Raw genomic sequence first — 576,716 nt, 5'->3', positions numbered from 1 at the left:
GACACAAGCATATTCTAATAAGTTGTAGAAGTAGCTACTGAGGTACTGTTTTTCTTATTTCTTAAATATTTGGGGATTTGCAATTTACTGCCTGATGTCTGCTGGCTAGCTATTGTAGCCTTTGCACCAGAATATAACTCCATATTCTGAACCCTTGATAGGACTGCATAGTCCACATAAACGTTATTTCTATTTCTAGATTTGAACTCGGTATTACTGGATTTATCTTAAATTCACGGAATTATTATTAATCAAGATATTTCATTTTTAGCATGAAAGTGTGAGAATACCTAGGTCTTCCAAAGGTCTTCTGCAAGATGTTTGGTGATTAAACTTTACACAGTATTGTTAATGTAGAATAAATACTTTCCACTTACACTGCAACGAATCAGAACAGAAGACTGTGCTATTGTACAGAATTGAGTGAAAGTATGCTAGCAAACTTGTCTGCAAGTTACCACAGTGGTAGAGATTTCTGAGTGCAAAGCAGGCAGGCTGGAGTTTTTGGTTTCACTTTTCCACATGCTGGTGCTACCTCAGTTTATTATCCATCAGGATCCCAGAAACTGCACACCGTCTCATCATGTGTGTGCCCATTGATCACCACTTCTGGTACCTGTGAGTCGGTTTAGAATTGCATGATACGAGTTTTTGAAGTATTGGGGCTAAGCTGCTGGCTGTGAAGTAGTTGTAAGCCTGTTCCATTAGTCTCCTGGCTATGTCTATTATGGATGTATTGGAGCCTTTCTTCAATGTGCTCATGTTATCGACAAATGCAGAAGTCCTCCAAAATGTAGGGTAAGTCATTTATTTAGACCAACAATAGGAGCAGGCCAATTGCTGCAACTTGTGGCAGTATTGTAACTACTTACTATTTTCTTCCTGTGAATTCTTTCCAAAACATTAACTGAGTGAATGTTTATAATTGTGAAATTTTAATTTTTCGTTCTTAAATAAAACTGATTGGTGGGGATGCTTTCTAGCTGCCATTTTGCCATCACACTCGGATAAACAATTTGTTATAGAGCTCACATCAGTTTCATTAAAGACAGTTGGATTTAGGAACAAATTACCAATTGCTGTTTACTATGTTTTTTTCATACTAATGTTACTGTGGGATCAAATCAGAGCTAGCTCCTGATTAGAACTATCCTGAATCAAATTTGCTTTGAATCACATACTGTTTCTTTCAACTTATTTCAATGAAGTGTTGTTAGTACCCCATAATTGCTTGATTAAGTTTAAAACATTTAAAACACTGCATCCGTACCCAGATGGTTAGCACCATTTTTCTTCAGTGTGGAAGGACCTCCTGAGATTTGTTCTGAGGTAGGGAGGTCTGTTACGGGGTCAACTCAACTCTCACGAGGCCAAAAGCAGTGGCATCATTAGGATTCATCTACTGGCAACACACTAATCACGTGTTCCAAGTCGTAGATTGCTTCTACTAGTGCCTTTAGGCAACAGTCAACCAGTGAGTGGCGTTTACATTTACATTTAAATTTCCTTTTAGGGCCTATCACCTGACCGAATTGTATCTTTCAAAGTCTGTCACTAATACACAAAACTCAAACAGGTGTTCAATGCAGTATTCACTCAGTTACAAGGCACCTGGCATCGTTTGACATTTTGTGTGTGCCTGCTTCCCCTTTCCTCATATGACTCCTACAGTAATGTGATATTAAAGTGCTTATGTCTGAGTGCATCTGTTAAGTTTCATGGCTTCCAGATGATATGTCCAGCATATCTGTAGAAATATCTTTTAAGAGTTTTCAATGTCCCATATTGATATGCTAAGGTTATTCCTTATTGAACAGGCTTCCTGTGTTTTGACGGAAAATTCAAAATGTATTATGACTGTTGACCTGTATTTCAGAGCTACCATATTTTGTTTCTCCATTTATTATTGCAGTATCTTTAGTTATTTGGCATCTCTGTCTTTTGGAAACTGGACAAACAGCTCTGGTTACATTGAATGCTTCTGGAAATTAATCATGCAAGTAACCTCTTACGAGAAACATTAAGGCAGAATACAGTGTATGTGGTGTGACTTGAGAGTGGCAACCAAAGTGATAGACAGGCGTAGAGAGGCAACACCACGACCACAGCAAAGCAAATTGAAAGAGCCTCCACTGTGTTTTTGGAAATCGAAGTGGCATGGCATGGTACATGACAGCGATTAAGGAAATTACAAAATTGCAACTGTTAGTGTTTATTAACAATATAAAAACTGTGTTGTGCTGAGCAGGGAGACACCACCCCACAAAGCAGGTATACTACGATCTAAGCCACGCAGGCACTTGAATAAGCAATAAAGTCTTTGATTGATTATAAGTTTATTAAAACAATAGCCAGTGTACTGCCTTGTCTTTCTCTTGAATTGGATTACTCTGCTTGCATATAGTTACGTATAGAGCCAAATTGTGCAAAGTTATTTAGCAGATGCACCCTTACATTTTTTGTATTTTATTTGTGATAGAGCACAAATTGCATCAAAACACACGGATACTTGCCCATTATCTAATAGGAGATTTCCCATGATCTCATATATGTTTTCTAAATTTACATTGCAGTTTTAGTTTTTATGACTAAAAGTGTGTAAATAAGGGGCAAATGTAAGCATTATGCTATGCTGCAGGTCAGTTTCACCACAACCAAGATTTCGGCAGTGTTAGGGGGGGGTCGCGATGCAGTATCACTCATTAGCCCCATGACTAACCTTCTACGTTTCGATTTCTAAGACTCAGGATCAGATAAATTACACTTTGCTTGTAATATCTTATTTACTCTTTATCGGAAGTTATAATTTTGTTATGAGAAGGTAAGTTGCTACTCACCATATAGCGGAGATGCTGAGTCACAGATACGCACAACAATAAGGCTGTCACAATTAAAGCTTCAGCCATTAAGACCTTCAACAACGCTAGACACACATACGCACACACAAATACTCACACAAACAACTGCAGTCTCTGGCAACTGAAACCACATTGTTGCCTGAGACTGCAGCCTCTCTCTCTCTCTCTCTCTCTCTCTCTCTCTCTCTCTCTCTCTCTCACACACACACACACACACACACACACACACACACACACACACACTCCTTCCCCCCCCCCTCTCCCCCCCTCTCTCTCTCCCTCTCTCTCTCCCTCTCTCTCTCTCTCTCTCTCTCTCTCTCTGTGTCTGTGTGTGTGTGTGTGTGTGTGTGTGTGTGTGTGTGTGTGTGTGGTGTTGTTGTTGTTGTTGTTGTTGTCATCAAAGGCCTCAATGGCTGATGGCTGAAAGCTTTAATTGGGAGACACTTTTGGTTTGTGCCTAGCTGCAACTCATCATCTTCGCTATATGACGAGTAACAACTTTTCTTCTCATAATACTGTTACACTCCATCCTGGATTTTCCATTGTTGAAAGTTATAATTTAAAATATGTAAATATCTGTTATAGGTCCAAACTTAGGAAAATGACTATCCATGTATAAAATGATATCAAGATTGATTCACAAAGTAATTAGTGCTTTACACTTCACATATGATGAGCTTCTATTATAATTTGAAGCTATAATTTAAAACAAATAACTATCTGTTCACAGAGAATTAAAGATCTTTCTGCCTATAATCCATGCTTTCTAATGTGAAAGCATACTTCATTTAGTTTCCAAAAAGCAACAAAAACTGTTATTGCAATAATGTTTATTGCATCCATCAAAAACTGAATCATACAAAAAAGACATAATTAACAATATCTTCCAACCAGCAACTATGTTTTCCATCACAAAAATGCTTACAGTCTTATTATGTCTTGATATTTTGGAAATGTTACGAAGTATGATGCTGGCCCTTGTTAGCTTCTCAATCACCACAAAATTCTCTGAATATTATATGCTTAGAAGAATTTGAATGAAACTAGCTTTATTACACAAGTAAACAAATACGTCGCTGTGAACAAAATGCAGAACAGTTACAGAACACAAAGTGTAAGAATATTTACACCAATTTTCAGCATTTTTTCTCCGTGTGAGTATACATTTATACTTTGAGCACACGGTAACCACAATTCTGAAAAGAAACTCTACAACTGTTAGTGTTTATTAACAGTATTACCTCTCAGTATAGTGCACTAATGCTTTGTGTATACCATCCCTAATCAGTATCAGTAGCGTTCAAGTATCCATGTGTTTTGATGTAGTTTTGCGCATATCACAAACTACAAAAAATTAAAGGGGCATCTGCTGCATAACTTTGCAAAATTTGGCTCTATATGTAATTATATCACCACAATCTTACAAAACCATACACAAACCCTCTAACTTTCAAAACAACCGCAGAATGACATCCTGAAACAAGGCAACTACAAGTATGGCATGGCACCGTGGGGAGAGCTGAATAACAAGCCATAGTCTCTGTATGTACCCTCTTTGGTGGCAAAACATCTATCACACCCATGTGTGATCACCCCAATCTGTTGAACAACTCATGAAGACTGCACTTACACATTAGATGGAATAGATAATGTGGGGCCTATCAATATACGTGATGTTGTGTTTATAACTGGGAGAAATCTTACCCCATCGTATGAGGAGATTGGAAATGTACCAAAATTTTTGCCTTCCATTGGTAGTCAAACTGTTAATGTATGTATGTTTCTGCAGACAGAGTAAGTAAATCAGTTCTCCTCTAGAGAATTTACCAACTTGACAGAGATCCAGACGTTGTACACTGTCACCCGATTTTATCTGCAAAAACAATTTTCAGATCACTACAGATCACTTTGAACAGTTGCCAAAATCAGCTGATAGTGATGTGTAGACTTCATTCTAATTAGTAAATGCAATAAATAAATGATAACTTCCAAAAATAACTTTGTACATGCTGAGGATCCGAGTTGGAAGAAATTATTAAATACACCTAATGTAAGTCTTTTTTGAGTTAATATTGAATTTGTTAAGTGCGAACCTTTCAATTCTAGTTATTTATAATTCTTTTCTTTTGTACTTCACTACATACAAAATGTTGTTGAAAATGTAATTATTTAAGCTTCAGAACCACTTAATGCAACACGTGTATAGAACAAACATCATTCTGGCAGATCCGGCAGGCTCCAGATGCACCACAGCTACCTCCTCGTGATCCCTCACCGCCGCCACCTCTACCTCCACGTCTCGGTCTGGTGTCTTCTGCGAGCCTCCTGTCGGTGTCGTCTGCAGGAGCATCGGGCACTGTGCCACGTGTGCAGCCAGTTGGCAGTTCTGCCATACTTGTAAGACGTAATTCTGCCATGGAGATAACGCATCCTCCCGGCTCTCCTGCATCCTCTGTAGCACCAGCACCACCACCGTCACGTCGCCATATGTCTGTGACGGGAAATGGGCCTGTACATTCGTCCACACACAACCTTTCTTCCTCCGGTAAGCTTTGTACTGTATGTTCAAAGGTTTTATTCTGTCTTTGTATTTAGCTCATAAATAAATAGTACGTAATATAGTTTCTGTGGTTGCCTGTATTGTGAATTAATTAAACTTCGAACCTGCTATCGTATCCAAATAACTGTGCTTCTGTTCTTCCTTGTGCACTTCTTATCCTTTGCAGTGTCTTCAGTGCTAGAAGCTGAAAGAGAACTGGAATTCTTGTCAGATCTATGTGTTGGCCAAACAAATTACTTTTTTCAATTATCAATCTATTAAAACTTGTTTATACATCAACAGATAAATCCCATCAGATATGTATATTACAATTGTGTTAAAATTGCTTGAATTACACGTCTTGTGTCATTAAATTGCACAACGTAATACATTTTGACAAATCAAAACATTGGATAAATGAAGAATGTCCTTATGACAGTTTTAAAACTTCATTTTTTGAAAATATTGGTATCAGATAGATAAAAAAAACCACTCACTAAGCGGCGGCAGGACAACGAACAAAGAAAAGGTATTACAGTTTTCTAGCTTATGGAGCCTGTGGCTTCTTCTGGCAGAAGGGTTGAAGAGGAATAAAGTATCAAAAGACTCATATTTTTAAAACGTTATATGTTCTTTTTCTTCTTTGACATCAGTATTATTATCGTAAGTGCCATTCTTCCATGGCTGCAACACACCACCAAGCCATGCTGTCTAAGAACAAATGGACCACAGCAGATGGAGATGATTAGCTTGTCGTCCTATCTGCCAGATGTGCTGTGCCCATGTACTCTTAATTACGTGCACATATATTTCATTTATCTGATGATACATTGTCCAAACTTAAATATTAATAAAAATATTATAAAATAATATTATAAAATCTCTGTACATATCTCTAGTTTTGTTATTGGCACTGCAGAAAGCACGTGTGTTGCTAACCTCATTTTAACCTCTACTAATTTGCTGTATTTTTCCTTGGTGATCCTTTTACAAGTTTCTTATTATATTTTATTTATATGACACTGTTGATTCTGCGGAAAATCACCACTTTACTTTAGTGTCTGTGGTAAGATGAAATGTTTGCTTCCATGTATTTAAACGTTTTGACTTACTTACTTTATTGTTGCATCAGTACCATGGCAGTACACTAGAGAGTGCTTCATTTTGATTTCTCGCCTTATATTAAATTTCTATGTTGCCTCTTCGTGTTTAATGATGTATTCACCCATTTATGTATCTTCCAAATAAACATTGCTTCTTCATTTTTGGGGAGCTATGTATTGCAAGGTAATTGCAACCCCATATTGTCAATAACAAGCTCTGACATCTGCTGCTTTTGCAATTATGTGTGTATGGCCGTGTCGCTATTAGTAATCCACACAATCGAGGTAAGTCTCCCTATACTTTACTAATTTGAAGAACTCATCATAATGGGAAACAGAATACAGTACCACTTTTACTTCTGTAAGGACTGTTTAGACACATTCTCCTGCAGTCTTTACAATGGTATTTTTTCTCTCAAATCTATGCTTCTAACACGGTATACGTCTTGCCTTGTGTGGGTTCATCTCACCTACATATAGGTGCTCCCTTCCCTGGGTCCACCTAACTTTTTCCTCCAACATACAATTTGTAGGAGGTACATGACACCACATTCTTGTGCATAGGTGGTTGTGCGATTTAACATTATTTGACTCTTCTATTGTCATGCTCTCATTGTATTCCTTGGCAATTTGGAACAGTTTGGCTGGGTGTTGGCACTTCATAACTAAATTTAGGAAATGGGTGCAATTCCTTTCCTTATTCGTGGTTAATGGGACATTGCTAACATGCAGCACATTGCAGTATAGGTTCTGTTAACTTACATTTTTATGTTTGACACAGAAATTGATATGACTTTTCTCATTCCTGTTAAAACTGGTTTGTATATCAATATGTGAAATGAAATTAAGAAGTATTTCTGTGATAGAAACTGTTGAATATGGATAGGAGGATGGATTCACTTAGGAGTCGGGAGATGTAGGTGTTCTACATACCCTACAGAACAGACTTGTCTGGATTCACCCATACCGGCCCTGAAAAGTGTAATTGAACACTCCCATACTGTGAGCGTAAGGAGCTTGAATAATAACAAGCTTAAAAAAAAAGAAATTTTTTTAAATAGTATACAAGGTGTGTCATAATTAATGGCATAAACACATACAGTTAAAAGTACACGGTACTAGAAGAAAAAAGTCTCAGTAAACATAGGGTCGAAAATGCGTACCATAAGAGCTACAAGCAATTTTTCATCTTCGATACTGTGAAACATATCTCTTCTACTGCAAGTTCTTTGCTTTCCATATTTTGGGATTTGGTAGTATGGACCAAAACAAGAAAAAAAGTCCAGTAATCATGTGCTCTAAACTGCATTCCTTAAGAGCTACTTTTCTACTTTGAAACAAAACTGTTTTAATGATCAGGTGCTCGTTACTTTTAAGGTATGCATTTTAGAGCACATTTTTTTCGTATTTTGGTCCATACTACCACTTCCCAAAATATAGAAAGCAAAGAAATTGCAGTAGAAGAGATTTGTTTCACAGTATTGAAGATGGAAAAAGTGCACATAGCTCTTAAGGCATGCTTTTTTGCCTCTATGTTTATTGAGGCTTTTTTGCTTATAGTATCGCGCACTTTCAACTGTGTGCGTTTACACCATTAATAATGATTAATCCTGTATATGGTTTAGTTCTGTGCTTACCAATGTGAAGAGTCTCTCACAAACAGCTTCCGAAAGGCAATAATGGAGACAGACTGACTGACTCTCTCACTGACTGTTCCTGACATAGACTACTACACCCTTACTGACTCTGCCCATGCCCGCACAGCTCGTGCATCACTTCCTTTTATATAAAACAAAATAATTGAAGACATAGTTAAATGTAAGACTTAAAAACCAACAATTGAGTCATTAAATGATTTCAGTTTCTTACACCAAAAAATTGGCCACATATTGCCCTCCATGTTTTGATATACAATTTGGAAGAATTCGCTTAATTTCGTACAAAATTTCAATACATTTTATAGTACAACAATTTAAATTACATTTTAGTTAATTATGAACAAATTACTTTGAATAAGATATTGTTATTGGTGTCTAGGATAGCTCTTAAGTGGAGCTATTATTTAAAATAATCATAATGAATAAATATCGTAGCTTTTCGGAAACGGGGAAGAATTTTCAAGAATTTGTGGTGCAACATAACTGCACAGTTCATATCACTAAATTTCAAAGTTGGATTGTTAACGAACGGCTTACTCCCCTTGGTTGATGTATTAATGTGAAATTTAATCTGAAATAGTAAACTCATTTGTACTAATTTTTTAAAGGGCAGTTTACTACTGGTGTTGGGTGTAGCCATAACAGTATAAAGTCTAGAAAGTTACAAATTCGAGCTAAAATGATCACTTCAGAGAATGTTGACATGAGGAAAAGAATTTTGAATGGGAATGGGAAGATAGTCCAATTTCACCTGCAAATGAGTAGTAGTTGTGGGTTAGGATAAAAGTTAGTAAGATGAATCTCAGTGAATTCCTGGCAGAAAACCTCCGCCAATTGTCTGAATTCTCCATCTGTAAACTTTTCCTGAGTGATCCCATCCCAGAGCTCCAACACAAACTCCAATCCCTGCTTAAAGCCTTAGGCCCTTCCCAGAACAGCTCCCGTGAATCCATTTCCTCATCATCCTTATGATACCCTGCATACCCACCTTCTACATGCTGCCCAAAATCCACAAACCCAACAATCCTGGGTGTTCAATTGTGGGTGGCTATTGTGCCCCACTGAAGGAATTTTGGCACTCATTGACCGACGTGTTGAATCAATTGCACATAATCTAGCCTCCCACATCAAAGACACCAATCACTTTTCTCCTGAATCCCTACTTGTCATTTTTGACACCACCTCACTATACACTGACGTCCCTCATGCCCATTGTCTTACTGTTATTGAACACTACCTTTCCCAATGTACTTCATCCCCCAAACGTACTACCTTGTTCCTCATACACCTTACTGACTTCATCCTAACCCACAACTACTTCTCATTTGAAGGGGAGGTATATAAACAAATATGTGGCACAGACATCGGCACACACATGCCAAGCTCCTATGCCAACCTTGGTATGAGCCGTCTAGAGGAGATCTTCCTAACCTCTCAAAACTCCAAACCTCTAGTCATGGTTATGTTCATTAACAATCTCTCCATGATATGGACCCAGGGTCAAGGCACCCTATTTTCATTCCTTCATTCCTTAACACCTTCTCTCCCATCCATTTCATGTGGTCCTCCTCAACCCAGCGTGCCACCTTCTGAGATGTTGAACACCTCCTCTCTGATGGCTCCATCTGCACGTCCGTCCATGTTAAACTGACCAACAACCAACAGTACCTGAATTTTGACAGCTGTCACCCCTTTCACACAAAAAAATCTCTCTTGTATAGCCTGGCTGCCTGGGGACAGCATATCTGCAGTGACAAAAACTACCTTGCTGAGGATCTCATCAAGACCTTCACAGGCAGGCATTATCATCCAGGCCTAGTCTGCAAACAGATCTCCTGTGGCATTTCCCCTCACAACCCCAATCCTCCCATCACCCTCAAAAACCAACCACGGAGGAGTGTCCCCTTCGTCACCCAGTACCACGCTGGACTGGAACGAGAGAACCAGAACCACATCCTTCATCTGGATTTTGATTACCTATCATCATGCCCTGAAATGAGGAAATCCTACCTGAGATACTTTCCACCCCGTATAAAGTGATGTTCTGTCGCCCACCCAACCTCAACAACATCCTAGTCCATCCCTATGCTGCTCCAAATCCAAAACCCTTGTGCCACAAAGATCATTTCCCTGTGGAAGACCCAGGTGGAAAACCTGCCCAATCCACCTACCCAGCACTTCCAATTCCAGTCCTGTCACAGGTTTACCCTACCCCATCAGGGGCCGGGCCACCTGTGAAAGCAGCCATGTTATTTACTAGCTCTTCTGCAATCAATGCACAGATTTTTATATTGGTGTGACTACCGACCAGCTGTCCACCCTGATGAATGGCCACTGCCAAACTGTAGCCAAGAGCAAAATAGACCACCGTGTGGCACAATATGCAGCTGAACATAACTCACTTCATTTCAATGGCCGCTTCAGTACCAGAGTCATCTGGATCCTTCCCTCCACCATCAGCTTTTCTGAACTGCGCGTATGGGATCCCCACTCTCTCCACCCAACAGTTGCCACCTACTCTTGTCCTATTGTCTCCACCCCATTCTAGTCCCCCACCCTGTTTATTTGCAGCCCTCTACCAACACATCCGCCTCTCTTTCTCTACTTCTCTCTTATGTGTTCCTTTTTTCCGCACCTCCCTGCCCCACAACCTCCTGACACTGCACTTGTTGACAGTCTAGTCCATGCATGCTCCACCAGACAGCATTCGTCTCTCTCTCTCCATCTACGCACTACTATCCCTTCCCCTTCCCCACCCTCTCCAGATTATAGGTGCATGTCTTTTAATCATGACTGGCAACTTGACACATCTTCTTTATGGTAAGTAGCAATCTATCTTTTCCTACATTGTTGATATTCCCACCTGGAGTAGGTGTTGTTTGATTTACTGTATAAAGAAATTGGCTATATTCTAATATACACTTAATTTTTTTTATTAGTTCAAATCTATCCTTCCAATATAGTTAAATAGGCTCTAGATTTTTGCTATCAATCATTGTTAAATAAATTACTTCTACTTTTTAGACTTGTTACTCAAGAATCCAGTCTTTTTCTGGGGTTCTTCATTATACAATTTTACATCATTTCTTGTCATTACTTTTCTAACAAATACGTATCATTTTCACCTTATTACTTATTTCTAGAACTCTGGAATGTGCTTGTATGTTAGGACTCCTTTTAAGATTATCTTATAGTGTCTTACTATAAGAATAAATCCTCACAACATGATAGTATCCCACTAATGAAGCTCAGAACAAGTCTGTCAGAAATTCTTTATTATTTTTCTTTTTCATTCTTTAGAAGTAGCTTCACCTTATTTCACACATTTGCCCTTTCATTTTCTTTCAACTTACTGTTTTTTCCATCTTTAAAGAAACCAGCACTCTACTGTGTGATGTCCCCTTGTACCTCCTTCATTCCTCAACAAATATATGGTTGGAGCCATCCCTTCTACAGGTTCACCTGAACCTGGTAAGGGTTCCATCTAAGGGAATAACATACCCAACACAACTCCATACCTTACCTTAATAAGGGGTGTGGTATTTGTCCATTTCCCAAATAATGAGCACTCAAGTAGTGTTTCCCTTCAGGAATCACTATTGTGTGGCCTTCCTTGTAATATATTATCCACCAGACATTTCTTACTTCCTGATCACTTTGCAGTCTACTTTGTTCGGGCCGCCTCCTTGTATTTTGTGTATACTTCTGTCTATTTCCATCACATCCCGATTTTTACCATTTGTAACTGTGATCCACTACATGCAGAAGGTGGCTATGTGTGTAGCAGGGGCTGTATGGTGTGGACTGGGCAGTTTTTTTTATGTAAGTGGGTCTGGAGGAAATACAAAAAGGGCTTCATTCTCAAAGGGTGCAGGTGAAATATAGGAAGAACGTAGATACAGGAATCATCGGTATAACAGTTGTAAATTGTCGTAGCTGTGTTGGAAAAGTACCAGAGCTCCAAGTGCTAATACAAAGAACTGCTGCTCAAATTGTTATACGCACTGAAAACTGGCTAAAGCCAGAAATAAGTTCTGCCAAAATTTTTGCAAAGAACCTAAGTGTTCCGAAAGGATAGGCCAAACACAGTTGGCTGTGGTGTGTGTGTTGCTGATAGAAATAGTTTACCTTGTAGCAAAATTGAAGTAGAAAGTTTCTCTGAGTTAGCATGTCTAGAGGTCATTCTTGGCTACCATAATAAAATAGTAATTGTATCCTTTTACCAACCTCGAAACTCAGATGATACATTTGCTGAAAGGGGTGTTTTTTTTTTTCTTTCATTAAAAAAAAATCCAAAATTGTGCTAAATGCCTTCTCTGAAAATAATTTCAATCAGTTGGTTCATGAGCCCCACAAATAGTAAACTGTTGTGAAAACACATTTTACCTCTTAGCAACAAATAATCCTGAGCTAATAATGAGCATCAAAATGGCTACAGGGATTAGTGAACACAAGGTTGTCGTAGCGAGATTGAATATTATTATGCCTAAATTGTCCAAAATAAACGAAAAATGTACCTATTCAAAAAAGCAGATATAAATTCACTTGATGTCTTTTTGAGAGACAATCTCCACTCCTTCCAGATTAACGATGTAAGTGTAAACCAGATGTGGCTTGAATTCAAAGAAATAATATCAAAAGTAATTGAGAGATTTACACCAAATAAATAAACACACAACTGAGCAGATTCCCTTTGGTACTGAAAATGGGCGACAACACTGTTGCAGAAATGATGAAAAAAGCACGCCAAGTTTAAACGAACACAAAATCTTCAAGATTGGTGATCTTTTACAGAAGCTTAAAATTTGGCGAGGACATCAGCGTGAGATGCTTGTGATAGTTTCCACAAATGAACTTTTATTATGGAACTTAGCAGAAAATCCAGAGAGATTCTTGTCGTATGTAAAGTAGGCTAGTGGCAAGACACAGTCAATGCCTTCTTTGCAGGATAGCAGTGCAAATACTATTGACTACAATGCTGCAAAGGTGGAGTTACTAAATACAGTCTTTTAAAATTCCTTCACCAAAGAAGACAAAGTAAATATTCCAGAATTTGAACCAAGAACAGGTGCCACCATGATTAACTTAGAAGCAGATATTCTCAGAGTAGTATTGCAATATAAATCACGTAATAAAAGCAAGTCTTCTGGTCCAGACTGCGTATCAGTTAGGTACCTTTCAGAATACGCTGATGCAGTAGCTCCATACTTAACAATTGTATTCAACTGTTCACTCTATGAAAGGTCCATACCCAAATTCTGTGAAGTTGCACAGGTCATACAAATATTAAAAAAAGTTAGTAGAAGTAATCCACTAAATTACAGGCCCATATCATTAACATCAGTATGCAGCAGTATCTTGGAACATATATTGTGTTTTAACATTATGAATTACCTGGAAGACAACAGTTTATTGACACACAATCAACATGGATTTAGAAAATATCGTTCTTGTGAGACAAAACTAGCTCCTTACACGCACAAAGTGTTGAGCAATATTGACAAGGGATTTCAAATTGATCCCGTATTCCTAGATTTCCAAAAGGCTTTTGATGCTGTACCACACAAGTAGCTTGTCGTGAAATTGCGTGCTTATGGAATATTATCTCAGTTATGTGACTGGATTCGTGATTTCCTGTTAGAGAGGTCACAGTTTGTATTAATTGACAGAAAGTCATAGAGTAAAACAGAACTGATTTCTGGCATTCTACCAGCTAGTGCACAGGCCCTACTGTTCATCATCTATATAAATGGTTTAGGAGACAATCCGATCAGCCATCTTAGGTTGTTTGCAGGTGATGCTGTCTTTTATCATCTAGTAAACTCATCAGAAAATCAAAACAAATTGCAAAATTATTTAGGAAACATATCTGAACAGTACAAAAATTGGCAATTGACCCTAAATACTGAAAAATATGAGGCCATCCTCATGAATACTAAAAGGAATCCATTGAACTTCCATTACACAACAAACCAGTTATTCTAAAGGCTGTAAATTCAACCAAAAAGCTAGAAATTACAGTTATGAACAATTTAAATTAGAAAGAACACCAGAAAATGTTGTGGAGAAGACAAACCAAAGATTGCTGTTTATTGGCTGAAAACTTAGGAAAATGTAACAGATCTACTAAAGAGACTGCCAAAATGTAACAGATCTACTAAAGAGACTGCCTACACTATGCTTGTCTGTCCTCTTTTGGAGTTCTTCTGCACGGCCTGGGATCCTTGTCAGATAGGATTAACGGAGTACATTGAGAAAGTTCAAAGAAGAGCAACACGTTTTCTATTATTGTGAAATAGGGAAGAGATTGTCATGGACATGATATGGGATTTGGGATAGACACCATTAAAACAAAGGCGATTTTCATTGAGGTGGAATCTTCTCATTAAATTTCAGTCACCAACTTTCTCCTACAAATGCAGAAATATTTTGTTGACGCCAACTTACGTAGGGAGAAATGATCATCATATAGAATAAGGGAAATCAGAGCGCACACGGAAAGGTATAGTTTCTCATTTTTTCCGCTTGCTCTTCGAGAATGGAATAATAGAGAATTATTGTAAAGGTGGTTCATTGAACCCTCTGCAGGCACGTAAGTTTGATTTGTAGAGTATCCATGTAGATGCCAACAGCCTGTGGTGTAGTGGCTAGCGTTGCTGCCTCTGGATCCCGGGGTCATTGATTAGATTCCCAGCCAGGTCAGGGATTTTCTCCACCCAGGGACTGGGTGTTTGTGTTGTCCTCATCATCTCATCATCAGGGTAGTACCGAGACTGGAATTGGGAAGATTTGGAAGTTGTACAGATGCTGATGACCAAGATGTTGAGTGACCCACAAACAACCACCACCACCACCGTCTGTGAAGATGTAGATGTGGACGCATTGTACCTCTTCAGTGTTAGCCTGTCGTCTATTGTTTTATGGTACTGTATGCCTCCCTCCAAAAAATATGGCCTAGCTAACATCTGTCTTGATGTCCTTGTGATCATTCTGGTAAGTTCCTCCCTCTCCGCCGTGTCCGCTAAATCTCATTAACCTTCAGGTCCTTGATACTGTGTCGTTTGCTTTCCTTTGTGTATCATCAATAAATCTTCTTTGCGATTACTTGTATCTTCATCAGTTTATATGCTTGTTCTAAACAAAGAACTCTTAATATTATTTATAGTGATGTCATATTAATGTACATCAGCTGCTTATACCCTGGGCTGCAGTCATTTCACCATTTCCCTCTTTTAATATAGGAACTTAAATGATTGCCGCGTTTTAAAACTAAATCACGTATTTTGAATTCCAGTACCTGGGTGATATTTTTCTGTCAATGCAGACTTTTGCACTATATTGTAGGTTATCCTGTACTTGCCTCTGTAATTCTTTTATAGTTAATTCTTCCCCTTTATGCCAGTTTAACATTTTTATCAATGGTTCTCATATGAAAGGTTTCTTCATTACCTCAACAGGTGATAGTACTGTCATCATGCATGGTAGGTAATTAATTTATCAGTACCTGAAAGTCAGGAATTAATTGTACCCAAGATTGTATAGCTAACACTTGGTTCAAGAATCATGAAAGAAGGTTGTATACATGGAAGAATCCTGGAGATACTAAAAGGTATCAGATTGATTATATAATGGCAAGACAGAGATTTAGAACCAGGTTTTAAGTTGTAAGACATTTCCAGGGGCAGATGTGGACTCTGACTACAATCTATTGGTTATGAACTGTAGATTAAAACTGAAGAAACTGCAAAAAGGTGGGAATTTAAGGAGATGAGACCTGGATAAACTGAAAGAACCAGAGGTTGTACAGAGTTTCAGGGAGAGCATAAGGGAACAATTGACTGGAATGGTAGAAAGAAGTACAGTAGAAGAAGAATGGGTAGCTCTGAGGGATGAAGTAGTGAAGGCAGCAGAGGATCAAGCAGGTAAAAAGACGAGGGCTAGTAGAAATTCTTGGGTAACAGAAGAAATATTGAACTTAATTGACGAAAGGAGAAAATACAAAAGTGCAGTAAATGAAGCAGGCAAAAAGGAATACAAACGTCTCAAAAATGAGATTGACAGGGATGGCTAGAGGACAAATGTAAGGATGTAGAGGCTTGTCTCACTAGGGGTAAGATAGATACTGCCTACAGGAAAATTAAAGAGACCTTTGCAGAAAAGAGAACAACTTGTATGAATATCAAGAGCTCAGATGGAAACCCAGTTCTAAACAAAGAAGGGAAAGCAGGAAGGTGGAAGGAGTATATAGAGGGTCTATACCAGGGCGATGTACTTGAGGACAATATTATGGAAATGGAAGAGGATGTAGATGAAGTGGGAGATACGATACTGCGTGAAGAGTTTGACAGAGCACTGAAAGACCTGAGTCGAAACAAGTCCCCGGGAGTAGACAACATTCCATTAGAACTACTGACAGCCTTGGGAGAGCCAGTCCTGACAAAATTCTACCATCTGGTGAGCAAGATGTATGAGACAGTCGAAATTCCCTCAGACTTCAAGAAGAATATAATAATTCCAATCCCAAAGAAAGCAGGTGTTGACAGATGTGAAAATTACCGAACAATCAGTTTAATAAGTCGCAGCTGCTAAATACTAACGCGAATTCTTTACAGACGAATGGAAAAACTGGTAGAAGCCGACCTCGGGGAAGATCAGTTTGGATTCTGTAGAAATATTGGAACACGTGAGGCAATACTGAACTTACGACTTATCTTAGAAGAAAGATTAAGAAAAGGCAAACCTACGTTTCTAGCATTTGTAGACTTAGAGAAAACTTTTGACAGTGTTGACTGGAATACTCTCTTTCAAATTCTAAAGGTGGCAAGGGTAAAATACAGGGAGCAAAAGGCTATTTACAATTTGTACAGAATCCAGATGGCAGTTATAAGAGTCTAGGGACATGAAAGGGAAGCAGTGGTTGGGCAAGGAGTGAGACAGGGTTGTAGCCTCTCCCCGATGTTATTCAATCTGTATATTGAGCAAGCAGTAAAGGAAACAAAAGAAAAATTCGGAGTAGGTATTAAAGTCCATGGAGAAGAAATAAAAACTTTCAGGTTCGCCGATGACATTGTAATTCTATCAGAGACAGCAAAGGACTGGGAAGTGCAGTTGAACGGAATGGACAGTGTCTTGAAAGGAGGATATAAGATGAACATCAACAAAAGCAAAACGAGGATAATGGAATGTAGTCGAATTAAGTCGGGTGATGCTGAGAGAATTAGATTAGGAAATGAGACACTTAAAGTAGTAAAGGAGTTTTGCTATTTGGGGAGCAAAATAGCTAATGATGGTTGAAGTAGAGAGGATATAAAATGTAGACTGGCAATGGCAAGGAAAGCATTTCTGAAGAAGAGAAATTTGTTAACATCGAGTATAGATTTGTCAGGAAGTCGTTCCTGAAAGTATTTGTATGGAGTGTAGCCATGTATGGAAGTGAAACGTGGATGATAAATAGTTTGGTCAAGAAGAGAATAGAAGCTTTCGAAATGTGGTGCTACAGAAGAATGCTGAAGATTAGATGGGTAGATCACGTATCTAATGATAAAGTATTGAATAGAGTTGGGGAGAAGAGGAGTATGTGGCACAACTTGACAAAAAGAAGGGACCGGTTAGTAGGACATGTTCTGAGGCATCAAGGAATCACAAATTTAGCATTGGAGGGCAGTGTGGAGGGTAAAAATTGTAGAGGGAGACCAAGAGATGAATACACTAAGCAGATTCAGAAGGATGTGGGTTGCAGTAAGTACCGGGAGATGAAGAAGCTTGCACAGGATAGGGTAGCATGGAGAGCTGCATCAAACCAGTCTCAGGACTGAAGACCACAACAACAAGACGTATGTTTTGTGGAATAATATGTCATGTGAAGTCATGTAATGTCCTTTATTATTTGTTCACAGAGATTACCATGTGAGGTGATATTTAGGAATAGCTATATGTTTTACTAGTTCCCAGGCTAAAAATTCTTAAAAGCCTGACTGATAAATTGTGGGCCATTAATATTCAGTAATCTGTGTGGCTGTCCTTCATTTGTGAAATATTCTCTCAAAGAGTGACATACTGTTTCACCATTTGACAGTATCATGAAAAGGATGGACTGCTACTCACCATCTAGCAGAGATGTTGATTTTCAGAAAGACACAATAAAAAGACTACTAAAAATGTAAGCTTTCAGCCAGAAGGCCTTTTTCTGAACTAGACAACATACACACACACATTCATAGAAATGCAACTCTCACATACATGACTGCTGTCTCTGGAGCCATGCCCAGACTTTGATCAGCTGCTCATGATAGGAAAAGCAGTCTGGGTGGTGGGGGTAAGAAGGGGGCTAGGATGCGGAGGGGGAGGGAGAGCAGGATATGTATGAATGGGGGATGGTAAAGTGCTGTTGGTGGGAGTGTGCAGGGAACGAGGTGGAGAGAAAGTAGAACAGCTAGATACAGTTGAGAAGTTAGATGGGGAGTGGGTGATTGGCGTGGGGTGGGGGTGGGGGTGGTGGGGTTAAATGACAGTGAATGTGCTTGTGGGATAGAAGACAGTGTAGTGTTGGAGTAGGAACAGTTAAGGGGATGAAGCACAATGACTAAGTTTGAGGCCAGGAGAGTTAAGAGAATGTAGGATGTATTGCAAGGAGAGTTTCCACCTGTGCAATTCAGAAATGCTGGTGTTGGTATGAACGATCCATATGGCACAGGCTGTGAAGCAGTCATTAAAATGAAAACATTGTGTTGGGCAGTGTGCTAAGCAAATGGATGGTCCAGCTGTTTCTTGGCCACAGCTTCTAGATCACATGACTGGTTTGCAGGCAGCCCTGCCTTTGATGGGATGAATGATGCTGGTGACAAGACTGGAGTAGGTAGTGGTGAAAGGATGTAAGGGGCAGGCTTTGCATCTAGGTCTATTACAGGGATATGAGCAATGACGCAAGGGGTTGGGAGCAGGGGTTGTGTAGTGATGGACAAGGGTATTGTCTAGATTCGGTGGCCAGTGGAGTACCACAGTGGGAGGGATGGGGAGGACAGTGGGTAGGGCATTCCTCATTTCATGGTACTACAATAGGTAGTCACAACCATGGGGGTGAATGTGATTCAGTTGTTTCAGCTGTTGATAGTGCTGAGGTATGAGGGGAATGCTCCTCTTTTACTGGTCACTGATGACTTGAAAGATAAAACATGGAAGGTGGTTTCTGTACAAAATGTTGAATCAAAACACCTTTCAGCCATTTAACTTTCCGGTTGTTATTTTATTAGAGCAACCAGTTTCAGAGCTACAGTACACCATCTTCAGGCACCTCTGTGTCAAATAGCCCTTAAGCTCGGGAAGGCAAAGGAAAGTATGACCGTTACTGATTGACTGATGTAGGAAGAATCCCACATTTGGTCCAGTCAAAATAATAGCCAGGTTTCAGTAAGTGGTATCTAGATTTTTGACACAACAATCCTTTAGATTGTCACTTTCCGAGTCCGCAAGTGATGGTCAAAATAATAATAAAAAAAAAGTTTCAAATGGAAATTTAGATGTCTGAAAGGTGTTTTTATTTAACATTTTGTATTGAGCAGCCGAGGTCCTGCAACCATGTATATAAAGGTAGACTAATTACGGTCTGTGAAGGCCTTGGTGAGACCCTTGGTATATTTAAAGAGGGACCAGTTGACACTACAGATACAATGGCCATGGGGAGCTAGGCCCCATCCGTATCAAACCTGCCAGCAATACTTCCACTTTGACAGGTGCCATCTGTTTGTTAGCAAGATGTCCCTTCCAAGCAGCTAAGTCACTTGTGACCATCACATCTGTAGTGACGAGCAGGCCCTCTCGAAATACACAGAGGGTCTCACGCTGATGTTCACAGACTATAATTACCTTCCCAATCTTTACTGAAACAGAGACCTCCCATGCCTAATCGCTTCCGTCACCCATCTTCTCCCAAAGGTGTCTCATGACTGCATGACATTGTAGACAGTGTGTCTGCTGGATCAGCTGACGTGATGTCCTTAGGCTGCTATAAACTGCTCAAATGTTCCTCTTTAAGTTTTTTAATTAAAAAAAATTGTAGCAGTGGAAATAGTTATTTTTGTCAACCCTACTACGTATCATTTGTTTTTGTGAGGTTTCTTCAATACCTTACCTTCTTCTTTCGTACGTCAACAATTTCTTTAATGACACTGAATAACATGCTCTGCTATAAGCTTTGTTGCTCTGCAACTGTTTACTTTCGTTGCCCCTGAAAATGCGCGTTTTTGCAATATTTCTTGCTATTTTTCTCGAAATATTCTTCTTGTTAGCTTTTTTGTCTGTCTTTGTTGCCTTCACTCGGTCCTAGACATAATGTTCGACATACGTTGTATGCTTAGTGCTTATAGGGAGACATTGCACCTATCGGCTACATATGTCCTCCCGGTATAGCATATAACTTTTGATAGATTGCATTTATTTTCTAATATATTCTGGATACTACGGTTCTGTATAAATTTGTATTGTATAGCTGGTCCTGCTATTCAGTCCCAGCTAATAATATTCTTCACCCTGCTCAGATCCTCTTCACTGAAGATTTCGTGATTTAGCTGAAAAAGGAGCCCGTTACTCACTTCAAACAATTGAAGCATTCATACCTCAAACATAGTAAAGCATTCATAACCAGAATTCCATGATTTGAACCATATATTGTTAAATTTACCATTAATATGATGTACTTTACATTGAACTCCAGGCTTCTCCTCCTCCTCCTCCTCCTCCTGCCTGGTCCGTATACCATAGAGTAAGTCAGATACATTACATTTTACACAAATTTCATTGCTAATCCAGGTTCTTTGGTATTAACACCTTCCATCAGCAGCTGCATGGAGTAACTCGTCCACCACAGCAAGTGATGACTTCTGTTCACCACTCTTGCCCATGAGAGGTGAACTTCTGCATATATTCTTGGCCCTGCATAAACAGAAACCTAGTGACAATGTTCTGCATCACTTAGGCTCAGTTAACGTAGCATAATAGTGTTCCTCTCCATATTCATATGAATATCTTCCATTTCTCAAAGAGCCTAAGAAATGTCATGTTACACTACAGCAGTACCCATACACTTGATTATTGAAGTTTCCCCATTGCATGCAAATGTTGCATAGTGTTGGAAAGACTAGTTCTCGAGTATACTGACGTGGGACATTATGGCCTAATATGTTTAAATGATCTTCGTCAAACCCCAAGGGTGTCCCTGAACATAGTCACCAGTGTCAAAAATATTTACCTTAATACAAGAAAACCATTTTCTTGCGATGCTCTGTCTAATGCTATTGGTCCTATACATGGCACAAATGCTTCTGGCCCTTTCCGCTGTTGTAACCTCTATATTGAACTCAAACAGAAAAATATTTCAGAAATATTCTGATTCCTCCACTTCGCACTCCATTTTCTAGTGTCCACAGCTCCACTCACTGTCTCCAAATGACAGTATGTAAACTTAAATAGCAGCAATTAACTACAGATAAAAATTACAGTCAGTACGTAAACCCATAGGGACCAGAATACCAACATGCAAAAACAAAAATGCTGCTAAGTTATGCAGAACCCAATTTATTATATTCGTATTAAGTGATGCTGTATACAATGTAAATGTCTATATACCATATGGCACTCCAGTAGGTGTGTAAAAACATACATGTATTCTAATGTACTGTCAACATTTTGAAGGAATTGGTGAAGAACTTTCAGAGATTTACAATTCTGTCCAAACATACATTTACATCTATATAAATAAAAATATACGAGGTGCATTCAAGTTCTAAGGCCTCTGATTTTTTTTTTTTTTTTCTCTGGACTGGAAAGAGATAGAAACATGCGCATTGTTTTAAAATGAGGCCGCGTTCATTGTCAACATGTCCCAGAGATGGCAGCACCATATGGCAGATGGAATTTTACCGCCAGCGGCGAGAATGAGAACTGTTTTAAATACTTAAAATGTCGACGTTTTCCTTTCCTGAACAGCATGCAATCATTCGTTTTCTGAATTTGCGTGGTGTGAAACCAATTGAAATTCATCGGCAGTTGAAGGACACATGTGGTGATGGTGTTATGGATGTGTCGAAAGTGCGTTCGTGGGTGCGACAGTTTAATGAAGGCAGAACATCGTGTGACAACAAACCGAAACAACCTCGGGCTCGCACAAGCCGGTCTGACGACATGATCGAGAAAGTGGAGAGAATTGTTTTGGGGGATCGCCGAATGACTGTTGAACAGATCGCCTCCAGAGTTGGCATTTATGTGGGTTCTGTGCACACAATCCTGCATGACGACATGAAAATGCGAAAAGTGTCATCCAGGTGGGTGCCACGAATGCTGACGGACGACCACATGGCTGCCCGTGTGGCATGTTGACGTGCAATGACAGCATGAATGGGACTTTCTTTTCGTCGGTTGTGACAATGGATGAGACGTGGATGCCATTTTTCAATCCAGAAACAAAGTGCCAGTCAGGTCAATGGAAGCACACAGATTCACTGCCACCAAAACAAAATATTGCGGGTAACCGCCAGTGCTGAAAAAATGATGGTGTCCATGTTCTGGGACAGCGAGGGCGTAATCCTTACCCATTGCGTTCCAAAGGGCACTACGGTAACAGGTGCATCCTACGAAAATGTTATGAAGAACAAATTCCTTCCTGCACTGCAACAAAAACGTCCGGGAATGGCTGCGCGTGTGCTGTTTCGCCAAGACAACGCACCCGCACATCGAGCTAACGTTACGCAACAGTTTCTTCGTGATAACAACTTTGACGTGATTCCTCATGCTCCCTACTCACCTGACCTGGCTCCTAGTGACTTTTGGCTTTTTCCAACAATGAAAGACACTCTCAGTGGTCGCACATTCACCAGCCATGCTGCTATTGCCTCAGCAATTTTCCAGTGGTCAAAACAGACTCCTAAAGAAGCCTTTGCCGCTGCCATGGAAGCAGGGCGATTATGTCGAGAAGTAACGCCAGTTTCATCGATTTCGGGTGAGTAGTTAATTAGAAAAAAAATCGGAGGCCTTAGCACTTGAATACACCTCGTAAATGTATGTCTGTTCAAAATCGTAAATCTGCAAAAGTTCTTAAATGATTGCACAGTGTTGCAATTGAATATGTGCTTGTTTTTATATTTGTATTATGTAAATAAATATGTGGCATGTAAAGGGTAAACATTATTACCAAAAATCTTGAAATTTCTTGGCCAATTTGCTTCAGGCAGTACTCTATGAACATATGGACTGCCACATATTTTTAATATATATATATATATATACATAAAGGGAAATCGTTGCTACCAAAAATCTCAGAAAGTACTTGACCAATTTGCTTCAAATTTTTGTGTATTACTGTAATAATAAACGTTCGGACACACACACACACACACACACACACACACACACACAATTACTGCCAGGACTTGGAGATGAAGAATTTCACCACTCCATTGAAGCTTGCTTTCATTCAGGTCCATAAAAAATCGTCCAGTTTTCATCTCCTGTTAAGTATAGTGAAGAAATGCCTCCCCTTCAGCCATGTAATTTTGCAAAAGCTCCCTGCATGCCTCTGTGCACCTTTCTTTCATTCCTGAGCTCAACTTTTGTGGCACAAACATCAGTACCTCATGAAACAATATGGTGGGCTGGTCCAACACCAGTGTTCATCGTTGCTACAGTATCACTCAGTGTAATATGCCTGTTTTCCTGTATCAGCTCATCAGCTCTCACAACATTAGTCGGTGACTGTACAGACAGTGTGCCCTGGAGAGTGGCAAATCCTCAACACTTGTTGCACCACAGTTGAACCTAACGTGCCCACTCGTACACTGTGTTCATCTCAAAAACTTTCACCATATTGCACTGCCATAAATGAATTTCAGTTGGTTTCAACCTTTCAGCTAAAAGAAATCTAATGACATTTCGCTGCTCCACATTGGTGCAAACCTGCTATGGTGCTGCCATTTTGTTTAATTTATTTCCAGCATCCTATTTGTGAGGTAGGTGTGCCAGGCCTACGTGATAAGTTCTTGGACACCACCAAAAAAATAACAAAGAATCACAAGCTTTGTTGAAGTTTCATATTTTTATACAACTTTTCCTGTTATTTATTGAATGGACCCTGTGCATTGATAAGTTTCTTCAATTTTGATGTATTTTATATTTTGATTTCCGAATCTTTTGTGGTGCACTTGGAGTATTAGTGTGTGTCATTAAGCTCACTGGATTACTCTTTTCTGATCTGACAGCATGCATACACAACGTGTACAGCCTACTTTCCAAGTAGCCTACCACGACAATCTCACCACTGGCTTTTTCCCGAATCCTAACTCTTTTAAAGTCAAATGCAATTGTGTACTTATTATATAGTCTGTTATATGTTGATGTGGTTAAGAGCACTTGTATCAGGCACATATAAAATATTTTCCATTCTAGCGCTATAATGTTTCTTGCTTTGTCTGATTTCAATATCGACTATTCCTTAACAAAATGCACAGATACGAGTACCTTGCTTTCCCAGTGCAATCACTTCAGAAACACGAAATTCTCTGTATGAAACAAAGCACTTTTTATTTCGGAAAGAGTGTTACACACTGAGCTTTCAGCCAAAGCCTTCTCCAGAAAAGAAATGAAAACTCCCCCTCTCCCCCCCACTTCCCCCTCTCCACCACTCCCCCCCTCTCCCCTCTTCCCCCCCTCTTCCCCCCCTCTTCCCCCCCTCTTCCCCCCCTCTTCCCCCCCTCTTCCCCCCTCTTCCCCCCCTCTTCCCCCCTCTTCCCCCCTCTTCCCCCCTCTTCCCCCCTCTTCCCCCCCTCTTCCCCCCCTCTTCCCCCCCTCTTCCCCCCCTCTTCCCCCCCTCTTCCCCCCCTCTTCCCCCCCTCTTCCCCCCCTCTTCCCCCCCTCTTCCCCCCCTCTTCCCCCCCTCTTCCCCCCCTCTTCCCCCCCTCTTCCCCCCCTCTTCCCCCCCTCTTCCCCCCCTCTTCCCCCCCTCTTCCCCCCCTCTTCCCCCCCTCTTCCCCCCCCTCTTCCCCCCCTCTTCCCCCCCTCTTCCCCCCCTCTTCCCCCCCTCTTCCCCCCCTCTTCCCCCCCTCTTCCCCCCCTCTTTCGCCCCCTCTTTCCCCCCCTCTTTCCCCCCCTCTTTCGCCCCCTCTTTCGCCCCCTCTTTCGCCCCCTCTTTCGCCCCCTCTTTCCCCCCCTCTTTCCCCCCCTCTTTCCCCCCCTCTTTCCCCCCCTCTTTCCCCCCCTCTTTCCCCCCCTCTTCCCCCCCTCTTCCCCCCCTCTCTCTCCCCTGTCCCCCTCCAGCCACTCTGGCCAGAATTGTTCATTTTGGCATGACCTGAACTCATAACTGGTTACAAATTTGTTAAATTTGACCAGCACAGTTTCATTTATAAATGGTTTATTCACAGTATACAAAATTATTTAGTAATTAAACTAATTTCAGGGAGTTTTTAAATGTTAATGGCAATTATTCTGTAGTAACACAGGAAAGGTACATATTTGAGGAGCCAACTTCCAATTGTACCACAATTAAACAGTGGAAGGGAAAATTTTTGTGTTGCTGAGATGAGAGATACCCAGATATTACAAAGCATAATGTACTATGGAATGCCTCATGCTACCAATACGGTGCCTGCATGCTGTTTAGTGAAAGTTTTGTTGTAAATAGCCTGATGTACAATAACTAAAATTGCTTGTGTATTTCATGTTGGCTACACCTGTGCTTTTTATTAACTGTTATTATATTGTTCTGAACAGGCAGCATGGAAAACGGTAAAACTACTACTCTGCAGATGATATCCTAATGTTTCCTGTGTGTTGTGTTTCATTGAGCATGTCTTAATGAGCAGCACCACTGCACTACCCTCAGAACAAATAACTTTTTCATCAGAATGATGAGGATATTTCAATTTAAGTGCAAGCATATATGAATTTTGTGGCTCACTCAGCTCACAGGTACATCACAAGCCATTCTGTTGTTTTGCATATTGGAGATCAGTGCTGTTGGTCACCAGAGTTCTGGCAGTAAATGTATACTGATTAAAATTTTGGTGTTCTTCTGGGAGATGCCATTGCCTTAACCCAAATGGGCCTGTTAATGCCAAATACAAAGTGGTACCAAGCTATGTTGTCTTTAGGTCTACTGATAAAATGTACTGTCTTTATTACATTTTTCGTCTCGAGTATATCTTGAGAATGTGTGTTTAATCTCGTGCATTCTTGTGACCAAATAATTATAACAATTTAGTTTTCTTCTTGAGTAGTGACTTTTTCGTTTAAATTTATCAAAGCAGCTTAAATTAAGTTTTGAAAAATAGATTGATTTGGAAAGCATTCAACATATGATGCACAGTGAGCGGAGTAAGCTATAAAACTCAAATCTGTTTCCACTTAAATTGTATTGAAAGTTACTTGATCTGGGGATAGTGTTGTGGCATCCCATTTAAAGTGCAGTGTTCCTGTGATTCATCAGTACAGACTCTTCTGTTTGTTTTAGTGATGTTTATGAGTTTGAGAGTTTCTGAGACACTCCTGTTGCTGATAGTGATATGTAAATAATTATTATGTGCAATGAAAGTTAATTTTACATGCCCATTTCAATTGCTTATTGTAACCAACCTCTTTGATTCTTGAGAACTTGTCAGTTTTGCAGTGAATCAGCACAATTCTTACTTGATGTTATGCAGTAAAACTATGTATTGACTATTTCAGTCATGTGGCATCAGTGTACTGGTCAAAAAAATTGTGGTATTTGTCCATCATTTGAAACTGCTTGTTTGCTGCATGCTTTCATTTTGAGGTGTGTTGTGTTGTTGAGGCTCACATAGGTTTGTTGTATCAAATACACAGCCCCTTCCATTGTGACTGCTCCATTTAGTGTACTAAATGTGTCACCAGTGTATGTCATGACAGTACTATGCATTACATACAGCCTCGTGTATGAAAATTGTTTCTGTTTCAGTATCCAGCATCAGCCACCAGGCGTCTAGATCACTTCACAGTGACGAGTGCTTAACTGGCTCACTACCACGTCAGCACAACCATCACACTGTCCATCGCACACCGCGCCTGCCACCCAGACCGATTGTCAACAGGCACATTCCACCACCCACATCATTTCATTTTAATAGTCAAAGCTAGTGCCTGCTTCTCATGGGGATGAAGTATTTGTGTACGTACTAATTTATTTAACGTGTTGGTGTATAAGAATATTTTGCTGACGACAGGTGGAAAATCCGTGAGTGGCTTTAATATGACGGTGTTTGTGAACTGCAGCTATGTAGCCTTTATTTTTGCATAGAGCTTAAAAAAATACTACTACCATATGACTGTGAGCCATTCGTTGAAAGTTTGTGGTGAACTGTGTGCCTCTTGGTGGACTAGTTGATGGGTGTTGATGGGGACTTTCATATGTTACATTTTTCCACTGTGGTGACATCTGAGCAGGATTTTTGTGAAAGTCAAAGAATAATCCATAAAGTTAATGATGGCTGTGTGATTGCTGATATGTTATGAGACAAGTAAGATATTTATTTATTTCTGATGAGGCGGGTGGACACCAGTTAACTGGACCAAATGCTATAATCTGTCCAGCCGTTCAGAGTTTGGGATGTATGGATAAGAATGTTGACAGTGTGTCTTGTTGCCTGACGTAACCACCTGAGGAACCCAGACAAATTTAATGTCTATTTTTGCTAGCAACTTGTTCATATTTTGGACATTTTGTGTGATAGTTGAGTAGAACGGGTTTATGGACTAGGATAGTGTGTTTACAGTATTTAGAACTGTTAAATGGAATGTGTTTGTAAGAGTTAAAGCCAGAGGAACAATGAATATAGTACAAATGTTTTCTATTGCTTCTGCTAAAGTAGAATTCTGTTAATATTTTGATTTGTTCCCTTACATAACCCCTATTTTCTATTATTAAGATTGGTGCACTATGCACAAGAATAATGTGTAATAGATGTATTCACAAGTGGAGTCATTTTACCCTCAAATCTTATGTTGTTACCTTTTTGCTAAAACTGCATCTTCATACATCCTTTCAAGACTTTTTAAAGTTTTATTTCATTGAAAAAAAAAAAAAAAAAAAAAAACTTGATAGTGCTTAAAAACATTTTTTTGCTATCATTGTCTGGAAAGGAAATTGCCAGTGTTTTAATGACCAAGGAAGCCTTAGGGTTTGTAAATTAAATTAGGATTCTTTTTTTTTTTTTTTTTTTTTTTTAAGACTTATTTGCACATATGTTAAAATCCTGTCTATGTAACATTGTTTCTCTCTCTCCTCTATGAAGTTGTGTGGAAAATGGAAGAGTAATGTAAATTGTATTGCAGTTGTTTTCCTGTTTTACACATCTCAGGTGATTAAGTATTAAGAAAATGACATCACTTGCCTAATATAATTGGTTTGATGTAGCCTGTAGCAGGGTAACAGTTTCATCTTGTTTGCTATGTAGATGTTTTATACTGCATTTAAAGAAGAAAAAAGTGTTTCGTTATTGATTCCTTAAAAATAATTTTGTGGAACATTTGAATATGTTTGCTGGTTTCAAGTTGGACATAATTTTCTGGACAATTCTTAAATAGCTTAAAAAATTGCCTTATTTTATCATACATATATGTGAATAAGATACAGTCTGATAATTTGAGTGCATCTTGGAATAGTGAAATGTTCATACTTCATCTTGGAGAATGTGGGCACAACAAATAGTGCTGCTACTCACTTGCCCCCCACCCCCTTGTTCCAAAAAAAGAAGCCACAGCTAGATATTGCCACATAGTTATTTATGCATCGCAAACAAGTTTTATTTGTAGGTTTTTTTTTTTTTTTTTTTTTTTGAGAATACTGATGTGCAGGTATTTCGGGTGAGGTTGTGACTACAGACTTGCATGAAATTCAAGCTTGTTGATAGTAAAATCAGCACTTTTTAAACTAAAGATAATTGTGTAACATATACTGTCTTTTTATGGATTCTTGTGCAGAGGGGAGGTTGGAGCTCAAAGCTTGTGTGTGCAGTGTAATTGATGGGCATATCTTGTCTTCCTGAATGTCACGTGAATGAGTATTACTTGACATTCCACTTTACCCAAGTCATATTGTAGTTTCCTGTTAACGTGCTACAAGAAAGATTGCATAAAAGATTTTTTAAGCTACATTCTTATGGTGTCAGATGCTTCAACAACAACTCGAGTGTACATATATTGTTGACTAAATTAAATGAAGTGTGTCAGTTCTGTTCTGATTCTACAATACAGCACCATTAATGGCTAGAGTCTTCATGCCTGATGCTGTTGTTAGGTTTTGAATGTAAATCAGAAGTTTGGTGCTCTGTTGTTCCTAGAATGTGAAATGAACACATTGTATATATTATCTAGTTTCTTATTATAATGCTCCATGAGTAAATTATGTCAGTGTTAGAGGGGTGCTTCATGATATGTAGAAAAAAAATTAAATGTACTGTAGTATTTCATTTGCCATGACGGAATAAGGAGTGTGAACGATAATGCAATTTAAATTAAGTAAAACTTTTTTGAGTTAGTTTTCTTGGCAGCCAGTCATTTGCAGAACTTTTTACATTATGCACTTTCAGTTCTGTGTAATATGTGTTATTTTTTAGAGACTTGCAGTAATTTTATGTATGTGAAAAAGATGGGGACCATCTATGTGCCAAATACATTGTAGATTTCTATTTTCAGTACTTTGTTTGTCTGAGGTGAGGTAACGTTTATGGCAGCTACATACAATACTGACCTGCAGTTTTTAAACATACTGTTATTTTGTCTGTTGTTAAGTTACACTTTATTTGATTACTTTGGGGGTGTAATGTTCCCTTTGTGTGCCATAATTTCAGTGATCTGTATGAACTGAGCACATACTCTCTATTTTGAAAGAATCATAGTATAAACTGAATGAAGCAGTAATGTAAGAATTAATTATGGTAATTGTGGTGTTGTAATTCTTACCGTTTTTTTATGATTCACAACAAACTTTTTTTGTGAGGCTTGTTATCTCCACGCTTTTCTGGACTACATCTTATCAGAGTATAACATGTGTAGCACCAATTTGTGCCCTGGATTTCATTAATATTTTTCCGTTGATGTATACGAGTTGAGGTTTCAGTGTTAATCACTCTTGATGTAGATGTTGCACGTATGTGCCACAAAATTATTGATTACTTATTGGGTAAAAATTTATTTTACATTGAAGTCTTTTGTACTAGTATTGAAAAACATTGCTGTCACATTAATAGCGTAAAGATTTATTTCTTTAATTTGTCTCATTGTGATGTAAGCCATAGTGTGTTCTGATAAATAAGAGCACAAGTCTGGATGTACAAGGAAATGTAGGGCAAACATGCCACAGCAATTCAGTTCTGCACCCAATAATTTTTTGTGGTGCTACATGCCACGTAAAGCTGAAGAATTATGAAAAACTGATCTTTTCATCCCAGACGCTTGGGTTCGAAAGATACTTGGAAAAGGTCTGGAATAGAAGACACACAATAACAAAACAATTTTGTTGAAGCAGACAACTATGACTTGCATTACAGTATTGAAGAGGACAAGTATTAAGATGCAAAAGTAGATTTAACAAAGATGTGGTACATATGTGACCAAAAAACCTTCCAGCTTATCATAAGCAATCGTTCTTTTTGTTTAGTGAGTGCATTAGTAGATCATTTGTTTTAAAAATGTTATTAATTTTTGTTGCCCTACTTATAGGCAACATCCTCTTTTCCTGTATTTTCTCAATGATTTTATTCCTTTAATCCTTCTGCTTATCTTCGCCCTTCTTTCCATTTTTTTTCTTTTCTTTGAGCAATACCATAACTCCTTCAGGCATTTTGACAATTTTCATTTAATTTCTCCTGTTTTTTGAGCTAATTATTCTCGGAGAACTACACTGTTCTTTATCATTTGAATGACTGGTACATACTGGTAGTAGTGTCTTTTCTTCCCTTCTCATTGTATCATCACATTATCAATCCAGCCTATTGGTTGAGAAATCTCTGTGACACCTGATTTTTCTGGATTAACCCCCCCCCCCCCCTCTGTGCAAGCTACCTTTAGCTACAACTCCCCTCAAAAGGAATGAAGTTACTAATAGAAAGCAAACACGCCCAAAGCTTGTAAGTAATGTGATTCTATTTTGTTTAAGTAAAATAACTTTTTTGTTAATACATCAGTGTCGAACACTGCGCGTTCATCATTGTGACAGTGCGCAATGGATCTTTACCTTTCAAAAACATTATTTTGCAAACAGTTTGCATAGAAAAGTGTTATGTGCATTCCTAATTACTGGCTGATGAATGTAACTTACTTATGAAAGGTGGGATCTGAGCTGCCCTTGATTCAGTGTTTGCGGGTTTTACCTGCATTGGATCATATGTTTTCTGTGTACTGTCTTCTTAATCTTCAGAGTTGTTAAAATATTTATTTTGCTCCAAACTTGAATTACAGCAAAGCACTTCCAGCTGCCAGAAGTACATTGCACAGAGATTTTGCTGTCAATTTGCCTTCATTAAATACAGCAATGTAGGTAAAGATAGATTGCTACTTACCAAAAGTATTAGTCTATCTTTTCATAGGTTGTTGATATTCCTACATGGAGCTTCATTAAATAAAAATATTCTAGCTTTGAATTTGTCTTAATAGTAAAACTACATGCCTTCCCAAACCTCAATTTGTTTCATTTGCTATAGGGCTTTCTCTCCAGTGAAATGAAAAATTCTGCAGTAATTGGTAGAAATCATGTGCTCATTGACACCATAATTTTCAAGAGGGGTTGGGTGGTAATAGTCGTCACACAAACCCACATGCACCAATGATTACTCTAATAAATTCCTTCATATTTTGATTTAAACTAAGTGATAAGTATTAGAACCCAGAAGGACAAACATTTAGCTGACCTATGAAACTGGTGGCTTCATGTGAACTCCATTCAATAGTTACTGCAGTAATAAGGATACATAAGGCCTATTTATTACAACTGAGAACAAATATAAATCATCTTCAGTTATGAAATAAACAAACACCCACAAGGACATAAAAGAAGTTATTCAAAAGTTGATTTGACTGATCAGTGTACGGTTTTCATATAATATCTTTCAGCTTAATTTCAGTATTGTATATAAAACAGTTTATGAACATATGGTATTTCAGAATAAATCATGGCCAAGATGGAATTGTTAGACTGCACTACTTGTTTGTTTCTAAATATGCCATTGAATTACACTCTTTAAGTTAGGATGGAAACTCACCTTTCTGGCTTTATACTCATTTTCAGTTCATACTCCTTGTTCAAATGGCAAAGAAATGACTGTTGTATATGAACGTAAATTGTATGTGGTCCTTTATGTGATTGATGTATAATTGTGTAGGCACTTTTTACCAAAAATAATGGGTATCACATAGTACTAGAAGGGGGTATTTTATGTGACATTTGATTAGATTTGGCCTATTGTTGATAAATTTCGGTACTGTATGACCAGTGGTAGTGTGTTATTCTTTGTGTATATTTTTTCTGTGTGTTTAGCAAAACAAGAAAAAAAATCTCAATGTAATGGTAAGATGTAACTACATTATTTCAGTACATGGCTAGTCAGTTTATTATGATATTGTTTAATAAATGTTTATAGTAATATTTCTGTTATTTGGTGTAAAAGTAATGCAAAAAATTCTTTCTGCAAAAAATGTATTGAAAAAGAAAAAAAATTAGAAAGAAAAAACAGAAATACTGGACTGGAAAGACTGTAACTTTGTATATTGCCTAATTGTGAAGAAAGTGTTCATGGCTATTTTATGAAAAAGGTAGAGCATTTATGCAAAACTTCATCTCATTAGTTAATAGTATATTTGGGTAGCATGTCTTTTAGTTACTTGTCTATGGTTTTTTTCTGTTCTTGAGAAGACACCCTTTTCCAAAGTTGCAGCAATTAGTGTTTTTATTGTTAATACACATTATCGTATTTGTCATACCGCTCAATGAGACCAATTAATGAATAAGGACCTAAATTTGTGATAGTGTGTAAGGATCATAATTATGCTTTTAACACTTACTTGTATATCTGTATGTAGAACATATAATATTTAAAGATAAAAATGTATATGGATTTGTAATTGTATTTTTCGCTGAGGTCTGTGTGTGTGTGTGTGTGTGTGTGTGTGTGTGTGTGTGTGTGTGTGTGTGTGTGGGCGCGCGCGGGTTATATATATTGCACACACATTTCATGTATAGTGTATATATTTATACGTACACATATATAAATATAGAGAGATTAGATGAATTTTAAATGAACACAAACAAGTAAATATATCTATATACAAAAACTATACATATTGTGTGACATGACTGTGTGTGTGTGTGTGTGTGTGTGTGTGTGTGTGTGTGTGTGTGTGTGTGTGTGTGTGTGTGTGTTTTTGTGACTGAGCGATTGTGTTGAGCTGCTAAGTTCCTTCTTATTAGCCCCCACCATGCCCCTTTTGCATAGAAAAGTAGAATTTCTAAGGGGCTTCAGTGTTTTGTTTGATTATGCTCTGCGTGACATTTTGAGACTGTGAAGGACCTTCATGTTTGAATTTTGTACTTCAGGTAACACTTTTTCTGAGAAAATCAGAAAAAGGCATTTTTCTCGGGAGGACGGTGCAGTGGCAAGTACTATATTTTGGCAAAACAAGACTCAAAATTTATTGGATCTCAAAGAAGTTTCTAATTCAATTTACCCTAAAGTCTTCTACAATCCTGTTACTGGTAAAGTACTTCAATTAACTGCATCAGTTACTTGTAATATATTCATCCATTTGATGAATGCTTCTATGACTCCCCCCCCCCCCCCCCCCCTTCCTCCCAAGCATTAAACATTGGTGGCTAGTCACCATGTCACAATTAATATAAATATGAAATTGAGCCACTTAAGTGAGTGTGTGTGTGTGTGTGTGTGTGTGTGTGTGTGTGTGTTGTGTTTCTACACAGGTGAGTGCAGTCCTAACAAGAAGTGGTCCAGGTGTGCTTGAGGCTGTTGTTCTAACAGCCCATTCTTAGTTGCAGATTTAATATGTAAGATGAACCCTTCATATGTTTATATTGTAGTGTTTCCTTATTGAATTATGGCTGACCAATGTGAATGGAAGTTGCTCATAGGAGGAGTATATAAAAAAAATTAACTGTGATATGTAGATTTAATGCACTGATTTGCATTTTAAGCCATGTAAATGAAAGAATGGGATATAAAAACTGTTAAAATGTATAAAGCCGATGAAAAAATGAATTAGAATGTACTTTACAGCACAAGTGTTTTGCATGATTTATTCCCCCCCCCCCTTTTCCCATCCCCCCCCCCCTCTCTCTCTCTCTCTCTCTCTCTCTCTCTCTCTCTCTCTCCCCCCCCCCCTCTCTCTCCCCCCCCCCCCTCTCTCTCTCCCCCCCCCCTCTCTCTCTCCCCCCCCTCTCTCTCTCCCCCCCCTCTCTCTCTCCCCCCCTCTCTCCCTCCCTCCCCCTCTCTCCCTCCCTCTCCCTCTCTCCCTCCCCCCCCTCTCTCCCTCCCTCTCCCTCCCTCTCCCTCTCCCTCTCTCCCCCGACAGAATGCATTACAGGCAAAAGTGATTACATACTTGCATTACTCACATTCATCTTACAAGATATTGTAAAGGAAACTGTCCTCAAGGTTCCCTGAAATTCAACCACACTGTAATACAACACAATACAGGGAAAATATTTGTATCAAGAATAATGTGACATCATCAGAATTGAATTTTAGGGGCAGAGATAGAAACAACTCGTGTTTAATAATCAGTATTATTCCTGTGGATACAGCTTTCTATTTTGTTAGTGTCCAATGCAAATTGAATAATTGAAGTGTGGGGCACCAGCTGTTATACCAGATCTGTTGTGACACTTGTGCTGTACACAAGCTGCGTAGTGCACAGTAGGGCAGGTCTGTTAGAGTATGACACACAATCTATAGCGTTCACGCATTAAACCTGTCACAGTTGCTGAATATCTTGTATGTGTAAAAATTGTTGCTCTATTACTGTCATGAGCACTTCAGATAGACACTTAAGAGTTACAGGTTATAGTGGCTTTAATTGTTTAAGACAATGTCTTTCAATCCATGTTTTGTATTTATGACTGTAATTCATCGTACCCTCTTCCATATTTTTCTGTTTACTGTCTGAGCAGTGTAGCACACAGAGGGAAGTTTTTTTACCCCTCATTCTCATCATAGTTGGGGTCCTCTTACCATGGGTGCAGGTGCAGTACTAAACATTTTGCAATCTGAAATTAAGTACAGTCCATCAATTCTCTCTCTTCATTTAACAGTAAATACATTGAACCACATTAATATTGTTGTAAATCCATTTGTCAGTTTTTAATTTTAAGACGCAGATATATAATTTAATTTGTATACATACTGGTCATTACATTTGTCGACTGATAAATGCATAGTTATTGTGTACTACAGTTACAGATGTCAGCTGGTTTCCTTTAAAGATAATATGCAGTATGATCATGAGTCACATTTTATCTGAGCCCACGTCTTTTGCATAGTGTTAAGTGAAATTTATTTTATTTCTTTTGAACCTTCTTAATAGCTGCAAGATGTTAAGCAAATCTTGAAGTATCTTTCTCAAAGTCGGTCACCATCTGTGACAGCTAGATCTACGCCAATATATGTAAATACACAAACTGACAGCAGTACTTCAACAAGTGTCACTCTTTGTTGACTCTGCATATCATATTAGGAAATCTCAGGACCGTTCACTCAGTTCAGTAATAACTGATGTGCTTGTGGAGAAGAACACTGTGTGTGTGTGTGTGTGTGTGTGTGTGTGAGAGAGAGAGAGAGAGAGAGAGAGAGAGAGAGAGAGAGAGAGAGAGAGAGAGAAATGTTCGCCAGAATTCCAATAAACTTGATAAAGAGTGATTTGAAGCATGAAAGCTGGACTACTGATTGACACAAAGATACAATGCAGCCTGATAACTACTTTTACTGTTATCTACTACAACGTCAATGACGATGAAATTTGGTTTCAAAACTGATAGGAATTATAGCAGTCAGTGAATATATGTCCATATCAACTAGTTACGTCTAACATCATTAAGGGAACTACCTGCAATATATATTCGGAGTCGGTTACCTGGCAGAACCCCACTGGTGACAGCTGTGCATGTAGCTGTATGTCTTCATTAGGCTAAACAATATAGAAACTGGACGGTGGAGTGCTGGAGGTGGATAGTGTGGTCCCCTCTCCCTGTACAAATGATGACTCGATAGACAATGTAGGTAGAGTATAGCTCAGGCAAGAGGTACTCTGTTACATTTTGTGTACTGTGGGTCAGACCCATGGACCCAATCATTCAGGTTACCATGAACGTGAACTGGGAGGTTTACTTTGACAACTTGGCAATAAATGTCACCTCTTTCATCATATTTGTGAAGATTATACTGTGGACTCTCCCATCTTGCAAGATGGCACAGGCCTCATTAACAGTACTGCATGCTTACATTCCCAGTTTGATGAACACTTGGACAGACCATGGCTGGCCTACTAAATCTCCAAATTTTAATACTGTAGAGTGTTTGGAACAACAGGTGGAATGTATTTTGGCAATTTGCTAGCTATATTGGATCTAATTGTGGGAGAGTATCTTCAGCTGGATATGGCACAGCTCAAGAAACTCTTCCTCTCCAAACATGGATTATTACCAAGGCTAGGAATGGTGTTACTCAGTATTAGTGTGATGTGTTGTGGAGGTGGCCAATTTTTGTCTGGTGTGCTTGTGTGTTTGCTTTTTCAATTTTAAATATTTCTTAAACTGTAGGATTGTAAAACTGCTTCTATCATAGACTACTGTAAACAAGCATAAGCTACAGTAGTTCCCTAGCTTTGATCAGTTAAGATTGTACCCATGTTACCTGTTCATTAGGTGTGTTGTAATAATCACTTTCTTTACATATGGAGTCAGTGTCTTAATACGTACCTGTAAAACGTGGATGTGGTGAACTCCCTAAAAACTGACTGAGGATATATAAATGTCTGGGTAACCTATGGAACATTTATGTTTTACATCTCTTACTTAAGAATAAACAGTATTTATAGCAAAACTGGAATTTTCGGTGTGTAGTTCAGGTTTCATTAGAAAGCTGTTGACTTGTAACATGAAACATTTTAATGTCATAGTAGAAATAAAGAGGACAATACAGATTTATCATGCAGCACTAGAAAACTCAGTTTCTTCAACAAAAAGGTAAAGTAGAAAAATCCACAAAACAGAAATATATCAAACATCACTTCAACCGTTTGTAGAACTTATATAAAAACATGTTGTTTCTGTTGTTTGCAAACAACTTTCACATTAATCAATAATAACAGGAAACTCTTGCCTTTGATCATGATGAAGACCATTCTACAGAGTATTTTATATATATATATATATATATATATATATATATATATATATATAATGGAAGGAAACATTCCACGTGGGAAAAATTATATATAAAAACAAATTTGAGGTGACTTTCCGAACGAAAGCGCTGGCAGGTCGATAGACACACAAACATACACACAAAATTCTAGCTTTCGCAACTAACGGTTGCCTCATCAGGAAAGAGGGAAGGAGAGGGAAAGACGAAAGGATGTGGGTTTTAGGGAGAGGGTAAGGAGTCATTCCAATCCCGGGAGCGGAAAGACTTACCTTAGGGGGAAAAAGGACAGGTATACACTCTCACACACATCCATCCACACATACAGACACAAGCAGACATATTTAAAGGTCTTTAAATATGTCTGCTTGTGTCTGTATGTGTGGATGGATATATGTGTGTGTGTGTGTGTGTGTGTGTGTGTGTGTGTGTGTGTGTGTGAGTGTATACCTGTCCTTTTTCCCCCTAAGGTAAGTCTTTCCGCTCCCAGGATTGGAATGACTCCTTACCCTCTCCCTAAAACCCACATCCTTTCGTCTTTCCCTCTCCTTCCCTCTTTCCTGATGAGGCAACTGTTAGTTGCGAAAGCTAGAATTTTTTGTGTATGTTTGTGTTTGTTTGTGTGTCTATCGACCTGCCAGCGCTTTCGTTCGGTAAGTCACGTGTGTATGTCAACTGTTCATGCATCAAAAGTAATAGCTTTACATATCAGTGAAGTCATGCAGTCAACTAATTTTTATTACTTACAAAATTCAATTTATATTCTGTAAGGATATAAGATACACAGTGGACCAACACTGAATAACGTGCAGTTTTAATTATGAGCTAAACAAAGAGAGGTCGTTGGCTCCCATTTTCTCACTAACACATTCATTTATGTTTCTTTCCATACCAATTCTACCATAACTATCGTTAATCCTACCATTTGTCTGGTTTTGGTAGAGTACAATACCACTCGATAGGAAGGTGAGGAAAAATATTTGGGTTGATACTTTATCCACTGTTCTCATTCAGTCAGGCAAAGCTGAAGGGGGAGATGTGAGAGAGGAGAAAACAGCAATATTACACAACTATTACTTAAAATAGGAATCTGCTGTAAAACTGAACCTTGTCACAAGAATAAAAATAGTTTTTGTCCGTACAACTTTGCGACACATGGTCATGAGACCCATACCCATTGAACAAAATTATGCAGTCCACACACGGGTATGTGGAACAGACACAAACTTGTGGGTTGAGTGCAACACGTGGGAATGCCCAGTTGGTCCCAAAATTGTAGAATGGAGGTTTCCCGATTTGTACTTCATCTGACAATCACGCTCAAGCATTTCTGCTACTGGTGATAGTGTCTGCATTGTGGATCATGTGCTATGATGTGTGTAGGATAGTGTGAAAGAACATGACCAGCACCTTAGAGACTTACTGCCAGTCGAACTACTGTGCTCTGTATGTCAACTGGTGTTGATAGTAATATGTAACTTACTTGTTCTGACTTTTGTTTTTCAAGGAAGTAAAGACGGATGATTAAATCCGAGAGTAAGTTAGAGGTTGATACAATATTGGTGCTATGTATTTATTTGTGTTTATTTTATAAATATACGTATTCCTTAAATCCTGTTATGCCTGTGAGACATTAGGCTGTGAAACGAGTTAAAAAGAGAGAGAGAGAGAGAGAGAGAGAGAGAGAGAGAGAGGAGAGAGAGAGAGAGAGAGGTGTAGATCATGTAATGAAAGAAATACAGTTCCACAGAAAATAAAACTAGAACAAAAACAGAAACAAAGGGAAAAAGGCATCGTACAAGGATTAGCACATGTTGAGTAACATTCCATAACAAACAAACAATAAAAATATATGCATGAACTCGTGAAATGGCTCGCCTCTCTTTCACCTGATTAATCACAGTTAAGGATCATATGCAGATTGGGTACTAGTGTTGTGTTATTCCCAATTTCGTGAACAGTATGGAAGATTGATATTGGTTAGGCGTGGTGTTGGTTGTATTTTGAGGTGGAATTTTGCTCATTTTTCGAGAAAGTCTTCCACATGGACAGCTAAGGCTGCTGCTAGGTGCAGTGGCAGCTACTGGCATAAGTAGTAGAACAACCACTTTATTGCTGGAAATTTAGAGAATGCAAAGGACAGTTTTTTATGGTTCCTTTGCCAGGTTTTGTCGGCACAGAGCCTTGCAAAGGCCAGAGAGCACCTCAGTTTTTCCAGGTAACCCCGACAGTGCTTTTTTGTGGGCCATCCTGAGAACACTATATAATCTTGTGAAAGAAAATATTTTGCTTCATTCACTATAATGGGTTGGGTTGCTTGACGTCCACTGCACAAATATCCAAGAACTGCTGCATTTGCATATTTTGAGGGACATGTTGGGTCCAACACCAATGTTCCCATGCAAATGGTGATTGTTTTGATTGGCAAGCTCACTGATGTTGAGGCATGTACCAGAGAGTGCCTGTTGGATGCCACAATAGAGAGAGGATTGGTGAAAAAGGATCTGATTGTCTGTTGGAGGGAAGCAGTAACAGGTATTAAAAAAACCTGCTGTTAATGAAAAAAATTGCTCATCCTGTCATTGATGGACTCAGTTTTTTTTAAGGAGCTCCACGTGGCACCTTGAGCATTTGGTTTTGGAGAGTACTAAGGAGTTGAAGCAGTGAGAACAGGAAGACGGAGATAGATGGCAGTCATGATGGGGTTGCTGGGGTGCAACTCATAATCAGATGAAGGTGTAAGTGTCATATGGTAGATTCATGCCACGCCATAAGTTCGGTGTTGGGTGCGAGGCCAATCTGGTTGATTTTCAGTTTGTTGCCACCAGACAAATCTGAGCGAATTTTCTGACCAAGAGCCTTGATTTGTGTGGCACTGTAATTTTGTGTCTGGCACGGAGCTGCAATTCTTGTTCCTGCATCGTGCAGTGGAGGTTGTGATACTGTGGTCAAGTCACCACTGTGGCACGTAGTTCACTGCTTTGCATAGTAAGCATTGCACTGCTCCATCTAGATGGGAATATAGGAGGTGAGTTGCTCACAATATACAGCGTTGCTCCTGCAAACAGCAGCAGTCGTAGCACCATATATATTTAGCACATAGTTAGCCATTCACAATCTTTGTCAATTCAGTGGATTGTAATTGGATAGCCTTATCCACATTCTAAGTGGGAACCACGCCACCCATTCCTGACTTTGTCAACTGCACTGCAGCACTTTTTGTGTTCATTCTGATTCAGGGTTATTTATGTTAGCTCATTGAATATCATCCTTTCGTTTTTTGACAATAAGTATGTGCAGTCACAGTGGACACCTTCAAGGGGACCCCACTGTGCCTATCTAACCCATGTTAATTTAGTCAAGTACTTGACCCATTTCTGAAAAAAACTATTTGATGCAGGACCTTAATATTTTTACGGTTTGTTACATGATGATAATAGTCAGCTGTACTAAAATCTACTTTACCAATTTTATAGTTTTGAAGAAATTCTTTTTTAAATTTTTTTTGTGAACTTCCTAATCGGGGAATATTAATTAATGTAGTACCAGAGGTGGCTTTTTATGTTATGCAGAGACTCTGAAAATTTCATTCATTATCTATGATAGTTTCTGATATAATGGGGCATATGTACTGAAAATTTTAGTTTGTGGGAAATTGACTTTAATGAAAAAACTTTTGAAATTTGTTACTTACAGTTAATTAAAACTGCCCTGCTGCATATGATGGCCCTTCTTTGGCCTCTAGCAGGTCTTCCAGCTTCTTTTTTACCATCCTGGACGTTTGTCTTGCATTCTTGGCTATTTTAGATGCAGACCTGTCTGCATTGACTATCCTCATTTTATCGCAATGTTGCAGCCCAGTGATCATATTTTCACCAGGATTAATTCCCAGCTTTTCCAGTACCCAACACTTTCCAATATTACCACAATCGAATGTAATAATAGCATCATGAACTCCTAGTTTCATTGTATGTATGCCTACAAATATAGTTTTAGGAAGGCGGTTCCAAATTATGCTGTTGAAACATTCATTTGGGTTCCGTGTCTGCCCATGCAGACATTTCCTTAGAAGGTCAGGATGAGCCATGTCTCTGAAAATAGGTGTAATTGCTGTAATAACAGCAGCAGGAAGAGAAAGCTGGTGAGAATAAGATTCTCCAGTTGCCTGAGCCCTATTGTATTTGCACCACGAATTTTCTCCTGATGGACACAATCCTTGAGATGGCTTGTCATCATAGAGGACTTATGGAAGAACATGGCCCAAACATCTCTCTTCATTGCTCCCATATTTTCTTTATTTCTCATAATTGCCTGCCCCTAGTATACCTGCAAGTTTTCTGTTTCAGTTTTAGTTAACCGACCCTGCCTGGTCAACAACTTTCCATCTTTTAATTGAAAGCGTGTTGTTTACAAACAGCAGAAACATAAGAATACCGACCGTTGCATTCCAAGGATAGCCAACACACTCAGGAGTTAAAAAAAAAAAAAGAAATCCTTAACGTGCAATGTAGGAGATAAAGAGATTTAAAATATATGCAGAAAAGTGGGTGACAGAAAAGTGGGCGTGGCACATAATCATACGTGGTAGGAAAATGCTCATTAAATGCTTGAAAAAAAAATTTTTCAGCTAAATCCTTTTCAGAGTACTTAAATAAAACCTTAATCTATCGAAAATAGATTTTTTTCGATCTGAACACGGTGTGGTCCCCTTAATGTCAATTGAAATTAGACCCTATAATTCTTTTATTATTGTATGGAGGGTAGTTAAAGTAGCTGAAAATCTATTACATTAATTTCACTTCAATTTCACCATTAGGACCAAAATATTAATTAGATGGACTCAGATCTCCATTGCATATAGTTTTATGGTGCGGTGGCTGAAGGGTGGCCTTGTTATGTGGAGTGTTATACCAAATTACCAGAATAAACTTGCACCATGAATGTTTTGTACAGTCTATATGTAGTGGACAAAAAATTCATCGAATGAATGAAAAGTTTTATCAAGTAAGTACAGCGTTATTTTATTTTTAAGCAATGCACTGTTACTATGCAGACCTTGAATGTTATTTGACAATGAATTAAGTAGTTGAATTCACAGTGGAGGTCAGCCTTTCTTGTTGTGTTATTCTCGTGGTACATTTAATTGGTTTTGTAACGCACAGAATTGTCAACCATGTAGCCATAATGGATCTTGCAGACTGGTAGTAAACTATTTTGCCCATCACTCGGATTCACTTTTTCTTTGATGTGGGTGAAGTGCTCCAGAAAATAATTCCCTAACACACAATTGAGTGGTAGTAACCAAAGTAAGTGGACTTTGTGACATTGATGTCCCCCAATATGAGAGACTGTCATAACAAAAATAGTGGTGGACAATATTTTCTTGGGTTGGAGGACATGTTGTTCCCAGCTAACACTGCCAGCAACATATGGCCTAAGAATCTGGTGCGATATACCCTTCATATCTGCTGACTGTCTACAGTAGGCATCTCCCAAGTATCCTTGTGATCAAAGCTCTATTGCATATAATACATTTTGCTCTAGTTTATGGACAGTGAGGTTACTGTGAACCGAGTTAGCAGATCGGTCGAATGTTTGTTTATCACAATGCAAACATAGTGAACTTACATGTGTTGTATGGCAAGCACAGGACAACTAATTTGTGGCAGGAGTTTCTCCCCTTCATTACAGGAAACAATAAAATCAGTTATAATCTGGACAACAGTGGCTAAACTAAACTTGAAGTGGGTGGAAAATCAAAAGTACTTTATTTACATAAATAGTCTACCAAAGTATTTCAAAGAGCTAATATATCAACAAAAATAATCCATTTTTGAAAATATAATATAATTGGGCAGATAAAATATACTCACCAGGTGGTGGCAGGAGAAAACAAATTCAAACCTTAAGGAAATGTGTAAGCTTTTGAAGTTAGTAGCTTTTTCTTCTGGCAGAAGGGTTGACAGGGAAGAAAGAGTGAAGGAAAAGAACTGGTAAAGTTTAAGACGGAAAAGTGCTCAGAATCCCAGGTTGGAAGACTTAGCAGACAGGATGAGAAGGAAAAGACTGTGTAAATATTTAAAAGGCTTTTCAAAAGTTGTGTTGTTTGCTGATGATATAAGTGTATTAATTAAAGGTTTGAATAAGCTCATATCTGGTTCATACCAAGGGGGAGGTGATCATGAGAAAAAGATTAAAGAATTAATGAAAGAATAACATTCTATGAATCAGGGTGTGGAATGGCAGAAAATTGAACGTGGTAGGGAAACTAGAAAATCTGGAAAGGGAAATGCAAAGGCTCCATCTAAATATAGTAGGGATCAATGAAGTGAAATGGAAAAAAGATGAGGCTAGGGTAATGTCGACAGCAGCAGAAAATGGTATAATGGGAGTAGAATTTGTTATGAGTAGGAAGGTAGGACAGAGAGTGTATTACTGTGAACAGTTCAGTGATGGGGTTGTTCTTATCAGAATCGATAGCAAACCGACACCGAAAACAATAGTTCAGGTATACGTGCCGACATCGCAAGCTGAAGATGAAGAGATAGAGAAAGTATATGAGGATATTGAAAGGGTAATACAATATGTAAAGGAAGATGAAAATCTAATAGTCATGGGGGACTGGCATGCAGTTGTAGGGGAAGGAGTAGAAGAAAAGGCTACAGGAGAATATGGGCTTGGGACAAGGAATGAGAGACGAGAAAGATTAATTGAGTTCAGTAATAAATTTCAGCTAGTAATAGCGGATACTCTGTTCAAGAATCACAAGAGGAGGTGGTATACTTGGATAAGGCCAGGTGATATGGGAAGATTTCAGTTAGATTACATCATGGTTAGACAGAGATTCCAAAATCAGATACTAGATTGTAAGGCATACCCATGATCTGATATAGGCTTAGATCACAATATAGTGGCGAGGAAGAGTGGGCTAAAGTTTAAGAGATTAGCCAAGAAGAATCAATATGCAAAGAACTGTGATACGGAAGTACTAAGGAATGATGAGATACACTTGAAGTTGTGTAAGGCTATCGGTACAGAAATAAGGAATAACTCAGAAGGCAAGGAATGATGAGATACACTTGAAGTTGTGTAAGGCTGTCGATACAGAAATAAGGAATAACTCTGAAGGCAATACAGCTCAAGAGAAATAGACCTCTCTAAAAAGGGCCATCACAGAAGTTGGGAAGGAAAACATAGGTACAAAGAAGATAACTGCGAAGAAACCATGGGTAACATAAGAAATACTTCAAATTGATTGATGAAAGGAGGAAGTACAAAAATTTTCTTGTAAACTCAGGAATAGAGAAATATAAGTTGCTGAAGAAAGATATAAATAGGAAGTGCAGGGAAGCTAAGATGAAATGGCTGCATGAAAAATGTGAAACAATCAACAAAGAAATGATTGTCACAAGGACAGGCTCAGCATACAGGAAAGTCAAAACAATCTTCGGTGACATTAAAAGCAAGAGTGGTAACATTAAGAGTGCAACAGGAATTCCATTGTTAAATGCAGAGGAGAGAGCGGGTTGGTGGAAAGAATACATTGAAGCCTCAATGAGGGGGAAGATTTGTTTGATGTGACAGAAGAAGAAACAGTAGTTGATTTAGAAGAGATAGGGGATTCAGTGTTAGAATTAGAATTTAAAAGTGTCTTGAGGGACTTAAGATCAAATAAGGCAGAAGGGATAGATAACATTCCATCAGAATTTCTAAAATCACTGGGGGAAGTGTAAACAAAACAACTATTCATCTTGGTGTGTAGAATGTACAAGTCTGGTGACATACCATCCAACTTTCAGAAAAGTATCATCGACACAATTCAAAAACTGCAAGAGCTGACAAGTGCAAGAATTATCGCATAATCAGCTTAACAGTTCATGCATCCAAGTTGCTGACAATAAGAATGGAAAACAAAATTGAGGGTGTGCTAGATGATCATCAGTTTGGCTTGAGAAAAAATAAAGGCAGAAGAGAGACAATTCTGACTTGCAGTTGACAACTTAAGCAAGACTAAAGAAAAATCAAGACACGTTCATAGGATTTGTCAACCTGAAAAAAGCGTTCGACAGTGTAAAATGGTACAAGGTGTTTGAAATTCTGAGAAAAATAGCTGTAAGCTATAGGGAGAGATGGGTAATATACAATATGTAGAAGAGCCAAGAGGGAATAGTAAGAGTAGATGACCAAGAACAAAGTGCTTGGATTAAAAAGGGCTTAAGATGGAGATGTAGTGTTTCACCCTTACTGTTCAATCTGTACATCAACGAAGTAATGATGGAAATAAAATAAAGGTTCAGGAGTGGAATTAAAATTCAAGGTGAAAGGATATCAGTGATGACATTGGTATTCTGAGTTAAAGGGGAAGAATTATATGATCTACTGAATGGAATGAACAATCTAATGAGTACAGAATATGGATTGAGAATAAATTAAAGAAAGACGAAAGTAATGAGAACAGCAAGAAACTTAACATCAGAATTGATGGTCACAAAGTAGATGAAGTTAAGAAATTCTGCTACCTAGGCAATAAAGTAACCAATGAAGGATGGAGCAATGAGGACATCAAAAGCAGACTAGCAATGTCAAAAAGGGTCTGCTAATAGAGAAGTTGTGCAGAATTAACTTTCATTATAGGTCCCTTCCTTACACTTCACTGTTACAAATGGACATTACACCAGGACACAGACACAAATTTAAATACAGCAAACAGTGAAAAATAAAATAAAATAAAAAAACGCATGAGGGAACTTCGAACGCAGCTCACATCCACTATTCCTTTTTTTTATTACTACATTTGAGTTCACCTTCTTCATGTTTTCATGCTTGGCATATGTACAATTTTTGATGGGCCGTCCATGGGGCTGTCTTACCACTAAATCCGAGGCTTGTGCGATGGGGAGTTTCCCTTGCGAGAAGTGGTAATATTGGACATCTTTGTTCTCTGTCTTGGAAGGTATTTGGTTTGAGACCTTTTAATTCCCTCCATTTATTATTAGGAAGTTATCCTTTGCCTTCCTTTTCATTTTGTTCTTTGAGAAGTTTTCTCCTCTAAGCTGCAGACAAGGATTTAATCTTGCTCCAATCCTATTGCTCTGTGATTATTTTCACTTCTTTGACTGTCCTGTGAGGAAGGCTTCCATTGGTTCCAGCCCCAATGTGTGGTTGTTTGAGGTATCATCAAGTATCTCAGTTTTTGTTTTGTTTTGTTTTGCTCTGTGTTCTCTGTCTTCTCTGTCTTGGTGCCCCAAGAATCGGGGATTTATTAGGTCGAGATCATAGAACCCTGACCAATGTGAGGCTAATTACTCCAGGAGATCACCGGGTATCCCTGAGACTTTGTTCGAGGCACATCTTCCTGTGTACCAGTTAGCCCCTGACGTACCCCACACATCTAGGGTTGGGTATCTAGGAAGGTCTGTGAGAATGGGTGTGAGAGAAATGGGGCATTGTCAGACACCCTTTTCCTCATGAGAGACCCTGCCAGTAGCTGCTATACAGCAGGCATACCCCTCAGCTTCACATGAACATGCGAGCCTCTCCACCTGCACGATCAGTACTTCAACGAGGCAGTGTGAGGAGAATTGCGATTCTGCACTAACCCAGATGACTATAGTCAGTGATTGTGGAAGCAAACTGGGAAGAGGTTCCATTCTTCTAGTGTTTTGGAGAGGCACGAAGGTATTACATCTGGCATTGTGGTGTGGGGAGCCGTCAGATATAACTTGAGCCCATGGCTGGTATTGATCGACGGAACTCTTGATGGCACAATGCTACATTGCGAACATCCTATGTTATCTCTCACTTGACAGTATGGTGATGCCACTTTTCAACAAGCCAGTGCTTGCCCACACACGGCACACATCTCTGTGAACTGTCTGCGTGATGTAGAGGTACTCCCACAACTAGTATCTGATGCTGATAGAAAACGTGTGGAAGCATCTGAGACGTCAACTCTGTTCCAGTGCCAGTATCTGGGATATCAATGACAGGTTACAACAGTTATGACTGTCTTGCCTCAGCAGAGGATTCTTTTTTGGGTTATCATTCTTCTGACTGGCTTGATGCAGCCCACCACAAATTCCTCTCCTATACCAACCTATTCACTTGTAACCGACGTCCTCAATTATTTCGTGGATGTATTCCAATCTCTGTCTTCCTCTACAGTTTTTGCCCTCTACAGCTCCCTCTAGTACCATGGAAGTCATTCCCACATGTCTTACCAGATGTCCTATCATCCTGTCCCTGCCCCTTATTTGTGTTTTCCACATATTCCTTTCCTCACCGATTCTGTGCAGAACCTCCTTATTCGTTACCTTATCAGGCAACCTAATTCTCAACAGTCATCTGTAGCACCACATCTCAAGTGCTTCAATTCTCTTTTGTTCCAGTTTTCCCACAGTCCATGTTTCACTACCATACAATGTTGTACTCCAGGCACACATTCTCAGAAATTTCTTACTCAAATTAAGGCCTTGTGAATGAGAACGGCAAACCTCCAATGATTAGGTGACAAGTCAACCAAATACTCCACCAGAAAACACATCTGGTATGTTGTACATGACATTAGTGACAGTACATGCATCATATGATAGGCCCTAATTTGTATGCCTGGTGAGTGAGTGAGATATGCCTTCTTGCCCGATTTAGGTGTTCGTACAAATGTGAATGTGATCACTCCCAAGGAAACAATAAAAACATAATAGTTTGTCACATAAGCTGCAAAAAATGAATGCAACAGTTTTACAATTGCACAGTTTCTCTGTGACCTGTCAAAACATATATTTTTAACATTTTTGAAGTTGTGTTCCATTTTGGAAGTTTTGACTCTTGAATTGCTGTGTTGTAACATAGTTCGCATCCGTTTATTTGTTGTTTTCATTTTTGTGAGACGTCTATGCAGTATGTCACATGCTGCCACTATTTATCACATCTACTTGCTATGGTAAATGTATTTTTACCACAAGAGTTATATTCTATAACCAATGTATAGTATAACAACTGCCAAGACTACAGAAAGAGAACAAACATTTCAATGGTCAGATTGACTTTTCATGAAGTTGTGGAAAAAAAAAAAAATTGATGAAAATAAATGGCACAAGGGGGTTTAGAACCCAGCACATGTGCCTTGCAGCCCATCACTGTGACCACTTAACCACGATGCCATGGCTCTTACACTCTACTCAATGTTGCACTTGTTAAACTTGGACTGTTGACTGTTTCTATTTTGCTTTTTTTTCATAGTTCAGTACACCTTCCTGTTTTCATGCTTGATCTGTACTCGGTTTTTGACCGGCTATTCATTGGTACACCTTACCAATAAATCCGAGGGGGATGCGATGGGGACGTTCTCTTGTCTGTATAAGTGGATCCAGAAAAATCCCAGGCAAGAAATATAAAAACAAACCTATATCACTGCAGCTTCAGTTTTCAGGATAGCAGTTATCTGAGAGGGATCTCTGCTAGTTATCATCACCTTGCAGAAGGCTTAGCTTGTTCATTTGGCTCTCTTTGAGAAGATTTGGGGAGATGCAAGTCCAGGCCCCAAATTCAGGAGGGTCTGTCTGCACATAGGTGTTCTTGTCATTGTATGTGAGGGATGAGAACAGTGGATTGGATTCAGGAGATGGTGCCCAAGATATTTCTATTGGAGGAGGCAAAGCTCCTAGTCAGGACAGTGGGTGAGCTCTTCAAGGCCACAAAGGTATCAATGTTGGTACCAAAACTTACTAAGGACACTCCTCCAAAGACTCTGTTTGAGAAAGTAAGGGAGCATAACTGGAACGTCTTGACAGAGGACTGGAGGGAAAGGTTGTATCGAATGGCTGAACCTTTCTGGGGGAAAATTAATGAATAATCCCTGAGGGCATTGTCAGAAACTGTATTTGGGGTTCTTGTGGGTTACCATCAAGATAATCAGAGACTTCAGAAGTGACCATGGAGGTAAGACAGTGGCTGAAAATGTTGCATGTTTACCTGCAGGGAGCAACTGCTGCTCTAAGTCATCATCTGATAAGACAGGACATTGATGTGGCCTTCATTCAGAAACCATGGTTGTATGAAGGATGTGTTCCAGACTTTAGAGGAACTGTGGGTAAATTAATTTATGCTAGAAATCTAAGAAATTCCAGAATCTACATTTATATCAATAAAGGAAGTTTGCTTGTGCTGATGGTGGAATTTTGTTCTGGAAACTTGGTGACCATCAGGGTGAAGCAACAAAACGAAGGTAGCACAAGGAAATTTGTACTGGCCTCAACTTTCCTTCCTTATGAGGACAGTGTTCATCCTTTCCAAGAAATGAAGGAGTGGTAGAAAGCTGTTCACGGCTGATGAACAACTGTTGGTTGGTTGTGATGCCAATGCTCACATCCTAGTGTGGCGAGCAGTGTCACCAACAGAGAAGTGAGTATCTTCTAGAATATTCACTTGAGAGTAACCTGGAGATCCTGAACAGGAGCAGGGAACCTACCTTGAGAAATATAAGAAGGAAAGAAGTAATTGACATAACATTTGGGTCCATCTTAATGGGTAGTCCTAATTTTGTCAAACAATGGCATGGACCTATCCTTATCTGGCTACATGTATGAGATGCGTTCAAAAAGTATCAGGAATATTGTAATTTCGTGGGTTGTATTAGTACAATTCACACGATTTTTCATTGTTGTGCTGGTATACGTGTCTGAAACATATCTGTACACTGGAGGTCATATTGAATGTTTGGTTTGTCATTGATTGTTAAGAAGGTTACAGGTTTTTCTTGCAAATTATTGATATGTTTTAAAAATTGATCAGAGAATTTGCATTAAATTTTGATGTAAAAATGGAATAAAATGTAAAAAAGTTTTAGAAATGCTGAACATTGCTTTTGATGAGTCTGCTATTAGTAAAACAATGGTTTGCAAGTGTTACAAGGGTTTCCAAGGTGGGTGTAAGGAAGTTGAAGATGACAAACATTCCGGCTGGCACAGCACATCAATAAGAGATGAAAAGGTTGAAAAAGGGAAAGAAATGATTATGAATGATTCACTGAATTACGATCAAAGAAGTTTCTGATGATGCTGGCACATCAACTGACACATGCCATGGAATCTTTTCAGATGTTTTGTATGTGAAATGTTTTGTATGTGAAATGTTTTGTATGTGAAATGTTTTGTATGTGAAATGTTTTGTATGTGAAATGTATGACAGAAAAAATCTGTGCCAAAGGCATTGAATTTCAAACAAAAACAGCGGCGAATGGAAGTTGCTCAGGAGTCACTAAATAAAGACAGCAACAATGCAGAACTACTAAAGTTTGTCATAACAAATAATGAAACATTGGAGCATGGGTATGACAATTAAAATAAGGCTCACTCACTGTGTTCTTCGACTTCAACAGCATAGTTGCACAATGAGATCTTGCCAGAAGGTCAAATGAGTAATAAGGACTTTGCGGAAAGCACCTGCTCACATTTGATTGCATATTCATGTATTTTTGGTGAAAACAGCACTGTAATGTCCCGGCCACCATATTCACCAGATATAACTCTATGTGACTTTTTTCCGTTTCCAAAACTAAAGAGAACCTTAAAGGGCCACTGTTTTACAAACTTAGATGAGATTAAAACACATTGCAGTGCTATCCCAAAGATTGAATTCCAGAAGAGTTTCAGGAATTTGAAGAAGCATAGGCATAAGTATATAATATCTAATGGGGACTACTTTGAAGGACATAACATTAAGGTAGATGAACAAATAAAATTATTTAAAAAAATGTGCATTCCCAATATTTTTTGAACCTACCTTGAATATCAAGTATGAGTTGGAAATGGGTGTTAAATAGACTCTTGGAATTCTAGGAAAACAGACTGGCACTCATATAGGAAAGATCTAAAGTCACACCTATGTGGACGTAGAACCACTGGCTCCAACCCCCAATATATCTCTGTCCTACCACAGCAGGAACAACTGTATCTTTGCCAAATCAGTTCTCTGTAGTATGTGCTCTATGCTACATGCATTGTGTATATGCTGTGAGAATAAAAGTATTCATAGTAAGTGATAGGAGCCTGAGTGATTATTTATCATCTTAATTATCACACCTGCTCCCCACTGCCTACAGTTGATGGCCCCCTTTATTTTCTTTTCAATGGTGAGTTATACTTGTGCCAGAGTGCCATTGGTTGCTGTGGGATACAAACTTCACGCTGTGAAGTATATGCCCCATGACAGTGCTTCATCACCTGGTATCACTACAGATGATTTATTTGTGCATCTATTTGGTGTTCTCGCCAAGTCCCAGACTATATAACCAGTGCAACTGTGGTTCTTGAATGGTTAACAATGCTCCCATTGTTTCAACAACTGCCAAACCAGGGCATTGGTGCCTCTTGCCAAATGGACAAACACATTAAATCACATATCAAGTACGGTGTTATCAGTGTAGGTGGTGAGATGAAGCCCGCCACTCCCGATCAGTGACAGTGTTAATGAATGACACCACACTCATTTTCATTCTAATGACTCAGTGTGTATTGAAATTCCATGTGCAACATACCAAATTATGGACACCCTCCAGAGGATCGCAACTGTTGACAAACAATTGCCACATACAACTGCCTACCACTGCAGAGAACCGATATTCACGGATTATGGTGGACAAATCCATCCTACAAGTGACCTTCCTGTGCCATACCAAGTTTTTCCATGGCCCATGCCTGAACTTTATGTTCTGTGCAATACCGTACATCACCTGGGTGATGTCACACTTGTTATGTCTGTGCTGCAACCCACATCCTGTCCTCATGACGACGTCACACTGACAACAGCCGTGCCACACTACGGGCCGTGCCTGCCGCATGACGTCACTCAAGAAGCAGGTGCACCATTTCTACTTGCAACTGCACAGGGTTCTCACACCTTGCAACCACAGCATATCAATATGGCGAGCCTGACCACAACTATAATCCATGTACCCTGGGATCACAAGGAGTACCTACAACAACCACTGCGATGGGTGACCTACACTGATGTGCCATCCACCGTCATTGCCACCAACAAGGACCTGTCCACTGTGCCACATTCCTCAGTACCCCACTACGATGTCGCCCTCCATAATGCCATCACACCAGCCGCAACACCTCCGCCAAGTCCCATGATAATCGTTCACAATGCCTGCATTACTAACACACCTATCGTGACTATCATGCCGTGATGTCAGCTGCCACCTCTATCAGCACTACCAGATGGTACTCAAGAACCTCCACCATCTACTTTGCACGATTGCAACAACCTCATACTGGTCCTAGCCACTCACCACCAGGCAGATTACCTCTGGCCCCACACCAAGTTACATCTGCTGTCATTACAAGTTGATTCTCCACAAGTATGGTTCACACTCTACGAGCGCAAGATGCAGTTGGCCGGGATCACAGACGACCATGACAAGTTTTTGGTGCTTTTGAACCACCTCCACACTTAACACCAATCTTTTAAGTGACTTCCTATTGCATGCGTCAACTACTGGCTCATACAAGACAGCAAAGATGCTCATACTACAGTGCCTGTCGCGTTCACGTGAACAACTCCACTTAGCCATCATAGAGATGTCACCAGGCAACAATATCCTGTCAGTGCTCTGACACAGGTTACGTCTCTGAATCAATACAAACCAGATCATGCTCTCTGGTCACTATGGCTTCTCAAGCTACCTGGAAATGTACAGTTAACCATGCTAATGCACGAGGACAAACTGCTGGAAACCCGGTTTTGCCTTGCTGATTGTATGCTTGCCCTTGTGCAATATCATGCCTTGATAAACACTCACATCGGCTCAGGCACCAACGCCAATACCAGTTGCATCTGCAGCCAGCCCAGGCCAGCCTGTGCACCAGCTGTGCCCACAGAGACCACCACACTGTGCTCACTGTGCAGCATCCGGCCAACCAACAGTCGCCAAGCTCCTCTGACTCTGCCAAGCCCCTCCGTGCAGTACCCGCAGCAGCCTCACAAGACTCCACTGCAGTGAGGTAGCGACAGTCAGACATTCAGATACCATGACGGACCCAGGTGCCATGTTTGTATCATAATGTAAGCAACCTCCTGCCACATTCACGCCATGGCATTGACCCATGCCTAACCGTCACAAGAAGTCACCCGGCCAGGACACTGTACTTACTTGGTCGCAATGTCTGTGCTGGTTCCACGCACAATTTGGTGCCAACGCACACTGCTGTTGTCCACCCTGCCACTGCCCAAACTAATACAGCAGCCTGACACAAGTGGATCAGGTCTCTCCCTGCTTCAAGCTGCCTCGCTATGAAACATGATAACACTCGTCATAAGCCATGTCTAACTTCTAATGGTGTGCAGCTCTTCGTCTACTACAACCATCTTAGAGCATAATTCCTAGTCAACACGGGTGCAAACGTTAGCACACTCTCACCTCAACTGGCACCTGGAATACATACACCACCCACTATGCAACTACATGGCATGAGTAATTTAGTGATTCTCATTTTAGGCATGGCCTCCATCATAGTTCAACTGGACTACCACACCCTTGCACATGGACTTTTTTTGTGGCTGACACCATAGAGCCAGTGTTGGGCACAGGTTTTTTGAGGCATTATAATCTTCTGCCTGACCTGGATAGGGCCTTACTACTACATTGGGATGGCTGCACACCTATCAGTGGAGTAAACAGTGATCACCTAGTGATGTACAAGACTCCACCGCCCATTACTCCTACCTCTGAAACAGTACTGAACCTCACACTAAAGTGCCAGGCATCGTTTGAGGAGCTTAAAACCATGAGTACTGCATACACCCGCCTCCACTGCACCAATGCCAGCTCATCAGCAGATAACAAACTCCTCTGCTATCACTGCTCTGAGCTCACGGCACAACTGCACATCACATAGCAACAGCTGTTTTCACACCAGCAACAAAGAGAGCCATCCACCCGAGATGCTGCCAGGCCTTCAGAATCATAGGTCAGTCCAGTGCCTCTTACTTCTGGTGATGACACTCCCGTGAGCGAGCCATGTGAAAACAGCAATATCACCTCCGTGAGCGGATGGTGTGCCTCACGTGCCACTCCACATCAGCCTCGTAGGAAGATTAACATCAATCATGATGCTGCTGTACATAGAATTAATACTACTCTTAGTCCACCAGTCTGACACCAGCCCCACTGCCTTGCCCCTCACAAACTAAAGGCAATGAAAACCCCTATCACGGAACTGTTACGCGAGGGTACCATCAGTCTATCAGACAGTGCTTGGACCTCACCGATTACTATGAGAATGAAATAAGATAAAATGTGCTGCCCATGTGGGGACTATAGACATTTGAATGTGTGCACCATCATCAATAGTTACCCCGTACCCAATATTCAGGATTTCTCAGGAACTGACTGATGCAACCATCCTTAGCATGCTCATCTGCAAAGCAGCTCATTCACAGATCCAAATGGCCATGGAGGACACTCCAAAGATGGCAATAATTACACCATTTGGCCTATTTTCCCTCTTTATGCCTTTCAGCCTAAAGAATGCAGCCCAGACTTGGCAACTGTTGATTGTTGGCTTGTTTTAACCATACCCCTTTGATATTGTTTCTTGGACAATGTAATTATCTAATCACAAACAGCCAAAGATCATGAGAAACACCTCCAAAAGGTATTCAACAGGCTAGTAGAGCATGGTGTTGATGTCAATGAGGTCAAATGCCAACTGTGGCAAAAATGTGTTACATTTGTAGGCCACCTTGTCAATGGTTCAGGCATCTGTCCCATCCCAGAAAAGATAGACCAAATTCGTAACCTACCACCTCTGATGGACTATCAAGAGTTACACCATTTTTAGGGGTAATTAATTTTTATTGACAACGCCTCCTCCATGCAGCAGAAAATTTCTGCAGCGCAATGAGTCACTCTGCAGCAAGAACTTGTCAGCCTAATGTAAGATCACTTAGACTCCTGATATGCAAGCAACTTTTGAGAACATCAAAACTGAGCTTGCTCAGACCAACACACTGGCACTCCCATTGCCAGACACCCATACGGTTACAACAGCTGACGTCATCAACTGGACGATTGGGGTAATGCTACAACAGGAAGTCCCTGCTGCAATCGAACCCCTACGGTTTTTCTCATGGAAACTTACCAACTCCCAGAAAATGTGGTCAACCTGCAACCATGAGCTTTTGGCAATATATGAGTCAGTTCAGTACTTGCGAGATGACATCGAGGGCCAACCACTTACTATCTACACAGACCATTGCCCTCTGTCTGACACTATTAAAAATCTGCCAGCCAATACCTCCCCTTGATGGTTGTGCCACCTGCACTTAATTTCTCAATGTACTACCACAAGGGCTGACTCCATGGAGCCTGAGGGGGCCCGAGCCCCCTCAAAAATTTATTTATTTAATTTAAGAAAATTATTAGTTATGTTATGCTTTGTAAAATCATAAAATTATGTTGGAATTTTTTATTTTCCTTGTTTGACAATAGTTACCTTTTAAAATACATTCAGTGATGAATTAAAACAAATAATCATTACAGTAGTAAGCAGGTTAACTGAAAATGAGTAGGATGAATCGTGATAGTGTTATGGTGCTGCGGGCATACTTAGGATTTGTCCTGGTGCGCGAACCTTTGGGTAAAGTCTGGCACCGGCGGGCCAGTGCTGCAGCCGCAGCAGCATCAAAAGGACTGGAGCAGAAGTGCCTGGAAGCCCCCGCCTTGCATCGCGTTGACGTTTCGCGACATTACGACGCTGCAGCTATATAAAGTCCACACTGCTGTTGCAGCCATTCAGTATGGATAGTTTCATTCAGTGCATGCTGCAGACATGTTTAGTGTTCTGAATTTGGTGTGTAGTGGTCTATTTTATATGACTATATTTTATTCGTTTACTTTAGTCTCTTAGTGTATTGTGAATTAAGTTTGCAATGGATAAATTTGTTACCAAAAAGGCACGCTTGGAAGTTGATGATACTGCAAGTCAATCTCCAACACAGATGAAACCTGGAAATCTGGTAAGGGAAGATCATTTCAGAAGTCTCGGTTGATCAAATGTACATGGCTGGAATATGAAGCATCTACCGAAAAAGTTTTTTGCAAAACCTGCAAAGAGGCAGATGCTATAAATCTATTACAGTTTTCTTCAAAAGAAAGAAGATGCACTTACGTCTGTAGGGTTTTCTAACTGGAAAAAGGCTTTGGAAAAATTCCATCTTCATGAAAATAGGTTTATGCATAAAGAAGGTGTTCTGAAACTAAATTCTATCACTAACCGAAGTGTGGCCTCCCAATTGAACAAAAAGTTAGATAATGATATGAAGAAAAGCCGTTTAGCACTTGAGACAAGTTTTACTACTGTGCAATTTCTATGCCAACAAGGAGTAGCAATTAGAGGGCATGAAGGTGCAAACTCAATTTTTTTCAATTGTTGGAACTCTAACAGAATGACATACCTGAGTTTAAAGATTGTTTAGGGCGTTCGAGCATCCCACGATATTCAAAACGAGATCATTGATCTACTAGGAAAGTCTGGGTTGAGAAAGGTATTGGTTTCAGTCAAGAAGACTGAACATTTTTCTATTATGGTTGATGAACCAAGTGATTCTTCAATTCGCGAACAAGTGTCATTTTGTATTTGTACTGTCGAAGATTCCTTAATCGTCAACGAAGACTTTATTGGCTTATACGAGACCCCCACCACTGAACCACAAACTCTGCTTCATATTTTAAAAGACGTTTTTGCTCATCTTGATTTGTCAATGGATAGCTTAAGAGGACAGTGCTATGATGGTGCCTCGAATATGAGAGGTAAGTTCAAAAGACTAAAAAAGTTAGTTTTGGATAGACAACTAAAAGCAATAATATTATCTTGGAACTCTTCCATTTGGCCCATGTTTGCATAGAAAAATATTACTGTTCAACCAAAAGCAAGTTATGTGCTTGGCACTGCTCACAGTATACACAGTCTCTCCCATCTTATGTCTATGAGGGATATTACGGCTTCAGCCAAGTACTTAATAAAAACCGTAAGGGAATCCAACAAAAGGATGGGACTTTTCAGAAGCATACACTGCGAAAGTGCCATTGACCAAGCTGGTCTATGACCCCTTTGCACAGCTCGATGGACTATGCTAACTTCTACTATCTTGAGAAAATTGAAAAACTTTGAAGACCTTCTAGAGTTTTTGAAACATTTTCTGCAGAGGACAAAACAGAGGCAGGTTACAAATGTGCAGGCTACGTTGAGTCAATATTACAATTCAAGACTTATTTCTTTTTACGTCTTTATTGCCATGCAATGAACCCAGTAGAGGATGTCATTGAAAAAATTCAATGCCCTCATCTAAGTGTTGCTGATCCGGAAAAAATATATGAGGGCTTGATTTGTATATGGAATGGAAGGTGTGATAGTTTTTAACACTTTTTGGAATTGTGTTTAAAAGAAAAACCTTCACAAGTTGATGATCCTTCACTTCCTCGGAATCGAAGTATACCAGAGAAGTATGAAAACAGTGAAGCCAGCTCACCACACACTTTCAAAACCCCAAAGGAATACTACAAAGGTATTTACATTGCTGTTTGTGAAACGATGCAGTCTTGCGTTACTGAGTGGTTTGCTTCAACTGGACTCACCCAGGTCATTGCAGTTGAACTAGAGTGCTAGCTTTTAGTAAACAGAGGCAAAACAAATTTGGAAAAGTCAACTGAGTTTTTCAAAAATGACCTAGTCGTTGAGAGACTGTGCTTACACTTGAATATGTTAGCCGATATCGCTAATAAAAAAATAACTGTTCTTAAAAAACATGTGTGATGTAGGAAAGTACATTACACAAGAACGTGCAGTTGGAAAAATGTTATGTGAAGTAGTGAAGTGCATTAAGCTTCTCCAAGTAGTTCCAATCACAACAGCAACAGCAGAAATGTTATTTAGTGCCCAGTCAGAGGGTTGACATTTGCATCTTTCTAAAGACACTCTAGCTCTAATAATGGCATTTAAAGCAATATTAAAAATCTTTATAAAATAGAGAATTAAATACATACATACTGTTAAATTATCAGTTTTGAAATATTAGTACTAGTTTAGTACTGTATTACTACCATTACAACTTGTCTCACCCTGGAGTATGCCCAACACTGAAACTCATAATGGAACATTTTGTTTGGTCTAACATTAAACAGGACTGTGCTGCCTGGATGAGAGCCTGCATACAATGCCAACAGGCCATGACAGGATGTCACGCCCAGCCACCCTTAGGGAAGTTCCCCATCTCAAAGGGCTGTTTCCAGCATGGCCACATAGACCTGGTGGGATGACTCCCAGATTCAAACAGATGCAAGTACATCTTGTCAGCCATAGACAGGATTACTCAATGAGTCGAGGGTACACCTCTGACTGATATCTCGGCCAACACCATCACCTGAGCTTTCATTACACTATGGATTGCATGTGATGGCTGTCCAGAATCCCTGACAACTGACCAGGGCCGTCAGTTCAAGTCCGCCATGTTCTCCGAGCTCTTGCACCTCTGTGGTGCCAGCGGTTCCACACAACAGTCTACCATCCTCAATCCAATGGAGTTGTGGAGCAGTGCTACCGCATCCTCAAGACAGTGCATGTATGCCACAATGAGGAGTGGATGGAGGCCCTCTGGGTGCTGCTTGGCATACGGATTGCCTACAAAGAAGATCTGGATGCCTCGATGGCAGAGGTGGTCTACGGAGAACCAGTCACTTTCAGAGAGGAGTTCGTACCACAAATCACTGACCCTGTGGACATCAACCTGCGGGACCTAGTAAAATGTGTCAGGGACCACATCCGCCACGTCCATATCCCACATACCACCGCATCTTTTCTCGCACAGTTGGCTGCAGTTCTTCATGTCTAAGGGTCTGATTCTTGAAGCTGAAATTCTCACATTTTAGGTTCTCATGGTTCAATTGATCTAAATAATTTTGAAGAATGTCTCCCTATCTCTGCGGTAATAATATTCCAAAGAGTTTACAATTTTTCTTGACAAATGAATTTCTATTAGTTTAGATTATTATTTTATTAATGAATCCAGAAATACACACAATAAACAGTACTAGATTGCATAATTAGTAACAGAAATTTTAAATGTGCCAAATATTTTGTAATTTCAAATATTTCTAAAAAAATAATTTTTACTGTACATTCATAACTAGTAGATATCCATTGTAACAACAAAAATAAAGTAGTTCCTTTTCATAAATTTTAGCATAAGAAATAACATATTGTGCACAAAAGTATATGAAATTCGAAAAATGTTTCTGGTATTGGTTGCTACTGTTAGAGGGGAAGTAATGTTAGAGGAGGATATCCCATTACAAAGTCCAGTGAGGTAACCACTTCACCATCTTTCTTGGTCCTATCTGAGGTCCAAACTTCAATCAGGAATCCAACAAATATTCAGGGAAAGGTGGATGAAGTAACGTCTCCATTATGACCTTGTATTTAGAAAAGTTCCACTCGTCACCAAGAAGTGCACAAAAAGGAACCTATCTTTGTGGAACAATAATACTGGATTGCAAACAAAGCACATAAAAAACTGTTTAACACTTCAAGAAAGAAAGAACAATGGGCAAAGTATCAGGAGGCCATTACCAAACACAGCCTTACGATTAACAAAGTGAAACTACTATGATCATGGAAAGAATTTTGTGAGAAGGTGGAAGGTATTGCTAAATGTGTCAGACTTCATAAATTCCTTACTAGAATACCAACCAATCTAATTGGCACTCTAGTTAAGGAGAATGATGAGTAATAGAGGACACATGTGAGTCCCTGGATGTTCTCCTCATGACTCATTTCCTTCAGTGCATTCTGGTAGATAACACAGGCCAAGATTCAGTCTTTGGGAGGAATTAGTTTATAGGAAACTAAAAGATTTACTGGGAATCTGCCAGAGAATGTGAAAAAAAGGTCCAGTGGGTGGTGGGAGTGTTTCAACATTCAAGTCAATAGGCTCTGATGGATCTTTCCAGCTCTACTGCAACAAGCAGGAGTAGGATTAATTAGATCCCTATAAACTCTGTTTGGAATCACCCTTGAAGCAGGAGTCATTCCTAATGCTAGGGGGATGGAGAGGGTTGTTTTTCATTCTCAAGCCAGGGAGAACAGAACATACCAAGGCTAAGGATATGAGACCAATCAGTCTGTCCTTCTTCCTACTGAAGATATTTGAAAAGCTGATTAATGTGCATGTTAGGGAAGAGAGATTAACAGTGATTCCTCTATCAACATGCATACCAATCAGCCCCCCAGGGGGCTCACAACTCTTTCATAAATACATGCTTGGCCAACATTCTTCTGCTATACTTCTTCCCCTCTGCCTTTCCCATGGGTGGTCTTCTTGGTGCCAATCGTGCTTGGATTTGGCTTACAATTTTGGACGTTCATCATTTATCTCCTCCAGCACTTTACACACCTTTCCATTCCAATTACATGGTCCCCATTTCTGAGTCTGACCCTGATCAGTTGCACACAAATGTTCCTTGTGTCCCTAACACCTCTGTGTCAACTGTGGAGAGCACCATTCCCCCTGTTCACCAGATTGCACTGTGTTCCAAGACTCTTTACACACAGTTTTGAGTCAACCTTGAAGCAGCTGTCTCTCCCTCAGCATCACTCTTTATTGACTGACATATCAAGAAGCCAAGAAGAAATATGATCATTTCCATCCTGCACTTATGACAATGACATATGCTATGGCTACGATGACATTATCCTCTCCAACAGTATCCCCATGGATATTTGTGCCTTCTGCATTGGCCCTCGGGGCCTGCTAGATTACACTTGCTCCCCTGGTGGTTGGAGGCCCTCCTCCTGTTTTCCCCAAACCCACTTTGGGAGCATTGACTCTCCACCCACTGAGGATGTCGATCTCCAACTCCAGCTTGAGAAGCAACACTCTCTTCTGGAGTCACTCACCATGAAGAGGTTCCTCAGGACACTCACTTCCCAGGATTCTCTTGATCTAAAACCCAATAGCAGCCTGAGTCTGAAAGAGCCACAGATTGTTGGTTGTAGAGATTCATGTTCCTCCTCCAACCCTGCAAGCAGGGCAGACAAGCCCCCATGGACATTGAAATCACCCAAGGAGAAGGGGGATGAAAAGAAGACCTTCAAGATGAAGGAGGTTCCAGTGGTCCATGTTCCACCAGAGAACCCAACATGGAGTTCCCGGTGGTCCCTGTGGCACTGGATACCCCCAAACGACCTGATTCAGAACCAATTTGTGTTGATGACACATCCTCACAACCAGCGACAGCAAGTGACCCTAGGGCATGACCTGCTTCCTTGGTCCCTTCATGCCCCCACAGGTTACTGACAGCATGATTCTCCACGGGTACTGTAGCGCTTTTTTCCACCACCTGGCTGACCTATGACATCTCTTATGCATTTCTCCTGCTTTCTGCATTGCCCTCCATGAAACTGGGTTCCCAGCATTGCAAACCAGTACCCTCTGCAGTATTGGGGCTGTTTTAAGAATTGAGATGACTGTGACAGAGCATTTGGCAGAATTTGTATGTAAATTATAGCTCTATGTACAGCGACCGGTTGGTACTCAATACAACTTTCAACGCTGTAGCTATTCATGTGTGAACATCTCTGGATTTTACTGTCTGTAATGTGCATCTCCCTCCCAATGGTAAAGTGTCTCAGACCAAGCTGTCTGCACTGATTTCTCAGCTCCCCTCACACTTCTTCATTTTGAGTGACTTCAATGACCTGCCATCACTTGGTTGCGAATCCTACCCCATGGGCTCTCACCGATGCTGACAGTGATGCTCTTTTCTCTGTCATTGTCTTTAGAACCACGCCATGTGGAGATGTAAATGTGGCTGTCAAGAGCACAACCACACTTTTGGCAGCAGACTTAGTGATTTCCTATTCCTTGGGATCCTTCCACTCCCCCACCCCTTCCCCCCACCCTCAATTAGAAGGCAGTACCTTGGAGGATGTCAGAAATTGCTGGGACCATTAGAGATCACAGATGGGGTGTACAATGCTATAAGTGACATCCATCACTAGAGCACTTCATTGCCCTGAAATGGCTCTGTGCTCTCATAAAACAACAGAAGCAAGAATGCTGGGAGTGGAATGTGGCTACCATTGAACCACATTCCCCTCCTTCACAGATTTGTCTGAAGATTTGATGTTTCTATGAACACCGATCACCCCGCACGTGTACCTAGTGTCTCGCTGAATGGTATTGTCTACACAGACCCAGATGCTGTCACTGAACATTTTGCTCAAGCCTCTGCATCTGAGAATGATCAGCTTGCATTTTGTATCCTCAAACAGCAGCTGGAATGAATCCACTAACTTTTCTCTACATGTCACCTAAAACCATGTAATGCTCCCTTCAGTGAGTGGGAATTCCTCTATACCCTACCCCTTTGCCCTGACATGGCTCCAGGACCAGACTGCATCCACAGTCAAATGCTCAAAAAACTATCATTGGCTTGCAAGTGTAATGTCTTTGCCATTTTCAACTGTATCCTGTGCAAGGGTGAGTTCCCATCTCAATGGCAAGAAAGTGTGATTGTGCTGATTTTGAACTAGTTAAATGCCCTCCTGAGATGGACAGCTATCACCTAATTAGTCTTACTAATGTTTGCTGCTAATTGCTTGAGCACATGGTGAGACAGTGGCTGTGCTGGTACTTTGAGTCTCAGAGTCTTTTGACTCTGTCCCAGTACGGTTTTCGCCAAGGTTGCTCCACAACTGACAGTTTGGTCTGCCTGGACTCTGCTATTTGGTCAGTTTTTCCCTGCATCAACACCGTGTCACTGTCTTATTCAACTTGCAAAAGACTTATGACACTAGATAGCATCGTCACATCTTCATTATCCTACAAGCATCCGCTCTCAATTTTAGTCCAGAACTTCTTGTCACTTTTCACTTTCCGGGTTCAAGTTGGTGCTTCCCACAATATCTCCCATATACAAGAGAATGTTTTTAGTGGGTGTCAATGGTCTCGCTGCAGCTGTGGAGCCTACATGTATGCATTTACTATAGCTCCTCCATTGTGGATGTTTCTGAACATGAGCTGCAGGGTGCCATACAAAAGGCACAGTCCTTGGCTCTTACCTGTGGCTTCCAGTTTTCAGGTGCAAGACAACTGCAACTCTACCTCAATGAAATAAATAAATATCGCTTTTTGGGACTGGTCTTCGAAGCCCAGTTGTTACATCTTCCCCATCTTTATCAACTTAAGCAAACATGATGGTCACACCTTAATACTCTTCACTGCCTTAATAATACCTGCAGGAATGCAGACCTCTGCACACATTTGCCACTTTACAAAGCTCTGATACTGTCCAATCTTTATTACAGGACTCAGGTATGTGGCCTGGCATCACTTTCAGCATTGTGGATGCTGGAGCCAACACATAACTGTGTGATGCAACATGCAACAAGTGCCTTTCAGACCAGTCCTGTGGACAGTATACTTGTGGAGGCTGGCATCCCTCCCCCGCAGCTCAGATGCCAACAACTGCTGCTCAACTATGCAATGCATATTCACTGCTTCAGTGAGAATCCAAACTACCGTGTCCTTTTCCCTGGTAGTGAGATCCACCTCTTGCTACAGCTGACCGGGATTGAAATCACGATCACAGTTCGCATACTACATCTCTGTGCTGAACTCCAGTTTCCCCCTGTTGCCCTTTGCCAAAGAGCATCCGTGTATGCTCCCACAGTGTGTACCACATTCTCAAATTTTTCTCAACCTATCCTTTTGTCTGAAAGAGACTGTTGACCCCACGATCTTTTGCTGTCTGTTCCCGGATGTGCTCGATGCATACCTGGGGTTGGGCTGTCTGGGGAAGAGACCAAACAGCGAGATTGCCAGTCTCATCAGATTACGGAAGGACGGGGAAGGAAGTCCGCCGTGCCCTTTCAAAGGAACCACCTGGAGCGATTTAGTGAAATAACGGAAAACCTACATCAGTTTGATTGGAAGCGGGATTGAACCGTCGTCCTTCCAAATGTGAGTCCAGTGTGCTAACCACTACGCCACTTCACTCAGTGATGCATACCTGGGTTTGGAAGTAGTGCATACTGAGGGTTCTACAGTTATTATTTATTCTCCATAATTACAGCCTATTATCTGAAAAGCTAAAATAGCCCCTAGAAACCACATTTTGTTGAATAATAATAAATATATACCTTTTTATTTCTGATATTTAATGTTTTTAATAGTACAGCTACTTCTACTACTACAGATCTACAATAAAATGCTTAACCTGTTCCCCAACTACACTCCACAGAATCTATTCTGTATTTATTTTGATGCATTTAACCTGTAAATGATTGTTTCCACTTCTGGATCCGGACAGATACCACCCTAGTCAACAGTCACTGTCCGCCGGATTCCTTGGTGGTCTGGCAGTACGTCAGCAGTGGCAGTACGTTAGCAGCACTCCCTATATAACAAGTAATTCCACCAATTGCTGTTACATCTTAAAGTCTACTTGCATCAGTGCAATGTATATTTTTGACCGACCATTTCATTCAGTGGTCACCAACATCAGTTGTCTCCTTTTTATCTGCAGAGTATGTTGTCTACCCAGGATGGCAACATGCTGACATTTGGTTGAACACCTCATGAAGTCTGCCTCGGCCTTCCTGAATACTGTGTATCTGCCATATCCTCCAAGATGAGCCAGGTTGACACATTCCATAGTGTAGATTTGGGATCAAAAATCCTTAATGCCTGTCAACCATTACCCGCCACATCTTTGGAGAATGTGCATTCCCACAGCATGTGTTCTGGTGTGCCCACACTGCTGCACACTCAGCTATCATTCATCTATCTTTTGATTTTGTATAGATATGTAGCTGAAAGGTCATGGCCATTGGGTAATGTATCAATCAACTCAAAGGGTTAAGAAATCTCATTTTTAGTCTCTCCCTGATGTTAGGGAGAAATTTGCATGTTCTGCTGTTCATGCCTGGTGTCTTATTCACTTTGCCGCAGATGTAATATGTGATCTTTAATTAATTTTTTCGATTTGGTCTTAGTTCCAAGCATCCTTCGTCATTCCATTTGACTGCCTTTCTTCAACCAGTAAAAGGCTCCCCTTTTTCTGATTTCCAAGTCCAGTGGGCATATTCCTAGAATCATTAACACTGTGTCATTCGAGGTAGTGCAGTAGGCACCCATTAATCTTAGTAGCGCTCCTCATTTAACTCTTCTCACCAAATTAAGGCTGGCTTCACTAGCTGCAATCTATGAGCCCAAATGCTCACACCATACCCTACAACTGATGCTAATATAGATTGTAGATTGGGGGTATGTTCTGAAAGTTTTCAGGGGAAGCCAAAATTGTCTATTTGCAACATTATAATTTTATTCATCATGATTGTACTTTTTCAGCCTGCTTCCTATATATGATGTGCAGAGTTATGACATTCACACACACACACACACACACACACACACAAAGAAGGGGGCAGAGAGAGAGAGAGAGAAAGAAATAAGTATGCGTCTCCTAATTGTTACAGCATTTAATTTTATTTTAGAGTTCCCTTTCAGCATGAGGTATTTTGTTTTGTCAAGTGCTCGTGACAATTTAATACTTTGACACAAGCCCTCAAGTTTGTGGAGCACTGCATTACATTTGTCTTCTATAATTATTCTGGAGGCATCACTTACAACAAACCGCATGCCGTCGGCAAATGCTACCAGTCCGCTTATGTTACCGCTGTCATATAACTTCTGTTGTATGGACTCCAGCACTACATTCCTAAACTCTGGACCACACACTGATCTGTGTGGACAACCTTTTGTTATTGTCTTCATTTTTTTTTTCTTGGCATGTTAAAGAAGCATATTGCCTGTGGCAATAATTTCTCAAGTAGTTGTGCAACACTTCTGGAGACCCTAAATCCCCAAGGTAGCCAAAGAAAGATTACCACCACAGGTTTTTAAAAGCGCCAGCAATATCGATTACCATTGCTGGAGAATACATAGAATTTTATAGCAATCTCTTGCATTCAGAGTGGATTTAAAGAAAGTGTCCAAAATTTCCTCCCTGCATTTGAAGGTGGCACAGGAGTGACCCGAGTGAGTAGCATTTCATAAATTCACATGCTTGTTCCTCATTGATGTTGCAGCATCGAAAATGCACTGTATCAATTCTTCTCATGTTTACACCTTAACTTTGTACATGATGTCTTTCAACCACTCCCAGATGCATTAATCTAGGCGTCTTAAATCTGGGGATCTGGCAGGCCAGTTGACAGGGCCCCCCTGACCTAGCCATCGATGTGGGAATTGCTGATTAAGATATGCTGTTACTACATGGTGGAAGTGTGCAGGTGCTCCATCATGTGGGACGTACATGTGACATCTTGTTTCCAGAGGAGCATCTTCAAGAAGCTTCAGTAAGTCTTCTCACAAAAAGTTCCTATACATCTGACCATTTAAATTTCCTGGGAGAATAAATGGTCCCAGTAACTGGTCACACACAACACCACACCAGCCATTGGCACTGAATCTGCATTGAAATTGAGATGCTACCGTGGTATGGGGATTTTCATCTGCCCAGTCATGCATATATTGCATGTTATTGATGCCATCTCTGGTAAAGGTTGCCTCATCACTGAATATTATGAACTGAAAGAGCTGCCAATTTCCATTTAACCAGTTACAAAAGTGAAAACAGTTGGCACAATCCTGTGGCTCTAAATGGTGAAGTTTTTGCACATGAAAAGATACAGTCCATTCTCATGAAGAATCTTGCATACTTTAGATTGTGAAATGTTCAATCGGGTAGTTCGGTGTCTTGTACTTGAACACGGACTGCGCTCTACAATGTCTTTTGGAGTGAATACAAATACTGGGAAGAGTACTAGATTCTAGCAATGTTCAGTATTTTCCTATAAATGTGTTGGTACTCGGAATCCTACGATTAGGATACTGATGGTGATATTCGGCAACAGCAGCTTTCACATTGCCATTGCAGAAGCCCAAAATCCACACCATCTCTCCATAGTCCTGCAATGAAAACTTGCATGGCATCACAAAGTGTACTGTATACAGGAGACAGCAACAGTAAACAGTGACTGCAGTATCAACAATGTGGTTGTTGTACAAACGTACCACTTGCTGCACTTGTCTATCTAAGACTGATAGTACGACCTGCGACCACAAGTTTAGTGCTCCATACACTGTGACATGTTTCAGAACTCTGTTGTAGCTTCTTAGTTATGGATCTGATCATATTACTGTATTTACATTTTTTGTTCCAAATAACCTAAGGAATAACCTCCAGCAAACAGGGGAAAACCTTGTAGCTCTCCCTGTACATGAAATTACGTACAGGAAAAGTAATATGCTCCTATTCTGGACGTATATTCCTTGCCAGATGTCTTAATGTTATAGTAATTGTTGTCAGTTCTTCCAGCCTAATTAGTTGCACAACATTCTCTATGCTTTAATAAATCTATCATGAATCTGTTTTGGTGTGGTGTTTTATTGATTACTTCTCTGTAGTAGGTATCTGTTTCCTGTATGAACTGGCTCTCAGTGCCATACTGATTTTGTTGCAAATTCATATCCAGCACTGGTGAATCTTCTTTACCTTTGTAGCCAATGCAGTGTTTTCTTCAGGTCACATTCTGTGTTCAACTGCGCAGATTGTGTCACCAGATCCTTATTGCCTGTATCATATGTCACACCTATATCCCCCTGTGATCTTGCTTCTCTTTTATACCACATAGTTTTGAATTTTTTCCAAAAACTTCTTTCTGCTTTTTTTGTAGGTGCATGATGCTCTACCTCAGTCTGTGTCACATGTTCTTTTCTGTGGTACTTACTGCTCACTTTTTGCCATACATTTCTCATTCTTTCAGCCTCCTCCCTCCTCCTCCTCCTCCCCCTCCCCCTCCCCCTCCCCCTCCCCCTCCCCCCCCCCCCCTCCTCCTCCTCCTCATCTATGGCTGATGGACGAGTTTTGATAGGCACTACACTAACAGTGGGGTGGATTCTCATGTCAGAGGATGTGGCCATAGGTCACCCAAGAGTGGCTGATGTGAAGTCAACACATTACAATTAAAAAAGAAAACGGTAAACATACATTTAACATCTTTAGAAAACCAACAGCCACAGACACAATAATACATTCCACATCCAACCACCCCCACAGCCAGAAACTTGCAGCACTAAGACACATGTTACATAGATTAAACAGAATCCCACTCAGCAAGAGAAACTATGAACAAGAAATGAGTACAATCATACAAATAGCTAGGAACAACGGGTATGACACACATGTGGTACACAAGCTCAATCAAAAAATAAAAACACAAATAAAAAACAAACACAACAGTTCCACATTACAAAAGAACTCACAAGCTGAAAACTTACAAACACACTCAACAAACACACACAATGACACCACCACACAGAAAAGAACCAGATGGTACACCATGACCTACACACATAAACTAACACACAGAGTTGCAAACATCCTAAAGAGACAGGGCTTCAAAATAGCACATAAGCCTGGGAAAACCCTTCACTCACACCTAAGCCAGGCAGCTACCAAGAGAGACAAATTCCAACAATCAGGAATATATAACCTTGAATGTCAAAGTTGTGATGCAGTATACATAGGCATGACATGCAGGAATTTTCAAACAAGATACAAAGAACATATCAGATGTTGGAAGTATGAAACAAACCATTCCACATTTGCAGAGCATTTAAAACACTACAACCATCATCCTACAAACATGGAACAAGAAATGAAAATAATGAGGACAAGCAACCATGACAAACATCTTATACAAACGCAAGAAAACTTCCACATCCAGAAAGCCATAGCAGAAAACAAACATGTGATAAATGAACAAACACACATCAGCACAGGCTCCCTACTACACTTAGTAAAGGAAATGATAACATAAAACAAAAAATAATAAAAAAAAAAGGAAAGAAAACTCTTCCCCACATCATCTGGACACACACACACACACACACACACACACACACACACACACACACACACACACACACACAGCAATATATAAACACCAAAATACACACACACACACACACACACACACACACACAGCACAAAAAAATATATATCACACCAAAACACACACACGCACACATACACAAACGCACACACAAATGCATACACGAACAGACCACAGATACTTCAATAGTTACACACATAAGTTTGGCAATAACATTCAATCTTTGGCAAAAACATTTTACAGTCGGCAACAGAAACCAAAAAATTGCTTTAAAACAAACGTTCAGTGCATAGTGTTGTGGAATGCGGAAAAAAACCGCAAATTGGCGTTCATAAGAAGAAGAACAACAACAACAAAAATGCAACAGGAGCGTAATATGTAGGAAATTGTCCACACAACCTGTAAGTACAGTTCAAAACATTACCACTTAATAGGAAATACCAACCACCAGAACTGTTTATAACCTATAGGCACAATGACAAAAATGTAAATAAAATAGCTAACATATGTACATATCCAGGCCACTGATGATGCCTTGCAGAAAATAAAGGCGAAACGCGTATGGCACTAAAATTGTGTTTTATTCAGTTGCTGTCAGACGGTCCATAAGTAAAAATTATTAATATACCGTAATATTACACGCAACTGAGGAAGACAGGACTATAAAAGTTGAAGAGAATGGTAGTTTCTCTCAGATTTACCTACACACACATAAGGTTCAGTGAACAATACTCCCTGCCAAGCAGATGCAGTGTATTCACTGCAGAATTGGTAATCATTGCTCAAGTCCTCAGTCACATTCACTCTTGCACTGCTGAGATGTTCTTAATCGGCAGTGACTTCCTGAGTAGTCATCAGGCTATCACCAAGTGCCACCCTTGACACCCATTGGTTGTGACTATCCATAGTCTCTTCTCTGATCTCCATCACACTGGACGGTTGTTCATCTCTGTTTGGACCCCAGATCACATTGGGATCCCAGGAAACCAACAGGTTGACAAGTTGGCTACCAGAATGCTGTCTTTGAAAATGGAGGTGCAGGAACCAGACTTTCTGTCAACTCTACACCATCAATTGTCAGAGGCCTGGAGCATGGGTTGGTGTGCTCTGGTTTCTCTGAACAAACTGTGAGCAATAAAGGGGACCATGCCCATGTGGCAGTCTTCTTTCTGCACTTTTTGCAGAGAATCTTCCATTCTCTGTCGCCTTTGCACTAGCGACTCTTCCCTGACCTATGACCACATACTCTGGCATGAGGACCGACCCCACTGTCAGTGTGGTGCCAGTCTGATGCTGGCCCTCATCTTAATGGGCTGCCCTAATTTTGGCCACCCTGTGGTGAAACCGTAAACTTACTGGCACCCTGCCTCTGTTGTAAGTGGATGATGCCAAAATTGCTGATCTGGCTTTATGTTTTGCCCATGAAGGTGGTTTCTACTCCTCTTTGTCAGGTAGGGCACATGGGCCTCATCAGCTGCTCGAGTGCTGGATGGGTACCTGCTCCAGCCTCAAGGTGCCCACAGCTGATCTTGCATGGTGGTCCAACCTGGCTCCTGCCCTTCACACCTTCTTAATTATTCTCATTCCTTTACTCTGTCTTTGGTTTACTGTCTTGTCATCATTCATCTGCATCTACATCCATACTCTGCAAGCCATCATACAGTGAGTGGTGGAGGGTACCCTGTATCACTACTAGTCATTTTCTTTCCTGTTCAACTCACAAACAAAGCAAGGAAAAAACAGCTGTTTATATACCTCCATATGAGCCCCAATTTCTCGTATCTTATCTTTGTGGTCCTTACATGAAATGTATGTTGGTAGCAGGAGAATTGTTCTGCAGTCAGCTGCAAAAACCTGTTCTCTAAATTTACTCAATAGTGCTTATCAAAAGAACATCACCTTTTCTCTAAATTTTCTCAATAGAGTTTCTCAAAAAGAATGTCACCTTCTGTCCAGCAGTTCCTATCTGATTTCTTGAAGCACCTCCATAATACTTGTGTATTGTTTGAACCTAACAGTAACAAATTTAACAGCCCACCTCTGAACTGCTTCAGTGTCTTCCTTTAATTTGACTTGGTACGGATCCCAAACACATGAGTACTATCCAAAAATAGGTCACACTAGCATCTTATATGTGGCCTCCTTTACAGATGAACCACACTTTCCCAAAATTCTGCCAATAAATCAAAGTCAACCATTCCCCTTTGCTACCACAATCCTCACGTGCTCATTCCATTTCATATCGTTTTGCAACATTACAGCCAGATATTTAAATGATATGGCTGTGCTGAGCATGCCACTGCTAATGCAGTATCTGAACACTAAGGATTTATTTTTTGTAGTGAATGTCATGTACTTACATTTGTCTACATTTAGAGTTAAGTGGCATTCATCATATCAACTAGACATATTGTCCAAGTCATCTTGCATCCTTCTACAGTCACTCAGTGATGACACCTTACCATACACAACAGCACCAGCAGCAAACAAAAGCAGATTGCTGCCCACCCTCTCTGCCAAATCATTTATGTATACAGAAAATAATAGCTTTCCTATCACACTCCACTGAGGCACTCCTGATGATAACCTTGTCTCTGATGAACACTCACCATGGATGACAACATACTGGGTTCTGTTACCTGAGAAGTCTTTGAGCAACTCACATATGTGCGAACCTGTTTCATATGCTTGTACCTTTATTAACAGTCTGCAGTGGGATACTGTGTCAAATACTTTCTGGAGATCTTCAAATATGGAATCTTCCTGTTGTCCCCCATCCAAAGTTCACAGTATATCACATGAGAAGAGAACAAGCTGAGTTTTGCTTAAGTGATGCTGTCTAAAACCATGCTAATTCATGGACACAAGCTTCTTGGTCTCAAGAAAATTTATGATATTCAGACTTAGAATATGTTCAAATTTCTTCAGTAATCTGATGTTAGAGGTCTTGGTCTGTAATTTTGTGGGTCCAGTCTTTTCTCTTCTTATATAGGGTTATTACAAATGATTGAAGCGATTTCACAGCTCTACAATAGCTTTATTATTTGAGATATTTTCACACTGCTTTTCACACACATACAAAAACTCAAAAAGTTTTTTAGGCATTCACAAATGTTCGATATGTGCTCCTTTAGTGATTTGGCAGACATCAAGCCGATAATCAAGTTCCTCCCACACTCGGCGCAGCATGTCCCCATCAATGAGTTCGAAAACATTGTTGATGCGAGCTCGCAGTTCTGGCACGTCTCTTGGTAGAGGAGGTTTAAACACTGAATCTTTCACATAACCCCACAGAAAGAAATCGCACGGGGTTAAGTCAGGAAAGCGTGGAGGCCATGACATGAATTGCTGATCATGATCTCCACCACGACCGATCCATCGGTTTTCCAATCTCCTGTTTAAGGAATGCCGAACATCATGATGGAAGTGCGGTGGAGCACCATCCTGTTGAAAGATGAAGTCGGCGCTGTCGGTCTCCAGTTGTGGCACGAGCCAATTTTCCAGCATGTCCAGATACACGTGTTCAACCGTTTCTTCGCTCACTGCAGGCCGACCTGTTGATTTCCCCTTACAGAGGCATCCAGAAGCTTTAAACTGCGCATACAATCGCCGAATGGAGTTAGCAGTTGGTGGATCTTTGTTGTACTTCGTCCTGAAGTGTCGTTGCACTGTTATGACTGACTAATGTGAGTGCATTTCAAGCACGACATACGCTTTCTCGGCTCCTGTCGCCATTTTGTCTCACTGCGCTCTCGAGCGCTCTGGTGGCAGAAACCTGAAGTGCGGCTTCAGCCGAACAAAACTTTATGAGTTTTTCTATGTATCTGTAGTGTGTTGTGACCATATGTCAATGAATGGAGCTACAGTGAATTTATGAAATCGCTTCAATCATTTGTAATAGCCCTGTATATGGGAGGCACCTGCATCTTTTTTCAGTCACTTGGGACTTTGCGCTAGGCGAGAGATTCACAATAAATGCAAGCTAAGTAAGGGACCAATGCCACAGAGTACTCTTTGTAAAACTGAATTGGGATTCCATTCTGAGCTGGAGTCTTATTTGCTTTCAACTCTTTCAGTTGTTACTCTACACGATGGACACTTATTTCTTTGTTTTCCGTATGGAAATCTGTTTGACGGCTAAACAACAATACGTTTGTATGAGTCTCCTGTGTGAACAGTTTCTTAAAAACAAAATTTAAAACTTTGGCTTTTGATTTGCTATCTTCATCTGCCACATCAGGCTGGCCAATAAGTGACTGGATGGAAGCCTTAGACCCACTTAGCAATTTTATGTAGGACCAAAATTTGCTTGGGATCTCAGTCAGTTTTTTGTTAAAGATATGACATTGGTAGTTGTTGCATGCTTCAAGCGCACATCTTTTCAAAGACATGTGACTCTCTACTGACCTTTGTCTGTCATTATTTGCGCATTCTCTTTTGAACTAAGGGTGCAACAGTCTTTGCTTCCACAGAATTTTCAAAATTCCATTGTGAAATCACGGTGGGTCTCCTTCATCCTTAATCCACTTACTAGGCATATACGTCTACAGACCATGATTTACAATATGTTTAAACTTCGCCCATAATTCCACTATATCCACCTTACTGCAAGTAAGTGAAATCGACCCTTTATCTTAAATGAGTTGCTAACAACTGCTTATCTGCTCTTTCTAACAGAAACACTTGCCTAGCCTTCTTGACTGATTTATTGACTTTTGTAATCATAGTTGCTGTAATGACACCATTATCATTAATCTCTGTCACTATACTGACACTGTCAATAAGATCTGGCCTGATTGAAGCTACAAGGTCTGGGATATTTCCACTGCGTGTGAGGTTCCAAACTAGCAGTTCAAGACAGTTTTCAGAAAATGTGTTCAAAAATACTTCTTAAGAATGTCTGTCTGTGTACCCTTGAATGAGCACATAGATATCTCAGTCTATACTTGGTAGGTCAAAGTCACATCCAACTAGTATTGAATGATCCAGGTATTTAAGCACTGCGGACCATATAGGGTGTGGTAGATAAGTAATGAGACTCAGTCTAGAAAAACAAATTTATTGATCCAATTTGTACAAAACGTTAATATTCTTCAAAGTACTCGCCTTGGGCGTTGACACAACGTTGCCAGCGCGTTTTCCAAGCTTCATGGGCCCCACTGTAGTCCGTTTGAGTTATCCCAGTTAGTGCCTTCGTGACAGCACGTTGGATGTTCGGAATATCGTCGAAACGATGACCCTTCAGGCATCTTTTGACCTTCAGAAATAGGAAGAAATCAGGAGGACTCAAGTCAGGGCTGTATGGTGGCTGTGGCAAAACTTCAACTCCAATTCGGGTCAAGTAGGAGGTCACGAGGAACGCTGTGTGTGCCGGAGCGTTGTCGTGGTGGAGACGCCAGCGTTGAGCAAGGTCCTGTCGCTTCCGTTTGACGGCTCTGTGCAATCGCTGAAGGACTTCTTTGTAGAATTCGGCATTGACAGTCTTCCCCTGAGGGACAAACTCTTTGTGAATTAACCCCCGCTTGTCGAAAAACACAATCAGCGTTGTCTTGATGCGGGACTTCGACACTCTTGCTTTCTTCGGCCGCGGGGATGCCGGTGTGTGCCACTCCGAGCTCTGGGCTTTTGTCTCCGGGTCGTACTGGAATGTCCACGATTCGTCGCCTGTTACTATGTTGTCTAAAAAGTGTGGATTATTTTCCAAATCATTCAACATCTCACGGCAAACGTCCACTCGTTGTTGCTTTTGTTCGGCGGTGAGCACTCGGGGAACCAATTTTGCGCAAACTTTCCTCATCATCAAATCTTGCGTAACAATTTGGTGAACCATAAATTTATTCACGGAGACCTCATCGGCGATCATTTTGAGACTTAAACGACGTTCGGAGTCCAGGAGTTCTTTCACTTTGGCCACCGTTTCGTCCACACGACTCGTTGAAGGGCGTCCAGATCGTTCCATGTCTTCAACGGATTCCCTCCCGTTTTTAAATTCATTAAACCATCGGAACACTTGAGCTCTTGATAGGGAGTCTTTTTTGTAGGCCTCCGTAATCATAGCAAAAGTTTCCGAAGCAGTTTTGCCCAAGCGAAAGCAAAATTTGATTGCATACCGCTGTTCTATCGAGCGATCCATCTTCAGCGTTTTCACAAGTGTCACGGGCACACAAACAACATAATACGCGAAGCTCGACCCTCACTGCACCAGAGCTCCGACGCGACTGCGAACCGGTTCTATTGTTAGCTCAGATCCCCCACCACGTGACGTACAGGTGTAGACTGCCCTGCGAGCGACTGGGGCGCCGCGCGGCGGCCAGTCTCATTACTTATCTACCACACCCTGTAAACTTTCTTTGAATGACTCTAGGACACTCACAGCAGAATCATATGATCAGTTAAAGTGTCAAACAACTGACTTAGTTTCACCTAGAACTGCTACATGCAATCAGATAACTTCACTATCACACTCAACTTTGACCTCAATAGAGACAATATTTTTGTCAACTACAATGAACACCTCCCCTCGTATGGCCTTTAATCTGTCTTTCCAATGTACATTCCATGACTCACTAAATCTCTCAGAGCTTTCCACTTCTGGTTCCGAGAATAATTTGAGTGCAGGACAGTAAACTCAGGAACTTTGTTATGAATACTATGACAATTTATTGATAAAATTTTGACAGCTGGAGTGTCTTTACTCTGAATGCGGCCTGACCTCCCTTGCTGCATATCATCAGAGTATCTCAAACAACTGCCTAGCTTAAATTACCCCCCCCCCCCCCCTCATGTGCGCTCTACAAGAACTCTGCTACTTGAGTAGATTTTTCCTTTGTGTATCGCACCCCTGACCGATCAAGGGGAGTCCTACAAATCCTCAACTGATGACTCCGGTCTAGAAACCTGCAGTTGATGCATTCCATTGGTTGAGACCCTCCACTCGGCTCCAAACCAGAGGACCCCAATGAACTCTGGCAATAATGCTGCAAGATGTGAGCTCTGCTTGCACTCCACGTCTGAAGCCATCAGCCTTCAACACTTCTGCCAGTCACCTGTACGAACTGAGGATGGCCTCAGAACCAATGTGACAGGTGTCATTGGTGCTGACATGAGCTACAACTTGCAGATGACTTTATCCTGCTTACTCGATAGCCACAGGTGAGGCATCCTCCACATCTGATATGAGTCGCCCCCTCCAGCAAACATACCAGGTGCACATTGGCTTTCTTTCCAGTGCTGAATGCTATCTGCCTAAGGGGCTCCATAACATGCCTAACGCTGGAACTCCCCATAATTAGTAAACCCCTCCCCCCGTGTGCCTGCTCAAACCCTGCTGAAGGGGCGGCCACCAGTCCACACACACAGCAGATAGGTGAGGCCAGAGAACCAGCTTCCACACTGGCCCTTCGCCTCGAGTGAAGCGATCAAGTTACCATCTACCACTCACTCTGCTGTGAGAGAGGGTCCACCACATCAGATATGCCTTGGCAGCAGAGCCTGTGACCGAAATAAGTGACACCTGGGGTGTCCTGTGTGACATGCCAGATTCTCCACCACTGCCACACCCCAAGGCAGCAGCCTGCAGACAGCTGACTGTAGCCTAAAGCATATTCAGCTATTCATGAACTGCAGGCAGCTCCTTCTCATCTTCACACAACATGTGTACATCCTATGCATGCTAGCAAGACTAACTGAAGAAGTCAACTACAAAAGCGGACAGAAACCTATATTTGCAACTTGCAATCCTCCTGGGGTGTCATCAACGAACACTGATGCCTTAATGAGCAGTGTAATTGGCTGTTCAGAAGTAATGAAACTGCATTATGGACTACCTGAATTTACACTTACAGTTAAAAATGACATGAAACCTCTTAAACAGAAATGGACAGACAAAATTTAAAAAATATGTTACTGGTAAAACACAGGAAAATCTAAGTACATAACTCGACTCTCCAGGGATGGGAACAGGTGACAGCAGAGGGCCTGACTGAGTGGTTTACTAAATGAACAGATTCTTATTTTCAAAACAAATAAACGAGCAACTATTTCACTGCAGACTTCTTCTACTTCATAAGATTTTATCAATCTGTCTTTATTGCTAGCTTTCTCATAGTAATGGAGGGTTAGGAACCGCCGATCAGATGCATCTCCCATAGAATAATGTGTCCTGGGGACCTGCAACTACTTTCTGGGTGGAGCAACTCTCCCATCTTATTCCTTCTCACCTCTCTCTCTCTCTCTCTCTTCTACTTGCTTCTGTTTCTCAGTTGCAGTTGGGGTCATCAGGATTTGTCTTATGTGTCCTTACTATTTGAGGACTGTTCATGGCTCAATCTTTATGGAATGGAGGGACTGACGACCTTGTAATTTGATCCATTTAACCCCACTGATCCAATCCAATACAATATCAACTGGGCAATTCGTGTGAAACAGCACTTCAGCAACTTGTTGCAAAAATAAAAAAGCACTACACTTTCAGGAAATTGCTCTCTGCATCTTTCTGGACATTGAAGTTGCTTTTAGTGACACAACTTTTGAATCTATTGTTGCAGCTGCAAAAGAGCATGGATTATGACCACCATATTCAGGTGGATTAAGACAGTGCTAAGTAGATGAATGGTAGAAGTCACCAAAAGGGATGAGAAAATAGTGATCAAAAACCCCAGAGGGTATCACAAGGAGGGGTTTTATCCCCACAACTGTGGAACCTAGTGGTGAATGAACTCATCAAAGAGTTAAACACTAGAGATTTCTTTTGCCGAGGATACACAGGCTATTTAGTAATAGTAATACTTGGAAAATTTGTTAGAACCATTAGAATAATGGCACAATCCACACTGAATATTATACATAACTGGTGCAGGAAACAGAATCTAAGGGTCAGTCCCAAGAAAACTGCTGTAGCAATCTTCACAACGAAGTCTATCCAGGACACACATCAGAATCTCAAGTGCTTTCACAAAACTCTGCCAGTAGAGAGGGCAGTGAAGCATTCAGGGGTAGTCCTGGGTGCGATACCATATCGGATTCCCCACATAAAGAATATACTTGTATATTCCAAGGTGAAAGGCAGTTGTATGTATGTTAGAAGGGGCTACGATAAAAACTGGAGTCTAAGAGCTAGGAGCATGAATTATACTGTATATGCACCATTGTAATAAGATCTATGGTAAGTTATGGAGTTACTGGATTGTGGAATAAAGTATAACAGAAGGTGGCTGCTAAGGAGCTTAGTGATGTGCAGAGATTGGCCTGCTTATCCAGTTAGCAGCACATCCTCTGCTGGGATTGAGGCCATGCTGGATGTGCCCCCATAACTTCTTTGGGCTGTAATGGATGCAGGAGCACATACATACAGGTTAAAAATCTGAAATAACTGGTAACCTTTAGGAAATCCAGAATCCCACACCAATGTAGTGAATGTGGTAAAGATAGTAATGGTTTGGAAATGCTGGCTGACTATACAACAAGTTCCAGTTCTTCAATGAACCTTTCAAGATAATAATTAGAAGTAGTGATCAGTGGAAGAATAAACATCAATACTGCTCTGGAGATGTAGCCCAGTTGATTGATGGACTGAAAGCACTCAAAGATGCTGTGGGCAAAGTATAAAGAGTACAGCTTAGACTAGAGAGAGGAATCTGTCTAGGAGAGCTCGTCAGAGCTGGTCATGGTATTTCAGGTGGAAAGATCTGCTATCAGAGAGGGTGTGGAGAAGAGAATGCACAGGTGCTACAGGGATTCCGGCATCCACATTCATTCGCAGAGCCAAGCAGCTCTGAAGCAGGAATATGGCAACCTAATATGTACACATGAGGGATTAGAGGGAAAGCAGTCCCTAAATGCAGACTACGTGGTCAAGGGGATGAAACCACACTACATTTAATCTTCTAATGTGATGCGTTGGAGGCCAAATATTTGGGTCATTAATTCCTGGAGAAATAGTGTCTAATAAAGAACTAGCAAAAGTCCTCCTCTTCCTATTTCAAGGTACCAACTAACTTTACTAAAATTACAGGGAGAGAAACTGCAAAATACACTCAGTTTTGCCATGGAATATAGTGGGCTAAGACCATTGTTGTTTTATCTTCCTGCGTAAGTCAGGTTGGCACAATGCTCACTGATGACAGTCATCTGGGATAATGCAGAGCTGCAATTCATTGCTAATCACAATGCATCACTACTTGTCAGTAGTTCATGCTCATCAATCACAGCACTACTCAAAATGTAACCATTTGTGTTGTGACATTAATGGCAGCCGACGAATGAGGTAATAATGCCCTCACCTGACTGCTGATTGTCTCCAACCAATGGTGTGGGATGACACTGAACATTGTGAGGAAAGCATTTCTTCTTTCCTAATGGCAGGCATGGATCTGAGGAGGTTACAAGGTGCTCTATGCCCAGTACGGCAACACTCATTTGTCACTATCAGACATGGTTGAATGGGACCTCGACAGTGATATGCCTGCACGTTCCATGTGTGCCTTCACATTGCATATGTGCCAAACAGATTTGGATTTTGACCAAATTGGGCAAGTGACCAAATGGGAACCCACAATGAAGACCCCTTGAAATTCTGCCACGGTCTGACTGCGCTGTCTCAGATGAGTATGCAACATCTCTATGTCCTTCACAATGGTTGCTCAGAATCTTATGCTGTTCACTTCCCTTATGTACTCTACCAGAACTTGTTACAACACTAAACATGAACAGCACTAATAAACTCTGGTGACCACTCTACCTCTCACAGAGAACTGCAAGCCCAATCATTTCTCTACTTTCTGATAGCACGTATGTGACGAAGTTGCATTGACCTCCATCCACCTGTTTTGGATGTTTCACTTTCTTTGTCGGGCAGCATATGTCTTAGTGATCTTTCTGCTACCTTGCAACCACTGTAAGAGCAAGTAGACTATAGTTAACCATAAAGGACAATTGTCTGCAGTGAGTTTTTAATATAATCTACAGCAGTAGTTCATCACAGGAGCTTGTTTGTGCTATAAAATGTATAAATAAATGAATGACCAATTACCACTCATCATAAAGTCTGTTTTTATAGAAAAAGAGGGCCACAGCTGGCATCTTCATACTTGGATAGTGTGTGATTTCCATATTTTGAGATACTAGTGCACACCAGTCTCAGGACTGAAGACCACAACAACAACAGCGCAAAATGAAATTTTAAGCTAACTATCCTAAAAATAAGATTCAAGATTCAAGATTCAAGATTCTTTATTAGCCATTGATCATGCAAGATGAAATAGGCTTCGTCAGTACATAAGGAATGAGGAGAAGTGGCACAGGAAAGTGCTATACTTTCTTTATGTAGTTTTTTAATTTTCTGTAAATTGGATGCTTATTCTGAGTGCTTACCATAGATGAGCAACAACAGCTGTTTTTCAGATTATTAAGCACTTATTTGTTGGCTTGTTGCACATCTATTTTAGAATATAAAAAGAATCAGAGAAATAATTTCTCTTCAGGCAGTGTTTATCTTTATCCCTAGCTAGTCGATTTTCTGGCGCATCAGAATTTTGATGTGAAGTTCCGATATGGACATAAGGGGTTGCTGAAGCAACTACATATATCTGAAGATGATCCAGGGAGATGGGAACCAATTACACTGCAAATAACATGCAACTGCAACTCAGAAATAAACTACATATATTTAAAAAATTATATAGCTCAAGAACTTTTCAGAAAATCATGTTTGGAAGTTTTTACCAATTAATTGCATGACTTGAGGGTCAATTCATCATTGATTGTGCGAAATGTTTTAAATTGTTGGAAAAATTCATTACTGAACAGTCTACAGACCTCAGTGAAGTAGTAAAATGCTACAACAAAGGTTTTGATGAATAGAGGTTGATAAACAACAGAGACATACTTTTGTAACTTTTGAAGAGACAAAATGAGTAGGAAAAAACTTGAGAGGTGTTGAGTTTTTAAAAAATATGAATTGGCAAGAGGACTCATTTCAGTTTTTAATGCTTTATTCACTTGCTTGTTATGTAGCATTTACATAATTCAGAACTGTGAGTGAACATGAAATAAGTCGAATAATCTGCACATTAGAGACCAAGCACTCAGCTGGAAGGAATGAAATATCTAGTGCCCTAGTTAAAAATGGCCACATAGAATTAGTTAAACCTATTACCCATCTCATTAACTGCTGTATTAGGAAACACACCTACCCAGACTCATTAAAAATGTGTGTAGTAAAACTAGTATATAAGAAAGGTTCTAAAAAACTGGTTGAAAACTTTAGGCCAATATCATTAATCCCCATATTTAGCAAAACCTTTGAATATGTTTTGCTTTCACAAATCAGTGACTACTTCACAGCAAATAACCTACTCACTGGAACACAACATGGTGTCAGGAAAAACCACAGCAACATCACAGCCATCTCTAAATTTTTACATAATGTACACAGTGCACTAATGAAGGAAATTTGGCAACAGCCATATTCCTTGATCTTACCAAGGCATTTGATTCAGTTAAACATGACCTATTAATAAAGAAACTTCAGGTATATGGCTGGATATAGGATATAAAATCTGTTAAATCTGAGCTCAAGAGGGTAATCAATAAGCCAAAAATTGATTATTTTAGGACACTCCTCAGCAACATTCACTGGACTGATGTTTACAGTGCTCATGGCATGAATGAAAAATATAACACTTTTGCTAACAAAGTGCTTAGCTTATTCAAACACTGTTTTCCCCCAAAACTTACCAAGGTTAGAGCAAAGTCTACAAAGAAGCCATGGATTACTCAAGGAATAAGGGTATCTTGTAAAACAAAAAGAAAACTGTATCTGTCAATCCAAAAGAGTTCCGATGTTGATGCTATAGCACATTACAAGAAATACTGCAATATCTTAAAGACTGTAATATGGACATCAGAGCAAATATATTACAAGGAAAAGATAGTCATACCAGATAACAAAATAAAGACAATAAGGAATATAGTGAAGGAGGAGACCAGTAGGACCAGACATAAAGAGGAACAAATAGCATTAAGAGTAAATGATACATTGGTGACAGATGTGTATAGTGTTGCAGAATTTTTTCACAAATATTTTATAACTGTTACTGAAAAGATGGGATTGTCAAGTTTGGTAGATGCTGCTATGGAATACCTCAGACCAGATATTTCAAATAACTTCCATAATATGAATTTGACCCTCACTACCCCAGCAGAAATAATGTCCATCATAAAATCTTTAAAATCAAAAACATCTAATGGGTATGATGAAATATCAACAAAGTTAATTAAAGAATGTGATTCTGAGCTAAGTAACATATTAAGCTATCTGTGTAACCAGTCGTTGATCAGTGGAATATTTCCTGAATGGTTGAAATATGCTGAAGTTAAGCCATTGTTTAAGAAGGGAGATAAAGAAATAGCATCAAATTTCCATCCAATTTCACTGTTGCCAGCATTCTCAAAAATTTCACAAAAAGTAATGTACAATTGGCTTTATAACCATCTTATCTCAAATAACATACTGTCAAAGTCACAGTTTGGATTTCTAAAGGGTTCTGATATTGAGAAGGCTATCTACACTTACGTGCTTAATTCATTAGACAAAAAATTGCAGGCAACTGGTATATTTTGTGATCTGTCAAAATCACAATATCCTTTTTAATAAATTAGAATATTGTAGTGTAACAGGAAATGCTGCAAAATGGTTCAGATCTTATTTCTCTGGCAGGAAACAAAGGGTGTTATTAGAAAATAGACATGTATCAAGCTATCAGGCATCATCCAACTGGGAACTAATTACATGTGGGGTCCCACAAGGTTCCATTTTGGGGCCCTTACTTTTTCTTGTGTATAGCAATGACCATTCATCAGTAACATTACCAGATACCAAGTTCGTTTCATTTGCCGATGATGCAAACCTTGCAATAAATAACAAATCAAGTATAGTCTTAGAAAGATCAGCTAATAAAATATTTTTGGACATTAATCCCTGGTTCCCAGCCAATTCTTGAAAAAACACACTACATGCAGTTCAGAACTTGTTAGGGGTGTCCCACGAGTATATGCCTAACATACGATGACAAGTAGAAAGAAGAAGTGGACGGTGTTAAGTTCTTGGGATTACAGCTTGATAATAAATTCAACTGGGAGGAGCACACCACAGAACTACTGAAGCATCTTAACAAATCTCTATTTGCAATGTGAATTGTGTCAGACATAGGGGATATAAAAATGAAAAACTTGGGATACTATGCTTACTTTTATTCCATAATGTCATATGGGGTTATTTTTTGGGGTAATTCATCAAGCCAAGCCAATGTTTTCTGGGCACAAAAATGTGAAGTAAGAGTTATATGTGGTGCGAACTCAAGAACATCCTGCAGAAGCCTGTTTAGGGAGCTAGGGATACTAACTACTGCTTCCCAATATATTTATTCCTTAAAGAAATTTGTCATTAAAAATATATCACTTTTTCAAACCAACAGCTTAATTCATGGAATCAATACTAGAAATAAGAATAATCTTCACAAGGATTTAAAGTCACTTAGTCTTGTACAAAAAGGTGTGCATTATTCAGGAACACACATTTTCAATAACTTGCCAGCAGCCATAAAAAGCTTAACAACCAATGAAATTAAGTTTAAGAGAAGCCTAGAGGATTTATAGGTGGCCAACTCCTTCCACTCCATTGATGAATTTCTCAGTAGAACCAACTGATATGTGTCTCTTTCTCTTTTTAGTCTATGTGAATGATGTCACCCAGTCACAAAACTCCATTATAGTGAACTACGCAGATGACACATCTCTGTTGTTTTTTGGCAAAAATACCTGTGAAATTACATCTTCTGCAACACATGGAGTAATAACTATAATTAAGTATTTTCAAGAACACATGGTCAATGTTAATAAATCACAATTATTATCATTCAAGACTGTTAACTCTCATCATACCTCTATAAAGTATATGTATGGAATTGAGGCAGCAGAAACTAATAGCTGCAAATTCTTAGGTCTGTACTGAGACAAAAATTTGCAGCGGCCAAAGCATATTAACTTTGTGTGTGGAAAGATTAGTAGTGGATTATATCTACTCAGTCATGTCGCAAAAATAGTTACAAACCCTACTATTCAAACTGTTTACTACGGAACAATATATCCTTTACTAAATTGTGGTATTGAACTTTGGGGCTGTACTGCTGATACACACCTCAATAGATTAATGTTGTTGCAGAAGAAGGAAATTAGAATACTGCATGATCTGTGTCATAATGATTCTGTTAGAGCATGGGTGTGTGTGTTTGTCCTTAGGATAATTTAGGTTAAGTAGTGTGTAAGCTCAGGGACTGATGACCTTAGCAGTTGAGTCCCATAAGATTTCACACACACACACACTAGAAATAAAAATAGTTATTTTAGGCAAAGAACAAAGTTAGAAATAACAGACACAGCCCATTGTATTGTATTGTACGTTAACCAGGGACCTAGAAACAATGTAGAGGCTATATCCTCACCGCAGCCACAGTGGTCCGCAGCCCCACGACGACTACCACAGTCCACTTCACCCCTCCACCACCCCACACTGAACCCAGGGTTATTGTGCAGTTTGGTCCCCGGTTGGTTCAAGAATCATAAAAGAAGGTTGTATACATGGAAGAATCCTGGAGATACTAAAAGGCATCAGATTGATTATATAATGGTAAGACAGAGATTTAGGAACCAGGTTTTAAATTGTAAGACATTTCCAGGGGCAGATGTGGATTCTGACCACAATCTATTGGTTATGAACTGCAGATTGAAACTGAAGAAGCTGCAAAAAGGTGGGCATTTGAGATGGGACCTGGATAAACTGAAAGAACCAGAGGTTGTAGAGAGTTTCAGGGAGAGCATAAGGGAACAATTGACAGGAATGGGGGAAAGAAATACAGTAGAAGAAGAATGGGTAGCTCTGAGGGATGAGGTAGTGAAGGCAGCAGATGATCAAGTAGGTAAAAAGACGAGGGCTAGTAGAAATCCTTGGGTAACAGAAGAAATATTGAATTTAATTGATGAAAGGAGAAAATATAAAAATGCAGTAAATGAAGCAGGCAAAAAGGAACACAAACGTCTCAAAAATGAGATCAACAGGAAGTGCAGAATGGCTAAACAGGGATGGCTAGAGGACAAATGTAAGGATGTAGAGGCTTGTCTCACCAGGGGTAAGATAGATACTGCCTACAGGAAAATTAAAGAGACCTTTGGAGAGAAGAGAACCACTTGTATGAATTTCAAGAGCTCAGATGGCAACCCAGTTCTAAGCAAAGAAGGGAAGGCAGAAAGGTGGAAGGAGTATATAGAGGGTCTATACAAGGGCAATGTACTTGAGGACAATATTATGGAAATGGGAGAGGATGTAGATGAAGACGAAATGGGAGATAAGATACTGCGAGAAGAGTTTGACAGAGCACTGAAAGACCTGAGTTGAAACAAGGCCCCGGGAGTAGACAACATTCCATTAGAACTACTGATGGCCTTGGGAGAGCCAGTCATGACAAAACTCTACCATCTGGTAAGCAAGATGTATGAGACAGGCGAAATACCCTCAGACTTCAAGAAGAATATAATAATTCCAGTCCCAAAGAAAGCAGGCGTTGACAGATGTCAAAATTACCAAACTATCAGTTTAATAAGTCACAGCTGCAAAATATTAATGCGAATTCTTTACAGACGAATGGAAAAACTGGTAGAAGCTGACCTCGGGGGAAGATCAGTTTGGATTCCGTAGAAATGTTGGAACACGTGAGGCAATACTAACCTTACGACTTATCTTGGAAGAAAGATTAAGAAAAGGCAAACCTACGTTTCTAGCATTTGTAGGCTTAGAGAAAGCTTTTGACAATGTTAACTGGAATACTCTCTTTCAAATTCTGAAGGTGGCAGGGGTAAAATACACGGAGCGAAAGGCTATTTACAATTTGTACACAAACCAGATGGCAGTTATAAGAGTTGAGGGGCATGAAAGGAAAGCAGTGGTTGGGAAAGGAGTGAGACAGGGTTGTAGCCTCTCCCCGATGTTATTCAATCTGTATATTGAGCAAGCAGTAAAGGAAACAAAAGAAAAATTCGGAGTAGGTATTAAAATTCATCGAGAAGAAGTAAAAACTTTGAGTTTCACCGATGACATTGTAGTTCTGTCAGAGACAGCAAAGGACTTGGAAGAGCAGTTGAATGGAATGGACAGTGTCTTGAAAGGAGGATATAAGATGAACATCAACAAAAGCAAAACGAGGATAATGGAATGCAGTCAAATTAAATAGGGTGATGCTGAGGAAATTAGATTAGGAAATGAGACACTTAAAGTAGTAAAGGAGTTTTGCTATTTAGGGAGTAAAATAACTGATGATGGTCGAAGTAGAGAGGATATAAAATGTAGACTGGCAATGGCAAGGAAATCGTTTCTGAAGAAGAGAAATTTGTTAACATCGAGTATAGATTTAAGTGTCAGCTGGAGATAAGGTGGGTAGATCATGTAACTAATGAGGAGGTATTGAATAGGATTGGGGAGAAGAGAAGTTTGTGGCACAACTTGACTAGAAGAAGGGAGCGGTTGGTAGGACACATTTTGAGGCATCAAGGGATCACAAATTTAGCATTGGAGGGCAGCGTGGAGGGTAAAAATCATAGAGGGAGACCGAGAGATGAATACACTAAGCAGATTCAGAAGGATGTAGATTGCAGTGGGTACTGGGAGATGAAGAAGCTTGCACAGGATAGAGTAGCATGGAGAGCTGCATCAAACCAGTCTCAGGACTGAAGACCACAACAACAACAACATGCAAAAAAAAATTAAATAATTAAAAATAAATTATTCCTGGACCATAATGTTCTAATGGACAAAGTTTATGATGATTATTCAAAACTTATTTAAGGTCAGCCATGTTGTATGACTGATTCAGTCATATTGCTGTCTTGCGTGTTGACTTTGACCTTACCAGTAAGCTAGATTTAGATGATTTGTGAAACACATTTATTTTGCAAATGAAAAGTGCAGCTCAGTTTTTGTGTTGTGTAAGTGATTCTTTTGTAATGAACATCATTTCATTAAATAAATAATATATAAAGAATAATTTTGAATATTATTGTAGCTATTACACATAAAAAGCATCCTTTTTATGAATTTTTCTTCTATCTACAGTTTCTGGAGGAGAGTGGGAAGGGGTGTGGGTGGGGCCCTTCTTTGGACATCTATCCACTCAGATAAAATATGAACTTCAGGGCATGGGTAGGGCTACCTGTTTAAGCAGTTACGTAATGTACAGACTAAGGTGCAACCACTGTGCTGCATTCTACATGGATGTGACAACCAGTAAGCTGTCTGTCTGCAGGAATGGCTACAAAAAAACTGTAGCTGAGAGACAGCTGGACCACCTAGTTGCTGAGTATGGCACCCAGCATGACGTTCTTCTCTTCAATGACTGCTTCACATCCTGTGCCATCTGAAACCTTCCTACCACCACCAGATTTTCTGAATTGTGCTGGTGGGAAGTCTCCCTGCAATATACCTTATATTCTCGTAACCCCCTTGGCCTTGATCTCTGTTACTCACTGTCCTTCACCCAGCTGTCCCCTTCACTGCTCCCATTTCAGCACTGTCCGCCCCCCAATAGCTGAGTGGTCAGTGTGACGAACTGTCAATCCTAAGGGCCCGGGTTTGATTCCCAGCTGGGTTGGAGATTTTCTCTACTCAGGGACTGGGTGTTGTGTTGTCCTAATCATCATCATTTCATTCCCAATGATGCGCAAGTCGCCGAAGTGGCGTCAAATCGAAAGACTTGCACCAGGCGATTGGTTTACCCGATGGGAGGCCCTTGTCACGCACCATTAAAATTATTTCAGCACTACACAGTTTTCTGTTCCACCAACACATCCACATTCTTTTTACTTCTCTGCTTTTTTTCTTTTTGGTCTGTTACTTTTTCTCCTTTCACCTCCCACATTTATCTGCAATTCCCCTTATGGCTGGCAAGGTAAATTATTTCAAAGATTCAGCATGAGGACAGCTTTACTTTAACAGTGAAGTATCCAGGGTTTGGAATACTTCCACAAGAATCACATGAGCATGTAGTTAATCCTCTCTATTTAAGAACACAATGAATTCAACATGCAGGTCTTTGTTGACTACATAACGAAATAACAAGGTTTTTAACTAGTTCCTAATTGGAAAATAAGTTCACTACTAAAAGCAAGTACTTGTAATCTATGTCTTGGTTGAGGAAACAAGACAATGAAAGTTTCTACAGTCAGAATTCATTCTCCACCAGTTTGACTATCAAATGTTTCAATTCTCACTCTCCTTGAGAGGAACACATTGGAACAGACTAACATGTAAGTCACGAATTGTACAGGTTTACAGTTTCTACAGTCTTGCCAAATGAGTCTGACAGAATACCAACAGGCCCATGAGCACATCCTTCATTGGAAAAGGCAGTGTGCAGTCCAGGTGGGTCTCGATCCAGAGTGGACTTCTTCTCTTGGCTGGCTACATCATAACTGCCATGATCAGTGTGAGTACTGTCCTAAATACCTGCAAATTTGAGGTACACTTCCTCCTGATTGGCTGTATGTGACTTTGACAGATGCAGCAGAAAGTTCATGGCCGGAGTGACCTCTCTTGGTGATTTACATGCCCTCTGTGCTTCGGTCCAGTGTACGTGAAGGCTCTCTGTAGGTTGCACTGCAAATGGTGGAGCTGGAACATTGTGTAGTAGCAGGGGTTGAGCTGGCAACCAATCTGACAGCAGTGTGTTGCAGTGTGGTGTCGACACATGATGGCTTTTGTGACATGCCAATTGACAAGTGTAACAAAAAGTTAAACATACACCATTAGAAAAACTGGGAAAATCTATCTTTGCCCAGAGCAGAATATGGAAAGTGTTTCAAAAGGCACAAAGATTCTTGTTACTGCTTCATTCTAAAGGACAGCACTGCCCAAGATGTTGTTGACATCTGCACAAAGAATAATTTTACTTAATGATCGAAACAATCAAAGTGAGTGGTAGGACCATTATTACCCAGAAACACATAGAATTACAAAGAGGGTACAAGTAGGAAGCAAGTAGGAAGCAAGGGAGTATTGTAAAGGGACACCTTCCTCTAACATTACCTCTCCTCAACAGAAGTAGTCGATACCAAAAATATTTTTTTGAATTTTTAACAGGTTAATATTATCACAGCTGATTTTCTAAAAGAATTTCATATGATTTTGTACACAATGTATTATTTTTCAAGCTAAAGTCTGTAAAAAGAAATTACTTTATTTTCTTTGTTACAATTGATGTGTATTAGCTTTGAATGTACAGTTAAAAATATTTTTTTTTAAAGAATATTTGAAGTTACAAAATATTTGGCACACTTAAAATTTCTGTTATTAATTACACAATTTGGCGCTATTTATTATGTTAATTTCTGAATTAATTTATAAAATAATATAAATTAATAGAAAGTCATATGTCAAAAATTTGTAAATCCTTTGGAATATTGTTAGCACTGCAGAGTGAGGTAGTTGTAGTAGTCATGCCTCTAATGTGATCAGACATGTTTTTATTTTTGGGAAGAACAATGTAATTTTCTACTTTGTTGTCATGGAAATTGTAAAGGCAGTGTGATATAGAAAAATGTGAGAGAATAAAATTTTGAGTAAACAAGAAATACAGTGCAGGCTCATTTCAAATTTATTACATCAATTGGAACAATGAGAACCTATAATGTCAAAAATTTCAGGTTCTAGACTCAGCCTCTTGACGTGAAGAACTGGAGCCAACCATGAGAAAGAAGTTTAGTAAAAATTTATTGTAAATCTTACTCCGCTTGAAGCTTATTAAAAGAGTTAACCATAAAGACAGTGACATTCTATAATTGATGTGAGGGAGGGGTAGATCACAATCCAACTGGCAATGAGGTCAGGGGAGCAAATTGATAGTATCCTCTTCTGCAAAACAGTCCTGGAATTTGCCTTAAGTGATTTAGAAAAAAAAAAAAAATGGAGGGATACATTCCACATGGGAAAATTATATCTAAAAACAAAGATGATGTAATTTACCAAACGAAAGTGCTGGCATGTTGATAGACACACAAACAAACACAAACATACACACAAAATTCAAGCTTTCGCAACCAACGGTTGCTTTATCAGGAAAGAGGGAAGGAGAGGGAAAGACGAAAGGATGTGGGTTTTAAGGGAGAGGGTAAGGAGTCATTCCAATCACCGGAGTGGAAAGACTTACCTTAGGGGGAAAAAAGGACAGGTATACACTCGCACGCACACACACATATATCCATCTGCACGTACACAGACACAAGCAGACATGTGTAGAGAGATATAATTTTAGCAAGTTTTAGCTGGTTTGGAAATATTACCTCTAGAAATGAGGTATTTATGATATTTGACAGAGGTCTACTGATGTAATTTGAACACTTATGAAGTAAGAAGCAGGGTATCATATCATGCCCTGCAGAATAAATGTTTTTAATTCATTTTTTAATAATATCTTAAATTTCATATGGTGTTGTAGGAGATAGGAAAAAGGAGTTCAAAGGAGTATTGTTTTTGAGAAGAGAGTGTACAGTGTTTGGAGAGTTAGTCAGGAGATTTATGGGAAGAGAGTGTACAGTATTTGAAGAGTTTGTTAGGAGATTTGTGGAAATTTCTGAAAAAATCTATCTTTGCTGCATTTTGACATTATGTGCAACTACCTAGGTGACACTGCCGGAGGCCGTTCCTCAAATACTTCCATTACATTACAGTTTTTTTAGTTCACACCTATGCCCTCTCACATTTGATGTCAGAAATTAAATTTCTTTCATGCCAATCAATATCTTAAAATTGTACAGTGAAAACTTTACACTCTTTCTTAGGTTGCTTGGAACTATGGTAACTTCCATGAACAATAAAAAAATCCATGCAATGCACTTTATGGCAACTCCAGTGCTGACTGCACAGGGTATTCCTCAGGGAATTTTCTACCTCTTGTCTTTGTGCCTGACAAACTCTACCTTGACCAGCAGGGTCATTGGATCTCTCCACAATTGAGAATGTTTGGAGCATTATGGGTGAAGACCTCCAAACAGCTCAGGATTCTGGTGATCTAATGCACCAAGGTAGGAGATGAGATACTGGCAGAAGTAAAGCTGTGAGTACCAGGCGTGAGTCGTGCTTCGGTAGCTCAGATGGTAGAGCACTTGCCCACGAATGGCAAAGGTCCCGAGTTCGAGTCTCAGTCGGGCACACAGTTTTAATCTGCCAGGAAGTTTCATATCAACGCACACTCCGCTGCAGAGTGAAAATCTCATTCTGGAAATATCCTCCAGGCTGTGGCTAAGCCATGTCTCCGCAGTATCCTTTCTTTCAGGAGTGCTAGTTCTGCAAGGTTTGCAGGAGAGCTTCTGTAAAGTTTGGAAGGTAGGAGACGAGATACTGGCAGAAGTAAAGCTGTGAGTACCGGGCATGAGTCATGCTTCGGTAGCTCAGATGGTACAGCACTTGCCCGCAAAAGGCAAAGGTCCTGAGTTCGAGTCTCGGTTGGGCACACAGTTTTAATCTGCCAGGAAGTTTCAAATTAAAAGAATTTCTCGATGACAACTCCTTCTACTCATTGACTGAATTTTTAGATATAAATTAAGGGAAAAAAACCTTAAACATCAGTGTCATGCATTATTTTGTGTAATGTAACATCTTGTACAGACATCTTTTATTAACCTGACATGTCCCACATCATTACGAAGTGTCATATTCATGATCTATGGAACAAGTAATAATCTAATCTAATCTAATCTAATCTTTACAAAGTAACAACACAGTCAATCACAAGTGATCAGTCATTGTGACAATAAAATAGACTGCCCAGAGGCAGCAAAGTTATTTTATTTACACTGATGATAAATTACAGTTGTTTGAAATAAATCTGCAGATCACGAATCATTTGGTGTTGGCTACATCAGGTACAGATGTTCTACCTGTTGGTGACATATGATATTTTGTGCTAGACTGGGGTTCAAACCCAGAGTCCCTGCTTATTGTGAGCAGTTGCCTTACTGTCAGGTTATCCATGTCTGCCTCCCAGAATGACCCGAAGTTCCATACATCACACTGTCAACATCCTTATAAGTTGAATTTCTTTCAGTCTAATTTCAAATGGCTGTCAGTCATATTCAGGGTGAATATTACATGCCAAAGTGGCCTCTAGATGATAATTGGTAGGTCTCAATTCCCCACAGTCTTATTCTCACCAATGCAGAAATACAGAATTAAGATGCAAGCATACAGTGATGAAAGTAAGAGGCTGTGATGTGGGAATGTAGACAGTGGAAGTTAGGGTCAGTCAAGGAGGTACATGCAGAGAGCCTAGCAGTAAGGTGACACTGCGATAAGTGGGAAATCCATGTCTGAGTCTTGGTTTGGCACAAATTTTCATATGTAACCAGTAGGTAGAACAGGTAATACAGCTATCATCAAGTTATTCACATTTAGCAAATTTCTTTAGGTCTTGTTTAGATTTCATTGCATTAGGTATATGACATCAAGTGCTATGCATCAAACTGTTACCAAAGTGGTTAAGTAAAGTTTCTATCATAACTATTGCTAATGGTACCAGTTATTTCTTATTGTGTTGCCACATTTCTGTTCTCCTGTCACTTTGTAAAGCAAGTCTATAATTTGATAGTAATAGCGTGAATGCTGCCACTCATTTTAGTGAACCACAGTAGGATTAAGTTTTCTGTTAGCATGGATGTTTAGGCTGAATGTCACTATTAATAATAACATTCAGTTATAACATCTCAAAAAATAAAATGTGACATAATACACAGTGATTTAATTAACAATAGTTGGTAAGTGAGATCTAGTTATTGTGATGCTCTAGAAATACAGAGACAGGGTAAAAGCAGTGGTCGAGAAAAAACAGTTTCAACTTTACATGTATTTAATGTTGGTATATATTTTAACCCTTTCACATACTTGGGACACAGATGTCCCATTTATAAGTCTCCTTAATAATTGGATTGTAATCACTGTATATGCATTGCAGGTACACTACTTAAAGCAGAGATAATTGTTTCCTTTAATTTTATAGTTTTTTGTGATTCTCTTTTACTTTGGAAAATAACTGCAGTTAATTAGTGAAAACATTTCTTTCCTTCCATGGAACATAGTTGTTCCAATATACCACAAAGTAGCTTGTGCACCATCATTTCAGTATCTTCTTATGATATGATGTTATTAAAATTATGTAAATAAACTGAGTGTAATGGTATTTTAACTTTGGTTGGAAATGTATTATCATTCTTTTTATTTATTTAAGCAAAAAACGTGTATAATTTTAAATGTTTTTTTAGAGCATGTGGTCCAGAAAAAGAGAATTCTTCATTACTAATGAAAGTGTAATGCAGATTTTGGAGGCTTCCATTAGTGACGACAAAGATAATCTGTTATTAGACAAAGAGGGTAAAAGTTTTCTAATGGAGATATGGAAAATGGAAGTGAACATATTATAGAAGATCCTGAAAAAGACATTTCAGTGGAAATGTGAATCATGAATTTGGGAAAGTGCTTTCATCTAGTATCAGTAAGAATTGTGAGATGCCAAACCCATTTGATATTTTTTCCTTGATAACGGGTGTAAAAGCCATGTTGCATGATATACTAATTCCTGGATGTATTCAGCATGCAAAACAAACTGGCAATGCTTTTAGCACAAATGGAAATGAAATGGTATTTCTTGGCATGAACCTGGTAATGGTGTAACATATTTTACTTACATTTAGGAGCTATTGTGCAACTGAGCCTGATTTAGGTGCTCCTTATACAAGGTCTGTTCAAAATATTATGGAACATTCATAATTCTGCATGAATGGTGTGTTGGAGTGAAATGTGGTTGGCATCCCTGCACACATCTGTGTTTAATGTGTAACTTGTTGTATGTCTGTTAGTTATTGTTCAGTGCTGTATTGAGTAGAACATTGTGTTGCACAGTTTGTGAATTTTGTGATGTCAGTGTTAGAGGAGCAACATGTCTTCATTAAATTTTGCATGAAACTCAAGAAAACCCTTGCAGAGACACCCCAAATAATGCAGAAAGCCAATGGTGAAGAGTGCTTAAGCCGAACTTGGTGTTATGAATGGTTCACACAGTTTAAAAATGGCTGGATGGAAGTTAAACATGACCATCAAATACAATGCCCTTTGATGTCGACCGACAATGCTCATGTCAAGAATATTAACAAAACTGTATGTGCCAATCGAAGACTGACTCTCCAAGAGATTGCAGAAGAATGCAACATTTCAGTTGGATCATGTCATGAAATCTGACACAGCATCTTGGAATGCATTCTATTGTCACCATGTTCATCCCACAGCTCATGAGTCAATACCAGAAAGACCTTCACCTCACAAGCTGTGAAGAGCTTTTGGATCGCACAAATGGGAATGAGATGTTCCTTAAGATAATCATAACTGGTGATGAGATGTGGTTCTACGATTATGATTTTGAGACCCATCTTTACAATGGGTCAGGGAAGGTTCTCCAAGACCAAAAATAGCTCATCAGGTCAGGTCAAATATCAAAGCCATGCCAATAATTTCCTTTGACTTTGAAGGATTAGTTAATCATGAACTGGTGCCACAGGGACAAACTGTTAATTGATGGTACTATCAGGACATGTTGCAATGCCTGCAAGAAAATGTGAGAAGGAAATGGTCTGAAATGTGCAAGACAATTCATGGCTCTTGCATCATAATAACATACCCACACATTCATCACTTTTGGTTTGTGGCTATTGCACAAAAAATGAAATCACTGTGCTGCCTCATTCTCCATACTTTTGAGACCTGATGCCCCTGCAGATTTTTTTTAATTTCCAAAGTTGAAAACCTCATTGAAACAATGAAGATATGCAATGATAAACAAGATAAAACAAAATTTGCTGATGGTGCTTTGCACAATCCAGCAAGAGGTGTACCAAGACTGCTTCTGAAAGTGGAAACTGCAATAGGAGCAGTGTATCAATTGTGGAGAAGGAAACCATGTACAATAAGTAAAAGGCAAGTGTAGAAAATATTTTGTGGACAAAGTTCTGGAATGTTTTGAATAGACCTTGTATTGTTCAGATTATGACACTAAACTCATACAAAGACATAAGAAAGTACTTACATTTCTCCAACAATGGAGATCAATCAATAAAGATCTTCATCACAAAGTGAGAGCTGTAATTGATCATTTGAACTAAACCTTCCAGGACTCTCTTAGAGCAACTAAAACTCAATCTGTTGATGAGCATGTAATCAGGTTCAAAGGTCATAATATTGTATGATAATATACCAAAAATAAGCAGATCAAATAGGGTTTCAAAATGTGATGGAGGTGTGATTCAGAAACTGGTCATGTATTTGACTTTAATTTATACACTGGCAGAAAAAAACTCATGTCCTGAAGCAGGTCTTGGTGAGTCACTAGTTTTGTGACTGACAAAATCTGTATTCAGACTGGGATGTGAACTTTATAGAGATAACTTTTTTAACCCTCCAGCTTTGCAGTATTACCTTCCTTTAGAAGACATACGACCATGTGGAACAGTACATACCAACCATAAAAACATCCCAACATTATTCTTTCTGAACAAGGAAATGAAAATGGGTGATACATACAGTCTTAATACCAATGGACTGACAATCCTCAAATGGATGGATAACAAGGTGGTTTCTGAATAATTTTACTACCCCTATGCCAAATACATTTGTGGAGTGGAATCAGTCTGGTGCTTCTGAGGAGATCAGTGTTCAGTGTCCCTTTATGATAAGAAAGTACAACAAGGGGATGAGAGGGGTAGACCTCATGGATCAAAAGAAAGTGACTCATGAGACTGACAGGAAGGCAAAATTAAATATTACCTGAGAATTCTCTTTGGCCTTCTTGACAATGATGTGAATGACCTGTATGTAATACACACAAAATTGGCAGCAGGAGCAGAATTGAAACCAACATTATCATCTCTAGTGTTCAGACAATACACTTCAAGAAGTCTAATTGTCAATTACTCAAGTTGAAAAAAAGAGTTTATCAACAGCTGTAAAGACCTCAAGAAGGTTGCAAATGTGTGCTTTCCTATCCCACCCAGAGAGCCTGGCACACCAAATGATAAAATCAAACTTGAGGAAAATACATGTTCATTGTGCTTCAAAGCGTGTTGAAAATCGCACTTAGAATATTTGAGTGCAGTATGGTGTTAATTTGTGCTTTAATTCAATCATAAACTATTTTGAGGAAGTTCACATCAAATGTGTAACAGATACACAGCCACTTTAGATCTTTGATACATAATGTGTAATGTGTTCTCCGACTGTCATTTAAGGTATATAGTAACAAATATGTCTCATCTTTTTTGTTAGAAGTATAAACAAAAATGTTTCAAATAATAACATATTTTGTTTATAAATCTTCCAGTTAACACAGAGGTGGATGAATTTAAACTATTAGCCCTTTAGTTTTATTATGTACCTCAAAGGGTAAACACATTGACTGCTACGAGAACACTGGCAAAGACAGCAGAGGTTCACACCTGATGCTGTGTGGCCAACAGCAGTCTCTCACCCGATCCATTTAGTACAGCTTGTCTTTGGATGGTTTGTTTGTAATACAGTCCCGGTCATAGTCACATGCAACTAGTTGATGAAACATATCATGCTGTGGATGAAATGCAAAGAACATGACCTATAAATGTGATCTCGGTTTGGCTAGATATTTTTGGTTTAAGCTCCATTGTAGTTGTCATTTCTCACAGTTCTACTTGGCTGCAGTTTTTCTTGCAGTCCATTGCCATCACCATTACTAATACAATGGTTGTCATTGTCACTGCTGTATCTGCAAATGCATCTTCTTTCTCAGAAAATTCTGATCATGCTGGATCAGCAATGTCAAAACCTGATTCTTTGAACCTACCCAGTAATTCTTTATCAGTCAAACCAATCATTTTTAAACATTTACAGTGCTGCCCCATCCCATTACTTGACAGTCTGGGATCAATTTGAGCTAAAACCATTTATGCTCATATTACACAGTATGATAAGCTAAATCTAATTGACTATACCAAAACATAATTGCAATAATGGAAGCAGAGCAACAATGAAATTTTATAGGAATTACTAATAAAAACTCCGTTGAAGGTAAGGTTGCAAAAAATAATATTCAAAATGTTGACCAGGATATTGTACCTAATTTCCTGTACCTCACTCAAGAAATACAAATTAATGCACAGTAATGCACTAGTTGCTGTATTTAATGCATTGGAGTGCGAAGCCACTAGTGGGTGCACGACATCAGACATTAACTTTCACTGTATCTGCCAGTGTCCTTGTGGCAGTTAGTGTGTTATGTAAGAAGGCACATGGGTACAGACCATACCTCCACTATGGTATACCCCCCACCCCCCTTTTGTATAGATACATACTATGTTTATGTGAGGATTAAAGTTCAGCCTAATTTCATACAAGCAAAAATCTGTTATGACTTCTGCACCACTCGTTAGCAGCAGACACAGTGGCTGCACCAAAGACAGAGACAGCGTGGAGTTTTAAAATTATTTATTGAACTTTCTTTACAATTTCTCCCTCGTCGTCGCTGCCCAGCCCTGTGGATCCCTCTGCCTGGCTGCTGCTATGTAGATCCTCCGACAATGCGCACAACATGTGCTGCTGATTGCACTCAGGAGTCTCAGGCCACCAGTGCTCTGCTGAAGGCAGGATGCCCTGTGGTTGAAATGAACTCGTCACTGTGAGGTCAGCTGCCAACGCCTGCTGCACCGGTGGCTGGGAAGCCGTCAGTCGTGATGTCCGCGAGGTTCCGTCATGGACGGACCACACGCTGTGGGGCCAGGTTGCCATGAAGTCCAGGCGTCAGTCTCCGGCGGCACCTGTGACCAAGATCACGCTGCTGCTGGACCTGCTGGAAGTTCTCACTGTAGTTAGTCAGCCATGGTGCCGACCGAACTCGGGCCGACCTCCAGAGCTGAAGTTGACATCTGGCGGTGAATGGGTGACTCCTGCGAGCTGGAACAAACTTCTGAAATCGTCACCTACGAAGATTGAACATTTGGACACGGACAACGTTTGGCCTCAGATCCAAACTGCTTCCTAATGGCTTCTGTCTGTTGCTGCCTGCACTCCACTATTTATATCCGGCAGGAGGACGTTTTCTACCCTCGGTGGTAGCTTTTTGTTATTACTCCCACAGTATATTGCAGTGTAACTTAGCATGCTGACCTCACTTCCCCATACTCAGCACTCTCCAGGCTTCGCTCGGCGCTCGGTCTGTGTGCGTCCTTGCGTCAGTCTGTTGGTAGATTGCTGCTGTCAGCAAGGCTATCTGTGCCTGCCTACTTCGCAACACCTTGGTCACCGGCGTGCCTCTGTTTTGCCATTCTCCACTGCGTGAAGCAATGCTTACTACATGTGGCCACAACACTGCCTCTTCCTAAAAATTAAATTCGCCCCCAAATTAATCCTATACATTAACTCTAGTTCTATCCTATATTCTACTTTTTCCCCATATACATCCAGGTTGCCCTGACTCGTGCCCTACTGGTAATCCATTCTACAGGAATCTCAAGGAGCGGTCTTGCATTAACATGCTGAATCCTCCATTTTAATAAGACATATACCACACTGATAAATACAATCAACACGGTAATAGTACTGGTTGAAATACCAATGGTCACTATGCTACATTTCTGCCTGGTATGGTACTCCTCCACATGCCTTAATAATTGCTGCATTGAAATTTGACCTTTCTCTGAATCTACTAGTTTATCTATCGTTTGCAATAGTGTATCATCCAAGGTGTTGTTAATATATGTCAAATTTTCTCCTGGATTGATGCTGAATGACGCATCTGGCCAGTACAACGTCAGATGAGTATCTGTAACCTTGGTGACTCCCATGACTGTCGCTGGTAAGCTGAAATGATCTCCTACTATTTCACAATTTGTCCTGTTGATTAGCAAACCACTGTCCCATAATTCCATCTCCATGGTTGCTGTCCAATTCCCATTGTCATAACACTTGGCTGATTTCCTCTCTGTAGTGAATACTGAATACGACCAATGCCTCCCAATTTGCTGAAAATGTGGTGTAGGCTTCACTATTATTCTCTGACACTCCGAAGCTTCTGCTTCTGCCCTAAATAACTGGATCTCACATGACCGCTTGCCCATAAAAACAACCCATGATGGACAAATGGAAACTGACTCCATTAGACATCTACTCAATTCTAAACTCGACATAGTAACATGAGTATCCTCCTCCTTAGAAATTAATAAAACCTCCTGTGTCCTGAACTGTACGCCCTTCCCCATGTGCTCCCATCTGACCAGATAAGGATGCACTGTGTAACAGTGTTACTGTCTCCCCACACGAGTTACTGGAAATCTAATCTCTATATACAGCTGGGTAACTAGATCTGTTGTTACTTTAATCCTAGACATGTGGTAAAAAAGTGACACACTCGCTTCAATTATCAGCACTACGTGCTCTACCCCCTCTGGAAACTCTCACTCTGCCTGCTTCAGACTCCGTCTGAATTTTTCTGGTGACATCAACATCACACTCACCTGCCCGTGCAATGCGTGATGTACTGCCTCTTGCAATTCGTCCATCCTCACTCATGCATCACCAATGCTGTTAAACAGTTCCTGCAGCAGTTTAGCCATTTCCAGCTTCCTTTCCACTATATCCAATCGTGCTTGTACCTGTTCCAGATCCGTATTCAATAATTTTTGTGTTTGTTCTATATATGCTCGCAACCCTGTAGCCATCCCATGCACTATTTGTATCACATTCAACAACTCTGTACCTAATCTCCGTATCTCTGTTGTGTGTATATCCACTAACTTCCCTATACTTTCCTCCCTGTTAAAGAATTGTTCAAACTCTCAATATTGTCTCTATCCACTGTTCCAAAAATTGTTTTCAGCAACTTCCCACCTGCATTCAACCAACCCCTCTTTGCTCTCTTTCTCCTTCCTGGAATCATGCTCATGACTTGGTGCAGTTGTTCCCTTATTTCCTTACATGATCTATCCAAAGCCTCATACTCTTCTTGCACGTCCCATAATATTCCTTTCTTAGATGCAACCATTTCCAAATTCGATACCACCTTCTGTAGCTGCCACATCTTGTTCCTTACGTGCAGGATGTTGAGTGCCAGCCGAAGCATCCACTCGTGACTTGTGAGGACCACATCAGATTGTTTCCCGAACAACACCCCACTTCACAACAGCATATCCTGTCAGCTGCCAGAGGCCTATGCCCCATACTATCCACTTGTACCCATCCTGCGTCACCTAGAGAATGGAGAGAGAAGGAAAAAACTTCCATCACTACCCCTTAATACCAAGAAAATAACCCTAGTCCGTGCATGAAAATAATACACGCATTATAATTACTGCTAACTACACATCCCTTGAATGCAACTTATGCTTAATACCCAGTTTACTGTCTGCTTCTGGCGCTTCTTTTCGCTTCCTGCCAGAAGGAGAAGTACATATATACAGATCTACTACCCCCTGGAACAGCTTAACTCTACTAATGTGACCCACCGTTGTCTTGGTAGGCAATTGTAATTTTACATTGGGAGGTGATGTCATTTCCACTACCTGGTATAGTCCCTGGCACTTGTTTGTGAACTTCTTGGTTCTCCCTTTTGGAAAATACGGATTAGCTAGTAGCACCCATTGGCCTACTCTGTACTGTGGCAACTTCCTCGTTGTACCTCCCATCCATTCTTGTCATTCCAACGCTTTCATGTTAGCTCGTCTAACTCTCTGCCATACTTCCTTAATGGTTTTAGCAAATTGCCTTACATCCTCTCCCTCCTCTCCCAGCCTTGGATGAAGCATGTCAAAGGGTGATGGCATCTCCCGCCCATACACCACTTCATACGGCGGCAATCCTATCGACGTATGTACCTTACTATTGTATGCACTGGTTATGAAATGCAAGTACACATCCCAGTTGGTGTGTTGACTATTTACAGAGTGACTCAACATCTTAGCGATCGTGCAATGCATTCTCTCCGTTCGTCCGTTTGCTTGTGGATGGAATGGACTAGTTCGTAGTTTCTTTACCTTCAGTAATTTACGCAATTGCTTCATCAGATCAGATGTGAAATTAGTACCTTGATGCGAGATTAAGGACTGAGGTATCCCATGCCTGAGTAACCAGTTATTAACTAAAGCTTGTGCCACCGTACTTGCTTTCTGATCTGGTAATGCGACCATGACTAAATACCTAGAAAAGTGGTCAATCACTGTTAACACATACTTATTCTCTGCTGCACTCCTATTAAATGGGCCTAATACATCAATTATGATTTGTTGGCAAGGTCTGTCTGCCTCTGGTAATCTTTGAAGCTGCATCTTTTGATGGCTCAAGTCCGCACGCTGTGCGCATGGCACACAATTCGTGACATACTCGTCCATGTCTTGACGTCGTGTCCTCCACCAAAACTTCTCTGATATCTGCCTATCCACAGCTCTTCTCCCGCCATATCCTGAAAGAAAATGGTCATGCATCTGTTGCCAAACTTCAGATCTTAACGCTACTGGTATGATGACGCGTGGGTTGCATTTCGTCGACCTGCAAAGTAACCCGTCCTGTACTAGGAACTGTGGTTGCTTTCTGAACAATTGGAAATCACTATCCACAGCTTGTGCCCTTTTCCACTCATCTTCAGTCATCCCTGTTACTTGTAATACTGCCACTTTCCTGCTCAATGCGTCAGCATTGGCATGTTTCACACCTGGCTTGTGTATTACCTCATAGTCGAACTCACTGAGTTTCAGCACCCATCTCACTAGCCTACTTGCTGGGTCTTTCAGACCTAATAACCATTTCAGAGCTGAATGATCCGTCACAACCTTAAACCTTCTACCGTACAGATAACATCGAAAGTACGAAATCCCATATATTACCGCTAACAATTCCTTCTCCGTTGTGGAGTAATTTTGTTCTGCCTTGTTAAGTTGACGAGACGTGAATGCAATCATATGTTCTTTGCCATCAATTTATTGCCCAAGTAAAACCCCAAGAGCGTGATTAGATGTGTCACATTGTAATATAAACTCCTTCGAAAAGTCTGGAAACTTCAAAACTGGATCTGATGTCAGTATCCGTTTCAACTCTTGAAATGATTTCTTGCACTCTGACGTCCACTGGAAGGTAACACTTTTCTTAGCAACTTAGTAAGTGGCCTCACTATTTCTGTGAACCCCTGTATGAATTTTTAATAATAGATCACAAGACCAATATATGATTGCAGTTGTTTAACCATTTTCGGAACCAGAAAATCTCATACTGTAGAAGTGAGACGAGGATCTGTCCATACCCCATTCTGACTGATAACATGTGCGAGATAATTTACTTGTGCTTGCGCAAAATGGCATTTGTCAAAACTTAATGTTAGCCATGCTGTCTCTAATCTTTTAAACACCTCCTCTAACCGTTCCACATGCTGCTCTATATCTCTTGAAAAAACTATAATGTCATCCAGATACACCATTTTTTCAGTTTCAACCCACAAAGGACTCCATCCAACAACCTCTGAAATGTTGCTGGAGCATTTTTTAGTCCAAACGGCATTATTTTATACTTGAAGTGACCACAATGTGTCGTAATTGCTGTTTTTGGCCTGTCCTCCAGACATACTTCAATCTGGTGATAACCACTTCGCAAATCCATAGTGGAGAAAAATTTACGCTGCCCTAGGTGATATTTGGAATTGGGTATACGTCCGCCACTGTCCATTCATTCAAATGTCTGTAATCGCAACAAAAGCGAAATTTTTTCGACCCATCCGGTGTCTTCTGCAGAACTAGGACCACAGTACTAGATCAAGGACTATTACTGTGCTGGATTATCCCATCTTCCAGTTGTTGCTCTATTAATTGCTCTACTACTGGTTGTAATTGTTTCGGTAGTCTGTATGGCTTATGATACACTGGAGCGTGATTCCCTGTCAGAATATGATGCTGTGTTATCGGTGTAGCAGGTAACATACCCTGTGCTTCAAACAATGCTTTATACTTTAGTAATAATGCTTCCATACCCGAACGATCATTTCCTCTAAAATGATTTACATTGTCACGAAGTGCAACGTGCTGATGGTTTGCTTTACATCATAGTCTAGCCTTGAACTATCGATGTCCTCTTCATCCATTAACTCTACTGTGGCTTTTACTAATCCCTTTGGCAGATCGACATCATCCTGCCCAAAGTTATCTAAACTCACCGGAACCATAAACTGCCCATTCATGTCCATTACCTGTGATACACGCCTACGAATAAAGCAACGCTTTTCATCTAAAACCTCATTACTCAGTAGTGGCCCTACCAAGAATAACCCCTGCTGTGGCACATCGACATCCACTGGTACCCAAATCAACTTCCCTGTACCTGTTCGTACTTTGTCACACAAAATCACCTTTAATGCACTTGTACACAGTTTAGTTGATATCACCTTAGTTATCGGTGCACCTTGTGACTCTGAAACATTTGCAATGGCTGTACCCATTGAGAACAAGTTTCCATCGAGTTCCAGCATATGTTGCAAAAGGTCAATTTTGGCGTGATGTTTAATCAGAAAGTCCAACCCAAGTATCACCGAAAATCCCTGTCCCACAGTTGGCAACACCTCCATTTGCTCCCAGAACCACACGTTCCCTATCTTAAACTTGAGCTGTGCTGTCCCTAGTGCATCTAATTTTTTATCACCTACTGCGCACAATCTGTATCTCGGAGCTTCCAAACCTTTCTTGCCCACAAGGTCCACACTGACAACTTATACATGTGCTTCAGCATCCACTAAAACTCTTTGCCACTTATCTTTTATCCAAACTATCAAACTACAATCTGCCTCTTCGTGCACTCTCTGAGTACCTCTTTTTACTAGGAATGCCTCCCGACAGCAGGAACACTCCCTTTTTCGTTTAACAGATTTTTACCTGCTGTATCATTAACCTGTTTCTTGGCTTTACACTGCCATGCTTTATGCCCTATTTTCTGACAGTTGAAACACTGCGGTTCCTGACATTGTCCCTTAAAATGACCTCGCTTCCCACAACGGTAACACTCTTTGGAAGACGAAAAAAATTTCTTGTCATTGTGATGACATTGCAATGACAAAAGTTGCTACAGCAGTTTCAGCAAAAGCAACAGCAGTTCCAATAACACTTTTGACTTTTGCCAGATTGCTTATAGGTTCGAAGTTTACCAACCCATCCAGGCCTTTGTCACTTCCCAGGTAGAATGTCACCCACTCACGTTTCCACCATTTAATGATGCAAAAGAGGATTAGGATATGTATTTGCCATGACTGAAAGAGCACTTTCCTGCTTTTCAGGTTTCAGGTGATCATGTCCAACAATTGCATTTCCTTTCTTGGGCTTCCCCAGAGATTTTTTCTTGCTAAAGTAGTTGACTTCACTCTCGAGTCTGATTGCACTCACATTTGAGAAGATGTGTTCATTGCTGTTCAATTATTAGTCACAATGATTTCATGTGGTTGCATCCATCAATAACACAAGCAGTCTGGTCTGTCATATTTCTCCTGAGTGACAGATTTGCAAGGACTATGTTGATGTTGCAATGTCTCTTGTACAAACCCAACTTACAAAATTTCATATGCAGATTCACTGATTTGAGATGTTGTGGTCCAAATGACTTCATACTGCATCCCTAAAACTGGACAACTCTTCCTTAGACAATATTTTGAAAATCATGGGCTCTTGTGACATCTCACAGGCTGGAGAAGAATGAATTGTGGGTTTCCCTCAGGTAATGGTGGTCCGGTCGTCACTTTGGTGGTGGAATTCTCATAAGTCTTTTTCCCTTGGTGTGATTCAGTGATTTTGGACATCAGCCTGTCACACCCTGCTGACATAAGCAGTGGGGTCACCCATCATGTCCTGATCACTTCACAGCACACTCCTGTGCAGACTGTCTGGCTCACTGGACACACTGCACCTGTGTGGGAAAGATGGACATTTCTACACTGTTTGTTGTCATTTGTCAATGTAGCTGGATGCCATCTGCCACAGGTGTCATAGGATGATGTGTGAACATCAGCCTGTTGATTCTCAGGGTGATCCATCCACCTCTAATTTGCTTATCACTCTCATGATTGCAACACAGGACATTGGCCCTCAGGTGGACACAGGAGCTACTGTTTCTTTGATCAACCTCCACGCATATGCTCACTTTGCTTCAACCTCCTGTACATTGGTCACCTATGGTGGCAGTTTTATTCTTCTGCAGGATGAATTCATGGACAAAGCTACATACAAACAGGTCAACTGGCTGATAACTCTGTTGTTGGTAGTCACCCAGCTGGCAAAATGTTTGGTCTCAATGCACACGTGCTGTTTCAATTCAGCTTCACTGATGAGGTTTGGGTCATCTCTGACACAGTTCCCTTCCAGGAACTTGACGATCTCTGAACTGCCTTTGTGCCTCAGCCCAGGGGTGCACCACAGATTTCCAGGCCTATGTCACCCTATGTCCAGATGCTGTACACCATTTCTGCTGAGCATGGCATCTTCATGTTTCTTTATTGGTGGCTGTTAAGCATGAACTTTATCACTTCCATGCTTCTGGGGTAACTGAAGCCTCAAAAGTAGGGCATGGGCCACACTGCTGGTGGTGGTGGTCAAGAAACTCAAGGTGTTTTCTCATGCTTTGTGGAAATTTTAAATTGACAATCAGTGACTGAGCAAAAGTGGTAACCTACCCCATCCTGCATCTGGAGGACCTTCTCATGAAGTTAGTCTTACATAGATCTTGCTAATGCATATTTGCAGGTGCCTGTGGATGAGTCCTCAACACTCCCTCATTCAAATACAGGTGGTTGCCCTTTGGGATCTCTTCCACTCCAGTGATTTTCCAGAGGTACCTGGAACAGTCAACCATCTCCATTTCTGCTCATACTAACTACCTATATCAAATAGTTGTCCTAGGCATTAAGTGTCAGAAACACCTACACGGCTTTTGTATCCTCTTTACTATGCTGCATGATGCAGGACTCAAGTGCCACTTACATAAATGCCAGTTTTTTCAGGAGAAAATAGAATATGTTGGCCACTTGCTAAACAAAGATGGGATCCAGCCCACTGACCACAAAATTTCTGCCACTGACTCACAACCCCATCCCCAAAACCTACAAGAGCTGCAGGCTTTTTCGGGAACGGTAAGTTATTATTCCGAGTTCCTATCACAGGGGGCCCATATTATGCAACTGCTCAGCTGGTTGCTGAAAGGCATTCAGTATAGGTGGATGTAACATTACGAGTCAAGACAGCTGTAACGGAACTTGAATAGCGTAAAGTTATCGTTAAAAACGCACGCCGCGCGATTTGTTATGATTTGGTCGGTCATAATAGTAGTAACATGCTTTTGAATACAATTAAAATATAACGGCGATACCTGTTTAATATGTAATAATATGTAATAAATTAATGAGTAAGGTAGCCGATCCTATAAGAAGAGGTAAAATTGGACATATTAAGGTGTTTTGCTTTATATCGACTAAGCCGATGATACGGAGTCTTTTTTTTTCCGTTTACTCTTAGAAAAAAAAAAAGAAAACAAGTAACGAAGTGCTAATTGTGCGTTGTGAAAAATATAGGGGCAAATTTTAAATAGCTACAGTGTATAATCAGATTAACAAATGGACATTCAGTTACACAAAATAGCCGACAGTGAAGTGTGGTCATTAAATTGAGTACACCTACAGGGCGGTCAATTCCAGGATAAGTCTATTCGCGTCTCACGAGGCACGCGGTATTGAGACCGGTTTTTTTTTTTATTATATCACGGAGAGCGGGCTTCAATTTATAAAAAGGAGAAAAGCTGTATCATTATCATTGATTGTTGGTGTTATGCAACCAAAACTGTTCATCAAAGGGTTTCGGTGAATGAGTGGTGAATGCGAAATGAAACTGTGAACGAAGTTATGTTAAATAAAGCAGAAGAGACAAGACAGTTTGGTCGTATCTGTTATTATTCCATAAACCGTAACATGTATTCTCGTTGTACGAAGCCTTTATAGACGATCGTTATGACAATTTGCTTTGAAGGGATCTCGTTACGAGTTAAGTTTTGGGGACCTGGTCAACAGGGGATAGTTCGTAGATCTTAACTACTGCAGCTATTCTGGAATCAGGTGCTACCGTGACCGTTGTGTGTTGTCTATGGCTTAAGGTCATCATATCTCATGCTCTAAGATCGACGCGCCTTTCCTCTTGGTATAACGGTGTCTCACGGTAACCATGACAACGCCGACGGCGAAGGAAGATACGGTAGAAGTGGCGCCACAACGTGCGGCTTGATCGAGGAGGATTGCTGCATCGAGTCGAGTGTCATCCGGATTCACGAACCCTAGAGTTGGAAAATATTGTAGCAGCCAGTGAGTCTGTCCAATGAAAGAGGTATTCTTCAATAATCGCTAAAAGTGAGCGATACTACCAGGTATGATTAAAATAACTGTATAATTATAAAAAAAAAGGGAAGTTGAGACTTGTGATTTTGGTAGATAAATATATATAAATACATAGTGAAAATAAGTGTATGCCTGGGTAGTGAATAATCATGTCAAAACGAACGAAAAGAATACATGATAATGTGCAGTTGAGTAGAGTAATGAGTAGAGAGAGAGAGGAAAGTGAAGAGGAAAGGGATGATGCATCCCATGAGCTCAATGTGGGACAGGAGACATGTACAGATAATAATACAGTTATTGATTTACAACCGTTAGGAGATTCAAATACAATGATAAGTAAGGTAAGCAGCGTGGGAGAACATAAAGATCTTGAGGTTTCGGAAGTAGATCAGCAAGTTTATCCTCAAAATGGAAATATTAATCAAAAAATGTTTGATATGCTGGTATCAATAAATACTCAAATGGGTGTAATGAATGGAAGACTTGGTTCACTAGAAAAAGATAATAAGCAATTAAAAGAGGACAATCAAAAGTTAAATGAAAAATTTGAGGCCAAATTTGGTTCATTAGAAGTTAAAATGGATTCTTTGGAAAGCAAACTGAACATCTTTGATTATAAACTGGAAAATACTAAGAAAGAATTAAAGGCGGACTGGGAGACTCAATTAAATGCGAAATTTGGAGAACTAGATGTAGAGTTTTCTAACACCTTAGAAAGGCAATATAATAATTTAATGGGAAAACTTCATGACGTAGAAAAGAAATATGAGGTGGTTTCGAAGAGTTATGATGGCCTGTCCAATAGGATGGTTAAGTGTGAAAGCAGCTGTTTCAATGCTAGCACACAGATAGAAGAGCTTTCGAAACAAATAGTCGAGTTTGAGTCTGATGCTCGTAAAGAGAGTGACAAGTATTTAGTAGATCAAACTAAAAGACTTGACGAAGATCTAACTGAATGGATAGAAATAAAAGGAAATGAAATTGTAGACAAGGTTAAGACTACTATTGGATCCCAGCCAAATGAAAATATCAATGAGCACCTAAGTAGAAATGATGAATTAATTAAGCTCTTCACTAGCGAATTTCAGAAAATAAAAGGCAAAATAGTTGATGAGTTACCTAAATGGCAAAAGGAAACCAATCATAAATTGGCGGAGTTAGAACGAAAGTCATCACAAAATTTGTTGACAGAGGACGAACGTTCGGAGAATAGGTCGAAAAACAACCGAACATGTGATAATACGAAGTACAATCGTGGTGAAAATTTGCATTGGGAAGTTGATGATTCGGTTGGTAAAGATGATGATTCTTTTGGTCAGCGAGGATATTTGTCTTCTTTAAAGGTGGAGAACAGCATTTTTAAAAGTAGACAATTCCCAACATTCTCCACTGAAAAGAACAACCTGCATCCGAAAATCTTTATCAATAATTTCAAAAGAATATTTCCACGTAGCTGGTCAGAACACGACCGACTTGAATTTATAGTATCCAAAATTACCGGAGAAGCCGCATTATGGGCCGCCGAAGTAAGTGAAAGTTGCCATACTTGCGCTGAGTTTGAACAACTTTTTTTGACTAAATACTGGTCGTCGAGTAAACAAGAGAAATTAAGAAAAGAGGTTTACCAACCTGAGTATTTAAACAGTAAAAGGAGTACTTTAAGGCAATATTTTGAAAAGTACATAAATAAGACACGTTATTGGAGTGATCCAATTTCTCACAAGGAAGTGATCAGAATTTTGAAGGGAAGGTTGCCCATAAATATACGTGAAAAGTTAATAAATGTTCCTGACCATGATGTAGAACAATTCTTGTCGGTGATTGACTCTATAGATATGATTATGGAAGACGCAAGACAAATGAGTAGTAATCAAATGTCGACTCATACTCATAGTAATACGAATAATTATAATAATAATTTAACGTATGATAATAATAATACCGAAAACCAGGTCAAACCCACATCACAGGAGCGTGGACAATCTTCATCCTATGGTTGCAATAAAAACAATGATTATAATAAATATAGAAGAGATACTTACTGTGCTAGAGGTAAACCTCGATATGGTGACGCGAATGTGCATAGTAGTGATATTAATAAGAGTAACAGGTACCCAAGTGATGAACCCAATTGCATTCGACCTTGGGAAGATAATTCGAAGCATAATGTTCATCGGCAGGATGGAACAAATGCCTCGAGTCCTCATCCAGCACAAGGAGTTATACCAATGGGCGAAGGAGCCTCCAATGTGCGACGGGGTGAATACCATAACTCGGATCATACTGTACGGATTGTGGAAATTCATGAACCCCTACCGATGACTCAACGAGATAGATTAAACTAATACCAGTCACCAAATGCCTTCCTAGGATGACTGGAAAGGAGAAGGAAGGCAGGCATCAATTTGAACTGAGAGTATTAAGGTACAATAATGATCAGGATATAAGGAATGAATTAATTGAAGAAAAACCTGAAGTTTCTAATAAATGTGGACAAATTTTACAGGCAATAATTCCAACAAGTATAAATAATGTTGATGTTGAAATATTAATTGATACTGGAGCAACTATTAGTGTCATGACGTTGGACTGTTTAAAACAGATAAGCCGAGGGGTAAAAATGCCCACTTTTCCTATCACAGGATGTACCGTGTCTGGCGCGTTCAGCGCAAAAATGCAAAAAGTTGTGAAACAGGTACGTGTTGATGTTACAATACAGGGGGCTCAAATAGAAAGTACATTCCTGGTTGTTCCTAAAATGACAGTACCATGTATCTGGGGTTTGGATTTTTTATGTGAGACTGGTGCAATCATTAATTTAGAGAAAGGTGAATGTATATTTAATTCCAATGGTAATGTTTTGACAGCCACCCTGAGAAAGGGCCGAGTAATTCCAAATCAATTGTGTATGAATCTAATGGTAAAATATGTCAGTATTGATGATGAAAATGTGTATGATATATGCCTTATTGAATGTTCTGAAGAAATGATGGATAAAATGTCATTGCAGGAAAAGGTGTTAGAATCAGAATATTTATCTGTTATCCAAAGGGATGAACTGTACTACTTGTTGGAAGCATATCAGTCAATTTTTAGTAAACGTCCGGGTATAATAAAAGACTTTGAATACCATATAAAGACGTATGCACATAAACCATTTTGTCGTACTTCCTATTCTATCCCATGGACAAAGAAAGAAGTAGTCAGAAAGGAAATCAATAAAATGTTAGAATGGGGTATTATTGAGCCCTCAGATTCTGAATATTGTAACCCTCTTGTGGCAGTAATTAAACCCAATGGTGACATCAGATTGGTGTTGGATGCCAGAGAGATGAATAAGATAATTATACCTGTACAAACGCGACCGGAGAACCTAGAAGAGTTAGTACAAAAGTTTTATGGTGCCCGCTTCTTAACTTCTTTGGATATGCGTAGTTCATATTGGCAAACTAGAATATCGAAAGAATCTAGAAAATATACTGCATTCGTTTTTCTGGGCCGAAGTTACCAGTTTACTGTCATGCCATTTGGGTTGAAAATAAGCGGTGGTGTTTTTATATCGGCATTAGATACCGTACTGGGCAGAGACCTTTTGAATGAAGTTACTTTATATGTGGATGATTTGCTAATTGCTTCTGAAACTTGGGAGGAACATTTGGACTTATTAAGAAGAGTTTTTGCGAAATTTTTGGAATACGGAGTTACTGTAAATTTGAGCAAATCCAAGTTTGCTCATAACCAATTGAAATTTCTTGGACATATAATCACTCCTGAAGGGATAAAACCAAATCCTAAAAAGATGGATGCGATTAACAGATGTGCTTATCCAAAGAATAGAACGGAATTAAAGTCATTTATCGGCTTAGTTTCATTTTTTCGATGATTTTTACCCAATCAGTTAGGAAGCCAAGACTGTTTGTTACGGCTGTTAAGAAAAAATGTCATGTGGGAGTGGAATTCCGAATGCACGCAAGCTTTTGATAACATCCGCAATGCTTTGACTAATGCTCCACTGTTACATCATCCAAGACTTGATCTAGATTTTTATATTTCTGTGGATGCTTCTGAAACAGGATTGGGTGCCACTCTTTTCCAGATGGACAATCCAGAAGATATCAGTACCATCAAGATAATTGGGTTTGCCAGCAGAACACTCTCTAGCTGTGAACGTGCATATTGTACTACTGAATTGGAAGTACTGGCCGTGGCCTGGTCCCTTAGAAAGTTTCGCTATTTTGTATATGGAAAGAAGATCATTGTATTCTGCGACCACAAAGCTTTATCTTTTATTTTAACAGGAAGGATGTTCCATTCACGTTTAACCCGGTGGGCCTTGCTACTGCAAGAATATGATATTACGCTCAAATACATCAGAGGGAAAGACAACATCATAGCCGATGCTCTTTCAAGATTACCGAAAAGAAAGAATACTGACGAGTGTGAAGAATGGACTATTGACTTTAAAGTCATGAATTTATCAAGGCAATATTGTGAGAGGCAGATTTCACAGCTATCTCGAAGTCTTCCACAACTGCAAGATGATGATAAGTTGTGGAAAGCCATTAGGCATGTTGTTGAAAGCAAAACGCTAAGTCACTCTCAAGAACAGTATCAATTAAAATCCGGAATATTGTATCGGAGGAAGGATGAAGAAGATGTTTGGAAAGTTTGTGTTCCAAATAAATATTTAGAATCACTAGTATGGTACACTCACTTGAATTGGGGTCATTTTGGTGCCGCTAAATGTACAGCCAAAATAGCACAATACTGCTATCATCCAAATTTGGGACGTATAGCTACAAATATTATTAAGAAGTGCAAAATATGTCAGAAGGCGAAACCCATAAACTATTGTCGGAAGATAGAATTACATCCTATCATCCCACAACAACCTTTAATGTTGGTGTCATGTGATGTCTGTGGGCCATGTCCCATGACACGTGGACGGTTCAAATATGTATTGGCTTTCTATGATCTCTTTTCAAAATATGTGAAATTATATCCTTTGAAAAATCTCCACGTTCGACCCATGTTACGCAAATTTATCAACAACTATATAACTGAGCTTGGCAAACCTATAATGATCTTGACAGACAACGCTGCTTATTATACAAGCAAAGTATGGAGAGACACTATGAAAGAACAAGGAATCCAGCACATTTACATCTCAAGATTTTACCCTTGTGGAAATCCGGTTGAAGGAATCTTCCAAGAGTTGAACCGATTTTTACGGACGTACATACCCAAACAACATTATAAATGGATCGATTTGATTTATGAATTTGAGAAAGTGTATAATGACTTACCACACTTATCGGCAGGTTATTCACCTAACCAAATAGTATTTGGTGAAAGTATTGTGCCAGAATGGATGAAGAAATTACCTGCAATAGAACAAAAGATTACCAAGAAAGAAGATATGGTGAAGAAGGTCTACGAAAACCTGAAGCATCAAGCACAATTGAGAAAAACCCGTTTTGATAAAAATGTGAAGAAAGTAGTCACATATGATGTAGGGGAAGAAATTTTATTGAGAAATCACCCAAAAGCATCAACCAGGAAAAGACTGAATAAGAAATGGCAATATTTATATACAGGTCCATATAAAATAATGAAAATACCTCATGAAGGGAGCTACCTCCTGGCAGATTGTGATACTGATGTAATTAAAGGCTTGTTCCCTCACATAGACCTGAAGAAGTATTATCAATAATGAGCAAAATATAGATTCGAGAAACACTGAATGATACCAAGACTACACTCAGTGGACTAAATAAAAGCACCAATGGATAAATACGTACTTATACTAACTTATAAAGAAAATTAAAGAATGTACCGACGATTTCCATGAGATACCTTCTTGGTATCAGCAACAATGACGACGCTGAAATACGATTTATCCTCTCACTGAACGGCGAGGATGGATGATTTGAAAGTGGAATTAAGAGGAAAAGAAAAGAAGCAAATCCTCTCTGGTTAAACAAGTGGCCTGATAAGGGTTTTGGCCTAGGATGCCAATTGTCGAACCCGGCTGTGAACCCTGCCTTGCACAGTCGGTTGAAGAACTGAGGGCTTCATCCAAGAAAAAAAAACGTGGTGTGAATATGAAGTGATTAGTGCGAAGTGTTTCTAAGACAACCTATAAACAAATGTGGAATTTAGTTAAGGGCATTTTGTCTAGGCCCATTAACTCAACTTAAATATTGTAGAATGTATGTACTGACTTGTTGAGTGAATCTGAGAGTGAGTGTATTCGCCGAAACAAATACCCTCTCCTGTCACAGTACACAAAAAAAAAAATAAGCCTGTTCTGTCTGGAACCCTCTTCAAGACATCACAGTCTGGGGGGTTGTGTAACATTATGAGTCAAGACAGCTGTAACGGAACTTGAATAGCGTAAAGTTATCGTTAAAAATGCACGCCGCACGATTTGTTATGATTTGGTCGGTCATAATAGTAGTAACATGCTTTTGAATACAATTAAAATATAACGGCGATACCTGTTTAATATGTAATAATATGTAATAAATTAATGAGTAAGGTAGCCGATCCTATAAGAAGAGGTAAAATTGGACATATTAAGGTGTTTTGCTTTATATCGACTAAGCCGATGATACGGAGTCTTTTTTTTTTCCGTTTACTCTTAGAAAAAAAAAAAGAAAACAAGTAACGAAGTGCTAATTGTGCATTGTGAAAAATATAGGGGCAAATTTTAAATAGCTACAGTGTATAATCAGATTAACAAATGGACATTCAGTTACACAAAATAGCCGACAGTGAAGTGTGGTCATTAAATTGAGTACACCTACAGGGCGGTCAATTCCAGGATAAGTCTATTCGCGTCTCACGAGGCACGCGGTATTGAGACCGGTTTTTTTTTTTATTATATCATGGAGAGCGGGCTTCAATTTATAAAAAGGAGAAAAGCTGTATCATTATCATTGACTGTTGGTGTTATGCAACCAAAACTGTTCATCAAAGGGTTTCGGTGAATGAGTGGTGAATGCGAAATGAAACTGTGAACGAAGTTATGTTAAATAAAGCAGAAGAGACAAGACAGTTTGGTCGTATCTGTTATTATTCCATAAACCGTAACATGTATTCTCGTTGTACGAAGCCTTTATAGACGATCGTTATGACAATTTGCTTTGAAGGGATCTCGTTACGAGTTAAGTTTTGGGGACCTGGTCAACAGGGGATAGTTCGTAGATCTTAACTACTGCAGCTATTCTGGAATCAGGTGCTACCATGACCGTTGTGTGTTGTCTATGGCTTAAGGTCATCATATCTCATGCTCTAAGATCGACGCGCCTTTCCTCTTGGTATAACGGTGTCTCACGGTAACCACGACAACGCCGACGGTGAAGGAAGATACGGTAGAAGGGCTTCCAGAATAGACAGGAGAATGCCCCTGGTGTTGGGTGCTCTTGCTCAGCTCGTACATTTATACCATTAAATACAAGCCCACAACTTGTCTTGCCAGGTAGCCCCAGCTTTGATGGGATAGGTGATGTTTGTGGCCAGACTGGAGTAGGTGGTGGAGGAAGGATGTATGGGACAGGTCTTGCATCTAGTCCTATTACAGGGATGTGAGCCATGAGCTAAGGGATATGGAGCAGGGGTTGTGAAGGGATGGACAAGTATATTGTGTAGGTTCAGTGGACAGCAGAATACCTCTGTGGGAGGGGGGGAAGGATACTGGGCAGGACATTTCTCATTTCAGGGCATGACGAGAGTTAGTTGAAACCCTGATGGAGAATGTAATTCAGTTCCTCCAGTCCTGGGTGGTACTGAATTATGAGGGGAATGTTCCTCTGTGGCCAGACAGTGGGACTCTGGGAGGTGTTGGGGGACTGGAAGCATAAGGCACAGGAGATTTGTTTTTGTACAAGGTTAGGAAGATAATTACGGTCTGTGAAGGCTTCAGTGAGACCCTTGGCATATTTTGAGAGGGACTGATTGTCACTACAGATGCGATGACCAGAGGTGACTAGGCTGTGCGGAAGGGACTTCTTGGTATGGAACAGGTGGCAGATGTTGAGGTGGAGGTATTGTTAGTGGTTAGTAGGTTTGATATGGAGAGAGGTGCTGATGTAGCCATCTTTGAGCTGGAGGCCAATGAATCTGAACCAGGTGAGGGGTTTAGGATTCTGGGTGTTTAGGAAGGATTCCTCTAGACAGCCCAGAGAACAGCATAGGTTGGTGCCATGCGGGTGCCAGTAGCTGTAACCCGGATTTGTTTGTAGGTAAAAGGAGAAGAAATTGTGGGTGAGAATGTAGTTTATCGTGGTAATGAGGAAGGGCGTTGTTGATTTGGAATCCATCAAGTGTTGGGAAAGGTTGTGTTCAGTAGCAGTAAGGCCATAGGTATTAGGGATGTTAGTGTAAATGGAGCTGGCACCAAAAGCGACGAGCAGGGCACTGTGTAGTAAAGGGACAGGAACTGTGGTGAGTCGGTGGAAGAGATGGTTGGTATCTTTTGTATAGGGGAGTGGGTACTGGATAATAGGTTGAAGGTGTTTGTCTACAGAGGCAGAGGTTCTCTCAGCAGGGGAACAGTAACTGGCCACCATGGTGCCTCATGGGCAGTTGTGTTTATGGATTTTAGGAAGCATGTAGGAGTTAGGAGTGTGGGGAGTGGTAGGAGTGAGCAGAGAGATGGACTCTGGGAAAGATTCTGGGATAGGCCTAAGGTTTTGAGGAGTGACTGGACATCTTGCTGTATTTCTGGAATGAGGTAATTGTGACACTGTTTGTAGGTGGGAGTATCTGAAAGCTTGCAAAGTCCTTCTGCCAGGTCCACAGGTAGAATTATAAGGTCAGGATCAATTTTTAGATGGTGGACTGTGGATTTTTTCTGCAGATGTAAGGCTAGTTTGCATGTTGAGGGATTTGGGGAATGATGGTGAAGCAAGGTTCGAGGCTAAGAAATTCTGGAAAGTTAAAAGAGGTACGTAAAACTTTCTCAATATTCTTGCCATGTCAGTTCTGGATAAAATCTCGAGGTTTAGATGATTACCTCCATTGTCATCATCAGGAGCAACTGACTGTCTTCACTGCTGCTCTGGTAACCTGTGGACAGATTCTGATTGGTCTGCGATTACATACTGCTGTCACAGATGGTGTCAGTGTGTGCCCTAGTAGTGCCACCACTTCCATTGGTAAACCTTGGAAGGAACGTCTCTGCTGCTTCTCTGCATCAAGCACTCATTTTCATGCACAGATCAGATGGTATCCGCTATTGCGGCTTAAGTTCTTTTGGCTCATTCTTATTTCAACAGCCTCCTTAATAATAGATCCCAGTATGTGGAGACATGGGACATAATTTGTGTTTCATTGAACAATATTTTATGTTTGTGCATGAGGCTGTGCTCCAAAATTGCTGATTTCTCCAGTTCTCTATTTTTAATACGGCATTGGTGTTCTGCACAGTGATCAGAAACGGTATGAATTGTCTGACTCCACACTCACAGGGGGTATTATAAACTCCAGGGACCCTGAGGCTGAGATTGTCCTTAACAGGGTGCATCATCTCCATAATTTTCTTAGGAGGACGAAAAATCGGTCTTATACCTCATCTACGCAGGACTCTTCCTATTTTGCTGGAAATCGTGCCACAAAAAGGAAGAACTGCAATCAGTATTTCATCCTGTGAGTGTGCAGCATTTGCACATTTCCTTTTCTTGGAGAATGCTGCCTTTATATTGTGTGCACCATAGCCACTCTTTTGGAACACGTATTTCAGATGGTTAATCTTGGACCTTAGGTGGTCCTCTTCAGAAACAATTTTTGCTCTATATACCAATGTGTTCAAAACAGCTCTCTTCTGAGCAGGATGATGGAAACTCTGTGCATTCAGGTATAAATCAGTATGTGTCAGCTTACGGTATACAGAGTGGCCAAGATGCCCATCTGCTTGTCATTGTACTAAAACGTCTAAGAAAGGCAGTCTCCCTTCCTTCTCCATCTCGACAGTGAACTGGATGTTCGAATGTATGTTGTTCACGTGTTCCATGAATTGTTCAAGAGCTTCTGCACCATGTGGCCAGGTCATAAATGTATCGTCAATCTAACGATGAAATAAGGATGGATGGATGGGAGCTGAATTTAATGCACATTCCTCAAAATTCTCCATAAAAAAGTTAGCCAGTGATGGATACACCGGAGAGCCCATCGCCATACCATCCATCATTTCATACAATTTGTTACCATACAATAAGTAGATGGTCATCGTCACATGCTGGAACAACTTTACAGTTTCAGGAGCATTTTCAAAGCGTCCTCCACAGGAACTTTTGTGAACAGCGATACATTATCCAGGCTGACTAAAATGTCATTTGGACCAACTCTAATCCGTTTGATTTTGTCAATGAACATCTGGGAGTTTTTGATGTGATGTTCACTGGCTTACTATAGTAGTGATCAATTTTGTTAGGTATTTGGTCAGCTTATAAGTAGGAGAACAAATTGCACTGACAATAGGTCTCATCGGAACATTATCCTTGTGCATCTTTGGTAGTCTGTACAACCTTGGTGGACTAGGATCTCAGACTCTGAGATTTTTTGTAACATTGTCTGGCAGCCCAGAATTCTTCAGTAACTTCATGGTTTTTCTGCTGTACGTCAAAGTTGGGTCACGTTTAAGACATTTATACTTCCTGTCCTCGAACAGTGTCATTTCACTATGATATTCGGGAGTATTAAGGGCCATGGTGGCATTTCCTTTGTCAGCTGGTAATATGACAGGATCTTCATCCTTCTGAAGTAAACAGAGCCCCTCCCTCTCCTCTCTACTGATGTTAGATCTGGGAGGCTTAGCTCAGGCCAAAAAGCAACTGGTAACAAGTCTCATTTCGTTGGTGTTATCCTGTGCAAGATGCCACAATGCCTGTTCTACTCCTCTGATAAGACCGACAATGGGTATAGTTCATGGTGTAGGAGCAAAATTCAAACCTTTATTAAGGGCTAAGATGGCTCCTTTGTCCAGGTTCTTGCCCGACAGGTTGACGACAGTACGTGCTGTTTTATACGATGACTCTGATCTTTGCATAGCTGCAAGATACTCAAATTTCTTTACTTGTCTAGCCAATGTATTGCTAAGATGAAATCTTTGATGAGCAGCCATCATCATATCCACCCACTCCCAGTCAAATGGCGAGAGAACTGTAGATAACAAAAGATGGCAACTATATAAACTTCGTGCAATAAGATCCAGTTCGTACTTTGTGTGTCGTAACCTTTTGTTATCTACAGTTCTCTCGCCATTTGACTGGGAGTGGGTCGATATAATGGTGGCTGCTCATCAAAGAGCTCATATTAGCAATACATCAGCTAGACAGGTAAAGAAATTTGAGCATCTTGCAGCTATGCAAAGATCAGACTCATCGTGCGAAACAGCATGCACTGTCGTCAACCTGTCAGGCAAGAACCTGGGCAAAGGAGCCATCTCAGCCCTTAATAAAGGTTTGAATTTTGCTCCTACACCATGTACTATACCCATCGTGGATCTTATCAGTGGAGTAGAACAGGCGGTGTGGCACTTGCACAGGATGACGCCAACGAAATGAGACTTGTTACCAGTTGCTTTTTGGCCTGAGCTAAGCCTCCCAGATCTAATATCAGTAGAGAGGAGAGGGAGGGGCTCTGTTTACTTCAGAAGGATGAAGATCTTGTCATGTTACCAGCTGACAAAGGAAATGCCACCGTGGTCCTTAACACTCCCGAATATCATAGTAAAATGACATCACTGTTGGAGGACAGGAAGTATAAATGTCTTAAACGTGACCCAACTTTGACGTACAGCAGAAAAATCATGAAGTTACTGAAGAATTCTGGGCTGCCAGACAATGTTACAAAAAATCTCAGAGTCTGAGCTCCTAGTCCACCAAGGTTTTATGGACTACCGAAGATGCACGAGGATAATGTTCCGATGAGACCTATTGTCAGTTTAATTGGTTCTCCTACTTATAAGCTGGCCAAATACCTAACAAAGTTGATGACTCTTATAGTTGGCCAGTGAACATCACGTCAAAAATTCCCAGATGTTCATTGAGAAAATCAAACAGATTAGAGTTGGTCCAAATGACATTTTAGTCAGTCTGGATGTGATATCGCAGTTCACAAAAGTTCCTGTGGAGGACACTTTGAGAATGCTGATGGATCTTTTTCCTCCTGAAACTATGTAGCTATTCCAGCATGTGATGATGACCACCTACTTATTGTATGGTAACAAATTTTACGAAATGATGGATGGTATGGCGATGGGCTCTCTGGTGTATCCATCACTGGCTAACTTTTTTATGGAGAATTTTGAGGAATGTGCATTAAATTCAGCTCCCCTCCATACATCCTTATTTCATCGTTACATTGACGATACATTTATGACCTGGCTACAAGGCGCAGAAGCTCTTGAACAATTCATGGAACACATGAACAACATACATTCGAACATCCAGTTCACTGTCGAGATGGAGAAGGAAGGGAGACTGCCTTTCATAGACATTTTAGTACAACGACAAGCAGATGGGCATCTTGGCCACTCTGTATACCGTAAGCTGACACATACCGATTTATACCTGAATGCACAGAGTTTCCATCATCCTGCTCAGAAGAGGGCTGTTTTGAACACATTGGTATATAGAGCAAAAACTGTTTCTGACGAGGACCACTTAAGGTCCGAGATTAACCATCTGAAGTGTGTGTCCGAATGAAAGGCTATGGTGCACGCAATATAAAGGCAGCATTTTCCATGAAAAGGAAATGTGAAAATGCTGCACTCTCACAGGATGAAACACCAATTGCAGTTCTTCCTTTTTGTGGCGCAATTTCCAGCAAAATAGGAAGAGTCCTGTGTAGATGAGGTATAAGACCGATTTTTCGTCCTCCTAAGAAAATTATGGAGATGATGCACCCTGTTAAGGACAATCTCAGCCTCAGGGTCCCTGGAGTTTATAATATCCCCTGTGAGTGTGGAAGCAATTATATAGGTCAGACGATTCATACCATTTCCGACCAATGTGCAGAACACCAGCGCCATACTAAAAATACAGAACTGGAGAAATCGGCATTTGCAGAGGACAGCCTCACAAACAAACATAAAATATTGTTTGATGAAACAAAAATTCTGTCCCATGCCTCCACGTACTGGGATTCTGTTATTAAGGAGGCTTTGAAATAAGAATGAGCCAAAAGAAATTAAACCATGATAGCGGATACCACCTGAGCTGTGCATCGAAATGAGCACTTGATGCAGAGAAGCAGCAGAGATGTTCCTTCCAAGGTTTACATTTCAATGGAAGCGGTGGCACCACTGGTGCACACAGTGACACTGTTTGCGACAGCAGTAGTTAATCGCCAACCAATCAGAAGCCGTCCACAGGCTATAAAAAAGGCTATCACAGCAGCAGTGAAGACAGTTAGTTGCTCCTGATGATGACAATGAAGGTAATTGTATCCAGAACTGACGTGGCAAGAATACCAAGGATGTTTTACATATATGTGCCGTCACAAAAAACTTTGTTCCCAAGTTAACAGAGGATGATTTGGGGGCACTGGGGTGGGATCACAGTTGGATGGAGGAGTGAACTGGGTTAGGCAGGGTTCAACATTGATCTTTGGTTGAGTCTGACTGGTAGGGTTGGTGGCAAAAAAGTGTTTCCACTGTAGGGACCAGGCGATGGAGAGAAGGTCTTTGACAGTCCTGCAAATTGAATTTGGGAGTGGGGCAAAAGGTGAGACCTTTGGAAAAGACTGATATTTCTGTGGGACTAAGGCTCCTGGGGGAAAGGTTCATGACTGTGTTCTGAGTCTTTTTAGGTTCTGGATTCTGTGTGGTGGTGGGAGGGAGTTTTAGCTACTCAAACTGGTGGCATTAATGTGCATTTCGTGCAACTGTTTCAGCATCATGATCAGCCTCATCTTGATGCAGCTGCTATGCGCATTAACATGGGGCTGGAGAGGGCACTGATGGCAGAAGGCATGGGTTACATTTCAGTGGTGGCAGTTGGGTCTGTCAGTAGATGGGGTTTCACTAGGCATGCCCTGCACCTCAATAGGTATTGGAAGGGGAGGCTGGCTAAGCTTATGGGTGACAGTGTAGAGGGTTGTGGTGGGATCACTCATGGAACAATTCCTGTAGTGCTTGGTGCTAGACATGCACCTTTTTTAGATTAAAGTCAGCTGATAGGTATACCTGCTTAAAGGAAGTCCCTCTAACTAAAGGCTCACCTTCAGAGGCTGTCATCTTTCCAAGTAGAGAAGGAATTAGCATATTTCATCAAAATATAAGATGTATTAGAGATAAAGTTAGTGAACTGCTTATAGATGTTGACTCTGAAATTATTAGTATGTCGGAGCACCACATAAATAATTTGACAATTCAGAGGCTTCCTTTACCAGGTTACAGATTAGCTGGCTGTTTTTCAAGGAGTTCGTTGTGGGGCGGAGGAGTAGCTGTGTACATAAAATACAGTATTCCATTTGAGTCCATAAATGTATCACGCCACTGCACTGAACAGATATTAGAATGTTGTGTAGGAGCAGTTGAATTTAGTGGAACTAAACTTCTAATTGTTGTAGTTTATAGATCCTGTAACTCTGACTTCAGAGGATTCCTGCTCAAGCTAGAGAGCATTCTTGATTCACTTTGTAGGAAGTACCAGAAATTAGGTACATGTGGTGATTTCAATATAAATTTTGTGTATGATGGTGCAAGGAAAAGCATGTTTGTAGATCTCCTAAATTCATATGATCTGATGCAGACTGTTTTTTTTTTTTTCAACTAGAGTGCAGGGGAACAGTAGCACAGCCACAGACAATATTTTTATTCATTCTTCATTACTAGATGGACATTCTGTTAGTAAAAATGGAATGGCCTTTCAGACCGTGATGCACAAATTTTAACACTAAAAGGCTTTTGTACTCAAAAAATGTTACATGTAATTATAAACTATGTAGGATAGTTAACCCAACAACAATAGAGAGTTTTTTGAGCCTTGTCAACGAATAAGAGTGGCAGGATGTTTATAGTGCCGATAACATAGATGATAAATATAATGCTTTCAATAACACATTTCTCATGCTCTTTGAGAGATGCTTTCCATTACAACATTCTAAATGGGGTACTAGCAGTAATAGGCAGCGTGGGTGGCCGACTAGTGGGATAAGGATATCAAGTAGAACAAAGTGGGAATCGTATCAAAATGTTAGAAGTAGTCACAATCAAGCTGCATTAGCCTACTACAAACAGTATTTTAAGGTGCTTAAAAATGTTATTAAGAAGGTAAAGAGTATGTGGTATGCAATTAGAATAGCTAATTCACAGGATAAAATTAAAACCATATGGTCAGTTATGAAGGAAGTGTCTGGTCAGCAGCACTAGGTCAATGATTTGGTCAGTTCATAGTAAAAATATTTCTGTTACTGGTAAATCAGATATATGTACATTATTTAACAATCATTTTCTGAGCATTTCTGGTGAATTAAATAAAAATTTAGTTTATACAGGGAATCATATAACTTTCTTGGCAAATGCCTTCCCGAGATTGATGCCTGAAATGCTCCTCTGTGATACAGGAAAAGGGGAGATTGAGTCAATAATTAAATCACTGAAGACTAAGGACTCACGTGGTTATGATGGAGTGCCTTGCAGAATATTAAAGTACTGTGCTGCACATGTTAGCCCTGTATTTAGCCATATTTATAATTTTTCCTTTAGGAATGGCCAGTTTCCTGAAAGATTAAAGTACTCAGTAGTAAAGCCACTTCATAGAAAGGGAGAAAGGGATAATGTAGACAAATTTAGACCTATTTCTATGCCATCAGTGTTTGCTAAAGTTATTGAAAAGGCTGTGTATGTAAGGATAATTGATCCTTTTATATCACACAATTTGCTATCATATATACAGTTCGGCTTTAGAAATTGTTTAACAATTGAAAACACTATATTCTCTTTTCTCTGTGAGGTACTGGATGGGTCAAACAAAAGGTTTTGAATGTTACGCATATTTTTTGATTTAACTAAGATGTTTGATTGTGTTGATCACAAAATATTGCTCCAGAAGTTGGACCATTGCAGAATATGGGGAGTAGCTCAAAATTGGTTCACCTCTTACTTTAGCAACAGACAGCAAAAGGTCATTATCACAATGTTGAGAATGGCTGTGATGTGGGGTCTGAGTGGAGTACGGTCAAGGGGGGGGTGCTCCAGGGATCAGTGTTGGACCCACTCCTGTTCCTTATTTATGTAAATGATATTCCCTCTAGTATTATGGGTAACTCTAAAATATTTCTCTTCACTGACGACACTAGTTTGGCAGTAATGGATGTTGTGTGTAACACTGGCTTGGTTTCAGTAATGGAGTTCATGACCTAAGTTCATAGTTTGTAGAAAATAAACTAATGCTAAATCATGGTAAGGCTAAGTTTTTACGGTTTCTAACACACAATTCAACAAAACCTGACATTTCAATTTCACAGAATGGGCATATGATTAGTGGAACTGAACAGTTCAAATTTCTAGGTGTTCAGATAGATAGTAAATTGTCATGGAAAGCCCACATTCAAGATCTTGTTCAAAAACTTAACGCTGCCATTTTTACTATTCGAACGGTATCTGAAGTGAGTGATAGTTCAACACCAAAATTAGTCTACTTTGCTTATTTTCATTCCCTTATGTCATATGGTATTATATTTTGGGGTAACCCATTCTATAAGGATATTTTTGGCTCAGAAATGGACGGTTCGGGCAATAAGTGGTGTAAGTTCACGAACCTATTTTCAACTCCTGTTCATGAGTCTGGGTATTTTGACATTGGCCTCTCAATTTGTATATTCCTTACTGTCATTTCTTATTAACAATATTAGCTTATTCCCAAGAATTAGCAGCTTTCACTCAGTTAATACTCGGCAGAAATGAAACCTGCTTTTGGATTGGACTTCCTTAACTCTTGTGCAGGAAGGTGTGCAGTATACTGCTGCATCCATTTTCAATAAGCTACCACTAGAATTCAAAAACCTTAGCAGCAATCCATGTGCTTTCAAATTTAAACTGAAGAGTTTCCTCATGGGTCACTACTTCTAGTTTGCTGAGGAGTTCCTTGAAAAATTAAGCTGATTCTTGTTGTATTATTGATTGCATTTCCTTAAACTTATGGATTGACTTTTTTCGGGTTCATAAATATTTTATTTTTATAAGTTATTACTTTCATGTTGTAATTTTGTATACTGACATGTTCCATGACCTTGGAGATTTGCTCCTCAAAAGGTCTGTGAGACAGGGTTTGTCAGCTATGAGGGGATGTGGAGGAGGTTTGGAGGTTGTTGTAGAGGAGGTGGACAGTGGTACTCCAAGGCGGGAGTAGGAAATCAGCAGGGTGGAGACCTTTTTGAGGTGACGTTGTGCATGTTGCTCTAGTTCCTGGAGGCCAAGAGTTTCAATGTGTGTTATGGGTTCCAGGAATTTTGGATTGCATAGCAAGAGAATTTTGCAGATGGAGGGAAGGTACTGCACAGAAGTTTGACTTGGTTGATATGGTTTTGCAGGACTATGTTGGTGAGGGCTAAGGAATGGCAGAATCTCAACAGGTGGAGTTCACTGTGGAGGGAGGGGTGGCAGCTGGAGATAGGTAATTTGATTGTAAGACCATTTGGAGGGATTCCATGAGCCAAGCGACAATGCAGGAACAGTATGTGGGACACAGATGGAAGGAGCAAGGGTCCATGTTGGTGGAAAAAATGAGAAAAATTACTTAAATAATGTAGAATTACATCCGAAAAAATTCAAAAAATACACCAAAATAAGTGTGAAAAATCATGAGGAGGATGTGGGTAGCAGATCTGAGGGTGGATAAGTGTGAAGAAGGGGGTCGGAAGATGTGACTGGATGAGGTGGAATTAGTGGGTGCGAACTGGGGGTGGGGTGGGTTTGTAGGATGAGACACAAGATCGTGTGGCATTGGAAAGGTGTGAGAAGTAACATGTGAAATATGGGAGAGTGATGCTGGGAGAGTGATCAATTTGAAGGTGTAGAATTAATGATATCTGTGGGAGTAAAGTGGGACATAACATTCTGTACCAACACACAGTGTGGTCTTGCAGCCGAGACAGTTGATACAGTCTGGCTCGTAAGTAGAGTATGCAGTGCAGTTTGTAAGGTGACAATAGAAACACAGGAAGAATAGAAAGAAGGAGGGTCATTGAGTATAGTGATGCATAAGAAAATAATAACAAAGGAAAACAGCACTGTGTTAGGATTGATGAAAATCCATCGGGCAAAAATCAAACAATGGAAAATCCAGGATGGAATGTGGCCATATTATGAAATTCTTCATTTTCTGCCACACCTACCCTACTGTCCCTCCCCCTCCCTGCCCCAGCCTCCTCCTTACCGCCACCCAGTCGCCACTCCCATCGTGCACTGGTGCTGCTGCTTGCAGTGTGGTTTCAGTTAGCTGAGACTGCAGTCGTGTGCATGAGTTGCGTTTATGCACACACACATGTTTGTGTGTGTGTGTGTGTGTGTGTGTGTGTGTGTGTGTGTGTGTGTGTGTGTGTGTGTGCGACAATCGTTTTGTTGGGCGTATGTGTGACTCAGCATCTCCGCTATATGGTGAGTAGGAACTTTCCTTTTTATAATATTGTTACATTCCATTCTAAATTTTCTATCCAAAAGGAAAGTGTACAAATTAACAATGAAGTAATAGAAGAGTTGACAAACTGTTGCATTTAGGGTAGTTGAAGACAAGTGTATGGGCAGCAGATCTAATCTTCAGATTTGTCTGAGAGTGAAAAACTACTATCACTGTGTATTTCTGGTTTTGACTTTTGGCAGTGAGACATAGAATTGATGCAGAAACCATTTAAGAACTGAAAGTTGCTTGGCAAGCAAAGGAGAGGTACATGGGTGGGAAATACCATAAGAGACAGGAAAACAAGCAAATGAATCATGAGTGAGAAATGTATTTGTGAATACTGAAAGTGAAATGGAGTAGGGAGAGGAAATAACTAAGAGATAAGAAGAAACTGAGGCAAAAACCTAACAGAAGGTGGGTAGATGTTATCAGAAAACATGAAGAAGCAACTTACACATTGTAGTGTCACTGGCTATTTTGTAGGGAATAGTACATCACACTCAAGTTTTAACTTAGCCAATGAAATACACTGGAAGATTTCTTGATGTGTAAGTTAGGCAATAAGACTGGACATCCCACTATGTGGAAAATGTGGGACATTCTGTGCAGAAATGGAGTAATCCATGGATGCCACATGTCTTGGGAGTGGTACATGTGTTAAAACATCACCTGCTGTAATGTGGGGCCACTTACTCCATGCTGGTGCCACAACTGAGATGAGCTCAGCCCATGGAATAGTGTCGCAGATGACAGTGCGTGACTGACTTCTTGTCTGTGCAGAGATCTGGTTTTGATTTGGACCTTGGTTAACAATCTGTCACATAGTGGACATTATTTGCTCTGGCAATTGTAATATTACTCAGGTGTTCTGCGAGATGTCAATATGAAATGTTGTTCATGATGTTGAAGAATATATAAGTTAAACTGACATCTGAGTATTTGTTTATTTGGTGACTTTAGTTGGAGAACAGCCTCTCTTACACTTCCATGTATAATTGCCAAGGGAAAGTTTAGTAAGGCAGACCAGAACTGAGTTATGGGTCCTATCCACTACACCAAACAGTGGCAAAATTATTTAAGAAAATTTTGTGTATTCAGCACACCAGACAAGACGATGTGTGGACTAGCATGTACTACATATGTGTGATATCCACCACAGGAGCCTGTAACGCTGGAAGAGTCTAGAGGAGGCATTCATACAGCACTGGATGTCAAGAGGCTGATTACATTAGTATGTCCTTGCCTACTTATGGAACACATCTTTCCACACAAGTGTTTTCCCAGGCATACTTAAACACTCAGTGGTGTGCTGTTTGCGACATAATCCTGTTTCATTGTTACTTGCATCTTCAAAATTTTCTAACAGGACACTTACTAAAAAGTAATGCTGATTTCTTTGACTTGAAAAGATCTGTACATCAGTTTTAGGACAAGAACAGAGTACATATTGATAAAAATATTGGATTTCTTTTGCAGCTTAACAAATGTAACAATATTATGAAAAGGAAAGAAGAAAGCAACAAGGCCTTTGTCAAAAACACACACACACCAGTCTGGCTGCCAGAAACTGTGGTTGTGTATGTGTGTGTGACAAAGCCTTGTTGTGACAGTCTTTTTGTTGTGCCTGTCTGTGACTCAGCATCTCCATTATATGGTGAGTAGCAACTATCCTTTTCATAATATTGTTACATTCAATGCTGGATTTTCCACTGTTTGATTTTGCAACTTAACAAATGTTTTTGACTGTGAAAGACATCAATACAGTTCAATAACATATGAGTTTTATGTGACTAGTTACCATGGTCTTTGAGTAGGATCTGTGATTACAAATCCTGAAGTCATGGGCCCCAGGTCTGATTCCAGCCACAACTTAAAGTTTGACAAAGAATAATCTGCTACGGAGGAAGAAGACATCTTGTGTAAGGCACCCTTGTTCTGTCAGTGCCTTGTCAAAAGAGGGTGTAGGAGAAGCTAGAGGTGAAGAGCACCCTCTTGCCCTTTGAATGAGTAACTGACACTAAAAGTGGAAGAACCAGCAATGATCAGCTACACAAGGATCCAGAAGGTGAAAAATATCATTGCATTAAAGCCACAAAACACAAAATATACAATGAACAGTCAAAGAAACTGGTAAACCTTCCTAATATCGTGTAGGGCCCCCGTGAGCACACAAATGTGTCACATCAAGACGTGGCATGGACTGCACTAATGTCTGAAGTAGTGCTGGAGGGAACTGACACCATGAATCCTGCAGGACTGTCCCTAAATCCATAAAAGTATGAGGGGGAGGAATCTCTTTTGAACAGCATGTTGCAAGGCATCCCAGATAGGCTCAATAATGTTCATGTCTGGGGAGTTTGGTAGCCAGTGGAAGTGTTTAACTCAGAAGAGTGTTCCTAGAGCCACTCTGTACTAATTTTGGATGTGTGGGGTGTCACATTGTTCTGCTGGAATTGCCCAAGCCTATCAGAATGCACGATGGACATGAATGGATGCAGGTGATCAGACAGGATGCTTACATACATCAACTGTCAGGGTCGTATCTAGATGTATCAGGATCCCATATCACTCCAACTGCACATGCCACACGCCATTACAGAGCCTCCACCAGCTGGAACAGTCCCCTGATGACGTGCATGGCCATTGGATTCATGAGTTTGTCTCCATACCTGTACACATCCATCAGCTCGATACAATCTGAAAAGAGATTCGTCTGACCAGTCAACATGTTTCCAGTCATCAACAGTCTAATCTCACCACTGATGGGCAAGGTGAACCGTAAAGCTTTGTGTTGTGCAGTCACCAAGGGTACAAGAGTGAGACTTCAGATCCGAAAGCCCATTTTGATGATTTTTCATTGAATGGTTCACACACTGACACTTGTCGCTGCCCAGCATTGAAATCTGCAGCAGTTTGCAGGAGGGTTGCACTTCTGTCTCATTGAACAATTCTCTTCAGTTTTCATTGGTCCCATTCTTGTAGGATCTTTTTCCGGCCACAATGATGTTGGAGATTTGATGTTTTACGAGATTCCTGATATTCATGGTACACTCTTGATATGGTTATAGAGGAAAATCCCCACTTCTTTGCTACTTCAGAGATACTGTGATCCCCACTTCTTTGCTACCTCAGAGATACTGTGTTCCATTGCTCATGCACTGACTATAACATCACGTTCAAACTCACTTAAATCTTGATAACCTGCCATTGTAGCAGCAGTAACTGATCTGACAACTGTGCCAGACACTTGTTGTCTTATATAGGTGTTGCCAACAGCAGCGCCATATTTTGCCTGTTTACTTGTCTCTGTATTTGAATATGCATGCCTGTGCCAGTTTCTTTGGCCCTTCAGAATATATACTCACAGGAAATGTGGCCTGTTATTGAAACAGGTGCATCGGCAAAAGGAGCTGCATTAGTTCCTCATTTAAATCTCCTGGAAGTGAGCATGAGAAAAATGTACATGTGTGTGTGTGTGTGTGTGTGTGTATGTGTATGTGTGTGTGTGTGTGTGTGTGTGTGTGTCTGTGTATGTGGTGGGTTGGGGGTGGGGCGGGGGGTGGGGTGGGGTGGAGGGTGGGGGTGGGGGTTGGAAGGCAACAACAAAGACTGAATATAGATGTGTATTATGGAGCAGTGAAATGAAATAACATAAAAAGAAGATAAACTGTGTGTATTCCAATGAATATTGGATAGTATCAACATGAAACAAATCTACCCCTTTGTCACATCTCTCCCGTAGTAGATAGTGATGCAACTGTGTCATATGGACCCTTCAATAGCATTTCTTTTCTGATGATGTTGAAATCTATATTACTTACCTTCAGTATGGATGCTTTTTGGAACTACTGTGATATCTGGTAAAAATCTATCAAAAATTCATTTTATCATCTTATTCTTTTTCCATTACATTTATAAAATCAATTTTTTATGTTTTATTTTATTTCTGAAAATGTTAAGTATCCCATGAAATCTGATTTATTACTTTACCAATTATCGGCAAATAAACTTAATTTTGGCAATACACAAATTATAAGAAATCTGCCATAGAAATTAAAAATAAAATTACATAGTAATTTGTGTTTTGAATAATATTTTCTACATGAAGATTATCACATGCTGACAGCATCAACATACAGGAAACTCTTGAAACTCTTTGTACCATCAAAATGTAATGTAATGTCTTTCTTCACTTTTTTTGGGGTGGGACGGGGAGTGGGGGTGGGGGAGTGGGAGTCTGAGACTTAAGTTCACAGAGAATAGATGTTGAGAGGCAAGTCTGAGATTTGCCTCCATTTTAACTATGTATTATAGACTTGTAAAGATGTGAAAAACATGAAAAATTTTGTTTTGATTTTGATTATGGTGAAATACAAGCAATTTGTACAGAAAGCAGATGGCAGTTATAAGAGTTGAGGGGTATGAATGGGAAGCAGTGGTTGGGAAGGGAGTGAGACAGGGTTGTAGCCTATCCCCGATGCTATTCAATCTGTATATTGAGCAAGCAATAAAGGAAACAAAAGAAAAGTTCAGAGTAGGAATTAAAATCCATGGAGAAGAAATAAAAACTTATAGGTTCACCGATGACATTGTAATTCTGTCAGAGACAAAGGACTTGGAAGAGCAGTTGAACGGAATGGACAGTGTCTTGAAAGGAGGATATAAGATGAACATCAACAAAAGCAAAACTAGGATAATGGAATGTAGTCTAATTAAGTCGGGTGATGCTGAGGGAATTAGATTAGGAAATGAGACACTTAAAGTAGTAAAGGAGTTTTGCTATTTGGGGAGCAAAATAACTGATGATGGTCAAAGTAGAGAGGATATAAAATGTAGACTGGCAATGGCAAGGAAAGCGTTTCTGAAGAAGAGAGGTTTGTTAACATCGAGTGTAGATTTAAGTGTCAGGAAGTCATTTCTGAAAGTATTTGTATGGAGTGTAGCCATGTATGGAAGTGAAACGTGGACAATAAATAGTTTAGACAAGAAGAGAATAGAAGCTTTCGAAATGTGGTGCTACAGAAGAATGCTTAAGATTAGATGGGTAGATCACATAACTAATGAGGAGGTATTGAATAGAATTGGGGAGAAGAGGAGCTTGTGGCACAACTTGACTAGAAGAAGGGATCAGTTGGCAGGACATGTTCTGAGACATCGAGGGATCACCAATTTAGTATTGGAGGGCAGCGTGGAGGGTAAAATTATAGAGGGAGACCAAGAGATGAATACACTAAGCAGATTCAGAAGGATGTAGGCTGCAGTAGGTACTGGGAGATGAAGAAGCTTGCACAGGATAGAGTAGCATGGAGAGCTGCATCAAACCAGTCTCAGGACTGAAGACCACAACAACAAGTAAGTGGATATCAAAAAAGTGTTTCATTTAAAAATTCCTTCAGTTACATTTTTACAAAAGTGAACATGCTCCAGAATTTAGAAATTATGTGAAAAAATATAACCAAATATTCAACAAGGCTACAAAAGAAGCCAAGTGACAAAATAGTAATAAGTACATTTCAAGTGCAAAAAATAACATACAAACTGTCTGGGAGGTTATTAGAGCAGAAATTGACACAAAATGGTCATCATCAAAGAATATCTCTCTGCATATTGAAAATAACAGACTTTCAGATTGAAAATATGTAGCTCATAGGAAACTTCCTGGCAGATTAAAACTGTGTGCCAGACCGAGGTCATAGGTTTAATGTGTATTTTACTAACATAACAAATCAGTTGCCCCAAAGTCAGCATGAAGACAGACCTATGTGCCTACCAAATTATTTAAATGCTAGTCTTAAATCTATGTTCCTTCAGGCAATTATAGACACAGAGATGAAGCAAATAATAACTTCGCTAAAAAAAAAAGAAAAAAAAAAAAAAGGAACAAATATTCATGTGGGTTGGATGGTGTGCCTGGTTATGTATTGAAAAAGTCCTCTGATTATGTAATAAAACCACTAATGTATGTTATGTTATGTTATGTGGTTTATTCATCTCATTACATAAAATTTTCAAATCGTTTGATTTGACGTACAGGAGACATGTCAAGGTTTACAAAAGAAACTTTTTTCACTTTTTTTAAGAAAAATACAAAAGTTTACATTATATTTTACATTTCTAAGTTACAGCTACACATGTACATAAAATAATAAATGTATTACAATCCCTGTGTTCAGATTGTGAAGCTGTCCTCAATGAATTCATCGACAGAATAATAACACTTTTCCACCAGGAGAGTAAAGAGCAATCTTTTCAGTGAACCAATCTCCATTTTAAATATATTACTGCCTTTTATTTTATTGAAAATTTTTAACCCCATATACTCTGGCGTTTGGGCATAAAGTTTTAAACAATGTGTTGGAAGTTTGAAGTTACCTCTGTGGCGAGTGCTGTAGTTGTGGTCAAAACGGAAATTGTCTAGTGTATGTTGATTTCTATATAGGAACACCACCATCTCATATATGTAAAGTGAGGGGATAGATAGTACTTTTAAAGTCGACAGGATTCCCGTTTTTTTGCAACACACATGTTTCTAATTACTTTCTTTTGTAATACTAGGAGCCTAGTGACATTTGCTGAATTTCCCCAGAAGATTATGCCATAACGAATAACTGACTCAAAGTAGCAGTGATAAACTATCTTTCTGGTATCCACATTTGTGGCACCTGACAAAATACACATTGCAAATGCTAAGTTGTTCAGTTTATTTGCTAAGTAATCTATGTGTACCTTCCAATTTAAATTTTTGTCAAGATTTAGGCCTAAGAACTTCACATGGTTTGCTTCTGTGATATCCTGATCATTGCAAGTTATCTTTATTTCACTCCTTTCTACTGATTTAGCTTCAAATTGCATCATTTTGGTTTTAGTTACATTTAGTTTTAGTCCACTTTGATAGAACCAAGATTCAAGTTTTTCTAAAGTATTTTTGGCTTTTTCTGGAATATTTTCAGATACCTCATTTTCAATTAGAACTGATGTATCATCAGCAAATAAGACTGAATGAACATCAATAGCAAGTGGTAGGTCATTTACATAAAAAAGAAACAGATAGGGACCCAATATCGAACCTTGTGGGACTCCTTGGGGAACTGTTTTCCAGTCTGATGAATAATTGGTTCCATTTGAAGTGATATACTAAACACATTCTTACCAATTGAAACCTTTCCTAACAGCTTAAAAACAGCTAAAGTAATGCCTCTATTCAAAAAAGGGGACACTGAGAATGTAAATAATTATCATCCAGTGTCCCAACTCAGTGTTTTCTCTAAAATATTTGATAAAGTTTTCTGCAACAGGCTTCAAAGTTACATAACAAAAAATTCATTACTCTCACCAAATCATCACAGACACAGCAACTCAAAGTCTGCATCAACAGCCAAGTATGAGTATTTAGAAACTATTTTCAAAGCACTGTATGACAGGGAACACGCTACTGGTGTTTTCCTAGATCTCCCAAAAGTGTTTGACATAAATGACAATGACTTTCTTATTTACAAATTAACTCAAAAAAGTGTCAGAGGTATCCCAAATCAGTGGATAAGGTCATATCTAGAAGACAGGCAGCAAATGTTGATTTTAAGGCAGGATAACATTAAAGAAAATGTCGTTACAACAACAACATATCCACCCAACAAATCACCAATAAAGTATGGAGTGCCTCAAGACTCTCTCCTAAGACTTCAATCATTCCTCCTTTACGCTGATGGTTTAAATGATTTTATAAATGTGAAAAAACAAATATTATTTGCTGACACCACTAGCATTTTAATAAAATCAGCTGACAAAATCTCTATGATAGCAGCAACAAACATGTCAATGCCCCTAGTTACTAGCCTAAAGCTATATGGGGACAAGACAATTTAAAATGGAACTGTCATATGAAAGAACAAAGGAAAAAACTTGTTATGCTCTTTGTGTGTTAAGCCAAAGTGCAAGCAGGTCAACAGTCATTCAGGCATGTTACACATACTTCTATTCATCATTCTAATAAGGGATAATCTTCTGGGAAATTCAGCCACCAGCATAAAAATCTTTGAGATGCAGAAAAGAGCAGTCACGGCTATCTGCAACATAAAGAAACTGGAAACACCTAGACAACATTTCATAAAGCTGAAAATAATGAGCCTGCCAAACTTTTACATATATTAGTGTATTTTGTTTGCAAACAAGTATTTTTTAAACAGTACTGGACATCTGTGACAAAATAAGCATATTCATAGCCACAACATAAGAAACATTAGTAATATCCACACATCTTAAAGTATAACAGTATGTTATTAGGAAACTGTTTCACAGATAACAGTTAAATTATTTAACAGCTGACTGAGTGAGTTAAACTGGCAGTGACATAAAAATATGATTCAATATAACCTTAAATCATTTCTAATGGAACAATGTTGATACTCACCAAAAGAATTTTTAAATTATAAAAAAACAGCTTTGTAAATTGAATGTGTAATTATGGCTAAATTCATGTTGCATTGTTTTTGTTACTTGTAATATATGAGTGTTATTTGTAAATTAAATTTTGTCTTCTTTGGTCTACTTTCTCAAATTTGACTTTTCGTATATTCAATATACTGTTTAAGTATGCAGTGAACCAAAGTGGACCGAATAAATGAAACTGAAGTGTACAATATGTGTGTATAGTGTAGGTCTACGTCCAAGTGGAAGATCATTTATGACCAAGCCTAAGATCTATGTTTACTCTTTGTTTTTTCTGATATATTATTAAGCTTTTTTGTTCGTCACAATAAAGGATGGCAGCCAAAAACAGTTGCAGGATAGAATTTTTTTTTTTTTATTAAATTCTTGACCAAGGTTTCGGTACATATAAATACACCTTCATCAGAAGTACATTTCTAAAATTACATCATGCACTGGAGAATAATGAAACAATTATGCCAAAAGGCGTCGTCAGTAATTAAAATATCATCTCCATTTGTACGACATGTGTAATGGGTACAGGATCAAAGCGAACAGTTTAACAATGTTACTTCGCCTATGAACTGTTGAGACACTCGTGTCTCAACAGTTCATAGGCGAAGTAACATTGTTAAACTGTTCGCTTTGATCCTGTACCCATTACACATGTCGTACAAATGGAGATGATATTTTAATTACTGACGACGCCTTTTGGCATAATTGTTTCATTATTCTCCAGTGCATGATGTAATTTTAGAAATGTACTTCTGATGAAGGTGTATTTATATGTACCGAAACCTTGGTCAAGAATTTAATAAAAAAAAAAAATTCTATCCTGCAACTGTTTTTGGCTGCCATCCTTTATTGTGAAGAATTTTAACAGTTGCTGCTGCAGCCATGTTTAAAATCTTTTTTGTTCGTTTTGTCACTAGAATTTCACTTTGTGTTACAGGTTGTTTTAAAGCTTACAAAGTGAGTTTTGATAATCTGTAGCAGTTGGTGACCCCAAAGTGATACACGACAGCCACAGGCACTAAATTTGACATATGTTTGTGCTCCATACCATGTTGCATGGCACAGCCACCTCAACCACATACTGCATCTACTGTGCTCCACACCAGCTTTGACACACCTCTGTAGCATACTGATTCTGCAGCATCACTACGATGGGAGAACAAATTCCTGTGTCAGCTTCAGCCATACCTGCTGGTGCGATGATAAAACATGTTGAAGTAAAACCATCACTATTCTGGCAGCAAACTCTGCTGCGGTTTGCACAATTGGAATGCCAAATTGTCCTAGTGCAAGTCACCATGGACCACAAAAAACATAGCTATGTTGTGGTGACAGTCAGTGAAAAAATGACACTGGAGGTGCAGGATAGTCTATCATCACCGCCGAATGTGGACTGATATCTGGCAAATAAGAGTGCCCTAATCAAATGACTTTTGCAGTCTGAGGCAAAGACACTGGAAAAACTACTTCATACTGAAGAGTTGGAGGACTGTATGCCATCGCAGTTGCTGCAAACAATGCAGTAAGCAGTGACATTCTGTCAAGCATTTGGCTATCATGAATACTGCCTCATGCACAAAAGATTGTAATGGTGTGTGTCAATGGTCTAGATGCATTAGCACAAACTGCCAATAGAATATCTGAAATGTATCCGTCTGTGTTTGTTGCAGCAGTCAGCCCACAATTGCAGACACACAGCAACTTTGCTGCACTGCAAGGTCAGATCAACCAATTCCCCCCCCCCCCCCCCCCCCCCTTTCCAAGACACTGCACTGTGAACTCAGAACAGCAGTTGCCAATTTCCTGGGAAACTCAGTCGCTCACCTGCAGCTATGAAAGGACGGTGGTACCACCACCGATTTGTGCCTGAGGCACAGAAGTGTAGGCCACCTTGTCCTTGTGAGCAGGGTAACATAACAGGATCTCAGTGATGATTGCTACTGATGCTCTGAACTGCAGCTGTCAATTGTTTATCACAAACCACGGCACAAAACTACAGTTCTTAGTAGACATGGGTGCAGACGTATCAGTCTACCTGTCTGTCCATCCGCCACCTCGTAAACATGATGGTTCCCATCTCTTTGCAGCCAATTGCTCTACAACAGCTACACATGGTCATACCACATTAGTGTTAAACCTAGGCCTATGACACAGGTTTTTTTTTTGTTTTAGGGCACAAAAAAAAAACCAAGGTCATACCTGCGTAACACAGCTTGAGTGGGAGCTTGTCATATCAGACATCACCCATCCTATACTGGAAGCAGATTTTCTGTCATTTTATGCACTTGTGGCTGACCTCCAGCATCATTGCCTGCTGGACACTAGCACTAGCTTTGTTAGCAGAGGACTAATATGTCATGTGGAACATGCTGGCATCTGGGTGATAACTGGAGATTCTCCATTTATTGAAGCAGGTCCACGTTAGCTCCCGTGCTGCACTCCACAGTGCACTACATTTTGACCACAATTGGGCCACGTCTTTATGTTCGTCCACATCATTTAATGCCACAGAAACCAAAGATGGTTAAACAGGAATTCACACCCGTGCTCACATAGGGGATCTGGCATCATTCAAGTAGTAGTTGGGCATCTCACCCCATTGTGCCAATGAAAAAGAACAGCTGATGGCACTACTGTGGAGACTTTTGACAGCCAAATGTGAGAATGATTCCTGACTTGTATACTGTACCACACATCAAGGATTCAACATCCAGTGTCTACGGTAAGAGCACATTCTCTATGCTGGACATAGTTAGAGGGTTATTACAAATGATTGAAGCGATTTCACAGCTCTACAATAACTTTATTATTTGAGATGTTTTCACAATGCTTTGCACACACATACAAAAACTCAAAAAGTTTTTTTAGGCATTCACAAACGTTCAATATGTGCCCCTTTAGTGATTCGGCAGATGTCAAGCCGATAATCAAGTTCCTCCCACACTCGGCACAGCATGTCCCCATCAATGAGTTCGAAAGCATTGTTGATGCGAGCTTGCAGTTCTGGCACGTTTCTTGGTAGAGGAGGTTTAAACACTGAATCTTTCACATAACCCCACAGAAAGAAATCGCATAGGGTTAAGTCGGGAGAGCGTGGAGGCCATGACATGAATTGCTGATCATGATCTCCACCATGACCGATCCATCGGTTTTCCAATCTCCTGTTGAAAGATGAAGTCGGCGCTGTCGGTCTCCAGTTGTGGCATGAGCCAATTTTCCAGCATGTCCAGATACACGTGTCCTGTAACGTTTTTTTTGCAGAAGAAAAAGGGGCCGTAAACTTTAAACCGTGAGATTGCACAAAACACGTTAACTTTTGGTGAATTGCAAATTTGCTGCACGAATGCTTGAGGATTCTCTACCGCCCAAATTTGCACATTGTGTCTGTTCACTTCACCATTAAGAAAAAATGTTGTTTCATCACTGAAAACAAGTTTCGCATTGAACGCATCCTCTTCCACGACCTGTTGCAACCGCGCCGAAAATTCAAAGCGTTTGACTTTGTCATCGGGTGTCAGGGCTTGTAGCAATTGTAAACAGTAAGGCTTCTGCTTTAGCCTTTTCCGTAGGATTTTCCAAACCATCGGCTGTGGTACGTTTAGCTCTCTGCTTGCTTTATTCGTCGACTTCCGCGGGCTACGCGTCAAACTTGCCCGCACGCGTTTAACCGTTTCTTCGCTCACTGCAGGCTGATCCGTTGATTTCCCATTACAGAGGCATCCAGAAGCTTTAAACTGCACATACCACTGCCGAATGGAGTTAGCAGTTGGTGGATCTTTGTTGAACTTCATCCTGAAGTGTCGTTGCACTGTTATGACTGACTGATGTGAGTACATTTCAAGCACGACATACGCTTTTTCGGCTCCTGTCTCCATTTTGTCTCACTGCGCTCTCGAGCGCTCTGGCGGCAGAAACCTGAAGTGCGGCTTCAGCCGAACAAAACTTTATGAGTTTTTCTACGTATCTGTAGTGTGTCGTGACCATATGTCAATGAATGGAGCTACAGTGAATTTATGAAATCGCTTCAATCATTTGTAATAGCCCTGTAGAACTCTTTAGTAGATACTTGTGGCACTAGATGATGCCCCAAGACAGTTGCCTGCATGCTGTCTGGGTTGTTCAAGTTCACATGCGTGCCTTTCAGTCTATGTAATGCTGTTGACACATTCCACAGAATTATGGACAAGGTTACACCTGACTTGGACTATTGCTGTGTGTATATAGACGATTTTTTGGTCATGATGCACTCAGAAGCTGAGGATTTGTCATACCTATGACAACTCTTTTCCTGTTGATGTGTGCACGGCCTCATTATTAATCCATTCAAATGCATCTTTGCAGCAACAGATGTTCAGTTTCCTGGCCATGCTATACAAGCTCAAAAAATTCAGCCATCAAAAGAGATGGTAGATGCAATTCTTGGTTTTCCACTACTCACAACAATCATGAAACTAATGCTTCCTTGGTGTCACAAACTTTTATTGTCATTTTGTCCATAACCATACCCTTTTAGCTATGCCACTGAACAAATACATACACAGTAAACCAAAACCAAAGGATACCTTTCAGTCAAATACAGAAGCTGAAACAGGAGAGCAGGTGGGGGTTGGTTTTAATGGCTTCCAGAATACAAAATCAAATTAAGCCTACATATACAAAACAGTAAATCTTGGCTTTGTGTGGTATGAATTCTGATATTGCTCTGCACAAAAAGTTCACAATTTACCGAACTGGCATGAATTGTGGCTTTTGCAACTCCCAAGTGTTTCATAATGAATATTTCTTTTCTTCCATTAATCATTTACAGGCATACAAATGTCCTGTAAACATAAACAATTCATGCAGATGTTTTCATTGGTTGATGGTAAATCCATTCTCATTAGCTGATTGCACTGCTGAGACTTATCTTTGGAATGGGATGTATTTTTGTTTGGAATTAAGCACATGTGAGGCACAGCATAAGTGCTCTCCTCATTCATGCAGAATCAAAGTTATGAGTTCATATACATGCTAATTTCTTCAGTTTGTACTCATCTGAGCTAGTATATTATCTTTACTGTTGTATTTGTGAATGCATACAGCACATAAAGTGTCCTGAAACCTCTATTTAAGGAAATCCTTTATGTAGAAATAAGATCTGTCTGTGAAACACATTCATACTGTGATTCATGGTGCATCTGTTCCATTCCTTCAGTGGCAGTGATGATATACTCAGAACATCTGCACACAAACAGATTTTCCATTTATAGTGGGAAGTGAACTAAGCACACATCTTCACCCAGTGAGTGAAAAATATATTTTAGTTTGTAGTCCAACAGTTCTCACAGTAATTACATGAATATGAATCATCATATAACCACATTGAGTAGACAGTTCAAAATTTTACATACAATATTCCATTAAAACAGTGATATGAACAGATTGGATGGATTGTTGAAATTTTTAGATACTATCTTCCCTTACAAAGTGGTTATTGGGCACATGTCTTATGTATTTCTGAATGTCAAGTTCATGGAGTGAAAATTTTTTATTCTCACAAATGAATACACATTAAAAAATAAACCTCCTAAGAGACAGGCTTGATCCTAGGACCTTATTTTATATGTCAATGCACCACCAATTCTCAAGTATAGTCTGAACATATTATGTATTCTGGACAGCATCGATAATTTTCGAATCTGATTTTTTTTCAAGATTGGTTGGAACTTGTGTGGGGTCATAGAACAACTGGCTCTGCTCCCAATAGTGTCACTGCACTACCACAGCAGGCACAACTGAATCTTTTGCAGATCACTTCTCTGTAGTACATGCTCTATGCAACATGCATTATGTATATGCTGCGAGGAAAAAAGTATTCATAGTAAGTGACGGGTGTGTGAATGATTATTTACCAAAGTAATTGCCATGCCTGCTCCTTACTATCTACAGTTATTTTCTTTCCAACCGCGCTGCGAAATACCAAGCTATAGTCAAGCTGGCATGCCACCGACCACTGTTGGATACAAACTTGATGCATTGGAGAATATGCCCCATGATGGTGCTTCATCGCCTGGCATTACTACAGACGATTTATTTGTGGATCTATTCTGTGTTCTTGCCGATTCCCAGACGATATAACAAGCACAACTGTGGTTCTCAAATGGTCAACAATGTTTCCATTGTTTTAACAACCACTGAACCAGGGCATTTTTACCTCTCGCCATATGGGCAAGCACATTAAATTGCAAATCAAGTACAATGTTATTAGTGAAGGTGGTGAGACGAAGTCTGTTACTCCCCTAATTAACTGTGATACATCAACAGTGACCTTACATGGTGAACAATAGCTGCCTACCTGCCACTGTCATCCTAACCAGCGCTACTAATATACCAATCAGTAACAGTGTTAATGAACTTGTAATAGGTCACCTTTTCCTAACATAACCTTTTTTTATAAAAGTAGCTGATACCAAGATTAATCCCAAATCTGGTAATGGTGAACATTCTTGGCTGTTTCACTGAAAGAATTTCATTTGATTTTGTATACGCTGTATTATATTTCAGGCTAACATGTATATAAAAAAATTAATTTGTTCGTACTCTGTATGCACAGTTAAAATTATTCTTCCTTTAGAAATATTTGAAACCATGAAATATCTGGCATACTTAAAATTCATACTATTAATTGTACAATCGAACACTAACTATTAAATTTATTTCTGGGCCCATTTACAAAATAATGATGTACTTCAGTGAAGATTCTTCTTTTGTCAAGAAAATATATAAACTCTTTTGCTTTGTAAACTCTTTGGAATATAGTTTGTACTGCAGAATGTAAGGGGTAGTTGGAATGCCTCTGATGAAAATGCATGTGTTTTTTAATTTTGTCTACAACAATGTAAATGATGGTTTTATGAAAATGGAGATTGTGAATGTTGTGACAGTGCCATGACATTTAAGAATGCTGCCACATCAGTACACGCAAACAGTGATAGAGGCGCTCCGCAACTCGGCTGAGTGCGGGAGCACCACCTAGCTACGAACGGTGCCGGCCGCATGTCACGGCATGGCAGTCGAATGACCGATACGGAATTGGTAGCATGTAACCAGCTATTAGTAGTAGTAGTAGTAGTAGTAGTAGTTTATTCATCCAGAGACAATTTACATTGCATGGATTTCGTCAAAAAATACATAGTATATACACTCCTGGAAATGGAAAAAAGAACACATTGACACCGGTGTGTCAGACCCACCATACTTGCTCTGGACACTGCGAGAGGGCTGTACAAGCAATGATCACACGCACGGCACAGCGGACACACCAGGAACCGCGGTGTTGGCCGTCGAATGGCGCTAGCTGCGCAGCATTTGTGCACCGCCGCCGTCAGTGTCAGCCAGTTTGCCGTGGCATACGGAGCTCCATCGCAGTCTTTAACACTGGTAGCATGCCGCGACAGCGTGGACGTGAACCGTATGTGCAGTTGACGGACTTTGAGCGAGGGCGTATAGTGGGCATGCGGGAGGCCGGGTGGACGTACCGCCGAATTGCTCAACACATGGGGCGTGAGGTCTCCACAGTACATCGATGTTGTCGCCAGTGGTCGGCGGAAGGTGCACGTGCCCGTCGACCTGGGACCGGACCGCAGCGATGCACGGATGCACGCCAAGACCGTAGGATCCTACGCAGTGCCGTAGGGGACCGCACCGCCACTTCCCAGCAAATTAGGGACACTGTTGCTCCTGGGGTATCGGCGAGGACCATTCGCAACCGTCTCCATGAAGCTGGGCTACGGTCCCGCACACCGTTAGGCCGTCTTCCGCTCACGCCCCAACATCGTGCAGCCCGCCTCCAGTGGTGTCGCGACAGGCGTGAATGGAGGGACGAATGGAGACGTGTAGTCTTCAGCGATGAGAGTCACTTCTGCCTTGGTGCCAATGATGGTCGTATGCGTGTTTGGCGCCGTGCAGGTGAGCGCCACAATCAGGACTGCATACGACCGAGGTACACAGGGCCGACACCCGGCATCATGGTGTGGGGAGCGATCTCCTACACTGGCCGTACACCACTGGTGATCGTCGAGGGGACACTGAGTAGTGCACGGTACATCCAAACCGTCATCGAACCCATCGTTCTACCATTCCTAGACCGGCAAGGGAACTTGCTGTTCCAACAGGACAATGCATGTCCGCATGTATCCCGTGCCACCCAACGTGCTCTAGAAGGTGTAAGTCAACTACCCTGGCCAGCAAGATCTCCGGATCTGTCCCCCATTGAGCATGTTTGGGACTGGATGAAGCGTCGTCTCACGCGGTCTGCACGTCCAGCACGAACGCTGGTCCAACTGAGGCGCCAGGTGGAAATGGCATGGCAAGCCGTTCCACAGGACTACATCCAGCATCTCTACGATCGTCTCCATGGGAGAATAGCAGCCTGCATTGCTGCGAAAGGTGGATATACACTGTACTAGTGCCGACATTGTGCATGCTCTGTTGCCTGTGTCTATGTGCCTGTGGTTCTGCCAGTGTGATCATGTGATGTATCTGACCCCAGGAAAGTGTCAATAAAGTTTCCCCTTCCTGGGACAATGAATTCACGGTGTTCTTATTTCAATTTCCAGGAGTGTATATACACACTCATATAGGGTGAACAATACTATACAAAATACAGATGTGCATAGTAGACTACATAACATCAGACCACATTGAAATAGCATGTACAACTTTGATTATTTACATTGATGTATGAGAAAGACTTTCTACATGGAATACACAGTTGATATTTAGATATAACACATACAATTCTAGCACTTTTGTACATATTATTTATTTAGATCATAGCAACAGTCAGATAAAAATTACTATTGGCACAGAGTACATAAATATAATTGTTTAGTATGAAGCTATTCCAGGTATTCTTTTACACTGTAATAGCAGATGGTCATTAAAAGTTTGAATACTGCTTCTTTAAATGAAGACAATTTTTTTATTTCTTTTATCTTTACCGGTAGTTTGTTATACAATCTGCTTCTATGTATGTTTGTTTGTTTCTGTGTCAAAGCCTTGTTAACTCTTTTTATATGAATCTCATTGCACTTTCTTGTGTTGTAAGTATATAGATCCCGAGTTGGATTGGAAATTGTTAATATTTCGTTTTACATTAATTACACTTTTCTGTATACAGAGGCATGGTAGGGGTGGAATATTCAGCTGTTTAAATAATTGCTTTGAAGGAGTTAGCCTTGAACTGTTTGTAATTATTCTAACAGCTCGTTTTTGTAGAGTGAAGATGGTTTTGAGATTTTTCTTACTATGACCCCAGAAGATGAGGCCATAGGTAATAGCAGAATGTATATAAGCAAAGTAAACAGCTCTGCTACATACCCTACTACATACAAAGCTAATAACGCGTAAAGCAAAGCAAGCAGAGCTTAACTTACGCGAGAGATACAGGATACGGGATTTCCAGTCTAAATTTTCATCTATATGTACACCTAAGAATTTGTTGGTAGCAACTCTCAAAATTTCTTTATTTTGTATTCTGAGATCTAGATCAGAGTGTGACTTTGCTTTCCTGTAATAGATATAATTAGTTTTAGAGATATTTATGGTTAATTTGTTAACTTCAAACCAATTTTGCAAATATTCTATAACTCTGGTTGCAGATGTTGGCAATACCCGGTTTATGTCAGTTACTACAATGTTTGTGTCATCCGCAAACAGGGTTATATGAGTACCATTTACTGGAATCTTGATATCATTTATGTAAAGAAGAAATAGGAGAGGTCCTAGAACACTCCCCTGCGGTACCCCTATTGGCACAGTCTGAATATCCGATCTGTAAACAATACTTTGGTTTTTACTGTTTGTTGTTGCAATTTCTACTACCTGTTTCCTATTATGGAGATATGACTGAAACCACTTTTTAGCTACTCCTCGTATACCGACATATTCTAATTTGTCTAGCAGGATATCATGTTAGACAGTATCGAATGCCTTTGAGAGGTCCAAATTTATTCCTATTGTACTGTTGTTCTTAATTAGTCCCGTTACAATATTTTCAATGAATTGGGTGATGGCTGACTCTGTACTCATTCCTTTGCGAAAGCCGTGTTGGTTTACAGACAACAGATTGAATTTCTCAAGGTAATTTGTAATTCTGGTTTTTCATGACTGTCTCTATTACTTTTGAAAATACCGATAATAAAGCTATTGGTCTATAGTTTCCCACTTCATGTATATTGCCCTTTTTATACAATGGTTTTACTTTTGCAATTTTTAATCGTTGTGGAAAGACACCTTCTGAAAATGATATGTTTATGATGTGTGAGAGTGGGTCTGATATGACATTAGCACATCTCATCATGACTGAGCAAGGTATCTCGTCAATCCCTGAGGACATTTTATTCTTCATTGTTTTTATTATTCAATTAACTTCCAATTTGTTCATGGGAGGTAGCAATAATGAATTAACACTTTGTTCTTCTGGGATTGATGTTCTACTAATCTTAGAACAATTTTTATGCAGATTGATTGGACTATTTATGAAGTAGTCATTAATGTAATTTGCTAAAGTACGATTTCTGACTAGCACACTTTGATCATCTTTTAAAACAAAGTCATCTGGATTTCTAACATTTTTGTTTGGGCCTATTTCTTTTTTTACTACATTCCATATAGCTTTTGATTTGTTTGCTGACCCAGCAATTACACTGTCATTGTGCATTGTCTTGGCTTTTTTTATCACCTTCCTGTAAATTTTCTTGTATGTCTTAACATAATCTGTGAAGTGTTCATCTTTGTAATCTTTTTTGAGTTGACTGATATGTTTTAGTGTTTGACTGGATACTCTAATAGCAGGTGTTATCCACTGGCTTGTGTCCCTAGGAATGACATTGATCTTTGTGAGCTTTTTTGGGAAACACATCTCAAATAGGGATATGAATGTACTAGAAAAAGCATTGAAAGATTCCTCGGTTGTTGTTTGTGCAAAGACATCTTCCCAGGTTTCATTAGCTAACAACTGGATGAAAGTATTTACTTTTTCTGTACAGAAGTGCCTTTTGTATCCCCACTTATAATTTACTGCCTTGGTGATAGAGTAATTTATGTATGTTAATAGTGTATTGTGATCTGAAAGACCTAAGTTTACGTTTAGTGGCTCAGTGATACCATTCTCCATATTTGAGAAAATATTGTCTAAAAGAGAAGATGACAGTTCTGTTATTCTGGTGGCATCTGTAAAGAGTGGTTTCATGTGGAAGCTGCTGAGTATACTCAAAAGCTGTCTTTTTTCATCACTTTCAATTAACAGGTTAATATTAAAATCTCCACATAAAAATAATTTCACTTCATTACTATAAAAAGTGTTTAATGCTGCTTCTATTTTTTTTGAAGAATATGCTTTTGTCACCCAGTGGAGATCCATATACTGTAATGACAACTAGTTTTTCACTCTTCTCCTCAGTTTTTAACTCTATGGCACATGATTCAAAATGTTTTTCTATATTTAGATGGTCCAATTCTGTTTTCACTTTGAACTGCAGTCCTACTCTAGAGTAAATGCATACCCCACCATTTTTAAAAACACTTCGGCAATAATGTGTTGCTAAATTAAACTTGCTAATATTTATGAGACTTAATTCACTAGCCTTGCACCAGTGTTCCAATAAACAAATACAAGAGACATCAGCAAGATTATTTAAAGCTACTTCTAGATCTAGTACTTTGTTTCTGAGGCATTGAATATTCTGACACATTATCCTGACTGTTTTGCAAGTATTTTTTCTTTTGTCATTACCTGGTAATGTGCTGCTTTTTCCATAGTAGTTGTGACTTATCTGCAAATTTTCTTACTGATTTGTCACAATCTTTTCCATTTCTTTGTCTGAGGCCATAAGAAATCCTTATTTAATGATGTAGATGTACCTTGTCTTTGACTCCTCCTTAGGCAGTGTTGTGTTGCTGCAACTGTTGTTGATGGTTTTGTTGCTGCTGCTACTGTTGTTGTTGGTTCAGTTGCTGCTGCTATTGTTGCTGCTGGTGCTTCTGTGGCCGGAGGTGGAGGTGGTGGTGGTGGTAGTGGATGTGGTGGTGGTGCTGACAGGTTTGTTGCTACGTTTGTATATCCACGCAATTTATTAGTGATTAAAGGTTATAACAGTGAAGTCAGGGTGATATTGAAGAATGGGATAAAATAAAATAAAATCATAGCAACAGATAGTACTTCGCCAGTCATTTAGTCATCTGGAACCCAGTAAGCAAAAATTTCAGCCGCAATACGCGAGAATGGCAGCCAATAACAAGAAGAAAAAATGAAAATAAGTAAAAAGTTTTTCTTTTGTATATCTTACACCTCTTGAAGCTTTTGAAAATAATGAAGAAACTAAGAGAAATTTAATAGTGATGTGTGGGAGGGTAAAATTACAAGTGTGCGCATCAGCCATGATCTGTTGACTGATAACGAAGTTTTGTCTGTTGCAGAAAAAGATTTGACATTTATTTGTGTATTTGCAGTTTTTATGTAGAATGGTAATAACCACAGAAACAGAGATGGTGGTAACTTCTATCAGGGTCAAAGTGGTAATAGAGGCAGAAACTTTTAACATCAGCAGAGCAAGAAAAATGGGGATAACCATGGGCAATTTAATAGAAAAAACAATCATGGAGGTAACTACTCGGCAAATGGCAGTCTGCCTCAATGAAGGTCCACAGTTTTTGGGTGAGGAAACACAACAAATACAGGACCCCCAATTTACACTTACAGTTAGAGAATAATAACAGTAATAATACTGTGGTATAGGTATGTGAAGTTGAAGAGAAGGAATATCAGATTTCTCATTTATGTTTCAATCAAAAGTTTTGGAATACTATGTTTAATTATAGTGATGTAGGCTCTAATCATAAACCAGAATATGAGAGTAATGAGAATTTTGATGTAGTGTGTACTAATGATTTCTTCTCTTGGTCAGAAAACAGTGGTAATGATGTATGTAAAACACGTGATGACTGTATTGGATCTGAATTAGGTGGTATTTTTTATGTAGATGTGAATGAGAGCTGTGATATGACTGAGGTTGGAAGTCTGAGACTGGTAGCTTATTGGGAATTAATGAAGGTGAGGTGTGTGACATTAATGGAGATGAGACTTGTGTTGTTAATGATGTTATTGATGAAGCAATTTTGGAAGAGTGTGATGATGATAATGATGTTGATGAGTATCAATCAGGTATTTGTGGAGTTTAAGAATAATGAAGTTTAAGAGTTATTTGCAAATACAGTTAAGGTAAGTGATGTTTGTGACGATGTAAGTGAGAGTCATGGAAGACCAGTCCAGTCAAAGCAGTTTTTCATTAATGTCTTGCAGAGTAATGATCCAAACAGTAAAGGTGAGTTATCTGTAAGCCTAGAGAATAAAGGTGAAAACTTCTTTGTTTGGGGCCAAATTGATGATAATATAGATAAATGTACATTCTGAAATTAGTTAGTTGTGGTTAGTCAAAATTTGTATCCAAATTGGTGGGATGAAGTGAAAGAAGCTCCAAGTAGGAAATGTTATTTTGACAGTAGTATATTTTGTGTACCTTCTATAATAAGTGATGTCAGTTGTGCTATGGAATCCATTCAGTGTGTTCAATCTTTACCTGCAACTTGTGTAACCAAAGTAATGCTATGATACCAGTAAAGTTGATAAAACCCTGCAAAAACAGTGTAGATGTAGCATTTGATGAAATTGAAAGTGATATTTTGCATGTAGTGTCTAATAGCAGAGACGATGATTCAGATTTTGGATGTCCTTACATTAAGATTACGATTGATCAGTGGGATGGGAACTGTTTGATTGATACAGGTAGCCAGATTTGTGGTATATCTGAACAATTTAGAGACAATATCAAGTACAGTAAGAATTTTGTGGAAATGTCCATTACACAATGCAAAGATAAGAGGAGCTACTGGTAAGCAAAGCAAGAACGTAAAATGTCAAGTGTTGTTAATGTTTAGTATAGAGGACAAGACCAATGAACATGGATGCTCAATGACCCCTAGTGTAGAAGAAAATATTCACTATGGTTGTACATTTATAAGATTATATAAACAAGAGAAGGAAAGTTGCTACTCACCATATAGCGGAGATGCTGAGTCGCGATAGGCACAATAAAAAGATTCACACAAACATAGCTTTCGGCCATTAAGGCCTTTGTCAACAGTAGACACACATACACACATGTGCACACACACACTCACACAAACGCAACTTGCTCACACGTCTGCAGTCTCAGAGAGCTGAAACTACACTGCGAGCAGCAGCACCAGTGGATGATGGGAGTGGCGACTGGGTGGAGGTAAGGAGGTGGCTGGGGCGGGGAGGGGGAGGGATAGTACGGTGGGAGTGGCGGACAGTGAAGCATTGCAGTTTAGACGGAGGGCAGGAGAGAAGGTGCGGAGGGGGGATGGGGTAAGTAGCGGAAAGGAGAGAAATAAAAATAAAATGAAATTAAAAGACTGGTTGTGGTGGTGAAATGACGGCTGTGTAGTGCTGGAATGGGAACAGGGAGGGGGCTGGATAGGTGAGGACAGTGACTAACGAAGGTTGAGGCCAGGAAGGTTACGGGAACATAGGATGTATTGCAGGGAAAGTTCCCACCTTCGCAATTCAGAAAAGCTGGTGTTGGTGGGGAGGATCCATATGACATAGGCTGTGAAGCAGTCATTGAGATGAGGGGTATCATGTTTGGCAGCATGTTCAGCAACAGGGTGGTCCACTTGTTTCTTGGCCACAGTTTGTCGGTGGCCATTCATGCATTGGCTTTCGTGCCCATATAGAATGCAGCACAGTGATTGCAGCATAGCTTGTAAATCACATGACTGGTTTCACAGGTAGCCGTGCCTTTGATGGGATAGGTGATGTTAGTGGCCAGACTGGAGTAGCTGGTGGTAGGAGGATGTAGGGGACAGGTCTTGGATCTAGGTTTATTACAGGGGTATGAGCCATGAGGTAAGGGATTGGGAGCAGGGGTTGTGTAAGGATGGACAATTGTATTGTGTAGATTCGGTGGATGGTGGAATACCACGGTAGAGGGGTGGGAAGGATAGTGGGTAGGACATTTCTCATTTCAGGGCACGACGAGAGGTAATAAAAACCCTTGCGGAGAATGTAATTCAGTTGCTCCAGTCCCAGATGTTACTGAGTTACGAGGAGAATGCTCCTCTGTGGCCGGACTGTGGGACTTTAGGAGGTGGTGGGAGATTGGAAAGATAAGGCACAGGAGATCTTTTTTTTGTACAAGGATGGGAGGATAATTATGGCCAGTGAAGGCTTCAGTGAGACCCTTGGCATATTTTGAGAGGGACCAATCATCACTACAGATGCGATGGCCAGAGGTGACTAGGCTGTGCAGAAGGGACTTCTTGGTATGGAATGTGCGGCAGCTGTCGAAGTGGAGGTATTGCTGGTGGTTAGTAGGTTTGATATGGACGGAGGTACTGATGTAGCCATCTCTGAGGTGGAGGTCAACATCTAGGAAGATGGCTTATTGGGTTGAGTAGGACCAGGTGAAGCAAATGGGGGAAAAGTTGTTGAGGTTCTGGAGGAATGTGAATAAGGTGTCCTCACCTTCAATCCAGATAGCAAAGATGTCATCAATGAATCTGAACCAGAAGAGGGGTTTAGGATTCTGGGTTTTTAGGAAGGATTCTTCGAGATGGCCCATGAATAGGTTAGCATAGGATGGTGCCATGTGGGTGCCCATAGCCGTACTGTGGATTTATTTGTAGGTAATGCCGTCAAAGGAGAAGTAATTGTGGGTGAGGATATAGTTGGTCATGCAGACAAGGAAGGAGGTTGTTGGTTTGGAATCCATAGGGTGTCTGGAAAGGTAGTGTTTGATAGCAGTAAGGCCATGGGCATTAGGAATGTTAGTGTACAGGGAAGTGGCATCAATAATGATAAGCAGGGCACCGTGTGGTAAAGGGAAAGGAACTGTGGAGAGTTTGTGAAGGAAATGGTTGGTATCTTTTACATAGGAGGATACGTTTCGGGTAATAGGTTCAAGGTGTTGGTCTACAAAAGCAGAGATTCTCTCAGTGGGGGCACAGTAACCAGCCACAATGGGACGTCCTGGGTGGTTGAGTTTATGGACTTAAGGAAGCATGTAGAAGGTGGGAGTGAAGGGAGTGGTAGAGGTAAGTAGAGAGATGGACTCTGGGGAGAGGTTCTGGGATGGGCTTAAGGATTTGAGTAGTGATTGGAGATCCTGCTGGATTGCTGAAATGGGATCACTGTGGCATGGTTTGTAGGTGGAAGTATCTGTCAGCTGACGGAGTCCTTCTGCCATGTAATCCTTGCAGTTCAAAACAATGGTGGTGGACCCTTTGTCTGCACGTAGGATTATAAGATCGGGATCAGTTTTTAGATGGTGGACTGCGATTCTTTCTGTGGGTGTAAGGTTAGTTTGCATGTTGAGGGATTTGGGGAATGATGGTGAGGCAAGGTTTGAGTATAAGAAATTCTGGAAAGTTAACAGGGGGTGGTTTGGAGGCAGTGGGGGTGGATCAAGGTTGGATGGAAGAGTGAACTGAGTTAGGCAAGGTCCTATATTGGTCTTTGGTTGAGTCTGATTGGTTGGGTTGGTGGCAAAAAAATGTTTCCGTTGTAGGGACTGGGAGAAGGAGAGAAGGCCTTTAACTAGCCCTGCATGGTAAAATTTGGGAGTGAGGCAAAAGGTAAGGCCTTTGGAAAGGACTGATATTTCTGTGAGACTAAGGCTTCTGGAGGAAAGGTTCATGACATATTGCGGGTCTGTTTAGGTTTTGGGTTCTGTGTGGTGGTGGGAGGGAGTTTTGGAGGGTAGGGTAAGTGTAGTAGGTCTGTGAGACAGGGTTTGTCAGTTATGAGGGAGTGTGGGGGAGGTTTGGAGGTTGTTGAAGAAGTGGTGGACAGTGGTACTCTGAGGCAAGAGTAGGAACTAAGCAGGATGGAGAGCTTTTTGAGGTGGCATTGTGCATGTTGCTCAAGTTCCTGCAAGGCAAGAGTTTCAATGCGTGTTATGGGTTCCAGGAATTTGGGATTACATTGCAGGAGAATTTTTCAGATGGAGAGAAGGTACTGCAAGGACGATTGGGCTTGGTTGAAATGGCTTTGCAGGACTATGTTGGTGAGGGCTAAGGGTTGGCGGAATCTGAACAGGTGGAGGTCATAGTGGAAGGACGGGTGGCAACCAGAGATGGGTAATCTGATGGTAAGGACATTAGGGAGGATTTCATGAGCCAAGCAACAATGCAGGAACAGTATGTGGGACTGGGATCTGGTTAGGGATAAGGAAACTTTTCTGTATTGATGCAGATGGAAGGAGCAAGGATTCATGATGTTGCAAAAATGTGAAAAAATTATGTAAGAAAGTAGAATTACGTCTGAAAAATTATGCAAAAATACACCCAAATACATGTGAAAAATACGAAAAGGGCAAAATGGATGCACGGGTGGAAAAAAAGAGAAGCAATCTGAGGAAGACGACGATAGTGGAAGGCGAAAACTCACTAAAATTGGTGAGAAGTCACAAAGGTCAAAGTAGAGAATACTTAATCATTAATAAATATATGTATATTACTGTGGGTAGCAGGTTTGAGGGTGGATAAGCATAAAGAAGGGGGACAGCAGATGTGACTGGATGAGGTAGATTTAGTGGTTGTGAACAGGGATAGAACGGAGAAAGTGTGGGGGGTGGGGAGGGGTTTGTAGATAGAGATGTAAGATCGTGTGCCACCATAAAAGTGCAGGAGGTAACACGCAAAATTATGGGAACTGACACAGGGAGCATGATCAGTTTGAAGGTATAGGCTTATTTATACCAGCGGGAGTAATGTGGGACATAAGATGCTGCACCAACAAGCAGCATGGTCTTGAGGCCGTCTGTTGCACGAACAAGAGAAACACAGGAAAGAAAAGAAAGAAGGATGGACATGTAGTTTCAGCTCTCTGAGACTGCAGACGTGTGTGCAAGTTGAGTTTGTGTGTGTGTGTGTGTGTGTGTGTGTGTGTGTGTGTGTGTGTGTGTGTGTGTGTCTACTGCTGACAAAGGCCTTAAGGGCCAAAAGCTATGTTTGTGTGAATCTTTTTGTTGTGCCTATCGCGACTCAACATCTCCGCTATATGGTGAGTAGCAACTTTCCTTCTCTGGTATTGTTACATTCCATCCTGGATTTTCCATTGAAAGACTATATAAATTTTGTTTTGTTTTTGCCATGAATTTAGTATGTACGATCATGTAGTTTCTAAAGTTATACCTTATCCAATGACTGGGTTTAAATCTATTTGTAGATTCATAAAATTAAATAATAGTGTTTTGTTTGTCTGGAATTTAGTTTTAAGATAATGTGAATTTTAAAGTTCTATCTTATGTACTGACTGAGTTAAAAATCTATGATACACTATATAGTTGTGTTCTTTAATAGATTTTTGCTTTAGAATTTGATACATGTATGCCATGAGACGAGATGAGTAGATCCTTTTACAATTTTGAAATGGAACAATGTTCGTAATTTATACTGCAAAAATTATGAATAGTATCTGAGCATTTCTGTGTGTGATGACGTATTAGTCCATTTTTTAACTGCATTCAACTCTGTTTATTAATGTCTCATATATGAACACCTTTTAATCTCAACTGACCTAAATCCCATGTAACTGACTTAAAAAAAAAATGACTAAGGAGAACATATCTCTTGTGGTGTGAAGAAGATATTGAACAGCATATTTAGTACACAAAACAATGTTTCAGGATTTGATGTGAATGGTAGACAGGAATTTATCTATCAGTTGGAGCATGTGATGAGAACTCTAAGGAGGAAACTGAAAGATATGGGCGGATCCACTCCCGACAGTGCTGCATGCTGGGTATGTACTCAAGCATCTGCCAACTGCATCTGTGCTGTGAATGATATTTGTGAATTGTTAGCCAAGACTGCTGAAGACAGTGTTATTCTGCATAACTGCATGTTTTTTCAAGTAGGGGTATTGACTTTCCAATGCCTTATGTAACTTTAAACCAGTATGTCTTTTTTTTTTATTTTATCATTTGTAAATGAATCTCCTAAGCTTTTATGTACCTAGGTCAGTTTGTATGGACACTTAGCAAATAATGTGGAAGACATTTACTAGTATGGACAATATAACAAGATGTATGCTAACACTAGCTGGTCCCTGTTATATGCTGACTATGATACATAATTTTTCGTGTTTTGTCACAATGATTGTAATTCCAGATCAACAGGCTAATAGTGTGGCCGTGGCCTTGGTGAACAAATGGCTTTTAAAATTCTGTATTACCAGTTCAATAGTCACAGACTGGGGTGCTAATTTTCAGTCTGATCTAATGAATCAGCTATGCCATTTACTATGAATTCATAAGATTAGGAGCAGGCATTTCCTCTCTCAGTTGAATGAAGAATGGACTGTGTTCACTGTACAATTTCAAAGATGTTGAGTTATTACATAAATGAACATCATAAAGACTGGTTTGTCCATCTCCTGTTTCTTGTATCTGGCATAATTTTAAAATACACGGTGATATTGGGCTCCCACCACATGAAGCTGTGTGCAGTAGGAAGAGGCTGCCACCCTTTGCCTTGCTGAAACATAAACTGGAAGGAAAAGAGACACAGTTGACAAACTCGTGAAGAGGTTTAATAATAAATGGAAACAGGAAATACTAACAAAAAGTTTGAAAAATTCATGGAAATCTTCATGTCATACTTTGAAGCTGCATTTCCATTAAAAAAGCAAAAATGTCAACGTAACTTCAAGAAGAACAAATGGATTACAATAGGTATTAGAATATCTTGTGCAGAGAAAAGAACATTACACGATATAGCAAAGACACAGAACATGCCTCATGAATTTCATTTGTACCTGAAGAATTACAAGAGGATCCTCAAAAATGTTGTAAGGAAAGCTAAAACAATGGCAAATGACAAATACATTGAAAACTCAAAAAACAAGTCTAAAGCTATATGGGAAGTTATAAAAAATCAAACAAGTGAAACTAAACAATATAAAAATGTGAACTTATGTTATGAAGGACAAATGATTTCTTGCACAACAGAAATTGCAGGGACCTTCAACAAATATTTTGCAAATGTAAGTGAAGAGTTGGTGAGTGGACTGGAAGAACACAACAAAATATCACCTCCAACATGCAATAGTGTGAGAAATGTGTCTACATCTTTGTTCCTTTCACCCACAAATTCTGAAGAAATTTTATCAGTTATAAAAACCTTGAAAACAGGCTACTCATGTGGAATTGATGGAATACCAGATGCATTTATTAAAAAATGCTGTCTTGCCTTCGCTGAACCCTTGACACATTTGTGCAACAGCTCACTGGCATCAGGAACCTTCCCTTCATGCTTAAAAACAGCAAAGCTGAAACCACTGTTCAAAAAAGGAAATCCAGAATGTGTTTCAAATTATAGACTAATAGCCCTACTGCCTGTATTTTCTAAAATTTTAGAAAAAGTTTTTTATAAGAGATTGTCTGATTTCCTAAATAAAAATAAGATTCTCTCTCCTTCACAGCATGGCTTCAGGAAAGGCTATTCAACTGAAAGTGCAATATTTGAATTTCTTAATGAAATCTATACTAAACTGGATGAAGGTGAGTTTGTGACAGGCATATGTCTTGATTTATCTAAAGCTTTTGACATCATTGACCATTGTGCCCTACTGCAGAAGCTTGACCAATTAGGAATTAGAGGTACATCCAATGAGTGGCTCAAGACATACCTATGTGGTCGCAAACAGGTGGTTGAAGTGCAATATACTGACCATAACAAAATCAGCTACTACTATTCAGGTTATGAAAATGTGAAATATGGTGTCCCTCAAGGATCAGTATTAGGACCCATTCTGTTTCTCCTCTATGTCAATGATCTTATGTACAACAAGTATTGCCAAACTACCCTCCAATTTGCAGATGATACAAGCTTCCTTATTAGTGGTAAAACAGAAGAAAAACTTAAAGACTCCGCTATCCAAACAATGAACAGTGTAGAACAGTGGTTCAGCTACAACAAGCTAATTATAAACAAAGAAAAGACAGTAGCACTGAATTTCTGTAATGTAAAAGGAAGACACCACCCAAACATAAAAATAGAACTTAGGGACAGAGTTCTTGAAAGTGTTGACAGCACTAAATTTCTGGGACTCTGGCTCCAGAACAACACAAAATGGGCAGTACATATTGAATATTTGCAAAGAAAACTAAGCAAAACCTGTTACATGATACGGATCTTAAAAACTTGTTGCAGCAAAGCCAGCCTGTTAAATGTATACTACTCCTATGTGCATTCTGTAATTAAATATGGCATAATCTTCTGGGGCAATACAACAACAAATATTGAACTTTTCAGGATGCAAAAGAGAATACTAAGAATTATTGAAGGGGTAAACAATACGAAATCGCGCAGACCCATATTCAAAAAACTGTCAGTTCTTCCTCTTCCTTGCATTTTTATCTATGAAACATCAGTTTTCATCAAACAATATATCAATAGACACCCAGATATCTTATTAAAAAATGAAGATATACATGCACACAATACAAGGCAAAAATCTGACCTTCATGTGAAACGGATGAGAACATCATTGTGCCAAAAAGGCACACTACATACTGGGATAAAGATTTTCAATAATCTACCTAAACATATTAAATCAATAGGTAAACTCTGTGGTTTTAAGGCTGAAGTAAAGGCATATTTAATTGATCATTGCTTTTACAGTCTGACAGAATATATAAAAGCCAAACAACAAAAATAAAGATGCATTATTAATATTCTAATTTGTATGTTGCCTGTAATGTTTGTTGTATTTATGAATCTGTGCTAAATTACTTCAATATCTAGTCCTTAGGATTGCAATACAAACTGTATTTTATCTTGTAAATACCTAACCATGTCCAATATCCTTGTATATATTCTATACATATAGGATTTGAAGGACTAAATAAATAAATAAATAGAATAAATAAAAGTATGAAAATGCTGAAGCAACAAGAAAAGGCAAAAGAGTGTGTCAGTAAGTTATCTCAAAATAGAGCTGGACAATGGGTTTTATTGATGAATTGCAACACATCTACTGCCAAGACAAAGACATTTTTGAACCAGTATCAAGGACCACATCAGATCCTAGACACGACACCCCACTGTCAACATCAAGATGCAACTGCGAGTGAAAATCTCTACTGTGCATGTCGGGCATGTCAAGCCATTTAAAGGAGCTGTAGATGCTTTACTGCAAGTACCAGGGCCATCAACTGTGCAGGATGTTAAATGCAGGAACAAAGGGAAAAGACTGAAAGACAACGATAAAAAAATACAAAATGTTCCGCACGTGCTTATTCCATGTCACAGAATAACTGAATGACATGGGTCTGGGAAACTTTTTGTTGATAACATGTGACATAGTTTATTTTGTGTGTCATTGATTTGATATATTTGGGTTGTGTTATGCATTTGTTTGGTTATTATGGAATTCTGTGTTTTGCAGACTTTTCTTTTCCCTTTATTAATATGAGTACCGTTATAAGTTATAATGATAGGATGTAGGATATTGTAAAGCTATGTGTCTATGGGAATGATTAGAAGCTGCACGCTTCTTCGAGGGGGGGGGGGGAGAGTAAGTGAGATTGATTCCTTTCTTCCAGGTGAAGTACAGTTATTTTGGAGTACAAGAGAAGCAGCCAAATGTCAGAGTTAAGTTTTCTCACTACAGCCATATTTTCCTAAAGTGGGGATGCATTTGGTTTACTATTTTCTTCTGAAGTGGTGATTGTAAATTAATATAAGCAAGGGAAGCCAAGAGGAATGAGAAGGATTGAGTTACAAGCTAGTGGGATGTTACTCAGTGGTATGACTTCTAACAGAGCGAGTATGACATTCTGTCTTCCAGCTGCTGTCACTGGAATAACTGTTATAAACCTGACACAAACTACACCTATTGGCTGGGGCAGCCACTAGGTTTATTGCCAACCCTGAACCTGAGCTTCCTAAATGAGACCTTAAAGCCAGACCTCCAACTTCCATAAACAAATACATAGTAATAGCAAAAACACACAAAACAGCATTGTGAGAAGCAATGCCAGACTGTATTAGCCACAGATTCTAAGCACTGTGCTGCTTATGGTTAAGCTTCATGTGCCTACAAATACTGTAATACTGTAAACAAGAAACTGTACCCCCTCCTGAACCACCTTTTCACTCAAATACCATTAGATGGTTTGTTAATAGAAGTAAGGATAGTTAAGAAAAAATTACAGAAACAAATTAACCTGTTAACTGAGGAAGAGTAAATGAGATTGTGAATTATAGTATGGTTATGCACGGTATGTGAAATATGATTGTATTAGTTTATAAACAATAAGTCAGACAAAATGTGTTCCAACAAGAATATGAGTTCCTGGACAAAGTTTAAAAAAATAAGATTTTAGAATTAAAAGCCTGATTGGAATTCATGTGCTTTGAATTAGAAAGATAGAGTGAGTAATTAGAAGCATTATATAAATTGTATTCTGTGCCTGTATGTCAAGATTATTTCAGAGGCACCACCAAACAAATCCGAGTCAGATTTTTTTAAAGATTGGGGGAATGTTACAGAATAATATACCTGCTGCAGCCAGGAAAATTTCAAAGAGGCAGAGCAGAACAGTCAATAATTAGGGGGATGCCAGCAAGAAAGTACTGCTGGTAGAACAGCAGCAAACATTGAAGCTATTGCAATGCTCTGAATGAGCTTAGCATTTAATCCAGCAAGAGGGCAAAATTTTTGTGTCAGAAGGTGTAGAGGTTGAATGTGCACCACAGGGTATGGACTTGGATACCCACTAGGAGTCTCTGTGCTCCAGCACGTGCCTGCACCGGCAGCCTTGCTGTGCGAGTGTGCTACTCTCCATACCGTGTGAAGTCCACAGCCAATCACATTTCCTGCAGCACTACCCTGGCAGTCTGGTACTCGCTGCAGTTTGTGTGTGCATCTCAGATGTACTGCATTCCAGTTCCGTGTGTTGAGATACATACTGTTGTTGTCGAGTGTACCTGCGTTGTTGCTGTCTCGGCACGTTTATCACCTCAGTTCTTGCTTGCTTGCCTTGTGGTGTGTCCTGGTCAGTCATAGTATCTGTCATCCCCTACTTGTTCATCTGTCCTGTCTGTTCATTGTTAGCAATACCTCCAGCTGCTCCCCCGCCTAGCGGCTTTGCAGCTCTATTCTCTGTCGTGCACCACTCGCTGGTTGCTCACGGCTATAACATTGGCTATAACATTTCAGTAGCATGGAGGCTAAGTTGGTCTATCTTCTGGAGCAACAGCAGCAGCTCATGCATCAGCAGCAGTGACAGACTTACAGCAATTGTTGCAGTTGCCGATGGACAAAGTCACAGCATGCGACACCCTACCGCACCAGCTCACAGGTGTCCCAGTTTCTGATGCTTCCCCAAGTCTGCCATCGTTTCCGCCCTTAAGGATGCAAAGGAAGACTGGGAAACATACTTACATCATCTGAAACAACATTTTGCAGCGTTTCAGGTCACGGATGACTCCCTACAGTGGTTGTTATTCTTATCCTGGGAATCACCATACACGTTCTTTCTGCTCCACAAGTTGGCACTGTTGTCAGACCCCGTGGGCTCTCTCCTTTAACGAGATATGTGTGCTGTTGACTAACTACTATTCCCAGCAATACCATGTCGTGGCATCACGGCCTAAGTTCCACCAGTACCATAAACAACACAGTCAGTCATACTGTTCTTGGGTCATAGACTTGCAGGGTCTCAGCCTTAAAATGCAATTTCACTTGCACCAATCAGCAATTGATTTGCAATGTTGTCGTTCAACTGACACCCGATCCAGAGGTCCTCGTGGCTGTGTTGAAACTTGATAACCCCTTGCTGGAAGACATTCTGTGCATAGCCTACTCCTTTGATGTTGCTCAAGTGTGAATGAGTGTCTCACGGCAAGGCCACAAGTGGCAGTAGTAGAGTCCTCCCTGTGGGTGCCTCACTCGTGCTGTCGGTGTGGTGCAGCTCACAAAGAGCAATGCCGTCGAGACTCCTCCTTGTCTGATGTCTCTATGGCTTTAGAGCTGCCAGTTGCCCCTCATTGGCAGTCGCATGGGTCACTTCAATCTTACCTACAGTGCTTTTCCACCCACTCTCGTGCAACCTGTCCCCATTGCTGGAAGACGAGCATATGCTGTCAGAAAGATGGCCATCTCTGATCTATCCGTTGCAGCTGCTCAACCCACTCCCATCACTCACCCACGGAGCATCAGTATACTGTGCACACACTGCAATCAGTCATCCCACTGGACACCCCATTGAAGCAGAAGTTGTTCCTCATGCTCTGCATTTTTAACATGGACGTTCATTTCCAGATCGATACTGGGACCACCAGCTCCTTGATCAATCTGGTGTCTTATACATGCCTGGGTTCCCTGGAGCTATCTCTCCCCTCTCTGCAATGGGTCATGTATGGTGATGGTTCTATCGCCCTCTGTGGGCAGTTCTCAGTCCCGGTCACTTATAAACACATTCCGCGGGTCCTGACCCTACTGGTGGTTGACCATCCCTCGGTTTCAAACATTTTTGGACTCGATATTTTCACACTCTTTGGCTTTTCGATTTATGACAAAGTTAAGGTTCTTTACACTGCCATCCCATACCAGGACCTTGACGATCTGTGCTTAGCCCATGCCTCTCCCTCTCTGTTTCAGTCTGACTTAGGGTGTGCCTCAGACTTCCAGGTACACATTGCTCTCTGGCCAGATGCTCAGCCACAGTTTTCCCAGGCTCAACCCATTCCGATGGCCTTATGTCCAGCAGTCAGGCAAAAGCTCAATCGACTGCAGGCTGTTGGCACCATCAAGCCCATGAAAGCGAGTGCTTGAGTGACCCTGTTAGTGGTGATTAGGAAACCCAATGGCTCCCTTTGCCTATGTGGGGAATTCAGAGTTGCAATCAATGTACAGTCCCTGGCTGAAACTTATCCCATTCCCTGGCAAGCAGACCTTCTCGCCAAACTTGCACATGGTGAATACTTCTTTAAGATCAACTTGGTGGTGGCTTACCACCAATTACCCTTCAATGAGGAATCCCAGAACATCGTTGTCATCAGCATGCCTTTCAAATTATATAAATAAAAGCACCTTCCATTTGGTAATTCCTCAGTGCAGCCATTTGCCAGAGGTACCTGGAGTAACACACAGCCCATTGTGGCTTGTGTTATTTATCTCAATGACATCTTGGTCACCGGCCATACACACCACGGGCATTTGCAAAGCCTCGGTACCTTATTTGGCGCCCTCCAGGCTGCAGGCTTACCCTGTCGGCTGGAAAATGTAGTCTCTTTCAATTGGAAGTCAAATACCTGGGGCACTGGCTCAGTAAAGATGACATTCGTCCATTGGATCCCAATGTCATAGCCATTCCAAGGATTTATCTGACCTCAGGGTTTTTTTGGGCATGGTTAACTACTAATTAAAGTTTTTACACCAGTCTGCTGACGTTGCACAGCCCCTCAATTGCTTGCATCACAAAGGGGTGCCTTTCAACTGGACTCCATCCTGTAATCAAGCTTTTCTTTGCTTGAAACTATACTCAAGTCTGCCCCTTGCCTGACTCCCTTCTCTCTGGACCACTCCTTGGTTGTGGTGAATGGTACTTCGGCCTATGGTATTGGGGCAGTTCTGGCTCATAGGAATGAGGATGGCTCAGAACAGCCCATTGTGTATGCATCCAAGATGCTATCCCCAACACAGAGGAGCTATTCTCAGATTGAGGAAGATGCTCTGTGTTTGCCGTTCAAAAGTTTCACATCCACCTGTTTGGTGTGAATTTCACTCTCCTGATTGATCACAAGCCTTTGGTTATCATATTTGGCCCACACACTCACCTCCCAGTGCGAAATGCTCAACATCTCCAGCGCTGGGCACTGTTCTTACACAATTACACTTACGTTATCCAATATAAGGCCACGTTTCAACACTCCAACACGTCTCCCCTCGGGCCCTGATCCTGTGAGTTTGGCCAGCAGGAAGTCCTCTGCTTTCACATTGATATGGCCCACCAACATACACTGGATGGACATCCTGTCACGGCTGCAAAGGCCGCCTCTGCCCCATTCTGTGGCAGGTTCTCCATTACTGAATTCAGTGCCTATTGGCACCTCTCACACAGGCTCTCAGTTGTAGAGGGTGTCCTGTTGGCCACAGAGGCTGACACCCATTGGGTGATCATTCCACTTGATTTGTACCACTGGGTCCTATGCTTGCTTCACCGCAGACACTGGAGGATGTCCTGTATGAAGCCGGCCTTTGTGGCTGAGCGGTTCTAGGCGCTACAGTCTGGAACCGTGTGACCGCTACAGTCGCAGGTTCGAATCTTGCCTCGGGCATGGATGTGTGTGATGTCCTTAGGTTAATTAGGTTTAAGTAGTTCTAAGTTCTAGGGGACTGATGACCTCAGCAGTTAAGTCCCATAGTGCTCAGAGCCATTTGAACCATTTTGTCCTGTATGAAGGCTCTGGCTCGCTGGCATGTGTATTGGCTTGGCATCAATGGCGACATCAAATGCTTGGTCTGTTGGTGCACGGTGTGTGTGTGCCACCAGGCCAGGCCTCTGCAATCATTTGCACCCTAGCCCATGTCTCGCCAGCCCTGAGACTGCATCCATCTCGATTTTGTGGGCCTGTTCTTGGGATCAATGTGGTTACTCATTGTAGATGCAAACCCAGATATCCGTATGTGGTGCGCATGGCATCCACCACACCTGATGCCACACTCACAGCCTTGGCTCAGGTTCTTGCCATCAAAGGCCTGCCTTGTACCTTGATCTCCGATAATGGCCCCCAATCATGGCAGCCTCCTCCCATGCATTCTGTTAGGCCAATGGTATCAAACACATCTGCACCCATCTGTACCATTTGTCCTCCAATGGAACAGCAGAACGCCTATTTTAAACAACAGCTGAGAAAACCTGTTGAATCCTCTGCCATGTCGCCCTCACTTTAATTCTGAGCACTTATCACACCATGCAAATTTATGGTCATAGTCCGGCCAAACTCCTCCATGAGCAGCAACCACGGACTCTGCTCTGTCTGCTGACACCAATGCCTTCTGAGCCCTGCTTCTGACCCTCTCAGCGATAAATCCCAGGCACGGCCGTGTGGTCCCACTCATATGAGGGCAAAGCTGCTTGGACTCCCACCACAGTCGTTGTGACCCATGGGCAGTGCATGATGCTGGTACAGACGCCGCCACCATAACCAATTCTGGCCTCATAACCCCAACTCCTCCACCTCCTTCTGGTGTGCATGAGTCAGCCCCACTGCCGACAGCCACTGACACCCCGTAGGCATGCCAGCATTACCTCCTGCATCCACGAGGATCGGAGGGACCATGCAATGCCCCTCCTTCCGGTGACCACCATTGGTGTTCGATGACTCAGGATCTCCCTCTGTTCCCACCTTCCAGCCACCATGGCATCATCTTGGGCATTTTTGCCCCTACACACAGGTTTCGGGGGCAGGGATCTGGTGTTGGAAGGTGCAGAAGTTGAATGCGCAGCAGAGGGTATGGACCTGGATACCTACTAGGGGTCTCTGCGTTTTGGTGCATGCCTGTGCCGCAAGCTTCACCATGTGAGTGTGCCACCCTCGATACCACGTAAAGTCCACATCCAATTGCATTTCCCATGTTTAGCCATGCGGCACTACCCCAGGAGTCACTCACTGTACTTTGTGTGTGCGTTTCGGCTGTACTGCGTTCCAGTTCTGACTGTTGAGATATTTACTATTGTTGTTGGAGTGTTTCTGCATTGTTGTTGTCATGGCATGTTTATCACCTCGGTTCTCACTTGCTTGCCTCATGTTGTGTCCTGGTTAGTTGTAGCATCTGTTATCCCCTACTTGTTCATCTGCCCTGTCTGTTTGTTGTTAGCAGTACCTAAGCGGTTCCCCCAGCTGGCAGCTTCGCATCTCCATTCTCGGCCATGCACTGCTCACCAGTTGCTTGTGCCTATAACAAAAAAGACATCATGGTGACAGAAAGATATCATCATAATGGTGACTGCACAATGAGTCACAAGAAAGCTTAAGCCAGACGCAATAGTATTTATTTAGTTTACTGAGAGAGCTGATGAAAAGTTCTCTCTCTCTCTCTCTCTCTGTTTTCTCTCCCTCTTTCTGACCATGTGCTGAATGGTGACTGATTCATTCCATGAGGGCACGCTACAGCCTGCCCTGGCTGCCTGGATGTCAAAGCAGCTGTATTTTGTGGACAATAAACGTTTAATATTGTGATGCAGTTTTAGTAATACCTTCAGGTATCAGACAGGCACCTACAATTTGAATCAGTGTACCAATTTCTCTTGGGTGGCCAACTGTTGATCTCATCCTGCCTTCAAACCACTGACTGTAGGAGCCTACCACCAGGGCACTACAGTATGGGGAAAAAAAAAAAAAAAAAGAGGCTAGGTGTGGGAAGGACGCATGTACTGAGGGGTCCGTACAAACTTAATTATATATAGACAGATCATCCAATCCAGGGTATTTTTGCCTGTTATCACCATTGATATTGGATATTGGCAAACTATGAATCCCAGAGATTCCAAGATGTTCAGTTACGTTTTAATTTCAACTTCAATGTCAGATAACAGATGACAATAGAAAATTTTTTCATAATTATCAATTTTCTAACAATGGGGACTCAAAGTAGGAAAATCAACAATGTACCAAAAGACAGATTGGTACTTACCATAAAGAAGATATGTTAAGTTGCAGACAGGCATAATTAAAAGACGTTTACACAAAGCTTTTGGCCACACCCTTCATCAGCAAAAGAGAAACAGAGCAACACACATCATTCACAGACAAGCAAGCACACCCCACCCACACACTCTGGTGGCTCAGGTAAGAGTTCAACTGTGTGGGATGGCACCAGCAATCTGGAGGGTTGGCAAAGAGAATGCATAGTAGTGTAGGGGGTGGGGGACAGAGGAATGCCATCTGGTGAAGTGTGCCACTAGAATACCAACAGGCACAGCATCTGGAGGCTGTGGCACTGGGAGGTGGGGAAAAAAGAGTGAAAAGGAGAGGAATGGGGAAAAAATGGGTGGGTGCATTGGTAGAGGGTGGTTACAAAAAAAGGGGTTGGTGGTGAGAATGGGTAGGAGATGATAGGACGGAAGAGGTGGAAACTGTTGGGTGCAGGCTGTGGAGACAGTGTGTTACCATAGGGTGAGGCCAGGATAATTATGAGAGCAAATAATATGTTGTAAAGGTAACTCCCATCTGCACAGTTCAGAAAAGCTGGTGGTTGAAAAGAGGGTCCAGATGGCTCAGGTAATGAAGCAACCATTGAAATCATTCATGTGGTGGGAGGATTGGGGGTGTGAGGGCAAATGGCATGGGAGATTGGTTTGAGGACTATGTCTAGGGGATAGTGTGTGTCTGTGAAGGTCTTGACGAGACCTTCAGCATACTGAGCAAGGGAGTTCTTGTCACTGCAGATGTGCTGTCCCCAGGTGGCCAGGCTGTATAGGAGGGATTGTTTGGTGTGAAAAGAATGACAGCTGTTGAAATTCAGGTACTATTGATGGTCTGATGTGGACAGAGCCATCAGAGAGGAGGAAGTCAATAGCTAGGAAGGTGGCACACTGGGTTGAGGAGGCCCACACAAAGCCAGTGGGAGTAAAGGTGCTGAGGTCATGAAGGAATGAAGATAAGGTGCCTTGGCCCTGAGTTCGGGTAATGAAGATATCATCAACAAAGGGTTTTGCGTTTTGGGAGACTAGGAAGGACTTCTGTAGATGGCCCATAGACAGGCTGCCATAGGAGCATGTCATGCAGGTGCCCATGGCTGAGCCACAGATTTGTTTGTACATTTTCCCTTCAAAAGCAAAGTAGTTGGAGCTTAGGACAAAGTTAATAAGTTGAATGAGGAATGAGGTAGTGGGTTTGGAGTCTGAAGAAGGTTGGGGAAATGTAATGTTCAGCAGAGGTAACACCATGGGCATGAGGGATGTTGGTGTAGAGGGAGGTGGCATCAACAGTGATGAGTGGAAATCCAGGAGGTAAAGGAGTGGGAATGGTGGAGACTCAGTGAAGGAAGTGCTTGATAGCTTTGATGTGGGAGGCTTGATTATGGACAATTGGTTGGTGGTGCTGGTCAATGAGGGCAGAAATTCTTTCAGTGGGAGTACAATAACCAGCCACAATGGGCCATTCAGGATTGTTGAGTTCATGGGAGCATGCAAGCTGTCACAGGGGCGAGGAGGGAAACGGATTTGGAGGAAAGGTTGTGGGGAGGACCTAAGGCTTTAACGAGGCAGTGGATGTTGTGTTGGACTTCTGGGATGGGATCACTCTGGTAGAGTTTATAGGTGAAGGAATCAGATAATTGGTGGAGGACTTATGCCAGCTAGTCACTGTGATTCATAACAACAGTGGTGGAACCATTGTCTGCAGATATAATGATTAGGCAAGGATTTATTTTGAGGTTGTGTATGGCTATTCTTTCTTCTACTGGAAGGTTGGTATTCTGAGACAGGGACCAGGGGAAGGATGGTCAGGCTAAGTTGTAAGATGTGCCCAATCCACCCACACAGCACTTCCTATTCCAGTCCTGTCACAGGTTTATCCTACCTCACCAGGGGCCAGGCCACCTGTGAAAGCAGCCATCTCATTTACCAGCTCTGCTGCAAACATTGCACAACTTTTTACATTGGTATGACTACCAACCAGCCATCCACCAGGACGGAAGGTCACTGCCAAATTGTGGCCAAGAACAAAGTAGACTATTCTGTTGCACAACATGAAACTCAGCATAACATACTCGATGTCAATGGCTGCTTTGCAACCCGAGCCATCTGGATCCTCCCCTCCACCACCAGCATTTTTGAACTGTGCAAATGGGAGTTACCCTTACTGTTTAACATCCCATCGACAACGAGGTCATTAGAGACGGAGCACAAGCTCAGATTATGGAAGGATGCAGAAGGAAATCGGCCGTGCCTTTTCTAAGGAACCATCCTGGCATTTGCCTGAAGTGATTTAGGGAAATCACGGAAAACCTAAATCAGGATGGCCGGACGCGGGATTGAACCGTCGTCCTCCCGAATGAGTTACCCTTACAACACATTCTCTGCTCCCATAATTATACCGGCCTCAATCTATGTTAACATAATGTCCCCACATCCTCTCCTCTGCCCCATCATCATTCTCATCTCCCTGACTCTTTGTTTGCTGCCGTCTGCCAATGCACCTGCCCATACTTCCCTGCTCCTCTCCTTTTTCCCCACCTCCCTGCCCCACAATCTCCTGATATTGTGCCTGTTGGCATTCTGATCCCTACACACTTTGCTAGACAGCATTCCTCTGTCCCTCACCCCATACAGTGCTATGCATTCTCCTTTCCTTCCCCCTCCAGGTTACTGCGCCACCCTACACGGTTGCATTCTGGCCTCAGTTGCCTGAGTTGGCAATCATGTGTGCGTGAGTTGTTCTTGCTTGTATGTGTGAATGGTGTGTGTTTAATCTTTTGCTGATGGAGGCTCTGGCCAAAACCTTTAGGTATGTGTCTTTTAATTATGCAATTTAGTGTCTTCTTTATGGTATGTAGCAATATATTTTTTCCTATATTGTTAGTTACCAATTTTTTTCTTGTACCGTGAAACCTTTCTTCTTTACAAATTTCATGCTTCTAAGTCAAAGGGAAGTACCCTCCAAGTTTTAATGAGCGAGTTTGTGAACATCAACATATGAGACATAAATGGCCATGTCTTTTTATTGCATTGACTTAGAAGCCTAACATTTTTACACCACCAGAGGGCTATATATGCCAATATGTGATATAATTTGCAACCTGATACATCTACCCTTTCCTGAAGTAAAGGAGTTTTAACAGATGAGGGACAGATGGACAGACAGTCTGGTAACAACTGTAGAGGTTTTTTTGTGTGTAATATTATTACAAATTAATGATTTTCAGATTTTTTCCTTTGGTTTTACTGTGAAACCTTGCTTCTTGCCAAATTTTATGATACTGTGTCAAAAGGAAGTATACTGTGCATTTTGATGACTGAATTTGCGAATATCAAAGTATATGACGTATACTGGAGTATCTTTTGATTGGATTACCTTAGCAGTTTCACTTTTTTGCATTGCAGAGGGAATGTAGACCACAATATGTGATATACATTTCAACTTGGTAAATCTACGTTTTCCTGAGAAAAAGTGTTTGGAATAGTTGGACAGACAATGGTTGACAAAGTTATGCTGTAAGGGTTCCATTTTTACTGACTGAGGTGCAGAACCCTAACCAATGATCTATTACACAACAATCACTTCCATTTTGGAAACGTACAACCATTAGATGGGCATTTCCGAGGATTGTTATATATTTCCTAAAGTGAAATTTCTTGATTTACAGACAGTTTTAACATCTTTTGCTGACAAATTTTGAGATCTGAAGTGTATGTAAACAGGTAAGTTGACAAAAAAATGTAAGGACTTGTGTGTTTCTGAGCATGTTGTTAACCCTACTTTTGAGTGAGCAGAAGTTACTGTCTCTTTTACAGAATTTATGATTGGTGGGGTAAGTAAAGAGATAAGTTATGTAAATAAAAGCCACTTTTAGTTAAAAGATTTCTGTGTTTATTAATGAGTTAACTTGAACTTTGACTCAACAGTTAATTTTTGCTTCTTCTTCCATACACAATTTATGAACTTTCCATGTGAGATAATGAGTCATATCAGACAAGAAGCATAAAAGGAAAATGTTGTACGACATAACCTTGAAGTTTCAAAAAATAAGAATGACAGCACTGGAGTACATGTGGTGACATTTTACTGGCCAAATAATACTCAGGGTTTTGTGAAACATTAAAAAATAAAATTAAAATCAGTTATCAAGAACCAGTCAAAACTCCTTTGTGAGAAAAGCAATCTCTTCATCAAATCCACTTGATTCAGAGATCCTCTCTGCCAGTATCTTACTTTTTTGCCATCAGTTCATTAAGTTTCTGGACGATGGTCCTCTTCTGCCTAGCTCTCTTGGCATCTTCTTCTTCTTCTTCTTCTTCTTCTTCTTATTCTTATTCTCCTTCACATTGCTCCTGAATTGTTCACCATACTGATGCGAGCATTTTGAAAGTCAAGAATCATTCTCTTGCTAAGGTAAATCTTGAGGACACTGCCAGCCAATTTCAGAGCATCATATATTTGACATACGGCTACCAATGACTATCATACTCTTGTCTTAATAAGTTTAAAGGAGCAGTTTGGAGGGGAGAAGTGGCAGGAAGCATGGAGTAGGGAGCAGGTGCATGACACCTAGCAGCTACTCAACTGCACACAGCCAGAAATGATGAGTAGTGTCTCCATAAACAAGACACCTCATCGGTTGAGCCGGGAACAAGACTTTCCCTGATTTCCCTGACATTTGAAATTTCAATTTCCAGAACTTGTGGCAGTGCCATTTCTGATTTTACATTATGCTTGATAATACAGGCAAAATTTATGAAAAATCAGTACACTTCCAATAGGACATTTTTGTCTGGCATGTTCAAAAATGTAATGTGGCGTAATGTACGGGAGATGTTGTTGTTGTTGTTGTTGTTGTTGTCTTCAGTCCAAAGACTGGTTTGATGCAGCTCTCCATGGTACTCTATCCTGCACAAACTTCTTCATCTCTGAGTAACTACTGCAACTTTCATCCTTCTGAATCTTCTTAGTGTATTGGTTGGTTGGTTGGTTGGTTTGTGGGATTGAAGACTACTAGGGCCATTGGTCCCTTTTTCCAGGAACTTGAAACACCCACAAAGAATAAGAACGAACAATGGAGATGATAAGAGATGACACAGGACAATAAAGACACAGACAGAGACCAGAAAAAAGGATGTAAAATCACACCGAGTGTGACAGTGGTTGGCTGACCATAGAAACAAAAAAGGAAAAGCCAACCACCAAGAAATGCACTAAAAACCCGAGTCTAAAATCATAGGCCAAAAGCCGGACTGAACACAAAAAAAAGGACAAACCCAAACACTTAGATCAAGCGATAAAAACCCCCTACATGAATAAAACTAAATCTGCCATCCAACGTCATCTGATAAAAGTGCAGGCAGCGTATCAGCCAGTGCAAACATCTGCCTGAGCGGAGTTAAAAGCGGGCAGTCCAACAAGAAGTGGACCACTGTCAAAGCTGACCCACAGCGACATAAAGGTGGGTCCTCGCCGTGCAATAAATAGCTGCATGTTATCCAGGTGTGGCCAATGCGCAGCCGGCAGAAGACAACAGAGTTATTGCGAGACACCTGCAAGGAGGAGAGCCACGCGCCGGTAGCCTCCTTGACGACCCAGAGTTTGTTGGGTGAAGGCAGGGTGCACCATTCATCACTCCAGGTAGCAGGTACCAAGTACCTTCTGCCACAAAACTGACCTGAGGCCAATCTCCAAGGCTGGTGCACCGACAGCCTGTTTGGCCAGCGAGTCAACACGTTCATTTTCCGGGATGCCGACATGACCCAGGGTCAACACAAAGACCACAGAGTGGCCACAATGGGCAAGAGTATGTAGGGACTCCTGGATGGCCATCACCAGATGAGAGCGAGGGAAACACTGGTTGACAGTTCATAAACCACTCAGGGAGTCACTACAGATAACGGAGGACTTACCTGAGCAGGAGCGGATATACTCTAGGGCACGAGAGATGGAGACCAGCGCGGCAGCGAAAACACTGCAGCCAGCCGTCAATGTATGTTGCTAATAATGATCCCCTAGAGTAAGAGCATAACCAACATGACCAGCAACCATCGAACTGTCAGTATAGACAACGTCAGAGCCTTGAAACGTGTCAAGGATTGAAAGAAAGCGGTGCCAGAGGGCCTCAGGAGGGACTGAGTCCTTTGGGCCCTGTGCCAAATCAAGCTGAAGGCATGGGCGGGGCAGACACCACAGGGGTATACACAGAGGGGTCCGGAAAAGAGGTGGAAGAGGGAAAACCTCAAGCCCAGAGAGAAGAGACGTGAACTGTGATCGTACACCCTGACCAGGGCCACTGTTCTGGAAGATGGACAACCGACTGAGGGAACAAGAGATGATAATTGGGATGCCCGGGCAAGCTACAAATGTGTGTAGCATAAACAGCCAGTAATCATTGGCGCCGGAACCACAATGGACACCTGCCTCCATGAGTATGCTGTTGACAGGGCTTGTCCGGAAAGCTCCACTGGCGAGTCGGATCCCAGTGTGAAGGATGGGATCGAGCAACTGCAATGCGGAAGGTGATGCTGAATCATAAGCCGGGCTCCCATAATCTAGACAGGACTGAATTAATGCCTGGTACAGCCATAGAAGGGTAGACTGATCGACACCCCAGCTGGTGTGACTCAAGCAACGAAGAGCGTTAAGATGCTGCCAGCACGTCTGTTTAAGCTGCTGAATATGAGGGAGCCAAGTCAACTGGGTATTAAAACAATCCCAAAAACTGATGTGTCTCCACCACAGCAAGAGGTGCGCCATCAAGATAAAGCCATGGCTCAGGGTGAACAGTGCGTCGCCGGCACAAATGCATAATGCAGGTATTGGCAGCTGAAAACTGGAACCCATGAGCTACAGCCCAAGACTGCGCCTTGCGGATAGCACCCTGCAGCTGCCATTGAGGAGCTGCTGTGCCAGTGGAGCTATAGTAAAGGCAGAAGTCGTCAGCATACAAGGACACTGAGACAGACATTCCCACTGCCACAGCGAGCCCATTAATTGCAATTAAAAGGAGGCAGACACTTAAGACAAATCCTTGTGATACCCCATTCTCCTGAACTCGGGAGGAACTATGGGAGGCCACAACTTGCACACAGAAGGAACAAAGTGACAGAAAATTTTGTATGAAAATTGAGAGCGGACCTCAAAGACCCCAACAATGAAGCGTAGAGAGGATGTGATTTCGCCATGTCGTATCATATGCCTTCTGCATGTCAGAAAAGACGGCGACCAGATGCTGACGGCGGGCAAAGGCCTTACGGATGGCAGACTCCAGGCACACCAGATTATCGGCAGCAAAGCAGCCCTTACAGAGCCCTGATACGGAGCCAGAAGGCCCCAAGACTCAAATAGCCAGCTCAACCTCCAGCTCACCATGCGTTCGAGCAATTTGCAAAGAACATTGATGACGCTAATGGGGCAGTATTTGTCCACCTCCAGTGGGTTCTTGCCAGGTTTCAACACAGGGATTACGATGCTTTCCCGCCATTGTGACAGGAACTCACCCTATACCAAGATATGGTTGAAAAGGTCTAGGAGGCATCGCTGGCAGTCCACTGAGAGGTGTTTGAGCATCTGACAGTGGATGCAATCTGGCCCGGGAGCCATATCGGGGCAAGCTGCTATGGCACTTTGGAATTCCCATTCACTGAACGGAGCATTGTAGGATTCAGGGTGGTGCATGTGAAATGAAAGGCTCTGACATTCCAACCACTCTTTCAGGGAGCGGAAGGCCAGTAGGTAATTCCCAGAAGTGGAACTCTGAGCAAAATGCTCTGCTAAGCAGTTTGCAATTGTGTCAGAGTCAGTACAGACTGCTCGATTCAGTGAAAGCACAGGTACACTGATGGGGGTCCGATAGCCATAGAGTTGCCTAATCTTGGCCCAAACCTGTGATGGAGAGGTACAGAGGCCAATGGTGGAGACATACCTCTCCCAGCACTCCTGCTTGCATTGAAGAATGAGGCGGCGGGCTTGTGCACGGAGCTGCTTAAAGATGATGAGGTGTGCCAATGAGGGATGCCTCTTGTGATGCTGGAGTGCCCACCCGTGACCTTTAATCGCCTCAGTGATCTTGGGCGACCACCAAGGCACAGTCCTCTGCCGAGGGGACCCAGAAGAACAAGGAATGGCAGATTCTGCGGCAGCAATGATGCCGGTGGTGACCCAGTGAACCACCGCATCAATGGCATCATTGGAAAGAGGCTCAATAGTGGCAATGGAGGTGAACAAGTCTCAGTCAGCCTTATTCATAGCCCATCTGCATGAGCACCGAGAAGAGTGACGCTGTGGCAGTTGCGGGGCGGCTGGTGGAAATGAAGGTAGCTGTTATTTAATGTTTGGTTTGTCATGTAGAAACATTTCCCGGCCGTTTAACCATATGTGGGGCGGTGGGTGGAATTAATTGTCATATAAATGTTCCTATTAATTATGCTGTCTTTTGCCGTTCTCAACACTGGCTCTCTAACTACAAGTTTGGCAACCAGAAAGTGATTAGCAAAACGTGAAGCCTGTAATTAGAATTCCTAGTGCCCACTTCATCTGAGAAATACACTTACAGCTACAGCTTATAGCTCTGAGGAATTAGGAGATTGTCTGGGATTCATAATCAAAAACAATCGTGAAAAAACGTTCGCTATATTCTGAAAGTCACAGATGAGAAAAAAGAATCCACACGATCTGACTAACAGAGCAGTTCAGAGTCTAATGCGCTGATGCAACTATAACTGTCCAAATTAAATGTTTAAGTGAATGCTCGCCATAATTTGATGATAATGTTCATCAACGCCACGCTAAATAATGGTAGAATGTTTGTCCCGCGACGGCGCGTGAAAATACGACATACGCAAACTGAAGATAGATCATTAAAGTCATCCCAGAATTAACACTTCACTTGAAAATGATTTCATGGTTACGCGTAACCCGAGTAACTTAATATGGCATCCGAGGCTGTTTATAGCAATGATACCGACGCAACGCGACTCCCGACACAGATGGTGTGCTATTCAGCGTCTGGAGAGAATTGGGGCCTTTTTCCTCACACAGCGTTCTTATATATAAAGCCACGGTGCAGACAGCTAAGGGAACGCCTGATCAAATCGGCTCTCCCGACTAGCCACTGGGCTAGTAATGCACCACATTAAGTTATTGAATAAATCATCGCTTCCTTTGCTGATGGCCGATGAAGCTCTCAATTTAAATATGCATCCAGCACACAGGTAAGTAATCATAATAAACGTCTGATGTGGCTAAGTCAAATATTTTGGGCGAGAGAATTAATTTAATTACACTACACGCAGTAGACGAGCTCTGAACTTGCCCTTTGGAGATACGCTATCGCTATAGTTTTATAATTATTTAATTGAAACTTCTCACATCTTCATGATTATAGTGGATTTCCATTCTACTTAAATATAAACATCCTAGCCTTATTTATTAGCCTACTTAATCTATCTTGCTTCCTTAATTTTTAAGACAAAAACCAGAATATCATGAATTTCAACTAAAATCTTAATTTGTGAGATCCAGAAGACTGTTTCTACTAAATTATTATGAAAAAGGAATCTAAATATAAATTTTTAAGTCTCTAGCTCTTTTCTGCTGCGCCAATGATTTTTACAGAAAAACGTCCAAATTTCGAAAATGGTTAAAGCTATTGAACTGACATTCAACACGTATTGATTTAGTATTATTCCTGACATGCTAGAAACGTTTCAGGCTATTTACTTGATTTTTAAAGTATTGTGCAACATGTATGACGTCAGAGCTAGTTACAGCGGACTAGGCTGGCACACAATGGAAAGACTGATGAGAATTTTATACGGCGTGAGTAGGCTGCTTCCCTACATGGTGACAGAAAGATAGGAAAGTGGTCACTAACACACAAGTCGTCATGCACACTCCATTGGACAGACGGTAATAGGCTAGGGCTGCAGATTGAAAGGTAGATGGCTGAGTATGTGCCATGTGCCACACTGAAGTGTGTGAAGGCACCAGTATTTAAAAGAGAAAGGTTGAGCTGTGCCAATACTTGCTCAATGATGCTGTCTTGGCCTGTTGCCACTGATCCACCCCACAGAGGGTTATGGGGGCTGAAGTCGCCCAGTAACAGAAAAGGTGGCAGCAATTGGGCTATCAGCACAGCCAGGACATGCTGCGGGACATCACCATCTGGTGGAAGATGGAGACTGCAGACAGTAACAGCCTGAGGCGTCCACACCCAAACAGTAACAGCTCTAAAGGTGTTTGTAGAGGGACAGACTCACTGTAAAGAAAGTGAGGGATGTAGATGCAGTCACCACCAGATACCCTATCATAAGCTGCCCAGTTATTATAATAACCCTGATAGCCACGAAGGGCGGGGGTTTACATCACCAGAAACGAAGTTTCCTGGAGAGCAATGTAGAGGAAAGGGTGAAGGCAGAGAAGTTGTTGGAGCTCAGAAAGATAGTGGAAAAAACCACTTCAGTTCCACTGGAGGGTGACGTTGTCCATGGCCGAGAAAGGCATGAAGGGACCGAGGAGGCAGATTACGCTGCTGGGTCACCTGCTGCCACCGACTGAGTACCAGCAGGAGCAACATCCATCATGTCTGAGGGACTGGCGAGATCTAGGTCCTCAGCAGACGCAAGAATCTCGACCGCATCCTCAGACACAGAGCCTGTAGGTAGTGGTGAAATTAGTGCCACCACAATTTCCTTGGTCTTAGGGGTCTTCTATTTTGATTTCCCACACTGTTCCTTTGGTTGCCCTTGCTGGGAGGGCTTCTTTGATTCAGTCTCCAGGACTAAAGAGCAAAGCCCTACGGCCAGCTACAGGGGCTTCTTCAGCCCCTGGTAGGTGTCTGGTTTGCCACTGGTAGGAACCTGGGAAGGGAGTGACCCAAGGGATCCCTTCCTTGTGAGAGAAGCCGAAGAACACTTACGCTTCTCCAACTTAGAAATGGTGACTGGTGTCCCTGGTGGTTGGGAGGGGGGGGGGATGGGGGTGCTGCTCCCAAGGTAGGTGGTGCGGGAACAACAGGGAGGGAGGTGCCCCACCCCACAACATCAAGGGGGCAGGTGTGGTCCTTCAGCTCTGAGAGCTGACTGTATGTGGTGCAATGGATGGGGCTGTAACAGGAGTACAGTGGTGGCATAAAATGATGTCATGTGCATGGGATGAAGCCGTTCAAATTTCCGTTCAGCCTCAGTGTAGGTCAGTTGGTCCAGGGTCTTGTACTCCATTATTTTCCGTTCCTTCTGTAGAATCTTACAGTCCGGCGAGCAAGGGGATGGTGCTCTCCACAGTTGACACAGATGGGAGGTGGGACACATGGAGTATTGGGATGGGATGGATGACCACAATCGCAACATATGAGGCTGGAAGAACAGCGAGAAGACATATGGCCAGACTTCCAACACTTGAAGCACCACATCGGAGGAGGGATATATGGCTTGACATCACAGCGGTAGACCATCATCTTCACCTTCTCGAGTAATGTGTCACCCTTGAAGGCCGAGATGAAGGCAGTGGTGGCAACCTGATTATCCCTCGGCCCCAGAGGATGCGCCAGATGAAATGGACACCTCGTCGTTCTAAGTTGGAACGCAGCTCGTCATCGGACTGTAAAAGAAGGTCCCTGTGGAAGATAATGCCCTGGATCATATTTAAGCTTTTATGCAGTATGATAGCAACAGAAACATCCGCCAGCTTTTTACAAGCGAGTAATGCCTGTGACTGGGCAGAGGATGTTGTTATTATCAAGACAGACCCAGACCGCATTTTTGACAAGCCCTCCACCTCCACAAACTTGTCCTCTAAAAGCTCTACGAAAAACTGAGGCTTTATGGACACAAAGGATTCCCCATCAGATTTTGTACAGTCTAAATACCAGGGCAAATATGTCTTGCTGTCATTCATAGCCTTTCGTTCCTCCCATGGTGCAGCAAGAGAGGGGAACGATTTGGGGTCATACATGTTTGCATTAAAATGAGCCCTCGAATGCTTAGAGATTGCTGGAGGTTGGCCACCAGCAAGAGAAGATGTGCCACACTTCATTGTGTGTCATCCACCCTGATGCCACCTACTCCAACCAAGGGCCCTATCCACGGGCGCCACCCAGCCACAGCAAGGGCCACCTGGTAGGATGGCCATTGCCGGGAATCCCGATGCCCCAGGGAGATAGGCATCTGCTCCTTGGAATACATGGGGAGTTAACGGCACAGACATCAGTAGAGTGATTCCTGTGTTGTCAGAGGGCTGCAACCAACATGGTACATGGCAACCCCACCACAATGGACTGGCTACCATGCTGGATATTAGGTAGCAAGTGGTCCATGGTCGTCAGTGCAGAAAGCGACACTGCAGAGTGAATGGCAGAAATCACACCCAGGATTGTATCCTCACCCAAGAGATGCAGAGTGAGTGGGACTGCAATGCAACAACGAATAAGCTGGCTAAAGGTCTCAATGCACGATGGACACAATTCACCAAGTCAGGCGCCCTTGCCCAATTGGGTCGCTCTTCAGAATAATTTTGAAATATGGTGATCAAACCCAAGAGGGGACCATCACATAAGGACCAAAACATTTGAGACTCCTTTCAGTCACCTCTTACGACAGGCAGGAATACCGCAGGCCTATTCTTACCCCCGAAACCGCAGGGGGAGCTTAGGGTATTCACCTCTTGGTCTTTCTCTCTGACTATTACCCTCACAGCTGCCCTCCAATACTAAATTGTTGACCCCTTGATGCCACAGAACATGTCCTACCAACCGATCATTTCTTCTAGTCAAGTTGTGCCACAAATTCCTCTCTCCCCAATTCTATTCAGTACCTCCTCATTAGTGACATAATCTACCCACCTAATTTTCAGCATTCTTCTGTAGCACCACATTACGAAAGCTTCTATTCTCTTCTTGTCTAAACTATTTATCGTCCGTGTTTCACTTCCATACAGGGCTACACTCCATGCAAAGACTTTCAGAAACAGCTTCCTGGCAGTTAAATCTACACTCAATGTTAACAAATTTCTCTTCTTCAGAAAAGCATTCCTTTCCACTGCCAGTCTACTGATTTAATTCGACTGCATTGAATTATCCTTGTTTTACTCTTGTTGATGTTCATCTTATATCCTCCTTTAAAGACACTGTCAATTTTGTTCAACTGCTCTTCCAAGTCCTTTGCTGTCTCTGACAAAATTACAATGTCATCGGCAAACCTCTAAGTTTTTATTACTTCTCCGTGGATTTTAATTCCTACTCTAAATTTTTCTTTTGTTTCCTTTACTGTTTGCTCAATATACAGATTGAATAACATTGGGAATAGGCTACAAACCCTGTCTCAATCCTTTCTCAATCACTGCTCCCCTTTCATGCCCCTCTACTCTTATAATTACCATCTGGTTTCTGTACAAATTGTAAATAGCCTTTCACTCCCTGTATTTGGCCCCTGTCACCTACAGAATTTGAAAGAGAGTATTCCAGGCAATATTGTCAAAAGCTTTCTCTAAGTCTACAAATGCTAGAAACTTAGGCTTGCCTTTCCTTAATCTATTTGCAGCATTGATGTTGCCTCACGTGCTGCAACATTTCTACAGAATCCAAAATGATCTTCCCCAAGGTCGGCTTCTACCAGTTTTTCCATTCATCTGTAAAGAATTTGTTTTAGTATTTTGCAGCCATGACTTATTAAACTGATAGTTCTGTAATTTTCACACCTGTCAACACCTGCTCTCTTTGGGATTGGAATTATTATATTCTTCCTGAAGGCTGAGGGTATTTCTCCTGTCTCATACATCTTGCTCACCAGATGATAGAGTTTTGTCAGGGTTGGCTCTCCCAAGCCTATCAGTTGTTCTAATGGAATGTTGTCTACTCCCGGGGCCTTGTTTCGACTTAGGTCTTTCAGTGCTCTGTCACATTCTTCACACAGTATCATATCTCCATTCTCATCTTCATCTACATCCTCTTCTATTTCAATAATATTGCCCTCAAGTACATCACCCTTGTGTAGGCCCTCTATATAGTCCTTCTACCATTCTGCTTTCCCCTCTTTGCTTTCCATCCAAGCTCTTGATATTCATACAAACGGTTCTCTTTTCTCCATAGGTCTCTTTAATTTTCCTGTGGGCATTATCCATCTTACCCCCTAGTGATATATGCCTCTACATACTTACATTTGTCCTGTAGCCATCCCTGTTTAGCCCTTTTGTACTTCCTGTCGATCTCATTTTTGAGACGTTTGAATTCGTTTTTGACTGCTTCGTTTACTGCATTTTTATATTTTCTCCTTTCACCAATTAAATTCAATATATGTTCTGTCACCTAATGATTCCTACCAGCCCTTATCTTTTTACCTACTTGATCCTCTGCTGCCTTCACTATTTTATCTCTCAAACCTACCCATTCACCTTCTACTGTATTTCTTTCCCCCGTATTTGTCAATTGCTCCCTAATGCTCTCCCTGAAACTCTCTACAACTTCTGCTTCTTTCAGTTTATCAAGGTCCAATCTCTTTAAATTCCCAGATATTGCAATTTCTTCAGTTTTAATCTGCAGTTCATAACCTATAGATTATGGTCAGAGTCCACATCTGCCCCTGGAAATGTCTTACAATTTAAAACTTTAATCGTAGATCGTTGTCTTACCATTATATAATCTATCTGAAACCTTCCAGTGTCTCCAGGCCTCTTCCACGTATGTGGCCTTCTTTCATGATTCTTAAACCAGGTGTTAGCTATGATTAAGTTATGCTCCATGCAAACTTCTACCAGGCAGCTTCCTCTTTCATTCTTTACCCCCATGTCATATTCAGCTACTACTTTTGTTTCTCTTCCTTTTCCTACTATCGAATATCAGTCCCCCACGACTACTAAAGTTTTGTCTCTGTTATAACCTATAATCACTAATAAATTGCGTGGATATACAAACGTAGAAACAATAGCTGGTTACATGCCACCAATTCCGTATCGGTCATTCGACTGCCTTGCTGTGACATGAGGCTGGCGCCGTTCGTAGCTAGGTGGCGCTCTCGTGCTCAGCCGAGTTGCGGAGCACCTCTATCGTCGTTTGCGCGTACTGACATGACGGCACTCTTAAATGTTGTGGCACTGTCACAACACTTTTCCCCCCTTGAAAAAAAACACTCACTTCCTGGGAGACACGGACAGCGCGGAGACATCCATGGCCTCTTGGGAGGCCTCGAGAAGATCCCGCAGAGAAACACGAGAGTACGGTCGAAAATGTCCAGGACGGAAGCCCGTGCGTGGAACGTGCCTCCTGGATGAGATGATGGGTGAAAACTCCGGAGCAGCATCCATAGGTGTCGTGGACCTGGGGGTGTGCTCCAGCAAGATGGGTCCTGGAGAAGGCGGCGTCGCGACTGGGGCCGGTTCCGGCGGACTCGGAAGCGGTAGCGACGTTGGCTGCAGCAACACGCACGGGAGATTGGCAGCGGCGACAGGACTGGCTTCTTGGGCTGGTGGAGGCGAAGGAAGGGGCGGTGGCACCGGCGTGGCCACCACTCGTGGGCGCATCTGGTCGTAATGGCGAACAACCATGCCGTCGTCCGTACGTATTTCACAAAGCCGGCGGACGCGAAGAGCCTTGACCACCCCTGGAATCCAGTTAGGGCGAGATCCATACCCTCATGCCCACACGTCGGCGCCCACCGAGTATTTTCCCACATGAGGAAACACAGTACAAGGCCTGACAGGGTGAAGCAGGTGCAGTAGAGTGCGCGGTTGGCGGCCATGCAAGAGTTCAGCAGGGCTGCGATCACCCAGAGGCGTGAAGTGATAAGAACTCAGAAAATGCAACAGAGTGTCATCTGTGGAAAAATCACTAAGGAATTTTTTCATCTGGCTTTTGAAAGTGCGGACAAGGCGCTTGACCTCCCCATTCCATTGCGGATGGAAGGGCGGTGCTGTAACATGATGAATCCCGTGCCCAGTACAAAAATCACGGAAGGCCTGCGAAGAGAACTGAGGGCCATTGTCCGCGATGATTGTGGATGGACGACCTTCTAGCGTAAAGATTTTGGACAAAGCCAGCGTCGTGGCCGCAGTGCTGGGCGACGGACATCGAACAACAAACGGAAACTTCGAGAAGGCGTCAATCAACAGCAGCCAATAAGTGCCGAGGAAGGGGCCGGCAAAGTCAGCGTGCACCCGTTCCCATGGCTGCGCCAGGTCAGGCCACGGAGAGGGCATTGTACGGGGTGCAGCCAGTTTTTGAGCACACTGACCACACGCAGCGACCATGTGGGCCATGTCCCAATCAATACCGGGCCAATAAACGTGCCTGCGGGCCAGGGACTTAGACCGAGAAATCCCCCAATAGCCTTCATGCAACAGTTTGAGAACATCTTTGCGAAGAGAGGCTGGCACCATGACCCGTCGAGATGCGCCATCATGAACAGACAGACGAAGGTGCAAGGCATGGTAGTTGCGAAGGGGATCCGATGCCCGGCCCTTGGTCCTGTCCAGCCAACCCCATTGAATGAAACCGATCACCTGACGCAGGACCGGGTCCCGCGCAGTAGCCGACGTGACCTGCAAACCTGTAAGTGGAAAACCCTCGACCACACGACATTCTGCCTCATCAATGTGGAAACAGAGTAGTTCATCTCGATCGAAAACCAGGTCGGGGCCCATCGCCAAACGCGACAACGCGTCAGCGTTGGCGTGCTGGGCCATGGGGTGATAGTGAATCTCATAGTGAAAACGAGACAAGTATAAGGCCCAATGTTGCAGGCAGTGAGCTGCCTTATCCGGATGCGACGGCGATGGGATGAACAGAGAGGCCAGCAGCTTGTGGTCAGTGATGAGGTGAAACTTAGAACGATACAAAAAAACGCCCAACTTTCTTAGAGCATAAATGATAGCGAGCGCCTCCTTTTTGATTTGAGAATAATGCAGTTGCGCATCGTTGAGGGTCTTGGAAGCATAGGCGATGGGTCGTTCCGACCCATCCTCATATCAATGGGCGAGAACAGCCCCTAGGTCATACTGGGATGCGTCAGTTGCCAGAACCAAGTGCTGAGTCGGACGGAATGTGGCAAGACAAGGCGCCGAGTGCAAATGAGCCTTCAGGTGGACAAAAGCCTGCTCACACTCGTCGAACCAACAGAAAGGAACGTTTTTGCGTAACAGCTGATGCAGAGAATGAGCTACCGCCACCACGGATGGAATGAATTTGTGATAATAAGCAGTCTCGCCTAGAAACGCCTGAAGTTCTTTTACTGTAGACAGCCGGGGTAGAGCAATAATGGCCACAACATGCTGACGTAGAGGACACGCTGGAGGGTTGGAAGAACTGTGACTTGTCCAGATTGCACTTCAACCAGCCGAATGCAGAACCCGAAACAGTGAACGCAAATTGCGAAGGTGCTCCTCAGTGGAGGCCCCTGTGACAACAATGTCATCCAGATAGTTTATGCAGCTGGGAACGGAAGCCGTGAGCTGTTCCAAAAACTGCTGAAAAACGGCCGGCGTGCTAGCAACGCCAAACGATAACTGCTGGTACTGATACAACCCACAAGGAGTGTTGATGATGAGAAATTCCTTGGAAGACACATCCAACAGCAACTGATGGTATACCTCCAATAAATCAAGTTTGGAAAAGAACTGGCCACCAGAGAGCTTGGTAAATAACTCCTCAGGACGGGGAAGAGGATAAGTGCCAATGAGGCTCTGAGCGTTGACAGTGGCTTTAAAATCACCACACAATTGCAGACTCCCGTTTGGTTTAGAAACCACCATGATTGGCGATGTCCATTCGCTGGAGGTAACAAAAGGAGAATCCCTGAAGCTGTTAACCTGTCTATCTCAGCCTTGACAGGTGCACGCAACGCCACCGGAATAGGGCATGCCCAGAAAAACTTAGGGCGAGCTGTAGGTTTAAGAGTAATGTGGGCTTCAAAATCCTTGACACGACCCAGACCAGCAGAGAACATGGACGAGAATTCAGAACACAATCCATCCAGCTGTTGATACGGAATATCCTCAGATACGAGGTGCACATCATCATCAATGGAGAACCCGAACAACTGGAAAGCATCATAACCAAACACGTTTTCAGTGCCCGCAACGTGAGGGGCCGAACAACAGACTTGTAGGCAGTGGAAGCATCAAACTAGGCAACGATAGGAATTTTCTGTTTATTATAAGTTCTCAGATTTCGCGTAACTGGAGACAAGGGAGGGGAGCCCAACTCCAAATACGTGCGAGAATTAATGAGAGTTACTGCAGAGCCAGTGTCCACTTGCATGCGAATGTCTTTATCCAGAACACGAACAGTAACAAACAACTTATTTGATTGAGAAAGCACACAGTTAACATCCATGTCCGATGCCTTGTCCTCGTCGACAAGAACTTTAGGGGACTGACACACAGAAGCAATGTGGCATTTTTTCCTACATGAATTACACGTGGCTCAACGTTTTGGACACGCGGCCCTGTCATGCTGTACGAAACAACATGGACAAGAAGGAAGTGCGGAACGAACCTGCTTCTGTGGTTGCTATTTTCGCTGCGAGCGTGGCGGCGCAACGCGACATTGTTGATGCGAGTGAACCGCCGCCATATCGTCGGTCCCCTGGGAAACAGGCAAATTGTCCGGGTCGAAAGTGGCCTGTATAGCGCCTACATCACACCACGCGTCTATTTGTGCACCAGCAGCGTGAGACACTTCAAAAGATTGAGCGATGCTTAGAACTTCCGACAACGACGGGTTTGGCAGTTGTAAGGCACGTTGCCGAACATCTTTATCAACAGCAAGCCATAGAATAGCATCCCTAACTATTGAATCAGCATAAGACTCATGATGAGTGTCCGTGACAAACTGACATTTCCTACTCAGACCGTGTAGTTCCGCCGCCCAAGCCCGGTAAGATTGATGGGGCTGTTTACGACACCGGTAGAACCCCACGCAGGCGGCAATGATGTGGGTGTTTTTTCGGTAATAGTTAGACAATAAGTCACACATTTCTTGGAAGGACAGAGAGTCAGGTTCCCGCAGCGGGGCTAACTGAGATAGCAGCTGATAGATCCGTGGGGAAATCCACGATAGAAATAACGACTTACACATAGGAGCATCGACAACACCGAAAGCCAAGAAGTGTTGCCGCAGACGCTTCTCATAATCCTCCCAGTCTTCAGCGGCCTCGTCGTAAGGAGGGAACGGAGGCGGAGAAGAGGAAGACAGATGATGAGTAAGCGACGTCGACAACGCCTGAATAGCAGCTGTCAGCTGTGTTTGCTGTTCAATGAGCGCTTGCATAAGCTGTTCCATGTCTGCCCCGAGACGAACACACAAATCCACAACGCAGGAACAAAAATATCCGACCTCATTGCCAAAAATGTTATAACCTTTAATCACTAATAAATTGTGTGGATATACAAACGTAGAAACAATAGCTGGTTACATGCCACCAATTCCGTATCGGTCATTTGACTGCCGTGCCGTGACATGCGGCCGGCGCCGTTCGTAGCTAGGTGGCGCTCCCGCGCTCAGCCGAGTTGCGGAGCGCCTCTATCGCCGTTTGCGCGTACTGACGTGGCGGCACTCTTAAATGTCGTGGCACTGACACAACAGTCTCCCTTCACTGTCTGAATAATTTCTTTTATCTCATCATACATTTCTTCACTTTCTTCATCATCTGTGGAGCTAGTTGGCTAATAAACTTTTACTACTGTGGTAGGTGTAGGTTTTGTGTCAATCTTGGCTACAATAATGTTTTTCGTAATAGCTTACCCATGCTCCTATTTTTTTATCCATTATTAAACCTATTCCTGCATTACCCCTTGTTGTGACTTGGCAAGACAGCCAAGCCACTAGGAGGAAGCCGAAAGGCACGCGTTTAAGCTCACGCAGGCTGGCGTGAGGTCTGGAACAGTTAAAGGAGTTGAGTCTAGTAAAAAAAAGTACATAGCTTCTGGAATACTTAACTTTAATCCATAATTGGTGAACATCGGTCTGACGGTACATGCATCACAAGATAAGTAGCAAATGATAATGGCGCCTTGCTAGGTCGTAACAAATGACGTAGCTGAAGGCTATGCTAACTATCATCTCGGCAAATGAGAGCGTAATTTGTCAGTGAACCATCGCTAGCAAAGTCGGCTGTACAACTGGGGCTAGTGCTAGGAAGTCTCTCTAGACCTGCCGTGTGGCGGCGCTCGGTCTGCAATCGCTGATAGTGGCGACACGCGGGTCCGACGTATACTAACAGACCGCGGCCGATTTAAAGGCTACCACCTAGCAAGTGTGGTGTCTGGTGGTGAAACCACACCCCAATTTGATTTTGTAGTTATAACCCTGTATTCACCTGACCAGAAGTCTTGTTCCTCCTGCCACCGAACTTCACTAATTCCCTTTATATATAACTTTAACCTATCCATTTCCCTTTTTAAATTTTCTAATCTATCTCTCTAATTAAGGGATCAATTAATGGATCTGACATTCCACACTCCGTTCTGTAGAATGCCAATTTTGTTTCTCCCGATAACAATGTCCTCCTGAGTAGTCCCCGCACGGAGATCCTAATGGGGGACTATTATACCTCCGGTATATTTTACCCAAGAGGATGCCATCATCATTTAACCACACAGTAAAGCTCCATGCCCTCGGGAAAAATCACGGCCACAGCTTCCGCTTGCTTTCAGCAGTTCACAGTACCGGCACAGCAAAGCCATTTTGGTTAATGTTACAAGGCCAGGTCAGTCAGTCATCCAGACTGTTGCCCCTGCAACTACTGAAAAGGCTGCTGCCCCTCTTCAGGAACCACACATTTGTCTGGCCTCTCAACAGATACACAACAAGAAAGGGTACCTCTTATAGAGAAAGACAACAATATTAATATGGACAGTAACCAAGCAGAGAAATAAATATCCAAAGCCATGGGAGAGCTGCTCGGATTAAAAAGGATGCAAGAGCAGGATGCATTCTTTCTAGCTTCCACTATTCATTACGTACATTTAAGAAGTAATGAAGAAAATAAAAGAATGATTCAGGAGTATGATTAAAATTCAAGGTGTAAGGATATCAATGGATAGATTCAATGAGGCCATTGCTACTGCCTCTGAATGTGAGGAAGATTTACAGGATGTTGTAAGCTCCCCATCAAAATTTACAATAATAATTCATCAAAATTTTAGCGTCATATGGATGGATCAGTAGCAGAGGTCACAATCATAGATTGCTTTCATACCTAATTGTGGTCATATACCCTACCAAATATGATCGAAATTACATGTTCAACCAAAATTATACACCATTCATCTTTTTCTCTCTTTGGTGATCAGTCTTCTTACTGGTATGAAGCATCCTCCCACGAATTCCTCTTCTGGGCCACCTTCTTCATCTCTGAGCAGGACTTGCATGCAATGTCCTCAATTATTTGTTTTCAAATCACCAGTTAAATGTTTCTATCAAGTCCTTTTACGTTGTGAATTTGATTATCAGAGACACAAGTTTATTAGTTCTTTCTAATTAACATGAGATCAGTATCCTCAATAATGCAGTCACAGTCAGAAAAATTTGTAGTAAATGTACTAAGTTTGCTCACTAATCACTTTTATTATCGATTCAATAGAAGTCTTAAGCAAATCCCACAAAATTAATCTTTTCATAATAATTAGTGATACTTCAACCTTATTAATAACATTTTCATAATCAGAAAGGCACTGAAGGAAAAAAATTGCAACATCAAAAAATAATTAATGCGAACAATGAAATTTTGGGAATACATTTATTTTTGTAACATATTTAACTGATTGACATTGCAAGACCACAAGTAAATGTAAGTGCAAGGTACACCGTTGCAAATGTGAAATGCTGGTACATTTATAATTGGTGTAACTGCCAGAATTTTGAATGCAGGCATAACAACGTGCATGCATTCTGTTGTATAGATGCCGGATGTCATTTTGTGGGATGGAATTCCATACCTGTTGCACTTGGTCAGTCAATACAGGAACGGATAATGCCGTTTGTGTGTGACGCTGGAGTTGTCGTCTGATGTCCCGTATGTACTCAATTGGAGACAGATCTGGTGATGGAGCTGACAGAGAGAACATGTTGACACACTGTAGAGCACGTCGGGTTACAACAGTCATAATTGGGTGTTACCCTGTTGGAAAACACCCCCTGGAATCCTGTTCGTGAAAGGCAGTACAACAGGTTGAATCACCAGACTGCTGTACAAATTTGCAGTCAGGGTGCATAGGATAACTGTGAGAGTGCTCCTGCTGTCATATTAAACGCACCCCAGACCGTAACTCCAGGTTCAGGTGCACTGAGCCTAGCACGCAGACTGACTGGTGGCAGGTCCTCCACAGGTTTCCTTCCGACCGATACGTGACTATCACTGGCACCGAGGCAGAACCGGCATTCCTCAAAAAACACAACAGAACTCGTGCCACCCTCCAATGAGCTCTTGCTCATCACCACTGAAGTTGCAAATGGAGATGCTTTGGGGTCAGTGAAATGCATGCTACAGGCCATCTGGTTTGGAGCTGTCCTTTAAATAACTGACTTGTAACCGGTCGTTGTATCACTGTGGTGCCAACTGCTGCTCAAGTTCTTGTTGTAAATGCAGTACGATGGGCCAGAGCCATAAGACGAATACGATGTCTTCCCTCTCGGTAGTACCACAGAGGCCCGTCTTCCTACGACTGTACATTCTCGTGACCGCAACTGCCAGCAATCGTGTACAGTGTCTACATTCGTACAAAGTCTTTCCGCAGTATCACATAAGGAACATCTGTCTTCTTGTAGCCCTGTTACATGACCTCATTCAAAACTCAGTGAGGCACTGATAATAGAGTCTTTGTCACTTTAAAGGCATTCTTAACTAACATAACTCACCACATCCAATCTCAAAGGTAACTAATGCTAATGACTATGACAGCATGTATCTAAAGCAAACCTGATTGCATCCTCACAGTGGCACTACTAGTGCTACTTTTAAGCAATTGGCACAAAATCTGAATAGAAGTCATCTTTCAGATGTACAAACATGCTGACCAATGTTTGTTTATGTCACACAATTCCTCCTCGGTGTTACGTTTTGTTTTCCGTCACTGTGGAAATCTTTGTCAAATAGGAATAAAGTGACTCCCCACAGAATCAGTAGGAAAAGAAATATGTAGAATACACAAACTTGAAGAAGGCAAGTGATGGCAGGACATGGGTCTAGACACCAGTGACTGAATTCTGTGATGCTACAGAAAGTGACAGAGGGCAAAAATTAGACGGGAAGATAGAGACTGAAATACCTAGAACAAACATTTCAGGACACTGTATACAAGTGCTACTCTGAGATGAAGCGGGTGGCACAAAATACAAAAGTTTGGTGGCTGCATCAGACGTATCAGAAGACTGATAACCAAATATGTCTCTACTACTATATAAAGACAACACATTGTTACAAAAAATTTCAAAAAGTTCCTGACTAATTTACTTCAGATTTTTAACCAGAGTAAACTTTGATACCAACATATATTTTTTTAAACCACAATGAATGAGATTTCTGTTAAAACCTACTGTGAGAAAGGTAAAGCTATTCTGTGCTGTGAAAATGTGCAGTTTAGCTTTCTTTCTCATAGTCAGTTTTCAAGTACAATAGCAGGGTATTTAAACCAATTGAAAAATTGTTTGTCTTATATATATTCTCCCTGTTTGTATATAATTTTAAACAAAAATTGTACAAAAATATCTGCTGTTCAGTTTTCTTCCATGAAGTTGGTTGTAATAGCAAGCAGGAAAGTTCTGCTTGTGGCTTATCATCTTATGATTAGAATACAACTATGGAATCTGAATAATCGAAAACTTTGTAACATATCCATTTTCAGCTTAAAACTAAGCAAAATACTGCCAGTGAAGTTACTATATCCTCACTGATCCAGCAGCTAGGTGTCTCTCGTACACTGTACATCAATGGTCTGAACCGATTTACACATTCGTTTAACGCGACTTCAATTCCCGATCAAGGTTTCGTTTGCTACAACAACAAACAAGGCTCAATGTCAGGGGTATTTAGCAATTGCAAACCATTGCTGGGTTCGATAGTAAAATACAAAGATAAAGCAGATGGTATCCAACCAATTTCTGTCTTAATTGAATAATAGGAAGTAATATGCTGTCATGTTGATTAATTGGGTTTCTGCCCATTATTCGCATCTATTCTGCACGATGCTTCAACTGCATGACTTGCAGTCTTCTTCAGGTGCTGTCCGATACTGATTCCAGTGTGGAACAAGTCCAGTATTTATGGCTATGTTGTGGTAGGCGTTCCCTCTGTGGTCCTTGTTGCGTCTGCTGCTCTGTCCATTGTGTACACCGACCAACAGCAACAGCTGTAGCGTTTTCTTCTAGCCGTGGCTGTTCCGAATGCTGTGCCCGTACTTTGTGGTTATTATTCATTGTCAATATAGCTGAATTAAGTTCTGAATGGCGTCCAAGTTGTGCTAGACGTTTTATCTGCTGATTGTCGTCATTCGTGTCCTTCTGTGAATTGAGACATTTTGTTACTAAGGTGTGCCGTGTTAGGCGTTCCGTCTAGATGACCCAGCATACAGACCAGTAGAAAAGGACCCCATAGACAAGGTGAATAAGAAGACCAGGGCTCTTATAAAGGAAACTGACCGTTCAGAAAAGACCATTAAGCAACTAAGGGCTAAGGCACCAGTGCCACATGGATTTTATGGCCTACCCAAGGTGCACAAGGAAGCAGTTCCTCCGTCCAATAGTCAGAAATACTGGTGCAGCCACCTACCTCACTGCTCAACACCTTAAGAAGGTACTCTCACCATATGTGAGGGAGTGTGCCCATCACATTTGCAACTCAAAGGATTTCCTACAATGCCCCAGGCAGCTACAGATCTAGTACTCTGACATTATGGTCAGTTTTGACATGGTTTCCCTGTTCACCCACGTACCACTGAGTGATGCACTTACACTGATTCGAGAGAAAAGTTCGACGGTGCTCTCTCGCACTTATTTAGACACATACTGACTTCAAAGTACTTCCTACATGAGGGTCAATTCTACGAGCAAACAGAAGGGGTGGCAATAGGCAGTCCGCTCTCACCGGTGGTGGCCAACCTCTTTATGGAAAGATTTGAAAAGGATGCATTTACATTGGCCCCAGATTAACCAAGATGCTTGTTCAGGCACGTGGATGACACCTTTGTCGTATGGCCAAATGGTAGGGAAAAGCTTAATGTTTTCTTGGACCACCTAAACTCACACCACCCTAAAATTAAATTCACCACGGAACTGGAGAAAGATAGACTACTCGCTTTCCTAGATGTACTAGTTAAGAGGAAGGGAGATGGTACCTTCAGTCACGCTGTGTACAGCAAACCCACTCACACCGACTTGTACCTGCAAGCCAGCAGTTGCCACCACCCAGCACAGAAAAATGGTGTATTCAGAACACTGATTCACAGGGCACGAGCTCTGTCATATCCATATAATTTGGCAGAGATAGAACGTCTACAATCTGTGTTCTACAAAAATGGATGCTCTTCTCGAGATGTTCAAAAGGCGCTGCGCCCTGTTTAGCCACCACAGGTTCCTGAGGAGATAAAAGAAGAAAGACAAAAGCTTGCACATTTGCCATATGTTGAGCTGATATCTGTCAAAATCAGCAGAATTCTCCTCAAACATAATGTTAAAAGTGTGTTCCATCCACCCTTCAAGATAAAGGCTCTGCTAGGGAGTTGTCTATTTGTTTGTTTTGTTTTAGGGCGCAAAAAGCAACTGAGGTTATACGCACCCAAGTGGAAACTATAGAACACAAACACAGAGACAAGGGAAACAACTATATGTCAGTCCCAATGCAAAGAATAAGAGACATCTAAACAAGGCACGTGGAAAAAGGACTAAAAAAGACATCATACAAAAATGGAGATCCAAAACTAGAAATTAAATGGCCTCCACCATATTGCTTTGGCATATAAAAAGAAAAACACGGGTGACAGCCCGCGTGTCATTTGCTAAAACAGCTGGTAAATCAGATGGCAAACCCAAGACGGAATGTAAATTAGTAATAAAGGGCATTCCAGCAGGCAGTGGCAGACAGTTAAAATTTGGGTGCAATGCGTATAAAGTGGTGGGGAGCGTCATTGAGCAAATGACGATAGCTAAAAAGGCAGTGCCCAACATGCTACCATGTTAAAATAATCTTCTCCCGGCAGGAGGGCCAAGACGAGGTCGTCCAAGGTGCCGGGAGAGACTTAATAAGCCGAAACTCATTCCCGTGAACGGAGGACCACTGGCAGCACCAAAGGGACACCACCTCCTGACAGATGGCTGTGCAGAGATCATCGGAGGGAACAGAGGGCTGAGGTAAGAGGACTGCAGCCTTGGCAGCAGTGTCAGCAGCCTCATTTCCTGGCAGACCAACATGACCAGGGACCCACAGAAACATGGCATCAGCTCCATCAAGAGTGAGCAAGTGACAATTTTCCTGGACCCGCTGCACTAAGGGACGAGCAGTGGGCAGCACACAGAGACTTTGGAGGGCGCTGAGTGAGTCTGAGTAGAGGACACAATTAGGAAGACTGTGTCGCCGGATGTACTCCGCAGCCTGATACAAGGCAAAAAGCTCGGCTGTAAATACTAGGGAGAGGGCCGGAAGCCGATATTGAAAGACATGGGTGCCAATGGCGAATGCACACCCGACCCCATGGTCAGTCCGAGAGCCATCAGTGTATACAGAGGTACTATTGCTAAGTTCCATGCAAAGGTCGTGAAACTGGAGGCGATAGACCGAGGCTGGAGTAGTGTCCTTAGGAAGTGAATAAAGGTCAAGGTTAATATGGGCCGCTTCATGAAACCAAGGTGGTGAGGGGTTCACACCCATGGTGAAAGTTGCAGGTAGCGTGAAGTTAAGCCACTGTAGCAAGTGACAAAAGTGGTCGCCAGGAGGTAACAGGGAAGAGGGACGAGACCCATACTGATGATCTAAGGAATAATCAAAGAAGGAGGCATAGGAAGGGCGGCCACGCATGGCAGACAAACGGCATGCATACCTGCTGATGAGGAAGTCACAGCGGTAGGACAGTGGTAGTTAAGTAGCTTCAGCATACAGACTCTCAACTGGGCATGTTAGTTAACCCTTTCATGGATAAAATTCATTTTTTACAGATTTTTAAAATATTAAGGTGATAACAGTTTCTTTTTCAGTCCCATTATTATATTTTCACCACCAAAATATTTTTTAAGTTCTCAATTTTTTCACAACAGGAAGTGGGACACACATGTCCCATGAACCAGTGCAAGATACCTTTTCTGCTGACTGACTGATTTTGTAATTTTATTTTTTTAGCCATAAACAGGATTTTGCAGAGAATAAAATAACTACAAATTATACATGCACGTAATCTTTTTATTTGTGTAGAGCTAGTGTAAAAAATATTCATTACATTTCAGTTTTCATGATACATGATCAATACTTACAAAACTTTACATGCCATGAAACTTGGAAAAACATGGTGTGGCACAGAGTGGTACACCACAAGCAGTGCAAACAACTTTTGTTCTCTTCTCTTTACAGTTTGTGCTGCAGAATCTGCATCGCTTCCTAGTGCCACTGTCCTTTGGTACATGTTTGCCTACGTTCACGAGCTGGACGTCATCTGGCACACTAGAGATTCCTCTCTTTGCTGGGAAGAAAGTGGGCATTGATCCCCTCTTTTTCCTGGATGAATACCCATTAATCAATTGTCTTGCTAATCTTTACAAATAATGTCTGCTGGGACACATGTGTCCCACTAATTTTATTTCGATTATAAGATAGTACAGTCGCTAAGAAGTACATTCCACACTGTATTTGTACTAAAAAATGATTATTAAGTTAATAATAAGATGAATTACTTACTTCAGACATCGCTGGAAAGTGAGAAATGATGAAAACTGAAGAATGACACAAATAAGTGGCATTGCAGTGGCCATATATACACGCCAGTCAACAAAAGTAGTCACCCCTTCTCTATTGCCTTTGCAGTGCAGTCCCGATTTTTTTCTTAGGTTCAGTACAGTCGTCCCTAGATGGCAGCACCGTGCAGAGCTGGGTAACATATATCCCGACACTCGAACTGGTGCTCAAACTTAGTGCGACATATATGACCCATCAACCACGAAAGGGTTAAGCAGCTTTAGCATACAGACTCTCAACTGGGCTGGTGTAAAAGGCACCCATGGCCAAATGGATGTCATGATGATGGATAGTGTTGAGATGGCGTGAAAGGAATGGGCATGAAGATGCATAAATAAGCACCCATAGTCAAGTTTTGAATGGACAAGGGCACAACAAGGGCACCCCAAGAAGTACCACTGAGGACACGTAGGACATTGAGGGACTGTGTACAGTGGGCTGCTACGTAAGAGACATGGGAGGACCAAGAGAGTTTCCTATCAAGCATGAGACTCAGATATTTCGTAGTGCCAACAAATGGAAGGGCAACAGGCCCAAGATGTAGAGATGATGGGAGAAACCATTTGCGCTGCCAGAAATTCATACAGACGGTTTTATCATTGGAAAAGCAAAAGCCATTGGTGATGCTTCAGGAGAGAAGACGATCAAGACAGCGCTGAAAACACCGTTCAGTGAGATGGGTCTGTGGAGAACTGCAATAGATGGCAAAATCATCGACAAAAAGGGAGCAGGAGATGCCCAGCGGGAGACAGGCCATGATGGGGGTTAGTGGCGATAGCAAAGAGGATGACGCTCAGGACGGAACACTGAGGCACACCATTTTCCTGAATAAAGGTGTCCGACAAAGCAGAAACCATATGCACCTTGAAAACTCGGTCTTGATAAAATGCCCTAAGAAAACAGGCCAGGCATCCAAGGAAGCCCCAAGTGTAATGAGTACGAAGGATACCAGCTCTCCAGCAGGTGTCGTAGGCCTTCTCCAAATCGAAAAACATGGCCACAGTCTGGGATTTCTGCAGAAAACCATTCATGACATGCGTGGACAAAGTAACAAGATGGTCAAGTGCAGAACTCCGTGCTCGAAATCCACCCTGTGCATTCCTGGGTAAATGGTGAGATTTGAATCACCACACCAGCCGTGCATGAATCATACATTCCACCACCTTGCAGATGCAGCTGGTAAGAGAGATGGTGCAGTAGCTGGAAGGAAGGTTTTTGTCCTTACCGGGCTTAGGTATGGGTGCGCAGTGATTTGACATCAGCATCCAGGAAATGTGCCCTCAGCCCAGATGTGGTTGTATGTGTTAAGCAGGAAGTGCTTGCCCTCAAGAGAGAGGTGCTGCAACATTTGAATGCGGATAGCGTCTGGCCCTGGGGCAGAGGACCGTGATGAACTGAGAGCATGACCTAGCCCCCTAATAGTGAAGGTGGCATTGTAACAATCGCGATTTGGAGAAGAGCCTCCTTCAATCGTTTCCTATGGATTAAGGCAGGATGATAGTGGGAAGAGCTTGAAACTTCCGCAAAATGGTGGCCCAAGGTGATGGAGATAGCAACAGGATCAACGAAGACGCTGGCACCTACTGTCAGGCTGGAAACGGGGGAATGGATCTTGGTCCTAGAGAGCCATCAGAGGTTGGATCTTGGTTCTAGAGAGCCATCAGAGGTTGGCCCACACTGCAGAGGAAAGTGTGGAACTGTTAAAAGAACTAGTGAACGAAATCCAACTAGCTCTTTTGCTATCCCAAAGAACCCAACAACACTTTGCACGCATCTGTTTATAATCAATGCAGTTTTACAGTGTAGGGTGGCGGTTAAGAATGTGGAGAGTAAATCTCTGTGTGCGAATTGCATCACAGCACGCCTCAGTCCACCAAGGGACTGGGACACGACATGGTAAAGAGGAAGTGCAACGAATGGAACATTCTGCAGCAGTAAGGATAATATTTGTCAGATAGTCCACCTGGTCATCACAACTGAGGAGGTCTTGTTCTGCAAAGGTTTCCAGGGAGGAGTAAAGTTGCTACTCAGCCTTAGTAGGCTGACATTTGAGCTTGCATGTAGATGGGGTAGGAGTCAGCAGACGGAGAGCACACAGGAAGTGGTCGCTCGAGTAGGTGTCAGAAAGAATGGACCACTCAAGATGATAGACAAGCTGGGCAGTGCACCGGGATAGGTCCAAATGGGAATAGGTGTGCAAGGAGTCAGAAAGGAAAGTGGGTGCACCAGTGTTAAGGCAGAAGAAGTTGATGTCAGCCAAGAGGGCACCTCTCTGGCAGGTCCTAGCAGAACCCCAAAGGGGATGATGCACATTAAAGTCACCAAGTAGCTAAAACAGTGGAGGTAACTACCCAATAAGCTGAAGGAAGTCGGCCCTGGTGATACTGAAGGACAGAGGTACATAATTGATACAGAGGGAAAAAGTCAGGTGGCGAAGGAAGAGGCGAATGGCAACAGCTTGAAGACAGGTAGTCAGGCAGATGGGTTGACTATGAAGGTCATCCCGTATGAGCACCATGACGCCCCAATGGGATGGGATGCTGACCTCAGGGGGAAGGTCAAAACGAATCGGTAAGTAATGTAGAAGCTCTAAGTGGTCTTGAGGGTGCAATTTCATTTCCTGAAGGCAAAGTACAAGGGGATGCTGTGATGCTAGAAGCAGCCATAAATCCTCTTTGTGGGACCAAAGCCTGCGAATGTTACATTGGAGGACAATTACGAAGAGGAAGAGATATAGGGGTGTCAACTCAGTGTCCACTGAGGGACAGCTGGTGGAGAGTTGCTACTACAGGGCACAGAAGCAGGAGGATCCTGCTCCATGGGGTCCACACAAGCATTGGTGTGCTGGTGCGGTCAGTCAGTGGAATCCAATGCCGAAAAATGGTTGGTGGTGCACAACGGCGAGACAGAGGCCGGCTGGGCTAAGCGACCATGTGGCGACACCGTCGAGCAGGATCTTCGAGTTGGTGAAGGGGAAGACTGTTTGTCTTCAGTGGACTTCTTCGAGCTCTGCTGATTAGAGGAACACTTGGGTGTTGTTTGGCTGGAGGGATGGAGTCTTCTTGGGAGTACTCCTTCTGGCCTTTCCTGCCTGCTGGTTGTGTAGTGGGTAGCTTTGCCCCTTGAGGCGAGAGTTTGATAGTTTGTTGCACAGCAGGATGGAGGATGGTGATGCTACCGTGACAATGTGTGACTTCCCAACAGAGCCAAATTTGAGGTTGCATGTCTGTGTAGCCATGTCCTTCATGGAATGAGGGGTAACAAGAAGTGAACTATAAGTGCCAGATGGGAGAACACAGGGTTTCCAATTAGCCAGTAACTTGTGAGCTACTGTTAAAGGCACTTTTTCCTTTACCCAAATCTCTTGAACAGCCCACTCATATAGATACACAGGACAATCCCAGGAGGACGCAGCGTGGCCGCCATTACAGTTGATACAGCGGGGAGAAGGAGGTGGACATTTGCCCTCGTGTGCATCCCTGCCACCGGTTACGCATTTGGCCGGGTGTTGACAAGACGTTCTAGTGTGACTGAACCGATGACACTGGTAACAGCACATTGGATTCAGAATGTACGGCCAAACTGTGATGATTTTGTAGCCTGCTTTAATCTTGGACGGCAGCACCACCCTATCAAAGGTGAGGAAAAGAGTGTGAGTGGGCACCAAGGAGGAACTGACCTTTTTAATGACACGATGAAGCAATGACACCCTGATCAGAGAGGTAAGATTGGATTTCAGCCTCAGTTAGACCGTCAAGCAGCCTGGTGTAAATTACACCACAGGAAGAATTCAAAGTTCTATGTGCTTCAACACAAACAGGGTAGCTGCGGAGAAGTGAGGCCGCAAGTAGTAGTTGTGCTTGAGCATCAGAAGCCATCTCCAACAGCAGAGTGCCATTCCGTAAATGAGATCAGGATTTCACAGGGCCAGCAATGGTATCAACAACTTTCTGAATAATAAATGGACTGATCGTGGTGAAGGACTGATTGTCTTCAGTACATGATACCACAAGGAACTGCGGTGCAGCAGGAAGGGTCTTCAAATCAGTAGTCTCATTATGTTTTTGTTTCGTCGACATCGATGGGGAGGATGAATGACTCATTACGAGGAAATGCCCCATGATTGCCAGCATCCCTGATGGCTCACTCCATTCAACTGGGGGCCCCCTAAACAAGGGGTGCACCCACCTTAGGTGATTGTTCACACCTCCCGAACACCTGATGGAGGGATCAATGGGCAATCTGGGAAGGTTACAGCTCAGGCAATCACCCCTCCCTGGGCCTGGCCTGTACCAGCGAGTATGTGCGAACTCTACCTGACGACCCGGGGCTGGGAATTACGCGTTACCCGGTCACCTTTTACACATCAGATGTGTGGGCTGGCCTTCAGGAGTGCACAGGGAGGAAGAAGAAAAAAAAAGAGGATCCTTAAACGCCGAAGCGGAGGAACGAGAGAAGAAGGGAAACAAAGAAAGGAAAAAGGAGCCAAAACGAAAATTGAGACTTTTTGCAGGTCAGCAACAGAATGCAGAACATTCCCAATAATATCCCAGACGTGTTCCCCAAGGGAGGGGGAAAAGAATAACAAGAGGATAGACAAGCAGCACGGAAGGGAAAAGTGCTGCAAAGGCTGGGGCCCCATGGTAGCCAAGCACAAAATCGCCCAAGAGTGGCGACCCCCCTAGGGGAGTGATAACGAGTGTGAAGAATGACCTGAGTCTACAGAAACCGGGTGTTTACCATGTACCATGTGAGTGTGGAATGGCATAGATCTGCCAGACGACCAGGAACTTTGATATCAGGTGCAAAGAGCAGATGTGGACTCTGACCACAATCTACTGGTTATGAACTGTAGATTAAAACTGAAGAAACTGCAAAAAGGTGGGAATTTAAGGAGATGGGACCTGGATAAACTGGAAGAACCAGAGGTTGTACAGAGTTTCAGGGAGAGCATAAGGGAACAATTGACAGGAATGGGGGGAAGAAGTACAGTAGAAGAAGAATAGGTAGCTTTGAGGAATGAAATAGTGAAGGCAGCAGAGGATCAAGTAGGTAAAAAGACGAGGGCTAGTAGAAATCCTTGGGTAACAGAAGAAATATTGAACTTAATTGATGAAAGGAGAAAATACAAAAATGCAGTAAATGAAGCAGACAAAAAGGAATACAAAAGTCTCAAAAATGAGATCGACAGGAAGTCCAAAATGGCTAAGCAGGGATGGCTAGAGGACAAATGTAAGGATGTAGAGGCTTGTCTCACTAGGGGTAAGATAGATACTCCCTACAGGAAAATTAAAGAGACCTTTGGAGAAAAGAGAATCATTTGTATGAATATCAAGAGCTCAGATGGAAACAGGCGAAATACCCTCAGACTTCAAGAAGAATATAATAATTCCAATCCCAAAGAAAGCAGGTTTTGACAGATGTCAAAATTACCGAACTATCAGTTTAATAAGTCACAGCTGCAAAATACTAACATGAGTTCTTTACAGACGAATGGAAAAACTGGTAGAAGCTGACCTCGGGGAAGATCAGTTTGGATTCCGTAGAAATATTGGAATACGTGAGGCAATACTGACCTTATGACTTATCTTAGAAGAAAGATTAAGGAAAGGCAAAGCTACGTTTCTAGCATTTGTATACTTGGAGAAAGCTTTTGACAATGTTGACTGGAATACTCTCTTTCAAATTCTGAAGGTGACAGGGGCCAAATACAGGGAGTGAAAGGCTATTTACAATTTGTACAGAAACCAGATGGTAGTTATAAGAGTCGAGGGGCATGAAAGGGGAGCAGTGATTGAGAAAGGATTGAGACAGGGTTTGTAGCCTATCCCCTATGTTATTCAATCTGTATATTGAGCAAACAGTAAAGGAAACAAAAGAAAAATTTAGAGTAGGAATTAAAATCCACGGAGAAGTAATAAAATCTTAGAGGTTTGCCGATGACATTGTAATTTTGTCAGAGACAGCAAAGGACTTGGAAGAACAGTTGAACGAAATTGACAGTGTCTTGAAAGGAGGATATAAGATGAACATCAACAAGAGTAAAACAAGGATAATGCAATGCAGTCGAATTAAATCAGTTGATGCTGAGGGAATTAGATTAGGAAATGAGACACTGGAAGTAGTATATGAGTACTGCTATTTGGGGAGCAAAATAACTGATGATGGTCAAAGTAGAGAGGATGTAAAATGTAGACTGGCAGTGGAAAGGAATGCTTTTCTGAAGAAGAGAAATTTTTTAACATTGAGTATAGATTTAACTGCCAGGAAGCTGTTTCTGAAAGTCTTTGCATGGAGTGTAGCCCTGTATGGAAGTGAAACATGGACGATAACTAGTTTAGACAAGAAGAGAATAGAAGCTTTCGTAATGTGGTGCTACAGAAGAATGCTGAAAATTAGGTGGGTAGATTATGTCACTAATGAGGAGGTACTGAACAGAATTGGGGAGAGAGGAATTTGTGGCACAACTTGACTAGAAGAAAGGATCGGTTGGTAGGACATGTTCAGTGGCATCAAGGGATCACATCATTGGAGGGCAGCGTGGAGGGTAAAAATCGTAGAGGGAGACCAAGAGATGAATACACTAAGGAGATTCAGAAGGATGTGAGTTGCAGTAAGTACTAGGAGATGAAGAAGCTTGCACAGGATAGGATAGCATGGAGAGCTGCATCAAACCTGTCTCAGGACTGAAGACCACAACAACAACAACAACAACAACAACAACAACAGTCCAGTACATATAACAAGGACTACGTGAAATGGTACCTCATACAACAGAAACAATATCTGAGGGCATTCTTCCAAGTCTTGAGCAACAATTTGAACAGAATCGGCCTGAAAATGACTCTGTAGCCGCTCCTGGGGGAAAAGAACTTCAGACGGAATGCCTAACATGGCACACCATGGTAACAGAACGTCTCAATTCACAGAAGGACTCAAATGACGACAATCAGCAGATAAAATGTCTAACACAGCTTCGATGCCATTCAGAACTTAATTCAGCTATATTGACAATGGATAATAGCCACAAAGTACGGGCACAGCATTCAGAACAGCAGCGGCTAGAAGAAAACGCTACAGTTGTTGCTGTTGGTTGGCGTACACAATGGACACAGCACCAGACGCAACAAGGACCACAGAGGGAACTCCTACCACAACATAGCCATAAATACTGGACTTGTTCCACACTGAAATCAGTATCGGACAGCACCTGAAGAAGACTGCAAGTCATGCAGTTGAAGTATCATCCAGAATAGCCGCAAGTAACTAGCAGAAACCCGATTAATCAACATGACAACATCTCACTGGGAAAGCTTGAAGAATTACAAGTAATATGTTGTTATAAAGTATAACATAGATTTTGAATGACATACTGCAGCATGGGGTTCTACGCAAGGGCTTCCGGCTTCTTTGCAGACCAGCTGAAATATGGGTGGCTATATACAAGCACACACAAGAACGATTACTATTGACAGGTGCACATAATGACCATGTATCCCATCTACTGTGACCAACAACACATTTCCCACAATTAATGAATTTCTATGGAGCTGGGGGAAAGAACACGCTTGAAGTCACTCACACAACACTCTGGCAAAATTGTACAGGTATTGAGGCCACATAAATGCAGATATAAAATGTGGGCAGTACTGTTCACAGTCTATAGCTACTTGTACTTTAATTGTTGACAAACACAGGTTCACACTGAATAATTGTGCAGTTCATAATGGTTACTTTTATAAACACAAATAATGCCAATTATGTAAGTTCAAAATCCGACTGTTCTAACAGAAAATGGCAGGTGATACTGTAATGGAATGGAATTGTAATGATCCAGAATCCTACCCCTGATAGATAATGATAGTGATTGTGACTAGTTAGAGAGGCTAAGTCACATAGTGCATAGTCGATATGCAATTAATGAGGTGCCGCATTACCTGACAGAACTGATGAACTTTTCTACTGGTTCAGTGTGGTATACAAATGCTGGTAGGAGAAAAACATTTCCAAAGTATAATTTAGACTGCCATTGTAACATGTCACACCAAGTTATTCCTGTTATTGTTTTTATTTCTTAACCTAGTGTCTTTCATCCTCTGCTAACGGTAAGTCTAACTTCTGCTAACAACACAAAAGCCTGTTATTGTTGTGGCACTAACTTCTTATTGATGGGGGTCACTGTAAAAGTATATCATGCATCGCCAAGCAAAAACTTAAATTTTGGTGGTAAAATCAAAGTGTGTGTAAATTGTAAGGATGAGGTATTGAAGTTAAATGAAAGTATACTATTTTACAACTAATAATCAGTTCTCCAAAAGTGGATATAAATAAAGTTCAGTCAGGAAAATGTGAGATGCCAATGAAGTAAGAAGTACTCAGCCTCCTCAAGGAAGTGAAGAATAGTAATGAAAGAAAACTGTTTTCAGAAAGTAAAAGATCAGAAAACAGGGAAACTTTATTGCACAAAACTTTTTTAAAGTGGTGTCTGCTGTGGATTAAGAGAATAAGCTGGAGAGACTCAAAAAGTTGGAAAATGAATACCATAAAATAAAAAAGCCATTGTTCATTGAAACTAAGCCAATTGTGGAAAATACTTCCCATAAAATGTACTCAAAATTCTGAACATACATCAATACAACTGAGGAACTCTATTAAAAATGGATTTTCAGAAAACCTGGAAACTGTAGAACACGTGCAAAACAAACAAACACACACACACACACACACACACACACACACACACACACACACACACTGGTCAGAGGAGAGGCACAACTTCATATATACAGAGTGCAAATATTGCCGTAAAATGTTAGTGCTAATTCATCAATCCATGTCTCACTGTCAGGAACCAAACAAACCAGGCACAGGTCATCAGGATAATAACAGATATGGTCCCAGTTTTGATAAAACAAATCCAATGCAGTCATCTGCTGTCACAATAAAATACTTTATTCAAAATGCTATCTTCCCTTTCCTCTTACAAAACGTTAAATGAACAATATGCTTTACCATAAAATATACATATTTCACATCAGCTTGAACATTACCATCTGCTTTATACAGCAACATAAAACGGATTGCTGGAAAATATGGTATTCTTTGCTTCAGATTCGTTTTTAATACATTTTCAATCATTTACTTTGTCAACAGAAACCGATTTTGCAAGCTTACTATATAGTGTGAATTTATAAGTATTTCTCCCACTGTAACACTGCCAAGGCACAGAAGTAGAATCAACACCCTGAGAGGTAAATGCTCCTGACTTATTATTAACACACAATTGCACTTTCTCAATAGTTCAAGCTTCAGCAGAAAAAGTTTTCTTATCTGGCTATCTTTAGTAATACACCCTATTCTACAGTTAATCCTATAAACATATGCTACTACCTTATTAATTATTACATCATCAGTCTTCAAAAATATTAGTTCTTCCTTAATATTATAATCACTAATGGATTGAATTTGAACGGTGTATGAAATTAAAAGACATGCTGTCTTCTATGTCTTCTCACTATAACTAAAGTCAGTGTAAATTATTTCCACAAATTGTGTCCTCTATCTACTCATCTTGTCCAACTGAAGAGCTGTAACATTTGGGTGTTTATGGAAACTCCATCACCTCTTCATGCAATGTATGCCCCAGACCAGAGGTTCATTGACAACAAACTCCTTGGATATGTCTATCTCCTCCTTTACAAAGATACAGTGTTGCATATGATAATTAGCATGTACAAAATTCAAACATGATGACAAAGTTTCATCACCTATAGCCATATCATTGGAAAAATATATCACTAACCTACAATGCAAAATTCTTAGGCCCAGATTAGTGGTCAACCTTCAACAATTTGCTTCAATATATAGCCAAATTGCCTTCACTTGGCCTACTCAAATAGAATAACTTTATGAACCCTAGAACTATATCCACAAAACCCAAAATCTGAACCAAACAACACAAACTTCCAGTTTATGGCCTAATATTTTCTCAACAAGAGTACTTTTATCAAGATTAGTGAGCCGTGGCAAGCTGACGCCAGTGTTATTTTGTTCATGTATCATTGAGATCGATTGTGGTTGAACTAAGTTATCTTTGCTTTTGCGTGTCTTATCATCTGGGTTGGTGGGTGAAACGGGTTGGTTGCTAGCCTTTGGCAGGTAACCCTCGAGCTCTCGTGACATTTCTCTGGGAGATGAGTGTCAATGGCTGCTGAATGAGCGTGATGACTGTTATATGTTGTGGTGTGAAGTTGGACAGGCGTTTTGGCAACATGGGCAGCTTCGAGATAAAAATTCTGTGACTTTGGTGGGGACAAAATTTGAAGTGAAGCGGCGAAGCTGTGGAACCTGCTCCTTCATATTGTGCACGTGATATGAGTAAGTGGTCGTAACTGTATGTTGTTGACCAACACACACAGAGGCATTCAAATTTTATTATTATGGTGAGGCTTTCATAGTTGAACTTTGAGATGGTGTGAAGAGTTCCGTTGGCCTAGTTAAATGGTGGCAAATTATTTGAAAGCTTTCACAGAAGTTTTACTAGTGCTTTGTGTTTCTTGTAATCAAATGATTTTATGTTGGCATTTTCGAAGGCTGCACTCTATTAATACAGTTGTCCATGTGTAAAATGCTTAAGGTCAAAGTTGTGAGTTTGTCAGTAGTGAAGCATGTTCCTTTACATGCTTACCCATATATCGAGTCAATGGTTCTGCCGAATGTTTCTATGTTTCAAAATATTGGAATGTCTTTGTGATTCGTGCAAAAACCTTTGACTGTGCCAGTGCCTTGGCATGGAGTGAAATGTCATCCGAGGTCTAGGTGTGGCAGTGTTTAAGAACCTGGCCACTACCAGGAGTTGTTCACATACCACCTTCCAAAGTTTAGTACTTATCTTCCTTCTGCCAAGGCACGTTAAGCTGGTAGATACATGAATATATATTGTATGTAACCTGTTCTTATATGAAGCTGTTTCCTTAAATATTAGCGACTGGCACCTGGCTAAATCTTAAATTGCATAGCATCTGCTGAATTCCTGGGGCAGCTCTTTCTAGTAGTCTTTTATTAACATGTCTGAGCAGTTGAACATTCATTTGTAAAGATCAGTGTTTCTGTTGTAGTTTTTTTATGTAAGTAGTTCTAGCATGTTATGTAACTGGATCTTAGTTTGGCACTAGTGTTGAAGTGTCATTAAGTCACCCTTTATTGGTAACTGCTTTCATTATATGTATTTTGAGGGAAATCCTATAAGGGAGTTAGAATTTCTGAAGTTTGTCAGTAATTCTGTTTTCTTAATAAGGGAAAATAAAGCAAGGGGTATTTGTGTCCGGCAACATTAAGATTATAATTGACCTTTTAACAAGTGCTTCTTTAATGGATTGAAATAGTAAGTTGATTAGGGTATTTTAGTGAAGAATGTTTTAAGTGTGGCCATCTTAATGTAATAACTGGTTTTAGAGTTTGATGAAGTGGCTATGTGAAGTAATTGATAATTGCTATGCTTAAGGTTTCTATAAATGCCTGGCACATTAAGTTTTTTATAACTTTCTCTTAAGGGAGTGTTTATTGAGTACTGAGTATGTTGGTTTCTAACTGTATTTGAAAAGCTTTATCTAGTGGTCCGTCCACAATTTGTAATTGTCAAAAGCCTTAAAAGGCGTAATGTCAATGAACTACCTTAATATAAATTGTGACTACCAATCATGATTCCATCCCGCTTCCTCTTTTATGGTGTCTAAGATATGGTGGGTAAGTGTGGTATGAATAAGGGAACCCATGTACCAATTAGTATTGCCAAACAAATAAAATTGGGGTTTACGTACCTTCCCTGACCGAAAGGATGTCTTATACCATTCAATAAACTTCTTAGGCCACCCACTTCAGACCACACTTGTCAATAGAACTACTTTTTTCTTCTTCACACTATAGCATTTGAAATACTTTTCAACAAAATGCACCCTTCTCTAATTAGGAACCAAAAGGGAATCCGTATAATCAAATACAAATGTGTAACCAGCCTGATGAAACAACCTACACTTTAAAAGCTAAAGCACTCACATTGCAATTTGTAACTGGTTCTCTGTTGAACGCAGTAATGTATGTTAAACACATCTTCCTACTCTTGCATGTCTGGATATCAAACACACTTACAATTAAACCAAATGGCCATTCAACCTTACACCTAGTATTACCAACAAATGTGCATTGACTGTGTTAAAATAGCAGGTATATGACTTGAATTACCAGTAACAAATTTTTCTTCTATAAAACAATATTTGATAATATCAAACTCTCTAATAAGATTGGTAGCAAAATGGTCTTTGCCACCAACACTACTACAGTCTGTAACAACACCAACGCTATACTATTGTACATATGAAAATTTTTTCTTCTGATTTTCGATAAATTAGTGTATGCAATGTTTTGATTTCATTTCTTTTTCTTTTCATGTCATTATGTTAAAGAAACTGTAAACAACTTTCGATATGAATATTAATATTTATGTCAAATTTCAAGCAATGCTATAACAGAATTGAAGTGTAACCCATGTTGAATCTATTGTAACATGTTTAAAATTGTAATTGTGTGTCTGGTCCATACGTAGGCAATGTATTAGGATATGTAGAATGCAAAACCTCGGGTGAATACCCTGTCTGTAAGGGGAGCGGTAAAAGGTGGATGGCAGGTGAGCGCGGAAAAATGCACAAGGGCGCGGCACGGCATAACGGGCTCAGCAGTGGTAGTCGGAGTTGGGCATCGGTCTGAGAAACACGTGCTGGATCGAGGAGGCTCTCCTGGAAAACGTGATTTCGTTGAGCCTCGGATGTGCTGTTTCCGACGCCTATACAGCATGGCAATATTCCATAGGCACTAAATGGAAAAATATTGCGACGCTATGAAGAAGTAAAGTGCCGATACATCAAGAGCCATAGCTGTGATTGTATGTGTGTTCTGCGCCTCGCCATCTCGCTGGCCGCCAACCGCCTCATCAATATGAACAGGTTGAAACTTATAGTACTGTATTCGTGTGGACCAGTGTTACTTTTGTTCCTGACTGTTCCATAACAACTTAACTTTTACCAGAATTGTCCTATCATTTAATTATCCTCATCACTAACCTAGACAGGGTCCTTTCCACATGTTGTGCAATCCGAGTGTCCCAAAATGAAGATTTAAAGTTTATGTTAATAAGAATTACCTGCAGACCTATCTATGCTAGAATGATGTTTAAAGAACTTTATTGTTAATGAATATACAAGTAAAGAACATAGGTCTGGCAAAGTTGGAAGATAATGTTGAAATTGGTTTAGTAATGATGTTTAATTATTTGAGGCAGATAAAATGGTAATTAAATGAGCAGGAAATAAGCTAAAAAGAGTAGTAACTCACCTATTGGAAATCTTGAGTGCTTAATGAATCCTTTAGTCAATATTTTCAATACAGTGATCATAACAGTTTCAGGGTCCCCCCGCACCTTTTCTTTTCTATTCATTTGAATTTTGAAGTGTACTGAACTGATTTGACCAGCAAAGTTAAAGTCAATATAAAACCTAAATTTATCAGTATTTTACCTTTTTCAAAATTGACATTGTATGTGTGTTTCGAAAGTGCTATTTCTAGGGTAACCTATGCCCGATTTTAATCAGATCAATAGACAGTACGAAGTTTGTAGTAAACATTATAGTGTATTGTTGTGTATTTATGGCTTGTCCATATTAGTACAGAAAGTGAAATTATTAGTTCAGTAGGTTTTCTGGTTCTAAAATTTACCATATTATGCAGTGTTATTACGTGTTGTATTGTATGAACGTACCTCAACTTGTACTGGGAAGAAACTCTGTTAATGCCTAATTAGGCTGGCAATCGTATTATTAACAATTTGGTAGCATCTGCTGTGTTGTTTCTTGTCCGTCCTAACGTGTAGTTGCACTTCAGACTTGCTTGACGCATCATTGTTGTTACCGAGTGGGTGAAAGTCTGATTTTGCCTCCATTAAAGTACACGCGGTCAATAATTACGCCAAAATCCTTTCTCATAAGGTGAAGCCCGTCAACTTACCATAGTACAGGCTTTAATAAGTATCGTGCGCGGTAGCGTAGTGTTACAAGTGGCTTCCCGGTGACAGGACATCCAGTTGTTGTCGGTCACAAATTAATGTGAATACCGAACAATGGATGTTCAGTGGCACAAATTGCAATAATAATTAGTAAAGTTAATAGCAGTGAACGTCAAGTATAGTAGTGTGGTGTAATTTGCGTTCAGTATGGACAAGAACGTAGAAACAGTAGACGTGCTGAACGTAATGGAAAATGCGGCTGGCAATGACAGGAGTGTACGCAGCCAGATAACAGATGGCGTTAGCGGTAGACAATTGGCGTACATACAATACCACGAACATGTTAACGAACAGATTGAAATGTCGAGATTGCCTAGAACACAGCAAGGAATAAAACAAGAAGTAGAGGGTGACTTTGTAGATGATAGTGGGTATGTGAATGAATCCACTGACATGTTTGATTCACCAAAGATAAAGAAAGAACCGAAAGAAACTTTTGAAGTAGGATCGGAACACACCGATTCCATAGAACAGAATAGTGTGAAAATTTTAAGCATGAACGAATTATTAGAACGATTGACCAAACAAATTGCAGGACAGAATGATCAGCTTAAAACACATGTTGATGAGCTCAAAACACAGAATGATCAGCTTAAAACACATGTTGCTGAGCAGCTCAAAACGCAGAATGATCAGCTTCAAAAACAAGTTAGCAGTCAGGTTAGTCAGCTTAAAACACACGTTGACGAGCAGCTTAAAACACAGAGCCATCAGCTCAAAACACAGAATGATCAGCTTAAAACACAGGTAGAAGAACAAGGAATTAAAATTAGTAAACAAATAGAACAGGTAGAACAAAAAGTGGGTAGTTTAAGCTCTGTAGTAAATTCTATGAAATTTGAAATTGATACAATTAACAAGAATATGGATACTATGCAGGGGGAAATTGACAGCATTAACAGTAGGTTTGATGTTGAAATTCTCAACATCCAAGATAAAGTAGAGCCTCTAGTCGAAACAAAAGTAGACGAAAAAGTTTTCGGTCTTAAAACTGAGATCGTAAACGAATGTCAACACGGAATATCACAGTTGAAAAAGGCAGTTTTGGACACTGAAAGAGATTTAGGTGAGAACGTTACCAGATGTGTACAAAAGTGTGAACAAAATACTTTGAAAATTCAAGGCAAAATTTACGATCTTGAGAGTAAACTTAAAGATAGACCTGGTGTTGTCTATAATGGCACACCACTTACGAAGCTGTTGGAAGGTGAGGAACGCTTCGATCCCGCCAAGAAACATAACGGATGGCATCCATTAGATTTCATCAAAAATTGCGAGAGAATATTTCCTGAACACTTGTCTGGTCAGGAAAAGATAAACGTAGTAATTAGCGCCTTAGCAGGTGACGCTAAGTGCTGGGGAATTAATTTGAATACCGAACGAATGACGTTCGAAGAATTTAAGCAAAAATTTACGGAAGAATATTGGTCCGAACAAAAACAGGATCATTTGTGGCGCGAGTTTATCATGGCCAAACTTCATGATAACAGGGGCAGGAATTCTTTGAAAGATTTCTGCGAATATTGGTACCGAAAGTTGACGCATTTAAGAGGAAGAAGATACGATTCAGAAATCATATGGGAGCTATATAAAAAGCTTCCAGAAGATTTAAAGAGATATGTGGGAAGCAATCATCGCAGCTTCCTAGCATTTCTCGAAAGGGTCGAAGACGAAGGCCACTGGCGCGAAAGTCGTGCCAATTTTCAAAATTTTAGTAACATGAATAATCGCAATAATGACAAGAGAAATGACGGCAAAGGGTTTCACGTCAACGTGATACAGAGAGAAAGAGGCAGAGGCAGAGGAAGAGGGAGTTATCCAGTTCGCGAAAGAGGGTACACCGCGCAAAATAATAACAACGCGGGAAACTGATTTCCGCGAACGTTGCGGGCCAAACGGAAGCGGACAGTATATACCGGCCCCGATTTAAAAAAGGTTACCGGACTCCCAGTAAAGTTATGAGACAGGTTAGAGACAGGCGTGGAATGACGCAACATGTTGTTGCGAAACAAGCGTCAGGTGCGAGTGCGAATGAGTCATCTTCGCCGCGCAGAGCAATACTTGTTAACAGGCGAGTGGAGCATCAGAGGGCAACGGCCCAGCCAAGCGGAACAGCTGTTCAGAGAGAAGCCACTAGCAATGTGGCAGCATTAGGTACGAACATTGCCGTAAGAGCTGGTGAATACATTATGAGTGGTAATTCCGTGACGAAGGAAATAATAGATGAAACTGTGGATACACAGAGAGATACGGTTAGCAGTGTTAGTACTGAAGTAAATGGCGAAAATGAATTAGCAGAAGTAACTGATTGGTGCGTGCAGGTCGACGATCTGTACAAAGGCCTTAAGCAATGTGAGTGGGAGGATTTTAAGAAGGAATATGAGGCAAGGAGGTTAATTAGTGAAAAACGAGATAGTAGGGACGTCGATAAGGTGACGTGGCCCGAATTTAAAGAGGAGAGAGTAAATAGCGCCGTGCAAAGTACGCGTGCTGCCGATAGGACGAAGGTGAAAGATAGGAAGGAATTGGAGGATGAAATCCTTAGCATTGACGAGGAAGTAACGTCTGTTAATGATCCGCCAATAGTACAAGCTGCTACCGAAAGGCACCGTGGGGAAGAGGCAGGTGATTACCTAAAAGTAATTGAAGTCCACGAGGATTACACTAAATATGAAGTAACAGTGGATGTGAGTAAAGCTGATAATGAAGCCGTTTTGCCAAAAGAGGATATTGAATTAAAATTAAAGCCTGGCGAAAATGCAGAGGGAGAACTTAGTGCCTGTCTCAGAAAAGCTATTATGTTAGAACCTGAAAGTGATCCAGAGTGGTCGGATTCTGACGATAGTTCAGATGACGAATATTTCGGTAATAGTGGAAATAATGGAAATACAGTTAATTGCGATATTGTACCTAATGATGACGTAGTTTCAAAACAAAATCCAGATGTTGAGACTGAACAAAGAAAGAAAGAGCCACCAGACGACTCAGTGTTTATTTGGCAACGAGTTCAAGTAAGTAAGACTTTGAACTCCAGAAACCGAAAAAGCCACCAGATATAAATGGTTCATAGGTCAGGAACGTATCTTGGGATGATGTCACAGTCGACCAAGGTGCATTGTGGAGAAAACAGGAAGGGGCATGATTTAGAGTCTGGGGCAGATTTATATCGGATTTTGAGAATGTCATGAACACCTTACATCATGAATCTACTGGATTCCCACCGGAAGAAATTTTGTTAGGCAGCAGAAGTAAAAGTTTAATTGAAGAAAAACTAGAGTTTCCACCTTGTACAAGTTTGGGGTTGAGTCAAAAAAAAGAATTAGTCAGAAAAAGGGCAAAGCAAAAAGCTGAATCTAGATCTAAAAGACACGATAATAATCTGAAAGTTTCAAAATTTAAAATTGGGGATTACGTTCCTCTAAAAACCCACGAAAAGTCTAGTGAACTGAACCATGAAATTTCCAAATTTAAATATATTTATAATCGGCCGTATATAATACAGAACATTCCACACGATAATGCTTACTACCTGATCTACCCAAAATCCAAAAGACCTTTAGGTGTAAGAAATGTTGTGGACCTGAAACTGTATGTTCCTAGGAGTGAGTGACCTAAGTACAATCAGAAAGCAATTTGCAATAAATGTGCTGTATATTATGCTGAAACTATTTTATTCCGAATGTAACAAATCTTTGTAAATGTATGTATACCAATGACAGTGTGCTAATGTAGTTATGAGTTTCAGATTACCAAATGTACTGTAAATATAAAGATGTATGGAGAAAAGGGCTGAAAAGAAAGGGTAAATGCTGCAAGCCAAATAAAAGATGGGACTGTCAAAAATCAAAGTGGGCAGTATATGAGTCATAATATAAAGGACTGCCAAACACCACTGAGGGCAGAAAAATAGTCAATGGTGAATTGTAAGTGTGGTACAGGTGATGTGGTAAAATGATGCGAAATGGACTGCCCAAATCTGAATAATAGGCAGCAATTATTTGTAGTGATTTTTCTAAATACACTCCTGGAAATTGAAATAAGAACACCGTGAATTCATTGTCCCAGGAAGGGGAAACTTTATTGACACATTCCTGGAGTCAGATACATCACATGATCACACTGACAGAACCACAGGCCCATAGGCACAGGCAACAGAGCATGCACAATGTCGGCACTAGTACAGTGTATATCCACCTTTCAGAGCAATGCAGGCTTCTATTCTCCCATGGAGACGATCGTAGAGATGCTGGATGTAGTCCTGTGGAACGGCTTGCCATGCCATTTCCACCTGGCGCCTCAGTTGGACCAGCGTTCATGCTGGACGTGCAGACCGCGTGAGACGACGCTTCATCCAGTCCCAAACATGCTCAATGCGGGACAGATCCGGAGATCTTGCTGGCCAGGGTAGTTGACTTACACCTTCTAGAGCACGTTGGGTGGCACGGGATACATGCGGACGTGCATTGTCCTGTTGGAACAGCAAGTTCCCTTGCCGGTCTAGGAATGGTAGAACGATGGGTTCGATGACGGTTTGGATGTACCGTGCACTATTCAGTGTCCCCTCGACGATCACCAGTGGTGTACGGCCAGTGTAGGAGATCGCTCCCCACACCATGATGCCGGGTGTTGGCCCTGTGGGCCTCGGTCGTATGCAGTCCTGATTGTGGCGCTCACCTGCACGGCGCCAAACACGCATACGACCATCATTGGCACCAAGGCAGAAGCGACTCTCATCGCTGAAGACGACACGTCTCCATTCGTCCTCCATTCACGCCTGTCGCGACACCACTGGAGGCGGGCTGCACGATGTTGGGGCGTGAGCGGAAGACGGCCTAACGGTGTGCGGGACCATAGCCCAGCTTCATGGAGACGGTTGCGAATGGTCCTCGCCGATACCCCAGGAGCAAAAGTGTCCCTAATTTGCTGGGAAGTGGCGGTGCGGTCCCCTACGGCACTGCGTAGGATCCTACGGTGTTGGCGTGCATCCGTGCGTCGCTGCGGTCCGGTCCCAGGTCGACGGGCACGTGCACCTTCCGCCGACCGCTGGCGACAACATCGATGTACTGTGGAGACCTCGCGCCCCACGTGTTGAGCAATTCGGCGGTACGTCCACCCGGCCTCCCACATGCCCACTATACGCCCTCGCTCAAAGTCCGTCATCTGCACATACGGTTCACGTCCACGCTGTCGCGGCATGCTACCAGTGTTAAAGACTGCGATGGAGCTCCGTATGCCACGGCAAACTGGCTGACACTGACGGCGGCGGTGCACAAATGCTGCGCAGCTAGCGCCATTCGACGGCCAACACCGCGGTTCCTGGTGTGTCCGCTGTGCCGTGCGTGTGATCATTGCTTGTACAGCCCTCTCGCAGTGTCCGGAGCAAGTATGGTGGGTCTGACACACCGGTGTCAATGTGTTCTTTTTTCCATTTCCAGGAGTGTATTATTGCTTGTGTTTTTTTTTTTTTTTTTTTTTTTTTTTTTTTTTTTTAAGTAAGTAAGGAAATGGACTGCCATTCAATACAAGCAGCAACAAATTGTCTTATAGTGTATATAGATATTTGCATTTGCTTTTGTAGTTAAATGTTTGTGTTCCAGATTTTGAAATTATTTCTTTGAGAAATTTAGTAAAAATGAGTAATTTGCTATTTTAATAATGTTGTGATAGGAGGTTGGACTGTGCAAAAGGCACTTAAGTAAATGACAAGTAAATGTTCTTGATATGTTAAAAAGTGTAGACCTATATAATGTGAGTGAAAGGAAGTTTGTGGTATAAATTTTTTTTTGGGACATTCACATAAAGATTCAGAACCACTGTATAAATGTAAAATTTAGTGTTCCCATCAAATTTGCACTTAGTGAAATTTAATGGAAACAGGGACATGTGTAACAACACCAACGCTATACTATTGTACATATGAAAATTTTTTCTTCTGATTTTCGATAAATTAGTGTATGCAATGTTTTGATTTCATTTCTTTTTCTTTTCATGTCATTATGTTAAAGAAACTGTAAACAACTTTCGATGTGAATATTAATATTTAAGTCAAATTTCAAGCAATGCTATAACAGAATTGAAGTGTAACCCATGTTGAATCTATTGTAACATGTTTAAAATTGTAATTGTGTGTCTGGTCCATACGTAGGCAATGTATTAGGATATGTAGAATGCAAAACCTCGGGTGAATACCCTGTCTGTAAGGGGAGCGGTAAAAGGTGGATGGCAGGTGAGTGCGGAAAAATGCACACGGGCGCGGCACGGCATAACGGGCTCAGCAGTGGTAGTCGGAGTTGGGCATCGGTCTGAGAAACACGTGCTGGATCGACGAGGCTCTCCTGGAAAACATGATTTCGTTGAGCCTCGGATGTGCTGTTTCCGACGCCTATACAGCATGGCAATATTCCATAGGCACTAAATGGAAAAATATTGCGACGCTATGAAGAAGTAAAGTGCCGATACATCAAGAGCCATAGCTGTGATTGTATATGTGCTCTGTGCCTCCCCATCTCGCTGGCCGCCAACCGCCGCATCAATATGAACAGGTTGAAACTTATAGTACTGTATTCGTGTGGACCAGTGTTACTTTTGTTCCTGACTGTTCCATAACAACTTAACTTTTACCAGAATTGTCCTATCATTTAATTATCCTCATCACTAACCTAGACAGGGTCCTTTCCACATGTTGTGCAATCCGAGTGTCCCAAAATGAAGATTTAAAGTTTATGTTAATAAGAATTACCTGCAGACCTATCTATGCTAGAATGATGTTTAAAGAACTTTATTGTTAATGAATATACAAGTAAAGAACATAGGTCTGGCAAAGTTGGAAGATAATGTTGAAATTGGTTTAGTAATGAAGTTTAATTATTTGAGGCAGATAAAATGGTAATTAAATGAGCAGGAAATAAGCTAAAAAGAGTAGTAACTCACCTATTGGAAATCTTGAGTGCTTAATGAATCCTTTAGTCAATATTTTCAATACAGTGATCATAACAGTTTCAGGGTCCCCCCGCACCTTTTCTTTTCTATTCATTTGAATTTTGAAGTGTACTGAACTGATTTGACCAGCAAAGTTAAAGTCAATATAAAACCTAAATTTATCAGTATTTTACCTTTTTCAAAATTGACATTGTATGTGTGTTTCGAAAGTGCTATTTCTAGGGTAACCTATGCCCGATTTTAATCAGATCAATAGACAGTACGAAGTTTGTAGTAAACATTATAGTGTATTGTTGTGTATTTATGGCTTGTCCATATTAGTACAGAAAGTGAAATTATTAGTTCAGTAGGTTTTCCGGTTCTAAAATTTACCATATTATGCAGTGTTATTACGTGTTGTATTGTATGAACGTACCTCAACTTGTACTGGGAAGAAACTCTGTTAATGCCTAATTAGGCTGGCAATCGTATTATTAACAATTTGGTAGCATCTGCTGTGTTGTTTCTTGTCCGTCCTAACGTGTAGTTGCACTTCAGACTTGCTTGACGCATCATTGTTGTTACTGAGTGGGTGAAAGTCTGATTTTGCCTCCATTAAGGTACACGCGGTCAATAATTACACCAAAATCCTTTCTCATAAGGTGAAGCCCGTCAACTTACCATAGTACAGGCTTTAATAAGTATCGTGTGCGGTAGCGTAGTGTTACAAGTCCACTGTGTCGAAGAATGCACGGCTATCTCTTTTATACCTGGCCACTATGTTCGTTGCATCATCTACCAGCATGTAGCCAATTCTATCGAGCACATCCTGACCTGCAGAACTTTATCACAGGGTGACAGGCCACTCCACAGAATCAGTGTCTCTCTAAAACTAGTAGATGCCGATGTGTCTCGAGCAGTGCCTACCGAGGCCACCGCGTCGTCTTGCACGACAGGCTGTGTTCTGTAAACTGGTCATACATTCTTTGGCAATGAAAACATGTGCATCAGCCTTTTGAGCAGTGGTAAACCCAGTGGAGTGTGATAGGTTGGGCAATATTCCTCCCGACTATTAGGTTCGCTATGATCCATTTTTGTCATACATTCTTTGGCAATGAAGGCATGTGCATCAGCCTTTTGAGCAGTGGTAAACCCAGTGGAGTGTGATAGGTTGGGCAATATTCCTCCCGACTATTAGATTCGCTATGATCCATTTTTGTCGGTCATATCAGCATTTCTACTTGCCCACCTCCATGACTGGACCTGTTAGTCTGTGAGATGGTGTGCACCATCCAGCAAATGAACGTACCCTGCAGACACTATGGACTGTATCAAATATTGATGAATACACCACTGGCTTTCACACTTGTGTACAAATAACTCCTTTTTCTTTTTAGCTTGTGCACAGAGCCTACATTTCTCATTCCGATTAGGAGCTGTCCTCAATCATGACAGCATTTTATAGGATGACATTCAGCTGTGTGTCTGAAGTACAACTTTTAAGGTTTTTAACTTACTGAGGTTATAATAATTGTACCAAAGAGGTCTACATTTCGTCTGCCTAAACTCATGGTACCCACGCGCACAACGAACACTGTTTGGTATAAACAAATACTCTTTGTAGGCATATCTAAAGCGTTTAATACGATAGTCAACATTGGCCATGTAATACTGCAATTCCTCAAATACAATAGCTTTTGAGCCATTGATTTTAAGGAAATAAAATGTTAGTGCTAATTCATCAATCCATTGTCACTGTCAGGAACCAAAAATGCCAAGTGTAGGTCAGACCTCTTAATTTCTGCATTGTTGATATTTTCTTTGTTTTCTTTGTTCTGATACAAAGATTAATTTTACTCTTTTTGCAGATGAAGCATCAATTCTCACTGGTGAATTCTCTGACAACAATCTTGAACAAACTATAAACAAAGTTTTCTGTGAAATTTTAAACTTACTTTTTTTTTTTTTTTTTTTCAAATAGTCTCTCACTCAACACAGATAAAACCCAGTATATGAAGTTCCATATGGCACAAAGAAATCCTGAAGAAATTAAAATAGAGGGTATAGATTAACCAATAAAAAAAGACGAGGATACAAAATTCCTGGCTGCACACATAGGCAGCAGAAGTATTTGGTCTACCCACATCCTTCATCTCTACGTATAAAAGACTTACCTCAGCAATATATACACTAGAAATTATTGCTTCTGTGACTGAAGTGGACACCGTTAAGGCTTCCTACTTTGCTTATTTTCATTCAGCAATGTCTTATGCTATTATATTCTGGGGGAATCAACCTCCCTATATATATATCCCGGGATTGGAATGACTCCTTACCCTCTCCCTTAAAACCCACTTCCTTTCGTCTTCCCCTCTCCTTCCCTCTTTCCTGATGAGGCAACAGCTTGTTGCAAAAGCTTGAATTTTGTGTGTATGTTTGTGTTTGTTTGTGTGTCTATCGACCTGCCAGCGCTTTCGTTCGGTAAGTCACCTCATCTTTGTTTTTTATATATATATATATAAAAAAACAAAGATGAGGTGACTTACCGTACGAAAGCGCTGGCAGGTCGATAGACACACAAACAAACACACAAAATTCAAGCTTTTATATATATATAAAAGTTCACTGCTCAAACAAAGGCATCAGAATAATGAATGGTGTCCAACATAGACACTCTTTCAGGAAGTTGTTTCGAAAGACTACACAAGAACCAAAAGTAGTCTACACACACCTTCCTTTATTACTTTAATAGAGCATTTCCTTTTGAAACAAAAACTTCAAGCAATCAAAATAGAAAGTCATGGGTAACAAAAGGAATCAAAATTTCTAGTGACAGAAACAGATTTCTCCAATATTGCTCCAAAAAATACATAGTCACTGAAGAATTTTCTGACTATTGTAAAGCCTACAAAAAAAAACTTATCTTAGAGTGATTAGACAGGCAAAACTTTTATGGAATGACAATTTCATAAGAAACTCTTCAAACAAAATGAAAGCTATGTGGAAAGTTATTAAAAAAGAAACTTGTAGTTCAACACCTAAAAAGGAAAACATTTCTCTAACACTTAATGACTCTAAGGTCACAGATCCATACACAGTTGTAAACAAGTTCAATGAATATTTCACCTCACTAGCAGAAGATCTCATTCAGGCAAACTGCAAGGTATCGTTCTCCAATTCCACCAATACGTCAAACAGCACTAATGCTACAATATTTGCTTATGAAACAAACCCTGATGAAATTAGGAACATAATAAAATTGTTACCCAATAAAATCTCTAGTGGCTATGATGAAGTACCTGACCTCATATTAAAGGTGTGTGCTCCCCATATAGTAAAGCCATTATCAACCATCTACAACCAATCATTAAAAACTGGCATTTTTCCAGATGCTCTCAAAATAGCTAAAGTCTCACCATTACTAAAGAAAGGTTCCCCTGATGTAGTACCCAATTACAGACCATTATCCATATTAAGCATCTTTTCAAAAATCCTGTAAAAACTTTTTTATGACAGGCTTATAAATTTCATAAAAAACCACGCACCAATCAGCATTCAACAACATGGTTTTAGTAAATCTTTATCCACCCAGACAGCAATTTTTGAACTGTTGGACCACATACTGAAATCAATTGACCAACATAATATAGCTGCAGGTATCTTCTTAGATCTCTCTAAAGCCTTTGACGTACCAGATCATAAAATACTGCTTGCTAAATTGGAAAGAAGAGGAATAAGAGGTGTGGCTCACAACTGGCTATGCTCTTACCTACAAAACCGCAGACAGAAGGTATCACTTCAATACAATATTAATGTACAGAATAAAATAAATAACACAGTTTTCCTCTCGGAGGAAAGAACAATAAGATATGGTGTTCCCCAGGGTTCTGTTCTAGGACCATTACTTTTCCTCATTTACATAGATGATCTTGTTGAACGTATGAGCCCACAAAAAACTATCCTGTTTGCTGATGATACAAGGATAGTGTTGACTGGATCTAGCCCTGAATCCCTTCAGACAATATCTGATAACTCTATGAAAAAACTTTCTGAGTGGTTTAACAAAAATGGCCTAATTGTTAATAGTGGGAAAACTGTATGTATCAACTTCCATCTAATTCCCACATCCAATCAAAAAACTATCCAAGTAAAGTTAAATAATGATAAAATTGAAAATGTAAATGCAACAAAATTTTTGGGTCTATGGGTCCAACAAAATTTAAAATGGGACACACATATAAACAACTTATCAAAGAAACTCTCATCATTGTGCTATGGACTAAGTATACTAAAATCTCCTACAAATAAATCCACACTAATGCAAGCATACCATGCGCAGTTCCACTCATTGCTCCGCTATGGAATCATCTTTTGAGGAAATTCAACTCACAGCACAAATATATTTAAACTACAAAAAAGAGCACTGAGGATAATCTGTGGCCTCAAAAAGCTGGAATCTTGTAAATGTCAATTTATAAAACTTAATGTTCTAAGCATCCCATCCCTATTCATTCAAGAAACAATCCTATTCACCAGGGAATATCTCTCAAGAACAGGCAAATTAATCCAAAACAATGATATACACGCTCATTATACCAGAGGGCAATCTAATAGCCATCAAATTTTTTCCAGGACATCATCATACCAAAAATACATAACTCATCTCGATGTCGTATTACACAATAAAATTCCAGAACAAATAAAAACTGCTCCAGATCCAATATTTAAAAATAAACTAAAGGCATTTCTGACAAAGCACTGTTTCTATTCAGTACAAGAATTCCTGGAAATGAAAAATTATAAAGTTCCTTTGTAAAATACTGTGATTAGAGTAAAACATTCTGTAGTCAAAATAATAACCTAATTTCTACTATACACAACTATGTTTCAGTTTCACTTCCCAAAATTTTTTAACTCGCTTTTTGAATGTACAAGTACACATTCTATTAGTATTAAAACTTAATTGTCTGTGAAATCTCAATGTTAGTTTTATGTTTAATGTAGTTTTTAAATGACATTGTCCTTCTGTTGTGTTTCCAGTTGACATTTTCACTATTCTGTAATCTCAGTGATTATTTGTGTAAATTTAAAGTAGCACTACATTGCCTACATGTTTCTTACTTCCCCATGTAAATTGTTTGTATTCTCTGTATGCGAAGTTACTATATTCATCAATGAACAATTTTGCATACATTTTTTAAATGGCAGTCCATTGCCTATTTTTTTTTTCTCCAAACTACATATTTGTTAAGAAAAATGACTTGTCCTATATCATGTGTACTTTGTACAATATGTGATCCACAGGATAAATAAATAAATACAAATACAAATACAAATAGCAGGTTACTACACCAGCATTAAGCTGTTTAATGCACTCCTGCCACGTATAAAACATCTGCATAAACAATTACCAAATTCAAAAAAATCCTAAAAGAGTACCAAACAGAAACGCCTTTTTATATGGTTGATGAATTTATGAAAGAGGATGAATAGCACCACTAAATTTATAATTCGGCATAAATACCGCGACTGCCCCTGGGCTCTTCAGTAGTTGTGTACTCACCTGATGATGGCCGGACGTCTCTGGGCCGAAATATCGTGGCAGAATGTCGACGGGATCCGGCTGCATACCCGGAAATTATTAGAAGAAGAAATACGCCGGGAAAATTTCAGAAGTCACATCAAATTTATAATTGTTTTACAAATACTTTAAATCCCACAATAATAAATGTATAACAACTTGGGATTTTGTATTCACGTGTGTATTTGTTGTATTATTTAGCTTACTTTCACTTCCTCTGTATATTACAGATTCTTTCTAAGCATAACTCAGTATCCTGTTAATCTGATATAAATTATGTTCTTTACTTGATATCTTACCTACATTGTATCTTTTATTGTATTTATGTAAATTAACATTTATCTGATCCTTCCTCAGTGTACCACAATATTCTGTTAACAGGATATATATGTTCCTCATTTGACACATTATTTACATTGTATATTTTATAGTATTCATGTAAGTTACATCTTAAATATGTACAATTTGACACATTCCATATGCTTGAGATTTACTTGGTACCTGGATCTATGGAACATGAAATAATAAATAAACTGAAGGCATCCTGTTTGTTAAAGGCTGGTGGGGCACCAATATGTACAATATCAAACTTAATAAAATTAATAGGCACAGCTACTATGAATATGGATGCTTTTGTAGTGTTGATGGGAGGATGAAATGACACCTATACAAATGAGAAGACAAGGCTACCTCATAAATGAGGAAATGCTTAAATAATTTAATCCATACAAACATAGTCTCTGTGGCTATTTGGCAGCATCATGTGAATTGCAAAATTAGTGTTGCAAACAAGTGTATCACTGAAATATATACTAAGTTCAAGGATTTCAATATTACAGGCATAAGCAGCTTGGAGCGAAGGTTCCATAAAGTCCATGGACTCCATTTAAATGCCCCAGGAAAAGAGTTACAAGTCGATAAAATATGTACTGTTATTTCGAGAAAGAATGCAAACTAGAGGATAAATGGCAAACACACACAGATTACGAAGTGTTTTAGGCGAGTTGCAAACATAAAGTGATCAGTGAGAGACAAATTATAAAATGGTTTAAACTGAAAAGGACAGAGATGAATGAAGCATAATTTTTATAAGCTTCAGAATTTAACTCACCAACCAATAGCACCAGGAAGCAGAAGCCACACACAACAAAGATTTTTTTTAGGGTAAGTGCTGTATTACAAATATTGTTAGACAGAGAACTAGAAATTGTTCCAACATAAGTGTCTAAATGCCTAGGTTTTGTTGTATTACACCATAAAGTTCAATCACTTAAGAATAAAATTACCATGTTGGAACCACTATTTCAAAATAAACTAAATGTGGACATGCTTTACATTACTGAACATTGGATATGAAATGACAAAGGAAAATTAACCTCAATCTAGCAATACACATAGCAAGTCATTTTAGGCAAGCATTCTCCAAAGGAGAGTTCTGTTACGTTTATGAAAGATCAAATAAAATTTCTGTGATGTCAATAAAAAAAAAAAAAGATTTCGAAACTTCTATTACTAAACTGCGAAAATTTAATTTCATAATTATAAACATATATAGAGTACTAAGTGGCAATATGCCAGTCTTCATGACCAAACAAAACAGGATCGTTATGTTAAATATAAAACTAGTGTGAATACTTTGGCAGATTAAAACTGTGTGCTGGACTGAGACTCAATCTCAGGAACTTTGCCTTTTGCAGGGAAGTGCTCTACCATCTGCACTACCCAAGCACAACTCATGACTTATCCCCACAGCTTCAAATCCACCAGTGCCTCGTCTCCTCGTGATTTGTGGTGATTTCAACACTGATTTCTAAATAGACAGCAGTACTAGCGATGCTGATTAAAAACAAACAAATTTCAGCAAACACAGCAATTGCATTCTTGTTCATTCCACATCCACCATGAGAAAACATGTGCTCCACCAACCAAAAAATTGGCAGAGAGCAACAGCATTGTTACATTGGTGTGACCAGAAAAGGAAGAATTTCTGTATTCTCTTGGTCACAGTAAGTTGCATTTATGGCTAATAGCGAGTTTTGTAGCTTATCATTCATTTCTGTAACTTTTTTGAAGACTTTTGTAAATTTACATTAATAATTAAACACCATTTAGGAAATCTTCTTCATATTCTGTTCTCTACTGTTGTTACAGACTTCAAGGAAGGGAGGTGGGGGGCCAAAAGAGAGAGAGAGAGAGAGAGGGGGGGGGAGGGAGGGGGAGAGGGGGTTGGGAAAGGGGGGGTGGGGAAAGGGGGAGGGGAGAGGAGAGGGGAGAGGAGAGGGGAGAGGAGAGGGGGAGGGGAGAGAGGCAAATGATAGGGGGAGGGGCGTGGGGGAGGGGAGCGGGGGAGGGGAGCAGGGGAGGGGAGAGGGGGGGAGGGGAGCAGGGGAGTGGGATGGGAGGGGAGAGGGGGAGAGCAGAGGGGAGAGGGGGATGGGAGAGGGGAGGGGAGGGGGATGGGAGAGGGGGAGGGAGGGAGCAGAGAGGGGGAGGGAGGGAGCAGAGAGGGGGAAGGGAGGGAGTGGTGAGGAGGGAGGGAGGTAGCGGAGAGGAGGGAGGGAGGGAGGTAGTGGAGAGGAGGGATCGAGGGAGGGGAGAGGGGCAAGGGAGAGAGGGGAGAGGGGTGAGGGAAGGAGGGGAGAGGGAGGGATGAGAGTGGGTGGGAGGGAGTGAGGGGAGAGGGGTGAGGGAAGGAGGGGAGAGGGAGGGATGAGAGTGGGTGGGAGGGAGTGAGGGGAGAGGGGGGAGTGAGGGGGGGTAGGGAGAGAGGGGGAGGGAGGGTGGGGGTAGGGAGAGAGGGGGGAGGGAGGGAGAGAGGGAGGGGGTAGGGAGATGGGGGGTAAGGGAGGGAGGTTGCGGCAGAACCATTCGAAAAGTTTTGAAGTTTTGAGGAGTTATACCGCTAGTACCCGTGGTCTAGGGGTAGCATCTTTGATTCATAATCAAAACGTGTTCAGCCCCGGGTTCGATCCCTGCCACTGCCTAAATTTTGATAAATAATCAGCATTGGCGGCCGAAGACTTCCTGCATAAGAAGTCAGCCTCATTCTGACAACGGCCTTGTCAAAGAGGGCGGAGGAGCAGATAGAGGTTCAGGGCACTCTCTTGTCCTAGGGGTGGGAAATTGCCCCTAAAGGCGGAAGAATCAGCAATGATCAACGACATGAGGATGCAGAAGGCAATGGAAACTACTGCATTTAAGACACGTAACATGTATCCACAGGACATGTGACCTGTAATTGAAGAAGTGTCATGATGATCTCTCCATTGGCAAAAGATTCTGGAATAGTCCCCCATTCGGATCTCCGGGAGGGGACTGCCAAGGGGGAGGTTACCATGAGAAAAAGATTGAATAATCAACGAAACGATAATGTTCTACGAATTTGGGCATGGAATGTCAGAAGCTTGAACGTGGTAGGGAAACTAGAAAATCTGAAAAGGAAAATGCAAAGGCTCAATCTAGATATAGTAGGGGTCAGTGAAGTGAAGTGGAAGGAAGACAAGGATTTCTGGTCAGATGAGTATCGGGTAATATCAACAGCAGCCGAAAATGGTATAACAGGTGTAGGATTCGTTATGAATAGGAAGGTAGGGCAGCGGGTGTGTTACTGTGAACAGTTCAGTGACCAGGTTGTTCTAATCAGAATCGACAGCAGACCAACACCGACAACGATAGTTCAGGTATACATGCCGACGTCGCAAGCTGAAGATGAACAGATAGAGAAAGTGTATGAGGATATTGAAAGGGTAATGCAGTATGTAAAGGGGGATGAAAATCTAATAGTCATGGGCGACTGGAATGCAGTTGTAGGGGAAGAAGTAGAAGAAAAGGTTACAGGAGAATATGGGCTTGGGACAAGGAATGAAAATTGAGAAAGACTAATTGATTTCTGTAACAAGTTTCAGCTACTAATAGCGAATACCCTGTTCAAGAATCACAAGAGGAGGAGGTATACTTGGAAAAGGCCGGGAGATATGGGAAGATTTCAATTAGGTTACATCATGGTCAGACAGAGATTCCGAAATCAGATAGTGGATTGTAAGGCGTACCCAGGAGCAGATATAGACTCAGATCACAATATAGTAGTGATGAAGAGTAGGCTGAAGTTCAAGACATTAGTCAGGAAGAATCAATACGCAAAGAAGTGGGATACGGAAGTACTAAGAAATGACGTGATACGTTTGAAGTTCTCTAATGCTATAGATACAGCAATAAGGAATAGCGCAGTAGGCAGTACAGTTAAAGAGGAATGGACATCTCTAAAAAGGGCCATCACAGAAGTTGGGAAGGAAAACATAGGTACAAAGAAGGTAGCTGCGAGGAAACCATGGGTAACAGAAGAAATACTTCAGTTGATTGATGAAAGGAGGAAGTACAAACATGTTCTGGGAAAATCAGGAATACAGAAATACACGTCGCTGAGGAATGAAATAAATAGGAAGTGCAGGGAAGCTAAGATGAAATGGCTGCAGGAAAAATGTGAAGCCATCAAAAAAGATATGATTGTCGGAAGGACAGACTCAGCATACAGGAAAGTCAAAACAACCTTTGGTGACATTAAAAGCAATGGTGGTAACATTAAGAGTGCAACGGGAATTCCACTGTTAAATGCAGAAGAGAGGGCAGATAGGTGGAAAGAATACATTGAAAGTCTCTATGAGGGTGAAGATTTGTCTGATGTGATAGAAGAAGAAACTGGAGTCGATTTAGAAGAGGTAGGGGATCCAGTATTAGAATCGCAATTTAAAAGAACTTTGGAGGACTTACGGTGAAATAAGGCAGAAGAAATAGATAACATTCAATCAGAATTTCTAAAATCATTGGGGGAAGTGGCAACAAAATGACTATTCACGTTGGTGTGTAGAACATATGAGTCTGGCGATATACCATCTGACTTTCGGAAAAGCATCATCCACACAATTCCGAAGACGGCAAGAGTTGACAAGTGCGAGAATTATCGCACAGTCAGCTTAACAGCTCATGCATCGAAGCTGCTTACAAGAATAATATACAGAAGAATGGAAAAGAAAATTGAGAATGTGCTAGGTGACGATCAGTTTGGCTTTAGGAAAAGTAAAGGGACGAGAGAGGCAATTCTGACGTTACGGCTAATAATGGAAGCAAGGCTAAAGAAAAATCAAGACACTTTCATAGGATTTGTCGACCTGGAAAAAGCGTTCGACAATATAAAATGGTGCAAGCTGTTCGAGATTCTGAAAAAATCTGGTGAGGTTTAGGAAAAGGGGCAGAGTTTGAAAAAGTCACCAAGAACCCTGAGTCAGAGGACACTTACTGGACTGGATGAGAAGGAAAGACTGATTGTTCGAGATTGTACTAGGCAAGACTTGAAAACCTGATAGCTTAAAGGCGGAAGAAGATGAGTATGCAAGGCAGACAGTACTGCTAAAACATTGTGCACAAGTTAATAAGAGCAAAAAGCTAAGTGCATTGTATGTGATACAGATGGGAGGGGGATGGCGAAAAATATATAGATCAAAAAATGAAAGCTGTAGAAAACTAAACCAGAATGAATAAAGGAAGCTACTGTGAAGAGATGCTGACACCAAAGAAATTAACATAAATTAAAGCTATCTGGATGGCGAGAACCAAGGACATGCTGTAGCACCAGTTTTCACCTGCAAAGTTCTGAGAAACTGGTGTCTAGGGGAAGAATCCAGATGGCATGTGTGGTGAAACAGGCACTGAGGTCACGACTGTCATGTTGTAGTTCATGCTCTGCAACCAGATATTATCTGTTGCCTGTATAGAGCCTCTGCCTATGTCCATTCACCCTAACTGATAACTTGGTGGTGGTCATGCTGCTGTAAAAGGCAGAACAGTGTTTACATAACAGCTGATATGTGACCTGTGTCGTTTGACACGTGGCTCTTCCTTTGATATTGTATATTTTATGTTACAGGGCTGGTATAGGTGGTGGTAGGAGGGTGCATAGGGCAAGTCTTACAGCAGGGGATGGTCAAAGAGGTAGGACCCATGGGGCACAGAGATGGATGCAGAAGGAGCTTAGGACCAGACAAGGATATTGCAGAGATTGGGAGGGCGAAAACTCTCAGACAGAATGGATCTCATTTCAGGGCTTGATTTTAGGAAGTCATAGCTCTGCCAAAGTAGCTGATTAATACATTCAAGACCTAGATAGTACCCAGTAACAAGTGGTGTACTATTAAGTTGATTTTTGGAGGGATCGGCAGTATCAGGATTGGATGTGATGGCTTGGGAATCTGCTTTTGAAGTAGGCCTGAGGGATAATTACGTCCAGTCGTTTGTAAGTAGATTTAATGTGAACAGATGTGTGTAGTTGGCCTTTGTTGAGGATGAGATCTGCACCAATGAAAGTGGCATGGGATTAGGAATAGGACTGGGAGAACTTCATCTTAGAGGGGCAGACACACAAACAGATCAGGTGTATGGCCATGGGAACCAGGATGGCTTCTTCCTATGCCAAGCTTTTCACAGGTTGCTTGGAGTGTGCTTTCCTGGGACCCATAAGCCTTCAGGCACTGGTTTGGTTTAGATACATTGATGTCTTTGCCATATGGACTCATGCTTAGGCTGACCTGTTAAAATTCCTGGTATCTTAAAAACATTCTCCCAATGTAAAGCTAAAAAATACAGTACCACACAGAATTACTATTCTACAAATGGAATTTCAAGAACTTCCTTTAACATAGACACTTTCTGCACACACTAAATAGCATACTAACAAGAAGACCCATAATCAGAATGTGCAGGTTTTTCGGCCATGTAGATACCACTTTTTAATCGTAAACTCTCATGAGACAGCCCCAGAACATCCTAAGATATACAACGGCTATTCAAAAGTACCTGACATTTTTTATTGTTGAAACCAATAACCATATTATTGCAGGGTATGCTCTCTATGTTTGTAGGCACACTTGATGCACATTCAAGATTTTTTTTCAGGCAACTAGTCACTGGCTAGTCGTCATTGACAAGTGAGCACTTGTAAGCGGTAGTCATCAGATTTTGTATTGTAGGAAAAATGACAGAAAAAGTGGAACATTGTTATGGCATCAAATTTTGTTTTAAACTTGACAATTATCAAGTTGAAACAATGCAGAAGATTCGACTTGCGTTTGGGGCTAAGCAAAGGGTACTACACATATAAAGGAGTGGTACAACAGTTTCAAAGATCACCCCTTATCAGTACAGAGTGAAGCATGTTCAGGCAGGCCCCCAACATCCACAAATGAGGTTGTTATTGATCACTCAAGTACCCTGATAATGCAGGATATGTGAATCACAATCAGAGAACTTGCAGGCAAGGTTAAAATTAATATTGGATCATTCAATCCACTTTAACAAAATGTCTGGACCTCAGGAGGATCTCCGCAAAATTTGTGCCAAAGTTGCAAGGGAGAACTATCATAGGGAAGGCAAATTGCCGACTTCAGTTTATTGAGAAAATTTTTGGAAAGAGAGGTTCACCTGTAAGGAAGACCACATGTAGGATTCTGGTATGATCTACACTCCTGGAAATGGAAAAAAGAACACATTGACACTGGTGTGTCAGACCCACCATACTTGCTCCGGACACTGCGAGAGGGCTGTACAAGCAATGACCACACGCACGGCACAGCGGACACACCAGGAACCGCGGTGTTGGCAATCGAATGGCGCTAGCTGCGCAGCATTTGTGCACCGCCGCCGTCAGTGTCAGCCAGTTTGCCGTGGCATACGGAGCTCCATCGCAGTCTTTAACACTGGTAGCATGCCGCGACAGCGTGGACGTGAAACATATGTGCAGTTGACGGACTTTGAGCGAGGGCGTATAGTGGGCATGCGGGAGGCCGGGTGGACGTACTGCCGAATTGCTCAACACGTGGGGCGTGAGGTCTCCACAGAACATCGATGTTGTCGCCAGTGGTCGGCGGAAGGTGCACGTGCCCGTCGACCTGGGACCGGACCGCAGTGACGCACGGATGCACGCCAAGACCGTAGGATCCTACGCAGTGCCGTAGGGGACCGCACCGCCACTTCCCAGCAAATTAGGGACACTGTTGCTCCTGGGGTATCGGCGAGGACCATTCGCAACCGTGTCCATGAAGCTGGGCTACGGTCCCGCACACCGTTAGGCCGTCTTCCGCTCACGCCCCAACATCGTGCAGCCTGCCTCCAGTGGTGTCGCGACAGGCGTGAATGGAGGGACGAATGGAGACGTGTCGTCTTCAGCGATGAGAGTCGCTTCTGGCTTGGTGCCAATGATGGTCGTATGCGTGTTTGGCGCCGTGCAGGTGAGCGCCACAATCAGGACTGCATACGACCGAGGCACACAGGGCCAACACCCGGCATCATGGTGTGGGGAGCGATCTCCTACACTGGCCGTACACCACTGGTGATCGTCGAGGGGACACTGAATAGTGCACGGTACATCCAAACCGTCATCGAACCCATCGTTCTACCATTCCTAGACCGGCAAGGAAACTTGCTGTTCCAACAGGACAATGCACGTCCGCATGTATCCCGTGCCACCCAACGTGCTCTAGAAGGTGTAAGTCAACTACCCTGGCCAGCAAGATCTCCAGATCTGTCCCCCATTGAGCATGTTTGGGACTGGATGAAGCGTTGTCTCACGCGGTCTGCACGTCCAGCACGAACGCTGGTCCAACTGAGGTGCCAGGTGGAAATGGCATGGCAAGCCGTTCCACAGGACTACATCCAGCATCTCTACAATCGTCTCCATGGGAGAATAGCAGCCTGCATTGCTGCGAAAGGTGGATATACACTGTACTAGTGCCGACATTGTGCATGCTCTGTTGCCTGTGTCTATGTGCCTGTGGTTCTGTCAGTGTGATCATGTGATGTATCTGACCCCAGGAATGTGTCAATAAAGTTTCCCCTTCCTGGGACAATGAATTCACGGTGTTCTTATTTCAATTTCCAGGAGTGTATTCTTCAGTACTGCTCCAGTGATTGGGATCAGTACAAGGTCAGATTGAAGAAAGATATTGAAGCAATTCTGAGGCACGCTGCTAGGTTTGTTACTGATAGATTTGAACAAGGCATAAGTGTTATGGAGATGCTTCGGAAACACACATGGGAATCTCTGGAGCGAAGGTGATGTTCTTTTCGAGAAACACTATTGAGGAAATTTAGAGAAACAGCTTTTGAAGCTGACTGCTAAATGATTTTACTGCTGCCAACATACATTACATGTAAGAACTACAACAATAGTATTCAAGAAATTAGGGCTCATATCGAGGCATGTAGACAGTCGTTTTTCTCTCACTATATGTGAGTGGGACAGGAATGGAAATGACTAGTAGTGGTACAGGGTAGCTGCTGCCAAGCACCATATGGTGTCTTGCAGAGTATGGATGCAGATGTAGAACTGAGCAGAAGCAACTTTCTTTGGAGATGGTATAGCACATACTGGATACTGTGAACACTAATCCCAACTTTCTTAACACAGTGATTATTGACAATGAGTTCTGAGTTTATGGGTATGATCCATAACAAAATCCTAGTTGTCACAATGGAAACACCCATCATCCCCGAGATCCAAAAAAGTGAGGCAGATTCACAGCAATGTGAAAGTCTTGCTGGCCATCTTTTTTGACTCCCATGGCCTGGTCCATCACAAATATACCCCAGAAGGTACTAAAGTTGATAAGGAATACTACCAAGATGTTCTGTGTCACTTTACTGATGCAGTGAGTTGCACAGCTACTAGAAAGAACATATCACCTTTCCTCTGGAATGTCATCGTCACTGTGTGTGCAGGGGATATCTCAGTAACAACAATGGTCTTTCTTCCTGCTCCCCTTATCTCATCATCTAAACTGATAAACTTCTTACAAATTTCAGTAGTCCTCCAGTGTTTGGTAATAAATTTGTAGGTAAACAGCACTGTTTTAAGATGGTGACAACCTTTTTCTGTCATCGCTGTTAACACAGCAGGACTCTCATTCTTTCCCTGCTTTTTCCTCCTATGTGACATTTCCTCTCTGAAGAGAACAGGCCCATATTTTTGAGGGAAAGAAATTAAAAAAAAGAAAGACCCTTGTCCCAGCAGCACTGAAAAAGTTTCAGGGCTCATATCCGTTATCAGCCATGGTCCAATTTCTTTCCATGACAGTATTTCCCCTGAAGAGAATAGACCATTCTGAAACCAATGTTCAGTACTTCCTATATCTACTGCCAGTTTCTCCACTTAATTATTGGTAAGAAAGGTTATGACATTTTTCCGAGTAGTCCAGCAGCCATTTGATGCACTGAAATGTTCAGTCCCAGACTACAGAGTGATTCTTGGACTTCCTCTCATAATAAATTTCCATCTATTAGGTCTACAACTTTGCATTCACTGTTTTGCAGTAGATGCCATTATTGGAAAGTAGTGGTGCAAGTCGTGGGTCATAAGTGTCATATTGTAAGCTTAGGCATTTGAGAACATAGCGCCATCAACTATTAGTCAATTTTTGATTTCATCTTAAAGTTATTTTCGTCTGAATATGTCAACTTACGAGCCCAATTCTCGTCATCTGCGGGAGGTTTTAATTTTCTGCTTTGATATGGAGAAACCTATGGCTGAGGTTCAGAAAAAGCTGGATAAGACCTATGATGAGCTGCCTGATAGTGACAGAACTTTGCAGAAAATGGTTTCCATGCTTCCAGAATGGTGATTTTGATGTTTAAGACCGGCATGGTTGTGAAAGTGAGAAAGCTTTTGATGCTACTGCAACCTACGAGAACAATCACAGGAGATCGCTATCGAAAGTAATTGATGTGTTTGAGCTGAGAATGGCCACCGTACAACAATATACATGAAAAGCTGATTTTGCAGCATGATAGTGCTTGACCCCATGTCACAAAACCCAACAAAACACACCTGGAAATGTTGAAATGGGAAGTGCTACCCCACGGGCCGTATTCTCCAGACATTGTTTCCTTTGACTAAAAACTTTTTAGTTCAATGGCACACGACCTGGCTTCCCAGGGCTTCCTGTCATATGAACAATTGCAAAATTGGATCGATGCATGGATCTTCTCGAAAGACACCCAGTTCTGGCACCGCGGGAGTCGTATGCTGCATGAAAGATGGTAGAAAGTAGTAGCCAGCGATGGCCAATACTTTAAAACATAATTTTTTTGTAAGATGCTCACAATAAAGCCTCGAACTTTGAGAAAAAATGGCAGAAGCAAAGTTGTAGCCCCAGTATATAAGTTTCCGCTTCCCATTTCATGAAACCATTTAATAAGAAAGAAGATTGTTTCTGAGTTCTTATGGGGGCCAAACACCTTCCAGTTAGCTGCACAACTTATCACACATGGCATTATGTCCGACTGATAAACTGTATGGTTACTGGAAATAACTGCACATATTACCAGTGCAAGGGACTTCTGTCATGCCACTGAAAGAATGTCCAAGGCAATACTACCAGCCAGTGTTTGTTATTACACCATAACGGTCAATCACACGTTACCTCATGTCACAGGTGTGGCAATGCGAGACCGTGATTGTGAAAATTTTTATGAATTTTAGAGCTCAAATCGGCACTACTGTGTCCTGTCCACACAGAAAATGAGCATTTGGGTTTTACTGAAGGCTTCTGGAATTTTACTGAACATTACAATATAGAACGAAATTCACATTGAAACTACATAAAAAAGTGGCTGCATACAATATATTACTACAAAAACTAAAAAATTTTTGGGACCTAATGTAACTTGTTATGGTGTCTTTAAGAAAATAAACAAACGCCGATCTACTTTTCAGGAAGAATTAAAGAAGTAATACAGCTTTAACCACACAACAGGAGCTCTCCTTTTACTGTCTGTCATTGTCACAGACAGTGCACGGAATGACTGAAGTGAGCGGAAAACAACATAGTTCACACACCATCAGTTCAGGCAGTTTTACAGATTTTAACATTAACAGATAATTGGGCAGTTTAACTGAAGATGTGTAGCTCACTTGAAATGGTGAAGCACGAATGTTTTCGCTATACAATGCACAAGATCCTCGAGTTTTGGCACTCAGGAATGCCTCATAATATTTCACTATATACTGTACAAAAAAGATGGTGGAAAAGCTTATTTCTTTGCCATGTCAGAGTGTTTAATGTAACAACTGCCTTGAATACAAGGAATAAATGTCAGTTTTTGCTGACTCTTACTCTTTCTTAGTTTGTTGGCCAGTAACTATACGAAACGTTCACAGTGTAGATAAACAAAACAATACAAAGACTTTGCGTGTTGGCAAAGTTTTCTGTGAAATCATATCATGTGATCTATGCATAGGAATCTGCACTTGTTTTAAATTACCAACCAAAAACTACAATGTACCTATCAGCAATAAACATGGATTGTGAATTACTGACTATTTTATATCAGCAATGTAACACAGTTTGATTGAAAACGAATGGAACTGTCACAAATTCCCAAACAAATTAAGAATTTCATCTTTGCAGGGTTTCGGTTTGCACACTGTTTAATTTTTATTCCTTAAGAGCAGACTTTTTCTTAAAGTTCGGTTTGTTAAAAACCAACTTTAACACATTTGTGCAGCAGTCAACACGTTAATAATATTAATCCTATGGCAACTTCAGCAACCCAAACAAAAAGTCAGCTCATTCAAATTTGAAGCCTGTAGGATGTGAATGACTGAAAATTTTGGGACTTTTATAAGCTTTACACTATCTTGCATACATAAGCAGAAATTGTGTATTGACATAATGTGGAATATGGTTTGTAATTGAAATTGTTTTAGTTTGATGATGTATGGGAGGAAGCATGGAGCCCCCCAGTTCGCAGGGGAGGAGAGAAAACTTACAGAAAATTGTACGCTCAAAGAGAAGAGATGTTGGACAAAGAGTTCAACATGCACCCAGTTACTGGCTGCAACAATTGTTATTATTGCACAATAAGAATAATACAAAGAGGCAATGTAAACATTGTTCATTTTACATGAAATACGGTTTAGTTCATCAATGGGCAGGACTCATGCTAAGTGGTTGAAAGTTTGTCAAGAATGTTTGGAAACAAAATTGAGTATTTGCATCTGCCACTGAGCAGAAAAGTATTTGATGACTCTCGTAATTAATTCTACAGCTTCAGTAGAATGCTGAACTATAGGGAAATTTTGGTAGTTATTTTGCTACAGATTGCTGTGAATCAGATTATAGTGGCCATTACGAAATGAGCTATCAAGAATAATTAATTTTGGGGTGGTAATATACATCATAAAGCACTTTTAAAATGATGCAATATTGAGGAACAGTTTTAAGCAAGTGTAGTCTTGAAACATGTTTAGCACTTTCATTATTTCACAAGAAGGCTAGTGGAACCATCTAATTATCATATAAAGTAGGCTGGGAAGCTATTTAGATACGAAACTAACACCTGAAGTGAGTGAAGTTTTATTTTTGATGTAGCAAAAGAAGTGGTAACAGGAAGTAATTATTTTTGTTTCTTTTTTATTATTTCATGGCAAGAAAAGTGCATAGGTAACAGGTTTTTGTAGATGACTGTAAATCTGGGTGCTAGAACTCAAGTGTTAAAGAAGACAATTTCTTTTGTTCAACTTTGAATGTACGAATCTTAGTTGTATACTGCCTGAACTGGCTCTACCTAATAAAGGAAAATATAATACAATTGTGTTCTAAAAGAAAAATTAATGATTGCAGCCACATACATAGAGTTTTCAGTAATTTTATTTTAAAAAGAATATTTGTCTTAATAGTAATTCTGAAATTGTCGTGTCTAGACAAGACAGCCTAGACACAATGAGAGGAAGCCGAAAGGCACGCGCTACGCTCACGCAGATGGGCGTGAGGTCTGAAACAGGATACGTAATGAATGCTATAAAGAAAAGTACGTAGCTTCTGGAATACTTAACTTTAATCCATCCTTTCGGTACATCTGGAGATTGTGGCGATACAAGTGAGACTCTTTAGATACATGCAATGTTACTAATGGCGCCTTGCTAGGTCGTAGCCATTGACTTAGCTGAAGGCTATTCTAACTATCTGCTCGACAAAGGAGCGAAGCTTCGTCAGTGTAGTCGCTAGCTACGTCGTCCGTACAACTGGGGCGAGTGCTGTTCCATATCTCGAGACCTGCCTTGTGGTGGCGCTCGGTCTGCGATCACACAGTGGCGACACGCGGGTCCGACATGTACTAACGGACCGCGGCCGATTTAAAGCTACCACCTAGCAAGTGTGGTGTCTGGCGGTGACACCACAGAAATATATCAACATTCCCAGAGATTATCCATTTTACAGAGATATAATGTAACACCAAGATAACTGCAGCAATAATCAGATAGTTGTATCAGCAATGGATATACCATCAAATACTTTTTCATAGTATTATCAAAATTTTTTCTTGTAGTATCAAAATTTTTCTTTGTTAATTACTACTGGAGTATCTTCAGGAATAACAGAGGTTTGAATACACACTTATATATACATACAGTAAATGGTTATTAGATCTTTAAGTTGAAATTCGTAAGTATTTACTGCATTATGCATACTTAATCTCTTACATTTTCAGTTGGATGGAAAATTCGTGCCCACCATTTACTAGTTAAGAGATAGTAATGCCAATTAACTCTTGTTGTTAATATAAAAGTTAAATGCCATTTAACACCTGCTATTAACATAAATATTAATCTCTGGGAATACCAGCAACATTGTTCCATTTCTTATTGAGTGAATTAATAGTTTTGGACTCAAATTGACAAGCCACCAAACTGTCAATTATAGAAGTGCTAGTGTTGTTCATGAGTAAAGTTGGTATGTCAATCACAAGATGATATTCAAGGAAGAAGAAAGGCAAAGAAATTTTAGGAGGTTGGTTACGAGGACAAAAACGGGGTAAGTCCATGTGAATAAATTTTACCGAGGAGTAATTAAAAAAATGCTTGAGTGATTAAAATCAGTCCAAAAAACACTTAGGTATAAGACTGATTGCCTTACAGAAATTTATGAGTCAATCATCATTGGTGGCTAGAAAGGAGCAAGTCCTCTGCTAAACCACTCGATGCTCTCTCCTCAGTGTACACTAGGAGGTGGTACATGACAGCTCTGCTGCTTCACTTACCAGTCTCACTTTTGTTTACCTATCCATGACTACAACAGATACATAAATGTTTTTAACAAGGTCAAAAATTTCAAGGGTGAGGAATTTTTGAATTGCACTTTGCCTAGCGACAAGGCATGTTGCAAGAAATACCAAGAACTACCACTGACTGAAGGACAATGTCTTTCCAATGGAAAAACAAAGACAGGGCTGAAGAGATTACTCAGAAGCTACTGGGCACTGCATTTTGGGATGAAGTTAGTCCACTGCAAAGCGAGTTTCTCTATCCAGTGAAAGCATTACTCTTCAACTTATGCAGGATATTTAACATGACTACTACTTAATTACACAGTTTTTAATTAATTACCCACAGCAAGGTGCTGTACATGAAAATGGTAGTGAATTCACACAATGTGCCATTGTTCACAATGCTTCAACAGGTAGACATGCACCAACTGTCTATCAAATCAACAAGAACAGTTAAAGATATAAGCCATCACAAATAGTACATATCATGTTTATTTACTGCCACTTCCACGCATATGACATACTTCTCTAGAGACACTGAAGAATGGCATGCCAAAATGAATCTAGTTGTTTCATTATGAAGAGGTATTAATAAATATACAGGGCTACTAAAAATGACTCATTCACTTCCAGAGTGCTGTATTTGCCAAAGTATTATATGTACAAATTTGACTGATGCATGAATAGAATCATGAACTCCCTGAGTTTGCATCTTGCCACCAGATTAGATTAGATAAATTATCCACTCCATATACCCACAGTAGGGGATCCTCCTGGGTGTGAAACATGTCATATAAACATATTACAAAAATGTAATTAGAAAAACTTGAGTTTCATTAATTTTAATGCTCCTCAGTCAATAAACAGTAAAATTATGTGCATGAATTAAAATTAAACTTCTAATATTTACAGGTTTAATACTTACATCTGCTTTCATTTAATCCACCATTCACACAGTAGCTAGTTACTTGGCTATTACAACCAAGTATTGTCAAAAATTAAAGTAAATTATTCATTTCAATGATCCTCAGTTAAGAACAGTTAAATTATGTACAAGATTTAAAATTAAACTTCCACTATTTACGGACTTAAGACTTACATCTGCATTCCATACATCCATCATTCACACAGTAGGTAGTTACTTGGCTGTTACAACCAAGAACTGTAAAAAATTAAAGTATAATAAATTTTCATTAAAATGGTCTACTGCACTTGTTGAGAAATTCATGGATGGAATAGAAGGAGTTTGCCACCAAAAATTCTTTTAAATTGTGCCTTGTCTGAAACTAAACTCTTAATGGTTGTGGGTAACTTATTGAAAATATGCGTTGCTGAATACTGGACTCTGTTCTGGGCGAGAGTAAGTGATTTTAAATCTTTATGTATATTGTTCTTATTCCTAGTATTGATACTGTGTACTAAGCAGCTAGTTGGAAAAAGAGATGTATTATTTACAACAAACTTCATTAAGGAATAAATGTACTGAGAAGCTGTGGTTAGTATTCCCAATTCTTTGAATAGGTTTTGACATGATGTTCTTGGACTTACACTACACATTACTCTTATTATACGCTTCTGTACTCTAAAAAATTTTTCTTGGTTTGTGGAGTTACCCCAAAATATACCATATATCTCCTATGCCTAACATCATTCACATTGCAAATACAGACTTATTTAGGTGCTTTAGCAGATCATTAGTATGTCTCTCCCAACTGAATTTATAATCAAGTTGTAATCCCAGGAATTTTACACTCTCAACTTCTCCTATTTCCATGTCGTCATATTTTATACACACACTAGAAGGAAATCTCTTGGAAGTTCTGAACTGCATATAGTGAGTCTTTTCAAAGTTTAATGACAGTGAATTGGCTATGAACCACTTATTAATGTCAGTAAAAATTTGATTAGCTGCCCTTTCTAAATTTATTTTTGATTTACTATTTACTGCAATGTTTGTATCATCTGCAAATAAGACAAACTTGGCATCTGGTAATTTAACAGATGACAGGTCATTCATACACACAAGAAAAGGTAGTGGACCTAGTATGGAACCTTGGGTAACACTACATGTAATTTCTTCCCAGTCAGATGATGTCCGATTGCCTACTACTGAAGCGTTACGTAATGACACCCTTTGTTTTATATGAGTAAGATATGACTGAAACCACTTTACAGCACTACCAGTGACGTCATAATATTTTAATTTACTTAAAAGAATGCTGCGATTCACATAGTCGAAAGCCTTTGACAGGTCACAGAATATGCCAGTTGCCTCTAATGTGTTGTCTAACGAATTAAGGACATTTTCACTGTGTAAATAGCCTTCTCAATATCAGAACCCTAAAGAAACCCAAACTGTGACTTTGACAGTATGTTATTTTCACTAAGATGCTCTTGAACATAACCTTTTCAACGATTTTTGAAAAAGCTGGCAAAAGTGAGATCGGTCGGTGATTTGACAGCATTTCTTTGTCCCCTTTCTTGTAGAGGGGCATAACTTCAGCATATTTAAGCCAATCCGGGAATTTTCCTGTGATAAGTGATTGATTACACTAAAAACTTAAGATATGACTTAGCTCACATGAACACTCTTATTAACTCTTAGAACATCTTTAGAGTGCAAAATGCAATCTTCGTGAGTTTACACTTCTAATCATGTATCGGACACATTTGTACCTGTAACACTTACGAAAGTAGAGAGCTCTGAAAATGAATGAATCATTTTTAGTAGCCCTATACTGCCTCAGAGGAAAAATCTCACCTTCATTCAACATATGTACAGTTGTGGAGTCCACCAAGATGATGTACTTTTTGTATTGTTGGAAAAAAAGAGGGAGAGAGAGCACCTACTGTCAAACATTACAAGCACAATGCTACGTTGAGACAAGGTATCATTTTCATCCACGGCCAATAATGTAAGCATATGCTAACCACAATGCAACACTTCATCAGAGGCTTTGGCAAGGAAACATCTCCATTTCCCCTACAGTCCTAAAGCATTTGTGGCTAAGATATTCAAGGATTATGATGCTGTAAAACAAGATTAAAGGTTAAATTTGATATAATGTTAAAATATTACAGTTTAATTATGACAAGTGTCACAAAACAAATGGCGGCAACAGTTAATCCATCATTTCTCACTTTCTGTGGACCCTGCTTGTTTACACATATGGCTAAGCAAAGGCTACTCCAGTGTAATGTGTCTTTTCTCTTTGTTTCTTTCTGTAATGAAAGATTAGCGAGAGGCAGGGACTGAAGGTCTATATTCTGAAGCACTTCTGGAAGGAGGAGTTGCAGTCAAATATGGTATTTCTAGAAACAGACTGACAGTAGGTGATTGGACGCAGGTGGGGAGAGAGGAGATTCAGTGGGTTATGCAGCTATGTAGGAGAAACACATGTAGGACTGAGCTATTGATAATGATAGGGAAAATTTTCTAGACTTGCGAAGACACAAAGAAAAAAATCTGTGGTCAAATCAGAAGGAAGCAGATAGAGTGTGTAAGAAGATATAGAGTGCCCGTGAAAATGAAGAATGCAAATACAAGGAGTCTACTAAAATCTCACTCTCAAAAGACACTCGGCAAGGTACCTTGCAGGAGTAGTTGAATTGACAGAAGCTGAATAATTTTAGCTAATACTGGTTGCATTTCAGTCATTGTCAAATTAGGCAGGAGACAAAAATATATATATTTTATCTAATGTGTCAACAGAAAAAATTATTTCAAATTTACTCACACCATTTCACAATTATCAACTCCACATGCGATACCTTACATCACAGATGTAGATACACTAACCACAATGTTGTCTCCTAAGTCTAGTAGCAGCTAGAAAGCTATGAATAGCCCATGTCATTAAAATTTTAATTTTTAATTATTGTGGTTGCTAACAAAACAATGACTGTTTTTGTGACAGTGGCTTGAGATCCACTATACTGATAATTTATAATAGACTGTTGATAATCTGGATCACAAAAAATTCTCTTCAAAGACCACTAGCTGATCTTATGGCTTGTAAATCAAATTAAACTACATCTATGATAAGACAACTGTTGTGACTCGCCGATCATTCAAAGCGCCGCCGTGCAATTACGCGCGTCCTCTACGTTTGGCGCTGTCTGCCAGCCATGCAGCAGCTGCGCCACCTAAGCAGCCAGCCAGCCAGCGGCCGATAGACTGGGACTCTGTGCTCATTCGAATGCTAACGTGTACTCATGTCTTGCTTGTCAACTTACTCTGTGACTTATATGTGTTGTGTCGTTCTGAAATATATGTGTTAAACTTGACATTATAACAACTGGCGACGAGGTAGTGGATTTTTCCTTTTCACCCACAGGGTTCCATGGCTACTGTCGAGCAACAATTGCAAAATCTCCTTGAACAGCAAACGCTTCTAACAGTTCGATTCGCGATTTCGTCGCGGCGTCAAATGCGGGGCGTTTCTCGTCCTTGGCTATACCTCCTTTTCCTCCTTAGGACGAGACGGCAGAAGACTGGTCTGATTATGAAAAACGTCTTCGACAGCACTTCTTGGCATTTCATGTCACGGACGAACAACCATGTAAGTCTCTGTTTCTTTCCTGGATTTCACCTCAAATGTATCGGTTGTCGTCGCAATTGGCTCCTTTGAAGGATCCTGTGTCTTTGTCCTTTGCGGAAATGTGCTCACTTCTGTCTGTCTATTTTCAAAAGCAAATGCATGTGGTAGCCTCTCGTGTTGCCTTTTATCATTGTCAAAAACAGCCACATCAATCCTATCGCGCTTGGGCTGCTGAACTTCACGGCCTCAGTTGAAAGTGTCAATTTGTTACTGACGTTCACAAAGAATCCTATGCCGATTCCATGGTACGGGATGCTATTATCCGGTCAGCGCCTGACGAAGTTCGGCAACATGCCCTTCAGTTGGCGAATCCGACTCTACATGAAGTTCTCTCCATTGCGCAGTCTTTTGAAATTTCTAACGCCGCTGGGGCGCAAATAGAGGCGTGGGGTGATGTCGGGGAAATACAACCTCTGTGCGCTGTTGACGACGCGTGCGGCGCGTCCCCGCCAGCCGACGTGGCCGCAGCGCGCTCCCACGCGCAGCCTCGGCCTAGCCGTAAACAACCCGCTAAGAAACTGCAGCAAAACTCCCGGCAACTTACTTCATGTCCGCGGTGTTTTACGAAACATTCACGCAAGGATTGTTCCCAACGTTGGGCTGTGTGTCACAACTGCAAAAAGAAAGGTCATGTGTCTTCCGTTTGCAAATCCGACCGCATACATGATGTTCATGAACATGACGCTGATTCTGATTCTGTGTTGTCTGTCAATTGCACTTCTTCCCCTTCAGGGAAGTTATTCCTCACTGTCCAAATCCTTGGTCGAGATGTTTGCATGCAAGTGGATACCGGTTCTACTGCCACTATAATTAATTCTCAGACGTATCTTCAGTTGGGTTCTCCACTCCTGTCACCTGTCACTCGGCAATTATGGACATACAATAAACAAAAGATTTCTCTCTTGGGACAGTTTAATGCTGAGGTATCTTACAAATCCGTCGTTCACACTGTTCCCATATTTGTGGTCGACCAGAGCAACGCAGAAAATCTTTTTGTTTCGATGCCTTTCGCGTTTTTGGGTTCTCCATAGATGACTGTCAATATTGTCTCTGATGCTATTCCTTATGCTCAACTGGATTCCTTGTCGACGACATTTTCGTCCCTTTTTTCTCCTGGGTTAGGCCGTGCAAACGACTTTGAAGCTCATATCACGCTCAAACCCACTGCTCGGCCTAAGTTTTTTCGGGCTCGGCCCATTCCTGTGGCCCTTCGTGATCGGGTAAAACGGGAGTTGGATCGTCTCACTACTTCAGGGGTCTTGCTTCCTGTCACTTCCAGTGAGTGGTCCGCTCCTGTCTATGTTGTTGCTAAGCCAAATGGTGATATTCGTCTCTGTGGTGATTTTAAAGCCACTGTAAACGCTCAATGCCTCATCGACACTTACCCTATGCCCCGTCCTGAAGAACTGTTCACTAAACTTGCGGGGGGCCAGTATTTTTCTAAAATTGACTTGTCAGAAGCTTATCATCAACTTCCTCTCGACACTGCTTCCCGGCAGTTTCTGGTCCTTAACACGCCTTTCGGCCTCTATCAATACCAACGCTTGCCATTCGGGGTTGCTAGCGCCCCTGCTCTCTTTCAGCGATTCTTGGAACAATTATTGCTCCCTGTCCCTGGGTGTATCAATTACATGGACGACATTGTTGTCACTGGCTCCACCACTGAAGAACATCTTCAAAATCTCCGCACAGTTTTTCGTGTCTTACAGACTGCCGGTCTTAAGTGTAATCTTCAGAAATCACAATTTTTTCAGGCATCTATCACATACTTGGGGTTTAAACTCTCTCGGGATGGTATTCGTCCGCTTCAGCAAACTGTCGCTGCGATCGATGCCCTTCCTCGCCCTACATCTGTTAAGGAACTGCAGGCCTTCTTGGGGAAAATAGCATACTATCACAAGTTTTTACCGTCTGTGGCTTCGGTGGCTCAGCCGTTGCATCGCCTGTTGCATAAAAACTTGCCTTTTCACTGGTCCGCGTCATGCGAAGCGGCTTTCCAGAAATTGAAGACTATGCTGAAACAGGCCCCGTGCCTGGCTACTTATCGACCTGGCCAACATCTTGTTCTTGCCACAGACACCTCTCAATACGGGGTCGGTGCGGTCCTTGCGCATCGTTTTTCTGACGGTTCGGAACAACCCATTGCTTATGCCTCCAAAACTCTCACGGATGCCCAACAAAAGTATTCTCAAATTGAAAAAGAAGCTTTGGCCATTATTTATGCTCTTCATAAGTTTGGTGTTTTTCTCTATGGCTCAAAATTTCATCTTGTTACGGATCACAAACCACTTGTTTCCTTGTTTCATCCATCAACGTCACTTCCCGACAAGGCTGCACACCGCCTCCAGCGTTGGGCTCTTTACTTGTCTCGTTTCAATTATGAGATTCATTTCCGGCCAACGGCTCAACGTGCAAATGCTGATGCTCTGTCTCGCCTTCCCATGGGTCCTGATCAGGCACTCAAGGACGAACTTTTGTGTTTCCACCTGGATGTTGCCGAGCAGCGGGTTGTGGACGGGTTCCCCATCACTGGGGACAGGCTGGCGGCTGCTACGGGTTCTGGCCCTACTCTCTCCCGGGTTTTAAGCTGTATTCAGAAGTGTTGGCCAGATCGCCCGTCTGCTTCTGATCTGTTGCTGAACTACTAAACTTTGCACTACCGCCTCACGGCTAGTGATGGTGTTACCCTCCTCTCCACTGACAATGCTTCGCCGCGTGTTGTGGTACCTGCGTCTGAGTGCTTCGGTCTTGCGCCTCCTTCACCAAGGGCACTGGGGTGTGTGTCACACAAAATCTCTGGCGCGCCGTCATGTGTACTGGCCTGGCATCGACTCTGAAATAGCACACATGGTCGCTGCCTGCGGCCCTTGTGCGTCACAGGCCACTGCCCCGAAGTCATCTTTGTCACCATGGCCTTCACCTGAGAAGCCCTGGAAGCGCATTCATGCTAACTTGCGGGACCCTTTTTAGGTACTTATTGGCTCCTCGTAATTGACGCCTACTCTAACTTTCCTTTCATTGTCCGTTGCACGTCGCCTACCACCACGGCAACCACCAGTGCTCTCGTCCGCATTTTTTCTTTGGAAGGCCTCCCCTCTACTCTTGTTACTGATAATGGTCCGCAATTTGCCTCTTCCGAATTTGCGGATTTTTGTGCTCGTCATGGCGTTATGCATGTCACGGCCCCGCAGTTCCATCCACAATCCAACGGTGAGGCTGTACGACTGGTCCGCACATTTAAGGCTCAGATGCGGAAACTTCTGACTTCTTCTGCTGCTGATGATGCGCTTCTCCAGTTTCTGGCGTTTCACCCCCATGGGCGACCACAGCCCGGCTGAGCTCTTACATGGCCGACAGCCCCGCACGCTACTTCATCTTCTGCGGCCTTCCACCTAACGGCCGTGGGTGCCTTCACTTGGCCGGTTCACCGCCGATGACCTCGTCTGGGTACGGGGATATGGCAGGTGGCCAAAATGGAGCCTGGGCCGCATCTTAAGACACCGTGGCAGATGCCTGTATGAAATCCAGATGGACACGGGTGTTGCAGTGCGTCATTCGGACCAGCTTCGGCCTAGTGTGCCAGCAACGCCTGTTCCGAATGCCGCTACACCACCTTTGGCTCTACCTGACGCTCGGGATCTTGGCATCTCTCAATACTCACAATGCAGTCCTATCACCGTCATCGCAATGCCAGCACAAGAACGGACGCCACCAGGAGACGTGCCCATGCAGGAACAGGATGACCATCCTCTGTCATAGCAAATCTACTCACCTCCTCCTCCAACGGACGCCGACACATTGCCCATGTCTCCTGTCATATCAACTGGACTTGCCGCAACGGGCAGATTGATGCATGGGGCCTCAGCAGATTTGACCCCTACGTCTCCTGTCATCTTGACCTGTTATCATCAGGGACACTTCCGTCCGTACGGGAAAACCCCTCCTCGAGACTTTACGGTGAGTCAAACAACGCCTGTGGACGTTAGCCATCTCCAGGACACCTCCATCAAGACCAGTGCAACAATTTCAAAGGGGGGAAAAGTGTTGTGACTCGCCAATCATTCAAAGCGCCGCCGCGCAATTACGCGCGTCCTCTACGTGCAGTGCTGTCTGCCAGCCATGCAGCAGCTGCGCCACCTAAGCGGCCAGCCGAGCAGCGGCCGCTAGACTGGGACTCTGTGCTCATTCGAATGCTAACGTGTACACATGTCTTGCTTGTCAACTTACTCTGTGACTTATATGTGTTGTATCGTTCTGAAATATATGTGTTAAACTTGACGTTATAACAACAACCTACAAGATCCCTAATTACTGAAGCACAATTTTGATTCCAGAAATTTAGACAGACAAGGAGAGCAAAGGGGGAATGTAAGGCAAAGGGTGAAATGGATAAGATTCAACACAACTTAAAAAGTAACTGGTAACAAAACTGAATGCAAGAGACCCCACAAAAGTAGCCACCAAAAGAGATGATGAGTACTTGTTACCTCCTCTGAGAACCATTCAGTAACAGTGGTGAAATTTCTCCTCAAATTATATGATCAAATCTGCAATAATTATATTGAGACATTTTTAGGAGTTATAAACCCTCTTATCTAAGGCTTGAACAACTTACCTTTTATCACTTCAAAAACCTTTAGGATGAGTGACTATGTGGGATAACAACACTGTCTTCTCCACATCTTGTTAAAAATGATTAAATTGCATAACAACTCTTTAATTCCAATAAAGGAAACCACCCTGTATTTCCACACAAGGTAAACGTGATTAAAATCTATATAACCTTAAGATTTATATAAAACAAAGATGAGGTGACTTACCGAACAAAAGCGCTGGCAGGTCGATAGACACACAAACAAACACAAACATACACACAAAATTCAAGCTTTCGCAACAAACTGTTGCCTCATCAGGAAAGAGGGAAGGAGAGGGGAAGACGAAAGGAAGTGGGTTTTAAGGGAGAGGGTAAGGAGTCATTCCAATCCCGGGAGCGGAAAGACTTACCTTAGGGGGAAAAAAGGACAGGTATACACTCGCACACACGCACATATCCATCCACACAAGCAGACATATTTAAATACAAAGAGTTTGGGCAGAGATGTCAGTCGAGGCAGAAGTGTAGAGGCAAAGAAGTTGTTGAAAGACAGGTGAGGTATGAGTGGCGGCAACATGAAATTAGCGGAGATTGAGGCCTGGCGGATGACGAGAAGAGAGGATATGGATGGATATGTGCGTGTGTGCGAGTGTATACCTGTCCTTTTTTCCCCCTAAGGTAAGTCTTTCCGCTCCCGGGATTGGAATGACTCCTTACCCTCTCCCTTAAAACCCACTTCCTTTCGTCTTCCCCTCTCCTTCCCTCTTTCCTGATGAGGCAACAGTTTGTTGCGAAAGCTTGAATTTTGTGTGTATGTTTGTGTTTGTTTGTGTGTCTATCGACCTGCCAGCGCTTTTGTTCGGTAAGTCACCTCATCTTTGTTTTTATATAATTTTTCCCACGTGGAATGTTTCCTTCCATTACATTAACCTTAAGATTTCATAAATAAAAAGATAACTGTGGCAAGACTTTCAAATTTATTGATCATAAAACAAAGTAACAAACAGCTTTATTTACACACATACTGAAAAGCAGAATGCATATCCTCTGCTGCCATTCCTCCCTCTTAGAGCCAATTCCAAATTATTGGTGTATCATATCTGCCTCCATCCAAATGTGCTAGTTACTCTAACACCAGACAGCAAGTGGCAGATACGCACAGAATGCAAATATAGTGGCAATCACATGGCACAAAAAGAGTGAGCAATAAGTTCATCACATAACAAAAAACGAATTTTCTAGGTCTATGTTTAGCTCAAAACTGACTCTTTTCTGTATAAGTCTCTCCAAAGATCTGAGAGTTTAGGATCCTTTGTGTGTGGGTAGAACCCAAATACTACACATTTAGTCATTTCTGATATAAATGTTATTGTATTTGTTTATTTTGTCCTTGCAAATGCAAGAAATGATTCAGCAATACAGTCTCTTGTGTCACATTAGATAAAAAAATGCTTACAGCTGTCATTGTTTTGTGCAGGTACATATTTACAAAAAATAAGTCACATGGAAAACTAACAAAATGTTTGGTACAAACGTATCAAATACTTTGGCTAATGGAGGTGATGTGTTTGTAAGCACCTCTGTATGTGAAAGATCTTGCAAATTACTGAACTGATCACAGATCTGCTTCACATTAACAGTAAAACATCTTTAGCATTGTGAATTATTATATATTCTCCAATGACTATTATATTTTATTCAAACAAATTCCTCAAATGCACTGACTTTTTATTCAAGCAATCGTGATACCACAGCCTAACCGAAAATTGTTTTTGCTATGATTCAGCATACCACTCAGTGAAAAGCAGAATGGTAAAGGCTGTAACTTTTTCTCCAGCACAGCACCAACAGTCCAATTGGAGTCAATCATAGCTGCAAAACACATAAAATGACTAATGAGTCTGGTGTTTTCTTGGAGAACACAAACATAGTACTTTCTAAAGAAAAAAACTAACTTTTTACTAACAAGGAAACACCACTCAGCCCATATCTATATGAACACAAATCACACCTCTTACCATAACCACATGACCAACACTAACAAACCCCAATCCCAAAGTTCAGCCATGTTTTTTTTTTTTTTCAACCCATACAGTTTACAACTAGGCCACTAAAAATATTCAATTACAGCGTTACGAGGAGGAGGAGAGAGAGAGAGAGGGGGGGGGGGGGGGGGGGGGTCTGAGGGGGAGAAACTGTTTTACAAAAAAATTGTGTATTTGGTGGAAAATTTTCAAAAGCTAAATACCTTCAAAATAGTGACCATCAGATACAATACACTTGTCCCAAAGTTTTTAAACTCGTATGCAGTTATGCTATTTCGTGCCTCCAGTAGTATTTATTTATTTATTCCCCTTTATTTCTATATCTTAAAAATGCTTCCCTCTCAGGTTCCTTTCCATTCTTGGGAATAAAATAAACACACACTGGGCCAGGTCTGGTGAGCACGGTGGATGAGAAACCATTGTAATTTGGTTTTTGTTCCAAAACTCCCCGACATCTTGTGAGCAGGGGTGTTATCATGGTGCAAAAGCCAATAGCCTGCGATGTCTTTTGTGTCAAAATTCAGATCAATTTCTAACTGTTCTATCAATTCCCAACACACATGCAAATGACTGGTTCATTGGTCATCTGGAAGCACATGTACAATGATTTTTGCTGCCACACGTTTCATCTTTGGAGCTACAAGTCAGAATTCATTGTCATGAACTTCAGAACACTTCAGGATACTCCAGTCATTTCCACCGATTCACTGATTGTTCTACGACGATCAAACACTTATCACAACACGGATTTTCTTTTATGTTTTTATTAGTTAGGGGATGTCCTGGTCAAAAATTTGTCTTCAACTCACAAGTGATCACTTGAAATGACAGACCATTCATAAACCCTTGTCTGACTAAAAAATTCCTCTACATAAGCCATGCAATGCACTGCGATAGTTTCTGCTGCCGATTTCCTTAACAGGAAACAGAACCTTATGTTACGATATTTAATGTTTGCCATCGAAAAACTGCTGAGCACATGAAACAGCACTTACGAAAACACAATGTTTCCATGGCAATGCTACCTGGGCAACTGATTCGAAGTGGTGTCTAGTGAGGGAACTACTGGCAGAATTACGAACTGGTTTTATACCAACTGCTGGAGAAAAATGTTACTTTTGACCCCCCCCCCCCCCCTCCTTCCTCATATAATATCAGAACAAAATATCAGGACAACTCATCTGTTTGGGCTCTTCAATGTCATATGGAAATGTAGGTTACCATAACATATCTGAAAGGTTTGAAATGTGTCCGGGGAGGGTGGGACGAATGGACATGGCTTCATTTAAAAAAGATACCAACATTGACCTCTAGTAATTTAAGGAGATTACTGAAAAGCTGAATTGGGGTGGCACAACATGATTGCAACTTTGGATATTACATACCACAATCGAACAAAAACAATTTCATGCTGACAGTCTGGTCAAGCACATAACATTTACTGTAGTAAACAAATTAGAGGAAGACTCCATCATGATATCACACAGATATGAAGTAAAAGAGAAAATCAATTTTCTGCAGTATTACATTAGGATAACAGAAAAATTATGTGAAGTATTGTCTTTCTCTCTTTCTTTATTTTTCACTTTTATTTTTCCTGAAGATTTCCAGAATTGGAATGAGAATGAAATAAAATTAACTATACAGATATACTGAATTTAGTTTCATATTAATTTAAAACCCGGATAAAGGAAGAACAGTAGTAACATTTACTTATTTATTAACATATGCAGCTTGTGTACAAACCAGTACATTGAAGCACACATTTGTGAACAAACTGGGAAACCTAGAAATTATAACTGCCGTCAGCTGTCACTGACTACACACCAAAATATAAAATGGAACTATAAGCTATGTATGAAAATACAAAATCTTACCTCTGAAGCACACATCTGCTTTGGGAAGATCTACTTGGTAACCAATGACAGCTAAAGTTTCTTGCATACGCAGATTTGTATCCATCTCCACACCGAACTGCAGCTGGTCACTTACTTTTTCATAGTAACATACATGGACTCCAGCACCACCCACAACACCACTAACTGTGAAGTCATTTCCTGGAAAAATAAAAAAAATATTGTCAGAGTAATTGTTGTACACTGCGTTCAATGTAACGTAATATCTGTGGTACAATCATTTTCATGAAAAGCTCAATGCTCACAGTACATGCTTCATCATTTTTAATGCTTGGGACACACCCCAATAGCTGAACATTTATACACACAATGAAATATGAAATTGATACCACTCAGCTATGAGACTATTTCCATCCAATCAACCTAAATCATAAAATAGATATTTTCTGATAATTACAACCAATCATTCCATGTTTTACCCAGGCAATTCATTTCTATTACACTTTCAACAGATTGTCACAGAAGATGCTACAGTATGTTTGATTACATCAATAATGTCCAGGTAGGCAAGCACAAATGTTAAAAAGGATTACTTTTAAAATACACACCACACTCGAAACACTTTGAGGTCTCTCATCCTTTGCATTATAAACTACAGGGGAATACGACAGCTGCCTCACCTCTAGAGATGGGTGATGAAAAAGAATTGTTTCAGCGGAAGTGGTTTCACCCTGAGGCGGCATTTATTGAACACCATGCTCAAGATTTGTAAGTATCATATGGCTCTTCCCACATGTCAAGTTTGTAAGCACAGACTGAATCTACCATCAGAGTTTAGATGTGGAGCGCAAAATTCTAATTAGATGTGAACACGAATTTCATCTCCTATCACATGCTACTTTTATACTAGACGAGTCTTACTTAAGGACACAAACAAAAATGTGATTAGTTTTGATTTTCCGGTAGCAGCTGTACGGTTTTTTCATCTGTATCTGATTTTGCTCAGTGTAGTAATGATTTGACAAATTTGATGTAGCCTACATTATTTCTAGGGCAGCCATTATTAATTCCATATGCATTTAAGCATATCCAGAGAACTGAAATGGCAGTGTGGAGAGCACATGGTAGAAATGAAAAGATTGGAGATATGAGATTTTTTTTATTTTATTTCTTTATTTTTTTGCCATTACATCATATCTGGTGACAGTGTCTACAGTGATGTGCAAGTAAGATGGTTACTGCACATAATGAATTAGCTGTGAAAGTTGACACTGTCTTTTAACAAAATGTTTAGGTGGAAGCCACAGGAAAAGGTTTTAACAACCAAATTCATGGAACACTAGTATATTCAAAATCCTGATGGAAAATGTCAAGAGCAGAAATGAAATTTAGTAGATAGATTTCAGAATATGGGAAATAAATTAGGGAAAAGATTTGACACCTGGGTGCAAAAGAAAGATGAACAACTTGCAAAAATCTCTGAATTTGAAGATTGTCATAAAGAGCAGGATAGCAAAATCTCTGAATTAAAATAAGGCCACAAGCCAAAGAATTTTATGACACAGTTCTTTAAGTTATCTGAGATTACAAGTCGCAAAAAGATGAGCACATTGCAGAAATAACTGTATTGCAAATTAGTACATTAAAGAGTAACAGAGAGGAAAGCGTGTGTGAAACTTTGGAAAACATATAATATACAAGAAACAGTTAGTGAAAAATTCAATACAGTCGAAGAAATGGTCAAATTCAACATAGGAAGTGCCATTAAGGGAAATCAACACTCAAGTAAAACAAATCTGAACTGAATTAGATCGATTGAGGGTCCACTTGGGTAACGCCACAAATACAGGAAATTTTGCACGACGTTGTAGTGACATAGGGACAGCAGCAATTGCAATTGCAATTATGCACACAGTAGGAAACAATATCCCAGCACGGTAAATGTTGTGTGTTTATATCTGGAAGAGGCAACACACATGCAATAGTCCTTATAAAAAATCTTTCAACAGTGTACTGTCACAAAACTAAGACACACACAAAGAACTTTAAACTATATTTTTGTCAAAATATTTTTCAGTATAGTGTACGACGAGACACTTAAAGCAGTAAATGAGTTTTGCTATTTGGAAAGCAAAATAACTGATAATGGTCAAAGTAGGGAGGACTGGCAATGGCAAGAAAAGAATTTCTAAAGAAGAGAAATTTGTCAACATCGAGATTAGATTTAAGTGTCAGAAAGTATTTGTATGGAGTGTATGGAAGCAAAACATGGATGATAAATAGTTTAGACAAGAAGAGAATAGCAGCTTTTGAAATGTGGTGCTACAGAAGAATGCTGAAGATTAGGTGGGTAGATCGTGTAACTAATGAGGAGGTACTGAATAGAATTGGGGAGAAGAGGAATTAGTTGGGGGTTGGGTTGTTTGGGGAAGGAGACCAGACAGCGAGGTCATCGGTCTCATCGGATTAGGGAAGGATGGGGAAGGAAGTCTGCCGTGCCCTTTCAGAGGAACCATCCTGGCATTTTCCTGGAGTGATTTAGGGAAATCACGGAAAACCTAAATCAGGATGGCCGGACGCGGGATTGAACCGTCGTCCTCCCGAATGCGAGTCCAGTGTCTAACCACTGCGCCACCTTGCTCGGTGAGAGGAATTAGTGGCACAACTTGACTAGAAGGAAGGATTGACTGGTACGACACATTTAGAGGTGTCAAGGGATCACCAATTTAGTACTGGAGGGAAGAATGGACGGTAAAAATCTTAGAGGGAGACCAAGAGATGAATACACTAAACAGATTCAGAAGTATGTGGGTTGCAGCAGTTGCTCTGTGATGACGTTGCACAGGATAGGGTAGCATGGAGAGCTGCATCAAACCAGTCTCTGGATTGAAGACCACCACCACCACCACCACCACCACCACCACCACAACAACAACAACAACAACGGTGCACAATGAAATACAAAAAGAGGTTTTTGACTCAGAACCATGTAATATCAGACAACGAACACACCAAAAATATTTTGAAACATACTTAGCACAGCAAAGTACGGGGGCCACAAGAGGACATCCCACAGACAATGACGTCAAACAATTTTTACCTGTACTTATCTGCATATATATGTTGGAGAACTGAAGAGTTGTACATGGACAAAGTTCACGACTGACTAATTGTCAGGGAAATCAGGAGTGTGAGGAACATGAAGGGCAAACAAAAATGTTATGCAACACAAGAAAAAGATAGAATAGAATAAAAATGAAATGACTGGGCACATACATGACACAAACAACAGGAGGCAATGTCAATGATGATGCAGTCTTTTTTTGGGGCACAGAAACAACTAAACTCATAAGTGGCCATATTATAACCTTAGAACACCAGTATGTGAAAGAAGGTAAAAGCGACTATACGTAAGCCCAACCAATGGAACGAAGAGCTAAAAATAAGGACTTACACTGGAAGAAGGATCCACAAAATACACCGTCGAGACAGCGGATGTCCCTAACCAAAGATTAAATGTCCTTTGCCACACTGCTACAATGGATAAAAAGTAAAATGCGATTGATAGTCTGCTCATCGTTCGGTAAAATGGCTGATAACTCAGACAGCGAACATACACTGAAAAGCAGGTAAAAAAGAGGGCACTGGGCCACAAAATGGCAATCCGTCAAAGATTTATGACAATGAGCACAAAATGGTGGGGATCACAACATAAACAAATGGCAATGGCTAAAATTACAGTGCCCAATATGCAACATAGCTGAAACAATCTCCTTGCGACGAGAGGGCAGAGAGGAGGGTGGCCAAGCCATTGGGAGAGGTTTAATTCCCTGGAATTTGTTCCAGACAAAACCAGTGGTGATGCCAAAGTGGCATCATCTGCCAACAGATGGCAAGATGGAGATCATCCGAAGGAATGGAAGAGCCAGCAGACCGAGGTAGGAGGCTGCAGCCTTGGCAACAGCCTCAGCAGCCTCATTTCCTGTCAGATCGACATAACCAGGAACCCACACAAACATCACGATGAGCTGCTCAGCAGCGTGCACGTGGAAGATTTCTTGGACCCACTGCACTTAGGGATGGATTGTGTACAGTACACAGAGGCTCTGAAGGGCACTGAGAGAATAACAGCATACGATGCAATTAAAAAGCCTATGTCACTGGATGCAGTGGATGGCCTGACAGAGGGCAAAGAGCTCTGCTGTAAAAATCTAGCAGTGTTCCGGAAGTTGAAACCAAAAAATGTCAGTGCCATAGCGAAAGGTACATCCAACATCACGATCAGTCTTAGAGCCATCAGTGTAAACAAAGGTGCTATCACTAAGTTGGCTGCGAAGGTTGAGAAACTTACAGCAATAGATTGAATCTGGAGTAGCATCCTTGGGAAGGAAATGAAGTCCAAGATGAACACGGTCCACCACATGAAGCCAAGATGGTGAAGTATTCACACCAGTTGAAAAGGTGGCAGGTAGCATGAAGTTAAGCTGCTGGAGCAGTAGCCGAAAGCGAACTCTGGGAAGTAAAAGGGAAGAACGGTGCACCCCACACTGGCAGTCAAAGGAGTCATCGAAAAAGAAGGCATAGGATGGGTGGCCGAGCATGGCAGACAAATGGCTTGCATATCTGCTGAGGAAAACATCACGCAAGTATGACAGCAGTAGTTTGGCAGCTCAGGCACTCTCAACCAGGCTAGTGCAGTAAGCACCAGTGACCAAACATATTCCAGGATGGTGGATTGTGATAAGACCATGTAAGATGGACGGACATATGGATGAATACACAAAACACCAATAGTCTAGTTTTGAACAGACAAGGGATCGGTATAAATGAAGGAGGGTGATCCAATTCACTCCCCAGGAAGTACCGCTTAGGACACACAGGACACTGAGGGCCCGGTACAGCATGTGGGCAAGTAAGATAAGTGGGAGGACCAAGGAAGGTTCCTATGAAGTATGAGCCCCAGTAAATTCGTACTTTCAGTGAATGGAAGAGCATTAGGCCCAAGATGTAAAGACTGTGGAAGAAACCCATTGCATCACCAGAAATTCATACAAATGTTTCGTCAATGGAAAAGCACAAGCCACTGTCTACGCTACATGACTAAAGACAATCAAGACATCGCTGAAGATGCCACTCAAGAAGACTAAGTCCATGGAGAACTGCAATTTATCACAAAGTTGTCAATGAAAAAGAGCTGCAGATGCCTGATAGGAGACAGTCTATAACAGGGTTAATAAGGTTTTGGAGATAGAATAAGGTCCACAATGACATCACCTGCTATGGTCAGGCCGGAAATCAAGCAATGAATCTTGGTCCCAGAGAGCTGATGGAGGTTGGGCCACAAGACAGAAGAGGGAATGAAACTGTTAAAAGAACTAGTACAGGAAATCCAGTTACCCTGAAGAATGTGGCGACACTGCACATGCAAATGTTTGTAATGAATACAATTTGCAATTATAAGATGACTGTTAAAAACGTGGAGAGCACGTTCGTAAGTGCAAATTGTGCACTGCATGCCTCAGTCCACCAGAGCATGGCATGGCATGGCATGGTAAAGTAGTAGTGAGAGATATGGAACATTCTGTGCAGTAAGGAAAATGTTCGTAAGGTACTCTAGCTGGTCAACACAACCGGGGAAATGTTGTTCATCGAACATCACCAGGGAGGATTAAAGCCTGTAGTCGGCCTTAGAAAGCTGCCAATTGGGTTTACACACATATGAGGCAGGAGTTGGTAAACTGATAGTGCATGGGAAATGGTCTCTTGAGTACATGACACAGAGAACAGACCAATTGAGTTGACAGGCAAGCTGGGCAGTGCAGAACGAGAGGTCCAAATAACAATAAGGTTGTGTGGAGTCTGAAAGCAACATCAGTGCTCCAGTGTTAAGACAGGTGAGGAATAGTTGATTGAAATCAGTAAAGAGGGAACTTCCTGGACAGGTTCTCAAAGATCCCCAAAGAGGACAGTGGGCATTGAAGTTGCTGAGCAGCAAAAATGGGTGACGGAGCTGACAAATAAGCTGGAGTAACAACTTTGAAATATAGAAAACGCTTGATTGCACAATTCTTTGTTAAGTGTTACACATTTCAAAATTTCATCAGCAGACTGAAGCTGTGGAATGAAGTCTACAAGAAATTAATGATAGAAAATATACTAAGTGTGCATCCAAGTATTCCAATACACAGAAATTTCAAATAGTATACTTACATAAAAATCAAACTTTAGTACAAAGCTCATGAAAGGGAGCACATAGACTGAATACAACACAAACCTCATCTCATGTAGGCATATTTGACAGTGCCATCATCTGTTCAAATAGAACCAGTGCCAAATCAAATAGAACCAGTGCCAAACTGAGTGCGGCAATTGAACTATCAAAGAGGCAATAAAGGCCAGTAGGTGGTGCTAGCATTGACCATAGAACGGAAAGCAACGAGTAACTTTACAAACTTCACACACCGCAACTAAGTACATATCGACATCTCATGACAAATTTGATAAAAACATTTATGCTACTTTTATGATACAGAAACTCACACTAACAGCAGAAAGTGTGTCATTAGGTAACATCGTAAAGAATGTTACAGAGGTAGTCTTTAGTTAAGATCAAAATGAAAGACAACTGCAACTAATAACTGGTGTGATATAATATAAACATAAAACCAATATCAGTAATAAGTAAAATATAAGTGTGAAGGAATAAGTTCACAACCATCACAAAATAAAATGTACATAACTATCACAAAATGTAGTCACATTATAATAGACAAACATGTAATAAATGACATAACAGAATCATTCAGGTGAGTCCAGTTTGGTGGCAACAACCTGAAATGAAAGAACTATTATACGATAAAAATGGGCAATTTTTTTTTCAATTCTCTGTAACTTTGTGTTAGATCGTGTAACTATCCAGCTAGTATCAGTTTACAACCATCAGAAAAAGAAATGTTACACAAGTATGACCAACTGCAATCATTACTCTAGTCTAACAAACAATGGATGACATACAATATAAACATTTAGGTAAGCCTAGATAGTTTCAACAATTTGAAAGAAAATATTACAATTTTTCTTTATTTTATATTTTTTGAAGAATTCGAAATATATGCACATCATATCTGTATGTCGCGTTGAGTTAGAACAAGTTTCTCTCCCATAAAAGTAGCATAAATGTTTTTGTCAAATCTGTTCATGAGGTGGTGACATGTAATTAACTATAGTGTATGAAGTCTGTAAAGTTACTCTTTGATTTGCTTTCTATAGTCAATGCTAGCACCACCTAATGGCCTTCATTACGTCTCTGACAGTTCAATCGCTACACTCAGTTCGACACCGGTTCTATTTGAATAGACGACAACGCTGTCAAATGTGCCTACACGTGATGAGATTTATGTTGTATTCAGCCTATGTGCTCACTTTCGTGAGCTTTGTATTAAAGTTTGGATTTTATGTACGTACACTACTTGAAATTTCTGTATATTGGACTACTTGGATGCACACATATGCATATGTTCTATCATAAATTTCTTGTACACTTTACTACACAGCTTCAGCCTGATGATGAAATTTTGAAACACGTAACACTTAATAAAGAATTGTGTGATCTAGACCTTTCTGTATTTCACAGCTGGGCCAAATCTGAAAGATCATCTACCTCTGCCATACAAGTATTTCTACATCAAGTAACAGAAGCTGGAGTAACTCTGTCCTGGTGACAGCAAATGACAAAGGGATGTAGACATTACAAAGAGAAAAGGTGAAATAAGTAAAGAAAATGTGGACTGCAACAGGTTGCAGCCAGGTGTTCCATGAGATCGTTCGGCTATGGATGTCATCCCGAAAGAACAGCATGACTCCTGCTCGAGATGGAATGCTGCCCTCGGGGGAGGTCAAAATAGACCAGAAATAAACTAAGAGATCAAAGATGTTGCAAGGATGCAATTTAGTTTCTTAGAGTCAGGGAAACTACTGGATGCTGCAATTCCTAGAGAAACTGTAATTATTCCTTATTTGATCTAATGCCACGAATGTTCCCATTCCCCATAATGGCTTTTCCAATGGGACAAGGGAACAAACTAAGGGCAGTCATCTTCAGCTGCCACGTGCCAGCATTTGAAGACTCTTGCTACAGTTTGCAGAGGCTGGAGGATCCTGTTCCACGAAATGTATGGAGGCGTTGGCATTCTCCCTCGGTCAGCCTCTGGACTCTAGAGCAGAAAAACGGTCGGCGCTGTGCACTGGTGAATTAATGTCTTTCTGGTGAGGGTATTGTGCGCCAACATCACTAAAGAGGATCTCTGGGTCAGGGAAGGAGGCCATTTGCCTTTGTTCAACATCTTAGAGCCTTTACAGTTGGCAGATGAAGACTCCGATGTTTATTGGTTGGAGGGATGTTAAAAGTCTTCACTGGAGCATTCCTTTTGTTCTTTCTGGCTTGCCAGTTGTGTTGCAGGCAATTTTGCCATCAGGAATGAAGACTTGGTGGCTTGTTGTGCACCTGTAGGAGATGACAATGTTACTGTAATACTGGGTGATATTACAACCGCAGTACTGAAATGGAGGTTGCGATCCGTATGGCTGTATCCTTCGTAGAGCAAGGGGTAGCAAGACAGGGTAGGATACTTTCTCTATCACACGGATCTCCTCGATGGCCCGCTCACAGAGATACATGGAACGTTCACGAGATGAGGTGGCATGCTCACCATTGATACAGTGAGGAGGAGGAGGAGGTGGGCAACTGCCCTCACAAGCAACTCTACCACAAGTAACACATTTGGCCATGTTTTGACAGGACACGCAAGAGTGGTTACAATGCTAATATTGGTAGAAATGCATCGGATTTCGAATGTACAGTCAGACCATAATGACTTCATGGCCTGCCTTAACCTTCGGTAGAAGCACTACGCGATCAAATGTGAGCGAAAGACTGCGTGTAGGCATTAAGTTTGTACCGACCTTTTACATTACCCAGTGGACCGCAACGGTGCCCTGATCATACAGGTATTGTAGGTTCCTCGCCCCCCAATCAGACTATCAAGCAGCCGAGTGTAAATAACACCACTTTAAGAACTCAGCATTCGACGGGCCTCGACACAGACAGGACAGCCGTGGAGGAGTGAAGCTGTAAGCAGTTATTGAGGTCAAAAATCACAATTGGTAGACAGAAGCAAAGTCTCATTATGAAAGCGAGAGCAGGATTTCACAAAACCTGCAATTGCATCAACACCTTTCTGAATAATAAATGGATTAACTGTGGCAAAAGACCAGTGTAAGGCGCCAAGTGGAACTGAGGTGAAGCTTAGCCTCATTCCATTTACATTTCTTAGATGTTGACTGAGATGGAGATGATTGGCTCACTGTGAAAAAATCTACCACGATTGCCAGTGTCTCTGACAGCACGCTCTTTTGACTGGAAGTCCCTCAAAGAGGCTCACTCACCTTAAGTGATTGTTCTCACCTTAGGTAATATCTCCCAAATTCCCACAGAGGGACCAACTGGCAATCGGGAAGGCAACGGTGCAGGCAATCACCCCTCCCTGAGCCTGGTCCGTACCAGGAGGTATGTGTGGACTCTACCTGTTGACCTGGCACTGGGAATTATGCATAACCCAGTCACCTGTCACGTGTCAAACATGTAGGCTGGCCTTCAGGAGTGCACAGGACGAAGAAGAAGTAAAGCGAGACCTCAAATGCTGAAGCAGAGGAAGGGGAGGAGATGGAGAATGAAGAAAAAAGGAAGAAATGGATGAGCTATTGTTCCAATGCGAGACTATCGAAATTTCAGAACACATTCACAAAAATACGTAAGTCATGTTTCTCAATGGAGGGGAAAAAGAATAGCAGGAGGATACACATGCAGCATTGAAAGGGAAGAGGTGATGCAAAGGCTTCGGACCCATGGCTATCAAGCACCAACTCACCAAAGAGTGGTAAGTCCGCTGGGGGCAAATGATGTATAAACAGATGCCACCAGACTACTTGAATGACAAAAGAAAGACAAAAACCGAAGATGCTGGAATAATAACCAAAATGACAGCCAGGAACAAGTTTATGGTGGTTCAAACAGGAAAGGAGATGGATGAAAACAACGTGACTGGGAAAACTGTGGACAGTCAGCTGTACCCCAAATCACTGTCCAAGTCTATAAGAATGGGGAAAACGAATGCTGTAAAACTATTAGGATATAATAATAGTAAAAAATCCACGAACCTACTACGGTGTCGTAGCAGGCGGAGAGGTGATACTCCGACGTGGCGCGTCCCAGGTGGCGGATAGGGGGGTCCTCACCGGCTTGCCGGCGGACTTGAGCGAAATAAAATAGCTCTCGCGGACCAAACACACAACATCAAGAAATCCATTAGTGTCTGTTCTGGTATCCAGCGACTAGTGGTCTGCGTCTGTTTACCTAGTTGGTGCGGCAGTGAAATATGGCTTGATCTCAACAATCAAGTCTGCAATTACCGTGATCTTGTTGAAGGTCGCCACAACCAACTTCAACTTGAAGTAATCATGATGGAACAAATGGAAAGAAATCCGCTACCCCAGGCCCCAGTCAACGGACTGGACTTTCCTGGTCATCGGATTCTGGGGGACCAGGAACATCATGAGGAGAAGAGTCGGAGCTTCTCAAAACCTCTTCGCAAGCACTACCTTGGCACTCTCAATGCAAACACTCTGTTCAAACTTGGAAAACTAAAACAACTGACAGACATGCTAGATAAATTTCACATCAAAATTCTTGCCATCCAAGAGACGCGCTTCGTAGATGAAAACCATTTCGACACAGAACATTACAGGATTTACAAAGGTAAACCTGCTGTCAGAAGAGGAACACCATTATTGTTTGGTACAGGGTTTGCAGTACACAAATCAGTCATGGATAACATCATAGACTTCAATTCAATATCAGAACGTATCTCGACACTGTCCTTCAAATCAGGTAATAAAGCATACACAATTATCAACGCACATGCACCTACAAATGACCATAACAGAAAGAAGCCACAAGAAATTGAAGACTTCTGGGAAGACATGGAGGAAGTAACTAACAACGTACCAGAAAGACATGTGAAAATTGTAATGGGTGATTTCAATGCGCAGCTTGGTAAGGAGAGAAAATTCAGAGAAATAACAGGCCCATACTCAGCACATATTCGCACGAGCAGAAATATTGTCAAAACTTTAACCTCAAAATCATGTCAACACAATTTCAAAAACCAAGACGAAAACTTACAACATGGAAAGCACCCAACACAGTGTGGGGGGAATTTCAGATTGATCATGTGGCCATATCCAAGAAAAATTCGCAGGAAATTCTAAATGTCAGAACACGTAAAGGAGTCTTCGAGTCTGATCATTATTTGCTACAAGTTAAGATTAGGCCAATCCCAAGACTGAAACAGACAGCGCAAAACAAAATAGTCAAACCTGATCCGGAATACTTGAAGATAAACAGGGATAAAATCGTTGAAGAAATTAATAGGCACTCAATAGACACATGGACAGATCTGGCGAAGGCAGTTCAGAAGACTATGTGCTGGGGACAACCACCTAGAAAACGCAAACATAGGTGGTGGAACGCAAAGTGTGATGAAGCCATTGAGAGAAGAAAGCAAGCATGGGACAAGATCAGTAGCTACAGAAATTCAGAAACATGGAAAGAATTTCACGAAGTTCAGAAACTAGCATCGAAGGAAATCAGAAGGGAAAAACGAGCATATGACAATAACAGACTAAAAGAAATTGAGGAAGATTTCAAAAGAAATAACACAAGAAATTTTTACAGAACTTTCAAAGAAAATATTAAGGGCTATCAACCCCCTAGCCTCTGCTTCCGAAGAACAGATGGATCCCTGGAAACAAACACAAAAGAAAACTGTAAAATTCTCAAACATTACTTTGATAAACTTCTTAATTGCAAAAAACCTACAGGAAAATTAACATTCCAAAAGACCACATCTAATGCCGATTCTGATCCACCCACAATAGAAGAGATAGAGGAAATCATAAAACAAATGAAAAATAACAGAGCTGCCGGAGAAGATGGTATTATCGCCGAGATCTGGAAACTCCAAGATGAAAACATCACCAAAAAAATCCATAAGATTATCTCCGAAATTTGGATCACAGAGAAAGTGCCAGAGGAATGGAAATGTGCATTGATCCATCCGTTACATAAAAAGGGTGATAAGTCAGATCCAAACAATTACAGAGGCATTTCGCTAGTACCAGTTACATACAAAATTTTCTCTAAGGTGCTATTAAACAGACTAGAACCACAAGCAGATCTGCAAATTGGGGAATACCAGGCAGGCTTCAGAAAAGGGAGATCATGCATCGAACAGATCTGGAACTTGAGAACACTTTTGAAAGTCAGACAGGCAAGAAACACTGTAGTTACCTTTGTGGACTTTAAAAAAGCATGATTCCATAGACAGACAGACACTCTTTGACGTACTGGAAGAATATGGTATCGACAGACAAACCAGGGCACTTATACAACAGACGCTTACAGACACTACCTCCAAGATTAAGTTCATGGGAGAAATTTCGGAACCCTTCCACATACACACAGGTGTCCGACAAGGAGACGGGCTCTCACCAATCCTGTTCAACATGGTGTTAGACAAAATTATCAAGCAGTGGGAGGAACAAGTTAAAGGAATACAGCTGGGAAGAACACGTGAAACCAAAACAATCATAAAATGTCTGGCATTTGCAGATGATATAGCCATACTCAGCAATAATACACAGGAGGCAAAGGAAGCACTGGAATGCTTGCATGAAATAGCTGCCAAAACAGGTCTGCAGGTATCTTACGAGAAGACACAATATATGGAACGACAGACCAACAATGTACACACCATGCATACGGTATATGGATCCGTAGAAAGTGTCGAAAAATTTAAGTATTTAGGGGAGTACATACAAATGGGAGGATCGAACAAGGCGGCTAACTTGGAACGAACGAAGAAACTCCAGAAGGCATACAAACTCACATGGTCACATTATAATAAGAAAAGCATATCGAGGCAGGCCAAACTTAGGCACTACAAAACAGTTGTATTACCAGAAGCATTGTACGCGTCAGAAACAACCACAATTGGAGCATCAGGCATCATAGACACAGAAAAAATAGAACGCAAAATTCTCAGAAAAATATTTGGACCAATTCACAGAGATGGCATATGGATGAAGCGACCTACCAAAGAGCTGTACCAGCACACTGACAGACTAACAGACGCGATCAGAAAACGCAGATTAACTTTCTATGGGCACATACAGAGAATGGACAACAACCGACTTACAAAGAAAATTTTTGATGTAGTAAACAGCTCAAGCAAGAAAAAAAATTGGTATCATGAAATAGACAAAGACTTAAGGCAGATAGGGATCAACAGGCAAATGATAGGAGACAGGAAATACTTCAGAAACAAAGTTAGGAGTGCAAAATTTATTGTAAAGGAGAGAAAGAAGAAAGGAACATTATGGACAGAGCAAAGGAAACAGGAGCACAGCCAAAGGATGAAGAGATTTTGGGAAGAGAAGAGGAAGAAAGGAAAGAAGTGAAAATTGTGTCATGTGATTTTCGAGTTCAAACACTGTCCATAAGGGCAACAATGAAATGAATGAATGAATGAATGAATAGTAAAAAATAGAAGAGCAACAGAGAACTGAAACAACTAAATGCGTAAACCCAGGATATAAGCAATTAGCTAATAATGTCAATGTAAATGGGATAATGATTGTAGAGATTGTGAATACAGGTGCAGTTTAAGTCTAGTTTCTGTAAAAAAAAAAAAAAAATATCCGCATGCTGTACAAAAAGAATAAAATATTGTCAGTGAGTGGCATAAAATTAAAAGAGCATAGAGGACTGAAAATGAAGCCAATTAATTTGCAAGCCTGAATAGAAACAGATGGTAAGAGTGTGGAAATTTCTTGTTGATATTTGGAGGTTTGTTAGTCATTTGCATTTCAGGGACGGTTTCTTAACAGAGAAGGATACAAGAGTATTTTTGTTGGTCCTATCTGCAACTCAACATCATCTCTTTATGGTAAGTATCAATTCATTCATTTCACATCATTATTTCATCCTGGACTTTCCATTCTTTAAAATTTCATATGCAGTTGGCTCATTGTTTTAGCCTTTAACGTTGTTCTTATCTTGATCCATATATACTGATAGGTTTTAATTTTATTATTTGTCTTTTTCTTCTTTGAAAGTTATGTCACACACTAGATACTGGAAAAGGGACCTGTTCTATTATTATTATTATTATTATTATTATTATTATTACTGTTGTTGTTGTACTAAAGATTACCTTAGTCCTTATGAGCTCTTTTCATAAAAAGCATTGTTTTAATTTTTGTTGTTGATATCGGCATGTCAGTTTAGGCATATATTCTTCAGTCTATGTCCTGCTATTTGTAATTTGTCTTCACTGTCCTGTACAATTACCTGGTCATTGCATTTAGAAATTTATCTGTCCCAATTGTTATACCTTGAGGAATTCTGTCCTTCATCCACTCCCTGACCATGTGGTCAACTTAGATGTTAAACAGTACTGGTGACATACTACAGCCTCCCATTACTGCCCAGTTTGTGTATTTCTGGTGCCTGCTCTTTGCCAGTAACTGTTTTTCTTTTGATGCTTTTCTACAACCCTTAGCATACTTTTATCGGGTGCCATGAGAAATCTCTTTTATCTATTATTGACCACAGATTTTTCTGTGGATGCACAGTCAAATGCTTTTTCACTGTCAATAAACGCCAAGTGTGTTTCCAAATTGAATTTTCGTCTTTTCTCTATAATTTGCTTCAGAGTGAAAACATCATCTGTTCATAATCTATCTTTATGAAATCCTGCTTGCTCTTCTAATAGAATTGAAACAGAGATGTTTTGAAGCCTTTCATTAATTACTATGCTGCAGATTTTATAAGATACACTCAGAAGACTGATTCCACTGTAATTAACTGTGTTATTTCTGTCTCCTTACTTCTCCCTCTGAAGCAAAGGCGAACTGTTGGCATCACTGCCTTCAGTGAAGAAGACCCAGGTTAGATTTCCAGTACCATCTCAGATTTTTTGAAGTTGGGAGGTCTGGTATGGGGTCCACTCAGCCCTTATGAAGCCAAATGAGGACTGCTTGAATAACGAAGCAGTGGCAGGGAACATCAGGACTGAACTACAGGCAGTAATGGCGCGAGGGACTGGCGACATGCTCATCACGTGTCCCACGATCACAGATTTCTCCTCATACTGCCTTGTCTGCAGCATTCTGCCAGGTGAAACAGGCCTATGGCCTAATCTGTGAGTGGTGTTTGCAATTACTTCTGTCTCCTTTATTAAACAATGAAATAAGAGTCTCTAGACTGTAGACCACTGAATGTGAAAGTGGTAATTGATGATGTACTTATTTCTTTGCTCTGTGTGCCAGACAAATTTCCATCAAAAATGGTTAAATTTTGGTACATTACCTAGCTGGCATGCCCAGCAAATAATCCACATCACACGTCAAATTAATGAACATGAAGCTGTAATTCCCTTGTTAATGACAGCATGCTGCTGAAATGTGTTGTGCTAATAAATATTAAGAAAAAAGTGACTGAAGCAATAAAAATTATTTCATAAATGTATCTTTTTGTATTCATGAAATATTTGATAAAGATATGTGAAAAGAATGCAGTCAGCATAGTGACTTTAAAAAGAATTGGTGACAATACCTTGAGAAAACTGGCAAACGTGGAGTAATATTGTCATACAACTGAAGCCAATTTATCTGTGATTGACAATTTAACTTCTTAGCAGAGTCAGGAATCAGATACTTACATCAGCATTTCACCCTCAGCAAACCCAACAGAAGGAATTGTGTCCTGACACAGAACAGATGAAAGACAGGGTTTGAGGTCAACCTGCAATTTCCGAGCAATTATGAGCAAATGCAGAAAGACAAATTCTCAGTGAGGTGCGTTGATGACTTTAAATCAGTGCCAAACACTGTCCTGGACACCTATGAGAGAGAGACAGGTTCTGGGCCTGAACAGGACACTTGCAGGAGACTGGTGGAATTCCGAGTTCTGGTTAACACTATTTATTTGCGCTACACTGAATGGTAATTCTGAACATTAGAAAAAGCAAAGGAGGCAATTGGTTGCACAACAGAAGTCAGTCTCTGAAGCCATGGATTAGGTGCTAACAGAAGTAGTGAATACTAGCAGCATGTTAAGTACAAACTTAAGAGCAGCACTCTAAATGAGGAAAGGCATGTCGGAGCTTACCGAGGCTGTCCACAAGTGACACAGAGTCGGCACCCCAGCAATCTGAATGAGAACTCCCTCTGAATACAAAAATGGTTTTTAAAGAATCGTGGTGGTGCATCATTTCTCCCTTCCCATAGTCAATCCACCAGAACTCAACAAGCTTTGGCCAATCTAATGAGTTGCTCTGCACCTCCAGGGCATCCCTGGCCAACCACATTTAGATTTCTCCCCTACTCCTACTTGGTAGGTAGGGACACTTCTGGATTTTACATTAACAAACTCCAAGTTTGGTATCAACAGTGTTCATCTGAAAGCTAAATGTCACTGCCACCCCAATCATGGCCAGCAACAACAGTGTTTTACATCATTTGGCCCCACCCTCCATTTTTCCGTGGGTGGGGGCTGCTGTAGCAGCACTCTAACCTGTGTAAACCTACTGATGTTGCAGTTCTCAGGAGCAAGTAACAAGCTTGCCGCCTCTGCTAAGACGTGCCTTTTCATGGCCATCTTCTACAGTGACACCTTAAAACAGTGTCTAGGCAGTGGATAAGAGATCATGAACTTCTCCCCTGGGACAGCTGCTCAGAGTGTCTGCAATTTGCAGTGCTCTAGTGTTACTACTGGGAACCTAAATGCTACCACTTTTGTCTGCTCCCTGCACTGTTTCTCTGATTTCCTACATTAGAGTGCCCTTGATGGCTCCCAACATAACACCGTCAAGTCATTAAGTAGTCAATATATGACATTTTCCAAGAATTACACCAATTTTTGAGACTACACTATTCTAAAAGATACGGGAGATAATTTGACAATTTACACCAGTTTCAGGAAATCATTACTAATGTATCACATTCACATGCAGGCTTTACACAGCATCAATTAAGGTATGGGGTTGGAGAAAAAAATGCATAGTCAACATTCCTTCACCAACTTAAGTGTACTAACGTCCTAAAACGACGCCGCTGCCGCCGAAAACTATTGGTCCACTTCAATGAAGTTTCAACACCTTTCCACACAAATGGAGCTCAAAACAGTGCTCAATTAACTTGTATACCCTGCCTGCTGTGACTGACAGTGCATGGCAGCTACTTTGTATCCCTACAAATTACATGTATGTTGAAAATGTGGCATCTCTGCTATCACTTACACCACTGAAAGACTCCAAATCCAAAATGTCTAATCAGTGAAAAGGAACCAACAATGTCAATTTCCTGTACTGACAGTTTAATTTTATGAATTTCTGAACCTACAGTTAAACAATGGGTACATTTTACTTCCAGCTCCAAGGTCACTAGTTATTATACATAAAAAATCCTGGATACTTTTAATTCATATGCTGTCAATGACTGGCTATTTCCATATCAGTTTTGTGTATTCAATAACTGTTAATGTTTTAATCATTTCTGGAGTGCGTACTGTATACGACACCACTCGCCTCAAGCAATTTCCTGTAGCCTCAGTCTCTATGAAACACTATAAAGTGTAACAAAGAATCCTCTTGAAAACTTTGTTCTACCAGAGTGTATTGAAACTGTCCATGTGCAGAGCTACTTACAGCAACATTCATTTCATGCCATCACAGACCAGAATGAAAGCCAATCACCAACCTTAAGTTACACCCCACATCACACTGTGGAAATGTGCTGACCTCAATGAAAATAAACACAACCACCATAAGAGTTGTGATAAGATTAAGTAGGAGCCATGCCCACCATCACAAATTCACTGGTGTCATAAGTTTTTAACAACAACAAAATTATTTGGTACCTGTTATACACCAAAGAGAACTATGAGGAAAATGAAGTAGTATTTTGTTCTTACTCTCAACTAAACTATCACTGACAGAGGAAAAAATATTATTAAAACTAATGATCACAAGTATCAACATAATATTAGAATGTACAGATGGGAAAATAATGTTTCTTGTATAGGAAAGAAAACTACGTTTATTTGTGAAGATATATAACACCATTTTCACAACTTGATGATTGCAATGAATTTTCCACATAGCCTGCTGCAAATTTGTTGCTGAAGATTTTCTTCAAAACCAACGTTTGTGGCCAACTGAACACTAATTTCAAAGACAAATGACAAAATTTCTTGCTTAGCATTACATTTCTCTTTCACAGGCTGCAAAAAAACCACTACATTCTTCTTTGACGCTGTACCCCTTGATGGGATCTTCTCAACAGCCTCATACACTCCCGCTTTCGAAGCAAAATACTAAAGTGAACTCCAGGAGGCAACAGAGAAGCAGAACTTTTCACATATGCGTGATCGTGGGAGCTATAAAGAAATGAAGTACAAGATGTGTGGCTGGACATAATACAATAGGCAAGAAACTACAATGGCTTCATGTCAATGTGTAGGAAATATGACATCCATACCGGTATGAATATACATATGCAGCAGAAAGTACTTGTCATTAGGAAATATGTACTGCAACACATGAATGTGAATTTCATATGGTCCCGGGACAGAGGGCCATGATGATGAATGGGCAGACCAGGTTTCTCATAATAAAAATGATACTGCAACATTCACAATTATGAACAGTCTAAGATATATACTAAGATAGTATACCATCAGTGACCAGGCAGCTCGCTAGAATCAAATTACAATGAAATGAACACCCTTAGCTGCTTACAGGCTTTGACATACGTCAACGGGGACAGATGAAAATGTGTGCCCCGACCGGGACTCGTACCCAGGATCTCCTGCTTACGTGGCAGACGCTCTATCCATCCGAGCCACAGAGGATAGTGCAGGGATTTATCTCTGGCATGCCTCCCGCGAAACCCACATTCTCAACATATTGTCCCACACTACAGTCATAGTGCCCCCGCCCATTATACTCATTATTCGCAGCGCGTTGCCGATTCCCGTAAGAGTTCAGGCATTGTTTGTCCATTCGCACAGAAGAAGAAGAAGAAGAAGAAGAAGAAGAAGGTCAAGTGGCCGGTGAGCCTTAACTACAAATATATACTAAGATGGTATACCATCGGTGACCAGGCAGCTCGCTAGACTCAAATTACAATGAAATGAACACCCTTAGCTGCTTACAGGCACTGACATACGTCAACGGGGACAGATGAAAATGTGTGCCCCGACCGGGACTCGAACCTGGAATCTCCTGCTTATGTGGCAGACGCTCTATCCATCTGAGCCACTGAGGACACAGAGGATAGCGCGACTGCAGGGATTTATCTCTGGCACGCCTCCTGCGAAACCCACATTCTCAACGTATTGTCCCGCACTAAAGTCATCATCTTAGTATGTATGTAGTTAAGGCTCACCAGCCACTTGACCATCTTCTTCTTCTGTGCGAATGCACAAACAATGCCCGAACTCTTACGGGAATCGGCAACGTGCCGCGAGTAATGAGTATAATGGGCAGGGGCACTACGACTGCAGTGCAGGACAATACGCTGAGAATGTGGGTTTCACGGGAGGCGTGCTAGAGATAAATCCCTGCAGTTGCGCTATCCTCTGTGGCTCAGATGGACAGAGCGTCTGCCATGTAAGCAGGAGATCCCGGGTTCCAGTCCCGGTCGGAGCACACATTTTCATCTGTCCCTGTTGACGTATGTCAATGCCTGTAAGCAGCTAAGGGTGCTCATTTCATTGTAATTTGAACAGTGTAAGAGCTCTCGAGATTCTACAGCTAACTTCCAAAATAGAGACCTAAGAATCTCTGCAAAGTGCTGACCCAAGGAGTTTGAGATATTGAAAGGATCCACATCATCATTTGCAACTGTCAGACTGGGTGTTACAAGATGAATCTTTTTGCCAGCAACATGAAGTTTATCCCAAATAATAGAAGTGGGATCCAAGAGGCTTTTTTACTGCCTCTGATTATTTGATGGTTCTTTGCACAGCACATCTGCTTACATCGGTCAGTTCTCCACCATTGGGGGGGATGTTCACCGAGATGGATAGCACCTCTTCACATACAAACTATGACAACATTTTTCAGTCCACTGGGGGAGTTGGGTTGGTTGCAAAAGGAAAGAATGTGCAGGGTACAGAAAACTCAATGGTGGCAGAGGATAATGTTCATAAAGTATTCTACCTGGTTTAATTGCTGTGGAATTTTTGTTTGACAAAGGTGTAAAGTCAGGAACAGAGCCTCCAGTCAACTTTAGAAAGCTGCCAAATTATTTTACACACAGACTGTAAGTGTGTAGCAAACAAATTACACACAAAGAACGTTTGCTTGAGCATGTATCTGAGATGACTGAGCATCTAGGTAATATGCTAGCTATGCACTGCAGGAGGAAAGATTCTGGTGTGACAGAATGTGAAAGAGATGTGGATTCATCAGTGTTCAGAGGAACAATACTAAGCAGACCTAGAATACCTGCCAGGAGCAAGCCCCTCACACATGCTGTGGGAAAGTCCCAAATGAGATGGTGTGGGAAACACACGCACTGAGCAGCAAGAAAGGTATTGGGATTTGGGTAATAAGCTGCAGCATGCCTGCCACAGTGAGAATAAGCTATGCAGTATGTAGATGTTACAAAGAGAAAATTTAATTCCAAGAAGGGAAATATGAGGTCTGTTCAAAAAATTTTGGAACTTTGCCCACAAAATTTTTCTATGCTTACATTTTACTTATTGTGAGTGTGTCTTCTTCAAAATAATATCCTCCACAATTGCTACACCACTCCCAAAGTCGTTTCCACTTCCAGAAATAGTCTTGGTATGCCCCTTGCTGGATCACACAAAGCATTGTCTGCAAATTTTCTTTTATCATTGCTTATCTTCATCTTTTCAATGAGGTTTTCAACTCTGGGGGCTGGGGGAACCGACCACAGGGACATTTTCTCGCAGGCATCGCAACATATCCCGGTAGTACCACTGATTAACAGTTTGTCCCCGTGGTACGAATTAATGATGAACTAGTTCTTCAAAGTCAAAGAGAACTATCAGCATGGCTTTGACATTTGACCTGACCAGCTTTTTTTGGACTTGCAGAACCCTTCCTGACAGTGTGACGACTGAACCTCAGTCTCAACACCATAACCGTAGACCCACACCTCATCACCAGTTATGACTCTCTTAAGGAATAACTCATTCTCATTTGTGCAATCCAAAAGCTCTTCACAGACTGCGAGGTGTAGGTCTTTCTTGTCTCGACTCATGAGCCATGGGGTGAACTTGGCAGTAACATGATGCATTCCAAGTTCCCGTGTCAGGATTTGACAACATGATCAACTGAAATGTTACATTGTTCTTCAATTGGCACGCACAATTTTGTCGATGTTCCTGGCATGAGCGCTGTCATTACATGTCAAAGAGTGTCCTGAACGAGGGTCATCTTTAACATCCATCCAGCCATTTGTTAACTGTGTGAACTGTTCGTAACACGAAGTACAGCTTATGTTCTCATCACTGTAGGCTTTCTGCATCGTTTGGTGTGTCTCTAAAAGTTTTCTTGAGTTTCACGCAAAATTTAATGCAGACACATTGTTTCTCTAACTCTACCACTCGAAATTCGTAAACTGTGCGATGAAACATTCTACTCAATACAGCACTGAACAATAACTGACAGACATACAACAATGAGACTTCTGGCAGTTACACAGGACAACCACACTTCACTCAAACAGATCACTGGCTCAAAACTACGAATGTTCTGGAATTTTTTCAACAGACCTCATACACACAGCAACACCACCTAACTGGCTGCTGAATGGAATAACCTGGCTACGGAAACTGTCTTGGATGAACATCATTACACTCCTTTGAGCCAGAATTCCTTCCTGGGGTGGATGGTTATATCGTACCAGGGTGAAGTGTTAGATGTTAAAGAGGTCTCTAACACATATTTTCATATCTTACATGCATACAACAGCTGGCGATTCTGAATGTAACAACAGTTGCAATTCTGTCCCTGTGATCTCATGCCCTGTACATTCCACTGAAGGGCATCAGTATTTAAGGATGAGAGATATCTACAGCATTAGTTATGATTACTTTGGCAGCTCCTGAGCGCTCTGGTTTCACATGCATTGGACGACACGGTTCAGAAGGCTGATGACTCTGCTCTGTTATTTCTTCGAAGATAAAAGTTTCCTTCCTCCCCTGGTTGACTGGATTTCTCTACAGTTGAGGGTCAGTTGGCTATTGTGCTGGTAAAATGGCAATTGACCAAGCATCATTTTTGTGTGGTGTTGCCATCGAGGAGGCAGAAGGAGAAGAATATCTCTCTACCTGTCTTCTTATTTCCACTGTGTTTATTTGATGAGGACCCAGATTTTTGCAGGCAAAAAACAAAAAGTCACGGGAATATTCCCAATTAAATTTTCCTTCAGGTTTTACAGTATGCTGTGCAAGTACAGTAGTAGCAGATGAGGATGCAACTTTAGCACTCTGGCATTTTATAAATGTTGCACTGAACTAGAGAGGTAGCAGGTCAGTGTGGCCACATCCTTCCTCAGTAGTGGGATAGCAACAACAGTGCTGTAACCTACAGGATGGTGGTGCAGAGGACATTCAGATGACAAATAATTTTGAAGCAACAATAAGGGATACCTTCTCCTTCACCGTGCTCTCCCGTGTAGCCTGTTCATCAAGGTATGCAGGATATTTGTGAGATGAAGTGGCATACTCCCTTCTACAGTTAATGCAGTGGGGTGAAAGGGGGTGGGGGTGCAAGCTCCTTCATGTGATCTCTGTCACAATTTACAAATTTTGTTGCATTTTTACAAGGCATATGGGTGTGACTGAAATAGTGATACTGGTAACACTGTAACGGGTTCAGTATGTAGGCTCTTATATTGATGATCTTGGGGTTGCCTTTATCTTCAATGGGACCTCCACCTAAATGTAAGTAATGAGGTAGAGGTAGGCACTATACTTCAGTTAAAATTACTCTGTGATTGATAGATGGCAATGATGGGAAGCAGAGTCACCAGCTCCTATATAATATGCCATGTGCTCATGTGATCAATAATTACACTCGCACTGACAAAGAAATGTCGGCTACTTACAGAATGTTGCCAACATCTTTGTAGATAGTGGGGAGGGCAGTAGTGGGGGCTGCTGGTTCTGGGGGTAAATTGCTGCATCAAGACGCCATAATTACATGTTACTGATCACTTGCAGCAATAGGATGACTATTCAGTCACACGTGCATTACAGTAACAAACTATCTAAATAAGTAGAGAAAAGTGAGATGAACATAACTGAATTTTTGGCGAAATACTATACCACAAACAGATGCACGCCAAATATATCTGGAATATTTTATACATAGCTGGACAACAGCAACGGTTTCACGTAATAAAATTATAAACAGCCGACCAGTTGCAGTGGATAAAGAAATTCTTTACCTCGGTTTCGACAAATATAAATTTGTCTTCTTCAGAAGGTAACAATTTTACATTAGTAAGGACTAACGTACCATCGCCATTTTTACAATTGTCGGCATAGGTCCATGTGTCAAAAATAAAATATAGCCCTATAATTGGGGTTTGTCACATTAATATATTAACATTAATTTCTATAAATTCTAGGGCTATATTTTATTTTTGACACATGAACCTATGCCGACAATTGTAAAAATGGCGATGGTACATTAGTCCTTACTAATGTAAAATTGTTACCTTCTGAAGGAGAAATTTATATTTGTCGAAAACTAGGCAAAAAATTTCTTTATCCATTGCAACTGGTCGGCAGTTTATAATTTTAAAATATATCTGGAGCACTTTTACTATATTCTGTGTAGTCATTAGAACTGCTGTCTGAATTTAATGAAATAATAAGTTGTTTGGTGTTACTTTCTGCAAACATTCATTTTCTCTTGTTTTCATTACAACTTCCTTTGTGTGCCTTACAACATTATGCCAATATGGTGACTAAGTTTGGTTTGTAGCACCCTTTGTCAATCTTTCCATTCTGCCAGCACACATTTTGTTGTTCCCTGCAACATCACCTTTAAGTTGAGCCCATTTGAGTTTAATGGAACTAAAATGACAGTGATATGATGGCAGCCAGAGGACCTAATTACCATATTTCTTTGCCACTTCATCTATGACATATAGAAGTAAAGGTGTTTGATTCTGAGCCCCAGGATCCAGTATTTCACACTTTCTACAGTCGTCTGGTACGGAAATGTCTTTTCCTTTACACACTTGATAATGTCTCATTTTCTGGAAGTTAACTGTAGGTGCCTTATTGAGGATAGTCAAATGATAACTGTTACTGAAAGTTTGCTCACGTTTTTGATGGCTCTTTGATAGAAACAAGAGATACAGAATGATTAACAAATTCCAATTCTGTATGCCTTTCGCTGAGACAAAACGTCATTGCATTCTAAGACATTGGTCGACAACTAAAACCATGGAATAATGATTTGCATAATTCCTCAGCTTTTTACATTCATGCATGTAGAAATAAAATAACAAAATACTTTACTACACTGGTAAAAGTACTATACTATCTAAAATTGGAGCCATTAATTTTATAATCTCTTTACTACAGGAAGATAGTTCTCTTCGAGAAAAATAAAAGCAAACTTAAGAAAAAGACAAAATATATTTGAACTTACAGCATTTCCATTAACAGTCCAGCACTTTGTTGTTATGTTGATGTGTCAGACAGACAATTACACATTTCATTCAATCTTGTTACAGTATACTCTAACACTAACACCAATTTAGATTGCTGATGCAACTGATGATTTTTTTTTGTTTTTTTTTTTTTTTGTTTTGTTTTGGTTTTAGGGCGCAAAACTTCTATGGTCATTAGTGCCCGGTCCGTGACTTAGGAAACAGTAAAAAACAGAAATTGAAAACCAGCAGCAATGAGAACGAAAGTCATAAAATTGGAGAAACTAAAAGCAGAAGGAAGGCTTAAAAATCCACTACAGAAAGGGGTTGGTTGTCCCCAAAAAAAGCTTCAAATGACTGACGTCATTTCACTGGCACTAATAAACTTGAGAACGCGGTAAGCTGAGCGCGTGTCATCTGCTAAAATCGACGATATATCAGGCGATAGCTGTAGACGGGAGCGTAACGGATTAAAATAGGGGCACTCAATTAAAAGGTGTCTTACCGTCCACAGCTGAGAGCAGTGGGGACAGAGTGGGGGAGGATCGCCGCTTAAAAGATGTCGATGGCTAAAAAGACAGTGCCCTATCCGGAGTCTAGCTAAAATTACCTCCTCCCGACGACGCGTTCGGGAGGAAGAGGTCCAAGCACAAGGAAGAGCTTTCATGTCCCGCAATTTATTATGGGTAAGTGTCGACCAATGCGTGTGCCATAAATGAACAACACGTCGACATAGAACGCTCCGTAGATCGGCGAAGGGAATCGATTGAATAGCTGGCCGAAGAAGAGAGACTGCAGCCTTGGCTGCAATATCGGCCGCCTCATTTCCACAGATACCAACGTGTCCCGGGAGCCAGAGGAACGCCACCGAGACGCCCCCCAGGTGGAGCAAGCGCAGACAGTCCTGAATCCAGTGGACCAGAGGGTGCACAGAATAAAGAGCGTGGAGACTGAGGAGAGAGCTGAGAGAATCTGAGTAGATAACGTACTGTATCCGCTGATGGCGGCGGATGTAGTGGACAGCCTGGAGAACAGCGTAAAGCTCCGCAGTATAAACCGAATACCGGTCGGGAAGCAGAAAGTGATTTGGGGTGTCGCCAACAATATAGGCACTCCCTACACCAAACGATGTTTTCGAGCCGTCGGTGTAAATAAATGTGGCGTCCGTCATTTGTGCACATACAGCAGCAAATGCCCGACGATAAACAAGTGAAGGGGCGCCATCCTTGGGAAATCGACAAAGGTAACGGAGCAGGCAGATCCGGGGACGGAGCCAAGGCGGTGCTGTACCCCAAGTTGTCAAGAAGGTTTTAGGAAAGCGGAAGGAAAGAGAATGGAGCAGTTGACGGAAGCGGACTCCCGGTGGTAGTAGGGAGGAGGGGCGGCCTGCATACCCTACATCAAAGGAGGCGTCGAAAAAAAGGTCATGGCTGGATTAGCAGGCATGGAAGACAGATGGCTAGCATAACGACTCAGAAGGACTGCTCGCCGATTGGACAGCGGAGGTTCAGCAGTCTCAGCATAAAGGCTTTCCACAGGGCTGGTGTAAAAAGCTCCAGACACTAAATGTAATCCATGGTGGTGCATAGAGTCGAGACGCCGAAGAATAGACGGCCGAGCAGAGGAGTAGACTATGCTTCCATAATCCAATTTCGAGCGCACTAAGGCGCGATAGAGGCGGAGAAGGACCACTCGGTCCGCTCCCCAGGAGGTACCATTCAGGACACGGAGGGTGTTAAGGGATCGCAGACAGCGAGCCGAAAGATAGGAAACGTGGGAGGACCAGCACAGTTTTCTGTCAAACATAAGACCCAAGAATTTAGCGACGTTTGAAAACGGAAGGTTGACAGGACCTAGATGTAAGGAGGGCGGAAAAAACTCCTTACGTCGCCAAAAATTAACACAAACTGTCTTACTGGGAGAAAACCGGAAGCCGGTTTCGATGCTCCACGAGTGGAGGCGATCGAGACATCCTTGAAGACGTCGTTCAAGAAGGCTGGTCCATTGAGAGCTGTAGTAGATCGCAAAATCGTCCACAAAGAGGGAGCCCGAGACATCAGGAACAAGACAATCCATAATTGGATTGATGGCACTGGCAAACAGTACAACACTCAGCACGGAGCCCTGGGGTACCCCGTTTTCTTGGGAGAAAGTACGGGAGAGAGTAGTGTTCACCCGCACCCTAAATGTGCGCTCTGCCATAAACTCGCGAAGAAAAAGGGGCAGCCGACCTCGAAAGCCCCAAGAGAACAGTGTGCGGAGGATGCCTGTGCTCCAACAGGTATCGCATGCTCTCTCCAGATCAATGAATATTGCTACTGTTTGGCGTTTCCGGAGAAAATTGTTCATGATATAAGTGGAGAGAGCAACAAGATGGTCAACTGCAGAACGATGCTTTCGGAATCCGCATTGGGCAGGTGTTAAAAGACTGCGGGATTCCAGCCACCACGCTAAACGGTAATTCACCATACATTCCAAAACCTTACAGACACTACTCGTGAGAGAAATGGGGCGATAGCTAGAGGGGAGATGTTTGTCCTTTCCAGGTTTCGGAACAGGAACGACGATAGCTTCCCGCCATCGTCTGGGAAAAGTACTGTCGGTCCAAATTCGATTAGAAAGGCGAAGGAGGTAACGCAGACTATGGGTTGATGAATGCAGCAACATTTGGACGTGGATACCATCCGGTCCTGGGGTGGAGGGGCGAGAAGAAGAGAGAGCATGTTGGAGTTCCCGCAAGGAGAAAACAGTATTGTAGCTTTCGCGATTTTGAGAGAAGAAAGCAAGAGGTCGCACTTCCGCTGCACGTTTCTTCGGGAGAAACGCTGGCGGGTAATTTGAAGAGCTCGAAATCTCAGCAAAGTGCTGACCCAATGAGTTAGAAATTGCGACGGGGTCCACTAATGTGTCATGCACGACAGTGAGCCCAGAGACCGGGGAGAAACTAGGCGCGCCTGAGAACCGTCGAAGCCGACTCCAAACTTCCGAGGAGGGAGTGAAGGTGTTAAATGAGCTAATAAAGAATTTCCAGCTTGCCTTCTTGCTATCGCAGATGACACGACGGCATCGCGCTCGGAACTGCTTATAGCAGATACAGTTGGCCAAAGAAGGATGGTGGCGGAAAACGAGGAGAGCACGTCGCCGCTCACGTAGTGCATCACGGCATGCCTCGTTCCACCAAGGAACTGGGGGGCAATTCGGAGGTGCGTGGTATTGAATGTTCCGCAGCTGTAAGAATAACATCGGTAATATGTGTGACCTCATCGTCGACGCTGGGAAAGTGACGGTCATCGAATGTCGCTAGAGACGAAAAAAGTGTCCAATCGGCTTGGGCAAACTTCCAGCGTCGCGGGTGCATGTAGGGCAGTTGAGGCTGCAGTCTAAGGACACATGGAAAGTGGTCACTCGAGTGTGTATCATCAAGGGCAAACCATTCGAAGCGCCGAGCTAGCGGAACAGTACCGACCGCAAGGTGCAAATGAGATAAATTTGTCGTGGAGGCAGACAAAAATGTAGGGACCTCAGTGTTGAGGCAAACTAGATCCGCTTGGTGGAAGACATCTAGCAATAGTGAGCCACGTGGACAAGGATGTGGAGATCCCCAAAGCGGGTGGTGGGCATTGAAGTCCCCAACCAGCAAATATGGGGGTGGAAGCTGACCAAGAAGATGAAAGAGATCAGCTCGTGCCATTGGTGTGGACGATGGAATGTATACAGTACAAAGAGAGAACGTGTATCTGGAAAGGGAAAGACAGACGGCGACAGCTTGGAAGGAAGTGTTTAAATGGATTGGGTGATAATGGAGAGTTTCATGGAGAAGAATCACGAGTCCTCCATGTGCTGGAGTGCCTTCAACAGAGGGGAGATCATATCGGACGGACTGAAAATGAGGGAGAACAAAGCGGTCATGGGGACGCAGCTTTGTTTCCTGAAGACAGAAGATGACTGGCGAGTAGGATCATAAGAGGATCGACAATTCATCCCGATTGGCTCGAATACCGCGGATATTCCAGTGGATAATGGACATAGGGTGAACAGAAAATGGAGGAATGTGACCAAGGTCGCTGTCAACTCAACGACTGCTCAGAGCTTGCGACCGACAGCATGGAATGGCATTCAGCCGAAGGCAGAAGATCCTGATCCATAGGTTGGTCTGGAGCAGCTCCTGCCACCAGCAACCGGCCGGTTGATCGGCCACCAGCAGTGCGCCTCGGCGACACAGAAGACGGCCGAGGGCGATTTCCGCCAGGTGGTGCTGTAGATGGGACACACCTTGGCGGAGAAGGAGAGGAACTGGGTTTCTTTGTAGCCTTCTTGGAAGTATGATGTTTAGAGGAAGGAGGAACCGATGGTTGGGAAGTTGCCGTACGTAAAAACTCTTCACGAGTATGCTCTTTTTTGGAAGTCTTGGTGTCTGACTTGTGGGCTCGAGATTTAGCAGAACTCGACGAAGGGCGAGCCAGAGAGTGGGCAGGCGAAAGTGGTGAGGTTGAATGGGCGATCTTTGCGCTGGCCAATCTGATGACCGTGGCACTAAAGGTGAGGTCGCAAGTCTGCGTGGCCGCCTCCTTTGTTGGCCGAGGAGAAGCAATGACAGTGCTGTATTTTCCTTTCTGAGGCACGGTGGGCTGTCGACTGGCGAATAATTTTCGAGCAGCAAAGGTCGACACCTTTTCCTTCACTCTGATTTCCTGGATGAGCTTTTCGTCCTTTAAAACGGGACAATCTTGAAAGGAAGCAGCGTGGTCACCTATACAGTTGATGCAGCGAGGGGATGGAGGTGGACAAGCACCCTCATGGGCATCCTTGCCACACGTAACACATTTGGCCGGATTGGAACAGGACTGGCTGGTGTGACTGAACCGCTGACACCGATAGCAACGCGTAGGGTTTGGGACGTAAGGGCGAACGGAAATTATCTCATAGCCTGCTTTGATTTTTGATGGGAGTTGAACTTTGTCAAGTGTCAAGAAGACAGTGCAGGTTGGAATGATGTTCGTGTCAACCCTTTTCATAACCCTATGAACAGCCGTTACGCCCTGGTCAGACAGGTAGTGCTGAATTTCTTCGTCAGACAATCCATTGAGGGAGCGTGTATAAACGACTCCACGCGAGGAATTTAAAGTACGGTGCGGTTCCACCCGGACAGGGAAGGTGTGTAGTAGTGAGGTACACAGCAATTTTTGTGCCTGGAGGGCACTGACTGTTTCTAACAACAGGGTGCCATTCCGTAATCTGGAACAAGACTTTACAGGACCTGCAATTGCGTCGACACCTTTCTGAATAATGAAAGGGTTGACCGTGGAGAAGACGTGACCTTCGTCAGACCGAGAAACAACAAGGAACTGTGGCAACGATGGAAGAACTGACTGTGGCTGAGACTCAGTGAACTTATGTTTGTGAGCAGACATAGTGGAAGGTGAGGAAACCATTGCGGAAGAATCCCCCATGATTACCGGGGTCTCCGATGACGCGCTCCTCCCTTGTGGGGGCCCTCTCTGAGGGCACTCCCGCCTTAGGTGATTGTTCACACCTCAGGTCACACCTCCCGACAAACGGACGGAGGGACCAATCGGCACTTTCGGAAGGTATCAGCTCGGGTAATCACCCCTCCCTGGGCCTGGCCGTTACCAGGGGGTACGTACGTGTCCTACCTGTCTACCCGGGGCGGGGAATTACGCGTTACCCCGTCACCGGCTACGCATGGAAGTGCGTGGGTCGGCCTTCAGACACGCACAGGGAAGAAGAAAGAGAAAGGGAAAGGAAAGAAGAGAGGTCTCAAACGCCGCAGCGGAGAAAAGGGTAAAGAGAAGAGGTAAGGAAAAGAGAAGGACAAAGGAAGGATGAAGACATACAAGCAAGGAAGGCGAAGAATGTGGTACATTCACAAGCGTCCGTCTCCGGACGTATGCACACACCATACTCCCAGAGGGGGAGAAAGGGAAGGAAAGAGCCAGAGGTGACGGGAGGGGGGGGGGGGGGGGGAAGACGAAGATGGGGGATGGGGAAGGATGCGGAAAGGGAAGGTATGCAGCCCGGAAAGGAAGGGAGGCCACATCAGCTCGGGGTCTCGTGCTCGCTACGCACGTATCCACTAAAGAGTTGTGGATCCCCTGGGGGGATGCAACTGATGTGAAAAATTGGGTAGGAAACAGCAACACAAAACACAAATTCAGCATAGTGCATGAGCACAACTTTGACGGTGGCGTACTGTGAGTGTACAAATTGTATTTACCCCACACTGTAATGAGATATGGATCTCCTCCACCTTTGAAAATAATTTCGGTATGATGGCTGCATTTTCTGAATCAGATCAAATAAATACATAAAAATAAAGTCCACTGGTCATAAAGAACATTTTTCACTACAAGCTCTCCAAATTAAGTGCTACAGGTTTCTTAATTTCAAAACATCATCATAAATTATGCACACTTAAGGCAAGCTATGTCAGACGATAAGCTTTTATACAAACAGTTTATTTATGATTGTATAATAATGACTATGAATAAGACAATTTTCTTTTCAAAATTTTTGTTCACAAACTATAACTTTACCAAAGACTAACTTCAGCAGCTTTTGTTTCGTTTGCATACAAATACTTTTATACCCTGGTGCAATACAAAAATCACTGTGTACTGGGCACTCCTTCCCCTTCCCTCCCACCCTGGTGGTTAGTCACGCCTGCCCCCTTGCAGACGCATCCACATCATCCAGCAAGGCTGGCAGAGAAGGCAACACAGCGAGCATGTGGAGTCCGAGAAACAGCTGTGATTGGCTGCTACCTGGCCTCTACCACTCAACTCACAGAAACATCAATCATACAATACTTTTAATTGGAGTGTAATTTGTTATTTATCCTATTTGTAATCCAAGACTTGTTTTACAACTTGATCGGAAAGCTAACCTTGGCTTTCCCTATCAGTCACACCATTAAACAGCTGGGTGGCAAAACACATAAGTAACTCAGTGGTAATGGGCCTCTATGCAAATAGGGTATCAGTTGAGGAGCACAGCTTTCAACAGTTTTTGAGCCTGAAAGGCACTGTCAGTCCCAATTAATAGTGTTCCAATACTTAGGCGACAGCATGGTTTCACTGGGCCTGCCACTCCTTAATGAACGGCAAATGGATTTAACTTAACCAACAAAATGACCTTTCATGCATGATACTACTAGATAGCGAAGTGTAGCTGGGATATTCATTATTTTCGTTGCTTGAGCCCATTTCTGTTTCTTGGACATTGGTGGAGTAAATCAGTTTGGTGCACCCATTGTGGTTCGAACGTCCACGACTGCCAGCATCTCCAATGGTTAGCTCCTTCCTTCCGGGGGTTCTCCTAACAGGAGTACTAATCTGTACTGATCTGTATCAGGAGTTACATGCAAACCTTACCTGTTGAATGGGGTACAGAGTACAAGGAATGACACGTTACCCAGTCAGCCTTTATGCATCAAATGGGTGAGAAGGCATTTTCAACTTTTTGCGGCGTAATTAATAGTCCATTAAATTTCGAGCATGCAGCCAAGCAAATATCTGCGACTCAGCATCTCCATTACATGGTGAGTAGCAACTTTCCTTCTCATAATATTTTTACATTCCATGCTGGATTTTCCATTGTTTAGAATTTCTTCTTCTGATATTTCGGCCGCATATTGTCCAGCCATCCCCAGAGCGAGTCGCAAGACTGACAAGGTGGCAATGTGGCCTTATATGCTGCCTTTACGAAGGTGCAGATAAGAAGATGTGAAAAGGAAGACCTAAAATTCCAAATCAGAGGAACCAACGAGTAAAGAAATGAAAGGCAGACTACACTTAAAGGCAGTGCGTTGCAGCATCTTAAGTGAACAAGAAGGGCCTAGTAGTGAAAATGCAGACTGTTATGGGGAAGGGGAAGCAATGCCAATACTGGCTGGTGACCAAGTGCACACCAATTATTTGCTCAAAAGCCATAAGACAGAGGGGGAAGAACACGAAGATAGACATGGAGCAAGGAAAAGTAGGGCAAAGGCTGGTGCCCTAAAGACTTGTAAGTCCCTGAGGGGGATGGTGTGACACTAGTGTTGTGCAAGACATGCGAGACACTGGCTCATTCTTTAAATGCCAAATCCATATCATACCCTAAACTACAGTTAATTTTCAATTGTAAATAATATTAAATGTATCACATTACTGAAGACATTTCATTTCATAGAACGTGACTGCTCAACATATTACTCTTCTCTTCTGTGGAAATGAAACTGTTAAGTAATTCACCAGAGTTGTGCAAAATATTTAATAATCAAAGTCCAGGACAGAGTAATAATAATATTATGAAAAGGATAGATTGCTACTAACCATATACAGGAGATAATGAGTTGCAAGTAAGCACAATGAAAAGACTGCTATACATTTTAGGTTTCTGCCAAAAGGTATTCTTCTGAAGTAGGAAACACACATTCAAGCAAGCGAAACTCTCACACACATGACCACAATCTCTGGTCACAGCAAAAGCTAAAATGGATAGCAGTCTTTTTGTTGTGCCATGATCTGCGACTCAACATTTTTTTCCATATGGTAAGGAGTAATCTATACTTTTGATAATATTTTTGATGTTTAGTAATCCCTTCTCAGCAGCAGCAGCAGCAGCAGCAAATTAAAATTTTATTGGTACAGGTCAATATGCAGATCTTTAAAACTGGTGTTCAAAGATGACTACAATGCATACCACTACAGGAAATAAGCAATCATGAAACTGAATCACTTATTCATCACTAAAGAGTAGGGACTCCCACAGGCATGATGAAAATTCAACTAGGATTATGAAGATCACCGCACCTTACATCAGTTCTGTACTGTCACTAGTGCAATGTACCTTTGTCAGTTTCTCGAAAGATTGAAATACAAATTAGTGAACCCACTTTACAAAAAGAGTGAAAATATACTGTAAGGAAATTACCAGTCTATTTCCTTGCACCCTTTTTTTTTAATTAAAGAAAGCAATGTGTATGATAGTAGTTGCATATCTAAGTACACATAATTTAGTGTCAAGACTTCTCAGTTTGGTTTCAAACCTGCCCAACTGCTGAACGCATTAATGCGGCACTTATGGGATTCAGGGAGGTGAGCCTGCCTTGGACCAAAGCCACCTTTCAGATCAAGATGAAGTCTGGTAAGACCCCGGTCAGCTTGGATGTTGTTTTTAGAGTGTTTCCCACATCCAACTAGGTAAATACTTGGCTGGTACACGTATACCACCTCAGGTAAACACCTGGAAAACATTCTCACACTTAAACACGAGATTTGTTCTAGATGCAGACAGATGGGGTATACAAATTCTGTCCCAGGGAGCAGTTGTGTCAGGAAGGGTAACTGGCCATCAACTGTCACTAACATTGCCATATAACAATGCTGACTCTGTAGAGAAATGAGAAAAGGCAAGGATGAAGAGGAAGAGAAGGAAGAACTCAGCTTGTCTTTAGGAAGGGGTAAATGACAGGCTGAGTACAGCAGGTAATTTCTTTGATTTAACAATAGTGCGGATCATACAATAATTTTGTGAAGGTTTGAACATTATGGGATTAGCGCAAAAGCTTAACAGTGATTCACTTGATATCTGAGAAGTGGGAAGATGAATGTTTTACTAAAAAAGGAGGAAGAGGGCTGAATCTGACTGGAGACATAAAAAGCAGGGATGGTAGAGAGAGGATAGGATGGCAGGGGTCACCACGCAGATCTGTTCTGGCTCCACTGCTTTTTTTTGTTATAGAGGGTGACCAAAAAGGTCAGTTAACATTTAAACATACACTAGTTCACAGAATAATGGAGGCAGAGAGGTAAAACTTGACAAACATGACTGAAATTACATAGGATGTATTGAAACCAGAAATGAGTGCAAAAACTGGCCAACAGATAGTGCTGGACAGCAACACGTCAGTGGTGCCACATGAGAATTGTGTATAAAATGGGCTTTAATGAGAGAGGGAATAAGATGCACCCACACTTGCAGCATATTGACTTCACCAGAGAAAGACACTGTTAGTGAACATTTACAATCAGAATGGAGCGTCCACTACCGCAGCTTTATGATCCTATCATAAGAAGATTAGTCAAATGGATAAAGGTCGCTGTGGAGAAAATGATCACGAAGTTCGAGGGCACAGGGCCACTTAGACCAGGTGGTGGTTAGGGAAGTGAGAGCGCTCCCGCTCCCTCATCATCTCGGCAGTGATCGCTTGCAGTATAATGAGGCAGTCTGTAGTTATGTTGTGCACCGGAGTGCAACCAATGCACTGTTTTCAGATCAATGGTCACAGTCAGGTGTAGCATAACCTTGGATGTGAACAAACACATTTACTTATGACAGAGTGCTTAAACGGGAGAGTAGCTCTTTTTAAATTGACGATAAAGTATCACAACGGACGGGTTAGAAGGTTTAAAGTGTAGATTAAATACACCAACATCAATTTACAACATTTTAGTGCAGAATGCCAATAAGTTTATGGTATGCTATGGTATCTTCAGATTTTAGTGTGCTTCAAAACTCTTAAACACAGTGATAAAAATTCATTTTACAGCAATATTACAATACCTTGCACACTAATGGTTATGGACAGTTGGAAGACAAACAGCAAGAAGTGAAGGCGCATAAATTAAACGAAGTGCTATTAAGTGATGTGACTGCAGATGGGAGCAGAGAAATAAACATCTGAATAGCCTTTCTCAACGTTTTCACTATGTAAATATACTTCCCTCTCTAGGGCAGGACGTTCACATTTCCTCAGCACAAATTCCATGACTTTACAAGTCTGCAGCTACAATTATGTTGTCGTTTTGATCTATGAGTACGTAATTGTGCGAGAAAATTTTTTGTGCATTGAAGAGAATGAAATTTACCCACAGAAGCTGCTTACTGACAGCCTTCAACTGCTGAGCTTATCTTTGAATTATCAATGGTAAGAAACTGGCAATTTAGTGGATTGCAAACTAAGTAATATTGTGTGTAATGTTTAAATAAAATGGCAACAAAATATAAGTTTGTCAATTAAAATTTTGCCCTAAAGTGGCATTCACCATAAAGCTGCGTCAGTTGGAATACATACTATGTTTCATACTGAACTGCGCCATATTCTGTGCTTCATTAAAATATTAAGATGAGTTTCATTTTATTGTCATTTATTATTAATACAACAGTTTTAGCAAAATAAATCTGTGACATTGCACCGCCTGTTCCCAACATTGTCTCTCGACAACACATACTATTGATGAATGATAGCCAACAATTGTTACAAAGAATACTGTGTTTGCTAAAAAATAAATTGCTATGCTAGTAATTGTTTTTGTGTCATACGAAGTGTCATTTCTTGGTCTTCCGTGCACTTTTTTTGGTTTCAATCAAACTCATGTTGTTTCAAGCACATGTATCAATTTTTACCTCCCTACCCACATTATTCCGTGAAGTATTGAATTTTCAAATGTTATTGGATTTTTTTGATCCCCCTGTATGTCAATGATCTGACACAAAAATTGTTCCATTTACAAATGACAATTGTTATTGTGAAAGATGTGGAATGTAATAGAAATGGTGCAGGTAATATGATAGACTGTGCAGTCAAATTAAACAGGACTGCATAGCGCCCAACGCCTTGTTTCACTCCAGCTGTAAAGTGTCAGTGCAATGGTAGAATGTACACATGGAAGATAAGTCCTCTAACATGTAAGAGAAAACTATGCTGTAAGTTTCAGCTTCCTCTGGGGAAAGTCAAAAATTTTTGGAAATGAACATTTGCAAATGATGTGAAAAAGAAACTTCACATCATTTGCAAATGTTCATTTCCAAAACTTTTTAACTTTCCCCAGAGGAAGCTGAAACTTTGTTGGTGGAGTTTTATTTGAAAATTCAGACTAGTGTTCAATTAAACACTAATTTTAAAGATAAAATTTGTTGCTTAAAATTACATTTCTCTCTCACATTCACAACAGTGTTTTGGAACATAAATAATATCAGCATACATAAAATTAAAAACAGTATGCATCATTGTAATGAAAGACTACTCTGGTGTCGTCATAATATACCACTAATACACCTCTCTGTCTAACTTTATTGCTCACCAGTATATCGGCCAACAGCTGAAACTATGGCAATTTGACCTCCTGGCACCTTTGCTCCATACTGATACCCTAGCTCAGCTCCAAGTGCCACATTCTTCGTAACTGATTGTAAATAGTGACCAATGATAAGACCTGTAAGAACACCTTACTTGAAAACTATGACATATACAAATATAAAGTTCACAACATGTTCACAGTACACTGAAGCCCAATGGAAAAATTTAATAATAGTTGAATTTTCTCTACCACTGTCACCCTTTATAGAAATAATAAATCAAATCTGTCCACAAAATAGAATAGAAAGTAAGAACTGAATAATAAAGAAATGACATTTAAAGCTAGGTAGACATAAATTAGGAGGTTGCACTTAGCAAAACAACAGGATCACAAAGTGATAAAGCCACCTTTTTTATGATGTTTGGTCTTGCTGACCACTTTTTCAATTAAGACTTGCAATACACACTCAGATTATATTAGTTGGGACACTGAAATTACCAAACACATGCTTACCCGATTCATTAATGATATCTAGATTTCCGAAGGTTAATGATGCAGTGTAGTCATCCCCCTTGTAATCAGTTGTTAGCTGGACTCCTGTGAATACCTTACTCTGTATCTGAGCTGCAAACTTTGTCCTTGTTCTTGTTCCAAATTGATGAATGATATTTGCATTTAGATTTCCTTCAGGGTCTATATCGCCGAGAAGTACAGGAAATGCTTCTGTTGGAGACATCTGTTTAGTTCCCACATATGTTGCACCAAATCGGTAACCTGATGGTGCAATGGCACTCAGGTTTATTGTGTGAGATACCTGAAAGTAATTGCTAAGCCCTTTGTTCACAATCAGCCTTGCACCCTCAAATACAGCAGGAAATACATCTGAAAAAAGAAAAAGATTGGATTAATAAACTTAGATGGAACATGTGTTTGCATGTGTGTGTGTGTGTGTGTGTGTGTGTGTGTGTGTGTGTGAGAATGGGGGGGGGGAGATGTTTCCAGACAGACTTTCTGGCGAGTACTCAATTCTGGGAGGCAAAATGAGTATTGACGTCAGTAAACACTAATTACTTAGGTTTTGGAACTAACAGTTCTTTCATCAATCAGGGAGGGGAGAGATGAACAGGATGGGGAAGGTTAAAAGAGTGAGAGGGATCCCCCTGTAGTCAGGATGAGGGTAGACAAAAGAAGAGACATATATATAGAAATTAGGGGCAAGATAGATGAAAAGTGCAGTTATGAAACTGGACAAAAAAAAAGTATTGAAAAAAAGAGGGAGGGTAGATGTGTTATCAGAGATTAAGTTGAATACTATTTTGGGATGCTAAGATGTATTGGATGGTTAGTGGCACTCCAGATTTCAGGGAAATTAGTAATGGGTGGTAGTATCCAAATAGTCTGAAGTATAGCAAGCACTCAGGTACATTGGGTCGTGCTGTACTGCATGTTTGGCAGCTGGGTATTGGTTGCCCCAAGGTGGTTAGTTCTATGCCCATACAAGGCACCCATTTTAGAGGTAGTCACCTATATTAATAATAAAAGTTCTGCAAAACCATCATATGCTTGAACACACTAATATCCGAAAATTATAAACAGATTTTCATGGAGGTTTTCACAGGTAACTTGAGTGTAGCTTGGGGCATCATATGGGCTTTATTTAAACAAAATTGGATCATTGGCAGGGGGGGGGGGGGGGGGGGGAGATCATAATTTAAAGTTTCAATGTGACATGGCCAAACATTTTTACTCTTTGAAAAAGCTGTTTACTCTTGACATTTGAAATTTACCACATTTGTGAAAATGCTTTTATCAACTGATATGTTCCATGTAATATGATTCAACATTGACTACAACACTTGTACAATCCTCAACATGTTTAATCCATATGGACAACATTAAATACGGGAATAACTCTGCCTGTTACATTTTGACGACAGCTGCTGAACTGAATTCAATGAAATTTTGTACAAACATAGCTTGAAACCTGAGGAAGAATATAAGCAACTTTAGAAAGCAAAAATCGATTCCTAAGGCCCTCTGCACAATGAGTGACTCAAATGAAACTCATGGCCGAAGCGTGTTGGTATCCTGTCGACTGTTAATCACTTCCTGTGGAGTTGAATAGTGCTTCACAGACAGTGTGACTGCAGAGTGGCACACCAGTCAATTGCCTGCAACCAGATGCCAGCAACTTGGCATCCAGATTGCCAAGCAATCTGAGACACGTTGTGCGTTGTGCCCTCGAACACAGCTCTGTACTTGTTTAATTTGAAGATGTACAAGTGAGTTGGCTGGTTTGTTTAAAGAAAAGGGGGGAAGGGACCAAACTGCAATATCACTGGTCCTTGTTCCCGGTAAAATAATTACACGAGGGAAAGAAGAAAAGAAAGGAGACATACAGCACAATAACAGGAGAATGGAAGAACCAGAAGAATGACAGGACAACCAACACTATTATGGACAAAACAGGTAAAGAAAACCGCAGAGAGAAGAAAGAAACAGGCAGAAAGGATAAGAACAAGAGAGTAGATGACCTTGGCTGGCCGACCGCGACAATAAAAAGGAAAAGCCAGCTACTCTGCGACACATTAAAACATCCAGTCTAAAATCATTAAATTGGCAAACAAAAAGCAACAAAGGGCATGCGCGAAAACTTATATACAATGATAAAACCCACCATCACGTACAAAATGTATAACTAAATTAGCCGATGTGACATTGTCAGCTAAAATTAATGACAACGAGTGCAGTAACTGAAGAGTCCGTCGCAGGGCAGCCAAAGGAGGACAGCTCACCAAGATATGGGCCACTGTCAGCCGAGCGCTGCACCGATACTGAGGTGGGTCATCACAGTGCAGGAGGTAGTGCTGTGTCACCCAAGCGTGGCCAATGCAGAGCTGACAGAGAACCATAGAGTCCCCATGAGAGGCCTGTGTGGAGGTCTTCCGCACATTTGTAGTCTCCTTAGTGGTAAGCAGGCTGCTGTGCATACTGAGGTTATGCCAATCCGTCTCCTAAAGCCGCAAAACCTTGTGGCGTCGTAGTGAATGCAGGTCATTTGCACAGAAGCCGATCTCCATAAGCAGTTTCCCCGTAGCCTGTTTGTCCAGCCTGTCGGCAAGTTCGCTGCCTGGGATCCCGACGTGACCTGGGATCCAGGCAAACACCACTGACTGACTGGACCGTTCCAGAGCATAGATGGACTCCTGGATGGTCACTACCAAAGGATGACGAGGGTAGCACAGGTTGATAGCTTGTAGGTTGCTCAAGGATACAGTACACAGAAGAAACGCCTCCGCAGGGCATGAACGGATGTTCTTCAGAGCACGAGATATAGCTACCAGCTCGGCAGTGACAACACTGCAGCCATCGGGTAAGAAATACTGTTCAATATGTCCTCCATGGACATATGCAAGCTGACGTGATCACCAGCCATCGAGCTGTCTGTGTAAACCACTTCATGGCCTCGGTACATGTCAAGGATCGAGAGGAAATGGCAGCGGAGAGCTGTGGGGTCAACTGAGTCCTTAGGGCCACGTGGAAGGTCCAGGCGAAGCTGCGGCCTAGGTGTACACCATGGAGGTGTACGTGAATGGACCTCAAGTATAGGTGATAAAGGCAAGGACTCCAGTTCGGAAAGAAGGGATCTGGTACGAACTGCAATTGTAAGCCCTGACCTGGGCTGCCGATGCAGGAGATGAGCCGCCATGGGTGGGAAAAGGAGACGGTAATTCAGATGCGCAGGAGACCTACAAACATGTGCAACGTAACTGGCCGGCAGTTGTGCATGCCTAACCTGCAATGGAGGGACTTCGACCTCCAGCAGGACACTGGTCACCGGACTCATCCTAAAAGCTCCTGTCGCTAGGAGAACGCCACAGTGGTGCACTGGGTTGAGTAAATGCAACGTTGAGGGTGCCGCCAAACCATAAATCAGACTCCCATAGTGAAGGCGGGATTGAACAAATTGAACAAAGGCTCTGTAGAGGTGCAACAGTGTAGAGCAATCTGCACCCCAGCCGGTGTTGCTCAGGCAGCAGAGGGCATTGAGGTGCTGCCAGCACTTCTGCTTAAGCTGACGAAGGTAGGTCAATCGGGCATCGAAAACCAGTCCTAAGAATCTATATGTCTACACTACATTGAATGGACATCATTAAGGTAAAGTTCTGCTTCAGGATGAATGGTATGATGCCGACAGAAGTGCATAACACGCAACTTTGCAGCCAAAAACTGGACACCATGGGCTAGAGCCTACGACTGCGCCTTGTGGATGGCTCCCTGTAGGCACCGCACAGCAACACCAGTACTGGTGGAGCAGTACGAAATACAGAAGTCGTCTGCATACAGAGAAGGTGAGACAGATGGCCCTACAGCTGCTGCTAGACCGTTAACAGCCACTAAAAATAGAGATACACTCAATACAGAGCCCTATGGGACCTCATTCTCCTGGATATGGAGGCCAACTATGGGAGGCACTAACTTGGACACGGAAAGTACGAAGCGACAGGAAATTTTGGATAAAAATCGAGAGCAGGCCTCTGAGACCTCACTCGTATAATGTGGCATGGATATGATGTCGCCAGGTCATGTCATAAGCTTTTCGTAAATAAAAGAAGACAGCAACCAGGTGTTGGAATCTGGAAAAGGCACCCTAAGAGCAAGGAATCGCATTTTCTGCCGCAGAAAGTATTGTTGTAGTCACCTGCTAACCATCACATTGATGTTACCGTGTGGGGGAAATTCAATGGTGACACCAGAGGTGAAAGTTTCCCGGTCTGCCTTGTTTAAAGCCTATCTGGGCAGGCGTCCATGTGCCTGACGTCGGGGCAGTGACAGGAAGAGGGGGGAGTGGTCACTACCACACAGGTTATCATGTGCTCTCCAGTGGACAGATGGGAGAAGTCCTGGGCAGAAATTGATAAATCAATGGCTGAGCAACTACCATGAGCCACACTGAGATGTGTGGCGGCCCCAGTATTTAAGAGGCAGAGGTCGCACTGAGACAGTAAAGTTTCAACATCTCTGCATCGGCCAGGAAGCACAGTGCCACCTCATAAGAGGTTATGGGCGTTAAAATCTCCCAAAAGTAGGAAAGGTTTAGGGAGTTCACAAATCAGTGCAGCTAATACACTTCGGGGTACTGCGCCATCTGGAGGAAGATATACACTGCAGAGAGTTATTTCCTGTGTTGTCCTTACCCTGACAGCAACAGCTTCAAGACGGGTTTGAAGGGGCACAGGTCCCCTACAGACAGTTTAGGGCATAAACGCAAACTCCACCTCACACTATTATAATTGCTACAGTTCCTGTAACATCCCTTTAGTCGTGGAGGGGAGCGGTCCCCATTGCCGGGAACCAGGTTTCCTGGAGGGCAATGCAGAAAGCAGGTTAAAGCTTAAAAGTTGCTGTAGCTCAGCCAGGCAGTAGAAAAAACCGTTGCAATTCCACTGGAGGATGACATGATTGTAAGGCTGGGAAGGCATGAATGCTCAAGGAGGCAGTTTACGCCTCAGGGTCACCTGCTGCCACAAACTTAGTTCCTGAGCAGTCTGTATCCATTGTGTCTGAGGGTGTGGTGAGATCTAGGTCCTCAGCAAACACCAGAATCTCCACCTCATCCTCAGAGCTTGTAGGTAGCAGTGGTGTGGGTGCCACCACAATTCCCTTGGTCTTGGGGATCTTCTTTTTGGATTTCTCTCGCTGCTCCTTGAGTTTCTCTGGCTGTGAAGACTTCACTGATTCAGTAGCAGAAACCTGGGAAGAGAGTGACCCAAGGGACCCTTTCCTAGCGAGAGGAGCCGAAGAAGACATGCTTCTCCGGCGCAGAAGTGGGGACTGATGGACTGATATCCCCCATGGTTTTTTGTTTTTTTTTGTTTCTGGTTTTAGGGCGCAAAACTTCTATGGTCATTAGCGCCCAGCCCGTGACGTAGGAAACAGGAAAAAAACGAAATTTAAAACCAGCAGCAATGGGAACAAAGTCATAAAATTTGGGCAGAAGGAATGCTTAAAAATCCACTATAGAAAGGGGTTGGTTGTCCCCAAAAAAAAAGCTTCAAATGACTGACGTCATTTCACTGTCACTAATAATCTGGAGAGCGCGGTCGGCTCAGCGCGTGTCATCTGCTAAAATCGACGATAGATCAGGCGATAGCTGGAGACGGGAGCGTAACGGATTAAAATAGGGGCATTCAATTAAAAGGTGTCTGACCATCCACAGCTGAGAGCAGTGGGGACAGAGTGGGGGAGGATCACCGCCTAAAAGATGTCGATAGCTAAAAAGACAGTGCCCTATCCGGAGTCTAGCTAAAATTACCTCATCCCGACGACGCGTTCGGGAGGAAGAGGTCCAAGCGCAAGGAAGGGCTTTCACTTCCCGCAATATATTATGGTGAAGTGTTGACCAATGCGCATGCCATAAATGAGCAACTTGGCGACATAAACCGCTCCGTAGATCGGTAATGGGAAGCGGCTGAATAGCTGGCCGAGGAAGAGAGACTGCAGCCTTGGCTGCTATATCGGCCGCCTCATTCCCACAGATACCAGCGTGTCCCGGGAGCCAGAGGAACGCCACCGAGACGCCCCCCAGGTGGAGCAAGCGCAGACAGTCCTGAATCCGGTGGACCAGAGGGTGCACAGGGTAAAGGGCTTGGAGACTTACGAGAGAGCTAAGAGAATCTGAGCAGATTATGTACTGTATCCACTGATGGCGGCGGATGTAGTGGACAGCCTGGAGAACAGCGTAAAGCTCCGCAGTATAAACCGAACGCTGGTCGGGAAGCCGAAAGTGATTTGGGGTGTCGCCAACAATATAGGCACTCCCTACACCTAACGATGTTTTCGAGCCGTCGGTGTAAATAAATGTGGCGTCCGTCATTTGTGCACATAGAGCAGCAAATGCCCGATGGTAAACAAGTGTAGGGGTACCATCCTTGGGAAATTGACATAGGTCTCGGAGCAAGTCGATCCGGGGACGGAGCCAAGGCGGTGCTGTACCCCAAGTTGTCAAGAAGGCTTTAGGAAAGCGGAAGGAAAGATAATGGAGCAGTTGACGGAAGCGGACTCCCGGGGGTAGTAGGGAGGAGGAGCGGCCTGCATACCCTACATCAAAGGAGGCGTCGAAAAAAGGTCATGGGCTGGATTAGCAGGCATGGAAGACAGATGGCTAGCATAACGACTCAGAAGGACTGCCCGCCGATTGGACAGCGGAGGTTCAGCAGTCTCAGCATAAAGGCTTTCCACAGGGCTGGTGTAAAAAGCTCCAGACACTAAACGTTATCCACGGTGGTGGATAGAGTCAAGACGCCGAAGAATAGACGGCCGAGCAGAGGAGTAGACTATGCTTCCATAATCCAATTTCGAGCGCACTAAGGCGCGATAGAGGCGGAGAAGGACCACTCGGTCCGCTCCCCAGGAGGTACCATTCAGGACACGGAGGGTGTTAAGGGAACGCAGACAGCGAGCCGAAAGATAGGAAACGTGGGAGGACCAGCACAGTTTTCTGTCAAACATAAGACCCAAGAATTTAGCGACGTCAGAAAACGGAAGGTTGACAGGACCTAGATGTAAGGAGGGCGGAAGAAACTCCTTACGTCGCCAAAAATTAACACAAATGGTCTTACTGGGTGAGAAACGGAAGCCGGTTTCGATGCTCCACGAGTGGAGGCGATCGAGACATCCTTGAAGACGTCTTTCAAGAAGGCTGGTCTGTTGGGAGCTGTAGTAGATCGCAAAATCGTCCACAAAGAGGGAGCCCGAGACATCAGGAAGGAGACAATTCATAATTGGATTGATGGCGATGGCAAACAGTACAACACTCAGCACGGAGCCCTGGGGTACCCCGTTTTCTTGGGAGAAAGTACGGGAGAGAGTAGTCTTCACCCGCACCCTAAATGTGCGCTCTGCCATAAATTTGCGAAGAAAAAAGGGCAGCCGGCCCCGAAAGCCCCAAGAGAACAGTGTGCGGAGGATGCCTGTGCTCCAACAGGTATCGTATGCTCTCTCCAGATCAAAAAATATTGCTACCGTTTGGCGTTTCCGGAGAAAATTGTTCATGATATAAGTGGAGAGAGCAACAAGATGGTCAACTGCAGAACGATGCTTTCGGAATCCGCATTGGGCTGGTGTTAAAAGACTGCGGGATTCCAGCCACCAAGCTAAACGGTAATTCACCATACGCTCCAAAACCTTACAGACACTACTCGTGAGAGAAATGGGGCGATAGCTAGAGGGTAGATGTTTGTCCTTTCCAGGTTTCGGAATGGGAACGACAATAGCTTCCCGCCATCGCCTGGGAAAGGTACTGTCGGTCCAAATTCGATCATAAAGGCGAAGGAGGTAACGCAGACTATGGGTTGATAAATGCAGCAACATTTGGACATGGATACCATCCGGTCCTGGGGTGGAGGGGTGAGAAGAAGAGAGGGCATGTTGGAGTTCCCGCATGGAGAAAACAGTATTGTAGCTTTCGTGATTTTGAGAGGAGAAAGCAAGATGTCGCACTTCCGCTGCACGTTTCTTCGGGAGAAACGCTGGCGGGTAGTTTGAAGAGCTCGAAATCTCAGCAAAGTGCTGACCCAATGAGTTAGAAATTGCGACGGGGTCCACTAAGGTATCATGCGCGACAGTGAGCCCAGAAACCGGGGAGTGAAGGTGTTAAATGAGCTAATAAAGAATTTCCAGCTTGCCTTCTAGCTATCGCGGATGACGCGACGGCATCGCGCACGGAGCTGCTTATATCGGATACAGTTGGCCAAAGTTGGATGGTGACGGAAAATGCGAAGAGCACGTCGCTGCTCACGTATGGCGTCACGGCATGCCTCGTTCCACCAAGGAACTGGGGGGCGCCGGGGCAATTCGGAGGTGCGTGGTATTGAACGTTTCGCAGCTGTGAGAATAACGTCGCTAACATGTGTGACCTCATCGTCGACGCTGGGAAAGCGACGGTCATCGAATGTCGCTAGAGACGAAAAAAGTGTCCAATCGGCCTGGGCAAACTTCCAGCGTCGCAAGCGCATATATGGCAGTTGAGGCTGCAGTCTAAGAACACATGGAAAGTGGTCACTCGAGTGTGTATCATCAAGGGCGAACCATTCGAAGCGCCGAGCTAGCGGAACAGTACCGACCGCAAGGTCCAAATGAGATAAATTTGTCGTGGAGGTAGACAAAAATGTGGGGACCCCAGTGTTGAGGCAGACTAGATCCGCTTGGTGTAAGACGTCTAGCAATAGTGAGCCACGTGGACAAGGATGCGGAGATCCCCAAAGCGGGTGGTGGGCATTGAAGTCCCCAACCTGCAAATATTGGGGTGGAAGCTGATCAAGAAGATGAAGGAGATCAGCTCGTGCCATTGGTGTGGACGATGGAATGTATACCGTACAAAGAGAGAACGTGTATCCAGAAAGGGAAAGACGGACGGCGACAGCTTGGAAGGAAGTGTTTAAGGGGATTGGGTGATAATGGAGAGTATCATGGAGCAGAATCATGAGTCCTCCATGGGCTGGAGTGCCTTCAACAGAGGGGAGATCATATCGGACAGACTGAAAATGAGGGAGAACAAAGCGGTCATGGGGACGCAGCTTTGTTTCCTGAAGACAGAAGATGACCGGCGAGTAGGATCGTAAGAGGATCGACAATTCATTCCGATTGGCTCGAATACCGCGGATATTCCAGTGGATAATGGACATAGGGTGAACAGAAAATGGAGGAATGTGACCAAGGTTGCTGTCAACCCAACGACTGCTCAGAGCTTGCGACCGACAGCATGGAATGGCATTCAGTCGAAGGCAGAAGATCCTGATCCATAGGTTGGTCAGGAGCAGCTCCTGCCACCAGCGGTCGGATGGTTGACCGGCCACCAGCAGTGCGCCTCGGCGACACAGAAGACGGCCGAGGGCGATTTCCGCCAGGTGGTGCTGTAGATGGGACACGCCTTGGCGGAGAAGGAGAGGAACTGTGTTTCTTCGTAGCCTTCTTGGAAGTATGATGTTTAGATGAAGGAGGAACCGATGGTTGTGAAGTTGCGGTACGTAAAAACTCTTCACAAGAATGCTCTTTTTTCGAAGACTTGGCGTCTGACTTTTGGGCTCGAGATTTAGCAGAACCCGACGAAGGGTGAGCCATTGAGTGGGCAGGCGAAAGAGGTGAGGTTGAACGGGCGATCTAAGCCCTGGCCGATCTGACGACCGTGGTACTAAAGGCGAGGTCGCAAGTCTGCGTGGCCGCCTCCTTTGTTGGCCGAGGAGAAGCAAGGACAGTGCTGTATTTTCCTTTCTGAGGCACGGTGGGCTGTCGACTGGCGAATAATTTTCGAGCAGCAAAGGTCGACACCTTTTCCTTCACTCATTTCCTGGATGAGCTTTTCGTCCTTAAAAACGGGGCAATCTCGAGAGGAAGCAGCGTGGTCACCCATACAGTTGATGCAGCGAGGGGATGGAGGTGGACAAGCACCCTCATGGGCATCCTTGCCACACGTAACACATTTGGCTGGATTGGAACAGGACTGGCTGGTGTGATTGAACCGCTAACATCGATAGCAACGCGTAGGGTTTGGGACATAAGGGCGAACGGAAATTATCTCATAGCCTGCTTTGATTTTTGATGGGAGTTGAACTTTGTCAAATGTCAAGAAGACAGTGCGGGTTGGAATGATGTTCGAGTCAACCCTTTTCATAACCCGATGAACAGCCGTGACGCCCTGGTCATACAGGTAGTGCTGAATTTCTTCGTCAGACAATCCATCGAGGGAGCGTGTATAAACGACTCCACGCGAGGAATTTAAGGTACGGTGCGGTTCCACCCGGACAGGGAAGGTGTGGAGAAGTATGCAGCAATTTTTGAGCCTGGAGGGCACTGTGTGTTTCTAACAACAGGGTGCCATTCCGTAATCTGGAACAAGACTTTACAGGACCCGCAATTGCATCGACACCTTTCTGAATAATGAAAGGGTTGACCGTGGAGAAGTCGTGACCTTCGTCAGACCGAGAAACAACAAGGAACTGTGGCAACGATGGAAGAACCGTCTGTGGCTGAGACTCAGTGAACTTACGTTTGTGAGCAGACATAGTGGAAGGTGAGGAAACCATTGCGGAAGAATCCCCCATGATTACCGGCGTCTCCGATGGCGCACTCCTCCCTTGTGGGGGCCCTCACCGAGGGCACACCCGCCTTAGGTGATTGTTCACACCTCAGGTCACACCTCCTGACAAACGGACGGAGGGACCAATCGGCACTTTCGGAAGGTATCAGCTCGGGTAATCACCCCTCCCTGGGCCTGGCCGTTACCAGGGGGTACGTACGTGCCCTACCTGTCTACCCGGGGCGGGGAATTACGCGTTACCCCGTCACCGGCTACGCATGGAAGTGCGTGGGTCGGCCTTCAGACACGCACAGGGAGGAAAAAAGAGAAAGGGAAAGGAAAGAAGAGGGGGTCTCGAACGCCGCAGCGGAGAAAAGGGCAAGGAGAAGACGAAAGGAAAAGAGGAGGACAGAGGAAGGACGAGGACTTGCAAGTGAAGAAAGCAAGGAACTTGGAACAGTTTCGAGCGCCCGTCTCCGGACGTAGGCACAAACCATACTCCCAGAGGGGGAGAAAGGGAAGGAAAGAGCCAGAGGTGAGGGGGGGGGGCGAAGATGGGGGACGGGGAGGGATGCAGAAAGGGAAGGTATGCAGCCGGAAGGGAAGGAGGGCCACATTAGCTCGGGGTACTGTGCTCGCTACGCACGTGTCCACAAAAGAGTTGTGGGCCCCCTGGGGGGACCCCCCACTCCCCCATGGTCGTGGGAGTGTAGCTCCCGAAGAAGGTGGCGCAGGAGCAACAGGGAGGGAAGTGGCCCCACCATCAAGGGGGCAGGTATAGTCTTCTGGCTCTGAGAGGTGACTGGGGTTGAAGGAGCTAATGGGGCTAGAACTGTTGTAGTGGCGGCGTAACACGATGTCATATGTACAGGATGTAGGCGTTCAAACTTCCTCTTAGCCTCAGTGTAGGTCAGTCGGTCCAAGGTCTTGTACTCCATGATTTTCGTTTTCTTCTGGAGCATCCTGCATGCAGGCAAGCAAGGTAAATGGTTTTCTCCGCAGGTGACACAGATGGGAGGCGGGGCACATGGAGTATTGGGATGCGATGTGCATCCGCAATCTCGACATGCGACACTGTAAGTACAGCGGGAAGACATATGGCCGAATTTCCAGCATTTAAAGCACCACATTGGGGGAGGGATATAGGGCTTTACATCAGAGCGGTAGACCATCACCTTGACCTTAATGTATCACCCTCGAATGCCAAGATGAACTCACACATGGCAACCTGATTATCCCTCAGACCCCGGTGGACATGCCAAACGAAATGTACACCTCGCTGCTCTAAACTGGTGCGCAGCTCATCATCAGACTGAAAAAGAAGGTCCCTGTGAAATATGATACCATTGACCACCTTTAAGCTCTTATGGGGCATGATGGTTATAGAAACATCCCAAGCTTGTCATACGTGAATAACACCTGTGACTGGGCAGAGAATGCTGTTTTGATCAAGACTGACCCTGACCTTGTCCTCTAAATGGTAAACAAAAAACTGAGGCTTCATCGTCATGAAGGATTCCCCATCAGGTACCGGGGCAAATAAGAACTGCTGCCATCCTTAGCCTGATGTTCCTCCCATGGTGTGGCCAGAGGGGCAGGAGGGGAGGGGGGGGGGGGGGGGGAAGGGGGGGAGGGGGGGGGACAATTTGGAGTCTTACTTCTATGCACTGAATTGAGCATGTGAACGCTTAGAGACTGCTGGTGATTGACCACCACCAAGAGATGATGTACTACGCTTCATCACGTGTCATGCACCCGATGCCACCCAGCCACAGCAAAGGCCACCTGGCAGGATGGCCATTGTCGAGAGTCCCGATGCCCCATGCTGACGGGCACCTACTCCTTGGCATACGTGGGGAGTTAACGGCGCATGCATCAGCCGAGCGATCCCTGTGTGGTCAGGGGGCTACAACCAACAGGGTACATTTCGGCTCTACCACAATGGACTGTCTACCATGCTGGATATCAGGTGCAAGCAAGCAAACAAGTCCATTATCATTGTCAGCATAGAAAACGATAATGCACAGTTGAAGGAGAAATACGCACCCAGGAGGGTGACCTCCCCCAAAAGTTGGAGAATGAGCAGAAGTGCAGACCCATGTCAATGAAGGATGCAATAGGTCTCAACACATGGACACGATGCACCATGTAGGCACCCTTCCCCACTTGGCCCGCTCTTCAGGAAAATTTTGAAAAACGGAGGTGAAACTCTACAGGGGACCATCACAAAGGCTGAAATGTGTGAGAGTCCTTTTCGTTGCCTCTTACGACAGGCAGGAATACCTCGGGCCTATTCTAACCCCCGGACCTGCAAGTGAGTTGTGAACATTAGCTTCATATGAGATGCTGAAAAACATGTTTTACACAACTACAAGCTTCCAGGCTTAGAGGACAAGGTCAGGGTCAGTCTTGATCAAAACAGCATTGGTGTGAAGAAAAGGTCATACATGTAGTAGTGCACCATACAACTATTGTTTAAAATAATTTTTCTTCTTTTCTCATTTGAGTACAATAGCAAGAGAATCATGTCTTCCTTTGAGCTCAAATTTGTACTTGACATGCTGAGTGTAAACAGAAGTTGCTCAGGTGTGAGAAACAATGTCTTCTCTTCTCCACGCTCATGCATGATTGCCATTTCTAATTTCACAGCTGTGCTAGATGTGAAACTGCACTGCCAGCTAGTCGGTAACCATTAGCCGATTTAGATCGCCTCCTGAGAGAGTGAAGTAGAGGATGGAACATCTTTGCTTTTGTCAGTGGACAAACATTATTTTAAAAAAATTATTAAAATTTGTCGCATAATGTCCACATTGTATGATGGATAGTTACTTCAGCAACATGAGGCATACTTGTGTACTCCTGCCCGCACACTGTGCGGCAGCAACACTGTGCGTACTGCCCTTTATGCATTGGGGCAGTGGAGTGGTGAGGGTGGTGGGGGGGGGGGGGAGTTCAAGAGGCAGACATGTGAGGGCAGCTGACATTATTGCATGGACAACACATTACTCACTATCACCTATACAGACAAGTTAGTTGATAAACAGTATATGTTGCTTCACAAGTTGCTCTGCCTTTGATATTTTAGGATTTACAATGGTAGGGCTGGAGTAGATGGTAGTGTGTGGGTGCACAGGGAAGGTTGTACTTTTGAGGACAGCTGCATGGGAGACATGGGGGTTAATTCCAAGTGTTTTGGAAGGAAGGAAAGTAGGAAGGAAGGACGATTATGGTCTAACATACTGTCAACAACAAGGTCATTAAAGGTGGAGCGCAAAAGATGAATGTGGAAGGATGATCGCCATGCCTGTAACAATTTACAGAAATCTTGGGAAATCTAAATCTGGATGCCAAATGCAGATCTGAACAGTTGTGCTTCCGAAAGCAAGTCCAGTGCGTTCACCACTGCATCACCTTGCCAGGCGAGTGTTTCGGAAGTGGGATATGTATTGGTAGAAGGATAAGAGGAGGCTACAGATCAGGAAATTTGTTTGTAAAATAAGATCTATGGGACAGCTGCGGAAAAGGAAAGTCCAGTACAGATTGTCGGTGCAGGTGTCGAGGAATTCAGTGGTGGAATGAGTACATCTGGGCACTGTTACCAGCTTTCGACTGCAAAATTCAAACAGATGTGCTCAGAAATAATAGTGATCTACAGAGCCGAGATGATGCTGATGCACTGCCAAAGAGAGAGATACAAAAACTGGGTTACACAATCAGTCGAGGTAGACACACGAAGCAGCTATACTGAGCCCAATGAAACTGCCAGCGACTTACTACCATTGACTCTACTTAAGCCGGTACGAAATGGTCATTTTATGTATAAGGGTTGGTACAATGGGCCCACATCCCGCTAGCACTCAAATTAAATCTGACATCTTTTATTATGTTCTAAACTTGTTTAGCACTCTCTGGAGAATGCAATATCACAAATCATATGACTGGGAAGTAAGTTAAAGCCCAAATAACACGATAAAGTTTAAAGAGGGTGGGGGGAATCTTTTGTCCCAACTTACCTTGATATATTTCAGTCTGTTTTTCTGATAGAGCTACGGAGTAAAATTGGCAATAAACTTCACAGTTTAACTGGGTATTCCGAGGCAGTGGAGATCATGGTAGAAAAACTGTTGCACAACAGCTGCAGTGCACATTGTAAGAATAGCTTGCAGGTTTTACACCACTGTCACATTACTTACATTTTGATGAAATTCGCAATAGTCTGACATTTTGGAATGAATTCATTGGGTCAAATTAAGTGTGTAATTCCACCCCTCTGCTCTGACCTGTGATGTAATGATGGTGTGGTGTGTGACATCACTATGGTGCAGTGTTTTTCAGATCTGTAATTCCCACTCATGTTAGAGAGAATTGTCAGTATGTCTTTTTATTGTGTAATGCTGCTTAAGGACTAATTGAATTTCTGTCTAAGTTATAGCGTACTTTGTTAGCACATTTTACAGTTAATGTGGAACATTAGTGCATACGTGAAAAATTGTATAAAGGTGTTGGGACAGTCCATGGTAGGTTAACCACTGCTGGTTGTTCCTTTTAAAGTGAGAAAACCAGCATCCTCATCGCCATGGTGACCACACCCAATTGCAGCCATTAGTGTGTTTCTTTACAACAGGTTCTCAAGCCTGATAAGGGTTTCCTTATATAGGATCTTAAGCTGATGATACATTTCATGTGTCAGAGGCCACAGCTACAAGAACTCTCTCATGATCCTACACTTGTTTAATTCTAGCCACTAGAATTTACAGATTCATTAATTTTCTGTACAATGTCAAGAGGAAAACTATACTGCTGCCCAAATGATGTCACTAATCGGAATGTTTGAGAAGAAATTTTGATAAGACAAAACCCAAAAAATTACATCAAATTATTAGAGATACAAAACAGAGGAAACTACTCTTCTTATTGGATTCCTAACTCCATGTCACTTTTCTATACAAATTTGTACAGCTAAATGATGCAAGACAAAAAAAGAGAGAAAAAAGAACACCCTTTGCTTGCAGTTTTTAGGAATAAAGCTCATTTCCTAGTCATCAGGACTTTTGTTATCTTCCACAGACAATACTAAAAAAATTAAGAACACAATAAAAGTTGTCTGATTTGATCTGAGTGCCAGAGGAATATAGGCCCATTTTCAATGCATCTCCACCTTGTTCCTTTTTGGGGCCTTATAAGCTCGCATTCCATAAGGAAATATAGGTTTTCTGCGTTTTTAGAAAAATAGTAAACTTTGGTCACAATTTGTAAACTACTGTAAAACAGATGGAGAATGAAATTACATATCCAAATACCTTTTGTGTTTACGCCATTACGTGCAAAGTTTCAGGTGTATCCCGCAATCACTTCCGGATATACAAACAGCTAAACTTCATATTTTTTCTGACTTTGCTTCAAATTATCCATATGCAAATCGCCCAGAAAATATTTTTTTTATTATTTCGTTTAGAAATGTGCACAAAGTTGTACAAGGTGGTCTAGTTTTGTTTCTTACAAGAAAATATTGCCTAAGCTGTTAAGTCTCAAAGTTCCCGAAAACTCACGTGTGCACTGTTTATAGCTGCGCTATGGGATCAAACAAATGACTATATCTCTGCATGTATTAAGCTGCCGTAAGTAAAACTTAACTACTGTTTAGCGGAAGCAGGTGTGAATGTGCACATATAATTAGAGATGGTCATGCAAGCCTTTTGTTTTTCTTTCTTTGAAAATTTGAGCACTTGGCACAGAATGGCCGATAGTTCCGTACGAGTCCTTCCATACTAGTACTGAATCCCAACATCTGATATAACCAGCAGTAATTACGCAAAGTCACCGTAACAATTTGGTTTGTATAATTACGTTACATATTTTCGAATGTGGAAAAACGGTTTTATCTGCGGGATAAAAGTAAGGTTAGTATCCACACCTTTGCACTTCTTGTGGAGATCTTCAACAGTGCCAGGGTTTTCTAGACCTTTGGTGTCGCTAGTGCCTGTTGTTTCGCCTATCTGTTGGATCTTGCTGCTACTAATGTCTTCTGCTTTTGGTGCAGCAGGCGGAAAACCAACTGTCGGCGGCGGCGGTGGTGGTGGTGTCGGGGCTGCCGTCGTCTGCGGCGGCGGTGGAGGTGGCGTCGTGAATGTGCTTGCCGGTCCCGGTGATGCCATAGAGTTACCCATTTTTAATTACGCGGTGATGTGTATTTACTTACAACAGAAACGCCACAACTACAGATCAATTAAAACTTTACCCCACAGGCCTACTAACAATTCACATTTCACACCACAAATCCAAAATTCACAAGTTCCAAAGAGACCTCACTTCTGCACCTCAGTCGTTGATATCTTCTTCCTTAACACTCTGTTGTATTCTCTGGTGAAAACTATGAGATCACACATAACACGAACAGAACGAAAATTTTAAAAAATAATGCATATTATGTCATAAGAACGGAATTTTAAATAATTGTAATTACAATTCTTCTGATGCTGTTAGGGGATATAGTTCGGAATTGTGAACTGTGCTCTAACGCTCAATTAATATCTCTGTTCACTTCACAATCAATGGTTAGAGGATAGAGAGGCGTCGCTGGTTAAAGTCTGATAAGTAGTGATGTGAAGATACGTACAACGCCAGTTTGCTCAGAGGAAAAAACGTATAAATGTGAAATGTAGTGTATTTGATGTTTTATGTCTGTATTACATGTTTTTTTGTAATATAAATGGCTTTAGATACAAATTGGATCGTCAGAAAATTACGCTTTTGTAATCTTAAATCTGACGGGTATCATAGTTATTTTTTGGAAAAAATAAAAATTGTTGCAAAACTGATCAGTGATTGATCTTCAGCTTGCTAATGTAATCTGTTTAATTATACATTATATTGTAAATATGAAGGCGGCTCACCATGACTGTATCCAAAGTAGATAGAAAGATAATGCGTGATATAGAGTTTTCTTGGGATATGGAAATAATTTATAGCCAAGCCCGGGATGTACATCACAATGATGGAAACATCGTGGTACTGAAAATGCTAACATACAGATAGTGACGACGTATGTTTGGTTGTAATCTACTTTTGGATGTAAACTTGATTCATTAAAAGTGTGAAGAAGCAACAAAAATTTGAGATGTGAAGCATTCAAGCCACCGTACTTTTGATCCTCCTCTACCTCCTGTTATTTACGGACCATCAGACATTTCTCACGGTCAGAATATTAATGAGAGAAGCAATTCCCTTCAGTTTCATTATTTGCGACGAAAACTACATTTTTAAGGCTGTCAAAACAGGCCGAGGAAGTGAGTTAGTCAAAACCATAAATTAACATGTTTGTAACATAGTATATGTAGTGAAGGGGAAACAGTACGTCTGTAGCTGGTTTGCACCTGAACATCAGCACTTGGATGAGCCTTATGTGCAAAATGCCCATAAGAAGCTTGCAGTTCAATGTACACCTGTTTTTCTCATGTGTAATGGTTCACAAAGCATCTAGAGATTGCCACTTTGAATTGCCTGTTATTTTGAGAAATTAAGTTGAATGCTATCACCTGTAAATTTATTCATCTAGCATAATTATTTGCTGTCGGTGTGTTATTGATATTGTGTGTACCGGTTCTGCATCAGCTGTTGGTAGGCAGATGTTATTTTGTCTCATGTAATGTCAATGAGAGTGTCTTTTTCAAAAGAACCAGTGTTCAAATTTATACCCAAGTGCATCAGTCTTATTAAATAGAATATACCCTTATAAATCTTAAGTCATTTATAAACCACCCTCTTAATCACTGCAAGAGTTGCAGAATACTTGTTCTTTTGTATAATTGATACATTTTTAACTGCTGGCACTGTATAAATAATTTTAAGCATGAATTCTTTGATTGGTGTGTGGGCAATGATGATTGTCTTTCGTGCATCTAAAATAAAACAATGACAACAGCTTTGAGTGTATGCAGTGGTTGCCGTTCAGACATTGCCTAAGCTTGTTTTCTGACAAACATTGTGTGTCCTGCTGTTCCTGTTCCCTTTTTTGGAATTGAATGCCCATCTGACAGCTAAAGCTTCTTCCTTGTTCCTGTGTCTGTTATATTTCTTTTTTTCCCCACTAAATTCTTCTTTAGAGTTTCTTTTCTGTTCATCATTTGTTGTTGTCGTCGTCGTCGTGTTTCCCCCCCCCCCCCCCCCCCCCCCCCCCTCAATAAGTCTGTTAATGTTCCTCCAGTTCTTTGCTGTGTAATTTCATTTACATTTAAGGTCAACTATCGCTATCTGTTAATCATTACTAATGATACAGCTAATTTCACTTATTATCTCCAACTTCATCTACACAGAATCTGACACTTCAGTATCTTTTATGGGTAATTTCCATTTGAACTATACTGAATTCCTTTATGATTATTCCCAAGTAGAGGACTTCGAGATGAGAAATAAACAAGCTTAATTTGTGCATCCCAGCTGCCGTGTAACTTACACTTAATGAATTTTCAAAGCTAGCTCTCTCTCTCTCTCTCTCTCTCTCTCTCTCTCTCTCTCTCTCTCTCTCTCTCTCTCTCTCTCTCTGAGACTTTGAGGAATAATTGAGTTGTTATTTAAATACATACCATATGACGGTAGTTGGAATTCATACATTTTGACATTGTCCATTGGCTTTGCTCTTCAAACAGTTGCCAAAAAGCTATTCTACTCTACCCGAAAATAATTCTTTTTTTAGGCTCATTATATTTGTTACCCATATAGATCTGACTTGACAAAGTGAAGAGCCAATGTGATTAAAAGGAAGACTTTTTTGGTATTATAAAAAAGTTCTTGGAATTTATTACTTGCAATGAATGTGTAGTACTGGAAGTTTAAATGATAGATTAGCTATATCGTTACGGTTTGGTTGGTGTAGCCAGCTTCATATTTATTATGAAAAAGACATCTTTTTCTGCGGATCTCATTATGTATTCTGATTCAAATACTGACAGATAAATTCTAATGAAGCCATTTATAATTTTTAGATGTAAATCTGTTTTAAATATATTAGAGTAAAACAGCTTTGTGCAAACCATGAGATGACAGGAGGAGAACAGCAGCAGCAACATTGTGAGAGCAGCCTTCTGGATCCAGTTTTTCCATCTGACTTATGTACAGCACCATCAGGGAAGAGGAAGAGGACCGCTCCATCACTTCATCATGAATCGTTATCGTAGCTGGTGTCTCGTCGTTAGGGAAAGTGGTGCACATGTTGACAGTTTCATAGCATTGTATTGGTGGTATTTTTCAGTTCTGAAGATACATTTGCATTTCTTATTTTCCCTGATACGATAATGGCTGCTTTGTGGCTGAAGCCACTGATTGCACTTATTTTGGAACATCCAATTTTTCCTAATTATAAAACCTACTTTTGAACACAAACACCTAAGCGGTTATTACATCCATCAAGAATGAAGTGATACGTGATTTTTGGTCTTTTGCTTTATATAAACTTGTCCTACACCTAACATTATGTTGTCTCCCATTTCCCAATGGATGTAAAGCAGTGCTTTAGACACCACTATCCAAGCTCACACAAAACAGCTGAGAAAAATATTCATAACAGCAAATTTTTTTCCTATCATGAGATGAATTTTGTCATTATGTCAGATGACATCTGTGAGCCAGCTGTGCTTTAAAAGGCACGAAGGCACGTTTTGGTCTTCAGCGTAAAGGGGCATGAGCCATATCCTTGTAATATAGTTGGGAAGGGGGGGGGGGGAGATTTAATGGGAGACAAAGAAAAATATACACACTGGGCCATAGGTGAAGTGAAGGCGTAAATGGTCCAAAAATTATTAATATTTTCTTTCAGATGCATGAAGTGACAAATATTGAATTGCAAAAACATTGAATATTGAGCTGCATGTATCACTTCATTACATTCTTGTTTGTAATTTTGATACTTAATGGCAAAAAGCTATAGGCCTACTTAGGTTAAGCTCCAACTCTAATTTTTGTAGAGCCCTCCAGATACCTTCTGCCAAATATTTTTGTGGTGCATTGATTTCAGTAACTCACAGGCAGTGCAGTAACACACCAACACAGCCTACCTGATCAGTTCAAGATGTGCAGCAGTTCACTGGCGGACCTCACATCCTACAATTTTGTACAGCAGTGTTTGAATAATGGGAATAAACTCCTTTCAGCTGCCCGTATTGTAGGTGTTGATGATAGCCTTCCTCTTTAAGGCTAGCAGGTTTAAATGTTACAAGATGTATGGAATTCAAAGGTAGTTTCTAGCTTTATGTAGGTCTTAAAGATATGCAGTTATTTTAATACATTTATCTAGAAACATGGCCAAAAAGGAGAAACATTGAAAGAAATGAAGTTTTATTTACTTGTGATTCTTTATTTCATATCTCACTTTCTGCTGAATGACAATCATTTCTTCTATTTTTGTGATGTTCACATAGCTGTAGCTTTGGCAGTGTAAGAAGTCACACTGAATCACCAAATCTGGGTCATAGTGCATTTTAAATTATGTGACACATCAGTCTGTATAGACTGCGAGAGCACATCTGACCTAGCAGTGTTTAGATGACTCATGAGCATATATGCAAACAATATGTTCGTATGACCATTACGGAATCTGAATTTGTCAAGACGTGTTTCAGCTGAACTTTGCCTTCTGCTACAGTGTATATCTTGTTGTTTCATTTAGTTCTTGGTAGGATAAACCTTCGTTCATATTTGTGTGCTTGCCGTATCTTCTTCTACCTCGCCTTCTTATCCCAATTATTTTTCCTTCAATGATAATTTCTTTGAAGAAGACGGTTTTTCTTCAGAATCTGTGTTACACAATAAATTATGAACTCTTGAAATGATTGTCAGTTACTAACTTAGAAAATTGTCAAGGAGCTTTTGTTCTGCCATTGACAGATAATATTGTTTCAAATTCTCCTCATTTGTATGCAAATGTGCGGCTAATCATGATTAAGTTGACAGTGGTTTTATTCAATTGTTGCCAAGTGGTAACACAACAAGAATAAGGATTGTTATGCTATGTAGTGGCTTGTCAGTAACAAATAAGAATTTTGCCAGAGAGAAGTGACACTGCTAAAAACTCAGAGCAATGTGCACTGCAACAACAACCTGCATTACAAAGAACTTCAGATGGGAGCAGCTAAAGTTGTGGGTGGTGGGGCAAGTCATTGCTTTCTGTACTGGCTCAATTTAGCTCAGTTCATCAGCCAGTAAAAATCAGATATATGTGTTTTAGTTTCATTTGTGCTTTGCTTTTCAGTTCCATTGTTGACATGATCAAACTGTGCAAGTAACAGCTGATTCAATGAATGTAACCATGTAATCCACATCAATGTTATATGTTTGTTGGGTAGTTGTTGTTTGTATATGGTGCTACTTGGGTGGCAGCCACAGTAGAAATCTCTCTGTGACGAAAATGTGTTAAAAGTTGAGGCAAAAACATGGTGCGCTGTGGAGTTATTATTCCCATCCTGATCACAAATTTATCTTCTCCACAGTAAACAATATCTTTAGTAAATATCCATTTCCTCAACTCTTGTAGTGTAGATTGGGAATCAGGTCCATTTTTTCAACCACAAATGAAGTGTTTGCAGATTTCTTGGTCAACAGCCTTGCATGAAAGACAGCAGTCACAGTGTTACATTCTGCACAGTGAAGCTATGTGAGATTTGAGGAGTTGTAAAATACCATTAATACTTTGTTGTTGTTGCCAACAGTTACATGCAAACTTTCCCTAAGGCACCAGTGAAATTTCGGTGCGAAAAAAACGGTCGCGGCGCGTTCTCCGAATTGTCTGAGTGGCTGGCCTCCGCCGTGGCCCCACTCATTTCTCATCCACAGTTCTGTGAGGACCTGGATGATTGATACGGTATTCCGCTGTTTCGCGGTTGGTGGGTTCCAGCACAAGCGGTTGCTGGTCGGCCGTGTTCGGGATGCAGAGCTCCGTGCTCTGCAGCCTCGGTGTGTACAACTATTTGTGCACAGACGAGATCGGAATACGTAACGAACCGCGCGTTATTTTGTTTACTAGCAAATCGCTGACAGTCATTTGAAACGCGAAGTGGTCAATTCGACAGCAGACACCAGTATGGAGGTATGAATATATTTATTGGTAACTGCTGCCAACGTTAGGAAATTAATAGTAAGAGTTGCTGTCTTCCCATTTTCTTAATCTAGTGGTAAGACCTCTGTAACTTGCTAAAATCAACATAAATTTAAAGCAGTTTGTACAGATAGTTTCTTGTCTTTATTATTCTAAGGTGCTATCTGGTGGCTATAATGTGAATACTAATGCAAGTGTAATTGATTTTCAAGTGAACTTTGTAATAAGTTTCATGTTATACATTTACAAGTACTTTGTAACTTACTGTGATTGTTTCAGATATTACATGCAAACTATCTTCTTATCTGCAAGATAGAAGTCAACATAAAATATTGATGTGAAGGTGGTAACAAACATGTGTCTCGTATAGAGTTGTCAGTATTTTGTGTATGCCAATCTGTAGAGAGTAATAACTGCTCTTTTATGGGTGAGTAGGAAGGGGTGGGGGGTTATCATTTAGTGGTCTCTGGTTTCTTAGTATTTCGAAATTTTGTCACAGTTTTGACTTGCTTTGTTTTCTTTATATACTTAAAAGCACACATCATAATGCAGACATTTCGAAGCATAACTGCATTTTAAAATTCAAAACATGCAGAAAGCTACATAGAAAAAGTGCCAGGACCTGGATTCATGAATATCAAATAAGATTACTTATTTGATTTTGCTGTATTGAGTAAGCAGTCTTTCCTGTTCCTATAATATCGCTGTTGTTGAAAAGGAATTATTGGTGTGGGTGTTTGGTGTTTCTTTTAGGACTAACAGTTGTTTTTATTAAAGTAGTATTAAGTGTACCCCAGATAACAAAATTGTGTCATGTTGCTAGCGTTATAATATTTTAATACATTACTTCTTTTTTCAAGGTTTTAGTGGTTTTCTGCCCCTCAGGATTTCCAGAATCTGAAACTTTGACGTTGCTGTGCGCTGTAATTCTCAGGTACAGTGATATACCTTTTAACGAAATGTGTTTCATCGTTTGTCTATAGAATTAACAAAATACACTTTCTTTATTACTCTCTTCAGAAGATGGATGTTTTGAGGTTTCATTAATTTAGGTCACGTGTACTGTTGGTATGTAATACTGTCATCCCTAATTCAGCTGGAGACAGTTTGTTGGTGACCTGACTGGGTATAAATATGCAACCAGTAGTTTTTTTGGATTTTATATACGATTTATTGTGCCATTAACTAGTTTTCAAGCCATTGCAGGCTCATCATTGGATGGAGGGGAACATTATTTCATGGACCAAGCGTAGCTAGATGTTGTTGTGATGGGGAGTGCACTGCACTGTCGTATCCATAGCAAATTCATTCCCATAATGTACATTATCAGGTGTGAGCGCGCGCACACGCGCGCACACACACACACACACACACACACACACACACACACACACTATTTAGCTGCACCTAGGTTTCACTTTCTTTTATCGATGTGTTCTGCGTAAAATTGATATTTCATTCCTGCCCTCATTAGTTGATGTCAGGGTTTCCTTCAGTTTTACCTGCTGTACAAGAAAGTAAGGGATGTAAAACATGTGAATGCTTTTCATCCAATTACATGGACACTAGCCACGTTTTCAGCCATTACCTGCCTGTCAGTGACTCAATGCCTCTGCTTTTTGGTGAGTGTTACCTTTAATCTTAAGTTATTTACATTCTGCCAACATTTTCCAGTACCGTATTTATGTTGGCTAGAGTAATAGCTTTCCAAATACTCTCAGTAATTCGGTAATGTCTTGTTTCATTTACCTTGTTTCCATCTAGCCATTTCATTGCAGTCAAATTCTTCTCTCAGTATCATATCCCCCAAGTCATCATCTATTTTGTCTTTCATTTCCATAATGTTGTCTTCAAGTTCATTTACTCTGTATTGCCCGTCTATATGATAACTCCTCCTGAAAGTAACAGTCAGAAGCCGACTATGTTAGCAAGTGTAATACTACAGAGTGTTGTTTCAACAAGTTGTAATTGATAGTTCTTTTGAACCTGAAGAATCTGAAAGCAACAGTAAATTTCTGAATGGCTTATGAAAATTGTATCAGACACTATTGGAGAAAAGGCTACCTTAGATCTCTTCATGTTTGTAATAACAGTAAATTTGCAGAGAAGCTTCAGGGTCGGGAACTAATTTTTCCGCAGGGTCGGAAACTAATTTTTCCATTCTGTTGATGTGATCTTCAGTCAGAAAACTGCTTTGTTGCAGCTCTCCATGCTACTCAATTCTGTGCAAGCCTCTTCATCTCCAAGTAACTACTCCAACTTAAATCCTACTGAATCTGCTTATTGTATTCACCTCTTGGGCTCTGTCTATGGTTTTTACCCCCCACACTTTCCTCCAGTACAAAGTTGGTGATCATTTGATGTCTCAGAATGTGCCCTATGAACTGATCTCTTCTTCTAGCCAGGTTGTGCCACAAATTTCTTTTCTCCTCAGTTCTATTCAATGCCTCCTAATTAGCTATGTGGTCTACCCACCTAACCTTCAACATTGTTCTGTAGTGCCACATTTCAAAAGCTTCTATTCTCTTATTGTCAAAAGCGTTTATTGCCCATGTTTCACTTTTGTACATGACTGCACTCCATACAAGTACTTACAGAGAAGACTTCCTGACTCTTAAATCTATATTTGATGTTAACAAATTTCTCATCTTCTGAAACACTTTTCTTGACAGTCTACATTTTATGTCCTCTCTATGTCGGCCATCATCTGTTATTTTACTGCCCAAATAGCAAAACGCATCTACTAGTTTAAGTTTATCACTTCCCAATCTAACTCCCTCAGTTTGCCTGATTAAATGACTAAATTCAATTAGCCTTGTTGTGCTTTTGTTGGTGCTCTTCTCATGTCCATCTTTCAAGACACTGTCCATTCCGGTCAACTGCTCTTCACAGTCCTTGGCTGTCTCTGACAGAATTACAATTTCATTGGCAAACCTCAAAGCTTATATTTCTTCTCCCTGAACTTTAATTCCTTCTTCAAATTTTTCTCTGGTTTCCTTTACTGCTTGTTCAGTGAACAGATTGAATAGCATGGGGGATAGGCTGCAAACCTGTCTCACTCCCTTCTCGATCATTACTTCCTTTTTGTGCCCCTTGATTCTTGACTCTTATAAACTGATTTCACCCCCTCTGTTTTACCACTTTTACCTTCAGAATTTCAAAGAGAGTATTCCAGTCAACATTGTTAAAAACTTTCTCTAAGCCTAAAAATGATGAAAAATAGGTTTGCCTGTCCTTACTCTACCTTCTAAAAGAAGTCGTAGGGTTGTTACTGCCTCGCATGTGTCCACATTTCTTGAGAATCCAAACTGATGTCCCTTAGGTCAGTTTCTACCTGTTTTCTCATACTTCTGTAAAGAGTTTGTGATAGTATTTTACAACTATGGCTTAGTAAACTGATAGATTGTTAAATTCACACCTGCCTCATTACTGGTACTCTTCCATATGGCTGTGCTGTTATTTTTTATGGATTCCATATGACATTATATATCCTTTTTTATAATGAATATATATATCTCTTGTGTTCTTCCATTTGATGGCCACTATTTGTCTCCAGCAATCATTTCCCTTATCTGCAGTTTAGATGCAACTAAATATGTAGGCATAAAGCTCATTTTCTTAAGATGCCTGGAGCACCAGCTGTTTCCTAAAACCAGCTGCTCAAAAAGATATGAATTATAATAATACCAAACTAAGAAAACAATATAAATAATGTAATGAAAAATCTCTGATGGAATATAAATAATAGAAGGAGTGAAGATAACAATTCACCGTACAGCATACAGTCAAGACATTGAGAGGAACGGAAGCAAGACTGTGAATGTTGCTAACTTTCAGACTAGTCTTTCAGAGATAATAGAATACATATACATACACATAAACACATATACTGCATGGCCAAATTGTCCTGACTGACTACGTTTTTTTTTTTTTTTTTTTTTTTTTTTTTTGCACTGCAGCTTGACTGGTGTAAGGGGTTCTGTGTGGTGGAAATAGTAAGGGTGGAAGAGAGGGTTGGAGGCAGACTGTTGAGGTTGACAGGGAGAGGCAGTAAATGCACAAGATTGAAATATGCACCAAACAGCTTGTTCTGGTGATGGGCAGGGGGAGCTATGTGCAGTGCATAGTGATGTGTAGGATCAGGTTTGTGGGAGGGAGGGGGGAGAGGAAGGGGAGACTGTAGAAAGGAGGGTGTGACGGCAGGGCGAGTGAAACTAGGCTCATGGGCAGGGGCTAGCAGGCATTGAGGCTAGGAGGATTATGAGATCAAAAGCTATGTTGCAAGAGAATTTTCCATCTACATAAGTCAGAAAAACTCAGAACCTCTTGCCCACAGTCTGGCAATGGCCATTGTTTTGTGTGGACGGCTGGTTGCTGGTTGTACCTATATAAAATGCTATGCAGAATTTACAGCCAAGCTGGTATATGTTGTGGCCGCTTTCGTAGGGGCCCTGCCTGTGATAGGACTGGAGTATGATATACTGGGTGAGTGCATTGAATAGGTCCTGTACCTGGGTCTTTTGCAGGGGTGGGCCCCTTGTGGCAAGGGGTTGGGAGTAGCTATGGCATAAGGATTGTGTAGGATATTTTGTAGATTGGCTGGGTTTTGGTTACTGCTTTCGGATGAGTTGGAAGATTTGTGGGTAGGCTGTTCTTCACTTCTGAGCAAAATGATAAATAGTAAACCCACTCATGAAGGATATAGTAATGTAGTTCCACTGGATGATGAAGTGGGTGCTTGTTTGGTTCATGTGGATGGGCAGAGAATTAGGGGTATATGTAGATTCAGCACTGGAAATCTATTAGTGTACCAAATTTGAGGGGTAATTCCTGCCTGTGAAGGCCTTAGTAAGAACTTCTGCTTATTGGACTACAGATTGCTCATCACTGTGGATGCTCCATCCACAGGTGATTAGTATGTAATGGGGAATACATTTTAGTATGCGAGGTATGACAAGTATCAAAATGCAAGTACCGTTGACGGTTAGTGGGCTTTATATCGGCGGAAGTTTGTATGGAGGAATATGAGAGGTGGTGGTTAACATTCGTGGCTGAGGAAGACCTACGAAAAACATATAGGTGAGACGGTGTTGAGGCTGTGGAAGAGTAAGGATGATGTCTTGGCCAGAGGTCCAGATCATCAGTGAACATGAATTGTACAAAGGAGAAAAGGAGAGGATCAGGGAAAGGGAAAAGATCAGTTAGTGTGTTGATAAATAGATGGGGACTGTAGGTTATCTCAGATTGAGGCTGGGATAATTTTGGGACTGGAGAATGTGTTGTAAGGATATCTTCAATCTGTGCAGTTCAGAAAAGCTGGTAGCAGAGTGGAGGATCCAGATGACCCAAGTTTGGAAGCAGCCACAGTATTGACTACCAACCAGCTGTCCTCCAGGATGAATGGTTACTGACAAATTGTGGCCAAGAGCAAGGTAGACTAACTTTTGGCACAACATGCAGCTGAGCATAACATGCTTGAATTCAATGGCTGCATCATAGTCTGGGCCGTCGGAACCCCCCCCCCCCCCCCCCCTCCACCACCACCAGTTTTTCTCAACTGTGCAGATGGGAGTTATCCTTACAACACCGTCTCCATTCCCAAAATTATCTCGGCCTCAACCTGATGTAACCTATTGTCTCCACACCCTCCACCCAACAGTTTCTGCCCCCTCTGTCCTATCACCACCTTCCCATTCATGTCTGCAAACCGTCATTGTGCTATGCTCTCTGCCAACACACTCACCAGTCTGTTCCCCCGTCTCTGGTCCTCTCCATTTCCTCTCCCCCCACAGCCTTCCGATGCTGCACATGAGTGCCCTGTCTTGCCACCATTTAGTCCCTGCTATCCCTCAGCCTTATCCACTCCACTCTGGATAGTTGCTTCCTTTCAACACAGTTGCATTGTGGCTGGAGCAGCCGAAGATAGCAGTTGTGTGTGCGTGAGGTGTACTTGCTTTTGTGAATGTGTGTGTTTCCTTTATGAAGAGGCTTTCACTGAAAGCTCAGTATGTCACAAGTCTTCTTGTTGTGCCTGTCTGCAATTCATTGTGTCATCTTGATGCTGAGTAACAATCTATCTTTTTCATAATATTGTTGATAAGGAATTAGTCATTCACATTCACTGTGCTGTATTTCATGAGAAATCATTTTGTTTGGCTTCTCAATCATCTCAAACCTCTTCCAAGGAGCTGCATTAGGGTAAACATCAATGTGACTTTCAACTAGAGACAGTTCACAGTTAGCAGCTCACAGACATTAATTGGAAAGAAGCAAATTATAACTGCAAGTAGGCCCTGTTGATCTTCAAGGCCAATGGGACTGGGAGGGAGCGGGATTGGAAGCCTAACACTGGCATCCATAATTTCCACAGACTTTTTAATATTTGGACAGCATTACCTTGCGAATTCTACATGTTGATGCCGAGATTCTTCATGAAAATGGAGTTTTTGTTGAGTTTTACTCATGGTGGACTTTTCAGATTGTGTAAGCTACAACAGTCTTATACAGCTGAGAATGACAACAGTGTGCGTATTTCAGGATCTTGGTGACTTACTTATTTCTTGCGTGACTTTCTCAAATGTCCTCCCACAGTCTGACCTCCTCAGGCTCATGTTTCATATCTCCTGAACTATTCAGCCAACCTACAGATTTTCAACATACTCCACATATACAAACTGCAGCCTTTGCTCTATTTGTGTATCTTTCAATGTGTGCTCATTATCATTTTCACTGTTTTGTTTTACGTTGCCTTTTATACACAAAATATGTTTTTCCTTTTAGTGACAAAGAATTGATTGATTGCCCTACAACCTGAGATTTCTCAGACTATTTTTTTGTCTCTGTTTAGGGCTGCATCTAATCAGCAGTAATGTTATGTGTTTGTGTAAAAGAATATTATCTGTTTTTTTGTGTTGTCAGCTCTTTTTTTTTCACTATATGTTGCTGTTCTTGCTATGCTATTATTAGAGAGCATCGTTTTCTTGACCTTTTCGATAATGCCAGATGTCCCTTTCAGATAGAACTAATCAAATTTTTGTGAAATAACAAGACAGTAAACATCCGTTTCAGAAATGTCGTGGGATTCTTCGAGGCGGCGCAGGAGCCGAAGTGTACATGGAAGCTCCTCGTCACGTCTCCGTATGGACTCTTATAGCTCTTCGAGTCGAAGTAATCGTGCCAGAGGTAAATAACACATATTCCATTCCTAATGCTGCATCAAAATTCTGTCACATGTCAGCTTCAGATTGTAGTTTGCCTTTAGAAGCTAAGCAGTTCATATAGATATTCAGACACGACTCACTGTGGCCTCATGTCCACCAGCTGTCCTGTCCTTGCCAAATTAGGAGAGAGTTACTGCCAGAAGGAAAGCTGTTGAGGGAGTTTGATGAGTCGTGCATGGATATTAAACAAACTTGTATTTAATGGTACCAAAAGTGTATAATGGTTGCTTGGCAGAGAGGTTAATTCCTCCACCTTATGGTTGAAGTGGGTGAGGCAGAAACCACAGGAATTCTTATATTTTCTTGGATTATAAGATCTCTGCAGATTTACAAGTGCCACTATCCCAGTGGTATCATGCAATGTTGTCAGATTGGGAATAGTTAAGACAAATGCAGAGCACACCTTCTACTGTTCGTTTTGCATGAGCATTAGAAGAATAAGCAGCTATTTAAAGCTGCTGGCAGGAGATCCACTCTTCATCAGATTCTGTGCCCTGCCCTCAAATGAGCTCTCACTTGACACCACTGAAGTCACAAATAACAGAGGTTTGGAGTCAGTGGAATGCATGCTACAGGTGTCTTGCTCGGAGCTGTCCTTGAAGTGATTGACTTGTAACAGTTTGTGGTGTCAGTGTGGTGCCAACTGCTCCCCAGATTGCTGCTGCAGATGCTGTACGATGCACTGTAGCCATATGCCGAACACAGTGTTCCTCACTCTTAGTAGTGGCTGGTGGCTTTCTGCAGCCTGGTGTTCTTGCGACTGTAAAACTCTTGTTTCCTGAAGACATGTGATTTTGTTTTTCTCTGTAGCTTGATAAGATGTTCTGTGACTGTTTTTTAACATCCAAATTCCATTTTCACAATTTGGTCCTAAGATTATTGAGATTTTTCCTGGCTTATTTTTTGTTGTTTTTATATTTGGGTTAGGCCACCAGTTGTTGTCGTTTCAGAGGCATAAATAGCTTTATTTCAACAACTGTGTTATAATGATGTAATTATCCATACTATGATATAGTTTTTTGGTTGTATCTATTCTTTGTATGTTTGTATGCAATTCTATATCTTTTTGAACTTCCATGTTTAACATGGGCAGTGTCATCATTTTTCCTAGATAGTAGAATTTGTGTACTTGGGAGATTTTGGATTTTGTGGTAACTGGTGATTAGCTGAAATATTAATTGTTTAATTTTGATTGGTGCCTTCCATATAGTGTGTCTTCTCATATGAAGTTTGGAGCCAAGATTTGGCTGCTTTTTCGTAGTGTTTTTCTGGAGACTGGACTGCTGCTGGTCTGTTATTGGAAAGGATTGTAATGCCATCAATGAGTGCAAGACAAATTTTATTTTGGAGACTTCTGCCAATATATACACCTTTAGTTTTGCCATTTCCTGATCACTTTTCTCAGAACTAAATTGAATACCATATTTACTCAAGTCTAAGCCGCACTTTTTTCCTGTTTTTGTAATCCAAAAAACCACCTGCGGCTTAGAATCGAGTGCAAAGTAAGCGGAGGTTCTGAAAAATATTGGTTGGTGCCGCCCAAACTAACTTCTGCCATCGAATATATGAAATAAAGTTAAAAAAAGAAAAAGGTGGAAGACGAGCTTTTTTCTCCGCCCCGAGTTTCGACCACTGCATTTTCATACATTATCCAAAGAAGTAAATACAAATTCCACATTGTTCATCTTCGAATGTAGCAGCATTTCAATGTACTACAAAAATCCGACTGGCAAGACTGTTTGGGATGTTTGTCAATATGGCCAACTCTACGTTCTGAATTTTTTCCTACTTGTGAGAAGAGATGTTTGCTAATAGGAACTTTTATGAATTGTGAATCAGATGCAGTATTCTCTTCACCATAAGAATAATACGAATATAAACATTTTGTCATGTATTCTTTCATGTTTGGTGCTATCTCATTTAAATCCTTTCTGCCTAATAAACTATGAAACTAGAGTGAGACAACAGCAAATGCGGAAGAATATACATATCATGTCATGTTTATATTCGTATTATTCTTATGCCTAATAGTGATACAGTCAGAAATGAAGCACAGCAATTGACTAGATTTTTAAATCTAAGATGACTCTAATTTCTGTGCAGAATGTAATGTACTAAAGAGGCGTCTGCAAAGATTTTCAAACGGAGAAAAATTTTCGCTAAACTCTCATTCAGAACATCTTCTATCATACGCAGTCTATTATTTTTTTCTTGTTGACATTATCAAAGAAAGCAGCAGTGTAAGTAACTACAAATAGCAGTCTCTTGCCATTGTTTCGCTAATGAGACGATTCCCCCCCCTTCTTTTTTTTTTTTAAAGCAGCGATAGCATGCACAAAAGCAAGCCATGCCGCGAGCGGCGGCAGGCCGTAAACACTCATTATCAGAATGCAACAAACAATGCATTGACACAGTACAGTAATGAATTTTCAGCTTAGAGTGACGTAAACAACTATAAGAGAACGGCACTTATCAGATCAAAGAAAAATAAGCAATCAGTTCAAACCAGACGAAGCACGTGAAAAAGGCTCAAATGGTTCAAATGGCTTTGAGCACTATGGGACTCAACTGCTGTGGTCATCAGTCCCCCATAACTTAGAACTACTTAAACCTAACGAACCTAAGGACATCACACACATCCATGCCCGTGGCAGGATTTGAACCTGCGACTGTAGCGGTCGCGCGGTTCCAGACTGTAGCACCTAGAAACGCTTGGCCACTCTGGCCGGCCTTGAGAAAGGAAGGGTAAGCATATAAATACGGACGGAGCGTCTGACGCATAGCAATGGCTACCTGGTAAAGCTTAACTGCTAAGCTTACGACTTGAACCAAACTACTGTAGCTGTATCGTCAGTCATTCGACCTAAATTGTGTCTCATATTACAGTGGACCAACTTTGTTTCGATTTGAAGGTGCGGCCTAAAAATTTTCTCTCCCCTTGAATTTTGAGTCTCAAATTTCTGGTGCAGCTTAGATTCGGGAAATTTTTTTTTCCTTGATTTCGAGTCTCATTTTTCAGGTGCGGCTTAGATTCGAGTGCGACTTAGATTCTAGTAAATACAGTAGTAGTGGTAAAAAAAGTCACCCTGTCGGCCCTCCATTTTGATTTTGAAGGACCAGGAAGTTCTAAAAATTTAGCTTCTGATGACATATTGCCTGTTGGCTTTTATCTTGGGATCTTTAGCTGATGTTTGTTCAATGATTTTTTTGACATTTCACCAGCTAGAATAGCTCCCCCCTGCGGGTCCGGGGGTTAGAATAGGCCTGAGGTCTTCCTGCCTGTCGTAAGAGGCGACTAAAAGGAGTCCATCCCCCTCAAGGGGGTAGTTAGCGCCTGCGTCCGGAGACGGACGGTTCCACGATCTATATTTGTGGTCTTTTTGGTTTTTCACTTCTCGTTTCTTCCTTCTTTGGCTGGTTCCTTTCTTTGTTCTTCTCCATTTCACTGTCTTCCTTACTCTTTCCCTTGCCTTCTTCTCCTTGCCTTCTTCTCCTTGCCTTCTTCTCCTTGCCTTCTCTGGTCTCAGCCTCGGCGTATGAGACAATCTGTCCTCTCTCTCCCTCTCTCTCTCCTTTTTCTTCTTCTTCCTTCCTCCCTATGTGCACCTGAAGGCCGACCCACGCGTTCGCACGCGTAGCCGGTGACGGGGTAACGCGTAATTCCTTGCCCTGGGTAGACATGTAAGGCACGCACGTACCCCCTGGTAAAGGCCAGGCCCAGGGAGGGGTGATTGCCTGAGCTGATACCTTCTGACCATGCCGATTGGTCCCTCCGTCTGTTTCTCAGGAGGTGTGATCTGAGGTGTAAACATTCACCTAAGGCGGGAGTGCCCTCTGAGAGGGTCCTCTTAAGGAAGGAGTGCGCCATCGGAGACGCTGGCAATCATGGGGGATTCCTCCGCAATGGATTTCTCTTCTTCTCTCTCGACTTCTGCCCACAAACGGAAACATGACCAGCCCCCAGTGACGAAAGTACTACCGCCTACCCCACAGTTCCTCGTCGTTTCTCGATCTGAGGATGGAAAGGATTTTTCCTCTGTCAACCCTTTCGTTATCCAGAAGGGCGTAGATGCCATAGCCAGATCTGTCAAATCTTGTACCAGGTTGCGTAATGGTACCTTGTTACTTGAAACTGAGAGCGCCTTTCAGGCACAAAAACTGCTTCGGGCCACACTCCTGTACACGTTCCCTGTCCGGGTGGAGGCTCACCGAACTTTGAATTCGTCTCGTGGTGTGGTCTATACTAGATCCCTCGACGGATTGACTGATGAGGAGATTCAATCTTTCCTCGCTGAGCAGGGCGTGACGGCTGTTCATAGGGTCATGAAAAAGGTCAACAATGACCTTGTATCGACCCGGACACTTTTCTTGACCATTGATAGTGTTAAGCTGCCATCGCGCATCAAGGCGGGCTACGAGGTTATTTCTGTTCGCCCCTATGTCCCGACACCTATGCGCTGCTACCAGTGTCAGCGTTTCAATCACACTCAACAGTCTTGTTCCAATGCGGCTAAATGTGTCACTTGTGGCAGGGATGCCCATGAGGGTGACTGTCCACCTCCGTCTCCTCGTTGTGTGAACTGTCAGGGTGACCATGCCGCATCCTCCCGCGACTGTCCCGTCTGTAAGGAAGAACGCTGTATCCAAGAAATTCGGGTCAAAGAGAAAGTGTCCACCTCGGCTGCTCGCAAGCTATTGGCTAGTAGGAAGCACACGCTGCTCCCAGCGGGGAAATACAGTACTGTCCTCGCCTCTCCTCGGACTACCAGGGAGGTGGCAACCCAGACATGCGATCTGACCTTCAGCACCACGGTCGTCCGTTCGGCCAGTGCTAAGATCGCGCGGTCGACGTCTCCTCTTCCTCCCATCACCCCACAGACACCAGCCCCTTCATCAGCTTCTGCTAAGACGAAGACCCAGAAGTCAGATGCACGGGCCTTCAAGAAGGAACCGTCCCATGCAGACTTCCTACGTACCTCGACCTCCCAGCCATCGACCGGTACTTCCACCAAACGACCTTCCAAGAAGGCTCATAGGAAGCACAGTTCTCCTTCTCCTCCACAGCGCATTTCTTCTCCTGCGCCACCCAGCGGTTGCCGCCCCAGGCTGTCATCCGTTTCGCCTGGCCGCACCGCTGGTAGCCGAACATCTGGCCGTTCACCGGCGGAGGAAGTTCCCCCTCCCGGCCATCTTACCAAGATGGCCGATGAACCTATAGAACCAATGGACGATGACTGTCCGCCTACTGATAGCGGCGGCAGTGCTCGCTCGAAGCCAGGCCCTCAGCGGCCTTCGAGGTGACCCCTTCTTTCATCTTCCTTTTCTCCTTACGATGTCACTTATTCACTGGAATATTCGCAGCATCGCTCCAACCGAGAGGACTTGAGGTTGCTGCTCCGCTTGCACCGTCCGCTCGTCATAGCCCTCCAGGAAACGAAGCTACGCCCATGCGATCAAATTGCCTTGGCACACTACACCTCTGTGCGTTTTGACCTACCCCCTGTGGTAGGTATCCCGGCTCATGGAGGGGTTATGTTGCTGGTCCGGGATGATATTTACTACGATCCCATCACGTTGCACACCGGCCTGCAGGCAGTTGCCATCCGCATTACTCTCCCCACTTTTACATTTTCCATTTGTACCATTTGCACTCCATCGTCGTCTGCCGTTACCAGGGCAGACATGATGCAACTTATTGCTCAGCTACCTGCACCATTTTTGTTAACTGGAGACTTCAATGCCCACCATCCCCTTTGGGGCTCTCCAGCATCCTGCCCGAGGGGCTCCCTGTTAGCAGACCTTTTCAACCAGCTCAATCTTGTCTGCCTCAATACTGGCGCCCCTACTTTTCTTTCGGACACATCTCACACCTATTCCCATTTAGACCTCTCTATATGTACTCCCCAACTTGCACGCCGGTTTGAGTGTTATGCACTTTCTGATACATATTCGAGCGACCACTTCCCGTGTGTTATCCATCTCCTGCAGCATACCCCCTCTCCGTGCTCATCTAGTTGGACCATCTCCAAAGCAGACTGGGGGCTCTTCTCTTCCTGGGCGACCTTTTAGGATCAAACCTTCACAAGCTGCGATCGTCAGGTCGCACACCTCACGGAAGTCATTCTCACTGCTGCTGAATATTCCATCCCTCACCCTACTTCTTCTCCACGTCGCGTACCGGTCTCCTGGTGGACCGCAGCATGTAGAGACGCTCGTCGACGTGCTTTACACACCTTTAAACGCCACCCTACAGTGGCGAATTGTATCAATTATAAACGATTACGTGCGCAGTGTCGTCGTATTATGAAAGAAAGCAAGAAAGCCAGCTGGGCTGCTTTCACAAGCACCTTCAACAGTTTTACTCCTTTTTCTGTTGTCTGGGGTAGCCTGCGCCGGCTATCTGGCACTAAGGTCCACTCACCAGTTTCTGGCTTGACGGTCGCGAATGACGTCCTTGTGGCCCCTGAGGCTGTCTCCAATGCCTTCGGCCGCTTTTTCGCAGAGGTTTCGAGCTCCGCTCATTACCACCCTGCCTTCCTCCCCCGCAAACAGGCAGAGGAGGCTAGGCCACCTAACTTCCGCTCCTCGAATCGTGAAAGTTATAATGCCCCATTCACCATGCGGGAACTCGAAAACGCACTTGGCCGATCACGGTCCTCCGCTCCAGGGCCTGATTCTATTCATATTCAGATGCTGAAGAACCTTTCTCCTGCGGGTAAAGGTTTTCTTCTTCATACTTACAATCGCATCTGGATTGAGGGACATGTTCCCGCATGCTGGCGCGAGTCTATTGTTGTCCCGATCCCTAAGCCGGGGAAGGACAAGCACTTGCCTTCCAGTTATCGACCCATCTCGCTTACCAGCTGTGTCTGTAAAGTGATGGAGCGAATGGTTAACTCCCGTTTGGTTTGGCTGCTCGAGTCTCGACGCCTACTTACCAATGTACATTGTGGATTTCGTAGGCGCCGCTCTGCTGTTGACCATCTGGTTACCTTGTCAACCTTCATTATGAATAACTTCTTGCGGAAGCGCCCGACGGCGGCTGTGTTCTTTGATTTGGAGAAGGCTTACGACACCTGTTGGAGGACAGGCATTCTCCGCAACATGCACACATGGGGCCTTTACAGTCGCCTCCCTCTTTTTATTCGTTCCTTTTCAATGGGTCGACAGTTCAGGGTACGTGTGGGTTCTGTCCTGTCAGACACCTTTCACCAGGAGAATGGGGTGCCACAGGGCTCAGTTTTGAGCGTCGCTCTCTTCGCCATAGCGATCAATCCAATAATGGATTGCCTCCCAGCTGATGTGGACGATTTTACCATCTATTGCAGCGCGCGTGTTTCCTGGAGCGCTGTCTTCAGCGTTCTCTTGACCGTCTTTACTCCTAGAATGTCGCCAATGGCTTCCGTTTTTCTGCCGAGAAGACGGTCTGTATTAACTTCTGGCGCTACAAAGAGTTTCTCCCACCGTCCTTACGACTCGGTCCCGTTGCTCTCCCATTCGTGGAGACAACAAAATTTTTAGGTCTTACATTTGACAGGAAACTTAGCTGGTCTCCACATGTGTCATATTTGGCTGCCCGTTGTACCCGTTCTCTAAATGTCCTCCGTGTTCTCAGTGGTATGTCGTGGGGAGCGGATCGAACCATCCTACTTCGCCTATATCGGTCGATCGTCTGCTCCAAGCTGGATTATGGGAGCTTCATATATTCCTCTGCACGGCCATCCATCTTACGCCGCCTCAACTCCATACAACATTGGGGTTTACGACTTGCGATCGGAGCGTTTTATACTAGTCCTGTCGAGAGTCTTCATGCTGACGCTGGTGAATTGCCACTCACCTACCGGCGCGATATACTGCTTTGTCGGAATGCCTGTCGGCTACTGGCAATGCCCGACCACCCGTCTTATCGTTCGTTTTTTGATGACTCTCTCGACGGTCAATACAGGTTGTATGTCTCTGCCCTGCTACTCCCTGGAGTTCGCTTTCGTCGCCTCCTTCAACACCTTAATTTTTCACTCCCTGCAACCTTTAGAGTGGGCGAGAGCCACACGCCACCTTGGCTCCAGGCTCAGGTTCGCGTCTACCTTGACCTCTGCTCGCTCCCAAAGGAGGTTACCCCCGGTTCAGTCTACCACTCCCGTTTTGTCGAACTTCGTTTGAAGTTCATTAATATGACCTTCATTTATTCAGATGGCTCTAAGACCAATGACGGGGTCGGGTGTTCTTTTATTGTCGGGGCACAAAGTTTCAAATACCGGCTCCATGGCCATTGTTCGGTCTTCACAGCTGAGCTCTTTGCCCTCTACCAGGCTGTTCTTTACATCTGCCACCACTGAAATTCTGCATATGTCATCTGCTCCGATTCCCTGAGCGCCATCCAGAGCCTCGGTGATCCGTACCCAGTTCACCCTTTCGTGCACCGGATCCAACGCTCTCTTCAGCAGCTGGTGGACGTCGGTTCTCCGGTTAGCTTTATGTGGGTTCCTGGCCATGTCGGTATCCCTGGGAACGAAGCTGCAGATGCCGCGACCAAGGCTGCGGTCCTCCAGCCTCGGACAGCTTCTTGTTGTGTCCATTCGTCAGATTGTAGCAGGGTCATTTGTTGGCGCATTTTATCGCTGTGGCATGCCGATTGGGCTGCACTTACAGACAACAAACTTCGGGCCTTGAAACCTCTTCCCGCGGCTTGGACGTCTTCCTCACGCCCTTCTCGGCGGGAGGAGGTAGTTTTGGCCCGGTTACGAATTGTACACTGCCGATTCAGCCATCGCCATCTGCTGACGGCTGCGCCGGCGCCGTTCTGCCCATGTGGGCAATTGCTGACGGTCCGCCACATTTTAACGTCCTGTCCGGATTTTAACACACTGCGTCTTGATCTTGGCCTGCCATGTACTCTAGATGCCATTTTAGCGGATGACCCACGAGCAGCTGCTCGCGTTCTTCATTTTATCAACTTGACAACCCTCTCTAAGGACATTTGATTATGCTGTTTTTTTTTTTTTTAATCCTATGCCTGTCAGTCTGTCTTTTATTGTGTTTTCCGTTTCGTTGCTGTTTTAAACTTGTGACTCACGGTGCATTCCTAACGTAGTCTGGGCGCTAATGACCGTTCAAGTTGTGCGCCCTAAAACCACAAAAAAAAAAAAAAAAAAAGCGGGGGCAAGAGTAGCTGGCATTGTCAAAGGTTCTCCCCCTCCCCCTCCCACTACCCCCTCCATTGCTGGTGACAGACACTACCAGCAGTAGAGGGCGAATCTTTGACAAGATCCCGTGATGAAAACCAACAGGCAATAACACATCAACAAGTTGCTATGGAACCCTTAACAGTTTTAACTTTTGATGTTGTGTTGGTCAGCATTTGATCAGTTGTTGCATTTATTTTGTCTGCTTGGAATTTCTGTACTACCTTGAACAGCACCCATCTGTCTGTGGAATCATGTGCCTTTTTGAAATCAGCTAATCTGATCACTGCCACAGTTTCAATTAATGACATTACTGGAGAACACTGGCTATTGAGAGAGATGGAATGTTGATAGTGTACAGCAGCAACCAGCAATCATTTGTGTTCGGTTTACATAATTGACAAAAGTACTGTTACTGATTTTCAATTAACACTTTCATAGTCAGATTGCTTACATACATATGGGCATTGATGTACAGCTGAGCCTCCATAGAATAAATAAAATTCACAATTTCAAAATTGTGATAATGATGTGTGTGCTACATACTTGTTAGTCTGTTGCATTCACCTATAAATCAGTGCCAGTGTTTTTATAAGAGCACGTAAGCTATATGAAGATGACTGTATAATTTGAAGCAGGTGACAGTGATGTTTCAAAAAGGTAGGTCAAGACCAAATTGTGGCTGGTTCTGCTGTGGGTGATATATTCAGTTGATTACTGTTTGTTTAGTTCTGCCAGTTTGATTGATGCTTTTAAGGCTTTGGATTTGTTGTGCTCACGATCTCATTTTTTGAAAGTGGTTTGACGTTTGGGGACTTCCACAACTTAAAAGCTTTTGAAAACAGTCTGCAAGAAGTTTGCAGTTTTCTTCATTATTTGTTTTTAGTGTTCCATCTGGACGTATGAAGCATAAAAGTGAGGGTTCATAGTTATAGAATTGTTCTTCAAATTCACTGTAGCAAATGAAGTCAAAATAAAGCTCGGTTTGACTTTATCTTGTTTCTGATGCACTGTGCTATTGACCATAATAAACAGTGTGGCATTAGTCTTCCTACATCTACATCTACATGACTACTCTGCAATTCACATTTAAGTGCTTGGCAGAGGGTTCGTCGAACCATAATCATACTATCTCTCTACCATTCCACTCCCGAACAGCGCGCGGGAAAAACGGAACACCTAAACCCTTCTGTTCGAGCTCTGATTTCTCTTATTTTATTTTGATGATCATTCCTGCCTATGTAGGTTGGGCTCAACAAAATATTTTCGCATTCGGAAGAGAAAGTTGGTGACTGAAATTTCGTAAATAGATCTCACCGCGACGAAAAACGTCTTTGCTGTAATGACTTCCATCCCAATTCGCGTATCACATCTGCCACACTCTCTCCCCTACTACGTGATAATACAAAACGAGCTGCCCTTTTTTGCACCCTTTCAATGTCCTCCCGTCAGTCCCACCTGGTAAGGATCCCACACCGCGCAGCAATATTCTAACAGAGGACGAACGAGTGTAGTGTAAGCTGTCTCTTTAGTAGACTTGTTGCATCTTCTAAGTGTCCTGCCAATGAAACGCAACCTTTGGCTCGCCTTCCCCACAATATTATCTATGTGATCTTTACAACTGAAGTTGTTTGTAATTTTAACACCCAGGTACTTAGTTGAATTGACAGCCTTGAGAATTGTACTATTTATCGAGTAATCGAATTCCAACGGATTTCTTTTGGAACTCATGTGGATCACCTCACACTTTTCATTATTTAGCGTCAACTGCCACCTGCCACACCATACAGCAATCTTTTCTAAATCGCTTTGCAACTGATACTGGTTTTCAGATGACCTTACTAGACGGTAAATTACAGCATCATCTGCGAACAACCTAAGAGAACTGCCCAGATTGTCACCCAGGTCATTTATATAGATCAGGAACAGCAGAGGTCCCAGGACGCTTCCCTGGGGAACACCTCATATCACTTCAGTTTTACTCGATGATATGCCGTCTATTACTATGAATGGCGACCTTCCGGACAGGAAGTCACGAATCCAGTCGCACAACTGAGACCATACCCCATAGACCCGCAGCTTGATTAGAAGTCGCTTGTGAGGAACAGTGTCAAAAGCTTTCCGGAAATCTAGAAATACGGAATCAACTTGAGATCCCCTGTCGATAGCGGCCATTACTTCGTGCGAATAAAGAGCTAGCTGCGTTGCACAAGAACGATGTTTTCTGAAACCATGCTGATTACGTATCAATAGATCATTCCCTTCGAGGTGATTCATAATGTTTGAATACAGTATATGCTCCAAAACCCTACTGCAAACCGACGTCAATGATATAGGTCTGTAGTTTGATGGATTACTCCTACTACCCATCTTAAACACTGGTGCGACCTGCGCAATTTTCCAACCTGTAGGTACAGATCTATCGGTGAGCGAGCGGTTGTACATGAGTGCTAAATAGGGAGCTATTGCAACAGCGTAATCTGAAAGGAACCTAATAGGTATACAATCTGGACCTGAAGACTTGCCCGTATCAAGCGATTTGAGTTGCTTCGCAACCCCTAAGGTATCTACTTCTAAGAAACTCATGCTAGCAGCTGTTCGTGTTTCAAATTCTGGAATATTCCACTTGTCTTCCCTGGTGAAGGAATTTCGGAAAACTGCGTTCAATAACTCCGCTTTAGCGGCACAGTCGTCAGTAACAGTACCATCGGCACTGTGCAGCGAATGTACTGAATGCGTCTTGCCGCTTGTGTAATTTACATACGACCAGAATTTCTTCGGATTTTCTACCAAATTTTGAGACAATGTTTCATTGTGGAACCTATTAAAGGCATCTCGCATTGAAGTCCGTGCCAAATTTCGCGTGTCTGTAAATTTTAGCCAATCTTTGGCATTTCGCATCCTTCTGAACTTCGCTTGCTTGTTCTGTTGCCTCTGCAACAGCGTTCCAACCCGTTTTGTGTACCATGGGGGATCAGTTCCATCTCTTACCAATTTGTGAGGTATGAATCTCTCAATTGCTGTTGCTACTATATCTTTGAATTTGAGCCACATCTCGTCTACATTTGCATAGTCAGTTCAGAAGGAATGGAGATTGTCTCTTAGGAAGGCTTCTAGTGACACTTTATCCACTTTTTAAAATAAAATTATTTTGCGTTTGTTTCTGGTGGATTTGGAAGAAATGGTACTGAGCCTAGCTACAACGACCTTCTGATCACTAATCCCTGTATCAGTCATGATGCTGTCTATTAGCTCTGGATTGTTTGTGGCTAAGAGGTCAAGTGTGTTTTCGCAACCATTTACAATTTGCTTGGGTTCGTGGACTAACTGCTCGAAATAATTTTCGGAGAAAGCATTTAGGACAATCTCGGAAGATGTTTTCTGCTTACCACCGGTTTTGAACAAGTATTTTTGCCAACATATCGAAGGAAGGTTGAAGTCCCCACCAACTATAACCGTATGAGTGGGGTATTTATTTGTTACATGTTTGTAGACAATGGACAACAAGATTCAGTTAGACACAGCAATTGATGAAAGTGAATATGCCACAAGAACACAGTGATTTCAAATGAGCACAGAAAGCGGTTCTTTACATTCGTTGTGTTAAACAAAGACCAGCAAATGAAGTAACTGCTCTCTTATATGTGATATACCACTTTTTCTGTAAGTAGGCCACAGCACACTCCAACACAGAAGCTAGCTACTTTGAGATCTGTGTGTGCATTTATCTTAGATATTTTTGTATTGGCATTTTTTGCCTGTTGATGAGACTATAAATCCTGATTTGTTGCAACATCTGAAGCCAGTTAAAAAAGAGTTTCGACAGGTAGTGGTGTCTGAAAAACCATGTCATCATTTTTACAAAACAGTCACAGTTAAATAACAGCCAAATGACTTTGTTTTTAAGAGAAATGGATGCAGGAAAAATTCGAAGAAATCGAAAAGAAATGGTCTTTTGCAAGGCATATTCGGCATACAAGAAAATAAAAATATCCTTTGATGTAATTAAAATTAAGGGTGGCAACAATAAAAATGAATTCTATTGTTAAATTCAGAAGAGAGAGTGTACCAGTGAAAAGAGTAATATACAGCACATCTCGGAAGGGAGGATCTTTCTGTTGATGTGTTAGAAGAGGTAGATATTAGAGTCAGAGTGGAACAGATATTTGGATGACTTACAGTTAAATAAGGCAGAAGGAGCAGTAAGATTCCTTCAGACTTTCTGAAATCATGGGGGAAATGGCAATGTAAAAATTATTGAACCTAGTGTGTAGAAGATATTACCTGTCGGACAGCCAAATGTGTTAATGCACTGCTTCCATTATTCAAGGAGGTGGATCTACCTTGGATCGAATTCATCTCACAGATTAACAACGAGGACTAGTGACTCAGCCAGCCTCGATATGGTTTTGATAAAATATCCATATATTGACATTTTTTCAAAAAATGTCAATATATATCGGTGATATTTTTATCCCACATATATTAATATCGAAATGACAACATCGAGTGCAGATATTTTTATTTTAAATTTTTTTCACAATTTTCGGTAAATATATGAAATTGTTCATTTGAAATTGTAGTAGAACATAATTTTACCTTACTGTGTGAAGGAGTCTATCTACTTTTCGAGCTCCCATCACTTCCAGTCTTTCTCTTTGAGTGTGTGAAGCAAGAATAGGCGGCACAAAGTAGTAGTCTGATTGCGCTGGAGGGTGGTTGTGTGAAAGGAGTAAGATGATTTTCAATCTGTATAAATAGCACACTAGTTGCATAAAAAAACAATTTTTAATGCAGCTGGGGTGCTATCTTCATCAGCGTTCTTCAAAAACTGTTGTTGCAAAAGATGACCATAATCTAAATGACAAGATTGGTTTTTGGGGTGGGCGAGACTTGTGAGGGTATACGCTGACACAATCGGCACTCGGCAGTACCAATGGAAACTGCAATATTTAACTTCACCATGCAATTTTGGCATTAGAACTGCTAGATTGCTGGCGTTTACGGAAATGAAAAAGCAGGGAAAGTGGCCTGAAGTGTTCCAGACAAATTCGATATTTGACAAAACCGAATGACGGACCCATCGGACAACTTTCTTTGTGTTACTTACATGCAGTTACCATTGTTAGCAAAGTTGTTATTACCAAGTTCTTGATCAAGGGGCATAAACAGGCAACTAGTTTGTTGATGTACAGAATATCTTAATAATAAATCAATACTTAAATATACATATCCAAAATGAGATTTATATTTATAATGTGCAGCTGATACTTTTTTTTAACTATCAATAATCGAATCATCATATTTTTTAAAAGATCAACAGTCCTAGTTTTTAGCCATTTCCCGCATCCAACCAGATAAATACTGCACTGGGGGCCACACCCCACCTTAGGTACATGCTACGTGAACATTTAGAAAGCATTTTCTTGCTTGACCATGAGATTTAGTCTAGATGCAGACAAATGGGGTACACAGATTCCGTCTTAGGTTGAGTGGTTGGGGCAGGAAGGGCATCTTCCCAACAATTGTCACTACCATTTCCAAAACCATATAACCATGCTGACTGTGTGTAGAGTCTATTAGACTAGAGACACACCAACAGACTGTTCACCAAGGATGTTATCCACATACCCTGAAAATAGCATAGGCAGATAATTGTATGAACTACCACTCATCAGGTTAATAGCTCATACATCCAAGTTGCTGGCAAGAATAATGCACAGAAGAATGGAAAAGAAAAATGAAGACCTGTTAGATGATGAACAGTTTAATATTTCGAAAGGTGCAGGCATCAGAGAGGCAGTTCTGATGTTGCACTTCATAATGGACAAAACACTTAAGAAAAATCAAGGATTTGTCAACCTAGAAAAAGCGTTCGACAGTGTTATGGTGAAATATGTTTGAAATTGTCAGAAAACTAGAAATAAGCCATAGTTACATAAAAGAAAAAAAATTGTTTTATTACTTGGCTTATTTTGTTGTTATTTGCTGCCACTTGCTAATACTTCCAGTGTAAGATTTTGTCTATGGTATGACTAAGTATTGTATGTTCTTTATTTATGTCTTATTTATTGTTTTAAATTTTATGTTGAAAATGTAAGTATATGTATCACTGCATTAAATTTATTGGCATCACATGTCACATTTATTTATATTTTTCTAAAATTAAGTTAAACTTATGAAATCTAATTCACCAAAGAAAAAATTAACTTCATAACCATACAGTGCTGAAAGTTTTTCAAAAGGAAACATTGTCTAAATATCGAAGTTCCTTCATGACATCTAAAATTAAGTTAAACTTATGAAATCTAATTCACCAAAGAAAAAATTAACTTCATAACAATACAGTGCTGAAAGTTTTTCAAAAGGAAATATTGTCTAAATATCAAAGTTCCTTCATGACACATAATGCTGTTGTTCTACCAACACTTCATGATAGTGTGAAAATAACTGCCTGGAGTCTGCATTTGAACATTTAAGACAAAATGGCTACTGCTGCATAGGAATTTGTATCACTTCAGAATACTTACACTGCTGAAATTGCCATTCCAGGTCTACGTAACAAATTATTTGCCATTTAAGTGCCCTTAGAGTTCATCATCTTAGGTTAGAAGCAAGAATCTAGGGCTGGGAGCAGCCTAGTATAGAACTGTGGCCATAAGAGGTTGTCAGCCTTGCTTGAACCAGTAATGTAGTGAGTTTGAATGTTTTGTTCATGCCTGCTTCAAGCATATGTTTCTCAAAATCTTACCAATTTCATCAATAAAACTTACTTTTCCCATAATTTTGAAGCCATATTTAATGTTTTTAAATTTAAAATAGACTTAACTGTTTTCCCTACCAACATCACATTTGCCGATTATTTACACAACAAATTTTATAAAAAACAATGTGTTTTTGAGAGATCTTTAATGTGGTGTGTTGTGTACAACTTCATACACAATGGTAAGAAGAAGTGGGCTACAGAATGGTGCAGCAATTGGCATTGTAGGAAAGCTGGACGGGAAGAGAAATGAGTAGTGAACAGGATAACTCAGCAAACAGAAGATTTACTCAACTTGTATTCTTACTAATGTACAAAGATGTAGCACAAATAGTGCAGCGAAAAACAGAGTCCAATTACCACAATGTGCACAAGGAAAAGCCTTCCTCTACTAAAGCACAAATGGTGAAGATGGAGCCTAGACTAGATGGCATCTGTATAGTGTCCAGTAGCGCTGTGGCTCCAAGCGTAAGTTGGCAGCATTGCTGCTGCCAGGCGTCCTATATTCTGGTGTCAGAGGGTGCTCAAAGTACTGAGTCACTGCTGGTGGCTCTGCTCAGTGGATGCACATGAGTGGGTCCACCAGCTTCTGCACGACTGCTGTTGGCGTCTGATGAAAACTTGCAATTCCATTTCTATGATGCCCGTGGAGTGGTATCAATATATGTGATACCACATTTCTGCCCCCCCCCTCCTTCCTACCCCTCCCCCCCTCTTCACTATTGTTGTGAAGTGTAGATGAGCAAACAACAATGGGCAAAGGGTTGGATACAGGTCGTAATAAGGAGGTGAAACCCAAAGCTGAGGCTAATGCCAAGATGCTGCCAGCACGCTGAGATACGCCTTGAGCCCTCACAGGAAAACCATTTGTAAAACTGGGCAGAGAATGCACACCCACATCAAGAGGCAAAGCAGCAAACAGAGACTCTCAGTGACTGCAGAAGGACCCAAGGCAGCGTGTGAGTCAGCCGCTGGGAATACGGGGCCGTTCCCTAGACAACGGTGGCTGTTGAGATGGCGACTACTGTGAAAGAGCGTCGAGTTCCATCTGCTCCGGGAACCGGTGACGATGGCACACTTCCCTCGGGAGCTGTATGGAGCAGGGGCTTCTGTGCTCAGGCAAGAATGGAATCTGAAAGCACAATGGTTGCAGATCACACAATTCACATAGACAAATTTTCTTTTGATGTCGTCCCAGCAATTCTCATGGTCTCTGCAGAAGAAATGCAGAATGTCCAGTACATCAGACAATGGTGTCTCTCACCCAGCACCTTCATCTGCCATACAATCTGTAGAAGAGTGCTTGGCCAGTGAGTACTGCCTGCTGTGGAGGGTGCAGCAACAGAAGCAAGTTGCCGCCTATGAAGCAACTCTGCTGGAGATGGTCTGTAATGTTGCTGGGAGCAGTAGCAACACAAAAATATAAACAGAGCTTGATCTTGTGTGTGGGAGGCATGAAGTTTGTCTGTCTGTTGCTTAAATTGTATCACAAAGTGTTCAGCTTTGCTGTTGGATTGTGGGTGGAATGGCGCACTTGTGATGTACTTGATGCTGGAGCTAGTGCAAAACTGTTAAAACTCATCAGCAACAAATTGAAATCCATTGTTAGTCACAATCACTTCAGGTAATCCCTTGAGGCAAAAGATTCCTGACAAGGCTTGGATTGTGGAACAAGCTATAGTAAAGTTCATAGGAACAGTGAAGGGGGTGATGAGCCAACATGTATTCCAGTAAGGTTGTGCAAAATCCATGTGAAAACATTGCCAGGGTGATTGAGGTCTGTGCCATTCAAAGAAATGTTGAGACGTAGCTGACTGATGTTCAGCACAGTCTTGGCTATGAGAAGTGAACTGTTCAGTTTGAGCCTCCAGACCATGCCAAGTGCAATATCATCTCACCAACTGCTGGGTGCGAACGGTGCCCTAGTGACCCTGGTGTAGCAAATGAAATATGTCAGGCTGGAGAGCTTGGAGTACCACAGCACATGATTGGTCATTATCAGTGTAAAGCAAAATGACAGCTTGGTGAACTGCAAGGACGCGCCAATGAGCAAAATAGCGGCGAAACACAGAGCTACGAATCTGTCTCGCTGAACACAGCCAACCAGTGCAGATGTAGTGCAACAGAATCTGCAGATCAGGATCCACTTCTGTGGCCTGGGAAATTTTCCATTGATTACGAGGAATCCTAAGCAAAACATCTGTATCTCATGCATCAGTGTAGGATCGCAAAACAAAGGGCTCATTAAATTTTGAATCCAGGCCAATAGGGAGTCAAAAAAGAGCATCTCCTTTGGCGTGCTTAGGAGTGAGCCAATACACCATATCAAATGGGTAATTTGACAAAAGAATAACTGACCGTTGGTGTTCCTCCACCGTATGGGTTGGGACTGACTGAGAAGGGCTAAATAAAGATTTTAGAACTTTATGGTCAGCAACCAAGTAAAATTTTCTGCCGGAAAGATACTGGAAACTTAGTTACGCCATAGACAATGGTGAACCAGATTTGTAACAAAACAGCACCGACGCTGTAAAATGAAGCATCCACAGCCAAGACTATGGGTTTGGCTGGATCAAAATGCACAAGGCATTGATCACTGAGGGTAGCATCTTTCAACTTTCGGAAAGCAGACTGACACTCTTGTGACTAAACAAAAAGAAATGTTCTTCCTGAGAAAGCAATGCAAGGGAGCTGCAATACAGGCGGCATTAGGAATAAACCACATATAATAAGTGAGCTTGCGTGGTACAGGCTGCAATTCCAGCACATTGCATGAGGGTGGAAGGTCATGGATAGCAAGCAAATGTGATTGCAGTGGGTGAACATCTAGGCTATTAATGAAATGACAAAAGCACTTAAGTTCAGTCCGGAAAAAAAAGAAACATTTGTCTGTGTTACATTTGAGACCAGCTGCAGACAATACTTGAAACAGAGTGCAAAGATTGCTAATGTGTTCTTCAAGAGTGTGACCTGAGACAACAGTTTCGTCTAAATAATTTGAGCAAAAAGAAAGATTTGCAGTCAGCTGCTCCAGAAAACACTGAAAACTGGCAGGTGCGGAAACATTGCCAAACTGCAGTTGCAAAAATTTGAAGAGACCCAGATGAATATTGATGATAGGCTTTTGTGACTGTTCATCCAAAGGTGTTTTCAAGTAGGTGTCATGCAAAACAACGTAATGACCAGCAATAGTAAGAGAGACAAAAAGTTTCACCCGGACAAGACAAGGGATAAACTGTCAGTGAGTGTTTGAGGATTCACAGTTTTCTTAAAAACTGCGCACAGCCGGAGTCTGCTGGATGGTATTCTTTAGAGGCCTGTTTGTCGTGCCTATATACAGAACAAACAGGTGCTACCTCAAAACTGTCTGCTGCACTTTCACAGGAACCTTGATAATTTTGAATCTGCAGAACCTGTTGCAAGGGTCTGGGTATCTAACAGTCTATTTCCGAATTCGAGAGTCAGCTACATTGTGCATGATGGCAACACGAACAATGGTACCAATGCAGTATTTTTCACAGTCACATTTGACTACACTGTCTAGTAAAGCTTTGCAATTCAGTTATCCACAGATGGTATATCTGAATTTGTGACGGACATCCGTCAATTATCCTCTGTCCTCAGAATGTGCCGTGAGTGCCTGAAGTAGTTCCTCAAATGGCACTATTTCAAGACAGGACATGGGAAATAACTTCACACAAAGTGTATAAACAGTCATTCCCAATGTGGCCAAGAAATAAGAACGCTTGTCTGTACCACGTACGTGATGAGTGCATTGAACTGTGTGAGGTACTCTGTCCAGTCGTCCATTGCCTTGTCAAGATCACAAAATGGTGGCACACACGCGGACGGTACAGGCGGTGGCACTGCTGTTTGGTCTAGCATCTTGTGTGGAACCATCTGCACTGTCATGAAGCATTCATCACTTCAAGCAGTTGCACTGTTTGTTGACTCTGAAACTGAATTAGATCAACAGCAAGTGATTGTGGCTTTGCAGCTGTAGTAACTAAGCAGTGCTCAAATACAAACAATGAAAAGCAAAAAAAGAGTTTGCAAGTGCAGCAGTGTCTAAACCTAGAAGATAAAGAGCACAAGCAAGATGAACACTGACACCCAGAACAATGAATAACAGGAAAAAGCCAGCAAAAAGACAACAGAACAAGAAGAAAGCAAATAGACTTGACTGCCACATGTAGGTACTACATCTCGTCACCAGATGTTGTGTATGACTTGAACATGTAAGACAAACTGCCTACAGCTGCATAGGGATTTGTATCACTTCAGAATATCTACGCTGCTGAAACTGCCGCTTCAGGTCTATGTAACAAATTATTTGCCATGTCAGTGTCCACAGAGTTCATCATCATCATCATCATCATCATCATCATCATCATAGGATAAAAGCACGAATCTAAGGCTGGGAACACAGACTAGCATAGAAATGTGGCCATAATAGGTTGTCCGCCTTGTTTGGATTTGTAATTCTTCTGGAATACCTGGAATTCTCAGGCAATTAAATTTTAGCTGAAAAAATTGGGGACATCTCCAGTAATTTCAGGAATTTCGTAAAATCTCGAGGAATTTTGTGTTTTCCACCTAGCGTTGAAATTCAATTTTATTGAGTTTTTTAAATCACAAATTTTGAAGTACTTAATATCTCAGAATGTGTTAATTATATGAATATTACTCTATATAAATTATCAGTGTTTAAAAACTGTGGTTAAACTACTGCTCGTGGCTGGTATATATCTGCCTCCCCAGCCCCCCCCCCCGACCCCCCTCCCCTGCTCAATATGCTAATTTATCAGGAACTTCATGGCACCATCTTCCTCCTCACACCTGCTGAAATTCTCAGAGAATTTTCTATCCAAGTTTGAGTAGCAACCCTTAAGATTTGCTGGCGGCACTGCTATCCTCAGTCAAAGTGAGGGAGAATTATGGGACGTACTGACTGGAATGAAAACTCGAGTGAACACAGAATATGGGCTGAAAGTAAACCGAAGAAAGAACAAGTAATAGCAGAAATCATCTTAACGGTAAACTAGATGTCAAAATTATGAACTATGTAGCAAAGGAGTTCTACCCTCTGGGAAGCAAAATAAACATGTGTAAGTAGTGGACATTTGGTTGTCCAGTTCATCCCAATCCTGTACAGTGTATTTACATATAATGTATTGGACACACAAGAAATGTACTCAGCAAGTGACTGCAGGAGAAAACTCATGTACAGGCAATGAAATTTTTAAGTTTTGGAGCCAGTGGCTCCATCTAGCAGGAGGGTTAAAGGGGAAGATAGTGAGGTGAAGAAAAAGAGCTGGTGAGGTCTAGGAAATGGAGAGAGTTCCCCAGAACTGCAGGTCAAGGAAGACTTACCGGATTGGATGAGAAGGAAAGACTTAATTATGAGGGACTGTCAGGCTACAGCAGTCACTGGGCTGTGTGAGTCATACGCCGGACAGGCACACAATACATTTGCCCCAGCTAGCCATCTGGGCAGGCAGGGTGCTCAGCCCTAGCATCCGCGAAAGGGTTAATAGTCAAAATAACTGTTGGAATCAAATTGTTTTGCTCATGGTAGGTGTAGACAGTTTGTATACCCAGTCTCTAAATTCATTAGACTTTCTCAGAACACTGAAATTATATGTGCAGACACTCGACTTTTTAAATACCATAAACAGAAGCTCATCTTTCTTAGCCAATAAGGCCAATATTGTTGAATGTCTAGTTTCCTACATTCGTGCTGGCTGGTGTATCTTTCGTATACCTCCGGGGTGCTTGTTTATTATTTGTATCTCTTGTCAGTTGTCTCCTCCCTGCACCCTAGTGGTTCACTCTGCAACTGCGCCACAGCATGTGTTTTGAATCGAAACTTGGAGCGGTGCTGGGTGGACTGACATGGTGTTTTTTTTGTATCTCTTGTAGTTTATTGCAGTGATCTTCTAAAACCACAGAGGTACTTATGAATTACCCCATCACAAATGTGACACAAACTCTGGAAGGAGTTAATAATAAAATTTATGCTTTTGCATATGAACTGAAATATCTCTAGTTTAAAATTCTATAGCCTTCTAGAGCTACATGGTAAACACCTTTGCCTTTGTGACATAACTGGTTTAATCTCTGTTTCTTGTATTGCATACTTACATCACTGTGCACATCACTCAGCTTTCTATTTGTGGATGAGCATCCCTTCAGTCTAGTGTAACAATTTTTGCATTCCAATTCCAGGATCTGCAAGTTCCAGAAGCTCCGTGTCTATCAATTAAATAAACAGTTATGAAATTGGTGACACCAAATCCATGACTGTCCATACAATTTTGTTCTTTCTATTCTCCATTTGATACCACTTTTTTAAATGTTTTTACAAAAATTGAAAAGATAAATTGCTGTGATTAACTAAATATTACAAATTTTGTGTAATAATTATAATATTCTCTAGTAATTACGGAGACTCACATTTTTCACTGTCTGTTTTCATCTAATGAACTCTTCACGAATCTGTCTCATTCAAGTTATTGTGTTGCAGCATCAACTCCGAGAAAGAGAGAACTGGACAAAGTAATGAAGAAAGCTCGCCGTGATGGACCAAATCAGAGCAGTTACTGGAATAAGAAATTGCTTGAAGTTGAAGAAAAGGATCCAAACAGGTACCTTCAAAAGAAAATTCCAATCTGAAGTTTAATACGAAAGACAACTACACATGGTTATTGGGCTATTGGACAGATATTGAAAGATTGTAATTGGAAAAGAAAATAGAACACCACAAAAAGTACATTCAAAATACAAGTATTGATGTTTATGAGACACCCAGTTGTTTCAGTATATGTATAACTATTACTATTATTTCAAGACGGACGGTAAATCCCAACTGTTGTTAATGGTAAGTACAAGCACATTAAGCATATCTTAAACATAAAATTGTATGAGTCATCACATTATCTATAAAACTCTTATCACATTAACAACAGTGTGAAGTGTTACAGATATTTTAAAGATTTACCTGTCGTTTAATAATACTAATATATATCATTTTTGTTGTGACTTTCAGATATTATCTATATTACTAAAACACTAACCCGGAACTCTGTTCCAGTTGCAGCACAAGGGCAGCATAGATTCGATTTCAATGTTCTGCGTAATTATTGACAAAACTTAAAATTGTGTCACCATTTTAAAAGTTTAACGGAGTAAGACAGGTATTACAGTTACAAACTGTGTGTTTGTCTTGAGACACCATAACTGATGACGTGCAGATACCTGGATTTCATTCATTCATCCAGTATTTGAGAATCGGTTATACATTATCATTATTTCAAACTATTAAGAAACTTTTGCTACTGATACAGTGTTGTGGGATGTCTGGCTTTGTTTGACTGAACTGAGTCAATGTTGATGTCAACTGCAGTTGCTACTACATGCAAAGAGTTTTCGAGATCAACATCAGTAATTCGTGTTCTTGTTTGTGATTTGATGTAATTCATCCAACTAAAAAAATGTTCACACTCATAAGAATTTCCAATAATGAAATCGTTTTAAAGCATGTTTGTAAAATACTGGACGTTTCTTCTTGTCCAAACGTGTTTTATAGAACTCTTCCAAACTGACGTGATTAAATTTCTCATTTAACTGTGCATCATATCACATTTTGCGGCATTTCATTTATAAATGTCCTGGTAATGAAATCTAGTCTCCAGAGAATGGTTGTCCGCCCAGGTAGCTGAGTCGTCAGCGTGACAGACTGTTAATCCTAAGGGCCCGGGTTCGATTCCCGGCTGGGTCGGAAATTTTCTCCGCTCAGGGACGGGGTGTTGTGTTGTCCTAATCATCATCATTTCATCCCCATCAACACGCAGGTCGCCAAAGTGGCGTCAAATCGAAAGACCTGCACCAGGCGAACGACCCTACCTGACGGGAGGCCGTAGCCACACGACATTTCCATTTTTTTTTTTTTTTTTTTTTGCAGAGAATGGTGAGGAGATACAGAAAAAAGCAGACAATTTTGCTTAAAATCTTGAAATTGGTTTTTGAATTCCTTTTTCAAGTCAGATATCAAAGAAGCATATTTAATTGCTGCCACCTGTGTGACATCCAATTGCTTTGACAGCATAGGAAAATGTGTGAAGTTTTTTGTTTGTCACTGATGTTTCCAAGGTCCAAGTTTCATTTGAAATGTGGAAATAAGTTCATGAATGGCATTAATCAGCTGATCTTTTCCTTGGCTAGTTATATTGACGGAGAATGCAGAGTTGGAAAGATTTTCTTTATCTTCAAACTCCGAGACTCTGTTTGAGCTGCTTTTGAAGAATGATTGTATTTCTTGCTTCAAATCAAACACTCTTCTCAACAATCAAACACTCCTAGCCATCTTATTTCGCTCTGAATCTAATGACATCAGAAATTCTTGGAACTGGCGGTGATTTAATCCTTCCTTTCGACTTAATGAACTCCACTATTTTGACAACTATCTTCATGAGATGGTCCATTTTGAGGCACTTGGCACATAAATTCCCTTGATGGATAATGTAATGAAAATGTAGCACTGACTTGTTGCCAACTTTGCAGGCCTCGTATTCAATCAACTGAACTAAACCTTCATGATTCCCAGCTATTGCTGGAGCACCATCCACAGTTAGCCCCGATAAGTTGTCAAGTTTTAATGAAAAGTGACTTAATGTCAGTATAACTGTTTCTAATATATCTCATGACTTCACGATATCCTCAAGTGGGTACAATGTTGGTAGTTCTTCTATTTTATTAAAATGGGCATCAACACCTCTGACATAAATCGCCACTTGGGCTATATCCCTCATATCCGTGCATTCATGTAAAGCTAGAGAATAAAATTTAAACTCAGGCGCACGATTTTTTTAAATTATCTTCAGTTTGTCTTCCAATGTCAGCCACACTTCTAGTGATATAGGCATCATTATATATTTCGCCATCTGAATATGGCTTTGATTATTTTGAACAGTATCAGAGCTACTTCAAACTTGCTTTCACATAGCATGTTGACTCTGAATTCACCCTTGTAAATATCTGCTGTTGAGCAAAAAGTTTCCTTTTTAAGTTGTTTGTCTGGTCTTGTCGAAATTGTCCATTGTACTTATCAAACATAACTGCATGTTTAGTCTCGTAATGACGTTTGATGTTATATTCTTTTGAACTGAGACAGATTCTTTGCATATCATACATATTGGTTTTGTTTTATATTCCACAAAAAATTTGTTTACTGTCCACTTGTCTTGAAAAGTTCTCAGCTCCTTTGTAACTTTCCTCTTCTTAGGTTCTATTTTGTTTTAAGTTCCTCGAACTTGTTCAACGCAGTAAAGCAAGTTGACTGTTTTGATGGACTGTGTGGCTCTATGGTAGGATGCCCAACTGCCATAGGAGTGGCCTTTGATTCCCAGGTGTCAGAAAATTTTAAACAGTGGTTTATGTTCCATGGGCGTTTCAGTGAAGAGTAGGGTACATGCAGAAGGGAAAACAATAATGTGAAATGTTTTTCTTTTTTTTTTAGACAACCTTATAGTATATATAAAGGAACAGTGATTAGGGATTTATATCTGCAATGAAAAACTGGATTTTTTTTGTGTGATATGTAATTAGAAAGAAGAAGACGTGCATTTTTCATAAAAGACAATTATGTGCTAATTAGCATATATTTATATGACATCGATTTTCTAACTGAATGGAAGAAAACTAAAAAAGTAATGACCGAAACTAGACTCAAACCAGCAATCCAGCAATTCCCAGTTTCAAGCACGGAGTTGTAATCTACTAATGGGCAGATGCCAACTGGTCTAATTTCAGAAAAAGTTCCTGCATGACCATCATGGATTTTGCTGAAAATTTTTGTGAACATTCGCTCATGTAACCAGTGAATATCTGTAAAGTTTTACTCCCGCCAGTTCAATACTTCCAGACATATAGTGTTTTTAACCTCAAAACGTAGCATAACATAGCTATCAGCAGTGCACGCATTACTTTGTGGCAGCTTTGAGGCATTCATATATCTGGCAATATTGTCTTGAGGGGGGGGGTGGGGGTGTATCTAGGTCATGTCATACAACTCTTTTTGCCCTTTCTTAAGGAAAATAATAAGATTTCCTGAGCAAATTTTTTACAGATAATTTTAAGCAAAATCGACCAATAAAAATGTATGCTCAGAAAAAAAAATCTGAATTTCAGCTTTTTATATCTCCGGGAGTAATTGCAGAATAAACCTTGAACTTTACACTAATAAAATTTCATTCTTCCACTGCTTTCCACCAGTTAACAAATTGAGGGCAAAGCAGACAGTTTTTCTACACACTTCAAAATGACAATTTTTGACCCACCATTACAGGGATTAAAAAAAAAAAAAAAAAAAATCTGCAGTCTTCTAAGCCATATTCATTAGAAAGACCATATTCTGAATTACGTAAAAACTAAATTTGGTTTTGCAATTGGAGCACATAAGGCTCTAAAACAAGATCATCAGGTGGAGGTGCATTTGCAAATGGGCCTATATTCCACTGGTACTCAAATTAAATCTGACATATTTTATTATATTCTACTATTATTTAGTACTCTCTGGGGAAGGCCATATCAAAAGTCTTGATGACTAGGATACGAGATAACAGACTAATAACTTGAAAAACTTAAAAAGAAAGTGTCTTTTGTCACGACTCGTTGTGACATATTTCCTTCTGCTTTTTTTGCTACAGCTACAGAATCAGACTGGTTATAAACTTCACAGTTTGACTGTGTATTACCAAAGCAGTGGAGATCATGGTAGTCCGTGAGACTCAGAGGGCCGTAGACACGGGTTCCCAGGTAGATGCCGTGTTCTTGACTTTCGCAAGGCGTTTGATACAGTTCCCCACAGTCGTTAAATGAACAAAGTAAGAGCATATGGACTATCAGACCAATTGTGTGATTGGATTGAAGAGTTCCTAGATAACAGAACGCAGCATGTCATTCTCAATGGAGAGAAGTCTTCTGAAGTAAGAGTGATTTCAGGTGTGCTGCAGGGGAGTGTCGTAGGACCGCTGCTATTCACAATGTACATAAATGACCTTGTGGATGACATCAGAAGTTCACTGAGGCTTTTTGCGGATGATGCTGTGGCATATCGAGAGGTTGTAACAATGGAAAATTGTACTGAAATGCAGGAGGATCTGCAGCGAATTGACGCATGGTGCAGGGAATGGCAATTGAATCTCACTGTAGACAAGTGTAATGTGCTGCAAATACATAGAAAGAAAGATCCCTTATCATTTAGCTACAATATAGCAGGTCAGCAACTGGAAGCAGTTAATGCCATAAATTATTTGGGAGTACGCATTAGGAGTGATTTAAAATGGAATGATCATATAAAGTTGATCATCGGTAAAGCAGATGCTACACTGAGATTCAATGGAAGAATCCTGAGGAAATGCAATCCGAAAACAAAGGAAGTAGGTTACAGTACGCTTGTTCGCCCGCTGCTTGAATACTGCTCACCAGTGTGGGATCTGTACCAGATAGGGTTCATAGAAGAGAGAGAGAGAAGATCCAACGGAGAGCAGCGCGCTTCATTACAGGATCATTTAGTAATCACAAAAGCATTGCGGAGATGACAGATAAACTGCAGTGGAAGACTCTGCAAGAGAGATGCTCAGTAGCTCGGTACGGGCTTTTGTTGAAGTTTCGAGAACATACCTTCACCGAGGAGTCAAGCAGTATATTGCTCCCTCCTACGTATATCTTGCGAAGAGACCATGAGGATAAAATCAGAGAGATTAGAGCCCACACAGAGGCCTACCGACAATCCTTCTTTCCACGAACAATACGAGACTGTCAAAATATCCACGGGTGTGCTGCCGGTCTATAGTGTCCAACGGGCACAATATTTCGGCGATCATACATGTCGCCATCATCAGGTGAACTGACGGACTGAGCTCCTGTGAACGTGCCGGCACGGAGATCCGTACGCTATGGCTGCTCAGAGGGAACTGGGTTCGGTCGTGGCGGCGGCCGATTTAAATACCCTCCGCCCGCGGCGCGCTCCCTCCGCCGTCCGCGCCCCGCGCCACGGTCGCGCGGTGGAACAGATTGCGACGGCGTCTGAGATGACGTCGGAGTGATGGCTCTGTCCGCCGTCGTCGTCACAACTATACGTTTGCTCGATTTACTCTTTATTAACCCGATCGCTGGTTCCCAAGCCTTGCTAAGATTATAGCCACAGTCACGGTTTATGAGGTCGTCATTGGTGCGAATTTCGATGGCCTCTCTAACAACGCTGTCCCAGTATCTCGACGTCTGTACCAGAATCCTCGTGCGGTCATATTCCATGGCGTGATTTTCCGACAAACAATGTTCAGCGACCGCCGACTTGCTCGGATACATCAGGCGAGTGTGCCTCTGGTGTTCACGGCATCGATCCTCGACGGTACGCATCGTCTGACCAATATACGACTTGCCACACTGACACGGAATCTGGTACACGCCGGCCTTCCTCAAACAGAGGTCATCTTTGGCGCTCCCCACCAGTGCACGAGTTTTATTTGGAGGACAAAACACAGTTCCGACCCGGTGTTTCTTCAGAATGCGAACTACAAAGAAGGTGGAGAACAAGACGAGGGCGCTTCTCAAGGACGCAGATTTATCGGAGGGTGACGCTAAGAAATTGTTACCCCAAGGTCCGGTACCGCCTAGACTATATGGACTCCCGAAGGTTCACAAAGAGGGGATACCATTACGCCCCATTGTCAGCAACATCAGGGCACCTACATATTTGTTGGCCAAATACCTGACGGGAATATTAAGTTCTTATGTGGGTAAATGCCCTCATCACATCCGTAATTCCGTGGATTTTGTTAAACGCCTTGACAGCTTCAGGTTGGATGAGTCAGATATCATGGTGAGTTTTGACGTCGTTTCCTTGTTTACGAGGGTACCCCTGCGAGAGTCACTAGAATTGATTAGTCAGAAGTTTGACGAGAAGACCACTGAACTTTTTAGGCATGTCTTGACTTCCACGTATTTTCTTTTTAATGGAGAATACTACGAACAAACGGAGGGAGTCGCCATGGGTAGCCCACTCTCACCGGTGGTAGCGAATTTGTACATGGAGAACTTCGAGGAGGAAGCCCTGTCGTCATCCGTATGGAAACCTACTTGCTTTTTCCGTTACGTGGACGACACGTTCGTCATCTGGCCACATGGTATGGATAAACTCCTTGACTTCCTTACACATCTAAACTCCATACACCCCAACATCAAATTCACTATGGAGACTGAAACGGAGGGTAAATTACCTTTCCTTGACGTCTTGGTCAAGAGAAGGGCTGACGGCACCCTAGGTCATGGGGTGTATCGGAAGACTACGCACACTGATCTGTATTTGCACGCAGACAGCTGCCACCACCCTTCACAGAGGAATGGGGTACTTAAAACTCTAGTACATAGGGCGCGCACTATCTCTGATTTGAGAGTCTACCCCAGGAATTGGAACATCTGAGAACTGTATTTCGAAAAAATGGGTACTCAGAGTGGCAGATTCAACGTGCTCTCCGCCCAACCACTGCAGCACAACCTCTTGAGATGGATGAAGTCATGAGGGAGGAGGTAGGCACTGCATTTATTCCATACACAGGCGCACTCTCGGGGAAAATCGCTCGCATTCTGAAGAAACACCGGGTCGGAACTGTGTTTTGTCCTCCAAATAAAACTCGTGCACTGGTGGGGAGCGCCAAAGATGACCTCGGTTTGAGGAAGGCCGGCGTGTACCAGATTCCGTGTCAATGTGGCAAGTCGTATATTGGTCAGACGATGCGTACCGTCGAGGATCGATGCCGTGAACACCAGAGGCACACTCGCCTGATGTATCCGAGCAAGTCGGCGGTCGCTGAACATTGTTTGTTGGAAAATCACGCCATGGAATATGACCGCACGAGGATTCTGGTACAGACGTCGAGATACTGGGACAGCGTTGTTAGAGAGGCCATCGAAATTCGCACCAATGACGACCTCATAAACCGTGACTGTGGCTATAATCTTAGCAAGGCTTGGGAACCAGCGATCGGGTTAATAAAGAGTAAATCGAGCAAACGTATAGTTGTGACGACCACGGCGGACAGAGCCATCACTCCGACGTCATCTCAGACGCCGTCGCAATCTGTTCCACCGCGCGACCGTGGCGCGGGGCGCGGACGGCGGAGGGTATTTAAATCGGCCGCCGCCGCGACCGAACCCAGTTCCCTCTGAGCAGCCATAGCGTACGGATCTCCGTGCCGGCACGTTCACAGGAGCTCAGTCCGTCAGTTCACCTGATGATGGCGACATGTATGATCGCCGAAATATTGTGCCCGTTGGACACTATAGACCGGCAGCACACCCGTGGATATTTTGACTATCAAACACGCCGGGAGAAACTCAAGAATCACATAATACGAGACTGGAATAGAAGGGAGAGCTGATAGAGGTACTCAAGGTACCCTCCGCCACACACCATCAGGTGGCTTGCGGAGTATGGATGTAGATGTAGATAATGGCAATAACATACTAATATGCTTGCATATTAACCAAAACGGCCTTGCTGTGCTGGTACTGCGAACGGCTGAAAGCAAAGGGGAAACTACAGCCGTAATTTTTCCCGAGGACGTGCAGCTTTACTGTATGATTAAATGTTAATGGTGTCCTCTTGGGTAAAATATTGGAGGTAAAATAGTCCCCCATTCGGATCTCCGGTCGGGGACTACTCAGGATGACGTCGTTATCAGGAGAAAGAAAACTGGTGTTCTACAGATCGGAGCATGGAATGTCAGATCCCTTAATCGGGCAGGTAGGTTAGAAAATTTAAAAAGGGAAATGGATAGGTTAAAGTTAGATATAGTCGGAATTAGTGAAGTTCGGTGGCAGGAGGAACAAGACTTTTGGTCAGGTGATTACAGGGTTATAAATACAAAATCAAATAGGGGTAATGCAGGAGTAGGTTTAATAATGAATAAAAAAATAGGAGTGCGGGTTAGCTACTACAAACAACATAGTGAACGCATTATTGTGGCCAAGATAGACACAAAGCCCATGCCTACTACAGTAGTACAAGTTTATATGCCAACTAGCTCTGCAGATGATGAAGAAATTGATGAAATGTATGACGAGATAAAAGAAATTATTCAGGTAGTGAAGGGAGATGAAAATTTAATAGTCATGGGTGACTGGAATTCGTCAGTAGGAAGAGGGAGAGAAGGAAACCTAGTAGGTGAATATGGATTGGGGGGAAGGAATGAAAGAGGAAGCCGCCTTGTAGAATTTTGCACAGAGCATAACTTAATCATAGCTAACACTTGGTTCAAGAATCATAAAAGAAGGTTGTATACCTGGAAGAATCCTGGAGATACTAAAAGGTATCAGATAGATTATATAATGGTAAGACAGTGATTTAGGAACCAGGTTTTAAATTGTAAGACATTTCCTGGGGCAGATGTGGATTCTGACCACAATCTATTGGTTATGAACTGCAGATTGAAACTGAAGAAACTGCAAAAAGGTGGGAATTTAAGGAGATGGGACCTGGATAAACTGAAAGAACCAGAGGTTGTAGAGAGTTTCAGGGAGAGCATAAGGGAACAATTGACAGGAATGGGGGAAAGAAATACAGTAGAAGAAGAATGGGTAGCTCTGAGGGATGAAGTAGTGAAGGCAGCAGAGGATCAAGTAGGTAAAAAGATGAGGGCTAGTAGAAATCCTTGGGTAACAGAAGAAATATTGAATTTCATTGATGAAAGGAGAAATTATAAAAATGCAGTAAATGAAGTAGGCAAAAAGGAATACAAACGTCTCAAAAATGATATCGACAGGAAGTGCAAAATGGCTAAGCAGGGATGGCTAGAGGACAAATGTAAGGATGTAGAGGCTTGTCTCACTAGGGGTAAGATAGATACTGCCTACAGGAAAATTAAAGAGACCTTTGGAGAGAAGAGAACCACTTTTATGAATATCAAGAGCTCAGATGGCAACCCAGTTCTAAGCAAAGAAGGGAAGGCAGAAAGGTGGAAGGAGTATATAGAGGGTTTATACAAGGGCGATGAACTTGAGGACAATATTATGGAAATGGAAGAGGATGTAGATGAAGACGAAATGGGAGATAAGATACTGAGTGAAGAGTTTGACAGAGCACTGAAAGACCTGAGTCGAAACAAGGCCCCGGGAGTAGACAACATTCCATTAGAACTACAGATGGCCTCGGGAGAGCCAGTCATGACAAAACTCTACCATCTGGTGAGCACAATGTATGAGACAGGAGAAATACCCTCAGACTTCGAGAAGAATATAATAATTCCAATCCCAAAGAAAGCAGGTGTTGACAGATGTAAAAATTACGGAACTATCAGTTTAATAAGTCACAGCTGCAAAATACTAACGCGAATTCTTTACAGACGAATGGAAAAACTGGTAGAAGCGAACCTCGGGGAAGATCAGTTTGGATTCCGTAGAAATGTTGGAACACGTGAGGCAATACTAACCTTACGACTTATCTTAGAAGAAAGATTAAGAAAAGGCAAACCTACGTTTCTAGCATTTGTAGACTTAGAGAAAACTTTTGACAGTGTTGACTGGAATACTCTCTTTCAAATTCTAAAGGTGGCAAGGGTAAAATACAGGGAGCAAAAGGCTATTTACAATTTGTACAGAAACCAGATGGCAGTTATAAGAGTTGAGGGACATGAAAGGGAAGCAGTGGTTGGGAAGGGAGTAAATCAGGGTTGTAGCCTCTCCCCGATGTTATTCAATCTCTATATTGAGCAAGCAGTAAAGGAAACAAAAGAAAAATTTGGAGTAGGTATTAAAATCCATGGAGAAGAAATAAAAACTTTGAGGTTCGCCGATGACATTGTAATTCTGTCAGAGACAGCAAAGGACTTGGAAGAGCAGTTGAACGGAATGGATGGTGTCTTGAAGGGAGGATATAAGATGAACATCAACAAAAGCACGTAGAGATGATGAGTCACACTCGTGTTGGAGTGTGAGGTTGTGTGCAATGTTGATGTGTAAGGGACCGTCTGATGGCGGGACCTTGGTATCTGTCAAAAGAATGAGCACTTGGTCATCAAACGTCACTATAGAAACATCATTCACTTGGTGCAGTGGCAAGCTGCCTGTGCTGAAAATTTTAAGTTCCTCACTGAGATATGAAACTACTGACCTATTATTTACTTTGCTGAACATATATGTCTTTCTGCTTGATTTAGCTGTCCTTTGTACTTTGGTAATCATTGTCACCACATTCACATCATGGTCACTGGCTGTCCTTTGTGGTGGAATGAATACACAATCGGTATGCGCGATTCACATAACTAATCACGTAACTAATGAGGAGGTAATGAATAGAATTGGGGAGAAGAGGAGCTTGTGGCACAACTTGACTAGAAGAAGGGACCGGTTGGTAGGACATGTTCTGAGGCATCAGGGGATCACAAATTTAGCATTGGAGGGCAGCGTGGAGGGTAAAAATCGTAGAGGGAGACCAAGAGATGAACACACTAAACAGATTCGGAAGGATGTAGGCTCCAGTACGTACTGGGAGATGAAGAAGCTTGCACAGGATAGAGTAGCATGGAGAGCTGCATCAAACCAGTCTCAGGACTGAAGACCACAACAACAATGCTTGCATTTATTTCGATACAGGGTCGAGCAAAACGACTTCCCGAATTTCAAGAAGTAATGATAAACATAGAAAATATACTGAGAAAAACCTTTTTATTTGTGAACAACAAACAGTATGCCATTTTAAATTAGCTGGTTTTTAAAATTAGGGCTAGTAAACAGTGTTCTCTGTTGTTGACACGTTGGTGAAGCCTTTCCTAGAAGTTATCCATAATTATTCGTGGCATTTCCATGGAGTAGCAACCACTTCCTCGGCCACTGCCTCCTTATAAGTGCTTACAGTATTGTGGGGTGATTTGTGTACACTTGAGCCTTGAAGAGTCCCCCAAAGAAATAAATAACAAGGTGAAAAATTGGGTGACTTTGGGGGCCAGGGGATATCTCCCCGTGAAGAGCTGTCTGGGAAACAACTCTTTCAAAATTTCTAGAGGTGCATGTGAAGTTCGCTATGCAGGATTCTTCACATACTCTTATCACACAATCTTGAGACAGGTGCATATTTTAAGTGCTGAACGTTTTGAGGATTGCGGGCACCACATTTTGCAGCATTGTTACAGTCTGATTTCAGTCAGTAGGCTGTGGCTGAAAACTTAGTGTAAGTGTCTTTTAGTTGTGCCTGTCTGCAGCTTAATGTGTCATCTGTATGGTAAGTGTGCAGCAATCTATCTTTTCCTTACATTTTCTTTACACATTGTCTTCTTTGTTTTTGAGCGTCTTTTTTCTGCAATTGGAGCTATACAAGTTGTTGTTGTTGTTATTGTTGTGGCCTTCTGTCCGGAGACTGGTTTGCTGCAACTCTCCGTGCTACTCTATCCTGTGCAAACTTCATCATCTCCAAGTACCTACTGCAACCTACACCCTTCTGAATCTGCTTCGTGTATTCATCTGTTCGTCTCCCTCTATGATTTTTACCTTTCACACTGCCCTCCAGTACTAAATTGGTGATTCCTTGATACCTCAGAACATGTCCTACCGACTGATCGTTTCTTCTAGTCAAGTTGTGTCACAAATTCCTTCTCTCCCCAATTCTATTCAGTAACTCCTCATTAGTTGCGTGATCTATCCATCTAATCTTCAGCATTCTTGTGTAGCACAACATTTCGAAAGCTTCTATTCTCATGTTCTCTAAACTATTTATTGTCCATGTTTCACTTCCATACATGGCTACACTTCATACAAGTACTTTCAGAAATGACTTCCTCACACTTAAATCAATACTCCACATTAACAAACTTCTCTTCTTCAGAAATGCTTTCCTTGCCATTGCCAGAGTACATTTCATATCCTCTCTACTTTGACCATCATCAGTTATTTTGTCTCTTTTCCTAACCTAATTCCCTCAGCATCACTTGATTTAATTCAACTGCATTCCATTATCCTCATTTTGCTTTTGTTGATGTTCATCGTATATCTTCCTGTCAAGGCACTATACATTCCAATCAGCTGCTCTTCCAAGTCCTTTGCTGTCTCTGACAGAATTACAAAGTCATCGGCAAACCTCAAATTTTTTATTTCTTCTCCATGGATTTTAATTCCGAACCCAAATTTTTCTTTTGTTTCCTTTACTGCTTGGTTAATATATAGATCGAATAACATTGGGAATAGGCTACAACTCTGTCTCACTCCCTTCCCAATTGCTGCTTCCCTTTCATGCCCCTCAACTCTTAAAACTGCATCCGGTTTCTGTACAAATTGTAAATAGCCTTTCTCTCCCTGTATTTGACCCCGGCCACTTTCAGAATTTGAAAGAAGAGTGTTCCAGTCAACATTGTCAAAGGCGTTCTCTACGTCTACAAATGATAGAAATGTAGGTTTGTCTTTCCGTAATCTGTCTTCTAAGATAAGTTGTAGGGTCAGTATTGCCTCACGTGTTTCAACATTTTTACGGAATCCAAACTGATACAAGCTGCATAGGAAAATACCACCTGTTACTACTGTAATAAAGTACACAAAATGGCGAGGTGACAGTGGTTCTTCACTACACAAAAATGTGAATATATTTAGTGTCAACGAAAATACAGTGTGCTAAAATCTACTACAGATGTGTAGAACAACGTGAAGAATGATGTAAGAAACCAAAAACCTGACTGCTAGCAAAACACACTTGGTCTTACTAAGACTTTATTACAGTAGTAAATGACAGTATTTAACCTATGTAACTTTTATAACTCCAACTGCAGTAAAAGAGGCCAAACAACAAAGGAGACAATGTGCAAAGTGAATGTAAGGAAATGATAGATTACCACTTACTGTAAAGATGACATGTTAAGTTGCAGGCAGGCACAACTAAAATACACTTACACATAAGCTTTCAGCCACAGCCTTTGTCAGGAAAAGGAATAAATAGAAACACACACACGATTCACACAAGCAGGCACACCTCGTGCACACATGACTGCCATCTCTGGCAGCTTGGACCAGAATACAAATGTTTCATGGAATGTAAGCAGCCTTGTGGAGATGATGTAGTGGGGGGGAGAGAAATGCACTTCTGTTGGAGCGTACCGTAACTAGACTGCCAAGTGGTGCTGTGTCGGGAAGCTATGCGGCAGGGAGGTGGGTAGGGGAGGGGGGTAATAGAGCTGAAAAGGAGTGGAGTAGGGAAAGATGGGTGGATGCATTGGTGGCACACAAAGAGACTGGAAGGTGAGGGAAGGGAGGAGGTGAGAGGACAGGTAGTGCCTAGATAGTGCCTGTCTGCAAATTAACATGTCATGTTTGTGATAAGTAGCAATCTATATTTTCCTTACATTGTCGATATTCCAACATGGGGTTTCCATTGTTTGATTTTCAAAAGAAAATATGTTGAACATGCAACATATAAAAAACAGAAAAAAAACTTTTGTTCGAAGAATGAAATTGTTATTTAAGCCCCCTAGGACAGGTTGTTTTCACATTATTATTATTATTATTTCTTTCTTTCCTCAGACGTTATGTCTGGTCAAAAATGGAAAGTGACGCGGACCTTGATCAAGCGTGACTTCCTTTTAACTGTACGGTATATGTTATATTGCATGTAGGAACTTTCGGGTAATTGAACATGTATCAATAATTACGGATTTCTGTAGTTGTATGTATAAGTTTGGATGTAGCTGTATTGCATTGATGTACTGGTGGATATTGTGTGGTATGACTACTGTAGTTGATAGTATAATTGGTATAATGTCAACTTTATCCTGATGCCACATGTCTTTGACTTCCTCAGCCAGTTGGATGTATTTTTCAATTTTTTCTCCTGTTTTCTTTTGTATATTTGTTGTATTGGGTATGGATATTTTGATTAGTTGTGTTAATTTCTTCTTTTTATTGGTGAGTATGATGTCAGGTTTGTTATGTGGTGTTGTTTTATCTGTTGTAATGGTTCTGTTCCAGCATAATTTGTATTCATCATTTTGTGGTGCATACTTGTATGTGGGAACATGTTGTTTTATAAGTTTATGTTGTAAGGCAAGCTGTTGATGTATTATTTGTGCTACGTTGTCATGTCTTCTGGGGTATTCTGTATTTGCTAGTATTGTACACCCGCTTGTGATGTGATCTACTGTTTCTATTTGTTGTTTGCGAAGTCTGCATTTATCTGTTGTGGTATTGGGATCTTTAATAATATGCTTACTGTAATATCTGGTGTTTATTGTTTGATCCTGTATTGCAATCATGAATCCTTCCATCTCACTGTATATATTGCCTTTTCTTAGCCATTTGTTGGATGCGTCTTGATCGATGTGTGGCTGTGTTAGATGATACGTGTGCTTGCCATGTAGTGTTTTCTTTTTCCAATTTACTTTCTTCGTATCTGTTGATGTTATGTGATCTAAACGGTTGTAGAAGTGGTTATGAAATTGCAGTGGTGTAGCCGATGCATTTATATGAGCGATTGCTTTGTGTATTTTGCTAGTTTCTGCTCATTCTAAAAAGAATTTTCTTAAATTGTCTACCTGTCCATAATGTAGGTTTTTTTATGTCGATAAATCCCCTTCCTCCTTCCTTTCTGCTTAATGTGAATCTTTCTGTTGCTGAATGTATGTGATGTATTCTATATTTGTGGCATTGTGATCGTGTAAGTGTATTGAGTGCTTCTAGGTCTGTGTTACTCCATTTCACTACTCCAAATGAGTAGGTCAATATTGGTATAGCATAAGTATTTGTAGCTTTTGTCTTGTTTCTTGCTGTCAATTCTGTTTTCAGTATTTTTGTTAGTCTTTGTCTATATTTTTCTTCTAGTTCTTCTTTAATATTTGTATTATCTATTCCTATTTTTTGTCTGTATCCTAGATATTTATAGGCATCTGTTTTTTCCATCGCTTCTATGCAGTCGCTGTGGTTATCCAATATGTAATCTTCCTGTTTAGTGTGTTTTCCCTTGACTAAGCTATTTTTCTTACATTTGTCTGTTCCAAAAGCCATATTTATATCATTGCTGAATACTTCTGTTATCTTTAGTAATTGGTTGAGTTGTTGATTTGTTGCTGCCAGTAGTTTTAGATCATCCATGTATAGCAAATGTGTGATTTTGTGTGGGTATGTTCCAGTAATATTGTATCCATAATTTGTATTATTTAGCATGTTGGATAGTGGGTTCAGAGCAAGGCAGAACCAGAAAGGACTTAATGAGTCTCCTTGGTATATTCCACGCTTAATCTGTATTGGCTGTGGCGTGATATTATTTGAATTTGTTTGGATATTAAGTGTGGTTTTCCAATTTTTCATTACTATGTTTAGGAACTGTATCAATTTAGGATCTACTTTGTATATTTCCAGTATTTGTAGTAACCATGAGTGGGGTACACTATCAAAAGCTTTTTGGTAATCAATGTATGCATAGTGTAGCGACCTTTGTTTAGTTTTAGCTTGATATATCACCTCTGCATCTATTACACTGGTCAACACTCATTTTCTTGCCAAGGATATTTGAGTGGCTTTAGGATGGGTTAGTGGTGCTGAGGACGAATATAGCAACCATTTATGCAGTTTGGCTCTAATTTTTGAGATAATGCATGATTTATTCAAAAAATTAGAAAAAATTGCTAATACTGAACTCGAGCGCTACAAACTACAATGAAAAAAGAAAATAATCTTTATAAATAGCTTCTATGAAAACCTGATAGGCATTTGTCCACGTATAAAACATAATTGAAAAGTTTCTCTATAAGTATCTCATTTTCCGTCCATGACGAACCGCTTCCTGCACGCTTTCCTTTTATAGGTCTCTTCAGAACAGTCACGTTGCAGATTCCAGCAATAATCTGCCATCATATGCCTGTCCCATCTTCCTTTATATCTTTCCTCTATTCCTTTCATATCTTGATGGAACCGCTCTCCTTGTTCCTCACTGAAATCACCTAGATTACGAGGAAATCGATCCAAGTGGCTGTGAAGGAAGTGTAATTTTATGCTCATGTTAGCTCCTAAGTTTTGAAAGTTAGTGAGCATGTTTTTGACCAGTTCCTCGTAATTGGGAGCTTTATGATTGCCCAAAAAACATTTTACAACAGCGACAAAACTGTTCCAGGCCGATGCTTCAGTGACAGTCATGACACTTGTAAAATTGGTATCATTGATGAGCCTGCGAATTTGAGGACCATCAAATATTCCTGCCTTACGTTTTTCACTACTGAGTCCAGGGAACGTATTGCAGATGTATGTGAAGCAATTACCATTTCTGTCTAAAGCTTTGGTGAATTGCTTCATTAGTCCTAACTTAATATGTAATGGTGGAAGAACAATCTTGTCCCTACTAACCAGAGGTTCATTAATGATGTTTGCTTCACCAACAGCCATATGTTCCCTTGGAGGCCATGTTTTCTGCTTCCAATGTTCGTGCTTTGCCCTACTATCCCACATGCAGATAAAACATGGGTGCTTTGTGTATCCACTTTGTTGTCCAAGCAAGAAGTTCACCATTTTCAAATCAACACAAATCAACCACTGGTGCTGCATATACTGAATTTTCTGCAGAACCATCTTGATGTTAGCATATGCTTCACAAAGTTTTGTTGAGTGGGCAATTGGAATAGATGCGTAATGATTGCCATTGTGTAGGAGAACACATTTTAAACTTCTAGTGGAACTGTCTATGAAGAGACGCCAGTCCTCTGGTCTATATTCCGGGAGCCCCAATTCAAGTAAAAGTCCAGGTATATTGCTGCAATACACTATAACCTCTTCTTGGTTGAAGTATGGAAGAAGGTTTTCTTCTCTCGTCCGGTAAGCTGTTATTTTAACACTTGGATGAAGACAGTTCTTTTCCTTAAGCCTGGATGCTAAGAGTTCTGATGCTTGCTTTGAAAGATTGAGTTCTCGTGTCAAGTCACTGAGCTCCTTCTGGTCGAACTGCTGGGGTTGTGTCTCACGTCCTTCGTATTCCGAACCACTACTTGTGCATTCCTCGCCGTGCACATCGTCATCTGATGATGTTAGCGTGGGTAATGTTGTGAAGGTTGGTACAGGAACATCGTTGCTGTGCACCACCGGTCTTCTTGCTGACTCCAAATCGGAATATTCCCACTTTCGTTTTTTGAACCTATTAAAACCTTTCACATTAACAATGCAAAAATAGCAATCATCTGTATGGTTCTTCTACTCTCGCCATACCATAGGCACTCCGAAGTTTAAGCTTTTCCTTTTTCGTTTTGTCCACTGCCTTAAGCACTCCACACAGCATTTACAAACTTTATGGGGTGCCCACGCCTTGTCTTGATCTCCAAGTTTAATTCCGAAATATGCCAGATACGCTTCCTTCACAAAAGGAGTGATATTCTTCCTGTTCTTTTGAAGAACGTATTCACCACAAATGTAGCAGAACTCATCTGGATGGTTCATGCAAAGACTGCGTGAAGAACTCATGTTTTCCTAAAACGAAATTGCACAAATACTACATATTATGCAGAACTTTCTTGTATTTGCATGTCAATCACATCCAACAAACATCATTAATTGTTTTGTGTGACATGAATACTCACCTCTTATTTGCTACGTCACGATGAAAATGTTCTATCTCCTTGAAGCTGCACTGCACATGTGTGTGACTTTCGACCATCGCCATTTTTCTTGTTTACACTGAACGCTACCTATCGGCTGTTGCGGGGATTACCTCGGCCAACAAATGAATGTCGAGTACCGCCGAATTCAAATCTGCACAACCTTCAATATCTTCAACACACGCACCGCACAACAGGACTGAACACATGCTGACAGTGTGATGTTTGCATGATGTAATCCTCAACCACACAGATGTACTCCCTGAGCACAATTGTTTAATAAAGATAGTACAATATCACTAATTAAAAAACAGGTAGCATATACATTACACCATATATGGACCCTGCAGTCGATATTATCCACATGAAACTCTCATTTCCACAAATAACCTATATCTCAAAAACCAGAGCCAATTTGGAAAAAGTACAAATATACTCGGAATGAGTATCATAACAATATCCCATTTTCGTTCAAACTTCCCTGGCAACGAAAAAAAAATTTTGTTTTGTAGAGCTGTGTTATCAGTTGATCTTTACATCCTTGTGCTCCTTTGCAACAGCTATTTTGTTCTTCGTTTATAATTTTGTTGTGTGTTGTATGTGTCATTAATTTCTGTGTAATGATTGAAGTTAATATTTTGTATATTGTTGGTAGGCAGGTTATGGGGCGATATTTAGCTGGGTTTGCTGTGTCTGCTTGATCTTTAGGTTTCAGATAAGTTATTACATGTGTAAGTGTATCAGGGAATGTGTATGGGTCTGCAATGTAACTGTTAAATAATTTATATCTAAAAACAAAGATGATGAGACTTACCAAACAAAAGCGCTGGCAGGTCGATAGACACAGAAACAAACACAAACATACACACAAAATTCTAGCTGTCGCAACCAACGGTTGTGTCTGTGTATGTGCGGATGGATATGTGTGTGTGTGCGAGTGCATACCCGTCCTTTTTTCCCCATAAGGTAAGTCTTTCTGCTCCCGGGATTGGAATGACTCCTCACCCTCTCCCTTAAAACCCACATCCTTTCGTCTTTCCCTCTCCTTCCCTCTTTGCTGACGAAGCAACCGTTGGTTGCGAAAGCTAGAATTTTGTGTGTATGTTTGTGTTTGTTTGTGTGTCTATCGACCTGCCAGCGCTTTTGTTTGGTAAGTCTCATCATCTTTGTTTTTGGATATATTTTTCCCACGTGGAATGTTTCCATCTATTATATTCATGTTAAATAATTTAGTTAGATGTGAATGTGTTGAGGTGAACTTCTTTAGCCAGAAATTTGCTATTTTATCTTTTCCAGGGGCTTTCCAATTGTGAGTAGAATTAATTGCTTGGCTGACTTCATGTTGCAGAATTATCACTTCAGGCATTTGTGATATCATCTTGTATGTATCTGTTTCTGCTTGTATCTACCGTGCATGCCTGTTATGTTGTACCGGATTTGACTATATGTTGCTCCAGAAGTGTTCCATGTCTGTTATATTTGGTAGATTGTCTGTTTTAATGTGTGTGTTATCTATTGTCTGGTAAAATTTCTTTTGGTTTGTGTTGAATGTTTGGTTTTGTCTCCTTCTACACTCCTGGAAATTGAAATAAGAACACCGTGAATTCATTGTCCCAGGAAGGGGAAACTTTATTGACACATTCCTGGGGTCAGATACATCACATGATCACACTGACAGAACCACAGGCACATAGACACAGGCAACAGAGCATGCACAATGTCGGGACTAGTACAGTGTATATCCACCTTTCGCAGCAATGCAGGCTGCTATTCTCCCATGGAGACGATCGTAGAGATGCTGGATGTAGTCCTGTGGAACGGCTTGCCATGCCATTTCCACCTCGCGCCTCAGTTGGACCAGCGTTCGTGCTGGACGTGCAGACCGCGTGAGACGACGCTTCATCCAGTCCCAAACATGCTCAATGGGGGACAGATCCGGAGATCTTGCTGGCCAGGGTAGTTGACTTACACCTTCTAGAGCACGTTGGGTGGCACGGGATACATGCAGACGTGCATTGTCCTGTTGGAACAGCAAGTTCCCTTGCCGGTCTAGGAATGGTAGAACGATGGGTTCGATGACGGTTTGGATGTACCGTGCACTATTCAGTGTCCCCTCGACGATCACCAGTGGTGTACGGCCAGTGTAGGAGATCGCTCCCCACACCATGATGCCGGGTGTTGGCCCTGTGTGCCTCGGTCGTATGCAGTCCTGATTGTGGCGCTCACCTGCACGGCGCCAAACACGCATACGACCATCATTGGCACCAAGGCAGAAGCGACTCTCATCGCTGAAGACGACACGTCTCCATTCGTCCCTCCATTCACGCCTGTCGCGACACCACTGGAGGCGGGCTGCACGATGTTGGGGCGTGAGCGGAAGACGGCCTAACGGTGTGCGGGACCGTAGCCCAGCTTCATGGAGACGGTTGCGAATGGTCCTCGCCGATACCCCAGGAGCAACAGTGTCCCTAATTTGCTGGGAAGTGGCGGTGCGGTCCCCTACGGCACTGCGTAGGATCCTACGGTCTTGGCGTGCATCCGTGCATCACTGCGGTCCGGTCCCAGGTCGACGGGCACATGCACCTTCCGCCGACCACTGGCGACAACATCGATGTTCTGTGGAGACCTCATGCCCCACGTGTTGAGCAATTCGGCGGTACGTCCACCCGGCCTCCCGCATGCCCACTATACGCCCTCACTCAAAGTCCGTCAACTGCACATACGGTTCACGTCCACGCTGTCACGGCATGCTACCAGTGTTAAAGACTGCGATGGAGCTCCGTATGCCACGGCAAACTGGCTGACACTGATGGCGGCGGTGCACAAATGCTGCGCAGCTAGTGCCATTCGACGGCCAACACCGCGGTTCCTGGTGTGTCCGCTGTGCCGTGCGTGTGATCATTGCTTGTACAGCCCTCTCGCTGTGTCCGGAGCAAGTATGGTGGGTCTGACACACCGGTGTCAATGTGTTCTTTTTTCCATTTCCAGGAGTGTATTTTCACTTTTTTTGTATCTTCTAAGTCGTTTGGCCAATGCTTGTAATTTCTGCTTCTTTTCGTCTAATTGCTCTATCGCTTCTTGTTGTGAGATTTTACCTAACCTTTTTCGTTTTTTTCTGACATTTCATTTCCTATGAATTGTGTTAGCTGTCCGATGTCTTTTCTCAGGTTTTCTATTCTGATCTGTAGCCTGTGTTGCCATGCTGGTTTTGTGGGTTTCTTCTGTGTGTTGGTTGGTTCTGATCTCTGCCTAGTGTGTATATTTAGTGTAGTGAGTGCTCCTATATAAACCAGTAGTTGTAACTCGTCCATAGTTGTGTTTTCATTTATTTTGTTGTGTATGATTGTGTTGATAGTTTTTGTTGTTGTTTCAACTTGTGGGTTATTTGGCGGTCTATGCAAGAATGGTCTAATGTCTGTATTTGTGTCTTTGTATTCTATATATGTCAGCTGAAATTTTTCTTCTATATCTAACATGTGTGTTACTTCGAGTTCTATTTGTGCTTGTTCTGGTGGCTGTCTTAAGATTTTGTTTTCCTCTGATTGTTTAATTGATGCCTGTTGTTCTTTGTTTGTTTGCTCTGGGATGTTTGAGTCCATTACTGTATTTTCTTCTTCTTCTGATTGCACATTATTTTGTTCCAGTATTTGTTGTACTTGTTGTTTGATGTTTTCTAATTCTGACTGGGGTATCCTGTTATTTTTTATTATTACACGGATCTGATCAGCTAGTCATTGTTCTGTTAAAAATTTTAATTCTGGGTATCTGATAATAAATGTTGTGTATACTTGTGATCTGTATCCAGTTGTGTTGGTTCCTAGGTTTGTTGCTTGGTAATAACAGAACATGAGGTGTCGATTAACTTCATCTGACCATCTCATCCTCTGTCTTTGTTTTCCTTCTAGGGTGGTTGCAGGAAGCATATCCTGCAAAACACCTCTATTTGGATTTAAATCATTTTCCATTTGGCTAGCAGTGTCGTTACCATTGTGGGTGGGCATAGGGTTCAAACGTCGTCGCCGACCATGCCGGTGCTTGTCCAAGGCTTCTTTAGTTCTGTCCTGAACCAACTAATCACACTAAAAGGGGGGTTAGCCCTATTAATGGTTTGTTCTTTTCGTTGCCTTTTACGACTGGCAGAACGTACCGGAGGCCTATTCGTTTCCCGGGCCTCCACAGGGTTTATTATTATTATTATTAAATCAAACAGTGGAAAATCCAGGATGGAATGTAATAATATTAGAGAAGGAAAGTTGCTACTCACCATATAGCGGAGATGCTGAGTCACGATGGGCATAACAAAAAGATCCACACAATCATAGCTTTCAGCCATTAAGGTCTTCATCAAACACGCGCAAACGCAACTCGCACACACATCTGAAGTCTTAGGCAACTGAAACCACAATGTGAGCAGCAGCACCAGTGCATGATGGGAGTGGCAACTGGGTGGGGGTAAGGAGGAGGCTGGGTCGGGGAGGGGGAGGGGGAGGGGAAGGGGGATGGATAGTATGGTGGGGGTGGCAGACATGTGAAGTGCTTCAGTTTAGATGGAGGGCAGGAGAGAAGGTGGGGGGGGGGGGGGAAGTAGGGGAAAGATGAGAAATAAAAAGAAATTAAGACTGTGTGTGGCGGTGAGATGACGGCTGTGTGGTGCTGGAATGGGAAAGGGAGTGGGCTGGATGGGTGGGGACAGTGATTAATGAAGGTTGAAGCCAGGAGGGTTATGGGAAAGTAGGATGTATTGCAGGGAAAGTTCTCACCTGCAAAATTCAGAAAAGCTGATGTTGGTGGGAAGGATCCATAGGGCTGTCATTGAAATGAGGGATATCATGTTTGGCAGCATGTTCACAAACAGGGTGGTTCAATTGTTTCTTGGCCACAGTTTGACAGTGGCCATTCATGCGTACAGACAGCTTGTTTGTTGTCATGCCTCCATAGAATTCAGCACAGTGATTGCAGCTTATGTTGTAAATCACATGACTGGTTTCACAGGTAGCCCTGAAGCCTAGCCACCCGTGGTCATCGCATCTGCAGTGAAGAGCGGTGCCTCTCAAAATATACCAAGGGTCTTACTGAAGCCTTCACAAACCGTAATTATCCTCCCATGCCTTATCTTTCCAGTCTCCTACCAACTCACAAGGACCCACCGTCTGGCCACAGAGGAGCATCCCGCTCGTACCTCAGTACTGCCCAGGACTGGAGCAATTGAATTACATTCTCCGCTAGGGTTTTGACTACCTCTCATCATGCCCTGAAGTGAGAAATGTCCTGCCCACTATCCTTCCCACCCCTTCCACAGTGGTATTCTGCCGTCCACCGAACCTACACAATATACTTGCCCATCCCTACACAACCCCAGCTCCCAACCCCTTACCTCACGGCTCATTCCTGTAATAGACTTAGATGCAAGACCTGTCCTATACATCCTTCCACCACCACCTACTCCAGTCCAGTCACAAACACCACCTATCCCATCAAAGGCAGGGCTACTGGAGAAAACAGTCATGTGATTTACAAGCTAAGCTGCAATCACTGTGCTGCAATATATGTAGGCATGACAACAAACAAGCTGTCTATGCATGAATGGCCACCAACAAACTGTGGCCAAGAAACAATTGGACCACCCTGTTGCTGAACGTGCTGCCAAAGATGATATCCCTCATTTCAGTGACTGCCATATGGATCCTTCACACCAACACCAGCTTTTCTGAATTGTGCAGGTGAGAACTTTCCCTGCAATACATCCTACTTTCCCATAACGCTCCTGGCCTCAACCTTTGTTAGTTGCTGTCCTCACCCATCCAGCCCCCTCCCTGTTCCCATTCCAGCACTACACAGCCGTCATCTCACCACCACACCCAGTCTTTTAATTTCTTTTTATTTCTCACCTTTCTGCTCCCTTCCTGACCCCAATCCAGCTCCCGCCCCCCCCCCCCCCCCTTCCCCCCCACCCCTCACCACCTTCTCTCCTGCCCTCCGTCTAAACTGCAGCACTTCACTGTCTGCCACCCCCACCATACTATCCCTCCCCTTCCCCGCTCCAGCTTCCTCCTTACCCTCGCCCAGTTGCCACTCCCATCATGCACTGGTGCTGCTGCTCGCAGTGCGGTTTCAGTTGCCTAAGACTGCAGACGTTTGTGTGAGTTGTGTTTGATGTGTGTGTGTGTGTGTGTGTGTGTGTGTGTGTGTGTGTGTAGTTGACAAAGGCCTTAATTGTGTGAATCTTTTTGTTGTGCCTATCTCGACTCAGCATCTCCACTATATGGTGAGTAGCAACTTTCCTGGACAAATGGGGTATCAAATTAACCAGGGTGAGGTCTAATTTTTCAATAAATATTTAATTGCTGGAAGGTAATCTAGGTAATTAAGGAAAATTAATCAGTGATTTGAGGGAAAATTGCAGTATTTGGCGAACAGCTACTGCTAGCTGCGTAAACAAAGAGTAAAAAAATATCAAAACGCATCATAAATAGAAACTTTCCTGCTTTCTTTTGATCTGTGTGCTCTCAGTAATAAACAATACTGATCAATAATTAAATATTTTGTATTTCATGGTTTCGGAACAAAATTTGAAAAAAAAAAAAATTTGATAAAAAGATATTTTCTAAAATGATTTGCTGAAAAGTAAGAAATAAAATAGATTAGAGATACATTTTCCATGTGTTTGAAGAATGGTTGAAATCATACACAGCAAATGAGGTGCCAATTGAGAATTAAAGTTCAGTGTTTAACTTAGAATCTTAAATTTTACAAACTACTAGACCATTGGTAGTCATTCTGGTCCCTGCTGCCCACTGTTGGGCCTTCCAGTTTCCATGGTGGATAGTGGGTGGTAAGGGTTTTAAAAACTTTGATGTAAAGTATTTGGCAACTAATTATTATTATATGTATATTGCCATTTCTGCTAAATTTGATTAAAGCGATTGGTGAGTCCTGGAATGCATTGAAACCAAAAAGAAAAAGGAAAGGCTTGCTTTTGTTATGAACTCTTCAGTTCTTTCCTGTACACAACAACATTGTCAGAGAACAATTTCATTATGTTCCTGATCCTGTCTGACAACTTCTTTATGTTTGTTGAGAACTATGCTTCCTTGGGGCACAGCTGATGTAATTTTTGTTTCTGTTGAACATAATGTCATCCATTGCAACATACCAAGTTAACTTACTCAAATACTCATTGACTAATTGCATATCTGCAAAAATACACCATATGATGATATTTAGGTAAGTAACTGGCAATTTGGCACAGTGTCAGAAGCCTTTTGGAAATCTAGGAAGACAGAATCTGTCAGTTCATCTGGATCTTTTGTTTACAAGATATTGTGTATTAATAAAACAATTATTTCATGCAAATAGTTTTTCCTGAATTCACACTGATTGACGGAGATAAATTTGTTTCCCTTCAGCAACATGACAATGTCTGAGTTTAGAGTATGCTCCAGATTCCATAAACGGATGGGCATCAGTGATACAGCTCTATAATTTATATGGTTTAACAAGCCTCCTCACTCTATTGGCTTCAGTTATCACACAACCAACAAAAATTTGCAAAATTGGATGTTTGTGAACAAAGTGACTGTTTGCATGATACTAGAAAATGAGCAAGTGGCTGTTAAAAACAATAAAAATTACTTAACCTTGGTCTTATTGATGTGGAATACTTTTTTGGCAGGTTGGGTTGTTTGATGATCTCATTTCTGTGAGAGGGATGAATTGTTGCTTTCATATATGTAAAGTGAAATTTAATAATTAAGCGGGAACTCGGATTTCACTTCCATTTTTTAATGTATGTTGATTCATTCACACGATAATACTCAAAACATTTACAAAAACTAATATTCAATAATGAAATCTCATTGGATGCCCCAGGATAAAGGGACAGCTAAATGGGCATTCGAAAGGTGTTAGTTCACAAGAGTCCAACAATATTTTATTGCACAGATACCAAATCACTGATACAATACAAACGATAAAGGCTGCTTGCAGTGAACATAACTAAGAAGGCGCAACTAATGGGTGACAATAATTAGTGCCAACAACAGATTTAAAATGTTAACAGCAGTTCAAATTTCAGCAGAAAAGCAGATAAAATAATCAAGGAAAGGCATTCAGGTGATTACTCCAAAATTTCTTCAATTAAACGATTGATGAGTAATTGGTTAATTTAGATTGATAAGATGCACCAATTTAGGAGGGACTAAGAAGCAAGTAGTGAAATTAAATATCAGTCAAACATGCTCTCAGTGATGGGCAAACAATTCCAACATTTGGCTGGCCAGTGGTGCTTGACATTAATGAATATAACTGACAACAAGTGCAGTAATATGAAATTTCACAGTCTGGTATGTGACGAGCTGAGGCCTGTTAATTACTAATATTTTATGCAACGAACACAGGAACAATTCTCGACACAAATATGCAATATTTGATTAATCAGAGAAGCCCCTTTGGCACAATCAAGATACTGACATGAAAAATAATAAAATACCTTTTAACAAATTGAGCATTACACCAACATTAAAACTATATATTAAAACCAAACTTCAAAAGAGAAAACATGGAAGGGTCAGGTACGGCCTGCCAGGTCTGTGTAAGATGGTAGACTAGCAGGCACTTTAGGTTAAATTAATGTCCAGTTGCTTTGAGATAGAAAGTCAACTTATGAGAGATACCGTAGCAAGCCAGGAGGCCGCAACGTCTCTATGGTGAGACGGGAAATGGCATGCTGCCTGTGCGCATGTACATAGCGGACGCGGTCAGGCTATGTACGATGAACTGGTGGGTAAGAGTTAACACCCTGGATCAGTGACTCCAAGTGCTACGAACAGCTCGGAAGGCTGAGAGAAAACAAGCACACATATAAATCGTGCATAATAATCATAAAAATGTGAAAACGTTCAAACCAAGACAAGAATCTCAATGTAAGCATGGCCGCAAGCCCCAACTAAATCTTAAGTATTACAACAAGAATTACTAAGAGTATTAACCACTTAACTTTACAATAAAAGATAACATTAAGTTAATGTAATAACCAAGAAATCAAAGGGCTACTCAAACACATTAAATTAAGTGACTTCAAAGGTAATAGGCAAATCTTGTGGACTAACACTCAAGACAGTTTCAATAGTAATTACATTTAGAATAATAAATACTAACCCTTTTGAAAGAGGCAAAATCTCACCATAGCTGAGGAACTTAATTATCCAAATGGGCCAAGATTCACTGGGCCCTAACAGTTGCTTACCACGGCTATAGGCAATTTTATAGTCGTTACATCAGCCAAGGAAGCAGCAACTTCCAATACAAATAAGACACAATTTTGACCTCAGTGGTCACTAATACACATGGCGGCCTAGAACGTATGACACAATTAATTTCAGAGCCAAATGACAAGATAAGCAGACATTGAACAAGTTGCAATTAAAAGAAATTTTAAAACACATCAAACATAGCACTCAGATATTTCAAACAGAGGCACAGGAAAGTAAATTTAATACTTGAGACTAAGTGACGGAGAGCCACAGGTAATCCTGCATAGTTGTAGCAACTTCAACAAGGGAGTACATATGTCAGTCAAGTAATGAGTACCTTACCCCCAAAGGACAGGACAGACAGCACCAGAAAATGAACATCACTCCAACACCCACATCAGGAAGTATGCCTCCTTAATCCACGATAAACTGGCTGTGTTGACATTAGGCCCAAGTATTGCAGACCAGCAAAACTCTACCGACCAGCGGTTGCTTAGACAATCGTGTGCTTGTAAGCTCTGTAAACAGCTCACTGTATGTCATGTGCTTCTTGTCTCTCTCTCACTGGCAGCAACCAACTTCCTGTCCATGTGGTCAATAAACTGCTTCAAGAAACAACCACCAATGACTCAACTAACAGGTGACTGAAGTGGCACCTGGCAACTAGACAGAGATGGATCACACTAGTAGGCAAAGATGTCAGAACAGGAATGAGCCGACATGGCTCAGATAGTGTCTACCATGACTTCTTGAATCTCATTCCATTATAACTTTACAACAGCAGTTTGCAGAATCCAATCAACTACGCCATCATACAACTTCTACCAACTCACAACCGCTTGCTACACACACACACAAATCAACAAGTGCACTGATGCATGAGGTCGTGGTTCAGAGATATTTGAACACGTCAACCTCTTGTGTTAAAAAGATGTGTATACAGTATCAATATGATCAAAATTATTTCCACAAAGATAAAGATGTATTTAACTTGTTATTAATAAAAGCAATGATTGCAGAAAATAAAAAGTGTTGCATTAGTAGTGTATACCAAGTGTCATTACTGTAACCGCTATGATATTGTAATCTGCAGTACTTCTTAAAAAACAAGGTACAGTGGAACCTCACATAGCAAACATAATTCACTCCAAAATCTTACTTGTAGTGCGAAACACTCGTCAAGCAAATTAATTTATCCCATATAAATTAATGTAAAATACAATAATGCGTTTCGTGCAGGAAAAGTACTAAACGTTTCATCTTATTTATGCTATTTATTCAAAGAAAACTGTACGTACATGGTGCACTTTGTTATTCACAACACATAACTAATTCTTTTTTTACAAGGAAGCTATCTATAGTCATTTGTTTCTGCCCATACTTCAATATTTGCAAAAATGCGACACAGCATTATCGTCAAATAAATTTGTGGTACGTGTACCCATTGCTTTATCGGTGTGGTGATTTTCTATGTATACATCAATATTTGGCAAAAATGCGACACAGCATCATCATCAAATAAATTTGTAGCACGCGTACCCATTGCTTTATTGGGGTGGTGACTTTCTGGCGCATCCGATTCCCATGCTTCCAACATTTCTCTTATTGCGCCAGAAGATTGCTGCTTTGCTGTTACCCGTCGTTGTCCTCCTCCTCCTCCTCCTCCTCCTCCTCCTCCTCCTCCTTTGAAAAACTCCAGTCAACAACTTCCTGCTGTGAAACACACTGCAACTCCGTAAGCTCTTTGGTGGTCATTTCGTGGCTGTGATCTTCCAGTAGCTCATAGATTTCATTGTTATCCACTTCTAGTCCCAACTCTTGGTCAAAGACACAGTCTCGTTGACTACAGGATCCGCAGGTACTGACTCTAATGCCTCAGGGTCACATTCGACAATGCACTCCTGCCAAAGTTTCTTCCAAGCAGAAGTGAGAGTTCTCTTGGTAGTCCCTTCTCACACCTTTTCGATCATCTTGACCCATGCAACGATGTTGAAGTGATCTTTCCAAAACTCTCGGAGAGTGAGATTGGTAGCTTCATTCAACTCAAAGCTGTGCTCAAAGAGTGCTTTATTGTAGAGCTTCTTAAAGTTAGAAATAATCTGCTGGTCCATAAACTGGAGTAATGGAATGGTGTTGGGAGGCAGAAATTGGATCTTAATGAATTGTCTCTTCTAGGAGGTGCTCTTGTAGGCCTGGAGAATGGGCAGGAGCGTTGTACATAACAAGCAAAATGTGGAGTGACAGATTCATCTAAAGTAAATATTTTGAAGGACCAAACACTTCCTTGATCCAGTCACAAAAACGATCCCATCACCCAAGCCTTGTTTTGAAGCTTGACATCACATTTAACGTGCTCTTCTGGACTTTACACTTCTTGAAGGCTGGTGGAGTTCTTGAATGATAAGCAGGTAGTGGTTCAATTTTCAAATCGCCACTTGCGTAGACACAATAGCAGAGTGAGAAGGTCTTCCATTGGCATGTGTCACCGGGCAATCCATTCTCCTCTGTTGTTATAAAAGTATGCTTTGACATCTTTTTCCAGAATAGACCAGTCCCGTCACAATTAAAAACCTGTTGCTGCAGATAAGCCTCAGAATCTATTAGCATCTTGAAGTTGCTGCTGCCTTTATGTCGGAGCTGGCTGCTTCACCATGCCTTGCAATGCAATGGATGCCGGTTGTTCTCTTAAACTTCTCGAACTGCCCACGGCTTCCCTTAGACACTCCTTCGGCCACTGATGATCCTTGTGTCTTCTTAACAAGGTTGGAAAAAGTCGTTCTCACCTTTTCACAAATGAAGACCTCGTGAATAGTGTCATCTTGAAATTGCTTTTCATTTATCCATATAAGGAGCAACCTTTTGAAATTGTCCAGAATACGAAACGGTAGTTCAGATATTGTTGTCACTCCCTTTGAAGTGTCTGTCTCCTTAATCTTGTCCTTGTTCTTGAGGATAGTGCAAATAGTTGATGTAGACCGATTGTATGTGCATGCTAAATCAGTAACGCTCACACCACGTTCGCGTTTTTCAATGATTTTATGTTTCATTTCTAAAGTCATTTTCTTTCTCTTATGATCATCTTCTTGTGGCTTTATCTTTGGGGACATTCTTCGAAGGTTATTAAAATTTGCACACAAGTTTAGAAAAATGTGTGATCACAAGATGCAATAAAATGGTAGCAGAAAGAGCGCTAAACCCAGGCTGCAGTATGTACTAAAGACATTGTTCATATGCCACTGTCGAGTGTGTACTAAAGACATTGTTCATATGCTGCTGCTGCTGACAATGAAAGGTGTTCATATTGTTGAACATTTCCCCCACTGCGCAGATGGCTGACGACATCTCACTAAATTGTCGTCGCTCATAATGTAAAACATTGCTCATTAAGCAAGTCATTTTTTTACAATTTGTTTTGCTTGCTATGAGAAATGCACATTATGGGAGGTGTCGTTAAGCGAGGTTTCGCTGTATTTGAGCAGTTCCATTACAGCTGTTGATCTTCAACTATTTTTTGTAAACAGGAGTGGTTTGTCTGCTTTCCCTGTCACATGAGGCTATTTGCTATGAAAGAGACCTTGATTAACACAAGTCAGGAAAGCACCTAATTCTATGATGTAATCAATGCAAAAAACAACAGGAATTCTGCCTGAGCCTGGTGCTTTGCTACCCTTTTATCTTCTGTTGTATTCCTTTCCCCCGTCTCTGGTTAATCACACAATAGAGAGCAAGGACATAACTGAGCTGTGGATCTTGGATATCAGTTTTCTCCAACAGAAACTTGTGACATAAATTTTTGTAGACACAGCACTGTGCATCTGCACTCAGAACTTTACCTCAGTAACCAGTTGTTAGAAGTTGTTGAAGATTTCAGATTGTAAGGCCTCATTTTTGACAGTAAATTAACATTGTTACCACATGTGCACCAGCTCAAGGCAAATTGCGTTAGGGAGCATAATACCCTCAGATTTCCAAGTGGCACCTCTTGAGATGCAGACCACATGGTGCTTCTGCAATTCGGCAAAGCTTTGACTTTATCCTACCTGAACTATAGGCGTATTGCTTGTGGGTCCATAGTACTATCAATAGTGAGCTTATTAGATGGTGTCCACCACAGTGGTGTGTGTTTGGCTACTGGAGCTTTCTGTATGAGCACTGTAGACAGCCTACTGGTGGAAGCTGGTATCCCAACACTAAGGATCAGGTGCCAACAACTTCTGCAGCCACTATCTGTCAGGTGCATAGCTATACATGTTATGCAACTCTGTTTCACAACCAACACTTCAGATTGTTTACGAATCACACAAAAATTTGTATACCAGCTGGGATATGGTTGGTAGCTCCAGACAAGGACTACCAGCCATCCCCTTTTGTCTGTGTATGTAGTTCCCCCCCTCAGCACCCTCCTCATTGTGTACCCAGTTTGATGATTTGGATGCACCTCTTTCCTGACCCTAAGGAAAATGCTCATCTCACCATTCTCAGATGCCTGTCCATTTAGTTCACTGTAACTATTCCAGATTCAACATGCCTATACACAGATAGATCAAAACGTCAATGAGAGAGTTGGTAATGCTTTTACACACACGAGTGCACATGAGAAGTATTTTCTGCCTAGTGCGTGCAGTGTATGCACAGCTAGTCATCTTACTGTGGGCTTTGCAGTACATTAAAACTCTCAACTTGTTCATAACAACTCCTTGAGCTGCTTACAGGGCACATCTCAGTGCTGCCACATAAAGCTTTTATGTGCTGACCTATTAGTTGACCTTTACAATTCCAGAACGACAGTAGCTTCATCTGACCAACAAGCCATCTTATTGTGCCAATTGCATATCGATCCCTCCAGACGTACCCATGAATTTACTTTGCGTCAAGATGACTCCCCTCCTTGCTTGCTGTGGTAGTCAGCTCACAATAGCCCATCTTCTTGTGGAGTGTCCCCAACTGGCTGACCTGAAACGAGTGATCAACCTGTCCACCTCCCTAACCCAGATACTTACAGACGATGGGTAACAACTTATAGTGTCTTAAGTTTCCTGTGGAAATGTGGTTTTTATAACAAAATTTAATGCACATCAACAATTGATGTAGGAGTGGATGTGGGGAAGGACCTCTTGTTGCCACGTGTGCCTTAATGCGCTGCTTTCTCCCATTGCACTGTAGTGTATTTTAAAATTTTTCAGCATGTATTTTATTTATCTCTCTGTTTGAAGACTGTACAGATTAGAGAGGTAAATAGCTTACTTTTGCATCCAATTTTAGTAGTACTGACTGTGGTGACCTTTCTGGGGGTAATCTTCAGCAACTGACTACAATTTTTAACTGCCTTGTGTATTGTATATTGAAACAGGGACCTAGAAAAGATAGAGAGGCTTCGTCTCGCCATAGCCCTCAGTGGTCCACAACCCTACAACAGGTCACAGCACTACACTCGCCCCACCGCCGCCCCACACCGAACCCAGGGTTATTGTGTGGTTTGGCCCCCAGTGGACCACCAGTCACTCCAGTCCCATCACTGGTATCATGTAAAACATTAAAGGCAGAACCAGTCGCAAATTACTATCATTTGATAGCTGAAATGTATTCATGGCATGTCTTTGTACATTGGAATGGCCACATACAAATTTGCAAAACTCATTAAAGAACCCAAGTGAAATTCCTGCAAAAGGCTTCCAGTATGATTCCTGAGACCTGAGTGCTTGGCATATCACCAAGTCTCTTTGGATCATCCAACCCAGCACCCATTCCCCTCAGTTTCAGAGATGGGAACTTGCTTTCCAACATACCCTCAGATCTCATCCTTAATTTGTCTGCCTCACTCCCTCTTTCCTTAATCTATTTGTGTTTTGAGTAAGAGTGTATTTTTCTCTCTTTGATTCTTCCCTTTTGTCTATTTATGACATTTCTTTTATTTTGTTCTTTCTTGCTTTTTCTTTTATTCTGGTTCAGTCTTTACTTCCCAGCATCATCAGTATCTTCTAACCTTTGAACCAAAGGTGGCACAACACTTAACTGATTTACTACTTTTAACTCCCCCTCCCCCCCAAATCTCTCTTAAACATGAATGCCATCCCTGTACCCCCAAACCCTTGAACCACTTCTCTTTTTCTGCACTGCAGAAGGAACCAATGATTTCAGAAGTTAAAAGTACTGTCATGATTTAATGTATTCTCAGTTGTACTAAGAGTTTTGCCTCTTGAAGATGATTATTGTTCAGGTGAACAGGGTGATTCATGAGGAATGTCACGTAACTTATGAGATGATTCTACAAGTGAAAACACACTGAAAAAGCCATGTGAATGTGTATCCTATTTTCAATCATTATGAAAGGGGAGCTGGTTGAAGACTTCACACAACCATGAATAATTATGAAGAGAAGTGAGAATATTACTTATCAAAATGCTGTGTAGGTGCTGTGGTGGGAAGAATAATGGTGGAACCATCCTATAAGGCTGCGTTCACACTGCCGGCCGGGCCGAGCCGAGCCTGGCCGGGCCGCCGCCCGCTTCCATATCAAACACATGGTTTTGAATTGCGGTGTTCACACCGGCGGCCGGGCCGCGCCGACACGGCGTGAGCCTCCCGGAGCCGAGCCGACGACATTCGGAGTGTTTAATATTGCCGGCGCGAGCCGACCGCAGGCGCGAGCCTGTGGAGCAGCACTACAGCTTCTGCAGTACACGCATCACACGTCTCCCTTCTGCTTTCTTCACAAGTGTGACTGCACACGTCTTATTTTAAGATGTTACCTCACATTTCACAATCAGTGAGGAAAAATTACGTTTATTATGATGATACATGCGAAATTACTTTTATTTCATTTATTTAATCTACCGTATTTGCATGCATTTACAACAATAGCTTGCCAGCGATCGCGGCATTGCCGCCACTGAATAGTTCGCATTTACTTGTAAACGGAGACAGATATGAGTGTCACTGAGGGACGGAAAGGTGTCCCTACCAGATGATAATGCATTGTAAAGTCATGCTGTGGCAGTTCCTTATCAGTGGAGATAGAACCACTGAGTCAAAGGGCATTATCTCAAAACTCTTCGCCTATCAATCTGTCTATCTTACAAGGTAATGAAAAGAATTCTGTGAGGTCATCAGTGGCTCCACATGATGAACCATCACCACTGCCAAGCGCTGCATCATGAAGAAAAGAGAAGAAAAAAGTTGGAAAATTCTGAAGGAGTATTTCTGCGATTCTTCGTTGGAGGCACAGCAAGACATTACCCAAAATGACGAAGCTAATTACTTCCTAATGATTCTCAGGAGTCCCATAAACTCTCTTCCCCTCAGAGGTTAGTGTTTGTGAAATTTAAAATACAAAAGCATGACTACAATTAACTGGAGGTAGCGAATGCTGTACAAAGTTCTACTGTAAACCAAAAAGTGTGTACTAACGAATCTTACCTTATCGTTATACACAATTTTTCTTCTGCTGTTATACTTCTGCGAAAATTTGTGTTCTGTTTAGAAATTTTGTCTTGAATGTTCTGCAGCACATACTGAAATGTATGATGATTCATTCTGTAATTTGAATAAAATTTTTCAGGATAGTTTTTAAGTTCTTCATATAAAGAGAAAAACTCTCCTAAATGCAGAGTCAAAACAATACCAATAAAAGTGAAGACATTGTTCTACACAGCACAGACTAGGTAAAGGCGAGCAGCTGTTGGCTGCAGCTGCGTTTTCTACTGACTTGCTTGTCAGCTGTCGAAGGGTGGGGATTTTTTAAAATTTATTTATTTGGCCTCCGGCAGCTGACATCCATTTAGCCAAAGAGTGGGTATTACCTTGACAGTGCAGCGCAGCCCGCCAAGGAAGAAAAAAAACAAAACAATGAAGAACAATGAAACGCACATCTGTGTCGATGTACAGTAGTTTCATTAACTCTCCATTATTTTTTCTGTCAAAGTAGACAACGAGACTACAGAATTGCGCTTCAGTTTCTGCAGTAAACGTATCACAAATCTCCAGTTTGTTTTTGTGATTAGTTTTACACCACTGATCACTAGTAATTAGTTTTTTTCTGTCCTGCATTATATGACTACATTAAACCAAGCTGTAACCCCTCGAACTCCGTGGCTTGCGGACGCGGCACTGACGCCACTGAATATCTCGCATTCCTTGTGACCAGAGACAGATATCAGTGTCATTATCATTTCAAAAACTTTTTGGTACTTTTAGCTACATTTCATTCGCAACAATGTATGGTGTAAAACGCATCTAACAGTAAGCTACCCGCTACATAACTTTTTCACTACAAGATTTGTAAATCAAGTGCACAACGTTGACAAATAGCATCATTTCACAATGACTGTTAAGAAATATGAAAAGATAAATGATTCAATACGAAGCTAAGATGTTACACTAGCACGTGTACAAAAATCAGATTTTTTAGCCGCATACTTTCTTCAAAATCGGTTGGGAAGCGTTACGAAACTAAGAAATCACGCGAAATGAAAAGTAGACTTTTTCATTTTTCACGACGTAAGTAACGCTTTTAAGGAAAAAATGAGTTCATAAAACGATGTGGCGCAGTCTTATATGCCGCTAAGAATTTTTAGAACATGAAAATCGGAGAAGTGGATTTTCCCCCATTTCGCCGACCCGGCTCGGCGCGGCGCGCAGTGTGAATGCACTACTCGTCGGCCTGAGCAGGATAGGCACGAGCCGAGCCAGTACGCGTCAGCCCGGCCCGGCCCGGCCGGCAGTGTGAACGCAGCCTAAGAGGTGTGTGATTCTCAAATAGGTTCATAGCACTGTGACATCGCACTAACTGCAAGGTACCCAGTGAGCAACTGTGGGTTGGATCAGTGAGCAGTCATGAGGCTGGACAGGTATCTGCTTGAGTGGTGTTTAATTGAGCAAGTCCATTGTGACTGTGAATACCAGCATGCCACACACATTTGTCTGTGCGGAATACACAGACGTTTTGTTTGGGCATGGGTACTGTGCCTCTGTGGTTATGACAGAATACCAGAGACATTTCCCTGATCGGCAAATGCCCTGTGCTAGGGTATTTCCCAGGGTTTTTCAGACATTACGTTTATCTGGAGCACTACCCAGTGTATGTGGAACATCAGAACGTGAGCCGTCTAGTGGGGAAAAGAAAGACATTATTGCAATGGTACAGTGAAGTCCCACGGCCAGTACACAGCACATTAACTGTCCACTCGATATTCCACAAATGCGAGTGTGACCTATGTTACCTTCTGAGGGTATGTACCCATTCTGTGTGCAGCCCCTCCAACATCTGCATCTAGGTGACTCAGTAAGCAGACAGCAATATTGCAAATGGTTGACTGTACACAGAGATGACGTGCAGGACAATTTATTTAAAGATAAGGCTACATTTACACACAGTGGTATCACAAACATCCGCAGTTCTCGTATGTGGACAATGGAGAACCAATATGACATTGGGAAACAAGATTCCATGTTTGGTTCTCAGTGAATGTCTGGTGTGCTATGATTGATGATCTGGTGATAGGGCCTGTGCTCCTGCTAAATTGCGTGACAGCCGCAGCATAAGAACATTTCCTGATGGAACACCTATCTGCACTTTTGGAAGATGTGACATTAGAGCAACAACAGCAAATGTACTTGCAGCATGATGGATCACTGATTCACTGTAGTAGAAAACTATCCCAGTATCTGAATAACACATTTCCTCAGCAGTTGATTTTCTGTGGCGGACCTATTAACTGGCCTGCCAGATCACCTGACCTAACCCAACCCCATTAGACTTCTGTTTATGGGGCTGGTTAAAGGGGGATGTGTACCCTACAAAGATGGATACGCATGAAGAACTTGTTGCTCACATTGCCGATGTTGTTGCCCACATTAAAGCCCTTTGAGATGGTGTTCGATGTGCAACACAGCACACCCTCCAGTGTGTTGAATAGTATGTTGAAATTGGTGGGGGACTTTATGAACACCTCTTGTAGGAGGGATCAGTCATCTGTCCCACCAATATCCTGCCCACCGCAGTGCCTACACAGTATTTTGGTAAGTAATATTCACACTTGTCTTCATATTATTTCATTGATGTGTATAGTCTTCAACCCACTCTGGTTCTGTAGTCATCAAAAATCGTACCCATGTTCATAGGACTTTTTCAGTTTATTTTCATATGTAGAATCACCTTGCAAATTATGTTACATTCCTCCCAAATCTCACTGTATGTCAGAAAACATGTGTTCTTCCCTTTCAATTACACTCTCTCATTGTAGATGGCGACATAGTGGATTCAAGGAGCTGTACGGTGGTGGAAGTTCTCCACATGGTAGTACTAAAAGGTCTCGTTCGCGGTCTCGTACACGTTCACCACGTCGACCTCGAAGTCGGAGCAGAGACCGGCGAGCTCCCAGTGGAGGGCGAGCGAGATCTCCTCTGCCGCCCGTGTCACGTCTCCGATCGAGATCGCGTTCACGTTCTCGTGACCGCTCTCGTCGTCCCCACACTCCCCCACCGTCTTCATCACAAAGGGTAGGCCATTATATTGCCTGAAGTTAAATGCTGGTGTTATTTAAATTTGTCAGTTTACTGCTTAGTTTGATACATTGGCTAGTGTACATATTTTGCACATTGTTGTTCAGTTTGATACTGCTGCCTGGAGTTTCTTACTTTCACAGCTTATTACTCTGTAATGCATACAGTTTTCTGAAATAACTTTTTTTCCCCTCTCCCCCACAGCTGAGGAGCAGTTCTGCTCGCCGAACCTCACCGCCAAGAAGGGCACGTAGTCCAAAACCTACGTCGGTGTCGCCTAGCTCCCGATCTGTTTCCAGCTGTTCTGATGAATCTTGTTCAGTATGTTCTCCAAAGTCTCGCAAACGTCCAGCTGCACCACGAGGACCGCCAACACCCAGGTCGAGGTGAGTAGCGAGTAGTTAGGTACACAGTCTTTGTGGCTTCACAGAAGTCTTCAAACGTTGTGTAGAACATTTGAGCATGTTGTTATTTGACAAATTGTTGGACAAATATGTTGATGTCGTGGTGATTTATGAGATATATCGGTTCACATAGATCGCAGAAGGCCTGTTTCACTGGCCTCGGAACTGACTTTAAACTGTATATTGTTTAGCTGTTGTGACTAACTGTTCTGTTGAGTAATTGTAGTAACTTTGTCAGATCTTCATCTACCTCTTGCAAAGACTGACTTCTGAATGTAGAGTAATACAAAATTGTGCACCATACTCTGTGTAAAATTTTAGTGTGTGTGGTGGCACGAAGTTGCATTGACTGCATTTTCAAACAAGGAAACTTAGATCTGTCTATGGAGGAGATTGCTATAAAACAGTTTTATGGCTGCTTGAATACTGATCAAGCTTGTGGAATCCATAATTATTTTGTCCCATTGATTGCGTCTAATGTTTGCAAAGGAGGACAGTATATACAGTCACAGGCTTATTTGTTTAATTAGAGAGTACAATAGAAACCTCAATTGGAAGACTGAAAGTAGAAATGCAGTATCATGTAAAAACCTATTTCAGAAGTTCTAGAAATTGATTTTCAGGATGGAATCTGTTAATATTCTATCTACATGGAATGAAATCCGAATGTGTGGTGCAAATAGTACCCACCACTATACAATTATATGATTATTTGAGATAGAGACAAAGAGTATAAAAAAAGGTGATGTCATCTTTTGCAGATTTCAATTAAGTATCAGTCTACTCTGTTTTTAAGACAGAAATGTGACCTTATTTATGAAATGACACCTTGAGTCAGAAAGCCATAATTTTCTTTTATTCGAGGTTGTGATAGCATGTAACATGAAAATCAGTTTAGTGGAAGGAAGAAGTCTGTAACTTTGAAATTTAATGTAATCTTTGTTTTGAAAGTTGTAATTGATTCTACTGAATTATGGGAAAATAAAATTAACAATTGTTTGAATGCGTAACATGCTTTAAAACGTGTTTTTGAAGACTACCTTGAATCCCAAAAATGCAGTGACCAGTTCCTCCATCTAGTGCAAGGCTTTTTCCGACCTATGGAAATAAAAGTATGATGTAAAAACTTTCAGCTACATTCATGTCTGTTTCCCACTCTATAAAATCTTACTGTGTGGCTTAAGGCGTGGTTTCATAGAGGCAATCATATGTTGTTGTTGTTGTTGTTGTTGTTGTTGTTGCCTGCAGTCAAGAGACTGATTTGATGCCGCTCTCCACACTACTCAGTCCTGTGCAAGCTTCATCTCTTGAGTAACTAGTGCAACCTATATTCTTCTGAATCTGCGTAGTATATTTCATCTCTTGGTCTCCCTCTATGATTTTTACCTTCCACACTTCCCTCCAGTACTAAATTGGTGATTCCTTCATGCCTCAGAACATCTCCTACCAACCAATCTCTTCTTCTAGTCAACTTGTGCCACAAATTCCTCTTCTCCCCAATTCTATTCAGTACCTCCTCATGGTGGTTCCTGAAGAAGGGCAGCAGCCTTTTCAGTAGTTGCAGGGGCAACAGTCTGGATGATTGACTGACCTGGCCTTGTAGCATTAACCAAAATGGCCTTGCTGTGCTGGTACTGTGAATTGCTTAAAGCGAGGGGAAACTACAGCTGTAATTTTTCCCGAGGGCATGCAGCTTTACTGTATGCTTAAATGATGATGGCATCCTCTTGGTAAAATATTCCATAGGTAAAATAGTCCCCCATTCAGATCTCCGGGTGGGGTCTACTCAGGAGGACATTGTTATCAGGAGAAACAAAACTGGCGTTCTATGGATCGGAGCACGGAATGTCAGATCCCTTAATTGTGTAGCTAGGTTAGAAAATTTAAAAATGGAAATGAATATGTTAAAGCTAGATATAGTGGGAATTAGTGAAGTTCGGTGGCAGGAGGAACAAGACTTCTGTTCAGGTGAATACAGGATATAAATACAAACCCAAATAGGAGTAATGCAAGAGTAGGTTTACTAATGAATAAAATATCAGGAGTGCGGGTGAGATACGATGAACAGGACAGTGAATGCATTATTGTAGCCGAGATAGACATGAAGCCCAGTGGTAGATGTTTGTATGCCAACTAGCTCCTCAGACAATGAAGAGATTGAAGAAATGCGTGACGAGATAAAGGAAATTATTCAGGTAGTGAAGGGAGACGAAAATTTAATAGTCATGGGGGACTGAATGTTGATAGTAGGGAAAGGAAGAGAAGGAAGAGTAATAGGTGAATATGGAATGGGGGTAAAGAATGAAAGAGGAAGCCGCCTATTAGAATTTTGCACATAGCATAACTTAATCATAGCTAACACTTGGTTTTAGAATCATTTAAAAAGGTTGTATATGTGGAAGAGGCCTGGAGACACTGGAAGGTTTCAGGTAGATTATATTATGCCAAGATATAGATTTAGGAACCAGGTTTTAAATTGTAAGGCATTTCCAGGTGCAGATGTGGATTCTGACCACAATCTTATTGGTTATTAACTGTAAATTAAAACTGAAGAAATTGCAAAAAGGTGAGAATTTAAAGAAATGGAACCTGGATAAACTGAAAGAACCAGAGGTTGTAGAGTGTTTCAGGGAGAGCATTAGGGATTGATTGACAAGAACAGGGAAAAGAAATACAATAGAAGAAGAATGGGTAGCTTTGAGAGATGCAATAGTGAATGCAGCAGAGGATCAAGTGAGCAAAAAGATGAGGGCTAGTAGGAATTCTTAGGTAACAGAAGAGGTATTAAATTTAATTGATGAAAGGAGAACATATAAAAATGCAGTAAATGAAGCAGGCAAAAAGGGATACAACTGTCTCAAAAATGAGACCGATAGGAAGTGCAAAAGGGCTAATCAGGGATGGCTACAGGACAAATGTAAGTATGTAGAGGCAAATATCACTAGGGGATAAGATAGATACTGCCTACAGGAAAGTTAGAGAGATCTTTGCAGAAAAGAGAACCAGATGTATGAATATCAAGAGCTTAGATGGAAAACCTGTCCTAAGCAAAGAAGGGAAAGGAGAAAGGTGGAAGGTGTATATAGAGGGTACTTCAGGGCAGTATTATGGAATTGGAAGAGAATGTAGGTTAAGATGAAATGGGAGCTAATATGATGCATGAGGAATTTGACAGAGCACTGGAAGACGTAAGTCGAAAAAAGGCCCTGACAGTAGACAACATTCCATTAGAACTACTGATAGCCTTGGGAGAGCCAACCATAACAAAACACTACCATCTGGCGAGAAAGATGTATGAGACAGGCAAAATATCCTCAGACTCCAAGAAGAATATAATAATTCTAATCCCAAAGAAAGCAGGAGCTGACAGATGTGAAAATTACAGAATTATCAGTTTAATAAGTCACGGCTGCAAAATAATGACACAAATTCTTTACAGACGAATGGAAATACTGGTAGAAGCTGACCTTGGGGAAGATCAGTTTGGATTCTGTAGAAATGTTTGAACATGTGAGGCGATACTAACCCTATGACTTATCTTAGAAGATAGGCAGATCTACGTTTCTAGTATTTGTAGACTTAGATAAAGCTTTTGACTCTGTTGAGTGGAATACTCTCTTTCAAATTCTGAAGGTGGCAGGGGTCAAATACAGGGAGTGAAAGGCTACTTACAATTTGTACAAAAATCAGATGGCAGTTATAAGAGTCAAGGGGCATGACAGGGAAGCAGTGGTTGAAAAGGGAATGAAACAGGGTTGTAGCCTATCCCCGATGTTACTCAATCTATATATTAACCAAGCAGTAAAGGAAACAAAAGAAAAATTTGGAGTAGAAATTAAAATCCATGGAGAAGAAATAAAAACTTTGAGGTTTGCCAATGACATTGTAATTCTGCCAGAGACTTCAAAGGATCTGGAAGAGCAGTTGAACGGAATGGACAGCGCCTTGAAAGGAGGATATAAGATGAACATCAACAAAAGCAAAACGAGAGTAATGGAATGTAGTCTAATTAAATCAGGTGATGCTGAGGAATTTGACTAGGAAATGAGACACTTGAAGTAGTAGATGAGTTTTGCCATTTGGGGAGAAAAATAACTAATGATGGTCGAAGTAGGGAGGATATAAAATGTAGACTGACAATGGCAAGAAAAGCGTTTCTGAAGTAGAGAAATTTGTTAACATCGAGTATAGATTTAAGTATCAGGAAGTCTTTTCTGAAAGTGTTTGTATGGAGTGTAGCCATGTATGGATGTTAAACGTGGATGCCAAATAGTTTAGGCAAGATGAGAATAGAAGCTTTTGAAATGTGATGCTACAGAAGAATACTGAAGATTACGTAACTAATGAGGAGGCACTGAATAGAGTTAGGGAGAAGAGGAATTTGTGGCACAACTTATCTAGAAGAAGGGATCGGTTGGTAGGACATTTTCTGAAGCATCAAGGGATCACCAATTTAGTATTGGAGGGCAGCGTGGAGGGTAAAAATCGCAGAGAGAGACCAAGAGATGAACACGCTAAGCAGATTCAGAAGGATGTAGGTTGCAGTAAGTACTGGGAGATGAAGAAGCTTGCACAGGATAGAGTAGCATGGAGAGCTGCATCAAACCAGTCTCTGGAGTGAAGACAACAACAACAACAACAACAACCACCACCACCACCACCACCACTTCCTTCTCAGTTATGTGATCAAACCATCTGATCTTCAGCATTCTTGTGTAGCACCACAACTTGAAATCTTCTATTCTCTTCTTGTCTAAACTATTTATCGTCCATGTTTCACATCCATACATAGCTACATTCCATACAAATACTTTCAGAAAGGATTTCCTGACACTTAAATCTATACTCGATGTTAACAAATTTCTCTACTTCAGAATCGTTTTCCTTGCCATAGTCAGTTTACATTTTATATCCTCTCTACATCATCAGTTATTTTGCTCCCCAAATAGCAAAACTCATCTACTACTTTTTGTGTCTCATTTCTTAATCTAATTCCCTCAGCATCACCTGATTCAATTTGACTATGTTCCATCATCCTCGTTTTACTCTTGTTAATGTTCATCTTATATCCTGCTTTCAAGACACTGTCCTTTCTGTTCAGCTGCTCTTCCAGGTCCTGACAGAAGTACAATGCCATTGGCAAACCTCAAAGTTTTTATTTCTTCTCCATGGATTTTAATTCATATCCTGAATTTTTCTTTTGTTTCCTTTTCCGCTTGGTCAGTATACAGATTGAGTAACATTGGGGATAGGCTACGACTGTGTCTCATTCCCTTCTCAACCACTGCTTCCCTGTCATGCCCCTTGACTCTTATAACTGCCATCTGGTTTCTGTACAAACTGTAAATAGCCTTTCACTCCCTGTATTTGACCCCTGCCACTTCAGAATTTGAAAGAGAGTTTTCCAGTCAACATTGTCAAAAGATTTATCTATGTCTACAAATGCTAGAAACGTAGATCTGCCTATCTTCTAAGATAAGTCATAGAGTCAGTATCATCTCACGTGTTCCAACATTTCTACGGAATCCATCTGATGTTCCCCAAGGTTGGCTTCTAACATTTTCCATTCGTCTGTAAAGAATTCATGTTAGTATTTTTGAGCCATGACTTATAACTGATTGTTCGGTAATTTTCACACCTATCAACGCCCGCTATCTTTGGGATTGGAATGATTGCATTCTTCTTGAAGTCTGGTGGTATTTCCCCCATCTCATACATCTTGCTAACCAGATGGTAGAGTTTTCAGTGCTGGCTCTCCCAGCGCTATCACTAGTTCTAATGGTATGTTGTCTACTCCCAGGATCTTGTTTTGACTTAGGTCTTTCAGGGCTCTGTTAAATAGTTCATGCAATATATCTCCCATTTCATCATCATCTATGTCCTCTTCAGTTTCCATAAATTGCTCTCAAGTACATCGTCCTTGTATAGACCCTCTATATACTCCTTCCACCTTTCTGCTTTTCCTTCTCTGCTTAGGCAGTCATATGTAGATTACATAATGTTTACGTACTATGTGGAATATTGGAATTCACATAATATTTGGAAATGACAAAAGAGACCATTGGAGGGATAAATAATCCATGTATCTTGTCAGTCTGTTGCATACTAAGGGCACTGTCAATTTTTCTCCTAGTCTTCAGTTGGCAGAGATTAGAAACCTCAGGGGAATTGGTAATTTCACATGTAGTCACTTGCTGTCAACCCATCAGTACAGTAGAGATGCAATAGATAGCTTCATTGTCGAATGTGAGCAAGTTTGCAGTGCCAGTTGAGTGAACCGTGTCCAGTGGTGCCACACAGAAAACATCAGTAATGGGGTCTGATATTCGTGTCTGTGTAATGTTATGTAGGCACTGACGTCATAGTAGTTTTACAATCACTGACTGAGGGAAAGGCTTCCCATTTTGTTGAATAATGTAAATAAACTCGTTGTGATTGATCTCTGAGTTGTAATATTATGCAGTAAGTTCCTTAACAACAGTATGAAATAAGTTTTCTCTCTGTTGTTGATTTTAGTCCACTCAGCTTGCACAGTACAGCTTGCACAACACCTGAAGGAGAAAACTGGGTCAGTTGTCAAAGTATAGTGCATAAAATGGAAACGATAACTTCGCTGAATACATGGAAGTAGACCATTTGGTGTAGATTGATAGTTGCCACGTAGAAGGGGTTTCTTGTTGGCAGGCACTTTGATACAAGACTGCTAAACATTATTAGCTACTAGGCAGAGTCCTTTAGAAGTAGAAAATCACAAATGCACATTCATATGTGCACCACTGACAAGCACACGACCACTGTCATCTCCGTGTACATTCCTCGACATGATGGGAAGCCTTTCTCTCATTCAGCAGTTGTAAAATGACATTGATGTCACTATCAGCTGGTGCCTAAGTAACATTACACAGAATCAGCAATTTCCAGATCACATCTCTGGTGTGCTCTGTGTTACACTACTGCACATGGTTCACTCGATTGCCACTGCACAAATTGCTCATATCTGACAGTGGAGCTGTCCACTGCATCTCTGCAATGTTGCTGGATCAAAGACAAGTGACTGCATGTGAAAATACCAACGGCCCAAAGGCTTCGAATTTCTGCCAACAGAATACCAGGGGAAAACATGACAGTGGCCAAAGCATGCAAAGAGATGGATGAGATATGTTCAATACTTATCTTTCTGTTGGTCACTTTCATCACTTCCAAATATTATGTAATCTATTTATGACTCTCTCTCTCTCTCTCTCTCTCTCTCTCTCTCTCTCTCTCTCTCTCTCTCTCTCTCTCTCTCACAAAGATCATGTGACTTACCAAACAAAAGCGCTGGCAGGTCGATAAACACACAAACATATACACAAAATTCAAGCTTTCACAACCAACGGTTGCTTCATCAGGAAAGAGGGAAGGAGAGGGAAAGACGAAAGGATGTGGGTTTTAAGGGAGAGGGTAAGGAGTCATTCCAATCCCGGGAGTGGAAAGACTTACCTTAGGGGGAAAAAGGACAGGTATACGCACGCGCGCGCACACACACACACACACACACACACACACACACACACACACACACACACACACACATATCCATCCGCACTTACACAGACACAAGTAGACATATATATATCTAAAAACACAGATGATGTGACTTACCGAACGAAAGTGCTGGCAGGGCGATAGACACACAAACATACACACGAAATTCAAGCTTTCGCAACAATATAATGATTGAATATAATAGAGGGAAACATTCCACATGGGAAAAATATATCTAAAAATACAGATGATGTGACTTACCGAACGAAAGTGCTGGCAGGTCGATAGACACACAAACTAACACAAATATACACACGAAATTCAAGCTTTTGCAACAAACTGTTGCCTCATGTGTATGTGCGGATGGATATGTGTGTGTGTGCGAGTGTATACCTGTCCTTTTTCCCCCCTAAGGTAAGTCTTTCCGCTCCCGGGATTGGAATGACTCCTTACCCTCTCCCTTAAAACCCACATCCTTTCGTCTTTCCCTCTCCTTCCCTCTTTCCTGATGAGGCAACAGTTTGTTGCGAAAGCTTGAATTTCGTGTGTATGTTCGTGTGTCTATCGACCTGCCAGCACTTTCGTTCGGTAAGTCACATCATCTGTGTTGAAACATTCCGCATGGGAAAAATATATCTAAAAACAAAGATGATGAGACTTACCAAACAAAAGCGCTGGCAGGTTGATAGACACACAAACATACACACGAAATTCAAGCTTTCGCAACAATATAATGATTGAATATAATAGAGGGAAACATTCCACGTGGGAAAAATATATCTAAAAATACAGATGATGTGACTTACCGAACGAAAGTGCTGGCAGGTCGATAGACACACAAACTAACACAAATATACACACGAAATTCAAGCTTTCGCAACAAACTGTTGCCTCATCAGGAAAGAGAGATATATATATATATATATATATATATATATATATATATATATATATATATATATATATATATATATATATATATATATATAATGGAAGGAAACATTCCACGTAGGAAAAATTATATATAAAAACAAAGATGAGGTGACTTACCGAACAAAAGCGCTGGCAGGTCGATAGATACACAAACAAACACAAACATACACACAAAATTCAAGCTTTCGCAACAAACTGTTGCCTCATCAGGAAAGAGGGAAGGAGAGGGGAAGACGAAAGGAAGTGGGTTCTAAGGCAGAGGGTAAGGAGTCATTCCAATCCCGGGAGCGGAAAGACTTACCTTAGGGGGAAAAAAGGACAGGTATACACTAGCACACACGCACATATCCATCCACACATACAGACACAAGCTGCTTGTGTCTGTATGTGTGGATGGATATGTGCGTGTGTGCTAGTGTATACCTGTCCTTTTTTCCCCCTAAGGTAAGTCTTTCCGCTCCCGGGATTGGAATGACTCCTTACCCTCTCCCTTAGAACCCACTTCCTTTCGTCTTCCCCTCTCCTTCCCTCTTTCCTGATGAGGCAACAGTTTGTTGCGAAAGCTTGAATTTTGTGTGTATGTTTGTGTTTGTTTGTGTATCTATCGACCTGCCAGCGCTTTTGTTCGGTAAGTCACCTCATCTTTGTTTTTTTATATATATATATATATATATATATATGGAAACATTCCACACGGGAAAAATATATCTAAAAACAAAGATGGTGTGACTTACCAAACGCATGCGCTGGCACGTCGATATGTCTGCTTGTGTCTGTATATGTGTGGATGGATATGTGTGTGTGTGCGCGAGTGTATACCCGTCCTTTTTTCTCCCTAAGGTAAGTCTTTCCGCTCCCGGGATTGGGTAAGTCTCATCATCTTTGTTTTTAGATATATTTTTCCCATGCGGAATGTTTCAACACAGATGATGTGACTTACCGAACGAAAGTGCTGGCAGGTTGATAGACACACAAACATACACACGAAATTCAAGCTTTCGCAACAAACTGTTGCCTCATCAGGAAAGAGGGAAGGAGAGGGAAAGACGAAAGGATGTGGGTTTTAAGGGAGAGGGTAAGGAGTCATTCCAATCCCGGGAGTGGAAAGTCTTACCTTAGGGGGAAAAAAGGACAGGTATACACTCGCGCAGACACACACACATATCCATCCGCACATACACAGACACCTTAGGGGGAAAAAAGGACAGGTATACACTCGCACACACACACACATATCCATCCGCACATACACATGGTGTCTGTGTATGTGCGGATGGATATGTGTGTGTGTCTGCGCGAGTGTATACCTGTCCTTTTTTCCCCCTAAGGTAAGTCTTTCCGCTCCCGGGATTGGAATGACTCCTTACCCTCTCCCTTAAAACCCACATCCTTTCGTCTTTCCCTCTCCTTCCCTCTTTCCTGATGAGGCAACAGTTTGTTGCAAAAGCTTGAATTTCGTGTGTATGTTTGTGTTTGTTTGTGTGTCTATCGACCTGCTTGATGATGTGACTTACCAAACGAAAGTGCTGGCAGGTCAATAGACACACACACAAAATTCAAGCTTTCGCAACAAACGGTTGCTTCATCAGGAAACATCCTTTCGTCTTTCCCTCTCCTTCCCTCTTTCCTGATGAAGCAACCGTTTGTTGCGAAAGCTTGAATTTTGTGTGTGTGTTTGTGTTTGTTTGTGTGTCTATCGACCTGCCAGCACTTTCGTTTGGTAAGTCACATCGTCTTTGTTTTTAGATATTTTTTTCCTATGTGGAATGTTTCCCTCTTAGCAAAAGTTTATAGGGCAAAGATGAGACATGTGGCTGAAAGTTTTTTACTTCTTACCTTTATCTCGGTGTGTTGGAAAAACCTTGCACTAAATGATGGAACTAATAACAGCATTTGCTATTTCCAAAGCCATCTTCAAAAACATTGTCCAAAGCAGGTTATGCATTCAAACAATTGCTAACTTTAATTTCACATAGTTCAGTACAATCGGTTTTAAAAATTTTGAAAATATACATAACATTAAGTTTCAAAATTAAAGACTTCTGCTTTCCTTAAACTGATTTTCATGTTAAAATAAAAAATTGGAACATGAAGATGAAATTTTGATTGTTCCTGTCTGCACCTCAATGCCTCCTGTGTGTCATGGGTAGCAGTCTGTCATTACATAATCTTGATTTTCATGTTACCTGTTCTTGCTGGTTGACTGGTACTGATTTTTTGGTCTACTTTCGTATTGCATGATGACACTTGTTATTTAGTCTTTTCTTGTCCATTGTAGATAATAATGCATCATGAGAAACTCTTGAGGTTGCTTCATTTTCAGTGACCATAAGCATGTTAGATTTATTATTTTTTGAAGTTGAAAATGTCTGTCGTTCTTTCCATTTACTGTTTTTTTTCCTATAATTACAGTCATTTGAAAGGGATTTTCATTCACAAAAGATTTGTATGTAAAACATCCTTGGTTTTCTTGCCGCATCAGTTCGGAATAAAATCTCAAGCTTCCGGCGATAGCCTCCAACGCCATCGTCAGGACTGTCTTCACTGCTGCTGTTGTGGCCTTATATAGTCTGTGGAAGGCTTCTGATTGGTCAGCTTGTGATTGGTCAGTTTTTGATAGGTCGACGATTACGTACTGCTGTCACAGACGGCGTCAATGTCTGTGCTGGTGGTGCCACTGCTTCTGTGGGAACGTAAACCCTGCAAGGAATGTGTCTGCTGCTTCTCTGCTTCGAGCACTCGTTTCCATGCACCGTTCAGATAGTATCTATCGAGTTCTTCTCTCTCATTCTTATTTCAACAGCCTCCTTAATAACAGAATGCCAGTATGTGGAGGCATGGGACAAAATTTTTGTTTCATAAAACAGTATTTTTTGTTTGTTTGTGAGGCTGTGCTCTGCAATTGCCAATTTCTCCAGTTCTCTATTATTAATATGCTGTTGGTGTTCTGCACAGTGGTCGGAAATGGTATGAATGGTCTGACCTAGATAATTGCTTCCACTCTCACGGGGGATATTATAAATTCCAGGGATCCTGAGGCTGAGACTGTTATTAATAGGGTGCACCAACTCTTTAATTTTCTTAGGAGGATGAAAAATCGATCTTATACCCCGTCCATCCAGGACTCTTCCTGTTTTGCTGGATGTAGCATGACAAAAAGGAAGAACGGCAATTAGTGTTTCATCCTGTGAGTGTGTAGCATTTTCATGTTTCACGCTGCCTCCATATTGCATGCACCATAGCCATTCTTTCAGAACACGTACTTCAGATGGTTAATTTCGGACTTCAAGTGGTTCCCATCAGAAAGAGTTTTTGCTTGATATACTATCGTGTTCAAAACAACTCTCTTCTGCGCAGGATGATGGAAACTCTGAGCATTAAGGTATAAATTGGTACGCATCAGCTTACAGTATGCAGAGTGACTGAGACGCCTTTCAGCCTGTCGTTCTACTAAAACGTCTAAGAATGGCATTCTTGTTGGTGGCTCTTTTTCCACCGGAAACTATAAAGTTGTTCTGGCTTGTGATGAAAACCACCTGCTTCTTGTATGGTAATAAATTTTATAAAATGATGGACAGTATGGCGATGGGCTCTCCGTTGTCTTTATCATTGGCCAACTTTTTTATGGAGAATTTTGAGGAGCGTGCAGTAAATTCGGCTCCCCTCCGTCCATCCTTATTATATCATTATGTTGACGTTACATTTATGGTCTGGTAATACTGCACAGAAGCACTCTAACACTTCATGGAACACATGAACAGCATGCATCCGAACATGCAGTTCACTGTTGAGATGGAGAAGGAAGGAAGGAAGGAAGGAAGGTTGCCATTTTTAGACATTTTAGTAGAATGACAGGCAGACGGGTGTCTTGGTCACTCTGTGTACCGTAAGCCGACGCATACCAATTTATATCTTAATGCACAGTGTTTCCATCATCCTGTTCAGAAGAGAGCTGTTTTGAACATGTTGGTATATAGAGCAAAAACTCTTTCTGACGAGGACCACTTGAAGTCCGAAATTAACCATCTGAAGTACATATTCTGAAAGAATGGGTATGGTGCACGTGATATAAATGCAGCATTCTCCAAGAAAAGAAAATGTGAAAATGCTGCACACTGACAGGATGAAACACTGATTGCGGTTCTCCCTTTTTTGGCACTATGTCCAGCAAAATAAGAAGACTCCTGGGCAGACGGGGCACAAGACAAATTTTTCGTCCTCATAAGAAAATTAAGGAGATGATGTGCCCTATTAAGGACAGTCTCAGCCTCAAGGTCCCTGGAATTTATAATATCCCCTGTGGGTGTTGAAGCAGTTATATAGGTCAGACTATTTGTACCATTTCCGACCACTGTGCAGAACACCAACAGCATTTAGAAATAGAGAACTGGAGAAATCGGCAATTGCAGAGCACAGCCTCACGAACAAACATAAAAAGCTGTTTGATGAAACAAAAATTTTGTTCCATGTCTCCACATACTGGCATTCTGTTATTAAGGAGGCTGTTGAAATAAGAATGAGAGAGAAGAACTTTAACCGTGATTGAAGATACTATCTAAGTGGTGCATGGAAATGAGCACTTGACGCAGAAAAGTAGCAGAAACATTCCTTGCAGGGTTTATGTTCCCACGAAAGTGGTGGCACCAGCAGTGCAGACATTGACACCATCTGCGACAGCAGTACAAAATCGCTGACCAATCACGAGCTGACCAATCACGAGCTGACCAATCAGAAGCCATCCACGGGCTATATAAGGCTACCACAGCAGCAATGAAGACAGGCAGTTGCTCCTTACGATGACAATGGAGGCTATCGTTGATAGCTTGAGATTTTACCCCAAACTGATATGGCAAGGAAATCGAGAATGTTTTACATATCCGTGTGGTTGCAAAAGACTTCGTTATCATATCTTACAAAAGATTTGGTACTTTCACTGTTTACATGCTGTGGCTTCTAGCATGTTGGTTTTGTATGAAACTTTTGTCCACTTTCCAGAAACAAACAAGAGTTTTGCAGTACTTCTACCCGACATTTCGAGATGTCCATATCTAGAATTACTGAATAGCCAGCAGTACAGCACAGTGGTACAGCAGTGCAGCATCAAGGCTGCTTTTCAAATAAAGTATTTTTTTCTTGGCAGATAGCTACTACTCTTCAGACATAATGTCAGTAAACATATGTTTGTTTACATGTCTTAATCTCTGAGTCGTAAAATTCATATTCTGCAGCCATTCAGTGAACTGTAATAGCCAGTTTTGTTTTGGTCATACAAGAATTTATATTCTGCCAATCTTTCTCTGATTTTATACAGTATTCACAGGTTCTTCTGTCACTATAAACAAGGAACACCTCATATCCAATTTTGGTTGTGCAGGAATTTATATTCTGCCAATATTTCTTTGATTTTATGCAATGTTTACAGTTTCTGTCATTATATACAAGATGCACCTCTTATCAGTACCCTGATTAACAAAAAAATTGAAAGAGACCAGATGTATCTTAAACCATAATTATGCTGTAATTATTTATTACTAACACGAAACACAGATCATTTAAGAAAGTAATGAAACCATCTTGAAATTGTGTGGCATAACATGCATCTTGTTGTGGTGATAGGAGTGTTTGTTTGGGTGTCTGTGTGGCTATGTGTGTGAATACGTGTACTATTTATAGGAAAATAGCTAGTGCTCGACAACTAGTATGAATTCTGTTTTCTGTCATGTCAGTGTGTGCCACGCATTTATCTGCTATAGGTGAGCCTTTTCCTTATTTTACATATTTCTATCTCTTGCATCAAAGTAATGTACAACAGCCACAACAAGCTGTTAAAAGGTTTTGTTTTATTACTTGCAAACTAGTTTCAACCTAAGGGTCACCATCTGGCAGAATTTTTAGTTTTTTTTCCTGTGTTTATAATGTTGAAAAGGAATCCACAATTTCTTATTGCTGTGTGAATATGTGACCCTTGCTTGTAGCGTGACACAAACACAAGTGTCTGCATCAGTTCATACAGTTTTGTTGCTCTCATCTCTCCTGAAAATGTCTCTAGCACAATTGCTGTAAGTTTGTCAGTGTATCTCACATGTGTAGAAACTAGCCGGCCAGTGTGGCCGTGCGGTTCTAGGCGCTTCAGTCTGGAACCGCGTGACCACTACGGTCGCAGCTTCGAATCCTGCTTCGGGCATGGATGTGTGTGATGTCCTTAGGTTAGTTAGGTTTAAGTAGTTCTAAGTTCTAGGGGACTGATGATCACAGATGTTAAGTCCCATAGTGCTCAGAGCCATTTTAACCATTTGTAGAAACTACTTTTGCAACTATCTTCTGATTTGCAGCTGGTGAAGACAGACCACTAATAGTCTTCCTTGTTGACTTCACTATTTTTCCTTGGCAATCTCACGTGCTCTTCGTACGGCGACATTGGCATCATAGCCTCTATGCCGTGTGGGGTAACCACGTGGTCTAAGGTGCCTTGTCACTGTCCGCGTGGCTCCTCACGTCGGAGGTTTCAGACCTCCCTCGGGCGTGTGTGTGTGTGTGTGTGTGTGTGTGTGTGTGTGTGTGTGTGTGTGTTTTGTCCTTAGCGTAGAGTTAGTTTAAGTTAGCTTAAGTAGTGCATCAGTTTAGGGACCAGTGATCTCAGTAGTTTGGTCCCATAAGGCCTTACCACAAATAGTCTCTCTCAGACAGAAGTTCTTGGGTTGGATTATTTAGCCCTTCAAAGTGAGCCAGTATTCCTTGTGGTCTCATCTGATAATATCTTTATTACGTTTCTGTAATTTTATGACCTTCATACTAAATGCAGGTACTTAGATCGTTTCATTCCTGTGTTTGCTTTTCACACTTTTGAGATCCCAGCATTGTATCTTGTGCTATTGTTAGTTGTGAATGATAAAGGAATGTAGTAGTGGAAGAAGCAGTGGTGTCAAGAACTACCGATGTTTATGAGCAACCGAGAAGTTGTACAGTGCAAGATGGTGGGCTGGTAGGTACAGCATCAGCATGGGGTGCTGTTGGGTGGGGGAGGGGTGGGGTCAATTTTTTTACTTCAACTGTTTCAAAGCTTGTGCCGTCTCTCTGCTGTGATTTACAGAATGTAAATTCCACCAAGATCAAACAAAATTAGCATTATAGTGCACTTAATGGCTGTAGAATATGTACTTAACATCACAGAGATCAAGACACTAATGTGATGTACTCTTTGTCAGCGTTATATTGAAAGAATAATAGATGTCTGTCTAAAAACAATGACTTTAATTGTTAGCTGAAAAGCAGCCTTGACATTTGTGAAGTTGTAATGCTGGATATTCAGCTTTTCTAGATATGGACATCTCAAAATTTCTGGTAAGAAAAACTGAGTTAAATAAAATAAAGTTCTGCAAAATTATTGTCTGTTTCTGAAAAGTGGACATAAATTAGATACAAAAATTGTATTCTGGAAGTACATACTGATGTAAACAGTAAAAGTAACAAAACTTTTGTAAATGAAAATCCCTTTCAGATGATTTTAATAAAGGGCTGTGAAAGTACAACAAGCAGTTTCAAATCACACTGAAAGAAAAAGGAACAGTAGGAGCAAAACTCGACAAACACTACCAGCTTTAGAAAAATAAGAAATAGATTGTGACTATTGTTGCGGGCACTGCAGTGATCTTGAGAGTTTCTTATGGTGCAGTATAAGCTACTATGGACAAGAAATATTAAATAATCATTGTCATCATGGAGCACAAAAGCAAACCTAAAATCACTGTCATCCAACAAAATTAGGTTGTTGCAGATAGTTAAAGGCAGAACACAGCCACCAGATATCAAAGTAAAAGTGGTCAAAATATAACCCAGACAGTGAGGATAGTTGCGAAATTCCATGAAGGGACTTCCACGAATTGTGGCGTGACGACACCATTAATAAGCGGAACAAATGATGTAACAGGAAACAAAACAAAAAATTTGCTAATAGTGCTCAAGGAGGATAGGTTCGGCCAAGAAGCACCAGTGTGAGTCTTTTCTCTGTTCCACATCATCATGACATACCAGAATGAAAGTGCGTAAATAAAGAGGTGGAAAGTGCAAATAGAAACAAAATGTGTGCATGAGATTTAAAAATATAGCACTTCAACATAAGCTGCATAGTGTAACGTGCCACCTGTTTCATGGCTTTAACTTTAGTAGCTGCAGTAATATTGCAGAATCAAACCAAAGCATATATTGGTTTTATTTTTATAACAAATAATCTAATGTGGATATGAATGTGGGTTCGCTGTTGTACAGCTCAAGTGTGTTCTTAACACATGTATGTGCACAATTGTATTAAACTAGCTCTATTTTTATGAATGTATAAAATACCAGTAGTAGTAGGCTTTCTTAACCCTTGAAGAAATGATTTAGACATTGGGCATTTAAAAAAAAGGCATAATTAAATATCCAATCCATGTGTCTGCAGAAAGTGTGTGTGTGTGTGAGTGAGCGAGCGAGCGAGCGAGCGAGCGAGCGAGCAAGTGTGTGTGTGAGTAAGTGTGTGTGAAAACCTAACTGTTATTTGTCCCTTTTCTGCTTTTAATTATTCTTAAACACAACAGTTAATGCCATCTGACCACAGAATAATGTTAGCTGAACTTCATTATTTTTTTGACTGTTACCTCAACAATAGGATTAGGCTCTCTCTTCCCTTTTATTATTTTGTGAACAAATTCACCACAGTGAATATTTCAGTAATTTTTTTCTATGCTGCATGAACTGCCATCCAACAAACTTTCCTGGACATAATTCAATGACGATCTTTGCAGCCTCTTTCACTTCCTAAAAACCTGCATTCAGCAAGAAACTTGATTGACTAATCAGCTCAAACACTACCATTCTTGTAGGTGAAAAGTGCAGGATATCATACAACAAAGTGGTACTGTATTCATGTTTAATCAGAATCCCAGTTTATTCACTTTATGATATAAAATGTTAGATCACAAAATCCAAGTTTATCGGATTTTGTCCATGAGGTGAGTGAAGTACTGTATCTAGTAATTATTTAAAAGCTCAGTCAGCAGGATACCGGGCCAAAACCTGTGTCAGAAAGTAAATAAGGTTATTTCTTTTACAGCATAATAAGCAGCGAAGTTAACTGGTGTTACTTACCGTCAAATTCCCCATCTCCGGTTGCCACCCCTCCTACCACAATGAACTCCATCTGTTCAGATTGTGCCAATCTGTAGTCCTCACCAACATAGTCCTGGGAAATCATATTAACCAAGCCCAAACCTCTGTGCAGTACCTTCTATCCCTCCGCAGAATTCTCCTGCTATGCAATTCCAAATTCCTGGAACCCACAACACACATTGAAACTCTTGCCCACCAGGAACTAGAGCAATATGCACAATGCCACCTGAGAAAGCTGTCTGCCCTGTTGACTTCCTACTCCCGCCTTGGAGTACAACTGTCCACCCCCTCAACAACAACCTCCAAACCTCCTCCATGTCCCCTCATAGCTGACAAACCTACTACATTTACCCCACCCTCCAAAGCGCCGTCCCACCCCCACACAGAATCTCGAATCTAAACAGACCCAAAACACAGTCATGAACCGTTACTCCAGAAGCCTTAGCCCCACAGAAATATCAGTCCTTTCCAAAGGCTTCATCTTTTGCCCCACTCCCAAATTCAATCATGCAGGACTTGTTAAAGACCTTCTCTCCTTCTCCTGGTCCCTATGGTGGAAACACTTTTGCGCCACCAACCCTAACAATCAGACTCAACCAAAGACCAATGCTGAACCCTGCCTAACTCAGTTTACTCCTCCATTCAACCGTTAACATTCCAAAATTTCTTAACCTCAAACCTAGCCTCACCATCATTCCCCAAGTTCCTCAACATGCTAACTAACCTTACATCCACAGAAAGAACTACACTCCACCATCTAAAAACTGATCCTGACCTTATAATCCTACTTAAGGATAAAGGCTCCATCACTGTCATTCTGAACCACAAGAAGTATCAGGCAGAAGGTCTCCACCAGCTGTCAGATACCTCCACCTACAAACCTCGCCACAATGACCCCATTCCAGAAATCCAGCGGGATCTGCAGTCACTCCTCAAATTCTTCAGGTCATCCCAGAACTTCTCCCAGGAGTCCCTCTCTCTGCTCACCTCTACCACTCCCAGCACTCCTACTTTCTCCATGCTTCCTAAAGTCCATAAATCCAACCATCCAGGACACCCCATTGTGGCCAGCTACTGTGCCCCCACTGAGAGAATCTCTGCTCTCATAGACCAACACCTTCAACCTATTACTCACAACCCACTCTCCTATATAAAAGATACCAACCGTTTCCTCCACTGACTCTACACATTTCCTGTCCCTTTACCACCCTGTGCCGTGCTCATGACTATTAATGCCACCGTCCTTTACACTAACATCCCTAATGCACATGGCCTTACTGCTATTGAACACTACCTTTCCCAACACCCGAAGGACTCGAAACCAACAACTTCCTTCCTAGTCGCCATGACCAACTATATCCTCATCCACAATTACCACTCCTTTGAAGGCATTTCCTACAAATAAATCCGGGGTATGGCTATGGGCACCCACATGGCACCATCCTATGCCAACCTATTCATGGGCCATCTAGAGGAATCCTTCCTGAACACTCAAAATCCTAAACCCCTCATCTGCTTCAGATTCATTGATGACATCGTTGCAGTTTGGATTGAGAGTGAGGACACCCTATCCACATTCTTCCAGAACCTCAACTTCTCCTCCATTTGCTTCTCCTGGTCCTACTCAATCCAATAATCCACCTTCCTAGATATTGACCTCCACCTCAAAGATGGATATATCAATACCTACATCCGTATCAGACCTACGAACCACCAGCAATACCTCCACTTTGACAGCTGCCACCCGTTCCATACCAAGAAGTCCCTTCCATCAGCCTAGCCACCCGTGGTCATCGCATCTGCAGTAAAGAGCGGTGCCCCTCAAAATATACCAAGGATCTTACTGAAGCCTTCACAAACCTTAATTATCCTCCCAACCTTGTACAAAACAAATCTCCCATGCCTTATCTTTCCAGTCTCGTACCAACTCACAAAGACCCACCGTCTGGCCACAGAGGAGCATTCCCCTCGTAACTCAGTACAGCCCAGGAGTGGAGCAACAGAATACATTCTTTGCCAGGGCTTTGACTATCTCTGACCATAACCTGAAATGAGAAATGTCCTGCCCACTATCTGTCCCACCCCTCCCACAGAGGTATTCCGCCGTCCACTGAATGTACACAGTATACTTGTCCATCCCTACACAACCCCAGCTCCCAACACCTTACCTCTTGGCTCACACCCCTGTGATAGACTTAGATGCAAGACCTGTCCTATACATCCTCCCACGACCACCTACTCCAGTCTGGTCACAAGCAGCACCTATCCCATCAAAGGCTACCTGTGAAGCCAATCATGTGGTCTACAAGCTAAGCTGCAACCACTGTGCTGCATTCTATGTGGGCTTGACAACCAACAGCCTGTGCCATATGGGCCCGTCCCTCTAACACCAGATTTTCTGAATTGTGCAGGTGTGAACTTTCACTGCAATATATCATATGTTCCCGTAACCCTCCTGGCCTCAACCTTCATTAATCCTTATGCTCTCCCATCCAGCCCCTTCTCTTTTCTCATTCCAGCACTACACAGCCCTTATTCCTCCACCACACCCAGTGTTTTTTACTTGTCTCCTTTTCTGCTATCCCCCCACTTATCCCCACCTCTCCGCTCTAACATTCCAACTGCACATAGCTACCCTACCCTCTTTCTATCTCATCCCTGTGTGCTCCCCAACAGGACGTCACTGTCCGTCACCCCTCCCCTACTATCCATCCCCCCTCCTCACCCTAGCCTCTTCCTTAGCCCCACCCACTTGCCACTCCCATCATGCACTGGTGCTGCTGCTCGCAGTGTGGCCTCAGTTGCCTGAGACTGCAGTCGTGTTTGTGAGTTGCGTTTACGTTAGTGTGTGTGTGTGTGTGTGTGTGTGTCATCTAATTTTGACAAAGTCCCTACTGTCTGAAAGCTATATTTGTGACAGTCTTTTTGTTGTGCCTATCTGCGACTTAGCATTTCCACTATATGGTGAGTAGCAACTTTCTGTTTCACAATATCTAAAAATGAAGTCATATTCGGCCTCACATTAGGTGCAATATGATGTGATTCAAAATTAATATTTTCATGTCGCAATAGCAAACTGCAGGAAACTTTACTCTCACAAGTTCAAAAATATTGAAACAAGTAGATCTGGTAGTGATCAGGACATGTAAATGTGTGCGTCTGAATTAATACTGAAAAACTGTTCACTTATAATTGTAACCATATGTAGATCCCCACTGGGAAATCTTGAACTGTTTGTGAGGAATCTGGATTTCTTACTGTGCTATCTGTCAACCAGCGCCAAGCAGTTAATAATCTGTGGCGACTTTAGTGTAGATTTTCTAAAGGATTCTAATGGGAAAAATGACATGGGAACCTTATTTGGATTGTACAATTTGATCTCAGTAATTAACTCTTTTGCTGCTGTCGGCTTGTATATACGTCCTGACGTCCTGTTACAACATTCCCCATGTGTTTTGGATGTGCATATGCAAACTGCTAGAGTTCTTCTACAGTGCTGTGGACGTCTGAATGTGTCCTGAGCTGCCAACCTCTCACATACTGCTTGATGAATAAAGGAGTCTGAAGTATTTATCATACAATATATATTTGTCTCATTGCATCCAAAAATTTGCAAAAAAAAAACCTCATTTCAATGTCTTGAATTGTTTATGAGATATGATGATTGTTACGACCACACGATTCATGAAGCACAAGGACATGAATGGGTGTGTCGTTTGTGACTGTCCTTCTCATATAAAGCCCAATAGCTTGAAAACAAAATGAATTATCCTTCTGCTCTCAGTTTTAAATAAAATTTTGACATCATCTACATTTCATTCACTGCAATGTGTGAGCGAAAATCAAGCATACATTAAGTTACTGCAATATGTTTTTACCTCTACAACCTCTTTAATATTTCGTGTAATGTTTTACTTAATTTGATGCAGTGAAGTAAGTATGATGGATAACGAAAAGAAATTCAGTTCTTTATCAAGTGAAGATATCATGCAGTAAGATGTGCAAAAATCCAAATTTTTCAACTAATAGTTTTCGATAAATTGTATGATAAGTATTTCACATCAGCGTAAATGCTGTCTCTCAGCACAAACAGAAATATAAGAAATGGTAAACAATGTTCTTAAAAGTATCATTGACTTGTTCTCCTTGAATGGTCTCACCCTCAGTTTTAAAAAGTCACAACATACATACTCAGTTCTGCACATCTAGGATACTATATCAGTGATAAATGTAGCAGATAGTGAGGAGGTAATAAATAGGGTGGGGAACTTAAAAATTCGTGGATATCCGTATTGATGAGAATTTGAATTAGAAAAACCACGCTTTGAACACCTTAAACAACTTAGTTCAGCCATATTTGCACTTTGAATCACTGCAAATCTTGGGGAAAGGCAAATCAGTAAGTTGAAATATTTTGCATATTTTCATTCAGTAATATCATTTGGAATAATGTTGTGGGGTAACTCATCTTAAGAAAGAAAGTCTTCATTGCTCAGAAATGTGCTGTAAGAATAATATGTGTGCTCACATATGATCGTTTTGTACGAAGTTGTTTAAGGAGTTGGGCATTTGACTATTGCTTTGCAGTATATTTGTTCCCTCATGAGAGTTGTAAATAAACTACTACAGCTCAAAAGGAACAATGAAGTTTATAATTACAACACCAGAAGGAAAAATGACATTAATTACTCCACATTAAGGTTGTCTTCAGCATGAAAACGGGTGCACAATGCTGCACCAAAACTTTTTGATCACTTACGTAGGATATAAAATGTCTAGGAGACAGCAAAGTGAAATTTGAAAACAGAGTCAAAAAGTTTTTCATTGACAACTCCTATTCTATTGAAGAATTTCTGTAGTAATGTGTAAAAGGTGTGGGGTAGGTATTACTAACTCACTTCTGTGTATTTCTCTCTCTCTCTCTCTCTCTCTCTCTCTCTCTCTCTTTCTCTCTCTAAGAGGGGAAAAAAACCTTACAAATGTTCTGCATGTAGCCATATTTATAAATTAATTTGCAATGTGAATGTAAAATGACTCTTTTGACACATTACGATTTACCATGTAAAATGATGCAGGGAATATGAAACTAACTAACTACAGTAACTCACTCTCTAAAAGCAGTAACTGAAACATTTTAAAAAATAGCAGGCTCTCAGTCTTGATTATGAGAATAAATGTATTTCAAATAAGTTACAGTATGTTCCAGCATCCAGTCAGTGACAAGTGTTTCTTTTCATTACAATTGCAAACAGTCTGTCTGCATCTGATCTCTCTGTTAATCATCATCATCATTTAACAGTGAAAAATGCTTTTAATGTCCATCTACAGACTCCCCCTATCATAACTCCAGAAAAGTCCAGAACAATCCTTTATAACTCTCAAAGCACCCAAATTAATAATTATCTTATTGTTACATATCTAAAGCAAAGAGCCTTATTTATTAATGATAATATTATGTAAAGGATAGATTGCTACTACTTGTTGCAGACAGATGCAATGATGAGACTGCTATGCATTTAAGCTTTCCGCTACCAAAAGGCCTGCTTTTGAAGTGGAAAACGAACACACACACACACACACACACACACACACACACACACACACACACACACAAAACAAAACAAAACAAAACAAAAAACATGAACGCTGTCTGTGGCCACTGTGGCCGGAAAACAGGGGCCAGACAGTGGCCCTGTGTGTGTGTGTGAGTTGTGCTTGTGTGAATGTGTGTTTTTTCTATTTCAGAAGATCACTTGGATGAAAGTTTAAAAGTATAGCAATCTTTTTGTTGTGGCTGTCTGTGATTCAACATCTCCTCTGTATGTGAGCAGTGATCTGCCATTTTTGTTATTGTTATTTCATCCTGGACTTCCCATTTCTTGTCATTTCTGTGGTTTATTAAAGCTGTGGAACATAGCCAGCAGAAACTGCTTTAGAAATTGTTTAACAATGCTTTAGATATTAATGCACATTATTACCAACATTTTTCTTTCTAAAAGACATCCCTGAGCATGATTGTAACACCTGATCTAGAAGCAATCTGTGTTCAGAGCTACACATTCATAGGGACAAAATTAAAATGTTTGGTTGATTTGTGTTACTGTTTCAATAACATAATAATTCATAACTTTAAACAATGGAAACACCAGGTTGTAATATCAACAATGTAAGGAAAATGAAAGATTGATACTGACCACAAAGATGACACGTCAAATTGCAGACAGGCACAACAAAATGACTGTTAGGCATTTAGATTTGGACCAAAGCCTCCTTCAGAAAAGCAAACACACACACACACACACACACACACACACACACACACACACACACTACTCCACATGAGCAAGCACATCTCTCACACACGACTGCTATCTCTGGCAGCTCACACTGGAATTGCCTGTTTGCAACTTGACGTGTTATCTTTATGGTGAGTTTGCAGTCTGTACTTCATAACTTCGTCTTTCCACTTTATAGCCATTAAATTAAAAAAAAAAAAAAAAAAAAAAAAAAATAGGCTAGTGGGAAATGGAGCAGTGTATTTGTCACTTGTGAAACTTTATTAAATGCCCTCTCAGAAAATATGTAGAATGGATAGTTCAGAACCCCACTCATGAAAATGGCAACAGATGACTTGATGTCTTTGAGGGTGTCTACATTGAAACTGGTATCAGAGACTTTGTTGCACTTGTGGCAGCAACGGTTACCAAAGAACAAAGGATAACTAAAACTACCTAGAAAGATATATATGTTCAGTAAACTAAATAAAAAATCAGTAGTGTCATATCTCAATGAGGAACTTGAAACTTTCAGCATAGGTCAGGAGCATATAGAGGAACTACGGCTCAAGTTTAAAAGAATAGTTGACCATGCACTGGATAGATATGCTGCAGTAGAAAAGTTTGTAATTGCAGGGAACAGCCTTCATGGTATACAGTCACTGTAAAGAAACAATGATTATTGCATAATAGGTGTAAGACAAAGCGTAGGGCTATAGATAGAGAGATGCTGAATAAAATGCGTTTGGATGTTGAAAGAGCAATGCATGAAGCCTCAGTGACTACCATAGCTGGCAAATGACATTTCACAAAATCCAAAGAAATTCTGGTCGTATGTAAAGGCTGTTAGTGGCACCAAAGTTAGTGTCCAATCCTTAGTGAATGAGACAGGAACTGAAGGCTTAACTCCATTTCCAAATGTTGCTTTACAAAGGAAAACCCAGGAAAATTGCCCCAATTTAATCCTTGCACCACTGAAAAGATGAATGAAATAAGTATTAGTGTCAATGGTGTTGAGAAACAGCTGAAATCATTAGAACTGAATAAAGCTTCAAGTTCAATTGGAATCATTGTCAGGTTCTGTAGTGAATTTGCAGCTGAGTTAGCCCGTCTTCTAATTGTAGTCTGTTGTAGATCCCTTGCACAAAAAACCTTGCCCAGTTCTTGGAAAAAGGCACAGGTCACACCTGTCTAGAAGAATAGTAGTAGAAGTGATCCACATAACTAACACCCAATATCCTTGACATTGATTATGTTGTAGAATCTTAAAACGTATTCTAAGCTCAAAGTTGATGAGGTATCTTGAACAGAATGACCTCAATGCCAACCAGCATAGTTTTTGAAAACATCGATCATGTGAAATCCGACTCGCACTTTCTCTCACATGACATGCTGAAAGCTTTGGTTCAAGGCAACCAGGTAGATGCAGTGTTTCTTGATTTCTGAAAACCATTTGACTCAGTACCACACCTACACTTATTGTCAAAATTATGATCATATGGGATATCAAATGAAATTTGTGACTGGACTGAGGAATTCTTGGTGTGGAGGACATAGCATGTCATCCTGGATGGAGAGTTGTCATTAGATTTAGAAGGAGCTCCAGCTGTGAGGTGTGAGATTACAGACAATATTGATAGTAAAATCAGGCTTTTTGCAGATGATGCAGTTATCATTAATAAAGTACTATCTGAGAGAAGATGCATAAAAATTCAGTCAGGTCTTGATAAGATTTCAACATGGTGCAGAGACTGGCAACTTGCTCTAAATGTTGAAAAATGTAAAATTTTGCACTTCACATAACGCAAAAATATAGTATCCTATGAGTACAATATCAGTGAGTCACTGTTGCAGTCGGCCAACCCATACAAATACCTGGGTGTCACACTTTGTTGGGGTATGAAACAGAATGATTACATAGGTTCAGTCTTGGGTAAAGCAGGTGATAGACTTTGGTTTATTTGTAGAATAATGGCAAAGGCCAATTAATCTACAAAAGAGATTGCTTAAAAATCACTCGTATGGCCGGTTGAGGAATATTGCTCAAGTGTGTGGTATTCGTACCAGATACGACTGATGAGGGGATTTTGAACGTATACGGAGTAGGGCAGCACGAAGGTCACAGGTTTTTGTAATCTGTGGGAGAGTGTCAGAGAGATACTGGAGGAGTGAACTGGCAGACTCCTGAATACAGGCGTCAGAAAGTGTATTAGCAAAGTTTCAAGAACCAGCTGTAAATGATTACTCTATGGATATTCAACAACCCCCTAAATAGCGCTCACAAGGGGATCGTGAGGACTAGATTAGTGTAATTACTGCATGCACAGAGTCCTTCAATCAATCATTCTTGCCACACTCCATACATGAATGGGACAGGAAGAAACGCTAATAACTGGTACAATGGCACATACTCTCAACCATGTACTTCATGGTGGTTTGCAGGCTATAGATGTAGATGTAAGTGTATATGTAAATCATAGCTTTCATTCCTTATGCCAGAATCCTCTTTACAGGTTCTATGGAGGAAGATTCATGTAATGCAAAAGCTTCAACTATATGCGATTGCAGTCTTTATGGCGTATTTCACTGATGAATTCTTCTCAAGTTATCAGCCGAGTGGTGGCGTCTTGTTGCAACTTTTCAATGAGTTTCGTACCTGTCATCTTCTGGCGAACATGATGGGTATGAAACTCATTGAAATGTTGCGACAAGACGACGCCACCACTCGGCTGATAACCCGAGAAGAATTCAGCAGCTTCAACTATGTTAAGTTATTCAGAAAATTTTAGACATCGCAATGTCAATGTACTTATCAAATTTGTGATATCTGCTCTACAATACACCTCTCTCTATAATTTTTTTTGCTAAAACTAACAAGGAGAAAAATTAAAAATGAGTTTATTACTTTTATCTGTATTTAATGTTGCTGAATGTGTATCTTCACTGACTTCAAACAGATATTATTTTCTTTTTGTAGATCACGTTCATTTTCTGTACCACGGAATCGACCTGCTCGATCCCCTCCACCAAGGCGTCTCGGACGTGAAAGGTCCGGACCACCGATGGATCCGCGTGGACCGCCGCCCAGCCCTCCTCCTATTGTGCGCAAAACTTTGAAGGAGAGGAAGAAAGAACGAGAGAGAGCTAAAGTACGTAAACGGTTTTCTTTGTCTCCAATCTTCTTATTGTTTGTTACAAGGGCTCTGCAGTATTACTAAATGTGATCACTCTTTCTTCAGCCAGTCACGTTTATATGTTGCTCGATGGCTTAGTAGTAAAGTGCCAGACTGAGGATCCAAAGGTCATAGGTTTGATCCTGGGTCAGCCCTGGGATTTATATCTGTCACTTATGAATTTTTTCATCTTGGGCAATCTTCATTAATGAAAAAAGTGGGGAACTGCACAACGTTCATAGTTCAAGGTTAAACTTGTTAATATACTTACATTTAAGAAATTCCTACATTTAACAATTTCCTTCAGTCTTGGTGCATCTGCCACAAGAACAATTTTGTTGGAATTATGTTTTTAATGGACCATTCTTTAGAGAAAAAGGTCAATTTTTAGCAATGAATATGAAACATGTCAAAAATTGAAGCTCCTTTTTTTACAAAATATTCAATATACCTGGGAGGTTTCTCCATTTCAATCAAAAAATAGCATAAACAGCAGTAATTGACCATTGATCCTTTCAGTCTTAAGGTAGATTGTTAGTTTTTTGGTTGATATTTTCGTACTCCATTGTAGCAGATTCAACTAGAGTAGACTGATGTTTTGATGTCTTAGACAATTTTTAGGATTTCATTAAACGGCTGTATGATGGCACACTAAATATTCACTGTACATGGGGGTGTGACAGATATGAAATTTTCTGGCAGATTAGAACTGTGTGCCGGAAAGAGACTCGAACTCGGGACATTTGCCTTTTGTGGGAAAGTGCTCCACTGACTGAGTTCTTGCAAACAACTTGTGACTCATACTCACAGCTTTACGTCCTTCAGTACCTCATCTCCTATTTTCCAAACCAACGGTAGAGTGTTACCCACAAAAGAGCTCTGTTCGAATCCCAATCTGGCATACAGCTGTAATCTGACAGGAAGTACAGTTACATGATTATCAGGCTGTCAAGTATTTATGTCTGTGGATCATTCCCCCCTGCAGGTCCAGGGATTAGAATAGGCCCGAGGTATTCCTGCCTGTCGTAAGAGGTGACTAAAAGGAGTTTCACACGTTTCGTCCTTTATGTGATGGTTCCCTGTAGGGTTTGACCTCCATTTTTCAAAATTTTCCCAAAGAGCGAGGCAATTGGGGAAGGGTGCCTTACATGGTGCATCGTGTCCATCGTGCCCTGAGATCTTCAGCCCACTTTTTCATTGTCTCACTGCAGTCCAGCTCATTCTCCATCACTTGGGCGAGGACGCCTTCCTGGGTGTGTTTTCTACCATGCACTATGCCGTGTCGCTTTTTGCACTGACGATGACCATGGACTTCTTTGCACCTCATATCCAGCACGGTGGCCAGTCCGTTGTGGTGGGGTCTCTGTGTGCTCTGTTGGTTGTAGCCCCCTGACAACACAGGGATCGCTCTACTGATGCCTGCGCCATTAACTCCCCATGTATGCCAAGGAGTAGATGCCCGTCACCATGGGGCATTTGGATTCCCAGCAATGGCCATCCTGCCAGGTGGCCTTTGCTGTGGCTGGGTGGCGCCAGTTGGAGTGGGGAAGGCCTGTGGTCACAGTGGGTGGCATCAGGGCGGATGACGCACAATGAAGTGTACCACATCATGACTTGCTGGGGATCAAATGCCAGCAGTCTCTAAGTATTCCAAGACTCAGTACAATGCAAGGAAGTATGATCCTAAATCGTTCCCCTCCCTGGCCACACCAGGGGAGGAACGTCAGGCTAAGGATGGCTGCAAACATTATTCACACCCGGTACCTTGTGTGTACGAGAACTGATGGGGACTCCTTTGTTTTGATGAAGCTACAGTTTTTTGTAGCTCATTTAGAGGACAAGTTTGGGGAGGTGGAGGGCTTGTCCAAAATGTGATTTGGGTCAGCCTTGCTAAAAACAGCATCCTCTGCCCAGTCACGGACTTCACTCGCTTGTAACAGGTTGGGAGAGGTTTCTATTATCATCATGCCACATAAGAGCTTAAATATGGTCCAGGGTATTATCTTCCACAGGGACCTTCTTTTGCAGTCTGATGATGAGCTGCGCATCAGTTTAGAGCAGCTAGGTGTTCATTTCATGTGGCATGTCCATTGGGGTCCGAGGGATAATCAGGTTGCCACCGGTGCCTTCATCTTGGCCTTCAAGGTTGACACCTTACCTGAGAAGGTCAAGGTGATTGTGTACCGCTGTGATGTCAAACCGTATATCCCTCACCTGATACTGTGCTTTAAGTGCTGGAAGTTCGGCCATATGTCTTCCCACTGTACTTCCAGTGTCACATGTTGAGATTGTGGACATCCATCGCATCCCAATAATCCATGTGCCCCACCTCCCAACTGTGTCAATTGCGGAGAGCATCATTCACCTTGCTCACCAGACTGCATGATTTTACAGAAAGAGAGGAAAATCATGGAATACAAGACCCTGGACCAACTGACCTACACTGAGGCTAATAGAAAAGCCTTCCCCATTGATGCCCCCCCCCCCCCCCCCTCCCGTTGGTCCTGCACCACCTACCTTGGGAGCACTGCCCCCCAAACCATCGGGGACACCAGTCCCCACTTCTCAGGTGGAGAAGCGTAAGTCTTCTTTGGCTCCTCTCACCAGGAAGGGTCCCTTGGGTCACTCCCTTCCCAGGTTTCTGCTAATGGGAAAGATGACACCCACCAGTGGTTGAAGTGCCCAAAAGCAGCTGGTCGTGGGGCTTCACAATCATCCTCAGTCTTGTAGACTCAATCAGTGGAGCTCTCCCAGCCAGAGAAACGAAAGGAGCAGTGAGAAAAGTTGAAAAAGAAGCCCCGTAAGACCAAGGAAATTGTGGTGGCACCCACACCACATCTGCATCTGGGGATAGGGTGGAGATTCCAGCGTCCGCTGAGGACCTAGATGTCGTCGGACCCTCAGACACAATGGATAGAGACTGCTCAGGAACTAAGTCGGTGGCAGCAGGTGATTCTGAGATGTAAACTGCCTCATTGAATGTTCCATGCCTTCTCAGTCTCACGATGATGACATCCTCCAGTGGAATTGCAGCGGTTTTTTCCACTGCCTGGCTGAGCTACGGCAACTGTTAAGCTTTACACCTGCTTTCTGCATTGCCCTCCAGGAAACCCGGTTCCCGGCAATGGGAACCCCTCCCCTCGAGAGCTATAAGGGATAATACAGGAACCGTAGCGACTATAATTGAGTGTCAGGTGGAGTTTGCGTTTATGTCCTAACCTCGGTTTGTAGTTTATGTCCTAACCTCGGTTTGTAGTGAAACTGTGCCCCTTCAAACCCATCTTAAAGCTGTGGCTGTCAGATTAAGGATGATGCAGGAAATATCTGTCTGCAGTGCATATCTTCCTCCAGATGGTGCAGTGCCCCTGAACGTATATGCTGCACTGATTGATCAACTCCCTAAATCTTTCCTACTTTTGGGAGATTTTAACACGCATAACCCCTTGTGACTTTTGGGAGATTTTAACATGCATAACCCCTTGTGGGGTGGCGCCATGCTTACTGGCCGAGGTAGGGAGGTCGAAAATTTACTGTCACAACTCGACCGCTGCCTCTTAAATACAGGTTCCCCCACACATTTCAGTGTAGCACACAGTGATGAATATAGCCACTTTACCCTTGGGGGGGATATAGCTTGGCAGGGGCAGGGGGACAAAGTTATAGGCTTAAAATTTAAGTGATAGCGTTCTAAAGATGTAGCAGTGCTATTAATATTTAAAATTTTTCATGAATAGCTAATATAGAATTAAGTAATATGTAGGTTAAGTACTAAGCTGTTAGGCTAAGCCTAAGTTAATTATATTAGTAATAAAATAATTTTATTGCTTGCAAAAAAACTCACGTTTACATCAAACTAATACGTCGAGGCTTTTTTACAGCATCTCTCTTGATGACGTCATCAATAAAACTTTCTGTTGGCTTGTTGTCCCCTTCAGTTGAAATCTTCACACAAGCTTGGAGCATTTCCTGACCCATTGTATTCCTTAATTTTGTCATCACTCTGTTCATTGTACTATGACCTTTCCACACTGCAAGTCGAAATGGGAATGCACAGTACACATTCAGCGAGTTTCCGTAGTGCTTCGTATCTGATGTCGGCTCTCAGAATGAAAGAAGCAATATAAGAAGACGTATCGTCTATTTTATTACTCACAACGTACCTAAAAGAATGGAAGTCTGCAATAACAGGGTCGACGTTTTTAAGTCCCAAAATCAAGCACAGTTCTTTACAATCATTATCACTAAACTCTAGAAATTTTGTAAAACCTTCAAGATTTGCACTTAGTTCTATCACTTTTATTGCCTTCTCATCAAACCGTTGCTCAATTTCATCAATCATACTTTTAACAAATTTCGTTGCACTTTTCATAGTTTGAATCTTTTCCTCTATGTTCGTGAGTAGCACACCGTTAACTTCTGTTGCATTCTCCTGCAGTTTTTTAATTTTATTAAGAGTTTCATTTTCTGTACTATGTGCATCGCAGTCACAAAGACAGTTGATGTGTCTTAAATGTTCCAGAGTTCCAGAAATAAGTAGAGTGATTTGCGAAATTTTAAGTGATTGTCTCTGCAAAACTTTACATAAGTTTGAGACTGCATTTAACGTATCATCTAAAATCACTAAACCTACAATGAAATTGGAATTCATCATTTCTAACAAAATTCTTCCAGCTTAACTTGTTAAATCCACACCGTCCTTGTTCACATGCCATTATAATGGACTTGTAGGTTAGGAAAATAGCATGAACTGTGTGATAGGTACTTAACCATCAGATGTCAACAGCTTTGAGTATTTTTAAAACAGGTTGCTCTAAAGCAAACTGAATTTCATGCGAAACATTTTCTCGTTTGGAAGAACCATAAAATTAATTAACAACGTGTAATGTGTGTTTTATAATGGGGTGTTTATTCCTAGAGTTGGTGGCAGCAATTGACAAAACATGTTCTCTACAGTGAATATATGGCAGCTTATGGCCCTTCCTCTCTGACAACTGAGCTCTGACTCCTGAGATAGAACCACTAAAATTAGCAGCACCGTCGAAAGAACAAGATAGTAATCTGTCATAAGAAAGTTTTCTTTTCTTTAGTTCAGTATCAGTTGCTGTAAATATGAATTCAGCTGAAGTGCTTTTCAACTCAACGAGACATAAAAACCTTTCCTTTACTTCAAACGATGGAGATGGTGCAACATATCGAACTACTAAAGACAGTTCACTTTGGTTGGAAACATTTGTAGATTCGTCTGCCATTAAAGAAAAATATTTGTCATGGAGAAGTGTTTCATCTTGAAAGTCTGAAGACTCTCCCAAACGAGTCAAAAATTCTGACACAGTATACTTACTAAGATATGTGGACCTTTCGCTCTGAAATTTTAACCACTTTTCAAGATTATTGTCACTTTTTAGTACTACCTTTCGAATTAGAGGTTCATATTTTGTTGTATGGGGTATTTCTTCCTTACTAAGGAAATACAGACTTCAAATTAAAGATATGACAATGCTTGGTGGTTTAAAGCTTTTTCATTTTCATTTTGTTTAAATATCTGTGTATGAATTGGAGCATTTAATTCCTGTAATCTACAATTTTCAAGTGAAACAGCTCTTGCATGTTTTTCTGAGTTGGCGTGCTTTTCTAGTTTTCCCGTGCTTCCGGTAGCTTTTCTAAATTTAGTGAAAGGTACAGAAATGAACACTCCTCCTGTTTTCTGTAGAGTTTCGATTTCGTTTTTTAAATTCATTTCACACCATTTGCAGAATGCCCCACCCCACTCATGATCAAAGTACAACCAATTGTACTTACACTCCCATTTTTGTTGATACTTAATCTCGCGTTCAATTCTTTGTTTAGAATTGCAATTTACAGATGGGCCAGAAATAGCACATTTATCGTTTGAAAACTGTGGAAGGAAAACTGAAGACTTCTTAGACCTACGCAATTCATCGTCACAACCACTAGCACATCTTTCAGTAGGTTCACAGTCGTCTTTGTCTTTTGCAGTACTCTGTCTTTTATTAGAAAAGAAAGAAATTAAAGTTTGTTGTTTCAACATTGTATTTCAGCACTAACAATTCTTTTTATGTTATAAATTGACGAAGATTGCACGTAGTACACTGCATAATCACATCACACTTCCGTAGTAACCTGTTGACTGACTGTTACAACCTTACAACAGTTTCAACAATGCATTGAGTTTTTATACAACAATGAAAGCTTAGATTATACTCATAGAGCAGCATTGCCAAACGTCCCACTCATGGTGGAATGTACCGCTTCTTTAGGCAAAAATTGTGTGTCCCCATTGACACTTTGTAAATCATTGTCAAGTGTACGCAAATATTTGGTTTGAGCTTGGGACTCGTCAATTAGGAAAAATCTATATCCCTATTAAACCTTGGAAATATTCCCAGTAATGCAATTAAAAAATTAAAACAATCTTTTATAACGTCAGATGCTACTTCCTGTTCCGTAGCAATACCCAGGGACATGTTTTGCGACATCAGGTTTATTTTAAGGACAAATAAAGTATAGATACAAGTGGCGGAAAGAATAAAGTTCACAGCGAGGGTGGGCTGCGTAGCTAAGGGATTAGCTTACACGTTAGGCCGATTGGAGGTGCAGTGAGGGAAGACATAAGAGAGGAAAGGCTGACTTATTCCACAATCGGCGTTGCCAACACACCTTGCAATGCTTAGCTTTACCACACACTTACTTATTATACGGCAACTGCTAATTTGTTGGTGTTGACAATAATAATAATAATAATAATAGACTGAACCAATAAGTAACGAAACCAAACTATAGGGACCCAGCCGCCACTTATTGTGTTACACATTCATTTTGCTTGTAAAAACTGCATGTCAACACAACTTCTCCTTGGTTGACTCCAAACTTCGTTAGCAACAGCAGCTGGCGTAGTTTAAATTTTGTCACAACGGTACAAGTTAACAGACCAGGAGATAATTTTTATGTTTCAACACAACTATACATATGAATTTCTCGGGGGGGGGGGGGGGGGGGGGTGTTTGCAATTTCCGGGGAGGGGGACTTTCCCTCCTGGGCCACCCCCTGAATTCATCATTGGTGACACATGACATATGGCACATATTCGGGCATTGACCTCCAGGTTTGCGGTAACATCGATGTGATGGTTGAACAAGTGACTACAACAACCATTACTGCGGCAGAAAATGCGACCCCTCACTGTTTAGGGTGCTCCTTGCGAAAGGTGGTCCCTTGGTGGATGCTGGAAGTCACTGAGGCATTTAAGGAATGTCTGTGAGCTCTAAAGTGGCATAAGCTTCCCTGGAATACCTCATTGCCTTTAAGCAGCTCCTTGCCCACATTTGCAAGCTTATCAAAAGACGGAAGCAGGAGTGTTGGGAGAGAGACGTATCGACCATTTGGTGCCATACGTCACCTTCCCAAGTCTGGACGAAGATCAGACATCTTTTTGGGTACCAGACCCCAACATCAAAGGCGTGTTATCTACTGATCCAAACGTGATTGCTGAGCACTATGCTCGAGTCTCTGCGTCGGAGAACTACCCCCCAGCCTTTCCGCACCCTCAGACAGTGGATGGAAAGGAAATTCCTCTCATTCGCTACACGCCACAGTGAACCCCATTATGCACCATTTACAGAGTGGGAGCTCCTCAGTGCCCTTGCACATTGCCCCGACACTGCTCCTGGGCCAGATCGGATCCACAGTCAGATGATTAAACATCTCTCGTCTGACTACAAGTGACATCTCCTCGTCATCTTCAACCGGATCTGGCGCAATCTTTCCATCATAGTGGCGGGAGAGCACCATCATTCCAGTGCTTAAACCTGATAAAGACCTGCTTGATGTGGATAGCTATCGGCCCATCAGCCTCACCAATGTTCTTTCTAAGCTGCTGAAATTTGTGGTGTGTCGGCAGTTGGGATGGGTCCTGTAGTCAGGTGGCCTACTGGCTCCATGTCAGTGCAGCTTTCACCAGGTTTGCTCTACCACTGATGATCTTGTGTCCCTCGAGTCTGCCATCCGAACAGCTTTTTCCAAACGCCAACACCTGGTTGCCATCTTGTTTGATTTATGAAAAGCGTATGACATGACCTGGCGACATCATATCCTTTCCACATTTGTGTGTGTGTGTGTGGGGGGGGGGGTGGGGGGGGGCTCCAGGTCCCACTCCCGATTTTTATCCAAAACTTCCTGTTGCTCCCTGCTATCCATGTCTCACGTTGGTGCCTCCCTTAGTTCCATACGTATCCAGGAGAATTGAGTCCCACAGGACTCTGTATTGAGTGTCCCTCTGTTTTTAGTGGCCATTAACGGTCTAGCAGCAGCTGCTGGGCCCTCCTTCTCACCTTCTCTGTAAGCAGATAGCTTCTGCATTTCGTAATGCTGCTCCAGCACTGGTGTTTCTGAGCGTCGCCTACAGGGAGCCATCCACAAGGCACAGTCATGGGCTCTAGACCATGGCTACCAGTTTTCAGCCATGTAGACGTGTGTTGTGCATTTCTGTCAGCATTTTACCGTTCTTCCGGAACCAGAACTTTACCTTAACGATGATCCACTCACAGTAGTGGAGACATATCAATTCTTAGGTCTGGTTTTCGACGCTCGTTTGACTTGGCTTCCTCATCTTCGTCAGCTTAAACAAAAGTGTTGGCAGCACCTCAGTGGCTTCCGCTGCCTGAGCAACACCAACTGGGGTGCAGATAGCTGTACACTGCTGCAGCTCTACAGAGCCCTTGTTGAATCCTCCCTTGACTATGGGAGTCTGGTTTATGGTTCAGCGGCACAATCAGTGTTGCATTTACTCGGCCCAGTGCACCACTGTGGCATTCGTCAAACGACAGGAGCTTTTACGAGGAGTCCGGTGAACAGCGTCCTGGTGGAGGGCGGACGCCCTCCAACTCAGGTTGAGCATGCACAGTTGCTCTCCAGTTATGTTGCACACATTCATGGTTCTCCTGTGCATCCGAATTACCATTTCCTTTTCCCGCCCATGGCGATTCATCTCCCCCATTGGCGGCCCATGTCAGGGCTTACAATTGCCTTTCCACCTATACTTAAGGTTCATTCACGAACACCTCAATGATGTACACCTAGGCTGCGGGCTTCGCCTGGACCTTTCACATGGCTCTAAGGACTCAGTTAACCCTGCGACTCTCCGCTGTCACTTCCTCTCGATTCTCGACATGTCCCGGGGCTATGAAGTGGTTTACACCGATGGCTCGATGGCTGATGGCCACATTGGCTTTGCCTATGTTCATGGAGAACATATAGAACAGCACTCATTACCAGATGGCTGCAGTGTTTTCATTGCAGAGCTGGTGGCCATATCTCGTGCTCTTGAGCACATCTGCTCATGCCCATGCAAGTCATTTCTCCTGTGTACTGACTCCTTGTGCAGCCTATGAGCTATCGAACTGTGCTACCCTAGTCATCCTTTGGTAATGACCATCTATGCCCTAGAGCGGTCCAGTCATTCAGTGGTTTTTGTCTGGACCCCAGATCACATCGGAATTGGAGGCAATGAAGTTGCTGACAGGCTGGCCAAACAGGCTACGCGGAAACTGCTTATGGAGTTCGGCTTCTTTGAAACTGACCTGCGTTCAGTATTACGCTGCAGGGTTTTGCGGTTTTGGGAGACAGAATGGCATAACCTCAGTACGCACAACAAGCTGAGTGCCATTAAGGAAACTACGAATGTTTGGAAGACCTCCATGAGAGCCTCTTGCAGGACTCTGTGGTTCTTTGTCAGCTCCGCATTGGCCATACGTGGGTGATGCATGGTTACCTCCTCCATCACGAGGACTCTCCTCGGTGTTGCTGTGGCTCACAAATGATGGTCGTCCACCTCTTGCTGGATTGCCCACTTTCAGCTGCTCTCCGGTGGACTTTTAACTTTCCCAGCACCCTACCTTTGGTGTCGTGTGATAATGCCTCAACAGCAGCTTTAGTTTTACATTTTATTCGTGAGGGTGAGTTTTGTCATTTTCTCGAAGTTTTAGCACATGTCCTTTGTCCCTGTGTTTTCTCCACCCTAGTGCTTTCAGGGTGGAGGTTTTAGGGTGCTGTGGTGTGGCTGGCTTTTCCTTTTTATCCTCACGGTTAGCAAGCCATGGTAACCTGCTTTCTTGTTTCAACCTCTTCTACCTGTTTCTTGTGTCTTTGTGGTTTTCTTGTCCCCTTTTGTCCATTTAAGTGTTTGTTGCCCTTCAGTCGTTGTTGTGGTTTTTCCTTTCATTCTGTTTTGTGTTGTACATCTCATTGTCTTATTCTCACCCTTGTGGCATTGTTTCCTTCGGAACAAGGGACTGATGACCGTGTGGTTTGGTCCCTTCCCCCCTCTTTTAAACCAACCAACCAGTCTGTGGATCATTCATGTGTGTGAGCTTGAGTATGAAGTATACATGTTTGGGAATACTTTTGTCAGCACAAAGCTCCAGACAGAAAAAGGAAGCCTATGTGAAAATAGCACTAAACAATATTTTTACACCATCAGATGCAAAAATTTGTGTCAATATTGCCACCTGGATTCCACTGTGCTGTATGATATCTGTCATCATAGATGTGCCTTGAAATTCTAATCATGTGAACACAACAAATTCTCTCTATTGTTTCCATTGTAAAACAGTCATCAGCAACTGTGGCTAAAAACAGTAGTTTCGTTTTTGACACAAAATGATTTGCTTTTGCCAATCACAATTTTTTTGTCACAAATCATTTGTGCATCGTGTTACGGAAGATACTTGATGTCGTACAAAGCTTCTTTCATCAGACCAGACAGATAAAGATATGAAGAGGATGGGATAGGAGCTCCCAACCCATTTTACCAATAGTTTCCAGCATGAGTTGCGCCATGTGAGGTCAAGTGTTGTCTTGAAGAAGTAGCGTGCCTTTCCTCTGCCATCCAGGACGTTTCATCTTCTATGTGGGAATGACTTTGTTTCCAGTCATGCCCAAGTAATTTAGGGTGTTCCTCCAAAAAATCACAGAAATTTGGACCATGGCCACTCCAAAAGATGGTTAACAAGACCATACCAGCAGATGGTTACGTTTAGAATTTCTTACCAACTACTTGAGTTGTTTCCACTGCATGTTTTGTTGATGAGCCTCTGGCTCAAAATAATGTATCAAATTTTCAACAGAGGTTAAAATTTCATCCTAAAATGCATCACCTTAGCCATTGGAATGATTTGGAACTCTGTGCAAATGGGAAATATCTGTATTGCTTGTGATCAACGCTAAGCTCTGGAAACCACTTTGGACAAGTATTATGGTAGTTTAGTTTCTTTTAAATGAGTTGTACCAACACTTACTTAAATTTTGCAGCAATTTATTGAACTTTGTCATTGGTCTTCTCAGATAAATGAATATATGAACTTCTGACGCTGAGATTGATATTGCTACCGGACGCCATGGATCGTGCTCATTGTTTATGGTTCTGCAGCCACATTTAAACTTTTATACCCACCACGTAAAAACACACATGGTTCATTAAACGACTGACTTATTGTTTGCTCATCAGAGAGAATACTTCTTATTGTACATTTTCCTAAAGTAAAAATCAGATCACGGGATGCTGTTTTTTAAAAGCACTTTATTCAAGTGGAAACTCAATCATAATTAAGAGATTAGATATTATAAACACGCAAATATTAATCGAACTCTCTTCACAAGGTTGCCAATTAATGGTGTGTTGCCTTTAGTGTATATATATATCGTGTGCAGACTTTGAGGACAAGTTCCTTACACCAAAACAAGAAAATGATGTCAAACAAATGTGGACTCTATAAAGTGCATACATTAATAGGTATGAGCACTTCTTCAATAGACGAGATGTCTTTTGCAGTAGCTAAGATTAGCAAGTACTCATAACTCTTAAAATGTGGAATTTAGAGCCTCCATTTACTGTACATTTTCTCTGGTTTTTGTGTAAGGAAATCATCCTCAAAGTGTGTAAAGGGAATTCAGTTGCACCCTCTATATCTGTACCAATATGTAAAGAAGAAACATTGTTAGCAAAAAGCACGGAGTTCTTGACTGATATACTTCACATTTTTACAGAAGACTCTAAAGAACATTCGGAGAAATGTATATTACATATTTTTTATGCAACAATGTACAGGTCTTCTGTTAAAATGGACTGCAAGGAAGAAAATGCAGTGTGGTTTGTTTTCTTCCTCATAGTCTGTTTTAAGAGATAGCCGATACACTGTGGAAAGCTGGTTAAAAGTTTACAAAGGGCCGTCGGTGTGGGTACATCGACGTGTATGTTGGTAATGCCTACTGTGAATGATGATGAGAAGCTGAGATGGCTCAAAAGCTGATATGTATAGCCAATAACAATGCTGGTTTAGTTCGCAGAATAACACGAATACACACAAACACATAATAAATGAATTAACACAAGTGTTATTGTTATTATATGCTTGTACATGTGGTCTGTCTATGCGACTAAAAAAAAAGGGTTAATTTTTATGCTACACTTGTTTCAGTTCTTTGAATTTATGAAATGAAAAGTCTGTTTTACAGGCACTAATGATGCTTCCTAAATAAAAGGAAGTGAAATGCTTATGACATAAAAACTGACAACCTTTTATATAGTTATGTAGTTTGACCACTTCTCCAAGAAAATAATAATAAGCATCTAAGGAATGCCAGAACATACAAAAATGATGATCACACCTGACTTTTATTCAGAAGAAAACATCACACTAGGGCTTGTGCGATGTTGCCACAGTCTTCATACAATGCCTTTTGACTGTGTCTTCTGTGTCACACACATTCAAACAAGCAGCTATCGAAATGCTTTTTGCACCATCTACTTCCATGAAGCGATCTTCTTGTTGCTGACCAAGTGCCTTCAATGCTATTAGTGTGTGAACCCATTTCAGGATCCTTAAATGTCATTTTGTGATTAACTGGGAGATGCACACCTTTGTATGACCTAAAACAATCAGATATTGCTGTGGTTTCCAGAAGGATGTATCCTTTAATGACACTCTTTCTTATGTGCCTCGGAACAACTTTTAAGAAACACTTGTGTGTTCATCTTTCCATTTCTCCAAATACCCACCTTCTTATTTTTTTATTTCCTCTGCCAAATTTTTCTCCTTCCAAACATAGCCTTGTTGATTTTGGCAATAACTCAGTCACACCAAGTTTCTCGCTCTCTGTAAAACACATTTCTACACACATTTCTCAGCAGAAGCTTCTCTGATCTGCAGCTGTCTTCTCAAGTGTTTGCAGTTCATTAGTAATAAAAAAAGGTCCTACACATTTTCACCCATAGAAAAGTTAACTGAAAATTTTTTGCAAGACACACTTGCTTCCCTCAAATCAATAACCACTCGTTTTTCAGCTCCACTACACCCCATCTATACATTGCGTACTAGAAGTAACTAATATGTCCATCACACTTCAGGAATTTTGTACCACTGGCGATAAATGCTTGGACGTCATCTCCTCCATGTTCTACAAGGACAAGGCCCCTGTAATCAAATTGTTTGGAGGCCATGACATGGAACACAATGGAGTAAAATCAAATTATCCAGGCAAAAAAAAGAGTGCTTTTTCAGGATAAAATCATCTGTTAGGGATTTTCTCATTCACTTCTTAGGACAACACAAAATGCAGCATTAACACCAATGATTGCCATCTGAGGTGATTAAAGACTGACAAAGTCAGCTCAGAAAATTAAAAATTAATATCCGTACAAATATATATGCTTTCAGTAAAATTTTTCTGTGATTGACAGGAGATAACACCCAAGCCCGACCCATTTCTGATCTGCTCTGTTCGGAAGGATCAATGCACCATGAAATAAACTTAATAATGAACTTAAAGTACCACCTATTGATTGTAGCCAGTATTGTAATATGTTGAGACACACCACACGTAGACTTTGGGTTGAACTGGAAGTCATTCTGTCTCCTCAACCTACATCTCATTATTGTATTTGTTGGTTTTGACAACTCACAAGGTACTTAAGCATCAGATGTCAACAGCGTTGGGTATTTTTAAAACAGGTTGCTCTAAAGCAAACTGAATTTCATGCGAAACATTTTCTCGTTTGGAAGAACCATGAAATTAATTAACAACGTGTAATGTGTGTTTTATAATGGGGTGTTTATTCCTAGAGTTGGTGGCTGCAATTGACAAAACATGTTCTCTACAGTGAATATATGGCAGCTTATGGCCCTTTCTCTCTGGCAACCGAGCGCTGACTCCTGAGACAGAACCACTAAAATTAGCAGCACCGTTGAAAGAACAAGATAGTAATCTGTCATAAGAAAGTTTTCTTTTCTTTAGTTCAGTATCAGTTGCTGTAAATATGAATTCAGCTGAAGTGCTTTTCAACTCAACGAGACATAAAAACCTTTCCTTTACTTCAAACTATGGAGATGGTGCAACATATCGAACTACTAAAGACAGTTCACAGTGGTTGGAAACATTTGTAGATTCGTCTGCCATTAAAGAAAAATATTTGTCATGGAGAAGTGTTTCATCTTGAAAGTCTGAAGACTCTCCCAAACGAGTCAAAAATTCTGACACAGTATACTTACTAAGATATGTGGACCTTTCGCTCTGAAATTTTAACCACTTTTCAAGATTATTGTCACTTTTTAGTACTACCTTACGAATTAGAGGTTCATATTTTGTTGTATGTGGGGTATTTCTTCCTTACAAAGGAAATACAGACTTCGAATTAAAGATGACAATGCTTGGTGGTTTAAAGCTTTTTCATTTTCATTTTCATTTTGTTTAAATATCTGTGTATGAATTGGAGCATTTAATTCCTGTAATCTACAATTTTCAAGTGAAACAGCTCTTGCATGTTTTTCTGAGTTGGCGTGCTTTTCTAGTTTTCCCGTGCTTCCGGTAGCTTTTCTAAATTTAGTGAAAGGTACAGAAATGAACACTCCTCCTGTTTTCTGTAGAGCTTCGATTTCGTTTTTTATATTCATTTCACACCATTTGCGGAATGCCCCACCCCACTCGTGATCAAAGTACAACCAATTGTACTTACACTCCCATTTTTGTTGATACTTAATCTCGTGTTCAATTCTTTGTTTAGAATTGCAATTTACAGATGGGCCAGAAATAGCACATTTATCGTTTGAAAACTGTGGAAGGAAAACTGAAGACTTCTTAGACCTACACAATTCATCGTCACAACCACTAGCACATCTTTCAGTAGACTCACACTCGTCTTTGTCTTTTGCAGTACACTGTCTTTTATTAGAAAAGAAAGAAATTAAAGTTTGTTGTTTCAACATTGTATTTCGGCACTAACAATTCTTTTTATGTTATAAATTGACGAAGATTGCACGTAGTACACTACATAATCACATCACACTTCCATAGTAACCTGTTGACTGACTGTTACAACCTTACAACAGTTTCAACGATGCATTGAATTTTTATACAACAATGAAAGCTTAGATTATACTCGTAGAGCAGCATTGCCAAACGTCCCACTCATGGTGGAATGTACCGCTTCTTTAGGCAAAAATTGTGTATCCCAATTGATACTGTGTAAATCATTGTCAAATGTACGCAAATATTTGGTTTGAGCTTGGGTCTCATCAATTAGGAAAAATCTATATCCCTATTAAATCTTGGAAATATTCCCAGTAATGCAATTAAAAAATTAAAACAATCTTTTATAACATCAGATGCTGCTTTCTATTGCGTAGCAATACCCAGGGACATGTTTTGCGACATCAGGTTTATTTTAAGGACAAATAAAGTATAGATACAAGTGGCGGAAAGAATAAAGTTCACAGCGAGGGTGGGCTGCGTAGCTAAGGGATTAGCTTACACGTTAGGCCGATTGGAGGTGCAGTGAGGGAAGACATAAGAGAGGAAAGGCTGACTTATTCCACAATCGGCGTTGCCAACACACCTTGTAATGCTTAGCTTTACCACACACTTACTTATTATATGGCAACTGCTAATTTGTTGGTGTTGGCAATAATAATAATAATAATAATAATAATAACAACAGAACAATCGACGCTAAGTGTTCCAAACTGAACCGATAAGTAACGAAACCAAACTATAGGGACCCAGCCGCCTCTTATTGTGTTACACATTCATTTTGCTTGTAAAAGCAATCTTCAGCGACTCAGGCCATAGTCTCGCCTGAGCAGCCAGAGACGGTGGTCATGTGTGCATGAGGTGCCTGCTTGAGGGAATGTGTAAGTATTTTACTTTCTTTTCTGAAGAAGGCTTTGGCCCAAAGCTCGGTATTTAACAGCCTTTTCATTGAGCCTGTCTGAAACTCAATGTGTCATCTTTACAATGAGTAGCTATCTAATATTTTCGTAACTGTTGATATTCCAACCTGAAATTCCCATTGTTTGATTTTACAGAGGTTTTTGTTTCTGATTTCAAGTAAATTCTATAAAACACACAATTTTGGTATTTTTGACGGACTCACATGAATGATTCAGATTGTGTTGAAGTGCATTTGTTTATTTTCTGCTACTGCTCAGTTTTGGTGTTTCTGTTATGATCTGCAGTGTAGCCCAAGATGTAGGTTAGGTTGGAGAGTAACAGTCTGGTTGTGAGTTGTCAAAACCAACAAATACAATAATCAGATGTAGGTTGAGGAGACAGAATGACTTCCAGTTCAGCCCAAAGTCTACATGTGGTGTGTCTCAACATCTTACAATACTGGCTACAATCAATAGGCGGTACTTTAAGTTCATTATTAAGTCTATTTCATGGTGCATTGATCCTTCTGATCAGAGCAGATCAGAAATGGGTCGGGCTGTCTCTTGGGTGTTATCTCCTGTCAACCACAGAAAAATTTTACCGAAAGCATATACACTCCTGGAAATGGAAAAAAGAACACATTGACACCGGTGTGTCAGACCCACCATACTTGCTCCGGACACTGCGAGAGGGCTGTACAAGCAATGATCACACGCACGGCACAGCGGACACACCAGGAACCGCGGTGTTGGCCGTCGAATGGCGCTAGCTGCGCAGCATTTGTGCACCGCCGCCGTCAGTGTCGGCCAGTTTGCCGTGGCATACGGAGCTCCATCGCAGTCTTTAACACTGGTAGCATGCCGCGACAGCGTGGACGTGAACCGTATGTGCAGTTGACGGACTTTGAGCGAGGGCGTATAGTGGGCATGCGGGAGGCCGGGTGGACGTACCGCCGAATTGCTCAACACGTGGGGCGTGAGGTCTCCACAGTACATCGATGTTGTCGCCAGTGGTCGGCGGAAGGTGCACGTGCCCGTCGACCTGGGACCGGACCACAGCGACGCACGGATGCACGCCAAGACCGTAGGATCCTACGCAGTGCCGTAGGGGACCGCACCGCCACTTCCCAGCAAATTAGGGACACTGTTGCTCCTGGGGTATCGGCGAGGACCATTCGCAACCGTCTCCATGAAGCTGGGCTACGGTCCCGCACACCGTTAGGCCGTCTTCCGCTCACGCCCCAACATCGTGCAGCCCGCCTCCAGTGGTGTCGCGACAGGCATGAATGGAGGGACGAATGGAGACGTGTCGTCTTCAGCGATGAGAGTCGCTTCTGCCTTGGTGCCAATGATGGTCGTATGCGTGTTTGGCGCCGTGCAGGTGAGCGCCACAATCAGGACTGCATACGACCGAGGCACACAGGGCCAACACCCGGCATCATGGTGTGGGGAGCGATCTCCTACACTGGCCGTACACCACTGGTGATCGTCGAGGGGACACTGAATAGTGCACGGTACATCCAAACCGTCATCGAACCCATCGTTCTACCATTCCTAGACCGGCAAGGGAACTTGCTGTTCCAACAGGACAATGCATGTCCGCATGTATCCCGTGCCACCCAACGTGCTCTAGAAGGTGTAAGTCAACTACCCTGGCCAGCAAGATCTCCGGATCTGTCCCCCATTGAGCATGTTTGGGATTGGATGAAACGTCGTCTCACGCGGTCTGCACGTCCAGCACGAACGCTGGTCCAACTGAGGCGCCAGGTGGAAATAGGAATGGCAAGCCGTTCCACAGGACTACATCCAGCATCTCTACGATCGTCTCCATGGGAGAATAGCAGCCTGCATTGCTGCGAAAGGTGGATATACACTGTACTAGTGCCGACATTGTGCATGCTCTGTTGCCTGTGTCTATGTGCCTGTGGTTCTGTCAGTGTGATCATGTGATGTATCTGACCCCAGGAATGTGTCAATAAAGTTTCCCCTTCCTGGGACAATGAATTCACGGTGTTCTTATTTCAATTTCCAGGAGTGTATATTTGTACGGATATTAACTTTTAATTTTCTGAGCTGACTTTGTCATCCTTTAATCACCTCAGATGGCAATCATTGGTGTTAATGCTGCATTTTGTGTTGTCCTAAGAAGTGAATGAGAAATACCCTAACAGATGATTTTAGCCTGAAAAAGCACTCTTTTTTGCCTGGATAATTTGATTTTACTCCATTGTGTTCCATGTCATGGCCTCCAAACAATTTGATTACAGGGGCCTTGTCCTTGTAGAACATGGAGGAGATGACGTCCAAGCATTTATCACCAGTGGTACAAAATTCCTGAAGTGTGATGGACATATTAGTTACTTCTAGTACGAAATGTATAGATGAGGTGTAGTGGAGCTGAAAAATGAGTGGTTATTGATTTGAGGGAAGCAAGTGTGTCTTGCAAAAAATTTTCAGTTAACTTTTCTATGGGTGAAAATGTGTAGGACCTTTTTTTATTACTAATGAACTGCAAACACTTGAAAAGACAGCTGCAGATCAGAGAATCTTCTGCTGAGAAATGTGTGCAGAAATGTGTTTTACAGAGAGCGAGAAACTTGGTGTGACTGAGTTATTGCCAAAATCAACAAGGCTATGTTTGGAAGGAGACCCCTTGAGTGAATTTATGTTTCCTTTTTTGAAGAAGGTTTTGGCCAAAAGCTCAGTGTGTGACAGTTTTTTCATTCTGACTGTCTGAAAATCAGCATGTCATCTCCACACAGAGTAATAAGCTATTGTTTTCATAATCGTTAAACATTTCTGTAATTTAGAGAGATTCTGCAACAGCTGCTTCAACATAATTAGCGCCAAACTGCTATTTACATCAATTATAAAAATGCAAAGATGCAGAAAAACTACGAAAATAATGAAGGACAGCTTACTAAATGCAAATAATTCATAGCAGTCTCTCACCAACACAACATTCCGCATTTCAGGATAAATCATTAATAACATTTCACGATAGAAAATGATTTTTATATATATATATATATATATATATATATATATATATATATATATATATACACACACACACACACACACACACACACACACACACACACACACACAACAGAAGGGCCGTCTAATCAATGCAAGCAATCCATGTGCAGCAGTCACCATAAGTAAAATTATGTGTTGTGTACAAATTAAATAGTATTAGCCTGCCACCTTTACAAAGAAAGGATTCTTTATTTAAATCATAAATGTCTGGCCAAACCAGTAAGTGAAGAAATGACAACAACTGACATGCGTTTCCTGGTTATCAGCTCATTATTTGCTCGGCAAACGCCTGCCTCCAGTTGGCTGCCACCGACCATAGAAGTACAGGCATTGCCACCATCTTCTCCGAAGTGCAAACAAGAGCAGTGCACAGATGCATCATAGTAAAGTTTATCTGAAAATTTTATTTATGGCGTTATTGGCTTATGATTAGACAACTACCAACTTTGTAATGCTTCTGCAATAAACAGTATTAGTTTGGAAAAAGTAATAGAATGTAAGTAATACAAACCAGTTGATTTTTTTGTGGTCAGTAGTGGAAATGCAGTTCAGCATCTGCAAGAATTTATAATTCTCAGAATCCAGTTGGCTTTCCACCAAACAGTTTGAAGCATTCCCATAATACTACTGCACAATCTCAGTCTTTTGAAACTGTGTAGTGGTACTCATTTGCAGATTAAAGTAATGTCGTTAAAGCTACTATTCCCATAGGTTCAGATACCTTACAGATAATAAACATAAAAACAAAGGAATCTTTGCCCTTCATATTCTATATGATTTATTATCTTTTTGAGTTCCATTCTTTCAAAGACTGGGTCAAGTTACGAGGAGCCAAAATTTGCGACCTGACACGATTCCCAGACATACCTTATATAATGATGTATGTCCAGTTCCTATGCATACATATTTTGTAATGCTCTCTCTCTCTCTCTCTCTCTCTCTCTCTCTCTCTCTCTCTCTCTCTCTCTTTCTAGTTATTGAAAGACCTTCATATTTCGGTGGGCAAAAAGAGAACATACTGTCAATAACAAAAGTATGTTGATACCTAAATTGACAATTTCAGTGAAATTTCTTAATTAAATTTTACAGCAGTGATAGTGTCTCATGCTTTTATAAGCAGTATCTTTCAAGCCCTTGTCATCCATATTCTTCAAAGTATTTTTACTTCTTCCAGATATGAGAACTGTGTGAAATACCAATAAATATGTGCATACACAGTGCTGTTATGGTTGATTACATTGTCACTTGCATCAACAGCCATTCAGAATCCATTGCTGGATGAAACTCTGAACTTGTCTGTGTGGTATGCGGTCTTCAGGTATATGCACCCACATTGCTCATCTAGTTTTTCTCGTGTCATCCATACACCTTCCCTGATATTGTTTCCGCTGTCTGTTCCTATCCCTCAGAATTCTGAGGCTAAAATGTAAGAAGTCCTCCCTACTGGCTCCACACCCCACTGTTTGCAATGAAAAATCTGTGCTGTCATCTTGGAATGTTTCAGCATTACTGGTGTGCCTTTTGTAGCTTTTGTAACTTAAATGGCTTTCTGGTGTCATATACTTAAGTATTATAAAGAGTTCTCTACAGTAATTTATAAATAAATTGTTAATATTTGATTTTATCATGTACAGAGTGGCAGTTCCAAGAAACGAAAGAGCAGCACAAAAGATCGAAGTAAGCGACGTCGCTCAGGTACCAAGACTGAGGAGCGAGGGAGAAGCTTGAGCCCATTAGGACCCAGGCGCCGCCCTCTACCTGGTGGTGGTGCATCATCGCCTGCACCGTCGTGCCACTCGGACGACAGTTCTGCTGCTTCGTCAGGCAGCTCTGGTGGTGCGGAAGCACCTCGCCTCACCCTCTCCGAACGATTTGGCAAAATGGCGCAATGGTCTGTCGACCGAAGAGATCTGGACGGTGTTCGAAATATGCGCATCACTAAGGACGCCGCGGGACAAGATCTCAAGGTGGAAAATTTTGCTTTCGAGGGAGCAGAGGATTTTAACAAAATTTGCATAAAGCCGTAGTGCTTTTAAATTGACTGTTATAAAAATGGTGATCGAGGAGGTTTTTGAATGGAATGTTTGCTTTTGCAAAAACGTGGTGTTTGTTATGAAATGGTTTTTGCTTGTTGTCTTCTTTTTTTAAGCTTTCAGCAAATGATTGCTACTGTTGAGAAACAGCATTATTTTGCTGATGGTGAAGAGTGTGCTTCTCTGACTTAAGATGTTACTCAACATTATTTTGTTTCTCATCCAATTTGATAATTGCTAAATCTGAAGAAAATAGATTTTGACCTTTTCTGGGCAGTCATAGCCATACGACCCAAATTGACAAGGTTACAGATAGAACTGGTAAGGTACTCACAAGAAAATGTCCCCAGGTGTAGGATGGAGTTTTTAAAAACATCTACACACTGATGTAGGTTAAGTACTCAGGCATCGCAACCTGCAGCTGTGCACCATTGTAGATGCTCATTGGCAACTAATAGATGAAAGAACTTTAAAATTGAAAATAGCACATTAATGGCATTGTAGCGTAACTGTCAGCATATGAGCCTGGCATGTTGTAGGTTGTGGGTTCCAATTAGGTCATGCTGAAAAAAAAATTGTATTTTTGAGTAGTTATCAAAGTGACTTTATTTTTGTTCATTTAACTAGTTTAATTTTTTTAAAAAATTTCTAATCCTTTGTCACATTATTTTAATCATTGTATTAAATTTTACATTTACTCTTATTGTTTCTTTGTATCTTTTTTAAATTGGTGTCTTTGTGCATAAGATTTTAATTATTTGTTTGTATTAATTTCGATATAATTTCTCCCATTTGATCATCATATATTTTAGTCCTTATTATTGCATTCATTATTTCTGTCTATTATTTTGCACATTTGTTTGAAATCCCTTCCTTTGTTTAAATCTTCATCAGTGTTGTTTTGTCAGTTTTAAATGTTTGTATGGCGGTTTCCATCCTATAAAATGTGCATTTCATGTGTAATGGAAAATACATGATGCCACCACTGCATAGCCAACATAAATAGATTATTTGTTTTTCAACCAATAGATCAGCATTATCAAATTATAAACATTGTGATAGATAAATAAAAAGAATAAAAATCACATGCACAATGATTCTAAATGAAAATGGAATGATAGGAAGAAAAAATAAGAGCATATAAAATAGTTAACATAATGATTAAAATCATTGACAAAATATTAGAAATTAAATGAATTACAGTTAAACCAATTAAATGAATAAAAATGATGATCGAAGTCATTTCTATAACTATTTAAAAATGAGAAATTTTTTAGCAACTAATGAGATTCAAACCCACAACTTCTGCACTGCAGGCTCATATGTTCACCACTATGCTACAATGCCATCATCTGTTTTAACTTTACTTTTAAGTTTCTAGAATGTTGCACAAAATTTTGATTTTTTTTTTTAATTCTTTGATTGCAAATGAGGGCCCAGAAGGGTGAATGGCTACAGGGTGGACTACCAGGAACTAAACCTACTTCACTGTACAGATGGTTTCCAAAAGTCCATCCCACTCCTGGGGAACTAACCTTGTTATTGTAGAAATAGAACCAAAAACAACTCTATTCCCACATAGGAGAAGACTTTGGGTTTGGTCAAAATACATTGTCAGGTTTTATTTTCTGGTTGCTATAGTGTAGAGTGCAGACATTATAAGCTGGTAGTCACATGCGAGCATAAATGAAATAGAATTATAACTGCCCGAAGGAAAGGAGCAGTGCAGAGAAGCAAACCCTACCTCCTGCTCACAGGGTAACCAGCCTACATCTGAGTTCTGTGTTTCTGCAAAAAGCAGAACTGACATCATCTGGTGGTGTGAGGGTCATAATCGAACTTCATGATGGACTGGGATTAGTCTCTTTACTCATTTCAGTACAAAACAGCAAGTAACGCACAACACAAAAATGTTTCGTAAGAGCTACTGCGTAGTTGATTGCTGTAGGTGGCAGTGTCGTAAATGTGGTAGTTTGGATGCAACCCCTACCAGTATTTGATGCAGTTGCAGTTTGAAACACCTGCCACCTAAAAATGCCATGTCGAAGTGTCTGCGTTGCACAAAGTTTTGAACTGTAGCAATCAGACACTCATACTTGTTTCTTCGTTTAAAAGTGCTAGGTCCTATGGCTGAGTCTGTGTTGCATTACACAGCATGATTCTTATACAGACCTCTCAATCACCAACAATTGCTGACCACCAGTGTCAAGTGTATTGATACTTTTTCATGTTTATGCACATTTTATTTTGAAAAAAATTCTTACACAAGTTATCTCTCAAAACTGAGCGTTGCCAGATGATGTGCTGTGCCAGTAACTGAAAATTGGTTTCATTTTTTTACATGCAGAAAATAAAGGTATTTTAAACAATCTCTCATAAAATAGTTCATCTGGTTACAATTTGCTATGAAATATCACTTATTAAGTAGTTTCATGTTTACCCATTTTGAGGCCGAATTCACATTTAGTTTCTCATTTATTATAAATGGTAATTTCAGGGTCTCTAGCCGTTGCCAAAAGAGGGAGTATAAATGAAAGAGATATCTAGATAGAGGTAGGTGGCAGACAACTGGCCAGCAGTAAAAAAAAATTTAGTCACAATCGAGATACCTCATATGTGTGCCTTCATTTGTGTTTTTTGTTTGTTGATTCATAATGTAGTTACCTCTTCTATCCTTCACAGATGAACAGACTCTTTGCAGCCATTTCATGGTATTGATATTGCTGTCACCAGAGATATGACATCATGTGATGTCAAATGCATATTTCATTATCATCTTAACTTTAAATATGTGACCTGTTACTACACCCTGCACACTAATTATATAAGATTATGACAGAAGAAATACAAGTATTTGAAATATATATATTATAAAAAATATGTATCTGCATATGTTCTTCAGTAGATTGACTTCAACCAGGCTTGGTGCACATATCATTATTGTCTGTAAAGAAGTACTGTGGGGTAAGAACCTCTTTCCATTGGGGTAAGTGTGAAAACAGTGTCACATGTAAGATACACAGAGAGGGACAAGAGGATGGAATAGACAGAGAGGAGCAAGAAGGTGGAATGGACAAAGAGGGAGTGTGGAGGAGGTGATGGACAGAGAAGAGAGGAGGAAGAGGCAATGGACCAAGAGGGGCTGGAGGCAATGGATGAGAGGTGGGAGGCGATGGGCCGAGGCAGGGAGGAGAAGGTGAAGGACAGGAAGGGGGCGGCGGGGTACGACGGGGAGGCCATGGACAGAAAGGAGGGAGGTGATGGACAGAGAGGGGAGGGAGTCATTTGCTGCAGGAAGAGAGGAGGGAGGAATGGGTGGAGGCAATGTACAGAGAGAGGGGAGAGGTGAGGTTGGGAGGAAACAATAGATAGAGGGGGGGGGAGGTTGATGCGGCAATGAATGGAGAGGGGGGGGGGGGTGAGATGATGGTTGGAGAGTGGGAGATGAGGAGGTGGTGGACGGAGAGGGGAAGAGGCAATGGAAGGGGGAGCAGGAGGCAGAGAGAGAGAGAGATGGGGGTAGGGGGATAGAGGAGGCGGCAAACGGACAGAGTGAGTTGGCGGATGGGGGAAGGTGGGGGGTGGACTGAGAAAGACCAAGAAGAGATGTGTGCAAAATATGTGACATAAATGTGCAAGTGTGCAGCTGCAGGTAAGAATCTACTAATATATAAATCTCATATTTTTCATGTTGCAGCAGCCAGACACAAACAAATTGCTTTGAAAATCACTGACACTCTGAGAATGGTGTCAAGGTAAGCAGAGCAAAGGGTGATATGAGAACGAAACTAAGAATGGAATGTCAGGAATTGATAAGATTAGTTACCTTGAGAAGTTGGAAGTGATCAAATACTGTTATAAAACTAAGAGACAAGTGTAGGAGAAATGTAAATGAGATGTATATGGACAGAAAGGGGAAGAAAGTAGTCTAGGAAAAATGTCAAAGCAAAGGAACTCAATCTAAAAAATGGTGAATATGAAATTTAATGAAAAGTTGAGATAAGAAAGATGATGAAATGGGTTACAATTGGAGGAAGTGAAATGAGGTTGGAGGGGGAAAATTCAATTCAAGGAGAGATTGGTATAAATAGAACACTGATGGTTATTGGAAACAAACATGTAACTGTGACAAACTGAGGTACTGTTGTTTTGGAAGAAGAATCGAAATATCATGCAATGAAGCAGATACAAAGGCCTCGACTGTTGGCTCTAGGGTGTGTATGTGATGAGTATATGTACTAGCAATGGTGTGTTTTGAAGAAATATTGATGAGCATAGAGATGCATAGAGTGACATAGGACATGAACAAAATTTTACAGAGGTTTGAAGGGCAGTGAAAAGCTGCTGTGAATGGTACTAAGAGAACAGTGGAAAAGCAGAAATGTGTGATACGTTTTAACTTGGATACAACTCTGATACAGAAGCCAAGCTCCTTATTTGTTTTTGAAGTAGATCAGTAATTCTGTGCTCTGCCTAACTCCTTATTTGTTTTTTAGATGGATCAATGATTCTGTGTCCAGCTGCTGTGGCATTGAAAAACTGCTTGTGATCGATACTGGTGCCCAGATTACTGCAAATAAAGACACATAGGGGAGTGGATGTGTACTCTTGTAGTAATGTTTAGACAGATAAATATTCTGCAAATACCAACTGCTAGAGTGGTGAGCATTTCACTCGTAAAAGGATAGCAGTTACTATAGTGCATCAACTGCTTTTAACTCGTCTCATTAATCTTGTGTGCTTGTTGGAGGCTCAGAGAGGGACATTTGGATAGGAAGTTCTCAGTTAAAGTGGTCTTACCTGTAGTTTCTGTCTAGGCTTCCCGATGGCATACACTTTGCTGCTGACTGAAATGTTTCATCCGTGCAAATACAGTTATATGGATTTGTTACGTACAGAATAATGGAGCTGGCCATTGGAAGAAAGAGTTTAAAATTGGCGAAAATAATATGAGTGTCATAAAAAGGCAATCGACATAATCCAAATGTTATAAATGTGTGGAATCCTGCTACAAACCACCTATGTTACCCCATTTTACCAGGGTATTCTCACTCCTTTACTTATCAATTTGCTATCCCTTCAGTCATATGTTTTAATCTGTCCTTGATGATTTTCCTTTACCACTTCTCATTGTCGCATCGTATGCTGCTGTCTTTTCATCTGATCTGATAGTCTTCTCCATTATTGAGTAATCCTGCTTCCTACATCACTTCCATTTCTGTTGCAAGATGATGATCCCATTGATTCTGTGATCTAGTGTTTATTATTTTGCGTTTGTATTTAATAATGTTTAGGGCTCAGTAATTTTGTTCACAATTTGTATATGTGTTTTGTATATTAATTGCTTTTTCTCAATTTTTATCTATATTATGATCTCACATGTACTTGCAATAGTTATAGGAGACATGCACTGTCTCCTCTTCTTCTTCTTCTTCTTCTTCTTCTTTTTTCTCCACGTGACAAGACATATTTGTGAAGACAGTGTAGAGCTTGCACCTTGCACTCTCTTGATTAAAATTTTACTGCATACGTTTCCTTTTTTGTCGTGTCCATATCAATAGGATGTTGCCCGGCTGTAACATCACAGTGTCGCAACATATTCATTTTTTTATGTAATTTCCTTTCTATTTGTCTAGTTTGTTTTGTGTTCTCTGTTTCAAATGTTTCATTATTACTTCTTATTTCACATTCTTTGTGTATCTTTCCTAAGTTTGTAGTTATTTTCTATATATTTGCAATGTAGTCATTTTTCCTAACTTAAAATTTTTTCCGATCCAATACTCTTTGCCAGATGTTAAACTTCCTCATGCTTCTCATCCATTGCTGTCCTTTTGTCAGTTCAGAATCAGTTTAAATCTTATCGAAAACTGGAAAAAAAAATAATAATAATAAATCTTAAGCACTACCAGGACATGATATTCGAGTGAATCGCTATGGGTGTAGGAGAATTAGCAAACCTACATTTCATGTTGTGCTGTCGTTAGACTGCTACTGTTCTGTTTTTGAAATGAATAATTATCGATTTCAGTTTCCAGTTAAAGGAACTTTCTGTGTCTTAAAAAAAGTCTATTTCCTCTTCTTATTTAAACGAAATATTGAGGAATTGTCTGGAACAAAAATTGTTATGCATGAGTGAAAAATTGATGATATTTCAAAATTCTTATATTGATGATATTTTAAAATTTTTTTTTTTGATTGTACACTAGCTGCCTAGCTCTGAACAAACTCTGACTTGACACTGCTTGACCCAACAGGTGGTGATAGAGGGTGAGAGGTACCGCACTGCCAGTGGGGCTCCCTTGAGCCCGTCAGAGGAGTACTTCATGCCAGCACCCTCGTCACTGGCAGACCTTGCGTGGGATGATGTGCGAGTGCGCTACAAGTACTACAAAGAGCGCGGTTACCTGCGGGACTTGTCTCTCGATGATTACATAAAGTGGGAGGAATGGTTTGTAATTTATATCTGACAACAGTTTCTGGATTTCAGTTCTCATCTTTGTATCTGCAGGGCAATTGTGAATAAGTTGCTGCTAGTGTGGCATCATGTGTAATTCTCACAATCCCTGAAAACGAATTGATCGTGGACACGAGGACAATTTGAACCTATGGATCATTTCTTTTGACTGCAGGCCTCTTTGTTGCTTGTCATATTGTATAGATTGCATTTGTGTTAGGTGTTTACTCGAGTTATTGACCAAAACAAATGAATGCTGGAGATACTGGTGTTTACCAAACCTACAGAAGATGCACTTGAGACTCATTTTGTATTAGCTGTAGCAGGAAAGTAACATCTGTGGATAATTTTATTAACAAAGTGCCAAATATTGTTATTTCAGGAGAGGGAAAATCTGTATGCAGAAAAATTCTAGCTATATTTGTTCACTAATATGGACAATACACACTGTTTTAGATGTAACAAGCATTCAAAAAATTTTCTTAGTCTTAAATCACACTTTTTTAAATTGTAGGCTGAACAAAATAGTTAGTGTCATTCATGGTACTCTGGTGAACGCTCTTCATTTGACACGCAGAAAGTGAAATTAGACCATGTTCAGAGTACAGATGCTTTGACTGTCAAAATTATATCAATAAATTGGTGAAGTATTCATAACAAACTCAACTGTTAGGCAATTTTTCTATAACAACTTATGATTTTCAGTTTGGTTCTCTGGCCAATATTATTTCACAGTTCTTGTGAGACAGAGAGAACATATCTATTTTAGTAGATTTTTTTCACTTTATTTTCATTACTCCACAGTTGTAATTTTAAATACAGAAATATTTTCATTGTTATTTTGATCAGTAGTGATATCTGAATCACAATCTTTATTGTTTATTTTGTGGTTTGGCAGCTCAGTCAAAATAGCTGCCTCAAAAAACTCCAATCATAAATTGTCAATCTTATATAATCTCATTCATCTTGTGTGAAAGATTCCTTACACTGTGATAATCCACTAGGTAAAAACTGTTGTCTTCTTTAAGAGGATATTTCCACAAATGGTATTCTTAAACATTGAAGTTTAAGTACTATTGTTACAACAGATGATACAATAAAGTGAAGTTCTCAAGATGTTAGACATGCATGCTGTGTTTGTGAGGGGGGGTGGGGGGGGGGGCCCTCGCTTTACCATAACTGAAAATGCAATGAGATTTCCAAATGTGCATGCATCTGATCGTTAAGTCTACTTGTGCATTATGTACCGTGTTCTGAAAGTGAGTATCTTTTTCCTAACGTAAAACATTTAATTTTGGGCAGAAATGTATAATGCTGCATTTGAGAAACAGCTGCATCTCTACACTCCATTTTGATTTTACATAGTAATAGCAGACAGATTTTGAATTCTACATGCTAAGTGAGCTAATATAACTTTTATAATCTTAAGTGTAGTGACAACCAAATAGGTAATTGTTTCAGTGCCTACAGAGAGTCATCTGTGTAATATGACAGCCCTCCGAGCTAAATGCAAAAGTGTATGTGTGAGCGTGGTGTGCCCAGCTGAGAGCCTTATGGCAGCACACACACTATCTGACAGACAGGCACCACGCGTAGCACAAGCGAGGTAGTGACTGGAACAGTACAGACACACACACATCTGTCCAGAGCGATGGACAAGTGGCAGACTGTCGCAGTAGAATACCAGGAGATGGTCATCTGCTGCCAGAAATGACTGACAATCTGTGCAACTCGCGCAGTGTAAGAATCAGGGGTGAAGGTATTATTGGTATTAAAGAGAGAATGTTTTACTGGCATTAAACTCTGTGACTTGTAAATAACAGTAATTTCCGTGGCTAGCACCATCCGTTGTTGGCATGTTAAAGAGGCCTGTGAGAATGTGCCATCTCCTGGCTAAAACACACTAACAGAAAGCAAATACTACTAAGGATGAAACTGAGAAGAAAGCCGTTGACTACCATCAAATGTAAAAATATTCTATGACTGTTACTATCTACAATATATATAAATGGCTTAGTTCGTATAGCATACACAGTGAAACCCTGATTTTACACTTTTCAAGGGACTTCAGGCAGATTGTAGCGCAGTCGTTAAGCATTTGTTTTGTTTTGGTACGTCAGTGGCACTTGTCTGTCTAGTAGGCTCTCAGAGACCAGTGTGGCCTGAGCTCCCAGTTGGTGCACATTGACAGCGCAGAAAGATACGTATACAGCTTCTTTTCTGTGTTTACTTCGTAGATTCTTACTTAAATTGCGTGTGAGTTTCGTATAGGAGGTGTAATTTCGAGTTTTAGTTACTGTAATCGTAAATTCAGGCAGATTGTAACGCAGTCGTTAGGCATTTGTACAGGTTAGTTCATACATTCTTTGCGTGTTTCCCTTGCGTTATCTAAGCACAGACTCGTGTTTCAATAACTGTTGTTCAACATCGATTAGAATGGACAGGGACTGTGATTGGGAGGTTGTTCCAAGGTGTGGCAGGCAGTGAATGATGTCCCCGGAGGCTGATCAGAAAGCCTCCCTGGGGCGTCTGACAAACAGGTTTCAGGTACTGTCTCTGGCTGAGCCAGATGCAGCTGCCTGCCCTGTTTCAGAGGATGATTCTCAGCCTTCAAGGTCCGGGCAATCGCAGAGGGTGGGCTTATTGGTAGTTGGGAGCTCCAATTTTAGGCGCATAATGGGGCCCCTTAGGGATATGGCGGCTAAGGAGGGGAAGAAATCCAGTGTGCACTCCGTGAGCATTCCGGGTGGAGTCATTCCTGATGTGGAAAGGGTCCTTCCAGATGCCATGAAGATCACAGGGTGCAGCCAGCTGCAGGTGGTGGCACACGTCGGCACTAATGACGTGTGTCACTTTGGATCTGAGGAAATTCTCTCTGGATTCCAGCGGCTATCTGATTTGGTGAAGGCTGCTGGTCTTGCTTACGAGATGAAGGCAGAGCTCACCATCTGCAGCATCGTTGACAGAACCGACTGCGGACTTTTGGTGCAGAGCCGGGTGGAGGGTCTGAATCAGAGGCTCAGACGGTTTTGCGACCGTGTTGACTGCAGATTCCTTGACTTGTGCCATAGGGTGGTGGGGTTTCGGGTTCCGCTGAATAGGTCAGGAGCTCACTACACTCAGCTGGCGGCTACACGGGTAGCAGAAGCTGTGTGGCTTGGACTGGGAGGTTTTTTAGGTTAGAAGGTCTCGGGAAAGTACGGGGTGGGCTGCAATCTCAAAGGGTGCATGGCAAATACAGGACATGCTTGGATCAAGGAACAGTCAGAATTGTAGTTGTAAATTGTTGTAGTTGTGCTGGGAAAGTCACTGGGCTTCAAGCGCTAATAGAAAGCACAGAAGCTAAAATCGTTTTAGTTACAGAAAGCTGGCTAAAGCCTGAAATAAGTTCTGCAGAAATTTTTATGAAGTCTCAGATGGTGTTCAGGAAAGATAGATTAGGCAGAATTAATGGTGGAGTGTTTGTGTCTGTCAGTAGTGGTTTATCTTGTAGTGAAGTCGAAGTAGATACTCTGTGCGAATTGGTATGGGTGGAGGCTATACTTAACAGCCGAACTAAGTTAATAATTGACTCCTTCTACCGACCCCCAGACTCCGATGATATAGTTGCTGAACAGTTCAGAGAAAATTTGAGTCTCGTAACAAATAAATACCCCACTCATACGGTTATAGTTGGTGGGGACTTCAACCTTCCCTCGATATGTTGGCAAAAATACTTGTTCAAAACCGGTGGTAGGCAGAAAACATCTTCCGAGATTGTCCTAAATGCTTTCTCCGAAAATTATTTCGAACAGTTAGTCCACGAACCCACGCGAATTGTAAATGGTTGCGAAAACACACTTGACCTCTTAGCCACAAACAATCCAGAGCTAATAGACAGCATCATGACTGATACAGGGATTAGTGATCACAAGGTCGTTGTAGCTAGGCTCAGTACCGTTTCTTCCAAATCCACCAGAAACAAACGCAAAATAATTTTATTTTAAAAAGTGGATAAAGTGTCACTAGAAGCCTTCCTAAGAGACAATTCCATTCCTTCTGAACTGACTATGCAAATGTAGACGAGATGTGGCTCAAATTCAAAGATATAGTAGCAACAGCAATTGAGAGATTCATACCTCACAAATTGGTAAGAGATGGAACTGATCCCCCATGGTACACAAAACGGGTCGGAACGCTGTTGCAGAGGCAACAGAACAAGCAAGCGAAGTTCAGAAGGATGCGAAATGCCAAAGATTGGCTAAAATTTACAGACACGCGAAATTTGGCACGGACTTCAATGCGAGATGCCTTTAATAGGTTCCACAACGAAACATTGTCTCAAAATTTGGTAGAAAATCCGAAGAAATTCTGGTCGTATGTAAAGTACACAAGCGGCAAGACGCAGTCAGTACATTCGCTGCACAGTGCCGATGGTACTGTTACTGACGACTGTGCCGCTAAAGCGGAGTTATTGAACGCAGTTTTCCGAAATTCCTTCACCAGGGAAGACAAGTGGAATATTCCAGAATTTGAAACACGAACAGCTGCTAGCATGAGTTTCTTAGAAGTAGATACCTTAGGGGTTGCGAAGCAACTCAAATCGCTTGATACGGGCAAGTCTTCAGGTCCAGATTGTATACCTATTAGGTTCCTTTCAGATTACGCTGTTGCAATAGCTCCCTATTTAGCACTCATGTACAACCGCTCGCTCACCGATAGATCTGTACCTACAGGTTGGAAAATTGCGCAGGTCGCACCAGTGTTTAAGAAGGGTAGTAGGAGTAATCCATCAAACTACAGACCTATATCATTGACGTCGGTTTGCAGTAGGGTTTTGGAGCATATACTGTATTCAGACATTATGAATCACCTCGAAGGGAATGATCTGTTGATACATAATCAGCATGGTTTCAGAAAACATCGTTCTTGTGCAACGCAGCTAGCTCTTTATTCGCACGAAGTAATGGCCGCTATAGACAGGGGATCTCAAGTTGATTCCGTATTTCTAGATTTCCGGAAAGCTTTTGACACTGTTCCTCACAAGCGACTTCTAATCAAGCTGCGGGTCTATGGGGTATGGTCTCAGTTGTGCGACTGGATTCGTGACTTCCTGTCCGGAAGGTCGCCGTTCATAGTAATAGACGGCATATCATCGAGTAAAACTGAAGTGATATCAGGTGTTCCCCAGGGAAGCGTCCTGGGATCTCTGCTGTTCCTGATCTATATAAATGACCTGGGTGACAATCTGGGCAGTTCTCTTAGGTTGTTCGCAGATGATGCTGTAATTTACTGTCTAGTAAGGTCATCTGAAGACCAGTATCAGTTGCAAAGCGATTTAGAAAAGATTGCTGTATGGTGTGGCAGGTGGCAGTTGACGCTAAATAATGAAAAGTGTGAGGTGATCCACATGAGTTCCAAAAGAAATCCGTTGGAATTCGATTACTCGATAAATAGTACAATTCTCAAGGCTGTCAATTCAACTAAGTACCTGGGTGTTAAAATTACAAACAACTTCAGTTGTAAAGATCACATAGATAATATTGTGGGGAAGGCAAGCCAAAGGTTGCGTTTCATTGGCAGGACACTTAGAAGATGCAACAAGTCCACTAAAGAGACAGCTTACACTACACTCGTTCGTCCTCTGTTAGAATATTGCTGCGCGGTGTGGGATCCTTACCAGGTGGGACTGACGGGAGGACATCGAAAGGGTGCAAAAAAGGGCAGCTCGTTTTGTATTATCACGTAGTAGGGGAGAGAGTGTGGCAGATGTGATACGCGAATTGGGATGGAAGTCATTACAGCAAAGACGTTTTTCGTCGCGGTGAGATCTATTTACGAAATTTCAGTCACCAACTTTCTCTTCCGAATGCGAAAATATTTTGTTGAGCCCAACCTACATAGGTAGGAATGATCATCAAAATAAAATAATAGAAATCAGAGCTCAAACAGTAAGGTTTAGGTGTTCATTTTTCCCGCATGCTGTTCGGGAGTGGAATGGTAGAGAGATAGTATGATTGTGGTTTGATGAACCCTCTGCCAAGCACTTAAATGTGAATTGCAGAGTAAACATGTAGATGTAGGTGTAGATGTAGATGTAGACTTCAAAATAATTCTGTAAAATGTGGGAAATAATGTTTTAACCTGTAAAAGTTATGTTTAGGATATCCCCTTGCATTTTCACATTTTATGTATGATATATGTACATAACAGACATCAAAAGACTTGTCAGGGACTTTTTTATTGTCTAATAAAAACCACTGATGTGACTGAAATTGACAAGCGTCTGGGAAGTAGAAACATTTGACTTAATTTCAAACGTCATAATCAGTGTTTTTGGAAATCGTGCAGTTGTCATTCATTATTTAAATAATGAAATACTGCACTAGTCACATATTTTTTCATGCTTAACGATGCACTTCGAGAATTTTTAATTTCAAATGTCATAATCTATGTTTCTGGAAAGCCTACTGATGTCATTCGTTACTTAGATAATGAAATACTGCACTAGTTAAGAAATTTTTTCATGCCTGATGATGCATTTAGAGAATTTTTTCTCGTTGTCAAATGCAGATATGTACACAAGTATTTTGTGTGTTGTTTGAATATGTGTTATTCTGCCTCTCATGCACTGTAGTTGTCTTTTTGAGGTAATCAAGTACTGTGCCTCCTTAGTTATGTAGAAAACAATGCACACGCAAAATATCACTCACACTGCTTGTGTAATATCACAAAAAATAATACGAAAGTACTGCACCTGACAATGACAATAAATTTTCGAAACATGTTTTGCTCAGCATGAAAAAAATTCGGAACCGCCTTTGTGTTTTAACTAAAAACATTTGAGCAATGCAAAGTGAGTGATGGTGTCAACAGGCTCTACAAGAGGCGAAGTGCCGAAACATGCTAAATATGGTTCGACAAAGATGTCACAATGATCACAATAATCATGAAACTGCATTTGCACGGTAGGGAGTTTGGAAATGGTTGTGACTGGTCATGATATCTTTATTCGAACTTCCGTCAGCCATGAGCCAAGTAGTGCTTGGCAGCAACAGGAGATGCGGCACAAATTGTTCCAACTTTTACAATTTTTACCGGCTCAAATCCACTGAGTAGAGTGCTGTGGTATCAAGAATCTTACCCACGTAATACTGGATGACCAACATCATGCCAGCGTTATTTTTTTCCTTGACAAATATTTTTTCGTAATGCACAAATCGCAGGAAAATTATAAATTTGTTGATGCAAAATTGGGTGCAAATGTACATTGTGGTCATAGGAAATTTGACGAGAATGATAAAAAATGTCATAAACGTTGGGAAAATGTTAATTCCAGGAGCGTAAAAGTGGGGTTCTACTGTATAAATGGCATGGTTTGGAGCTGAGCAGAAAGGTCTTACCCGGAGGTTTTGTCAACTCTATGATGGTCTTGGCTGCAAATTCCTGGACCTGCATTATTCAGTGGAGAATTGTGGGACTGCCCGTGATAGGTCTGGGGTGCGCTTCATAAAGGAAGCAGTTACCTATGTAGCAGAGTACTCGTGGAGTGCATCGTGGTGGTGGTGTTTTTTTTAGTTTGAGATACTCTGGTGAACACTCTCCAGTCGACACACAGATAGCAAAATTAGACCGCGTTCAGAGCAAAGACACTTCAAGTCAAAATTATGCCAGTAAATTTTTGAAGTATTCGTAAGAAAATTCCTGAATTTGTCCTGATCAAATTATTCTCATGATTGATAGCTGACTGTGACCCAAAATAAAAAGCTCGGAAATGTTTGGTGGGTCGTGGAACGTGTTTCAGACAGACAGATTAGACAGCAAACGAGGGGGAGTTTTCATTGCAGTCAGCAAAAATATTTTCTCTATTGAGATTGAATTTGAGTGTGACTCTGAAGTTATCTGGATACAATAACAGGCCTAGGTGAAATCGAGTTAATTGTTGAAGATTTTAACCAGCCACCCGATTCCACATTGACAATGTAGAGTTATTCAAAGAAAGTCTATGCTCGCTAGCATGCGGAAATACCCAGGTCATGACTTGAACCTGCAGGTGGTACAGACAGTCTTGCGGAGTAATTTTGAACATGTTTTCCAAAAACTGTAGACATTATAGCTACAAACAGGCCTGATCTTATTGTGGTGTCAGTTAGAGATAGGGATTAGTGATCACGTCATCATAGTGACAATGGTTACTAAAGTTAATAAATCCATAAAGAAATCTAGAGAGAGCAGATAAGCAGTTGTTAACATCCTACTTAGACAATGAATGGACATCATTTAGTTCCAATATGATGGATGTAGAGGAATTAAGGGCAAAGTTTAAACAGACTGTAAAGTGCTCGGGAGATGTCCAGAGTAAGTGGATTAAGGATGGAAAAGACCCACCATGGTGTAATAACAAAATTTGGAAAATACTGATGAACCAAAGACTGCTGGACACTCAGTTCAAATGAGAACGCACAAATGATGACAGGAAAAAGTTAGTAAATATTTGTACATCTGTAAAAATATCAATGCGCAAAACAGTCAACTGCTACCAAATTACCGTAGCAAAAAATGTTGGCGAGAACATGAGAAAATACTGGTTCTATGTAAAATTGTTAAGCAGGTTGAAGTCTTGTATCCAGTCACACATTGACCAGTCTGATGTGGCAGTAGATGGTAGCAAAAGAAAAGCTGAAGTTTTAAATTTTGCATGTAAGGAATCGTTCATGCAGGAAGACTGTACAAATGTACTGTTGTTTGGCTGTCACACAGACTCCGATATGGAGGGCATAATAATTTATCCCTGGTATAGAGGAGCAAGAAATAAGTCACCAGGTCGGGATGGAATTCCATATCAGTTTTACGAAGCGTACCGAACACCCTTAGCCCAATACTTGGCTTGTATTTGTAGCAGATCGCTCGCCCAACGCAAAGCCCCTATTGACTAGAAAAAAAGCACAGGTTACTCCTGTTTATAGGAAGGGTGAAAGAACAGACCTGCAAAATTACAGGCCAATATCTGTTACATTTGTTTGGTGCAGAATTCTTGAACATATTCTTGGTTTCCATATAATAAAATTCCTTGAGACGGTCAAGTTGCTGCTCACAAATTGGCTTAGTTTTAGAAAGCATTGCTCATGCGAAACTTGGCTTGCCCTTTTATCTCATGATATCTTGTGGATGATGAATGATGCACAACAGGCAGATACCATATTCGTAGATTTCTTAAAAGTGTTAGATTTGGTGCCCCACTGCAAAATGTTAACGAAGGTATGATCGTACAGAATAGGTTTCCAGATATGCAAGTGGCATGAAGGCTTCCAGAATCCAGTACCTTGTCCTTAATGCCAAGTTTTCATTAGACACGTGGGTATTGTCAGGAGTGCCACAGGAGGTATGATAGGACAGCTCTTACTTTCTACATATATCTAATGGTTAGGGTGAGCAGCTGTTTGCTGATGATGCTGTGGTGTACAAGAAGGTGTCGTTGGGCTACTGTAGGAAGCTACGAGATTAGTTAGACAAGATTTCTAGTTGGTGTGATGAATGGTAACTACCAATAAATGTAGAAAAAATTAAGTTAATAGAGATAGTAGGAAAAACAATGCCGTAGTGTTCGAATACAGTATTACTAGTGTACTGCTCGACACAGTTGTTTCTCCTCATTCTGTTTGTGAGTGTAACAGGAAAGGAAATTACTAGATACCCTCCTCTGCACACCATATGATGGCTTGCAGAATATGTATTTAGATGTAGATGTGTAGATCTAAAGCTCGACAAGGCTGTTAGTGTACGATTGTGTCATATATGGTGATGTTGCACCACTAGAAAATGCTAACAATCTGCGGGAAGACCTGTAGAGGATTGACACTTAGTGCATGGATTCACAGTTGACACACACCATAAAATCTGCATAAGACATATAATTGATGACAATTGTGAAACAGGCATTGTAAACAAAAATATCTGGTAGTATGGGTAAGGGGCAATTTAATGTGGAATGACCACATGAAAGCAATCACAGGTATGGAAGATATTGTACAAATATGCTGGAAGCATACATAGGAAGTGCAGTCAGCCCTCAAAGAAAGTAGTTTACGAAACAGTCATTCACCAGATTATTCAGTATTACTCTTCTGTCAAGGAGCTTTACCAGGTAATGGAAAACAAAAGAGAACAGCACATTTTGTCATGGATTCAGTTGATTAGTACAGATGCATTAGGGATCTGCTGATCCAACTACAATATCAGACGCTTCAAGAGGGGCATGGTGCATAATAGTGCGATTTACTGTTAAAATTCCAGGAGTGCATGTTCCTAGAGTGTCAACTAGTATATTGTTCCCTCCTAATCCCTCACAAAAGACAATAAAGATAAAAATTTGAGAAATTTGATTTTATAAGGGGAACATAACAAAAGACATTGAAGAGGATGTCGAAGAAAATCTTTCCTTGGACACATTAGGTTGCACTGACATCATCAAAAATTCGCCACTCTTTGGTGTTGAAGATTGACAAATGTTATTTGTAGTGATGGTCTTTGCCACAGGGACTAGGCATAGGAGGAGGGAAGTGTTGCTCCAGTTCAGTTCTTGCACCACTGCAGGCATTAGTGATGCAGATATTAGTATTAATGATACAAATAAAATAGAAAGAAACATTCCACATGGGAAAAATATATTAAAAACAAAGATTCCATGACTTACCAAAAGGGAAAGCGCTGGTAGACCCTCTCCCTTAAAACCCACATCCTTTCGTCTTTCCCTCTCCTTCCCTCTTTCCTGACGAAGCAACCGTTGGTTGCGAAAGCTTGAAATTCTCTGTGTGTGTTTGTGTGTTTTTTATTGTGTCTGTCTACCAGCGCTTTCCCTTTTGGTAAGTCATGGAATCTTTGTTTTTAATAGATATTAGTATTAGTGGCATAGAAAAACATCTGATTTCACTAAAATTCAACAGAGCTCGAGGATGGGATCTTTGTCACTTCTGTGGCTGAGTTAGCCCCTTTTCTAACCATAATCTACGATAGATCCTATAGACAGAAAAACTGTGCCCAGTACTAGGAGGAAAGCTCAGGTCACACTCGTCAAGAAGAAGAGTAGCAGAAGTGATCGCAAAACTGCTGTCCAATGTCCTTGACATCCATTTGTTGTTGAATCATAGACTTATTCTGATCTCAAACTTAATTAGGGGTCTCAAACAGATTGACCTCCGTGCTAATTGGCATGTACTCTGAAAACATCAGTCATGAGAAACCCAACTCCCACTTTTATCACATGACATTCTGTAAGCCATGGATCAAGGCAGGTCGGATAGATGCAGTATTTCTTAATTTCCAAAATGCATGTGACACAGTACCACACTTATGCTTATTATCAAAAGCATGATCATATTGCGTGTCAAATTGAGGTTTTCTCGGTAGTGAGGATGCAGAACTTTATCTTGGTTGGAGAATTGTTGAAAGATGTAGAAGTAATTTCATGTGTGCCCCAGGAAAGTGGATTGGGACCCTTGCTGTTCAAGTTGCCTCTTAATGACCTTGTTAATTATCTTGTAGTAAATAGTGGTAGTAACCTCCTAGGTTTAGCAATTACCTGCAATGGGATACTGTCTGTAAGATTTCAAAGTTGCACAAAGATTGGCAGTTTGCTTTAAATGCTCACAAATGTATAACTGTGCACTTAAAAACAACCAACTCACAGTAGGAATTGGTCAACTCATACAAATACCTGGTTGTAACAATTTACAGGAGTATGAAATGGAAGAATCACATAGAATCAGTGGTAGGTAGAGCAGGTGGCAGACTATGGTTCGTTGGTAGGATACTGGGCAGATGCACTAAGTCTACAAAGGAAACTTCTTACAAAACACTTGTGCGACCCATTTCAGAATATTGCTCAAGTGTGTGCAATCCATACCAAATAGGACTAACAAGGGATACTGAATGTATACAGAAAAGGACAGCACAAATGGTGTCAGGTTTATTTGATCAATGCAAGAGCGTCGCCGAAGTGCTGTGGAAACTGAATTTACAGACTGAAGTTAGATGCGTACTACCCTAAAAAAGTCTACTTACGAAGTTTTAGGCACCAGCTTTAAAGGATGACTCAATATACTACAACCCCGTGTGTATTGCTCCTGCAAGGATTGTGTTGACAAGATTAGACTAATTACAGTGCACACAGAGGCATATAACCAATCATTCTGTCCGTGCTCCATATGTGAATGGAATGGGGAGAAGCCCTAATAACTTGTCTGAGGGGAAGTACTCTCTGCTGTGCACTTCAGTTATTTTCAGCGTGTTTATTTAGCTGTATTGACATGCCAGTTGTATGGTGAAACAGAGAATAAGACTAGGCAGTGTGTGATAGCTGTATTTGTTCATCAGTTACAGAGCATTAAAGACAGATAAATGTTCATGAACCTAAAAAATTCACAACTATGGAAAGAAGTGCATCATTGATCTGAACAATAGGTCCAGTTACAGACACAGTAGAGTAAAATAGAAATCCAGTTATGCAGCTGCACATTGTTGTGTGTTTATAGGCAAAAATAATGAATTCTTTATGTTTCTCGCATTTGCTATATTTGTAAGAATAATAATGTAGAAAAAATTAACAGTAAGTCTAGGGCAGAGTATTGAACTGTAGGAAGAGATAAAGTGATTAATCTGCCACCACACATAAGGCACATCAACTGCACTTGAAAAATTGACATTTCGTCATTTCAAAAAAGTCAAACATCCAAATCTACATCTACAGCTATACTCTGCAAACCACCGTGAAGTCCCATTGGACCAGTTATTAGGGTTTCTTCCTGTTCCATTCATGTAAGAAGCATGGGAAGATTGTTTGAATGCCTCTGTGCATGTAGTAATTATACTAATCTTATCCTCACAATCCCTGTGTGCGCAATACAAAGGAGGTTGTAGTGTAACCCTAGAGTATTCATTTAAAGCCAGTTCTTGAAACTTTGTTAATAGACTTTCTCGGGATAGTTTACATCTGTCTTCAGGAGTCTACCATTTCAGTTCCTTCAGTGTCTCTGTGACACTCCAGAACCTGTGACCATTCGCCTTTCTCTGTATATGTTCAGTATCCCCTTTTAGTCCTATCTCGCACAGGTCACACACACTTGAGCAATATTCTAGGATGGGTTGCATGAGTGATTTGTAAGCAATCCCTTTTTGTAGACCGATTGCACTTCCCCAGTATTCTACCAATAAACCAAAGTCAGTCACCTGCTTTAGCCACAACTGAACCTATGTGATCATTCCATTTCATATCCCTACAGAGTGTTACACCCAGGTATTTGTATGAGTTGGCCAATTCCAACTGTGATACATTTATATTTTAGTTGTAGGGTACTAGGTTTTTTCATTTTGTGAAGTACACAATTTTACATTTTTGTCATGTAAAGCAAGTTGCCAATCTTTGCACCACTTTGAAATCTTATCAAGATCTGACTGAATATTTATGCAACATCTGTCAGATAGTACTTGATTATACATAACTGCATAATCTGCAAAAAGCCTGATTTTGTTATAATATTGTTTGCAAGGTCATTAATATACAACATTAACAGCAAGGGTCCCAACACACTTCTCAGGGGCACACTTTAAGTTCCTGTACCTCTGACGATGACTTTCCATTCAAGGTAACACGCGGTGTCCTCCCTACCAAAGTGTCCTCAATCCAGTCACAAAATTTCACTTGATACCACATATGATCATACTTTTGACAATAAGCGTAGGTGCGGTACTGAGTCAAATGTTTTTCGCTGGTTGTCTTGATCCAAAGCTTTCAGTATGTCATATGAGAAAAGTTAGAGTTGGGTTTCACATGATTGATGTTTTTGAAAACCATGCTGGTTGGCATTGAGGAGCTCATTCTGTTCGAGATACATCATTAGGTTTGAGCTCAGAATATATTATAAGATTATACAACAAATCAATGTCAAGGATATTGGACAGTAGTTTTGTGGATCACTTCTACTATCCTTCTTGTAGATGGGTGTGACCTGTGCCTTTTTGCAAGAACTGGTCACGGGTTTTTGTAACAGGATCTATGATAGATTATAGTGAGAAGAGGGGTGAACTCAGCCACAAATTCAGTATAGAATCTGACAGGGATGCCATCAGGACCTGGAGCTTTGTTCAGTTTTTATGATTTCAGCTGTTTCTCAAAACCTCTGGCACTAATACTTATTTCATTCATCTTTGCAGTGGTACAATGATTAAATTGGGGCAATTTTCCTGTTTTAAAGGAACATTAAAAAATAGTTAAATATTTCATCTTTTGTTTTGCTATTCTCAATTTCATTTCCTGTATCATTCGCTAGGAAGTGGACACTAACTTTGAAGCCACTCACAGCCTTTAAATACGACCAGAATTTGTTTGGATTTTTTGAAATGTCATTTAACAGTATTCTGCTACAGTAGTCATTGAAGGCATCACACATTATTCTCTTGACAGCCAAACATGTTTCATTCACCATCTCTCTATCTACAGCCCTAGATCATTTCAGTTGCTGAAAATAAAACAAACAAATTGGAACCTAGAGCAAGTGTCATGCACACATAAAAGCTGGTGACCTGCCCTTTCATGCGATTACATGATATTGTAGTATTACATAGCAAATAATGATGCTTTGTGATTAATTTAGTACAGTATAAAGCCATTCCATCCTTATAAGGATTACTCATATACCATAAATTGTAACAAAATTGTGGATGCCTAGCAAAATGACTCTTCTGTTGATGTGTAACATGCTCATGTTAGGTATGATAAATTGAAATGAGTGACAAAATGTATTTTGATGATTGCGACACCCTCTGGTGTTTAAGCTGGCTGTACGTGTACTCAGCATCAGCATTAAGCAAGCAACTATAGCAGTTAGACTGTAGTGATAGCGAGCAGTTCTGTCAGACTCTGAAGAACTGCATACAATTTTCTACAGAAAACACACGTGCAGGAAGGTGTAGAAAGCAATGTAAACCACTCCAAAATGTCACGATGATCTTTCCATTGACAAAAAATTCTGTATTAGTCCTGCATTTGCATCACTGGAAAGGGAGTGCCAAGGAGAATTTAACTATGAGAAAGATATTGAAAAACAATGTAAGGGTGACATACTAAGGGCTGATTGAATAAACATACTGACTGGAGGTCAAGTTTGACATCACTCAGTAATTGAACTCTGTTCAACCCTAAACTTGGCTCCACTGGAGGTGGTTCGTTGTTGATCTAAGTTACCATGAAACATGCTTGGCATCACTGCTAAAATTAGCTAATAACACAATTAATGTGCTATGACTGCAGATATTAATTGTACATCGTAGATACATAGTATTCATTATTGAAGGTGTTGTGCTATAAAGATGGAGAAAAATAAACATAAAGAATAGGAATCTGCAAACTTCACCCCATACGAAAAAGATTTGTTGCTGTAAATCGTATTGGGCCATTATAAAGTTGCAGTAGAAGACAAATTAAATAAATGAATAAAGTTACTACAGACAACAAGGAAAAGGCATGATTTTTCAGGCTTTTAAGTTGGCATCACCGGGAGGAGCCCTGATCAGGTGATGTATCAACATTGTTTTGCTTATAACATCAAAAATACATTTTAAAATAGCGAATCCGCTTGAAATGTCCACATTAGTTGAACAACGTTCTGTTACTCGTTTTTTACTTGCTGAAGGTGAGAAACCAGTGAATATATACTGTAGAATGTCTAAATTTTGTGGTGAAGGTTGTATGAATCGTGCAAATTTTTACAAGTGGGTAGAGCAGTTCAAAAATGGTCACAACTCAGTGACTGGCAAACACCGTTCTGGCAGACCAGCTGCAGCTTAAACTCTCTCACTTGAAAGTCGATTTGATGACATTATTCGTGCCAACCGCCGTGTGTCTGTAGAAATAATAGTTGATAAGGTCAAGTTAGTACTGGTTCAGTTCAAAACATTATCTGTAACAAGCTGAAGTACCGCAAAATGTGCAAGATGGGTGCCAAAGGAATTGACGTGGCTACACAAGGAAACATGATTGAGAGTGTGCGCCACAGAGCTAAAGGAATGTAATGAAAGAGAAGGTGAGCACTTCCTCAACAAAATTTTAACTTGTGATGTAACCTGGGTTCACTATTATGAGCTGGAATCTAAAAGACAAAGTGTGGAGTGGGAACACACCAAGTCACCTGTCAAGAAAAAATTCCAAACCCAAGCATCAGCAGGAAAAATCATGTTGAGGGTGTTTTGGGAAGCAGAAGGTCCAGTTTATTGTGATTATCTTGAAGAACAGCGTACAATGAATTGCCAATACTACTCGAGTTTGTTTTTAAACAACGTGACACCAGCCATGAGAGAGGGACGTTGGGGATATCAAAGGAGAGGTGTGATTCTCCTGCAAGACAATGCGCGTCCTCATATTGCTCAACTAACAAAATGAGGTGGGAAGTACTGTCTCATCCCCCTTACAGTCCTGTTTTTGCACCTAGTGGTTTCCATTTCTTTGGTGCACTGAAGGAGGCATTACATGGGAAGAGGTTCCAGGACAACGAGGACATGAAAAAGTTTGTGGGAAATTGGTTCAAACATCAAGATAGAGTTCTTTGCAGTTGGAATAAAAAAAGGTTGTAGCCTGTTGGAGCAAGTGCATAAGTATTCAAGGGGATTATAATGAAAAGTAGAAAAAGTATTGTTTTGTAAAAATAAATGCTATTCTTCTCCAGACCAATTCGTCTCTTTAATTATTGAATGACCCTCGTACATTACTAATAAATTCTGACTCCTGTTATCTTCATTTTCTGTTGCTACTGGAACTTCTTTGTAGACAGATTTTCATTCTGAAGTTATGTGCAGTGCTTTGTGTACATATTAATGCAATCTGATTACGCTGAGAATCTGAAACTACTTGTACGGTTCATGAAAAGCACTCGTGACGATTCCTAAATATCTCTGCACTTTTACTTTGACAAGATTTGGTGGGGATGTGGGTGTAGTCAGTAGCGCCTGAAATGTCAGGAAAGCCTGTTATCCAACAAAAATCATGTCTCATTTTCTTCTGTAGGCATTTTGATATTTTGATGATGATGATTTACCCCTCCACCCGTCCAGTGAGGCTATGCAGATTGTAACTTGTGGATAGCTCTGTAAGCTGTTGTTACATCTGTTCTAAACAAATCACCAACCACCATCTGAAAGCTTCCTGTAGGATAAAATCTTAATGTGAAAAGTGGCATGCACATTGGACTCGGGGATTGGTTTCTTTTTCTCAACCTTAGTTCTAACTGCTACACAGTATTTTTTGTCCAGGCAAAACCTCAGCTTAAAAGATTTATCATTTTAATTCGAGAATGAATTTGCCATTTAGTGTGTACTGTGGCCTCTCTAAGGCCCACAAATCTGGACCTGTATTTCCAGCCTTCTGACTGTCACAATGCTCTTCACAATCTAGGCAGATTCTTCAAACCTTGGTACAGCGAACACATTTTGTGTCTGATAGAGACTGGCTTGCAAGGGACCTGGAACACTTAACACTTTGTGTTCAAAGACAATAGATATTCCCCACATCAGGTTAGGACAGCTTTAAGGAGGAATAAACATGACAACTCGCAAGATAGAGAGTAGAAGAAGCCGTTCAAGTCGTAGGCGATCCTCCTGTATGTTGGCAATCTGTATCACTAAACCGCCAAAACTGTGCACGGTACACGGACCTAGCTGCACGTCGTCTATCTAATAGTGTCCAGGGGCAACAAGAATTTTGTTTTCAATATTTCATATAATAGCTGACCGAATTAAAACATTTTAAATGCTGTCATAATTTAACGCCGGTACGATGTAGCCACATCAGAATACTGACATATATGTTAATGAAAGGAAATAGTATAATTCACATCACATAATGTTCTAGCACACAGAATGTTGCCCACCACAGTGGCCCAGAATGTTTGGAAAATGGAAAGTACGGTATGGTTTCAAAATGTAGTGGTGTTATAATTATCTGTATGACCAGTGCAGTAGAGAACTTAGTATCAAATGGAAAAACCAGAAAATCCAGTACAATAGAGAAATTAGTATCAAGTAAAAAAAAAAAAAAAAAATTTCATAGAACTGACCTAAGTACACACCTGGGATCTTCTCCACTATACGCCAGACTGCAACCTCTGAGATACTGTAACAGTCCTATTAACTTGTCCTGATAAATATAATGTTGCTAAATGGCATACTTATACTAATGATTTTTTCATCAGTGACCACACAGTTTTCATAGCAGTTTAAGCACATGTTTGGTAGTTGAAAAATTAATATGCATTTTATAGTTACTCCTACTCGAACTCAAGAGATCACATTTATAAGAGGTGTTCAGTCATTATTGGCTGCTGTCAAACTCAACATACTTAACTGTTCATGGCAAATCTTTAGAAATTTGATTACTGTGCCACAAACAAGGGAATGGTTCAATCTGACATGTCGAAACCTGCCCTGAAATTCTTTATACGGGAAGAATGCATTGAAACAAACAGAATTTTAGCTGCTAAGACACACTACAAGTATTTTTAAAACATGTTGAAAATTGCCAAATTCTTCGCTTGCCAAGCAGCTGAAGAAATGTACCCCTTGCCATAGTTGTAGCAGACAGTGCATGCGCAAACAGCAAATGCATATCCTTTATTGCCAGTGCATGAGTAAACAGATACCACAGCACCATGTGACTGTAATTTTTAAAGTGAATACCAGTTTCTGTCAATTTCTCTGTTATAGTTGTTCACAGTTACTATTATCTAGATGTTGCAGCTTATTTAATATCCATAATAATTAGCAGTTTTGTACACAATATCGCTAAATTTTACTGGGTGTTTACACACCAGGACAATTGGGAAGAGGAAAACTTGGAAAAACCCAGTAATTTTTTTAGAATGGAAATCACTAGGTGCAGAACAGGACTGTAAGGGGGATGAGACAGTACTTCCCACCTCATTTTGTTAGTTGAGCAATATGAGGATGTGCATTGTCTTGCAGGAGAATCACACCTCTCCTTTGAGATCCACAACGTCCCTCTCTCATGGCTGGTTTCACATTGTTTAAAATCAATTTTTCATTGTTTTGGTTTTAAATTAAATTTTTGTAATTTTGATTGGTAAGAACTAATACTCTGACATTTAATTATACTTTATCCTGCCACTGAAGCAATAAATCATAAATGAGAGAAAAACACCAATATAGAACTTATGTTGCAAAGAAAATGTGCCATTTATGACAACAAAACACAGTGCGGACACAAGCATCTGCTGACAGCAAATGCAGCAGATGCTTTAGGACGAAAAGTATGCAGTGCTTCGTAACGACAAACTGCTTTCAATGACCTTGGCATCACAACTGTTTAAATTCGATTCATTTGAGCTGTTGAATGCGGAGCATGCCCAGCACAGAGCTGAATTCGTATACGAGCAGCAGCTTCTCCTGCTTCCCACTACTCGAAGTGTTGCTGTTAGATCTATAAGCAGTTGCTGCAAGCAGCGAAGTGATACCCGGAAAAATTTTTCCAGTGAGCCCAGGCTGCCAGATTTGCACATGCACAGAGCAGTTAAGAGTTGTTGTGGAGAGTAGTCTCCATGTGACCCTCTTTTACGTTTTCTGATTTTGCTGTTCTGCCTTCATTTGCAGCTTTCACATCAAATGAAAACAAAACAGATTTCTAAGACTGGGAGCTATCAAATGACTTAAAATACATTCTCGTAGTTATGGAAGACTAAAATGTGTTGTTAGCATCAGTTTTCTGATTTTTTTATTTTTTATTTCCACATTATTGGTAAGCAAGTGCTAATTGCTTTACAGAACTATAAAGTTATGTATGTTGGTTTGCTGAAGAAATTTAGCTTTTATTAATGTTTTCTGCAAAGGTCACCAGTTTATTTGAAACAAAGTGTTTCATTCCACATTGTTAGCTAGTTTCAACTGTTTGCTGAATTTCAAGTATAGCATTGTGCCATAATAAATAACCAAACGTAAAGTAATACACTAATGGTACTCCGAGGAAGTTAGCTTCCCAAAAACCTCACTGAAAAGCTTTAGCAGAATCTTACATATTTGCCTTTCGTGAAACGCAGGTCTCTTTCGATCACAAGACATGTTTCATGTTTTATCATTGTAACTCCCCACAAGCCTTTATATTGACTCCTGGAATAGAATATAAATTGCCGATTACACAGTTTCTTGGCTTCACAAGTAACCTTGTTATTCTTTATGTGGTCTGGTGTATACAAACAACTGTTATCTCTAAGAAATTCGTATTCCTTCTTACCAGCTTTCTGTGGTGCTGTCTTGGTGTAAACTTGATTGGAAATGCTACATAACATTATTGGGGGGGGGGGGGGGGGGGGGGGGAACACCTATGTTGAAGTCACCAAATACCAAAATATTAGGGTACTTTGAGTTTTAGACCCTAGTCTTGAAGTGAATATTGTGCCAAGAATTGTTTTCTAATTTTGCATTCCTTATCTGGATAGGATATGATGATAAACTGCCCTAAGTACAATAACTCGGGAATGTTCTCACTCAACAATATGCCACACTACAGCACATGATCATGTGATGCTCCGCTATGCACAAAATTCCAAACAGAAGCACAACAAAAGGTGGATGAGCAGATCAAACACCGAGCATGGGCTTCCTACATCATAGTATCTGTGCATGCATGGTAACGGCTGCCTCCTGGTGCTCTCTGGCAACTTCTCAAATGAACTTATTGCTAAGAGGTTGCTGGAAAATATTGCGAATAGTGGTTTGAGAAGCATTACTTTCAAAGTAAATTTCCTTTTATGCAAGATGAGAATGTGAGATGAATTTACCGAGCGTGGTGGCGCAGTGGTTAGCACACTGGACTCGCATTCGGGAGGACGACGGTTCAATCCCGTCTCCGGCCATCCTGATTTAGGTTTTCCGTGATTTCCCTAAATCGCTTCAGGCAAATGCCGGGATGGTTCCTTTGAAAGGGCACAGCCGATTTCCTTCCCCATCCTTCCCTCACCCGAGCTTGCGCTCCGTCTCTAATGACCTCGTTGTCGACGGGACATTAAACACTAAGCTCCTCCTCCTGAGATGAATTTCTTAAATTACAGAGCGTTTGACTCTCATTCAAAACTTAACACTTTGAGGACCACCGACTTAGAAAAATTTCAGGACCAGAAGATCAGACATCTATGTTGTCATTAAAAATTTTACTGGCACATTTGTGTTTAATATATCTTAAAGGATAACACAAGTGAAAAAAAAAAAAAGCCAATATTATATGTGAAAGCGTAGCTTTTCTTGTAGCTATACTATATGTATATGTCGTTTCTGAAAGTATTTGTATGGAGTGTAGTCATGCATGGAAGTGAAACGTGGACGATAAATAGATTGGACAAGAAGAGAATAGAAGCTTTCAAAATGTGGTGCTACAGAAAAATGCTGAAGATTAGATGGGTAGATCACATAACTAATGAGGATGTATTGAATAGGATTGGGGAGAAGAGTAGTTTGTGGCACAACTTGACTAGAAGAAGGGATCGGTTGGTAGGACATGTTCTGAGGCATCAAGGGATCACCAATTTAGTATTGGAGGGCAACGTGGAGGGGTAAAAATCATAGAGGGAGTCCAGGAGATGAATTCACTAAGCAAATTTAGAAGGATGTAGGTTGCAGTAGGTACTGGGAGATGAAGAAGCTTGCACAGGATAGAGTAGCATGGAGAGCTGCATCAAACCAGTCTCAGGACTGAAGACCACAACAACAACAATACAAAAACATGCAGTGTAAATGTTGCTGCACATCAAATATCTTTCCAAAATGTGTTTTTTATTTGCTGGGTTTTGTTTCCTGAATTGCTTGGAAGTGTATAAAACCTTTACCATTTAAAGGGTTGATAAGTTTTACATTTCTGAGGGAATGTATGCTGTGACTTAGCACAGAGAAAGTGTATTTTTGCCCCAGAAAAATTGTGTTTTTAACTGTGAAATTCTGGAATTTTTTTCCCTTGTCTGCATGTGCGCCCTGTGCTAACAAAGAGCAATTTTCTGTGTGTTTTCTTCATGTATACATGCTAATAGCATCTGTGTCTGTGCAGGTTCCAGAGTTTCATAGTAATGTGGAATCTCACAATGTTTTAAACCTTGCAAATATGAATTATGAAGAACGTGGTATGCAATCAAAATCACTTACTTACCCTGAAGACCTATATATGAGTTATTTATTAGCTAATTTCTTGGAAATTCTTTCGAATTATGTTGACATTTCATTAGAAATTTTGTAAACGTTTAAAAAATGGAAAATAACTCTGATGATTCCATCAATTGTGATTTGAACAATGATTGTTGTGCTAACTAGAGTCCATAATAAAAATACTATAGCTTCCTTGCCCAAAGAAAACATATGCAGTAACAGCTTTCAGTGAAAAAAAAAGGCTGAAAATTTTTGGTTAAAAGGAGGAGAGAGAGAAAGCACTTAACGTTAAGTAAGTGCAAGGTCAGTTTTGCTTCATAAAATTTGAACGTAAATTGTATAAATAAAGTACGAAATATGCACCAAAACGAAACTCACAAAGTGTGAAAAAAATGAAGAAAAGAAAAAAACTGTTGAAAATACTTAGACTTGCTCATGATCATCATTGATCTGTTACTGGGGAATAGATACTTCTGGTTACATAGATTCAGGAAATGATGCAGAAAATGAAGCTGCAAAATTATGAACTGTACCTCAACAAAACACAGAGAAGATGTCATTGATAGATAATACTATTGAGAAATTGTAGCGAATGTGAAGAAGACACAGCTTCTTGTTATCCCTTAAAACACTGCAACATCTACGTGCAAACCACACTTTATCATTTTGAATGGGGGGGGGGGGGGGGGGGCAGGGTTGCATGTGCAGTCGGTGAGTGCTATGAGATTTTCTTATACAACTATGCCAGTGATATTAATCAGTGGGTTAATGTTTCCCATGTTTTACATCTGTCTTTAAGAACTTCAGGGCAAATTAGGACCAAAAATGTAAAAAAAGAAAGACTCTTTAATTGCAAACATTTTGTAATCGATGTAGTAAAATCTGGAAAAATGGGAGAGAATAATTTTCCATATTACAGCCAAAATATCTTACTACGATTTGTAGAAATTGTGTTGCACTCTTGGCCTGGACATAGCGATACCCCCGTCTTTAGGAATGTTTCCACAGTATAAAGTATTTTTTTAAGAATTGTCAGAAATGTAATTTCTGATAGTATTGTTAAACATCAGTTATTCATGCATTGTCAGTTTACATCACCACATTTTACGAATTCATCAAGTATGCTTGTTATGCATCACTGTATGCAGAATGGCAGCATCCATTTCTTCCTCCATCCCGCTTCACTCTAAATAAAACTAATAATTAAAGTGAAGTGCCTGAAATCATTAATTATTCTTTCATAAGGTGTTCCTGTTGTAAAGAAAATATTTTTTTTTATCATACAATAGATGCTTCGCATTTTTGTGATGATTGCAGGGAACACAATAGGAATTGTTTCACTGTTAGTGTAATATACATTATTCAGAAATTATCAAAGAACTGTACTACCAGAATTAATGTAAAATATTTCATGTCAACACATTAAAGTTCCGATTGTCACTTGTGTACCAATTACATCTGGAAAAGCTTAGCTGTCAGTATGAAATGTAAGCTATTCAAAAAATTAATAGTTTGAGAAATTTTTGGTATTATTTAAGTGCTTAAAATTCGTGTATTGCACTTATGTGCTATGCGGTGATATTCCCTTATGTCGGTGCATCTGCTTATTCGCTGACTCGTGCGCTAGACAGGAAGAACTGTACAAAGTGGTGTTGTAAGAAGTTTTTTGTGTGGCAGAAATGAGTAACTCTATGTATTTTAAAAAGTTCCTTGCTCTCCACCTAAGCAGGTAAAATTTTGACAGTCCTAGCAGGTAAAATTTTGACGGTGCTTGTTTTTCGGTGTATTCTTTCTGTGAGAAAAATTTCGGGGTAGTATAATATTACTGATATTTGGAAAAAAAAAAAGTAGTATTATAAAACTTTTTTATCACAACTGCTGGTGGCAAAGCCTCTGAAATAGTAAAATGGTGCTTAGAAAATCTCAACTTGCTTATCAATTGGTTTGCATTCCGCCATGCAGCATCAGATTTGTTTGCATAATTCCGTTGCCTGGATACTGATAGAAAAGATCGGTAATAGAGATCTCAGGGATGCTGAAATAAAAGTTTGATAAGATAAATGCCAATTGAACACTAGTAGCGTTCAATTGTGGCCACCAAACAATGTTCTAAAATACAACATAATAAATTGAGGTGGGACATTAATGGAAGAGGAAAGTAGGTTTCTTGATTCAGACGTGGTTATTATAATTAAATTTATGTAGTTATTTAACCAAAAGTTACAGGAAGGAGAGTGACACATACATTTTGTGAAACAGCCATCTATATAAGCATTTCTTCTTAATATTTTCCCTATATTAAATCATGACCTTTTCTCCTTACTTTACAGATTTATTTACACAGAGATCATTTATTTACTAAGAGAAAATGTATTCTTAATGTCTTTTAGCATTAATTAAACATTTAGTGTTTATTCTATTAATTATTTAGAAAGCAACATTCCATTGCCCCCTTAAACACTTGTTTCTTATTTTGTCTCTAGAGATAGAGATCAATGGTTCAACTGTCGTAAAATTAGTATACATTGTGTTACAGAGGAGTAAATAAACATCAGATTCCAATATAATCATTAACAAAATATGCCGTCCGCTTGGCAGATCTTTTAGGGAAAATGTTTGGTACATTCACATTGCTCTTCACTGTCTTTGTGTGCCTATTTCTCAAAGTTTGTTTAAATACATCTGTCTTTATAGAAAATGTCCATTAACTTTTATTAAATATACAGAAATACAATGTCACAGACATAAGTTCTTTCTGAGTTTATCATCTTTCTTTTTCTTTTATCTTTTGCCTTTTTACTCATATTTTTCTCTAAGAATCTGACTAACTTTTCTGTAACTATGAAATACGCGCGCACGTCTGATTGACACATCACAAAACTTTCTCAGTTTGGCGCCCTCTGTTGAGGAGGAGGCAGGACCGTTGGCTCGCACAGTGACTTCTGGCGGCGATTCCAGGAAACTTGCTGCCCAGCTAAATACCCATTGTAGCTGGAATGCGAGTGAATGGTTCTGGCGGTTGGCCACGCCCCCACTCCTGCTTGCTCCATACAAGTGATGACCGCTATCATTAGTTGATAATGATAATCAAAGCAAAGTTGTATCAGCTCTACAAACATTAGTTCAATATCGCAGAGCTGCCCTAGGGAAAAATTTGATTAGTACAACAGAGTTCACTTTCACTATTGTCTCTTGTGTGTATTGTTTTTGTGACCCAGGTCTACCTTTAGGGAACTTTATTTCTCAGTAGTTTGTAGTTGGCACCATTGTCTACAGATCATGGCATATTTTCAAACTGAGTGAGTCGAGTTCTTGTCCACTGATTTTGTCAACAAACAGTCCTCGTTTATGTTTTAGTGTGCTCACTACAGGCATTTCAAGAATATCTGCAGAAATGAGTCCCTTTTTCTTACCCACATGAGAGTCCCTGGATCACATTTACTCCTTGTACAAATTAATTCGCTTACTTATTACATTTGTCTTTCTTACAAGTGCATACTTTACATGAATAATGTGTCACTCGTGTTTTTGGTGTGTTAGCCATGTTTGTTACAATGCATTGCTCCTGGTCTAGTGTTCACAACATTCTTTACCGCCCTCTTTTTATGTTTCGCAGATTGAGTATTTTTACCTAGGTTATCATCATGTTTCCGTGTATCCTTGAAGTAATCCTATTCTAGGTAGAGATCAGCAAAGAGAAAAGCATAAACAAAATACAAACAACACAGACCAAAATCACGAAATTAACACATGCTTCCGAAATCACATGTGGCAAAAATCTAAACTTCGGCTCCGCATAAGCTCTCATAGCTAATGGTTCACATCACTTAACATATAATGAATCGTGCTGATTAAATTATGCCAGTACACCTTTACATAGCAATTTCCTATTTCAAAATAGAATTCACATCAACTCATATTAAATAGATAAGTAAGAGATTAGCTTACTTTAAATAGTTCACATACAAAATAAAATATCAGTCCAATAGCACCTTTTTCTGGTTCTGTTTGACTTATCAACTAGAAATGCCATCTTTCATGCTGCTATCATGTTAATATTTACAGTCTCGGTATAGTTATTGCATGGCCTGTACAACTTACTTTCAGTAAATGGTCAGTTCAATTTAGCGTCACTCTATATAACACAAGTGTGACCAGAGAATGCTATCTGTTTACACACAATTCATTGCCATGTTTAATTAATTGATCTTTGCTTGGTAGTACTCAGTGTATCACCTATTTAATCCATAGAAATTAAACTTGAAATGAATTCTTACTGGAATATAACTAGTTATACTGACTATTACTGTCTCTTGTTCTATACACACTTAGTTGTGAGTAACTGTTCATCTGTTTATATTTGTACGAGGAAACAAATTATAAGAACATATCGTCATTTCTCATATGGCTTTTGTTCATCACTTTCCTGTATCCTGTCCTTTAAATGATCTATACAAAAATGTCTTCCATAATAAACTTGTCACACTTTTAGAGTTCATGTAACTAATGCCGAAATAATCTTTTCACTGACAAAATATTCAATCCTCATTTTCATATTTCACAGTTCTAGTGGTGCAGTGAGATACTTTCTCGTTACATAGTCACTTTTGACAACATAAACATACTTTCATGAAAACACATAGAAAAACATCATAACTACTATTTATATTCAGAAAATACTTGAAACTGAAAGATCATTACTGCATCTAATGTCAAACAATGTCAGAAGTTTTACGCACCTTCTAGTGCCATATATAAAAAATATAGTAGAGTAGGTTCAGCATAAAACTTCAAAAAGTGTGTACATGCACAATACAGAGTGCTAGAGAAAATATAAAAGACAAAATACTTTGACATCTGGCCAAACATCCTTACTGAACGTATTTCTTTAGTTCTTGGTGATAAAGTCCTTCAACTCTCTGTGATTCAGGATACGCCAACAGGTAACTTCCTTCATGAGGTATTCAGATAATCTAATACAGACCTATTACATTAGTTGCCATTTCTTGTTCTTTCTTAATAAAAAAGAAGAGTTAGGGTATGTTCTCAACAAGATTTTATCTACAGTTTTGAATTCTTGTATCTTTCCCAGTTTCTTATCATAAGCTGTTTTTCTCAAAACAGCTGCTGAACTGAGGACAACCATAGCTTGCCCAAATCCCACCTAACATGACAATTTACTCTCCGTAAACTGGGGAAGAGGATTCACCCATTCATTTCTCTCAGGCATGTCAAACATGAGCAAAGCTGGTGTTTGCTGTTAGAAGTATGCAGCAGATTGTTAACCACTTGCTAAAATGGTGTAACAGATTCAACCCATTTGGTTTGCTTGTGAGTAACATATGTTCTAATGAACAGTTGAATTCTCAAAAAATCTGTTCAGTGGGATTTGATTCATGATGGGAAATTACTTACCAAAATCTGCTTGATGCTATTTTCTAGCAAAAATCTTTTCCATTTTCTGCCAGTGAAATTTGATGCATTATCAGATAATGCGGCATTCAGTTTTCCGAGTCTCAGAATATAATCTTCCTTGACCCATTTTATTATGGGTGCTGCAGTGGCGGACATAGTAGCATACAATCACACATATTTTGAAAATAAGTCATACAAGGCGATCAAGTATTTTACTCCACCTCTTCCTTGTGGATGTGGGCCCGATACAACGATCAAAGTAATTTCTCCAGGTTTGTGAGTCAGTATAGTATGCAGAGCTACTTTTGATAGGTATATTAGATGGCTTTAATTTTCTGACACACTGTACACATGCATAATAAATGATGCACACACCGGTGCAAATTTGGAATATAACAGTACTGTGTGATCTTTCATTTGCATTTCGCATCATCAAAGTGTCCCCATGCTACATATGCGTGCAACATAACATTTTCTTTATATCTCTCTGGAATGCAAACACATCAGGAATCAGGTTGGTCTCTTTACCTATGAAACAGCAAATTATGGTGCACTTGTTAGTACTGTGACAGCTTATGATTAGTGTGTTCTGTAAGCATGAACTTGACTTTTGCCCATTTTGTATCTGCATCCTGTAGTGTGTCCATATTTCTGTACATTTCTAGATGATACTGTTTATGGAGTGTATCTTTCATTAAAAGTACCTTGAGATGAGACATCTGTTATGTAAGATCATAATACTCTGGTAGACCTTGTGGAAGCCTGGACAGAGCATCCACTATCACATTATCCTTGTCACTGATATGGACAACTTCATAATCGTACTCCTGTAATCATCATCATCATCAGTTATCTGCTATATTAGCAGGTCCTTTGCCTCTCCATTTTCTGCGATCCATTGCTTCCTTCTTAAGGCTGCTGTATGTTGTACCGTCCATCATGTCATCCAGTATCTGGAATCTCTTCCTTCCTCGCTTCCTTTTCCCTTCTACATAACCTTCTAGAACTGTTTTTATCAGTCCGTCATTCTTTCTTAATATATGCCCAATCCAATTTCTTTTTCTTCTCTTTATTACATCTAGTAACTGCCTTTTCTCTCCCACTCTTCTCAGTACCTCTTCATTTTTTACTCTATCCATCCAACTTATTCCTTCCATCTTCCGCCATGTCCAGATCTCAAAATCCTCCAGCCTTTCTCTGTCTTTTTTCCTCATAGTCCATGTTTCAGCGCCATATAGAAGAACACTCCATACAAGACATTTTATGAGTCTCTTTCTGAGTTCTCTGTCCATACCGCTGCAGAGGATTCTCCTTTTCTTATAAAACGCCTCTTTTGCCATTGCTATCCTTGTTTTAATTTCTGTGGTGCACTTCCAGTCGGTGTCTATCCTGCTTCCAAGATACTTAAAATTTTGCACCTGTTCTAGTTTTTCTCCATTCAGCACAATTTTTAGTTCCTTATTTCCTCCTATTGCCAATACTTTTGTTTTATTTGTGTTAATTTTCATTCCATATTTTTTTCCGTTAGTTGCAATGGTGCCCACCAAATCCTGTAATTCTTTTTCCCCTGTGGCTAGAAGGACCATGTCATCAGCAAATCTCAAGCACCCTACTCTTCTTCCTCCAATTTCTACTCCTTTGTCATCTAATGAGCATTGGTCAATCATATTTTCCAAGTACAGGTTGAAAAGAGTAGGTGATAAACAGCATCCTTGTCTTACTCCTTTCCCTAGTCTGATCCAGTTTGTACTTTCTCCTCTCACTTTAACTGAAACTTTTTGATTAAGGTACAATGAGTTTATAAGTCTTCTGGTTTTCCAGTCCACTCTCTTTTCCCTAATAATAGTCGCCAGCTTGTTCCAAACCACATTGTCAAATGCCTTTTCTAAATCGATGAAGCACATATATACGTCTCTTCCTTTTTCAATAAACCTTTCTCCTAAGATTCGTAGGAGCCCTATTGCATCTCTGGTGCCCGTATTCCGTCTAAAGCCAAACTGCTCCTCGCCGAGATTCTCCTCTATTACTTTTTCAAGTCTTTTATTAATTATTCTTAACATCACTTTGGCTGCATGTGAAATGAGGCTGATTGTCCTGTGCTCGCTGCATTTCTTGGTTCCTTGTTTTTTCGGCAATGGAATCATTACTGTTGTCAAAAAGTCCTCAGGCCATTCACCACTGTCATATATTTTATTACATAACCTCAATATTTCTCTTATTCCATTGTGGTTCAAGCATTTTAGTATTTCTCCCGGTATTGTATCTGTACCTACTGCTTTGCCATTTTTCGTTGCAGCAATAGCAGACTTTACTACTTCCATTATGATGGTCGGTCCTTTCTCTTCATCACTTACACTGTTGTGTGATTCAAGTTCCAGAGTTTCTGGTTTGCTATTTGTGTCATATAGCTCTTTTATATATTCTTCCCATCTCTGGAGGACATCGTCACGATCTTTATACACTACCTTTTCGTCTTTACTCAAAATTTCCATAGTAGCACTTCCTGCTCTGTTTTGTTCCCATGTCATAGTCTTTACTCTGTTGTATAGTAAGTCGTATCTTCCTTTCCTGTCCAGTTCTTCAATTTCATCACATTCCTCTTTTAGCCATTTTTTCCTAGCCTGCTCTGTTTCTCTTCGCAGTTCGTTATTTAACCTTCGGTATATCTTTCTTGCATCTTCAGTGTTCTTGTTTTTCAATTTTCTTCTCTCCTCCATCTTGGAAATCATTTCTTGTGTGACCCATGGTTTTTTTGACCTTTTCCCTTTTACATATCCTATATTTTGCTGTCCTGCTTTAATGATTCCTTCTTTCAGCATATTCCAGTACTCGTTGGCATTATCAGGTGCTTCTTTGTCTCGTAATGTGTTTAGAAAGTCCCGAGACAGCATTTCTGTAATTTGTTCTTTGTTGGACCTTATCTTCTCTAGATCCCATTTCTTCACCATTGTCGCCTTTTTCAGTTTTTTCATTCTTATTTCTATTTCTGCCATAAGTAAGTTGTGGTCACTATTAATATCTGCACCTGGTAATGTGTGCACCTTCTTGATTCCATTCCTGTATCTTTCTTCTACCAGTATAAAATCGATTTGGTTTCTATATTTATCCCCTGGTGATTTCCAAGTGTAGAACCTCCTCTTATGGTTCTTGAACCATGTGTTTGCCACTTTCAGCTGCCTTTCCCTGCAGAAGTCAATTAACCATTCACCTCTGTCATTTCTCTTTCCAAGACCATGACTGCCTACTATGTTTCCCTCTTTCCCTTCTCCCACAATGGCGTTCCAGTCTCCCATTACTATTTTGCAGCATTTTTTATTTTCGTCCATTATTCTCTCTATTACATTGTACGTTTCCTCTACAATTTGGTCATCATGTTCTGAAGTTGGCATATACACCTGGACAATCAGTAAATCTTTTTGTGCTCCTTTCAGCCTTACACCAATAACCCGGTCATTTGCATAGTCTACATATTCCACACATTTAGCCAATTCCTTTGTCATAATCATTCCTACTCCATTAATTCCTTTTACTTCTCCTCCTGAGTAGTAGAATACATATTCATCTGACTGCAACTCTCCATTTCCATTCCATCTTACTTCAGCAACTCCTACGAGGTCCATATGATTCTTTTCCATCTCTCTTTTAAGGTTTTCTAGTTTTCCTGCTTGTAGCTGAGTTCTGACATTCCAGGTACCAATTCTCGTTTTGATTTTTTGCCTCCTTTCAAGTTGTCCCCCCCCGGAGATCCGAATGGGGGACTATTTTACCTCCGGACACTGATTTAACATGAGAGGAAGCCATTTTTTGTGCATAAAATGGAGACTGCATTATGCAGGGAAGATAATCTGCGGTGGTATTCCGTTGCCTTCCGCAGTTCTGGAGGCCGCCCCTAACATGGGATACAGACGCCTTTTGCAGCCGCCCGCTCCGGGTCAGACGCTGCATGAGAAGTATAGGTTGGAAAATGAAAGACCCCTAGCCCTCGAAACCTAATAGCATCAGGGTCGGAAAAGAACAAGAGCTGGCCGAGGGTGGCCAGATAGGAAAGATAAGAGTGAGGAGCCTGGCATAAGTAAGTGGAAGCAATGCCAGGACTCAGCTCGGGGCCCCGTGGTCACCAGCCACGTATCACTAGGTGTGACTCCCTGAGGTGACTCCTGTAATAGGAGAGTCCATCTGACTAGTTACTGGTGCAACAACTTAAACACCAGCAGAAAGTTCAAGGCTTGATGGTCGTAATACACTTTGATATGTTTACGATGAATATAGTAGTTGAACTTTTTATGGGACCAAGTCATGGCTAATGCCTCTAATTCTGTGGCTGAGTATGATCTTTTGCATTCCATGAGCACACAGCTTGCAAAACAAATTACCTTAATTTTGCATTTGTCATCTTCCTGGAACAGACACACCCCTAAACAAGAGCACAACGTGATGCAGAAATCCATCTGCGTGTTTGGGTGGTGCAAGAGATTCAACTTTAGTAGTGCCTGTTGAGTTCAGTGCCTCCTAACATTTGTCAGACCAGTGCCATACCACATTCTTTCTCAATAAGTTCAGCAACACAGGACCATTTGTAGATTGATCAAGCAGCAACTTGAGGCTGAGAAATGCCTTTCAAAAATGTTCAAATGTGTGTGAAATCTTATGGGATTTAACTGCTAAGGTCATCAGTCCCTAAGCTTACACACTACTTAACCTAAATTATCCAAAGGACAAACACACACACACACACACACACACACACACACACACACACCCATGCCAGAGGGAGGACTCAAACCTCTGCTGGGACATGCCACACAGTCCATGACTGCAGCGCCTTACATCGCTCGGCTAATCCCATGAAAGGGAAATGCCTTTAAGTGCTTCTTGGTTGGAGGAGGTGGAAAATTTCTATGGGCTTAATCCTTTTGGAGTTAGGCAAAATTTCTAACAGCAAAATGATGTGCCCAAGGAATTTGATCTTGTTCCTTGCGAATTTAGAGTTTTTCAAATTGGCGGTAACTCTGTACTCTGAAAACTTATTGAGCACCCTGTCTAACAAACTCAGGTGTTCCTGCCAGGTAGCTGTTGCGATTAGCAAATCATCATAATATAGTGTGACCAGGTCTGACAGTTCAGGTCTTAAAACGGTATCTGGTGCTGAAATAAATACACCGGCACTGACATTCAGACTGAATGGAAGCACTTGAAATTGGTACGATCTTCTGGCAAAGATAAAAACGGTGTACTTATGCAAATCTCCAGAGAGCGCCATTTGCCAGTACAAATAGCGGAGGTCTATCAATGATAAATACTGAACTGGGGAATTGCTGTAGCTGCTTCTCTAAAACTTCTGGCCTGGTTCTTAGTGGAACAATTGTTTTGTTTATAGATCGGGCATCAAGAGCAAGGCACACTCCTCTGCCTGCCTTGGGCACAGATAATAATGGGTGGCTGCATGGTGAAAGGGAAGGCTCTGTAGTACACCACTGTATCATTTTCTAGAGTTCTTGTGTGACAGAAGCCCTTTTGGATGGAGCAGAATAGGTTGCTTGGCAGTAAGTTGTATGCAGTATGACTTCCATCCAATGAACATACTCCTTAATCACACCACACTTTAATGAAAATGCCTGGACATATTTCTCCAGTAACATACATAATGCTATTTTCTGATTGTCTGATTTGCATCATATGAGCGAAGATTCTATTTCATTTTGCCCACTGTTCATTTCAGGTGCAAGCTTTGTGTACTGTGAATGGTCTTGCACCCACAGTACTCTATTCTTAATAAATTTAACTTGTATTCCTTGGCACAGTCTGCTGTGTCTATTTTTTGTCTTTATCAGATCCAAAACAAACTCCTCACCTCGAACTGTATATGGCATTTCCCATGTGGGAGGTTGATCTTTCTGTCCCGTTCCCGCATGAATTTGATTCCTGTGAGACAGGACATGGTTAAATTTGTCACAACAAAAAACATGCATTGATCCGCTCTTTTCTCGAATTCTACACCTATCTGTGCCAGTCTGACCTCTGGTGCCAATAGCACCAGATACCATGCAGTTTTTAACTGGCAGAGTCGGAATCTGTACAGACTGTGCCATTTTCTTAAAGCAGTTAGCTTCTATTATGTTTTTGCTTGCACCATTACCTAAAATTGTCATGGGAAAACCTCCCACAACTGCTTAAATAACGGCTTGTACGTGCTCTGATGGACTTTCACTATTATTGTCTACCTCATTAAATAACTCTTGATAGATGTCAGTCTCATCATTATGTCGGAGCATGATTATCTGTTCATTCAAATTATTGCCCCTGTTCTGTCCCGCAAGTGTCATCAGTGAACTCGATAGTTGCGTTTAGTTTGTCACCCTGGACATTGTTGTTGGTACCACGTCGACTATTGGGACTTCCTGATTATAGTTATTGATGTTTCAATTTATAGACGTACCTTGCCCTTGATTATTTTGTGACCACTGATTATTGTGGCCTTGACTCCTATTATTGTTTTGTTGGTTCCCATTTAGATTATTTTGATACCCGCGATGATGCTGATTTTTCACCTTTGCCTTTGAAAGAGTGTCTGTTCATTTTGTGGACCACAATTGTTGTCATTCCAATTTGCATGTCTGGTTTGCAACGTGCTGCCATTACTCTGTGCCTGTTCTTATTGGTGGAATATGAACCATTGTTGCCAATGGTGCTTTTCACGTCCTCTTGTATTAGGTTCATAGTACCGAGCACTGACTGAAAGTGTTAAAGGTCAAAATCAGGGACCATTGTTAACTTTTGGGTCATTCCACATCAAATCACCCAATAAAAAATAAATTTTACACCCACCTCCTTAGATTTTCATGAAATTTGGCTCAAATGGTTCTAATACTATCCTGACAACACCTGCAAAATTTTTTTGCTGTATCTCTTATAGTTTTTATTTATAAATTTTTTAAGTTTTTATGTTTTGCGTTTTCCGAACCTTCCGAAATGGTAAATTTAATTTGTATTCAAAACTTTAAAATTGCTTATCTTAAAAACTCTTGTAGATAACATCATGAATTTTTGCAGCAAGTTTATTTATTATACATATTTGAAGATAAAAATGATACTATTAAAATATATTAATATTTTCCATGAAAAAAATATATATATGTATTTTTTTTTTCTTTTTTTTTTTTTAACGGATGTTTTGTTTTATAAGAATTGCAATATCTAGAGTCTCAGACCTGATAGAATGCTCAAATTTGTTTTAATTTACTCTTAAACATATAGGCTACTTGATAAAACAAAAATAATGATGGCTTTTTAACATGTTTATTAATTATAGTAGATTACATTAGAATTATGTACAAAGATAGTGTACTTATGACACTTATGTATAACCCAACTGATTGCTTGAAACATTGAATTTTTTGAGTAATTTTGTCTTTTTAATAAACATTAATGCTGATTCAACTTGTTTTTCCAATTCATCCAAGAGCTTTCAGTTCTTTTGATACAGTCTTTATTGAAGTAATACATTCTTCCAGTGCCGCTTGATTGAGGTGCGTCTACTACACAGACTATGTGCTCCAAAGGCACTATGCAAGAATCTTCTCTTTCAGCCCAATAAAATGATGCAGCTGGTCCTGAAGGATGTAGAAATAGAATTTCTGCATCTTCTTCATCATTGAATATTGTTTTTACCAGTCCAAAGTACCAGTTACCATCATAATTTACAGCCACATAGCTATTTATGGATGGTTCAACACGAACCCAATCAGAAGATGAATGGAAAGAAAAGAGTACGGAGGGTTTTACACTATCTGCAGTCCTTCTAATTTCAAGGTTTTTTGTTGGAAGTGGTTTGAAGTTATGAAAACTTGTTGTTCCAGGAATGGTTCGGGTTGCTGAAAAACGGTTTTCTAGTTTCAACCGTAGCAAATCAGCTTCTTTTTTGTCAATAAAGTGAAAATGAACACACATCGATTACTGTCATTATTTGTTCTTTGTCTGAAAGCTGTAGACTAGCTATCCTTAAAATTCTTTTAATAGTTCCTCCTAGGCCATCACAAATTGACTTCCCATGACTTGTTGCAAAAAAAGTGTGTTGGGCCTTCAAATTAAAGTCTTTCAAGTGTTCAGTCAAATTTTTAAAACTGTTTCTATTTTTGTATTGCCCAGCACAACCATCTGTAAAGTAGTGAACTGAGTCAATGTCAGTATGATGTGATGACAGCCACTTTGTAATTTCTTTTTGTACAAAGTTAACAAAACCAGTACCACGTTCTTGGTCATCACTAATAAAACATTGGTTGGAAACAAAAACATTGTTTGGAAACAAAAACATTGTTTTCCTCATTTCTTAGAAAAACTCCAACTGGGTGTAGAGTACAACCACCTCTATTCCAGTGGTAACTTTGGATCTCATTTTGTATAACAAAGGAATAATTTTCACTGAAACCCATCACAATAATTGCTGTTTTGGGTGGTGGGTCTTCTTTCAATCTTTTAAAGGCTGCTGATGGGGATTTTGCTATAAACGAGTGCGGGGTGAGCTTTTCCAATGACCTAACCAATAAAGAAATGTAGTCTTCAACACTGATAGACTGTTTGATCATTTCCGTCCTGTCTGTGTTAACCCACTGACTGATTACAATTTCTTCTTCTAAATCATAATCTTCACTTAGTTTTTCAGATAAGTACTCAGTTAGTGCAGTACAGCTGTCGCAATGACGTAGCATGCAGTTTTGGTTTTCCGTGTTGCGCACAAGCATCTTAATTAGGTCTTTATAAGATTCTTCAATTTTCACAGCATCCAGTAATAGTTTAACATTCTGGTGGATACTGCATACACATACAGTGTGTGTGCCTGCAGCACCAGCAAGGATACACCATTTAGGTCTCAAGAAACAAAATTTTGAAAATCCTACTTCTACCTCAGGATTCTCCCATTAGAAAGAATAAAAGAGTTCTCTCAAGTTACACAAAATGAGTCTTTTTTGCATGTACACATTTTTTTGAACACTTACTTTGTCTTTTGTTCCAGGTAGCACTCGAACTTTCATCCTTTTCATAAAAATCTGTTACAAGTCTTACTGTATTTTCAGAAAGAGTTTTACCTTTTTTTGGACCAGGAGTTTCCAGAATACCCTTTTCAGATTTTAGCTTTCTAGCTTGTCGCATCATGTACTCACTTACATTAAATTCTTTCATCACTTTATTTTGACTCCGAGAATCTGGAGCCAAGGTCAGAATCTGGATTTTTCTAGACCTCCCAACAGATGAAATCTTCTCTTTCATAAGAGAAATCATTACATCAAAATCCTTTGCTTTCTCAACCACACTTGTATCTTCTTCGACATCATCAGAACTTGGTGCATCATATTTTAATGCTTTTGAAACCGCCTTTTTTGCAGTCTTTTCAATACTGCTAACCTTCCTTTTAAAATAAGACCCTTTACTTTGTTCTGACAAGCCATGAAGCTCTATCGGTGTTAAAGCTAAATTATCAAGAGCAATGTTTGTTTGTACGAGGGATTCATTTCTGGATTCCTGTGATTCTAATTCAACTATGACTTCATCTGTTTCACTTTCATTGACTTCAACTCTTAATTTTTCCTCGCAAAAGTTACAGCATGTTGAGCAAAACTTTTGTCCAGGTTTTATGCTAATATTTTTTGTCAGTAATTGTTTAGAAAGATCCAAGCCTACACTTCTCAATGATTTTTTGGTGGGCTTTTTGTGTTTTTTTTAGTGGGTCTACACATGTTGTTTGATACTTTTCAAAAACGTTTAAAAAGTAGTAGCTGTGGTATGAACATATATTCTTAAATTCACACAGATTAATTCCAGATCGTAAGTGGATCAAATCTTTTTCTTCCTCGCTCAATTCAGATACCGGCTGTAACTTTTTTGAAGGTGTGTAGGTTGTTTGGAAACAGTCAGATTTTTTAAATAACCCTACGCTACAGGTTTGAATATCTGACATACTGATTTCACTTTTGGTCTGATTACTGTTCTGGTTACTTTTATAGGATATTGGAAAAGAATCTCTGTAAACTAAGTAACAGTACTTACTGAAAGTTCGAATAAACTTAATGAAATACTGTCCAAGCACTATTTAACACTGTAATAATTTTTTACTTCAAAACACAGGAGTAACAAAACAAAATCCAAGCGTACATTGTTACTTGAAGAAGACAAAAACTTATTTTCGGTGTCTAAGTCACTTGGTACTTTCTATTTTTAAAATATAATTAATATTATTTTAAAAATTAGATAACTATTAAACAGGTTAAAAAGCCAACATAATTTTTCTTTTATCTAGTAGCCTATACAATTAAGAGTATTTTAAAACAAATTTGAGCTTTCTATCAGGTCTGAGACTCTAGATATTGCAGTTTTTGTAAAACTGAACATCCGTTAGCTAAAAAAAAAAACTTGTAAATTTTTATTCATTTGAAAGGTTTTAATATATCTTATTGGTAATTTTTTTTAACATTTAGATATAATACACAAATTTATTCCAAAATATCATACTGATATCTTGAGTATTCTTTAATATACAAATTTTTTTAGTTGTGAGGACACGTTTAAGTTGAGATTTCCGACTGCTGAAACAACGCCAAATCTAAGAACTTTAAAAATTTATTAAAAAAAAACTATCAGAGAAAGAGCAAAAAAATTTTACAAGTGCTTTCAGGATGATATAAGAAGTAATTGTACCAAGTTTCATCAAAATCTGACATGGTTGGTGTCAAGGCCTGGGTGACTTGACATTGAATGACCCTTTTCCCTTATGTGCACACACAACTTTGCCTTCAAGATGTGTAATATATCTGGGCGCATGGCCAGCTTGTCCCAGTATCTCATTAAATTAATGTATTTTTTGAAACAGTTCCTAAGTCCACCCTTCTTTGGGTTGTATATTTATGGGCTGAAGATCTGCTTTCTAAGGCATTCTTGTATGCCCACTGACCAGTGTTTAGCAAGAAAAGCCTTTTCAAATTGTTCATAATGTATAGAGTTCTTTGTGGTTTCGGTAGCCCACAAGATGCTCTCTGCCTCTCATTCCATGACCTAGGCAATACATTGTGGAATGAACATATAAAAACTATGGGATGGGGTTGTATTTTGTCTGTTGTAAAGACCTGAAATTGTTGGTGTTTTAACAGGCTTTCTTCCTGAAAGATCTGTGTTAAGGTCACACTTGCCCCCTTCTGATGATGTGATTGTTTATTGCGTGGTTTACAGGCTGATATGCTTCAAAGTATGGCCCTGGGGTTTGCGCACCTGCATTGTATGCATCTTGCATTTGTGTATCGATAGCTGGTGATTTGTGTGATGGCTATGGTATTATTTCCACCACACGGTGCACTTCTTTCACCTGTGACAAAAGTTTGTCTCGCCACTGTGGAAAGTCATGATGTATCATGTGCTTTATGTGGTCTATTTCTGAACAGAGCGTTTGTTTTGCCATGCCGAGTTTGGCCATTGCTTCCTCCCAGCTGATTATATTGCTCCTTTCCACTCTGAATTTATTATATTGGTGAGCATTTTGTCCTTCTGCTCAAGCCTCTTGGTGAATTCAGTCTTTAATTTTTCACCTTGCTCGTCTAGCCAGGTTTCCAACATTTCTTCTGGTTCTACAGACAAGCTGTCAACATGTTGCGCTAATTCATGCATCATATCTCCCATTGCCTTCTGTGCTAATTGTGTTGTGTCCACATCTTTTGATAGTTTGGAAACGGTTTCTGGTAAATGCTTATAGGCCTTCATTAGACTGGTATTTTCGGATGCTATTATTCCTAAACCAGTGTTAAATTTTTTTACTAATTTTCCTTTACCAGAGTGGAAATTTGAGTGACCAACTATTTGTCACATTCAGTCGAAGTATTATTTATTTGAGATGTCAGCACTGCATCTCCCTCATCAAGAGTAGTACTGACCTGCACAGAGATTTGTAAAGCCAATAGTTCGTTCCTTTCAGAAATGGTGCTGTTTATGTCTGAAGGAATCACTTCATCATGTGCGTTAACCATCTCAGCAATTTTATTGAATAATACAGAAAAGGAATCTACAATTGAAGGAGGTATTTGCTTGGCACATTAAATTACTTGTACCTGTGTATTAATTTCTGCCTCCACATTTTGAGCAATGAACTCTGCCATCGTCAGATCGGTGCTGTTGCTACTGAATTTATCTATCTTTGTCATAACACAAATTGAAAATGTGCTTCAAAATAAAAACTGTTGACACCACACTGAATAATTAGCATAAATTTACCAGAAACTAATTTTTGTATCATTAAAATGACAAGATGGATGCTTCAAACAAAAAATCCACTATCAATCGTTTTCATCTTGCTTGCGCACAACGCAAAAGTAGCCATCTTAGTATAGCATTTAGCAACAAAGCCTACTACAATTACTAACTTGCAAACTACGCAAAATGCAGAAAATCCAAAATTGGCCATGAATTAAATGAGCTACATATTGCAGACAACAAAAGTAGAGGCAACTGGTAACACGTTGATAACCATACTTTTTCTTTCCCGTGTCGCTGCTTGGAGTCTACTTTAATACCCGTTACATCAGTTAATTTCATTTATGTAGTGAGTAGTTGTCATCAGTTTTTTCTTTACTCCAACAATACAGTTGATTAATGAAAAATGGAACAAGCAAGCATCAGTTAACATAACGCAATTTTTTGTTCAAGCAACACGTTGGCTATCCTAATATAATATTACTGATATTTGAAAAAAAAATAGTACTATTATAAAACTTTTTAATCATGTTTGCTGGTGGTAAACCTTCTGAAATGGTAAAATGGCGCATAGAAAATCTTTACTTGCTTATTAATTGGTTTTCATGCCGCCATCCAGCTTCAGATTCTCATCAGACCAATGAGAACGTTGACCGAAGGCACTGACCGATCTCTAAATTGAGCAGTTTGCATAATTCCGTTGCCCGGATACTGATAGGATAAATGCCAATTGAACACTAGTAGTTCAGTTGTGGCCACCAGACAATTCGTCATCAGCTCTCCTTCACCGCAGCCTGAAAAGGTTTTAAATTACAACATGATAAATTGAGATGTGGCATTAATGGAGGAGGAAAGTAGGTTTCTTGATTCAAACATGCCTATTATAATTAAATTAAGTAATTATTTAATCAAAAGTTACAGATAGGAGATTGGCTCTAATATTTTATGAAACAGCCATCAAAAACTAATGTGAGAGAAGGGGGAGAGAGATATATATATATATCACAGCTCCTGCTTTTATATAGTCCAAAACAAATTACGACAACTGTCTTCAACTTGCTTTACAGTTTCGAGGTGGCACAGTGGTTAGCACACTAGATTTGCTTTCGGGAGGACAATAGTTGAAACCCCCATCCGGCCACCCTGATTTGGGTTTCCCAAAATTGTTTCAGGCAGATGCCAGGCTGGTTCCTTTGAAAGGGCACAGTCAACTTCCTTCCCTTTCCTTTCCTTATCTGATGGGACCGATGACCTCGCTGTTTGGTCCCTTCCCCCAAACCAACCAACCAACAGTTTCGATATATAAACATTTCTGTAGAGCATTCTTTATTGGAACAGCACAAAAATGCATTCCCTATATTAAATCATGACTTTTTCTCCCTACTTTACAGATTTATTGACACAGAGAAAATTTATTCTTAATGTCTTTGAGAATTAATTAAACATTTGGTGTATATTCTATTAATTATTCAGAAAGCAACATTTCAGTATGTTTAACATGTCGAATTGGACTATTCTCTTTTAAGTATCTGTACAAAACCTTTAAACTAATCACATAAATTACGAGAAGTCTCCAAGAATTATGAGAGCAATTATTAAGCTCTCTCATTAAGTACATAGCTAATAAGTTCCTTAACCTAACCTTACAGATTAAAAAATATTATATTTAGAGTTTCAGAAGTATGGGAATGGTGTAGTCACATATTCGTGTGTTAACAACTTCTTTAATACTTCAGTTTGTATTTCCACAAAACAGAAATGTTATTATGTACTGTCACTACACGTTAAATAGGTAATTACATTTGAACCTGACTGTAATTAGTGAATTTTCACTAGACAAAGTTGGTGCTACTTCATGGTGACATAATCTGGGATTAAAGTTTATACAGTGCAGATTTTAGAGTTTAGATTGATATGAGGTCTTTTTTAATCTAAGGTCAAATGCTTTATATAATCAACTGTAAGAGTCAGGGTGTGGAATGTCAGAAGTTTGAATGTAGAAAGGCAGCTAGGAAATGGGAAAAGTGAAGGCTCAGTCTAGATATGGTGGAGATCAGTGAAGTGAAATGGAAAGAAGATAAGGATTTCTGCTCAGACAAATATAGCATAATATCAACAGCAGAAGAAAGTTTATATGATAGGAGTAGGCTTTGTTATGAACAGGAAGGTAGGGTTGAGAGTGAGTTACTGTCAACAGTTCAATAATAGTCAACAGTTCAGAAATTCAGGCAACAAAGCCCGAATCAACAGCAAACCAACACCAACAACAATAGTTGAGGTGTCCGTGCCAACTTCACAAGAAGAAGGAGATGATGAAGAAATTAAGAAAGTACACAGCTTGACAGTTGCTAAAGAACAACTAACTTTTACTAAGGAACAGCTGCCAATTGCTATGGAACAACTAATAATTGCTACAGAACATCTGACCAATAACAGTAAAAAAAAATGCAGAGGGCAGGACATGTTAAGTGCAGAAAACCTTGTGCACAAAAACTCTGTACGCAATCAACATTTAATGCAATATTGTGTTTGAGAGAAGGTTGGTATGGAACCAATTACTGCAACATCCCACGTGGTACGACATCCTCATTTTAGTGGTTGTGATGGTTCAAAGCCACAGTAATGGGTGTGTCCAAAAGTGTCATCTTGCGACTAAAGAAGGCCATTGAAGGTGGAAATTCTATGCCAAAGCATGCTGGTGGTTGTAGATGGACCACTACACCACAGCAAAATCGATTATAGCCCTAGTGGCGAAAAGGAACAGGTCGCCACTGATATACGTTCCTCTGCCAGAATCATTTGTTACTTATGGGACTGCAGAGATTCAAGATTCAATACTGATATTTCTTTACATGCTAATAGAAACTACCATTCAGAAACTATTTCATCATATTCTAACGCACCTACCACAATATTTCCCTTTTCTACTGTTAGTGTCTGGTGATCCACCAATGCTTACCTTTTTTTCTTTTTCCCCATATTCTGCCCTGATCTTTCTTTGCATTTCTTTGTAACAGTCTCCTTAATGTTGATTCTTCTGGTGTTTCAAATTTGTGTATTTCGTAAGAAAATTTCTGAGTTCTGAACTTCACAACATAAATAAAGGAATATCAAATGAAAAGAAAGTGTTACATAAATCTGCATAATATTTGGAACTTTTTTAAAATATGATATGTGAATAGGTAGCTGCTTCACCTAAAACAACTTGTGAAGCACCCATTCTGCCTCTAAATGCTGCAAGGCATGAGATTGCTGAAATGCATTTACTGATTTACCACATTTTTGACAGAATAGAATTCATCCATCACATGTAAAGGTGCTACTAATTGGCATTATATCACCAATCACTTCACATAAGACAATGCACTGTATAAAAGCTCTGTTTTAAACGAAATGTGGGTAATGATTGAACACTGTTGTTTAGATTGCATCAGCCTTTGACATAAATAAAGGACTCCCCTTTCAGATTGCAGGCAGCATGTGTAGTGGAAGTCACTCACTACGGAATATGTTGTCATAATATGACAATGTACAAGATTTTTTTTTTAATTTAAAGCTGACAAAAATGTGTGTTTAGAAAAATTATTTAATTTTTTCTTTTTTTTCTCTTAATGAACTATCTTTTTTTAATGTGAGGTAGAATTTTGCATACAATTGAAGTGAGCTGTTTTGGGAATTTCTGTCTTAGTTATAGTTTTTATCTTCAAGCAGAAAAATATTTATGCAAATAAAAGTCCATTCCCTAATAATAATTATGGGTAATTGGAACAAAGTATTAGGGAAACGAATAGAAGAAAGAGTTACAGGAGAATATGGGCTTAGTAGTATGAATGTGAGAGCAGAACGTGTTCGAGTTCTGCAATAAATTTCAGTTAGTAACAACAAAACTCTGTTCAAAATTACGTGAGGAGGAGGAGGTATACTGCAAAGAGGCCTGAAGGTAGGGAAAGATTCCAGTTGGAGTAGGTTGTGGTCATACAAACATTCTAAAATCAGATATTGGATTTAAGGTACACCCATGAGCAAATATAGACTTCAATCACAGTACAGTAATCATGAAGAGTAGACTGAAGCTTAAGAAAATTGTCCAGAAGAATCAGTGTGCAAAGAGGTGAGTTACTGAGGAATGACAACATGTATTTGATGTTGTCTGAGTCTATAGATACTGTGATAATGAAAATCATAGTAGGCAGTTCACTTGGAGTGGAATGAACGTAACTGCAAAGATACCTTGGGTAACAGTAGAAATACTAGAATTGATTATATAAAGAAAGAAGTACAAAAATGTTCATGGAAATACAGAAATGTATCATTTGGGAACTAAGTAAATATGAAGTGCAGGAACGTCAAGGAAAAATAGCTATAGGAAAAATGTGAAGAAATTGAAAAAGTAATTATTGGGGAAAGACTGACTCGTTGTGCGCATGCCTCTTCTCCCCCCCCCCCCCCCCCCCCAAACACACACACACACACACAGGGGGAGAGAGAGAGGGGGGGGGGGGTGTCTGATGATGTGATTGAGGAAGAAATGGGAATCAATATGGAAACAATAAGTGATTCAGTGTTAGAGTCAGAGTTTAATACAGCTTTGAAAGACTTGGGATCAGATAAAGCAGAAAGAGTAGATAAAATTCCTTCATAATTTCTGATTCAAACAGGGATGTACCCACCAACCAATGGATCAGGTTGGAATTTAAAATCTGAGTCTGAAGACAACTATCAGGTATTGGAAAAAACATCATCCACACAATCCCAAAGGGAGCGAGGTCAGTTAAGTGTGAGAAATATTGCACAATCAGTTTAACAGTGCACCCATCCAAGTTGCTGACAAGAATAACATATGGAAGAATAGAAAATGAAATTGAGGCTCTGTCAGATGACATCATTTTAGCATTTGGAAAGGTAAAGGCACTGGAGAGGTGGTTCTGACATTGTGACTGATAATGGAAGCAAGGTTTAAGAAAAATTGAGAGAGCTTCATAGGATTTCTCAATATGGAAAAAGCACTCAACAATGTAAAGTGGTGAAAGGTGTTGGAAATTATAAGAAAATAGAGGGAAGGCAGATAATGTACTAAATGTATGAGAACAAAGAGGGAATGTTGAGAACGGAAGATCAAGAACAAAGTGCTCAGATTAAAAAGGATGTAAGGCCAGAACGTAGTCTTTTGTTCCTGCCGTTCAATTTAAACTTCGAAGGAACAATGACAGAAACAAAAGAAAGGTTCTAGAGCAGCATTAAAATTTAGTGTGAAAGGATATCTCTGATAAAATTTACAGGTGACATTGTGCAAGTGAAGAATATTTACAGGACTTGTTAAAGGGAATGGAGTGTCCAGTGAGTACAGAATATGGCATGAGAGTGAACTGAAGAAAGGGGTTGGGGGGAGGAGACCAGACAGTGAGGTCATCGGTCTCGTCGGATTAGAGGAGGATGGGGAAGGAAGTCGGCCGTGACCTTTCAAAGGAACCATCCCGGCATTTGCCAGGAGTGATTGAGGGAAATCGCGGAAAACCTAAATCAGGATGGCCGGACGCGGTATTGAACCGTCGTCCTCCCGAATGCGAGTTCAGTGCGCTAGCCACTGCACCACCTCACTCGGTCTGAACTGAAGAAAGACTAAGCTAGTGAGGAACAGCATGAATGAGATTAGTGATAAACTTAACATCAAAATTGGGGACCACCAAGTTAAGTAATTCTGCGGAGTAACACATGACGGGTGAAGCGAGGAAGACATAAAATGTCATCTAACACAGGCAAAGAAAGTGTTCCTGTCTGTTAATATCAGACATCAGCCTTAATTCCAGGAAGAAATTTCTGGTAATGCACATTTGGAGCAAAGCATATATGGACTGTGGGAAGAGCAGAAATGATGAAATTCAAAGCGTTTAAGATGCAGTGCTGAAAATTAAATGAACTGATTGTCTAAGGAATGAGGCGATTCTCCACAGAATGGATGAGGAAAGAAGCATGTGGAAAACACATGCAAGAATACGGTACAGGATGACAGGACATGTTGAAGACATCAGTGAATAACTTGCATGCTAATAGAGGGAGCTGTAAAGGGTAAAAACTGTAGAGGAAGACAGAGATTTGTGTTAAACTTAACAAACAAAATAATTGAGAATGTAATGTGCAAGTGTCAGCCTGACATGAAGGGGTTGACACAAGAAAGGAATAGGTGGTGGATTGCACCAACCGCTCGGAGGACTGATGACAAAAACAGGAAGAAAGTGTACCTAATCATTAATAGTTAATTACTTTTTTGATTAAAGAAAAATGGAGGAATTAGTTACTTCTTAATATATCAGGCTCTATATGGAACTACAGATAATCTGAATTGTGTTTTTGTTATTGTTGCTGCAGAAGTATACCACCATAGCTGTGTGACACACAGCCTTAACCCCCTTTTAACAAAACTGTAAGCACTGTGTTCTTTTCACAGGTGGTACAAGTATCAGGAATGGCTTGAAGCAGAACGCTATTATGAACATTGGGCAGCTCTTGAAGCATCTCGTAGCCGCAAAGGGTGGGGTGGTGGCAGCAGCAGTTCTAGGAAACGCCGTCGCTTGTAATTACGTGTTTCACATGGCACAGGGTGTTCTTTGCCAAGTGAGGAGAGTGCCAGTCTTTTGGAGGTAAGTACACTTGTTTCTAAAATTGTTTTGCTGTCTCAGTTGCTCAGTGGTGAAATTTTGGTCGATTACTCCAGAAGCTACTTCAACCACCTAAGAATGAAGTCAGAACAATTCTTGGAACTTAATAGAATTCAGGATGCTGTAAGGAAAGAAGATACACTAATGTGGTAAGCATTATTGTCGGAATTGAAACTGGAGTACGCACTGTGTTTCTGCACAAGTGTAAATTTTTATTCCTAATCTCTATATTATCCATATCGTGTTCCAAAGTACAAAATTTGTTACAGATGTTTGTGATGTAACCTATTTGGGAAGTTTCTTATCTACAGCTTTTGGATATCAAGCTTTTTGCTTCATACATAGTAAATTTTCTATTTTCGCCTTTAATTACACATTGTATTATTTTTGGTAGCTTCTGCATTTGTGCAGCTGTACTTTTAACGAAGTCGTTTTCTTCGGGATGCCTTCATATTAAGCTAAGAGTATCTGCTCAAGTTTCCCCATGTAGAAAGAGGTCTTCATTAATCTTATCTGTCTTATTACAGGGCGTATACAGCCCAGGACAACCAGGAAATCCAGGAAAAACCCAAGAACTTTTCAGGCAGGAAAAATCCTAGAAAAACCAGAGATTTTTTTTAATTCCTGGAAGTTTTCATTGTTTTAGTTTTCCGTAACAGTTTTGTAATTTTGAGTGGTAAAAACTGATACTCTAACAAAGAATTTTACTTTAGCCTGTATAATACTGCAGTTATAAAACATAAATGAGAGAATGCCACCAAAACTTTAGATGCTAAGAAAATGCATCATGTACACCAACAAAACACAGTGCGTGCACAAACACCAAAAAATTTTTGAAGACCATTTTTACATGTGAAAGCTTAGTTTTTCTTGTTACTATATTGTATGTTTATTAATTTAAAACACTTAATTTACCTATTTCTGTATTTGCATGACTTAACAGTGATGTTCCTATTCGCTGACTATATCACGTGTCCTGTCACCTGAATATCTGCTGCCATTGGGTGTCAAGATCATATGACGAGCTATGATTGGCCGACAAAAGTACATTGAAATCTTGATTTCAGTGGTTCAGAGGCTACTGTGCTGTATTTGACAGAATTATGGTTTATACTTTCGTGTTACTAAAATATGCAGTGTAAATGCTGCCCCACATCAAAGATCTTTTCAAAATGCGTTGTTTTTTGCTGCATTTCATTCGCAAAATTGCTGGGAAGTTCTGTGCTGGTGTATAGTATCTTCACCATTCAGAGGATTGGTAAGATTTACAGCTCTGAGGGAAAGTACAGTGTCATTTCACATGGAAAAAAATGTACTTTCACCAGGGTATTGTGTATTTTAACCTGAGAAAAAGTGGATTTTTAACTGGGAAATCCAGGAAAAATCCCCCCCCTCTCCTCGTCTGTGTATACATCCTTCCTTTTTTCTTATAGAATGTGTTTTGGTCAGTAACTTCAGCATCATCAAACCTTCGATGTTACTTTTGTGAAGAATTCTCTCAATTGCACCCAGTGTCACTCTTGGTTCTTGTAGTGATTATCACTCTTGTCCCACTACCATCTCTGCTTAATTTGTAACTGCCGAGAAACCAATAATTTTCTCAGTTCCAAACTGCGTACTACATTTATTGAAATGTCACATAACACATAAGCGCAAGCAACACACCAGTGACCTTCGCCTGTGTGTGTCGCATGTGGACAGTAGCGAGCAGCACAGTTTCAAAACTCAGTTTTACCGTGTAGTATCTTTGTGTAAATTAGGCTTAACATACAGGTGTGACAAACAGCTCAGTTCTCACCCTCCATCTGCCCTTGCTGCTTTGCATAGAATTTTACTGGTTCTAAGATACATATTGTTAGATTGGCGACCTCACAGAAATTGTAAGTAACCATAAAACTTTGTGCACCATCTTCCAAAGAGAATAGGAAATACAAGGCTCTTGACCAACTCGCATATCAGGAGAGGGGCACAAGAAGGAATATTACTGTATGCACCTTTACACACTATGATGATGTTTGCCGTGGCTATGATAATATCGTCCTCTGTAGTGATGATATCCTCCCCCTTGTGCCTTCTACGTTGGGCCCTCCAGAACGCACTGCTCTGTCCCCGAGGGTACTCACCGCCCAAGATTCTGCTGACCTGCAACTGGATACACCAGATACCATGTAATACACACACTGGTGAAAACACATTGCATGATTTATGCAATCCATTATGACTAGTATTATGTGGATTCTATGATACATGGGCTGAGGAATGCAAGTATTCTTTAGGTTTATAGGGGCCTAAAGATGACGTTAATGTTGCATCAAAACAAGTTGATTGAAATAAATTTGTTCGATGTTAGGGCTGTGGTGGTTCATTTTCTTTATATAATATGTATTGATGCCGTATCCCCACAACCGGTGGCAGCAGGTGACCCCAGGGCGTGACCTGCCTCCTTGGTCCCTTCACGCCCGCACAGGATACCGATAGTGTGATCCTCCAGTGGAATTGTAGTGATTTTGACTCCTAACTGGTTGAGGTACATCATCTCTTATGGGTTTCCCCAGCTTTCTGCATTGCCCTCTAGGAAACTTGGTTCCCAGCATTGTGGCCTCATATCCTCTGCAACTTCGGGGCTATTTTAAGAATTGAGTGGACTATGACAGAGTGTCGGGCAGAATTTGCACATACACTCTGGACTCTGTCAATAGCAAACTTTTGCCGATTGATGCACCTATGGAGGCTGTGGCACTTTGTGTGATTATGTCTCTGGATTCCACTGTCTATAGTGTGTATCTGCATCCTCATAGTGGAGTCTCTCAGGCCGTGTTGTCTGCACTGATTTCTCAGTTCCCCTCACCCTTTATCATTTTGGGCGACTTCAATACCCACAACCCTTTGTAGTGTGGAACCGCAACCCCTGGCCGCAATAAAGCTATCGAAATTTTGCTCACAGAGCTTTATCTTTGTCTGTTGAATACAGGTGCCCCCACGCACTTCAGTGTGACATATGGATCTTATTCAGCCATTGCTCTTTCCGTTGACACCTCTGGTCTTATACCGCTCAGCCGTTGGAGAGTCCATAATGGCCGGTATGACAGTGATCATTTTCTGATTGTCATCCCCCTCCCTCAGCCTCACTCACCTGGGTGTCTACCTGGATGGGCTCTCAACACTGCTGCTTCTGCCATTGCCCTTAGCATACTGCCACTTGGAGGTATTGCTGCAGCTATCCAGAGCACAACCGCAGCCATTCTCTCACTAGGAGACTTAGCGATACCCTGTTGCTTGGTATCCTCCCCATCGAAAGACAGTACCTTGATGGATGGGCTTTCAAATACTGTAAATGACATCCTTTGATGGAGAACCTCATTGCCTGAAAATGACTCTGTTCTTGCATCCTAATGTTATCTGCAAGTTGCTCGAACATATGGTGAGCTGGTGCTTGTGTTGCTATCTTGAGTCTAGGGGTGGTTTTTTTTCCCATGTAGGTTTTCACCAAGGCCTTTCTATGGCTGACTGTTTGGTCTGCCTGGAGTCTCCCATATGGTTAGGTTTTGCCTGTCATCAGCACACCTTATTGCTGTCTTCTTTGACTAGGGGATCATCGGGGCCCGTTCCCAGTTTTTCCTCAAAAGTTCTAGTCACACCATATTTTCTGGATTCAATTTGTTACTTCCTTCAGTATCCCCCTCCCCAGTAAGAGAAGAGAATAGGGTCCTGCAGATATCTGTATTGAATGTCACCTGTTTTCTTATGATTATCAATGGTCTAGCTGCAGCTGTGTGGTCTGCAGTGTCACCCTCCTGGTATGCTGACAATTTTTGCATTTGCTATTGCTCCTCCAGTGCGGGTGTTCCTGAACTCTGGCTGCACGGTGCCATATGAAAGGTGCAGTCTGGAGCCCCGACCCTTCTCTTCCAGTTTTCAGCTGTGAAGACATGTGTCATGCACTTCTGTCACTGTCTTATTGCACATCCACAACCAGAACTCTACCTCGATGACAAATTGTTGAATGTGGTGGAGTCTTACCGCTTTTTGGGACTGCAAAGCCTAGTTGATAAGTCTTCCCAATCTTCAACAAACGTGATGATGGTCTCACCTTAATACTCTTCACTGCCTCAGTAACACCAACTGGGGTGCAGGCTACTGTACACTTTCACCACTTGACAATGCTATGATCATATCCTCTGTCTATTGTAGGAGTCTGGTATATGACACAGCATCACCTTCAGGATTGGGGATACTGGACCCGATACACCATTGTGGTGTTCAACTTGCCACAAGTGCATTTTGGATCAGACCTGTAAACAGCTTACTCGTGGAATGTGGAATCTCTCCCCTACAGATCAGTTGCCAACAACTGCTGCTCAGCTATGTAATACACACTCACTGCTCTCCTGAGCATCTAAATTCCATGTAATTTTTCCTGGTAGAGAGATCCTACTCCCACAATGGAATCCCAGGACGTATCCTTTGGACTGAAAGACTCTTTTGGCCCCGTAATTTTGCAATGGCTGTTCTTGGCTGTCCTCGATGCAATTCTGGGTTCAGAAGTGGTATACATTGACAGCTCTACAGTCAAGGACGAACCAGTTTTGTGTTTACACATGCAACATGCAGTGAACAATGCCTCTTGACTGATGGATTCAGTGTGTTCACTGCAGAATTATATGGGCATTGCTGGAGCACTCACTCACGTTCATTCTCGCACTAGTGAGTCATTCTTAATTCTGAGTAATCCTCAGCTTATCAACCAATGTTACCCTCAACACCCATTGATTATCACTATCCAGAATCTCCTTTCTGACCTCCTCCAAGCTGGCCAGTCATTCATCTTTGTCTGAATCCCAGTTCACATTGGGCCCCAGGGAATGAATACACTGGCCCAGTTGCAAAGTTGATTACCATGATGCTAACTTTGACAATACGGGTACCGGAACTGGACCTTTGGTGGGCTCTATGCTGTCAAATGTTGGAGGCTTGGAATATGGATTGGTGTGCCCTGACTTCTCGGAACAAACAGGGAGCAGTAAAGGGGACCACAAGTATGTGCCAGTCTTTCCTGTGTGCTGCTCTCACAGAATCTACTGTTCCCTTTTGACTTTACATTGGCCACACTTGGCTGAACGATGGCCACACCCTGCTGGACTGCCCTAATTTGGCCACCCTACAACGAAACCTCAGTCTTGCTGACACACTGCGTCTGGTGCAAGTGGAGACATCAAACTGCTGATCTGGTGTTACGTTTTACCGTTGAAGGTCCATTGCTGCATTTGCTTGGTGGTCCAGCCTGGCCTGGCTCCGACACTTCACACCTTTTTAGTTCTTCTAATTCTTTTACATCAGTCATTGGTTTGCTGTCTTGTCATTCTCTTTCTTGAGATTTTTTCAATTTGTCTGTGTTGCTAGTTTTCTTGTAGTGGAAGGTGAGCAAACACTGGTCAGATGCAAATATTGTGTCTCCCATTGCGTGACAAGTGTTGGGGACCTCTAGCTGCTTTCTGAGTGGAGCAACTCACCCACCTTCACCCTCTTCCCCCTTACTCACTTCTACTTGCTTCTATCTCTAGGTTTTGTTGATTCTCATTTACAGTCAGATTCCTCAGGATTTGTCTTCTATGGCTTCTTCTCTGAGGACTCTTCTCAACTTGATGAATATAGGATGGAGGGATGATCTAGTAGTCTCTTTAACCCCGACAATCCTATCCAATCCTAAAACTCAATATTTAATGTGTCCAAATAAAACAGTACAGTTGTTTTTTTTTTTTTTTAATTGAGGATTAATATGAAGCAAAGAGTGGAAACGCTATGTGAGTGTGTTTTTCATGGGTATTACTATCGACCTTTTGTGAGTGTTCACCCCTGGGTATATTGTACTACAAATTTCAAGAGTTCTTTCCTTCATTATAGCAACATAAGTGTGGAGGAAGGGAGAGGTGTATGTGTGTGAGATAGAGAGAGAGAGAGAGAGAGAGAGAGAGAGAGAGAGAGATCCATCCACACAAGTCAATAAAAAAAGGGGGGGGGGGGGTGTAAAATGCGGAAAAATGTAAAATGTGTGAAATAAAGATTTAAGCTGTAAAAGTTATGTATTTTTGCACTTCATGTGTGGTATATGTACATAAGAGGCATTAAAAGATTTGTAAGGGACTTGTTTATTATCTAATGAAGGTTTATTATCTAATAAAAACCACTGATGTAACTCGAACTGATAACTGTCTGGGAAGTAGGAACGTATGACGCAATTTCATATGTCATAATTGATGTTTTTGAAAGCCTGCAGCTTTCCTTCATTTTTCAAATAATGAAATACTGCACTAGTTATGTAATTTTTCATGCTTATCACGACACTTTTAGAGAATTTTTTCTCGTTGTCAATTGCAAATATGTAAATAAGTATTTTGTCTGGTGTTTGAATACATTTTATTCTACATCTCTTGCACTGTCATCTTTTTGAGGTTATCAGGTACTGTGCCTCATTAATTATGTAGAAAACCACACACATACACAAACTCTCTCTCACATTGTTTGTTTGTGTGTCATCACAAAAAGTACATACGTAAATACTGCACTTGACAACGAGAATAAATTCTCGAAACACATTTTGCTCAACATGAATAAAATATGTAACCGGTGCTGTGTTTAAACTAAAAGCATTTGAGCAATGCAAAGTGAATGACGGTGTCAAAACACGCTAAATATGGTTCGACAAAGGTTTCACGATGATCACAACAATCACAAAACTGCATTTGCGCAGTAGAGACAGTTCAGAAATAGTTCGATTGGTCACGATATCTTCATTCGAACAAACCTAATTACTCCGATCAGCCACCACGCCGAGGAGAGCTCGGCAGTGGCAGTAGATATGGCACAAATTGTTCCAACTTCTACACATTTGCCAGTTCAAATATGCTGCATAGAGTGCCCTGGTGTCAAGAAACTTAACCACATAATATTTGTAAACACTGCTGGATGGCCAACACCACATAAATGCAGATATTAACCAATCCTGCAGTTTGCACTGTTGTATTTTACCACGAATGGCACCTGTGCAGTGTTCTCAGTATGTTGCAAGTATCAGTCGTGATTACAACAGAGTGCTGTGTAGTTGTGAGTGCATTATGTTAGAGCTAAGTGAAGTCGCTAGTGGTACTTGTATAGTGTGTGCTTCCATAAACAAGATAGCCGAAGTGTTTCATATTTCAAGAGGCACTGTATCGAAGACTTACGCCCCATACAGAGAAAAGTGGAAAAACTTCATCTGCTAAGTCACAACATGGATGACAGTGTGTGTTGAGTGGTTGACAGACAGTCATTGAAGAGGAAAAAAAGAGAACGACAGCTGCAAAATTCACAGCAGAACTGAATGTTGCACTCACGAATGCTCAGCCCAAATCAACATAAAGGGACCTCCACAAGCAGGGAATTGCAGGGTGAACTGGAATTGCAAAACCACTCATCAGAGATGCAGATATCTGTAACTGGAAAATGTGATACTGAAGCCATAAAATCTGGATTATGGAGCAATGGAAGAAAATTATTAGGTCAGATGAGTTTTGTTTGACACTGTTTCCAACTTCTGGCCCAGTTTACATCACCAGAGCGAAACATGGTGGGATTCGGTAATGATGTTATACAGGGTGTTACGAAAAGGTACGGCCAAACTTTCAGGAAACATGCCTCAGACACAAAGGAAGAAAATATGTTTTGTGGACATGTGTCCGGAAACACTTACTTTCCATGTTAGAGCTCATTTTATTACTTCTCTTCAAATCACATTAATCGTGGAATGGAAACACACAGCAACAGAACGTACCAGCATGACTTCAAACACTTTGTTACAGGAAATGTTCAAAATGTCCTCCGTTAGTGAGGATACGTGCATCCACTCTCCGTCGCATGGAATCCCTGATGCGCTGATGCAGCCCTGGAGAATGGCGTATTGTCTCACAGCCGTCCACAATATGAGCACGAAGAGTCTCTACATTTGGTACCGGGCTTGGGTGGACATGAGCTTTCAAATGCCCCCATCAATGAAAGTCGAGAGGGTTGAGGTCAGGAGAGCATGGAGGCCACGGAATTGGTCCACCTTTACCAATCCACTGGTCACCGAATCTGTTGTTGAGAAGCGTGCGAACACTTCGACTGAAATGTGCAGGAGCTCCATCGTGCATGAACCACATGTTGTGTAGTACTTGTAAAGGCACATGTTCTAGCAGCACAGGTAGAGTATCCCGTATGAAATCATGATAACGTGCTCCATTGAGCGTAGGTGGAAGAACATGGGGCCCAATCGAGACATCATCGACAATGCCTGCCCAAACGTTCACAGAAAATCTGTGTTTATGACGTGATTGCACAATTGCGTGCGGATTCTCATCAGCCCACGCATATTGATTGTGAAAATCGAGGAAGTACAGTACATACTGATGAAACTAAAATGAGCTCTAACATGGAAATTAAGCATTTCCGGACACATGTCCACATAACATATTTTCTTTATTTGTGTGTGAGGAATGTTTCCTGAAAGTTTGGCCGTACCTTTTTGTAACACCCTATATATGGCATTTCGTGGGCCCCATGGATGCATTACAAGATTGCATTACTGCTGCGGATTATGTGATAACTTTGGTTGATCAGATCCATTTTGTGGTACAGTGTTTGTTCCCCAATGGTGTGGCAATTTTCCAATGTGACAGACTCCTGTTCACACAGCTCGCATCTTGCAGGACTGGTTTTGTGACCATAAATATGAATTGGCACTTCTTCCTGGCCATCACAGTCACTGCATCTCAATGCTATTGTGCCTTTGTTGGTGTGCTTTGGTGAGAAGGATGTGTGATCGCTATCCTGAACTTGCCACTATTTTGCAGCATGACTGATATAAGATTCCATTGAGAACTATATGGGACCTGTGTGTATCCATTTTAAGATGAGTGGAAACTGTTTTGAATGCCAACGGTTTTCCTACACCTATTAGGAATGGTAATTTGTTGTGTTTTTGCATATTTCCGTATTTTTGTCCACCACCTGTAGTTTTAGGCTGCACTGAACTTGAATTTTTCTTTTTCAAGTGTTTTATTAATTGCTAAATCTGATTTGTTTTACGATACTGAACAAATCTGAACTGGATTATTACAAGATGAATATTTACAAAACTTTTTGTTTTGCAGGTTTCTGACAGTTTTGCGCTGCTTTGGATGGGATACTGCCCTTCTGTACAGCACTCGCTGGTAGAAAATAGTTTTAGGATTCCTGGAATTGTGTAAGGGTTGTGTGCACTGTACAGTATTGAAAGCGAAAGCTGAAGTGTGTAATGAATACTAAATCGTAGATTTTTATTTATATATTGGTGTCTGACTAATCATGGAAAGAATTTTTTAGTAGAGTCATTCCTGCAAATATTGCTGAGCTCTTGTCTATTTGCTTGCTCTAAATTATGTATCAGTATTTACATAGAAGAAAATGTTAAAATCCAGTATGCTGTCCACTATGGACATTTTTAATATTGTCTTTGGCTGCAGATTCTTTGCATCTGTAATATTTCTCTTGTCTGTCAGTCTTAATTTGTGTGTACTTAAGATAAAATCAGTGTCATTCTATGATCTCTTTTTAACTGAACAATATGGGACACAAAAACCTATCAAACAGCAATTGCTAAAGATGAGGGACTATGTAAAAATGATCACTCCCTATTCCCAGCCTTGCCAGTTCCATCACATGCCAACGTATGTATATTAATATTTTGTGTTTGTAGTACTCCATATATATATATATATATATATATATATATATATATATATATATGGTTAATGTTTATCTTGTCTTATTCTGTGAAAATGTCTCCTGTAATTGATGTTCCTCACAAAAGGATAACTAGTCAGCTTATAGCCCACCCCGTCATCTAGAAAGTGATAGATTCACTTTGATACATAAGAGGGACAATTGATCATTGATGAATATACGTATGTATGTATGTAAATGACTACAACCATCTTCAAGCATTGTTTTTTTCACCACATCTGTGTCCCAGTTACAAGATACAGAGCTTAATAAATTGAGGCTAGAGGGTTCATTCTGATTTCTAATGTAATTTTGTTCCTCACAGAAAATATCAGAAACTTTTGTAAAATTTCAAGTCCACACATGAGAACCTTCCAGTACTAGGATGTGATACAGCAGAATATTTGATCTGTGAAAGGCAATGAGGAAACTGAGTGTACTACTGACACTAAAGGTTTTGGAATGGTAATGTCTTCAGGGTTGGGAATGCAACAGTGGCAATAAAAATTTTTGGGAAGCGAATTGGAAATTGGGAAATATAATGTAACACTCTACAAAGAAAAATGGATATGAGTGGTGGAGAAGGCAAGTAAAAAAGTTAGAAATCAAGGTGAAAGGTAAGAAAAAAAAATCATCTACTATTCTATTTTTACATAGAATTTGAAAAACATAGAGAATAAAATGCTGAACAGGGAAAGACAAATAAAAACCCCTGAAGTCTCAAGTGTATTTAAACTTTTCCGTTTTAAGAAAGATTGGAGGGAAGTAGGGGAAATGCTATAGTTGTAAGCCAAGTGAATAAAAAGGTTCATGACTGCACTAGTTGTGGCTTGAAGGAGGTTTTTGTTGGTGACAATTCAGGTTGTGAAAAGAAAGTTATGCATTGAATGGTGGTCCTCAGGTATCTGACTTATTCTGCATCAAAACTATTTCATTTTACAAGTTACCGTACAAGGTCGATGTAATCACTCCATCGCACAACTAGAAAGGCTAGTTGAAGATAATTTTCACTCTCAACAATTTTAATATCCAAGCATATGTTCTCAGCCAAGATTTCAAACAACAATCATAAAATGGCTTGTTGTAATACTAAATGTTAAAGTAGTTGTCTGCAATAACATTTTTATGCCCAACAAAATTGTACATTCAAACACCAACTGTCTGAAGTTTTTGAATTATTCTTCATTTGCTTTATAAGTTTGTTCTGTGCTCTATTCTTCATGTTCTCACTAATTGGTTATTGTGCAGAAGTTATTCTACTAAGGAATTTGAACATGTTCTCTCTTGATTTTCCAGTGATTCTACAAGGCAACTCAATTGACCTTTTGCTTGTAATTCCACTGAAACCAGATTGTTTCACTTGTGGTTCATCAGTAATTTTTAGCATATTTCTGTGTACTCCCCCCCCCCCCCCCCCCCACTCTCTCTCTCTCTGTCTGTCTCTCGTACCTTATACAATCTTCGTCCGAGGCATTTTTGAATGATTTATAAACAGAATGTCTCACAGATAAGGACTATACAATATAATGCTGTAATATGTGACACTAAAAATGAAAGAAATATGTGCAGAAACAGTGGCTTGTGGGGACACTCTTCAGGTAGCCTGCAAGTTCACCATATTGGTTACACTTCATATTTATATATATTTATGGACCAGAAAAACACAATACTCATTGTAGAGGTAGTGTGTGTTAAGAAAACCATTATTGCATTATTATTCATAAAATAATTGATTACTGTACCACTTGTCAGTGCACAAGTAATTCATGGTAGTAATGGCACCAATGACAAAATATAAAGGTATACGCAGTATTGTACATAATTCAGTTTACTTTTTGTGTCCTGTATGATGTCATTGTTGTTAGATGTTTTTCATGTCTTTTGCACAAAATTTACATTTTGTAGTTTGGCACATAAATTATAACTGTTCCAAATATCGTGCTAGTCCCTTCTAGGTCTTTTTTTGTACTGCTGTGCAAAAGAAACACACTTTGCACAGTATACTAACGAATTATGTATATTCACAAATGACACACTGTTAACTTATTAGTTATCTTAAGTGTCGCAAATTTGCTCCAATATGGCTTTCTTATCTCATTCTATCCCTAAAATGTGAGTTGCACGACCCAATGTGCTCTTCGACTTCAGTGAATTACTTTATAGTGGAGACAAACACATAGAATTATGCCAAGCTGCTGCTTTTCCTCAACCCCCTTTTGTATGTTTGTATTCCTCTTGGTAATACTATTATTGTCACTGAGCAGTCCTCAGTTGTGAAACATTAACTATAGTTGCAGTCCTTTTATTTATCTTCTTTTGAACAGTTGTACAATGATCCCATTTGGCATTTCATTTATCTTTTCTAACTGTCTAGAGTGTGTCATGCACTCTAAAGGACTTCACTCTTTCTGACACACTGTGTATTTTTATATGCCCAGAAGGCTCACTTCAGCAAGAAGATGGAGATAAAAATATTCTTTTCACCTTTTTTAATGTATCAGGTGCATTATATTACTTTTTTTTGCATATGTTCTCATTCTTTCCCAATATTTTAGTTTATGTCTTTGTGGCAATGTGCAAATCTACTTGCATTCATGAGAGAATGCTTTGGCCAGCAATAGCTCACAAAATATACAGCAGATATTAGTATTTCAGAGATAGAAATGCTTAGCTAAAGGAACAAATAAGGAAATGTGACGTAGGCACAAAAGAACAGTGGTGTAACTAAATTTACTCTGTTTTTAAAGATCTTATCTTTTTATCTGTCAACTCAGCCTTATAAATGTGCTCATTCTGTTAATTTTCCCTTTACACTCTGCTGGACAATAGTATTAAAGGAAATTAGGTTCCAGTAATTTTACATTTGTTAGAATCAACTAAAATGCATTATTTCAAACTTGTAGCGAGCAAAGGCATGGCATGTGTAGTAAGGTTATTTATGGTCATTTTACATTCCAGTTATGTTTTTCACAGTGTCAGTTATCTTTTGCGTCATTGCTTAAATAACCACCACTTTTCTTTGTGTACTTTGTAAAAGTTAGATCTGTATATGCATCTACATTTCCTTACTCATTGTGTCACTTTTCTTTGCCAAGTGTTAATTTTGTTTAACATGTTTTTCTGGTTGTTTTATGTTCATTTTTCTGCGTATTTTATATTAAATATATGCCCCTTTCTTTTTTCTCATCCCTACGTTCCTCCTCATACATTGATTTACTAAAGTTACATGTATCATTTTCAGTATTTGCTTCATTTACACATGCAAGGATTTTTTGTGAGAATTTTCCTAGATTATTATATTTGGAATAATACATATTGCATAATAGTGCAACTGTTTTATCTCAGGCTGAATTTCTCTTTTATTATGTTGCAGTTGTTGTAAATGTTTGTTTTGTATTTATGTATACATGAATTGCCTGTGAAGCCTGTTTTAGCAATTTATTAATGTATACTTTCATATAATTCTTGATAGTAACAAAATTTTTGTATTTGAGGTTTGTTTAAATGTTTTACTGGAAGATGAAGGTATCACTTCTCAAGATTTTTCTTGGACATGTATTTTCAAACTAACAATATAGACAGAACTGTACCAGAAAATTAAATAGGAAAATATTCATACAGTTCCAAGCGAAATGTGGAACCGATAATTACTGTCAGTCACGTTGTAAGAAATCAGATGTTCTTTTCATGAGCAAGTTGACGTCATAATCATATCCAATAATGCATTTCATTTGCATGTAATTGTTGTGGCCCTATTGTGTACAGACATTTACATTTTTACCTTGAAATGTTTTCTTGCCTATACATTTGATCAGTATTGCACATTCGTCTTGTTAAGGTTTTGAGAACATAGTCTTATAACTAAAGTTTAAAATTAATGCCTTTATTTGGTTACATGGGAAACTATTTTCTGATAAATTATATACAGTTTTTAACACTAGGTACAAAATTAGTGCATATTCAGTGAAGATGGGAATGTAATTGGAAGTCTCTTTCAAGCAGCACTGAAATTTATTGAACAATCAAGGATTAGCATTTTTTTTTTTCTTATTAGGCTAATTTTCAGAATTAATTTTTGGGTTGATTACAACTTCGTTCTGTAACTACCAATTTTAGTTATAGTAGCTGTGGTTGTTACATGTCATGATCATGAAAAAATTGTGCCAACAACTTCCTTTTCCTTGTGTATAGACACTGTGTTTAGTTATGTGCACAAATATTTCAGTTTGTGCATTTGCGGAAATGAATCTCTTTACAACAAAAAAAAAGAAAAAAAGACAGGTGGCAGCAATAGATGTTGGCTGTCTGATTTTATTAAATTGCTTGATAGTTTTATTGTGTCAGAATGTTTACTGAATGTCTTTAGATTTATGTACTTTGTTTAGTGTTTTAATGACACGTTTGAGATTTTTAATGATTTATGAATAATATAATGTTGTGTTTAAGATGCTGAAGAGCAGCTATTTCCTGTATTTGATCACATGCAAATGTATATAAATTATTATAAACTAAAAAAATAAAAATATTTCATATTCTAGACTCAATTGTAGATACAATTCAATTAAATAAATATAGAAAACTTGCTGTTTAACACAGTTGTGTATATGCTCCTCCTGACTTTATTTATTTATTCATCCGTAATCAATTTTTTTTATATGGATGTTGTCATTATACATACATATGTACATTATTTTGTCTTAGTTGTAGTTTATTTCCATCTTAATTTGACTGAGTTTTTTTTTCAGAAGACCTTTACTTTATAATAATTTTGTATGACTCTCAGTTCCCATTAAGATTATATGGTTTCTCATCATGTTTGTTAATTTTGTTCCTCAAGTCTTTGCTGTCAAGCCATCGTTGACATCAGTGTTTTACTTCATATAGTGGTTTCAAACGTTGCACTGAAATCCTCTATCTTCGAAGTTACATTTTGCGGTCAACTGCCATTTCACATACATACATTTCATATAACTGCATAGTTTGCAAATGACTGAGTTGAAACAGTGACTCACCATTTTCTCTGGTTGCACTTGTGAGGTGCAGTATTTTATGCAGACAACTAGTGCAGCATCAGCCACCTAATGAAGTAAAGCTCCTTATTCAGTCATCTCCATGTTAACAGTATTGGCTCATACTGGATAAAATAACAGTTCCTCCACACAAATATGTGGTAAGTGATCTGGAACTTGGACCGTGCAGCCTTGATTTTTATGCATAGCAGCCCCATCATTTTACACACAGTTTTACTGCAACCCTTATAAGCGTCAAATCACTTTACTCCTATTTTCAAAGGATCTCAAATGTCATTAAAATAAAAGTACTTAATTACATTTAAGAAAAGATGTATTGTTTCAGTAGAGAAAAAATATGCGAAAACATTCATCTAATAAAATATTCCCTACTCTGTGTATTGTTGCTTGTTATTAACCTTGTTTCGATAGCCTCAGAATTGCTAGAAATACTTGACTCCAACAGCTAATGTAAGTTCTAATGTTACTCGTGTGTCCATGAATAGTTGCTCTCATGTATAATGTTGTGTAAGGCACACATGATAGCCTTTCTCATGACTGAAAAATGTAGGTAAGTTCTGACAGCATTCTTGTGGAAGAGTATTATTTTGCACACACTCACACACACACACACACACACACACACATACACACACACACACACACACAGAGAGAGAGAGAGAGAGAGAGAGAGAGAGAGAGGGAGGGAGGGAGGGAGGGAGGGAGGGAGAGAGAGAGAGAGAGAGAGAGAGAGAGAGAGAGAGAGAGAGAGAGAGAGAGAGAGAGAGAGGGAGGGAGGGAGGGAGAGAGAGAGAGAGAGAGAGAGAGAGAGAGAGAGAGAGAGAGAGAGACAGGAAAACAAGCCCAGACACCAAGAAGGAGTTGTGTGAGGTAAACAAAAGTTGGTAGACATGTTTCTACATCTGAAAGATGACGTCTATTCAGATTTTGCGGCGGTTGTGTAAGAGTCGCACTAGTAGCCCCACTATGAGGATCCAAATCAGGTTTGCTTCAAATACATGCTGTAACGGTTGTGAGCTTTTGTTACCTTTGAGATTGGATGTAGTGAGTTGATTTTAATCAGGAGTGGCTTTAAGACGATGAAGATGCCATTGTCAATAGCTCACTGCTGAGTTTGGTCATGTTTATGCAATAGTGCTATGAGAAGCTGGATATTCCTTCCACAGTATTGCAGAAAAACTTGGCATGAATGTAGCCACTGTACATGATTGCTGGCAGCAGTGGTCATGGAAAATCGCGGGCTAACTGTACTGATACCAGTGCTTATATTCTGGCATTTGTGAAAGATACTCTCCCAGAGAAGGTCAAGGTTATGTGTTATTTGCGTAATGTGAAGCCGTAGGTCCGGCCACTCCTGAGGTGTTTTTAGCGCTCGCGTTTTGGGCATGTCTTTGCACTGTACTGTGGACCCTCTATGCAGTGAATGTGGACACCCACTCAGTGAGAGGAGCCCCTGTGTTCCGCAGCCAGTGTGTGTATTTGGCACAACCATCCCTCTCCGCACTACCCAGACTGCTTGGTCTATAAGAAGGAACAGAATATACAGATAAGTACCTTGATCGTTTGTCCTACACTGAGATTCATCTGAAATATGACTGACTTCAGTCTGTTTTGATGGTCTCTAACTTTTCCTCTGTTATGTCCTTTCCCCATCCTCCTTACCACAGCCTGTTTTGATGACCTCTAACTTTTCCTCTATTATGTCTTCTCCCCCTCCTCCTTGCTACAGTCCTGCCCCTTCTCCTCCCCCCTGCCCCTGTATTTCCTTCACCCTTTCTTCTGCCAATCCCTCTCTCCACCTGGAGAAGTGTGCCCCTTCTTCAGTGTCCACAGGTGATGTTGCTCCCTCCTGGGAGCCCTGGCATCTCCCAGGCCTGACGCTTGCTCTCACAAATCAACCGCAGGAGACACAGTATGTGTGCCCCAAGGCCACTGTCTTTCATTTCCAGATTTTGCAAGAACCAGCTCTCCCTCCATGTCCTGCCCTCCCTGATCTATGAAAGAGAAGAAGAAGAAACGTAAGTCCCAGAACAAGGCACCTCCCTGCCCGCAGAGGTGTCAACTCCTCCTCGCAACCTGAGTCTGACCTCTTATTTATGAATGTCACCCCATTCTTGTTGGTTGGGCTCCAGTCCATTCGCCTCCCATTTGTATCCCCTTTCCGTGCTTATCCAATGGAATTGTAATGGAGCCTACTGACACCTCCTTATTTTCTTTTACAGGGCAGCTTGTGTAGTTCTCCAGGAATCTCATTTCACTGATGCTCACTCACTGATCTTTAGTGGGTTCCATATTTTGTCAGAACCAGATTGGCCCTTTGAAGGCTTCCAGTGGCATTCGTGTGTTGATCTGTATGGTTGTTGTTAGTTAATGGGTCCCCCTTTATATTACACCGGAAGAAGCTGCCATCTGGGTCCACTTGAACTTTGCGATCACAGTTTGCAATCTCTATCTTTCTCCTGATGCGTCACCTACACCTTCTGCCCTAACTGCCCTCCTTCAGCAACTACCCCCTCCTTTCCTTCACCTTGGTTATTTTAATGCCCATCACCCTTTTTGGCGCTGTGTTATTTTGTGTAGTCTGGGACTGTTCATTGACCAATTTCTTGCATGCCATGACCTGTGCTTTCTTAACGATGGTTCACTTACTGATTTTTATGTCACATGTGGCACCTTCCTTGGTACTGATTTTTCCCCTTCTTCCTTTCTTACAGTGGTTGCCACACGGTGACCTCAGTGATAGTGACCAATTCCCGTTGAGTCTCTCATTCTTTTGATGGCCAGATTCCCCCACTGGGCTTTCTGTTGTGCTGATTGGCCCCTATATAACTCCCAAGTCATGTTTACACCTTCTTCGTCCAGTTGTATTGACGAAATCGTTCGTTATCTGTCTGATAAGATAATCAGCACTGCCATTCCCCACACAATGGGCCCCATTCGCTGGCTGCCAGTCCCATGATGGAGCACAGCCATTGGCACCATCACCCGTAATCATCGTTGTGCTTTGCAACATCTAAAGTGGCACACGTCCTGTGCCAGTCTTATTACCTTTAGTGTCTTTGTGCCAAAACCAGTTACTTATTGAAACAGAGCAATCGGGTGTGTTGGGAATGCTTTGTCTTCTCCCTGTGTTCTTCTGCTCCTTCGTCATGGGTGTGAGCCGTACTGCACACCCACCAAGGTTGTCAGTGGCAGCTTTCCCATTCCGCCTTGCCCTAGTGGGTGCCCTTTCTACAGATCCATCAATTCTTGTGGAATACCTCGTGACCCTATTTGTGATGGCATCAGCATCAGTGTCCTATCAAGATGCCCTCCTCCTCCAGAAACAGTGGACTGAAACTTCCCACTTAAGTTTGACTCCTTGTCAGGTAGACTCTTTAATGAACCTTTTACTGAATGGGAACTTCTTCTGAACCTCTCATCTTCCCATGATTCAGCCCCTTGCCCCGATCCCATCCATAACCAATTGCTTCAACACCGCAATCCTCCATAACAGCAGTATCTCCTCCAGGTGTTTAACCATATTTGGCAACAAGGCATTTTCCCCTCTCAATGGAGAGACAGTATTGTGGTTCCTGTCCTTTAGCCCAGTAAGGATACAATGTCCCATGATAGTCACCGGCCAGTCAACCTGACCAATATCTCCTACAAGATACTTGAATGGATGGTGGTCTGTTGACTCAGTTGGGTCCTCAAATCTTGGGATCTAGTATCTCCACATCAGCATGGCTTTCAGGAGGTCAGTCTCCAATCAATCATCTGCTTCAGTTGGAAATCGCAGTTCGGCAGGCCTTTTCTCAGTGCCTCCATCTTGCCACAGCTTTTTTCAGTCTTGATAAGGCCTACGACACAGCTTGGTGCCATCACTTCCTATTTAGACCACACTATTGGGGGCTACGAGCACCCCTCCCAATTTGTATTCACCTGTTCCTGCCCACCAGTCGTTCAGAGTTTGGGTTGGCATCATTTTCAGCTCTCCACAGATCCAGGAGAATGGCATCCCACAGGGCTCCACTGTAAGTGTCCTTCTTTTACTCATTGCTATTAATGGACTGCTGGATTGTTGGTCACCCCTACTCTGTATGTGGATGATTTCTGTACTTGGGATATTTCCCACTTTGTCGCCTCTGTGGAGTGACAGCTCCAGAGTGCTATCCGGTGTGCTTCTGCATGGACTTCTCAGGTGGTTTTCAATTCACTCCCTATAAGTCGAGAATGATGAATTTCTGTCACCACACTACAGTCCCTCCTGATCTGGAGCTCTACCTTGATGCTCAACACCTGACTGTGGTCCCCCAGGTCCTGTTCTTTGGTCTTTTTTTGACAATACACTTATTTCGCTGCCCCATACATATTATCTGAATAGCGACTGTTTTCGCAAACTCAATGCCGTTTGCTTCCTTGCCCATACCTCTTGAGGCACACATCATTCGACCCTTCTCCGCCTTTATTGGTCATTAGTTCTGTCTCATCTGGCCTATATTTGTTAAGTTTATGGATCAACTGCCCCTTCCAAACTGCTCCTCTAAGATCCAGTTCACCGTCATGGTATCCGTATAGCCACAGGCACTGTTGTCCCCAGGGTGCTTGTGCCGCTCTTTCTCAGGTTCGTGCTTGGCTACCACTGGGTCTCAGCCTTTGCAGCATCTTTTCCCTTCCGTTCTGCATGCCTATCTTCTTGCTATTCTTTTTCCTCTCCCATGGGCAACATATCTGGGAAAGCGTTGGAAATGTGTTCAGCATATGCAGTCGCCAATATCAGAACAGTCTCTCCACTGTCTTACATTCTTTCTTTCTTGTTTCCATTCCCCTTCTCCTATCCTTCCTCCACTTCGGTCTTTGAGGTTACTCTTTTTCTTCTTCCTCCGTGTGAGCTCTTGAAGGCCAGCCCATGCACCTAGCATGTAACAAGTGAGTGGGTAATGTGTAATTCCCAGCCCCGAGTTGACAGGCAGGTTTCACATGAACCCTCTTGTAAAGGCCAGGCCCAAGGAGGGGTGACTGCCTGAACTATTACCTTCCCAAATTGCCAATTGGCTCTCTGCCAGGAGTTTGGAGATGTGACCTGAGGTGTGAACAATCACCTAAGGCGGATGAGCCCCCTTCTGAGGGAGGGGGGGGGGGGGGGGGTAGTCGGAAGGAACGTGCCATTGGAGATCTGGCGATCATGGGAGGATTTTCATACAATGAGACAGTCATCTTTTTCACTGTCAATGTCTACCAAACATAAATGGAATGAGGTTAATGATCAAACAACCTCTCGGCTGCACCACGGTTTCTTGTGGTTTCACGTACTGAAGATGGTCAGTCCTCCGCTGTGGTAGATGTGTTTATTACTCAGACAGGTGTAGATGCATTTGCCAGCCCTGTGAAATCCTGCTCTCATTTCCTAAATGGCACTTTGCTTTCAGAGAACACAATTGCTCGCAGCTTCGATCCTCCATAGCTATCCTGTTTGTGTCGAGGCCCAGCGTAGGCTGAATTCTTCCCACTGTGTTATTTACCCTAGGCTGCTTGATGATCTACTGAAGCAGAAATCCAAATGTACCCCTCTGATCAGGATGTCATTACAGTCCATCGGGTGATGAAAAAAGTAGGTGTGTCCTTAGTGCCCACACATGCTATTTTTCTCATCTGACCAAAGGTCAAAGCAGGCTATGAAGTTATTATAGTACAACCGTACATTCCGAACTCAATGCGCTGCTATCAGTGCCACTGTTACAACCACACTTGAGAGTCCTGTTGACACCCAGCCAAATGTGTAACCTGTGGTAGGGATGCTCATGAGAACAGTTGTCTGCCTCCACCTCCCCGCTGTATCAGCTGCAATGGGAACCATGCTGCCTCCTCCCGAGATTGTCACATGTATCTAGATGAGGGGGCTGTGCAGGAGATCTGGGTAAAGGAAAAAGTGCATTACCCGGTCGCTTGCAAGTTGTTGGGTAGTCAGAAACCATGCGTTCTACCATCTGGCACCTACAGTACTGTTCTTGCTACACCTTGCTCCGTGAAGAACATGTCCATGCAGACATGTGAGCTCAGATTTAGCACCACAGTTGTTAAATTGCTCAGCGTCATGGTAGTGTCCCCATCTTCTCACTCCTGCGAAGACTTCCTATGTCCCACCAGCCAACAAACAGCTGAGTCTTTCTCTGCCAACCAGAAAGGCTCCAAGAAGTCAAACAAAGGCAAGCGGTCTTCTCCTTGGTCGACTCAGAGATCCTCTTCTATGGTGTCGCCACTTGATACTCTCGCCTAGTCAACCTCTGTGTCGCCAGTGTGCATCACCAACTGGTTTTTTTCATGGCCTTCGATCCAACGAAGAGGACATATGACTGCTGTTAGAATCACAGCGTCTGCTTGTACTCGACCTCCAGGAAACAAAATTGCGTCCTCATGACTGCTTTGAGATCTCTCATTTCTTCCTGGTCCACTTCAATCTTCCCCCGAGGACAGCATTTCATCTCACAGGGGAGTCATGCTACTCATCTGGGATGATGTTCATAGTCGACCCATCTCCCTGACTACCTGGCTCCAAGCTGTTGCAGTCCATATTTTCCATCCTCACTTGACCTTTTCCCTTTGTACCGTTTACATCCCTCCATCATTCGTTGTCACCAGGACAGACTTCCTCCAGTTTATTAATCAACTCTCTCAGCCCATTCTGCCGCTCAGTGGCTTTAATGTGCACCATCCACTGTGGGACTTGCCCAGAACTTGTCAGAGAGGTGCCCTCTTGGCTGACCTCCTCAATCACAGACTCCACTCACACCATTTAGACCTCTCCTTCTGCACTGTCCAGTTTGCCGATAATCTTGAGTGATCTGCTATCTCTGACATGTAGTGGAGTGGTCATCAGATTGCTGACTCCTACCTCCACCCTACATGGCCACCCAAATGGCAGCTTTCAAAGGCTAACTGAAGGCTTTGCTCCTCCCTGGCGACCTTCGGCAAACATTTCTCCAGTTGTGATGACCGGGTAGAATGTCTTACAAACGTTATTCTTACAACTGCAGAACGTTCCAATCCTCACACCTTCTCTTTACTGTGCCAGGTCCTGGAACCTTGGTGAAGACGTGCCCTCTGTGTTTTTAACCATCATCCTATGAGAGCAAACTGCATTTGTTACAAACATTTGTGTCACGTTCTTTGGGTTAGCAGAAAATCTAGTCCATTACTAGTTCTTTTTACAATTCCACTACTCCTCCTGTCATGTGGGCCACTCTCAGACAGCTGTCTGGGACCAAGGGCCATTCCCTGATTTTTGGCCTGACAATAGCAGATAATGTCATAGTGGACCCTACTGCTATCTCCAACACTTTTGAGCACTATTTTGCAGAGACTTCGAGCTCCACCCACTACCACCCTGCCTTCCTCCATTGGAAATAAGTGGAGGCGGCCCGTGCAATACCCTTCTCTTTTCAAAACCATGAATGCTATAATGCCACCTTTACTATGAGGGAGCTAGATCATGCTCTCACTTCATCCCGATCCTTCGCCCCAGGGCAGGAAAATGTTCACATTTAGGTGTGTGTTTAGAGTGGTGTTGATGGGCCTTTGTCATTGGCACTGCCGTTTTTCAGTATCTACCTCCAGACTGCTGCTCAGTATTTACAGCAGAGGTCTTTGCCCTGTATTGGGCCATGCAGTACATCCAGCAACACAGGTTTTTCAATCACGCCATCTGCTCTGACTCTCTCAGTGCCCTTCAGGGCCTCAGTGTTCTGTACACATTTGATCCCTTAGTGCAATGCGTCCAGGAGAGCTATCTCTTGCTCACTCTTGATGGAGCCAGTGTGATTATGTGGGTTGGTGGTCATGTTGGTCTGATGGGAAATGAAGCCACTGACACTGCTGCCGAGGCTGTGTGGGCTGTCAACCTTGTTTTACTTTTTATCTGTTATAGCAACACAACGAAAGACATTCAGTGTTTAGTTAGGACCTCCATTTCTCTATGGTGTATTTTATGGACTTTTCTCCAAGTCGCTCTTTTTAGCTGTCTTCCCTTCCGTCAATTGGGCTTCACATATAATCTATTTTTCTTAGTGTTCCACGGTTCTGACATTGCCACTCTATAGCAATTCTGGACATGTGGGGTATCGCATTCTCCTGCTGGAATTGCCCAAGTCCATCGGAATGCACTACGGGCATGAATGGATGCAGGTGATCAGAAAGGATGCTTACGTACGTATCACCTGTCAGAGTTGTATCTAGACATATCAGGCGTCCCATATAACTCCAACTGCACACACCCCACACCATTACAGAGCCTCCACTTGCTCGAACAGTCCGCTGCTGACATGCAGGGTCCGTGGATTCGTGAGGTTGTGTCCACACCCGTACATGTCCATCCACTTTTCAATTTGATAGAAGACTCGTCTGACCAGGCAACATGTTTGCAGTCTTCAACAGCCCAGTGTTGGTGTCGATGGGCCCAGGCGAGGCGTAAAGCTTTGTGTTGTGCAGCAATCAAGGGTACACAAACGGACCTTTGGCTCCAAAAACCCATATCGATGATTATTCGTTGAACGGGTTGCATGCTGACACTTGTTGATGGCCCAGCTTTGAAATCTGCAGCAATTTGCAGAAGGTTTGCACTTCTGTCATTGTTGAATGATTCTCTTCAGTTGTCATTGGTCCTGTTCTTGCGGGATCTTTTTTCAGCTGCAGTGATGTTGGAAATTTGATTTTTTTACCAGATTCTTGATATTCACAGTACACTTGTGAAAGGTCCCACAGGAAAATCCCACTTCACCACTACCTCGCAGATGCTGTGTCCCATCTCTCGTGTGCCGACTATAACACCACATTCAGACTCACTTAAATTTTGATAACCTGCCATTTTAGCAGCAGTAAGCAATCTAACAACTGAGCCAGACACTTGTTGTCTTATATAGGCATTGCCAATTACAGCACCGTATTCTGCCTGTTTACATATCTTCTTATTTGAATATCCATGCCTATACCGGTTTCTTTGGTGCTTCATTGTATATTACGGAAACAAACAATTGAAAATCCAGGTCGGGATAGTGACAATTTTATGAAAAGATGGTTGCTACCCACATTATAGTGGAGATGCTTTCATCAAAATGGACAACATACGCACATTCATTTGTGCGAACACAACTGGCACACACATGATCACAGTCTCTGGCTGTCAAGGCCAGTCATTTTGTTGTACCTATCTGTGACTCAGCATCTCCACTATGTGATGAGAAGCAACTATATTATAGAAAACAGTGATATTAAATGTCACGCTGATGACAGCAGACTTCCTGATCTGGCAATTGATAATGTAGAGCCATCAGCTGGTGAGATAGAATTGCAAGCTGAAGGTGAGGAGCTAATTCCACAAACCAGGCCCATTCGAGGAGTTGGAATACAAATTTCAGCTACATATCATCAAAACGGGACACCGTTCGGTCCATTCAGGATTTCCAAAAATCTTAAATGTTGGAATTGAAAGTTGCTTTCAAGGGCATTCCCCATGCTACAAAAAAAATTGACAGGTGAAGTGGATTTAAGATGATTGAAACTATACCTCTTAAATGAAACTGTTCAGCAGCTAACCAAGAGTGTTGATAATTTAGTCGATCAAGAAGTAAAATTGAAAGAACAGTTTGATATACAGAGATGCTATTTTTCTCAGGATATTACAAAATGAATATTTGAGTAAGATATGCAGATCAACGAAAAGGTGGATTTTGAGTTAAAATTTACAACACAACAGTTTAATATTAAAATTATCATCAGAATAATATGCTTCATGGAAAATAATTAAATCTGAATTGTGTGAAATCGAAACTACTCTGAGTGGCAACCTCCCTGAGTTGACATAACAATGTTACGATACAAATTAACAGTATGACAAGGCAGTTGTCTGCTGTTGAAGAAATCATACATAATGCACCACTTCTTGTTACTATGGCAGGTGACGCTTGTAACAGTCCAAGTCAGTTTGATAGGATACAGATAGACTGTAAATCATAGAAGCCCATTGCCTAACCGTGCGTCATATGGAATGGAGCCAACTCCAACTTTGTCATCTGTTCTTAAAGAGGAAAGTCTGCTAAAGAATAGCCAGTTCCAAATCTTCTTACTTTGTAAAAGGAGAACACACCAAGTCATTTTCATAAAATCACTTAAAGGAATTTTAGCTAAGACATGGGCTGATTTGCATAAGATACAATTTACTACAAGATTTATATGAGGGTGAAGCAGCACTATGAGCAACAGAAACTACCGAGTGTTGCGTCATATCGACAATTTGAAAAGGCTTACTTATCCAAATATTAGCCTACCTATGTACAGGAAAGGCTCAGGAAGGAAGTTTTCAATCCGGAACCATTCCATAGCTGACAAGATAGTTATGTAAATACTTCATAAAATACTTGAACAAAACAATATACCAGGATGAACTGACCTCACACTTAGATATGCTACAGATTCTTAAAGCTAAAGTACCACTTGGTAGCAGAGAAAATTTAGTATATGTCCCTGAAACAAACTTAGAGCATGTTGTGTCTGTATGGACTTCATACATGAGATTTCTAAAAAAATAATGTCAACGGTACCAGCAACTTCACCCTGGTGGATAACCATTTCAACAGACACAATAGAGCAAACGATTGCTGCGACAGCTGTGTTGCACCACCAGGAGGACCTATAATGAACAACTGTGTGCAAGATAATCAAAGTCCATCGAACCACAATAAAACAAGAAGTCATAATAATAATAATAATAATAATAATGGTTTATTTGTCCATAATAACTTTTACAGTCGTGAACATAGTCAGTCAGTACATACATGAACAATAATAATAGTTTAGTAGTAGAAATAAAGTACATACAACATTAAAAAATCCTTGAAGGAGTATAAACATTTAGCAATTAACAGCTGCTTTAATTTTATTTTAAATATGTTTCCTTTTAACATTTTTATGGTATTTGGCAGTCTGTTGTAAAAAAATCTTCCAGCAGAAAATGGATTATGATTGGTTGCTTTTTTATTTCTGAATTTTATGTGGTAATCCTCTTTCTTCCTTGTATTATAACTATGGATATCACTATTTATTATACTGTGCTCCATATTTTCTTTTACAAACAGTATAGTCCTTAGAACATATAATGAATACACTGTTAGTATATTATACTTAATGAAGTATTCTCTACAGGACTGACGTTTACTAATATTCGCTATTATCCTAATTGCTCTCTTCTGGACTCTAAAAGCCCTATCCATGTATACCGTTGGTGCCCCACCCCAAATCTCTATACCGTATTGTAGGTGGGAGTGTATAATACCAAAATAGATTTGTCTTAAGACTGGTGATGCTATTATGCTAGAAAGGCGTTTTAGCAGGTAGGTATTACACGAGATTTTTTTACACATGTAGCTGATGTGCTCCTTCCATGTAAGATGTTCATCAACTATAATACCCAGGAATTTATGTTTATCAATTGTGTCAATTGATAACTCTGGCTCAGTATCCACTTGTCTTGATTTGTAATTTAGCATAAACTCCATTAGAATTGTCTTTTCCTTATTTAATGCCAATTTATTTTTAGTCATATATTCTGTGATGAGGCTAGTGTTCTTCAAATTATTTTGCACTGCTAGCTGTTTTGTAGGGCCCCAGCTTATGAAGGAGGTGTCATCGGCATAATTCACAAGGTCTGCATTTTTTGGAATTATTATATCATTGATGTACACAATGAACAGAAAAGGCCCAATAATACTTCCCTGAGGGACTCCACAGTTAGAATTTTATAAGATGATTTTACTGTTTGTATAAGTCCCCCGATTGTATGATGCAACTTAACACATTGTCTCCTGTCAGCAAGGTACGATCTTAACAAATCTAATGCCACTCCTCTGACCACATAATTTTCTAACTTATGTAGAAGAATGGAGTGATTTACAGTATCAAAAGCCTTAGATAGGTCTAGAAAGGCGCCAATAACTTTATTTCCATCCTCAATTTTATTCAATACTGCTTGAATAAATGTGGCTATGGCTGTTATTGTAGACTTGCCCTTCCTAAAACCGTGTTGAGAACTTTTCAATATATTGTAGTCAGAGAAAAATGATTCCATTTGATCAAGAAACAGCCTTTCCAACAGCTTACTAAGTTCTGATGTCAATGAAATAGGCCTATAATTTTGTACATCAGTAGTTTTTCCCTTTTTATGCACTGGTCTTATTTCAGTGACTTTTAACAAGACAGGAAATGACCCCTGTCTGAAAGAGCTGTTTATTAAATGTTGCAGTGGCTTTATTAACTCAATACTGCATTCTTTCAGAAATTTGGCTGAGATGTCATCCCAGCCACTGGATGTACTTGCTTTTAAGTTGGAAATGGTTCTCAGGATTTCTTGTTCTGTAACACACCTCAGGAAGAATGAATTACTGACATTACTGGGATTTAGCACCTGCGGTGGGTTGATCACATCCTCCTTACTCATCTTACCAAATTGATCTATGAATCTCTCGCATACTTCTTTCAGGTCACTAACCTATTTTTCATTGCCCCTTATTATTATGTTGTCACACAATGCCTTGTCATGACAGTAGGTACAATATGGGAGACTTTGTTAATGGGGAAAATCAGTGGCATAATAATCATCACAATCAGTGGAATCTTAATTTAGGAAATCATGGTCAATTAGACATACAAGATGTATTCAAAAGTATAGTATTGTATTGTATGTTAACCGGGGACCTAGAAATGACGGAGAGGCTCCGTCCCCGCCACAACCACAGTGGTCCACAACCCCATGACGACTACCACAGTCCACTTCACCCCTCTGCCGCCCCACACTGAACCCAGGGTTATTGTGTGGTTCGGTCCCCGGTGGACCCCCCAGGGAATGTCTCACACCAGACGAGTGAAACCCCTATGTTTGCGTGGTAGAGTAATGGTGGTGTACGCATATGGGGAGAACTTGTTTACGCAGCAATCACCGACATAGTGTAACTGAGGCGGAATAAGGGGAACCAGCCCACATTCACTGAGGCAGATGGAAAACTGCCTAAAAACCATCCACAGACTGGCTGGTTCACCGAACCTCGACACAAAACCGCCGGGCAGATTCATGCCGGGGACCAGTCGCTCCTTCCCACCCGGAATGTTCAAAAGTAAGGTGACTTTATATTTTTATGAAAAAATATTTGTTTATTCATCAATATTCATGTTGTCCCTTCAAAGTAATCCCCCTCAGATACAATACACTTGTGCCAGCACTTCTTCCGATCCTCGAAGCACTTCTCATAAGCACTTTTTGGTACAGCCTAGAGTACTTCCAGTGATGCAGTTTTTATTTTCGCAGTCATTGAAAATCTTCATGTTTTCACAGGTATTTTCAGTTTTCGGAAGAGGAAAAAGTCACGGGGGGCCAAATCCGGTGAATTCGGTGGCTGAGGTGTGATTGTCGTGTTGTTTTTGGCCAAAAAATCTCTCACAAGCAACGATAATTGAGCAGGTGCATTGTCATGATGCAAAAGCCATGAATTGTTTTTGTGTATTGCTTCTCGCAAATGGCTCATAATGTCAAGGTAAAAACTCCTTTCTGACCGTATGACCTTAAGGCAAAAATTCATAATGCACTGCACCATGGTAATTAAAAAAATTGATCGAACTTGGCATGCTTTTTTTGGTCTTGACTCTCTGGGATGCTTTCTGTTGGGACAACTGGGCTTTGGTTTCAACATCATAACCATAAACCCACATTTTACCACCAGTTATGACCCTTTTGAGCAAATCAGTATCATCATTTACATCATTCAAGACCTCCTGAGCAATGCTCATGTGATGGTTCTTCTGATCAAAATTGAGAAGTTTCGGAACAAACTTCACTGATACGTCTCATCCCCAAAACATCCAAAAAAATTGCATGACACAAGGTGGCCAATATGCCAACATCCTCAGCAGCTTCTCTTACAGTAATTCAACGGTTTTACAAAACAATTTTCTTCACAGCTTTGATGTTATTATCTGTTGTTGATGTGCTGGAGCATCCAGAGGAAGGTTTGTCACTGGCATCTTCTTGGCCATCTTGGAAGGGCTTGTACCACTTGTAAACATTTTTTTTTTTACATAGAGCAGTCTCATTGTATGTCACTCTCAACATTTCAAGTTTTAGAGCACTTGATTCTATTTTTCACACAAAATTTTATGCAAATTCTTTGCTCCATTTTTGATAATAATCGAAAATCACCGAACTGGAAAGTTACCTTACTTTTTGAATAGCCCTTGTAAATAGTACTCACTAGGACAACAATCAAGTAGAAAACCTCACTGCCAAGATGAACTGTCATACTCAAATTCAACAAATTAAAAGCAACCTCATTACAGCTTCGAATGTCAAATCACGGGGTGGGGTGAGAGCGGCAATGCCATTTCTGTTAATCTGTATCAATACAATGGTAACCTGGATATTAGAGATGAGTTGTGTACCAACTGTAACAAGCATAATGAGCAATATGGAAATCTAGTTCAGGCTGCTGTTAACATTGCAGTGGGAAATGTACTAACTAGATAGATGTACTAGATAATGGAGCTGCTACCAGTGTGATGTCTATTAATTTACTGAATAGAATTAATGAGATTACTAAAGCGCCTATCTTGCCAGTTCAGAACTGTAAGATTCTTGGCATGGTTGTTACCAGGTGACGTAGTGTCAAGGTGAAAATGCAACTTCCTGTGTCCTGGTAAGTGCAGCCATTAAATGCATGTTCCTAATTGTAGAAAATCTGATTGTGGATTGTATCCTTAGCATTAAGTTTTACAGGAGAGGGTTGCCACAATGGACCTCTCTAATGGTAAATGCTACTTATGTATGGATGAAACAAATATTACTATAGATTTATTGAAAACAAAAGCCAGGTCAAATTTATTAAAACAGAAGTGCTACATACCCACAGTCAGTAATTTCATTGCGGGGATATGTACTCTAATGAATGTCATATTAGTGATAAAGTGTTGGAGTCCAAGCATCTTGGATCACAGCACCAAACTGAGCTTGACAACTCATTATTAAAGTATATAGATGCATTTGCAGAGAAACCAGGCATCATTTGAGATTATGAATACTCTATGGATGTTATTCCTCACAAAACCCATTGCCGTACCTCTTACTCCATCTTGTGGTCCAAGCAGGAGGCTGTTATTAAAGAAGTACTTAAAATGTTGTTATGAAAGATCATTAAGCCATCATTATCACCATACTGCAGTCTGATATTAACAGTGACTGAACCTGATGGTGGAGACTACCTCGTGCTTGGTGTTAGAGCAATTGATCAAATTATTGTTCCTGTCCATACTAGGTCTGAGATCCTGGATGAATAAACAGAAAAATTTCGTGGTGTAAAATTTTTGATGAGCATTGATCTGAGTCCTCCTATTGGCAGGTCCTGTTAACAGAGAAATCTTATAGAAATACTAAATTTATATCTGCTGTTAGAAGTTGCCAGTTTTGAGTTCTGCCCTTTGGTTTAAATATCAGCTTAGGTGTCTGTATTACTGCCCTGTTCACAGTGCTGGAACCTGATCTGTTTAAGATTCACTCATTGCATATCCCCCAGGGAGGAACACATTAATTTCATAGAAACAGTGTTACAGAATGTTTTAGTTGCAGTAGTTACTGCAAATATTAAGAAATCGAAATTTGGAACCATTAAGGATAAAATTAAATTTCTTGGACATGTAATGTAACCTCTGGGAATAGTACCAGGTGGTAAAATAAGTGCAATAAAAAAAAAATCTGTGCCTAGAGCAAAGAAGTAAAGCAAGGCTTAACTTAATTTTTTAGGCATTTTGTATCTAATAAATTACTGAATAGTGAGACACTTCTGAATTTATTGAGAAAAACTACACAGTGGTTTTGGTTGACAGTTTGTTGTAACTTTTGATTCTTTTGAACTTTGGTGAATTCCAAACTATTGCACCATACTGGCATGTCACATGACTTTTGTGTTGTGAAAGGTGCTTCCTGCAGTGGTTTGGCAGCCTGTCTATTCTGAATCAATGGGGCTGAGAGCAATATAACACTAGCTATTTCTTTCTGAGTGTGAGAGAGCATTTTCTTCCACTGGGGCAGAGACTTAGCCATTATTTGGGCCTTTAAAAGATTCCATTACAATATTCATGGTAATCATGTCAAAGGTTTTTGCGATCATCAAGCCTTGAGTTTTATTTTAAGCTGGAAACTTTTATATGGTCACCTAGTCTGATTCCCCCCCCCCCCCCTCCCCCCCGGAATATAACTTAGAAATAATTCATATTAGTGGAAAAAGTAATGTGGTTGCAGATGTCTAATCCTGTCTTCCTCTAGGACTTCCAGATATCGCAGAATTAGTTGAACAAATTTCACACTGCAGAGTCTTACTTATAATGGACAAAAATTATAGGCAATATTACACAGACAAGTGTAAGAGCATGGATACTCTCCAGGATGCTGACCATAGGTGGGAAAGGGTTAAACAGTTACTGCTACAAAATCCCACGAATAAACTTTTGCAACATTGGAACAACTTTTAAGAACCTGCATAACATGTCAGAAGACTGAACTGTCAAACAAATGCTGTTGACAAAAACTACATTCAATACTGCCAACTAAACCACTACAAATTGTGTCTTGAGCCCCCTGCCTTAATTTCAGGGTGGAGTGAATCACTTGATCATGTTTCACAATGTCTTTTCTAAGTATTTCATGCTGTACACAACAAAAATACCAATGCAGTGCCCATCATTAAAAGGATAATATATGACTACATCCCAAGGATTGGTAAGCTTGTTGTATTATTATCAGACAATGCTTCCAACTTTAGTCGCGAAAATTGGAAAGCTTTCCTAATTTCAAAATTTTATCTGGAAGCAAACCATGTGGTAAGAGTTTTTAGAAAATTTAATCATTTCATCTGTACTTACACTAGCAGTCAACAAACACGTTGTGTTGAGTGCCTATGGCCTTTCGAACAAATAGTAAAGAACTTACCAGACACCTCTATTCACTGCACACTGGTTGAGTCAATGCTTAAGGAACTGGAAAGGAACTAGGAGATAGATCCATTTCGCTGGATACTAAGGATGGAAGCCTGGCAAGAGAAAAGACAAACATTGATTACATTAACACAAAACACTCACCAAAGGAAAGCACACTACGACAGAAAGTTAATCCATTACCAACTGGGGAGTTGGGGGTGGGGGGTGGGTGGGGGGGGGAATACTTTTGAGGACTCATCTGTTGTAGCCATCCCTTTAAAAAAAAGAAGATAAACAGCAATGGCAGCAGTGGAAACTACTGTATTCAAGGGTCATTTGATGTTGAGGATACCTCATGATGAGAGGTATTAGCCTACCCTGAGTCGAACAAGATAAAGGGATTATACCCTCATCAGGACTTGCAGAAGTATACATGTTATAGTGGAAGTGGAAGTATCAGGGAAAGTATACCATTACTGGTGATAGTGGGCCTTCACTGGCCCATTTAGTGAAAGTGGATTAGTGATTCCAGCTCTGTCAAACAAATACATACTGACTAGAGAAAGTGCACTATCACAAGTGAATATTTACCTTCACTGCCAAGAGACAAGGAATGTGAACCATGGCAGTAATAATAAAACAATCATACTTCGAAAGTTGCATTTATCACCTGTAGTTTGAAAAAATTGTCATAGTGTGCAAAATTCATTTATTGCAGCAAGGACATGCACCATGGCACTTTGAGTTACACAAAACATTTTTGTTTTTGCAAAAGCATCTCAGCGTCTGACATTTTTGCTGGCAATTGCATTTGAAGAATCCCTGGCCACTTCCCATCATTGACTGAGACATCACAACTGTCCTCAGGCCAACAGTTTTTTCTGCTGGAACTTCCTCCTCTGAGATTATTCTTAGAGGGCAAATACTGAACTGGGATCTGAAATAAAATTTTGTAGTTGTAGCTGCAGTTGTATATCGTATCATCCCTTCCATAATTATTTAAAAACAAACAATTTATTGCTGTGCATGTAGTTGGCTCAGTACATCATCTCTCATCCCGATTCAGTAGAAGCCATCGGCTGTTGTCTAGGGGATGACACCCGAGACTGACCTAGCATCTCCTCTTCCTATATCAACATTGAGAACTGGCACTCTCACAGTACAGTCGTTTTCCACTGTTGGAAAGCAGCAATCTGAACACTGCTGCATTCTTTGTGCTTGTTTGTCTAAGCACTTTGAGGCATGCGTAGCTCGTGTTCCTGTCGTCATGTATTTTACACCTTGTTTTTAACGTACTTCCATCTCACTACTGGTTCTCTGAGCGCTTCTGGTGCCCTTCAATTACCATATTATGGAACTTGGGCCAATCCTTTCCTGGTGCAAGGAGTTTGGATAGTGAATTTGGGTCGCAAGTTCGGGCTGCCAGTCAGCTGGAATGTGTCTGGAGCACAGGGGACTTGTAATGCAGCACTAGTGCAGTTGGGCGGAGCAACAATGAGGTCTGTATCGACATGGCTCACCCGACCATTGCTGCCACACATGACTTGAGCCAGGCCATGGTCTTGGTGGATCGTCGGTCAGTTGTCCTACCGGTCGATGTGTTTTGGCTCGCCGATCGTTTATGAGTCAGCTGTGTGTGCGTGCATCGACTCCAGGTTTGTTTTCGTGCATGCTTAGTTATTGTTGGGTATCATTTAGCTCTTCATGCAGGTTGTGTGTGTAGTTAGCATGATTTACTTTGACAAGTTATTTTAAATGTTGTCAGCATACTGGCTCTGAGAGGTCGGTCGTCTTATCGGGCAATGTGTAACTGGTTCTCTGAGCGCTTCTGGTGCCCTTCAATTACCATATTATGGAACTTGGGCCAGTCCTTTCCTGGTGCAGGGATGTCGCTTAGCCAGTGGGTGTGCTTCCTCTGCATAGTTGGGTCCGAGCCAGTATTTCCACTGTCGTGTGTCTGGAATTGAGTGGGAGATGCACCAGCAGTGCAGTCACAATGGAGCAGCAGTCATGGACAGACCAGCGGCAGTCGGTTGGTTGGTGTGGACAAGGAAGGATATCTCCATGCAGTGGAGTTGGCTGGGTCTGTTGGTGGTCCCTGCGCAGTGTTGGAGCGTGTGTGGAGCTGGCCGATCGCTATGAGCTTCGTGGTTCACCAACCCAGGACATCAAAGTTGAGTAGTGGTTTCAAGTACTCAAGCCACATCCATTCATGTTGTGTGGTTAGTTTCGGTGGTTTGCTGTTGGGGAGGTTTTCATGTGAGCAGCACCGAGTCTTCGTATTACTGAAATTTAGCTGCCATGCGGTGGAATTAACTATATTGGTTGACTACAATTCAAGTGCGCCAGCAGAATTTTCTGCCTTGTGGCCGTTAGTGTTCCAGTTACCTGCCCTGGCCACTGATGTAAATTCAGGCAGTGTTCCTTTTGGCTGAAGTTAACTATATTACTGTATTTCAAATTCAAGTGTACCAGCAGAATTTTCTGCCTTGTGGCTGTTAGTGTTCCAGTTACCTGCCCTGGCCACTAATGTAATTTCAGGCAGTGTCCTTTCCTCACTTGTTGTCGCTGTCCAACATGGTGTGTAATTTTGACAGCTAATACGTACTCCATTGTGGATTATCACATTTGTAACCCTTTTCTGTTTGGGTTCTCATGTACTGATTGATGGGAAGCAAGTCGTTGTGTTGGTCGGTCCGTGGCTGTCCCCTGGTTGGGTTTCAATGGATGAAGTGTAGTTGAGCTCACCACCTGTCTCACCTAAGTGAACGAGGGCAGACTGACCTCCCTGGAGGCTTCTGCGTGCCACCGGTGTTTAATTATGTTTTCAGCTATTTAAAATTTAAGACTTTTGGTTATTTTTCTTTTTTCTTAAAAATTTTGCAGAATTAAGTCTTAAATTTATCTTTCAAGCTTAAACATTGCAGCCTTCTGCCTTTAAAAGATTATGGTAATATATTTTAAAACTTTGAAACTTAATTGTGGCTGTCAGCCTTTGCTATTGAACCTTGCGTATGATTGTTCTATCTACTTTGCTGAAATTTTTTAAAATTATTTTATTGCTATCTTAATTGGATTTTTATCTTGTTGATTTGTTAAGATTTCTTGTTTGGAGGCCTTCAGCTGTGAAAGAGTTGCATTCGGTAAAGATCCAGCTATGTTCCGCTTTGGTTGTAAAAGTGTTATTCAATTACAATAAATTACAATTAGAAGGTGAAACTGACCCCGACCTTATTTGGCCCTTTCCACAATCCTAATTACCTGTTCTACCCAGTGGATTTAGCAAGCGTATCACACCTGTACACTTCAATTCTGTGCTTTTTAATGAACAAGTTGACTCATCTAAATCAGTCAGGCAGTAGTCATTATTGTCAGGAATATTTTCTTTCTCTCTGTTCTCAACTTCTGTTCCTGTTGGTATGTTATCCCCTTGGAATGGAGATTTTCTGAGATCATTATCCTGCACCGTTTCAGTCCGTCTCACTGTTAACACTCACTTGATTAATTATATTTTCAAGATCATCCTCAGAGTGAATGTTCATCAATGCTTCAGTAGGTAAACTTGTTGAAGACAAACCATGTTTAGGAGGGCAGCCAAACATGACTTTGTAGATCTTTTAATTCCAAAATGTACAGCGCTGTTCTTCATTAGCTGCATGGCTCCCCTTTGTGATGTTGTGCTCCTGCATCTATGTAATTAGCGTATTTTCTGTATCTTCATTTGCTTGCTCTACACTGCCTTGGTTCTGACTGTATCTACTGTGGACAATCTTAAAATTGGGCCATAGTTCAGTTAAGCTCCTGATTATTTTGTTAATGAACTCTCTACCATTGTCAGACTGCAATACTGAGGGAGTGTATAATGAATTCTACTCTGCTTTTGTAAATGATGAAAGTCTATGTGAATGCAGCTTGCCGCTAACTTGGTGTAATGTTTTGTCTGTACAGAAGTGTATCTGTCGCCTTTATCGCTCTTTCCCTCTCACACATAAATCGGTACAATAAAGTCAGGGCTTCGTGTTTTCTAGTTAGGCTGATCCGTGAAAAGACAGAGAAACAATTATGCTAATGGAGGATTCTCTCTCTCTCTCTCTCTCTCTCTCTCTCTCTCTCTCTCTCTCTGTCCTTTATCTGTGTACAGTTTAAATATATTATTTACGTGAAATCAGCCTAGTAGAATCTCTGGTGGAGCCCTTCGTCTTAATATTCAGCGGCTGGCTTGCTAGAAAAGATCTTTACATTTGTTATTATTATTAAGCGCTGCATTCAGTTGGGAAAATCGATCGTTTGAACAATTCGTTCAGTTTACGGCAGATCTAAAATTTCAGATGTGGACGAAGCCTTTTTGGACGATTTCAAAAAACTCAGAGATTGCAGGCTCTCTTCGTCACAGCTGAAACTTCCCAATTAATTACAGGGCCCAGACAATCAGCAATGGTTCAGACAGAGAACTCATTCGACATTCACTCTTGAATAAAATGGTCACAAACCTTATTTCTGAGGAAAATTGTATATTGAATCCATTTCCGTACATGTTCCGTTTTCTGTTGGTTCCAAGTCTCATGTAATTTTCTTTTACAGGTTTTTCTTTCTCTTTATCTATCACGCTAGCGGCACAAACTTTCCTAGCTCGCTTTAGTGCGAAGAAGAGTAAATAAATCTCCTTTAGCAATCCGACAATCTTCCAACCGATACTTCCGAAGCTGTTCCTCTCTCTCTCTATAATAACCATGGAGCATACATTTCTGTACCTCTGTTGTTCCAAAGAATAAACGTACTAGAAAAATACCTTGGCGTCGACGAGCTGTCGGCGCATATATTACTAGAAAATCTGATCAGATACTTTTCAAACGTAAATACATGTGGATGATTTGGTTGACCATTATTAATTATTGCGTGGTAGAGGGTAATTTTCCGTGGGGAGATTACAATGCCCCTCGCAGCGAGCGAAGTTTGTGAGCTCAATTTTGATTCACCGAACACACTTCGCGAGCTATCTATTAGCGTGGATAACCCGGAAGTGATGATTGTCAGTCCTCCGACTGAAAAAGAATATTATATTTGAGACAGACGAAGAAAAGAAATGTTGAAGACAGAAGAAATGAAGAGACCGGTACCGTGGCTGTATTGCTTTTACGTTCATCTAGGTGTTATATTTGCTGTGCACAACCAAGGAAAATGATCTTTCATGAACTGATGTCAGGGTCTACCCATTCGGGAACTTTCTTAAGCAGGGAAACCTTGGAAAACCTCTTAAGCCTAGACCCCCAGCCTACGGTACATAGAAGATAGGAAAGCCTATAGAAGAAAAAAAAAATATAATTTTGAAATAGATCTCTAAAGGAAAGACAGGGATCAATTTGTATCACGATTTGGAGAAGAGTGGTTTGTGCCTCTAGCAAAAAAAAAACGTTTTACAATAAACAACGTGAATTCTCGTTTTACAATCTTGCTCCTGGTACAATATCTTGCGGTGCTAAACTCCCCCGGGTCTTGCATGTCCCCGACGTCCACATTTGTAGTCGGTCTTCTACGCGGCCCCCTCTGTAGTTGATCTTCTACGCGGCCCACAATGGGAAGAGTAGAAGGAACAGGGATACTCGAATTCACATGCAACATTCATTCCAAAAGAATTAGCAATGACCAAAAGGAAAACTCTTCCTGTAAGAGAACTGATTAGGTTGCACCATCCAAGATTCTCCGTTTTGAAAGCAAAATCCTTATGGCTTCATGGATCCTTTTTGTTACGACGTACTTCAAGGAATTCAACCATTAACTAATGATGTTGCCAAAAGTATCATCCGATTTACTCCCTTTTGAATACTCCTTTTGACTTTGCCTCCCCACTTGTGCTTATAAGTCCAAATGTTCTAACACATTTTCTATCACTGATTTGTTCTTCGTAATTTAAAGGATTCATGTAACTTACTAGAGATTTTGGATTCAAATCATCGAATAATGGAAAGTGTAGTTCATTTTATACCAAGACATCATCCATATTTCCTTGATAAGTCATATAATTTAGCTATACTCAAAACTTTTTATTCTAAATACATATATTTCTTCGCTTGAGTGCTGAAATGTAAAAGTTATTAGCATTGAGGAATGCGGATTCGCTTCTTTCAATTACTCTCTGATTCATACGGTGTTCATCCATGCTCATATATGGAAATGGATTTTTCACACAAAATTCCCAAACGAACACGAACCATTAAATTACTACTGAATCTATGAATATTACTTTCTTTAATCATTCATTAATAAATTAAAAACTCTTAACTTCTAATTATAACACCTATTCCTTTTAGAGTTCAACATGAATCAGTTTATCCTCGCGTTTGGTGCGAGTCTCTTACAAAGCATATCTGTATCGTCTATATCGATTTTAATTCTCGCGCCGACGTCAACTGTTTTGCGCGGGAAATTATCTTTGCGGCGTTAACCGTCACTCACGATTCACTACCACAACACATCCCTTCACACGTTTACACATGTAAGCGTTCACATGAGATTATATATGAATATTCACTCGGAACCTCTTTTGATTATTCCGCGTCATTTGCGGGAAACATTTCATTCTTCTTGAAGGTCAGTTATATCCTTAATCATTCTTGGTGACATTAGCAATGCTAAAGTTCTATGTTCACCCAAACCACAGGTGAAGCCTATCTCCACTATCTTCTTTACAACACTCGATAATAATAGTTAGTCACTATTTCTATACTCTATGTCACTGATTAACTATTTCAATTTAAAGGTTTCTATCACTACACACACACAGTTTATTGTTATGTTTTTTACGAGCGTTCATTTCTGTCACTCGGAACACCATTCCTCCCTATCTTCTAATCTTCATTATACTTTTTTAAGTCGTTATGAGAAAATAACCCTTTTATTTTGTTCGATCCCGGGTATGCTAACAGATAAGCCCCCGGATTCGGAATTTGTAGGATAATGTATGGTCCAGTATATAGTAACTCCCATTTCTTTATACTTTTCTTTACTACGGATGATTTGGTATGTCGTTTAACTAGTACCTTCTCTCCGACATGGTATGTCTGTACCCTTTTGATTAATTTGTCATATCGTTGTTTTCTTTGATCAGCCTTTATCGTCATATTTATGATAGCTTGTCTTATTTTTTCTTCCCAAGGCATCTCAGTTTCCTGAGTTTTGGGGATATGGGCAGTCCAGAAGTTTTCCTCTTTTGCTCCGAACATCAATTCACAAGGTGTATATCCAGTTGAGGAGTGGGGCGTGTTATTGTATATCTGCTCAAACTCTTCCACACAATTTGCCCACGCAGTTTGCTTATTATGGCAATACGTCCTCATAAATCGATTGAATTCTCTAAAAATCCTCTCAACCAAATTGCCTTGTGGGTGGTAAAATGATGTTAGTATATGTTTCACACCGACTTGAGACAAAGTCTGCTTCCATCGGAGTCCCGTGAATATTTTAGCATTGTCTGTTATGATCGCCTTAGGTGTACCAACATGTGGAAGATAATCCCTTATCAATCTTAATACAATTACTTTGGCTGTAGCCGCCTTTATCGGGTATAGCTTTACGTATTTCGTACACACATCGAGAAATGCCAACACATATTTAACACCACCTCTTGAAGTAGGTAACGGTCCACACAGATCGCATGAAATTAATTCTTTTGGTTCTTGTACTAATATTGAGCATAATGGGTGCTTAGTCCCTTTTGAATCCGGCTTTGTTTTTTTGACATATTATGCATCTCTTTAAGTTGGGAAAATAACAGTACCCACTTATTTTGTCTGCACATTTTGTCGCACCGAAATGTCCCCAGGTTAAATGAGTGAACCATACAAGTTTCTCTATTTGTGCCTCAGGTATACAAACACACCAACGGACTTTGTTTGGCCTTCCACAGCGGAAAAATAATACGCCATTTACCAGCTTGTAATAGTTTGCCATCTGATCCGAAGGTTGCTGTTGTAACCTTTGAATGACACTTCCCCATTGAGCATCCTTTTTCTGTAACTGGGCCATATGCACACACAAATTGACGTAGTACGTCTTAAATGGATTTTCCTGCAGCAGCAATACAGGGAATTCTGAGGAATTATTTACTTCAATCTCTTTTGTTAAACCCTGCGGTGACCTTGATAGAGCGTCAGCAATAATGTTTTGCTGCCCTGAGACATGTACGATCTTAAACTGGTATTGTTGCAGAGCGAGCGTCCATCTAGTCAGCCTGGGGTGTAACAGTTTACACGTTTGTAAAAACGTTAATGATTGGTGATCGCAATATACGATAGTCTTCGACCCATATAAATAATAATGAAATTTTTTAAATCCCCAGACGACCGCAAGAGCCTCTAATTCTGTCGTCGTGTACGTTCGTTCACAGTTGGACAAAACACGACTAGCAAACGCAATAGGACAAAAGGTAAGCTGTCCATTTATCTTGCGTACTTGGAAAAGGCACACTCCAAGACCCACATTTGACGAATCTGTTGACAAGTAGAATTCTTCTTTCATGTCCGGATGGTACAAAAGCGGTGCATTTACTAATTGCTTCTTTATCTCTTCAAATGCTTCTCGACACTCTAATGTCCAGAGCCAGGGCACATCCTTCTTCAGCAAACTATTTAGAGCTGCTGCATTCATGGCCTGATTCGTTATAAATCTTCTAAAGAATGAGGCAAGACCCATAAACCCTTTTAATTGCCTCCTATTTCTCGGTGTTGGAAACTTACTAATCGCAATTAGCTTCTCCTTGGTCGGTAAAATTCCCTTTGCGTCAACTATATGCCCCAGGAACTTGATTCTGTTTAGTGCAAAATGGGATTTCTGTAGGTTAGCAGTTATTCCCATGGTTTTGAACACGTCCAACACCCGACTCAGTAAGGTAATATGCTCCTCCCAGGTCTTCGATGCAATAAGCATATCATCAACAAATACTGTTATCCTGCTTCTTAGTTCTGGGCCTAGAGCATAATCTAGAGCTGCTATAAAGATTCCAGCACTAATGTTGAGTCCGAAAGGAACTACAGTAAATTGGTAACTTCTTCCGGCATAAATGAAAGCTGTATATTTCCTTGATAACTCATCCAGCTTGACCTGCCAATACGAACTCCGCAAATCGATGCTCGTCAAATATTGGACATCCTGGAACCGTTGTATCAGTTCGTCTATGTTTTCCGGATGTGTTCTCACTGGAATTATGATTTTATTTATTTCCCTGGCGTCGAGTACCAGTCTCACAGTTCCATTTGCTTTTGGCACGACCAACAATGGGGAGCAGTATGGGCTTGTAGAGGGTTCGATCAAACCCCATTTCAACATGCGATCTATTTCTTTTTGAACTTGAGCCTTTAACCTCCAGGGAACAGGATAGAAAGTTCTACAATACGTTTCGTGTGGCTTAACGTAGAGATGGCATATGTATCCCTTAATAACTCCTGCCCTTTCGTCAAACACGTTTTCATACACTAATAATAATTCTTTGAGCTGCTTCTCTGCTCTTCAATAATGCAGTCGGATTCATTTAACTTCTCATACACTAATTGACCGAAGTCTCCTTTGACTTGGAACTCATTATTTACGTGCTGTTTAGAATTTTGTGCAGGCCTGATCCCACTATTATATTTTCTGGTAAGGCTTTCCTTTTTCAACAAGTCCAACTCAATTTCTTGTTTATTTACATTTAACCAAATTTTTCCTGTTTTAAAATCTATTCTGCATCCGTATTGACGTAGGCTGTCGACTCCTATAATGCAGTCTACCACCAAATTTTTTACAACAAGGAATGTGCTTAATATTGCTACATTTCCGACTTCTACACTAAGTAGTGACTGCACTTTTACATTAGCCGATCTAGCCCCAACGGCGCCTATTATTCTGCAATTTTGAACTGGAAAAATTGGTACTCGTCTTAAATTTCTGATCTTGTTGAATAGAGCCTCCGAAATAACATTCGTGGTTGCAGCTGTGTCCAAAACCGCCACTATAGGTACAGTCTCCAAAATGACTTTCACTTCGGCTACTGCCACCTGTTCCTTATCCTCATCTTGGAGTTCTAAGTCCTCGGTCAATTCATCTGCCAGTAATCGTCCATCATTATACGTTAGCATGGGTACACATATCCTGTTGCCCCTCAACCAATTGTTGACCGCTCCTCCGGGGCACGAGTGGGTCCTTACAAGTTTGTTGGATTTTGATTCGCCTGGTGGTTGACATCGTCCGTCACTTCGGTAATTACCGGTTGATTCGTAGATGTCCGTCCCCACTGATGTTGGTTATTTGAATCTGTTCCCCCCGGTTGATTCCACTTTCTATTACTGTTATTGTTCCAGGCTTGCGGTCTGAAATTCCTTTCGTTCCCCCATACGGGATTGTATCGTTTCCCATTCCTGTTGTTCCCTGGATAGCCCCTCGCAAGACTATTGCCGGTATAATTATTGAGATTTTGAGGGGTTTCTCCACTATTTATCGATCTCTGTGCGTTCCCTTGCCTACCATTTGGCGGAGGTTCTATCTCCCTATATTGGAATCTGTTGTTACGGGCTTTCTGGTTGCTCTCTTCTATAATGTCTATATGATCTAGCGTCGTGAGGAACGACTCCAAGTCTTTATCGTTCCCGTAAATTAATTGATTCCGGATGTTAGTTGGTAATCTTGCCTTAAGTATGTTTATTATGTCTGGCAAAGGCATAGGTCTGTCCCAATATCTAGTTTTGTTTATATATTTTTCAAAATACTTCCTAAGGCTTCCTTTTGAAAAAGAGAAAGGCTCTGGGTAGAGCACCTCCTGCCTTAGGCGTTCCTGTACCCCTTCTGACCAGAATTTTGCTAAAAACGCTTTCTCAAAATCGTCGTATGTCGAGCAAACAGAAGTCATGTCCGAGGCCCAGATCGCCCCCGAACCTTGTATATACCCAGTCACAAAACTGATTTTCTGCCACTCCGACCAATTTCTGGGTAGCACTCCTCTAAAACTTCGGATAAAAACAATCGGATGGACCCCCCTTTTGTCAGTGTTAAAAATCTGGAATTGCCGATGCTTTATCATTTTTTCTTCGGCATGGCAAAGGCTTTCGTAATCTCCGCCAGATAAAACTTCGTGCGCACAACTAGCTCGTGGCAATTTAATATTCGAGTTACTCACACAAGGCGGTATCGTGTGCGAATGTGCAGTAACTGGCTCTACACTACAGACGCTGCCAACTTCTGCTGCTGGCCGGTATTCATTTGTTCTGAGCCTTGTTGTGAAACGCGTATCGACTCTTCTATCGTTTGTTTCCAATGCTCGAAATCAGCACCTAACTGCTGTCGCACTTCCTCAAGTCCTTTCGCAAACAAATTCTCTTCCTGTTTGCCGCATAGACTCTGGAATGCTGCTTTAACATTTTGCTCAACGTTTTCACACATTAGCCTTTTGTTTTCTAATGTGATTTCGGATAATTTACCCGTTAATACATTAATTTGGTGGTCTATAACGTCTTGACGTTCGGTCAGATGTTCAACACTTTCCTTTAGGTTCGTCTGCGTACGTGCCAATTCAGGAAGTTGCGCAATTGCACATGACATGGCATCTTGCTTTTGTACTAATTGCGGAACCATTTCCACCTGTTCCCGTACGGTATCTATCTTAATAGCCACATACTCCTTCATTTCTACACGTACGCGTTGAGTAGATTCCTCACATTGAGCTTTAACCAACTCTATTTGTGCTTAACCAATTCTATTTGTGCAGTTAATTTTCGTTCCGTCTCTTCGGCCTGATCTTTAAGTTCCTTTGTCTTCGCCTCTATCCGCTGCTCTAATTCGGAAAAACTGTCATGTAACTGCTGCTTAATCTCAGCTTTCAGATTTTCCTGCCCCTCAGTAACTGAGGCAAAATTCACATTCAAATCATTTTGCCCCTCGGTAACTGAGGCTAACTTCGCATTAATGTCGGTTTTCATATTATTCATGCTCTCGGTTATCATCTGCATCTGTCTCATGATAATTACTAATGGATCTAATCCATGTTGCATACTTGCTGTTACATCTCCAGTCGTGACTACCGGCCGTTCTATTGCACTATCTGTAGCGATCGGTTCTACAACACTTCTTACTACATCACTATTATCCGTGCTCACAGCTGAAGGCTGTTGCGTGTTGCTCTGCTCTGCTTGACTCATCTTAAACATTGCCCTAGTTAAAACCATATAAATGTTCTACAGTCAATATGTATATATCTCCCTTCACACAAGAATACTTCTGTGGCTACTTTCTTATAGTACTTATAAAGGTGAATGCAGCTACGGCAGGTCAATCAGACTACGTCTGGCATGAACACAACTAGTGAATGTTCAAATCTACGTCTACTTCCTCAACACTAGCAAGCGTTAATAAAAAATTATAGATCTGGCCCCTTGTCTGCGCTTAGCGTGCTGCTTTTATTTGTAGATCCACTTAATTTGCCTGCGAGTATTTCTTCTCTTTTCCAAGTTAAGTTGTCTCGTCGTAGTTCACATGAAACAGAGAACAAATTTATTTTAACAACGTCCAAAAACGTGTCCTGTCACGGATTGGCCATTATAATGAATTCTACTCTGCTTTTGTAAATGATGAAAGTCTATGTGAATGCAGCTTGCCGCTAACTTGGTGTAATGTTTTGTCTGTACAGAAGTGTATCTGTCGCCTTTATCGCTCTTTCCCTCTCACACATAAATCGGTACAATAAAGTCAGGGCTTCGTGTTTTCTAGTTAGGCTGATCCGTGAAAAGACAGAGAAACAATTATGCTAATGGAGGATTCTCTCTCTCTCTCTCTCTCTCTCTCTCTCTCTCTGTCCTTTATCTGTGTACAGTTTAAATATATTATTTACGTGAAATCAGCCTAGTAGAATCTCTGGTGGAGCCCTTCGTCTTAATATTCAGCGGCTGGCTTGCTAGAAAAGATCTTTACATTTGTTATTATTATTAAGCGCTGCATTCAGTTGGGAAAATCGATCGTTTGAACAATTCGTTCAGTTTACGACAGATCTAAAATTTCAGATGTGGACGAAGCCTTTTTGGACGATTTCAAAAAACTCAGAGATTGCAGGCTCTCTTCGTCACAGCTGAAACTTCCCAATTAATTACAGGGCCCAGACAATCAGCAATGGTTCAGACAGAGAACTCATTCGACATTCACTCTTGAATAAAATGGTCACAAACCTTATTTCTGAGGAAAATTGTATATTGAATCCATTTCCGTACATGTTCCGTTTTCTGTTGGTTCCAAGTCTCATGTAATTTTCTTTTACAGGTTTTTCTTTCTCTTTATCTATCACGCTAGCGGCACAAACTTTCCTAGCTCGCTTTAGTGCGAAGAAGAGTAAATAAATCTCCTTTAGCAATCCGACAATCTTCCAACCGATACTTCCGAAGCTGTTCCTCTCTCTCTCTATAATAACCATGGAGCATACATTTCTGTACCTCTGTTGTTCCAAAGAATAAACGTACTAGAAAAATACCTTGGCATCGACGAGCTGTCGGCGCATATATTACTAGAAAATCTGATCAGATACTTTTCAAACGCAAATACATGTGGATGATTTGGTTGACCATTATTAATTATTGCGTGGTAGAGGGTAATTTTCCGTGGGGAGATTACAAGTGCCTAACCACATAAAACTGTCAATAATGTTATCACATACCTCTTCAGCTATTTTGGACTTCAGTGGCCTGAGAACAACGAATTTAGTGAGGTGGTCTCGATAAACCGTTACGAATTTGTAATCTCCGTCTGGATGCGATTCAAAGTCATTGAGATCAACTTGACATCTGGAATTTAGCTCCTTCAACAGCATCGACTTCACTACTACTCCTTTTTTATGACCTTTTTGCTTTTGTAAACAAGGCTCACACAAATTAAGATAAATCTGGACATCTCTGTATGTTATATTACAGAACTTTGACTTCAAGCGTTTCATCATTCTTTTGTGTCCACCGTGACCATTGACTACATGAGCATCATGCAGAATATCATAACAGTTCTTCATCATAGATAAAGTATTTAATCTTACCTTCTACAGTTACAGGTTGTATTAATTTGGTTACACCATTTGCTTCCAGCATTTCATTACTCTTCAAAAACTTGTAGTTGTTGCCGTCCCTCTTTTGTCCAGATTTTATTGATTTACCCTTGCTGATAAGTGACTTGTACTTTTCTCCATCCACGAAGACAGAATTTTAACTGAGATTTCCCCATTCCACTCTAAGATGTTTGTAGAACTTTACTGATTCAACCATAGCTGCACTGACGTGAACCGTAACTGCACTACTGTCAACCATAACTGCACTGCTGTGTAACATAACAACAACAAGATGACAACTACATTCATACTGATGTTTGGTAGCTTTGTTTGGTGACTGGGAGCTGTGATGGTACAACTTCACTAGTAGATAATATGCTACAGTACGCTTTCCCTATCTGAGTACAGTGACGGTTCACCTTCACTAGAGGATGTGTTTTTTTTCAGTTTATGGTAAGCTCTCACTGATCATTTTAATGATGGTGTACATCCACTAGGGAAGGTTTACCTTCCATAATCTTCCACTTCTCCTATAAAATATACATAATTTCAAGTTTTCTACACATAGAACTTTGTATAAATACACAGAAACTCTTGAGTTATACACAAGTTAGTTGCTTTATGGGCATTGGTGAAAAACCTAATTATGTGATTTATGCAAAGGAGTACAAGGGTGTAAGTAAGCTTCACTAATTAATATGACTTGTACTCATGTACATATTGTTTGTATATTCTGTAGTTACTTTCATCAAGAAAAGTATTGCATCACCTTGTTTCCGAGAGTTTCGGAACCAGTGCAGAAAATTGGAATAAAGATCAACATAAACATCAATTCTGTCCTTTTTATTTCTCATGAAAACCACACATTGCACGTTGTACCACAATACAGTGAGACCTGCAGAGGTAGTTGTCCAGATTGTTATACACATCGGTACCTCTAATACTCAGTAGCTCGTCCTCTTCCATTGATGCATGCCTGTATTCATCATGGCATACCACCCACAAGTTCATCAAGGCACTGTCAGTCCAGAGTGTTGCAATCCTCAACAGCAATTCAGCGTAGATCCCTCAGAGTGGTTGGTGTGTCATGTCATCCATAAACAGCCCTTTTCAATCTATCCCAGGCATGTTCGTTAGGGTTCGTGTCTGGAGAACGTGCTGGCCACTCTAGTTGAGTGATGTTGTTATCCTGAAGGAAGTCATTCACAAAATGTGCACGATGGGGGTGTGTATTGTCATCCATGAAGACGAATGCCTCGCCAATATGCCGCCAATATGGTTGCACTATCGGTCAGAGGATGGCATTTACATATCGTACAGCTGTTACGGCACCTTCCATGACCACCAGCGGCATACATCGGCTCCACATTATGCCACCCCAAAACAGCAGGGAACCTCCACCTTGCTGCACGTGCTGGACAGTGTGTCTAAGGCATTCAGCCTGACCGGGTTGCCTCCAATCACGTCTCCGACGATTGTCTGGTCGCAGGCATATGCGACACTCGTCAGTGAAGAGAACATGATGCCAATCCTGAGCAGTCCATTTGGCATGTCGTTGGGCCTATCTGTACTGTGCTGCATGGCATCGTGATTGCAAAGATGGACCCTGCCATGGACGTTAGGAGTGAAGTTGTGCACAGTTTGAGGCATAACATGATGTCCTGTGGTTGCACAAAAAGCATTATTCAACATGGTGGTGTTGCTGTCAGGGTTCCTCCTAGCCATAGTCTGTAGGTAGCGGTCATCCACTGCAGTAGTAGCCCTTGGTCGGCCTGAGCGAGGCATGTCATAGACAGTTCCTGTCTCTCTGTATTTCCTCCATGTCCGAACAACATCGCTTTGGTTCACTCTGAGGCACCTGGACACTTCCCTTGTTGAGAGCCTTTCCTGGCACAAAATAACAATGCAGATGTGATCAAACCACAGTATTGACCATCTAGACATGGTTGAACTACAGACAATACGAGCCGTGTACCTCCTTCCTTGTGGAAAGACTGGAACTGATCAGCTGTCAGACCCCTCCGTCTAATAGGCATGGTTGTTTACATCCTTGGGCATGTTTAGTGATATCTCTGAACAGTCAAAGGGGCTGTATCTGTGATACAACATCTACAGTCAACATCTGTCTTCAGGAGTTCTGGGAACAGGGGTGATGCAAAACTTTTTTTGATGTGTGTATTTTCTATGTAGTTCAAGGGCTATCCAGAAACAGAAATTGCCTCCTGTCAATTTAATGACTGTTTCACACAAACATATTTAAGCTGACAAACAGTGTATGTGAGTGACTAGCTACTCTTCTACATGTGTGCTGTATTTGTAAATATGTATATAGTACTGGGTAAGCACATAGAATAAAATCCACTTTCAGGCAAAAACAGGGCCAAGCCATTTAAGACTATCTACAGTGGTATTGTCAACTGTCTCTATGTTGATGATTGTTGCTAGTTCATTGACCTATGAATGTTAACAATATTTTGATTGGAAGAAAGAACATGTCACACCCGTCTACAGAATGGGTAGTAGAAGTGATCCAAAAACTACCATTCATTATGCTTGACATCAGTTTGTTGTAGAATCTCAGAACATATTCTGTGCTCAAGCATAAATAGGTAATTTGAACAGAATGACCTCCTCCATGTCAACCAGCATGGATTCTGAAAACATCGATCATGAGAAACTCAACTTGTAGTTTTTTCACATGAATGCTGAAAACTTTTGTTCAGGGTAATCAGGAAGATGCAGTATTTCTTGATTTCTGAAAAGTTTTTGGCTCAGAACCACTCCTACGCTTATTGTCAAAATTTTCATCATTTGGGGTATCAAGTGAAATTTGTGACTGGAATGAAGACTTTTTGGTAGGGAAGATACAGTATGTTATCTTGGATTGAGAGTCATCATCAGATGTAGAAGTAGCTTCAGGTGTACCACAGGAAAGTGTGTTGAGACCCTTGCTGTTCAAGCTGTATATTAATAACATTGTGGACAATATTAATAGTAAATTCAGATTTTTTGCAAATAATGCAGTTATCTGTAATGAAGTACTGTCTGAAAGAAGTTGCATAAATATTCAATCAAATCATGATAATATTTGAAAGTGGTGCAAAGATTGGCGACATGCTTTAAATGTTCAGAAATGTAAAATTATGCGCTTTAAAAATGAAATAACATAAAATGCTACAATTATAATATCAATGAGTCATAGTTGGAATCAGCCTACTCATACAAATACATAGGAGTAAAGCTTTGTGGGGATGTGAAATTGAATGATGACATAGGTTTGTGGGTAAAACAGGTGGTGCACTTTGCTTTATCGGTAGGGTACTGAGTAAATGTGATCAGTCTACAAAGGCGATTGCTTACATATCACACATGTGATTCATTCTAGAATACTGCTCATCTTTATGGGACCCGTAGCAAATAGGACTAATAGGAATATTGAATGCATACAGAGAAGGGTAGCACAAATGGTCATAGGATTGTTTGCCCCATGCGAGAGTGTCACAGAAATGCTGAAGAAACTGATCTGGTAGATAATTGAGGATAGACATAACTATCTCAAGAAAGTCTATTAACAAAGTTTCAAGAAGCAGCTTTAAGTGATGACTCTAAGAATATACTAAAACCCTCTTTGTATTGCACACATGGGGATTGTGAGGACAAAATTAGAATGATTACAGCACATACAGATGCATCCAAACAATCATTCTCCCTGTGCTTCAGACATGAATGGAGTGGGAAGAAACCATATTAACTTGTACAATGCGCTTCATGGAGGTTCGTAGAGTATGGATGTAGATGTAGATGAGCAAGTGTTCATAGATCTTAAGGTATATATCTTAGAAGCTTGTTTACTAAGACTTTTTTTCTTGTTTTGATCCATGCTACCTCTTCCCAGAATATGTAAATCAGAGAGCTTGAAGTAGAAATGGTGTATTTCACATTATCAAACATGAGTAAGTGCTCACAGCTCTTAAGCTATGCAGTTTAGATCCCACGATTAGTGCACATTTTCTTCTTGTTTTGGTAGATGCTATCTCGTCCCAATCATCCCTAAATATGGAGAGTGGAGAGTTGGTAGTAGAAGTATGTATTTTGTAGTAATGAAGATGACTTGGTCCATACTACCTTCTCTTACAATATGGAAAGCAAAAATCTTGAATCTTGATTCTCTTTTTTTTTTTTTTTTTTTTTTATTTATTTTTTTTTATTTTTTATTTTATTTTTTTTTTTTTTTATGAGAGGGGTTTGAAAAGTTCTTGGAACGGAATTGAAAAAAAGTATTTACCTCACTGTAATTTTTTTTTGTTCAATGTAGTCTCCTTGTAGATTAATGCACTTGGTCAAATGATTTTCCAGTGCCTTGATCCCATCTTGAAAATGTGTTTCTTCCAGGCCTGCAAAATAATTGTCAACTCTGACTATTAATTCATTGTTTGAAGTGAATCTTCATCCACCAAGAAAAATTTTCAGTTTTGGGAAAAGATGGAAGTTTGATGGAGCCATATCTGGTGAATAAGGAAGGTGTGGCAACATTTCATAATAGTTCGTGTAATTTTTCCATGGTGACAACATACTTATGTGAGCGTGCATTGTCTTGATGGAAGATGATTTTCTTCCTTGCTAAGCCTGGCCTTTTTTGCATATCTTTTGTTGCAATTAGTCCAGGAGGTTAGCATAGTATTCTCCAGTAATTTTTTGCCCAGTGGGGAGATAATCTACAAACAGAATCCCCTTTGCATCCCAGAGCACTGATACCATGACCTTTCCTCCCGAAGGAATTGTCTTTGCTTTCTTTGGTGGTGGAGGATCAGCATGTTTCCACTGCTTTGACTGTTGTTTTGTCTCTGGGGTATTGTAGTGCACCCAAGTTTCATCTGTGGTCACAAACTGGTTCAAAAAATCTTGTTCATTTCTCTTGCAGATAATTTTTCATTTCTAATTCTTCATAAATAAACTGGAAGCAGTCTTGATCACTTAACCTTTTTAATGGTGACCGGTTTAGATCTTTTTATCAGATCATATTCAGACCATGAATGTCTGCAGGAGGTGGTGGCGCATGGCAGTCCTCTTGTTTGTGGCTGGTGGAGTACACCTCCGGCAAACATTCATGGTCTGAAGATGATCTGATAAATAGATCAAAACCAGTCACCATTAAAAAAGTTAAGCGATCAAGACTGCTTCCAGTTTATTTATAATAATTACAAATCATTGTTCTCCTATATAGGAACTATGTTCTTTAAAATGTCTTAAATTCTTCAGTTAAAATATGATATAGCCTTTCAGGTGATATCTGGTAAGCGTGAGCAATTTCATGTACTTTCAATCGGCGATCCTCCGTGACCATTTTGTCCACTTTTGCAATGATTTCTGGAATAGTGACACATGTAGGCCGACCACTATGTGGCTCGTACTCTAAGCTCTCCTCACCACATTTAAATTCATTTGTCTACTTGGCAACAGTTGAATATGAAGGAGCAGAGTCCCCTAGTGTATTCTGGAAATCGGCATGAATGTCCTTTGCTGTCATACCTTTCTTTATGAGGTACTTAATCAGTGCTCGAATCTCGATTTTTTTCCATCTTTGCAAATCACTACATGGCAACAGCAACAGAGCCATTTCACCGCTACAGCTCTCTTCCAAGAGCACTGACATGGCACATGTCTACAGGCAACACTCCAACTAATATCACGTGAACAACTTGTTGTGCTAGTGCTGACCTCTTGGGGTGATTCCGAGAACTTTTCAAACAACGTCCAAAGTACGGAAAGCAGAGAGCTTGTAGTTGAGCAAATACATTCCAAAGCATCAAAGATCAGCAGTTGCTCATACTTCTTAAGGTATGTATTTTAAAGCTCATGTTTGCTGGACATTTTTCTTGTGTTTTGGTCAATGGTACATCATGCAAATACAGGGTGTTACAAAAAGGTACGGCCAAACTTTCAGGAAACATTCCTCACACACAAAGGAAGAAAATATGTTATTTGGACATGCGTCCGGAAATGCTTACTTTCCATGTTAGAGCTCATTTTATTACTTCTCTTCAAATCACATTAATCATGGAATGGAAACACACAGCAACAGAACGTACCAGCGTGACTTCAAATACTTTGTTACAGGAAATGTTCAAAATGTCCTCCATTAGCAAGGATACATGCATCCACCCTCCGTCGCATGGATTCCCTGATGCGCTGATGCAGCCCTGGAGAATGGCGTATTGTATCACAGCCATCCACAATACAAGCACGAAGAGTCTCTACATTTGGTACCGGGGTTGCGTAGACAAGAGTTTTCAAATGCCCCCATAAATGAAAGTCAAGAGGGTTGAGGTCAGGAGAGTGTGGAGGCCATGGAATTTGTCCACCTCTACCAATCCATCGGTCACCGAATCTGTTGTTTAGAAGCGTAGGAACACTTTGACTGAAATGTGCAGGAGCTCCATTGTGCATGAACCACATGTTGTGTCATACTTGTAAAGGCACATGTTGTAGCAGCACAGGTAGAGTATCCCATATGAAATCATGATAATGTGCTCCATTGAGCATAGGTGGAAGAACATGAGGCCAAATCAAGACATCACCAACAGTGCCTGCCCAAACGTTCACAGAAAATCTGTGTTGATGATGTGATTTCACAACTGCGTGCGGATTCTTGTCAGCCCACACATATTGATTGTGAAAATTTACAATTTGATCACGTTAGAGTACATACTGACGAAACTAAAATGAGCTCTAACATGGAAATTAAGCGCTTCTGGACACATGTCCACATAACATCTTTTTTTTATTTGTGTGTGAGGAATGTTTCCTGAAAGTTTGGCCATACCTTTTTGTAACACGCTATATATGCCAAGTAAAGCGCTTGAAGTTGAAGTGATGTACTGCATAATTTCAAAGTGATGCCATTGGTTGCTAAACAGTTTCTTGTTGTTGCTGTTGTCCATACTACATCCTCCCAAAACACTGAATGCAGAGAAATGCTGTATTTTTTAGTGCTGAAGATGAACAAGTTCTCACAGCTCTTGAGGTATTTTTACCAGCACGCGTTTGCTAGACACTTATTTCTTAATTTTGTCGTTACTACTGCCTCCTAAGATATGGATAGTAGAGAACTTGTAGTAGAAGTGATGTATTTCATAGTACTGAAGACGAACAAGTGCTCATAACTCTTTAGGTATGCATTGTAGATCCCATCATTACTAGACATGTTTTTCTTCATTTTGCCCATACTACCAACTCCCTATATGTGGAAAGCAGTGGGCCCATACAGTATTAGAACTGAGGTATTTCATAGTATCTAAGATAAACAAGTTTTTATAGCTCTTAAGGTATATATTTTAGAGCCCATGTTTATAGGACACTTTTTTTCTTGTTTCAGTCCATACTGGCTTCACCCATACTATGGAGAACAGAGAGCTTGTAGGAGAAGTGATGTATTTCACAGTACTGAAGATGAAGAAGTGCTCATAGTTCCTAAGGTATGCAATTAAATACAATATTTATCAATCATTTTTCTTGCTTCTCATTCATACTGTAGTAACACTGTTCACGTTTACGTCGCACTTCACTTAGCGTAGACCGGGACTGTGTCCTAGGCATGCCCGAAGTTAACTGACTGGGCACAGCCCGTGCTGCCGGAGTTGTTGTTGTTGTTGTTGTTGTTGTTGTTATGCCAGCAGAGGTCGCGTCCGAATTCTCGCGTGCCCTCTGGTGGACGGGACTCTACTTGCGACAACTACCGTCCGTGACGCGCCGTGCCAATGTGCGCCTCGCACGATCTTTCTGGTGGCTACTGCACTCCTCCTCCTTCGGGGGGTGAAGCCACTGTGATCCACTGCATCGGAAGGTGGAGCGTCGGGCAGGAGTGACGACCTCCACATCCATTGGATGGCCGGAGTCGAGGGGATCTGCCAACCCTCGAGCCGTAACCTTCGAATACGGGTGGAAGTGACCCACACGAAGAGGCCCCCATCGTCCCACCACCGGAAACCGGGACAGAACGGGCGACAAGCTGTCGAACTCTGGATCCTGGTCCACCCCGGGAGGGGCAAGACCCAGTGGCGGGGACAAAGGGGAAGGGACGACCACAGGTGAACCAGCCTCCTGAGAAACCGGGCCTGCTAGGGGGGCCGGCTCTTGCTGGGGCATCTCGAACAATGGTGATGCCAGTGCTGGAGCTACTGGAGGCTGCCAAGGCTGAGAACCATCACATTGCGGCAGAGTCACAGCGGGGAGAGGAGGTAACATCCCTTGTGAAACCAACACAGGTGCCGGCAATGGGGAAGCCGGTGTCCGAGAGGTCGGAGGGTGGGTGCCCGAACGTGGACGTAGCTGATTTTGGTGACGACGTACCACCCGGTCCCCAGCTTGCAAGGTGGCCATTTCGGCACAGGACCACCACCGGTATCCAACGTGGATTGCGACCAAACCCACGGGCCCAGACCAACATACCCAGTGGAAAGCCAGGTACTCCGTTTTGTGAAGACTGGCGAGGACCAGGCCGCAGGAGGTGCAGCAGAGTCCTAGGTTGACGCCCATGGAGGAGCTCTGCGGGGCTGCGTTCTCCCATTGGTGTGGTCTGGTATGCCGTCAAGAAAAACATCAATGCTTCCTCCGCAGGAAATTCGTGCACATACTTTTTCATCTGCGTCTTAAATGTGCGCAACATGCGCTCAGCTTCCTCATTCGACTGTGGATGGAAGGGGGGAGAGCAAACGTGCCGAATACCGAAGTGCCTACAAAAATCCTGGAAGGTCTGCGAAATAAACTGTGGTCCATTGTCCAAGACCAGGGTGATTGGCAGACCTACCACAGAAAAGATTTTTGCTAGTGTCTGGATTGCAACTTCTGAAGTGGTTGAGGAGCAGCGAACCACATATGGGAATCGGGAATAAGCATCAAAACCCATTGAGAAATGGGCCCGCAAAATCGATGTGAACACGTTCCCATGCTTGGGTTGCCGGCGGCCATGAAGAGAACGCTGCCCTGGGAGATGCTTGTTGGCTCGCACACTGGGAACAGGCGGCCACCAAGTGCTCAATTTCTCTGTCAATACCGGGCCAGTACACATGCCTGCGAGCCAAGGTTTTAGTACGGGAAACACGCCAGTGCCCCCGCATTTAGTAACGTGAGGACCTCCTTTCGTAAACTTGCAGGAACAACCACGCGAGGAGCTGTATCATCAGTAGCCAGAAGGAGAACTCCTTCCAAGACCGAGAGGCGGTCTCGTAGAAGAAAATAATTACGAAGAGGGTCCGAGGCCCGGCCCGGAGGGCGGGATGACCACCCCTGCTGAATGAGGCGAACTACTTGCTGGAGAACCGGGTCAGCTGCCGTTTCCCTGGCTACTCGAGAACTAGTGATCGGGAAGCCATCAACCGCTTGGCGGGACGCCACATTCAAATGAAAACACATAATCTCCTCTCGATCGAACGTAGGATCCGGGCCCACCAGAAGATGGGAAAGAGCGTCGGCGTTGGCATGCTGTCCTGTAGGGCGAAAATGAATCTCATAATGGTACTTAGAGAGGAACAAGGCCCAGCGCTGTAGTCTGTGGGCCGCCCTATCCAGAATCTGAGAGGCGGGGCCAAATAACGATATTAACGGCTTATGGTCAGTGATTAATTGAAACTTCGTGCCATACAAGAAAGGGTGAAACTTGGTAACAGCGTAGACAATGGCCAAAGCCTCTTTTTCCACCTGGGAGTAATGGGCCTGCGCGGGACTAAGCGTTTTAGACACAAATGCCAGTGGTTGCTCGGAACCATCTATGTTGCGATGGGCCAGGACCACCCCACCCCATACTGCGAAGCATCTGTAGCCAGGACCAATGGCTTATGGGGATCAAAAGTAGCCAAACAAAAGGCTGACGTGAGGAGGCCCTTCAACGAGGTGAATGCTCGCTCGCATGCAGGCGACCAATCAAAAGGAACACCCTTGTGCAGAAGGCAGTACAGTGGGTGGGCTATAGTGGAAGCCCTGGGAATGAACCGGTGGTAATAGGCTATCTTGCCTAAAAAAGCTTGTAACTCTTTCAGCGAAGTGGGCCGAGGAAGGTTGACGATACCTTGGACCAAACTTCCTAGTGGCTGGATGCCGTGCCGAGAGATGGTGTAGCCCACATACTCAATGGACGGTTGGAAGAAGGTTGACTTATGCAGGTGGCAACGCAAGCCCACAGACCTGAATTTGAGAAAGAGGGTGGGAAGGTTGTGCAAGTGTTCCTTCGTGCTGCAGCCTGTGACAATTATGTCATCCAGGTAATTAATACAATGAGGGATTGTCGACGTGACATGCTCAAGATAACGCTGGAATATCATCGGGGCACTGGATATTCCAAAGGCCAACCGCTGGTATTGGTAAAGGCCAAACGGGGTGTTGATGACCGCCAGCCGTTTGGAGTCCTCATCAAGTGGTATCTGATGATAACCCTCTGACAGATCGATTTTCGAAAAATATTGGCCTCCCGCCACGGTGGAGAAAAATTCATCAGCACGAGGCAAAGGATAGGTGTCCACCACCAATTGGGAATTAATGGTGGCCTTGAAATCGCCACAAAGACGTAATTTTCCCGAGGGCTTCCTTACAATAACGAGGGGTGAAGCCCACTCACTGGAAGAAATGGGAAGAACGATCCCTAGGGCTGTCAGCCGGTCTAGCTCTTCCTTTACCTGAGGGTGGAGAGCCAAGGGGATCTGCCTCATGCGTAGAAAACGCGGGCGAGCTGACGCCTTCAATGTTAAGTGAGCTTCAAAATCTGAAACACGCCCCAGGCCCTCCTCAAAAATATCTGGGAAGTCTGAGATCAAAGATTCCAATGATTGATAGGGAACATCTTCGGAGACCAACTGTATAGTGTCAGCGATAGAAAAACCGAAAGCTTGAAAGGCATCCAGGCCAAAAAGGTTAGCGGAGCTCGCATCACTGACAACAATAAAAGTAATAGGCCGAGTGACTGATTTGTAAGTCACGTCAGTAGTGAATTGATCCAGTAGGGGAATGAACTGTTTACCATAACCGAGACGTTGGTAAACTGGCGCCAACGGGGGCGATCCAAGGTCGGAATAAGTTTGTGCATTCAACAACGAAACTGCCGCGCCCGTATCTACTTGCAGTTGTAACCGGCGTGACCGAACCGACACCTTGATAAAGAGTTTGCGTGCTGATGCGTTGGGAGCCTGGCCCGATGAAACTTCCTGAATGTCAATGTCCATGTCCTCTGTACCTGCTTCCTGTGATTCTTTTGAGGCTGAGCGGCAAACTTTAGCAATGTGACCTTTTTTATTACATTGGCGACAAACGGCCCAACGCTGGGTGCACTCTGACCGATCATGATGTATATAGCACGATGCACAGGACGGCAACAGGGGCCGGCGGCTGGATTTCTGTTTACGCGCCATGTGGGAGCGGCCGTAACGGCCGGATTGTACCACTCGCACGTCGTCCACCCCGGACACAGTGGATGCGGCCGCACCGCCCTGAACCTCCGCGACGTTGCACCACGCTTCCAGCTGTTGACCTACGGCGTGAGAGACTTCATACGATTGAGCAATGGACAGGACTTCCTCGAGGGGAGGGTCTTCTAACTGCAGGGCCCGTTGCCGGACCTCCCTATCAGGGGCCGAATGAACAATGACATCGCGTACCATAACGTGGGCATACGACTCTTGCGACTGCTCCGTGACAAAATGACACTTGCGACTAAGACTGTCCAGGGCAGCGGCCCACGCCCGGTAAGACTGATGGGGCTGTTTCTTGCATTGATAGAACTCGACCCTAGCTGCCACAACATGCGTGCGGCGGCGATAATATGAAGACAGCAATGAACACAATGCGTCAAAAGACAAGGACGAGGGTTCCTGCAACTCCGCTAGCTGCTGCAAAACTTGATACAGCGAGGGAGATATCCAAGACAAAAAGAGAGCACGACATACCTCCGCATCGGCAACATGAAACGCCTGGAAATGCTGCCGAAGGCGATGTTCATATGTGTCCCAATCCTCCGCTGTCTCGTCATACGGGGGAAAGGGAGGAGGGAACTGCGCCGGAGCAGACGGCGTGGAGAGCAATGCCAGAAGCACTTGTCTCATGGTGGCCGTGAGCTCCGTCTGCTGCGCAACCAAAACCCGCGCCAAATTCTCCATGCCGTGGAGAAGCTGCAAAACCGGAACAACGACGCAACACGCGAAAGAACGACCCTGCTCGTCGCCAATTGTGTAGTAACACTGTTCACGTTTACGTCGCACTTCACTTAGTGTAGACCGGGACTGTGTCCTAGGCATGCCCGATGTTAACTGACTGGGCACAGCCCGTGCTGCCGGTGTTGTTGTTGTTGTTATGCCAGCAGAGGTCGCGTCCGAATTCTCGCGTGCCCTCTGGTGGACGGGACTCTACTTGCGGCAACTACTGTCCGTGACGCGCCGTGCCAATGTGCGCCTCCCGCGATCTTTCTGGTGGCTACTGCACATACTACCTTCTCTCAAAGTATGAAAAGCAGAGAGCTTGTAGTTGAATGAATGTATATCAGTATATTGAAGGTGAGCAATTGCTCATAGTTCTTAAGGCACGCATTTTAATACCCATGTTTCCTGGACATTTTTTTCATTTTTTAGTCCATAGTACATCCTCCAAAAATATGCCAAGTAAAGAGCTAGAAGTTAAAGTGATGCATTGCACAGTATTGAACAGTAATAAGTGGTCAGACCTCTGAAGGTATATATTTTACAGCCAAAGCCTACCACATATTTTTTCTTGTTTTTGTCCATGCTACCTGCTCCTGAAATGTAGAAAGCAAAGTGATGTATTTCATAGTACCTAATATGAGCAAGTACTCATTGCCATGCATTTAGAGCTCATATGAACAAATGCTCATAGCTGTTGTGGCATGTGCTTTAGACTGAATGTTTACTAGACACTTGTTTCTTGGTTTGGTCCATTCTACCTCTTCTCAAAACATGGAAAGCAGAGAACTTGTTGCAGAAGTTTGATACTTCATACTATCGATGAAAAACAAATCCTCATAGCTCTTAAGATATGCATCTTAGAGTCCATGTGTACTAGATATTTTTTTCTTGTTTTGGTTCATACTATCTGATATCAAAGTATCGAATGCAGAGGGCTTGCAGTCAAAGTGAAATTCCTCGTAGTATCAAAGATGAACAAGTGGTCACAGCTCTTGAGTTATCTATTTTAAGGCCCATGTTCAGTAGACATGTTCTTCTTTCTTAGATCATTATTACCTCTTACCTAAATATGGAAAGCAGAAAAATTGCAGTAGATGTGTTGAATTCCCCAGTATCGAAGGTGAAGAACTGCTCATACATCTTAAGATATTCACTTGAAAGCCCATGTTTATCACACACTTTTTTCTTGTTCTGGTCCAGTTGCATATACATGTGGGGGGCACATGGGGTGCGCCCCCCCCCCCCCCCCCCCCAGCCCCCCCTGTTGTGGGGCTGCCCGCATTGTCACCCAAGCCACCCCCACCAGTCAGCCCGCATGCTATTCGTTCTTTTCTTTAATCAGTCAACTCAACTGAATCAAGTTATCGAGTAGTTGTACTTTCCTATGTAGTACGCATGTCCACGTCATCGTATCTTATATGTTTCTGTCTGGCACATGGACAGCTAACACATACCTACGACAAAAGTCGTGGTCCGTTCTAGTGATCTCGATATGTTATTCTGTCTGGCATTTGTTTGAGAAAAGTCACGAATATCCTACTGATTTCTTGTACAGAACCTTTGATACATAGCATTATAAATATGGAATATTTGCCAAATAGGAAGCTAGTTTACATTTAGAAGCAGAAATATTAAGACTGAAGAATGAATAAGTAATAAGTACTAGTTGTGGCAAGTGCAAGTGTGATGATTAGTCAAGAGTGAGACTGATCATTTGATTGTGAAGTATCGATAATAGTAATTCACAGTAATTTCTCAGTAAAAATATTGTTATGATACTCATAACAATATTTTTACTAATAATGTAACAATAATTTCCCATACCTAACTCATAATACGAGTTAGGTATGGGAAACTATTGATGCGTATATCTCTGGTAATAGTGACTTTTGAGATAAAAACACAATGTTACTATATAAGACCTGTATTGAATGCACTGGAAAGGAATGGAATTGACAATAAAAGTTCCACATAAATAAATTGCCAGATGACGTCTTCATTGAAAGCTCGCCCTTATATTATACATTGTAAGGTACATATTGGCTTGTCACTTTCATAGTAGGTATTTGTTCACACTCCATAAAAGTCTGGAAGTGAACAGTCTGGCAGCGAATGTTCTTGAAACAACTGAGCCACATATATAAGGGAAGCAGAGTCGCTGCCAGGTAGTCAGTTTGAAAGCTACAATTGTTGCGATAACTTGGAAGTGATAAAAAGTGAACAACTGCAATTATTCCCTATTACCATGGACTTTAGTCAGTGTTGCGCTTAGTGATATTAGAAATACGCAGAATGTGACCATGTGTTTTAGTGCTAAGTGTACTAGTGTTGCATTTTTCAGTTCGAATAAAGTGTTTATTTAAGAATAATTGGTATCTACTTTACCTATGTCATAACAATATAATAAAATGGATCATTATGTAATGAGAAAAATAAAAGTAGAAACATCTGAAGACTCCAGTCACCATTCAGCTGCAAATACACCACCAGATGTACAGGCAGAGCCCAGCACTTCATCGAAACTTCCACAGCAAAGTTCATCGACTGATTCCTTTAATTCCACGAATATTGGCAATTATTTTGATATATTAGCATCAGGAAGTATTAATGACAATATAAAACACTAGCTGATCACAGCTCCATGGAAGCCTGAAGAAGGTTATATCGTTCCAACTTCCGAGCACAACAAGACGGGACGGGTTGAGCACAGACAAGTGCCTGATAATGACTTGGAACAGTATCCATGACTGGTGTTCTCACAAGTTAGAAAGGGGCTTCTTTGCATTAGCTGTTCAATTTTTGTGAATAATAAAATAGTTGTCAAGAAACTTGTGACTGAACCACCAACAAAGTTTGCCAAACTTACTGGTAAAGATGGTGACCATGAGACCCAGTCTCAGCTCAAGTACTACATTTAAGTGCCAACATATACAAAGTTATTTTTGGTGACATGAGACATCCGTGAACATGAGGTCATAAATCAGTTGTCAATACAGAGAATGGAAAGCATTAGGGATAGCAGAGACTGTCTTCCACCTATGATAAAAACAATCATATTTCATGGATTAAAAGCAAAATATTCGTCTGTGGGGGCTTAGAGATGATGGGAGTCTGTCAGGAAAAGAAAATGATTGTGAAAGTATAGTGAGTAATGAGGGAAACTTTAGATCTCTTCTAAGATTTAGAATTGATACTGGAGACTTGCAACTAAAACATCACCTTGAGACCACTAAAGCGAACCCCACTCAGAGAAGTAAAACAATGTGTAACGAACTTATTTCATGCTGTGAAACAGTGATGTTATCAAGAATACTGGAGGAAATCAAAGATTCTCACTACTAAAGCATAATCTTTGATGAGACTATGGACATAGAGCATATTGCCCATCTGAGTTTCGCTGCAAGGTATGTTGATGGTGATGGAAAATTACACAAAAGATTTTTGGGTTTCGTGGACATCCATAAAAACAATGATTGTAGTGGAAACATTGATGGTGAATCTCAAGAGAGTCAAGATGAAGAGTGTAGCGTTACTGGTGAAGTATTCGGTACTATGGTTCTAAGGAGAATGTAAAGCCTTTCTCTGTCATTGGAGAACTGTGTGGATATAGGCTATGATGGTTGCTCAGAATTGAAAGGAGCTGTGGCTACAATAAAAAAGAAAGCTATCAATGCACGAGTAGCACTGTGTCGAAGTCATCAGCTCAACCTTGCTGTCCCTCGCAGTTGCAAAGTTGCAAGTGTGAGAAACTCACCTGGTACTGTTGAAGTAGTAGTATCATTCTTTACAGCATCTAACAAGTAGTTCGCAACATTGAGGAGTCACCTAAAACACTCGCTGTAGTCATATTGTCAAACAAGAGGGGTTGAGTGACATGATGCTGTTATTCAATTGGCAGCTGACCTCCAAACAGTTTGCAAACTTCTTAATGAAAACAATGTTGGAGGGATAGAACAACTGCTACCAAAGTGCATATTTTCCTTTGAGCTCTCTGTAATTGCGAGTTTATTATCACTTTGTTGACATATCCAGTCAGCAAAATCTTAGAAGACCCTAGCTTGTAAGTCGTGATGGAATTAGATTTGACTGTTAAGGTGTATGATGGCATGAGAGCTAATGCTGATAGCCACTTTGCTCGTATTGTTGAAGAAGTGAAGGCTATTATGGAAGAGTTAGACGTGGAGATGAGTGTTCCTCATCTTACAGGCAAAGACATAGGGAAAGCTGTGATCTTAATGATGATGCTATGACATATTGGAAAAGATCTGTTTTTATTCCATCACTGGACCATATTACGACTGATATGAGAGAATGTTTTGCTGAAGAAAATATTTGTCATTTGAAATTCAACATACTTTTGCCCTCACAACTACTGAGACATGACGGTAATGATGTGGCACGTAAATTGAATCATTGCTTAACTGCACTACTGTTCTTCGAAGAAGAATCACTCATTGTGATTTAAAGGAGACTAATGGGAGAGATTCTTCAGTACAAGCAAATGAACATAAATGCCCTCAATGATCTTGATTCTGTTACACAAGCATTGTCTGTTTCCCTTAGAACTGACTATCCTACTTTGCACACACTGTACAAAATATTTTTTTGTCTATCTGCATCTATTGCTACAGTAGAAACAGTAAGTTTTCAACATAGCAGCATACAAAGACATCACTGGGGTCAACAATGGAGGAGGATCAACTTAATGGTATAGTGCTGTTGAACACTCACCCTGACATTGATTGTCCTATTGACAATGTAATTAACCAATCTGCTAGCAAGAATAGGCACATGGAATTCATCCTTTAAGGAAGAGAACCACAATCATAGGAAGAGAACCACAATCATAAGTGGCATTGTCCTGTATATGTGTGTAATCAGTTTAAATACAACCTTGCATGTGACTTGATTATTTTTTATTACAGTAAAAGTAAAGGTAGCTCAAGACATCTTTAGTGTCCCCTACTCAAGGTTTTTCTTATCTGCCACTGTTCTGGTCCACACTATTTCCTCCCAAAATGTAGAAAGCAGAGACTCTATAGTAAAAGTGACTTATTTTACTTTATGTATGCTAAATTTTTTTTCCTATTTAGTCCATACCACCTCCTCCAAGAATATGGAAAGACTAAGGCGTGCAGCAGAAGTGATAGATCACATAGTATCAAAGATAAAATAGTGCTCGTAGCTCTTAAGTTAAATTAAAGTTAAACTTTCAAACAGCTGTAGAAATAACACCAGCGGTCAGAATGAATCAAATTGCAATGAAATGTTATCGAAGAAGGGGAAAATGTATGGCAGAAGAAAAATAAATAGTTACAGAATGTAGCAATAAATAGCAATGTATGCATCATAATTTAATAATGGTCAACTACAAATGACAAATGAATCATACAAGAATGCCTAAGGTGTATGTTTGACATTAAACAAACTGTATTACTCAGTGTGCATGGGTGTACAGGTGTGATACTGTTTGTTATGTAAGCCTGCCCACCGCAACAAGGTCATATCACTTTGGATGGGAAAAATTGGTTTTGGTTTTTAATTGTCCTGAGGCCAAAAACTACAAAAAAAGCATCACTCACATTGGTTTTTAACTGTCCTAACGCCAAAAACCGCATAAAAAGTATTAATCACGTTGGGTTTTAATTGTTATGGGGCGAAAAACTGCATACAAAGCATCACTTACATCAGTTTTTAATTGTACTGAGGCCAAATACCACATAAAAAGCATCAACCACATTGGTTTTTAATTGTTCTGAGGACAAGAACTGCATAAAAAGCATCAGTCAAAAATAAATCAGATTATTAAATTCTGTGTGACTGGTGCAAAACATGTTCTGCGGTGATGTTCAGAATGTGTTGTGCAATGCATGCCTTCGATCCAGCTAAGTTTGCAATCAGAACACTGAGCACAACATCTTTCAGATAGCCCCATAGCCAGAAGTCACACAGATTAAGATCAGGTGATCAAGATGGCCAGGCTGTAGGGAATTGGTGGCTGATAATTCTAGCATTTCTGAAATGGCAGCTGCTTAAGTAGATTTGCAATGTGTGGAGGTGTGCCATCTTGCATAAAAATGATCCCATCCACACATTCACACTGTTGGAGAGCTGGAATGGCATGGTTGAACAAAAGACACTCATAGCACTTACCAGTCATGGTACAGGTAACAGGATCAGAAGCGAAAAAATATGGCCGTATGATAAATGGTGCTGTAAACCCGCACCACACAGTGACCTTTTCAGGATGAAGTGGTATTGGTTGATTTGCATGTGGATATTCCATTGCTCATATTTGATAATTCTGTGTATTGAGATATCCTTTCTGATGGAAGTTGGCTTTGTCTGTCCACAAAATCTTCCATGGCCAATCATTGTTCATTTCCATGTGAGCAAGAAATTCTGAAGCAAAAGTCTCTCTTGCTGGAAGGTAAATAGAAAGCAACTCATGCACATGGGTAATTTTGAATGGATAGCAAAGATGGATGTTTCATGGGATTTTACGCACCGTGCTCACGGGTATGTCTAATGTTGCACACCAAAAGCACCTGTCTTTTTGAATTTCTGAATAAATTTCTCCAGACCCATGGCAGTCATCGGACCAATGTCATTTTTCAAACCCTTCAGAGTCCAGAACTTCTGCAGATCAAAGTGTGCACAGTTATTATTCTTGTAATACAGCTTCACAAACAGAATGTGATCCTGCATTGAGACAGTCATGGTGAACATCGCAGACGTGAAAGGAGGAAAAGCCATGTACCCGGCGTGTTTATACCAACTTCAATGGGTCGTGTGCAAGACAGGTGTTTTCATTTATGTATTCTAACATATACAGCACCATCTGTTGGTCAATTTTCACACTATTTTTTTCTTCTTCCATATGTTTTCTCCCTTCTCCGTTAATATTCTGTTGCAATTTGACATCATTCTGACCAGCGGTGTTATTTTTACAGCATTTTGAAAGTTTAACACTAGAACTGCGGAAGTGGTGAAAATGACTCCTGGCTTACTTTTTTCATTCATAGTCATATCCAATTTATTTACTTCATTAATGAACTCAAATGACTTTTTGTAATTTTTTCTCCTCTTTATGATGATGTATTAGAATTCACAAAATATTTACATTTTTTCAACTTTTCATTCAATACACCTAGAGTGGCCCACTGTCATTTGTCTTCTGACTATATGTAAATTATCCAGCAGTGAAGTGGCAACAGTTATCTGTCATGCAGGGCAGTTGCTGCTCATTGTTGCAACTTGCAAAGTGTAAATTTCAATCGACCACACTTTATATCTTGTCATTCATTGTCATTCTTTGTCTGTGAAACACATTTTCGAACATGTACCATCAGCATAGACTTTCTGATGAAGAAGTGTTACATCCCTTAGAGAATACTGAAGCTGAATCAGAAATTGACTTGCACTTGCCTGATGATTATATACTTGAAGACAGTTGGAAGCGTCTACAAAGGTGGTTTCTAGTGATGGAAACATATGGAAGATTGCCAATTTTTCATTTTCTGGAAGAAGGTTGGCTATGAATGTTCTAAAGCAATGAGTAGAGGACCCTGTCATGAGGCCCCCCATCGTATTTTTGATGAAGCATTGCTGCGTCTCTTGAAGAAATACACAGCATCAAATGCTGGACTGTGTCACTTGAGGGACTGGAGAAATTGATAGGCATTATGTGTGTGCTTGGGATGTCATTTGTACAAAAAATATGTCTGTGAATGATCTCTGGTCACACTCTTGGGGGTCTACTTTTATCAAGGACATTATGCCAAGAGACAGATTTCAGGAGATTCTCAGATTTCTCCATTTTAATGAAAAATCAACTCAAGCTGAACACCTGGCAAGCAACAATTTCACTCTTGTATTAGAAATTTGAAAAAAGTTCATCGAAAACAGTATGCATTCTTACCATCCTGGAGGAAATATAACCATTGAAGAGCAACTATTACCAAACAAAACAAGATGCAGGTTCAATCAGTTCATGTACGACAAACCACAAAAATATGGTCTCAAATTCTGATTGACTTTCTATGTAACTTCAGCAAAGAGAACAAGCATCGAGAGAAGTAAGCACTTGTAGAGTACGTCATTCCATGTCTCATGGAGCCATTTGTAAATCAAGGAAGAAATGACAGACGAGTTGATAACTTGATAAGAAATTCAAAGAAAAGAAAACTTCATTATTTGTTACAATGAACAAGATCTGTCATAAAATCCCCAATGAAGCGAAGAAGTCCAATGCTGAAATACACTCTACCACCATCCTGCAACATAGTGGCAACACAGACTGCACCATGACTGTATACCAAAGAAAGAAGAATAAAAATGTCAATCTTATGAGTACACTGCATGCTGAAGTAGCAATAAGAAAGGAAGGAAATAAGTAACCTGTAACAGTAACATTCTGCAATGCAACAAAGTACAGGGTGGACATGGTTGAGCATACGACCTGTACTACAGAGGTTGCATGTAGGAGTTGGCCACTGCATTTCTTCAGAAACAACTCGAGTATGGCATCAGTAAATGCATGGGTCATCTACAACATAGAAGCAAGCAAGAGAATGGAAAGAAAGAAGTTCATGCTGCAGCTGGTGAATGAAAGACTAAGAACAGCAGGCAAAGGAAGAGGATATGTGACTAAAATCACCCAGAAATCAGAGGAAGTGCCAGACTGGCCTCTGAAAAGGCAACAAGACCAGCGAAAACTGTGTAAAGTGCCTCTAAGCCAGGTATGGAAAATGTGCCTGCAAAACAGAAATCACCTGTGCTAAGTGTGCCTTTCAGATTGGAGAGACTTCAGTGAAAAATAATACAAAGCTGTGTCTAGAACACATGCGAAAGTAATATGGACCAAATATACTAAATGTGTTGGGAAAGTTGCACAAATAATTAAAAATAAAAATCTACTGTTTACCAAACTTGTTAGCATTAGCAAAAATAAATTTGTAAGATATTTTGTTGTTGAAATAAATAAGTAATTATTAATTATTGTGGTAAATAATTACTGTGATTACTAGAAAAAAGTATGGATTAATAAACACTAAAACAAAATACTTGTTTAAATTGAATATGAAAATATTTTATGTGGGGTCAAAATGACCCCTTTCCGCTGGTTTAGGAACATCAAAAACTCTTCCATTCTAGTGTAAACTTTGATTATAATCACACTGTATATCTTCTCAAAATATGGAGAGTAGAGAGCATGTAGTAGAAGGGGTGTATTTCACAGTATAGAGGATGAACAAGTGCTCATTGTTGTCAAGGTATTCATTTTAGAACCCATGTCTACTAAACATTTTGTTCTTGTTTTGGCAAATAATACCTTCCTCCCAAAATATTGAAAGCAGGGATCTTGTAGTAGAAGTAATGTACGAGGGGCATTTGAAAAGTCTGTGCAAAGTCTGAGAGATGGCACCACCAGCACATATCGATGTCATGTTTAGTTAGTTGCATCTTTGGAAAGAACCCACACCAAGTTTCAGCCATAGTGCTCTATTTCTTTGTGTTTGGCATTCGTGTGAATCAAGGAAGTCGAGTGATTGTCGAAAAATGGACGAAAAAGAATTTCGTCTGGTGATTAAACATAACTTTATGGAAGGCAAAATGCCTCAGGAGACTAAAGAGGACCTTGATAAACATTATGGTGACTCTTCACCTTCGATTAGAACAGTTTACAAGTGGTTTCAAAATTTTTGGAGTGGCCATATGGGCACAAGTGATGCTGAACGTTCTGGACACCCTGTGGAGGTTACGACTCCAGAAATCATTGATAAAATCCATGATATGGTGATGGGTGACAGAAGAGTTAAGGTGCATGAGATTGCTAGTGCTGTGAGCATCTCAAATGAATGGGTACATAATATTTTGCATAAACATTTGGATATGAGAAAGCTATCCGGAAGATGAGTGCCACGATTGCTCACGCTTGACAAAAAACAGAATCGTGTGAAGTTTTCCAAGGATGGTGTTCAGGAAGAATCCGCAGGACTTTAAGCGTCATTTTGTCACTGTGGATGAAACATGGATACATTACTATACTCCTGAGACCAAAAAGTCTAAACAATGGGTTAGCAAGGGAGAATCTGCACAAAAAAAGGCGAAGACCATTCCTTTGGCCGGAAAGGTTATGGCGACTGTATTTTGGAATTGGCAAGGGTAATCCTCATCGGCTATCTGGAAAAGGTAAAACTATTACAGGTGCATATTATTCATCATTATTGGACCGTTTGAAAACCAAGCTGCAAGAAAAACGCCGGAGATTGGACTGCAAAAAAGTCCTTTTCGATCACGACAATGCGCCAGCCCACACCTCAACAGTTGTGGTCACAAAATTGATGGAAATAGAATTCCAACTCATTTCACAACCCCCCTATTCTCCAGACTTGGCTCCCTCAGACTACTATTTGTTCTCCAATTTGAAGAAATGGCTGGCAGGATGAAGATTTTATTCAAACAAGGAGGCGATTGCAGCAACTAATAGCTATTTTGCAGACTTGGACAATTCCTATTATTCAGAATGGATCAACAAATAAGAACAACATTGGATGAAGTGTATAAGTCTAAAAGGAGGCTATGCCAAAAAATAAAAAAGGTTTACCCCAAACGCATAAGTAGTTTTTATTTTTGCACGGACTTTTCAAACGCCCCTCGTATTTCATAGAATGGGAACAGGATTGGTAATCGGGATATAGAAAACTTAATTCCCATAAATGTCGTAGCTCATGTATATTTACACCGACACTGCATCTGTACAGAGCCTCCCCCCCCCCCCTCCACCTACCCCCCCCCCCCCCCCCCCCCCCCTTGTGGAAATGAAAGCACGTAGAGATGATGAGTCACACTCGTGTTGGAGTGTGAGGTTGTGTGCAATGTTGATGTGTAAGGGACCGTCTGATGGCGGGACCTTGGTATCTGTCAAAAGAATGAGCACTTGGTCATCAAACGTCACTATAGAAACATCATTCACTTGGTGCAGTGGCAAGCTGCCTGTGCTGAAAATTTTAAGTTCCTCACTGAGATATGAAACTACTGACCTTTTATTTACTTTGCTGAACATATATGTCTTTCTGCTTGATTTAGCTGTCCTTTGTACTTTGGTAATCATTGTCACCACATTCACATCATGGTCACTGATACCAGTTTCAGTATGGACATTCTCAAGTCAGGTCTATTTGTTGCCATTAAATTCAAAATGTATCCATCATGAGTGGTGGTCCAAATATCTGTTGGAGGTATTTTTCAAACAGGGTAATTAGTAATATTTCACAGGATGTCTTACCATGTCCACTCCTAAGAAAACTGTAATTTTCCCAGTCGATTGTTCGATGATTAATGTCTCTGCCAATGATTACAGTATGATGGGGGACTTACACACAAGTGAAATGAGATTTTCTTCAAAGTGTCCGGTTACATCAGGAAATAAGTCTGGTAGGTGATAGAAGGATCCAGTTACCCCTTTAGCCCACCCCTGATACTGAGTCTTGTCCGAACACTCTCACATGCAGCTTCAATTTCAATCTTTGTGGATCCGAGTATCTTGTCTACTGCAACAAATACACCACCTCCATTTCCCGTTTGCCTATTCTTTGTATATATACCAGCACTTAAATTTTCTCCAGTAATCTCACTGCTTATCGATTTCAGGCTTCCATCAGCTTTCTGTTCCTCATATTATGAGAACTTTCAGCAGCGTTTCAATGTCTGGCATTTTGTTGCAAATGATTCAGTAATTAGCCATTAGTATTTCCATACTCTCACCTGTGGACCTGTGGGAGGTATTTATTTTGATTTTATGCTGATACCTCCACTATCATTACATGTAATGAATGGAGATCCTTGTGTGCACTCCACCCACAGTCAGCGTCTAATGTATAGTGCACATCTGACTCATTTAGGAGGATCCTGCAGTTCTCAACCCTATGGTGCAAGTAGGAAGTCACAGCCTAGCTTGTCACAGAATCTTCAAAATCTCTGATTCAGTCCTTCCACTCAACTCAGAACCAAAGGGCCATGATCAGTTCTGGGGACAATGCTGCAAATGATTAGCTTCATTCAAACTCCATGCACAAAGCTGGTCCTCTAAAATTTCTCTGCCAGTTGCTAAAATGACCTAAGTACACTATGTGATCAAAAGTATTCAAACACCCCCAAAACATACATTTTTCATATTAGGTGCATTGTGCTGCCACCTACTGCCAAATACTCCATATCAGCGACCTCAGTAGTCATTAGGAATTGTGAGAGAGTAGAATGGGGTGGTCCATGGAACTCACGGACTTCGAACGTGGTCAGGCGATTGGGTGTCACTTGTGTCATTCGTCGGTACATGAGATTTACAGACTCCTAAACATCCCTAGGTCCACTATTTCTTATGTGATATTGAAGTGGAAATGTGAAGGGTCATGTATAGTACAAATGTGTACAGGCCGATCTCATCTGTTGCCACTGACAGTTGAAGAGGGTCATAATGCATAATAGGCAGACATCTATCCAGACCATCACACAGGAACTTCAAACTGCATCAGAATGTGTTTACATTTTGTGGTGTGCACTGCAGCTGTAGTGGTTATAAGCTAAGTACTGACAAACTTATTTGTGCTCTGTAATACAGTTATTAAATTTAATAGATTTCAGCGGTGTTGTGTGCTGTTTGTGGCGAAATAACTACTTAATAAACTTTTGTAATCGTTCACTCACTGTGTCTTATAGAGTTTTCAGTGTGTTGAAGTCGTTTAGTAAATTTTGTGCTTTAGTTTTCAACTGATGTTTATTATTCTTTCTAGTGAAATATTTCAGTAAAATTTTCATTTAGTGTTTTAACTTCACTTAGTGTTACAGTGGTCGTTTTGATTTTTTGGTTTTAGCTAATAATTTTGTGAAGTTTTGCTGGTATTGGTATTGGTATCGGCTGTGTTGTAGTAGTATTAATACAAGTAGCTGCTTTCTTAGTAGGCAGAAAATTTTGAGACCATTATTGTTAGTTCTTAAATAGTTCTTCTGGTGTAACTGAACTTTGGTAATATAGACGTATAGTTTTTTTCAGTAACTGTAAAATTTTACCATGAGTGAAAAGTGTGGGCTCTGTCATAGGTTTGTGAGTAGTGGATTATGGTGTGGGATTTGTTCAAAGTATTTTCATTGGGGGGAATGGGAATGCAGTGGGGAAGCCAGTGGTCATTTTAGGGAGATCCTCTCCTGGGAATGTTGAATCTGTATTAGAAACAAGTTAATAGAGGAGCAGGAGCGTAAGATCTGTGCCCTTCAGGTGCAGTTACAATGTGCAAAGTAGGAACTAGATAGGTTGAGGAGGGTGAAGGGTGGTGGGGAATGGGAACTGGCAGATGGCAAGAAGGTAGCTAGGAAGAGGAGGTATTCAGACAGTTTTACTTTGCATACATGCAATAGATATAACCAACTGTCAGAGTTGAGTGGAGAGGAGCCTCGTGTAGCCGTAGATGTAGATAACTTGCAGCAGTCCTCAGCAATTACGAGGTCTAGGTTAGTTGCAAAGTCTAGCAGAAAGAAGGTTCTGCTGCTAGGTAGTTTCCATGGTAGAGGTGTGGGCCAGCAGTTGCAGGAAGTGTTGGGGAGTGAGTACCAGGTCACCAGCATTGTGAAGCCTAGTGCAGGGTTGGCCCAGGTGACTGAAAGCATAGGGGAGTTATGTAAGAATTTTATGAAAGAGGATCAGGTAGTGATAGTGGGTGGAGCAGGGAACAGTCTCGGTAGGGACGGGGAATATGACGTCAGTGGTGACTTGGTTAAGATAGCTACTCAAACTGGTGGCACTAATGTGCATTTTGTGCAACTGTTTCAGCGTCATGATCGGCCTCATCTTAATGCGGCTGTTAGGCGCATTAATGTGGGGCTGGGGAGGACACTGATGGCGGAGGGCATGGATCACATCTCAGTGGTGCCAGTTGGGTCTATCAGTAGATGGGCTTTCACTAGGCATGGCCTGCACCTCAATAGGTATGGGAAGGGGTGGCTGGCTAAGCTTATAGGTGACAGTGTAGTGGGTGGTGGTGGTGGTAGTGGTATCACTCATGGAAAAATTCCTGTAGTAGTTGGTGCTAGAGCTGCACCTTTTTTAGACTGAAGTCAGCTGATAGGTATACCTGCTTAAAGGAAGTGCCTCTAACTAAGGGCTCACCTCCAGAGGATGTAATGTTTCCAAGTAGAGAAGGAATTAGCATATTTCATCAAAATATAAGAGGTATTAGAGATAAAGTTAGTGAACTGCTAATAGATGTTAACTCTGAAATTATTGGTATATCAGAGCACCACTTAAATAATTTGATAATTCAGAGGCTTCCTTTACCAGGCTACAGATTAGCTGGCTGTTTCTCAAGGAGTTCCTTGCGGGGTGGTGGAGTGGCTCTGTACGTAAAAAACAGTATTTCATTTGTGTCCATAGATGTATCACGACACTGCACTGAACAGATATTTGAGAGTTGTGCAGCATTAGTTGAATTTAGTGAAACTAAATTTCTAATTGCTGTTGTTTATAGGTCCCCTAACACTGACTTCAGAGCATTTTTGCTTAAGCTAGAGAGGGCTCTTGGTTCGCTTAGTTGGAAGTACCAGAAATTAGTTATATGTGGTGACTTCAATATTAATTTTGTACATGATTGTGCAAGAAAAAGGATGTTAGTAGGTCTCCTAAATTCATATGATCTGATGCAAACTGTGTTTTTTCCAACTAGGGTGCAGGGGAGCAGTAGCACAGTCATAGGCAATATTTTTATTCATTCTTCATTACTAGATGGGCATTCTGTTAGTAAAAGGGTGAATGGCCTTTCAGACCATGATGTACAAATTTTAACACTAAAAGGTCTTTGTACTCAAACCAATGTCGTATTTAATTACAAACTACGTAGGAAAGTTAATCCAACAGCAATAGAGAGTTTTTCAAAACTTGTCAAGGAACAAGAGTGGCAAGATGTTTATAGTGCCGATAATATAGATGATAAATACATTGCTTTCCATAACACATTTCTCATGCTCTTTGAGAGTTGCTTTCCATTAGAACATTCTAAATGGGGTACTAGCAGTAATGGACAGCCCAGTTGGCTGACTAGTGGGATAAGGATATCATGTAGAACAAAGTGGGAATTATATCAAAATGTTAGTAGTAGTTACAATCAAGCTACAGTAGCCCATTACAAACAGTATTGTAAGGTGCTTAAAAATGTTATCAGCAAGGCAAAAAGTATGTGGTATGCAAATAGAATAGCTAATTCACAGGATAAAATTAAAGCCATATGGTCAGTTGTGAAGGAAGTGTCTGGTCAGCAGCACAAGGTTGATGATATAAATCAGTTCGCAGTAATAATATTTCTGTTACTGATAAATCAGATATATGTACAGTATTTAACAACCATTTTCTGAGCATTGCTGGTGAATTAAATAAAAATTTATTTTCTACAGGAAATCATATAAATTTCTTAGCAAATGCCTTTCCGAGATTGACGTCTGAAATACTCCTCTGTGATACAGACAAGAGGGAGATTGAGTCAATAACTGAAGACTAAGGACTCTCATGGTTATAATGGAGTGTCTAGTAGAACATTAAAGTACTGTGCTCCACATGTTAGCCCTGTATTTAGCCATATTTGTAATTTTTTCTTTAGGAATGGTCAGTTTCCTGAGTGATTAAAGTACTCAGTAGTAAAGCCGCTTTATAAAAAGGGAGAAAGGGATAATGTAGATAATTTTAGACCTATTTCTATGCCATCAGTGTTTGCAAAAGTTATTGAAAAGGCTGTGTATGTAAGGTTAATTGATCATTTTATATCACACGATTTGCTATCAAATGTACAGTTCGGCTTTAGAAGTCGTTTGACAACTGAAAATGCTATATTCTCTTTTCTCTGTGAGGTACTGGATGGGCTAAACAAAAAGTTTCGAACGCTTGGCTTATTTTTTGATTTAAGAAAGGTATTTGACTGTGTTGATCTCACAATATTGCTCCAGAAGTTGGACCATTACGAAATAAGGGGAGTAGCTCACAATTGGTTCACCTCTTACTTTAGCAACAGGCAGCAAAAGGTCATTATTCACAATTTTGATAACGGCTGTGATGTGGGATCTGAGTGGGGTACTGTCAAGTGCGGGGTGCCCCAGGGATCAGTGTTGGGGCTGCTCCTGTTCCTTATTTATATAAATGATATGCCCTCTAGTATTACGGGTAACTCTGAAATATTTCTGTTTGCTGATGACACTAGCTTGATAGTAAAGGATGTTGTGTGCAACATTGACTTGGTTTCAAGTAGTGCAGTACATGACCTCAGTTCATGGCTTGTAGAAAATAAACTAACGTTAAATCACAGTAAGACTCAGTTTTTACAGTTTCTAACACACAATTCAACAAAACCTGATGTTTTAATCTCACAGAATGGGCATATGATTAGTGAAACTGAACAGTTCAAATTCCTAGGTGTTCAGATAGATAGTAAGCTGTCGTGGAAAGCCCATGTTCAGTCTTGCTCAAAAACTTAATACTGCCATTTTCACTATTCGAACGGTATTGAAAGTGAGTGATACTTCAACACGTAAATTAGTCTACTTTGCTTATTTTCATTCACTTATGTCGTATGGTATTATGTTTTGGGGTAACTCTTCCCATTCTAGAAGGATATTTTTGGCTCAGAAACGGGCAGTTTGGGCAATAAGTGGTGTGAGTTCACGAACCTCTTGTCGACCTCTGTTCACGAGTCTGGGTATTTTGACATTGGCCTCTCAATATGTATATTCCTTATTGTCGTTTATTGTTACCAATATTAGTTTATTTCTAACAATAAGCAGCTTTCACTCGGTTAATACTCAGCAGAAATCAAACCTACATTTGGATTGGACTTCCTTAACTCTTGTGCAGGAAGGTGTGCAGTATACTGCTGCATCCATTTTCAATAAACTGCCACTCAAATTCAAAAATCTTAGCAGTAATCCACGTGCTTTCAAATCGAAACTGAAGAGTTTCCTCATGGTCACTCATATTCTGTCGAGGAGTTCCTTGAAAAATTAAGCTGATTCTCATTGTATTGCTGATAGCGTATGCTTAAACTTATGGACTGATTTTCTTTCAGGTTCATGAACATTTATTTTTATCTGTTATTACTTTTATGTTGTAAGTTCCATGACCTTGGAGATTTGCTCCTCAATTTGCTCCTACGGAACTTGACATGTAAATAAATAAATAAATAAAGCCACTGCAGGTACTATGACAGTTAGGCAGGAGGTAAGAAAACTTGAATTTCATGGCTTAGCAGCTGCTCATAAACCACACATCATGCCAAATAACACCCCGCTTGGTGTAAGGAGCATAAACATTGGATGATTGAACAGTGGAAAAACATTGTGTGGAGTGACGAATCACGGTACACAACATGGCGGTCTGATGGCGGGGTGTGGGATAGAAAATGCCCGGTGAACGTCATCTGCCAGCGTGTGTGGTGCCAACAGTCTGGCGGTTTCCAATGACTAGAGGGAGCAGTGTGGTGGTGGTGTGCCAGACTCCCACTCTCACTTTATTATTGAGCTTACTTGGAGTTGTTTCGCTGATCTTCTTTTCAGAATAGCTGGCTGCGATTGTCTGCCCAACTTCTTCTCTGAAGATAAGATGCTGTTTTCGAGGAATTTCTTATACTCTTAAAATAACTCCGTACACTCAGGATACTTTTAAACCAATCTCACTATATTTTAACTTCCACAAACAAGACACCATATAAATGATTCATTTTTTGTAAGCCCAACAATTACCGGTCTGACAGATACTCTTACATACTTTATAACAAATACAATCTGGAAAGCTCTAGCAAGTCCACCATCTGGACATCACTAAAGTAAGTGAATAAATAAGTGTCTTTTCTTTTCCTTAACAACATTCAACTGCTCTCAATAATGACTGACATAGCACCATCATGGAGTATGTTTCATTTGCTCCTAGTGCTGAGCGTGTAACTTCTGAGGTGAGCAGTGCGACTACCTGCCCACGCTGATCAACTGTCCGATACATGCTAGTCCTGCACCCACATAATCATGGTGCAGTAGACACAGTTCCACTTTCACACATTCATCTTTAAAATAACATGTGTTCGAGACCGAGGAGACACAAGTGTCTCTATAAATTACCCCGAAATTCTCGAGGCACTACATATCCCTCTCCTCAGCTTGAATACTTGATATTTTATACATGTTTATTATGTACATCAATATCATGTTCATATAAAATTAATTTATAGTGCGGTCAGTTTGCATGACCTTTCTTTTAACAGTTGTGTACTTAATCTATAGCTCTCCTACTTTTTGTTTTACTACCATAATAAAACTTGAACCTTTTGATCAATGTTGGGGTCAGCTCTTTCATAATGTAAATTTCATGAGGACAAGAATTTTTCCATTTTCTGTTCCCTTTTCCATTTGTAAATTCCAAGTGTGCATGTCCCATGTGTATTCTGTTGTTTGCTCTTACTTTGCTTACTACTTTTTCTAAGTGTGTATTTATTCCTTAATTTATTCCTTACTTATTACAATCTGGAGGAACTCTGGGTAAATATAGGGGCTCTTTTCGACCCTTGTAACTTCACACACCACATAACAGTGTGAGTGGAAAAGAGAATTCAAACTTACCAGAATAATCTCTACCAAAATGTGTGACTTTTGTCACAATACTGCCCTTTTCCTTTTAGGCACAGTACCTATACCTCACATATGGGTTGATACTATGAATGCACTCCCTCCTTCCATTTTCGTAGGTACTTCCCCTTTACGCAAATTCCTAATATACGGTGGTACAGGTCAATCCCCTTCTTGGTGCCCTTGCCCGCACAGTATAGGTCAGCCCTTCTTGGGTCTGCCTGCCTGCCCTTTTCCATCCAATCAATGCTGAGTGCGCCCTTCTTCTCCTTCCTGAGTAGGCTTCATAGTCCATTGCCCTAGTATACATCTTTATGTACACTTTAATTCAAAACTACCTCCTAGAAAAACTAGAACTCTACTTTACCCCTCCCACTTGCTTCTCAATACTTCTTTTAACCCCTTAGAGTTCTCCCTTACTCTCTCAGTCCTTATTTTATGATAGACACCACACTTGGAAATATTATTTGATATATATATATATATATATATATATATATATATATATATATATATATATATATATATATATATATATATATATATATATAATGGAAGGAAACATTCCACGTGGGAAAAATTATATATAAAAACAAAGATGAGGTGACTTACCGAACAAAAGCGCTGGCAGGTCGATAGACACACAAACAAACACAAACACACACACAAAATTCAAGCTTTCGCAACAAACTGTTGCCTCATCAGGAAAGAGGGAAGGAGAGGGGAAGACGAAAGGAAGTGGGTTTTAAGGGAGAGGGTAAGGAGTCATTCCAATCCCGGGAGCGGAAAGACTTACCTTAGGGGGAAAAAAGGACAGGTATACACTCGCACACACGCACATATCCATCCACACATACAGACAGGTGTCTGTATGTGTGGATGGATATGTGCGTGTGTGCGAGTGTATACCTGTCCTTTTTTCCCCCTAAGGTAAGTCTTTCCGCTCCCGGGATTGGAATGACTCCTTACCCTCTCCCTTAAAACCCACTTCCTTTCGTCTTCCCCTCTCCTTCCCTCTTTCCTGATGAGGCAACAGTTTGTTGCGAAAGCTTGAATTTTGTGTGTGTGTTTGTGTTTGTTTGTGTGTCTATCGACCTGCCAGCGCTTTTGTTCGGTAAGTCACCTCATCTTTGTTTTTTTATATATATATATATATATATATATATATATATATATATATATATATATATATATATATATATACTCTTACTTATACTCTACTTCTTCCACTATCCTACAATCTGTCAGAATAGTTGTTAGACTGACATCAAATCCAAATATATTTCTGTACACTTAGGTATACGATGTAGCATAATGAACCACAATGTGTACCATCATAACAACCATGAATACTCTTAGTTCTTACATATATATCCCTGCACATAACCATGTGTGCATACCCATCATTATGTGCACAATTTTCCCCCTCCAACACATGACAGTTCTCACGTTGTTTTTTCTGTTTGTATCTTTGTGTTTCATTGTGTAGATGCATATGGGTAGTCTTGTAGCATGATTCTTTGGCCTGCTTATGTAAAATGTTGAAGGTTATAGAAAACCATGGAAATTGAGAAGGACTTCAGTGATAGAAGTACATGTGTATGGAAAGAGGGAAAGATAAACCAGTACTCAGATGAGAAGTAAGAAAGGAAAAGATAGAAATGGTTGCTAAGATTGAAGAAGTGAAAGAAGATATCCCCAAAGACAGGAAACCCTTCCCACCCCCTTCCACAGGATCCCTACAAACCAGTACTTGAGTGAGAAGCCCGAGGAGGTATGATGTTAAACATCTCCTGCAGAATGGACATTCTCACCTTCACCTCTGAAGTCCCCAAAGAAAGATTTTAGCAACTCCTATGAAATGGCAAATAGTGGAGAATCAATCACACTTGTCTGTGAGGGTTGTCTGAAAGGTTGGGTGTGTGTGTAGTGTTAGTCATGTTTGGTAAGTATTTTCAACATTTCATGGCCCTGCCTTCCCACCCCCTTCCACAGGATCCCTACAAACCGGTACTTGAGTGAGAAGCCCGAGGAGGTATGATGTTAAACATCTCCTGCAGAATGGACATTCTCACCTTCACCTCTGAAGTCCCCAAAGAAAGATCTTAGCAACTCCTATGAAATGGCAAATAGTGGAGAATCAATCACACTTGTCTGTGAGGGTTGTCTGAAAGGTTGGGTGTGTGTGTAGTGTTAGTCATGTTTGGTAAATATTTTCAACATTTCATGGCCCTGTCAGCAACTGTATAAATATTAATTTTAATAATCAACAGCCCCCCCCCCCCATGAACCATGGACCTTGCCGTTGGCGGGGAGGCTTGCGTGCCTCAGCGATACAGATAGCCGTACTGTAGGTACAACCACAACGGAGGGGTATCTGTTGAGAGGCCAGACAAACGTGTGGTTCCTGAAGAGGGGCAGCAGCCTTTTCAGTAGTTGCAAGGGCAACAGTCTGGATGATTGACTGATCTGGCCTTGTAACAATAACCAAAACGGCCTTGCTGTGCTGGTACTGCGAACGGCTGAAAGCAAGGGGAAACTACGGCCGTAATTTTTCCTGAGGGCATGCAGCTTTACTGTATGATTAAATGATGATGGCGTCCTCTTGGGTAAAATATTCCGGAGGTAAAATAGTCCCCCATTCGGATCTCCGGGTGGGGACTACTCAAGAGGATGTCGTTATCAGGAGAAAGAAAACTGGCGTTCTACGGATCGGAGCGTGGAATGTCAGATCCCTTAATCGGGCAGGTAGGTTAGAAAATTTAAAAAGGGAAATGGATAGGTTAAAGTTAGATATAGTGGGAATTAGTGAAGTTCGGTGGCAGGAGGAACAAGACTTCTGGTCAGGTGACTACAGGGTTATAAACACAAAGTCAAATAGGGGTAATGCAGGAGTAGGTTTAATAATGAATAGGAAAATAGGAATGCGGGTAAGCTACTACAAACAGCATAGTGAACGCATTATTGTGGCCAAGATGGATACGAGGCCCACGCCTACTACAGTGGTACAAGTTTATATGCCAACTAGCTCTGCAGATGACGAAGAAATTGAAGAAATCTATGATGAAATAAAAGAAATTATTCAGGTCGTGAAGGGAGACGAAAGTTTAATAGTCATGGGTGACTGGAATTCGAGTGTAGGAAAAGGGAGAGAAGGAAACGTAGTAGGTGAATATGGATTGGGGCTAAGAAATGAAAGAGGAAGCCGCCTGATAGAATTTTGCACAGAGCACAACTTAATCACTTGGTTTAAGAATCATGATAGAAGGTTGTATACATGGAAGAACCCTGGAGATACTAAAAGATATCAGATAGATTATATAATGGTAAGACAGAGATTTAGGAACCAGGTTTTAAATTGTAAGACATTTCCAGGGGCAGATGTGGACTCTGACCACAATCTATTGGTTATGACCTGTAGATTAAAACTGAAGAAACTGCAAAAAGGTGGGAATTTAAGGAGATGGGACCTGGATAAACTGAAAGAACCAGAGGTTGTAGAGAGTTTCAGGGAGAGCATAAGGGAACAGTTGACAGGAATGGGGGGAAGAAATACAGTAGAAGAAGAATGGGTAGCTCTGAGGGATGAAGTAGTGAAGGCAGCAGAGGATCAAGTAGGTAAAAAGAAGAGGGTTAGTAGAAATCCTTGGGTAACAGAAGAAATATTGAATTTAATTGATGAAAGGAGAAAATATAAAAATGCAGTAAATGAAGCAGGCAAAAAGGAATACAAACGTCTCAAAAATGAGATCGACAGGAAGTGCAAAATGGCTAAGCAGGGATGGCTACAGGACAAATGTAAAGATGTAGAGGCTTATCTCACTAGGGGTAAGATAGATACTGCCTACTGGAAAATTAAAGAGACCTTTGGAGATAAGAGATCCACATGTATGAACATCAAGAGCTCAGATGGAAACCCAGTTCTAAGCAAAGAAGGGAAAGCAGAAAGGTGGAAGGAGTATATAGAGGGTCTATACAAGGCCGATGCACTTGAGGACAATATTATGGAAATGGAAGAGGATGTAGATGAAGATGAAATGGGAGATACGATACTGCGTGAAGAGTTTGACAGAGCACTGAAAGACCTGAGTCGAAACAAGGCCCCCGGAGTAGACAACATTCCATTGGAACTACTGACGGCCTTGGGAGAGCCAGTCCTGACAAAACTCTACCATCTGGTGAGCAAGATGTATGAAACAGGCGAAATACCCTCAGACTTCAAGAAGAATATAATAATTCGAATCCTAAAGAAAGCAGGTGTTGACAGATGTGAAAAATACCGAACAATCACATGAATAAGCCACAGCTGCAAAGTACTAACACGAATTCTTTACAGACGAATGGAAAAACTAGTAGAAGCTGACATAGGGGAAGATCAGTTTGGATTCCGTAGAAATACGGGAACACGTGAGGCAATACTGACCTTACGACTTATCTTAGAAGAAAGATTAAGGAAAGGCAAACCTACGTTTCTAGCATTTGTAGACTTAGAGAAAGCTTTTGACAATGTTGACTAGAATACTCTCTTTCAAATTCTAAAGGTGGCAGGGGTAAAATACAGGGAGCGAAAGGCTATTTACAATTTGTACAGAAACCAGATGGCAGTTATAAGAGTTGAGGGACATGAAAGGGAAGCAGTGGTTGGGAAGGGAGTAAGACAGGGTTGTAGCCTCTCCCCGATGTTATTCAATCTCTATATTGAGCAAGCAGTAAAGGAAACAAAAGAAAAATTTGGAGTAGGTATTAAAATCCATGGAGAAGAAATAAAAACTTTAAGGTTCGCCGATGACATTGTAATTCTGTCAGAGACAGCAAAGGACTTGGAAGAGCAGTTGAACAGAATGGATGGTGTCGTGAAGGGAGGATATAAGATGAACATCAACAAAAGCAAAACGAGGATAATGGAATGTAGTCGAGTTAAGTCGGGTGATGCTGAGGGTATTAGATTAGGAAATGAGACACTTAAAGTAGTAAAGGAGTTTTGCTATTTGGGGAGCAAAATAACTGATGATGGACGAAGTAGAGAGGATATAAAATGTAGACTGGCAATGGCAAGGAAAGCGTTTCTGAAGAAGAGAAATTTGTTAACATCGAGTATAGATTTAAGTGTCAGGAAGTTATTTCTGAAAGTATTTGTATGGAGTGTAGCCATGTATGGAAGTGAAACATGGACGGTAAATAGTTTGGACAAGAAGAGAATAGAAGCTTTTGAAATGTGGTGCTACAGAAGAATGCTGAAGATTAGATGGGTAGATCACATAACTAATGAGGAAGTATTGAATAGGATTGGGGAGAAGAGAAGTTTGTGGCACAACTTGACCAGAAGAAGGGATCGGTTGGTAGGACATGTTCTGAGGCATCAAGGGATCACCAATTTAGTATTGGAGGGCAGCGTGGAGGGTAAAAATCATAGGGGGAGACCAAGAGATGAATACACTAAGCAGATTCAGAAGGATGTAGGTTGCAGTAGGTACTGGGAGATGAAGAAGCTTGCACAGGATAGAGTAGCATGAGAGCTGCATCAAACCAGTCTCAGGACTGAAGACCACAACAACAACAACAACAATCAACAGCCTTAGTTGTACCGTTTACCTAGAATTTACCTAGGTTTCAGTCGAGGTGACCCAACCTTCTTCAGAATAACAGCAACTACCATTTGTCCATAGTGGACATCGTCAAGCTAAAACTACAAATCCATAAATTATCGTCAGACTGTAAAAACTTATCTGAAACTGCCTTGACCCCACTTCACGACCATGATGTGGCAGCCACGAGTGCTATACTGGAATTATGGCTTTGTAGTTTTACCTTGACAATGTCCACTATGAACAAATGGTAGTTACTGTTATTCTGAAGAAGGTTGGGTTATCCCGACTGAAACCTAGGTAAATTCTAGGTAAACAGTGCAACTGAGGCTGTTGATTATTAAAATTGAAATTAATTGTCGTGTTTGTGCCTATGCTACCCACCCCTTCAAAATTTATATAAACCCTCCCCATTCACATCACATCTCACAAAAGGTATAAAATATCCAGTAGCAAGTAGAAAACTATGTATCATATCATCACAAATATATAATTATTCATATTACATCTTACTGTATCATTCACATTATTTCTTACAAAAGTTATAAAATATTCAGTAGTAAGTATCATATTATCACAGATATATAAATATTCATATTACATTGTATCCTGCAATAGTTTAGGCCCAAATCAGGCTTAACTGTACGTTGATTGGGTAGGCAAAAATACGACCTAACTATACGCGGATGGCGTGAGAGACTGGCTGGTTAGGCAAAAATATGACCTAACAATCCATGGAGACTGCATCAGTTGCTGTTGACGCTACAATAGAGACCACAGGACAAGTCATGAAGACCAGCAATGGCGCTCCTGGAATAACCGAGAAGGATGTCATAAAATGTTCCAGCAGGTATAATTTTTTTTCCGTTGCCATTCATGAATACCTCTGCACACAGGTTCATATGGAAAACTGGTGAAGAGATTACGTCCAGAGACTACTTTTAACAAAAATAAAACCTAAATATGATTGGATTCGAGATCCTTGATGACTAGCATGGAGCATCAGGACTAGAGTGGAGCATGCTGTCAATTCGCTCTTACATCAAGACTAGAGCAGAGCATGCATTTGACCTGCATATTACAAGGCATTACAAAATGCTTCAGTCTTGACACTATATAACAACAAATCCATCAATGTGATTAAATAACTGGGGATCCTAGCGCCCGTAAAAAAAGTAAGACTGCGTATAATGACAAGATCACTTACTGCTATCTCCACAAGAAGCAGTATGACCTTAATATTAGTGATTTGCTGCAACTCTTGCTTGTCTGCCACATCAAGACGAGTATGGTGAAGTACTAAACTATATGACAGTATAAGAGGATGAGAACAGAGTACAGGAGAGTACAAGACTTGAAGAGAATTCAGTGCGGGAAAACGAATATGGAAGTAACGCCGAACCCAACTCGGGATCTGACGGTTGTCACCCCACCTGTTAACACAGAATGTTAACATTCTTGGGGAAAATACCATTTTATATCCTTGATTATATTTCCCTTTTTCTTCTCCTGTTGTAGGATCCACTAAAAATAAGGTTTTTGGGTGGATTACCGATTGCACTCAGTAAGGCACCAAATACTTTTGAAAAAATTTTTGCGTTTCTTTCTTCAGGGCAGAGCTCTGAAGATGCTGTTTTACTAGGACTAGGGCATCGACCTTATACTGAGGTTCTATAGCCTTCTCGTTATGTTTGCTTACTTCATTGTGTTCTCTTAACTAAGTTTTTAGCAACTATTATTTGATTCAGTTGGTAATTAGTAGCAAGTTGTTCTGGTCAAGTAAAACATTTAATAAGTGGTCCACCTACAAAGGGTTTACCTTCTACTTCCAAAGGTGTTAGTCCAGTAGATAAATGTGGTAATTCATTTAAAATAAGCTCAAAATCTTTAATTTTTGTCACCCATGACATTTGGTTTTCATGACAGTAAGTGCAGCATAGTTTCTCAATTTCCTTCATAACTCTTTCACACAGGTTAGAAGATGGGTTATAACTGGATATTAATATTTGATGAATCCCTTCCCATGCTAAAAAGTCTCTAAAGTTGTTACTAGCAAATTGAGGTCCATTGTCAGAAAGAAATAGTTTTGGTTTGCCTACTTCGAGAAAGTATTGTTGTAGACAATGTATCACTGTCAGTGTGTTTGCTTTCTTAATAGGGTAAAACTTCACATACTTCGACCAACATTCTATGAAGACAAAAATGTAAGCTACTCCTCCCTTTCCTTTTGGAATTGGTCCAAAGAAATCTGCTGCTGTTAGATCATGTAATGCTTTAGAATTAATTGGATACATTTTATATTTAACATGAGTGTTATCCTCCTTTACCCTCTGACAGATCTCACAAGTTTTAATGACTGATGCTATTTTATGTCCCAACTTTTTAAAGTAATAGAACTTATTCATATGTGTAATACATTTCTTTATACCGAAATGTCCATACCTCGTGTGAATGTACCACACTAACTCGTCTTCTACTAAATTCGGTATTCATAAACGCCAATGTTGCATTGTCTTACTGTCTCTCCAGAACAGATTATGTCCTACAATCTTCCATCTTCCCTCTTGATTAGGCAGTAGCGAATTCTTAACACACACAGCAAAGATATCCGTAAAATAAGGACCATGTTGGATGTTGTCTGTTATTTTCTGAGCCATCTCTTGCACCTTGTTACATGGATATTATAATGTTAGAAAATGAATCACAAAAATTACACCAGGTTCTTCCATATGCTTTAGTTCTTTCATGCCTAGTGGTAGCCGAGACAAAGTGTCGGGTACAATATTCTCCGAAGCATTTACATACTGGATCTTAATGTCATATTCTTGAAGATGCAACATCCACTGCATCAATCTGCTATGTAGTAATTGGCTATTCATTAGAAGTGACAGTTCTTGGTGATCTGTATAGACATATACTTCAGACCCCCATATCAGTGTTTGGAATTTTTGTATACCCCATACTATGGCCAATAATTCCTTTTCTGTTGCCATATAATTCAATTCATGTTTGTTGAGACCCCTGCTAGCAAAAGCTATTGGCCTATGGTCTATACTTTCTGTACCCCATTTGCCTTGGAAAAGTTCTGCGGTGATACCATAGTCTGATGCATCAGTTGAAATCTTAAATGGTTCCCCCATCACCAGATGATGCAATATCGGTGATTCTGATAGTATCTTCTTTACATTTTTGAATGCATCATGTGCCTCTTGGTCCCAACTCTATGGTATTCCCTTTCATAATAAATGCAAAAGTCAAGAGTCATTCAACTCCTCCTCCTGTTCCTGCAGACCGCTTATATTTATGGTGTCTGAGGTTGCTAGCTTTCCCTTAAAATTTCTCTCCACATCATCTACTCGAGTGTTGACTCCAGCAATTTGTGATTGGGCAATCTTATCTTTTGCTGCTATGTTTTAAGGTGTGTAGTCTTTGTTTCACTGCATTGAACGTAACATTACATATATTTTGAAATGATCCTAATTTTTCATTAAATTCAGACTCTATATGGTTACACTTGTCTTCAATATCAAATTCTAATTTCTGGGTCAGCTGCTGAAATTGATCATCCTGCTTTTGGTTAAAGTCCATAAACATTTGATTTATTTGTACAGTTAAAGAATTACTTAATTAATTCTTTAAATCTACTCATAAATTTTCCACTTTATCATTTAACACCTCAAATTTAGGAATTAAAGCTTCACCCTGTGCTTCTAATTTTTCACTTAAAGTTGTACTTATTTCATTTTTCAAGGAGTCAATTTGAGCAGCTGCAGTTATACTTTGTCTCTCTATTTTTTCTCTTAACAAAGCATTTTGAGCATTTAGTTCTTGTCTTAAAGAAGCTGAATGTGCACCTAATTTTTCATTTAACGAGGAAATTTGAGCAGTTATTACATTTGATAATTTAGTCCAATATGGGATCTCTCTACTAATTCTTACAGCCATTCCTAGTTCAGAAGTTTCTGTAAGTTGTTGTTCCTGCTCCATATTTTTATTCTTTTTTACCTTGTGATTAATAAAAAAATCACCTCTGTGAATAATGACCCCACTACTTTACATTCAAATAGTTATTGTCTTAAGCTCACCTGGCATAGAGTTCTAGGCTGCATCAGTGAGGTGTAGAATCTGCGCCTGTGACAACTTCTTCTTGTCTCAATTTACTCCAAAAAAATTCCTCCTTTTGGAGTCCTGATCACTTTGGTCACCACATTCTGGCGGTTTCTGGTGACTAGAGGGAGCAGTGTGGTGCTGGTGTGCCAGACTCCCACTCCCACTTTATTATTGAGCTTATGTGGAGTTGTTTTTCTAATGTTCTTTTCAGGATAGCCAGCTGTGATTGTCTGCCCAACTTATTCTCCAAAGATAAGATGCTGTTTTCGAGGAATTATTAATACTCTTAAAATAACTCCATACACTCAGGATACATTTAAAACAATCTCACTATATTTTCACTTCCACAAACAAGACACCATATAAATGATTCATTTTTTTGTAAGCCCAACAATTACTGGTCCAACAGATACTCTTACATACTTTATAACAAATACAATCTGGAAAGCTCTAGCAAGTCCACCATCTGGACCTCACAAAAGTAAGTGAATAAGTAAGTGTCTTTTCTTTTCTTTAACAACATTCAGCTGCTCTCAATAATGATTGATGTAGCACTGTCACGGAGTACATTTCGTTTGCTCTTTGTGCTGGGCATGTAACTTCTGAGGCGGCGGGTGCGACTACCTGCCCGTGCCAGTCAACCATCTGATACACGCCATTCCTGCACCCACATAATCGTGGCGCAGTAGATACAGTTCCACTTCCACACACTCATCTTTAAAAGAACGTGTGTTCGAGATGGTGGAAATATGAGTGTCTCTAGAATTTACCCCAAAATTCTCGAGGCACTAGAACAGTAAAATTCAGAGGCGGTGTTGTTATGGTGTGGTCGTGTTTTTCATGGAGGGGACTTGCGCCCCTTGATGTTTTGCATGGCGCCATCACAGCACAGACCTACATTGATGTTTTAAGCACCTTTTTGCTTCCCACTGTTGAAGACAGTTATTCCGTCTTTTGACATGTTCGAGCACATGTTCATAATGCGTGGCTTGTGGCAAAGTGGTTACACAACAATGACATCCCTGTGATGGACTGGCCTACACAGAGTCTTGACCGGAATCCTATAGAACATCTTTGGGATGTTTTGGAATGCTTACTTTGTGCCAGGCCTCACTGACCAATGCCGATACCTCTCCTCAGTGCAGCACTCCATGAAGAATGGGCTGCCATTCCCCAAGAAACCTTCCAGCACCTGATTGAACATATGCCTGTGAGAGTGTAAGCTGTCAACAAGGCTAAGCGTGGGCCAACTCCATATTGAATTACAACATTGCTGTTGGAAGGCACCATGAATTTGTAAGTCATTTTCAGCCATGTGTCTGGATGCTTTTTATTACTTAGTCTATGACCTTAGAGCCCAGACAACAGGCATCATTTGTTCCAACATGCATCACAATCTGTAGTTGCTTGCACAACGTTCCCTCAATGGCTGCTGGAATAGCCTCTTCAAAACATTAAATCAGGCCCCCAGGCATACATACTGAGTGCATGTGGTGTCCTTTCCTCTCCCTTGCTGCTGTTTCCCTAAAGGGTACTGTCATCCCCTGTATGTTTGAACTGCCAACGATTAATAGATTCTACCCTTTTGTGATTGCCTCCTCTTGACACTTGACAAAGCAGGTTTCCCCAAAACAGGTGAAGTGAGGTCCACTGGCTGCTTCAGTGAAAGACAGCACCTCAAACTTGCTGATTAGGGGGTTGGCGCAACACTCTGAGTCCTCCCTTGTCCCCATCCACTACATACAGGATGCCTAGATCTACCATTGACATACCACTACAGTCAAGTGAGTGAGTAATGACAGACCCTATACTTCCTGCAGAAGAAACAGGATCTGCAGGAAAGTATAGTACTTGGGGTACCTCTTGTACTGATTTCACAGGTACACAACTCTTGGGAGCTCTTCCAACACACTGGTTCTCTGCAGCTGCCAATTGGTTGACAGTAGTCAGGGAAATTTCCAATGGCTTACAAATTTTAATCAACTCATCCTGTGTTCAAGAGCAGCATTCACAGTTGGGCTGCATTTTGACTTGTGCAATGTATTACAAGACAGTGAACAAATAACTTTAAATGAAACCTGATGACTGTCTTTTAATCTGAGCAAATACACAAAATCAGATTTCTATTAAGGCAAAACAAAAACCTGTCGTAAAAATTATGAGTTTCCTAAAACTTTTTGAGGTTAATTGTAGTCATTAGCAACTCAAGAACAGAATTAAAATATAGAAAGCAGAGAGACTGTAGTAGAAGCAATGTATTTCATAGTATCAAAGATGAACAAGTGCTCATAACTAATAAGGTGTACATTTTAGAACCCATATTTACCACACATTTTATTCTTGGTATGGTCAATACTATCTTCTCCAAGATTTGGAAAACAGAGAGTGTGAAGTAGAAGTGAGCACGTTTTCTGAAAACTGTCTTGAGCAACTAGTTCAGCTCCCCACATGCAATGGAAATATCGTAGACCTTGTAGCTGCAAGTAGGCCAGATCTTATCAACATCAGTACAGAAACAGGGATTAGTGATCATGATGTCATTATAGCAAGTATGATTACAGAAGTTAATAAATTAGTTAAGGAAGCTAGGAGAGCATTTGTGCTAGAAATAGCAGATAAGCAATCGACAGCATTTCACTTAGACAGTGAAATGACATCATATAGTAATACAAAAGCCAAAGTTTTAAATTTAACATTCAAGAAATCCTTCACGCAGGAGACTCAGACAAACATACCATCATTTAATCATCAAACAGATGCCTGTATGGATGACATAGTAATTAGCACCCCTGGTATAGAGAAACAAATGAAGGAGTTGAAAGCAAAGAAGCCACAAGGTCTCAATGGAATCCCAATTCAGTTTTTCAAAGAGTCCTCTATGACTTTGGCCCATTACTTAGCTTGCATTTATCACAAATCTCTCGCCCAGTGGAAAGTCACAAGTGAATGGAAAAAGTGCAGGTGACTCTTGTGTATAAGAAGGGCAAAAGAATGGAGTCACAAAATTAGAGACCAATATCCCTAACATTGGTTTACTGCAGAATCCTTGAACATATTCTCAGTTTGAATATAATAAATTTTCTTGAGACTTCAAAGCTTATGTCCTTGAATCAGCATGGTTTTAGAAGGCACTGTTCATGTGAAATTCTGCTTTACCTTTTCTCACATGATATGCTGCAAACTGTAGATGAAGGGCAACAGGAAAATTCCATATTTCTAGATTTCCAAAAAGTGTTTGACATGGTACCCCACTGTAGACTGTTAAAGAAGTACAAGTGTATGGATTAGGTTCACAGATAAGTGAGTGGTTCAAAGACTTTTAATTTATAGAACCCCTTATGTTACGTTCAACAAAAGGTATTCATTGGAGCCAAAGGTATCATCAGGAGTGTCCCAAGGAAGTGTGATAGGACCACTGTCATCCTCTATGTACATAAATGACTTGGTGGACAGGGTGGGCAGCAACCTGCAGTTGTTTGCTGATGATGCTGTGGTGTACAGTAAGGTGTCGAAGTTGAATGCCTGTAGGAAGATACGAGATGACTTAGACAAAATTTATAGTTGGTGTGATGAATGGTAGCTAGTTCTAAATCAAGAAAAATGTAAGTTAATGCAGCTGAGTAGGAAAAATAAACCACTAATGTTTGGATACTGCATTAGTAGTGTCTACATCATTTAAATACCATGGTGTAATGTTGCAAAGCAATATGAAATGGAATGGGTATGTGAGGAAAAGCACATGGTAGGAAAGGTGAATAGTCAACTTTGATTTATTTGGAGAGTTCTAGGAAAGTGTGGTTCATCTGTAAAGGAGACTGCATATAGGATGCTAGTGTGACCTACTCTTGAGTACGGCTTGAATGTCTGCTTGTGTCTGTATGTGTGGATGGATATGTGCGTGTGTGCGAGTGTATACCTGTCCTTTTTTCCCCCTAAGGTAAGTCTTTCCGCTCCCGGGATTGGAATGACTCCTTACCCTCTCCCTTAAAACCCACTTCCTTTCGTCTTCCCCTCTCCTTCCCTCTTTCCTGATGAGGCAACAGTCTGTTGCGAAAGCTTGAATTTTGTGTGTATGTTTGTGTTTGTTTGTGTGTCTATCGACCTGCCAGCGCTTTTGTTCGGTAAGTCACCTCATCTTTGTTTTTATATATAAATCATTTAATCAGTTTCATAACATTTTATGATTATCTTCCCTTTGCATGAAATGAGTGTCATAGTATTACTTTGCCATAGGTATGTTGGATGTTCAACATTGCTTTGATCTGTGGCGCACATCTGCACTCAGAAAAATAAATCCTAAACCTATTATATAGATAACTTGATCATGTTGTAAGTGTAGTGTTCATTTGAAAACAAAGTCAGGACATCTGATGCTTCAATTTAGGTATTTTTTACACTTAGCTCACAAATTTGCAGAGTCATTGGATTAGTGCAGTAATTTAAGTAAGTCTACTAAGGTTTCATGTGTCTTTTCTCTCACTCAGAGTTTAGCATGTTGTGTAGGAGCCTTTTGTCGTGGATTATACTTACTTTTCAAGCTACTGATTTACAACATTTTGTGTAAGTTCAAATATTTTTAAATCTTTATGCTGATATAAACTTCGGATCTTGCTGGTTCTAGGCTTCATGAGTAGATAGCAAACAGGATGTGGAATTCATGTGATGATGTATAGTTTTTAATTAAGTAATAAACATTTGCTATTCTTGTATTTGAGCTGCAAAGGTTTTCAATGAGTTTTCAGTAAAGCATAGTTCCTCACTTCATGATTTTATATGTGTTTGAGGTTCTTATAGTACTGTAATTTCCTAATGTGTGCCTGATGACTGTGTGCAACCAATACAGTCATTATCTTCCTTTCGTAGGATTCAGCATTACATGGAATTTTTGAAAGAGGATCCACCCACTCATTATTTTTATCACTGTTCAGCATCAAGTCTGCAGGAGTGTATTGTGTATCACAGATAGGAAGGTAATTCACTACTTGCTCAAATAAATCAAGATATTCTACCTAGTGATGTGTTGATTGTGTGTAGGCCTACGGATCCTCATAAAATGATTAACCTCATGGAATACTCATTCCATGGATTTCCTTGTGGGCTATATCAGGATAATAAAATTATATGTATGTTATTTTCTTGTAAAAACATTCTCCATTTGTACCCAGTAAAGTATGGTTTGACGACTGTGCTGTTTGGTCCCCTCACTCAAATCAACCAAACATCCAGTAAAGTAAGGTGCATTATCGGTTAACAGTGTTCCGGGTTTTCCTGCTGTCAAAATGTAGTTACTTGATGAGTTTGCCTTCACTTTCATACACTGTGCATACACACTAACAGTTTGTGTTGGAATGCCTTCTGTACAACACTATGTTACTGCTTCTTTTACCCTGTTTTGAGTGTGAGTAGAGGGACAAGGCTGGTACTACTCCAATTTTGATATCAAATTGATATCAGATTATTTAATTGATCAATTAACTACCTCCTTCCACCATCAATCCCACCCCAGATGATGTCATGGGTTTTCCCCAGCCACCATGTAGGTCCCTACCCCTTCCCCCTCCCCTTCCCCCCACCTGCCCTATTGGCGGGAATTTCAAATTTTAGTGGAAAATTCAAAAAATGGTGAAAATTTGAAAGATGGTGGGAATTTCTTTGTCCAAACGCTTTGCTGATATTGTGTCTCACTCCCCCCCTCCCCACCTGGGAACTTGTGGGAAATTCAAAATGGCAGTACCCTTACTGGGAATCGAGCCTCAGCCCATCTAGGCAGAAAGCCCAAGTGCACCCCCCATCTACAGGGAAACTGTCCAGCTGGAGGAGAGGAAGGTTAGCTTTGTGTACTTTATTAATTTTGGTGGGAAACTGTAGTACATATTGGACCTAATTACATAACTGATCATAAACATCAGGCCTAATTATATATCTATATGTATAATACTTCACAGGGAGTGGCTAAAATTGCAATACAGGTAAAAAATTGTCGACGTCATACAGTTGATGTTAGCCTTCTGGGAAAAAAAAATTCACAATACCCCTCGAAACTAGAGGCAGACATACTCAAATAAACTCTACGTAGGATGATCCCTTCACCTAGAAGCTGGTGGGAAGAAGGCTGGAGATGAAGGTACTATCTTTATTTTTGCGGGAAATGAGTTCAAGTGACAAGATGTTGACATTGAACATACAGGAGTCTGTAAGCATACAGCTGAGGACTATGTCTATCACTTTTTGACATCAGAGTTCACTACAGGCACCTCCTGCTGTATTGCTCGACAAACACCCTGGTGCTTCAAATTCAAAGAAATGGTACTCTCTTTATTTCTTGACAACTTTGCCCTATTCCATTGCCCCTGAGAGGTCACCTTAGTATAGTTGCTGAATAATCCATACATAACAAGAAGGGATAGGGCAGCAAACCATTACTGAAGTGTAGGAAGGCCAATACATGCTGCTGCAACTGATGGAAAATGCTTCACTGTTCCAATTAAACATCAAAATAGTCGTGAAGAAACCAGCACTCATAAAAAATGGGTCATGATGCGACACATGTACAGGGAATTGAGAAAAACCATTGTAATACCATAATTATTGCAAAACTGATACCCTAAACATTGCACTAGGAGAGAGGGGTGGAAACTGCATGTGTTCACATCAAACTGTGGTCATGGACTAACCAACTTAGAGCCAGTCTCACCTCCCCTCCAATCACCCCTCATCCCTCTTTCTCCACACTGTAGGTAGGGCTACAGATCTATTCTATCATGTTGCTTTTTCTAACATCTGCTGGTTGGAAAACGGGCAGCTGGCACCACTTCTGCGTGCAACTGCCCAACTCGCCCCAGCAAGCAGGCACTGGCCACCAGTAGCTAGAGGCTCTCTGTTTCCTTAAGCAGGCAGTCTGAGCACTCAGTGCTATCAATGCCAACAAAAGCTACACGTACACAATAGCCCATGACTCCAGTGGGCCACAGAACAAAGCCGAATAAATGACAGCCATCCCAAACTTGTGTGGTTTGTTGTGCCACACTCACCCTGCTGCAACTGATTGCTTCCATTGGCACCCACCATTCTGTGAGAAACACTTGTATCTGTTGTCAGTACACCCCTTATAAGTGAGAATCTATTTAAGAAGAACACAATTATGACAGAAAAACGGCATGGGCAAGAAGAAAATATAAAAATAGGCACAGTCCATTTCCTTTTAATTTTATCAGCAAAGTAGGTATAGTTTGGCAGCATTCCTCATATTAAGATTATAAATTGTCATGTACATGGCCATTACATTCTGTTCAGTTGCTTGAATTATCAATATAGAACAGCATCTATACAGCCATTCTTTTACGCTCGACTGCAGGATGCAATTCACATCCCTCTCTCCTCTCTCCTCCCTCCTATTATTTTGTGACATCCAACAATCTGAAAAAACAGCTACCGCCTTACCTCTGTTTACAGATGACCAAAATGTGGAGCTAGAAATACAGAAAATAGAGCAAATGCACTGCATCTGAAGAATATATGGTTTTAAGTGACTGGGTGCATTCGAGCACAGTGCTATACTATACTCTCTGACTAATATGCTGTTCTGTCTCATACATAAGAATAATAGTCGCAAAGGGCTGTCTCTCTCCATCAAATATATAAGAGGTGTGAGAGGTGCATCAGGATTCCTTGGTTTGTTGTTATTACTGGAGAATCTAGACAATCTTTTTACGAAATATTGGTAATATAACTTGCATGAAAGCTGTTATGCTCTTTAGCAGGAGGAATTTAAATGTGCTTACACACCCTACAGAACTGTTTTGCGAAGAGTTTTTTGCTATTTGCACAGCTGTAGCACTGTCAGAAATAAAGTACAAGTGGTTGAGATTGAGACTTCATGATTGGCAATATGCATGCAAAGTCTCTATGTGTATATGTGTGGTGCTGAACTGTTTGTCTATAAATTACAGTGCCAGAGAAATGCACTCCATAGGTAGGGAGAAGGGAAACTCTTACTGTCTAAGATGCTAAGTGCACTTGACACACTGTCAACTAATGAATAATTTATTACTAGTGTAAAAAAATTACCCAAAATCCACAGTTTGTGGATGTCCTGTCAGGGTTATGAGAACATACCAGAGATGGAACATATAAACAAAGTAGTAAAGTTCATCTGGTAAGCAATAAGAACATATACATATGGGAAAAATACCAGAGCAGCAACAAAAGTCAACTCTATACACATCTCAACTCCCCATTGCAGATCCGTACACAATAGAGTGGAAGTTAAATGAACATGTAGAATTGTTTCCAGACTTTGAGTTTCCATCAAGTGCATCACTACATGAGTCTGCAGACAAGTTCTCTGATGTGTCATAGCAGCACATGGAATTGTTTCCAATGTATCCATCATCTGCAGCAGTTTTTGAGTCTCAACTGGGTATGAAGTGAGTGTTACTATACTTTTCATGATCATCCTATCCAAAATGCATGCTTGTAGATCATTGGGAAGGGGGGAATTCTTAGGATTTTTTAATAGGTTGTTGTATGGGGTGCACAAATATGCTAATAGAATATTGAACAACAGATGAGTATGTCAGCAATATGACCATGTACATACAGAAAACTACCAAAAAAGTATAAAAAATGGCATAAAATCAGTAAAGATCGAGAAAAACATGATATAATTATGACAAATTGATGAGAAATATGTAAAATTGAAGGAAATATAACAAAATATATAAATTATGAAAACTTTGCAAAATTATGTAAATTGATGAGAATACATAAAATTAAAGAAAAATTACCCTGAAATGTGGGGAATTGAGGTGGGTTGGGGGTACCTGGATACTCATGACTGAGAAAAGCATAAAAATTATGCTCTGCCTGCATTCATTTTAACCCTCCATCTCCCCCTGTAAACAATGTGGCTTTTTGTAACATATACTTCAACAAAGGCAATACAAGTATTACACAGAAGCACAATATTAAAGCAGGTGGAACACATGTATCCCAATCCAGGACAGTGTTCTCACACATGCAGTTGAATACAGATATTACCGAGTTACGGTTGGTTCCCACAAGCAATGTTATTCCATCAGTATTTAGGAGAAGAATCAATGTGTTTAATAGACTTAATCTGATCCCTAGAGTGTTCTGTATCTGCCTTAGTAGTATAAGGAGGATGTACTCTAGAGATATGGTGTTAGGAAGAAATTGGTATATTATCCTACACATGATCAAAACTACCTACCATGTGACCATGACTTCTGTGTGCAAGAGGAAGGCTACCAGGGCTGTGGTGATGCTTCTATAAACAGCAATAAGACTGTTACATCTCCTTTTGCAACTGATCATGGTGCTTACACCCTTGCAAGGGAGGATGGTAACTCAGTGTACCAACTATCAAAAATTTTCATGCCGTGTTTCCTCACATGTCTGCATCTGTCAAAACCACTACTATTACTAGTAAGCACAACTGACATGGGAAATGTGATTGAGGGTACACATGTTCCTGACTTAAAAAGATGTATAAAATCTGTCAGTTTCCTAAGAGACAGAACAGCAGTCTTCTGACTTCATTCTAGTTGGTTTATAAGCAGATTGAGTGGCAGATACACATTGATGATACCTTCATAGTGAGAAACAGCTTGATCACTTCCTAGGACCTCTGAATAGTGCAGAAGGAAGTAGTTCATATTAAAGTTTGTCACTGTAGTGCAGGGCTTCACAACATATGTGCTCGCGGAGCAAGCTGTGAGCAGCAAGGCGCAAGCACGGAGCAGCGCAAGCACACTACCCCCCACTACCGGACCAGAGCGGAGAGTGGGGAGAATTATTACTGTGACAAATGAAACAAATAAAGCATAATGTACACATGCCACATAATTTTATTAGCTTAGTGAACGCCTCTATATTCGTATTAATTTGTGAACTGTTACACAATAAAAGGTGTCACTGATGTGTGGGATTCTCTGTTATCTTGTACTTTTTGCCTTTTACAATTGCGTCTATGTTCGGAGTAATTGTTCTTGTGCATCATAGGCGCAGTGTGCAGTTTAAATTTTGATCAGACAATGTGTTTCTCAGGCACGTCTTGTTACATTTCATTGCAGAGAGCAGTTATTCACAAACATACATGGAACCGAACATTGATATTATTGTAGCCGCCAGTTTGTGCAAGTGAGGAAATCTATCCTGAGGGAAGTGTCTGTAAAATTCTAAAATGTTTTTCTTGTTCTGAAATTTGTCTCTGTATTCTCTGTCACACTGCAGGTCAATAATTTCTAGTTGCAGCTCAGGACGAATCTCTTCAATATTCGCTGAATATGGAGAGGAGAACAGATCAGAATCATTGTCTAGTGCTGTCAGATCTTGAAGCATTGATCAAATTCTTCCTTAAGGGCAACTAAACTATGTGAATAACGTTCACAGTCTTTGTGAACATCTTGCATGGATGATAATTTAGGAAAATGAGCTAGATTTCCTGTTTCCAACTGACTCACCCAAAGTGTCAATTTCATTTTAAAAGCTCACATTCGATCTATGAAATGAGTAATTAGCAGATCTTTACCTTGTAGTGAAATGTTCAAAGCATTCAGATGGCTAGTTAAATCTGCTAAGAACGCGAGATCACATTTCCATGAAGGCTCTTTCAATTCAGGAACACACATGTTATTTATTTCCATGAACATATTTATCTCATCTAATAGGCAAAAATTCGATTTAATAATTCGCCACGACTAAGCCAGCAGACCTCGCTGTAATAAGGCAGGCTACCATACTGGCTTTCTACATCCTCAAGAAAGCTTTTAAATTGTCTGTGTTGTAGCCCATGCTTCCTTATATAATTGGTTGTATGAACAACAGCACTCATCACATTTTTTAGAGTGATACTCTTTGCACATAAGTTGTCCTGGTGGATCACACAGTGAACGCCCCTGATTTCATTCGGCACGGTCAGTTTTTGCATTTTCTCCTTCAGCAGCACAACGAAACCTAATTTTTTCCCTGTCCGCACTGGTGCACCATCTGTAGACACTGAAACTAAAGAATTCCATGACAATCCTATATTTTCAACACTACTTAAAATACACCTCCGGTTGTAGTGTTCTTCATGGCTACTACATTGAGGAGCTCCTTCCTCACCTGAAGATCTCTATTAACACATCTAATAAATATGGAAAGCTACGCTGTTCCAGTGATATCAACACTTCTGTCCAGAGCTAGAGAATACGCCATAAAATCCTTATAGATATTTGCAAGCCGGCTCTGGACGTCGTCTGCCATGTTCTGTATGCGACGCATAATGGTCATGTCAGATAATGGCACAATCCGAAACTGTTCAACTTGAGATGGACACAAATGTTCCACTGCAACTACCAAACATCTTTTATTAAATCGCCATCAGTGAAGGGGCACAGGGATTTTGCTAAAAACAAAGCAATTTTGTAGCTCGCTCTGAGAGCTGCCTCAGTTGATTTTTCTTCGTCATCCAGATCTTCTTCAGATAGCTTCCTTTTAAGTTTAATAACTTCCTGTGCACGATCTGGTCCATCACATTTTCCACTTCCGTAGTCTTTCGTGTGGTACGACATATAATGTCGCTGCAAATTAAATTTCCTAAAAGAATTCAGCGTTTTGTGACATACGAAACATTTTCCAACACCATCTTTTTCTGTAAACAGATACAATTCCTCCCAATGGGGGTTGAACTGCGAAAGCATGGTTGGGGTTACACAACGGTGACTTGACATGATTGTTAACCAGCAAAGTGACTGTTAGAGCTGATCATAGTACTTTTAACATTACACAGTCGGCACGAATTCAATAGGCACGTTGCGGTCCTATTCATACGTGCACGCGCATTTCCCGTCCCTCCCCTCCCTCCTTACTCCGTGACCTTGCACCTGCTCGTGAGCACGTGCCTGAGCAGACGTGAGTACTCGCGCTCAAAACCGGCCAGTTGTTAAGCCCTGCTGTAGTGATTTGGGTCGAATACTTGCAAGGTGATTGTATGTCAGATGAATGGTGTATATGACCTGCGTTAGAGTATTAAAACTGGCTAATATGATGGAAACCATACAGCTTTAACAAAATAGCATTTTTAGTGGCACATCTATGTAGCCTTGGGAGTCTGTGTGTTTATGCTCTACAATCATTTCTCTTTTTCCAGTACCTTTTTGGTACTGATTCCAGACATTGGAATAATACTCTATAATTGTAAAATGTTACAAACTCCATCTGTCAGGAGCTCCATCATGCATAAACCACACGTTTCTTCTTAACCATCTGTTATATCACCACAACACTCTCCTGTCTACATGAGACAACATCCAGATAATTAATGCAACCCAAAACAGGTAAAGTCAATTGCACTAAGAATTGCTGGAAAATAGCAGGGGCACTAGTCACACCAAAAGGGAGACACAAATATTGATAGAGACCAAAAAGATAATTCATAACCAGGGCTCACTGAGAGTCTTTGTCCACAGGAACCTGAAGATATGCTTCAGACAAATCAGTTTTAGAAAAGTATTGGCCACCTAATAGTTTTGCTGATAGTTCCTCTTGGCTTGAGAGAGGATATGTATCCACAATTGACTATGTGTTAACAGTAGTACTGAAGTCACCTCAAGAGATTAAGTTTCCTTTACACCTCCAAAAAATGGGTCTGAGAACTCCTCAAACAGTGTTTCCAGTTGAGAATATGATACCTGACTGGGCACAAGGTGTGCTGCTTCAGTGATAGAAAATCGAAATGCCTGAAAACCATCCATTCCAAACAAGTTCTCAACAGTGGCATCAGCAACTGCCAAAAATATAATGGTATGAACCACTAACTTGTAAGAGGAAGATGCCATAATTTGTCCCAACAGTGTAATGCTCTGTTTCTTATAACTTACCAGCTTCTGTGTGACTGGTGTCAACCTCTACCCAGAGCACTTGGTGAAAAAAACTTAAGTTGATAAACATGGGAGAAGTCACAGGTTTTGGAGTCACATAGTTCACATCCATGTCCATATAACAACCTTCAGCATATGAACAGGAAGGTAATGTGTCCTTTCTTCTGACAAGTGTTACATGTAGCTCAGTGCTTAGGGCACACCAAACATTTGTGCTGAACAAAACAGAAAGGACAAAATGGAAACAGAGATTGCTGATGCTGGCACTGTGGTGGTCACGGCTTCATGGGCCAGTGTTTTGATGTCTTATAACTCTTCATTAATGTAGGTGACAAAACTCAATAAACATGCAACTTCACCTTCCATCACCTACTTTCCTTTTCTGTAGCTGGAATTTTTTTACCCAGATGACATAAAAGAAGGATCAGTGCCTAATGCTAAAATTGAACTTATGATTTATACACAATTATGTACACAAAACAAAATTTGGTATGAAGAAGAGAAACATGTGAAAAGTAGTTCCTATGATCTAATTAAAATACAAAACTCA

The 576,716-nt window shown here is 40.9% G+C and overlaps 3 protein-coding genes across 5 annotated transcripts in view; 2 read left to right on the top strand and 1 right to left on the bottom strand.

Moving 5' to 3' along the window:
• LOC124545448 (protein son of sevenless-like) overlaps positions 1 to 28,099 on the top strand; it is a 177,065-nt gene extending 148,966 nt beyond the window's left edge. The window contains 2 exon segments of the mRNA XM_047124372.1: positions 5,085 to 5,403; positions 27,117 to 28,099. Coding sequence (XP_046980328.1) covers positions 5,085 to 5,403; positions 27,117 to 27,295 — 498 coding nt within the window. The 3' untranslated portion in view covers positions 27,296 to 28,099.
• Positions 28,100 to 244,730: 216,631 nt separating this feature from the next.
• Positions 244,731 to 301,962, bottom strand: LOC124544758 (mitochondrial import receptor subunit TOM40 homolog 1-like). The gene is made up of 5 exons (XM_047123425.1): positions 301,573 to 301,962; positions 285,095 to 285,463; positions 284,585 to 284,716; positions 247,695 to 247,874; positions 244,731 to 245,644 (listed from the first exon to the last, which is right to left on the bottom strand). Exons 1-5 carry the CDS (start codon positions 301,823 to 301,825, stop codon positions 245,505 to 245,507), a joined length of 1,074 nt encoding a protein of 357 aa, XP_046979381.1. The 5' UTR covers positions 301,826 to 301,962; the 3' UTR covers positions 244,731 to 245,504.
• A 253-nt stretch (positions 301,963 to 302,215) lies between these two features.
• On the top strand, positions 302,216 to 486,685 carry LOC124545300 (serine/arginine repetitive matrix protein 1-like). Of its 3 annotated transcripts, none has more exons than XM_047124197.1 (11): positions 302,216 to 302,316; positions 308,604 to 308,677; positions 314,812 to 314,925; positions 337,435 to 337,555; positions 375,009 to 375,264; positions 375,472 to 375,653; positions 402,528 to 402,699; positions 423,617 to 423,949; positions 430,270 to 430,463; positions 476,722 to 476,914; positions 486,097 to 486,685. In XM_047124197.1, exons 3-10 carry the CDS (start codon positions 314,814 to 314,816, stop codon positions 476,849 to 476,851), a joined length of 1,500 nt encoding a protein of 499 aa, XP_046980153.1. In that variant the 5' UTR covers positions 302,216 to 302,316; positions 308,604 to 308,677; positions 314,812 to 314,813; the 3' UTR covers positions 476,852 to 476,914; positions 486,097 to 486,685. The 3 variants fall into 3 exon arrangements, with proteins under 3 accessions (XP_046980153.1, XP_046980151.1, XP_046980152.1); XM_047124195.1 differs by having other exon boundaries at positions 423,617 to 423,952; XM_047124196.1 differs by lacking the exon at positions 302,216 to 302,316 and adding an exon at positions 306,198 to 307,734 and having other exon boundaries at positions 423,617 to 423,952.
• Positions 486,686 to 576,716: the final 90,031 nt, after the last annotated feature.

Source organism: Schistocerca americana, chromosome 8 (assembly GCF_021461395.2).
Source record: "Schistocerca americana isolate TAMUIC-IGC-003095 chromosome 8, iqSchAmer2.1, whole genome shotgun sequence".
In the NCBI taxonomy this organism is placed as follows: Eukaryota; Metazoa; Arthropoda; class Insecta; order Orthoptera; family Acrididae; genus Schistocerca; species Schistocerca americana.
Note: the sequence above shows the minus strand (reverse complement) of the source record. Positions and strands in the feature narration are given on the sequence as shown.

Excerpts from the sequence above, each read along its gene's own strand:
- LOC124544758 (XM_047123425.1), bottom strand. The coding sequence starts at position 301,825 with ATGGGTAACTCTATGGCATCACCGGGACCGGCAAGCACATTCACGACG. Across the intron at positions 247,875-284,584 it reads AGCTGTTGGCCGATATACTG|GAAATGACTTCACAGTTAGT; the intron begins GTGAGCAATAAA and ends TTATTTTTCCAG. Across the intron at positions 245,645-247,694 it reads AGCAGATGTGTGCTTCAGAG|CTATGATTGACTCCAATTGG; the intron begins GTAAGATTTTGT and ends TGTGTTTTGCAG.
- LOC124545300 (XM_047124195.1), top strand. The coding sequence starts at position 314,814 with ATGTCGTGGGATTCTTCGAGGCGGCGCAGGAGCCGAAGTGTACATGGA. Across the intron at positions 314,926-337,434 it reads TCGAAGTAATCGTGCCAGAG|CATCAACTCCGAGAAAGAGA; the intron begins GTAAATAACACA and ends ATTGTGTTGCAG. Across the intron at positions 402,700-423,616 it reads AAGAACGAGAGAGAGCTAAA|AGTGGCAGTTCCAAGAAACG; the intron begins GTACGTAAACGG and ends TATCATGTACAG.